This window comes from Stenella coeruleoalba (assembly GCF_951394435.1).
Source record: "Stenella coeruleoalba genome assembly, chromosome: 9".
NCBI classification, from domain to species: Eukaryota; Metazoa; Chordata; class Mammalia; order Artiodactyla; family Delphinidae; genus Stenella; species Stenella coeruleoalba.
Window position 1 is genome coordinate 72,749,451 of NC_137155.1, and position 504,269 is coordinate 73,253,719.

At 39.0% G+C, this 504,269-nt stretch overlaps 3 protein-coding genes and 1 pseudogene across 12 annotated transcripts; 1 reads left to right on the forward strand and 3 right to left on the reverse strand.

Moving 5' to 3' along the window:
* The first annotated feature begins 15,184 nt into the window (after window positions 1-15,184).
* ST7 (suppression of tumorigenicity 7) lies at window positions 15,185-274,878 on the forward strand. Of its 8 annotated transcripts, none has more exons than XM_079931456.1 (17): window positions 15,185-16,369; window positions 150,299-150,381; window positions 160,843-161,002; window positions 175,767-175,821; window positions 176,445-176,560; window positions 177,884-177,959; window positions 180,079-180,147; window positions 182,049-182,203; window positions 184,412-184,509; window positions 215,454-215,568; window positions 232,594-232,666; window positions 234,134-234,236; window positions 250,275-250,425; window positions 259,910-260,002; window positions 262,554-262,693; window positions 273,963-274,090; window positions 274,510-274,878. In XM_079931456.1, exons 1-17 carry the CDS (start codon window positions 16,219-16,221, stop codon window positions 274,571-274,573), a joined length of 1,830 nt encoding a protein of 609 aa, XP_079787582.1. In that variant the 5' UTR covers window positions 15,185-16,218; the 3' UTR covers window positions 274,574-274,878. The 8 variants fall into 8 exon arrangements, with proteins under 8 accessions (XP_079787582.1, XP_079787583.1, XP_079787585.1 ...); XM_079931461.1 differs by lacking the exon at window positions 15,185-16,369 and adding an exon at window positions 62,022-62,116; XM_079931460.1 differs by lacking the exon at window positions 15,185-16,369 and adding an exon at window positions 68,392-68,838.
* Window positions 274,879-319,069: 44,191 nt separating this feature from the next.
* On the reverse strand, window positions 319,070-363,477 carry WNT2 (Wnt family member 2; the record flags this gene model as incomplete). The annotated part of the gene is made up of 5 exons (XM_079931464.1): window positions 363,166-363,477; window positions 360,833-361,059; window positions 355,263-355,540; window positions 337,329-337,593; window positions 319,070-319,299 (listed from the first exon to the last, which is right to left on the reverse strand). The coding sequence occupies exons 1-5, from the start codon at window positions 363,246-363,248 to the stop codon at window positions 319,070-319,072; spliced, it is 1,083 nt and encodes a 360-aa protein (XP_079787590.1). The 5' UTR covers window positions 363,249-363,477.
* Window positions 363,478-377,390: 13,913 nt separating this feature from the next.
* Window positions 377,391-379,305, reverse strand: LOC307191186 (asparagine synthetase domain-containing protein 1-like; annotated as a pseudogene). Its single transcript has one exon. The product of its transcript is annotated as an asparagine synthetase domain-containing protein 1-like (transcript).
* Window positions 379,306-395,726: 16,421 nt separating this feature from the next.
* Window positions 395,727-475,770, reverse strand: ASZ1 (ankyrin repeat, SAM and basic leucine zipper domain containing 1). 2 transcript variants are annotated; one of them, XM_079931110.1, is made up of 13 exons: window positions 475,501-475,770; window positions 475,016-475,115; window positions 470,995-471,117; window positions 468,865-468,976; window positions 414,160-414,271; window positions 413,479-413,613; window positions 411,621-411,739; window positions 410,122-410,197; window positions 409,103-409,159; window positions 406,861-406,970; window positions 400,732-400,837; window positions 399,795-399,908; window positions 395,727-396,135 (listed from the first exon to the last, which is right to left on the reverse strand). In XM_079931110.1, the coding sequence occupies exons 1-13, from the start codon at window positions 475,603-475,605 to the stop codon at window positions 395,983-395,985; spliced, it is 1,422 nt and encodes a 473-aa protein (XP_079787236.1). In that variant the 5' UTR covers window positions 475,606-475,770; the 3' UTR covers window positions 395,727-395,982. The 2 variants fall into 2 exon arrangements, with proteins under 2 accessions (XP_079787236.1, XP_079787235.1); XM_079931109.1 differs by having other exon boundaries at window positions 399,795-399,904; window positions 400,674-400,837.
* Between the last annotated feature and the right edge of the window lie 28,499 nt (window positions 475,771-504,269).

Here is a 504,269-nt window from a genome sequence, read left to right on the forward strand (position 1 = left end):
ATAAAAGGCTGCAAGTATGTTAAACAATATTTGACAGGCTGGGACTTGAAGATTTTCCTCCAATGCGTCACCAAATATTGATTTTCACATCATTTCATTTAGCAACATAAAGAGAACAAGGCATGTCTTCTAATTATCTCCACACATTCTGGTCCTAAAACCATGCATCCCATTCTTCTATTCAAGACATCTTGGGATAACACATAATTTCTTTCCAACAGAAATAGCTATTCAAATAAATGTGTTTAAACTGATGTGTTCACTTAAATTAAAAAATGGTTTCCAGCTGATAAAGGTGATTGTTCTAGCTGATTTGAGTGATTGTTCTCATGTAGGCAATTACAAGACCACAAAGAGAAGCCCATGAAGTCTGACTTCTAATCACAACCTGACTGAGGGCGTGCTCAAATGTGACAGTCGTTGCTGGAGGCAACCTAGAGAGAGAGCCTGCAAAAATAAACCTCAAAAGAAAATAACAATAGTGGTATTTAGAAATTCTGTCTCTCTCCCTCTCCCTCTCTCTCTCTCTCTCTCTCTCTCACACACACACACACACAAAGGAAAGGAGCAAGGGACACTGACTAGAACACGGAACATGGAATAGATTTTGCACAGACCCCTAGCCTCTTAGTCTTATTTCTACATGTAGAGTTCCACGTTCTCTCTCTTTTTTTTTAAACATCTTTATTGGAGTATAACTGCTTTACAATGGTGTGTTAGTTTCTTCTTTATAACAAAGTCAATCAGCTATACATATATCCTTACATATATCCCGATATCCTCTTGCATCTCTCTCCCACCCTCCCTATCCCACCCCTCTAGGTGGTCACACCAAGCTGATCTCCCTGTGCTATGTGGCTGCTTCCCACTAGCTATCTATTTTACATTTGCTGGTGTGTATATATGTCCATGCCACTCTCTCACTTCGTCCCAGCTTACCCTTCCCACTCCCTGTGTCCTCAAGTCCATTCTATACATCTGCGTCTTTATTCCTGTCCTGCCCCTAGGTTCTTCAGAACCATTTTTTTTTAGATTCCATATATATGTGTTAGCATACAGTATTTGTTTTTCTCTTTCTGACTTACTTCACTCTGTATGACAGACTCTATGTCCATCCACCTCACCAGAAATAAGTCAGTTTCATTTCTTTTTATGGCTGAGTAATATTCCATTGTATATATGTGCCACATCTTTATCCATTTATCTCTTCATGGACGCTTAGGTTGCTTCCATGTCATCTGTCAATGGACATTTAGGTTGCTTCCATGTCCTGGCTATTGTAAATAGAGCTGCAATGAACATTGGGGTACATGACTTTTTGTGTGTGTGTGTGGTGCGCGGGCCTCTCACTGTTGTGGCCTCTCCCATTGCAGAGCACAGGCTCCGGATGCGCAGGTTCAGCGGCCGTGGCTCACGGGCCTAGCCGCTCTGTGGCATGTGGGATCTTCGTGGACTGGGGCACGAACCCGTGTCCCCTGCATTGGCAGGCAGACTCTCAACCTCTGCGCCACCAAGGAAGCCCTACATGACTTGATTTGAATTATGGCTTTCTCAGGGTATATGCCCAGTAGTGGGATTGCTGGGTCATATGGTAGTTCTATATTTAGATTTTTAAGGAACCTCCATACTGTTCTCCATAGTGGCTGTATCAATTTACATTCCCACCAACAGTGCAAGAGGGTTCCCTTTTCTCCACACCCTCTCCAGCATTTATTGTTTGTAGATTTTTTGATGATGGCATTCTGACTGGTGTGAGGTGATACCTCATTGTAGTTTTGATTTGCATTTCTCTAATGATTAGTGATGTTGAGCATCCTTTCATGTGTTTGTTGGCAATCTGTATATCGTCTCTGGAGAAATGTCTATTTAGGTCTTCTGCCCATTTTTGGATTGGATTGTTTGTTTTTTTGGTATTGAGCTGCATGAGCTGCTTGTAAATTTTGGAGATTAATCCTTTGTCCGTTGGTTCATTTGCAAATATTTTCTCCCATTCTGAGGGATGGCTTTTCGTCTCGTTTATGTTTTCCTCTACCAGCACAGTTTAGTGTACAGGATGGAATTACACTCTTCTTTCAGTCATAGCTACCTGCCAATTAGCACAGCCTATTTATTCACTCATAAAGCCCTATTCATCTGCAGTAAGACATAAAGCTATTTTTGAGTTCTAAATATAAACCTATGAGTATACAGTTTATTTTTATTAGGTACTCTTTAAAAGCAATTCTTTCCACCCCCTCAGGACACCTATGAATATTTGTAAGAAACAGGCTGGTACCAAAGTCACTCAGCAAGTTAAATCATTTACCTCGTGGAGTTAAGTGAAAGAAAGTGATTAAGGTGTGTGGAAAGAGTCTATAATCAGATTATTGTTTATTGTCTCTCTTTCCTCCCACTCTCCTGCCCTAGGATGTAAGCTCCACGAGGGCAGAGATCTTTGTTTTGTTCACTAGTGTAGCCCATGCACCTAGAACACTGACTGACCAGCACTCAATGAATCCTTCATGATGAATGAACGAACAACCCGAACAAAAGGCAGCGTAATTTCATAGTGCTGGGACAGCAGTCTGTAAAGGATTGTTGTTTGAAATGTAAGAATAGAGTGTTTCATCCATAGAACTGAATACTTCCTATGATAAGTTATGAAATATATAGAATTATTCCTGGAAACATTTTCACAAAACTGTCCATTCTGTAGGGCTCTCTTTCACCCATACTTATCCCTTTACTGAATTGCATATATGTTTCTACCTGTATGCCCTTTCTACAAGTCCACATTCCACCCACACCTTAAGGCCTGATCCAAGGGCTATTCCCTCCAAAAAAGCCTGCAAACTCATCTCTCTCTTGTTTTTGAATCCTTATAATATTTGATTTGTACTTCTCTTAAAAAAGTCATCCTATTATAAATCCTATTATAGTTATTTTGGGACCATGTTAATGGACCGTGAGTCTATTTACCATCACACCTGAAACAACAACAACAAAAGGGACAAAACATATGAAACAACAGTTTTCAAGATATAAGAACACAAGGCAGTAAAGAACAATGATACTCAAGGGTTGAAAAACAAGTGAAATGAACCCTACAATGATCCCAGTCTACTTTAGAGAGTTTCCAGGCCGCAGCACATGGAGGGGAGACTGATGCAGAGCCTGACAGATACCCTGAACTGAGGTGACATTGCTGAGAGTCTGGGGAGACCGGGACAGCTAGAGCTCACAGGAAATAGGGCTCGAGTGGAGAGAGCTACACAAAAAGAAAATTCTGGAGATCTGCAGAGGGGCCTCTGCAAATATTCAACAGAGTACTGATCAGTGCATGTGTGAGGAAACTACCCTGTGCTGGGGAGAGGGGCATCCTAAACTAAGCATTAGAGAAGCTAGTACCCAGTGCTGACATGGGGTTAGGATACTGCCTGTTCCCCTCAGCCAAACTGGAAGACCTCATGATTCACGGAGCATTGGCTAGACTACTCACCAGAGTCTTTCCTCAGTACTGGGATACAATTAGCCCTCAGTTAAGCACAGCTCTGGTTGCATTTAATGAATCTTAAAAGCAAGACCCAAAAGGATAAGTTGTTTTCCAGTAGCTTAACTGTATCCCAAAACAAACATTAAGAACACAGTAAAAGTAAATTCACAATGTCTGGCATCGAATTTGAAAACTTACGAGGCATGCAAAGAAGCAGGAAAATGTGACCCATAATGAGGATTAAAATCAATCAGTAAAACAGACCTGAAACTGACTCATATGTTAGAAGAGCAGATAAGGACTTTAAAACGATTGTTTTAACTGTACTCCATATGCTGAAAAGGTTAATTAAAGACATGGAAGATTTGATAAGGAGCCAGATCAAATTTCTAGAGATGAAAACAATATTGTCTAGAATGAAAAATACACTGGAATATGGGCTCAGTGGACTTGAAGGCATAGCAAAAGAAAATATACAAAATGGGACTCAAGTGAAAAAAAAGTAACAGAGCCTCAGTGAGCTAAGGGATAACTTCAAGTGACCAAAGGAGAGAAAAGAGAGAGGACAATAGAAATAATATTTGAGGAAACAATGGCCAAACACATTCCAAATTTGATGAAAACTATAAACCTACAGATACAAAAATCTCAATGAACTGCAAACCCAAGAAACATGAAGAAAATGACACCAAAGCACATCATAACCAAATTACTTAAAACCAGTGATAAACAGAATATTTTAAAAGCAGCCAAAGACAACGTTAAGTATGGTAAAACAAAGATAAGGATGACGTTGGATTTCTCATTAAAAACAATGCGGTGAGAAGTCAGTGGAGAAACATCTTTAAAATACAGAAATAAAAATCTATCAACCTATAATTCTATATCCAGTACACACGTCTTTCGAAAATGAAGGTGAAATAACAATTTTTTCAGATATAAAAGTCAAAGGAATTCATCACAATTCAGCCTGCATTACAAGAAATGTTAAAGGACTTCCGGCAGAAAGAAAATGATAGCAGTTGAAAGTATAGATCTTTACAAAGCAATGAAGAGCCCTGCAAGTGGAGGCTACATGGATCAATACACAAGAGTTTTGGGGTTTTGTGTTATTATTTAAATCTCTTCAAAAGATAACTGACTAAACAAAAATAATAGCAATGTAGTGCGGGAGGTTTATAACAGATTTATAACATATATAAAGTAAAATATATGATGTCAGTAGCATGAATACAATGAATACTGAGAGAAGAAAAATATAAATATACTATTTTAAGATTCCTATATTTTATAGCTATCTCTGTACCTGTAGTATCTTTCCTGTTAGACTTAGAGTATGATCCCTTTATGTTAGGATCCTAGTTATTTGTCTTTTAAGATTATGTGGTATAAAATAACCTAACATACAATGAATTGGCCTTTGCAGACAAGATTCCTTAATTCCTATTTGTCTTCTAAGAGAGTGATTGGTGGGGAGAAGAGCTGACTACATGAAAGATGGTGGCTTTTCATGTCTGAGGAGAATTGCTGGGAAAGCTGTTTTCAACAAGCATCTGCTCTGAGCCAGTGAACACACCTATTTGCTTGTCTGGGTCTGCTACTTACTCTTAGCCTAAACTGCATTACCAATGGTCCTGGCCAACACAAAATCTAAAACTGTGGAAATAGGAAAAACAGCAAAAAGAAGCCATTAAAGAAAAGAATTATTGGGGACTTACCTGGTGGTACAGTGGTTAAGAATCTGCCTGCTAATGCAGGGGACTTGGGTTCGAGCCCTGGTCCGGGAAGATCCCACATGCTGCGGAGCAACTAAGCCCGTGTGCCACAACTACTGAGGCTGTGCTCTAGAGCCCGGGAGCCACAACTACTGAGCCCATGTGCCACAACTACTGAAGCCTGCGCGCTTAGAGCCCGTGCTCCACAACAAGAGAAGCCACCGCAATGAGAAGCCCGCACACTGCAACGAAGAGGAGCGCCCGCTCGCCACAACTAGAGAAAGCCCGTGCGCAGCAACAGACCCAACGCAGCCAAAAATATACATAAATTAATTAATTTTTAAAGAAAAAGAAAAAAAAAGAAAAGAATTATCTAGCTCATAAGGACCCATATAACCAGCTCCTCAGGAAGGAAAACGAAACTAACACTTATCCACATCGAGAAGCTTCACATAGAGGAACTCACTTCATCCTGTGAGTGATGCATTGTTCCAACTTGACAGATGAAATAGTGGAGATTCAGAAAAGTAAAGTACCTTGTCCAAGATTACATAGAGGATAACCTTAGAGTTCTACCCCCTTAAAACAATCCTTACACTTTTAAGATAAGATAAAAACCAAAGGCAATATTTTAAAGTGGGGTTTTCTAGGGACTTCCCTGGTGGTCCAGTGGCTAAGACTCCATGCTCCCAATGCAGGAGCCCTGGTTCGATCCCTGGTCAAGGAACTAGATCCCACATGCCACAACTAAGAGTTCACATGCTGCAACTAAAAGGTCATGTGTGCCAAAACTAAGAGCCGGTGCAGCCAAATAAATAAATAAACAAATATTTTTTTTAAATAAAATAAAGTGGGGTTTTCTAAATTTTATTTAAAAGTCTATCATGCATAATACTTCAAATGGTTTATTTTTTCATTTATAAAGTAAAAATGAAAATAATTATAAGATGTTGAGAAATTCTCAAATTTTATACACACACACTCATTTTTTAAGCAACTTAAGTAAATAATATCACAAGGAGAGTTATCATATTCAAGAAAACAAAACTTAATTATTTATTTTTTGTGGGAGGAGGGTGGCTGAGCCAGATAGAAGCCACTCTCCAGGTTCATTTTTTTCTTTTTCCACACACACACACTGTATTTTATTTTTACAAGAGATAAATAAACTGACACCAAGCATTGTAAATGGATGACCACAACAAAAGCAACAATGATTGCAATTATCAAACATGAAGCACACTCTTACTATGTCATAATATAGTAATATTATTCAGTCCAATAATCCTCCACTGTAACAGCAACTTTACTTTGCAGTGAAAATTGATTTGTATATTTTTTGCCTCTGAGTCCTTGTGGGATTTCTTTTTTTTTTTATTCAAACAGAAAGTCACAAAAATTATAATCATCCTCATCAGCTCACTCAGTCCCATGTAATTAATTTATTTTTTCATCTTGATCTTTTGTTAGCACTTTTATGAATTCATCAGTTTTCCATTAGAGTTCTGAAAATGCTTATTCATTCAGTTCAGCAGTACATCAGTTACCAGAAACCTGTACTTGTCAGAGTCTTTTCCATGAATTCCTTGAAGATGAAACCCTTTTATAGGAACATATTTGCAAAAGCATCAGAGTACACCCAGAACTGTCTGTAAATGACAAAAGACTTAAAAATGACCACGGTTAAAGATTTGATAAAAGTTCATAATAATGCAATTGACAAGGAAATTTAGTTATTTCTGAGATATACATTTTAAAGTAATAACTAGAATTATAACTTATAACATTATACCAGAACATATAAGATTTTTAGAAATTTCATGTAATGTCTGAAATATTTATATTAACATATTTCCATACAAATAACCCAAAGAAAGTTTAGTATTAGTTGTTTTTGTTTGTTTGTTTATACTGCAGGTTCTTATTAGTCATCAATTTTATACACATCACTGTATACATGTCAATCCCAATCACCCAATTCAGCACACGACCATCCTCACCCCACTGCGGTTTCCCCCACTTGGTGTCCATACGTTTGTTCTCTACATCTGTGTCTCAACTTCTGCTCTGCAAACTGGTTCATCTGTACCATTTTTCTAGGTTCCACATACATGCGTTAATATACGATATTTGGCAAAACATTTTTTGAAGTCACAAGTTCTCTTAAAAGGAAAACTCAAAGGAAATATCAGGATTAATGAAATGAAAATAATTAAACAGTAAATAGCATTGTATCATATTTCTCTGTTAATTTGACATGCTCTATCTATGATTGCTAAATATTTGAAGAGCTTTTTAAAGGACCAAAGTGAAAAAATCTAAATTGGCTTTTGGTTAGAATAACCTAATTTCTTTAGTAGCCATAAGGTTAAACCAAGGATAATAGCTCTTTTTTTTCTTTTTTTTTCCATATATTTTTTATTGAAGTATAGTTGTTTTACAGTGTTGTGTTAATTTCTGCTGTACAGCGAAGTGATTCAGTTATACATATATATATATTCTTTTTTAATATTCTTTTCCATTATGGCGTATCATAGGATATTGAATATAGTTCTCTGTGCTATACAGTAGGACCTTGCTGTTTAAATAACTCTTTATTATAAACAGATTCCACATCTTCAGACTGTTGTTCACCATTCAAAAGGAGAGAACAGAAGTCTGCAGGGTGAATGTGATTTCTTTCATTAAATGGAGGTTGGATGGTATAGTGGGTTGAATGGTAGCTGCCCCCCACAAAAAGATACATAAACACTAAATCCTCAGAACATGTGGGTATTAATTTATTTGGAAAAATAGTCTTTGCAGATGTAATTAAGGGAAGGATCTTGAAATGGGGAGATCATCGTGGATTAACTGAGTATGTCCTAAATCCAATGACACACATCCTTATAAGACAAAGGCAAAGGGGGATCTAACACAGATAAAAGAGGAGAAGACCATGTGAAAATGGTGACAGAGATGGAGTTATGCTGACACAAACCAAGGAGAGACACCAGAAGCCAGCAGAGGCAAGAAAGGATTCTCCCCTAGAGCCTTTGGAAGGAGCACAGCGCTACTGACGTCTTGATTTCAGGCTTCTGGTCACTAGAACTGTGAGAGGATAAATCTGTGTTGTTTTAACCCACAAAGTTTGTGGTCATTTGTTACAGCAGCCTTAGAAAATTAATGCAGATAGGGTGGAGTTTAACCAGTAAAAGCTTGTTTCTGTGGAGGGTTGCTCCTCAGAGGGAATTTTTATTGACTCTTTCCTAGCCAATGAATAGATGAAAACTCTTGAGAGTCAATGTGATTTCTAAGGGATGATGTGTCATTTTGATGATGCAGAGTTAAGTATTGCCTGCAGTGTACAGTGACTTAAGTTTGCAAATTTTGTAATTTTTCTAATCGACTGATAGAAAGTGACTCTTGTTCCCTGAGCATTAAATTATTTTCTATTACAGTTTATGAGAAATTTAGAATGGAAACTTGTTTCTCTTATCAAGTCCACAGTCAGATTTCCCCAGTTTTTCCCCACAATGTCTATTACATAACTTTGAGTAAATAAATGGAAAAGAAAATTTAGTTATGACAAAATTTAGGCAACTATCTATCTGACCAGTAGGACTCTTTCTGCCACAGATATGATTTACCTGAATGACAAGGCAAAGCTCATTATGTGTGTTGCACAATCATTTTAAACCATGCTATAACTTAAAGTTATGGTTATTTAGGATTTTATGCAGTCAGGTTGAATGGAGTTTTTAAGAATTGCTTTTGAAGAGCAATGGGGTAGCATGTGTCAAGGAACTTTAAAGTTTTCTTAACTTTGACCACTGAATTCACCTCTGCATATCTATCCCAATACAATAACCCTAAATTTAAAAATGGAAAGTTATAAATGCAGTGATATTCATTATGGAATGACTTAAAATAGCAAATATTAGTAAGTTTCATCATGGAATGGTTTAAAAATTCTATGTTGTATGGAATATCATGCAATCATTAAATAAAATATGATGCTTTTGAAGACTATATAATAATGTGGAGAAATCTTTTAATAATAATATGTAAGAGTAGTCTGCAACAATAAACTTAGGGGATGATTAGAACAATGTAAAAAGTATGCATGGAAAAACTGATTGAGGGAAATATACTAAAATGTTAACTAACAGAAGGTGTATAGTAGGGTCATGGGTCTTCATTATTTTTGTCTAATTTTCTTTATTTTCTAAATGTTATTGTGATTGTTTTGGCTCAAGTTGTGAACTGACCATAGCCAATTTGGGCATGTGCACTGGGTTTTTTTTTTTTTTTTGGTTGATATCAATTGCTATGAATAGTCATATGTAGCTATAGGTCTTCCCCTCTCCTTTCCTTATAGCCTCAACATCATAGTTACCAGGTAGTATCTTAGGATAAAAGCTAGTCTCAGACCAAATTCTGACATACGCCCAAGCATTTATTAGAAACAAATATTACAGGAATTTATATAACTTGTTCTGTAAGCTGGATAAAGTCCCCACTTTCTGAAATTTTAGGTGCTCTGCCACCCTTCCATGAAAAAACTGCATGAAAGAAACAGGATTCAGTTAACCATATAGTTGGCATGAGGTAACCAGAAACCTTCCAGTTATCAACTAGTCCCAGAAGTGTTTAGGAATCATGCTCTTTGCACCACCCTCCCCCTATTGTTTCATTTTGGAACCCTGGACAGTGTATCTTTAAAATATTTTAACCAGTTTCATATCTTGACTGCCACTAATTTCATAAATAAAAACTCACTTTTAACACCCCTGCTCTGCAGAGGAAAAGGTAAACCCTCTCTGGTAGAAGATAACATCATCTGGAACATCCTCTATAATTATTTTTATACACAGTGTTAAGCATCATTAAAAAATTCTTAGACATATCAAAATAAAGCCAAGAGAGGAAGAAAAAAAATAACCCAAATACACAATAACAATAGAGCCACAGGTGGTGTAGATACTGAAGTTAATAGATGTGGACTTTAGAATAACTATGATTAATATATTCAAGAGAATAGAGAAAAAGATATGGATAAAGAATTTCTTACTCATTTAAAGAATTGGAATCTAAACAAAGAATAAAATAAAAATTCTAAAATCAAAGTAGATCGCCATTATCTAACAGCATTACATTAAAAAAAGAAAAACTCCCTGCTGGATGTGCACTCAGAGAGAAAAGATAAAACTTTGTGAAGTTAGGTAACAATCTCCCCCACTCCTGGTCTATATTTGCATCCAATGATTTATACATAAACTAAGGAGACTTCTAGAAACATATAGCCCCCATAGAGGTTCAGAAATAAGCAGTATATACTGATGAACTGAAGCAATTGCAGTGGGCGATAGGATGAGGCTTCAACAAGAGTGGAACTGCTGAGGGTGCTCAGACGAGGTAGCAGAATGAGATCTCTGTCCCAAATTATTTTAGTATTATCCGCAATAGGCAGCAATGTTGTTATGTGATTTAAGGCAAATTGGCAATAATGAAATAACAGTCAATATATAAGTTCTCTAAACCACTGATCCTTAGTGGGGTGTAGGCAGTCCAGGAGTACATATATAGTCTGTTGAGTTTTAGGGAGGGAATGCTAAAACATATTTATATTCAACTCATCTTTGAAAAGGTTATATATTTATTTTCATTGTGTATGTACATAGTATATTGATATGTGGAGCATACTAACTTGTAAATAGATACACATAGTTTGAGAGTGAGTTAAATATATTATTTTTTTACTGTTGGCCAAAGTTTGGCCATTCCTCTAAACCTACATATCCATTTACTAAATTTCATGTTGCTTCTACTATATCATGATTCAAATCCCACTATAGCTGGTTAATATCTGAATTTGGAGTTTCATTGGCTAACCTCAGTTTTCTCCATCTATAATTTCTTGGAATTCAGGTGTTTTGTGAACTAGACTAAAAATGACAACCTTATTTTGTAAAAAAGAGAATAGACAGTTTTCTCAAATTTAAATGGCTTTCCAGTACATTTTTACATTTTTATTAAATCTCTGCCTATTGCTCTTATTTGTTTTCCAGTCCTAGTAAACAATAAAACAGATGAATAAAAAATTAGCAAAAAGAAACAGTAAGGTATAGATTTTTTTTTTCAGCTTGTCTGCTAATTTTGTTTAATGGATACATGCTCTTAGCTATGACTTTTTTTTATTGCAGATGTATAATATAGTCATATATTTATTTATTCTTACCTTGTATGCTGGAATTAAGCTTATCAGCATATTATAAGGTTCCTTAAGGGCTCTAGACTCCCAACATATGCTGATGCCTGAAAACATTGAGAAGCATCATTTTATTTTATGGCTTTGATATCTGGTATTTTTTAATAGCACTTGGAAGAGTAACTTTTTCAGTTGACATAAATTTTGTTTACATGTAAATAACTCGATAGGAGAGCATATTTTGAGAGTAGACAAGGGAAGGAAATAAAGGAGCTAGGCAGCTAAGGAAGAAAGAAGGCCTGCTAGGTGGTGTGGAAAATAAATGTCCTTCTACCTCTCAGTTTGCCTGGGGTAGGCCCTGCATCTTAGAATCTTATGACTTCAAAGAAAACTCAGAGGTCATTTAGCCCAGCTGTGACTGAGGGGGTTCCCAGGACACAGGACTTTCAGTTTTAAAACTAGGAAAGTCCCAGCAAACCTCATGCAACCTCCCACATTCTGCAAGGATCCCTTCTTACATGACAAACAAAGCTGTTATTGTTCCCATTTTACAGATGAGGTTGGTGTCAGCCAAACATCTTTTAGAATACTCTCAGTGATCTCAGTGATGGGAAGCCAGCTAGTGGGTCTGTTAGAGGCTTCCTCCTCAAACAGAAGTATTTCCCCATCATTTATATTCATTGGTTCTTTCTTACATGAAAATCACAAAGCGCTTACATTTTTTAAGTCTAGAAAACCAACTTGTCTGAGAGGTCAAAATTCAAATAACCCTAGCCCCTCACTCTTCAGCTCAATATACATAATCATTTCAAATCAATTCAGCATTCAAGGCCTGTGTAAGGCTCTGGAGGGTATCTGATAAAAGAAGAAGGGTCAATGAACAAATCTATAAAGAATACTTGATAAATGTGTCTAAACATGGTAGCCCAAGATAAGAGCCCCTGTTGGAATAAAATTATAATATGAGATGCATATGAGAAATAGAAGTGCAGATAATTAAATCTAGGCTGTAGCAAGTTATTTCCTACAGTGTGTCCAATCAGTCAAACTTGACAAGTTAATTCAAATTGGTTTGATTATATGGACATCTTCAGCTCAAAGGCTGAATGACAAACTCTGATCAAAGAGAAAAAATTATACTGTAAAAATAGTATTATAAAGATAATTTTGAGGGGGAGGAAAAACTCAAGGGAAGCCACAGTTTCAATTATAAACCATATTCACTGACTGTCATTATTAACAAGGAGATAAATCCCATTACAGTTAAATGTGCATAAGGTGCTAAATTTAGCAGCCATGCAATAGCATTGCAACTCAGAATAAAAGGAAAACTTCGAATAATTTTTGCAAGACAAAGTAAAGAAGAGAGGTTAGAAGATGGAGCAGGCAAGTGCATTACTTCAGACTAGCCTGAAATGTGTTTTAAGATAAAAAAAATCTGATTTTTCTTTTTTCCTCTTTTTTAGATTAGGTTTCCACACAGGCCAAATACACCAGATGATTGTGAAATTTTCACTTTAATTTGCATGCCTAAGTATAGTTCCACATTAGAAATGAGAACAAGATGAAATGTAACTGATAAAAGTGTAAGGGAATACCTCTTGGTTAAAGAATGGAATTAATTATCAGAAATTAAAGAATAAATGGTCTGTGTCAATAAAAACAAATTTAAGCTTATATCATGACTATCAGATTTTTCTTAATTCTACCAATAATTCTATAACATCAGTTTAACCCAATTTCTGGATTTTTTTCAATGCAACAGATTGTTTAACTGAGGAGTCTAAATTTGTCAGGTGCTTTGGAGGTAGGTCTGTGTGCATGAACTTGCAATTTGAAGCCAAAACCACAAAATAACATGACATGACATAGCCAGTAAATAGCATATTATTTTTGTATTTCTCCTGGAATTATTTTATATGATGGTTATTACTGGTTCTGGGTATTTTTGAAATCCTGTAATTTTTAGCAAAGAAATGTCTAGATGTGACTCTGGTTCCTGAAACTCTAGCCAGTCATGGACCAAAAACATGCAGTTTTAAAACAAAATAATAAAGTTGGGATAGCTGATGCTGTTTTACATATACAGAAAATTTCAGACAATGAATTTTTATTTTGATTAGAAGTGCTGTATTAAAAAAAACCCTCTTGGGTTTGAGTATCAAGAATAAAAAGAAAAGTATACTATTATCATTTCTACACTATTTAAAGTGCACCTGAAAAACCAGCCCATCTTACAGTATCTTTCCAAGAGTAAAGATATTGAGTAGCTTAGTCAAGAATAGAGTAATAAGTTTTTTTTAATTGATTTATTTTATTTTTATTTAGTTTTGGCTGCGTTGGGTCTTTGTTGCTGTGCAGGCTTTTTCTAGTTGCGGTGAGCAGGGGCTACTCTTCGTTGCAGTACACGGACTTCTCATTGAGGTGGCTTCTCTTGTTGCAGAGCACAGGCTCTAGGCACGCGGGCTCAGTAGTTGTGGCTCGTGGGCTCTAGAGCGCAGGCTCAGTAGTTGTGGCGCATGCGCTTAGTTGCTCTGCGGCATGTGGGATCTTCGACCAGGACCAGGGCTCGAACTGTGTCCCCTGCATTGGCAGGTGGATTGTTAACCACTGCACCACCAGGGAAGTCCCACCTTGAAGTATTGATGCCTAATTGAATGTGAGGAGGAAAGGAGGTGAGGGAGTGGGAGGAATCCGGGTGGCATGATCCTCAGATTCCTGAATTAGGGAGCCGGAAGGGTGATGCCCATTCCCTGATGGAACTCTAGAAGGAAGAGCAGATGGGGGTGAGGAAGTAATGAGTTCACTTTTGGATACGATGACCTTGGGGTGACTGTGCACCAGCCCACTGAGAGATGGTCAGGTGGTGGTGGGACATATCTGGGATGTCACTATTTCATGAATGGTCCCACTCAACAGCCACCCTTCACTCTTTATCTTTACCCTGCCTATACTATCAGTCACGAAGGCCTGTCAGTTCTACTTCCTTAATATGTAATTTCCACTTACATAAGTCTTGGTCATTTGGATTAGTGTGTGCAATGCCAAATAACTGTGAACACCTTAGCATTTCTACAAGGCCCTTCAAGATCAGACACTCTTCAGCTTTATCCCTCTCAACACTACTCCATGTGGAGCCTGCACTCCAGCCATACTGAAGCAGCTGAGGCTCTCACGAGATCTTGTTCTCACTCAATTCTGCATCCGAGCACAAAGACATGTCTCCAACCCCAACCCCCCCCTCTGGCAGCACATCAGGCAGAGGCAATGATGAGTAAGATAGGGCTGACCCTACAGGATCTCCTAGTAGATAATCAAAAAACTGTAGCTCAGCTGAGTCAGATTTATGTCCCTTCTTTGAGGTTCACCGACAGCAAAAAGTCAGGCCCCAGTCTATTCATTTAAATTAAGTAGGCAAACCTATTGCAGAGAATCTGGTGGGTTACTTAATCATCACATAAAATAGACGTTTCATGTACTCATGTTGTTTTATTCTACTGAGAATCCAGGCATCATTGTTAGATAAAAAATTGTTTGGTAGTATGCTGCAATAAATATCTATAAAAAAGTATGTGTGTGTCAATTTCTCTTATCCTTGTCTGTATCACCGCTCTAGTAGATAAAATATATGGAGAAACCAGTAGCTGACAGTGAGATTGGAATTAGTGAAAATGTAACAGTAGTTCTATTATGTATGCCATAATACATAAAATACATGTAAAAAGTTAAAGGAGCTTGTTTTATTATGCAGGAAATGACAAGTAAGCAAAACAATATTTATAATAAAATATTCTCTTGAATGCTCAGAATTCTAACAATGTCTTGGCTGTAGATTGGGTTACCTGCCATTGCTTTATTACTATCCAATACATAGAAAGTGAAATTATTTATGGACAGAAACAGACTTTAAATTTTCATTTGGTAAAGGCAACGTTTCATTCAGTACAGACAAAAAACGTTTATAATTTACTTCTTGTTTAAAGTAGCCAGTTTAGAGTAAGCCAAAATTATCCCGGAGAATTGTTTATATTAAAAACAGGCTGAGAGTTGTTTGATCTGTCATCACCCCCCAGATTGGATGATAAACATTCTTCTTGTCAAGTTGTCTTTGGAAACCCCCTGTGCGGCTTCAAGGAAGACAAAACAAAGGTAAAAATAGTGTGCAACCCAAATCTTGCTTAACAGAATGATTTATCTTCAGGCCTACTAACCAGTGACAGGAGCACATCTAATTTTTTTCTAGTTGCTCCGCGTTTATTCATCCCTCTGAACCTAAATTCTGAGAGAAAGGAGTAGAGCGTTGGGTTTAAGACCTCGTACGCTGGCATCCATCATACTGCAAATGAATTTTGGCTCGAGCTGAAGGTAAAGTGCTCAGTCACTTTGTGCCTCAGTTTCCCTTATCTATATAATGGAGATTGTTGAAGGAATTAGGTGAGATTATACAGACCTTGGAACAGTGCCTGACATACAGGAAACCTCAACATATGTCAAGAGTTTCCCTCAGCGCGCCACTTGGCTTGTCTTTCTAAGTATTAGCATAATATAAATGGCATCAGAACGTGAGGGGCAAGGGCCACGTGATCCTTCCACGAAGGCCACTTGTAGGGGCCTTCAGAGAGTTAGCATTAAGGCTGGGAAAAAAAGGCAAGCGCGCCCGCGACTCGCGCGCGATTTCCCGCCGCGCCCGCGTCCCGGGCGGCGGGCGAGCTCCGGGGGCGCCGGGGCCGCGGCGGCGGCGACGGCGGCGGCGGCGGCGGCGGCGCGAGCGGCGCCTCCGGGCCGGTGAATCATCCCTGCAGACACCGAGAGCCGCGGCAGCAGAGAGCAGCGCCGGAAAAATGGCTGAAGCGGGCACGGGCTTTCTGGAGCAGCTCAAGTCCTGCATAGTTTGGTCTTGGACTTATCTCTGGACCGTATGGTTCTTCATCGTCCTCTTCCTGGTCTACGTCCTGCGGGTGCCCTTGAAAATCAACGACAATTTGAGCACAGGTAAGGCCCGGGCAGCCGGGCCCGCTGCGCTCGCCCCTCCCCCGCCCCGCAAAGTTAGTGCAACTCGCCCGGGGCCGCGGCCAGCGGGGGCGGCCGGGCGCGCGCTCGAGGACGCGCCGGGTCCCGCGCACCGGATGCCCGCGGCCACCCGCCAAGGACGCGGCGCCTCGGCTGGCGGGGTAGACGGGGTTGTGCGAAGGCGACTGGCGGCCTTCGCGGCTCCGCGGCCCGGCGACCCCGCGGAGGAGGAGCCGCGCCGGCAGGCGGGCCTGACCGGCGGCTGCCGCTCCTGCGCCCGACGTGCTCGTCGGGCGGCGACAGAGGAGACGGAGGTCGGGAGGGAGGGAGTCCTCGCGTAAGCCCACTTGGCTGTCTGCGCGTGAACCCCGAGGGCTCCTCAGATTTGTACCGTGTCCTTCCTCACACGCTGTCGGCTGCGGGTGCAGAGCGTCCGAAGTGTAGTCGGACGAGGCGTGCCTCCAGATCCCGGCGCGACTCGGCCGGTCGCGGGCGCCCCCGTGAGGGTACTGCTCAGGGGTGCCCAGCGGCGAAGCCCCCAGAAGGAGTCGACCCCGCACCTGGGGCCGGGACTGCCCGCCTGTGAGCCCCCTGAGTTGCGGGCGAAGAGGCGTCTCTTTTAGATGGGGAGAGGGTTTCTCGAAAGTACTATCAGGGCTATGGATGACGTGTCAGGTTACCAGACGGAATGTCAAAGGGACAAAAGGAGAGATAGGAAATCTGGAATTTATGATGGTTTTAAATGGTCTTAGCCCTTCTCTCTCCCTTCTCCCCGTCCGCATAAGGCGTTGATAACTAGTCATGTTCAGAATCATAGAAAAAGCTCCACATGCTAAGAAGTGAGCCCCGCCGTGTGTCCTCTCCACGGTCGTAAGTGCAGAAGGTAATTAAACAGGATCTTAAACTTGCAGTCAGACAACTGAATCATTAGAAAGCAACCACAGAGAAAACTCACACCAACAGTGACACTCCGGAGACAAATCAAAAACGCAAAGTATATTTTGCAGGAAGGGTTACAGTTCTTGAAGTCTGGAAATAGTTGTGCGACTCGTTAGAAAGGTCTTTTCTTTTTTAAAATTTCACAGTAATTTGGGAAATCCTTACATTCTTGAATGAATGCGTATGTATTCTACCTAATGTGTGATTTACATAGTCCGGGAGTCAGGGGTCTGGAAATGCATTTTCCTCTGTGTTGTTAACTGCACTAAAACAATTTTTAGAATGTTTGAGATAATGTAGTCATTTTGTTAGGTACTTGTGCTTTTATTTATTTTTTTAATTTATTTATTTTTGGCTGCATTGGGTCTTTGTTGCTGCGCGTGGGCTTTCTCTAGTTGCGGTGAGCGGGGGCAACTCTTTGTGGTGTGCGGGCTTCTCATTGCGGTGGCTTCTCTTGTTGCAGAGCACGGGCTCTAGGTGTGCGGGCATCAGTAGTTGTGGCACGCGGGTTCAGTAGTTGTGGTGCGCGGGCTCTAGATCGTAGGCTCAGTAGTTGTGGCGCACAGGGTTAGTTGCTCTGCGGCATGTGGGATCTTCCTGGAGCAGGGCTTGAACCCATGTACCCTGCATTGGCAGGCGGATTCTTAACCACTACGCCACCAGGGGAGCCCCTACTTGTGCTCTTAAATACTAAGCCTCATATACCTTGATTTCTTTAACTTGAACTCATGTTCATATTCACATTTGTTTCATAGTATCCCTTGGGAAGGTACTCCTGGGGTGCAGATAGGACTCTGCACCCGAGAATCATCTTGCCATTTTTATAGGAGCTGCTCAGCCCTTGGATGCAGTCATCCTAGTGATGATGGCTTTCTGGCTTTTCCATCTGTTAGAGTGGTTGCTTATCAGAGTATTCTTCCTTGCTTTTGGTTTCCTTGCCTTTGGCAAATATATCTCTAAGATACCTTCACCTCACGACATGTGGGGTCTTAGTTCCATGTGGGATCTTAGTTCCCCAATCAGGGATGGAAACCGGGTGCCCTGCATTGGAAGGCAGGGTCTTAACCACTGGACCACTGGGAAAGTCCCCAAAGTTTTGTTATCTTTAGAAGTTGCTTGAATATATGAGGCCATGGAGTCTTATATTTATTGGTAAGTGGGTTTAATTTTTTTCTCCCAAAAAATTCATTGTAAGGTTTAAAAATTGTGAACGTTTCTCATTTAATACACATTTAAAATTTTTATTTCAGAACACACATTTGTAATACCACATTTTCTTAAAGTAGGTTAAATAATCATCTACGTGTGTATATGTGTGCATGTGCCCATACGTGCCACATACCAATGCTTCATACAGAACAGGCAAGAAGCAAAATACCTACTGGTAATATGTGTAATTTTAAAAAATATATATTTATTTATTTGGCCTCCCCGGGTCTTAGTTGCGGGTCTTGGGATCTTCTTTGCCACATGCGGGATCTTTAGTTGTGGCATGCGGAATCTTTAGTTGGGGCATGAGGGAATCTTTTAGTTGCAGCCTTCGGGATCTAGTCCCTGACCAGGGATCGAACCCGGGCCCCCTGCATTGGGAGTGCGAAGTCTTGACCACTGCACCACCAGGGAAGTCCCAATATGTGTAATTTTTAAGGAAGAAAATTGTTAGGTCCTCTCCCAGCAACTTTAAATCTAGTATTTCTCACAAACACCTTTGTTAATTTGCATTAGGGTCATTTCTCATTTGGGCTTCTAAGAGATAGAGGAAATATGAAGACGAGGTATGAGATTCAGGCCGTCTGGGCTGAATCTCATCTGACACACGATAGAGGGAACCTGAGACTATTTATCCCAGTGATGCTGGACTTCTGTTTTCAGTGTGGTTTTACCTATATTTTAGTCATAAAAGAAGGTAAAGGAGAAGCACACAGAGAGTACATCTCTCTCTGCCACTTCTGTGAGAAGGTAAGGGGAGAAGGGGACATTGGACCCTCCTATGGTGGAACTTGTCCTTTCAGGGAGATCTAAATGGGTTCTAATGGAACTAATTTTGCTGTTCCTAAGTGCTATGGTGCTTGCCTCTTCCTGTGATGATGAAAGCACATGTCCCTGGAGAGGCTGTTGAATCTAGAGCTGCTTTTAGGAAGCTGTGGGTGGCCCAGGCCTCCTTCCTTAGGGAAGCTGACACTATTGACTGATTTGCAGATATTGAAAAATTCTTGCATTCCTGGGATAAATTCTACCTGATCATGGTGTATAATCCTTTTAATGTATTGTTGGATTTGGTTTGCTAGTATTTTGTTGAGGATTTTTTGCGTCTATGTTCATCAGTGATATTGGCCTGTAATTTCCTTTTTTTGTGTTATCTTTGTATGGTTTTCTTATTTTTTTTTTAATTTTTGAACTTAATTCTATTTATTTTTTTATACAGCAGGTTCTTATTAGTCATCAATTTTATACACATCAGTGTATACATGTCAATCCCAATCTCCCAATTCATCACACCACCACCACCACCACCCCCTGCTGCTTTCCCCCCTTGGTGTCCATACGTTTGTCCTCTACATCTGTGTCTCAATTTCTGCCCTGCAAAACGGTTCATCTGTACCATTTTTCTAGGTTCCACATATATGCGTTAATATACGGTATTTGTTTTTCTCTTTCTGACTTACTTCACTCTGTATGACAGTCTCTAGATGCATCCACGTCTCTACAAATGACCCAGTTTTGTTCCTTTTTATGGCTGAGTAATATTCCATTGTATATATGTACCACATCTTCTTTATCCATTTGTCTGTTGATGGGCATTTAGGTTGCTTCCATGTCCTGGCTATTGTAAATAGTGCTGCAATGAACATTGGGGTGCATGTGTCTTTTTGAATTATGCTTTTCTTTGGGTATATGCCCAGTAGTGGGATTGCTGAGTCATGTGGTAGTTCTATTTTTCGTTTTTTTAAGGAACCTCCATACTGTTCTCCATAGTGGTTGTATCAATTTACATTCCCACCAACAGTGCAAGAGGGTTCCCTTTTCTCCACTCCCTCTCCAGCATTTGTTGTTTGCAGATTTTCTGATGATGGCCATTCTGACAGGTGTGAGGTGATACCTCATTGTAGTTTTTTTTTTTTTTTTTTTTTTTTTTTTTTCCTCATTGTAGTTTTGATTTGCTTTTCTCTAATAATTAGTGATGTTGAGCAGCTTTTCATGTGCTTCTTGGCCATCTGTATGTCTTCTTTGGAGAAATGTCTATTTAGGTCTTCTGCCCATTTTTGGATTGGGTTGTTTGTTTTTTTTTAATATTGAGCTGCATTTCTTTTTAGTATTGAGCTGCAAATTTATATATTTTGGAGGTTACTCCTTTGTCCATTGATTCGTTTGCAACTATTTTCTCCCATTGTGAGGGCTGTCTTTTTGTCTTCTTTATGGTTTCCTTTGCTGTGCAAAAGCTTTGAAGTTTCATTAGGTTCCATTTGTTTATTTTTGTTTTTATTTCCATTACTCTAGGAGGTGGATCAAAAAAGATCTTGCTGTGATTTATGTCAAATGTGTTCTTCCTATGTGTTCCTCTAAGAGTTTTATAGAGCCCAGTCTTACATTTAGGTCTGTAATCCATTTTGAGTTTATTTTTGTGTATGGTGTTGGGGAGTGTTCTAATTTCATTCTTTTACATGTAGCTGTCCAGTTTTCCCAGCACCACTTATTGAAGAGACTGTCTTTTCTCCATTATATATCCTTGCCTCCTTTGTCATAGATTAGTTGACCATAGGTGCGTGGGTTTATCTCTGGGCTTTCTATCTTGTTCCATTGATCTATATTTCTGTTTTTGTGCCAGTACCATATTATCTTGATTACTGTAGCTTTGTAGTATAGTCTGAAGTGAGGGAGTCTGATTCCTCCAGCTCTGTTTTTTTCCCTCAAGACTGCTTTGGCTATTTGGGGTCTTTTGTGTCTCCATACAAATTTTAAGATTTTTTTGTTCTAGTTCTGTAAAAAATGCCATTGGTAATTTGATAGGGATTGCATTGAATATGTAGATTGCTTTGGGTAGTATAATCATTTTCACAATATTGATTCTTCCAATCGAAGAATATGGTATATCTCTTCATCTGTTCATATCATCTTTAATTTCCTTCATCAGTGTCTTATAGTTTTCTGCATACAAGTCTTTTGTCTCCCTAGATAGGTTTATTCCTAGGTATTTTATCCTTTTTGTTGCAATGGTAAATGGGAGTGTTTCCTTAATTTCTCTTTCAGATTTTTCATCATTAGTGTATAGGAATGCAAGAGATTTCTGTGCATTAATTTTGTATCCTGCTGCTTTATGAAATTCATTGATTAGCTCTAGCAGTTTTCTTGTGGCATCTTTAGGATTCTCTATGTATAGTATCATGTCATCTGCAAACAGTGACAGTTTTACTTCATATTTTCCAATTTGGATTCCTTTTATTTCTTTTTCTTCTCTGTTTGCCATGGCTAGGACGTCCAAAACTATGTTGAATAATAGTGGTGAGAGTGGACATCCTTGTCTTATTCCTGATCTTAGAAGATATGCTTTTAGTTTTTTACCATTGAGAATGATGTTTGCTGTGGGTTTGTCATATATGGCCTTTATTATGTTGAAGTATGTTCCCTCTTTGCCCACTTTCTGGAGAGATTTATCATAAATGAATGTCGAATTTTGTCAAAACCTTTTTCTGCATCTATTAAGATGATCATATGGTTTTATTCTTCAATTTGTTAATATGGTTTATCACATTGATTGATTTGCATATATTGAAGAATCCTTGCATCCCTGGGATAAATCCCACTTGATCATGGTGTATGATCCTTTTAATGTGTTGGTGGATTCAGTTTTCTAGTATTTTGTTGAGGATTTTTGCATCTATATTCATCAGTGATATTGGTCTGTAATTTTCTTTTTTTGTAGTGTCCTTGTCTGGTTTTGGTATCAGGGTGATACCTCATAGAATGAGTTTGGGAGTGTTCCTTCCTCTGCAATTTTTTGGAAGAGTTTGAGAAGGATGGGTGTTAGCTCTTCTCTAAATGTTTGATAGAATTCACCTGTGAAGCCAGGTGGTCCTGGACTTTTCTTTGTTGGAAGATTTTTAATCACAGTTTCAATTTCATTATTTGTGATTGGTCTGTTCATATTTTCTATTTCTTCCTGGTTCAGTCTTGGAAGGTTATACCTTTCTAAGAATTTGTCCATTTCTTCCAGGTTGTCCATTTTATTGGCATAGAGTTGCTTGTAGTAGTCTCTCAGGATGCTTTGTATTTCTGTGGTGTCTGTTGTAACTTCTCCTTTTTCATTTCTAATTTTATTGATTTGAGTCCTCTCCCTCTTTTCCTTGATGAGTCTGGCTAATGGTTTATCAATTTTGTTTATCTTCTCAAAGAACCAGCTTTTAGTTTTATTGATCTTTGCTATTGTTTTCTTTGTTTCTATTTCATTTATTTCTGCTCTGATCTTTATGATTTCTTTCCTTCTGCTAACTTTGGGTTTTGTTTGTTCTTCTTTCTCTAGTTCCTTTAGGTGTAAGGTTAGATTGTTTATTTGAGATTTTTCTTGTTTCTTGAGGTAGGCTTGTATAGCTATAAACTTCCCTCTTAGAACTGCTTTTGCCGCATCTCATAGCTTTTGGACCATCATGTTTTCATTGTCATTTGTCAGTAGGTATTTTTTGATTTCCTCTTTGATTTCTTCAGTGATCTCTTGGTTATTTAGTAAAGTGTTGTTTAGCCTCCCTGTGTTTGTGTTTTTTACATTTTTTTCCCTGTAGTTGATTTCTAATCTCCTAGCTTTGTGGTCAGAAAAGATGCTTGATATGATTTCAATTTTCTTAAATTTACTGAGGCTTGATTTGTGACCCAAGATGTGATCTATCCTGGAGAATGTTCCATGTGCACTTGAGAAGAAAGTGTGTTCTGTTGTTTTTGGATGGAATGTCCTATAAATATCAATTAAATCTATCTGGTCTATTGTGTCATTTAACGCTTGTGTTTCCTGATTAATTTTCTGTTTGGATGATCTGTCCATTGGTGTAAGTGAGTTGTTAAAGTCCCGCACTATTATTGTGTTACTGTTGATTTCCACTTTTATAGCTGTTAGCAGTTGCCTTATGTATTGAGGTGCTCCTATTTTGGGTGCATATATATTTATAATTGTTATATCTTCTACTTGGATTGATCCCTTGATCATTATGTAGTGTCCTTCCTTGTCTTTTGTAAAGTTCTTTATTTTAATGTCTATTTTATCTGATATGAGTATTGCTACTCCAGCTTTCTTTTGATTTCCATTTGCATGGAATATCTTTTTCCATCCCCTCACTTTCAGTCTGTCTGTGTCCCTAGGTCTGAAGTGGGTCTCTTGTAGGCAGCGTATATATGGATCTTGTTTTTGTTTCCATTCAGCATGCCTGTGTCTTTTGCTTGGAGCATTTAATCCATTCACGTTTAATTATCGATATGTATGTTCCTATGACCATTTTCTTAATTGTTTTGGGTTTGTTTTTGTAGGTCCTCTTCTTCTCTTGTGTTTCCCACTTAGAGAAGTTCCTTTAGCATTTGTTGTAGAGCTGGTTTGGTAGTGCTGATTTCTCTTAGCTTTTGCTTGTCTGTAAAGCTTTTGATTTCTCCATCGAATCTGAATGAGATCCTTGCTGGGTAGAGTAATCTTGGTTGTAGGTTGTAGGTTCTTCCCTTTCATCACTTTAGTATATCATGCAACTCCCTTCTGGCTTGTAAAGGTTCTGCTGAGAAATCAGCTGTTAACCTTATGGGGGTTCCCCTGTATATTATTTGTCACTCTTCCCTTGCTGCTTTCAATAATTTTTCTTTGTCTTTAATTTTTGCCAGTTTGATTACTATGTGTCTCGGCATGTTTCTCCTTAGGTTTATCCTGTATGGGACTCTCTGCACTTCCTGGACGTGTGTGGCTATTTCCTTTCCCATTTTTGGGAAGTTTTTGACTATAATCTCTTCAAATATTTTCTCTGGTCATTTCTCTCTCTCTTCTCCTTCTGGGACCCTTATAATGCGAATATTGTTGCATTTACTGTTTTCCCAGAGGTCTCTTAGGCTGTCTTCATTTATTTTCATTCTTTTTTCTTTATTCTGTTCTGGCAGCAGTGAATTCCACCATTCTGTCTTCCGGTCACTTATCCGTTCTTCTGCCTCATTTATTTTGCTATTGATTCCTTCTAGTGTATTTTTCATTTCAGTTATTGTATTGTCCATCTCTGTTTGTTTGTTCTTTAATTCTTCTAGATCTTTGTTAAACATTTCTTGCATCTTCTTGATCTTTGTCTCCATTCTTTTTCTGAGGTCTTGGATCATCTTCACTATCATTCTGAATTCTTTTTCTGGAAGGTTGCCTATCTCTACTTCATTTAGTTGTTTTTCTGGAGTGTTATCTTGTTCCTTCATCTGGTACATAGCCCTCTGCCTTTTCATCTTGTTTGTCTTTCTGTGAATGTGGTTTTTTTCCCACAGGCTGCAGGATTGTAATTCTTGCTTCTGTTGTCTGTCCTCTAGTGGATGAGGCTATCTAAGAGGCTTGTGTAAGTTTCATGATGGGAGGGACTGGTGGTGGGTAGAGCTGGCTGTTGCTCTGGTGAGCAGAGCTCAGTAAAACTTTAATCCGCTTGTCTGCTAATGGGTGGGGCTGGGTCCCCTCCCTACTGGTTGTTTGGCCTGAGACGACCCAACACTGGAGCCTACCCAGGCTCTTTTGTGGGGCTAGTGACCGGCTTTGGGAGGGCTCACACCAAGGAGTACTTCCCAGAACTTCTGCTACCAGTGTCCTTGTCCTCACGGTGAGACCGAGCCACCCTCCGCCTCTGCAGGAGACCCTCCGACACTGGTAGGTAGGTCTGGTTCAGTCTCTGTGGGGTCACTGCTCCTTCCCCTGGGTCCTGATGTGCACACTACTTTGTGTGTGCCCTCCGAGAGTGGAGTCTCTTTTTCCCCCAGTCCTGTCTAAGTCCTGCAATCAAATCCCGCTAGCCTTCAAAGTCTGATTCTCTAGGAATTCCTCCTCCTGTTGCCAGACCCCAAGATTCATAAGCCTGACATGGGGCTCAGAACCTTCACTCCAGTGTGTGGACTTCTGTGGTATAAGTGTTCTCCAGTTTGTGAGTCACCCACCCAGCAGTTATGGGATTTGATTTTACTGTGATTGCGCCCCTCCTACCATCTCATTGTGGCTTCTCCTTTACTTTGGATGTGGGGTATCTTTTTTGGTGAGTTCCAGTGTCTTCCTGTCAATGATTGTTCAGCAGTTAGTTGTGATTCCGGTGTTCTCGCAAGAGGGAGTGAGAGCATGTCCTTCTACTCCGCCATCTTGAACCAATCTCCTTTGTATGGTTTTGGTGTCAGGGTGATGTTGGCCTCAAAGAATGAGTTTGGAAGTGTTCCTTGCTCTGCAGGTTTTTGGAATAGTTTGAGGAGGATAGGTGTTAACTCTTCTCTAAATGTTTGGTAGAATTCACCTGTGAAACCATCTTCTGTTTTTTTGGGAGTTTTTAAATTTAAATCTTATAATGAAAAATGAATTTAGGAGAGACAAAGGAGGAAGCAAACATATTAGGAATAGCACACAGTGGTTAGTTTGATAATTGATTTTTGATGTTCTGCCCTTGAGTTGGATAGAAGAATGTTAAAATAGTTCTATGATTTACTGAAAATATAATGAACTTTTAACAAGATTTTTAAAAACCCCAAATTATATTGTTACTTGTCAGTTTTCAAGTGAATTAATTATCCTAAGACAGTGCTTTTCCGAAAGGGCAGAAAATTAATTGTAGACAGGAGCAGTCATGTGGGATATAATTCAAGAAAAACAGTAGCATAGATTAATCTTGTTTTTTTTTTTTTTTTTTTCATTTTTGTGGTACACAGGCCTCTCACTGTTGTAGCCTCTCCCATTGCGGAGCACAGGCTCTGGACGCGCAGGCTCAGCGGCCATGGCTAACGGGCCCAGCCGCTCCGCGGCATGTGGGATATTCTCGGACCGAGGCACGAACCCGCGTCCCCTACATTGGCAGGTGGACTCTCAACCACTGCGCCACCAGGGAAGCCCTATTTCTCTATTTTTAACATAAATATACAAACTATATTTTGTAGAATCCTTTTAGATTTACAGAAGATTACTAAAATACTACAGAGCGTTCCCATATACCTAACATCCAGTTTCCCCTATTACTAATATCTTACATTATTATGGTACATTTGTTTCAATTAAGGAACCAATATTGACACATCATTTTTAAAAAATTATTTTATTGAAGTATAGTTGATTTACAATGTTGTGTTAGTTTCTGGTTTACAGCAAATGATTCAGATATATATATATGAATATATATATGTAATAGTTAGCATTTGCTAATCCCAAACTCCCAGTCCATCCCTCCTGCACCTCCCCTTCCCCATGGCAATCACAAGTCTGTTCTCTATGGCTGTGAGTCTGTTTCTGTTTCATAGATAAATTCATTTGTGACACATCATTTTTAATTGAAGTCTATACATCATTCAGATTTCCTTAGTTTTTACCAAATGTCCTTTTACTATGTTCCAGGATTCCATCCAGTATACCACACTACATTGTTGTCATGTCTCCTTAGACTTCTTTTGGCTGTGACAGGGTTTCATATTTTTCTGGTTTTTGATGACCTTGATAGTTTTGAGGAGTATTGGTTAGGTGTTTTGTAGACTCTTCCTGAACTGGGATATGTCAGGAGTTTTTCTCATGATTTTTCTGGGATTATGGATTTGGGGAGGGAGGACCACAGAGGTAAAACGCCATTTTCATTACATATCATGGGTGCATACCATCAATTTGATTTGTCACTGTTGATGTTGACCTTGATCACCTGACTGAGGTGGTTTAGTGTTTGTCAAGTTCTACACTGTAAAGCTACTCCCTCTCCCCTTCAAATACTGTACTATTAAAATGGAAGTCACTTTGCACAGCCCATGCTTCTGGAGTAAAGTTTTGCTTCCCTTTGTAAAAATAAACAGAGACCACCCAAAAGGAATAAGTAAAGGCTGTTTATTCAGAGCTTGCTATAGCAAGGAAGAACTTCACCAAGAGAATTGTTCACCATTTTGGAAACTCAGGACTCCAATAGCAATACCATTTGTAGTATCTGAGTCGCTAATATGACATACTTGTATCGGCCTGCATTGGTAGTTGTTGCATTCATGGTGATGCTATGTAAGGGTACAAGTGTCTGTCTACTTCATTAAATGTTTTACCAAAGTCATGAAAACATTTGCATTCTGAATACAATTGTATTATTTTAAACAGGGCCAGAGTGAGGCATGTGAGGTGCCTGGGTGCAGAATTTAAGGAGCTACTCTCTCTCAGTCCTGCAGGTGCAGCTTCAGCATTTGCATGACTTTGCCTTAAATTTTATACCCTAGGTGCCTTGCTCGCCTTATCCCTTATCCTGCCCTTGATTACAAATTGTGTTCTGTTTACTTCTTCTTTATATTAGAGTTAGGATATTATATTGATTATTTTTGAAATTTATGTGTGAGAGTAGGTAGATTATTAAGTTTGTTATAGGATAGAAAGAGGGTGTTTAAAATTAGTTTTTATAAAAGGTGTTAGATCTGATTGGACTGAGAACCACTGCTGTAGGGCATATATTTGGAAGTGTCCCTTCCTTAGCCATATCAGCATCTTCAGTTTTATTGGATATTTCCAGATTAATTTGTATATGATTGTATTAGTCAGAGATTGCTGCAGTAATGCTACATAAAACAAAACAAAACAAAACAAAAAAACACTTTAAAACTTAGTGGCTTAAAACAACAAGTGTTCGGGGCTTCCCTGGTGGCGCAGTGGTTGAGAATCCGCCTGCCGATGCAGGGGACGGGGGTTCGTGCCCCGGTCCGGGAAGATCCCACGTGCCGCGGAGCGGCTGGGCCCGTGAGCCATGGCCGCTGAGCCTGCACGTCCGGAGCCTGTGCTCAGCAATGGGAGAGGTCACAACAGTGAGAGGCCTGCGTACAGCAAAGAAAAAAACAAAACCAAAAACAAACCAAAAAAACAATAAGTGTTTATTTTTCCCTGGTGTAACTCAAATGTGCTTGGCTGGATTCCTGACTCCAGACATCGGGCTCCAGGCTCCAGGCTACAGATTAGGTTAAGGTCGGATTCAGGTCTGCTCCGTGTCTCTCATTCTGTTGAACAAATAGCTACCCAATCTTCTCATGCAACATGGCAAGAGCAAAAAGAAGGCAAGTGGAAATATGTAAAACCTCATGTGGGTCATATCTAGAACTGGCCTACTGTCTCCTTCTCTGTCACTTCTGCCTACTTTCCATTGGTGAGAGCAAGTCATAAGCCCAACATCTGTGGGGTAGGGAAGTATACTCTGCTTATTCTGCAGAGCCATCTGGAAAAGTTGTGGATCATAATTCCAATACAAGGAGGGTATGAAGAATTATGACCCATGATTCAGTTTAATACAATGGTTGTACCATTATATACTCTACCAGTCATGTATGCAAGCTTCTATTTCTCAGCATCTTCAAGATCTTGATGTTACCAGACTTCAACATTTTTGCTAGTTTGATGCGTGCCAAATGACATATTGTTATTTTAATTTGCATTTCCAATTGTATATGTCTATTCAAAATATTTACTACATACTTGTTTTTAAAGATTAGTTTTTCTTCCACTATAAAGTCAGTTAATAAGAATAATAAAATCTTTTTGTGATGAAAACAAAAATTTGGAATATGAGATTATGATGGTTGTAATTAGTTACAAACTCTGGCAACCAATTTCTATTCTTTTGCTTACATGATGTCAGATATTCTGAAGAATATTAAAAATGTCTATACTCTTTTTTTAATAAATTTATTTATTTTTAAAATTTATTTTTGGCTGTGTTGGGTCTTTGTTGCTGCATGCGGGCTTTCTCTAGTTGCGGTGAGCGGAGGCTACTCTTCATTGCCATGCGTGGGCTTCTCATTGCAGTGGCTTCTCTTGTTTTGGAGCATGGGCTCTAGGCGTACAGGCTTCAATAGTTGTGGCTCGCAGGTTCTAGAGTGCAGGCTCCGTAGTTGTGGCGCACGGGCTTAGTTGTCCCGCGGCACATGTGATCTTCCCGGACCAGGGCTTGAACCCGTGTCCCCTGCACTGGCAGGCGGATTCTTAACCACTGCACCACCAGGGAAGCCCTATACTCTGTTTCTGAAAGACCCTTTTAGTTCTGACATTATGATTCTGTGGACATGGTGCATTTACAGTTTTCTTTCTACTTAGTAATCTAATTCTGTTGAATCCATTTAGTAAGTCAGGTATACGCTATGTATTCCAAACTACTCTTTTGAAAATGTGACTGGTTATTACAGAATATGCTGCTGTTGTGAGTTTCAGTAAACGGATTTCTGGGGTGTTTCTCTGGGAAGAGTGCTTCCTCTTTACTGGCACTGCTCCATCTGGAGGCAGCGCTTACCGGTGGACTCCATCCAGGTGAGAGAGGCGTGGGGAGGAAGAAAGGCACCCACAGAGTTTCTGCCTTGTATTGAGTGGGCCAAAAAGTGCCTTTGACTTTTCAGTAAAAAAAAAAAGACACATTTTTCAGTTTCACCAGGAAGTTTATTGGACAATGTATTCACCGTTTTGTTCCACTACCTTCTGCCATTTTTCAGGCAACTTCGTAATTCCATCTTCCCAAAACTATTTATCTTTTTGAGCAAAGAACTGGTCCAGGTGCCTTTTACAGTCTTTCAGGGAATTGAAATTTTCTCCATTAAGAGAATATTGTAAAGACCGAAATAAATGGATATCTGAAGGTGCAATGTCTGGTGAATATAGTGGATGAATCAGAAATTCCCAGCCAAGCTGTAACAGTTTTTGCCTGGTCAGCAAAGAAACAGGCAGCCTTGTGTTATCCTGATGGAAGAGTATACGTTTTCTGTTGACTAATTCTGGATGCTTTTCGTCAAGTGCTGCTTTCAGTTGGTCTAATTGAGAGCAGTATTTGTTGGAATTAATCATTTGGTTTTCCGGAAGGAGCTCTGTATAATAGAGGACTCCTTTCCAATCCCACCATATACACAACATCACCTTCTTTGGATGAAGACTGGCCTTTGGTGTGGTTGATGGTGGTTCATTTCGCTTGCCCCACGGTCTCTTCCATTCCACATTATTGTACAGTATCCACTTTTTATCGCCTGTCACAATTTGTTTTAAAAACAGAACATTTTCATTATGTTTCAGTAGAGAATTGCATGTGGAAATACGGTCAAGGAGGTTTTTTTCACTTAACTTATGTGGAACCCGAGCATCAAAGCAATTAACATAACCAAGCTGGTGCAAATGATTTTCAGCACTTGATCTGGATATTTTGAGTATCTCCCGCATGGTATAATGTTGATTGTTCTCAATTAATGTCTCGATTTGATCGCTGTCAACTTCAACTGGTCTACCCGTCTGTGGAGCATTGTCCAGTGGTAATCTCCAACATGAAACTTCACAAACCACTTTTGACATGTTTGATCAGTCACAGCACCTTCTCCAAACACTGCACAAAACTATTTATGTGTTTCAGTTGAGTTTTTACCTTTCTTGAAATAATAAAGCATACTATGCTGAAAATGTTGCTTTTTTTCTTCCATCTTCAATATTAAAATGGCTACACAAAAATTCACCAATTTTGATGTCTTTTTTTAAAATGCACACTGATATGACAGCTGTCACTTACAATGTAACAAAATTGTTTCGAATGAAGTTAAAGACAACTAAGCGCTTCTAGAGCCATCTTACGGAAAAAAACAAACGAAACTTTTGGCCAACACAATACATATAATCCCATTTATGCTGGATCAGACAGGTTAGTCCTAGAATGGTGGTGTTTTTAGAGAAGCACAGGCCATTACTGACAACAATAACAAAAATGAGTGGAAAGAAATTTCATTCTGTACTGTTATTTCTTAATGGAGATACAATTCATAACCCCAGTGCATTTCTAGTGTCTGCTTTGTCTGCTGTTCCTCATATATCACCCTGCCCTTTGTTCTTTCTCCTGTTCCCAGTCAGCCAGGACTTTTACTCTCCTTACTCTCTTCAGCCTCAGTGTTTTATTGCAGAGAGTGACTCTTCTATAGCCCTTTTCTCTCTTTCTACTGTCTCAGGTCCTCTCTTGTCTCTTAGGTCTAGTGCTTCTCTGCCCATTTTTTTATTCTGCATCACAGAAAGCCTGGGGACGGTGGACTAGGAGAGTCTCTTGGATTTTGAGGCTGGTGGAGTGAAGGTCTGGGTAGAGTATTGATTTGGATTTTCTTTGGCAGGCTGTGGACAGAGTGAGGACGTCTATGCATAGGCCACCATTAATGCCTTTTGTGCTGTCACACAAGGAAGGGAAGGCTGGTTTGGGGCTCTAGGGGTGTGCCCAGTTCTTCCTTTTGCCCCAGCAGCCCCATGGCCAGGAGCCATCCTTTAGAAAAAATATGGAAAGGAGGCAGGGCCTTCAAAGAGACAGCCATTGAGGCACTCCTGGTTTCTGTGGGACTGCTAAGGCTTGGTATTGCCAAGGCAGGTCTGTTCTACAATAGTATGTGGAATATGTTTCTTTTACAGGTGGGAGAAAAGCTGCCTCTTCATCAGGGATTGGTATATCCTTTCCTGCTGGAATAGCACTTTTTCTTTTTTGCTGCACTGCACAGCACGTGGGCTCTTGGTTCCCCGACCAGGAACTGAACCTGCGCCCCCTGCAGTGGAAGCACGGAGTCCTAACCACTGGACCGCCAGGGAGGTCCCCAGAATAGCACATTCTTACGTGACTTGATACTCAGATGTTCAGGTCTTTTCTGTGTGATTCTTTCACTTTTAAGTGTGATTTTTAGAACTCCCACGGCTTAGTTTTGGTGAATCCCTCCCCCGCATCCCCCACCCCTTAAATACCTTTGCACAGTTGTCCTCACTGCAGCTACATCAGGGCCATCGTGCCTGCTTGGCTTGGTCCTAGAGCGGTGATTTTAATCTGGAGTGTAGCTGACTGGGGCACCAAATCCTGAATGGTAATGAGGTTTTAATCTTGAGGCTGCGGTTTCAGTAGATGGGCTGGCGATGTCAGGATTCTCTTTGACAGGCTAGTGGTCGGTGACTTGCTATATTCTTCAGCATCCACACATTTTATTCTGTTAGGTAAGCAGGGAAAGGTTAGTTTTTGGTGCCAAGAGCTTAGTTGAGTCATTCCTTCGCCCCTTCTGGCCATCCTCACATCTTTTGGTAAGACAGGTACACTTACTGGCTGTTGGCAGTCTTCAAGGAGAGAAACAGTAGGTCGGGGAGGCTGGGTCAGTATACATGGAACAGCATGTCTCTTGCCAGGGAAGGGAAAGGCTGCTTCCTGATCTGTAGGTGTGAGGTCTTCTGATGCCTTCAGACCTGCTTTTCCTTGGAGGCCCAGCTATCACAGGGGTTAGTGAGGATGAATCCCAGTTCCTATGTCTTAGAATCCAGCATCTTGGAAGGCAACAGAGGAGACCAAAAATAGAATGGACCAATTACCTCTCAGAAAAGGCTAGACTAGATCCTAGACTAGAACATTGTGTAAGGATTTTGAGTGGGGGAAATTAAATGCTTTGATGTATATTATGAATATAACTATTGCTGGCAGAGATAAGGGCACTATGTTAATGAAGGTCCCAGCAGGAAACATATCATACACTCAGATTGTTAACTGAGAAGAATTTAATAAACAAAGATGTGGGCAGGAAAATAAAAAAGGATATTTTATTGATAATAAAGGGTAGTGTACTACTTTGGAGCTAGCAGCAGCAGGGAGCCATTACCATCTGCAGGCGTGAAGGGACAAGGGGAAGCAGCAGTTACTGGAACCTGGAGAGATAGCCCTGCAGAAGGCTGTGGCCTTCTGAAGAGAGCCAGGGCCAACTTGTGACTCTGAGGTGAAGCTGTACGTTGGGAGCCGGGGAAGAATGTCCTTCCCCCATTCCCCGCCCACACTCTGAATCCCTTGTTGGGGTCTCCCATTGGATGAACCAACCAGAGCCAGAGGGTAGAGTGAGGAAGGTGGGAAGTAAGCTGGAGGGGCAAATGGGAAATGCCTAGCCTAGCATAAGGCACTTTTCTCTGCCTCCTTGAACCATTTTTTTAAAGGAGTTTCTTTTTCCTAACGAGGCATTTCTCAAGGTTCTGTTTTTCAATAATCTTCTTTTCTCATGCTGTACCCTTCAGTAATCTCATGTAGATGAAACTCAAGTCTATTTCTTTTCTGCCCCCATCTCAGCTTCCAGGTTTGCATTTTCAGTGGCCTATTGGATATTTTCTTTGAGATACAGATCACTAGCTCTTTTCTTTCTCTTCCTCCCAGCAGAGCTCAGTTTCTCTGAAGGATCGCACCACTTGCAAGGCTCGTAATAATCTTCATCTATTATTTCCTTTACATGTATTTAGTTGACAGATCCTGTCAAATTTTAGTGCTTCATGAGTCACCCTTCAATTCCTACTTCTATCTTTATTTCAGCCTTTATAATCTTATTACAGTAATCTCCCAAATGATCTTCCTGCCTCTGATCTCTCCTAATCTATCCTCCATACTGGGATTTTGCTTTCAGATCCTTTAATGTCTTCCTGTTGCCTAGTAAATAAAATGGAGACATCTAAATCGAATATTCTAGGCCTTCTTCCATTAGCCCCGGTGAACCTTTCTAGCTTGATACTCAGAACTAACCTTCATATTTTGCGCTCCACTCAAAATATACTTTACTTCATGTATTGTCATCATTTCCATTATGCTCATTTCTTAATCACTTTAAAAATTACTCACTTTTTTTTTTATCATGGAGACCGGATGACACCTATAGTTTACTGATTCCAAATGGTTCCTCAAACCCCCAATTCTAAGTGCCCCACATAACCTATATATCCCATTGGCTCCCTGACCTCCTTGTCCTGTGTTTCCTGAGGACCTTGACCTTTCCTTCCAGAGTCTTACTCCTACTTATGGTACATCCAGGCCTGTCAGCCCCTGAACTCTGGGGGCCCTCAGTCTTCTCCCCAACAGTGTATGTTCCTCTGAAAGTCGAGCCCTTTTATTTGATGCTGGTCACAAGGAACAACTGACAGTCAATGTGGAGGCCCCTCTAGCACTTTTTTTTTTTTTTTTCATTTTAACATCTTTATTGGAGTATAATTGCTTTACAATGGTATGTTAGTTTCAGCTTCACAACAAAATGAATCAGTTATATATATACATATGTTCCCATATCTCTTCCTGCTTGTGTCTCCCTCCCTCCCACCCTCCCTATCCCACCCCTCCAGGCGGTCACAAAGCACCGAGCTGATCTCCCTGTGCTATGCGGCTGCTTCCCACTAGCTATCTACCTTATGTTTGGTAGTGTATATATGTCCATGCCTCTCTCTCGCTTTGTCACAGTTTACCCTTCCCCCTCCCCATAGCCTCAAGTCCATTCTCTAGTAAGTCTGTGTCTTTATTCCTGTTTCACCCCTAGGTTTTTCATGACATTTTTTTTTCTTAAATTCCATATATATGTGTTAGCATACGGTATTTGTCTCTCTCTTTCTGACTTACTTCACTCTGTATGACAGACTCTAGGTCTATCCACCTCATTACAAATAGCTCAGTTTCGTTTCTTTTTATGGCTGAGTAATATTCCATTGTATATATGTGCCACATCTTCTTTATCCATTCATCCGATGATGGACACTTAGGTTGTTTCCACCTCTGGGCTATTGTAAATAGAGCTGCAATGAACATTTTGGTAGATGACTCTTTTTGAATTATGGTTTTCTCAGGGTATATGCCCAGTAGTGGGATTGCTGGATCATATGGTAGTTCTATTTGTAGTTTTTTAAGGAACCTCCATACTGTTCTCCACAGTGGTTGTATCAATTTACATTCCCACCAACAGTGCAAGAGGGTTCCCTTTTCTCCACACCCTCTCCAGCATTTATTGTTTCTAGATTTTTTGATGATGGCCATTCTGACTGGTGTGAGATGATATCTCATTGTAGTTTTGATTTGCATTTCTCTAATGATTAGTGATGTTGAGCATTCTTTCATGTGTTTGTTGGCAATCTGTATATCTTCTCTGGAGAAACGTCTATTTAGGTCTTCTGCCCATTTTTGGATTGGGTTGTTTGTTTTTTTGTTATTGAGCTGCATGAGCTGCTTGTAAATTTTGGAGATTAATCCTTTGTCAGTTGCTTCATTTGCAAAATTTTCTCCCATTCTGAGGGTTGTCTTTTGGTCTTCTTTATGGTTTCCTTTGCTGCGCAAAAGCTTTTAAGTTTCATTAGGTCCCATTTGTTTACTTTTGTTTTTATTTCCATTACTCTAGGAGGTGGGTCAAAAAGGACCTTCCCTCTAGCACTTCTGATTCACTTTTTGTTGACTAAAATTTTTATTTTAAAATAATCTTAAATTTACAGAGAAGTCGAAAGTCAGTACAGGTTTTTTTTTCTTCCAGAACCACTAGAGAGGACGTTGCTGATGTGATTTCCTACACTTTCCTTAGTATTTCCTACAAACAAGGGTGTTCTCCTACATAACCACAGTAAACTCATCAAAATAAATTGATTCTACTAATTAATCAGTTTAATTCATCAGAAATTCGTACAGTACTACCATCTAGTTCTCAGGCACTACTCAAGTCTCACCAGTGGTTCCAATAATGTGCTTCATAGCAAAAGGATCATTTGCAATCATGCATTAGATTTGGTTGCTGTGTCTCTTTAGACCTCTTTAATCTGGAACAGTTCCTCAGTTTTTCCTTGACTTTCGTGACCTGGATATTTTTGATGAATACATGCCCGTTATTTGGTAGAACACCCTTCAATTTGGGTTTGCCCCATGGTTCTTCATGATTAAGTGCAGTTTATGTATGTACCTTGGCCAGAATATCACAGTAGCAATGCTGTGTTTTTCTCATTGCATCCTATCAGGTAGCTCATGATTTTTATTTGTCCCATTAGTGACGATGCTCATTTTGATCCTTTGAATCCTTGCGTCTGCAAGGATTTGCTGCTGTAAAGTTATTTTTACTCCTTTTGTAGTTAGTATGTATTTTGTGGAGAAGAGCTTTGGAATTACATAAATTCTTCATCAGACTTTCAGTGTATTCATTTATTTCTTTGTATCAGTGTGGACTCCTGGTTTCCTGTTTCATTCAGTGAGCTATAATTTGTTACTATCACTATTATTATTTTGATACTCAAACTGTCCCAGATTTGGCCCTTCAAGCGGGCTTCTGTATCCTTTTGACATGTCCCTGTCATTCTTTGAGAACTTGATTACTTTCTAAGATGTTCCAGTCTCAGCTTGTGCTTTACCTGCTCCAGCCTTAGAATCAGCAGTTTCTCTAAGACTCCCTTTTTCCTTTTAGTGGAGACAAATATTTAGAAGTCAAGATCTGGGCACAAGGTGTGCTTATTGCTTGTTGGCGTTTTGCTTCTCCCAGCCCTCTCAGACGACAGAGCAAGGGAATATATGTATAGATAGATAGATAGATAGATAGATGGATACAGATAGAGATAGGCACATTTAAATGTATATTTCTTTATATCTATTTATTCCCTATCTAGCTCTCTTGAAATCATGAATTCACATTGATACCTCAGATTCCATTCTAATCCCTCCAGAGTTCATTCCAGTTTTCTTTCCATATCTGTTTCTTCACTGACGGTGAGAAACCTGGGTCCCACTATCCTTAATATACTTTCTGTTTGCTCAATATATCTGTATGTACCAGTATCTCTTAACATTCCTTCTCACCTTACTCTGACTCTGACATACTTGGGTTATGAAACCACATGCTGAGCAGACCTCAAAGGCCCTGCTCATCCTGTTTGGATTCTAACACCCAATACCTCTACGTTCCTCCCCACTCCCCCCAGGGGGATGGCTTCCTCTCACCATTCAGCTCTGACATCACATTTGGGGCCACTCCCTTTTCTTATGCCCTCCTGACTCTGCTTGGGCTCTGACACCCCAAGCAGAGGTGTTCCCATGCGTGGATGAGCTCCTCACCCTGCTCTGGGCCTCTGTGCCGCTGCCACTCCTCCACCCCCACCCCCGACACACACTGTGTTTGCCACCCCAGCACAGAGGCCCACTTTGCTTGGCCCTCCCTGTGAGTTTAGCATGGAATTATTTAGGAGGAGAAAGAGAAGAGGTGGGCCAAACTCTATGATTGTTTACCCCCCTTCTTCTTACCTTTTAAGAAGAAAGATCCAAATAATCTGTTAATCAGTTACGACAGACCTAGAATTTCAATAGACCTGGCTTGTCCTCTTCCATTAAGCTATGCCATCATCTGTTTGTTATATCCTTCAGTTCTTAAAATGGAATTTATCTAAATCTGCAAAGATGTAAGGCCCTGAAGAATTGAACCTTGTTCCAAAGGGAATGTCTCCTGAAAAGAAGTTTGAATTCAAGCCCCAATTTGCACATATTCATGTATGTGAGAGAGAAAGAGAAGAGGAGAGGAGAAGGGAGGAAAGAGAGAGAGAGAGAAGAAAAAATTGAAAGTTGTGATCCATCATGTATAAAGGCCTCTCTTGTGAAGGGGCCAATCTTTGTGCAATTAAAAAAAAAAAAATTCTAAGAAGCTCCTCCTTTTTCTTCCAAACCAGGTTATGGATTAAGTAGCCTCTCCCAGTGTGCGAGAAGGACCCGCTTAGACTCTGTCATCTTCTCTTCTAGGCTAGAAGTTTTTCAAGGGCAGGACTGTAGGCTCAGTGAGAGCAGGTCATGTCTGCTAGGACACATTTGTGTCTCCAGCGCCAGCTCTGGGCTCTACTGCATGGGAGACCCTCCATTAATATTAGTTTGTAACACTGGTTTGTACTTAGGCCTGACGCCAAAGCCCATGAACTTTCTACTACACTTCACTGTGTTCAGGACTAAGATGGGCTTTGTCCCTTTGCCGTCTGATTAGTCTCAAAGTCTGAGGGATTATCTGTCATCCAACAGCACATCTCTCTTTTCTATGTTGGAGTCAGTTTTATGTGGCCTAAACTAAGTGCTGAGTGGGTTTGTATACACTTCATCTGTTGTATTACTTTTTTTTTTTCCCCAAGGACCCAGTTATAGTTAGACGAGCAGTGGATGGGGAGGTGACTTCATCACTTCTGTTTGTATGACTTAAGTTCCTTAATATCTGAGATTCGGCTTCCTCATTTGCACAGGGGAGACTTTAATAACTTCCTTACTGGGCTGCTGTGGGGATTAAATGAGATGTAGCATATGTAAATGTGCCCAACACATTGCAGTGTGGGTGCCCGATGCAGCCGTTAGTTAACTACCTTCCACTTCACGTTTGAGTGTTACAACAGCTGAACCTGGACTGTCCTAATGACCATTTGGGTTTTTTTTTAAAAAATTAATTAATTAATTAATTTTTGGCTGCGTTGCTGCGTGCGGGCTTTCTCTAGTTGCAGTGAGCGGGGGCTACTCTTCGTTGTGGTGTGCGGGCTTCTCACTGCAGTGGCTTCTCTTGTTGTGGAGCACAGGCTCTAGGCGTGCAAGCTTCAGTAGTTGTGGTGCACGGGCTTAGTGGCTCCACGGCATGTGGGATCTTTCCTGGACCAAGCATCGAACTCGTGTCCCCTGCGTTGGCAGGTGTATTCTTAACCACTGCGCCACCAGGGAAGCCCTGACCATTTAGTCTTACCTTAAAACTGGTATTACCCTTAATTTATTAGCCACATGGTTATTAAACATTTTAACAGAATTGGGTCCTGAACAACAAATGTCCATGATTTAGATTTTGGTAGTAATTTCATTTAGCTCTGCTGTCCATGATCTCTTTATCTGGAGTAATTCTTTTTGCCACTAGATGGTGCTTGTTCATGCATTTGTGAGACTTTCCTATATAAAGTTATATTATTCGGGGGAAAACACATCTCGATACCTTGGAGGGTTGTATATGTGGTATTGATACTCATGTTCATCCTGTTGACTAGATATTTTTTAGATTAAACTAAAGGTTAGGGGCAGAAATTTTTGGGACTTAAAAGTTCTTTTAGATCATTCTGTTTATCCATATAATACCCAAATTTAAACATAAGACATTTATTAAAAAAATAATGAGATGGGAGAAATTAGGTGAGTAAATATGGTATTCTTATTTTTGAGATGTACATAAAATTTTACCTAGGCTAATTCATGAATTAGTTAGAAATATCAAAATAATAAGCACTTGGTAAGCCCGTGTATAAGTCTGTCTTGATTTTTCAATATGATCAGAAAGACTTAGCAGACAGTTCATCCTCAGATATGTTAGTAGCAGATAATTTAACATCATATTCAGCTCAGAGTGAATATCATTTGAAGTACGGTGATTGCTTTAAAACTCTGAAGCATTTTCTATATTGCTTTCTGATAAAATTCAACCAATACTTATCAAGCCTGCCTTACACGGGAATACAGAAATGAGGAGACCCATGGTCCTTTCCTTTCATGAAGTCATGAATAATTAATTGTGTTTGGCTGAGGTTAGCTGCTATAATAGAGATTGTGTGGGATCAGAGGAAGGGATTATCAGAATTTGTGGTACAGGACTTCTTTAGATGAGCTGTAGGGGGAATCCTGTTAGAGATTTCCTACTCATTGTGTTTTCCATGAATAGCTGGACATAACCAGTTTGGGAACAAATACTTTGGTGAAAGATAATTTTAATTTTTAGAATTTCTCAGATAACATAGAGAACGGTTCTGGACATGTGTGATTAGAGTCTGTTATAATTGAAAGTGGGATAACTTTGCTTTTTCATCTTCACTATAAGTAGAAAGGAGTAGTGAGGACAGGGTTTGGTGGCAAATGGGGAGTTGTCGGTAGTAAAGCAGAGTCGGTGAGCTGAGAGCTGGTGGTTATACCCAGTATGGGGTTTTAGTTGCAGCTGAAACTGAGCCTGACCAATTTAAGGGAAAGTGAAAATGTTCAGAATCTAATGAAAAGCTGAAGAACTAGATTTCAGAAAGGACAAAATATAGTACGTCTCCAGGGATCTAGGTAGCAGGAACCAATGGATCGTTATCTCATAGTCACTGTCAGAATGAATGAATGTCAACTACTTCAGTTTTTTAAAAAAACACTGCTAAATATCAGATTTCTTGGAGAGAGCCTCCATATACCCATCCCAGTAGGCATCAAATGAAATGGGGAAGGCTAGTTTGAGGGGAAGGAGCAGGTTTTGGGGAAAGACTAGTTTTGGATGTGTTAAGTTGGAGATATTCAGACATTCAAATGGAGACGTCAGGTAGGTAGTTGGATATTTGAGTCTGGAGATGGGGAGAGAGAGATTTCGGACATAGTTTATAGGTAGTATTTAAAGCCATGAGATTAGATAAAATTACTGAGAGAGTGCGTATAGAGAAGAGAAAAAGTTCTAGACTGAGTTCCGAAGCTTTCCCATTTCAAGAGGTTGGGAAAAAGAGGAGGAATCAGCAAAGGTGATGGAGAAGGATGTTTAAGATCTTCCCTTGCAGATGGGCCCTTTACTGAGAATTCGTGTGCGAATCTTCATCCTTCGAGCCCTTTCAAATAGTCCACACTCCCTAAGCTCCAACCTCCTAGCCCCCAATCCTTTAGTATTACTCCTTTCAAGTCCTTGCTTATTCAGCAGGACATTAGCCACTGTCCAGAAATTTATATAGATTCTGAGCCTCGGCCTTCTCTTCTTACAGAGTGAATAGATGTATTATTTGACATTCTGCCCACCTAAAGAATCTCTCTTCTTCCTTATCCTCAGAGGCACTCCAAAGAAGGGTTAGAGGGCTTCCCTGGTGGCACAGTGGTTGGCAGTCCGCCTGCCAATGCAGGGGACACGGGATTGTGCCCCGGTCCGGGAGGATCCCACATGCCGCGGAGCGGCTGGGCCCGTGAGCCATGGGTGCTGAGCCTGCGCGTCCGGAGCCTGTGCTCCGCAACGGGAGAGGCCACAACAGTGAGAGGCCCGCGTACCGCAAAAAAAAAAAAAAAAAAAAAAAAAAAAAGAAGGGTTAGAAACTGTGACCGAGTGTGAGTGTGTTATATAGAGCCATCTAAACGGGCTTGGTATTTTTCATCCGTAGGCCTCTTACTGGGTTCTGAGGAAGTCCCCATGAAGCCAGGATGTGGCTGAGGGATAGGAGACCATGGGCAGGAGTGCCTCTCTGGGAATGTGCATCCTCCCCAAGCCTTTGGGCTTGCTGTAGTGCCACTGGCCTGGCTGCTCGAGTCTGCAGCAAGAAAACTGCTCCGACTTGGATTTTCTATGCCTAGTCCCATAGTCTTGTTACTGAAAACTGGCCCTTGCTTTGGTTCTTCACTCTGTACCACCTCTTGAACTTCATACTTATTTTTCCTATGAGATTGCTCTTGGAACTCAGTTCTGCACATTCATTACTGACCTTACTACTTGCTCAGACCTCACAGGAAGCCTGTCACCTAGGAGCTGCTCTTGTTCCCACATCTGGAGTCGGTTTCTGTCTGGTACTGGGAATCACCCACCATGACCACACTCCTCTTTTCTTATTTTACAAAAATTCCATAGCTAGTCCTGATACCAAACATTTTTTTCCTCCTTTGCTGGTTTAGAGGTACTGGCTATTTAGCCCCTGTTCTGACCTTAAAAGTTCAAAGTGCTTGAGACATTTTTATAGTTCTGTAGAAGGACTCATAAGTATTTTCCTGCATCAGTTCATATCCCAACTTGATTAGTTTCTTTTGATAGATCTATTAGAGTGTTTATTTGGGTATATTTGGGGTGACATTGGTGGGAGATTAGGTTGCAAGTTCACCCACTTTAATAAAATTGAATATTTATTGATATTTTAAAAAATGATACTGAAGGATATTTTTGTCTTCAACTTTCTTTCACTAAACTGGTTCATTTGAGGCCAATATTTTAGCTATTCACAACAATTAATTTTTTCCTATGTTTTTCTCAGTCTTTTAACATATTTCTATGTACAGATTTCATGGTTAAATTTTTTAAAATTTTATTGTAAAGCAAGTTGATCCTTCTGGATAAATGTATTTATTCTAATAATGTTATGAGTGCTAGAGGGCAGGCTTTAAAAGATGCGAATTGTCTATTCTTGTCTTTTGTTGATTATTTTAAAGTATTTTTAGTATACTTTATAGATTACGATTTATTCCTCCCATACACTATTAGAATCCAACTATCATTTTAATTTTTTTTTTTTTTTTGGTAATATGTGGGCCTCTCACTATTGTGGCCTCTCCCGTTGCGGAGCACAGGCTCCGGACGCGCAGGCTCAGCGGCCATGGCTCACGGGACCAGCCGCTCCGCGGCATGTGGGATCTTCCCGGACTGGGGCACGAGCCCGTGTCCCCTGCATCGGCAGGCGGACTCTCAACCACTGTGCCACCAGGGAAGCCCCATTTTAATTATTAGTCTCAATTATTTCAATAGCTGTCATCACAGAGATTTCCAAAACCAAGAAATGAAGAAATCTATTTTTATTGTCTCTGTTTCTTCCATATGCCTTTTTAAAAGAAGTGTTTTTGTTTTTGTCCCTGTCCATTCTGTTAGAAATTTTCTTCGTGTATCTGGTGATCCTTGACTGGTAGAAAACTCTGTGTGTGCGTGTGTGTGTGTGGTGTGTGTGTGTGTGTGTGTGTGTGTGTGTGTGTGTGGTGTTTTCAGGGGTGGGGAGATTGGTGATTGTTTAACCTTTGACTTCACTGTAGAGTGAGTAAGTGAAAAAGAGTAATTTCTCCTACTTTCTTTTTTGTCCAGTTTGGACAAGTTTCTTTCTAGTCTGGGTGAAGCCATCCCTTTGACTTTTGTTCAGCATGCTAGCTGTGTTTGTGCTTAAGAATCCCATTTTTCTAAGGATTTAGTCTTGTTTTGTTTTGTTCTGTTGTGTGCACACATTGGGAAACAACTTTTTAAAAAATTATTTTACAGTGATCTAGGTTGTTATAATTGCACTAAAATAAGAAAGGAAGGTAGAAAATAAGTGGACAGTTTTCTCTATGTTATATAAATTGCAGTTTATAAGCATAGGTTGAACTGTCTGTTCTATGCACTGTCCCCTAGAAAGCTGCATGGCTCACGCCCTCACTTTTTGAGGTTCCTAGTCAAATATCACCTTCTCAGTTCAGCCTTCCTTGACCCTTGAAAATAGTAAATCTCTTAACTTACCTGTCTCCATACCCATTCTACTTTTTGCCTCTATGAATTTGACTACTTGAGGAAACTAATATAAAAGGAATCATTCAATATTTGTCCCTTTGTGACTGGTTTATTTCACTTAGCATAATGTCTTCAAGGTTCCAAATTTTCTTTTGAAGCAAATAGATATGAGGATGTTCAGCAGTCCCACTCCTGGGCATATATATCCAGAAAAGATGAAAACTCTAACTTGAAAAGATACATGCACCCCAATTTCATAGCGGCACTATTTACAATAGCCAAGACATGGAAGCAACTCAAGTGTCTATCAACAGATGAGTAGATAAAGAAAATGTGGTATATACATACAATGGACTGTTACTCAGCCATAAAAAAGAATGAAATATTGCCATTTGCAGCAACATGGATGGACCTAGAGAACATCATACTAAGTGAAGTTAGTCACACAGAGAAAGACAAATATTATATGATATCACTTATATATGTAATCTAAAAAAAAATACAAATGAACTTATTTACAAAACAGAAACAGACTCACAGACATAGAAAACAAACTTATGGTTACCAAAGGGGAAGAGGGGGAGGGATAAATTAGGAGTATGGGATTAACAGATATACACTACTATATATAAAATAGATAAACAATAAGGATTTACTGTAAAGCACAGGGAACTGTATTCAATCTTATAATAAACTATAATGGAAAAGAATGTGAAAAATAATATATATATATAGCTGAATCATTTTGCTGTACATCTGAAACTAACACAGTATTGTAAATCAACTGTACTTCAATTAAAAAAAAGGAGAATGTTTTGGACTTGATTAGTAAATATACTTAACATTCTGGGATTTAAAAACATCTTTCCTAAAGTATCAAAGAAACTTAAAGACATAATTATTTGCCAAAAAATATGTCTAATTGACCAGTGATTTTTGTACATAATAAATAATAGAATCATTGACTAAAGGAAGCAACTATAAGTCTTTGGGGAAAGATAGCCTGATTTTTATAGTAGAATTTCCTAAATGAGAAGGTATATTTACCTCCAAACAAGGAGAAACCAATGGACACAATGATTTTAGATTAAGAGAAAACCTTTGGTGATATTTTTATACCAAAGACTATTAAAGAGGAATTCATTAAGGCACTAGAAGAAGTACTTTGACATGAAGGAGATCTGTCTTAGAGACCACAATAAAGAACAGAAGTAGGGCTTCCCTGGTGGCGCAGTGGTTGAGGGTCCGCCTGCTGATGCAGGAGACACAGGTTCGTGCCCTGGTCTGGGAAGATCCCACATGCCGCGGAGCGGCTGGGCCCGTGAGCCATGGCCGCTGAGCCTGCGCGTCCGGAGCCTGTGCTCCGCAACGGGAGAGGCCACAACAGTGAGAGGCCCGAGTACCGAAAAAAAAAAAAAAAAAGAACAGAAATAAATATATAGTTCTTGAACATGAAGTGCTAATAGTGGTTCTTCTGTAGAGAAATTGATGCTCTGAATATATGTGATATCTTCTTTTCTCCTTTTAGATAAATGATTGCAGTGCCAGTCATCTTCTGTTTTCTCCTTCCAATTCACTTTTAGCCTTTTATACCCTTACATTCTACCCTGGGAGATGATTACTATAGACTTTTCCAGTCAGTTGTCTTGTCTTCTGTTTTCTGGTTGGGTTTAGCCAGTGGGAAGAAGCCTGGTAGAGGATTGTAGGACCTAGGGAGAGTGAGTTACCTGGCTGTACCCCTCCGTGAAAGCCACAGTATATCTATATGAATTTCACTCTCTCTATGGTTTTCACTTTCCTGGTTCTGGTAATTCCTTCTTGGCTCTTTCCATCTTGTGGATGGTAATGGTCCTAGGGAGCTGCACTATTCGTTATAATTACTCTATGCCCTTCCCACACTATTGTAAATAGTTCTTTTATTAAACTCTACTCAAAGTATTCTGATTTGGGTGTGGTATCTGCTTCCTGCTAGGACCCTGACTAGTATACATAACAGAATCCAGTGGGTAGTTGGAAGGGAGGAAAGAACCACCAGCCCAGGAGATCTGGACAGTAGCCCTGGCTCTGCCCTTACTTGTGAGAGACTGTAATCTCTTTACCTTTTGACAAATGAGGAATAGTAATATTAACCCTCGCCACTCTGAGGTGGTTTTGCGGTTATGTACATATATACATATTTAAGTTTCCCTGAGTGCTTTTTGAAAAACAAGTTACCACAAACAAAAGGCGTTATTATCATTGTGCTCATGACCAGTTTGGAATGCCAAGTGAGGGGAGTAAAACCTTCTCGGTTGAGGTGATATGAATGGAAGGAAGTGACTGACCTTTAAGCCTTAAATGACAAGGGCTGCCACTTGATTGGGAGCCCATGGAAAGCAGCCCCAAGTAAGAAGGAACCTATTTTACAAATTGAGATGGACCGCACTGCAGACTGTAATCTAGTCTTCCTTAGTTTGACTGTGCTTTGCTTCTTTCTCATTCTTGGTATTCAGCCCCTGATATGGATCATAACTTTGCGTACATCCAAGGGTTGCAAGTCAAATGCCTTATGATCCATTTTACAAGATAAGAACCTTGGTTTACCAAGCAATCTGTCGCCTAAAGTCTTAGAGCCTGTCAGTTTGTGGTGGAACAGGGATGGAAATCAGGCATGCCTGTGCCGTACTGCTTTCCAAATTACTTGAGATTGAAATGTCCCCCCTTCTGCCTTTTAATAGTAGACCTATTAATAAAACTTCAGCACACCAGAAGTTTTGGAAAACTCTGGTTTAAAAGGAATTACAACAGAATTACTGTACAGTCTTATCACATGCTTTTTCAGGAATTTACATACTAAACATTTTAGATAGTTGGAGTGTAGCCTTCCAGGCCCCTCCTTGGGCACAATTCCAAGTGTAGTAAGTATGTGAACTACAAACCCTGTGAGGAAGAGAACCCAGTGACAGATAAAAGAGAAGATGGACCAGCTCTGAATTTGGGAGGGGCAAATAGGAGCAAATCTATACCTCTGTGGTTCCAAAGGGCTACATAGAGCCTTGTGAAGGGCATACTAGCCACCAGATAGTTGTTTTGTTAATAAAACAGAGTTTGGCCCTTAGTAGATGATAATCTGGAAAAGAAAGAAAGGTTAGGTGCCTTCTTCGTGTTATTTCACTTATCAATGTTATCTCTAGAACAATTTGTTTATGGATATTATAAGAGAGCTGAAACATTCTGTAGCTACTAATCAAACTTGGTCTAATATTGAAGTTTCTGTTTTTAATGTTGCTCATGTCTAGAATTTTGTTCCAAAGCCAAATGTTAAAAAGAGTTTGGAGTTGAACTGTGATTGTGTAAGTGCTTTTTGTTACTACCACTGAAGAATTCTATGTCTTTGCTGTAAACATCCCTCAGAATGGCAGTGAGGTGCCTTGTCGTATTCTTAGGAAGCCTTAGAGTAGTGCTGTCCAATAGAACTTTCTGTGATAATGGAGATGTTCTATAATAAAGCGTCTGTTGAGCGTATGTACTGGTGCTACCGAGGAACTGAATTTTTAATTTAAATTTAAATAGCCATACTTAGCTAGTGGCTACCATGTTGGGCAGCAAGGCTTAGAGGTAACTTTAATATTTTTACAAGTGACCAAAAAAGCAAAGTGACCTTTGGGACTTCTTCAAGCTGCATGTTAAACACTGCTTGAGGGCTTAGTCCTATATCCTATATCATCTCCATTTGTATCTCCAGTTACTTTTGTAGTCTATCAAAATAGTAAAGTTATTAAGAAAAGCTTATTCTGAGCTTTGTGTGACTTAAAATTTAAGATGGCAGGGAAATACAGTATTAAGGTGGGGAAGGCAGTGCTATCCTACTAGGGGCCATGTGGAAATGTGTATGTAGGCTTTGTATTGTCACGGTGACTGGTCAGTGCCACTGGCCTTTAATACCTGGGGGCCAGGGATGTTAACTGTAGTGTTATCCTGCTTAAAATACCCATAGCACCCTCATTGAGAAGTACTGTTGGATCTTTTTGATGGTAAGCGTTGTATCACAATTGAGAAATCCTAGTATCCAAAGGGTTATCTCTTCTCTGAAAAACTCAGATATTTTAAAGACATTCTCTAAAGCTTCTGGCTATGAGGTTTTGTTCTATTCTGCAGCCTATGGTGTTGTGAATCTAGAGCCCTTTTCAGCAGCAACCAATTAATAGAACATTTAAATGTTGATGTTGGAAAACACTGAAGAGGCTATTTGTCATTTGCTTAGTGCAGAAGCAGTGAAACTGGAACCTTATCTAGTGTGCATAAAAATCCACAGGGATGATTGAAAAACTGCTGCAAATGAGTGGAAGCAACAGGAGGTCTAATCATTGTCAGCTGAGTCCTCACCCAAACAATATGCGCCTCACTCTGCTTTAAAAGACAAATCAGTCAAACTATTTGTAGTTTTATGTGGGAAAATGCATGTGTTTATAGAATGTATTTCCAAATTTAAAGGCCACCTTCTTCCTGAAAGAACAAAGTAGAAAAGAAAACTACAAATGCTGTCATCTGAATGGTTTTACTGCTGTTTTCTGTTATGGTCCCTGGATATCAGGTGTCTGTTTTCCTGGAAAGGAACCTTTCGCTTGATAAATGAGCTGGAAAGAGAGGCTTTTATATCTATGTGAGTTACAGAAAGGACTAGTGGTTAGTAAAGGTGATAAAATTGCAGGGATCAGGTAATGATGCTTTCAGAAGCCATCCATGTAGGCAGTTAACAGAGCCTACATGGCTCTGTTAACAGCCTACATGTTTCTGGGCCAAGCTTGGGAAAAGGTATGTCTTATGTAACTGTCATAGTAACCAGAGACCGTTTCTGATACAGTCTAGTGTTACAGTGTTTCTTTTTTTGTAACTGTGGGTGATAGACTGATAATTGCGTTAATGTCAATATAGGGGGTATATTGACCACTTTTCCTTTTTTTCCCCCCTCAATGCCATAGTAATGGCAGGACATTTATCTTGTTCTAGCAAAATATAATCTGATGTCTCTATTTTGCTTAAAGGCAAAACATAATAAAAACATATGGAAACCTGAAAAGACATCATGTTTTATAAATATACTTTCTTACACATTGAAGTTTTCCTAAGTAATTTTTGCTGGAGATCAAGCAAGAAAGAATATCTGTTTTGGGGAGGAGATTTCAAGTGTCTAACGCAATATTGCTGTTTTTATGCAGTATTTGGTTATGCTTACAAGCTTGTTAATTACCTTGGTTTGATAGCATAATTTATTTTTAATGCAGCCTATTTCAAATTGATTAGGTACATAGAATTTCTGCTACTTCCCTAAGGACTACAGTGTGTGTGTGTGTGTGTGTGTGTTAAAGGTAGAATCCCTTCAATGAAAAAATTGTGCAAATCAATAATAACAAAATCTTATTTTTCTACAGTGCCAGATGAATTTACTGAATTAGTTTTTTAGAATGTGCTTTGTTTTTTTAATGTTTCTTAGGAAGGGGTTCTCAATGGGTTGTCTGCAGGTCATTAATTGCTGCTGTCTTGATTCATGTCACATGGAGGGTGTCTTTGCAGGGTGACTACAATCTTTAGAGACCTCACTTCCATTTTCAGTGGTTTCTACAAATTTAAGGTGGGGACCTCTCAAAATGATACCACCATTACCTATTGTCTACTTTTTAAATTGAGAAAACTGCCTTTTATGGTATCCTATTTTAAATTCTGTTTAGGTTCCTTGTTTGTTTCTTTTTTTCAAAGTTTCTTTATATTCATGTGGATGAATGTTGAATAGTATGGATAATATGTTTTCGACAGAATAACTTGATCCAGATGGAAAATGATTGCCTTTTGGATATATAGCAATAAAATTGTTAAATTAAGGAGGAAAAAAGCCCAGTGTTCTGAAAATAATTTCTTGGACAGCGATAATCAGAGGTCTAGGGAGATAGCTAAAGGGTTCTTTGACCTTGTTTTTGTATATCCATTTGGCTCAGAATTTTACCATTTTGTCATGTTGCCCATGGTCTCTGGAGAGAAAGGATGAAATATTCAGCTTGTTGAATCTCTTAATTCAGAAATGTGTTGTGTATGTTGAAAAGAAATGAACAGTCTATAGAAATTTTTTAAAACTCTGGTAAGATAGGCATTTTAATAATTTAGAGTCTTGATGGACTCTTTTTTATGCCTTTTATCGTAGAGTCCATTATGATTTTATAGCAAAGATGGAGAAAATGATTGTGATAATGTAATATATGACAGTTTCTATCATAGTGTTTCAGTTTCTCTAACACATACTAAAGAATTCAATAAATGTTAGTTCTTGTCTCTTTTTTCTTTGAAAACCTTTTCTTTTGTTGAAAATGTAAAGCAAGCATTCCTAGGATAATATTACATAATTTCTACAGTTATATTTTTTGTCACAATTCATACAAATACATTTGCATTTTACCAAAAAAGGAAAAAAGCCTCACTCCTCAGGCATTAACTCCGAATTCAAAAGCTTCATGCCTCCCACATACTTTTCCCCTAATTCTTTGCGTGCATCTAGAGGACTTATGTAACCAAGTTCTTGTTCTCAGGGAGAAAAATGTAGACGTTGTCATTGCACTATCCCCCAAATGACCTAAATAATCTATCACCTTTAAGAAATCTGTCTTTGAATAGGCATTGATTGTAGTTGATGAGTATCTGAAAATAGACTTTTGATTATAGAAATAAAACATTTTTTCTTTTTTATACTTGTATTTTACATTTAGTGTACTTACGTTTTATGTCTGGTGTTAAGAACTCTCTATGAGCCTTTATTTTTATCTTGTAATGCTTTAGAATAGCTTAAAGAGAGTACTTAATTTTAAAAAATGTGTAAGTTATAGTAAACATTTAAAAAGATGACATTTTTCATGGGCTATTTTGGATAGAAGAAAACATTTATAATACATTTCTATGAAGACTTGATTCAAGTATAATTAGGAGTATTTTAGGTAAATAGTATGTGGGAACCTAATATATTTTTAATTTCTTTAGATATTTTTAAAACATGGCTATGTTTAAGTGTTTTGCTACTGTATAATGTCTGGAGTTCACTGGCCTCTGTATTTTGTTCATTGTTACATCGTCTATCCTCAGTGTATACATATTTTTTAAAGAAACATACACACATTCCTAGAATGTGCATTCTCAATGAAATGCCCAGACATAGGTCTGTTGAATCTAATTTTACTGAAGCAGAAGGTATTTGTTAATGCACTATAATATTGACAAAATAACTTTAAAAAATGTCTCCCATTTTATTTGATCATTATTTACTTATGATTCGTTATGGGGGCAGATTTTTGATGTTAGTAATTCATATTATATAAATATAAAATGTAATATTATTTTAACATTTTACAGAGTGGAAAATCTAAAAGCTGTTGATCCTGAGTCTAGCCTCAGTTTCAATCTATTTCACCCTCAATTATCTCCTGTGGTAATGAGTCATTAATTGTCCCTGTTTTTCCTCTTTGTCTTTTTTTTTTTTTTTTTTTTTGGCGGTACGCGGGCCTCTCACTGTTGTGGCCTCTCTCGTTGCGGAGCACAGGCTCCGGACGCGAAGGCTCAGCGGCCATGGCTCACGGGCCCAGCCGCTCCGCGGCATGTGGGATCTTCCCGGACCGGGGCACGAACCCGTGTCCCCTAGCATCGGCAGGCGAACTCTCAACCACTGCGCCACCAGGGAAGCCCTCTTCTTTGTCTTTCCATTGGTTGTTACCATTAACATAAAAACATTTCCAGTTTTCACGATATATGTATCAGATTTTTTTTTTTTTTTTTTTTATGTATCAGATTTTTATGAAACGCCAAGGGACATTTCTGATAGACTCCATGAGATTCAGTTCCTTCTCTGCATATTACACTTCCTGCCTAAGTGCTGATGGGCTGTGGAAATAATGACTAACGTGAAGCACTGTTTTAAGATACAGTGCTGAATTCCCAGACATAAATTTAAAAATAAATTATGCTCATGAAAAGTATGTAGGGCATGTTTCTGCTAAAAAAAAGTCCTGGGAAAAAAATCTGAATTGAATCGAGAAGATGGAGTACCATATAAAGAATGATTCAGTCAAAGGAAAGATATTTGGTTTTTTTTTTTCTTTAGGCATTTAACATATTAGAAAGCTGATGTATGAACAAATACATGGATCATAAATAGAAATGTTTCAGAGATGTTTTATTATTTAAGAAAAAGTCACCAATAATAATTTAATTAATAATAATAAATAATATTAACTCCTGACATTTTGCCATTTAGATGCTCTCACACATGAAATATGGGTAATAGGTTTCTGAGAGGTTCACATATTTCATGTCTGAGAAAACCTGAGGTACATTGTTGCCTAAAGTAGAATCCAAAATTCGATTTTGCTCTAATTCCAAGTAATTTTTCCACCGCATATCTTTTTCATAGTTGATTGATAGCAGAGTCGATGCTATTTATGCTGTTTATAGCAGAGTCCAATAAAATAAGGACCCTGCCTTTTTAAAGGACAGTGTCCATATTTTATTGGAAATAGTGAAGTTTTCAAAGGAGAAAAGTTGTTACAAGTCTGTCACCCTCTTATATCTTTTAAAGTTTCAGAATGAACTCGTCCTTTCCTAGTTATTGTCCTTGTGTTTTAGGGATGCTGCCACCAGTTGGTAGCAGTGTAATATAATTATCTATTCTGAATGGTTTGTATATTTACTGAGATTCAAGGAGTTGGTTTCTATTCAAGTGTGTCCACTTATTCATTCAACAAGCATTGCTAGGCATTAGAGTTAATGAAATTTTTATTCTTTATACGCTGTTTTATCAAATTAAAAATTTAAATAAACTTGCATAAATGCCATTTAAAGTTAGTATTTCCCTACAAATTTAAGAACAGAAATATACTTCCTTTTTATCAATCCTTTATCATTCTTCTAGCCATTCTGACCCTAATTGTATGTATAGTTCCTGGTGACAGTATGCAATTTTAATGTATTTCAGGACTAATTGAATATAGTCCCCTGTGCCATATAGTAGGTCCTTGTTGTTTATCTATTTTATGTATAGTCATGTGTATCTGTTAATCCTAAACTCCTAATTTATCCCTCCCCCCCTTTCCCCTTTGGTAACCATAAGTTTGTTTTCTGTGTCTGTGAGTCTTTTTCTGTTTTGTAAATAAGTTCATTTGTATCATTTTTTTAGATTCCACATATAAGTGATATCATATAATATTTGTCTTTCTCTGACTTACTTCACTTGCCTGATAAACCATAGGTCCACCCATGTTGCTGTAAATGGCATTATTTCATCCTTTTTATGGCTGAGTAATATTCCATTATATCTATATATCTATATATATCTATAGATCTAGGTATATCTATATATATCTATCTAGATCTAGATATCTCTATGTTATCTATATTTATATCTCTCTATCACATCTTCTTTATCCATTCATCTGTTGATGGACATTTAGGTCTTTTGCCTCCTTAGGTAGATTTATTGCTAGGTATTTTATTCTTTTTGTTGCAATGGTAAATGGAATTGTTTCCTTAATTTCTCTTTCTGAGCTTTTGTTGTTTGTGTATAGGAATGCAAGACATTTCTGTGTAGTAATTTTGTATCCTGCAACTTTGCCAAATTCATTGATGAGCTCTAGTAGTTTTCTGATGGCATCTTTAGGGTTTTCTATGTATAGTATCATGTCAGCTGCAAACACTGACAGTTTTACTTCTTCCTTTTCCAATTTGGATTCCGTTCATTTCTTTTTCTGATTGTGGTAGTTAGGACTTCCAATAGTATGTTGAATGAAAGTGGCGAGAATGGTCATCCTTGTCTTGTTCCTGATCTTAGAGGAAATGCTTTCAGCTTTTCACCATTGAGTGTGTTAGCTGTGGGTTTGTCATATATGGCCTTTATTATGTTGAGGTATGTTCCCTCTGTGCTTACTTTCTGGAGAGTTTTTTTTTTTCATCATAAATAGATGTTGAATTTTATCAAAAGTTTTTCTGCATCTATTGAAATGATCATATGGTTTTTATTCTTCAGTTTGTTAATGTGGTGTATCATACTGATTGATTAGTGGATATTGAAAAATCCTTGCATCCCTTGGATAAATCCCACTTCATCATGGTGTATGATCCTTTTAATGTGTTGTTGGATTCGGCTTGGTAGTATTTTGTTGAGGATTTTTGCATCTCTTTTCATCAGTGATATTGGCCTGTAATTTTCTTTTATCTTGTAATAACTATAATGGAAAAGAATCTGAAAAAGAATATATATATAAAACTGAATCACTTTGCTGTACATCTGAAACTAACACGACATTGTAAATCAACTATACTTCATTTTTTAAAAAAGTCTAACTGGACCCTTAGCGGGTAGATTTTTATGGTTTTCAGGCTTTTAGGCTTATTTACATATATAATGAAAATACCTTTATTCTTATTTTTCTGGGTTGAATGTTTTCCACAGTAAACTCATTCTACTTTTGCGACAGTGACAAATCACATAAAATAGAAAGTGAAAATCATCAGTAGTTTTACTGCCAAAGTATCCACTGTATGTTTTTTAAAGTGTCTTAAATTTTATTTTATTTAAAAATTTATTGAAAATTTTAAATTGTGGTAAAATGTACATAATGTAAAATTTACCATCATAACTAGTTTCTAAGTGTACAGTTCCGTACTGTTAAGTACGTTCAGATTGTTGTGCAACCATTCTTCAGAACATTTTTCATCTTGCTGAAATGCTGTGCCCATTATAATTCCCCTTTCCCTTCCTCCCAGCCTCAGGCAACCACCCTTCTACTTTCTTCCTCTATGACTTACCGTAAATACTGCATATAAGTGGAATGATACAGTATTTGTCTTTCCATGACTGGCTTATTTCACTTAGATAATGTCCTCAAGATTCATCCATATTGTATCATGTGTCAGAATTTCCTTCCTTTTTCCCACTGTATGCTTTTCAAAAAAAAAAAAACCCTCTAAAGTGTTATCATATTATTCCTATTGCTTTGCAATTTATTTTTGAAACCTAACAGTATATTGCAGATGTCTTCCAGAAGACATCAATATTTATACACAATTATGAATATATCATTTACATTGCTACCAAGAACGGCATTCCTATTCCACAGATGGGGAAAATGAGAATTGGAGGTGAGTACCTTTCAGTTTACAAGTAGCAATGGCAGGGACAAAATGCAGGTCTGCTTGTTTCTAGAGGCAGACTGCAGTGTGGTTTGTATAGAGTGGGGATGTGATTACTGTAGAAAAATGAAGCAATTTTAAAGACACATTTCTGTGGTAGCTAAAGGATGATTGTGTGCCTTTGTTATGAGGAGGCTCCACAATTTGTATTTTATAGTTGCAGCAGACACAAATATCTGTCTCTAGAAGCATCTTCCAAGTATCATACTACATTAAATTTTCTCTTGAATCACTTGCATCTGTGTTAAGACTGGATATTTCTAAGGAGGCAGCAATTGTCCTAATCAGAAATACATTTTCATTGGCCTTTCAAAAAGCCAGAGATAAAAGAGCAGAGAAGAAATTATCTGCTTCTTATCTGAAGGATAATGAAGAGTGAAAATTGCTGAAACTCTCAGTGAGCTACATCAGATATAATTAGTGTAGCTCGTTACAAGCATTTTAGAGCTAGAAAAGACCACAGAAATAATCTAAACCTACGTCTTAATTTCATGAAAATGAGGTACTGTTGTGAAATGGCTACCTGAAGTAGTTGACTATGCATTTAGGCTTGAAATCTAAGTTTCTTGTTTCTCAAGAGTTCTCTTTCAGCTACTGTTGGTGAATGGGGTTAGATTTTCTCATACTAAACTAGCTGTTACTTGTGTTTTATACTATGAGTGTACTTTGTGTAAAGTTTCCTGGCTTATAGTATAATTGAGGAGATTTGGAGGTCTTAATGATTTCCATTTTTATAGAATTTTTGAGGGCTATAGATGTATGTGGGTTGGAAACGTTTTTGTTACACTGTTAAAGTAGTTGATTTCTCACAAGTTGATTCAGCATTTACTACTAACTCTAACATGATAGGGAGTGAACAGGTAGTGTGGGCTATCAAGACTAGGTGTTGCTCATAATATCATTAAAAAAGAAGGGAATTGGGGTACAAGTTTTCTTAAATTTCCAGCCCTGATCCGTCAAGCAGTTGTTGATGGAATCCATTACCTTTGCGAGCTTTGTTAATGGCAGAGACCTAATTGAAAATCAGAGTTCTTTCAGAGAAAGGTCAAATCAGCTAAAGATGATAGAACAGGCCTGGCAGGCTGTAGTCTGAGGGCCACCTGTTTCTGCAAGCTAACAGTGTTTTTTTTAAAAAAATATTTTAAGTAGTTTAAAAAAATCAAAAGAAGAAAAATATTTCATGATACATGAAAATGATGAGAAATCCAGTTTCACAGTCTAAAAATAAAGTTTTATTGGAATATAGCTACATATACTCATTTGTTTATGTGTTGTTTATGGTTACTTTTGCACTATAATGGCAGAATTGAGTAGTTGTGAGAGAGACTGGATGGTCCCACAGAATCTAAAATATTTACTGTTTAGTCCTTTGTAGAAAGAGTGCCGGCCCCTGTACACATCAGTATTATTTTATGTTTTGGAGTACCATGGAAATTTGTGGCTTTCTTTGCTTACCAAAAACTCTAGCTGAGTGCTACTACATTTCTTGAAGGATTCTCCACTGTTTTTTTGCCTCAGGGACAACCCACAGTAGTCCATTCATGACTGTTTTTCATGACTTCCTTTGCTTATTTTCCCGTGGTTCCTTTTGCCAGCCAGGTGAACAGACCAAAACCACACAGGAAGGTCTGTGGTTTTTCTAAAGAAGCTTTCTACAGAAGGATATGTTTGGCTTGGGTACCTCTCTGTTGTAGAAACCTGGATTTTGCTTGTGATCTTTCCACTAGAACTTTGATTCAAATATATATAAAATAACCCTCACTTTCAAAGTGTAAAATTAACAAACATTTATTGTTAGATTCATATTTGTGGGCAGAAAATCTTAATCTTTCATGTTTTTACCAGACATTTTAATAATGTTAGTTATGTTTTTCATGACTCTTAATTTTACATCAAGGTTAGTTGATGGTTATTCTTTTTCATTGGTTAGCCTTAAACATTTAAGCCAATGTCTCATTTTACAGTAATCTTTTTTAAAAAAATTTATTTATTTTATTTATTTATTTTTGGCTGTGTTGGGTCTTCATTGCTGTCCGCAGGCTTTCTCTAGTTGCAGCGAGCGGAGGCTACTCTTTGTTGCAGTGCCCGGGCTTCTCATTGCGGTGGCTTCTCTCGTTGTGGAGCGTGGGCTCTAGGCGTGCGGGCTTCAGTAGTTGCAGCACGCAGGCTCAGTAGTTGTGGCTCCCGGGCTCTAGAGCACAGGCTCAGTAGTTGTGGTGCACGGGCTTAGTTGCTTCGCAGTATGTGGGATCTTCCTGGACCAGGGATCGAACACGTGTCCCCTGCAATGGCAGGCAGATTTTTAACCACTGTGCCACCAGGGAAGCCCTACAGTAATCTTTTGATAGAATAAAAACATCAGTGGTATTCCACCTCTTATAAAAGTTATTTCCCCCCTCTCTCCATCTGTGTTTACTTGATGTCAGTTCTCTTGGGGCTCGTGTAAGAAACGAGTGGCCCTGCTACTTTATAAGAGGTCTGCGTTTTACAACTACTGAGAGCTTTGGATTCTGCCACCGTTCTTTTCCAGCATAGCAAACAGGTGTTGTCTATCTAGAAATAACCTGAAGGTTTGGAGTTGGGTAAAGCAGATCTTCTCTCAGGTTTCAGCTTGCCTTTGGTCATAATTGTGCTTTTGTGCTTGGTGAGGATGGTTCTTAATTTTGTCTTGGAGAATGTATAGCACTGGTCTGGGCCATGGTATTGAGTTGAACAGTCCCCGTCTTACTGCATAGGGCTGTTTTGTTATCTGGTTGGTGCTTGATGCTTCTCTGTCTTAGCTTACTTAAACGTTTCGAGGTATGGAGAGCTCACTCATGGGAGGAGATGGGCCCATGCTGTTAGAATCTTCTTCAGTCAGAGAACTCATTTTGCAGTGGAGTCTTCTCACATTATGGAATAGGCCATGTGGTAATCGTGCAGCTCAGTAAGCAAAACCAGTGAAGGATGACAGAACATGAAAAGGAAATACTGAGGTGGATGCAGGCTGGAGTGGGTGGTGAGAAGCATGGGTGAGCATCAACTTGTTAGGTAACCTTTGTTCTGACTTAGAGTAAAAGGAAGTTTGGATGAAGCATACCGTTAAGGCATTTTGACATAACTTGACTTGTTGGTGAGGAGGGTGAGAATAGAGACTGGAGGGAAAACCCCATATTATCATTTCTGGAGTAACAGGGTAAGCATTTTTAATCTAGTCCTGAGCTTGGGGTTTTAAAATGTGCAATAAAGTGAGTTATTGTATGGGTTGGAAATACAATGTAAGATACTATGGTAAAATTATGGTAGGGCTTCCCTGGTGGCGCAGTGGTTGAGGGTCCGCCTGCCGATGCAGGGGACACGGGTTCGCGCCCTGGTCCGGGAAGATCCCACATGCCGTGGAGCGGCTGGGCCCGTGAGCCATGGCCGCTGAGCCTGCGCGTCCGGAGCCTGTGCTCCGCAACGGCAGAGGCCACAACAGTGAGAGGCCCGCGTACCGCGAAAAACACACAAAACAACAACAGCAACAACAAAAATTATGGTAAATGGTTTTATGGTACATTCTCCTTTTCTGAGGGGGGTAAAGGGCTATGGACTCCCACACCAAGAACTACTCCAGATAGGAAAGCCATGGCGGACAAAGAGAGGAGATGTGTGTCTCAGTCTGAGCTGTCATCTCCAGAAAACTTGGCGCTCCCTGTCCAGGCTGTCTCAGTCATGTTTTGGAAGGAGGGGTCACCTTCAGAAGCTTTATTGCTGGCGCCCAGGCCTTGTTGTCCTAAGAGGTATGACCCACCAGGGCATGAACTCTCCAGTAGGCTTGGCCTCCAACAGTTATTTCTGTTGTGTTTCATGAATGTTTGTATTTGTCTGTTCACCCCTAGGCTGAGTTACTGGGGCCTGTTTAGGGAGGAACAGTGCCTGAACAGTTGGAAGAGTCAGCCATTCAGCGTGAATGCACTGGATTTGGACAATACCTGCTGGCTCCCTGGCTTCCCACCCTTGAGGTGGAGCTGTTCCCAAAGCCCTGTCAGCATGGAGGAGGGGATGCTGTGGGCTGGAGTAGGAGGAAGAGCTCCCTGGCGGGAGTTACTTGAGTTTTCTCATCCAGCTGTAATTGGTTTAAAGTAGAATCCTGTATCATTGGATTTGAACTGGATTTTAGGGGTCATCCAGTTCAACCTCCTCATTTTGCCCATTGGGAATAGACACCTGTGAGGGTTCCAGGACTTATCCCAGACCAGAGAGGTAATGAGTAGCAGTGTAGAGGCTAGACCCCAGGCCTGCTGATTCAGTAACTATGCTTCTTCCGGCTTGGACTGTGAAGGGGTAAATTGTAGCATGAATCTGGGATACGATTTGGGGGTACAGCATGGGCTGCTCCTGAGTCAGTAAGTTACACTTAGGACAGTGGTCCCTGGGCTGTAGGCTGGAACAGGTGACCTGCAAAGGACCTCTGACTCCCATGACTTGTAAGTACATTTTGGAGAGTGCTGTGATGTGATTGTTTCCATGTCCGAGGAGTGCGTCTAGGCATACTAGCGAGTCTCCTTTGCCAGGGGTGAGATGAGGCAAGAGAAGATTCCTGGGGAGGAAGGCAGGGGCGTCTAGTCGAAGGTGCTGTCCTCCTGAGTGAGCTTTGAAGGTGCAGTCAGAGGAACCTGCTCAGACTCTTTAGAGGCCAGACAAGTAGTATCTACTGTGACATTTGGAAACTGAAAAGTAGAGAGGGAGGGACATAGTGGTTGCTAGGAGTGTGCAGGTAGTACATAGTACAGGTCCTTTTATGGTTATAGCTTTCTGCACTTGAGTACTTATTTCTGCCTAACTGGCTAATGCAGCTCTCATTTTAAGCTATCACAATGACTGTACGCCTTATCCCTTTCATTCTGGTTGTCTGTTTAATTTTTCTGCATGTTGGAATTGAAGATGGACTATAAAAAGTTAATTTTTATAAATTCTGAATTTTTATTAATACATGGTTTATTAGAATATCTGGCAAACTGCAGGGTTGGAAAGGATGAACCTAGTTTTTGGAAACAGTTTTTCTTGTTCTGCTTCCATTTATTGATCACCTACTCTATGGAGGTAGTGTGTGTAGTCGTTAAGCACAAGGACTCTGAACGACGCTACTTGGGTTAAAACCTGGCTCTGTTATGTATAGTGTGTGACCTCAGTTAAGTTACATACCCTCCATGCCTCAGTTTCCTCACTTATAAAATGAAGATAATACCTCACAGGGTTGTTGTGAGGGTTAAGTACGTTATTAATATATGAGTTAGAACAGTGCCTGGTCCACATTAAGTGCTGTTTACATATTAGCTGTTATCACATCCCAGGCATTGGTCTAGGCCCTTTGTCACTTAACTTATGAGGCAATTGAAGTCAAGAGAGATTTAAAAACTTGCTTAAGATCATCCAGCTAAGCAGTGGCTAAGCTGTGGCTTAAACCTTCTCTGTCTGACACAGGGCCTGGCTCTCAACCACTCTGCTGGCTTTCTGAGGTGTGGCAAATCACTTAACTGTATTGTAGGTTTTATAGCTGTCTATCCATCTATCCATCTATCTTCTACTTTCTAATTTGGATTTTTCATTATGTTCTCATTTTGTTAATAAAATGCATTTCCTTAAAATATCTGTGACTTAAGAGTTATAAATAAAATATAAAAGATAAAAATAAAACAGTTGCTCTTACAATAATGCTGCTCAAATAATTAAAGAACTTTAAAAATCCATGCTAACAGTACTAAATTGTGAAAGGCTTAAAACGTCATTTCATGTGACATCTGATGATGGCTCAGTGTTGTCACACACATTTAAGTTGCGTGGAAATTAAGACTGTTATTATTAGGCATTTTAAACATACCATTTTAAAACAATCATGGCATTAATGTTTTAACCATTTGCACATTTTAATTACCAGGTAGAAAGTATATCAAATTTTTATAGCCCATGGAAGGCTCCCCAGCCAGTACCCTAGATTGAGACAAAGAGAATTAAAGCTCGAGAAGTGAGACAAGGCTGCTTAGCAACAATGACAGGTGAGGTTGATGGGAATTAACAGCTTTTGACTGTTAGCAGAATGGCAGTGTAATGGGATCTGCTTATGGTAATGAAGCCTTGACTAGATGGCTGAATGTAATGATGCTTCCTCATTTATTCCATAAAATTATCGATGATATTGAGCCCAGAATGTTTAGATTTCTGTACTATTTATACTTTTGATATTATATTGAAAATTAGAATCATATTGTATAGTATTGTCAACTTTGTAAATTATCTCATGGAGAAATGTATTCAATGGAAAGGAAAGTAGCAAAGTAAAAGCAAAACAAAACATCCTGCTACTCCAGTAAAACCACTCAAAACACCAATGCCTTATCTTTCTCAAAGTAGCTGCAGTTTAAGGGAGCATTAATATGTCTCTAAATTGGAAATTGTCCAACTGTTCAGGTTGCTGGAAAAAAAGCCGATAAAAAATTAAAAAATTTATTTATATCTTGTCTTTGGGCAAGGTCTAAAGAATTGTTGTATCAAGATGGAGTAACCATTCTTAAGGTTTCTTTAGCCAGGACACACTCAAGATCAAAACAATTGACAATGAAGGAAAAGATGGCTCAATGCATGTGACAATGTGACATTAAAGATTACATCAGATGCAGTCTGTCTCAGGAATGACCATATGTCCTTTCCATCTGATGTCTGTTTCAGGACTCAGACAAATGAGTTAAAGGTTTTAGATATGCTTTAAAGGATAGTTCTTTCATCACCTGTATTAGGTTTATTTACAAATCAAATGTTTCAAATTGATCACATGTGCATACTATCAAAGGAATGAACATAATGACGATATTTTTCCTAAAAATTTGGATGCTGATTCATTTCAGGTTATGTGGGTTTGTAACCCTGAGTACTAGGATGAAGTATAGATATCTTGTTTTTTTTTTTTTTTTTTTTTTGTGGTACGCGGGCCTCTCACTGTTGTGGCCTCTCCCGGCTCCGGACGCGCAGCCTCAGCGGCCATGGCTCACGGGCCCAGCCGCTCCGTGGCATGTGGGATCTTCCTGGACTGGGGCATGAACCCGTGTCCCCTGCATCGGCAGGCAGACTCTCAACCACTGCGCCACCAGGGAAGCCGTCTTGTGTTCTTTTCACCTTAAGAAAGAAGAGAATTTATTTTTTCCCTAGTTTTAAACTAATACTACAGGAATGAAATGGGAAGAAATAATAGTTCTTTTCTAAGAAAGACTTTTCTAAGGATGGCTTTAAAAGAACAGGCAAAGGAGAGCAGAGCCATGACCGTTGCAGCTTGAATCGAGATAAGCAGAAGTGTGTGTGCTCAATGTCACATGGCAGGAGGCTTTCCCCAGAGTGGTTTGCCTGTCCAGGGAGCTGTTTCATTTTGTGTCTGATAGGGTTTTACTTTGGAAAATACCCGGTTCCCTGCCTGTTGCTTCATTATGGATTATACAGGTAAAATTAAATTTAAAATGTTTTCCAGCCATGTAGAATTACTTAAAATATACTGTTTTGAATTAGTATTTTAAAAAGTACATTGGTTATGTTTGTAAATAGTGTGTTTTAAAAATTATTATGCATGAATTTATTCCTGAGTATGTATGAATTTGTTGTATACAAATTGTGATTAATTTAGGATAAATACTTAAGGGAATTTCTCAGACATACCCTTGTTGTTTCTTCTATTTCAGTTTGGGTCCTACTCAAACAGACTTAAAATAAACTGCAACCCATATTTAATCCACATTTCTACCCTCTGGGCCAGAATGTTTAGAATACAAATATCTGAGTTCAGATTATGCCACAGAGAGAATAAAACGTATATACAGTCTACAGAGATTGTAAAACGTTTTTGCCATTGTGTTGATTTTCTTGTGCATGTGTGTGGCCTGATCTTTTAGATGCGGTTGACGTAGTGAAGTGAATTGGAGAATTTCAGTTTTTATCCTAAATTTTCTGAGTGTAACTGACCTCTTCCTTTTTTAAACTGCTTAGTCTTGTTCTCAGTTTCTAGTTTCACTGAGTGGTAAGTTGGTACAAGAATAAAGTTAAGGTGAAGTTAACAAAGGGCAGTGTTTCTTGATGATTAAGTGGGGGCTTTCTTTAGATTGGACGGGGTGAAGGTGGGGTTGGGAGGTAAGGTGGTGGTAAGGAGATATGGACGTGGATCTTTGCCCAAAACTTGTGCAGGTAATTCAAAATTATACTACCGTACATTCGAACTTTTGGGTAACAGTGACACTGTTTTCTGACAGATTCATCTTAAACTAAACAACAAAGAAGATTTTTCCACCAGGGCAGGGACCTACTTTCCATACCCCGAATAATGACAAAATCCCAGTGTGTGTTTAAATTAGGCATTATTTACATGTTCTTTGTAAATGATCCCTTTTGATCTATGGATGGATCTTTGGCAAGATAGCTAATTATGGTGAGAAAATTAATTTTTTTGTGAAGTTGTTAATAAAATGCCATTTTTAGGCACTAGCTATGTAAAGGACTTTTGTGGTAAATGTGTTTTGAAGCTAAAACATTTAAAAGTAATTAATTATCCCAAATACCCAAATATGTTTTTTCTGTAAATCCTTATTTCCTATTTTAGAGTTCCTTTAAATCAAATAGCATAGTAGTATCTCTTTCTCTCCTTCTCTCTCGCTCTCTCTGGATTTTGAATTTCTTTTCCTTATAACATTAGTGTACCAGAATTTCATTCCAGGGCTCTGAAATAGAATATAATTACCTGTTAGAAGGCTTACTGTATGTGTGATACTATGTTGAAGCAGAAAGGGCTACATTTTATAGACATATACAAAGAAATCAAATTTCTATAATCCTACCAGGGAGCTTTACTATGAGTTTGTTTTTAATTATATATTTGTACCTTTTTTCCAAAGAACAGAATCATTGATTTTTTTTTCATTTTTCTATAGTTTATGTATTGCCATTAAAACACTTCTTTGTTGTTTTTAAAGTAATACTTTATAAATGCATAGGTGGTATTTTAAAATACACACAACTTTAACATGCTAAATACACATCAAGAGGAATAGTAAGAAAATAAAGCTTTAATGTGAACAAAGGATACAGCTCCAGAGAAATTCCAGATATGACACTTTTAAAATTAGGTCTTGTATGTACTCTGAAGAGAATATGTGGTTTAAGTTCTTACCAAACTAATAGAGATAACATTTATTAAGCTAGTTGTCTGATGTGGTAGGAAGCTATTTTGGGTATTGTCTTCTGTGGTGATTTTTATAAACATTTACATATTTGCAAGTATAGGTATATTTAGTCTATTAAACTTTGAAGAAAAGAACACACATATTTTCAGTTCACGGAAGAGTGAATTCTTTTGCATTAGAAAAGAGAATTTATTTCAGTTCAGCACAACCACTTTTGTACTAATGACAGCATCATAGCACTAAAGGGGATATCTTCCAGTGGAAAACTGAGTCTTGAATATTCAAGAATAGATGTATTTTATTTTGTTTTTCTGGAAAGCTTTCCCCCATGTGGTTTCCATGTTACCCATGTAGTTTCCTCTCAGTTTTTTCAGGTCTTTGTTGAAATGTCATCCTTTTAGGGTGACATTATCTGACAGTTTTACCTAAAATAACCCTCCCATTCAATCACTCCTCGTTAATTCCTCTTATTTTTCTTTATAACACGTACAACCACTTGATATATTACGTATTTATTTGTCCATCTCACCCTCTAGAACATAAGCTCCAAAGAGGAGAGAGTTTGTTCATGGCTGTATCCCTAGAGTGCAGAACAGTAGGCTTTCAGGAAATAGTTGTTGAGTCAATTTATGAATGGGGTTTCTTCTAAAAATTACTATTGACTTACTTTAAGATTGTCACTATTATCTTTCTTTATCAGCAACATTCTAATTTAACAATAATTATTTTGACCGCTAAATTATTTTGAATATTGATCTCTTCTTTCTTCGCTAATTTTATCCTGAAATTCACAGTACTCGCTTTACTAATGGAAGGGCAGGGTCACAGGCAGGCAGGGCCGCAGGCATGCGTAATTAGACATAATTGATAACCCAGAGATCACTTTGGTTTTGGAATGTATTATGTGATTTTTTTTGAAGGGGTGTGGAGGACATCAGTCAGTTTTATCTTCCTTCATTTTCTTTCATTATGTTTTCCTTAGGCAGGCCATTAATATTTGTCTTCATTTTCTCAGCTCATGCCAGCTGCCCAGAGGAAAGAATGGGAGCAAACTAAAATTTTGGCATCTGTTTTGTCAAAGATGGGTCTTTAGCCATATGGATCCCAACCTTCTGAAGTGTTTAGAAATACCTCAGGCATCCAGAGGGTATAGAAACCTTAATAGGAGTCAGAGGTTGTCATATGTGTCCAGATTGCTGGCAAGTGAGACCTAATGTGTTTTTATATATATATAAATTTATTTATTTAATTAATTTAATTTTTGGCTGCATCGGGTCTTCGTTGCTGGGCGCGGGCTTTCTCTAGTGCGGCGAGCAGCAGCTGCTCTTCGTTGTGGTGCGCGGGCCTCTCATTGCGGTGGCTTCTCTTGTTGCGGAGCATGGGTTCTAGGCATGCAGGCTTCAGTAGTTGTGGCATGTAGGCTCAGTAGTTGTGGCGCACGGGCTTAGTTGCTCCGTGGCATGTGAGATCTTCCTGGACCAGGGCTCGAACCCATGTCCCCTGCATTGGCAGGGGGATTCTTAACCACTGCGCTACCAGGGAAGCCCAGAGACCTAACGTTTTTAACATACTGATCCTGCTATAGTTATCTAAAAAGTAGACGTCTTGAAAAATATTGCAGCCTTTAACTTACTCTTAGAAATCTGTGCCAAGAAATAAGTACAGGCACTCAGAAAAATGTATTTATGTATGCATATATACACCCTCACATATAAGCTGAAGAAAGAGCTACATCAGTGAGTCAGCAAGAAGTTGTCGCATATAGACTATGGCCTCTGGTGGGAAGTACCAGTTGTCACTCGGTATCTGTGGCGGATTGGTTTCAGGACTGCCCTCACCCCCAAATCCACGGATGCTCAAATCCCTTATATAAAATCGTGTAGTATTTACATATAACCTACATGCATATTTTAAATCATCTCGAGATTACTTATAATACCTAATATGATATAAGTGCTATGTAAGTTGTTGTCAATACAGTGTAAATGCTATGTCAATAGTGTGCATCAAATTCAAGTTTTGCTTCTGGAACTTTCTGGAATTTTTTTTACCAACTATTTTGATCCACAGTTGGTTGAATCCATAGATGTGGAACCAGTGGATATGGAGGACTAACTATATCTCTACCCAGGAATCATTTTCTCATCCTACTTTTCCTTTTGCCTTTCTGATGGCCACATCCACCCCCATTTGTGTGACTATTCATGTGCAACATCTGGGATGCAATTTGAAATAGATCTTATGTTAAGATACTATTCTGGTTTCAACCCTTTTGAAGTGTATTGCCCTTGCCCATTTCCTGCAGTTGTGTCTCAACACTGTTATTGATACAGGCATACCTCATTTTATTGAGCTTTCTTTTATTGCTCTTTGCAGAAATTGCATCTTTTTACAAATTGAAAGTTTGTGGCAACCCTGCTTCAAGCAGGTCTATCAGCACCATTTTTCCAACAGATTTGCTCACTCTGTGTCTCTGTCTCACATTTTGGTAATTCTCAACATATTTCAAACTTTTTCATTATTGTTACATTTGTTTTGATGGTGACCTGCGATCAGTGATCTTTGGTGTTACTACTACAACTCGCTGAAGGCTCAGATGATGGTTAGCAATAAAGTATTTTAAAATTAACTTTTTTTTTTTTAGGCATAGTGCTGTGGCACTTAATAGACTACGGTACAGTGTAAACATAACTTGTGTATGCACTGGGAAACCAAAAAAGTTGTGTGACTTGCTTTATTGTGATGGTGTGGATCCGAACCCACAGTATCTCTGAGGTATGCCTGTGCTCTCCCCTGGTTGTTGACCTGGACCACTTATTTTTGCGAGGGATGCATTTTTCTTAAGTTTTGCAATTTTCAGTTTAGTCCTTTCTGTCATTTTTAGTTTTTTTGGTGACCCTTCTCTTTTAAGAATTTTCTTCTCCATATTTTCAGTTGATTTCTATTTTCCTTTCATTTTAGTTGAATTCTTAAAATATAATTTTGGTAATTATTTTTTTATTTTTCAAGAGGCATTATAGAAGAGTAGTTAAGAGTCTATGTGTTGGAACCAGACTGCCTGGGCTTGAATCCCAGCTCATCATTTAGTAAGCAGTGTGACCACTGTCTATCAAATGTGGATAACCCTACCTTGTAGGGTTTTTATGAAGATTACATAAGCTGATACACGTGAAGTTCCCAAAATAATACCTGACACATAGTAAACATTTAGTAAATATTAGTTATTATTATCTTAGCTACAACAAAGTATTTATTCTTATGTATAATCTTTGCAATTTCTTCATAATGGTTCAGCATTTTCAGTAAGATAAAGGTCCAATTACCTTGAATAAATTATGCACATCCATACAATGGAATATTGTGTAACCATTTAAAGATGAGATAGATCTACATATACTGACCAGAGAGTTATTAATGATATTTTTTAGATGGTAATTTGCAGTTCCACAATCATATAAGAATTTAATGTTTAAAAACTGTGTTATATAAAGACATGTCTTTGTAAACTTTAGAAAATATTGGAAAAAGTATATACCTTAGATGAATGGATGGAAAAGAAACTTGAGCTTTTGAACTTCCTATTTTATATGATTTTAAAAGTGGGATTATTGAAAAAACATACTTTTTATGCATTTCAATATTTAAAAAATATTAGAACAAAGCTTTCTTTGCTTGTGTTGGATAGACATTCTAATTAAAGTCTATGCACTTATAGCTTTTAGAAAAAACAGATTTCTAAGAGTAAAGGTAATGCAGGTAATGAGTCAAGAGACAAAATAATAATATCTTCTTTGTGTTGATGGATGAAGAATAATTATGCCCACTTGCACACAGGTGTACACTGGTGTGTGCACACAGCGTTAACATGACTGCGTTACTTGGGAGAAATGACAGGAATTCTCCCGAGGTAAAATGAAGAAAAATAAGGTAAAAGAGACGGGATAGGAGAAATATGTGTACATACATATATTCCTAGAGTATAGAGTGGTGGTTTTCACATTTGAATAATAGTTGCAAAATAAATAATAATGTATTCACTAACATTTGAGTGCTCACTGGGTGTTAAGCAGTGTTCTAAGTGCTTATAGTATTATTTTACTGTTACATTTGCTTGTGAATTTATATGCCCAGAAAGTGTGTGGAATAGTTTACATATTTTCACATATTTGTGGTTGAGTGTACAACCCCTGATCTGTTAGTCTACCACAAGCCTACTGAAAAAACAGTGAGCTCTGAAGTTATTTTAAAAGGTAGGTTATTTTTCTCATTTCTGATATTCTTAATTCCCTTGAAAAGTTCTACTTGCTGCCTAAAACCAAGAACTCTGATTTGCATATCTTTGTGGTTGGTTGCTATAAAGCCAATATTTAAATTTCTTTGAGGTCTCTTTTAGTGCCTGGTATCACAGGATGAAGATCTTGTCAGGAGGGTGAATATATATGTGGCTCTTGGTCTTGTGCATTTTGGGACGAAGGAATTCCCCTTTGAATTGCCTGCTCCCCTGAAGCCCCTGGAGCCTCTGGCTCAAGCAGCGCAGTCGGTCTGTGCAGTGTCTCTGACGTCACCAGTGTATGCATAAGCCCTGCTATTGTCTTACTGCTATAACAGGGCTGGGGATTGCAGTATCCGCTGTTGCTGCTGATCCCAGTCTTGCCCCTGCTGCTACCTAGTCCTGCCTCCCTGCATCCCAGAAGAGCCACGTCGGCCTGCCTTTCCGTGTTGGATTTTCCAAAACAGCTCTTCGGTTTTTGGTGCTGTAGGAGACCTTGCTTTTCAATCACACGGGAGAACACTGAAGCTTGTAAGAGGAGAATCTGGCAGCTGGACACAGCTTGGACTGCATTGTCTGTCTTCATGACCTCTGCTGTGTAGCAGCTCATCTCTCCACTCTCACACGTACACTCTCCTCGATTTTTCTTCCTTCCTTTTTTTCCTTTCTTCTAATCTTTTAAAAGCAGCCTCTGGAGCCAGCCATGTTTGGCACTGAATCTTCATGTAAGTAAATGGATCTCACTTTGCTGTTTAGAAATCTGTTTGCTGTCATGGTTTCATTGGCTTGGAGTTCATATCACTTTGCCTTAGGTCATTAACAGCTTTTGTATTTTGGCTCTAATTACAAAGAAATTGGTCTCAGGGAAGGGACTCCCCCTTATCTGGGTTATTCATCCTTAAGGCCAGGGATGTCAGTGTGGTCAAAACCAGGCCTCCAAGAGGGAGGGGAGGAAGACAGGAATCCGGGCAGCCTCCCCAGAACGTGTTAATTGATGGGATCAAGTCTGTCACTGATCTATTGTTGTGGGTTCTATAATGGTCCTTAAACCCTAAAATAGATACTGGAGGATCTGAGATGATAATGTTTATTAAAAAGGAAAAAAGGGCTTACATTTTTTATCTAAAAGGAGAATGGGGGTATCATTATATCCTCTTCTTCCATATTTTTACAGAAACATAGGAGTAGATATTATATGTAGATTTAAAGAATGAGAAATAAGCTTTATTTTTAAAGATGGATTTTTTTTTTAATCCTCAATGGCTTCAATTTTGATATGCTGGCTAGTGCCACAGTCCAGCAGCATTGTATCTGTCTTAAAACTTATACAATGAAATTGCTTTGGTGCAGAGCAGGCCCTGCACAAGGGGCTGGGCTGGATGGCACTTGTAGACAGCTAAAACGGGTATTTGAAAAATGATGACCAGCCTAAGTAATGAGGATTATTTAATGCTGGATGTAGAATAGTATAACTTGTCGATGCAGTTATACAGGCTCTGCAGACTATTTTGTCATTATCCATAAGCAAAGGTGACAGTTAAGAATTTCTAAAGAGACTCAACCTGCTGACCTAGAACATTAAACATTGGCAAGACACTGTCTTTGTGGGGAGAGGGGGTTAGGGTAGGAATTTAGGAAACACATTTCTTATGAATATGTAATCCAACCTTTTCTTTCTGATCTCAGGTGATCAGTGTGACTGTTTGTGCATAGCTGATGATTATTCCAGAATAGTAGTATTTCAAGAGAGCTAATAATCTTCAGTTCTTTTGTTCTTGATTGGCTTTTTTAAAGGGTGGATTATTTTTGTTGGTTTACCTAGAGGCTTCCCATTTCTGAAATTATCAACGTCAAGATAGAATAACAATGAGATGTAATGTCCCATTCAGCATGTGACAATTTTATTTTCTAATAATTTAAAAATGTTTTTTGAATTCACTTAATGATACATTTGGAATTATTGTCACCCAAGAAATAGAAACAGATTATTTAGTGGCAAAGACCTTCCAGTTTCATTTCAGTCATGGAATTTTGTTTATGTAGGAACCTAGGTATAGATAGAAATATTTATCTACTAAAGGAAAATTAGTCTTATTACTTTGTTTAGCTGAAAATGCAAGTTGAAACTCAGTGTGGGACTCTTTGGGTTCTTGGCATAGGGACTCTAACATTGTGTGGCCAGGTTTACCAAGCAGACATGTTGACTTTCTTGATCATTAAACCTGATCTTTTGATAATATCACACGTGTGCTATGTGCTATGTTTGAAAACTGCTGGTTGCTTTTGGTCTCCATAGCTACCAAATTACTGCACAGGTAGAATACCATTCAGAAGACAGAACATCATCATGTAGGTTTTGGGCATTTTTTGACTTTACTGAGTATTAAATTTTGTTTCCTGCTTGTCCCTAGAAGACCATAGATAGATTTGTACTGTCAGTGATTGTAAAGTGTTGAGAATGGACTGCTTTCTTTAGATAAGGAGATTCCTTAAATCTGTACTCAGAGTTAAGACAATTGTATTTTCTTTGTGTTTTGAGGCATAGCTTTTCTAGACCTATAATGTCCATCTTTTGGAGGCTATTTTATAGGCTGAGCCTATCTATATTTGGAATATTCTGAAAAATAGTCACATTAAAAGTTCTAATTAGTTCAGAAGGGATCTTCCGAACCACCTAGGATATTCTTACTAAACTTTTACAATAAATACTTGTTTAGCCATCTACTCGATGTACAGTGCTGTGCTAGATGCTGGAAAGGTCTGTTTTTTTTTTCTAACATGTTCTGATTTCATGATTCTTATCCTTGATTTCTGGTTACAGTACCTTACTTGTATTGGATGCTTTTACTTTTTAAATTGAGGTATGGTTTACATACGATAAAATGCGTAAGTCAAGGTGTGTAGCTCATTGAATTTTTGCCTATGTTTACACTTATGGAACCACTACCCAGTTTGAGATACAGAACATTTCTGTTACTCCAGAAAGTTTCCTTGTGATGACCCTTCCCAGTCAATTTTACTTCTCCTCCTCACCAAAAGGTAATCACTATTCTGAATTCTTTTGACATAGTCACTTGTACATGGCTCTTTAAAATTTTCTTTCTCTCCTCCTTGCTCTTTGCTCATAAGAGAAGGAAATGTCGGGCTTCCCTGGTGGCGCAGTGGTTGAGAGTCCGCCTGCCGATGCAGGGGACACGGGTTCGTGCCCTGGTCCGGGAAGATCCTGCATGCCGCGGAGCGGCTGGGCCCGTGAGCCATGGCCGCTGAGCCTGCGCGTCCAGAGCCTGTGCTCCGCAACGGGAGAGGCTACAACAGTGAGAGGCCTGCGTACCGCAAAAAAAATAAAAAATAAAAAAAGAGAAGGAAATGTCAATAGAAATGTCCATGTCTTCACTTTCAAGTACTGGATTGATTAAGTTGACTTTTTGTTTCAGACCTTTGAAGTCAGGAATTTGAGGTAACCTGGGTATCACATTATAACATGTTTTGTCTCACTGAAAATAGTATTGCTTAATTTAAATGCCAAAAAAGCACCCACCTCTTCCATACACACACACACACACATACATACACAAAAGAGCCTTAAAAGTGACAAAAAATTTACCTGGAAGAGTAGACCCTTGTTTAACAAAGTTAAAACTTACATAGTTATGGCAACAAAATTAATAAATGCTTTGTCTGACCTCATTTCAGTGAATACCTTCTTTTCTTAAAAATTTTATTTATTTATTTATTTAGGCTGTGTTGGGTATTTGTTGTTGCATGCGGGCTTTCTTTAGTTGCGGCGAGCGGGGGCTACTCTTCATTGCAGTGTGTGGGTTTCTCACTGTGGTGGCTTCTCTTGTTGCAGAGCATGGGCTCTAGGTGTGCAGGCTGCAGTAGTTGTGGCACTTGGGCTCAGTAGTTGTGGCTCGTGGGCTCTACAGTGCAGGCTCAGTAGTTGTGGCACACGGTCTTAGTTGCTCCACAGCATGTGGGATCTTCCTGGACCAGGGCTTGAACCCATGTCCCCTACATTGGCAGGCGGATTCTTAACCACTGTGCCACCAGGGAAGGCCCAGTGAATATCTGCTTAATTCACTTTAGTGAATAACTCCAACCGTGCCAGTCACATTTTTTCTCACTTAGTGTATCTGAATCTCCCATAGTTGTGTAAATTGGGCACAATCTGTTTTCAGCCCACTTTTAAATGGAAGTGTTTTATGTTATGTGTAGATTAATCATTAGTACAAAGCAGGAAGTATAGCTTCTGTAACTCTGTTACCATCTTGATATATTTCACCGAGCTTTTCCTTTACTGAAATTTCCCATGTCTAAAAATGGGAGTAGTAAGTCTGCTGTTAATCTGCTTTGAGGAAATGCAATTTTAGTCTGTGATCAAAATAATTTAGGTTTAAGAAGAAAGTACTAAAATTAAGTTTTGGGAGGGGAGTGGTCCTTAAAATGCATATTTTAGGTACTTGACTTAATGATAGTTCATATTTTAAAATTGATAAATTGAATTCTATAAAACTTAAAAATTTTTCATTTCCTCTTAAAATTTTATAAATGGAGAAAAAGTTCATCTTTTCTTTTTGTAGAGTAAGGAACACTGGTTTTGTACTGCATCCTTCCTCATAAAGCCAGTTATTCTCCAAAGAGTAAATACTTCAAGTACATGGGCATTTATTCAATTAGCGTTTATCTAGCTTGGTCCTCCTCCTGTTTCCCCTCCTATGTTTAACTTTTTCAGGCCTCAAGGGTACCATTTAACATGTGCTGTGGTGGGAATTGTGCCCTGGTCTAACAAATTAATGTGTCTTCCAAAGCACCTACCTTATTAGTCCAGTGAAGAGAGCAACATCTTACCTTTTCAGAAAGTGTGCCCTTGGGGCAAATAGTGTCATTCAATCCCTCCTCTCAACATTTTGTTATAGTTGTGATATATTAGAAAGAACATCTAGTGTTATCTCGAAAGGGAGAAAGAAATCACCAAAGTCCGAACAGAGCAGTAGTATTTTGTGAGCTTAGTGGTGATGGGGAAATGGTGGACCTGTGTGTCAGAGTGTCAGTTCTCTTTAGCTCTGGTGTGGCTGGCCCACAAGTCTTCCCTGCCATTCTCTGCATGCCCACATCACCTTCAGTAGGCAGCTAGATGCTGGAAAGCATTTGGGGTGTGGGTGATGCCCCATGCAGTTTTCTTTGATGGGCACCAAAAGTGCAGCTTTTTTTTTTTTTAAATAAATTTATTTATTTGTCCGTGTTGGGTCTTTGTTGCTGCACGCAAACTTTCTCTAGTTGCAGTGAGCAGGGGCTACTCTTCGTTGTGGTGCGCGGACCTCTTCCTGCAGTGGCTCCTCTTGTTGCGGAGCATGGGCTCTAGGCACGTGGGCTTCGCAGTTGTGGCACGCGGGCTCAGGCTCAGTAGTTGTGGCTCATGGGCTCTAGAGCACAGGCTCAGTAGTTGTGGTGCACGGGCTTAGTTGCTCTGCGGCATGTGGGATCTTCCCAGACTAGGGCTGGAACCTGTGTCCCTTGCTTTGGCAGGCAGATTCTTTTTTTTTATTTTAAAGAGTGTGCTTTTTTTTGTTTGTTTGTTTGCTGCGTTGGGTCTTCGTTGCTGTGTGCGGGCTTTCTCTAGCTGAGGGCAAGCGGGGGCTACTCTTCGTTGCGGTGCGCGGGCTTCTCATCGCAGTGGCTTCTCTTGTTGCAGAGCATGGGCTCTAGGTGCATGGGCTTCATTAGTTGCGGCACGCGGGCTCAGTAGTTGTGGCTCATAGGCTCTAGAGCACAGGGTCAGTAGTTGTAGCTCACGGGCTTAGTTGCTCCGTGGCATGTGGGATCTTCCTAGACCAGGGCTCGAACCCTTGTCCTCTGCGTTGGCAGGCGGATTTTTACTGCGCCACCAGGGAAGCTCTGGCAGGCGATTCTTAACCACTGTGCCACCAGGGACGTCCCAACAGCTGTTGCTTTTTATTTTCATTACTGATGAATGCATTAATTTGGAACTGACAGCTTCTCAGTTTTAATAGTGAGTATGGTACCATGTTTCTAAGAACAATGTAATTATCTCAAATTTTGAGCCATTATGTGGGAGATAGTAAAATGAATATACCCTAGCAATATTAGGTCACCAAGAAACTGTATAATTAAATGGGCATCTCTTTGATAGAGAAATAAATGAGTCCCACTCCGTTTTCATGTGCATTTCAGGGCCATTCTTGACAACCAATCATACGTGAGATTAAACTTAGGTCTATTGTTTTGGTGTAATTTTTGTGAGTTGGTTGAGATGTTAACAGCAACTGTGGTCATTCAAAAAATGGCTATTCACACCTGGACTATTTTGCAATATAAGCCCTAGTTCTTGTTAAATAATTGTATGAGACTGCTGTTTTTGCTGTCATATGTATGTTTGACATTTTAGTACTATATCTCCCCTTCTTTATTAGTTTTTGTCATATGAAACTAGGTAATTTAGAAAGAGCCATTTTCCTTTCCTACGTTTTTAATCTGGCTGTTAGTATTTAGCTATATTGAATTTTAGATGCTTTCATCTTACTTAAAATACAAATACTTAAATATACACCCAAAAACTTACCTCTAATTCTGCACTCAGAACATTGAATAAAAGAAAAAATATTATTACATGACTTTAGATAAATAGAAACCACAGACTGCTAAAGTCACAAATAAGGAAAAATAATTATAGATCACTGGGATTTACACTGGGACATGGTCATACAGGAGGCTGGGAAGTTAAAGCTCATATAACACTTTTGACTTATCTTACTATATTATTGTCTTTTCTTTCCTTTTGACAATGTGAGTTCTGATGTGAAATTTCCTCTTGGGTTTCTTACCTGTTAACAGTTGACATCATAATTTTTAGTATCAAGGGAATATTTTAAACTAAATAAAGATAGGAATTTTTTTTACTTCTGGGTATTTATATACTAATTCTACTAGTACAGAAATGGAATAAAAATGCCCAGTGGTTATTTTAAAATTCTCAGATTATTTATTTTCACTTGAGTATTAGTTTCCCTAATTGTTAGTTTGGTTTGTTCAGCAGAAATTACACATGAGTTTTCAGTGATCTGTTGTTTTCATTGTCACAATGGACCAGATTTATATCCTGTATAAACCGTGGGGAGTCTATGGGGAAAAATTACCATATATGGAAACTTTCCTTATAGAATCCCCATGGAGTTACACAGGATGTGAATAGAATTGTTATGGATTCTAAGTTGCAAAAGTCACTGACAATGTGTATTTTGAACATTAATAGTAGTTATCACATTAAATTATGTTCAAATACTATTACATTTTCAATACAAAACCATATGGAACACAAGAATATGAATTGTATGGTCATTTTAAAATTGTTTTACAAAGCGTATTTATATCCCACCATTTTTTTCCTAATAAGTGTAAAACATTCATTAACACACTTATTAGTGTGTCTTTAATTAGAAAATGCCAGTTTTGAATTATTTAAAAGTCCTGTAATGTAGTCACATTTGCTGTGCTGGAGTAGTAAATTGTAATATTTTCTCTATAGAGATTTTGCTTTTATTAATAATGGATTCAGATAATTGTGAACTGAAGGACCAAGATATAGTTTAATACATGTTGTAGAAATGGCAGCAACCACGTGCCAGATACAGTGGCTAAGTGCAGAGACTCTGGTGCTTGATCGCCTGGATGCAAATAACGGCTTTACCACATTCTGTCAGGGTTTGGCCATCTACCATCTAAGCTCTTGGGGCCCAAAATGTGGCTGATCCAATGACCTCTTGATGTTAGGGGAATCTGCCTTTTTGGGCCAGGACATCTGCATCAGGGTAACGATTATCAAGGGTCACTGTGGAGATTAGACTCTGGCAGTGCGAAAGACTGGCTGAGGAAAGGGAAATCTCACTTCCTAAGACTGGGTGGAAGTTCCATCACGGGGATCTTTGAAGGGACCCCGTAGGAGATTTGAAGGGAGGAGACAGCATGAAACTGATGAAATAGGTCAGGGTTGGCAAATGCCCAGCATATTTCTCACTACTGGTCATCCCTGTGGCAGACATCACTAACTGGTCACAGCACTTTTGTAGAATTGCCTTAAGTCATAAAGGGTTGAAATGTTTTCCTCTTAAAACACTTATCTGTGCAAGTGTTTTCCACATTAGTGTGAACAATAGTCACATGAATAAATATTTAAATAAACTTGAAAACAATTATTGAACTAAGAAAAAAAATTAGGAATCTTAAGTGTTCCAGTAATATCCCTTTTTATATAAAATAAACATACCATTCTGTGTTACATTGTGATTCTCAGTAATATCAAAATAATTCAGAGCTGCTTCTCGTTTTTTTTTTTTTTTTTAATTTTTTTTTTTCTTTATTTTTTTGGCCGCGTTGGGTCTTAGTTGTGGCATGTGGGATCTTTTGTTGCATCGTGCAGGCTTCTCTCTAGTTGTGGTGCTCGGGCTTCTCTCTCTAGTTGTGGCGTGCGGGTTTTCTCTCTCTAGTTGTGTCACACGGTTAGTTGCCCCATGGCATGTGGGATCTTAGTTCCCCGACCAGGGATCGAACCGGCGTCCCCTGCATTGAAAGATGGATTCTTTACCACTGGACCACCAGGGAAGTCCCCGCTACTCTCTTTTGAATGAACTTTACACCAATTGAAGACATATCCCCAGAGTGTAGCAGCATACCTAACATATACACTAAGCACTCATTCTTTGAAATTTGAATCTGCTGTGGCTTAATGTAATATTGAAAATATGATGTGTGGGCTTTATAGGGGATTGATACTCAGTTTAATTAAATTTTCCAGGCTAAGGAGTTTATCACACATAACTGGCACATATCAGAAATATGTCAGTGGACAACTCTTACCTGTCACCCTTCAGGCAGGAGTAGGTGACAATATGGACTTTTATTATTAAGCCCAAATTTGTTAGAGGTAAACTGCCATTTACTGATACTTTGCTATGTACTGTTAACTTGACTACATCTCATCTAAGTTCACTTATCATTTTTTTAAGATATTTAAATAAAAATAACGAGGAATTGTAATCATCAGTTCATTTACAGCATGAAAACTGAGAATTGTTTCTTTGCCCATCCTGATGTAATTTTAGGAATGAGAAAAATTATGCTCCATTTCTTTGTGAGAATTTCAGACTAAGACTCAGGCTTATTGGCATGCTTTGGGGAACAGTGAGTCTGCTTGGGATGCGTACCGATTAGGAAACTGCAGTGACTCCATTAGAGTATTGTTTACTACTTCCTTTATCCACGGCTACTTCTAGAACACCTGGGCTTAGCGGGAGGCTTTGGTAGGGTTTGGCCTGGTGATAGTCCACGCATGGGCTTGACTCAAGTCTGGAATTTCTTACCTGAAACTTTCCTAGATTTGTTTTAGTATAACGGTGTTTCAGTTGTCTATTGCTATATAACAAACTACCCCAAAATATAGTAACTTAAAATAAGCATTTATTATTATATTTCACAGTTCTGCAGATTGACTGATTGACTGGAACCACTGGTGGTTCTTATGTAGGGTCTCTAATGTGGTTGCAGTCAGATATCTCCTGGGCTGCAGTCATCTAAAGGCTCATCTGAGCTGGAGGGCCAGGATAGCTCTCCCACATGGATATCAGTTGAGGCTGGCTGTTGACTTGAGGCTCAGCTGAGGTTGTAGGCAGCAATGCCTATTCTTGGTTTCTCTATGAGGTTCAAGCTTCTCAAATCATGGTGCTGGGTTCTCAGAGGAAGCATCCTGTGCCATAGCATCCAAGAGACCCAGGAGGAAGCAGCAAGGTTCCTTATGACCTGGTCTTGGAAGTCTTAGAAGTCACTTCCACCATATTATATTGGCCAAGCAAGTCACTAAGATGAGCCTAGATTCAAAGGGCAGGGAATTGGATTCCTCTTGGTGAGGCAGTGGCAAGAGTGCATTGTAGAAGAGCAAGTAGAATGGAAAATATCTTAGTGGTCATCTTTGGAAAATACACTTTGTCACAAGTTGTTTCCAAGCTCTACTCCGTGAAGTTGGCGCTTCAGGGTTTTGTAAATCAGGGGTCTGCAAACTTTTTCTGTAAAGAGCCAGATAGTGAATATTTTAAACTTGTGGCCCATTCAGTCTCTTTTGCAGCTACTCAACTCTGCCATTGTAGCACAAAAGCAGCCAGAGACAAATGAGTGTGGCTGTGTTCCAAGAAACCTTTATTTATGGATGTGGAAATTCGAATTTTATATAATTTTCACATGTCAAAAAATATTCTTCTTCTTTTGTTGTTTTTTTTCAACTCTTTTAAAATGTAAAAAAAATTCTTAGATCAAGGGCCATACAAAACCAGATGGTAGGCAGACTTTAGCCCATGCGCCTTAGTTTGCTGACCCCTGCTCTTAATATTTGATTTGAATTTCATTTTTAATTGCTAAAAAACCTAAAAGAACAACAGATACATTCATATATTAAAAATAACTAATTTTGATATGTGGGGAACTACTGATAGATGAACTTAGGTTCTCATTGGTTGATGTTATTATTAAATATTATAAATTTGAACTTATAAATGTATGTCAGTTTTACATATTGGGCTCTGGCATAATATTCTGTTTGAGAAAAGGTTGTGTTAAAAATGACTGAAAAAAATAGAACAAAGAAACAAAATCACAGGACATTTGAAGGCTTAATTTCTAGTCTGTTCTCACAATAACACTAGGTAAGACAGACTATGGAGAACTTCTGTTTGATTCAATTTCACAGATATTTATGGAATGGAGAGGAATAGCATGTGATAAGAGTTAAGAGGGCAAAAAGCTTTCAAAAAGTTTAAAGTTCAACTGGATATGGGGGGTGAGGCAGTGAGAGGAGAACAGAGAGGGTTATGATATTAAAACGATATGTTTCTCTTTCAGTTAAAGCAGTGTAAATGAGATTATTTTTGACACAGGTACCCATAAATCAAAGAAAAAATTGGATGTCATTGGAATTGGCATTATATAATAGGCAGAATATGACAAGGGAAGCCAACTTTTTCTTTAAATAATTTTATTGGAGAGCAATATACATATGATAAAATTATCCATTTTTAAAAGTATATCCATTTAAATGTACAGTTTGATGAATTTTGGCAAATGTGTACCTATGTGTAACCATCATTATCAGCACAATCAAAATATAGAACATATCCGTCACCCCACAAAATTACCTTGTGCCAGTTTGCAGTGAATCTCCATGTTTCTAGAATTTCATATAAATGGGATCATACAATGTATACTTGTTTCATTCAGCATAATGTTTTCAGTCATGTTGTTGTGGCTAGTCGTAGTTCATTTCTTTTTTATTACTGAGTAGTAGAAAAAATACATAGTTGGCTCAGCCATTTGCCTGTTGATACTGAGTTGTTTCCTGTTTTTGGTTCTTATGAACAAAGCTGATGTAATTACTCATGTTTAATTCTCTGTGTGGACATATGTTTTCATTTTTCTTGGGTAAGACCTCAATTGTTGAGAAATTGCCAAGCTGTTTTCCGAAATGGTTATATTTTTTTGCATTCCCATCAGCAATGTGTGGGAGTTCAGTTGCTTTATATCTTGTCAGCACTTGATGTTGTCAGTCTCTTTAATTTTAGCTAATCTAATGAGTGTGTAGTGGTATATTGTGATTTTAACTTACACTTCCCTCATCAGCAAATATGTTGAACATCTTTTCACATGCTTATTGACCATTGGTATATCTTCACTGGTGAAGTGTCTGTTCAAATACTTTGACTTATAATTGAATTTTAAGAGTTCTTCATATATTTTGATACGATCTTTTTAAAGACATATGTCTTGATAATATTTTCTTATAGTCTGTAGCTTTTTGTTTTCTTAATGATGTTACATTTTTAATTTTCATAAAATACAGTTTTTCAGTGTCTTGTGTCCTATATAAATTTTTTTCCTAACCTAAGGTCGTAAAGGTTTTTCTCCCAAACGTTTTATATGTTTTGCTTCTATGTGTACTATGATCCATTTTCAGTAAATTTTTGTGTATAGTGTGGGGTAATGATGGACATTTATTTTTTTTCCGCCAAAATTCAGTTGTTCCAGCACCATTTCTTGAAAAGACAATCCTTTCCCCATTGAATTGGCAACTTTATCAAAAATCAGTTGTCTCTCTATTTTATTCCAGAGATCTCTATGTTTATCCTTAGGCCATGGTATTATAGTCTTGATTGCTACAGATTTATGATTCCTTTTGAAATCAAGTAGTGTAAGCACTCCAGTTCTGTTCTTTTTCAAAATTGTTTTGGCTATACTTGATTCTTTCATACCCATAGAAATTTTAAAATTTGCTTGTCAATTTCTACAAAAAGTCCTACTGGTATTTTGATTGAGAGTGTTTAATCTATAAAGCAGTTTGGGGGGAGTTGATGGTTTAACAATTTTGAGTCTTCCAATTCATGAACATGGTATATCCATCCTTTCATTTAAGTCTTCTTTAGTTTCTCTCAGCAATGGTAAAATGAGTTATGAAATTAAAAGAATAGTTGGGGTTTCTTTTTTTCACTGGTAAAAGAATACTTATCTGGAGTAGAGTAACTTACCTCACCCACTGAATATTTGTTTCTAGGGAAAGTATAGTAAAATGTAAAAGTTGGTGGTATTAGTAAAATCTCATTAATTCAAATTTGGAAGACTTGCTTGAACTTGTGAAAAGTCTTAAATAGCCTGAAAAAATGAGACTTTACTAAACACATGTTGTCATGTAGAAGTCTTTGGGGAGATATATTTTAACAAATAGATAAGCAGAGTTTGTATATTTATGTAAAATGCTGTTTTTACAGCACTTAAAACATTTGCTCTCTCAACATGATAAACTACTTCTTTCTTCCTCTTGTTTGTTATCTTAGGAAATCACTTTCTTATATTTTAGAAGTAAATTTACTACAGTTTTTACCTAAATATTCACATTTCTTTAATTAGAAGGATCTGAACTTACAAATTTTTATATTTAGAAACAGGATCCCTCTTCCTATGAAACTGGTCCTATAGTCCTACTGGGTTACCAGCCTTTTTAAGAGTCTATTAAATCTATTGATCCTTATGATTTCAAGAGATTTTAAGACAACCTCTCTCTAAAATTACATTCAGGATGGCATTTGTCACCTTTAAAAGTTAAATTGAATTTGAATTGACTTTATTTTTTTAAGAATGTTTTCTAATTATTTGACACTAGTTGTGATAATTTCCAAAGTTTTCAAACTTTGTGAAGCCAGATTTGATAGAGATTGAATTGACCTGACATAGCATATTATGTATATGCATTATAAATATGAATCAGTAAACATTTATCTAATGCCTAAAGCAACTAACATCAAATCCCCCCACCCTTGTTTTAAGAAGCTTATAAAACAGCAGTCCTGTAATAACCCCCAGTTAACTAACGTAGTCTTTTGAAAACTATGGGGATGAATATACTTAATGGATTATGAGTTCATCTGTACTGACTTTCTCACCCTTTTTCTGAGTTGGTTCCAGGTAGCCCTACTATATTAGTTATTTTTGGTGTAAGTATATAGCACAATGCTTCAGAACCTGGGAGTTGAGACAGACAGACAAGGGGGCCTAGTTTTACTCAGTAGCTGTGAGCATCTTATCTCAGCCTTAGTTTGTTCATCTGTAAAATGGATATAATAGGTAACCTCATGAGATTCTTATAATTCTTAAGTGAAATAGGTAGGTAGGGGGACAAGCCCTTAATGGCACATAAGCAATCAATAGTTTAATTATTTTTAAAGTTTTCCATACCAGAAATACTACATAGTATATGTATATTGGTTATGAGATGGAGTATAATTGAGGGTAGAAATGGCAGCATCAGATGTATACAAATTGAAAAGAATGAGAAAAAATAATTTTAAATGAAAAAGTTATTATTTGGTCCCTGCCATCTGGCAGCCTATATTCTCAGGGGACAGGATGAATGAAATATATATAAAATTCATGCATATATACTTTATTTTAATATTGATTTGTAGAAACGTTTTCATACATATACAGTTACCTAAGATAAGTTACCTAAGATAAGTGTTCTTGCTTCTCTTTATATCCACAGTCTCCTCGCTTCTGGTATTATTCTCGTGGGTTTCTGTAATAGTCACCTTAACTTGTCTTCTTAGCTCCCCTTCCACCATGCCTAGGTGATTTTTTTGCCTCTTTAAAAAAATTGAGATATAATTAACATACTATAAAATGCACAGCTATTGTCTTCTATTAGTTTTGACAATTTCACATGCACCTATAAGCACCACCCAAGTAAGATATAGAGCATTTCTCATCACTTCAGAAAGTTCTCTTGTGCCTTTTCCAAATGGTTTCCCTCATCACTAGGCAGTCATTTTCTGATTTTTATGATTTAAGATTAGTTTTGCCTTGGAGTTAATGTATGTGGAATTACACAATTTGTATTCTTTTATGTCAGCTAGCTTGCTGATCATGTTTTCCAATGGCCAACAGCTGTTCAAAAACTCGATGACTCTGCTTTTTGAACTAAATATAAACTTTTTGCCCAGGTGTTTAAAGCTAGCCACCATACGGTTGCCACTTTCCTCTCCTGGCTTAACTCCCACTACTACTCTGTATTTATTATTTGCTTTTTCCTGAGTGCCTTTTCTCATGCAAGAGCCTCTATTTGGATCTTACCTCTATTTCCAGCTATTCAAATCTTAACCATTCTCTAACTCTTTGAAGTTCATCTCAGGTACCAGTTACTCTATGAATTTTCCTGGTTCTCCTAATGTGATGGTTCTCAAGCACTTTTTTTTTTTTAATCATCATCCCATGGTCATCATCATAGAAACTTCTTTTGCACACAGAACAATTATTCTCAACTTTTCCAACATCATCCTTCTCCTGTCCCCTACCCCTCTAATCACTGCTCCCTACCAAAACGCATCCCACATTTTTGAATACCCTGTTGCACTTTTTAATGAAGGGTGCATGGTTCCTGGTTTACATGCTCTGGAATCTGACTTTTGAGGCTGAAATTCTCATTCTGCCCACTGTATGACCTTGGGTAGATTAACTAATTTCTCTGCACCTCAGTTTCTTCCTCTGTAAAATGGACATATGTATCGCATACTATATCATGGGCTGTTGTGAGTTTTTAAATGCAATTAAATGCTTATTACTTAGTAAAGACTCAATAAATGTTACCTATTATTATTAGGTATTATCATATTGGAGTTTTTATGTTATTGCTTTATACTTCCAATTGCATTGCATTTTCCCTGTGACTTGGGTGTATTCATCTTAGTGGCTGTCAAACTAAACAATAATAGTAATTTGTCCATTTAATAGTTTTCTGTATGAAAGTCTATGATGTGTTGGGAGATTTATTTAAAGACAGAATATTAGTGGTTCTGGGTTTTGTGCTTAATTCACCTAACACCTGTATTTATTTAATCTCATGTTTCAGGGCCTCTTTCTTATTAAACACAATAATGTCAGGAGAATGTGAATGGAATTCATACCTTTGTAGTGGTACCATATTTTATCTTATCTCAAGCTGATATTTAAGGAGAATCTTTTAAATACAAATAATCATTCCCTAATTTTTCTGATTTATATGTTTGTAGTTTTGTTTGTTAGATTTTCTTAAAGTCATGCATATCTGTAGTTCTTTTTTTTTTTTAAGCTTCATGATACTTTGATATAGATGCTGCAGCATGCTTTGCATTGCTTAACCTCCATTTAAATGGATTAGTGGCATTTGATAAACTTTTTTCTTTTCTTTTTTTTTTTCGTCTGCATTGGGTCTTCTTTGCTGCGTGCAGGCTTCCTCTAGTTGCAGCGAGTGGGGACTACTCTTTGTTGCGGTGTGTGGGCTTCTCATTGCGGTGGCTTCTCTTGTTGCAGAACATGGGCTATAGGCGCATGGACTTCAGTAGCTGTGGCATGTGGGCTCAGTAGTTGTGGCTCGCAGGCTCTAGAGTGAAGGCTCAGTAGTTGTGGTGCACGGGCTTAGTTCCTCCACGGCATGTAGGATCTTCCTGGACCAGGGCTCGAACCCGTGTCCCCTACATTGGCAGGTGGATTCTTAACCACTGCACCACCAAGGAAGTCCCTTGATAAACTTCTTGATGCTTAATTGGAATGCACAGAATTATCACTATTTAAGGAAAATAGTAGGGAAATAAAAGACCTATGAGTTTACTTTGGGGTTTATTTCTTTTAGGTTTTATACTAGCATGTATCAGAGATGTTTTTGTTTGTGTAAGGGGGAACAGACAGCAGCATTACTACTCTTTGCAGTATTTGTGTGTATCATGAAAGACTTTTACTGTGGTGTTGCAACATGCCTTGCTTCCCTTCAGGCTTTCACTAAGCAAATACAATCTGTGCTTACATTTGATTTCATGCAGAGGATTGGAGAGTTGGGTTTTTTAGATATAAAATACCCAGGTCCCTGAGTCTTTGGGTCTTCATCGGCTGGTTATTCATCAGCTGCACACCTGACTATCATCCATTTGTTTTTAGTATTAAATTGACCTTTTCCAGGCTCTCTTGTTGAGGAAGTTGGAGTCTGCATAACACCAGCTGTGTGTGGTGTCAGAATGGAACAATAATTCAGGGATACAGAGTATGCCTCGCCTTTGTTTCCTGAAATTGTGCATTGATTCCTTTTGTCAGTAGAATATTTCAAATGAATGAAAGCAACATTTTCTATTTTTAGTTATTGGGGGAGGGGTATTTGCTTTAAAAAGCAAATAACCTGTCTGAAATTTCAAATTTTATTCAGTACATCTAATTTGCTTAAAGTAAAACACACATATGTAGGAGAAATTTTAACTGTCTTCAATGTCATGGTTGTCAGACCCTTTCTCTTCACAGCAACTTGATTATTTAAAGTTATTTTTTAGGCTTTTTCATTTTTAATAAAGGAAATATATCCATTCTAACTACTTCTGCCAGCACGAGAACAGTTTTTTTTCACGAATATTTTCAGGAATTTTTCTGTCTGACATTTTAAAGTAGATAAAAATGGATTATGTTTATAGAGTTAATATTTCCTTTCCTTTGGCGTTGAATGTACTATAATTTGTAGCTTCCGAAAATTAGGGTTAGTCTAGTTTTTTTTTCTTCCCCTGGGTACGTTCTTTGTAGAATAGGTAACCCTCAAAGAATTTGTTAGTTCAGGATCTAATATGAATCAATAAATATTTTCTGCTAACTATTATGGATAACCAGATGATTGGGAGTTCTTGAGACACATACAGAGAAATATATAGCTTTATGTGTACTTTATAAATCATTCTGGAGATTTCTTAGGATATTGGCATTAAAAGCCTGAGGTACTGATTTTTCTTTTTCTGACCTGGACTGCATTTGTGGAGGACCCAGGCTGACAAGTAAAATAGTTCCTTGCTGTTTAATAAATCTTGCTGGGAGTTGTTTATTATGGTTTGGGAAGCTCATTCCATGCATTAAGACTTGACTTTCCTGTGTTTTCTTAGAACTCCTCGCTCCTGAAATACTAAAAATTCTGCTTTGCCTTCCGTGTGGCTGGGCCACCTCCCTATTAGTGACCCATCCTCTTTGGCAGTCAGCTCACGTTATCAGTGATTGGATGTCAGGCCAAATGATGCAGCATATTTTATTTTATCATTTCTGTTGTGTAGGACCCCCCAAAACATCATGTCTGGAATAAGGGACATTATGACATGTATAGTGAATCAGTAGAACTAGATAGGAAATTCCTCAGTATTTTACTCATTGAGCTGACTGGACTTCTATTTAATTTTTTGCTTTTGAAAATTAGTAGTAGAAATAAGGCTAAGTAACAGCTGTGCTAGGCTTTATACTCTTAGTTTCCTTCCCAGTCACTATGAAAATGAGGCATGATCGTTTAAGCTGCCTTTTCAGAGAACCCATTTTGTATTTTGAAAAAGTAGTTGCGTAATAATAAAATGCCCCACATGTGGTGGAAAAACCACAACTGCTCGAATCTCCCAATCCAATCTTCAGTTTAAAATCCTGTCCTAGGGGTGGAAGTAGATGTGGTAACAATGTCAGACTTTTTTTTTTTCCGTGCCATTTTTCAGCAGTTCAGCCTAAAGGTCCATTGTACTCTTACAAAATCCAGGAGGTCACTTCATAATAACCAAATTTAAAAGCTGATGGTTGGAGCCAGCATTCTGTCTCTAGGATCGCTGGCAATATAAGTAGAGAGAGCAGCTCTGCCCTGAACAGTTGCCATGGAAGCCACACGGACAGCCAGAGCAATTGCCTGTGCCATGTTTTGTGAGGCAGCCTTTCCCTTAAACATTGGTATTTTATGCTGGTGATTAGAAGAATTTGGCATTTGGGAGCAAGGCCCTGTGACCTTGTATTTTTTATGAAAATGCACAGCATTGAAGTTTTATGTTATGCCCTTAATACACAGTCCTACCACAAAAGCTTCCTGAGGAGAGCCAATTTCAGGCTGAAGAGGAAAAGATTTTATGATGCTATTCAAACTGACCAAGGCTCTCAAATGTAATGGATTAGAATGAGGTGGAAAACAGACAAGCCTATGGTAAGATGGATCCAAAAAGGTTGATCCTAGCCTCTGACCATCACCTCTTGCATTGACTGGACCCAAGTTATCAATAGAGAGTTTCTTTTGGTCAGGATAATTGAAGTGCTTTGATCTTTTCAAATTCTCCTGTTGGAGATGGAGGGAATATTTTATTCAGTTTTCATGAAACTATTAAAATTATCTGTTACATGTTCAGCACACTGTGCCTCACTTAAAGTTTTAAAAAAAAATTTTTTTAATTGTTCTTATGTTCCCTAAGGGCTTTTACTACTAGCCTGCTTCTGAAATGTGTAAGGGAGGGATCAAATGAGACTTCTTTTAATTAATTATATAGCAAATAGCATAATTGTGAATTTCATGAAATTGTTTCTAGATGGAGTTGAATCTAATATCTGACATTATAGTTTAGCTAATTACTTCCCAACATTTAAACTGTCTAGCCAGTGGTAAATGGATGCTTTGAGAAATAATTTTCTGTAGTAGGCTTCTGGGGAATGTTAGTGTTAGTCTGTATAGGAACAAGAGTGACCCCAGACTGCATTGAAATAGTTGTTTCAGATACTTGTGCTCAGCATGTGGAGATGTTGAGGGTAGTTTTTAAAGTAAAAACTCTTAGTGCCTTTTGTTCTTTAAGGGGGATGATGGAGGAAGGAGGAAGCTAGACTTTTTATCACTACCGCCTTAAGTGAAAAATACCTTATGGATATTGGATGCTAACAAGGTAGTCTAATGTGACAGCTTTTCAAAGGGATAGTTGTAGGCAGATATAATGTGATAACTGTTCTGTAATTTGCCTGGAGTCCTCTTCATTGCTAATGGTCATTCCTAAGCCAATTGGAAAGGAGTCCCAGTTTACTAAGGAGACCACAGTGAATGGCCAGAATTGAGCAGTTCCTACTGCTAAGAAGCTTTTGTTCACTTCGGTTCCTGCAGTAACCAGTGCTGGTCAGTTTTAGTCCTCCTTATAATTAAGAGTTTCCTCCAGTGAGTATTGATTGATACCTAATGACATTTTTATTCCTCACGGCTAGGGTGAGAGCTACTTTTAAAACATGAAACCACTTTAATCCTTTTAGTGTACATCTAAAATAACATATTGTTTCTTTAGCACACCAAAGTTCATTTTCATTGTAGACATCTTGAATAATACAAATAATGAGAAAAGGGAGAGAGAAGAAAAAGAAGGCCCTGAGCTTTGGAGCCAGATGGACTTGGGATTGAATCCTGGTTCTGCCCCTTACTGGGCAAGTGATCTTTGGTCATCTTATAATCTTTCAACAGAGAACAACACCCAGCCCATGCTGAAAGGGTTAATGAGATAGTATATATAAATATCTTAAAACAATGCTCCACATACAGTAAGTGTTGAATATGTACTTATACAAGTATAAATACGAATAAACATGTATTGAATACTTGTAGGTTGATGTACTGAGGGATTTACAATATAGATAGATCTATATATAAAGGTGTATATGTGTGTAAATTCTAGTGAACGTCTTCAGCTGTGTCTTTAAAGCAGAGTGCCCTGCTCAATAAGTGGGAGGCTTTATGATTATTCATAACATCCCAAATCCTCTCCCTTGGTGATAACTTCTCTATTTGTTTTAACATAAAATAGTCTTTGAGTGATATATGTATAAAAGGATATCGCTTTCTATATACTACTTTGCAATCTACTTTTTTCATTTAGCACTATTTTATAAATATTTTACACAATGCCAAATTTAACAGCCATAGATTTTTTTTTACATTTATTTATTTATTTAAAAAATTTTTATTGGAGTATGTAATGTTGTGTTAGTTTCAGGTGTATAGCAAAGTGAATGTTATACATATACATATATCTACTCTTTTTTAGATTCTAGCCATAGATTATTTTGCTGTAGGTTGAAACCTTTTTAAACTAATCCTTTACTAATGTTAAGTTTTTTGTTTGTTTTTGTTTTCATTTTATCTCCTATAAACATGTGTAGTAAACATTCTTGTGGTTAGATCTTTGCACATAATGATGCTTTTTTCCTTAGGATAAATTCCTAGAAGGTAGTATTAAAGGACAAAAGGCATGCAAGAATTTAAAATACTTGGTTCCTATTACTAGATTACTCCGGGAATTTGTACTCCTTTGGTATATATTTTACAAATGTATTTGTGTAAACTCAGAACTTATAAGGTTATGAAAGAATGCAGTAATATCATTTACTTTCTCTCTTTTGTATAAGAAAAAGCTTTTAATTTTATTTTTTTTAATTTATAATTTTTGTGTAAAAGAAAGGTGGCTGCAGTGAATCCCTTCTCCCTATTCTGCACCTGTGCAGGTCCCAGCAGGGTGGCTGGGGCCCTCCGTTAGGCTGTGATCTTGGTGTGTCTGGTTTGAGCTCAGTTTGCTACAGTTGGCCCACCTCTTTATAGTCATAGACCATACTGTCTATCCTAGCCAGTCATCCTGCAAAACTTGGACAGCAGTCCCAAGGGAAAGAATCTGCTGTGGGAGCTACAAGAGCCCAAGAAGCTTCATTAGTAACATGCTTGCTCATGAAAAGAGTTCTTTTTAAGAAATTCAGACACTATCAATTGGTAAGAATGTATTTATGCTATGAACAATAAATGACACACTTAAATTGAGCAAGTTGCATCATAATAAGTCTCTAGGGAGTGGTCACTGGTAAACTTTATTTTAAAGATTGGAGTCTTAATCTGCTGATCCAGTTCATTTCTTTGCCAATGGATCCAGATGTATCTGTTTGTCACTATGGAGTATTGACAGGTGCCAGGTTTTTTTTTTTGGAAACCATCACTGGTAGGGAGAGTTCCTGATATATTTAGACTTCCATATTTGCATTTAATATAGCCTATGCAATAATATCATTGCCAAAACGTCTATAATTAACTCTGAATTAATCTAGTGTCTTGAACAATATTTTTCTTGTTTTATTCTATAAAACCAGTTCATGGAATTACACACACACACACACACACACACACACACACACACACACACACACACACACACACACACACCATCAAACCTTACTATTCACTGGTTTGGGTTTTATTTTTTTCCTTTTCTTCTTCCCTCCTCTCTCCACTGTGTATTCCACCCCTTTTCTTTGGATTGAGTTAGACTTACCTTCAGTAGAAGATACTTCCTGAAAATTCAAGGATTTCTCTAGGGAAGGCTTTAAGGACTGTATCTGCTTTGTGGTGTGAAGCCTCTGAACATGAGCAAGAAAACCTGGGTGATGTGTGTGCAAATGTATTAGCTACTTTCTATTTAAAGGGCTTAGAAATGTGTCATTCTGAAATACAGGATTGGATTTTTACTGCGTATTCATTTTTTCTTCACTGAGGATAAATGTAATTTTGGTAGGTAAGCAAGCAGATTGGTTATTCGTTGCAAATCCTGCTGTTGCTGGAGTGTTCTGCGTTTCTCCTCAGGTGAAGCCTAGAGACGTTTATGTGCCAAGGAATCATGTTACAGTAACTAAATTAGCAAGAGCTATGAGACAGTGGTATGGATACTTTTAGAGAATTGATGTTAGCAAGGAATGAAGGTCTGAAAAGCAGTTGCTACTTTAATTGCAACTTTAATTCATTAATCAATAATTAATGCTTGATTAATGCTTGGTGCTAACTGGAATGTGTCCCTCTTTTCCATACATTTTCTCCTATGTTATTTCTCTTGCATTATTACTGTGTATCCATATATATTGTCTTTTAATAAGATCAGTTTTCTCACATATAAATTCCCCTTCTGTCTGCATACCTATGTTCCTCTTTTCCTAAAATAGCTGTACAGGTTATTTCAGCACAGCATATTTTGCTTTAAAGAAAAATAAGAAAGTCCTTTTCCCGGGCTTCCCTGGTGGCGTAGTGGTTGAGGGTCCGCCTGCCAATGCAGGGGACACGGGTTCGTGCCCTGGTCCGGGAAGATTCCACATGCCGCGGAGCGGCTGGGCCCGTGAGCCATGGCCGCTGAGCCTGCGCGTCCGGAGCCTGTGCTACGCAAAGGGAGAGGCCGCAGCAGTGAGAGGCCCGCGTATCGCAAAAAAAAAAAAGAAAGTCTTTTCCCTAAACTGCATGCCCATACTTGTGGTAAGCAGAATAATGACCTCCAAAGATGTCCATGTCCTCATCCCTGGAACCTGCATATATATAATATTAAATGGCAATGGAAAATTAAGGTATCAGTTGGAACTAAGGTTTTTAATGAGCTGACTATAAAATACAGAGATTATCCTGAATTATCTAGGTGGTCCCAGTGTACTCACAAAAGGTCCTTTAATGTGGAAGGGGGAGGTAGAAGAAGAGGCCAGAGTAATGCGATGTGAGAAGAGCTCAACCTGCTGTTGCTGGCTTCGAAGTTGGAGGAAGAGGGCCTCGAGCCAAGGAATGTGGGTGGCCATGTGTAACCTTCCAGAAATGTTTTTGTGTAGTAAATTCACGCATATATTTCTCATCCTTTTATTTCATACAAATGGGAGCTTTTTAATCTATACTTTTATATTCCTTGAGTTATTGCTTTTTAGATCAGGTGTTGAAAAGATATTGTAGAGACTATCATTTAGATCGATTATATATTTTTAGAAAAACAGCTTCCTAGTATTCCTTTATATGGTTGTACAACAGTTTAAATAGTCCTCTATTGATAACTATTAGGTTGTTTTCAGTTTTGGCTGTTACACGTTGTCTTAAACCTTTGAGGCTGCTATAACAAAATATCATAGTGTGGGTGGCTTATGGACAGCAGAAATGTATTTCTCACAGTTCTGAAGGCTGAGAAGTCCAAGATCAAGGCACTAGCATGGTTGGATTCCAGTCAGGGCCTGCTTCCTGGTTCTTGCTGTGTCCTCACATGGCAGAAGGACAGGGGAGCTCTTTGGGGTGTCCTTAGGGTTAGGATTTAACATGTGAATTTTGGGGGTACATAAACATTCAGCTACAGCACAAGTCTTTGTGAACATGCATAAGTATATTTTCAACATAAATCCCTAAAAATGGAGTATATGGAGAAGTTTATGATTTTAAAATTTTGATGGTTATTGCCAATTTACTTTCCAAAGAGGCTATCCAAGGTATACTCTGTTTTATAGCCTCTGTCTGGGCTAGAGTGTACTTTGATTTTTAGTCACAGTGAAATGGAAAGAGCAAAACACTAAAAGACAGAGATCAGACAGACTGTCACTCTCTTTATTCCCAATTAAACACAATGTCAAACACTGTTTCCTGATTTCCAGGCTTCAGTTATGCAGATGATCTGGGTCTTAGAGCCAGTGTGGTTCCTTTGGCAGTGATGAGAATGGGACAGCAGTTGGGGTGCCCATGTCCTGCAGCCTAGTTCCTGTGGGATGACTGTGTAACCCTAGCAGGGGAAGGAAGGTGGTCTGATGTCCAACCTTGTCTTTTCCCTTACTTGGGATACTGATGCACTCAGAAACACAATATTTAGCTAGTGTGCATGATTCCTGAGTATAGTTCTGTTTTGGAAATACGCAGCCTGTTTCTAGAAGGGGCACAAGACTTTGACATATTAATTTTTCAATGACAGGTAAGATGTTTGCCTCATGAGCTGGAAAAATCATGTAGCATTTGAAGGGGCCCTGGACGTGGGGTACAGGACATTGTCTTCCAAGAGTCTTCCATAAGACATCATCAGCAATAATGTATGAAAATACCTGCTCACTTCACTTTCATCAAGTTAGTCTGAACAAACTTAAAAAAATGACAATTCTACCACTTCCTAGCTCTGTGATGTTGGGATAATTACATAGTTTTCTCACCTATAAAATGAGGATAATAGTACATAGGAAGCATGATCATTTTTCACAGTTACTATTACTCTTTGTCAACCTGATGAGTTTAACTGTTTCTTTAATTTTTAATGAGGTTGAACATTGTTAAATATGTTTAAAAATTTTTATTGATGTATAATTGCTTATTTTATATTAAGAAGGTTAATTGTTTTTCTGCCATCTACTTTTCAAATAAACTTTTCCAGTTTGTCATTTATCTTTTGTCTTTATTTGTGGAATTCTTCCCTCATGCAGATATTTCAAATATTTATGTAGTCAGATGTTTTTGTGTTGTTTTGTTTATAGCTTTTTCTTTGTGTCTTGCCTACAAAGGCCTTCCTTCTACAAGATTTAAAAAAAATTATTAGGACTTCCCTGGTGGCACAGTGGTTGAGAGTCCGCCTGCCGATGCAGGGGACACGGGTTCGTGCCCCGGTCCGGGAGGATCCCACATGCCGCGAAGCGGCTGGGCGTGTGAGCCATGGCCGCTGGGCCTGCGCATCCGGAGCCTGTGCTCCGCAACGGGAGAGGCCACAACAGTGAAAGGCCCATGTACTGCAAAAAAAAAAAAAAAAAAAAAATTATTAAAACCTCCCATATTTCCTTCTAGAACTTTTACACTTTTTTTTTTTTTTTTACTTTTCAATCTTTGATCCACCAATAGATTTTTTTCTCTTTTCAAGGAAAAATTTATGCAATTAAATAGTAGAATGAGATTTGGCATAATCTTTAGGGTCTTTATGTTAAATATAATGTTTTAACAGAGTGGTACTGCTCAGTATATATTCTTTCATTAACGATGATAATAAATAATTGTTTTTTACTTTTGAAGTTTTCAGTATAACTATTTAGGGGTGGGATACGTAGTGTTTTGGACCATAATTGCAATGCAAAACAAATCACCTTTCTGTTTTTAAATTATCATAGTAATCGATAAAGCATTAGGCATTCAGGAATGAGTTATCGTTGAAGCATCACAAAACATGCTGCTAATAATCGATCTTTGGAATACCTTGCTATTATCTAAGTCCACTCTCTGATGTCTGATACATAGCAGTTTGGAGGAAGAAAATGTGTTCAGTCTTAGTAATTTTTTGTTTTGACTTAAGCTTCTCAGTGGGGGAATAAAGATTAATTACTTATGCCTTATAGTCTTAGAGTTTTTATTTGAAATTGATTTTGATAAACACAGGGACTAAGAAGCAAGCATTGGTACGCATTGCTGGGGTGTTTGAGACTATTCTTTTTCAGTTTTTCCATTGTGGCCTTACAAAATTCTGTTCTCCTTAAAGAAGTCATGAGTTTGAGACAAATTAACTTTTTAGGTCCAGAAATATTGTCTTGATTAAATATGTATTACTTCTGTGAATAACTGCCTCCTATTCCCAGGTCAACAGGACTCAGAGGAGGCCAGAGAGTTTCCTGTGTTTAATTGCCTTTAGCCAAGGAAGGCTTGTCATGAGTGGGGTCTAAAGGGAACCTGACCTCACCTCCCAAGATGAGGAAGTGATTGTCTACACCATCATAATACGTAAACATTGTTATTTATTGAAGTCCCTCAGAATATAGCATAAATGTTATTTCAGTTTTCAGGTTTTAATATCAGTGCTATTAAGTCCAAACTTGTAAAACAACGCCAACACATCCCTGTGAGACAGCGTATATTATTCCCGTTCACAGCTGTAGAGATTCCAGTTGAGTATTAGCGCTTGCTGTGCCTGAGCATGAAGATGCCAGTCTCTGTTTCTTAACTTTCTAGCCAGTTTTCCTTAATTTCATTTACATTTCTCATGGTCTGCATTTCTCAGGGTCAAAGAAATTTTGAGAGAATAATAGAAAACTGCATTCTTAGCAACTCTGAGGAAAGCACTTTATAATACTCTGCCTTGTCATTATTTATTCTTTCTTAGTGCATTGTTCTTTCATAGTGCACAACCCTCGCATGGGTGCTTAAATGCCACCCTTTTCCCTTTCCTTCTCTCTCCAACGTCTTTTCACCTTGGCTTCATAAAGAAACAAAAGGGGGGGGGGATTGTTACAGTTTTGATTTACCTATCTGATAGAATGTTTCATTTTAGGGGAAAGGATAAGGCATGAGGGAGGTGGAAGAAGGAGAAAGAGGGAAAGAAGAATCTTATCTTTCTAACAAAACAAATTGGATAACACCACTCTGGTTAAAAATCTGATAACCCAGTACCATTTGAGGGCTTGATATATACCAGGCACCATTCAGGAACTTTGTGGTCTTAATTCATTTAATCCCTAGGGTAGGTTTTATCATACCATTTCACACAAGATGAAGTGAATTCAGAGAAGTTTTAAAGAAACTTGTCTATGGTCACACAGTATGAGAGCCAAGAATCAAATCTAGAAGTCTGTGACTCTAAAGTTAGTATTTTTTTATTCATCTATTTCTTACATCTCTAAATACCATTCATATTCAGACATCTCTCAAATTTTTATCTCTAGACCTCTAGACCTAGTCTGGACTGCTCTAGTCTAGACCTTTAGCCTCAACCTCTCCTCTGAACTCCAGACCTATTCATCCAGTGGCCTACTCAGCATCTCCACTTGAGTGGCCCATAAATTCATCAAACTCATCCTGATTTCAAGCGCCTCTTCTACCTACTACTCGTGCATTTATTTCCTTCTCAGATCTTGACTGCTCCATCCTTTTAGTTGCTCAGGGCAAAACTTCCTGGAAGTCATCCATGACCCCTTTATTTCTTATGCTCCACATGTACTCTGTCAGGAAGTCTGGTTGACTTTATCTTCAAAATTTCAGACACCGTTTCTGCCTGGATTACTGCAGAGCTCTCCTGACTGGTGACCATTCTTTCACCCTTGATTCCCAAGTCTATTCTAAACACAGAGAGTAGAGAGAGCCTTTCCAATCAGACTTCTCTTCTGCTCAAACCCTCCAGAAGCTTTCCTTCACCCTCAGAGTTAAAGCCCTACACAGGGGTCCCCAACCCCCGAGCCGGGGACCACTACTGGTCCAGGGCCTGTTAGGAGCCTGGCCGCACAGCAGGAGGTGAGCAGCGGCGGGCGAGTGAAGCTTCATCTGCCGCTCCCCATGGCTCCCCATCCCTCGCATTACTGCCTGAACCATCCCCTCTCCCCAACCCCATCCGTGGAAAAATTGTCTTCCACGAAACCGGTCCCTGGTGCCAAAAAGGGGAGGACTGCTGCCCTACAGGATCTGGCCCCGTTAACTCCCTGGTCTTATCTCCTCTTACGTTCCCTCCTGACCTGCTCTAGCCATGCAGGCCTTTTCGCTATCCCTTGAACCACCAGGCACACAGCTGCCTTACGGTTTCTGCACTTCACATTCCTTTTTCCTATAATGACCTCCCCCCAGACATCTGCAGGGCTCAGTCGCTCATTTCATCCAGTCTTTGAGCAGATGGTTCCTTCTCAATGTGGCTGATGAAATAAAATTTATATTGGGGCTTCCCTGGTGGCGCAGTGGTTGAGAATCTGCCTGCCAACGCAGGGGACATGGGTTCGAGCCCTGGTCCGGTAAGATCCCACATCCCGCGGAGCAACTAGGCCCGTGAGCCACAACTACTGAGCCTGTGTGTCTGGAGCCTGTGCTCCGCAACAAGAGAGGCCGCGACAGTGAGAGGCTCGTGCACCGCGATGAAGAGAGGCCCCCGCTCGCCGCAACTAGAGAAAGCCCTCGCACAGAAACGAAGACCCAACACAGCCAAAAATAAATAAATGAATAAAATAAATTAAAAAAAAATTTATATTGTAAGGCAGGACAAGAAAAACTGAACATAAAATTCTCTCTCTGTGTTTGGGCCTCCTTAGGTGCGGTGTGCATCTGTATTACACATTAACCAGACCTCTTTAAAGATGGGAGTGCCTACTTAACTGTAAACATCTCTGAGAGTTCTGAGAATTGTTCTGCCTGTTAGAAGTCAAAGGCACACTCATATACATGTTCAAGACAAAAGACTGTATATCAAAATGACACACGATGTTTTACATAAAGTTCACCAAGGATACATAGTACAGGTAAACACGTACAAAGCAAGCAGCAAGTCACCATGACCCCCTACAGAGTTGGGAAAGAAAGCTATTCTTTTTTTTTTTTTTTTTTTTGCGGTACGCGGGCCTCTCACTGTTGTGGCCTCTCCCGTTGCGGAGCACAGGCTCCGGATGCGCAGGCTCAGCGGCCATGGCTCATGGGCCCAGCCGCTCCGCGGCATGTGGTATCTTCCCGGACTGGGGCACGAACCCGCGTCCTCTGCATCGGCAGGGGGACTCTCAACCACTGTGCCACCAGGGAAGCCCCAGAAAGCTATTCTTTAAAGAAGTTACACTGTAGCATCAGAAGAAAGGGAAAAACAGTGAAGTATGCACTTATCACCTTCTAATAGATTATATAATTTGTTTATTAATGTGTATTGTCTATCTCCCCTGGCCTCTGCTCTCCCAGCCCTAACTGAAAGTTCCATAAACAACAAGGATTTTTTTTTTTTTTTTTTTTTGGTCTGCTTGGTTCATTTTGTATGCCTAGCAATTATCTCAAGGCCTGACACGTTGTTGGTGATCAATAAAATGTGTGGAGCGAATAAATTTATTCACAAATGTGTCCAGCTCAGTGCTAAGAGTGAGAAATACAGAGGCCTTCCCTGGCTCTCAAACTTTTAATGATTCCATTCTTTTAGGATTTCTACCTTTCGGTTAAAGGGAAATCAATTTCTAGAGAGGTTATAACTCCCAGTGGTGAAAGGAGCCAGCATGCGTTCAGCAGTTGCTTTGCAGGAGATGCTTCATATGGATAGACAGAATGCATTCTTTTATACCTTACAACAACCCACGAGGAATATGTTGTGTGTGTTTTGCAGGAAACTGTGTTTCAGGGATATTATGTACTCTGCAAAATCCAGCTATGCCATAAGTATCACAAGGAAGAGTCAAACCCATGTCTGTCTGTCTCTGCTTTTCCTACTTTGCCCAGTGCCTCTCAGACAGCTTCCCATCACCTCTGGGGTAAGCCCCATTTCCCAAGCATGGCATATAAGACCCTTTCAGTCTGCATTCAGCCTGTGTGGTGAGCCTTAGTTTTTCTTTCTCTTCTGGGGCACTGTCAACTCCAGCTTCTGTTTAAAATCTTGCTCTTTACCTAATAGGCCATATGCTTGTAGTTTCACACCTCTGCAAAGTGTTTTTCACTAATTCAAATGCTTTTTCTTCCCTTTTCTGCCTGGAGAACCTCTGCTTGTTTGGAATCCCAGCTCATGTGTTACCTCTGTGAAGCCTTTTTTAGCTTCACTTGGGGAGGTAGTTGGTCACTGCCCATTGCTTCTCAGAATGCCACCTATCACGTGGTAATGACTTATACTTTCCACTATATTAGTCCCCCAGGAATGGGGCTTTCTTCTGTTCTTCTTTGCTTTACCGATACATAGTACAGGGCCTAGAATATACGGTATACTAAGAAAATGTTTCTTTACTCACTTGATGATATGAGCCATAATGGGTAATGGAAGCATCTAGGGATTTTGAATTTAAAAACAGAAGAATGGCAGTTGTAATCTAAGAAAAGTCTAGAAGACACCTCATAAATGCTCTGTGGATGAAGCATTCGTTCGTATATTCATTGCCATAGAATAGTTATTAAGTGCATGGATTTAATGGGTTCAATACCAGCCCTGCCACTTAACGTCAGGCTTAACCTCACCAAATTACTTATCCCTAAACCTCCACCTGATCTATGAAATGGGGAGTAATATTGGTGCCTACCTAATAGTGTTGCTGGGAGGATTTAATGGCAATGCATGTAAAGGGACTGCCATATATTAAGCACTAAACACATAAATACATAAAATTGCAACAAAGCTTTCTGGAGGAGTTAACGTTTGTATGGCATTATCTTAAATTGCATTGACTAGATTGAGCAAAATGCTAAATTAAGGACATCGGTCATTAAAAAAAGCCACTTTTTTGTCACCTTGTGTGTTCATCCTTCAGAATTATTTCTGACATTCATCTTTTTTTCTATATAGAGCCCTCATTTGAAGTGATAAATTGAATATTTTAAACATTTAAATGAAGAGGGTTTAGAAATGGTTATTGTTGCAGGGGAAACATTGTAATCTGAGAGTTGTATGTTTCATCAGAAGGGTTTAATTACAGGCATGTAACAGTGTTAGTGTTGTTTATGAGATGGGATAGGGAGGGGTTTTAGGAAGTGGAGCATTTGATTGCAAGAACTGAAGCTCACCCAGAATCTGTGTGGTAGGCCCTGTGATATGGTGTCCATATGATAGAATTTTGTTTAGAGAGTCTTCTATTAAAAATTTAAAACCATGCAAATGTGCACGTCCAGCTGCAGTATGATTTTACCCTGACTTAGTGTCTGGGACTTTATACTCTGTGTGCATTGTCAGAAAACTTCCTAGCCTGGCAGCAATTAAAGGATTTGGATTAAATAGATGTAATGTGAAGTCTGTGACATCTGAGGGTAGGTTAGCCAGCTTAATACCAGGTGTTTGGAGGCTGGGGATGTTTTTCATGGTTATAAGTCTCCATGCCAAATTTTTATTCCAGAAATTGGTGTGAGAGGATGTGCTGAGAAAATAAATGAAGACATAAACAATGATTTAAGACATCAGCTTGGAAGTCAGGGATTTATTTTCTTGTCCCACTCTAATATACTTGTAGAAATACTACCAATTACAGATGAAACAAAGTATTCTTCAGTTCATTAAACCATATTGTGTTTAGCTGCTAGAGATACAACTGTGAACAAGATGGAAATAGTCCTTCCCTCCTGAAGCTTATAGTTTGATGAGTAAAGCAGACATCAAATAAATACATAGCACATCCATATTTACCAAAGAGAGTGCAGAGATAGTCGGGCTCTTGCTATAGATAAGGTGGTCAGAGAAAGCTTTTCTGTGGACTTGACAGTTAAGGTGCAGGATTCCAGGAAGTCAGCCTTGTGAAGAATTGCCTTTCAGGCAGAGGGGCTCTCAGCACGTACAAAGGTTCTGACAGGGGAAAGAGCTCGAGTCTTGTTGGTGCAGGAAAGAGGCCAGGGGAGCAGGAGTGGAACTGGAAGACCAATTAGGAGGCTGTTGTGTAAGATGAGAAGTGATGGTGTCCTGGATCAGGGTGGTCATGGTGGGGAGAGAGAAGATGGTGTGTTCAGAATGTATCTGAAGGGTAGAACTAGTGGGGCTTGTTGGATTGGGTGTGGGGAGTGAGATTAGATGGAGAAATCAAGGATGACTCTCAAGTTCCTGGTTGGAGGAATTGAATGGATGGGAGTGTCATTAACTGACATAGGAAATTATCTGAAGGAAATAGAGAAGGACACACAACAAAGGCCAAAAGAAATATGAAGGTTGGCAGCCCTTAGTAGAGTCTAGCCACCCACATGTTTTTATTCCCATTCTCTTGCTCTTTACCAAAATAAAAGCTTTTCATCTGCTGCAGACTCTTTGAACACAGTGCAGCCTCTGTGTCATCAATAATTTATGCAGTGTTCTCAAGTAAAAGTGCTAGTGTCCAAGGCCTTGTCATTCAGATCTGGTTTCCCAGAATATCTCACAGGGCAGATATGAAAGGGAAGATTTAAAAACAAAACATGCCATCATTGATTAGTGTGGCACGATTTAAAGGGCCATAATTAAATTTTACCTAGGCTCACTCTCCTTTTTGTAGGTGTATATAAAATTTATTGTTCTTCCAGGACCTGTTGTACTAACACCTATACCCTACTTACAGGAAACTGAACAGTTTGATTGGTATGTTTGGCTTTCAGTTGATTTTTTTCCCCATGTCAACCACCAGAGAGACTTCTGGAGGTATAACTTTGTAACCTTCCATCTGACATCGTAGTTACTTTTCCAGGAAAGTAATTCTTCATATCCGTTCTTATTCTTTTAATAATAAATAACTTTTCTTGTTATAAATAAAATATTTTCAGTGAAGATAATTTGGAAAGTACAGAAAGTTGTACAATCATTTGTAGTTTCAATACCAAGAGGTAATATTTTTTCCAGTCTTTAAAAAAAGTCTAATCAGTGTGGTGCTGCATACTCTGTGCGGTTTTGTGTCATCCACTTTTTCTCTTCACCTAACGTTCTGTTATGACTCTTTTCAGTATCTTATAAACTATTATTGAAAGACAACATTTTAAATGGCTATGGGCCATTCCACGGCATGCAGCATTTAATCATTTACCTGTTGTTGAGCATTTAGGTTATTTGCTGTTTTTTGTAGAGAACTTTTAAATGAAGGGAAGAAGTCAGAAAGTTTTTACAGAACACAGAGTTTTAATGAAAGAAACAATCTTCTACTCAAATCAAAATAATTTGTAAAAACCACTGTCTTCTCCAGGCAGTTTTAGAAGAGTGATTGGAGCATCTGAACAATAGCAGTAAAAGCCCTAGTCTCCTGGGCTCTCTGCTGTGTCCTGCTCTTTCTGTGTCCTGGAGGTACCAAAGATTAACGTGGACTCCCTTTGCCAAGCCCCTCAGCATCACTGCTCACCGGGATCTTCTCCCTGGTCCTTTGGAGTCTCTCTGTATTTCCATTTGTAGCTGGCATCTCTGAATCTTGCCTTGCAGCACCGGCTGGAACTAGGGAGATAGAAGCACGGCCCTCTTACCACAGTTTTGGGCTGCCAGATTTGCCTGGCTTCACCCCATCCTCAGCCCAGTCCTTCTCTGTGGCAATCCCTCAAGTCTTTGCTGGGTGGGAAACAACCACACTGAGGGAGGATAGATTGTTATGTACGGCTTGGGAGAGTGATGTACTAAACAGTGTTCTAGTTCATAGTTCTGACCTTAGCTAGTACAGCTAGTAAAGATTACTATAGCTAGTATAGATTACTATATAGTACATTTTAAAACCTGTGCACATACCCATTTAGGTATGAGCGACATCTGTTAAAACTATAAAATGAGACAGAAGAACACAGTCAGTGAAACAGAGGCATTGCTTGGTAATGCTGTGTCTCTCTGCTGGCCTTTTCCATTATTGGAGTTGTCAGGCTAGATCCTCAGGTGCCATAGTGCAAGTCTGTCAGTCCTTCAGGGATCAAAAACTACTCTTCCCCACTGTGCCTGTGACACGTGTCACATGTAACATGTGCACATGCCCCATGTTAAAGGTGGTCGTGGGTAGAGCTGGACTTGAAGTCTGCCTAGAAGGTGACAATTATTATTTTTGCATTTCCCTCCTCTTCTTCTTAAAAGGACACCATGAACTAGAATATAAGTGAGTTTTGCCTTTGTTGGTCATTTCCTTTATCACACTTGGTCTGTACTATAAATATGCTGTGCTTGAGGGCAGGGTAACGTGTTGTGCTTTCTTTTTGTTTGGTTTATTTGGTAATTTGGCAAATAAAGCTTCATGGGTGAAGAGCAAGACAGTTTCATTTGCTAAGCTCTGTGTGAGCATTTTCCCAGCATTGATTATTTTTTAAAAACAACTAGTATTCCTGATGGGTACAATTGCTATGGGATTCTCTGCTGGACATATCAGGGAAGGGCAGCAGAGAAATAAATTTGGATTTTAGCAGTACATCCAATTCATATTCCTTTTCAGAGTTGAAGAAATATGGGCTAGTTAAAAGGAAAAGTAGATGAATTAGGAAAGTCTTATATTTAGTGATGATGTGGTATAAGGAACCCTAGACACGCATTCATTGGTCCTGAGTTAACACCTCTTATTAGTTGTGTGGATCTGATATTTGCAATCAGATCATTATGACATGCACCAACCACTACACTGTACCTAATCTACCTAACTCCAAGTTTGCTCAGTGGGGTAGTGGGGATTTATTTATTTGATAAAATATTTATGTATCTGATATATTATGTATCTGATAATTGATGATCATATTGTAGTAAATTTCAGGTACCTTCCTGGTACTCTTCCTTCTTTCTGTTCAAATTGTCAGTAGGACTTTTTGTTCCAGCTTAATGATCCAGGTGATGGGAATATTGATTTATGCCAGGTGAAAAAAGAATTTCAGTGCATTACTGAAGAGTGTATTTCTTGCTCAGAGTTGTGAGAGTTACATGAGATTAAATGAGATAAAATAGAAGAAAGTGTAAGTTGGAAATAGCTTTGCACGTATAAGGGAGTCTTCTACATCAGAGTCACTCTGGGGGAGGATTCTGGTGGTATACTGCAGGGTTCTAACTTGGAACCTGCCCATTTCAACTCTGTATCAGTATATGGGATGAAGAGAATAGAGAGATGCTGCTTATCATCAACTTGTGGATGATCTACAGCTGTAGGTTTAGTTTTCATTGATTCCTTATGTTTTATTTTTTCTAATGATTTGAAAGGTAAACCTTTTAAAATGTAGTGATTTTATTTATTTATTTTTTAAAATATAGGTGTAGGAGTAGTTTTTTTTTTTTGCTTTTTTAAAAAAAATTTTTATTTTATTTATTAATTTTTGGCTGCCTGTGTCTTCGTTGCTGCGCATGGGCTTTCTCTAGTTGCACTGAACGGGGGCTACTCTTTGTTGCAATGCATGGCTTCTCATTGCGGTGGCTTCTCTTGTTGCGGAGCATGGGCTCTAGGCATGTGGGCTTCAGTAGTTGTGGCACGTGGGCTCAGTAGTTGTGGCTCGCGGGCTCTAGAGCACAGGCTCAGTAGTTGTGGCTCACGGATTTAGCTGCTCCGTGACATGTGAGATCTTTCCCGGACCAGGCTCAAACCCGCGTCCCCTGCATTGGCAGGCGGATTCTTAACCACTGCGCCACCAGGGAAGCCCAAAATGTAGTGATTTTAAATCGTGGCCAATTTAAAGCTTTTATGCTTAGAGCTGTATTTCACTATTTAATTTATCTTGTTATACTTATTATTTTTCTAATTGAGGTATAATTGACATATAACACTGTATATTTGTTTTAGATGTACAGCATAATTATTTGGTATGTGTCCAAATTCATTCATTCTTAGTATGTCTGAAAGTGCCTTTCTTTTGCCATATGTGTGAATGAAAACTGGCCCAGGACAAAACTAGAACTAGAGTTTTAAATTCATTAGGTCAGGGACTGTTTCTTCTACTTCTTTGCTTTTCATACAGTTTTCGACATTATATTTTGGATATAATTGATATGCTTTCTATAGTGTTGATTTGATGTGAATTTTTAAAAAGGAGCTAAGCCTTAGGGAGTTGTAAGGTATTGTTTACATGCTTTGAATTAGGGCTCCTCCTAATAGGAGATTGTTTGAGTTCTGTACTAATATGTCTGTGCTTGATTACTTGACATCAAATGCTTAAACATAGCAAATAATAGCCCAGTTGAAGACCTCTGACATCAACTAATTATTATGTTATTTCAGACCCATACGAAATCATCAATTTGAATATAGTATAAGGTACTCCTTTATTGGGACTTATTTTCCTTTTAACAGAATGCCTTTGAAAAAAAGTGGGGAAGTAGAGTCAAGAGACCTGAACTTTGTCACTATGTAATATGTGAACGTGGCCTGTCACTTGTTGGGATCAAGTTATTTGTGCTGTAAAGTAAGAGGGTTAAAAATCAAGATCCCTTCCGATTTTTTTCAAGTCCTGTTACCATCTGTGGCGTCTGGCAGCTACAGTAATCCTATCAAAGTGGGATGTTTTGCAGAACCCCAGTCGGTTTGAGGCAGTGCCTCTGACTCCTCTGACTTAGGATAACAGCTGTTTCTTGTGTGTGGGCCACAGATTCCAGGATTTATGTGAGCTGTCATTGTAAAGCATGCTCATTTTTCATGAGTTTTTATTTTTAAATTATTTATAAATCGTATTTGTGAGTGTCAAGAGTATCAGGAATATTGCCTAACTGGCATGAGTGAGTGACTGGAAACACATCTGCTTTTGCTTTTTGAGAATAGATTATTCTTTAACTAGTCAGGTTATCTATTTAAATAAGACAGGGAAATCAATAACACATTTTCTTTTTGCAGAAGAGCAGTTTTTTCCCATACAGTTTGCATGGTGGAATTTTTTTGTTTTTATTTCCCAGTAAAACATGAACTTCCTTTAGCTTTATCTGTTCAGAAGTTAATGATCAATTTGCATAAAAATGTTAATGTGGAAAACTTAAAATGTGTTCTATTTAATACCCTTTGTTATCTTTTCTTTTGGTTGTTAATGCAGACCTCTTTTCCATGAAGGAACATTGTGCTTCTTTACTTGAAGGCTAAATTTGCTTTGATTTTTGGGTTCAATGTGGTGAAATTGAGTATCATAATTCTGAGGAGGAAACCAAGTATCAAAAAAGAGAAATGCTGTAGAATTATAAATCCTATTTTCATAGCTATCCTGTGTCTTATGAGAAATTACAATCCAGAAAAATTTTACCTCAGCATTTACAGTTGTTGGCTATATTTATACAAATGCTATATGATGGTATCAAAGAAATAGCAAATACGATTTTTGTTCTTGAATAGAAATTATTATTTAAAGGGAAAAGAGAAGGAATGTTTCAAGTTAAGAATTGTTTCTTTACCTGTCTAACACATGCTAGAATGAACACAAATCATGGCAAATGTGTGTGTGTGTGTGTGTGTGTGTGTGTGTGTGTGTGTGTGTGTGGTATTTCTGGCACATACATGCATATATATGAAATTCTTGCTAATTTGAGACATATAGATCTATATTTATTCTGATATTGAGAATAATGTCATCTCTCAGCTACTTCATTTCATGAAAGTAGTGCCTCTGGTTAAAAGACCTGTGAAGTACAGAAGAACTCTTGATATCAGATCAAATTCTTATATACCAAATAGTTATTATTTATATTTTAATTTATTTCTGACCTTGGGCCTTAGGCTTCCACCAGTTTACAGATTTGTTACTTAAATATTAACATTTAGCTTTGAAATTTCACATCCATTTGATGAGTATAACGAGTTGAGGCTTATGTGGTGGCATCCTTTGGTGTGAAGGTCTGGGGGTAGCCAAGCAGCCTGCATAGGAGAGGAAGGGTCCACTAGAGACAGACTGTGGGTGGGGCTAGACACTGGCTGCTCAAGGAAGAAGAGCCTGTGCATAACAGAGGTCAAAACGGGTCTGAAAGCTATGGAATCATTTGAAGCAGGAAATGCAGACAAGGCAAGCAGAATATTGGGTAATTCATGACTGCAACACCATGTATAAGGGAAAGGTTTCTAACTGAAGTGGTGAACTAATTTTCCTCTGCCTCTTTCACAATTCCAGCTGAGTGGAAAACCTTGTCTCTTTCCAGGTGTTTTGTAGCTAGAACAGGTGGTGGACCTTCAAGTATGTTTTGAACTAAGTAAAGGCTGAGACATAGAAATAGAATCCCAGAGATCTTGTTATATACAACAGTCTCAAGAAATAGGCATGAAGCTTCTTCAGTCTGAGAGAAACAGAAAACAAGTGTTAGAAAGCCAAAGCATTCCTTCTACGTGTATGCAGTATTTTAATTTATAAATCCAGTCCCTGACCTTTCAAAGTTAATTTATGCATATACTACAATTTCAGTCAAAATCATTCTGGGATTTTGGGGAGAACTGGAAAGAATGATCTAATGGAAAAATAAACAAGGGAGCTTTCCAAGGAACTTTCCAAATAGAAGAGCAGTGAGTAATAATGATGAAAAATTATAAACACAGGTCTATGGAACAATACTTAAGTCTAGAAATAGATTCAGCAATATGTAAACAATATAATAAGTTTTCTCCAAAAAAAGGATTACAGTGTTTTTGGGGAGCTGAGTAGCAGTTTTTAAACAAGTATTTGCAGGGCGTCCCTGGTGGTGCAGTGGTTAAGAATCCGCTTGCCAATGCAGGGGACACAGGTTCGATCCCTTGTCTGGGAAGATCCCACATGCCGCGGAGCGACTAAGCGCATGTGCCACAACTACTGAAGCCCGTGCGCCTGGACCCCAAGCTCCGCAACAAGAGAAGCCACCGCAATGAGAAGCCCGCGTACGGCAACGAAGAGTAGCCCCCGCTCGCCGCAGCTAGAGAAAGCCCACGTGCAGAAACGAAGATCCAGTGCAGCCAAAAAAAAGTATTTACATCAACATCTTTTATTATATACTAATATAAAATTGAAAGAAATTAGTGAACTTAATGAATTAATGAAATTAATGAAAAAATCATGTTCTAGAAAGACTAAAAAAATAGAATATATAATAGAAATGTGAAAGGATATTTTTGGGGGTTTAAAGAAATAGAAAAATGAAGAAAAAGATAGATTTGAAAAATATTTAAGATGTATGTTCAGTAACAGTTTTTAGAACAGTAGCAGAATGGGAAAATAGATCTGTACCAATATGACTGCTAACGAATACAAAGTACAGTCATCCCTTGGTATCTATAGGGCATTGGTTCTCGGACCCCTGCAGATACCTAAATCTGCAGATGCTCAAGTGCCATATATAAGATGGCATAGTATTTGCATGTAACCTGCGCAATCTTCCCATACGCTTGAAATAATCTGTAGATTACTTATAATACCTAATACAATGTTACAAATACAACGTAAATACTATGTAAATAGTTGCCAGCACTCAGCAAATTCAAGTTTTGCTTTTTGGAACTTTCTGGAGTCTTTCTATTAAATATGTTTAATTGTGGCAGGTTGAATCCACAGATGGGGAACCCGAGATATGGAGGGCTGTTTGTATAAAGTGCTTGTTTGTTTTTATCCCTCAAACATTGAGACTTTAACAGATGAATGGACAAAACAGATAATTCACACAAAGAGAAATACAGTTAGTAAAGTGAACATGAAAAAATGTTTATCATAATTCACTCTCAAAGGTCTTGTTCAAATTTATAGCACATAGGTATCATTTTATAATTATATTGAGGTAATCCCCCCCTGCCATCACAAAAGTGAACGTCTCATATGGGCAAATTTGCAGCAAAATTTGTACATTTTTATTTTAAAAAGAAACCAGGAACTTATTCATTGCTGGCGAAGACATTGGCACAGTTCCTCTTGGGGGGGAAAGAAAAGGTAAACCACAGGAAAAGTAGAAAAGTTGCTAAAACCCTTTGGGCTAGTAATCCTGTCCCTAGGAATCCATTCCAAGGTAATATGTGTTCACACCATGATCAAACCCTATTGTTTCCCACAGTAGCAAATGATTGGAAGTAACCTCAATGTTCATCAAAAGGGAATTGGTATATTAGTGATGCTATATCATCATGACATTATCTCATCAAGTCATTACAATGAAAAGTATGAAGACTAAAAACTTGGGAAAAACATTTAAGGTGTAGTGTTGTGGAAAAGAACCTATAATATGATTTCAACAATAATAAGTGTGTGTGAAAGCTAATAGGCAATAGTGAAAGTAATTCTAATAAAATGATAGCTTATAGAATATTTTAAAATAATTAAGGTAATGTTGAATGTAATATTGCCTTTCCTATAAATAAATAGGAAAAGAAATCTAATTCTTCTCTTGTGAAGCCAGTTATAAGCATCATGGAATTGAAACTCCCGGAGATGGAGTTTCAGGTCTCTGAGGTGAGTGGGTGGTAGAAAATGAGACAGATCAAACATTTGACTTTTTTCTTACAGTCCCAGTGATGCCATTCAGCTCTAAAGACTTCTTTACTAACAGGAGAAGCATGGAGGGCAGGTTTCACAAGATTCAAGGCCAATTAGGCCAGCCTTTTCACTGGCCAGCTTGCTGAAATTTATTTGAACTTTACTTTCTACAACTTTTATGTGTATGTGGTGGTTGTGGTGGGGGGAGAGTAGTAGAAATAACTTATGATGCTTTTTACAAGTAATTTGGTGCAAATAATTTATGATGTAAAATAATTAGATATCCAAAGAACAACCTACTGTAAATGATCTGAATCCCAGATTTAGTGTTAAGAAAAAATTAGATGTAAATGCTCTACTTCCCAGAAAACATTAGTCAGAGAGTCTGAATTTTACTTCTATACATCAGAGAGGAAGAATATAAGTTGAAGTAGTACTGTAAATGGCAGGTCTGGATCCATAGGTGTAGCAAAGATGGAGGATTACATATGAGTGGGTACTGGAGAGTGACACTGACATTAAAAGGAAATGTGTAGGGCTTCCCTGGTGGTGCAGTGGTTGAGAGTCCGCCTGCCAATGCAGGGGACACGGGTTCGTGCCCCGGTCTGGGAAGATCCCACATGCTGTGGAGCGGCTGGGCCCGTGAGCCATGGCCGCTGAGCCTGCGCGTCCGGAGCCTGTGCTCCGCAACGGGAGAGGCCACAACAGTGAGAGGCCTGCGTACCGCAAAAAAAAAAAAAAAAAAAGGAAATGTGTAGCCATTGCTGTGACCCAAAAAGAAAATAAGCAATAGTTACACTAGTTGTCACTTGGAAAATTAACATGTAGGACAAAGCTTAAGAATCCAAGCCCATTTTCAGATTATATTTGTAGTTTGATTTGATGGAGTACTAGTCATCTTGGGCTGCCATAATAAAATACCATAGACTTGAGTGGCTTAAATAACAGAAATTTATTTCTCAGAGTCTGGAGGCTGAGAATTCCAAGATCAGAGTGCTAATCACTCACATCTCTGGTGAGAGCACTCTCTTCCTGTCTTGCAGACAACCACTTTCTTGCTGCACCCTTGCATGGTGCGTGCACGTGTGCACGCACACACAGAGAGAAAGCTGTCTGATGTCTCTTCTTTTTAGGACACTGATCTCATCATTAACGCTCCACTCTCATGACTTCATCTAAACCTAATTACCTCCCTAAGGCCCCACCTCCAAATACTATCACATTGAGGGTTAGGGCTTCAACGTATAAATTTTAGGGGGACACAGTTGAGTCTATAGCAAATGGTAAGTAATCTTTCCAACAGGGACCCCATTTTATACTTTTTTAACCTCTAAGCAGAGAGCTCATTGCACATGTGCTGCCTTAGAGATCAGAATCAGTACTGATTAAGGAAAGTTGATAGCTTGTTAATCTTTTGCTGATTGTGATATGAAATTCAATCACACTTTCATAGTAATCTATGGAATTTATTTCAAAGAGTTAGCCTCCTGTTAGAATGCTAAGCAACAATAGCAGTTCAGTTCACGTGTTTATTTTCTTTTCCTTTTGTAGCATGTTTTAAATATGCTAAATTTTCTAGGATACAATAAATCTGTGAGAGGTCCTCAAAAGATGTAATTCCACTAGTTTATCATAGGTAAATGAAATCAAATTTACATACTTTGTAGGAAAAAAGTGAGTGCTTATGTACTCTATACATCAAACATTGGATAGACTTCAGGACGAGAGATGAAGGGAGAGATGGTACATCCTGAGCTTGGCCAGCACACCTTGTGACCAACCTAGTGTACCTATTCTGTGCCAAAATAATGGGTTAGTTCTGTCACTTCAGTTAGAATTAATGGTGCCTTAATCCACCACTTAAATGATCAGATAGAGTGGAGCAAAAATGCTGAATTTTTAGTTTTTTCATCTTTCAAGAGGAAGAAAGTTAAGAAATCTCTTGTTTTTGACTTTTGCTGAGACTCTCTCATTAATCTATATCTAATGATATTTTAAAACACTGACTTTTTTAGCATACTGTGATAGAGACATTGTCCTATTGTCCTGTACATGGAAAAATATCTCAATCAGGATTAAAAATAACTGGAAATAGAATCTTAAGTGTTTGCTTTTTTTGTTTGTTTGCTTTTGTTTTTGTTTTTTATTTCACTCAGTTCTCTTTTGAGGCTCTAGGCAGAATTAAATTAGAAAGAAAATCTGAGTGGTAAGGTTCTTTTTATAATATGACTGTTGATTTTATGTAAATGATAAAATACAGTTCTAGTTCTTTTTTATTTTTTGCCTTAAGCCAGGAGAAAGGTGAAAGGTTTTCAAAATGATAAAGCTTTTGTTTCCATTCATTGTGTTTCCTTCAGTTGAGAGGTAGTAGAGAAAGATTTTTGTTTCCATTCCATCTACTGCTTTCTTGGTTTCTTCTCTTTTTCTATAGAAGCATAGTTTTTTGCTTCTTGGAAGGAAGCTGGATTTTAAAAAACAAACACACACAAACTCAGAAAATACCTGTGGTACTGTTATCCTCCAGGGTCCCCTTTACCCAGCGGACATAACTTTATACCAACATGTGCCATTTATAGCAATTTCCACAGGCATTATTTGTATTAATCTGTATCAGTGTCTGTGTAGAGGATTTGAAGTACAATAATTTTCAGAACATTAAATCTCTGTTTAGAGAAATCATTAGATTTCCTCCTATTTATCAATAATTAATATTGAATAAATTAGCTATGACAACATAATATGGCATTTATTTAAAGGTGCTTTTTGTTTTGCTACCTTTGGCTTTTTTTTTTTTTTTTTTTTTTTTAACCTTTGGCTTTTTAATATGGTATTTTATTAAATCATAAAACAAAAATCTGTTTTTTTCTTTTTAAGATAAAAATTTATGGGACAATATACATGAGAAAGGTTTTTCTTGTTTGTTTGTTTCTCTTTTTCATTATCTGATTCAACATACTGATAAACACATAACCCTTTGCTTTTCCTTTAGTTAATGCTTTCTTGGAAGAATTGTAGGAAGAAATGTGATATAATTATAAGTCAGCAAAAACATTAATGAACTATCAAGGTAATTAAAAAACTACTTCCCTTATTTGCTTCTATCAGGGGCTTCCAGAAAAGTCTCAGAAGAATTTGCCTTTTTTATAACCGTTTAATTAACTTCAGATAAATCCCTTACTACAAATATACTTCAGAAAAAGTGGGGACTCTAATGTGTACAGGGGTGTCTTCACCAGCAGCAAGACCAAAGTGCTGTGTTTTTCGGGTAGAATTTGGGTATAATTTATTAATTTCAGCAGAAGTTTAAACATGTAAACAGGATAATTTTGTCATGAACTTTGCTACATTTCTCTTAAAATCAATCCTTATATTGGTTACTTCAAAAACCAGTTTTATAGCAGAATGTTGACTGCTTTGCTCTAGGTTCACACATTCCCTGGCCTGAGCTTCTTTAGGGAAAAGTTTTCTTTACATAATATTTGCTCCCCAGAGATGTGTCTTTGGGAAAAGACTTTTATCTGCAACAACTGTATGGGTTTCCCAGCAAGTAAACGCTATGGAACAAGTAGATGGATTCCTGCTGTTTTCTCTACAGGCCCAAGTATATTGGAGAAGCTTAGCACATACTCACTGAAACAAAACAAAACAAAACCCAAACCAAACCAAACAAAAAACAACTTTACCTTAAAGAGAAACAAACAACTAATCACAATCTGTACTTTGTTTTTGTTTTGGGTGTATCTCTTAAGTTAACTACCACTTAGAGGGCATATTGCCTGATACTCTGCAGGCACTTTCACATATAAAGTCAGTTAAGTCTTAGAGTAACCCGGTGAGGTAGAGCTGTTATTCTAATTATACTGATAAGGAACTGAGGCTCAAGGAGGAAGTCTTTGCCAAGATTGCATAGCTGGTTGGCAGTAGAGCTAGGAATTTGAGGGCTTCTGGGTTCAGGTCTGGTATGGTACACTTTCTTCTACATCATGTTCACTCTTCCTTTGGTGTTCTATCCAGTGCAAGCTGCATATGTAGAACACAGTGGAAGGGATTCTGCTGCAAATCCTTGTTTTCATTTCTATATGTCTCAGCCTGGACAAGGTCATTAAGATCTCTACAACAGTCACTGTTATCTCTCCCCTGGAGCACAGCAGTAGCCTTCTGATTGCATGCTCTTCCCCTCATAGCAGCCAGGGATCTTTTGGAAATGTAATTTGGATCATGTCATACTTCTCCCTTAAAAGCCTTCAGTGATTTTTTCCATTGTACTTAGAATAAAAAACAAAATACTTATTTTGGTCTACAAGACCCAGCACAGTCTGGCCCCTGCTTATCTCTCCCTCACTTAGTGTCTGCTGAGCACATATAGCTCCTGGAATGCCTCAAGCTCTGCCTTGCCTCAAGACCTTTGTACTTGTATTTTCCTTTGTCTGTAGTTCTTTAAGTCTTTCTACCTTTAGCTGATCCTTCAAGTTTTAGCCCAAATGTCATTTCCTGAAGAGATACCTTCTCCAACTTCCCAACCTCAGCCCTCTTGTTTTATTTGTATTCCTTCTCTCTCTGGTGTTTATAATTTGCTTTCATAGTCACTTAATAATAACTGACATTTAGGGAGCCCTCCCAATATGCCAGCCACTGAGTACTGCCTTTCATCCTGTTTATAGATGAGGACGTAAGGTGCTTTCCCAGATTACAGCAAATTGTGAGCCAGGGTTTAAACCCAGCCTTCCTCCACAAGACTATAAGCTCTGGGAGGGCAGGAACCATGTCTGTGTATTATTATTTTCCCAGTGCCTGGAATATAGTAGGCCCTTAACAAATACCTATTGAACAAATAAGGCTGTGAAAATGACTTGTTTTTTATAATGCTTTATTGAAGTATAATTCATATACAGTAAAATCTACCCTTTTAAAGTATGCAATTCAGTGGTTTTTAGTATATCTAGAGTTGTGTAACCATCATCACTATCTGATTTTAGAATGTTTGCATCACCCCAGAAAAATACTGTGTATCCATTAGCTGTCACTTCTCATTTCCCTCTCCTCTCATCCCCTGGAAACCACTAATCTACTTTATGTCTCTATGGATTTTCTTCTTCTGGAAATTTCATATAAATGGAATCATACAACATATGGTCTTTTGTGACTGGCTTCTTTCATAGTGTGCAATGTTTTCAAGGTCCCTCCACGTGGTGGCATGTTTCAGTGCTCCATTCCTTTCTATTGCTGAATGTTATTCTTTTGTATGGATATACCACATTTTATTGATATTTATCCATTCATCATTTGATGGGGATTTGGGTTGTTTCTAGCTTCTGGCTGTATGAATAATACTGCTATGGACATTTACATACAAGTTTTTGCAGGGACATATCTTTTCAGTTCTCATGGGTATATGCCTAGGAGTAGAACTGCTGAGTTTTGTGGTAACTCTATGTTTAACATTTTGAAGAATTGCCAAACTGTTTTCCAGAGAGGCACAATGACTAAGACCTCTCAAAGAAAATCAGAGCTGGACAATGTTAAAGCAGTAAAAACAGGGACTATTGCAGCAGGGAGAAAGAGACCTCCGTATAGAACTGGGCTCAATTCTGATCACAACGGGGAAGATTGGGGGTTTATAGTCAAGGAACAGGCTGGGGGTAGGGGGAGGAGGTGGCTAGAAAATTACTAAGAGGGTAGGACAATTCTTTGCTGAACTGATCTAAAGAGATTCTTGCTGAAGACTGGCCAGAGTGATCAGCTATCATTTGGGGGATGGGGGAGGATGAGGAATTTAGTTAGATATTTAGGGTGGTCAGATATCAAGGGTGGAGATTCTGGCTAAACCTACTTAATAGGATCCTTGCTAATGCTGGTGATGCAAAGGCAGACATACCAGTCCAAAAGTCGAGGCCTAGTTGGGAGGAAGATTCAGACGAGCCTGATTAAAAGTTGGTCAAAGGGAGACTCTTTGTCAGACCCGTAACAGATGATTCAGGTTTTACCCTTCCAGTTGCTTTTCTTCAACTGTATTAGCAAGGAGGCTTCTAATAAATTCTCTTAAATTCCCTTAAATTCTACACGGTGCCATTTCATTTAGCATCCAACAGATATTTATTGACATGGAGTTAGCTGAGCTGGGATTCAGTGTAGTATTTTCTTAAAGCTGGTAAAGCTGCTTTATTTTCTATTTTGTTCTTACAAGTTAGTATTTTTGTTTTGTTTTTAGAAACATTTAGCGGGTCTGATAGCTTAGGCCTCTTTGGAAATCTCATTTATGCTGTAAAGAGGAAAGGCAACATCATATATTATGGTGGGTTTCACAGTTTATAAGACGTCGGCCCCATTTAAGTAAATTACTACTCCTACCATAAATACACATCTTAAGTGTGAATATCTTTTTTTCTTCTTTCTCCTTTTTATTAACTCTTTCCTTTTATAAATAGCATTTTCTTTCTCTGCCTCAGGGTGGGTGGTGGCTCCAATCTAGTACTAAATTGTTTTTATTAGCACTATTATTTTATCCCACTTACTGAAACGTTGTTAGAGTAGGTTGTTTATAAATTAACCAGTCACTGCCAAGAATGATTTTACTTTCTCACAAACTGTTTCATCCTGTGTTTTTTCTACTTTACCACCACCCATCTGTAGTATGTCATGTAGCTTCAATTAATGCAAATTCAAATTTATTTTGAGAATTTAACAATGCTCCTGAAAATAACTGGCTGTCTTGGGGAGCTGAGAATCCAGAATTGTTACTCAGTTGGAAAAATGAAGACTTCCTCTGCGTGACTAAAGCAGAGCTTCCTAACCTTCACCAAGGTTAACTGCAGCCTCTTCTGTGCAGTTAGTAACTAACGTGTGCCAGCTCCCATTGTAATGATTACAATTGCTTGGGTTACATTAATATTCATGGCACATGCCTCTCACCTTACTTGGCGCTCATTCTCTGTGTCTTTGACTAATGTACCAGTTTGCATTTCATTTTGGCGTGGGGAACCATGATTTTAGAGGATGTGAAGCAGAGAGCAGCTGGGGGAAGCATGAATACCCAGCACCCAGTGCCAGGATTAACATACTGATGCAGATATTCTGAGAAGGGATCTTTTGAGACAGGTTAAAAGGAAACGCCAAGTGGAACTGAAGCCGACCTTGCCCTGGCACGTGATGCTAGTCAAGGAGGCGCTTGGCTTCGTTCTGTTTTATTTCCCTCTTGGGTTGCCAGCTGCTTCAAGCCAGCTGCTTAGGCACAGCTAAAATAAAGGCAAGAAAATTATCACTATGTATTTTATATTTGAAAACCTGCCAGTAATTTCTAAAGCTTAGAAAGTTCGCAGTAGCATATGGATGAAAGCTAAAAACTTAGAAATCTAAAAGGAAAATAGCTTATCCTTCCCGTCTCTGCAGAATTATTTTTAAAAGGTTGTACCTTCTCTCTTTGGATAATTTTCAGAAGAAAGGCAAAAAACATTTTTCGTTTTCACTCCTATAGCATGATTTGATATAATTGAATTTTAATAAGTACGTTGTGAAAATGAATGGGCATACAGTATAACTATTTTAAGTTTTATGGATTTAGAATCTGCAGAGAGAGGGAGTAGCTGCTGGAATTTAAATGCCATCCCACAATAGACCTTCTGACTAAGAGCTTGATATGTAATTCAACCCTTCTCTTCTGCTACCAGCTCCCCCATTTCATCCTAAACTTGATGTCTAGCAACAGACAATATCACTCCTTTTTGTGCTCTTTTGATTATTATTATTGGAAGACCCTCCTAACCTGTCCCTTCTCTGGAGCCTTAGGATGCTTGTTGAGAGACACAGGTACTAAAGAGCATCAGAATTGGGATGAACTGTCCAGGTGCCTGTGGAAGTACAGTTTGGTTCATGGGTTACCAGGGTGTTCCTCCTGAGCTGTATCCCAGGCCTTGCTATAGGTTTTAGGCTTTTCGCCTCCACACTAGATTCAAATGGGAAAGGATAGGCAGCTGGGGCCACAGGCCAATGAGTAGCTCACTGCTGAAACAGGATTCCCTTGAAGTCCTTTTAAAATAGGTCAGTTTTATATCCTGCCTTGCAATAGATCCATGATGATTTTAATATCAAAATATTTATTTATCATTTAATCATCAAGTACAATCGATGCTCCAGGAAGATATGGCATGTTTAAATTGGGACTTCCTGATGTCATGTGTACCCCAGTTTGGAATACTGTGGATTTAGTGTGACTTTTGAGAGAATTCTTTTACCTAATAGTCCTTTATTTGGAATGGATCTGGTGGATACTAGGTATTTTCAGAGCAGACGTTGGTAGAATTTGGATAATCATTAGCTTATTTCAGCAGTCTACTCTTTCTGTGGTGATAAGAGGTCAGACTGAAAGTCCAGCAGCCTACGTTCTAGGCCTGGCTCACTATTAACTTGTGATGTTGTATAAATTCCTTAACATCTTCAGGCCCATTTTCTCATCTATAAAAAGAGGGGGTGAGCGAAAAGAGATAAAGTAGCATTTTCCAAAGTATGTTTTGTGAATTATTACTTGCTAAAAATATTCTAAGAGTGGTTGCCAGGGACTGGGAGGAGAGGGAAATGGGGAGCTGTGGTTTAATGGGTGTAGAGTTTCAGTTTTGCAAGATGACAAATTCTGGAGATTGGTTGCACAACAACGTGTATATACTTAACACTGTTGAACGTACACTTAAAAACAATTAAGACGATAAATTTTTGTTACGTGTATTTTACCACAATTGAAAAAAAGAGATATTCTTAGGGCTCCACTCTTAAGTAAACATAAATTGTGTGTTACACTCCCCTTCTGGAGAGTCACAGTGTATTCAGCATATGGTAGCTTCTGAGACATCCTGCACTAAACAAAATCTACTTAACTTTAACCCAATGTTTCTCAGATTGCCCCTCCCCCGATTAAACTAACATCTCTTAATATCCTATGGAACTTACATTTGGAGAATCCCCATGTGGGAAAAGGTAATTTGAGGTCTTTTCCAGCTCTAACATGTTACCATTCTTCAAAGACACCGTATGATAATATGGGCTATGCCAAAATAAACCCTAGACGACAAAGATTAATTCAGGGCTTCCCAACCTTTTCCATATCATGGCAGGCATAGAAAGTAATAATGTTTGAATGGTACATGTGGGTAAACAGACAAGGTGGCTCTGGGCTAGGAGCTCAGTAATCCAATTAGCACACCAGTTGAGTACAGATCTGGTAGTAAGGTCTTTAAAAAGCTATCACTGAGAAAGCTGCATGAAATGTCATGCTCTTCAGATGTCACGTTCAGCCTGCGAAAGAGGCATTAGAGGCAGAACATACTATACTATGTGTTCCATTTTCTTTTTGTTGGCAACAGTTTTCCACTTTAGGTAAATCAGAAACTCTCCTGACCGTCTGTATGGCTGTGGTTATCACTGGTCATTAGACCTCACTGGAAATCTCCAGTGGTTGTGTGAGTGAGGAGTGGAGTTTCCAGCAGGATAATACTCTTCCACAGTTTGTTCAATATACTTAAGTGATTAATTCAACAGCCTCTTATTTTTTAAGTGAGAGCATATGTACTAATGTCATTAACAGAGTAGTTCTCATTTAATGGGAGACATTTTTTTTCAACCTCACACTTCCTAGAGGAATAATTGTTTGGGGCAGTGATATGGATTGGATGTGGGGGAGAAAAGCATATTCATATTAATGCATTCTTAAAAGAAATATGGTATAGATCAGTGAGTGAAAGCAGCACTTTTCCCACTTAAGGCCACTGAAGTTGTCCTTGGCCCTTACGCTTCACCCTATTCCCCTCAGTTGGTGTCATCCTGTAATATTATATCTTCTAAATGGCTTGCTTAAAGATTCTAGACTGAAGGAAAAAAGAGAATAGATTATATTTGAAGGTGACCTACATCACTTTTCAGTTAGTGTTTCTATTCAGCTTACCTAGAAACGAAGATTAGTCATGATCTACTTAGCAATAGGCATTTTGATTTTGGAAATGCCAAGTCCTCCCTTATTGCCCTTTTCCCCATAAAACAACTCTTACTATTGCCTTTATTCACTCTTTATTGTTTTCTCTAAGAATCCTGTTGGAGAAAGTTCAAGTTTTAAAACTAAATATAAAATTGCATCCTTGCTTAGCAGCAGGGATCCACTGAGAAATCCCATTGACAACCTCTGCTGGGCTTCTGAGGCGGAAATTTAATGACCACCTATTGACTGAGCTTGATTTGTCACTTCTTGGCATCTGGCCAGGCAGAGCTAATTCCTTCTAGCTGAGCAAGGTAGGTGGGCAGGAGCCAGAACTGGGGAAAAGATGCAGCCACTGCAGCTGGTCCAGCTTCAGGTGTGGACGAAGGAAGTGAAGTGTGTCAGATCAAGACCAGAGACCAAAGAGGTGCTCAGGCAGTAAGGGCACATGGTAGGCCATTGCGAAAGGGAATCTGAGACGAAGCAAAGGGGAGCATGGTGACTCAAAATTTCAAGTTTACAGTTCTCAGAAGTCCAAGCAGACTATGCTGGAACCCACTAGGGAGCATTGAGGCTGAGCTTCAGTCTTTGAAGAACAGGACTGAAATGGGGTGGGATTTTAAGCAGGTTACTGGAATGAGACCCAGAAAAAAAAGCAAAAGAAACTCAGGAAAAAAAACTCAGAGAAATCAGCAGGCTATTTAACCACATCCCTGGGCCTCCACACAATCTAGTGCTGTTGCAGCATTTAATTTAATTTTACTTATTTATTTTTAATTGAAGTATAGTTGATTAACTATATTGTGTTAATTTCAGGTGTACAACAAAGTGATTCAGTTATACATATATATGTATATAGATTCTTTTCCATTATAGGTTATTGCAAGATATTGAATATAGTTCCCTGTGCTATACACTAACCCTTGTGGCTTATCCATTTTCTATATAGTAGTGTGTATCTCCTAATTTATCCTTCCCCCCACTTCCCCTTTGGTAACCATAAGTTTGTTTTCTATGCCTCTATGTCTGTGAGTCTGTTTCTGTTTTGCAAATAAATTCATTTGTATTATTTTTTAGATGCCACATGTAAGTGATATGATGTAATATTTGTGTTTCTCTGACTTCACTTAGTATGATATTCTCTAGGTCCATCCATGTTGCTGCAAATGGCAATATTTCTTTTTTATGGCTGAGTAATGTTCCATTGTGTGTGTGTGTGTGTGTGTGTGTGTGTGTGTGTGTGTGTGTGTGTGTATCTCACATTTCCTTTATCCATTCATCTGTCGATGGACACTTAGGTTACTTCCATGTCTTGCGTATTGTAAATAGTGCTGCTATGAACATTGGGGTGCATGTGTCTTTTCAAGTTAGAGTTTTCATCTTTTCTGGATCTATGCCCAGGAGTGTGATTACTGGGTCATATGGTAGTTCTATTTTTAGTTTTTTGGAGGACCCTCCATACTGTTCTCCACAGTGGCTGCACCAATTTACATTCCCACCAACAGTGTAAGAGGGTTCCCTTTTCTCCACACCATCTCCAGCATTTATTGTTTGTAGATTTTTTGACGATGGCCATTCTGACTGGTATGAGGTGATATCTCATTGTGGTTTTAATTTGCATTTCCCTGATGATTAACGATGTTGAGCATCTTGTGTCTACTGGCCATCTGCGTTTTCTCTTTGGAAAAATGTCTATTCAGTTCTTCTGCCCATTTTTCCCAATTAGATGTATTAATTAGTCCAGCCATCTTGGGACACAAATTAATAGTACTTATTGGGTTATAATATAAGCATTGTGAATCCAAGTTCTCTTGCTGCTTTCATTCTTTCTAATGGAGTTATTATGCAATCACCAGCTTATTATCATGCAGTAACTTAACATTATTTAAACAACACTGCTTAAAGCCTAGGGTGAAGCATAGAAATTCATACCCAGCTGGAGAAAGCTGAATGCCCGCTACATGGTAGCAAGATAGATGCTCTGCATCAGGGACTTTCCTACTATTATAAAGGCTGAAAAAGAATAGAACAAAAAAAAGTCGTGGTTGTATGGATGCCTTTATGGGTGATAAAGTTTAAATTAGCATATGCAGGACATTCTAAGACAATTAATGTCTACTCTTTTAGTTAATTGGTTGGGGTGAATTCTCTCTTATTGTTTCATTTGCCTTATAATTAGCTTTAGTTCAGCAATTAAGTCATGTCACCAGCCCACTGTGACACTGAAGGATGGCGACAAGCGCTTGGGTGGGTGGCACTGCTTGGTGCAGACTGTGCATGTTAAATGAGTTGCTGGCTTCCTAAATGGCTCTCCTTCTCTGGCTTAGGAATAGTCTTTCATGTTCTTGAATAAATCTGTGTGCTATCCATATGCAATTATAAATGTACTGAAATAAATAATTTCATACAAGATTTTGTGACTGTAGCATTGTAATCATTAAAAATTGCTCAGTGTTCATCTTTATAAAACTGGAATTCAGATACATGTAAACATATATAACTTTTCCTATGTAGTTCTCCTTGAAAACTTCTTAATAAAAGTAGGAGCGTTTTGTTGTTGTTGCTATTAATCTGTCGACTTATCCTTAAATATCTTATTTTAAACTAAAATAGATATGTTCTTTAAAAAATTCCCTTGAATAAGAAAATATCTTATTTGTTGAAATTAAAGAATAGCATATATTGGTTGTGTTAAAAACTATATATACTTTTATTGATTACCAGAATAATACATGCATATGTAAAAAATTTAAGACTATAGATAGTGTAAAAAGTATAAAATGAAGGTTTCACATAATCTCACCCTCCAAAGATAACTTTTGCACTGTATAGTTTTTAGTTTTATGTCATGCTTTGAAAATCTCTTTTTCCCCTGATTAAAAGAAACAACACATATAGTAGAAAATTTCAAGTCTATAGTGAAGGAAAAAAACTTCACACATAATTCTACCACTCACAGTTGAGCAGTACTGGAAAACTGCTTTGTATCCTTCAACTTTTCTTTTCTTTTTTTTTTTAATACATCTTTATTGGAGTATAATTGCTTTACAATGGTGTGTTAGTTTCTGCTGTATAACAAAGTGAATCAGCTATACATATACATATATCCCCATATCTCTTCCCTCTTGAGCCTCCCTTCCACCCTCCCTATCCCATCCCTCTAGGTCATCGCAAAGCACTGAGCTGATCTCCCCGTGCTATGCGGCTGCTTCCCACTAGCTATCTGTTTTACATTTGGTAGTGTATATATGTCGATGCTACTCTCACTTCACCCCAGCTTCCCCCTCCGCGGCCCCCCCCTCACCCCCATGTCCTCAAGTCCATTCTCTACATCTACGTTTTTATTCCTGCCCTGCCACTAGGTTCATCAGTACCATTTTTTTCTTTTTAGATTCCATATACAGGCATTAGCATACGGTATTTGTTTTTCTCTTTCAACTTTTCTTTGTGTGCCCAGAAACTATACTTACGCCTATGTACCTACACAGATAGTAAATGTATAATCTATGAACTTTTTACAAAAGGCGTCAAATTATAAAAAGTTATATAATATGCTTTTTAAACTAAAATGTGGTGATCATTTTTTCCTAAGTAACTTTATAGCATGATTTTTAATGGCTGCATACTATTCTATCATAATGATATATAATATTTAACCATTTCTTTTGTTGGATATTTAATGGTTTTTTATTTTGCTTTTATAAATAATACATTTATAAATATATTTTCCTGAATATCCTTGAAGATAAATATATGAAGAAATCCATGATTATTTCCTTAGGGTAAATTCCTAGGTGTATAATGATTTAAAAGACAATAAAAATGTGCTCAATTCACATGTATGAACTTCAGGATTGACAAGTGGATGAGCAAGATCTCTTCATATTTTTAGAATGATTTTAGCAAGTAAATCTGCAAATTCCAAATTTTAGGCTTTTAATTTATATAGATAATCTTCTAGGTTCAAACATCCTGGGTTTAGGTATTCAAATGCTGTGTTTGAATGTATAACCACCCCATTTGCTCAAGGGAAGCCTATTGTATGTGTTTTAGTATTTATACTCTTGTTTTTGTCACTGAGTTTCACATTTATTCAATGTTTGGAATTGTGCATATCACATCAAATCCAAATCCAAAGTGAAAAACAAACACATGTTTTATGGCTCAGTAACAAGTATAACAAGATTTCCTGGAGAGAAAGGATATGTGATTTTCCAGGGTGCTCTAAACTTCTTTTCTTGTATTAGCAGCTTTTACTCTAGGAGCAGAAAATAAATTATGTATGTTAGTTGTTTTGTTTGTTTCTTTGTTTCAAAATAAAAAATATTTATCATAACTTGAAAAATGTAAAAGGGTACTTCCTCAAGTGTTGACTAAATCAATAACTATATGATTAGAATAAAACTACAATTTTGTGCATGTAGTGACTGTAATAGCTACTGTGTAGAGAGCTCACATTAGGCGCCCAACTCAGCCGTAGGAGCTTCTTGCCACTCTTATTAATCTTCACTAAGGCCAGGATAATAATGTGTGCATGGCAGGCTTGAGTGCTTTGGTTTAAAATGCTCCTCAAATTATTCATCTTTTTGATGTTTTGGATCCAGGAAATGTTTGGGCATCTCTCCACAGTTTGTTAGACTTTTTCAGTGAATTAAAATTTCTTTTAGATCATGGCATTTTCATAGAAACTGTTTCAAGTGTGATTGGGTGTAACCTGTAGCAGAAGTTTTAATCATTTTATCCATCTTCTTACTTCTTACTGCCATAGTTTATTGATAAAGACTTTTACACTTTACATGAAAATTCAGTACTTTATGCTCTCAAGTAGTTTTTGTTTAGCTTAATTTTACTCTTTTAGAATTTGTGGTTTGCCAGAGGGATGTGAGGAATTTAGATGTAATAGGAGTGATGATACAATAATGTGACTATAAAGTAATGAGTTGCATTTCTAGGTGGCTATATTTGTCCAAGGGATTGGTGTTGTCTAAAATGGTAACTATAAAGAGATAATTTAAATTATTTTTGAAATATTTTCAGACTTGATATATCAGGGTTCTACTAGTAAAACAGAACCAGTGGGAGTTTTTATGTATATATACATATCCATGCAGGGGTCAGGGTGGAGAGAGAGAGAGAGAAGGGGAGAAGTAAGGAGTTGGCTTACAGGATTGCAGCCTGGCTAGGCAAGTCTGAAATCCCTAGGGCAGGCTGGAACTCTTAGGCACAAGGTGAAGCTGCTATCCACAGGCAGAATTTCTTCTCTGTCAGGGAGACCTCAGTTCTGTCAACTGATTGAATCAAGCCCATCTAGATTATCTAGGATAATCTTCTTAAAGTTAACTGTGTACTTTAATCACATCTACAAAATACCTTTATAGCAATACTTAGGTTGGTGTTTGATTAAATAACTGGAGACTGTAGCCTAGACAAGTTGACACACACAAAATGATATTTGGTATCTGAATCAGTGCATAGGTTATATAAAAGAACCAGCTTCATTAATATATAATCATAGTTTATCTGTGATAAAAAGCAGAAATACCTGATTTGACTACCTAATTCAGGTACTAGTTTGAGTCATACAAAATTTTGTATGTTACCAAAGATAAAATCTACCTTCAAAGTACTAATATTTACCAGAGTTGAGATTGTTGAAAAGAAAGTACATCAGGTTACAATTACAATTTAAAAAAATGTTTTTGAGGAATGGCAACATCATTGGAACACTGATGGCTCCCCAACAGGATTTGAAGGGGCAAATGATCATTTAGATCTATGCTTCTCAAGCTGGGTTCGTGACTCCACTTAATTTTCTTCTGCCATTAAGGGATACGTCAGTAGAAAATACCAGAGAAACACTTTTTATTTAATGTAGGCCAGGGGTCAGCAAACCGTTCTGCACAGGGACAAATAGTGCGTATTTTCAGCTTTGCAGGTCATAGAGTCTCTGTCACAACTGTTCAACTCCGCTGTTGTAGCATGAAAGCAGCCAGAGGCCATAAGTAAACTAATGAGCACAGATGGAAAGAAATGATCTGACCAGAGACTTTGGATGAGAGCTGCAGTGGGGTCCCTCCAGTGGAAGATGCCCTTAGAACAGTGGTTAGGAACTCAGCCTTCAGAGCCAGTTGCGCCTGAATTTATGTCTTGGGTATGTCACCTTCTAGCTGTGTGACTTTGGATAAGCGACTTGAGTAATTTAATCTTCACGATTCTTATCTGTAAAAATGGACAGAATAATAACACCCCATAAAGTTGTGAAAATCAACAAAGAAGGAATGTAAAGCATTTAACCCATTGCTGGGAGTCTTATGAAGATCTCATAACTATTTTCTGCTATTATTATTATTAGTCAGATGTCAAGTTTCAGCGCCAAAGCAAAATTTCAGCCATTTAAAAATTATTATTATAAAAGTCTTTATAATTTTCCAGAACTAGGACATGCTCTATTTTTTTTTAATTTGGTGGGAATAAAGATAAATTTTATGTTTTTACTTTGATCAAAAGTATTAGGAGTAAATTAATTTTAGATTGTCATTTTTTTCTGTTTCCTGGTTTTAGAACATAAATACCTGTTCTCCATCATTTGGATGTGTCCATTTTTATAATGTTTAAGTCGGTAATGGTGGTTATTCCTAAGAAAGAGGAAATAAGAGACAAGTACATAGCAATTCTGTACAAGAAAAAGAAGAAAAGGGGAAAAACGGCAAAAGGAAAAACAAAGGTGTCCATCAAGTCACTAGTGCTCCATGGCAAGAAGAGAAAGAGCTTCTGTTTTATACTAAACTGAGTTAGACAGTTTAGAGTATTTTCAACCCAGTACTCTGCAAGTGGGATTTTTTCCCCCTGAGTATTTCCTTTCAGCAGCTAGATCCCTTGCCTCCCTGTTTTGAGAAATTATTTGATTTTCTCTGCAGCTGTTTGTCTCATGTTATCCTCCCATCATTTCTAAATCTGGTTTTGTCTGTGATGAAGTCTGAGAAGTAGTTCATTTTAATGGTTTCTATGTTTTTTGTATATTTGTTTTTCATTCTTCAGCAGTCAGTTAAGACAATAGTCATGCCTTCTCATGTGATTACATGCCTCTCCTCAAGCCTCCCTTCTGTTAGTGAGCAGTATTTATGGTTTGTGTATGTGAAAGTCTGCTATATCTGTTTGCTATGCACTTGCCTAGAGCACTGAGAAGTTCAGTGTAGTCACTGGAGTGGTTTCTTTTTGTTTTGTTTTTCCACATGTCATCAAATACTGCAGGAGTGCCCTTTCTACATTCTGCATCAAAGACAACTGGAAGATAGAAAGGAGCACTCCAGTCAGTTTTACTTTCTAATAAGCTGTATGTAGTTGTTTTTCCCCCAGTAATGTTTTTATCCCAAGTCCTCAAATTTTTTAAAAGAAATGTTCTGTTAAAATTCTGGAAATAAAATACAACTCATAAACAATATTAAAAAAAAACCTAGGGAAAAATTTTATCAACTATCACAATAAAAGTTTAACATACTCAACTAAAGAAGGAGCTCCTGTAATTCTGTGACCTTCCAATAGAAAAATAAGCAAACAACATGAATCAATAGTTCCCCAAAGAATAAAAACTAGAGAAAATAAACATGAAAAAAATTTAGCTTAGCTAGTAATCAAAAAAATAACTCCCTCCCTTCCTTCCTTCCTTCCTTCCTTCCTCTCTTTCTCTCTCCCTTTCTTTCGCTCTTTATCTTTTTTCTTCCTCTCTGTCTCCCCTCCCTCGATTCCTCCCTCTTTCTTACCTCCCTACTAATTTGGGAACACATAATACTTAATTTGTTGAGGTGGGTACTCTCAAACACTGCTGGAGTGGAAAGTGGCACAACCATTTTGGAAAGTAATTTGACAGTATGAACCGAGACTTTAAAATGCCTGTCACCTTTAGGTCATTAATATTACTTCTAGGAATCCATTCTAAGGAAGTCATTAGAGATGCCTCTCAGAGCACTGTACACAAGGATAGTCGCTTTAATTTGTAATAGCATTGGAAACATCAAAAACTTTAGAAACAACCTAAATTTACAATGACAAAAGTGGTTACATAAATTATGAAAAAAAACTTCAGGAAGAAATATTATTATACAGCCATTAAAATCATGTTTTCAAAGAATGTTTAATGAGATTGGAAAATATTCACACTGTATATTTATTTAATAAATTTTTATTAGAGTATGGTTGCTTTACAATGTTGTGTTAGCCTCCACTGCGCAACAAAATGAATCAGCCAGATCAAAAAAGATCTTGCTGTGATTTATGTCAAAGAGTGTTCTTCATTCATTTTCCTCTAAGAGTTTCACAGTGTCCAGTCTTACATTTAGGTCTTTAATCCATTTTGAGTTTTTTTTTTTTTTTTTTTGCGGTACGCGGGCCTCTCACTGTTGTGGCCTCTCCTGTTGCGGAGCACATGGCTCACGGGCCCAGTCGCTCTGCGGCATGTGGGATCTTCCCGGACTGGGGCACGAACCCGTGTCCCCTGCATCAGCAGGCGGACTCTCAACCACTGCGCCACAAGGGAAGCCCCATTTTGAGTTTATTTTTGTGTATGGTGTTACAGAGTGTTCTAATTTCAATCTATTCCATGTAGCTGTCCAGTTTTCCCAGCACCACTTATTGAAGAGACTGTCTTTTCTCCATTGTATATGCTTGCCTCCTTTGTCATAGATTAGTTGACCGTAGGTGCATGGGTTTATCTCTGGGCTTTCTATCCTGTTCCATTGATAAATATTTCTATTTTTGGGCCAGTACCATATTGTCTTGATTACTGTAGCTTTGTAGTATAGTCTGAAGTGAGGGAGTCTGATTCCTCCAGCTCTGTTTTTTTCCCTCAAGACTACTTTGGCTATTCGGGGTCTTTTGTGTCTCCATACAAAGTGTGCAATTTTTTGTTTTAGTTCTGTAAAAAATGCAATTCGTAATTTGATAGGGATTGCATTGAATATGTAGATTGCTTTGGGTAGTATAGTCATTCTCACAATATTGATTCTTCCAATCCAAGAACATGGTATATCTCTCCATGGGTTTGTATCATCTTTAATTTCTTTCATCATCTTATAGTTTTCTGCATACAAGTCTTTTGTCTCCCTAGGTAGGTTTATTCCTAGGTATTTTTTTCTTTTTGTTGCAATGGTAAATGGGAGTGTTTCCTTAATTTCTCTTTCAGATTTTTCTTCATTAGTGTATAGGGATGCAAGAGATTTCTGTGCATTAATTTTGTATCCTGCAACTTTACCAAATGCATTCTTTAGCTCCAGTAGTTTTCTGGTGGCATCTTTAGGATTCTCCATATATAGTATCATGTCATCTGCAAACAGTGACAGTTTTACTTCTTATTTTCCAATTTGGATTCCTTTTATTTCTTTTTCTTCTCTGTTTGCCATGGCTAGGACTTCCAAAGCTATGTTGAATAATAGTGGTGAGAGTGGACATCCTTGTCTCGTTCCTGATCTTAGAGGAAATGCTTTCAGTTTTTTACCATTGAGAATGATGTTTGCTGTGGGTTTGTCATATATGGCCTTTAATATGTTGAGGTAGGTTCCCTCTGTGCCCACTTTCTGGAGAGTTTTTATCATAAATAGGTGTTGAATTTTGTCAAAAGCTTTTTCTGCATCTACTGAGATGATCGTATGGTTTTTATTTTTCAATTTGTTAATATGGTGTATCACATTGGTTGATTTGCGTATATTGAAGAATGCTTGCATCCCTGGGATAAATCCCACTTGATCATGGTGTATGATCCTTTTAATGTGTTGTTGGATCCTGTTTGCTAGTATTTTGTTGAGGATTTCTGCATCTATATTCATCAGTGATATTGGTCTGTAATTTCCTTTTATGTAGTATCTTTGTCTGGTTTTGGTATCAGGGTGATGGTGGCCTTATAGAATGAGTTTGGGAGTGTTCCTTCCTCTGCAATTTTTTGGAAGAGTTTGAGAAGGATGGGTGGTAGCTCTTCTCTAAAGGTCTGGTAGGATTCACCTGTGGAGCCATGTGGTTCTGGACTTTTCTTTCTTGGAAGATTTTGTTTTTGTTTTGGGTTTTTTTTTTTTGCGGTACGTGGGCCTCTCACTGTTGTGGCCTCTCCCATTGTGGAGCACAGGCTCTGGATACGCAGGCTCAGCGGCCATGGCTCACGGGCCCAGCCGCTCCGCGGCATGTGGGATCTTCCCAGACCGGGGCACGAACCGTGTCCCCTGCATCGGCAGGCGGACTCTCAACCACTGCGCCACCAGGGAAGCCCTGTTGGAAGATTTTTAATCACAGTTTCAATTTCATTATTTGTGATTGGTCTGTTCATATTTTCTATTTCTTCCTGATTCAGTCTTGGAGGTTATACCTTTCGAAGAATTTGTCCATTTCTTCCAGGTTGTCCATTTTATTGGCATAGAATTGCTTGTAGTAGTCTCTTAGGATGCTTTGTATTTCTGCAGTGTCTGTTGTAACTTCTCCTTTTTCATTTCTAATTTTATTGATTTGAATCCTCTCCCTCTTTTTCTTGATGAGTCTGGTTTATCAGTTTTGTTTATCTTCTCAAAGAACCAGCTTTTAGTTTTATTGATCTTTGCTATTGTTTTCTTTGTTTCTATTTCATTTATTTCTGCTCTGATCTTTATGATTTCTTTCCTTCTGCTAACTTTGGGTTTTGTTTGTTCTTCTTTCTCTAGTTCCTTTAGGTGTAAGGTTAGATTGTTTATTTGAGATTTTTCTTGTTTCTTTAGGTAGGTTTGTATTGCTGCAAACTTTCCTCTTAGAACTGCTTTTGCTGCATCCAATAGGTTTTGGATCATTGTGTTTTAATTGTCATTTATCAGTAGGTATTTTTTGATTTCCTCTTTGATTTCTTCAGTGATCTCTTGGTTATTTAGTAACGTATTGTTTAGCCTCCATGTGTTTTTGTTTTTTACGTTTTATTCCCTGTAATCGACTTCTAATCTCATAGCATTGTGGTCAGAAAAGATGCTTGATATGATTTCAATTTTCTTAAATTTACTGAGGCTTGATTTGTGACCCAAAATGTGGTCTATCCTGGAGAATGTTCCATGTGCACTTGAGAAGAAAGTGTAATCTGCTCTTTTTGGATGGAATGTCTGTAAATATCAATTAAATCTGTCTGGTCTATTGTGTCATTTAAAGCTTGTGTTTCCTTCTTAATTTTCTGTTTGGATGATCTGTCCATTGGTGTCAGTGAGGTGTTAAAATCCCCCACTATTATTGTGTTACTGTCAATTTCCTCTTTTATAGCTGTTAGCAGTTGCCTTATGTATTGAGCTGCTCCTATGTTGGGTGCATATATGTTTATAATTGCTGTAACTTCTTCTTGGATTGATCCCTTGATCATCATGTAGTGTCCTTCCTTGTCTTTTGTAATATTCTTTCTTTTAAAGTCTATTTTATCTGATATGAGTATTGCTACTCCTGCTTTCTTTTGAGTTCCATTTGCATGAACATCTTTTTCTATCCCCTCACTTTCAGTCTGTCTGTGTCCCTAGGTCTGAAGTGGGTCTCTTGTAGACAGCATATATATGCTTCTTGTTTTTGTATTCATTCAGTGAGCCTGTGTCTTTTGGGCGGAGCATTTAATCCATTCACGTTTAAGGTAACTATCGATATATACGTTCCTATTACCATTTTCTTAATTTTTCTGGGTTTGTTTTTGTAGGTCCTTTTTTTCTCTTGTGTTTCCCACTTAGAGAAGTTCCTTTAGCATTTGTTGTAAAGCTGGTTTGGTGGTGCTGAATTCTCTTAGCTTTTGCTTGTCTGTAAAGCTTTTGATTTCTCCGCCAAATCTGAATGAGATCCTTGCTGGGTAGAGTAATCTTGATTGTAGGTTCTTCCCTTTCATCACTTTAAATATATTATGCCACTCCCTTCTGGCTCGTAGAGTTTCTGCTGAGAAGTCAGCTATTAAGCTTAACGGAGTTCCCTTGTATGTTTTTTGTCATTTTTCCCTTGTTGCTTTCAGTAATTTTTCTTTGTCTTTAATTTTTGCCAATTTGATTACCATGTGTATTGGCATGTTTCTCCTTGGGTTTATCCTGCCTGGGACTCTCTGTGCTTCCTGGACTTCGATGGCTATTTCCTTTCCCATGTTAGGGAAGTTTTCGACTATAATCTCTTCAAATATTTTCTCGGGTCCTTTCTCTCTCTCTTCTCCTTCTGGGACCCCCATAATGTGAATATTGTTGCATTTAATGTTGTCCCAGAGGTCGCTTAGGCTGTCTTCATTTCTTTTCATCTTTTTTTCTTTATTCTGTTCTGTGGCAGTGAATTCCACCACTCTATCTTCCAGGTCACTTATCCGTTCTTCTGCCTCAGTTATTCTGTTATTGATTCCTTCTAGTGAATTTTTCATTTCAGTTATTGTATTGTTCACCTCTGATAGTTTGTTCTTTAACTCTACTAGTTCTTTGTTAAACATTTCTTGCATCTTCTTGATCTTTGCCTTCATTCTTTTTCTGAGGTCCTGTATCATCTTCACTGTCATTATTCTGAATTCTTTTTCTGGAAGGTTGCCTATCTCCACTTCATTTAGTTGTTTTTCTGGGGTTTTATCTCGTTCCTTCATCTGGTATATAGCCCTCTGCCTTTTCATCTTGTTTGTCTTTCTGTGAATGTGGTTTTTGTTCCACAGGCTGCAGGATTGTAGTTCTTCTTGCTTCTGCTGTCTGCCCTCTGGTGCATGTGTTTTTTTGAATTACGGTTTTCTCAGGGTATTTGCCCAGTAGTGGGATTGCTGCTTCATATGGTAGTTCTATTTTCAGTTTTTTAAGGAACCTCCATACTGTTTTCCATAGTGACTGTATCAATTTACATTCCCACCAACAGTGTATGAGGGTTCCCTTTTCTCTTCGCCCTCTCCAGCATTTACTGTTTGTAGATTTTTTGATGATGGCCATTCTGACTGGTGTGAGGTGATACCTCATTGCAGTTTTTTATTTTCTTTTTTGTCTGTGTTCAGTCTTCGTTGCTGCATGTGGACTTTCTCTAGTTGTGGCGAGCGGGGGCTACTGTTTGTGCAGTACATGGGCTTCTCAGTGCAGTGGCTTCTCTTGTTGTGGAGCAGGGACTCTAGGCGTGCAGGCTCAGTAGTTGTGGCGCACGGGCTTAGTTGCTCCGCGGCATGTGGGATCTTCCCAGATCAGCACTCAAACCCCTGTTCCCTGCGTTGGCAGGCAGATTCTTAACCACTGCGCCACCAGGGAAGCCCCGCACGGTAGTTTTGATTTTTCTAGTAATTAGTGATGTTGAGCACCTTTTCATGTGTTTGTTGGCCATCTGTATGTCTTCTTTGGAGAAATGTCTATTTAGGTCTTCTACCCATTTTTTGATTGGGTTGTTTGTTTTTTTGATGTTGAGCTATATGAGCTGCTTGTATATTTTGGAGATTAATCCTTTGTCCATTGCTTCATTTACAAATATTTTCTCTCATCCTTAGGGTTGTCTTTTCTTCTTGTTTATGGTTTCTTTTGCTGTGCAAAAGCTTTTAAGTTTCATTGGGTCCCATTTGTTTATTTTTGTTTTAACTTTCATTACTCTAGGAGGTGTGTCAAAAAAGATGTTGCTGTGATTTATGTAAAAGAGTTTTCTGCCTATGTTTTAGTCTAAGAGTTTATAATGTCTGGCCTTATATTTAGGTCTTTAATTCATTTTGAGTTTATTTTTGTGTATGGTATTAGGGAGTGTTCTAATTTCATTCTTTTACATGTAGCTGTCCAGTTTTCCCAGCACCACTTATTGAAGAGGCTGCCTTTTCTCTATTGTGTATTTTTGACACCTTTGTCATAGACTGGTGACCATAGGTGTGTGGGTTTATCTCTGGGCTTTCTATCCTGTTCCATTGATCTATATTTCTAATTTTGTGCCAGTACCATACTATCTTGATTACTGTAGCTTTGTAGTATAGTCTGAAGTCAGGAAGCCTGATTCCTGCAGCTCTATTTTTCTTTCTGAAGATTGCTTTGGCTTTTTGGAGTCTTTTGTGTTTCCATACAAATTGTAAAATTTTTTGTTCTAGTTCTGTAAAAAATGCCATTGGTAATTTGATAAGGATTGCATTGAATCTTTAGATTGCTTTGGGTAGTGTAGTCATTTTTACAATATTGATTCTTCCAATCCAAGAACATGGTATATCTCTCCATCTGTTTGTGTCATTTTTGATTTCTTTCACTAGTGTTATAGTTTTCTGTGTACATGTCTTTTGCCTCCTTAGGTTTATTCCTAGGTATTTTATTCTTTTTGCTGCAATGGTGAATGGGATTGTTTCCTTGATTTCTCTTTCTGCCCTTTCATTGTTAGTGTATAGGAATGCAAGAGATTTCTGTGCATTAATTTTGTATTCTGCAGCTTTACCAAATTCATTGATTAGCTCTAATAGTTTTCTGGTGCCATCTTTAGGATTTCCTATGTATAGTATCGTGTCATCTGCAAACAGTGACAGCACACTGCAATTTTAAATGAAGAAGAATGAATGGTGCCTAACAAAGAATCAGAGAAAGGAGCCAGATCTACTAATGTCCATGTTTATGCCCTGAGCATTAGATGGTGCTGCCTCTTTGTGAAAAATCTGGTTCTGGATTTTTATCTTGACCCATAGTAATTTAAATGGACAAGATACGTAATAAAATAGAATATAGAATAGAATGCATCAGAATGTGCAGACATCATTCTTCATTGCTAATGATAGTCTTGAGAAAGGGTCAGGGTCATTTAACATGAGGTTTGTGTGGTAATGAATGGCTCAGTAATCAGCCACCTTCCCTCTCACCCTCAACTCAGGAGGAAGTCATCTCACGGCCTACGTGCCCCTGCCTGAGGCTGTGGTTTAGGGCAGTCCTTTGCTCTCAGGTCCCAGAGGGCTCCCTGAGCCAGCCACAGGGTCTGGAGCAAGTGCCACATTGTCATTTCAAAAGAGGCAGTAACATTGGAAACCTCAAACAGCAGATTTTAAACTTGGGCATTTCTGTTTTATCTCCCCAAATATGGTATCATTTACCCCAAAGAAAGGTATGCCCCCAAGGGGAAAGAGCACAGGCTTTGGGGTCTGGTAGAGTCATGTTCAAATCAACCTTCAGCTCATAGCTGCATGTCCTTGGGTGAGAATGGGGGTAATAATGTACTTTGCAGGGCTGTGGGGAGGGGGGATCAAATGATTAAAGATATATGTTAAACACCTAAAACAGTGCCTGACACATAATAGCTTTCAGTACATCTTCTGAGTAAATATTAGTCAGCCCTTCTCCCTATACTTTGTTTAACTGAAATAAGCATTTAAAATAAAAGTATGGCATGGTACGGCACTTTTTTTGTCCCCATAATGATGATGTTAGATATCTTGCTGATAATGATCTGATTTATACTGAAAATGGCACTTTTGCAAATCACTTACGTACTTGCTTACTGAGTAGTTATATTAAATATTTCTTTGTGCATGTCAGTTTGCATGATTTTATCTTAGCAATTATTCCTAAGAAAAACTTAGCCTGTGCAGGTTATCATTAGCAATGCTGTGAGTGCTGATTTTTCTTTTCTTTTCTTTCTTTGGCAGGGTATGGAGGGAGATTTTTTTTTTAAATTTTGTTTTTAAAAATGTTTTAGAAAAATAACCTTGAAAATTAATCCATTTTTTTCCTTTTAAAATGTGGCTATTTTATAGTAATGTGATGGTTGTTTTTAAAATTTTGTTTTTAAAAATGTTTTAGAAAAATAACCTTGAAAATTAATCCATTTTTTTCCTTTTAAAATGTGGCTATTTTATAGTAATGTGATGGTTGGCCTCCAACTGGTAGTACCCATTTATAATACAGCTGGCCGAGGTGCCCTCTGAGTTTGTGGCACAGTATTTCTTGGTATGAGGTTCACAGACTCATTCAGACCCAGGACTGTGGCCTCATTAACCCCGGGTTTTAACGACTACCGATCCACCTGTAGGTAGACTACTGGGTCCTAAGGAACTAGGCATTAAATAATTGCTAATTAAAACATGCAGATTTCTTTCTTTCTGCCTTTTTACATTATAGATGAATGGGTCATACACAGTGAGGGCTGACAATGTCTGAAAACTATTTGAGACAGTAAGAATAGATTTGGAAGGGAATAAAAGGCCATCCACAGGCATTGGGAGCATTTGTGTTAGGGACAAAATAGGGCATCTGGAATTTAGATGCCTCTTTTAATAGATTTGTTTTTAAAAAACTGGCTTAACAGTATTTGGAAATACCAGTGTTCCAGTTTCCATTGACTGCCACCTGTAGACATGACTTAAAGCTGGGTTCATTTGTGATTTACTACTTATAATTTGCTGCCAGCCTTGAACCTGGGGAGATAATTTTAAGTGCCCTCTGGAATAATAACCGGTCATTTGATGCAAATGCAAAGCCAAATCTAGTTACTGGAATTGAAAATAATGAACCCAAGGGCTTATTTTGGATTAGGCAGTTGGAGCAGCTGAATACTAAACATTGGTCTGTCTAGTGGTTTCCCCTGTGGCTTTTTAACTCTGTGGTTATGCATCCTCACCCAAAAGGAAATAGCCTAACATAGGTTCCAGCAGACCTTCTGTTGTGGGGCAGCTTTTCACTCAAAAGAGAAGTAGATTAATCATTGAACTAATATAATGGAATATAATAGAAAGAAACACGTAACTTAAAAGTCAGATTTGAATTTTACTACCCTGTGGCCTATAGTTGCTTCTCTGGCCCAAACTATGGTCTTCGTTTGAGCAAACTCTTCAGCTATAAGTTAGCAGAGGGTTTCAAAACAGAGCAAGGAAATTATTAGAAAGTGCAAAAATCAGAATAAATAGAAGATAATTTATTTTTGTTTTGTTGTTTAATCCCAAGTGATAAAACAGGAATGTACATAAGTGTAATTGTTAGGTTCAGAATCATTTCAATTAAAGTGCTTCACTCTGTTTTAATTATTCTTTAAGAGATATAAAAAGAAAAATCTGAGAAAAAGTAGACACATTTCTAACGATTAACCATATATCTTTAAAAGTTTTGGTATAAGAATGAACCAGTATTGGATTTCTTGGGCGAGCTAATCTTATTGCAGTAGAATAAAGGTTTGAGTTTTATTCCTAGTTCACTTACTAACTCATAAGGTGCTATTTATATTTTCTTTTAACTTACATCACTTAATGATAAACTCTCTTCTTTTTTTTCCTGCCAGGCTTCCTGTAGAGGTAGCCCATGCTTGCTGCTATCATTCCCTTACCACTCACTAACTGTCTTTAATCACTTGCCATTTGACGTTGGCCCCACTTTGCCAACATTCTCTAAAATCTTACTCTGTATGTCACATTGTTGAGAGCCAAATCACGTTGAATTTGTGTCTGCAGCATCTGATACGCACAACTGCCCACCCTAGTGGTATTACAGGAGCTCCCCTCTAGAGTAACTCCTAAAGCTATACATTTTACCTACTGTTAAATTACTCCCAGAAACATCTGTCTTGCTCACATCTCTGTTCATGAATGGTGAGTATGTTCTCACTGTCTGTGATGTAAAGTCTGATTTTCTCGGCGTGGCATTTGAGCCAACATTCTCTCCCACTGCTTCTCATCTGCCTTGTACTGCAACCCAGTTCCTTTTTGTGTGTTGTAATATCTGTCTGGAGTCCATACACTCTCTTTTCTCCTTTCAAACCTCATGCTCAAACCTTATCCTTCTTTCAAAGCCCAGAAGGAAGGACATCTCATTCATTAAGCTTCTCTGATCCTTATACCTGGAAGCAATATTTTATTCCTTTAGATTTTATCTGTACCTCTCTTCTGATATGTTTCATATTGTGTCCTGTGTTATTTGTGTGGGCATCCTATTTTCCTGTCTCAAGGTCAGTCTCCTTATTTTTGTTTTTAATTTTCAAATTTTATTTAATTAATTTTTTATACAGCAGGTTCTTATTAGTTATCCATTTTATACATATTAGTATATATATGTCAATCCCAATCTCCCAATTCATCCCACCACCACCATCCAGCCCCCCCCACCACTTGCCCCCCTTGATGTCCATATGTTTGTTCTCTACATCTGTGTCTCAATTTCTGCCCTGCAGACAAGTTTATTTGTACCATTTTTCTATGTTCCACATATATGCGTTAATATACGATATTTGTTTTTCTCTGACTTACTTCACTCTGTATGACAGTCTCTAGATTCATCCACATCTCTACAAATGTCCCAGTTTCATTCCTTTTTTATGGCTGAGTAATATTCCATTGCATATATGTACCACACCTTCTTTATCCATTCGTCTGTCGGGCATTTAGGTGGCTTCCATGACCTGGCTATTGTAAATAGTGCTGCAATGAACATTGGGTTGCATGTGTCTTTTGGAATTATGCTTTTCTCTGGGTATATGCCCAGTAGTGGGATTGCTGGGTCATATGGTAGTTCTATTTTTAGTTTTTTAAGGAACCTCCATACTGTTCTCCATAGTGGCTGTATCAATTTACATTCCCACACACAGTGCAAGAGGGTTCCCTTTTCTCCACACCCTCTCCAGAATTGGTTGTTTGTAGATTTTCTGATGATGCCCATTCTAACTGGTGTGAAATGATACCTCATTGTAGTTTAATTTGCATTTCTCTAATAATTAGTGATGTTGAGCAGCTTTTCATGTTCTTCTTGGCCATCTGTATGTCTTCTTTGGAGAAATGTCTATTTACGTCTTCTGCCCATTTTTACATTGGGTTGTTTGCTTTTTTAATATTGAGCGCATGAGCTGTTTATATATTTTGGAGATTAATCCTTTGTCCGTTGATTCATTTGCAAATATTTTCTCCCATTCTGAGGATTGTCTTTTCGTCTTGTTTGTAGTTTCCTCTGCTTTGCAAAAGCTTTTAACTTTCATTAGGTGCCATTTGTTTATTTTTGCTTTTATTTCCATTACTCTAGGAGATGGATCAAAAAAGATCTTGCTGTGATTTATGTCAAAGAGTGTTTTTCCTATGCTTTCCTCTAAGAGTTTTATAGTGTCTGGTCTTACATTGAGGTCTTGAATCCATTTTGAGTTTATTTCTGTGGATGGTGTTGGGGAGTGTTCTAATTTCATTCTTTTACATGTAGCTGTCCAGTTTTCCCAGCACCACTTATTGAAGAGACTGTCTTTTCTCCATTGTATATCCCTGCACTCTTTGTCATAGATTAGTTGACCATAGGTGCATGGGTTTATCTCTGGGCTTTCTATCCTGTTCCATTCATCTATATTTCTGTTTTTGGGCCAGTACCATATTGCCTTGATTACTGTAGCTTTGTAGTATAGTCTGAAGTCCGGGAGCCTGATTCTGCCAGCTCCGTTTTTTCCCTCAAGACTGCTTTGGCTTTTTGGGGATTTTGTGCCTCCATACAAATTGTAAAATTTTTTGTTCTAGTTCTGTAAAAAATGCCATTGATAATTTGATAGGGATTGCATTGAAACTGTAGATTGCTTTGGGTAGTGTAGTCATTTTCACAATATTGATTCTTACAATCCAAGAACATGGTATACCTCTCCATGGATTTGTATCATCTTGAATTTCTTTCATCAGTGTCTTACAGTTTTCTACATACAGGCCTTTTGTCTCCCTAGGTAGATTTATTCCTAGGTATTTTATTCTTTTTGTTGCAATGGTAAATGGGAGTGTTTCCTTAATTTCTCTTTCAGATTTTTCATCATTAGTGTATAGGAATGCAAGAGATTTCTGTGCATTAATTTTGTATCCTGCTACTTTACCAAATTCATTGATTAGCTCTAGCAGTTTTCTTGTGGCATCTTTAGGATTCTCTATGTATAGTATCATGTCATCTACAAACAGTGACAGTTTTACTTCTTATTTTCCAATTTGGATTCCTTTTATTTCTTTTTCTTCTCTGTTTGCCATGGCTAGGACTTCCAAAGCTATGTTGAATAATAGTGGTGAGAGTGGACATCCTTGTCTCGTTCCTGATCTTAGAGGAAATGCTTTCAGTTTTTCACCATTGAGAATGATGTTTGCTGTGGGTTTGTCATATATGGCCTTTAATATGTTGAGGTAGGTTCCCTCTGTGCCCACTTTCTGGAGAGTTTTTATCATAAATAGGTGTTGAATTTTGTCAAAAGCTTTTTCTGCATCTACTGAGATGATCGTATGGTTTTTATTCTTCAATTTGTTAATATGGTGTATCACATTGATTGATTTGCGTATATTGAAGAATGCTTGCATCCCTGGGATAAATCCCACTTGATCATGGTGTATGATCATTTTAATGTGTTTTTGGATCCTGTTTGCTAGTATTTTGCTGAAGATTTTTGCATCTATGTTCATCAGTGATATTGATCTCTAATTTTCTTTTTTTGTAATATCTTTGTCTGGTTTTGGTATCAGGGTGATGGTGACCTCATAGAATGCATTTGGGAGTGTTCCTTCCTCTGCAATTTTTTGGAAGAGTTTGAGAAGGATGTATGTTAGCTCTTCTCTAAATGTTTGATCGAATTCGCCTGTGAAGGCATGCGGTCCTAGACTTTTTTTTGTTGGAAGATTTTTAATCACAGTTTCAGTTTCACTGCTTGTGATTGGTCTGTTCATATTTTCTGTTTCTTCCTGGTTCAGTCTTGGAAGGTTATACCTTTCTAAGAATTTGTCCATTTCTTCCAGGTTGTCCATTTTATTGGCATAGTGTTGCTTGTAGTAGTCTCTTAGGATGCTTTGTATTTCTGCGGTGTCTGCGGTGTCTTCTCCTTTTTCATTTCTAATTTTATTGATTTGAGTCCTCTCCCTCTTTTTCTTGATGAGTTTGGCTAATGGTTTACCAGTTTTGTTTATCTTCTCAAAGAACCAGCTTTTAGTTTTATTGATCTTTGCTATTGTTTTCTTTGTTTCTATTTCATTTATTTCTGCTCTGATCTTTATGATTTCTTCCCTTCTGCTAACATTGGGTTTTGTTTGTTCTTCTTTCTCTAGTTCCTTTAGGTGTAAGGTTAGATTGTTTATTTGAGATTTTTTCTTGTTTCTTGAGGTAGGCTTGTATTGCTAGAAATTTCCCTCTTAGAACTGCTTTTGCTGCATCCAGCAGGTTTTCGATCGTCGTGTTTTCGTTGTCATTTGTCTCTAGGTATTTTTTGATTTCCTCTTTGATTTCTTCAGTGATCTGTTGGTTATTTAGTAATGTATTGTTTAGATTCCATTTTTTTTTTAAGTTTTTCCCTGTAATGGATTACTAATCTCATAGCGTTGTGGTCAGAAAAGATGCTTGATATGATTTTAATTTTCTTAAATTTACTGAGACTGGATTTGTGACCCAAGATGTGATCTATCCTGGGGAATGTTCCGTGTGCACTTGAGAAGAAAGTGTGTTCTGTTGTTTTTGGATGGAATTTTCTTTAAATATCAATTAAATCTGTCTGGTCTATTGTGTCTTTTAAGGCTTGTGTTTCCATATTAATTTTGTTTGGACGATCTGTCCTTTGGTGTAAGAGAGGTGTTAAAGTCACCCACTATTATTGTGTTACTGTCAATTTCCTCTTTTATAGCTGTTAGCAGTTGCCTTATGTATTGAGCTGCTCCTATGTTGGGTGCATATATATTTATAATTGTTATATCTTCTTCTTGGCTTGACCCCTTGATCATTATGTAGTGTCCTTCCTTGTCTCTTGTAGCATTCTTTCTTTTAAAGTCTATATTTTCTGATATGAGTATTGCTACTTCAGCTTTCTTTTGATTACCATTTGCATGGAATATCTTTTTCTATCCCCTCACTTTCAGTCTGTATGTGTCCCTAGGTCTGAAGTGGGTCTCTTGTAGACAGCATATATATGCTTCTTGTTTTTGTATTCATTCAGTGAGCCTGTGTCTTTTGGGCGGAGCATTTAATCCATTCACGTTTAAGGTAACTATCGATATATACGTTCCTATTACCATTTTCTTAATTTTTCTGGGTTTGTTTTTGTAGGTCCTTTTTTTCTCTTGTGTTTCCCACTTAGAGAAGTTCCTTTAGCATTTGTTGTAAAGCTGGTTTGGTGGTGCTGAATTCGCTTAGCTTTTGCTTGTCTGTAAAGCTTTTGATTTCTCCGCCAAATCTGAATGAGATCCTTGCTGGGTAGAGTAATCTTGATTGTAGGTTCTTCCCTTTCATCACTTTAAATATATCATGACACTCCCTTCTGGCTCGTAGAGTTTCTGCTGAGAAATCAGCTGTTAACCTTATGGGAGTTCCCTTGTATGTTATTTGTCGTTTTTCCCTTGGGGCTTTCAATAATTTTTCTTTGTCTTTAATATGTGCCAATTTGATTACTATGTGTCTTGGCATGTTTCTCCTTGGGTTTATCCTGCCTGGGACTCTCTGCACTTCCTGGACTTCGGTAGCTATTTCCCTTCCCTTGTTAGGGAAGTTTTTGACTATAATCTCTTCAAATATTTTCTTGGGTCCTTTCTCTCTCTCTTCTCCTTCTGAGACCCTTATAATGCAAATGTTGTTGTGTTTAATGTTGTCCCAGAGGTCTCTTAGGCTGTCTTCATTTCTTTTCATTCTTTATTCTGTTCCACAGCAGTGAATTCCAGCGTTCTGTCTTCCAGTTCACTTATCCGTTCTTCTGCCTTAGTTTTTCTGCTATTGATTCCTTCTAGTGTATTTTTCATTTCAGTTATTGTTTTGTTCATGTTTGTTTGTTTGTTATTTAATTCTCATAGGTGTTTGTTAAACATTTCTTGCTTCTTCTCGATCTTTGCCTCCATTCTTTTTCCGAGGTCCTGGATCATCTTCACTATCATTACTCTGAATTCTTTTCTGGAAGGTTGTCTATCTCCACTTCACTTAGTTGTTTTTCTGAGGTTTTATCATTTTCCTTCATTTGGTACATAGCCCTCTGCATTTTCATCTTGTCTGTCTTTCTGTGAATGTGTTGTTTGTTCCACAGGCTGCAGGAGTGTAGTTCTTCTTGCTTCTGCTGTCTGCCCTCTGGTGGATTAGGCTATATAAGAGCCTTGTACAAGTTTCTTGATGGGAGGGACTGGTGATAGGTGGAGCTGGGTGTTGCTATGGTGTGCAGAGCTCAGTAAAACTTTAATCTGCTTGTCTGCTGATGGGTGGGGCTGGGTTGCCTCCCTGTTGGTTGTTTGGCCTGAGGCAACCCAACAGTGGAGCCTACCCAGGCTCTTTGGTGGGGCTCATGTTGGACTCTGGTAAGGCTCATGCCAAGGAGTGCTTCCCAGAACTTCTGCCAGTGTCCTTGTCCCCACAGTGAGCCACAGCCCACCCCCCGCCTCTGCAGGAGACCCTCCAACATAGCAAGTAGGTCTGGTTCAGTCTCCCCTGGGGTCACTGCTCCTTCCCCTGGGTCCTGATGCGCACACTACTTTGTGTGTGCCTTCCAAGTGTGGAGTCTCTGTTTCCCCCAGTCCTGTCGAAGTCCTGCAATCAAATGTCACTAGGCTTCAAAGTGTAATTCTCTAGGAATCCTTCCTCCCGTTGTTGGACCCTCAGGTTCAAAAGCCTGATGTGGGGCTTAGAACCTTCACTCCAGTGCATGGACATCTGTGGTATAAGTGTTCTCCAGTTTGTTAGTCACCCACCCAGCAATTATGGGATTTGATTTTATTGTGATTGCGCCCCTCCTACCATCTCATTGTGTCTTCTCCTTTGTCTTTGGATGTGAGGTATCTTTTCTGATGAGTTCCAGTGTCTTCCTGTCAGTGATTGTTCAGCAGTTAGTCGTGATTCCGATGTCCTCGCAAGAGGGAGTGAGAGCATGTCCTTCTACTCCACCACCTTGAACCAATCTCAATGTCCCATTTGTTAAAATCAGGCCTCACTGCACACCTTAGCCTTCAGTAGGACCACAGAATGGCTACACCTTGGAAAACCCCACTCCCTAAAGAAGAAGAGTGATGCCCTAGCACTAAGAACAGAACCTAAAATACAGCAATCCTAACAGAATAAAACCAAGTCTCAGTCTTGTCCTTTTTTAATTTCACAATCCCAGTGTGTAGTTCAGTGTCTTGTACCTTTAAAAGCCACGTACATTTTGGATAAATGAATGAACTAGCTAATGTTAATAACTGTAGGACATTTCCAGAAAGGTGTTTTAGACTATAGATTCATTACTCTTGTTTATATTCGTCTTACCTTTCTTAGTTACTTCCATGCATCTTAGATTTAACAATGATCTGTTCAGACACCTGATTGCCACAAGTATTTTGAACGCTTGTAGGTAGTTACATCTATTCTGACCCTTTAAGTAATGAACTTTGCCACATGTAATTTTCCTAAATCAAACCATTAAGGCTTCTTTTTAAAAAAATAACTTACAGTAAAGGAGGGGTAAATGAGAAGCTGATGACCATATTCTTTTCAAGATGATAGAAAAGTCCAAGCACATTTTGCATGGCAGATTCTGTCAGGAGCCTTTTGGAGCCCTCCAGTGTGAACACAGGAACCACCGAGAGTGTTCTTATACAACACTGGTTACAGCCACCCTACCGAAGTGTGTATTATAGCTCACTACAGTGTTACTGGACCTTTCTGGAACTCAGCCATCCAGTCATCTTAACTCCTCAAACCACTGAGCTCTAAGAATAAAAGGCCAGTTTATATAACACATACAGATGAGCATCAAAGCGTTACCAATGTGAGATCACAGGTCTTATTTTACAAAGATCCAATGAACATCCTTTGGCTCTGCTTAGCAGTCTTCTCAAAGGAACATTCCTTGATGAACTTTCTGTCCCCCACCCTAGCCCAAGGCTGAGTTAGAAGTACCAACTTTCTATTTCCAGAGTAACGCTCAGAATAATTGCCTGTTAGTTCGGTTCCACGTCTGCGTCTTCCACAAAGTCCAGAGCTCTTTGAGGACAAGAACTATGTATTACATATCTTTGTATCCCCAGCATTTTACAGTGCTTGACATACGTTAAACATCAATATTTATTGAATGACCAAAGTTGTTTTTTGCCTTTGAAGGAACAGTAGATTTTTTAAGTAGCATATTAAAAAGGAGAGAAAGTGGTTTGAAACAGGCACACAACAACAACAAATAATAGTATGCCAGGTGACAACAATGGTATGAGAAAGACTGAAAACAGTCCAGGATAACTTCATTTTGGAGGGAAAAAACATAGAGTACTTGAACGGTTTCTAAAAACATTGCTGAATGCTAGCACAGTACTGTAGTTTATGTTAATTTTGTTGACTTAGGGCCATCAAATAAAGATTGAAATATTTTCTGAATATTTTGTTTAAAGATGCAGTCAAGTATGTAATGCATTTTGTAAAGATTTCCTTGTTAAATTGTTTTAGAAAGAAAACGTCTGGTTTTTAATAGAATAGGTCCTTAGCTATCTCAAATAATTCAGTTCTGAGGGTTCTACATAGCCTAGGTCTTGCTGTGTGAGGGTAGTATAAGTATGTCTGGACCTTCTTGATTTATTGGTGAGTAGTGGTCATTCAATCTACCTAATAAGCATCTCACACTGTGTAGGTACTCTGGGGATAGAAACACACACACACACACACACACGCGCGCGATCAGAAGACAAGGTTAGAGCCATCAAAGACTCAATGTTTCCAGATACAGGAAGTTTTTTTTGTTTTTTTAATCAGAAGTCCTGGGATAATGTTATTACAACTTCATCACCTAGTCCTCTACCCTTATGCAGGCATGCAGTGTTCATCAAACATTGAGTACCCCTGTGGACCAGGCTCTATGCTGGGTGCTGGATGCTGGATGCTGGATGATGGAGGTACAGTGAATGCTTGTAGGCTAGAGGAGGCCAGACTCTGGAGGACCATGTCTCCACAAGGCTTCTGTCTCTTTGCAAAATAAGTATAGGGAAGATTTTCTCCCATTAGAGGCAAATATGTCTTTTTTCTTCCTAATGTTAAACAGTTGATGAGAAACAAAAAGATTCATAACTTCAACCCTAAATTAAAGCATGTTTTAAATAGCTAAAAATGTAAGACTTACACAAGCCTCTCTCCTGTTCTTGACGAGAGTTCCCCAACATCAGCTTGCTTGTAAATAAAAGGGAACAGGTAATCTGAGATCTTGCTTTACTTGTCCTTTTGGGTTACCGAGGTTTGTATGTGACTGGGCTTTGGACAGTCCTTAATGGCTTGACAGATGGCCTCCCTCCAGCAAAGGACAGGGAACCATGAAGATTGAATACTGCTTCGTTATAGTTTCCCAGATCACAGCTGAGAAAAGAAAGAATGTGCTCAGCACCACTCCTCAGTAGAGCCAGATGCCCAGTAAAGCAGAAACAGTATACCTGTAAAGTTGCCAAGGCAACATCAAGGGTAGAGGGAAGAGTAGACAGAATGATTTATGAAGGTTTCTTGCCATAAGAACCGGTCTAAAAATATACTTCCATGTCTTTTTCCTCTCAAGGATAAATGCCACAGGATTTATCCAGGGAATTGTGATGCATAAAGCTTGAGACCTTATCAGAGCTCAAGGAGACCAGGGGTAAAGGGCAAGGAGAAGGGAAACAGGAGCAACAAATGAGAAAATGTGCTCCTGGTGTGCTTTTAATCTTCTGTTGAACTGATGCAGTTTTGCAGATGTAAAACTGACTTTTTTTGGAAACGTGCAAATGTTGTATATTTAAAATGTGCCTATTTTTTTTAAAAAGACCATTTACTGGGGTGAAATGAAGATACTTAGTTTCCGTATTTAAAAAAAGTTTCCTCTGAGCTTCTACTTTAATATTAGTGGATTTGCAAAGGCAATCACAGATCAGCATGTGGAATAACATGCTATCATGGCAGCAGAGTTTGAAGTTGCATTTTATTTATGAACGGTTTAGAAAGACGCTCTTGGAGCAGATAGAGTTGGCTTATCTTAACACCCTTTCTGGGCTCACTGCAGTTAGCTGGAGTTATTGGATGTCCACATGGATTTTCACTTTCATGAATTATACATGACTCTATCAGTTTCATTTGGTGCGTAACAAATGATCATGGATATAGCAGCTTAAAACAGCACACATTTATTATCTCACAGCTTCTGTGGGTCAGGAGTACAGGCACAGTTTAGCTGGGTCTCACTAGGTTGTAATCAAGGTGTCTGTCAGGCTGTGATCTTATCTTCAGGCTCAACTGAGGGAGAGTCTACTTCCAAGTTCACTTAGGCTGGAGACTCAGGTTGGGACAATTGACCTAAACGCTCATCAGCTAAATGAAATGAAGAAAAAGTAAAATTAAACAAGATAAACATTTCCTTTCCCTGGGATGCTTATTATCTACTTCTCTGGTAGAAGTTGTCAACTCCTTGGGAAAATAAATTGCATCTCACTGTGAGGGTTGAGGGAATTCCTGTTTCATGTGAGCCTCAGAACCACTCTGGGAAGGTGTGGGACTTTCCCAGGGCCTCGATGCTGCAGTTGGTTTCACATTTAGAGACGAAGTCTCCTAACCCTGCTCTCTTTCCCAGGCATAATGCTTTTACACAAAATCTCTTTATTATTATTATTTTTTTTCATCCAGCTTAAATAGACGTAGTTTCTTTAACCTTTCTTCCTAGGGACTTTATTCCTAATCTTTTCAGTGATTGCTAATTGTTGTAACTTTCTAATTTTTTCTACTTCACATGCCCTGTTTTAGCAAGGTGTTAAATGGAATACAGGACAAAGCAGACCCATGTTTTTGGGTGCTGTAGACTTTATCACACTTCATATTCAGTTCTATCTAGTCAGTACCTCCAAGTCTTTGATGCTGCCTTAACCTCTTTCTTTTTTTTAAAAAAATTTCTTTTTCTATTTTTTCTTTTATTTATTTATTTATATTTGGCTGTGTTGGGTCTTTGTGGCTGCGTGCGGGCTTTTTCTAGTTGCAGCGAGTGGGGGTTACTCTTTGTTGTGGTGCGCGGGCTTCTCATTGTGGTGGCTTCACCTGTTGCAGAGCACCAGATCTAGGTGCATGGGTTTCAGTAGTTGTGGTGCATGGGCTCAGTAGTTGTGACTCATGGGCTCTAGAGCACAGGCTCAGTAGTTGTGGCACACAGGCTTAGTTGTTCCGTGGCATGTGGGATCTTCCCGGACCAGGGCTCAAACCCGTGTCTCCTGCACTGGCAGGTGGATTCTTAACCACTGTGCCACCGGGGAAGCCCAACCTCTTCTTTCAAGGGCTTGAATAAGGCGGAATATATCTTAAGGAGTCAAACACTTCTTAAGCGTTATGTGCTCACTCTGTTTTACAGAACATCTTTTCCAGGAGTCTAATTTGGGAATTGTTTGTGCTCTGAAGGATACGGGAGGAGGCTCTTACTGTCACGAGGGCCAGAAACAGGGCTGGCTCCTCACAGACAGGGCCTCACAGGGCCATTCCGAGTGCCTCCTCATTAAGCCCTCCGGTATTCTAGTTCCCTGCTCACAGGAGTGATTCTTCACTTTCCACAGTTGACCTGTTGTACTATATTCTTCCGTCCTCTCTTCTGTGATCCAGAGGGGTCACTGAGTTTTCAATCCATTAACCCACCCCTCATACCTAGTTTCTTCTCAGACCTGTACTTAATTTCTTCCTGTTTACTCATTAATTAAATGCGAAGACTGTACCAAGTTAAAGTTCAGCATCTTCAGAACGCCTGATGACACAGTCCCTGAGGCTGCCCTTGAATAACTGATGCAGTATTCTTTAAGCAGTGACCTGTTAGAGTGCCCATCTGGATCGGACGAAAAGCCTTCTGACTTATTAATTTTTGTTTCCAGGTTGATATAGGACATTGTATAATTTATTTTTACCAAAGCTAGATTAGTCTTTACTGTTTGTTTTTGAATTTGTTTTTCCTTAGCCCCAGCACCTGTGGAGATAGTATCGATATGTCTATGGATGTCAGGAATATCCACTTTATGTTTCAAACCACACACCCCACAGTTTTCTGATCTAATTTTTAGGTACTTCATAAGGCCCTCATATATTTTCAAAAATAATTGCTAGTGACCCTGATGAAACTAGGCCAGGCAGTCCAGTTTGCAATGTGCAGCCCTCCTAATTTAATGGGGGAATCTTTAACTAGATGCTCCCCTTCGGGGTGGCTTCTTGCCCTTCCACCCTGGGGCTACACACACTGATGATAAGATCCCAGTGGACTTATCTTTTTTGCCCCTCCTGCTGCGGAGCACAGGCTCTGGACGCGCAGGCCCAGCGGCCATGGCTCACGGGTCCAGCCGCTCCGTGGCACGTGGGATCCTCCCGGACCGGGGCACGAACCCGTGTCCCCTGCATCGGCAGGCGGACTCTCAACCACTGCGCCACCAGGGAAGCCCCAGTGGACTTGTCTTTAACAGTCAGTGATAAAAATAAGTACAGTGTTAAAAACATCCATCTTTCAGTATCACTTATTTAGAGCTTCCTCTCCTTTTCTAATGAAAGACTACTGTTTTCCTTTTGCTATTTTGTTCCTTAATGCTTTTCAGCAGCGTTCTCATGTTGCACCCTTGATGCCATGAGCCTGAGCTCTGGAGGCTGGATGACCGGTGTTCAGCTCTTTGCCCAGCCTCCACCTGTGAAATAAGATGAATAATAATATTGACCTCACAGAGCTGAGGTGAGCATTAAGTTCTCTAATTTGTAAAATTGCTTTATTATAAACTTTAAACACAGATAGATGGATTCAAGTGGCAAGTACTGATTGTTGATTTTTGTGCTCAGAATTGCTAAATGCCATGTCTTAATGATGTTAGCCAGAATGCCCAGTAGGACTGTAAAATTAATAGGTTATTAAATGAACACCTCCCACTCTCTAAATGTTTTCTATTTCTACTTTTCTCATTCTCTATTTGTGTCTCTATTTCTTTTAATGCCCACCATTTTCTTTCCCAACTTTGGTAGCTTTCTATAACTGGATATAGTAGAGAAGCATGTTTTAATTTTTTTTTTTTTTTTTAAAGTATAATTTCCACTTTATTGTCTTTCCAGGGAACAGTATTTCTTTAGTCTTTAAGAACTTAGCTCCTTACATGGGCTTTGGTGGAGGTCGTGGGGCAGCACCAGCAGGTCTAAATCGGGGTCATGTTTTAATTTTTGTATTACCTATGGTAGCTATATAATCTTAAGTAAAACTAAAGGTATAGAATGTTTATTTTTATCTCTTTAAAAAACTCACATAGTTTCTTTTTTTTCACTTGTCGATTCATTCTATAATCTTTTGTCCCCAGTCGATCAGCAATTTTCAGTAGAAAATCTTTTTTCCTCTATTGCTTTATGCCTTTGTTGCTGGGGAGTTAGCAGGGCTACCAAAGCACTTCAAATTCAGGCAAGTCTTTTCCTCTTTCTTTTAGAAATGGATTTTGTTGAATTCTATGTTCAGTTTGTCCCCAGAAACTTACTGAAAAGTATATGGTACAGATATGAATGTTCATAAATACAGAATAACAAAGTGAATACTTTGTTTTGGTGACTTTTTAAAAATAATGGAAAATGTGGGATCATTCATAGCATGAGGAGGGGAATTTTGAGAATTTTAGGCACCTCAGAATCAGACTGTCAATTACAAGCTTTGTTTTTTTAATGGCCAAGCATAACCACCTCAGCTCAACTGTACCTCCTCTTGCCTCACAGCCCTAGGCTGACTGCTTCTTCTGTGCTTTTCACTACCTCCCTGAAAGAGTCCACTTAGTCAAGTTGTGACCATTGACTGAGCACTTTGTGTTAGTCCAGATTCGTGATTGCAAATGACAGACCATGAGCCACGGCAAACCAGTCCATTTAAAGTGGGTGTTGGGGAGGAGAAGGTTTACTGAGAGCATGCCCAGTAACCAGGAAGGATGGAGTGAGTGCATCCTTCCACGTTTGTGCCACAGCCCAAGCTCCTTCCCTCTTCAACCCGTGCAACCAGCTGGAAAGGCTGTGTGCTGTTTCCTCAGGGCCTCAAAGCAGGCCCCGTCCTTCACTCACATTGCTCTCCTTTCCTCCTCCTGCCCACTTTGGTCTGGTTAACTCCTGCTCAGTCTCCCAGACATCTTCCTGACTCCCAGCCTGAGATGCATACCTTTTATGTGTTTTCATAAAATTCTGTGCACAGGACCCTTCTATGCACTTATCAAAACTGTCTGGTGATTGCTTGTTTACTTGTCTGTTTCCCAGCTAGACTTTGACCTTCTAGAGGGTGGGAGCTGTGTCTGAATCATGCGTCCATTCTTTGTCCACAGTCTCATTCATAAACAGAGAGAAGCATTTGTTGAATGAGTGAGCATAGGATCTTTGTTCATGTTGGTGACTTTGCTTTCTGGGCTGATCTCTGTTCATGCTGGTGACTTTGCTTTGACAAATACAAAAGCCTTTTCCCTTAATGACATAAAAGTCCTACTTCTTTTTTTTTTTTTTTTTTTTTTGCGCTACGCGGGCCTCTCACTGTTGTGGCGTCTCCCGTTGCGGAGCACAGGCTCCGGACGCGCAGGCTCAGCGGCCATGGCTCACGGGCCCAGCCACTCCGCGGCATGTGGGATCTTCCCGGACCGGGGCACGAACCCGTGTCCCCTGCATCGGCAGGCGGACTCTCAACCACTGCGCCACCAGGGAAGCCCAAAAGTCCTACTTCTAATGTTCTTCATTTTAAAACAGGACTGGATATGATCCCCTTCCACAAACATATTCAGTAAAGAAATGTGAATACGCATGCAAAAAACCCTTTAGGTCAGTTGTTGTTTTGGTAGTAGTCAAAGTTTTGTGCAATTTCTAGATATAAATAATGACTTAAAATATACTTATAAAATGTATAAGTGACCTTACTTAATGGGCAACCAGATCAACTGTGTAGTTGATATGCACAGTGTCAGGAGCAGGTCAGGAAGGTGTCTGACAATACACATTCATTTTTAGTGGCTTATTTTTCATCTTTTCTGCATTGAATATGATTACTTTGATGAGCAGTCTGACAACCTTGTAAGTTAGCTGAACAAATTTTACTGATATATGCTAACTTACATGCTAACTCGTCCTTTCTTTTCCAGGGGTAAACATAGTGTTAGAATCTTTAATAACTGTTTAATATAGTTATTTTTCATTTGTTCTAAGGTTGAAATATGCTTGTTGGCTCATCAAAGACTGGTGTGAGGGTCCCATAAAACATATTAGGGTACCTTCCGTTCCTCTCTAACAGTTTAATAACCAGCTTTGGTTTGACTCCTCAGTGGCTGTAAATCCATGAAAACCATTCACAACAATAGCTTTGGGAGGCAGAAACAAAAAGCTGCTCTTTCTTCTTGTATGTAGTTGTTTTCTTTTAGGATATATAACTTGAATCTAGTATTCCGAGCCTGTGTACTGCTGAACCATTTTAGCGGCCCTTGGCTATGATTCTAGTAATTCTTGTCATCAGAAACAAATGATTTCACCAGAAAGGAAAATGAGAGCTGGTTTTACTGATGACATACTCATGCATTCTCTGTTCTTCTCCCTCTCTCTTGTTTTTTCAGTGAGCATGTTTTTGAACACATTAACACCGAAGTTCTACGTGGCCCTGACAGGCACTTCGTCACTAATATCAGGGCTTATTTTGGTAAGTGGTGGAATCCCTGCTATTTAAAAACATGCTGATTACTAATATATACGTTATATATGTACAGGAAAAACTTCTGGAGGAGTATACACCAGCACCTTACAGTGACTGCGTGTGTGTATATGTTGGATAGGGGACTGATAGAGGCCTTTCACTATCCAGGTTATATGTTTTTAAAATATTGGAAAAAAGATTTTTTTTTTAACAATTATATACTGCTTTTGTTGAAGGAAAAAACAAAATGGAAAATAAAGGAAGACATAATTCTGTGTCAAATTCTAATGTCTAAGATACTATAAAGTAAGTGTGACTCAGTTAAACTAAAATGTTTTTCATTACCCTTTTCAAAATGGATTATTGGACATAATCAAGATCAGTAGAAATATAGCTCAGTTTCTTTAAATATATTGACATGGATGTGGCAATTCTAAGCTTTTTCCCCCTTCATCTCCTTTTCTTTTAAAATTTACATATATTTCCCTATTGCTTCCTTGAAAAAAAATCCCCAGTAGTCAAAAAGCAATATGATAATCACCCCTAAGGCTCCATTGCCTTATGTGCTAAAATAGTTATAGGTGTAATAAGTTATAACACCTGCAGTAGTTTTCTTTAATTTAAGTGACCTTAAAGGGGGGCATCTAAACTAGTGGAATCACTCTAATATAATTAAATTTATATTAAGGAGCTTTAAGGAGAAAGAGGTTTTAGAAAGCTTGTTTTCCCTCTATACATAATGCTGTGATTACTAATTATTATAGAGACATGGACAAGAAACAGTACAATGAGGTAACCGCTAGTGCTGTTTCCATTTTACTAATACATAAGCTGGATAGGAAGTAACCTATCTTAGGTCACATAGATGGCAAGTGGCAGAGCAGGATTTCAACCCAGACTGGCTTGCACCAGAGCCTGTGCTTTTATCACTCACTTCACTGCCTCTCTGGTTAAGTTCTCAGCTGTTTTCCCAGCTTGCTTGCTGAACAAATGGCAAGTCTGGATTTTATTCTAGTAGTATCTTGGTGTGGGTTCACTAGGCTATAAATGAATTACCAGAATGCAGGGTGAGCTAAGCCTAACAGTCATTTTCCCTTCTCACTTAGAGATGGTGATGTCCCATGTCCTTGCTTCTCTTCTCCTCCAAATAAAGGGGTTTCCTTAGACCATGACCAACTTTGCAGATCCAGGCTTGTGAGGCTTTCTCCCTGTGTGTGGAGTGCAGCTGCTGAAGCCTGATGGTCACTGCCGTGTTGTTTTATGATATATTTGCCTTGCTGCATTCCTAGGAAGCAGAGGATACTCCTGACTAATGTAAAACTTTGAGCAAAGGAAAACCTCTGATGTGTGAAGATTTTGAAAGCCCTTCTCAAAAATGCTTGGTCTGTCATATATACACTACCAAATATAAAATGGATGGCTAGTGGGAAGCTGCTGCATAGTACAGGGAGATAAGCTCTATGCTTTGTGACGCCCTAGGGGGGTGGGAGGGAGGCTCAAGAGGGAGGGAATATGGGGCTATACGTATACATATACCTGATTCACTTTGTTGTACAGCAGAAACTAACACAACATTGTAAAGCAGTTATACTCCCATAAAGATGTAAAAAGAGAGGCATGGACATACATACACTACCAAATGTAAGGTAGATAGCTAGTGGGAAGCAGCCGCATAGCACCGGGAGATCAGCTCGGTGCTTTGTGACTGCCTGGAGGGGTGGGATAGGGAGGGTGGAAGGGAGGGAGACACAAGAGGGAAGAGATATGGGGACATATGTATATGTATAACTGATTCACTTTGTTATAAAGCAGAAACTAATATACCATTGTAAAGCAATTATACTCTAATAAAGATGTAAAAAAAAAAAAGATGTAAAAAAATATAGTGTAAAGAACACTAAATCACCTCTAAAAAATTAAAAAATAAAAAAGTGGATATATATATATGTATAACTGATTCACTTTGCTGTACAGCAGAAACTAACACACTTCATTTTTTAAAAAATTTTTATTTATTATTTTTTTTAACATCTTTATTGGAGTATAATTGCTTTGCAATGGTGTGTTAGTTTCTGCTTTATAACAAAGTGAATCAGTTATACATACACATATGTTCCCATATTTTTTCCCTCTTGCATCTCCCTCACTCCCACCCTCCCTATCCCACCCCTCTAGGTGGTCACAAAGCACCAAGCTGATCTCCCTGTGCTATGCGGCTGCTTCCCACTAGCTATCTATTTTACGTTTGGTAGTTTATATATGTCCATGTCACTCTCTCACTTAAACACAACACTTTAAATCAACTATACTCCAATAAAAATTAAAAAAATAATAATATATTAAAAAAAATTCTTGGTCTGTACTGAAGACAAAGTCACTACCATGTGGGAATAGCTCTTGATAGCTTTAGGCTCCTGCTTTAGAGATTGTTGACACTGGTGGTATCCAGCCCTTGGGGACTCAGCTTTGCTAGCCCTTGAAATGCACCCAGGGCTGAGCTTTCTCTTCAGCCACTGTTTTTTTCTGCCAAGTGCATTTCATGGAGAGACAGCATTGAGGTCAAGAGTCAGGTGCTTTGCAGAATAGCTGTGTGCATAGAACTGCTTAGTGGTTTGTTTCCTGGCATCAGAGAGATAATTACCTAACTACTCTCCCCTAAGCAATGTCAAGGGAGCCAGGCGGTGAATACTGAAAGTGCAGGGCTGGCCCTGAGGAATTTGTTTGGGGACCTCAGTATTTCTATGCTGGAGACTGAAATGATCATGCAATGTAATGTCTTAGGCGAAGAGAGGTAAACACAAACAAGCAACCCCCCTCCCCCCGCTATTTCCCCTATGAAGGAAACATCAGTTAACTGAACAAACGTACATAGAAATAAAATGTGTTTGGCAAATGCTGCTTTTATACTAACATGTTTAAAAATAAGTGAGGACTCAGAAGTGTGTATTTTACTAGATATCACTGCTAGTTCTTAATTTCACAAGTTGAAAGCCAGCAATGAGTTTGTTATGCCACCTACTTGTCATTCTTCCCTTACGGTTCCTGGGCCCATATCCCCTCCAGGCACCTCCTTCCCTTGCTTAACTTCCAGCTGCCCCGTCTGGCCACTTGGCACAAGCTTTCTCATCTCAGCCCAGTTCCAGCCACAGGAACTGCACCTGTTGTCACAGTCCAAACCCACCAATTTAGTCTTTTATCTGCTGTGGGAAGGACATGCCCAGTCTGCTTGATATAGCCTCTGTGGGCAATGTTTATTTCTGTGGAAAAAATTTCTGAGTTTTGTTTTTGCTCTTGAGAATGGTAAGGTGGATATGTGGAGAAAATGCTCCCCTTAATTTTCTCAAAATGTTGGTAGAATGGAGAAAATGCTGCTGTATTGACATTTATACTTAGATCCCTGTGTCCCCATTAACATGTGTATAGACATGCTCCTACACCTACGTGTTACACATTCATGTTAAATACAGAGATATGGGAAAAGGCAGCCAAAGCAATATTTTTAAAAATGAGAATCAAGAATAAAAATAGAATATTAGGGCTTCCCTGGTGGCACAGTGGTTAAGAATCCGCCTGCCAATGCAGGGAACACGGGTTCAAGCCCTGGTCCAGGAAGATCCCACATGCCGCAGAGCAACTAAGCCCATACACCACAACTACTGAGCCTGCGCTCTAGAAGCTGCGAGCTACAACTACTGAAGCCCGCGCGCCTAGAGCCCGTGCTCCACAACAAGAGGAGCCACCACAATGAGAAGCCTGCGCACCACAAGGAAGAGTAGCCCCCGCTCGCCGCAACTAGAGGAAGCCCGAACGCAGCAACAAAGACCCAATGCAGCCAAAAATAAAATAAATAAATTTAAAAAAAAAAAGAAAAAAGAAAATTAAAATAGTAAATAAAAGAATTAATTCAGGGATTAGGCGTAAAACAATTGTTTTCAGAAAAGCAGTAGAAGAGATGACAATTAGATAGGAATCAGTTGTAATGAAAGGTCCTTTTATTGTGTTTCCACTCTATGCCAGGTACTGTTCTGAGCACTTTGAATGTATTATTTCATTTAATTCTAAGTGAATTCTAATTCTGATTTCATTGAAATTCTAAGTGGTTGATATAACCAATGCCTCTATGCTCTGAGTATAAACAGACACAAAATTTAAATAAATTGCCCAAGGATATATAGCAGACAGATGGTGAGATTTGCATTTGGGTCTGTCTGACCATGCCCTCTATCCCCTCCTGTTCAAAAGTAAGGGAGTGGGACTAGAAGATTGTTGTGGCTCCTTTCAACTCCTTTTCATTCATCTAAAGAACTTGACCTCCACTTGACCCGAAAATCATGCAGTTGCAGGGCTGGAGGAAGGAACCCTCAGAAGCCATCCAGTTTAAGCCAGCAAAGACCTAAGGAACAGGCACCCAGAAAGCTTCTGACTTGCCTAGGTCACCTTGCTAGGCAAGGTATAGGGAAGGCTCGAATTTAAATTTCCACTGCTTTGTCCCAGCATCATTCTGCCTCTCATAAACATGTTGACTAGGAAGATGGGTAGCAGCATTGTCTAGTGGTTGATGTATTCCTTTGAACAGACCCGTAGAAATGGGTCAGGTAGATAAAGAGAGAAGGAAAAGAAAAAGAAAGAAAGAGAAAGGAAAGGGGGAGGGAGGGAGACTACAAATGTCTCTGGAGGGAACATTTTTTCTTTTTCCAATCAGCCATGGATTAGGTCAGATTTGGTCAGTCTAGAACATGGACCATCACTTAACACAATTTATAATTTCATTTGTGACATTTATGGTCTTATCCTCTCTGTGATGGAAGCTTCACAAAGGCTGGGAACATATCTGTGTTTTTGTGTTCAACTGTATAATGTTTGGGTAGACTCTTAAGAAATATTTGTTGAATGCACACAGATCCAGTGAGTGAATGAATTAACTGACTGTATCAGAATTATCTGGGGAGCTTGTTTAAAGTGATGGATTCTGAGTACCACCCCAGACCAACTGAATCAGAATCTCTAGGGCAAGGGCCTAGAGGAAAGCTGCCACCCAAGAGGAGCTGACAGAGCTTGGGGCGCCATGGCACAGGCTGGCATTTCCCACTTGTCAGTGGTCCCCATGACTTCACCCCAGGAGAGCGGCCCTCCCGTCCAGGCCATAGTCATTAATGCTACAGTGGAAAATCTCATCCTGTGAACACGCAGACACTGAGGTGGGCATGGATCACTGGCTGTTGACCTTGAAGAGAATCTCACTTCTCTGTCTCCTCTCTTTTCTTAAAGCCTTGGCAATAGGTGGCCAGGAAAGGGGGTGGAAGGACATGAAGAGCAGTTCTTTACACAGCCCCCCTGAACTACTTAGGGGAACAGATGACTGAGGGGTGATTGGCTGGGCCCAAGGCGGCAGGAGGCCAAGACCCACTCTATAGCTCTTCGGTATTCCTAAACAAAACAGGCAGGAGCCAGGAGGAAAGAAAGGGGTGGGAGGGGCAGAGAGAGAGGGGTGGGGGAGAGAAAGAAAGAAAGAAAGAAAAGAAAGGAAAGAAGGAAGGAAGGAAAGAAAAAAAGAAAGAAAGGAAGGAAGGAAGGAAGAAAAGGAAAGAAAGAAAGAGAAAGAAAGGAAAGAAAGAAAGAAAAAAGGAAGAAAGAAGGAGAGAGAAAAAAAGGGAAGGAAGGAAGGGGGAGGGAGGGAGGGAGGAAGTTCTGTCATGCGGAATTGCAAGGGACTTTGAAAGGGTCAGTGGTATGGAGGAAAGGGTATACTTGCAAATTCTAACAGGAAACTAAAAATGTTATGGATATTACTATAACCCATGCCATTTGCCTTGGTTTATCTTCAAGCCTAGAAGATCCCCTCTTGTCAAAAAACTGTTTACCACTAGATAATATTTCAAGACTTAGAGCAGGTGTCAATTTGGCAGTCTATTTGGGAGTAGACTGCCAGAGTTTCGTATTTCCTCTTCAGTCTCCACCATTGCTGTATCTATCCTGTGATATCATCATCTACTTTAATCCTTGGGAAACACATAGCCAGTTTCAGGCTGTGACACCTTTGTGTTTCCCATGGGTTTAATGGAATTACATTGTGGAATTACAATGGTGCTGCTATGTGGAAATCTTGAAGCAGTTTTGAGTATGTTATAGGATACAGGAGAGAGAAGTGTTTTATATATAGAACATGCAATTCAAGAAGGGGAGGTCTTGTTGGATAGGAAGAATCTAGGCATCTTTATGAAAGGTTCAGCTTTTAGGTCTGTTAGACAGATGGAAGCGCCTTGTTTGTTAACCCTTTGCCAGATTTTTGTTCCTTCCCTGCAGGTGAAGATGAGATAAATTTACACCCTTAGGCCAGCTGCAAACCTGGATCTCCACTCCCAGCCCACAGCCCCATTGCTCCTTGATCATCCCCTCTGCTTCTGTCATATAGTAATGGAGAGGGTTACGAGGCTAGGTAACTGCGTTCTTGACAAATGAATCTTTGTTTTAAATATGATCTGGGTCCTGAGTATAGCGTATGGCCCTTCTGTCCTGCAAGATATAGATCCAAACCATTTCTTTGACCCTCACATTCCCAATTCCATCCCTGCTTCCTTTATTCTCAGATAATAACCCTTACCTGCATCTCCACTGAGATCAGTGTCATCTACATTTTATTCATTTGTTGCCTTCTTACCTGTAAAACAGCTCATCTCACACCCTACTTTCCAAAATAGAATGTATTCTTCTGTTCATTCCTGCTTCCCTTTCGTCTTTAGAGCAAGAAATGGTAAGGTACCTTTTTAAGGCAGGGTAAATGTTCTTCCTGGGCTCCTGGTGTCATGTCTCTTGGTCATTTGTACGCTTTTGCACTTCGGTTTCTCTCTTTCTACTAGATTCTTTCCTCTTCCACAAATAGGTATAGGTCTCTCTTTTTTTTATAACAAACAAAATGTACACAAAACCTTTCATTGGTTTTAAACAATATCCCATTAAATCACCAGGCCAGCCCTTATCATCCATCCGTTCGACCTTTTAGCCATCTATCCATTCAGTCTTTAAACCATCCATCCTTCCATCCATCCATCCATCCATCCATCCACCCATCCAACATTAACTGAGTGACCTTATTTTACACATTATGCAACTGAGCCCCAGAGAATCAAGAGTACCAACCAAGACGTACAACTCAGCTATTATGAAATATTTTAGGGCCTTTACCTTTCAGCTAGATGGTAGGGTCATTGTTGACTTCCTGAATGACAAACCTACTTGATGCTTTTTAGTTCTCATCTTACTTGATCTGTATGATTCTTAGGGTAGAGAGATTACACTTTTAAAAACTGTGAAATGTGTAAATTTATGTTTTAATTTTATGGTTATTTGTCAGATTAAAAACTGTTTTGTTCCACTGTGGCAACTCCATTAAGCTACTAGCATGTCTAAGGGCTAGTTTTAAAATCTAAATTTGTTTATGAGAGCTTTGCTATTTACACTGTAGGTTATGCACCAGGGAGAATAATTCAAAGTGACACCAAATATGTGCGTGTTAAATAACACCATCTGCCCATTTGGATCTGTGCAGCTCTTTAAAAATAACTGTGAGGTTCTGGCCCAAATCCTGTCATGTTTCAGGATATGGGACAGATTATTATGCTAAGACCCCAGATTAGAAGATTTGGTTTGAAGTTTAAGAAGGCTTCAAGTCCTTTCCTACTTCGTTTTAGTAGTTGTTCATTTAATTCATATTAGAGTGTCAGCCCCAGGGCATTGTGGACACTAGTATAAAGGACTGTGTTAGGAAAGAAGCCATCTACTGCTCTGATAGGTCAGGCTTGAGAAGACCCTCCTTTGCCTCCCAAGCAGCTGCATGAATAACCCAGTCTTCACTGAGGTCTGTTATTTTTGCATTAGAAATACTGGGTGGAAGGTCTGTCTCCTGTTATAATGCAAATACCCCATTAATATGAATCATTTATACCTTAGGATGTATTATCCAGTCCCATTTGATAGACTACTTCTGGATTAGTTTTGATAGCTAAGAAAGCAAAAAGAGACAGTGGAGTTGGAGGGCATTTGAAAGTGAAGATTTTAAAAGGGAAGCGATAGGCTACATCTGTCTGTTTAAATGAGCAAGAGAGTTATAAAAAGATGTCTTGTTTTAGGGCCCTAGTAAGATTAGTGGCTCAAGAGCTGGGGCTTCAGGCTGAATAGCTACTTCATTAGCTATGTGACTCTGGTCAGGTCACCACACCTTGACATGTAGCCCTCATTCCTCATCTCTAAATGAAACTGTTCAGGGTCCTTTAGGGTCTCTTTTAGTGCTGACGTTCTCCGATTCTGCTGGAGAAACTGAGAAATCTGAAAGAGTCCCAAAGTGGTTTCTTTTGGGGGGGGCGGTGAATGGGAGCAACTTGTGAGAGGCATTGTGGGTCTGTGGCATGCACTGGTAGTAGCAGGGGCTACATCTGTGTTCTGTGGCCCTGGAGCACAGCCCATGCCTGGATTGGAGCATTTAGTGCTGTGTAAATGAATGAATGAAGGACTGGCAGATGCCTTAACAGCATAAAATAGAAAGCAGAGTAAAGACTTGGGGCAAAGAAAACTCTACCCCACAAGTGTTTGAGAGCCATTGCCAGTTCTGTGACCATTGTTCTGGGTCCTTTGGAGCCTTCCATCTCTTCTAATAAAGGCAAAGCCATGAATCTTTTTTGGGTGGTCAGGACCAAATGGTGAGCTGTCTCCTTTTTCACAATGATTACCACGGCTCTCAGCCAACCATTTAGTAGCAAGATGCTGTACTATCCTGAATTGTAGACCAGCAAGAAGAGGGATGCACCACAGCAGTATGTGAGGTGTGCTGACTATGTACAGCATCGATGTAATAAATGATAGCTTTGCTATTGCTTTTGGGAACCAACTATGCAGAAGGCACTGAACTAGGTCTTTTACGTGGGGTTTGAATCTAGATGTTTTACATGAGTGTGAAATTGAGGACCCTCAAGGGTAAATAACAAATATGATTTCCACTTTACAGTTGAAAAAACTGATGTTAAAATAGATTAAATAACTCACTTGAGGTTACAAATTCCCTTCTAGATCCATGGTCAGTAAATTTGCCATTCTTGAACTTTCTGCTTTCTTCAAGCAAGATCTTTTATTCCTAGCATTCCAGATGTTACAGACTGGTCCTATCCGTTCTTAGCTTTCATATTGTATTCTCCCTGTCTTCTCAGTCAAATTACTTAAATGTTTTAACATGTGAAAATTCATATAGTCAAAAGGAATAACCCCTTGGAGTTAAATCGAGTTTTCCTGTTATAGGATTGCAAACATTTGGTTTGATTAACAGTTCCTTCTGGTCATTTGTAGATGTTCTTTCTGTCCTTTTAAAGAAATTTTTGGTAGAGCAAAATATCAATTTTTAAATGATAGCCCGAAGTCCATTCCACAGAAGATAACAAAATCTTGTTTTTATGAAATAAGTAAGGATAAAGGTAATTAAGTCTATGTTATTTCCATATTCTATTACAAAAATATAGTATAGTTATCCTAGGAGACTCTGGGATATAGTTGATTCTTAAATTTCTTCTGTGTAGTGATTTGTGACTGCTTAAGGAACAAATCTCAAATCAGGGAAGCCAAGGAAAGGATGTGGGGAGAGCAGCTTCAAACAGTGGTGGGAAAGTGCTCAGAGGGGCTTTGGGGGTAGGGGCAGGTAAAAAGATTGGGGGAGGTGGCTGGCTTTCCCCATGCTCAGGAGCCCTGATTTCAGTCTAGTCATGTGAGCTTCGGTGCTTCTTTCCTTCTATTAATGAAAGTTATTTCTTTTCTTCCTTGCAAACAGCACATAACAACTGGTAAGCTTGTGAGCTAGGAAACATTAATGGTGTACAACAGATGCTAGCATTTACAAAGCACACTCAGCAGGTGGGATGCTACTGAATCTCTCAGCAGTTGGGTGCCCTCGATACATGAAATAGGATGGCTTTTATTCTTTCTGTAAAGCCGGATTTCTCTAGGGAGATGCTTTTTTTAAAACAGAATTTTACTATCTTAAAAATGTATACAGTTATGACTTTATCAGAATATAAGATGCCAAGAATTGGAATATTTCATAAGCCATACTTCTAAAACTGGCTTGTTGGTATTCATTTCTGGAATTGTTTTTTAGCTATGGTGATTTTATTATCAGATTATTATGTAAATTTGGAGGAAAATAATGAGCAGCTCTTAACAATGTTCTTTCACCAGGATTGTAGCTATAAATTTTCCTTAAAAACCAGTATTAAGTGGAAAAAACATCATTGAGAAGTTAAAATGTAATTGGTATTTACTTTTATCAAACTTCTTAATTTTTAGAAATAAACCATTTTTTTGGAATAAAAATGTTTAAACCAGTGTTTAAGGTGGGTATAATTAGTAAGTGCAACACAGTTATGGGCATGTACAAAATCATAGCTGGTAACAAGGACCCTAATCACGCTTACTATCTTTCTGTTCTAGATATTTGAATGGTGGTATTTTCGCAAATATGGAACATCATTCATTGAACAAGTCTCAGTAAGCCACTTGCGCCCCCTTCTGGGAGGGGTTGACAACAACTCCTCCAACAATTCTAACTCCAGTAATGGGGACTCAGATTCCAACAGGCAAAGCGTCTCAGGTATGGAAAGTCCTTCAGTCTGCAACATTATTTACTTACTCTTACTAAATTATTATGACTATAAGACAATAAGAATGTTGTTATTTAAAGATTAGACTTCAAAGAAAAGTACGATTTATTTTCCCAAGAATTTGACAACTTCTACAAGAGAAGTAGAGTATAAGCATCCCAGGGAAAGGAAATGTTCATCTTGTTTAATTTTACTTTCTCTTCCATTTGATTTAGCTAATGATCATTTAGGTCAGTGGTTCCCACCTGAGTCTCCACCTCCTTGTCCTTAGTCCCTCAAACTTCATTAAATGTATCCATTCTCTTCCATGCTAATTGTAGAACCTTATGTCTAACTAGATCTGATAACATCACTCCTCTGCTTAAAAGTCTTGGTTGGTTCCCATTCCACTAAAGATAAAGCCCAGATTCCAGATTACTTAGCACAGCATAAGCTGCTTCTATCTTGCCAACCTTGGTTTCTGTCATTTCTTGAACGGGCCATGTTTTCTCATGACCCTCTGCCCAGAAGTCTGTCTTCCCTCCTCCGTGCTTGCTCATCTTTCACAACCCAACTCAAATGTGACCTCCTGGGAAGCCCTCTCTGATAAGCTGTACAATATTTCTCCACCTTTGTTGACTCATATATTTTTACCTTTAGCAACATTTATTAAATTGTACTGAAATTTTTAAGCTTACTGCTTTACTGTAATATCTCTAGCATTTTGCATAGTGTCTACTATATCACTGAAACTCAGTGAATGAATGAATGAGGGCATACATGGCCTGTAATTTCTCTACTCATGAAAGAAGAGGGACGAATATAATTTCCTAGCTTGGTCTCTTCATCACCTCAGTAAACATTTCCTAACTCTCTAACATGGACTTGGCCTTATACAGGTTCTTATGAATATTATGATTTTAAAAAATGTCGAAGTCCTTGTCCCCATTGAACTCTTGTGTCTACTGAAGGGAGACAGAGTGTTAAGTGCTCTGATTATATGAGGGAAACATGCAATACTTTGGAGTACAAGGGAGGGCTTCCCGATCCAAACTGGGGGAAGAAGTTTGCTTCTTCAAGGAGAGAGTACCACTTCTGAGACTTGAAGGATGAAGAGGGAGAGATTAAAGAACTAAGTTAGATCTTTTTTCTTTCCTCCCTAGAATAACTCAGTTCAGATTTCGTAACTGTCTAGCCAGGTGATAGGCATCAAGGAGCATTGTATATATATTTTATTCCTGATGTTGATTCAATGCTCTTTTAATATAATAGAACCTTTGCCAGCCGGCCATGAGTGGTAGTGGGTACCTCTGAGTACACATTTATTTCATTCTAAAGGGTACACATGTGAGAGATGGTGCCACTCAGGTGACAAAATTGTCTGGGACTTTATAAACTCATCTGCTTTGTGGAAGAAACAGAGATCTGAGCAAAGTGAAATATTACTTCAACCAGGTACTCTAACACACGTGGCATATTATTCTAATGAGGAGTCTTGATCATTCAGTCATTGTCACTATGGATAATTGCCTCACTTTGCATATGTTGGAAGACCCTACAGATTAAATGTGCTCTTGTCTGATCTGATTTACTACAGTCTTTGTATGTCACAGAACATTGTAGAAAATTAACAGATTGAAAACAGAAAGCAACCTCATTTAAGGACATTTTTTATTGTGAGTACATTTTTATTTTCATTAAAATTCTCGCTCTGCCCAATTTAACATCATTCCTTAATGCGACGAAGAGTTCATACTCTCCTTATTGTTGCTGTTACTTTGCTGACTCTCTGTGGATGCCTTGAATAAGCCTTATGCATTATATAAATCTTGATGCTATTCTTAGTGCCGGTACAGCAGTTTTTAAAGGGAGAATCTCAGTCCTTTATAAAAATACATTCGACAATGATGATCATGGAACTTCCCAATTTTATTTGTACTGAGTTTTTACCCTGCTAAGACTAAGCTTTTGAATATTATTATTAATTCAATTTCACTAGTATTTGCTGACTGTCTACTACTATGCATGCAGTATTTCCATTCATTTCCTGTAACAGATACAGCGTTTATGATCTGATCTCATAACAGTGTTCAAGTAATTAGATTTAGGAAAATGGAAATTATCTTGTCCAAGTATATTTAGGGCTCAATCTGCCTACTTCTCCTTGACATCTGGGTTTCTAATATTTGGCTAACTCAGCTCAACAAACATGTGTGTTGGTATGGAAGTGCCAGGTACCATGGGATTAATACCATTTCCCACTTCTCTTTTCTTGTGGTGATTTTTACTTTTGAATAAGAAAAATGCTATAAAAGTACACTGTCTCTGTTTATCTCTACCCTTAATCACTTTCTATTTCATAGTCTAGTTTCAGCTAAGTATAAAGGAAAAAGAAGGTCCAAAGCTGAGGGTAATCAATACATTTTCTTAAAATAGAGGAATTTGTTTTAAAATTTATATTGCCTTAATAATGATAAAATGACTATTGCCTTAATAAAAGAAGCATCATAAGACAGCTCTTTGCTGAATCTTACGTGAAATAAAACGTGGCTAACCAAGTCCCATGGACATTTGCAAAGGCAGTTAAATGGCATTTCTCATTTGAAAAAAATCATTGAAAAATTTAAAAACAGACAGAAAGTACTAGTTATAAACATTGGACTATATGAAAACTCATAGTGTAGCTCTTTCTTTAAAGAATCATTTGTTTTGATTAAAAGCGGAAAGACCTGGCCTACCTAAGAATAATTTGGGGTGGAGAAATGGGAAGGGAGAAAGTTGTAATTGTTACAGGAGACTATTCATATATTGTTTAACATTTGGATTTGTGCAAATTGGCCTGAGTGCAGACCCTCTCAAAACTTGCATTGATCTTTATCTGTGGGCCAGAGAGAAATGTAGTTAATTATACAGCTTCTTTTTAAAAAAAATATTTATTTATTTACTTGCTGTGTCAGGTCTTATTGGCGGCATGTGGGATTTTTTGTTGCGGTGCACGGGCTCCTCTCTAGTTGTGTCGCGCGGGCTCCAGAGCTCTTGGCCTCTGTAGCTGTGGCACGCGGGCTCTGTAGTTGTGGTTCACGGGCTCTCTAGTTGTGGTGCGCAGGCTTAGTTGTCCCGCAGCATGTGGGAATCTTAGTTCCCCGACCAGGGATGGAACCAGCATCCCCTGCATTGCAAGACGGATTCTCAGCCACTGGAACACCACGGAAGTCCCACAGCTTCTTAATCTAGCCAAATTTCAGATTGTCTGGTTTAGGTTAACATTTATGAACATTTCACTTATCTCGATTTATTTGGGAGCTAAACTGCTATTTTTCTCACAAATATATAGTTTCTGATAAACGCTGCTGATATATTTTCCATGTCATCATATTTCCTGCTGCCATTTCTTAATTCAGCTTAACTTATGAACTGATGATGCACAAGGATTTAAAATGTGTCCAACTTCTCCCTGTCTTAAGGGAAGGGATTCTCAGGGTCCAGTAACATTCTGAATTTGGGTTCATGGGAAAATCTGTTTGATAATTTGCCCTGTTCTCAAATAAGATGTCATAAACACAAAGGTTTGCAGTGTTCACCTTCTTCAAGATATTTACAAAAGTGCAGAGTGTTCCATCACATTAGAAGTATGCTTGTCAAAATCAAGGTTAAATTCCCTGAGACACTTTAATAGCATCTTGCATAGAACTGGATCTTTAGACAAACTCTGGTTATAGTCACTTGGTTTCCTGTTGCAAATCATGTCATTTTAATCTCTATATAAGATAAATATATATCATATACATTTTTAACATCTTTATAGGAATATAATTACTTTACAATGTTGTGTTAGTTGCTGCTGTATAACAAAGTGAATCAGCTATATGTATACATATATCCCCATATCTCCTCCGTCTTGCGTCTCCCTCCCACCCTCCCTATCCCACCCCTCTAGGTGGTTACAGAGCACCGAGCTGATATCCCTGTGCTATGTGGCTACTTCCCACTAGCTATCTATTTTACATTTTGTAGTGTATATATGTCCATGCTACTCTCTCACTTTGTCCCAGCTTACCCTTCCCGCTCCCCGTGTCCTCAAGTCCATTCTCTACGTTTGCGTCTTTATTCCTGTCCTGCCACTAGGTTCCTCAGAACCTTTTTTTTTTTTTTTTTAGATTCCATGTATATGTGTTAGCATACGGTATTTGTTTTTCTCTTTCTGACTTACTTCACTCTCTATGACAGACTCTACGTCCATCCACCTCACTACAAATAACTCTATTTCGTTTCTCTTTATGGCTGAGTAATATTCCATTGTATATGTGTGCCACATCTTCTTTATCCATTCATCTGCCGATGCACACCTAGGTTGCTCCCATGTCCTGGCTATTGTAAATAGAGCTGCAATGAACATTGTGGTACATGACTCTTTGAATTATGGTTTTTTCAGGGTACATGCCCAGTAGTGGGATTGCTGGGTCATATGGTAGTTCTATTTTTAGTATTTTAAGGAACCTCCATACTGTTCTCCATAGTGACTGTATCAATTTACATTCCCACCAACAGTGCAAGAGGGTTCCCTTTTCTCCACACCCTCTCCAGCACTTATTGTTTGTAGGTTTTTTGATGATGGGCATTCTGAGTGGTGTGAGCTGATACCGCAGTGTAATTTTGATTTGCATTTCTCTAATGATTAGTGATGTTGAGCATCCTTTCATGTGTTTGTTGGCACTTTGTGTATCTTCTTTGGAGAAATGTCTATTTAGGTTTTCTACCCATTGTTGGATTGAGTAGTTTGTTTTTTTGATATTGAGCTGCTTGAGCTGCTTATATATTTTAGAGATTAAACCTTTGTCAGTTGCTTCATTTGCAAATATTTTCTCCCATTATGAGGGTTGTCTTTTTGTCTTATTTATGGCTTCCTTTACTGTGCAAAAGCTTTGAAGTTTCATTAGGTCCCATTTGTTTATTTTTATTTCCATTTCTCTAGGAGGTGGGTCAAAAAGGATCTTGCTATGATTTACATGATAGAATGTTCTGCCTATGTTTTCCTCTAAGAGTTTTATAGTGTCTGGCCTTACATTTAGGTCTTTAATCTATTTTGAGTTTATTTTTGTGTATGGTGTTAGGGAGTGTTCTAATTTCATTCTCTCACATGTAGCTGTCCAGTTTTCCTAGAACCACTTAATTGAAGGGCCATCTTTTCTCCATTGTATATTCTTGCCTCCTTTATCAAAAATAAGGTGACCATATGTCCGTGGGTTTATCTCTGGGCTTTCCATCCTATTCCATTGATCTATATTTCTGTTTCTGTGGCAGTACCATACTGTCTTGATTAAGGTAGCTTTGTAGTATAGTCTGAAGTCAGAGAGCCTGATTCCTCCAGCTCTGTTTTTCTTTCTCAAGATTGCTTTGGCTTATTCGGGGTCTTTTGTGTTTCCATACAAATTGTGAAATTCTTTGTTCTAATTCTGTGAAAAATGCCATTGGTAGTTTGATAGGGGTTGCGCTGAATCTGTAGATTGCTTTGGGTAGTAGAGTCATATTCACAATGTTGATTCTTCCAATCCAAGAACATGGTATATCTCTCCATCTTTTTGTATCATCTTTAATTTTTTCCATCAGGGTCTCATAGTTTTCTGCATACAGGTCTTTTGTCTCCTTTAGTAGGTTTATTCCTAGGTATTTTACTCTTTTTGTTGCAATGGTAAATGGGAGTGTTTCCTTAATTTCTCTTTCATATTTTTCATCATTAGTGTATAGGAATGCAAGAGTTTTCAGAAGTGCATTAATTTTGTATCCTGCAACCTTACCAGATTTAATGATTAGCTCTAGTAGTTTTCTGGTGGCATCTCTAGGATTCTCTATGTATAGTGTCATGTCATCTGCAAACAGTGACAGTTTTGATTCTTCTTTTCTGAGTTGGATTCCTTTTATTTCTTTTTCTTTTCTGATTACTGTGGCTAAAACTTCCAAAACTATGTTGAATAAGAGTGGTGAGAGTGGGCAACCTTGTCTTATTCCTGATCTTAGTGGAAATCGTTTCAATTTTTCAACATTGAGAACGATATTGTCTGTGTGTTTGTTATATATGGCCTTTATTGTGTTTAGGTATGTTCCCTCTATGCCCACTTTCTGTAGAGTTTTTATCATAAATGGGTGTTGAATTTTGTCAAAAGCTTTTTCTGCATCTATTGAGACGATCATATGGTTTTTCTCCTTCAATTTGTTAATATGGTGTATTACATTAATTGATTTGCATATATTGAAGAATCCCTGCATTCCTGACATAAATCCCACTTGATCGTGGTGTGTGATCCTTTTAATGTGCTGTTGGATTCTGTTTCCTAGTATTTTATTGAGGATATTTGCATCTATGTTCATCAGTGATATTGGCCTGTAGTTTTCTTTTTTTGTGATATCTTTGTCTGGTTTTGGTATCGGGGTGATGGTGGCCTCGTAGAATGAGTTTGGGAGTGCTCCTCCCTCTACTGTATTTTGGAAGAGTTTCAGAAGGATAGTCGTTAGCTCTTCTCTAAATGTTTGACAGAATTTCCTGTGAAGCCATCTGGTCCTGGGCTTTTGTTTGTTAGAAGATTTTTAATCACAGTTTCAATATCAGTGCCTGTGATTGGTCTGTTTATATTTTCTATTTCTTCCTGGTTCAGTCTTGGAAGGTTGTGCTTTTCTAAGAATTTGTCCATTTCTTCCAGGTTGTCCATTTTATTGGCATACAGTTACTTGTAGTAATCTCTCGTGATCCTTTGTATTTCTGCAGTGTCAGTTGTTACTTCTCCTTTTTCATTTCTAATTCTATTGATTTGTGTCTTCTCCCTTTTTTTTTTGATGAGTCTGGCTAATGGTTTATCAGTTTTGCTTATCTTCTCAAAGAACCAGCTTTTAGTTTTATTGATCTTTGGTATTGTTTCCTTCATTTTTTTTCATTTACTTCTGATCTGATCTTTATGATTTCTCTCCTTCTGCTAACTTTGGGGTTTTTTTGTTCTTCTTTCTCTAATTGCTTTAAGTGTAAGGTTAGGTTGTTTATGAGATGTTTCTTGTTTCTTGAGGTAGGATTGTATTGATATAAACTTCCCTCTTAGAACTGCTTTTGCTGTATCCCATAAGTTTTGGGTTGTCTTGTTTTCATTGTCATTTGTCTCTAGGTGTTTTTTGATTCCCTCTTTGATTTCTTCACTGATCTCTTGGTTATTTAGTAGTGTATTGTTTAGCCTCTATGTGTTTGGATTTTTTACAGATTGTTTTCCTTTAATTGATATCTAGTCTCATAGCGTTGTGGTCAGAAAAGATACTTGATACGATTTTAATTTTCTTAAATTTACCAAGGCTTGATTTGTGACCCAAGATATGGTCTATCCTGGAGAATGTTCCATGAGCACTTGAGAAGGAAGTGTATTCTGTTGTTTTTGGATGGAATGTCCTATAAATATCAATTAAGTCTATCTTTTTTAATGTATCATTTAAAGCTTGTGTTTCCTTATTTGTTTTCATTTTGGGTGATCTGTTCATTGGTGAAAGTGGGGGGTTAAAGTCTCCTACTATGATTGTGTTACTGTTGATTTCCCCTTTTATGGCTATTAGCATTTGCCTTATGTATTGAGGTGCTTTTATGTTGGCTGCGTAAATATTTACAATTGTTATATCTTCTTCTTGGATTGATCCCTTAATCATCATGTACTGTTTTAATTTTTCTGTCGAATCTGAATGAGATCCTCGCTGGGTAGAGTAATCTTGGTTGTAGGTTTTTCCCTTTCATCACTTTAAATATGTCCTGCCACTCCCTTCTGGCTTGCAGAGTTTCTGCTGAAAGATCAGCCGTCTACCTTATGGCGATTCCCTTGTACGTTATTTGTTCCTTTTCCCTTGCTGCTTTTAATATTTTTTTCTTTGTATTTAATTTTTGATAGTTTGATTAATATGTGTCTTGGCATGTTTCTCCTTGGATTTATCCTGTATGGGACTCTGCACTTCCTGGACTTGATTAACTGTTTCCTTTCCCATGTTAGGGAAGTTTTCAACTATAATCTCTTCAAATATTTCCTCATTCCCTTTCTTTTTCTCTTCTTCTTCTGGGACCCCTGTAATTCAAATGTTGGTGCATTTATTGTTGTCCAAGAGGTCTCTGAGACTCTTCTCAATTCTTTTCATTCTTTTTTCTTTATTTTTGTCTGTGGTAGTTATTTCCACTATTTTATCCTCCAGGTCATGTATCCGTTCTTTTGCCTCAATTATTCTGCTATTGATTCCTTCTAGAGAATTTTTAATTTCATTTATTTTGTTGTTCATCATTGTTTGTTTGCTCTTTAGTTCTTCTAGGTCCTTATTAAACATTTCTTATATTTTCTCAATTCTATTTCCAAGATTTTGGATCATCTTTATTATCATTACTCTGAATTCTTTTTCAGGTACACTGCCTATTTCCTCTTCATTTGTTAGGTCTGGTGGGTTTTTATCTTGCTCCTTCATCTGCTGTGTATTTCTCTGTCTTCTCATTTTGCTTAACTTACTGTGTTTGGGGTCTCCTTTTCGCAGGCTGCAGGTTTGTAGTTCCTGTTGTTTTTGGTGTCTGTCCCCAGTGGCTAAAGTTGGTTCAGTGGGTTGTGTAGGCTTCCTGGTGGAGGGGACTGGTGCCTGTGTTCTGGTGGATGAGGCTGGATCTTGTCTTTCTGGTGGGCAGGACCACGTCTGGTGGTGTGTTTTGGGGTGTCTGTGTACTTATGATTTTAGGCAGCTCTCAGCTAATGGGCCGGGTTGTGTTCCTGTCTTGCTCGTTGTTTGGCATAGCATGTCCAGCACTATAGCTTGCTGGTCGTTGAGTGGAGCTGGGTGTTGGTGTTGAGATGGAGATCCCTGGGAGAGCTTTCGCCATTTGATATTATGTGGGGCTGGGAGGCCTCTGGTAGACCAATATCCTGAACTCGGCTCTCCCACCTCAGAGGCTCAGGCCTGACACTGGCCAGAGTGCCAAGACCCTGTCAGCCACACGGCAGCTGTGTGACTGCAGGTGAAAGATTCCACCTCTGTGCCTCAGTCTTCTCCTCTCAGCACTCTTTACTGGCTTTTCTTGAAGTCCTCTTCTTCCTTTGATCGTCTTTCTTATCTTCAGTTCCACCGTAGATGGCAAACGTCTCTCTATCTTTGATGTCGATCGATGGATGTGGTGATGTCTGACTCGCCGGGGCCAGGCCCAAGCTGTGTCAGACAACGGATGGACATTCATGGTGAACTGGGCCGCCCTTCTTGTTCTGCCCGGGGCCCCTCGCCTCTCCTCCCCGCCTGTCGGTGGTGTTGGAAGGCAGGGTGCTGCGTCCAGTCTGAACCCCAGTCTCCCAACCCCAGTATCAGGGCCTCGGTGGGCTGGCGTCCTCTGACACTCTTACTTCGCCTCCTCAGCATATTTCGTGAGCTCATATACATTTTTATGTAAAACTTTTAATAAGAATTTCTCCTGGGATTCTAAGTTAAGGTTCATTACATTACTAGAGGCAGTTCAAGCACTAATTAAATACAGGTAATAATTTAAAGAAAAGCAGTGGAGATTGAAGAAACTCAGGTAGCTTGTAAAGATATATCCTAAGACCAGGCCTTTCAGAGCTTGCATTTCAAATATATCTGTCAGCAAATTTCATTGCTGCATGTCCAGGACCTTTAGAGTTGCTCTCTAATAGTCTCAATCAGGGGAAACTCAGTTTATACTTGCCAAAATCTATTTATGAGTTGAAAATGATTCTCTTAGCCAGTGCTTATTACGTCTTTTAAAATTTTTTGCCACTAAAATTTGTGTTCTAGCATAGATTAGCTCTCCAGATGAATGGTGAAAATGCCTCAAAAACACTTTTGTCCCCTGGTGAACATTTATTTAATAAACTTATTTCACAGTTTTCACGTTATTTGGTAGAGTTGATTGACTTAGGTCAGAAATGACCAATGAGAAATGTATGAGAGACAGAGATTTAGCCATTTAGCAATATTCTTGAAGAAATTTGTACACTATCTTGAATAAAGTAGATCAATAAAAATGGTCTTAAAACTCATAATTATTTACACCTTTTCTCATTCCAGAAGGGAATTTGAGAGAGTAATATATTTGTTGAATTGAAAGCTACCTACATATTACTTTGTGCCTTTACTTCTAGTAATCTTTTCAAACTAATTATTTCAAAAGGTTATGAAAACAGTTAAAGCTTAGTTATTTAAGAAAATGGGGGACTTCCCTGGCTGTCCAGCAGTTAAGACTTAGCCTTCTAATACAGTGGGTGCAGGTTCAATCCCTGGTCGGGGAGCTGAGAACCCACATGCCTCAAGGCCAAAAAACCAAAACATAAAACAGAAGTAATACTGTAACAAATTCAATAAAGACTTAAAAAAAGAAAATGGATATTTTGTTACTCTTAATGATTGCTTAAGATCAACCTGTATGACGTAGAGAATTGGGTAGTCATTTCTGAGATAGCAAAGCTAATATATGCAGAATCACATGTCAGAAATTGACTGGCTTGGGGTTAATCTTGATTGTCATAATATATCGGAGAAAACATTAGTTAGGGCCCTTCTCTGTTGTACTTTGGAACTAAAATGTTTAAAAGTATTGTTTCAAAGTGCCTAACATTTCCCCAGAGGAGTTTTCAAAACTGTTCCTCTAGTAGAAGATTTAATTGATGAAGTCACATGATTTTTAAAATATCATGTTGCAGGTAACAGGGCTGTTGTATATTGTGGATACTTGTTAGGCAGTCTGGATACCAGACTTTAATTTCATTTACTTTTACCGTGGGGAAATTATGTAGCTTTTCTATGCTTTACTCTTTACTTCTATAAAAAGGGCCTACTCTGTGACCCTCACTAACTTATGTTAGGAATTTAGATGACTAGAGCTTTAAGCCTTTTTATAGAAAGGCTCAATGAAAGTCAAGCTCAAGCTATGACACAAGTTGCTGTTGCTGCTATTCGTAATAGTATTACCGTCATTATTACGTTTCAGATCCTGGGAAGAGGTGGTAACTTTTTGGTATAATACATCTTCCTAGGCTATAAATTAGTTACTTATATATTTGAAAGTCCTAGGAGTGAGGATTCTCTCTATGTATATATTTTTAATTTTAGGGAAAAAAGGTTTTCAGAGTTAAATAGGTTGGATGTAGAAAAATATTTTCTTCCATGGGATTAAAAGCCCTGGGACTTTAGAGCCTTTTGGTTTTTCTGAGAAGTAAGTTCTCTTTTTCCTTGAGGACTGTGCCAAAGGGAGAGTCTTTGGTTCTCTCAGTACATTTATTCCTTCTAAGGAGCTTCTCCATCTGGATGCCATACAGCGGTTCAGTGGCCTTTTCCTTTTTCTACCAATGTGTTGGGTTGGCCAAAAAGTTCGTTCGGGTTTTTCGTAAGATGTTATGGGAAAACCTGAATGAACTTTTTGGCCAACCCAGTATAAGCTCCTCTAGGTCATAAACTGTATCTTTTTTTTGTAACCCAGGACCTCGTGCAAGGACTAATGCATAATAGCCATTCTATACATGTTTAAACCACTCAGTCCTATGAGGTGGGCATTCTGGAGGAATAACTGAGTATGAAAAGGCAAGAAATAAGTATCACTGAGATGGAAAGTTTTGGTAGGGAATGGTGAGAGGGAAGACTGAAAAAAAGATTGGAGCATGATTTTATAAGTCCTTGACGGTGGTAAGTATTATTTTTTATGTTATCTCCCACACAGAAATTTATTGTCATCCTACGGGTGAATGGAATCTGTTCTCCATTTAGTTCCTTTGGGAACTAAACAAGCGCTATTCCAATGTTTACTGCTTCTCTTTCTCTTGAATTGCATTCTTATGTGCATGGTGAGGTCTGAACATTCCTATCAGCAGTTATGGGTAGAGACTCCTCTGTGGGCTACTACAGATGGAATCAGAGAGAACATGTTAATTGTATCAAGGGCATATTTTTAACTGAACTATTAATGATGTTAGCAAGCCCTTGATGAGTCCCAGTCAACCTTTAGTGCTCCTAAAGAGTACTAAAATTGTTGATATTGATGGATAATGGAAAATACCTTTTGGAGGTAAAATTTTAATTCAGACTTAAATAAGAAATTTACTTCTCAAAGATACAAGTAAGATAAGAAACTGGACCTCATGTAGAAAAACTTTTACCCTCTGGAGACCTGAGTTTAATTTATTGACTTAAATCTTCATATTATGATACTTCTGGCATTTACAACCTTTGTCCATATCATGAAACCATCAGGTAGTCTGGTATTTATGGGGTATGTTCCCTAGAGTGATTCCAGACCAAGAGAGTTTTCGTAGTAAAGATAAAATTATGAAACAAAGCAGCAAAGAGGAAATTAATGTAGCTATGACCTAATTTGAAGTGAAATTTTTTACATGTGTTCTTATTCGACCTCTAGATTGCTTATTTCTTAAAAGAAAATTGTACCTGCTCTGCACCCTCAACTTGAAGGATATAGCTCAAGAAGACATTTCTTATATATTTCTTCATCACATGTTTTTTCTCATTCAGAACATTTTACATCTGTTACTTTTACTTAGGTACTCATTTCTAAGTTTCAGGAATAGCTGAAGAAACTGAATACAGACCAGATGTATGACACTGATATTAACAATGTTTTTTTTTAAAGTTCAGTTCTCTAGTAGAAGTCATAAAAACAATATTTCAAAATGTTTGCAGCACCCCCTGCTGGCTATATCATGGCAGTTCCTAAGTAAAGATGGCATTTTTAGATACTGCTCAGTAATACTTTAGGTATACACACCATTTCTATTTGGAGTTATTTTTATTTAGAAATAATTTCATTTGTATCTAATGTATAATAGAGTTAAAATTTTAATTGAAGACAATTTTCTTTATAATGTGTCAATTGATATTTGAATGGCACTTATCCTTCCAGGCAATATATTTGTTGGAGACAAAGTATTTGCCGTAACCTTTTTACTGATATTTCGATGAAATTTGGTGGGGGAGAGGCTTCTCCCCAAATATCCTATTTTATTGTAAATAATGCTGAAATGACCATGATTGCACACAAATTTGTGTGCACGTTTATTACGTGTTAAATAGAAACCTAGCAATATTCATGAAGCTTTAAGAAGAGCACTTGGAATCTTGAAAGACATCCTCTTAGGAGGGGTTGGGAGTGGTGAGGACCTAAGAGCTAAGTGCTGTGAAAGCCATGAGGGCTGAGATCATGGTTGTTTGGCTCACCAGTTGTTTCAAGCCATGATCTGGAGTACTTTAGTGACCCCACCAAGGAGCTTTATGTCTGGAAAAAAAGTATTTACTTAAGGGAAGCATAATTTTCTAATTAGTGTCATATGAAATGACAGCCATCGAATCTCAGTTTCTCAAGAGCAAAATTCAAAACTGCTGAACTGAGCAAACATCATTTCCTAAGTGGCATGTTAAGCTAAGTGACAAAAAATTTAGGACCATTGCTTCCAAACATTAAGTAAATTTCAGGTGGGATCCTGCCCTAACTTAAAGATAAATTTATTTTCTTTAAATAAAAACATGATTTCCTGTTATGTGTACACCTTTCATTCACTATTTTAACAAAAATTTATTGAGATTACACAGTGTTCCCCTAGTGCTTTATGTTTTCCTCCATTTTCACCCTGTATTGTAATTGATGGTTTTACTTGTTTGTTTCACCCACTGGGTGCTCAGTTAATGCATACTGGATGGATGGATGGATGGATGGGTGGGTGGGTGGGTGGGTGGACAGATGGATGTTGAATGTAACAGGATTGAGGGTAGGATCTTAATGAATCATCCATGGCCTTTAATGTTCTTTCAGTTTCTGTAATAATTGCTCACTTTTGTGTATCTATGTCTCTGGGTGTGTTTTTTGGCTGACAGCACACATAGATTCTTAAATACTGTTAACTGATTTTATTTTCTAATAAAGAATTATTCATTCAAAGAAATGTAGCATTCTGAATCATTAGAAACTCTTAATCATAGACTGTTTTAAAAGAACTGTAGCTTATTAGTCACACATTTACTATAACACAGTCTTAAAAGCTAATGGTTGACTTTTCTAAATTAAAGTCCTGTGGTTCTGTCTGTGGTCCTTGTATAACAAGATGTATAATCTATTATTACATGCTAACATTATGATATTAGTATGATGATTAATTACCTGTGTCTGCATAAGTAAACAATGTTAAAGTACTTGAAAACCATTTATTTTCATAGCATTTCTCTCTACCATAATGGTAACTTTAGTATTAATTTTCTTACCACTCCTTTACAGCAATGTGAATTGCTGGTGAATTATCACAAAATCAATATTAGCATAGGCCCTAATTACGAGTCTAAGGTTCTTTACATATTGTGCTCTGGAGGTTAAATTTAGCTTGTTATATAGGTAGTCATTGTAAGATATATTTTAGAGTGACAGAAAGTAGTTTTACCTCTACTGATACCTTCTACCTATAATTTAGAAATAAATTTATACAATCTATTTGGACCTCTTGAAGTGACTATAGAGGTTATGAACTAGCTGCTCTTGGCATGTGCCTTGATTTAACAAATGAGGAAACTTGGGCCTGGAGAGATTAGACGAAACTTTCCAAAGTCCTGGTGCCTGAGCTACATTTCCTGATTAACTACCCAGAGTTTTTCCACATTGCTTACCATGTAGAGGATAGAGAATAAAATTATCTTATCAAATGGCCAGGAAGGGTGTTTTGCTGAATTAATTAGCTTGTAGTGTCTGTGAACTTGTGTGTAATATTTTCACATTTCTTTTTGTTGCAGAATGCAAAGTATGGCGAAATCCACTAAATTTATTTAGGGGTGCTGAATATAATCGGTAAGCATTTTGACAGCTTGGGAAACAAATGGGTCTAGTTCAGAGAGCAAAGACAGCAGTAAATGTTTTTGCAGGTTCATTTAGGGGTCATTTAACAGTCTGTATAGCGCTTCCATTTTTTGATGCTCTCCTGAAATGTTTTGATTTTTCTGTTTTATAAATATTTTAGCATTGGAATAAGGATAACATACAAAAATGTGTGGTTTTTAGAGATTTTCTGTTACGTTATTCTTTTCACTATATACTATGTAGTCAAAAATATTTTGAAGCTTACCTGGAACATGGTTATAAAGATGCCACAGAAGTAATGTTAGAATTTTATTTTGCAGAGTAATTAGGCAGATAAGAATTTTCATAGCTTTGGGGAAATCTCTATTCATAATACTAATTAGGAAAGGTTTTCATTAGCTAGTGCTACTAAAATTTTAAGACAAAAATATAGCAGAATTGTTTTTACTTTTTTTCTGCTGATATACTTCCTAAAGGGAGACTAGGATGATTATTATTTTATTATTGGTAATAGTACTCAGTGTGTTATGGTTCAACACCTATGCAGCTTAATATTTTGTAGGTCTTGCTTTCCTCCCTCAAAAGTGCCTGACCATCTTACTTCTCCTTTACAGGTACACTTGGGTGACTGGACGAGAGCCTCTGACTTACTATGACATGAACCTCTCTGCCCAGGACCACCAGACATTTTTTACTTGTGACTCGGACCATCTGCGTCCTGCAGATGCAAGTATGGAAAATACTTTAGATAGTTACTGAGTGGGAGGGCTTTTTGGTTTGTTTTAAAGATCAAGGTTACTACTTGTAGAATATCTGCTCTACAAAAACCCTGATGAATAAAATATTAAATTGGAGATTGACCAGTAAAACCCAGATTGTTGATACTTAAATAAAGGCTTTATCGCAATGAAGTATTAATATAGAAATGGGTCCCCTCTTTATAATTTAAAATGTTATTTTTAAAAAATATACCATGAAGCTAACTAAATCCTTGGTTGAGATAGAGTGAAAGGTCATGTCTCCTTGATGATATTCTAGTTAGAAATTCAGTGAACCCAAATAAATAATGAATATATTGTAGTGATTCATATGCCTATTTGTAGGTTCACTAGCATTGAATGGGGGCATGGACTTGGTTATTGGCATCCAGATTTGTTTTCCACCCTAGAAGAGACTTTGTTTAGCATGCATTTCATACTGCTTGAGTTCCATATAATCCTACTGATATTTTTTATATTATCAAGCTTAAAGTAAATAGGTGAAAAAAAAAAACCTTAAAAAAAAAGAATATGTACATGCTCCTAAGAAACTAACTTAGAAGATACAAATTTATAAAACAAATTAGATAAGGAGATTGTTACCCTTTTTAAAAAGGTACCCTTGCCATGGTGGATACATAATACAATGAAAATTCCAAGCATTAAGCTTCCCACAATATATTCACAAACTGCTCTGCTATATAAAAACTGGGTTTGCAGCAAACTTTGGGAACAGGTACGCATGTTAAGCAAAAGTCTAAAGCACTTTTTTCTGATCCAACTCATAATTCTTCCAGTGGTTTTAGAATGTTCTAATATCCAGATCCTGTAGCAAGTGTTTGGGAAAATGACCGATAAAAATTGTGCTGTGTCTAAACAGAAGTAAGAGATTAGTAGCAATCTCATCCCAAAATGTGCAAAATAATGTATGTTCTCTAACAACAAATGATATTAATGAGCAAAAGAAATATTAAATCTCTGTTAGAATGCCTTTTCTTTTCTTGATTAAGAAATCTTAATCAAGATTAAGTCTCTATGATTATAGACTATGGGTTAGTCTATAAGATGTTAGACCTCTAGTTTTATGAGCATAAGAAAGATTTGATATCAGCAATTGAAGGACAATGGAATAGCAAATTAGAGTGTATTTGTGTGACTTTGGAGTTTTGGGCTAACCCACTTGGTAAGTGAACTGTTCTCTTGTAATTCAAGCTGAAAGCTATTAATTTAGCTGTACCTGTACTGAGTCTTTTTAAGTATTTATTGACGTGCTTTTCTGTCTTTTTCTAAAATAGTAATGCAGAAAGCCTGGAGAGAGAGAAACCCCCAAGCTAGGATTTCTGCAGCCCATGAAGCCTTAGAGATAAATGAGTAAGTGGGGGGAAATCTTGCTTGCTGAATGTATTCAGTTGCCATTCATGGGCTACTTAAACTATGAATTTGAACTTGAGGATTATTCTGGGGGGGTATTAATTTATTAAAAAAATTTTTTTTATAAAGGACATCCATGTGAAGATAGTTTTAGTCATTTTAGACAACAATTTAGTGGCTTTGCTATGACCCTAAATTAAATCCTTCAAGGGCTAGCCATGGAATAATGTGTGGACATAAAATAAATACAGTGCTTTACATATCTAAAACATTGTGACAGGGACATTTTTCCAGATATAGAATGCTTATCTCTGCCATCACATTTTCTAGGTAGAACTTCTGCTAGTAGGGAAAACATAGTAAAAACATAAAGTGAAGAAATTATACTTTAAAAATATTTCAAGATCAAGACAAAGATAAGAGGAAATGCTGTCCTTAGTGCTGTTAAACATTCTGTGGGTCACCAAGGAAGGCTGGGAAGTTTCGTCTGGAGATGTCAGGAAATGAGAAAGATTCTTAAAGTTGGAGTCATAAAAGCTCAGGGTTGGCAGAGACCTTGAAGGTCTTGTAGTTCAAACACCCATCTGGTGCTTGACTCACCTCGACATTCTCCCTGCCAAGTGGTCATTGTTAAACTATTTTATGATTTTTCTGAAGAGGGTTACAGAATCTTCAGAGGTCTTAGTGAAAAGATTCACTTGAGAGTTGGAAATCCTGCCAGTGTAACCTGTTGATCTATTTGGTTTCTGATTCTGTCATGCAACATATTTATTTTCCAGTTTCTTGTCATCTATAAATTTGATATGCCTGCCTTCTATGTGTCATCCGTGTTTCTAATAAAAGTATCAGGACCAGGGATAGAACCCTGTGACATGACATATAGAAACCACCCTCCAGGTTCATGTCTTCCTGGATCATCACCCTTTGGTATTTATTGTACAACCAATTACTAAGCCACCCAGTTACACTGTGATTCAGCCCATATTTCTGCATTTTGATCTTAAAAAGGCCAGTTGTAGCTGTGGATCTTTAATGTATAGTAAATCCATTAGAGTACATTAAGCTAGCACAAACTGATTTATTTATTCTTAGTGAATTTAAGCTAGCTTCCAGCATTCACTACTTTCTTTTAAAAATGCTTAGAAACGATCCCTTTAATAACCCATTAGAATATCTTTCCAAATAGCTGTTCTGTAGTTTGGGAAGTCTGCCTTCTTCCCCTTTTTGAACATTTTTACTGCATTAGGCATCTCATCTTCTAGAACCTCTCCATTCTTTGTGATTCCTTAACAATACACAGAGAGCAATTCCGAGGGCTGCCTACAGGATCTGTTGGCTTCCTGGGCTTTGCCTATCCCAGTCCAATAATTCATTTACAATAGATCAGTTACTTGCTATCTTACATCTTTTTATTCATTTTAGGGTTTCTTCTCCCTTTGTCAGTCTGACAATCATTCTCCCTGATGGAGAAACCAGGAACAAAATAGGAGTTAGAGAGTTTTGTTTTCTCTTTATTATCTGCTGCTACTAACTATAAACTTTCCTTGTTTTGATGTTGTTGTTGTTGTGTTGTTTGTCTTTTTTGCTTATTTATATTTGTCATGGTTTTGGAGAAGTGGGGGTGGTGATAGGGCCTTAAACATAATTTAAAAACAGGGAATAGATGGTTGTCTTTAACATTTTTTGTTTTGCCTTTATTTTGTTTTGCAAGCTTCAGCTAATGTGGAGTTGTAGCTCTCCTGACATTATTCTGAAAAGCTCATTTCTCTTGTAGCGCTTCATTACATGCCCTCTTTCCATCTTTTTTTACATGTCCTTTAGAAATATGACCTTGTGAGAGATCTCTGTGCAGCCATAGTGGTTACTTGTCACCCCTCTTTTCTTCCTGAGAGGGTCATTTGTGATTGCAGTTTTGATTAGACATTTGGAAGCTGCTTAATCCTCTTAAACCATTTTTCCTTCTGCGTCTCATGCCATTGAATCACGCCTCTTTTCTTTGAATTTTTTGAAATCCACCTTACCTTCTCTGATTATCCTAAAGTCCGAAATGACATAGTAACTCTCTCTGAATGTTCCTATCAATTTTCATTTCACCAACTATTTTTTTCTTCTTGGTCAGAATTAGGTCCAGAGTTGAAGTTCCCCTAATTGCTTCCTCTACCATCTGGGAGATAAAATTATTACCAAAGTAAGTCAAGAACCTGTTGAGTGCCCTACTTCTAACCAAATGAGACTTCTTCTAGCAGATATCTGGATGGTTGACACCCCCATCACCATACTTTCTTGCTTCTGTATGTGTATTGTGTTGTGACAGGATGCATCATCTCTATCTTCCATTGAGCTGAGCAGTCTGTTCTGTACTCCCCAACCATTAGCACTTCTATTGCTCTTTCCTTTCTCCTTCACTCATAAGCTCTTAGCATGTTTCTACCCCAGACTCATGAGTTTCTACATAGATGTATGTTTTCTTGGCCAGTAGTGCTACTCTGCCTCTCCTCCTAAGAGTGCTATTTGCAATATAAATAAACAAAGCAAGCAAGCTAGCCCCAACCTGTCTTGAGTTCCCAGCCCACCAACTATAATCTTGTAGCTAATTCCTCTGATACTGTGTCCACCACTCAGTATTATAATCTCCATTTTCACTTCATTACCCTGGACCTTATATTTATGTGTCGGCATCTGAAGCCTGAAGTGTTGCTTCCCAATGCCCAACCCATTTATTTCTCCAATGAATCACTGGGCAGTTTTAGCATCATAATTGTTCTCTCCAAGTCATATCTGCTGCCCTCCACAGTAATTGGTTTTACAGCTTTTTTTCTGGGCGTTTTTTTCTCCCTACCTCACCACATTCAGTTTAAAGCCCTATTGATCAGTCCTGCCTGAAATTAGAGGGACTGGCTAAAGAACTTACAAGACCCCTTCTCAAGGCTAAGATTAACTAGTAACCCCAAATCTCACATAAGCCATAAATTCAGCCTCCTTTTCCTACCTGGCTGTTGTAGTTTATGAATAGTAGAAGTAACATTTGGTTTCACTTTCTGTTTATTTTCTCTCTTGTGGTCTGATGGAGGTTGTGATAAGTAGGGAAATGACCACAAGAGAGGCAGTGGAGAAAGCCAAGGGATATGCACAGATCAGGACCTGTGTGGTCTGCTCTGGCCTCACCATTTCCTTATTACATTCCCTTTCTTTGGCATTTGGGTTGTTGTTCTATGATTTGGAAGGTTTAAATTTTCAAGAGTTCCCCTTGTTCGTTGGTTGAGTGTTTATCCTTTCTGACTTCCTATGTTAGAGGTTGTTGAAAGGATTAAATGAGACGATATATGTTAAGTGCCTGGTACAGTGCTTAATATAAACTAAGCAACAGGTGGTAGCTATTTTTGTTAAAGGTGTGAGATTTAACCCTTGTTTGCTACTGAGGCTGAATCTAATTTTGAGCTCTTCTGAAATAACCCTACCTGTAGGTTCTTCCAGTATTCTTCTCTGACATAGAAAACCAGTGCTAACTGTAATGGGATGTTGAAGCACTGCTTGTTAAATGAATAACTTCCTTGATTTAATGAATTTCTCATTCTGAATAAACCCTTAGACTAAAGAGAATCTGTGTTTAGTAAATAAAAGTAAACTTTATGGTATCTCTAACTTTGAGTGTCAGAAGGAGATGTTTAATAACAGCTATTATCATTGCCATCGTTAGTTGACGTTGTTGAGCATGTACCACATGCTGGCTACTACTGTACTGAGCACTTTTCATGCATCACCTTACTTAACCTTCACAACAACGCTGTGAACAAGTGGATTCCATGTTGTTCTCCATCAGGGAGGCAGAGTAATAACTTGCCCAAAGTGACACACTAATAAGGGGCAGAGTCCATATGCTCCTAACACTACTCATCCTACCTCTCAAGCTAAAACACAGACATTTCTTTTGTACCATTATCTTGTGTCAACAACTACAAACAGGGGTGCATGAACCAGTTGGCCACTCTGCATGTTTTGGCATAACTCCTGCCCTTCTGCATGCACTCCTACAGCTATTACAATGTCCTTGGATTTGTAATTGATGGCGGCTGTTATCTGAATGGACAGGTGTGCAACTGCTTATATTCTCTTGGCTGAAGAAGAAGCAACAACCATTGCTGAAGCAGAAAAGCTGTTTAAGCAGGCCCTGAAAGCTGGAGACGGCTGTTACCGGCGTTCTCAGCAGCTACAGCATCATGGATCCCAGTATGAAGCCCAACATAGTAAGGTTTCCTCCAGGTTGACGTGTTGGGGGATCAGAATTGTAACATGATTGATCAGAGCAGATTTTCAGTCCAGTTCAAAAGACATTTCTCCTAGATTAGAATAAATATTGTTTTTTGCCTTTCTTTGTTTTTATTAATTTTTCTTCCCCACAAGAGCACAGCACATAATTAACTTATAGCTTCATCACTGTTCATGTTTTCATGCCTGCCCCTAGCTTTTTAACTCTAGAAATAAAAGTAATAACCTTTAATGGTGACCCTTTTGCTCCTCAGAATTCTTACGTATTTCTGTTTATCAGTTGCTTCTCTGCCCCATAGTTTTAAATCCTAATTGGGAAACAGGACTTAAATTAGCGTTAATGCTCTCAGAGGTTTTGTCTTATGGGTCTTCTACAGCATGGGTTGCAATAGGACAGCTAAGAATATAACAGCTGTTGGTGATTGTCTCAGTATTTAGCTCTTATTTAGGAAGCACTGCTGTTGGCTCCTAGGGAGAAAGAGCCATGAATTCCTAATTATCTATCTATTTTATATTTAAATTATTTAAAATAATGGTTTCTTTTATTTAACATAACTTCAAAATGAGACCTTTCACTTTAGTACACTAAACTGAGAGTCAGTGTTATTTTAGGGGAATGGTATAAAAAAAAGACAACAAAATCATTTCTGGAATTTCTTGAGCTCCTCGACTTGTCAATTTGTTGGTTGTTTAAGCAGAAATTTAGTGATCCTTGTGAGAGGGAGTGTTTTCATTGTCTAACCAAACTTTGGGTTGTTTCTTTAAAATGGAATTTCTCTCATTTCTCTCTCCTGCGTCTTGGAGAGTAGGAGTGTATCTCCTTCATATTTGAGATTATAAAATTAAGTTTTAGTGTTAAGCCTGGATTTGGTGCAGAAACTGAATGCATTAGTCCCTGTGACTAAGGTATAGTGAGATCTTTGCATTGTGGCCTGTGTGTATAAGTCTGTCCACATAACCCCTCAATACACAGGTTTTAATTTTTATTCTTAGTAGTATATATGTTAGTCAAGTCTCTAATCACCATCTATATCTTGCTTTTTTTAAAAAAAATATGTATAGCACAGTGAATTTTGAAGACATATATAGTAAATGTCTGTTTTGTGAATTAAATGAGGATTAATACATAAAATTACATAATCTGTAATATAACTTGAGAAATTTTCTTTATTTCTTTTCTTCTGTAAATTAATCCCTTCAACCTGTTGCCTAAATCTATCCAAAAACATATAATCACATCTTTAAAGTAATTTGTAGGTACTTGGCGGATATTCAGCACACATCTTGTTCTCATTGTTTGAAACTTGAAATGTTAGTACTTTGGTCTTAACATCTTTTAATAGCTGCATATTATACATATACTTAATCTATAACAGGTGTGTCATATTTTTCTAAAACATGGTAATTTTATTGAGGATTAAGTACATACATGTTCTCACTGGTCTGGAAACATATCCAGAAATACACATAATTAAAGAAGAGATTAAGATGAGAAGTTGTTAATGTACTTTTTAAGAGCCATTTTAGTGACTGTTATTACAAGTATTTAGCTTGTCAATACTTTCTCTAACACTAGGGTAGTTTTTCATTTTGTTGCATGGTCTATTGTCATATCTGGAATGTGTTATGTTGCCATTTAAAATTGACTGCTTTGGGGACCTGGAGATGATTATGATGTCACTAGTGTTAGGGAAAGAATAATGTAAAACAGAAGTTCAAGATGAGGCTTCTCCAGACTTAATGTCAAGAAGGAAAAAAAAATAGATCATCAGGATGCAACCTGAGATTCACCTCTTTGCATCTTCACCAAAAGCATGCACGCTAGAAGAATGTGGAATTCTTGCTTGTAAACCTCATGCAATGTGGGTATGTTCATTTTCCCAGCACTTTGTAGCAGATGATTTTATTTATCGAATATTCAACATCCTAACTCAAAAGCATGACTTAATAGTCACATGATTTGACCTTTGGAAGTCTAAGTACTTTGACTTTACTCTGTTTGCATTCTGCTATTAGAAAAGTTGTCAGTGCTCCTGGCAGTAAGGAAAAGTCAAAGGAGCAGACTCTTCTCTCTGAGGTTTTCCTTTAAGGGCATGAAAAATACGCCTCTGTATTTTTTCTTACTGCTGAGCTGAAAGCTCTTGTTTTTTTTTTTAAGTTTTGGTGCTTTATGTCTCCCTCTTCAGGACGAGACACCAATGTCTTGGTCTACATCAAAAGAAGGCTAGCAATGTGTGCCAGAAGACTCGGGAGGACCAGAGAAGCAGTGAAAATGATGAGAGATGTGAGTTTGAATTCATGTTTGGGAACAGTGACAATGCACCTGACTTACAGAAGGAGGAACCCACTGAATGGGGCCATGGCAGATAGTACCACTGATGGTGTGGTGGTCCCATAAGGGCTGGGGTTCTGTTCTAGCTCCAAACTTAGTAGATGAGTAATCTTGGACAAGTTACTCAGCTTGTTTGTGCCCTGTTTCCTCATCTGTAAAGTGGGGATAACAGTAACTTTAGCAATAACAATACACTAATAATAATGATTACTACTTAGGAGTGTTGTGAAGATTAAATGAGATAATACATGCAAAGCTTTTAATAGAGTGACTGGCCTATTTAAGAAATCTCAGTAGATATCCTTATTATTAGACCTTTGGGATTGTAGCCAGAAGCCAAGAATGAGATCAGCCATTTTAGCTAACTGACTTTTTTTGTGTTTAGTTGTTAGGAAGATTTGAATAAACTATGGCTCAAATTGCTACTCTCAAATTTAATAACATTATGATCTAATCTTATTATAGTCACTTCAAGCATTTTCCTACGTTCTTGAATCAGGATATTTTATTAGTGGTAGTCAACATAATAAGAGAAAATAGGTGAGAGTTTTAAAACAGAAGAGAACCAAAGGAGGTTATTATTATGTAACTTTAAATAAAAGCAGTGGTTTTAAGGGAAACCAGTTGAGGAACTTTTACTTCCACATTTTTTTTTTCACATTTTTTTTTTTATAGTAAGAAATACTTTTCATAAAGAAACGGACACCAGTGGGAATTGTATTTATAAACCATTTCTTTTTAAAAACAATCTCAGAAAGCCTTTGTCAACGTTTTATTCTTCTACTGTCTTCCTGAATTAGGAGACAGGTAACTGCCCATTATAAAAATAAAAGAAATGAGGGGTAAGATAAAAGTGGCATCCTGCCCAATTCTCAGCTTTTGGGTTTGAGAACAGGACTGTGTAAACCCAGTGAGCCTTTCCTCAGTTTGTCTCTGGAAGGGTAGTAATTCATGTAAATTCCCAGTTACTCTTTGGTGGTGGGGACCTGCACTCCAGGCTCAGCCCTGGTTATTTCTGCAAGTTACAGTCTAATGTGAAGGCCCAAGTGAGGCCCATACTTCTGGCTCGGGTTCTGGCTACTCCATTAAACAGCAGTTTAGCCACCAGACGTGAGGAGAGGAACAGAGGAGGGAGATTCCAAGATAATTCTAACTTGACTGAAGGTGATAGATGTTTCTTAGGCAAAGCCACTGCAAGGGGGATCTCCCAGGATTAAATTCTTTTGGTCGAAGGAAGAATTTAAAGAATGCTATATAGTGCTAAATTTTAGAAAAGGAGATTTCTGTAGAAACATGACTTGCCTGCAAAGCTTTTTAACTTGCAGAAATTCCAGGTTTTGATATAGTGCAGAAACTCTACCAGTCCCTGAAAGAGCTGAGAATTTTATGAAGGATGGGGTATTTCTGTATCTTAAAGTGGCCCAGCCACATTCAGCCTTTAACAGGGTATTTTATATTTATTGCCTTTTCTTAACCTTAATTAGCCTGGGACAGGCGTGCATGGAGGAACAGATTTTGGTGATTTTCTTTATTATATGCTTAAGCAATTTCATAGGAAAAACAAACTCAGATGATTTTAATTCCAGTTTTTTAAATCAGTCTCATGCTGATTGTCATCATTTTTAGTATATACATATAAAATTTCACATGATTAAAAGCAATATGTCTATACTATGGTTTGATTTTTGTTTAACCTTATTTTATATTTACAATCCCATTTGTTGACTTAGTCTACAAATAGATCTTGGGGGAAAATTTGGAATCCAGTGTAATAAATGCTGGGCAGGGAGTAGGAAAACCTGCAGGTAACTCTCAGCTTTGCTCTTCACTAGCTTTGTGACTCGAGGCAACTTCCTTCCCTTTCATGGGCTCTTCATTTGTCTTCTATAAATTGGGGATAATGATTCTTACCTAAAAGAGTAACTGAGGGAGTCATGGGGACAATGAAATGAGATAATGTGAAAACACCTGGCATATAGTAGACGTGCTTACCTTTCTTCCCTATTTTTTCTCCATTACATAATTATGTCTTAATTTTCTGAGCTATACCCCTGATGGGCATTTTGGGATATTTATGATTTCTTTTTCTTGAATGAATCAATTAGTCTCTCTCCTTCTCTTTTCATATCTGTATACACACACATCCATATACATGTATATATCTATAATCCTATGTATATATTTCTTGGGTTACTTTTCTAAAAAAAAAATCTGTCATATTATTAGACGACCAATACATGTTGTCTTTCGACTGGGTCTATGGAGCATCCAGTAGATATGGGCCCTAGTGCTGTAAACAGTCCAGTGAAGGACACCGTCAGACATGGTGGAGATTTGTTTTGAAGAGAAATATCCAAAGTGCTCTTTCCTTCAGAAACTGCTGGAACCCTAAACGGAGGAGGGGAGGTTGAGGCCCCTCTTTCTGTTAAAGCCGAAGCTGGTCCCCGCCCTGCAGCAGACAGTTGGGCCAGCCTGGCTCCTCTCAGGTCACGGGTCATGCGTAGACGGGGACTTCCCTGAGGGGCCACTCCTTCAACAGCGTGCTCACGAACCATCTTGCTGGGAAGCTTCCTCTGATAAAACAGCACGCTGGCTTCCAGGCAGCCTGCTGATAAAGCATTAGGGCAGGAGGATCTAAGTTTTCATTAAGACACAGCCATCCTCCCCCGTGTGCGTTAGTCGAAACTTTCCTAGAGCAGATTTTAAAGTGGACATAGAAATGGCAGAGTCAGAATGCCTTCCCTGTAGAAAGTAGACTCTTTAAAACATTTCTCTGGCAATCCCTTAAGAAAGGGAAAACTGTTAAAAACTGTTCATTGGTGATTTATCCTGAAAGAGAATGAATGGGAATTCTGGGAAGGCCAGCTGTCGATGGTTATGGATCAAAATATTGATCCTGTAAGTGAAATATTGATGAGGTAAGAAAACATAGGCTTCTTAATGTCAAGATTCATGGTTTCAAAAAAAAAAAAAAGATTCATGGTTTCTCGTTTTGAAAGCACCACATTAATTATTTTGAATTCCCAGGATGTTTTCTCAAAAACTCACTTTAATTAGCTTCCTTTTGCAGTCAAGAATACAAAAGCACCTTCCTTACTGAAGGAGTGTTTGGCAGTGAATAGAGCTAATAAGAGAGCATGGTGGCTTTTGAACTTCACTATGAGGTGTTACTTATTATTCAAAATGAAAAGAATTACATTTAAAGAAAGTCTTTCTTTTTCAAATTTAAAGAAAGTCTATTTGCTTATTCTCATTTGGGGGAATTTTGCCTCTTTTATTTTTTTAATTTAAAAAATTTTTATTTTATTTTATTTTTGTTTTTGTTCTTCCCCGCCTCTTTTATTAACATTTGATATATGACACAATTTTTCTCTTTTTAACTTATACCATTTAGCTAACCTCACATTTTTCCTCTGTCTTTCCCTGGCCCTATTTGAGTAGATTGGAAATAGAATTCATAAGGCTGACTGGTCTGGCCCCTTAGCCATACTCAGTCAGAATTGGTGTAAACTGGTATGGGTGGGATTGTGTGCTCAGATAAGAGGACCCTCTTAAAGCTCCTCTTGCCCCAGGTCATTTGGTCCAGGGTATGATTTCCCAGTCTTGGCACTATTGACATTTTGTGCCACATGGCTTTGTCGTGGGTGTCCTGTATTGTAGGCTGTTCAGCGGTATTGCTGGCCTCTACCCACTAGATGCAGTAGCAGCCCACCCCCTTGTTGCTCCCCAGTGTGACAACCAAAAATGTCTCTAGACACTGCTAGTCTTTAGACATTTGTCCCCTAGGGGAGGGGGTGTGCAAAATCATTACCCATTAAGAACCACTGATCTGGAGAATCCTACAGTGAGTAGATATGTTTTAGGGCAGACGTCAGATTTTTATTCACTCTGCTTGTTGGTAGTCTGAGTTTCCCCTATGGTGGGTACAAACCTCTAAAGCATCCCTAAAATTGATTAGCTCCTACTAGAACCCTTGACCTGGGACCAGGCTGGTTTGAGGAGCTATTTTGTCTCATATGGGATTCCCTGAACAGGTATCTGGGGTATGAAGAGTAAATGAACTTAAAGATTCTGGCGGTGTCCTAGTTGGAGGGATAAGAAAGAAACAGAGGCAAATTATGGGGTGGAGGTCTTCCTTGGTCCTTGTCCATGCTTCTAGATCATCGTCTGCCTCTCTTCCCTAACATCTAAAGCTCCTTTGAAAGTTGACCGTAAGCTCTCAGACTTTACCACCTGTTTTGCCTCCTTTTGGTAGTTTTCTGCAGACCTCTGAGTCATTCTCCCTGATTCCTGTTTCACCCTCTCTCTCTGCAACACTACCTCTTTCACTATCCTGGCCTCTCATTTGACACAGGTCATCACAACCTTCTTAAAACATTTTATTTATTTTAGGAAACCATGCTCTCTAAGTTCTCCTGAAATTGCAGTCTTCCTGGCTAGATTGTCCTCATCTTCCTAACTTCCCAAATTTGAAGTGTCCCCTGGCCTGTCCTAAGCCTTCCTTTCTATTTCCATCTACAACTCTGGATGATGACATTTAGACTCAGAGTTTTAAATACCATCTAAATGCTGATGAACATTTCTGTAGTGTTTATTATGTTCTAGGCGTTATTTTAAGTGCTTTACAAATATAAATTACTTAATTCTCATAACAGCCCTTGACGTAGGTGCTTGTTCAAGGTTACATAGCTAATGAGTATTTCTGAGAATGTGATCTTCCAATCCAATCACCTGCACCAGAAATATCCAGGGTGCTAGTTGAGCACCTGCTTCACAGGATTAGTGTAGGAATTAAATGGAATAGTCCGTACAAGGCACTCGGCACAGGACTTCACGAATAAGTACTCAGTGTGCTATTCTTACCATTACTGTCTAAGATATATTGTTAAGTGATAAGGAAAGGTGTAAATATTAGGTATCGTTTGATTCCATTTTTTTCAATTAAAAATAGATGCTAATATCAACCAGTGGTTCTCAAACTTTTTGGTCTCAGAACCCCTTTAAAACTACTAAGGACCCCAAAACGTTTGTTTGTGTGGGTTTATCTGTTGATATTTACCATTTTTGAAACTAAAACTAAAACTAAGTTACATCCACAAAGACCCTGTCTCCAAATAAGGTCACTTTCGTAGGTACCAAGGGTTAGGATTTCAATATATTTTTTGGAGGACACAATTCAACCCACACCACCAGGTTATATATAAAAGCAAAATATAGACTCTTTGTCAATACTTTTATTCTTTCTAAATTTCACTGCCTATATCAGATTAGCTGAAGGCATGTTTTATATTCTTTAGACCATGTTAAACCCTTTCTCAGTCTAGCCGGTAAAGGTTATAACTGCTAAACACCCTTCTTTTGTTCTTAGTCGGGGCTCTTTATAAAAAATAGTGAGAGGAAACTGCAGTTACCTCAGTCCTGGGCTTGTATCCTTCCTGCATTTTCGGCATCATTTCCATGATTCCCAGTTGAGAACTGGAGTGTTTTCAGTTTTTTGTCATATAAGTTACATATTGAGTATTACTATGTACCAGACATTTTGCTAAGAAGTTTACGTATACCATCTCATTTAACTCACACACCATAGGTGTCCTATTAAGTTGGAAGAATAATTTGTACTCACTGTAACAAGTCAAAGAATAAGGCAGTTATGATCTCTCCTCCACTCCTGCAGTGCCATCTCACTGAGGTAACCAACACTCGTGATTCAGTTTACATCTTTCCACCCCCTTTTCTTTGCTCCTATAAATACGTATCTGATCATGTAAGGATTTTGAGCAGAGTTGATTTGTATCTTAACCAAGTTTCCATATGAGAATTAAGCCTTCATGGGGATGCTCACTTTCTGAGCTTCTTCCTCTTAAAGAAGACATACAGATTTTGAGATAATATAGTGCCATTTCTCCTGATCTCTTTTTTCACAATTATTTTATCCCCGTTTTTCACTGTTCTCAATTTTTATGTCAAATCACTTATTCAGGTGATCCCTTCATTAAGGAGAGATTAGGGCCAATGAACAGAGAGAGACAGGGTTTTTGATCCAAATTTTAAAAGCATACAAAAGGATAAGTGAAGCTCATTAGATTTTGAGCGTCTTGAGTGCTGCTATGGTATTTAGTTTTCTTGTGTGTCCCTCTCAGCACACTGCACAGTATCTTGTAGATAGACAGTCAAGAAAATATTTGAGTTGGTGAATCAGAGCTGTGGCATACAAATTCCCAGTTAGCACTTTGCACCTGTGACTTCTGTTTCCCAGCCTTTGTTAAGACACTTCTTTGTTACTGGTTTAATTCTACTGATTTTCTACCTTCCTTAGAAGTGGTAACATTTATTTTTAAACTAAAGTAAATTAAAGCAAGTTCACTTTAGAATATTATTGTAGATGTTCATTATATATCATCCCTTTTAGGTCATTAGAAGTATCCTAGGGTGTAAGCAATTGACCTTTGGGAATTAATTTAACAGTATTGGTATTAATAGCAAGAGGATGCGCTTTAAATGATTTGCAAAGTGGAGCACTTCTGATGAAAGCACACGTTAGAAAATATAAACCTCTGGGACTAATCAAACTCTTTGGAACATTAAGGACTATTAATTTGCGTTTTTGTCTGCTTATGTTCATGAAGAAAAATCTTCATGAAATTAATGATTTATAAAAAGAATTGGTATGCCCTTCCCAAATTGTTAAAAAAATTTTAGAGAATATTCTGTAACGAAAATTCTGTTTTTATTGCATAGGTAGGAAGATCTTTTTAGGAGGAAAATTCTAGCTGGATATATTGGAGGTTAATTTCTATTCCCTTTTATCTCTTTTTCCTTATTCTTAAATCCTCTAGTTTCATTCCTTTCTTCCCTCCACCTTTCCATCCCACAGGTCACATTTCCCTTTTATCAATACTTCCTTAAAATTGTCTTGGATTGGGCTTCCCTGGTGGCGCAGTGGTTGAGAGTCCGCCTGCCGATGCAGGGGACATGGGTTCGTGCCCCGGTCCGGGAAGATCCCACATGCCGCAGAGCGGCTGGGCCCGTGAGCCATGGCCGCTGAGCCTGCGCGTCCGGAGCCTGTGCTCCGCAACAGGAGAGGCCACAACAGTGAGAGGCCCGAGTACCGGAAAAAAAAAAAAAAATTGTCTTGGATTATTATGAATAACTTGGTTGATGGATTGTTTTAGAAGATGTTGAGTAGATTGTTGAAAGAAGTCAAGTACCATTATGTAGGCGTGAGGCACGGGAAGAGTAGCATTTGAATATGTTCAGGCAACCGAGTATCACTTGAACATAGTTACTTTCAAGCTTTTAAGACAACCAGATATATCATTAAACTAAAGATAAAGTGTGCAGCGAAATATGTTAATTCCTAGTAAGTGTTCCTGAAGTGTTTGTTGGCATGTTTTCTAGATTCTATCTTTGCTATACTCACAAATAAAGAAAAAGTGAATCTTGAAAGCAAATGCTATCAATAGTAACTCACTGATCTTCAAAGGCTATGACTTTGAAAACTTAATAGACCTTTGCTTTTTTTAAATCATGATTTGCTTTTCTGGATTTGCCTGATATATTAAGTTTACTTATTCAATAAATTATTGGCAATTAGTACTTTATATAGAAAGGAAAATTATTTCACCAATAAGAGCAAATAATAGATTTATTGATTATTGACTTACCTTGTTGCATCAGCAATGATGAAGCAGTTTCATCAGCACTGTATTCTGTATTCACTATTCAGAGTGAAGGGCTGGTGGCAAATAATCCCTGAGGCAGATGAGAGTGTTATTTACCTTAGGTGTTGTCATTTACATAAAAGTCTTATTTGTGGCATAATAAATTCATGGCTGATAAGCTAGCTGTCACTATCAGGGTTTTTCATATGCTGGGCCCACATTTTTCCATGTGGTGAGTAGTATCCACTACTGAGTAGAGCTTTCAATGTATACGGCTGGCCTATGAGCAGTTCTAGATAGATGCCTGTCATCTGGGAGTTTGATTTGGCTTCCCTCCTCCAGTCAACTGTTCTTGACCTCCCTTTCCACGTATTCATCTTTGGCTTCTGCTTCTCCACTATGTCTACAACCAGTTCTTCTCTTGGATTCCGGCTGTTCTGCATTTCACCTTCACAGGACTCAATCCTGGCTTCATTCAGTGGCTCCAGTCATGCCCACTGTTTATCTAGTTCCACGTCATCTCTCTCCCTTTCTACACTGCAGCCCCGATTTTGGTCTTCCACTACCCACGTTGCACTAAACCATCCAGTTATTCATCTATTCGTTTATTCAGCGAAAAAGGATTGAACCTCCATTTCATGACAGTCCCTGTTCTGGGTGATAGGTGTAATCAATAAACAAAACAAAGACCACTGACCTTACATGCTTTACATTCTAGCAGAGAAAAGAGACAAAACTAAACATAATAAGCATGTATTTTCATAGCATATTAGAAATTGATAAATGCTGTGGAAAAACAATGAAATAGAGCAGGATAAGGAAAATAAGGAAAGGCAGTGGGCAGAGAGTGGAGGCCATGGAAATCACAGTTTTAATAAAATGATCAGGTATGTGTGATGTAGAAGGTGACATTTCATCAAAGGCCCTGAAGCAGGAGTATACTGGTGCACTCAAGTAATAGCAAAAGAGTTCTGGGCGGAACAGAGTAATCCCAGGGGAGGGGTGGAGATTACAGATGATGTAGGGTTTTTGGACCATAGTAAGGGCTTCACCTTTTGCTCTGGGTGAAATGGGGGCCATGAAAGGTTTTGAGCCGAGGAGTGACATGACCACACTTAATTTTTACAGCCTGCTGTGTGGCAAGAGGGAAGCAAAGAGGTCAATCGGAAGGCTCTTATATTAATCTTGGCGAAAGACAGTGGTGGCTCAGGCCTGAGTAGTAGCAGAGGAGGTGGTGAGAAGTGATCAGATTCTACATATATTTCAAAACTAGGACCAGCAAGATTTGCTAATCTATCAATATGCTGTGTGAAAAAAAGAGAAGTCAAGGATATTTCCAAGGACTTTGCCATGGAAGGAGAGGAGTTCCTATCAGCTAAGATGTGGAAATCTGCAGGTTTTTTGGGAAAAGTTGAGTTCAGTTTTGAACATGCTATATTTGAGAGAGCACATTACTCATTTTTATCATAAATAATGGCTTCTTAATCTTTTTGTGGATCAAAACAAATTTTCGCTTTGTTGAGGTGAGGAAACCATTAAATAGAGGAAAAATAATGGGACCTCTGTGTTTGATGGAATCTCTTCTAAAATATAGATGATGAGGAACTCCCATTATAGTACCATTCATTTAAGAAATCCCAGGAAGGCAAAACCTAATTGATTTTAGAGAGACAGGACCATCACAATCTTGCAAAATATGTAATGCAGTATGTGTTTAACTTACATATCTATAGATTTTCTTTTTCTTACCGTTTTCACTCAACACTTATTTTTCAGGTCTGTCCATGTTTACTTCTCGTACCTCTGGTATATGTTTGCAATTTCTAACTTCTGTGTCCTATTCCCTATTATGCTCTTACTCTGTTTTACTTAACCTTTCCCCTAGTGAGGGCCCCCATATTGCCTCCAGCTTCCCATTATCAACACCCTGATAGACATGCGAGAAGCCTTCCCTGGGGTGTATGCCCAGGAGTGGATTGCTGGGTATTAGGCATATGAATGGGGATTTCAGCATGTCCTGCCAGTACACTTCCCAGAATGGCTGCCTGTGATTGTTTAAATTCTCATCAGCAGTACATGACTACGCCCATTTATCTCAGTACTAGGCCTGTTTTAAACACTATATATATGTTAAATATATTTCAAATTCATTGCATATTGCTTTTTATCATGTTATTTCATAATTTAAAAAATATTATGTCTGTAGTTTTTCCCCCCTTTTCATTTTGTATTCTCTTTATTTGCCTCTTTTTACTTTTATTTTTGCTGATTAGTCTTGACAGGGGTGTGTCTTTTTTTTTTTAACATCTTTATTGAACTATATAATTGCTTTACATTGTTGTGTTAGTTTCTGCTGTATAACAAAGTGAATCAGCTATATGTATACATATATCCTCATATCCCCTCCCTCTTGCGTCTCCCTCCCACCCTCCCTATCCCACCCCTCTAGGGGGACACAAAGCACTGAGCTGATCTCTCTTTGCTATGCAGCTGCTTCCCACTAGCTATCTGTTTTACATTTGGTAGTGTATATATGTCCATGCCACTCTCTCACTTCGTCCCAGCTTACCCTTCCCCCTCCCTGTGTCCTCCAGTCCATTCTCTACTTCTGCGTCTTTATTCCTGTCCTGCCCCTAGTTTCATCAGAACCATTTTTTTTTTTGGATTCCATACATATGTGTTAGCATACAGTATTTGTTTTTCTCTTTCTGACTTACTTCACTCTGTATGACAGACTCTAGGTCCATCCACCTCACTACAAATAACTCAGTTTCATTTCTTTTTATGGCTGAGCAATACTCCATTGTATATGTGTGCCGCATCTTCTTTATCCATTCATCTGTCGATGGGCACTTAGGTTGCTTCCATATCCTGGCTATTGTAAATAGTGCTGCAATGAACATTGTGGTACATGTCTCTATTTGAATTATGGTTTTCTTAGGGTATATGCCCAGTAGTTGGATTGCTGGGTCATATGGTAGTTCTATTTTTAGTTTTTTAAGGAACCTCCATACTGTTCTCCATAGTGGCTGTATCAATTTACATTCCCACCAATAGTGCAAGAGGGTTCCCTTTTCTCCACACCCTTTCCAGCATTTACTGTTTCTAGATTTTTTGATGGTGATCATTCTGACCGGTGTGAGGTGATACCTCATTGTGGCTGTGATTTACATTTCTCTAATGATTAGTGATGTTGAGCATCCTTTCATGTGTTTGTTGGCCATCTGTATGTCTTCTTTGGAGAAGTGTCTGTTTAGGTCTTCTGCCCATTTTTGGATTGGGTTCTATGTTTTTTTGATATTGAGCTGCATGAGCTGCTTGTATTATTTTGGAGATTAATCCTTTGTCAGTTGCTTCATGTCTTTTTTATTAAACTTTTCGAAAGAACTAGGATTTGGTTCTATTTATTTACTCAACTTTTTTGTCTTTATTCCAGTTTTACTGTCCATATTTGTACTATTCCTTTCTCCTCCTTCTCTTCTTTCTCCCCTCCCCCATTCTCTGTGTTTATTGCCTTTTTATCAGTTTCTTAAGTTAAACACGTAGCTCCATTTGATTCTAAGTATCTCTTTATTTCCTTATAATTTCATCTTGTTCCACATAGTGTGTTTTTAGCCCCTTATCATTGATTTATAATTTTTATATTATATTTATTGAACATAGATCATATGATATTGATTTGGGGAAAATTTAATGGAGGCCTCCTCTGAGGCCTAGTTACATGGTCAGTTTTCATAAATTTTATATCTGTTTGAAAGGAGTATGCTTCTGCTGGTTACAAAAGTCTATATGTGGGGTGGGATAGGGAGGGTGGGAGGGAGGGAGACGCAAGAGGGAAGACATATGGGAACATATGTTTATGTATGACTGATTCACTTTGTTATAAAGCAGAAACTAACACACCATTGTAAAGCAATTATACCCCAATAAAGATGTTAAAAAAAAAAGTCTATATGTATTTACTAGTTTGAGCTTACTAATAACCACGTTATTCAAATCTTCTGTCTTAGCAAAAACGTCTGTTTGCTCTATCAGTTTCTGAGAAGGATATGATAAGAGTATTCATTTCTAATTGTTTACTTACCTGCTGTTTTCCATGTCCAGTTAATTGTTGCTTTATATATATTGAGGCTATATTGTTAAATGCATTTAAGTTGATAATTATTTTGTCTTACTGATTATTGAGTATATAATGCCCCTCCTTTGTCCCTTAGTCTTTTCTGCCTTGATTTTCTTTTTAACTTGTGTTACGATGGGCTGCTCTAGCTTATTTGGATTTGCATTTGCCTGGTATATTTATTTCCATATTTTATAATCGAGTTTTCTGTAACTTTTTGATGGACCATTTGTATCTGTAAAATTTTTGCTGAATATTATCTTCAAAATCTGACAGTTTTGTATTTTGGTTGGTATGTTTTCCCATTTGTGTTTATCGTGATTATTATTCTGTTTAGGGTCACTTTTTCTTTCATATTTTGTATCCGTCATACTTTCCCTCTTCCTTTCTTCTCTTCCATTGAATAGATCTGCCAGTTCAATATTTAAAAATTCTGTTTTATTATTCTTGTGGTCCCTACTAACTAGGATCCATACTTATATTTATGGTTTTTTTTAACATCTTTATTGGAATATAATTGCTTTACAATAGTGTGTTAGTTTCTGCTTCATAACAAAGTGAATCAGCTATACATATACATATATCCCCATATCTCCTCCCTCTTGCATCTCCCTCCCAGACTGCCTATCCCACCCCTCTAGGTGTTCACAAAGCACCGAGCGGATCTCCCTGTGCTATGTGGCTGGTTCCCACTAGCTATCTATTTTACATTTGGTAGTGTATATATGTCCATTATGTTTCTTGATCAGCTATTAAGCTTATCAATGTCTATATCTTTTTCCCAAATGGTACAGTTAACTTAACCTGTGCCTGTACCCTCTCTAGCTCGTGCAGCAACCAGGGAAATTTGTAAGCAGCTTTTCCTTCTGTGAGTTGTGCAGGGAGCACTGATGTCTGAGTCTCTACTGGTTGGCTGGGCTGCTTCTGTGACCAGGAGCCAGTGAAGCTGTTGACTTCTAGGGTGAACAGAGATGTGATTATTGAAAAGAGACGTTTTGGCTGACCTGGGCCAGAAGGAACAGAAACTATAAAGCAGGCAAAGCCAGCAGTGCATGTGATAACCAGGGAGGCCAATGAGTTGGGTCTCTTGGGTTTCTTTTTTAAATAATCAGTACGAAAGCATTGGATATATTTACTTCCTAGATAGTTGTCTGTCCTGCTTGTTAAGAGCAGATACCCCCATTGCCTTCTCCTTCTCCCCGGGCTTAGAGATATTGCCTTTGTGGCTCAAGAGTCCACTGGTGCACAAAGCTACTTCCTGAGACCTGAGTCTCATTGAGCCCTGTGAATGCAAGCATAGTCTCTAGTAGAGCACCTTGCTATACTCTCCCATTAGGAAAATTTTTACTGCTTGGGTAGAGTAAAGGTAGTTACCACCTCTTTCTCTACTCCCAAACACCTTGGACTCCTCTCTTTGCTTCACCTTCCACTTTCAGTTAATGTGCATAAGTCCTGTTAGCTCTACTGCCATATTCACCTCTTTTCAACTGCACTGCTGTGATCCTCATTCAGGTCACCATTATCTTTCATCCGTACTATGCAGGTGTTCTCCAGGCTAATGCTGCTCTCCTTCTAGAGTCCCTTCCACAGAACGTAATCAAGTAACTTTTATTTTTATTTATTTATTTTATTTATTTTGGGGGGCTGCGTTGGGTCTTTGTTGCTGCGTGTGCACTTCTCTAGTTGCGGCGAGTGGGGGCTACTCTTTGTTGAGGTATGTGGGCTTCTCATTGCATTGGCTTCTCTTGTTGCGGAGCACGGATTCTAGGCATGCAGGCTTCCGTAGTTGTGGCACACAGGCTCAGTAGTTGTGGCTTGTGGGCTCTAGAGCACAGGCTCAGTAGTGTGGTGCACAGACTTTGTTGCTCTGAGGCATGTGAGATCTTTCCGGACCAGGGCTCAAACCCGTGTCCCCTGCATTGGCAGGTGCATTCTTAACCACTGAGCCACCAGGGAAGTCCCCCAAGTAACTTTTAAAAACTCAGATCAGAACTTGTTACTTTCCTGCTTAACAGCCTTCAATGATTTACCATTACATTTAGAATAAAATACAAATGTTTTCCATGGCCTGCAAGGCCCTACATGATCTGCTTCCTGCTTACTCTTCCAAACTCAGCTTATGCTACTGTTTTCCTCACTTGCTAGGCTAAAGCCACATTGGGCTTCCTTTTGAGTATGCTAAGCTTGCCTGTTACTTCCTTAGGGGCTTTGTGCACATATTTCTTTTTGCATGGAATACTCTGTTCCAGATCCTCACTTGGCTGGTCATTTAAGCCCGACTGAAACGTTACATTTAAAAGGCTTTCCATGATACCCAGCTGAAGGAGCACTATACACGTGTACTCACAAACACACAATACACACTCATACACCCTATCATTCTGTCATATTACTGTCTTATTTTTTATTGCCCTTTCACGTTTGAAATTATCTCACTTATTTATTTATTTATATATTTATTTATTTACCTACTTACTTACTTATTTGTTGTCTGTGTCCCGCATCTCCACTAGAAAGTCACTCCACAAGGGCAGGAACTTCATCTTGTTCCCTGGTACATGATAGCTACTCAGTTAATTTTTGTTGAATGGATGGATAGGTGAATGGATGCCTGGGTGGGGAGTAGACAGTATCACTTCCTAACCACATCCCGCCAAATGCACAAACAAGGGGACTGGACTGAGATCTTATGACCACATTGCAAGCTCTTTTCCACCCTGAACAGATCCTCAGTTTCTTTAGTGAGCACTCATCTGATGAGAGATTAGGCAGTCATTTCATTTCCATTAAACTCAGGGGGATGAGAAGGGTTGTTTAGCCCAGCAGTTCTGTGGTCAGGTGTTTAGTCATGTATGGTTACTGCTCTGCAGCCCACTCCTGCTCTCTGTTCCTGCCAGCTCCAAAATTTGGAACTTCTCTGGGTCTTTTCTCAGAAGAACAGCTGAGGCTTCCTCTGCTTCCTCTGCTGTAGTTTAATCAATACCCATTTGTAATTTGTCTTGGAGAAGTTTGTTAAAGTCTCTTGTTCAATGACTGCCAGCCATTCCTCCCACCCTCTTCCCTGTTTTCATCACAGGTATTGGTTTGTCTCCTTTTGTACCACTCTCCCATCATTTCAGTAGGTTTGTGGGAGAGAGAGTAGGTAGACATGCTTGTTCAGTCTTCTGTCTCAGTTTGTAAGTCCTTTGCCTGGGTTTTTTTACTGTAGTGATATGAGATACATAACGGTTTCTGGAGTAGACTTGGAGTTTATTTATTAATAAATAAGTCTGCTTAGTGCTCTCATACATCCCTGATTTCAGACAGGGAAATTTATTTAGACCTTTCTCTAAAAAGTAAGAGTTCATTTTACACTGCTGCATCTGAGCATATGTTCCTTTCAGAAAGAGAGAAATGTCACTCCTGTCTTATATAGTTTCTTTTTTAAACTTTGCCTTCTATCCTACAGGGATGGGGAGACACATCTGAATGCTCTGGCTTTCATTTAACAGGTCCTGGTAGAACACCCCCAACTCCTTGGCCCAGTTTGAGAGATTTCAGAGGTAGAGTTGAGAGAAGTTGAAGACTGCTTAGATAAGGGTATTTTTGGTCTTCTTTTTTTTACCTTTCAGGACATTGAGTGGTGTATGAGGGAGAGAACAAGAAGAGGTCATGGATGATTTCTTGATTTCTTTTTTGAGAAGCTGGGGAGACAACAGTGCCATCATGGAGATTGAGATTGTAGTATTAGTGGCTGGTTTTGGGAGCGGGTGGGGGAGGATAGATGGAATTATTTCAATTATAGATATGCTGTTTTGCAGTACCTGTGGGTCATCCAAATGGAAATGTCTAGTAGGCTTTGGGACATACAGACCTTGAACTCAGGAGAGAGACCCGGGCTGGAGGAAGTTCTGGCAGTGATCAGCATGGAAGATGATTAAAACCATGAGCAATGATGGGATCATATATGGAAGAGTGAATATTTAAAAAGAGGTTTGGAGGAGAGTGCAGAATAGTTTGATCAAAGGAGACTTGAGAAGAAGTGACTAGTGAAATAGGAAGAAAATCTAGGAGCATGTTGTGCTGTGAAAACCATAGCAAGAAAGGAACATGAATATGAGATCTGGGCAGTTCTTAGTGCAGTACTTGTCACACATTAAGTATCTGGTAAATATTTATTATGGGGACAATATTTATCACATTTTACTCCAAAGAGGTGGTTGGTAATTTGGCAAAAGCAAGATCAGTGGGATGTAGAGGGTATAAAATAGATTGCATTGCGTTGTCTGCTGAATGTGAGGTAATGTGTCTTCTGGCGACAACACTTTCAATAAGCTTGTATATAAAAGGGAAAGAGAGGTGATGATACCTAGAACGGAACACATAAGCAGTAGAAGACTTGAGCATGTTCAAATGATGGTGGAAGAAGACTGAGAAGAAAGGCAAAAGTTGAACATACATTTGAAAGAGAGGGGATCGTTGCTAGAATGAGGTCCTGAGGAGTGCATAGTGATGAATTCCAGAGCGCAGGAGAGAAGGATTGACTAAAGGAGGGACCCCCAGTGTGGCTGATAGAAATATGCAGGTGTATCTGGATGCAGATGGGAATTGTAGTGGAGGGGTAGGGCTGAAGAATTGAAGGGGATCCTGCCTGTTGACTTGTTTTCTTCACTAATAGTTGACAAGATCTTCTGCTAAGAGTTCACTGGGAGGAGCTGGGTTACAAGTATGAAGAAATGGTGGAGTGGGGGAGAGAAGTCACCAGGGAAATACTGAGGGTTACTGGGCAGCATCGGCCCAGCAGAGGTTGGAGATCATTATATTTTAGTTGTTCCTCCAAACCTTACACTTGTGGCCTTTAGCCTGAATGTTGGGGCAGAATTGATAGACATCTGGGTTGATCAGAGGTCAGGTGTTGTAGGGTGAGTGCAATAGAAAGACAAGTCAGGAACTTGAGGGATTGTCAAGGAAGTGGTAAGGAGATGAACTGTGGGCTCTAGGTCAGGGAAGGGAGGGAGGGAGGGAAGGAAGAAGTGATGATGGACTCGGTCTTTTCTAGAGACAGGTGTCTTTTGAGTGCCTACAAGGTGCCAGCACGAAGTACAGAGTGGACAACAAGACAGACAACAGTTACAGCTCTAATGGAGCAGTTATGAGGAGGAGAGGAGACATGATGGTAAAGGCAGTTACAGATTGTGGTGAATGCTATGAAGGAACTAAAAAGGCTGCTGTGATAAAGGGTACCTGGAGAGGGGCTAATTCAGATAATTGCTCAAGGAAGGTGTCCACAGGAGGTAACTTTATTTCTGAGGCCTGAAAGCTGAGAGAGAGAGCCAGCCACGTAAAGATCTGGGGAAAGACGTTACAGAGGAAGAGCTAAAGCAGAGACCTTGAGGCTGGAAAGAGTTTGGCAAATGAACAGGAGGCCAGGTGAGTGAAAGAAAGGTTGGAACCAGGTGAATGTGAAAAGGCAGGCAGGAGCTGTGTCGTCCAGGGCTGTGCAGGAAATAGTAAGGTCTTTAGTTTTTACTGTAAATATACAGTATGTAAAACTTAAACATGTGTAAAACAAAGGAGGGATGTGATCTTACTGATGATTTTATAAGATTGCTGGGTACCTTGTTGAGAATGGAGGGCAAGAATGGAGGCAGGGAGTCCAGGTGAGCAGGTACAGTAGTAGTCCAGACGAGAGCTGATGAAGGTTTGGAGTTGGGGGTGGCAATGGAGGAGTGGATGGGTGTGAGATATATTTGGACATAGAATCAGTATGATTTGACTATTGGCAAATCCTATTGCCTCTACCTTTAAAATAGATTTAGAACCCGACACCTTACTATATCTACAGCCACCCCCTTGATCTCAACCATCATTACCCTACATTGGATTATAAGAGCCTTCCAACTGGTCTTTCTGCCTGCACTCTTGTACCCTTGCATCTACTCTCCACACAGCAGCTAGGATGAACCATTTGAAACATGTTAGACCATGTCATTCTTTGGCTTAAAACCTTCATTCTGAATTTAAACCCTACAAGTGGCCTAGAAGACTCTACACAGTCCAACCCTCATTTCTGCTCTGTGTTCACTGTGGTCTAGCCACACTGGCCTTCTTCCTGTTTGTTGAACACGCCAGATTCACTGCCACCTCAGGATCTTTACTTGTGGAACCCTTCCCAGGAATTCTCCTCTTCCAGTCTCATGACTAGCTCCTGCACCCGCTTTAGTTTCTGCTTAAATGCTACCTTCGCAATCCCACCTTCCCACCTTCGCAATCCCATCTTCCCTGTGCTGCCTTCACTGACTGCTCTATTTAAAACGTCATCTGCCTGCCATGCCAGCATTCCCTAACTTTATTCATTCCCGGCTTTATTCATTCTCTTTAGAATGTGTCACCACTTGAGAGTCTCTCTTTATATTTACCTGCCTATTTTCTATCTCCCTTCACCAAAATGTCACTTTCGGGAAGGCAGGGATTCATAAAAAGATGGATGTCTTGGGCTTCCCTGGTGGCACAGTGGTTGAGAGTACGCCTGCTGATGCAGGGGACACGGGTTCGTGCCCCGGTCCGGGAAGATCCCACATGCCGCGGAGCGGCTGGGCCCGTGAGCCATGGCCGCTGGGCCTGCACGTCCGGAGCCTGTGCTCCGCAACGGGAGAGGGCCACAGCAGTGAGAGGCCCGCGTATCGCAAAAAAAAAAAAGAAGTGAGCCCTGTGTTCTCCAACATTGACAGGCTGGGTAGGGGAGGAGCATCCAGTGGCTTCTGAGAAGGAGGACCTGGAAATCTAGGAGGAAAACCAGGAAAGTGTTATACCATGGAAGCTAGGAGAAGAAAAAAACTAAGAGTAATGGGAATGGCCTGAGAGAGATAAGGACCAAACAAAGTGGACAGGATAAGGCACCGGTGGTCTTAGTGAAGTTAGAGAAGTTGTTTAGTGTGAGTATTTGTGTAAGATAGCTAGAGATTGGTACATTCTGGTCAGAGAGTTGCATAGATGGGACACATCTAGATGTCAAAGTCTGCAGTTTGACTATGACCTTGGGTTACTTAATTGCAGTAGAGGGACAGTCTTTTCCTTAGAGACAGTAAAACAGTTGAGAATCTCGGATACTAGGTGGAATGTTTACATGGACTGTAATCATCTACACTGAGGATAGGACTTGAGGTTCAGAGTGAGAATATGGAGACAGGTGCCAAAATCTTTAGTGTATGAGGATCTGTTACCTGGTAGAAAACACGATCAAAGGATGGTGGCCGGTACTGGAGCATTATGGCGTGAGCTTCAGAGGACCAGAAACTGCTACCCCAGGGCTGAGCAGTAATGGTCTGGATGTGCTTTGGGGAACTAGGAGAAGCCAGCCCTACATCCTGCTGGTACACATAAGTTTTGTGGGGGGAATTTACAGAAGCAGTGAACTCAGGCTCATGTTCTGTAAATAGCTTATGGATGTGTTGGGGAATTTGTGTATCCTGGACTCAGGTTTCAGGAGGATAGAGTGGAAAGACTTGGGGAGGAAAGAGAACACTGGAAGGCAGAGTGATTACAGAGCAGTGTGGGGATGAATGTCAGAGGTTGAAGTACTGACCTTCTGCCTGTTGCTATAAAAGAATCTTTCATAATTGTAAACTTTCAGCATGACCCTGTTGTGAGATGCCTGCCAGGGCGAGTATTTGTTAATAACTGTGCCCTAGATAACCAAATGAGTTAATCTTCTGAGTTGAGTTATTTACCATTACCCATGTGAATGTGGAAGGGTGTCTGCCAAACACAGTTATTGTGGTTTTGGCATAAAAAGTCCTTTCTGACAGTAATTGTTGGCCAGTATGTTTAGCTGCTCCTTGAGGCCACTCCTGGAACAGGAGAGCAATGCCATGTCATCACAGAGGGAAGGATGCTTATCGTCCTGTTTTCCGTTACCAGGCCTTCTTCCAAGCCATTTCAAATATGCATCAAATTGTGCAGATTTGTTCATGAACTCAGGGCTAGGGCGCAGCCCTGTTTGAAGCAGTTTAAGATGATAAGGAAAATGTTTGACTCAACGTGTTACCTGTCAGTTTTGAGGACCGTTATAAATCATTCTTTTCCCCAAGAAAGGATGAGGCTGACTGCTTCCCTGCCCTCTTCTCCAGCTTCACCCTCAGAGTTCTTGAAACTGCAGTTTACCATAGAGTTTAGAGTAAGGAAATTTTACAAATATACAATAACATAGATGAGACAGGGGTGCTATCCGATCCTTGCTTTTGGAAAGAAATGTTCTTAGATGTCTTAAAGCGAGGTAAAAAAAAAATTGTCACTGAGAAAGGTAGAGGTTGAAGGAGAGAATCTTTGAAGATTCCTAAGGTATGATCAGGGCTGTCCTTGTTTTATCTTTAACGGATTGAGTAACAAATGGAGGAGGAAGTTTTATACTGAAAATATTTTTGTTAGGATCTGTATAGATGCAAAGCTCATCTCATTCACTAGAAATTTTTAAGGAAAATTTCCTTCTCTGTAATGAACTGAGCATAATTTTGACAAGAAAAGAAGATAATTATTTAGGTAACCTTCCAGCCCTTTGAGTTTTGGGGTCGTACCAAGCTGTCATTGGATGACTCACTGTCATGCCGACAACTGTTACTTTCCTCTCCAGTTCTCAGTGATGAATGTATTTACATCATGTGCTCAGTTCAGTGAAGAACTAGTTAACTGGTGATTTAACTAACTGTCCATGCATATCATGTATTGGTCATGTTACTTTGCAATAGATGCAGCTTAATATTTTCCTTTAGATTAGATCTGAAAATGATGTTTTCTTATTAATGTATGTTTAAGCCTCTCAGGACTGCATTTTAGAGTGGTCTGTGTAACTGGAACTCTCACAGCCCTCTGAGGACACTGGTAAACAATTCATTTTTTCCTTTCATGGCCCTTAGTGTCAGTAAAAATCAATGACAAAATAATAAGCATGCAATACAGAGTGTCTTTTCTATTTTCTGTTTATGCCTTTATTTGAAACTGTAATGAAATAATGTCAAACTTGCAACTATAAGAAAATAGTATCTGCTGTTTGAATATAATACAGGCCAAATTCTATAAACTTTAATTAGGCCAAGCTTGCATTGAGCTCAGTAGGAATCTGGCTGAGGATCTCTTTTAATTACCTCTGCCTTAAAATATGTAAGAATTTTCACATTGCTTTTCTCACTCAAAGAACAATGCATGGATAGCTAAACTAATAAAATGTTTAAATAGATACAAATCAAACTTGAAAAGTTTAAACTGTTGTTTTCATCCTGTAAGTCAGCTGAGAAAAAGCATACAGATTGTAGTTCTAAATTATGTCCATAGAGTATTTCAAATCCAGTAAATTAACTCTCCTTTTTTTTCCTATTTGAGCTCATAAATGTTAACCTCAGAAGTGCCTCAAATTCTTCCATTGAAATAAAGTTGAACTGACAATAGCCAGATGATGTAAAATTGAAACTGAAATTCTATCCTTGGCCCATCCCATGTTCTTCCCCCTAGGTATTAGAGGAATCATAGGAGAGTTAGTGTTTTCATTGTATGTGAACTGTAATATTTGGGCAAAACAGGGCATATAAATTTCTTACTGCCAGGAGAAAGCAATTACCAGTGCAGAGAAGATAGCTGGCAATAAATAAACAGAACTATGCTAGATAGGACTTTAAAGATTTATTTAGAATGACTTCGCTTATAGAAAACAGGCCTTTATGTTTATCATATGCCTTCATTCGAGTTTCTTAGTAGAAAGGCTAATTATGTCACCACGCTATTTTTTGTACATTATTTCAAAATAAATAAATGAATTGGGATATGTTATACTGCGCAGTTAAACCCCTGAAGGAAACTTAGTCGCACACAGCGAAACAAATAGCACCTTGAAAATGCAGTGTATCTGGTGTTAACATGCAAGGATAATGACTGACATTTACCAAGCCCTGGATTGTGTCTGGGTGCACTGTGAGCTAGGTATTATCCTTATCTTGCAGATGAGAAAAATCAGCTCACCTGGTGCCAAGAAACTCCACCGTCCCTGAATGGGAACCCGATCTGTCTGATTCCAAAGGCAGTGGTGCTCTTGACTTTTGTATACCACCTCCCCCATGTTGAACCCTTTCCAGCAGCCCCACTGATATGTGCGGTGCCTTCTCTTTTATTTTGAAAACAGTATGTCATGGGAATCTTTGTGGTTCTGGAGAGGAAGCAAGAAGGAATTTTATGACAGAAGAGTTTTCCTGTTAGGTGGTCTCAGCTAAGCCTAACCCTTAACCCTATCTCCAGCCTCAACCCCAATCCCAGCTATAAGGGTTAGAGAGAGAGGGACTTAGAGGAAATTTAACGCTGAAGCATCCTTCAAGGTAAGATAATAATTCTTACAGCTCTTCACACCACGTCTGTCAGCGGCCCTACTCTCTGGAACTCAAATGGAGGAAAATTGGGACTCTAAGATGGGACTCTAAGACGTGGTTCATCTGAGATTAGCTATTATTATCTTGTCATCATTATCAAATTCAAGTGCAGTATATTAAAATCTATTAACTCACATTAATTTTGGAGGAAATTCTCTAATCTTGTCTAATCAGACATTGCTAGAAATATTTTAAGGAGCTACAGAGTCAAACCCCCAACAGGAAGAAGTAATTTTGCTTCAAAGGGCAATTAGAAAATAGGAAAACAAATTAAAGTCTAAACGATAAAAATCAAAGTCTTCATGACTTGAGGAATTACAAATGAGAAGTACATCTAATGAGCTTCCTATGTTTGAGGAAGCAACTTTAAAAATGTGTAAAAATTTAATATATGAAAAAACAGCCTCACTACCCATAATTAATTATAAAACTAAATAGTAGTAAATTAATAATTAACGGTTTTTATCATAAAACAATATAAAGCTATAGACCCCATGTGACTACCACTCACACCATTCACCTCCCCTTAGGTACCAGCAACTTTGTTTTTTCAGTTTGCTTTCATATATTTCCATAAAATATACCCATAAACAATATGTAGGATTGTTTTGTGTGCATTAAAAAATTTAATTAAATGTTATATTCTCCAGCCTGTTTCTCTAGAATATTTCTAGAGAACTCAAAACTGCTTGATGTTTGTCTACATTAAGACATATTAAGCTTAACTCCTTCCTTTTGCCTGCTGAATAGCATTTTGTCATGAGTAAACCTCATTTGATCTATCCATTCTGCTATTTATGGCGGTGTTCCTCATCCTGTGTGAATATCCCAGTATGCGAATCCTCAGAAATATGTATGAACGGGCTCTAGGAAACAGAGCTGGAAGAGGAAGTATTGGATTGTAGAGTAGGCCTTTTTCCATTTTACTACAGTCTGCTGAACCAGCTGTGTGTGTGAGAGATGCTATGTTTTTCAAATGTAATATCACTATAAAACTCATTTTATGAAGACCTTTTGTTTTTTGAAACTTATTCCAGTTAGCCAGGGATTGGCAGTTTAAGGCCTGCAGCCGAATCTGGTCTCCTGCCTGTTTTTATAAGTTAAGTTTTGTTGGAACCTAGCCTCACTCATTCATTTATGTACTGTCCATGGCCGCTTTCATGCTGTAATGTCAAAATTGAGTAGTCACAACAGAGACCATATGGCTCACAAAGCCCAAAGCATTTGCTCTCTGGCTCTATACAGAAAAAATTTGCTGACCTGTGAAATTACAGTATTACCTACTGTCACTCTGTTTACTGTTTTGCTTTTTAAATTATCTAATATTCAGCTACATAAGTAAATAAATAAGACGATTTCAGAATGTGATAGAAGCAATGGAAAATGGTGATGTGAGTGCAGTGATGACATCAGATAGGTGGTAGAGAGAGTCTGGGAAAATGCCGTATGGGCTGAGACCCAGGAGATACGAAAACCAAGGCTCAGAGAGGTTATGTAACGTGTACAAAGTCACACAGGTAGTAAGTGGTAGAAGTGAGATTTAAACTCATGAATAACTCCAAATGTAGAGGGCCCTTTCCTCTGTAATATAGCTGTCTGCATATATTCATGCAAACACAATACCAAGCAGATAGGTAAGTGTTATAGCAGAGAAGCATAAGCAAAATGGTTTAGTTCTCCTAGACTTGGCAGGCCAGAGACAGTGTTCTGATGTGTTGAAATTTGGAATCAGTACTGATTTGAATCATAGTCCTGGCACTAACTTGGCTGAATGACTTAAATCTGCAGCCTTCATTGTTGTTTGGTGGGGCGGGGGTGGGAGGGAGCTGTCTGTAAACTGAGGAGGGTGTTTGGATGATCTCCACAAGTTCTTCTGGCTCTCACTTTCTATGATGCTGTGACTTTAGGAGGTGGCATTTGATCTGGGCTTTGGAGGGTGGGGTGATTTTGACAGGCTGCCTTGTAAATGAAGCGAAAAGGTATTCCAGGTGGTAAGAACAGTTTGAGCAAAAACACAGTGTCTAGGAACTGTAGAAAGAATTTCAGGGATGGTGTATAATAGTCTGATCCGACTAGGCTAGAGTTTAATCTGTAGAAGACGGCGGCGGGGGGCGGGGCAGGCAAGAGGCATCTGGCACTGAGCTGAGGGAGGGCCTGAAAGTTATGCTTAGGAGCTGGGATGCTTTTCCTTGGAATTAGAGGATTTAAAAGGTCCTCTGTCTTTTCTTGAGCGTCCCTGTCCAGTGACCGTCCTCTCTCTCTATGAAGTTCCATTGATGGAGACTTTGTACACCATCTGTTCATTTTCAGACAGCTCTAAGTATAAGAAAATTCTTCCTTACATTGAGTCAAAGCTTATGGGTTCTAGCTATACCTGTTCTAAGGTGCAGATACTGAAAGTCATTGGAAGATTTTAAATGGTAGAGGAACATGTTGAGGGATATGTGACCCCAGGGCCTGAAGCAGGCCTGTGGCAGCACCCATATGACTGTACCCCAAAGGAAGAGTACTGTTAAAAGCCTTTAAAAAGCCTTCCATTCATCAAATATGTGTTGAGCACCTACGATGGGTCAGTCAGTGACCAAGAACCTAGTGATAAGACAGAGTTCCTGCTCTCACACTCTTCCCAGGCTCGTGGGGAAGATGGACCAGCAGACCATTGTGACAAGGACTCTGGGAGTTTGGGGCAGGAGTCCCTAACCTGGCAGATGGAGGATAAGAGGTCAGCAGTCAGGGGTGGGCAGGTAAGTGTTCCTGGAAGTTGAGGACCTGGCCAGATTGACCCAGGAGGCCGAAGGGAGAGCACCCAGGGAGAGGGAGCACACAGGTAGAAATATGAGTGAATGTGGCTTGTTTAAAGAACTGAAAGCCATTCTATGGTGAGATGTAGTGTGTGTCTAGTAAATGGCTAGAAGTGAGGCTGGCCAGTAGACAGGGACTGGTCACGAGGGGCTGTGTTTGCCATGCTAAGGACTTTATATCCTAAATTTGATGAGAAGTCAATATTCTTTTTTGTTCTTTTTTCTCCCTTTTTATTGAAGTATAGTTGATTTATAATATTGTGTTAGTTTCAGGTGTACAGCAAAGTGATTTTAGTTAATACAGATACATACATATATATGTATATATATTATACATATACATATATATATATTCTTTTTCAGATTCTTTTCCATTATAGGTTATTACAAGATATTGAATATAGTACCCTGTGCTATACAGTAGGTCCTTGTTGTTTATCGTTTTCATATATAGTAGTGTGTATCTGTTAGTCCCAAACTCCTAATTTATCCCTACTCCCCCTTTTCCCCTTTGGTAACCATGAGTTTGTTTACTATGAGTCTGTTTTGTAAATAAGTTCATTTCTATCATTTTTTTTAGGTTCCACATGTAAGTGATATCATGTGACATTTGTCTTTCTCTGTTTGACTTACTTCACTTAGTATAACCTCTAGGTCTGTCCATGTTGCTGCAAATGATATTATTTCATTCTTTTTTTATGGCTGAGTAATATTCCATTACCTATATACCACATCTTCTTTATTCACTCATTTGCCAATGGACACTTAAGTTGCTTGCGTGTCTTGGCCATTGTAAATAGTGCTGCTGTGAACATTGGGGTGCATGTATTTTTTTGAATTCGAGTTTTCATCTTTTCCAGATATATGCCCAGGAGTGGGATTGCTGGATCATATCAGTAACCCTATTTTTAGTTTTTGAAGGAACCTCCATACTGTTCTCCATAGTGGCTGCACCAATTTATGTTCTCACCAACAGTGTAGGAGGGTTCCCTTTTCTCCACACCCTCTCCAGCATTTATTATTTGTAGACTTTTTGATGATGGCCATTCTGAGTGGTGTGAGGTGATACCTTACTGTAGTTTTGATTTGCATTTCTCTCATAATTAGCAGTGTTGAGCATTTTTTCATGTGCCTGTTGGCCATCTGTATGTCTTCTTTGGAGAAATGTCTGTTTAGGTCTTTGGCCCGTTTTTTTAATTGGGTTGTTTGGGTTTTTGTGATATTGAGCTATATGAGCTGTTTGTATATTTTGGAAATTAAGCCCTTGTCAGTTGCACCATTTGCAAATATTTTCTCCCATTCCATAGGTTGTCTTTTTGTTTTCTTGATGGTTTCCTTTGCTGTGCAAAAGCTTTTAAGTTTAATTAGGTCCCGTTTTTAAATTTTTGCTTTTATTTCTATTCCCTTGGGAGACTGACCTAAGAAAATATTACTACAATTTATGTCAGAGGTTTTGCCTATGTTCTCTTTTAGGAGTTTTATGGTATCATGTCTTATATTCAAGTCTTTAAGCCATTTTGAGTTCATTTTTGTACATGGTGTGAGCGTGTGTTCTAACTTCATTGATTTACAGGTGGCTGTCCAGCTTTCCCAGCACCACTTGCTGAAGAGACTCTCTTTTCCCCATTGTATATTCTTGCCTCCTTTGTCAAAGATTAATTGATCATAGGTGTGTGGGTTTATTTCTGGGCTCTCTGTTCTGTTGCATTGATCAATATGTCTGTTTTTGTGCCAGTACCATGGTATTTTGATTACTGTAGCTTTGTAGTATTGTCTGAAGTCTGGGAGGGTTATGACTCCAGCTTTGTTCTTTTTCCTTAGGATTGCTTTGGCAATTCCGGGTCTTTTGTGATTCCATATAAATTTTAGGATTATTTGTTCTAGTTCTGTGAAGAATGTCATGGGTACTTTGATATGGATCACATTAAAACTGTAGATTGCTTTGGGTAGTATGCCCATTTTAACAGTATGAATTCTTTCAATCCAAGAGCATGGGATAGCTTTCCATTTCTTTAAATCATATTCAATTTCCTTTATCAATGTTTCATAGTTCTCAGAGAAGTCAATATTCTCAAAAACAGTTTTTCCTCCCCCGTTTATAGAATGTACACATACTCCTTTTAAAAGTATTACAACCTATGGTAAATATGAAGGAAGAAATAAAAATCACCTTTAATCTCACTAACCAGAAATAACTACTAGTAAACATTTTGGTATGTTTCTAACCAAGTATGTTTCTATGCATAGATACAGAAGAAAAGCTTGATCTTATTGTGTTATTTGGTTTGTATCTTACTTTTTCTAATGTAATGTCATGTGTCTGCATTTCCAAGGCCATGCCATTAATAATTATTTGAGAATTTAGCTACTAATGACTGTATATCGTAGCCCAATAGATGACTTTATCTTATTTTACATAAATGCCTCATAATAGATAAAGTTTTAAGTTGCTTGCATTTTTCACTACTATAAATAATGTCGTGAAAGACAATCTTGTTTGTAAATTTATATTCACATCTGCATTTTTCCTTAGGATAAGTCCAGCCACGTCAGTGGTTGCCTTTCAAGCAGGCTTGAGATGGACTCAAGTGTGTTTATTTGAAAAGTCGTTATGACAGTAATGTGAAGGGTGGGCTGGAAAAAGATGATCTAGAAGTAAGCAGAGGAAGATGCTATTTGAGCAATTTAGGCCAAGTGTAAGGGCATAAACTAAGTTATTGGCAGCAAGGTCAGAGAAAAGAGGAAATGATAACGATTCTTAAAGTGTTTGCTTGTTTTATGTTTATGTATTTGTTTGCATGACAGAGCTTTCTTCGAACCTGATGAAAACTACAAGCATTTTTTACATATGAATTCAGGGGTTTAGGGACCTCTAAGGTGGCTATTGTGGGTAGGGCGAAGAGGTTAGTGGGGCTTAATGGTTCTTTTCCGAAATAGGAAGTACTACGGGGAGTGTGGGGGGGGAAACAGGTTTGAAGGGTTGGCGTGGGGAGGAGAAATTTATGAGCCCAGTATTAGATGGATCAGGTAAAACTGTCAGGGAGATAGTTTGTAAATTGATGTAATGGCTTAGGAGAGAGGTCAGAGCAGGATGTGAGGATGTGAGGATGTGGGAGCTATCCCCGCAAAGGTGGTGGTATTGAGGCCCTGGACACAGAAGTACCCTAGAGATGAGGGTGTTTATGTGAAGGGCACTTGGGGCATAACCAGGGAGACAACCTTCTCCTAAGTAGCAGACAAGGGGGAAACTAGAGAAGGAGCTAGTAGATAAGTATGAAGAAAACCAGAAGGGAATGGTGTTGAGGAAGCCAAGAGACACAAGAGTTTCAAGGAAAAAGTCATCAAACTGTCCAATGTTGCAGAGGTCAAGCACAAAAAGGACTGGAGGGCGTCCACAGGAGCAATTTAAGTCACCTGGAAATGTGGAATGAACAGATTCAGAGGAATTGTGGGGCTGGAAGCCAGATTGTAGCTTGCAGTGAGGATTGAAGGGAGCTGCGGGAGTAGAACATTCATGGCTTTTTTCTAAGAGAGTTTGTTGTGAAGGGCTGGAGAGGGCCAGGTGTGAGCTAGAGTGAGATGGGGCAGCAGAAGGTTCCCTTTTTCTTCTTGTTTATATTCAAGAAGCAAAGCTAGATTTCCAAATTGTCATATGATTTCGATTACCTCTCCAACATTTGCTATTTGCCATGTTTAAAATCCTTTTATTGGTGATTATTTTTTTGGACATGGTATACTCTGTCCAAGCTTCCAGCAAAAGCATTGCTGCCCAGACTCCTAGCATCTTACTTCAAGTTCTGTTTAAACAAGCCAAGACCTCCATGTTTGCTCTTAGTCTCATTGGATTTTAATTAGACCCCCCTCTCAGTTTTTAAGCTTCAGCATACTAATATTTGGAGTTGCACTTTTTAAATTATAGAATATGATTTGTGTCCTTGAAGTTTGACCTTTACCTGAAGAATTGGTTGAAAATGGTAAATGTTTAAATGTTGCAGGTTAGAGAATGTCTTGATTGTGTTGCCAAATGCTGAATGACAGAGAGATTTAATTCTAACAAGCACTAATTATAAAGGGAAAAAAAATCAAAAGGTGATGTCAGCCAGAATCAAAGTGAACCAGAACAAGAAATACTTTTATTGGTTACAGAACATCAACAATGTGTGATACAGCCTTATTCACTTACTTTACTAGCAATGAAAATACTGCAGGCTGTCTCTAGGGGGTTCAGACAGGCTTATTGAAGACATAATCATTTTGATAGGTGTTATTCGTTGGTAATATGATGCTTTGGAGCGGCAGAAAATTACTTATTTTTAGAGATATGCTAAATGTTCTTGGCTTTAAAAAAACAAAACAATATGGCAAAGATTTTATAACTTGGAAGAAGTGGATAGTCAATGCAATGTATCCACTGGTTTCTTGCTTAACAGTAAATTAGCCTATTTTTGAGTATTATTTCTCTCAGCACAATTGCGTTAAATATTTTGACATCAAAAAAAGAGGTATCGGGGCTTCCCTGGTGGCGCAGTGGTTGAGAGTCCGCCTGCCGATGCAGGGGACACGGGTTCGTGCCCCGGTCTGGGAAGATCCCACATGCTGCGGAGCGGCTGGGCCCGTGAGCCATGGCCGCTGAGCCTGCGCGTCCGGAGCCTGTGCTCCACAATGGGAGAGGCCACAACAGTGAGAGGCCTGCATACTGCAAAAAAAAAAAAAAAAAAAGGTATCACTTTTTTAGAGGTCATTGTGTTATAATAGAAAACAGTTATCCATTTAGGAGATTAAATAGAGGTTATATACGTATACATCAATACATACATACACACACACATATATATAAATAGGCATGTGTGTGCGTGTGTGTGTGTGTCTTTGCTTTATAAAGACCCTGGTTATCTTTTTCTTAAGGTGAGATTTATTTTTCTTGAGGATAAGATTTTACTCTGAAATTCTTGGTCCTGTCTTCTTTCTCTTTGTTTTCCAGTGAAATTCATTATCATACCTTTTAACTCTCTTTGGACCTCTCTTCCTCCCCATGCTGTTGAGAACCTGAGGCCGTTCCTTTAATCATTCTTTCACCATTCTAGCCAGTTCTCTTCTTGACTTCTCATTGAATCTAATTCAGTCTTCCCAGGCTCAGCCTCATCATTTGACATCTTTGCCACTGTACCTGGGCTGCTGAGCACTGTTAGCTGAAACTTGACAACAGTGCCAATTATAACCTCTGCAAATTCATGGTCTGTTAGGGCCCCAAGATGGCCTCTGCAATCCTTGATTGTTCTACACTTCGACTGCTGTCTTCCTATTTCCTCCCTGCCACCTGTTCCCTCAGTCTCAGAAAATAATCTTGACTTCTGTTTTGTTGAGACCACCAGGCAGGAACTCCTGAACATCCTCCTCTTTTACCAACATTCCCTGTCTCACTACCTACAAATTTTCTCAACACTTATCACCTTCTAGTTATTTTCCTACTTTTTCTCCTTAACTTGGTCACCAGGCTGCTCAGAAGAGTAGTGCCTTTTGTTTCTCCTTCTACCCTCTGGCTTCCATCCAAAACTGCTAACCGTTAACACCTATGAGATAGTTTTCAACCTTCACTTGATTTGACCTTTAAGGCATTTTAACATTATTCAGTACTACCTCTAAGCATGTTCCTCAGTGTTCATAAAAACTCCTCACTTTTGGAATTTCTCCCACCTTACTTTCTCACAAATTCAAAGTTGCCATTTTTCCAAGATAGCAGGAAAAAATTTAAGCATTTATTGCTTTACAACATAATAATTGATATGAATGTTTATCGTTCAGTATTAAGTATACTTCTAAAAATTACATTATATTTTTATATATAGTGTATAAATATAACTCAGTATTAGTTATACTTAAAAAAGATAAGAAACATATATTAATTATTCCTTGGTTTCTTCTTTCCTAGTTAATGAAGGAGTTCCCTCTCCTGAGCATGTTCAACATCCATGAAAACCTTTTAGAAGCCCTTCTGGAACTACAAGCATATGCTGATGTTCAGGCGGTCTTAGCAAAGTATGATGGTAAGTCCTTGGGTACTTTCATCTACTTGAGTATTCCTCTCTTCTTGATGTATTTCAATGATTAGATCAGAAGGATCATTTTTATAGCACAGCACTTTGATGACTATCCTCTTAGAGAATTTCCACCTGACTTCCGTGGTCAGGAATCACTCAGAACCTCTGCAGGTAGCATGTACCTTTTTGGAACAGCACTGACTGTTTGAGCTCCTGCTGTGACCCCTCATCGGCTGACTGTGACCACTACCTGTTGGTTATGTTGATCCTTCAAAGCAATAGAACAGCTGGTAGCTCTTGCTACAAACCTTGTGACAGTTCAGTAATATTTGAAGATAAGATCATGGCCCTTTCATCCCAGGTCTTCTCCTCATTAGCAGAATAAGCCCCATTTCTTCATATGAGAGGCTTTGCGGTCACCCATGAGCACAGAATAACATTTTGCCTCTTCTTAATAAACCAGAAAAATAAGCTGACATCTCCTAGATATTTGAAAACTCTTCTGCTCATATTGCCATTGTCTGTGAATTTACTATTTGATCAATTGTACAAAAATTTTCTACATAATTACCTGCCATGACTTAGCTTCTGGAATCTCTGCAAAATTTCATACTATTCTGCCGTATTTCATTAACTGTCTCCCGAAAATAAATATATTTACTTATAAAAATGGGTATTAGGGAGTGATCACTTATGATCATTGTTTACTTTATAAAATATTTTTTCTTAAGTAAGCATCTTTAGTGCATTTAAAGAATTATTCAGGGGGACTTCCCTGGTGGCGCAGTGGTTAAGAATCCACCTGCCAATGCAGGGGACACAGGTTTGAGCCCTGGTCCGGGAAGATCCCACATGCCGCGGAGTCACTAAGCCCGTGCGCCACAACTACTGAGCCTGTGCTCTAAAGACTGCGAGCCACAACTACTGAAGCCCACGCGCCTAGAGCCCGTGCTCCGCAACAAGAGAAGCCACGGCAACGAGAAGTCCGCACACCGCAACAAAGAGTAGCCCCTGCTCGCCTCAACTAGAGAAAGTACGCGCACAGCAGCGAAGACCCAACACAGCCAAAAATAATAAATAAATAAAATTAATTTATAAAAATAAAAAAATAATTATTCAGGTCAATATAGTCATCAAACATATAGGGCAAACTATACTATTTGAGTCTTATTTTTGACCTACAGTTCTTCATAAGGAATCTCTGAAATAGGTTAGAGTTGTTACCCCCCGCAGTTGGAGGAACTGAGGCATCATGAGACTGGTTTTGTTTTATTTTATTGTTAATTCTTGCTCAAACTGATGGAAACTAAAACCCGTCAGCCAGCGATGGCATCACTTGGCCTGTGCAAACATGAGCACCCTGTGTAACAAGATATACGCTACCTAATGTGGAACTGATTTTAGAAAGAGACAAAAGTATTTGTGGCACACTTTATAGTAAACAAAATAAAGACTGTTTGGCCTTCATGTCAGCTCACTTTTGTTCTCTGTTTATATGTGGAATCTCTGTTGGGATGACCTTGGGAGTCTAAGCCAGAGGCTTAGACTTTACCTTAGAGGCAAAATGCTCATACATTACAGGCCTTTTAGTACCAGCAGAACCCAGCACATGGGTTCAAGTGGCCATGCACTTTTCCACATGCCGCCCCGTAGCCATCAGTGTCATGGCAAGGTTCCAGTGTTCTCATCCCCAGCGCCGACCTGCCCTCAGCCTGATACATCAAGGCTTAAGAAAAGATTTAACCAACAGAGCCTTTGGGATCTCAGATCTCCTGAGGCTCCTTTCATGAAGATTTTGGCTCATTACAGAAATCATCAGCTTTGTGTTACGAGACTGAGTGTAAAATAAAGAAATGAACTCATTTGGAGCTTTCTGTTGTCTCTCTCTATCCCTTTGCACAGCCTCTGTTCCACAACAACCAAAAGCTGATTTATTAGATTCTGATAACATATGTCCACATTATTCGTTACAAGAGCTTGTCCCACCCTCCACTAAAACTTGGCTCTCACTTTGCAAAATTCCTTTGTTGCAAATGGACAAACTCACCATACCAAGGCCCTTGTGTTGAGCTTTGTTTATGTTTGTACCTGGCAACAGAGATGATGTTCTTACTCATTATTCATGGAAAAAGAGCCTCATTAGTGGCAGGACACATACTGTTGCTGAGATGCCTCGTTAGGGGTTTTAAGTTCAGCAGTTGTCAGTAGACTGCAGATGACCTAACCCCAGCTGAATTCTGGAGGGTGTTTTGGTACAGACTTGGCTCGGGCCAGTGTCATTTACAGTAGAACTATGATGAGGTGGCTGCTGAAGTTACTGTTGCTTGAGGAGTGAGCTGCAACCACACAAGACTATTAAACACATGCCTCTTCTTTCTCACCCCGTACCGTAAAATGGGCTCTTTCAAGTTCGTCCCTGCTGCTTTTTCTGGAGACCCAAAGGACCTTGACCCAGTTCTTGTCCCATTTTCTGCCCCTGTGTTAGAAAGTGGGTGCTTCAGAGGGCTTGGAGTACAGACAGCAATGGGGGTGCCCTGTTCTTCACCCTGGTTCAGATGTCATCATCCTAATCCATGAGATGCTGGAGACAGCACTTTGAATCCCAGCCTCACCATCCCTCGCCATCGAGCCACACCCAAAGCAGCAGGATTATATGTTATCTTTGCAAATTGGAATGCTCTGGTTTGGTAGCTGTTTCTTGGATGTTTTATGGGTACAGCCATCCTTCTTTATTACATTTGCTAGGTAGCTGAATGTTTTTAAGTAGTATGTTGGGAAGTGACACAATGGGATTAGTGCTGCTTTTCTGACCTTTGCAAAAAGGATTTAGAAATACGGTAAAGCATGGGGGAAAAAAACACAACATGTTCGGAGGAAAGGAGGAAGGCAACCTGTATTCCCTTTGCCTCATTCTTATTCTTCTCCACTTTTTTATTTGCTTTGACTTTTAAAAGTGACATTTACAAAGTCCTTTTACAGTGAAGCCCTTTGGCAACCCTGGAGTCTTAGTAGGATTACCAGTTAACTGATCACACCTCCTTGTAAACTGCAGTCTCGTTTTGATTTTTTCCCTTGAGATAACTTCTGATCTTATATTATTCTAGCCATTAGTCTGAAATGCTGTCTTGCCAGCCTCAGGAGTTTTCATGCTCTTCTAGTTTCAATTTGTTAAACAACATTATGGGTGGGCAGTTTTTATCCAGGTGGTTGGTGTTGGTTTTGGAGTGTCCTTCACACAATAACTAAAAAAACAGCTAGCATTGAGTTCTTATAATGTGTCAGGGTCAGACGTGGTTCTAAGCTCTATGTGGATGGACTCATTTATTCTCACCACAAACATATGAGGCAGATACTATTATTAGCCCCATTTTACAACTGTGGTTACTGGTACAGAGAAGAGTTAAGTAATTTGCTGAAGTGAAGAGCCTAAGATGTCAAGTAAAGCCCTGGAGATGTTATGTTATGAGAGCAGAGATAAACTGAGAACAGTCTTTTTTCAATAAGATGTGAATTCTACGAGGAAAGGAAAGCCAGGATAAAAGCTGAGGTGGTCTGACCCCTGGCCCGTGCTCTTAACCACCATCATACTTCCACTGGTCTCTGCTGTTGGCAGAATTTTTTATTGTTTTTATTAACACTGTTCTTGTTGTTATTATCAGCTACAGTTTGTTGAGGACCTACCACGTGCCAAGCACATTGCGCACATTACCCATAACCCTTACAGTGTCTTTGCAAGGAGGTAGTTATTCCATTTTAGCAGATGCAGAAACTGAGGCTTGTGAATTTAAGTAACTTTCAAGACCACATTCCTTGAAAACTGTAGAACTGAGATGCAAATTCAGGTTTCGCTGGCTTTAAAAGCCCATGTGTTTTTCATAAACGTAAGCCTTGCTGAAGTGACTTTCACTCCCTCTCTCACTCCTCTTACAAAGGCATGAATTAGGCGGGCTGGAGCCGTGGTGCAGAATTTAGTAATGCCACATTGTCTTTTAAGATTCTTTTAAAATCGTTCCTTAAGAACTGGGCATATCTATATTTGCTTATCTTTCTGAAACCATCTTCAAAATATGTCTTTCCATCTTCAACGTGTACCTGATTTCTTTAGTCACAAAGGGGATTTGATGTATGGTGTCCATTTAATTGGAGATTTATCTCTTTTTTTCAGTCATACATTAGCTATAAAGACAGAAATGTTTTTTAAGATCATTAAGTCATCAGAGCCTTCATTTCAAAGCCATTGAGAAAGTTGTTGCAAGCTTTGGATCGCCTTTCAAAGAAGTTTATAGGCCACCTAGGTTGAAAGCTTAAGTCTCAAAGATTAGGGTGGGAATGGGGAAAAGAATTCATGCGTTTCTTATTCATTATCATTTGCCCATTTCAATCTCACAGAGCAAGTGAAGAGGAATGTGAGTGCTAATTTTGTGAGCATTTCCTTTGGGAGTGTCTAGTTCTGTCTCTAGTTAGTGATCCCTGAGGATGCCAAAGGCAGTCCTGTTGGTGGGGAAGACCTGCTGAGATCAAGTCCCAGCTCTGCCTTTCACTGGCTGAGTGAACTTCAGCAAATCACTTAACCTTCTAAGCTTCCATTTCTTTCTCTGGAAATGGAATCGAGGCTTAGAAAGCCTAAGTAACTTGCCCAGGATCAGGCAGCCGGGAATTTGTTGTGAGGATTAAAGCGGTTAATCCATGGTAAATGTTTAGAACAGTGTGGGCCATACAGTAAGAATTCAGTAACTATTAACCATTCTAAAGCGCTAAGGTGACCACTCCTGAACTTCACCTCTGTTCTCAATCCATTTTGTTCAAATGGAAAACCATACCTAAAATGTCAGTTAAAATGAGAGCATAAAAGCCCAGTCTTTTGCCCCCCCCAAAAGTGTTATGGCCTGTTATTAAAATTAATTTTAGATCTCATAGGACATATGTGTAGATGTTTGGTAAGAATGGAAATGCTTAGTTTTATCTATAAACAACTCTAACATTTGGAAAGCTGAAAAATGAAAAATGCCCAACATTTTCACTCCTGATCAAAAGACAAATTGTTTCAGCCTTGGGGCAATTTGTACCAGTAGAAATACAAATCCAAGCTCTTTTCGATATTTACTCCATTAGGTCATTTAGTGATTGCCCTAAATTTGGGGGCAGGAACTTCCCTGTGAGGGACAGCTGGTCTTTTTTATAGTCACGAATGCTATATAAATGCAACAACTGTGTCAAGACCATTTTTACTGGTGGCGTCAAGCCCATCCTAAATTAGCATTATTATCTACCATCTGGCAATGTGCAAAGGGTATACTTTCAAGAACAAGACATGTTTGTAACATTGGGGGAAATACTTTCATCTCAGTAGATTGAAAACAGAAATTCTAAAGAAAGCATGAGGGAATCACTCTATGTTGAGACTATTCAGAGAATAAGCTTTTTGCTACTCATTGGTTTGCAGAGTCAGCATGTAGTTATAAGTAAAAATTTTGTACACTTTGTTCATTGCCCAGGGCCTTATAACTAGTACAAGTTACTCAACTATCATCTCCATTCCTCTGAAATGGTCACTGGATACCCTGTCTTTTCGTTAGGCTGTTTTCCATTTATGTTTGTGGAATAAGAGGGATTTGAGATGCCAGAAGGACCGGTGAATAAAATCTCTATTGACGGGACTTCCCTGGTGGCGCAATGGTTAAGACTCCACGCTCCCAGTGCAGGGGGCCCGGGTTCGATCCCTGGTCAGGGAACTAGATCCTGCATGCATGCCACAACTAAGCGTTCACATTGCCACAACTAAGGAGCCCTCGAGCCACAACTAAGACCTGGCACAACCAAATTAAATAAATAAATATTTAAAAAAAATCTGTATTGAAGCAGTCAGCGTCAGGCTGTCCAGACCTCCAAAATGGTGCTTTTCGGTCAAGTGTATGTATAGATGTGAGTTCTGATGCCATAGGCACAGGCAGCTTCTGAGACATATCCACTACAAAAGGAGGCTGCATTCAAGAAAGAGGGTTTGAAGTGCTATCAGTCCCTAGTGACAGACTCGAAGCCTAGTCCAGCTCCCTTCCCTGGCCTGGCTCTTACGGAAAAGATCAAGGATACCCGGCAAATGCTGAAGAGAATCCTTGTGTAAAAGATAGGCAGATAATCCCGTTGCTGCTTCAAAGAAGAAAATAATTATCAGCACTGACACCATGGGCTATGGCTTCAGGCTGGTAAGCATGAGCGACTGAGAAGTGATGGCCCTGTATAGCTTTGCAGTGGGTGCCCTGCCGACTTGGAAACTAAGAGATCTGTCAAGAGGACTAGACCTTTGAGGTTACAAAGTGTATGTATATACTATACATGCAATGAGCGAGAGTTCTGATAACAGATGCTATTTCAGTGAAGACTGTGTGCGTGAAAAACTTCTACAATCTCTGATGTTGGAAGACATTTTATGAATGCATACATCTGTAATTCGCAGAGTTGGCACATGAACAAACCCTCTAAATTTATGCTGGCTTTAGTAATCCTTACTGCCCAGTTATCATAATTTACCAAGGTAACATCCCTCCTTAGCTGGCCATCACCATCCCATAAGCTGCCGTATTTGGCTCCAGGGCACCAGCCACAGAAGGGCCTCCTGACACAGACCTTTTGGGGTAATCCAATTCGAAAGTTGCAGATAAGATCTGTTGTTTGGCTTTGTAGCATGATAGTTGAATCCGTGTTGCCTGCCTCTCCCCCTCCTCCAGGTTACCAAGATCATGTAGTATTTCCCCATCCCAGGTGGCGCATCATTTTGAGGTTCTAGTATATCAGTCCTTTTTATTTCTTCAGTGAAGTTTTCACCTTTGGTTGAAAGGGGACCTTAGATTGGCTTTTTGAAGGTGGGACAAAAAGACTTCATACTGTCTGGAACCCCCCCCCCCAAAAAAAATCTAAGGACAGAATTTTACATTCCTGTTGTTTTCATTGCATCATATCATGAACAGGAGTAAACTGAGAAATTTTATTGAAGACAGTCACATGGAGGACAGCATCACATAATGGTACAGTAATAAGACATTACAGTCCACAGACAGGAAGGAGAAGTGGGCTGCATTTTCATTCGTTTGTTTTTCAATTTTGTTTGTTTGGTTAGTCAGTTCGTGGCTCTAAAAGCGTCTGTCAAGGCTACACAAACTTCAAGTATATCAGTTTGCTGGGCAACCAAGAAAAGTGATGCTTGATACTATGTAATCTTAAATGGTTGTAAGAGTAATTAGGTTAATTTTTTCAAATTAATTCAGCAAGGATCTATCAAACCTTTATTGTTGAAAATACTAACTTTTAGGTGCTTCCACATTCAGAGATGAATATGATTTACTCTGTGTCGCCAAGAAGCTTTCAGTCTATTGAAGAAAGATGTTAAAAACAAAAAACAACCCCTGGTGAGTCGAGGTGGGATGAATCCGTGCTCAGTGAATCAGTTTGAAACATGCTGTGGGAAGTACAGAGAAAGAAACTCTTTGAGAGCAAGCCCTGTGTCCTCTTCTTCTTGGACACTTATGTACTACAGTAGGTGTTCAGAGCATCTATGGTGAACGAACAACTTGTTAGATGGAGATGCACTATGACATAGTGTCCTTACTTGTGAGGTGCTTTGGGACTTATCTGCTGGTTGCCACCCTTGAAAACATTCTTTTAGAAGTAGAGATGTAAAATTGACCCTCAGTTGACTAATCTCATGCACCGGGAAAGTAATGGTCCTTTTAAAATTACATCTTGATTGTTATTATTATTGCAGATGAACAAAAGGAAATAAGGCGAAAAGATTATCACTGGAAAAATTCTGTCCTATCTAAAGTTTTGCCCCATGGGTTTTCTGAGACACATCAAATTGACAGTTTTACTCATAATTACATAAATTTGTCCTAAGATTATTTCATTGAATTGCAGGTTTGATCTTATGAGCCATTTATGACTTTTGAAAACTTAACAGTCATCCTCCCTGAGATGACTTTTTTTTTTTTTCAGCAGCGTCATTCTCGTAAAGGGTCCTTGGGAGCCAGAAGATGTGTGGTTTGCCTGCCTTGTTTCTGGATAAAAACTCTACTTTTCTTCAACCTTGTTTCAGCTTTTACTCTTGCGTTCTTCCTGTCCCACTTTTTCATTCCACTGCCTTTTCAAATAGACATCTAGATTTAGAGCACAGTCCAATGTCATGCCTTCTGCCGGAATGCTGTAAGCAAAGATAAAGGAAGTATACGTGTTGAGAAATAACAAGTTTATGACTCCCTCTTAAAGCACCCACTTTTGGCTCCCAGAAGCTAAATTAGAAGTAAATGTTCGCATGTTGAAGGAAGGTAATATCAAGTGATTTGATGTTAGTACATTAACTTAGGATTTTATTCAGCAAACACTGACCACCAACTATGTTTCAAACATTGCTTTGTGTTGTGGGTACAAAGTGATGAAGAAACACAGCTTTTACCCCTAAAGCACACCACGTGAGTAGGAGAGGGAAATAAGAGAATGGACAATTGCTGTAAAGTGTAAAGACTGATAGAGTTTAACCCAAGATTGGAAGGGACACCTCATCCAGGGTAATGAGGGAAGCCACTCCAGTGGAGGTGGGATCTGTGCTGAGCCAGACAGCGCAGGTGCTGGAGGCAAAGAGAATATGTCCAGAGGTTCAGGGCAGTTTTGACACAGCTTGTGAGGAGAACTCTGTTTCCCACAGAGCAGAGGGAAGACAGAGGCTGTAGCAAAGGGCTGAACTTGCACTGGGTGAGTTAAGCAGGGGCCAGGCCTCAAAGAGCTTTGGGTCTAGTTTGGATTTTGTTCTGGAGACCATGGAGAGACTTGGAAGCAATGTCAGCAGAGGAGGGGCTTCAGCCTGCCCCCAGAGTGAAGGGAGTGGCACAGTGGATTCACACTCTGCCCTTTTTTGACTTGAGGTGGTTGAGAGATGAACGCTGGGAAAGCCCTAAGATGTGAAGGAGTAGAATGCCGCTGGAGAGGACTGGGGAGGTGATTTCAGACTCTGCGAAGAAACAGAATTCTATCCTTCAGGGAAACGTATGCAGGGTTTTCCAACCAACAAGTATAAAAGAGTTTTTAGAGTTTGGCTTTTCTTCTTTATACAACAAATGGGAATCCCAGGCAGAAACTTTTTTTTATTTCCTGGGTGATCAAAACTTTCTATTTTAAACTATAACTACTTCATTTCATTTGCTCTCTGGGGATCTCTTTCTTAACTATGTAGACCCAGTATAAGCCTTAGATAATCTGTCTTTCGGGGGCATGTAACTAAGACGTTATCAAGAGCCTGCCAGGATTCATGTAACCCACCAACACCTGCCTACTTCTGCTGAGTCATAACAACGACATGAGGAGGGAAAAAAAGTGGAATGTGGGGAACAGGTGGAAGGTCCACCTAGTCTTCATAGGTTGTGAGTTTGGAGCAGGCGATGTGAAGGCCTGCACCTGTCAATCTACGAGTCTCATTTGCTAAAAGCAAAGCTTCTGACAAGGTCTTGTCTTACACTTTAATTACAACCAAAGTCGACAAAGCCTGAGAGTAGTTAATACCTTGGATTTAATTCTTGCCAAAAAGGAAGCACCTTAAAGGAGAGCATGTTATCGTATAGCTTATAATAACAACAACGAGAAGTCACACCCTTTTTTTAATTCAAACGAAAGATAAATATAAACCCATAAATGGAGATTCAATAAATACTTTGTGCGGACACTATGTGGCATAGGAGATACAGAGATTGTTAAAGTGGAAATTGGTTCAAGAAGGATGAGAGATTCTAAAAGATGAGATTATAGTTATTCCCACTGGGAAAAAAAAATGTAAAATTAAACACAGATGATTAAAGTTTATGAAAATATCAGAATGACAAATAGCTAAATAAGTATATACAAGTGAGGTAGAAACCTGTCAGCAGGTGTTCTGGGCGGCTAAAGTTCAGAGGAGGCAAAAGTCTCAAGACTTTAATTGTGAAGCCATTTTCCAAGGAAAATGATAAAGTATAAGAGAATGATGATAAGGAAAATAAAAGCAAGTACCACATTGGCAGTATGGGATGGTGACACGCTATTGCAAGACCATCTCTGTCACTAATTAGTTAGGCAGCTCTTAAGTATATCATTCAGCTTCCCTGGGCCTGTATTTTTTATCTGTAAAATGAAAGATTTTTGAGGGCTGACCTACACAGTCATGTGCTGTTGTCCAATTCTTTGATTTACCTTGTAGTACTACTATCTGGATAAGAAAGTAATGTGTTAATAAGTTAATAAAAATATACAACTATTCACTCCTATTTTCTATTTCCCCTCAATACTTTTGATTCTTTTTTTTTTAAGAATTTCAACAAATAAATCAATCCCAGCAAAATTCTAGAGGAGAGAAATATGTGGTTTATGAACACTTAGGAAAGAGGTGATTGAAGATCCAGCATGGATTTACTGAGGAAGTTGTGTGACATAAAAACAGATGAGATAGTACATGTGAAAATATTTGTAGTCTATACAATAATATTTAAATGTTTCTTATTAAGGCCATTTTTCTTTATATTTCTGAATTAGAGAAATGCCATGGAAGTATTTGTATCTTTATTTAAATAAAACATTTGATAATTTTTTTAACATCTTTATTGGAGTATAATTGCTTTACAATGGTGTGTTAGTTTCTGCCTTATAACAAAGTGAATTTTGATAATGTTTTTAATGCTGTCTTTTTAGGTAACGTGGAGCAATGTGGTCATGATACCTATTACACCATTAATAAATGGTATAATTTAATGGTATAATACCTATCATAACTATTAATAAATGGTTGCACATAGATCATTGCAGACCGTTGCAAATTTAGGGTGATCTCTAGAATACCATTTTTGGATTCTCTCCTTGGTATTGCTATGGTCAGTATGTTTTTAAATCAGACCTTGTCAACAGCATAGCACAGTTAAAAAGCGTGTGTTCTGGGGGAAGCTCATTATTTGTTCTAAGTGTGTGATGTTGGCATATTTCTTAACTGTTCTATGCCTCACTTTCCCCATCTATAAAACAGGGCTAGCAGTAGGTCCTATCTCATAGGGTTGCTCTGAGGATTAATGTGTGTAAGTGATTAACAACAGTGCCTGGCACTGAATAAGCCCTTGATAAATGTCAGCAGTAATTTTGATGATGATAATAATCATATGGGGAGGAAGGTGTACTTACGAGGTATATGGAGCAAAGCTGTGAGTGGTAGGTTGAGTTACAACAATGACTAATAGCCTGGACTAATATGCTGAAACCATTAATATTTAATGGTTTAGATTTTATTTTTTTATAAATTTATTTATTTTATTTTTGGCTGCATTGGGTCTTTGTTGCTGCACGTGGCGCGGGCTTTCTGTAGTTGCAGCATGCGGTGGCTTCTGTTGTTGCGGAGCATGGGCTCTAGGCGCACGGGCTTCAGTAGTTGTGGCACGTGGGCTCCGTAGTTGTGGCTTGCAGGCTCTAGAGCGCAGGCTCAGTAGCTGTGGCTTGCAGGCTCTAGAGCGCAGGCTCAGTAGTTGTGGTGCACAGGCTTAGTTGCTCCGCGGCACGTGGGCTCTTCCCGGACCAGGGGTCGTGTCCCCTGCATTGGCAGGTGGATTCTTAACCACTGTGCCACCAGAGAAGTCCTAGATTTTTTTTTAAGATTTAAAATTTAATGGAGTCAAATGTGAAATCCTGCTCATAGGTTCAAAAATTCTCATGGCTGAAGTAAAAGAGAAAAGACCTGGCTTTGGCTGAAATTGGTTTGAATAGAATCAGAGGGGTTTGTTGACCACACGACCATAGGAACAAACCGCTCCAGGTGCTCAGCTTCAGGGCCAGCCCAACTAGTACTCAGAGAATGCTCGTGGCCAGGGCTGCTCAGACTGCACGTTTCCCCTGAGCTCTGTACTGTCGGGTTTCAGGGATTCAGATGATTATTTCCACTTCTAATTCTCATATTTTGAAATCACCCATGGCTCCGTAACAAAAATAAGTGAGAAGCTCTGAAGACTGTGTCAGTTGAGGGGCTAGAAGTATTTATTCTGGAAAAGATTAGGTTTAGAGGATAATTTAACCATCTTAGTATTTGAAAGACCAACCTGAAACATAATCAGATTCTGTTTATTAAACTAGGAAGTAATTTTTAGATAAGGATGCATAGAGAGAATGGAGGGTCCAGAATGATGAAAGGCAAGTAAGAGAAGGCAGCTTCAGGTGACACAGGATTGTAGGTTTGGCTTTTTTTTTTCATCTTTTTTGTTGTGGTATAAATTACATATTGTAACATGCACAAATCTTAAATGTAGACTGGGATGACTTTTCACCTATGTATATACCTCTGTGATCACTGCCCAGAATCATAGAACTTTCCATCATCTCAGAAAATTGCCCCTCTAACCCAGAAGTCACCCTTTTTCTGACCTCTCTCGCCATATATTAGCTTTGCAAACTTCATACAACCACTATGGAGGACTGTCTACCAGTTTAAACATTCATCTACCTTCTGACTCAATTCCATTTCCAGTTACATATCCAAGAAAAAATGAGGGTTTTTTTTTAAACCAAAAAGTACACAAGAATAGTCACAACAGCTTTCTTCATAGTAGTCCCAAACTGGAGAACAAGCCAAATAGCCATTAGCAAGAGAATAAACATATTGTATATCCACACAATGAAATACGACTCAGCAATAAAAAGGAAGGAAGTACTGATACATGCTACAACATGGATGAACCTCAGAAACATCATTTGGAGAGAGAGAACCCAGACACAAAAGTACACATGCTATGATTCCAGTTGTATGAAATTCAAGATTGTAGATTTTAAGGAAAGACTTTCACAACAATTTGATTTTGTACACCTAAGATGCTTGGAGAAAGTTCTTCTTTCATAAAAGGATCTGTATGAAACACAAGGTGGAAAGAAATGGAAGGAAAATTAAACTAACGCCAACAGTTCAGCTTTGCCAAAGTGAGAAACATTTATTCGGCATTCCTTGTTTCTACAATGAGTGTGTGATGTCTCATTTACTTTCATTTCCTCCTTGGATTCTAATTCTTAAGGGGACTTTCTGGCAATAATGGTAGCTACACACCACTTTCAAAAGACAGAAAAGCACTGCACAGTTAGAGTCTGCTCATACAAAATTGGACTTAGAACGATTTTGAGTTTCTTCCTCAAAATAAAATTTCTGAATAAATTACAAGCAATATTGGAAAGCAGCTTATTTGTTGTTATTTCCTGCTTAAAACTTCTGATACTACCATTTCCATCAGTATGGTTAGTCACCCTGTTCCCCTTACCATTTTATCCATTTCCCTGGTGGCAAAAGCATAAAATCATAGTAGGCAAACAAGTCTATGGAGATAGAGAACAGATTAGTGGTCACTGGGAACAGGTATGGGTGGGGAGGGTACAAATAAAGGGGTAGCGTGAGAAAGTTCCTTTGGAAAAGTTGCGTACTTTGATGGTAGTGGTGGTTACATGAATCTAGCCTTGGGATAAAATTTCATAGAACCACATACACAGGAATGCATGTAAAAAATGGTGAAAACTGAATAAGGTCTGTAATTGACTTAATAGTACTGTACCAACGTCAATTTCTTGGTTTTTTTATGTTATAATGCAGTTATGTGAGTTGTCACCATTTGAGGGACGCTGAAGGAAGCTTCCCAGAACTCTGTGTGCTGTATTCACAACTTCCTATGTCCCCATAATTATTTCAAAATAATAAGTTTCATAATTATAATAGGCAACAACAACCAAGTCTCAGCCTTTTTTTTTTTTCCCCTAAAGAAATGAAAAAAGGCTCATGGGGCAAGCAGCCCATAATAATTAGCTTTCTCCTAAAGGTAATGTATATGGTTTTTTCTTAAAAGTGAACCAAAACATGCAGGTCCTGCCTCTGATTTAGATATTAGGCATTTATTAGATTAAAATACGGTTAACAACTGCACACCACAAAAGGAATACGCTAACTTTCATGAAGGTATATAAATAATTTTCTACATCTGCGGGCTAACAGCACTTCGTGTAAGTTCTGCCTTTGTCTGTTTATGCTGTCTGTGTCTCGCTCCACCAGTGTATCATATTTGCCCATGAACTTGCTGCAGACAATTTGTAGAAAGAATTCTTCCCCTTAGCATCATTGTTATCTTTTAAAAATTCACTTATTACGTGTACGTCGCAGGAAGCTTCGGAAATGCAGGTAAACATAGAAAAAAATTGTCTATAATCCCAGCACCCAGAAATAAAAACTGTTCATATTTGGTATATATAGTTCCAGCCTTTTTATCTCTGTGCATAAAAATGCTTTTTTAAAAATATGTGAAATCATAATTTTTGTAAACTTGTTTTACAAAACTTGTTTTACAACAATGCAACATTTCCCCAGGTCATAAAATACTTTCCACCACATGATTTAACGACTGCATCGAATTGCACCCTGTGGATGTGCAGCACCTTAGCCATTCTCCTATGATTGACATTTGGGCCGTTTCCAGTTTTCTACCATTAGAAACAATGTCGTGATCAACATCCTTAAAGCTAAATCTTCATGCACAGTTGTGATGATTTCCCTTAGGATAAAGTCTCAGAAGTAGAATTGCTGGGTAGGCAAAATGTTAAAGCATTTGATTTATATTGCCACATTAAAAAAGAAAGTGTTGTACACAAAAACCTTATTTGAACAAGATGCTTTACCTGAAGGGTAATTTAGGATCAGTTTCTTTATAATGATTCATCCCTCCTTAGAGACAAATTGCCATTACCAAATAGATGTATTGCTTTGAAAGAATTGAAAGAAAAATATTGAAAATATATAAATAAGTTATGCAAGAATTGTTTGCTGTTTTTAAATTTTGTTTAATAGTGAGAGCAAAATAATATACTAAAGAGATAACAAGTGGAATGAACTTGCCACTGGTGGGGAATGGGGTATTTATATTTCTTCCTTTTCCCATTTGATATTGATTAAAATATTTTTTTCTTTATTTTTTTAAGCATTATGACTGTGCACATATACCAGTATCTTTACATACAATGAGGGAGTAAGGGTAAAATTTTTTTAAATGGGGAAATTGTACCATAGTAGTTGTAACGTTGCAGAGTTGTGAATGTCCTGTCTATGGGTGTGAGGGGATTAAAGATCACCTTTGATTAGGCATCTCTAAGATTCTGCTGGAACACATCAATCGTATCTCTTTCTGCATTTCCAACTGGGTGAATGTGTTCATTTGCTTGATTAGGTAACCTTCTAAACAACATGATCGTTCTCATTGAGAAGCTAAATCCTTAACAACAGGTTTTCTTTAGTTTATCATGTGAGGTTCCATCTGTGCTGCCACCTTCGAATAATTTTGACCATTATTTTCAGTTTCAACTCCTTTCTAGGACTAATCCTTTGTTTCCACTTCATAGAAAGGTGCTAGATTGTCGCAGAAGGAACACAGATCACACCAGGAAGGGTGGAAGCAGGGCTTAGATAATTTTTAAATGAAAGGTCTGAAGTTTAAAAAAAAAAAAAGGTCTGAACTTTTAAGTAGAATGTGTATTATCTGCAATTTTTTTTATTATCTTCCAGTAACAATCAATAAATGGACCCTGGCAAACAAGATAATTGATTCCTGAATTGATTTCACATACTGGGAAGTGGTTAAATGTTTAGATGTTGGAGAAGCAACAAGACAAATCCATGAGTGTCTGACATTTTTTTTCCTTCTTAGTCATAAGCACACCATTTTACAGTATGCATATGGTGTTGAAATTTTGTTTGGATATAATTTATGAGATCAGGGTTACAAAGACCTCTCTCCCTTTCAATTCTGTGTTGGTATTTTCTCTGATTATTTGTATTTTATCAGTGTCATTGAAATTTCCCTCAAAGAGAAATTCCTCATGCTGGAATTGATGGTAAATACTCATTATTGAATGAAAGGTTGTTTTTCTTTTATGAAATTATTTTCTTCTGCTGTTGACTTTTGTCTAGTTATGGACTTTCCTTTTCATCCCTACCGTAATGTAATTCTTCTAAAGTTGAAAACAGCCCGAAAGAAACTTGGAGGGCGTTCCAGGTGTTAAGAGTTCTTCTAACCTCGGGTGAATTTTGTAGCACCTGGGAATGGCATATTTTTACCTAGTCTGAGTGTTAAAGAAAGACAGTTCTGGTGCGAAATAGGATCATAATTTAAAAACAAGTCCTACCCCCTGCCCCCAGAGGGACTACCCTCTTTGCACTTATCTCCTCTTAGTTGTACTCTGTGCTTTTATTTGCCTGTAAACTCTATCTGAATCTGGTACCCGTTCCCACCCCTCCATCTGAAATTTTCTGTACAAACTGAAAGGAACTGTTTTTGTGGGCAACAAATTAGGCTTCATATGAAAGGAGCTTTATCATGGGTTTGAATGAACAAAAATTGTGTAGTTTTATAAAGATTTCATAATATATCCTCATAAAGATTTCTCTTTCCAATTTTAACAAAAAAACTAAATATAAATTTCATGAAATCTGGTTTAAATCTGAAGAATAGCTAAAGAATACTAAAAGAATAACTAAAGAATACTAACTAAAGAAAAACTAAAGAATAATTTTTAAATAAATTTATTTATCACTAAAAAACCTCATATTTAAAAAAGAATCCAGGTAATATTTTTTTCACTTTAATATTTCATATGCCTCTTGAGAAATTTTATAAGTTAACAAAGAAGTCCTGTTTGCCTTTCTTGATATCAAGACTATTCATGTCATATTTAAATTTATGTATTTATAGCTATTCTCTGCTTACATAAACTCAACATATGAAAAATCCATATTTTAAATAAAAGGTGATTGCTGAACAGTGTGGTGGATTTGAAATTTGAATTATTCACTAAAGTATGAATTACCCTTAGTTTCACCTACCATTTGGCTACATAAGGAACAGTTAAAATAGTCTTAATTTATGCTCTTTAGGCTTACATGATTAAAATGCTAGTGTATTAAAAAATCATTGCTCTTTGTTTGTACAGATTTATAACAGTTCCTCCTTTTTTTCTCTCTAACAGATATAAGCTTACCAAAGTCGGCAACGATATGCTACACAGCAGCCTTGCTCAAAGCGAGAGCTGTCTCTGACAAGTAAGTGGATAGTAGCCTGTGCAGTACAGATGCTGGTCTGGACGGAAGGAGATGTGTTGTCTCTGAGGGCTTTCTCTGCAAGTTTTTCTTAGTCTATGAGACCCCTGCTTATGAGCATGCATTTTCCAAAACCTGCATTTTCTTTTCTTTCACTACTAGAAGGAGGGAATGTATATCGCCAGGTATTGTAATGGTGTGTGGGTTCCTAAAGAGGGATTTATATGAAACTCCATGCCTCTGAGGTGACTTTTATTTTTATTTTTTTTTTTGCCAGACAGTAGATACCAAAAGGCCTGCTTGGGACTTATACAAAATGCCTTCTTTGATTCATTTTTTTGCATATTCCTCTTCCTCCAGCAGTCCAGGGCGGGGTAGTAGTCATAACAAACATATTAATATGGCAAAAGGGGATGGTCATCTCCCTTTCCTTACCTCATCAATTCCAAACTAACTCCCCACCCAGGATCCGTTTACCTTGAGTCACCATCACAGTGGGACATTTGCCCGTTTTGTTCAGGCAGGTGACTGTGGTATAGAGAATTTCCATAAACCCCCAAGATGACTGGCAGGTGAAAGAAATAGATGGCTTAACTGGTTTTGAGTTCATAAACGCTTACACTTCCCGATACACTCCCTCGGTAGCACTGAAAAGCAGATAACAGGAAAAGAAAACAGCCTCTGCTGTGTCAGACAGGTTTGCTGTTAAGTGTGTGTGCACTTCAAGACCGAAGTAATTTTCTTTCATTCTTTTTTATCCTGTAGATCGCCAGTACCTACTGCAACATCTTTTCTCCCTACACAGCGACTCCAGCTTGGGAGGGCAGGGCCAGGGTTGTCACAGCTTCCCCTGTGGTGTCTGCCTGCCAAGCACAGCTCTGGAGTTAGCCCTGGGTGTGAGGTGAGAAAGAGATTGCATGGTCTGGTTTTTTTCATTCACTTGGGCAGGTGTCTCGCCCGCAGTTTGGGCATGCACACTCCCCCTGCCGGAACAGCCCCAAGCAGGCTCGCCTGCTGCTGAAGCTGCAAGACTTAACCCTCCATCGCAGCACTGACATTGGGTTGGGAGCCTCCTTTAAAATTCTCCCCAGTTCTGTTTTTAACCAAGTGCGCTCTTCTGTAACCTAGTTTTCTCTTTTTCCTACACTGTCTGCCCTTGTCAGTCCTACCCCCTCCCCTGACCTAAGCAGGTACCTTCTAGAAAACTTAGATTAGCTCTTTAGACAGAGAGACTTCACAGCTGAATTTCATTCCTGCCGCGATTAGATGCAAGCACGCTTTCTGCTTCTGCTGGGGTTTTTGTTGGCCTCTGTCTGAGGGGTCACTCAGAGGTTCTGTGTAGTGGAGGTTTGGAGAGCTCATGCCTTTGGCTCGCTGTGGTTTTCTGGGCCCTTGATGTGTAGATGCCTTTCCAGGTTAATGCCCAAGCAGTGGTCCCAACTGGATGGTGTTTGTCTTTCTGCTTTTCAGATTCTCTCCCGAGGCTGCATCTCGGCGGGGGCTGAGCACAGCAGAGATGAATGCAGTAGAGGCCATTCATAGAGCTGTGGAATTCAATCCTCATGTGCCAAAAGTGAGTCTGTGGAATCCCCATAGGAACTCTTTATGATAGCAGAGAGTGTTCAGTGACCACAATGTCATGTCTCCAATGCACCAGTTATAAAAAAATGAATTGCAACCAATGAATGTTGAGGCCCTGTAGAGCCTATGCTTATTAGCCTTGTTTTTAAGTAAAAAAACAAGAGGCTTTGGGGCCCATTTTCGGGCTTCATACAGTAAGGGTAAATTGATAGACCTAGCTTAGGCAGGCCAGGTCAGGAAGCCTGAAAGTGGCAAAATATGGAGATCCCAAGGGTGTTGATGCATTTGATAGGAATTGCACGCCAGTGATAGTCTTACTTAGAACCAACTCGAGACATGAACCTTGTTGTGAATAAAAGTGGTAAAAAATACTCATGACATTCTGTATCTCCATAAGTAAATGATAGGTAATCAGTATTGGCCAGCAAATAATGAGGAAAACCTCAAAGTATGAAGAAGTAGTTTTCTTTTGACTTGTGAGTGCCATTTTAATAGGTATATATATAGTAGGAAATATTTGTCTTGTTAACCACATGACTGACCTATTTATAAATATGCAGTATTTCCCATATATTTTTTTAAGAATTTGATTTTAAGGGAGTCAAATCATGGCAGAGGATACTTCTGTAATCTTTTATTCAGAAGAGGAGTGTGTGTTCATGACTTACCCGTATTTGAGTACCTACTACGTGATAGGCACGTGGCTGAGGGCCATTTTCAGTTTCTTGATATTATAAAACACATTTTGACCTCTAGGAAACCTCCTGCAGTTCACATCAGGTACTACAAGACAGTTTTCTTGGCAAAATGTCTGATGAAGACTTTCACTGGTGAAAAATGACAAAGGAAGGCTGTTTTCTTGTTTTGTTGCAGTACTGTAGCAAAGGGTGGGGTTGGATGTGTGTATGTGTGCCTGTGTGATGATTTATGGACTTGCCTACTTTAATTTGTTGATATCCAGAGTGACAAAGATAAGTGATCTAATATCATTCCTGAGGTTTTACTCAGGTCACGGTCATCTTCTCACAAAACAGGAAATTGAAGAGTGGTGCACAGTGCCATATTTGCAGAAGGATGTATTTATCCACTCTAGTTTCAGTGGATAATGACCAACATAGTATTTGTAGACTTAGGTACTGTATATAGGGTGGTATAAAATATATCTATTTAATATTTTCTCAGCTAAGTTAAAAAATGTTTATTCAAATTTGATTAAAATGTAAAACTAATCATGAAAATATTGTCCTGAATTACAGTAAACTTAGGTCATCAATTAATATTTATTGAGTACCATTCTGTAACTACAGAGCTATTTTATGAGCTCTGTAGCTCATAAAATAGCCTTAAAATAAATAAGCCTCTTTTAAAAGTAGTATTGGGCAATAGAGTCCTAGATTCTGAGACAAACACTTGGGTTCCAAATCTGGCTCTGTCATTTATTAGCCATGGGATCTTGGGTTTAGCATCTCTGAACTCAAAGTTTTCCCTCATCTTCCAAATGAAGATAAAAATATAAGACTCACCTATCTTCTGTGATAAAGATCAAGTGAGATAATATGTTCGAAGTTGTTTAAAAATCCTTGAGTGCTATGTGTTTGTAAATTATTAAAATTATTAATATTTAACTTGTTGGCAGCTCCTCAAGTATGGGACCTGAATCTTAATTTTTCCAGTTATACCACCCTGAGCCTTGTAATCCTGGGACACAAGATAGAAAACTGGAACAATACTTGTTGGTTAGATATTTTAATTGAAGCTGTCGTTTAATTCTAGATAATGGTCTTAAATGGTTGAGCCTCCAGAAGAGTAGTAAAAACCCTAAGAAATAGTTTAAAGCTGCCATGGAAGAATTTAACCTCAGTCAACTGCATTCTACTTGCAAAATAGAAGTCTTCTAAAAGTGGAAATAATTTGAAAAAGTTGAAATAATTTGATTTCACTTTACCTTCTAATCATTAAACTGAGAGAAGATAGGGCATGTAAGTAAACTGATTCTCCATCCCTTTGCTTTGTTGGTGATTGTGCTGAGGGGGAAACTTGTTTCCAGATCGTCCTCATTATTGGCATTTCTGTGGGGAAAAAGGCCTGTGAGCTACTGACCTCATATGTTCAGAATTAATCACAAACCTCTGGTACTCGTGTACCGTATGCAGGCTGCTATAAACATCTTTTATACGTGTTCTGTTTGTTGGACTGCTTGCTAATGCTTTAGCAGACATGCACATACACGTGCATACGTGCACACATCTGCGTGACCACGAATGTACATACACGTGCACGCGCATGTATGTGTGTGTGTATATATATGTATATGACTTTTCAGGCAGAGAATAGCCTTAATTCTAATGAAACATCAGTGGAGGATATAAACACGTAGATTCTTGTTGTAAGAAGGGATCTTAAATGTCATGTAGGACACCTTCCCATTTTAAGCTTAAATCTCTCCTCATAATGATACTATGATAATTATGTTTCTTTTTGGTTTCTATTAATGTTTACTATGTGGCAAGCACAGTGCTAACTGAACTACATATGCCATCTCATTTATTTTTCATAACAACATTGTGAAGTGTATCACATTATTATCCCTGCTACATAGATGAGGGCACTGCAGGTTTGGAGAGGTTAAGTAATCTGCTCTTGGTCACACAGTAATTAAATGACAGAGCCTGAACTGATTCTGGGTTATCCGGCTCTTAAACATCTCCCTCCACTGACCCCCAGATCCCACCAGGTGGCAGACCAGCCTAGGCTTGAACCTTCAAATGATGGCGGCCACATCCCTTCCCAAGGCACTCAATTCCCTGTAGACAATTCAGATTTCTTCAGGATATTATCATGTCTTAAACACTGCCATAGCCTTCTTTTTCTCTTTCACAGGAAGTTGTCAGTGGCCCACCACAGGAATTTTCAGTATATACACGCTGTTTTACCCAATTATAGTCTGCTTGGCAGGAGAAAAAAAATACCAAATATGATAACTGTGAACTGCCTTCCATAAATTTCCATCTTAGTTCCAACTGGTATCCCAGTAAGCATAGTTAATATTTCAACATCCAATGATAAATATTAGTTATTTACCCCAGGAGGGTTATTCTTAGGAACTCTCTTTACCTGCAAACATGAGGAGTAGGGAGTATAGCTCCTAACCACATCTCAGGACTGGGAAATAAATAACAATAGTAGGGCTTCCCTGGTGGTGCAGTGGTTGAGAGTCCGCCTGCCGATGCAGAGGACATGGGTTCGTGCCCCGGTCCGGGAGGATCCCACATGCCGCGGAGCGGCTGGGCCCGTGAGCCATGGCCACTGAGCCTGCGCGTCCGGAGGCTGTGCTCAGCGACGGGAGAGGCCACAACAGTGAGAGGCCCACGTACTGAAAAATAAATAAATAAATAACAATAGTAAAAAGCCATGGATTTCTGTTCTGAAGGAGAGCCTCTGAAGCCGTTAGATTCTAAACATGAGGATTTCTGAAGCTTTAGATTGCAGCAGATTATAAGGAGGAAGCAGCCCATAGGCTCATACTACGAATCGAATTGTGTTACTCCCCTCCCAAGGAAGTGCAGCAGTGTCTCCAACCCTATGGAAGGTACCAACTCCTTGGATAGTTCTTCAGGACCCCTCATGATCTAACCCAACTTGTTTTTCATTTTTTTCTAGATCCTTCCAACAGTCCACTTACTGTTCCAGAAACATTCTTCTCCTCTTCCCTCTTTGCTGCTTCTGAGGCAGTCCTCCTCATCCTTCACCCCCACCATTACAAGTCACCACCAGGAAGCCTGTGCTCTCCTTGTCCCAGAATCAGTCTTCCCCCTCTGGTCTCTCACTACAGTGCATTGATTATGTGCTTACTGTTCACCTCTTTTTAAGAATGACTAGGGGTATTAGGATCTTAATCATGCTGGTGATTTCCAAGAACTGGGTACACAGTTGAAGAAGACAAATCTTTAAACCATTAGAGGACTTTCCCATTTAATGTCATTAAAATAGCAGTTTTGAGTTTAAAGAGAGTTTCTCCATTTTTTTCAAGAAAATTTCACTCATGTAATGCTGGACAAATGAAGGGTAAGTTCAGCTCTGTTCTGTATTATCTGTGTATTGTTATGTTGTATTGCTATATACTGTTTAATGGATTTTGGGCTTCAGTTTTTTTCTTCCACTTTCCCGGAAAATGTGCTTCCTCACCTGCCCTGCTCTTGCCCAGCTGGACAAGGTTGACATGGGAGGGACGCATTTCTATCAGTGATCCGTTACTTTACACAGACCTAAGTTAATTAGTGCTATGTGCTCTTAGTATGCTACACCTCCATCGTAAGGCTCTCCCTGTGAAGAGACACATTTTTGGTTTGCAGGATGTTACATTCACTCCTTCAGGGTGCTAAAGATAAATTTCATTTTGACAAATTTCCAAAATAGACTAAATTATTGGTTTGTTACAAGCAGTATTAGATATGGTTTTTCCCTCTGTAGTGGTATTATAATAATAATTTTTATATTTGAGAAAAGAATAAAGTCATTCATAATCCCATCGTATCTAGTCATATTTAAGACCATTTTTTTAGCCTTTTTCCTATGCATTTTTCATACTTAGGAATCATAATCACATAGCATATTCATATTTTTAAAAATTAACATGGGACGCTTCAGTTGGACTTTATGGTTGGGAATTGGGGGTAAATTTATTCCTCCTGGGGGAGGATCATCAGATTTTCAGAGTTCTCTGACCTTAAAATGGTTATCCTCTAACTTAACAGTAAAGTGCACGTCTTTTAGCCATGTGCCTTCAAACGTTTTAAAATATTCTCTGGATGATTTACTTCCTTTTTTTTTGTTATAAAAAGCACATAACATAAAATCTACCCTCTTAACAAATTTTTAAGTATACAGCACGGCGTTGTTAACTATAAGCCTGTCGTCGTACAGCAGATCTCTAGAACCTTTTCATCTTCGTGACGGACACTTTATACCAGTCGAACAGCAACTCTGCATTTCTCCCTCCTCCCAGGCCCTGGTAGCCACCATTCTACTTTCTGCTTCTATGCATTTTACTCCTTTCGCTACCTCATATAGGTGGAATCATGCAGTATTTGTCCTTCTGTTACTTATTTCACTTAGCATGATGTCCTCCAAGTTCATCCATATTGTAGCATAAGGCAGGGTTTCTTTCTTTTTTAAGACTAAATAATATTCCATTGTGTGTGTGTGTGTGTGTGTGTGTGTGTGTGTATCACATTTTCTTTATTCATGCTTTCGTTGATGGAAATTTAGGTTGTTTCCACTTCTCAGCTATTGTGAACATGGGAGTGTAAATATCTCTTCAGGATTCTGTTTTCAGTTCTTTTAGATGAATCCCCAGAAGTGTGATTGCTGGATCATGTTTTTAATTTTTTGAGGGGTCTTCATATCGGCTGCACCATTTTACATTCCCCCAACAGTGCACAGGAGTTCTAGTTTCTCCACTTCCTTGCTAACACTTGTCATATTTTATTTTTTTGATAGTGGCCATCCTAACATGTGTGAGGTGATATCTTAATGTGGTTTTGATTTACTTTTCCCTGATGATCTGTGATGTTACCTTTTCATGTACCTGTTGATCATTGTATGTCTTCTTTCGAAAAATGGCATTTCAAGTCCTTTGCTCACTCTTAAATCAGGTTATTTTTAAACATTGAGTTGGAAGAGTTCCTTATTTATTTGGATATTAACTCCTTTTCAGCTACGGTTTACAGATATTTTCTCCCATTTCATAGGTTTCCTTTTCACTCTGTTGATTGTTTCCTTCACTGTGCAGAAGCTTTTTATTTCGATGTAGTCCCACTTGTCTACTTTTGCTTTTGTTGCCAGTGCTTTTGGTATCATATCCAAGCAATCATTGCCAAGACCAGTGTTAGGAATTTTTTTCACCTATGTTTAACTCTTAATGCATTTGGAGTTGATTTTTGCCTGTGGGGTAAGATATGGGTCCAGTTTGATTCTTCTGCGTGTGGATACCCAGTTTTTCCAGCAACATTTGTTGAAGAGAATGATTTGGTTCTTGCATCCTCTAATTGTAGACATCAGGTTGTGGTCAACTCCAGTAGTGAACCTCTTTGGGCATAAAGATTTTTTGGTCTTTAAGATTATTTTCTTAGGATAAATTTACAGAATGAGAATGACTGAGTAACATGTAGAAGCACTTCAGGGTTCTTGATATTTACTGCCAAGTTGCTTACCAAAAAAATTGTAGCAGTTTACACTCCCATCAGCTGGTGACTCCTACTTTTCCATTTCCTCACACCTTCGCCAGCATTTAGCAGTTTGTCTAAAAACAAAAACGAAACAGAGAGAGTGAGAGAAGGAGAAAAAAATTATGATTTTATTAAGTACAGCTGGAATTCTGTTCTTTTAGTTTGCATTCCTTTGCCACTACTAGTAACGTGGAACATTTTCAGCCATGTGCGTGTCTGAATTGTCAGGCCAAGTATGTAGAGTTCCTATTATTACTGAGAAAGCATTAATTACAATGATGGTGCAAAGGGTACCAACATAAAGGTAGGCAGACCTATCAAGTATTATTGAAAGAGTTCAAAAGTGTTCAAAACAAGGACACCCACTTCCTGTCCATGGGACCAGAGGGAAGTATGGGAAGGAGGAGTTAATTAGCTCCCTGCCTGTTTCTATTTTGCTAAAATGGGGATAAGAGTTAAGTCTTCATAAGGTTGTTGAAAAGTAAGTGGAATTACACTGTGTAACTCGTTCAGTGCGTAGTAGGTGCGCGATACGTGCTGGCCCTTTCATCGCCGCTTTGCTTGTACCTTCAGCTCTATTTCTGCACTTGCATGCTGGGTGGAAGTAGGGGCTGCCTAGAAACATGCATTAATGGTACTTCTTGGACCACCCTAGTCTGAAGAAGGATAACCAGAGAGTGTAACAGTGGCGCTACAGGGCCCTGACCTGGAGTACCCACAGGTTCTCCTCAGGCCTCCAGATTTGAGAGGAGTCTCTAGCACGTTCTGGCTGCAGCTGTTGTCTTCAGGGATTTCCAGTTTGTAACTGCTGGCTAGGTCCTTTGCTGATTAAGAGGTGCCCGTTTCTGACCTCTGCCTTGTATTCTTGTTCTAGCATAGCCACTCCTGCTTCCGCCGCCAAAAAAAAAAAAAAAAAACCCAAACAAAACAGGAACGACAAACTAATTAATAACGATTTATTATTTTTAAAGCAATAAACAGTTTTTCCCTCCTAACGCAATCTTATGTGAAACCCCAATGAACAAAGTAATTAAAAGTAGAACCACTGTGATGAAACTGGAATGAGAAGGCTGGTAGCCCTGCAACCCCAATGCACCTCTGCATACAGAGAGAAGCCTGTGAGCCCTGACCACCACCACAGGAAAACCCCCAGCTTGCGAGGTCCCACGCATAGAACAGGAGGCCCTACACCCATGCTGAGCCCCAGCTACTTGGGATGCTTGGGTGTTGTGGGTGGAGCTATCAAGGGAGAAAAATCAAGAAAGATCACCAGCACCGATGGGGAAAAGCTTTCTTCTTCATCTTGCCTAAAATCCCGGCACTATTAAACCTCACGCTCATCTTACTGGGCCCACCCAGGGACCTGCAGGGGGTGCAGTTGGCACCCTGAGGGTGCTGGCGGAAGGGGGCTCACCATGCTCCTAAAGCTTATTTACCAACAGAGCAGCCTGAGCTTGACAGAATATTGGGGTGAAGATCTGGTTTTTAAATTATATCAGAGTATGGAGAGAAAGTCGTGAGAAAAATGGAGAGCAAAGAATGAAGAATGTTATGACAGAAATGCATTCCCATTAAAAATTTGCATTTTTTTTAAAAAGCTCATATCATGTTAATCTAAAATTTCACGGGAATTTTGAAAGGCTCGTGGGGGAAAACATCCTGGTAAATGTATCTGCCAATGGAGTGTCCACAGGACCTTGTTATAATGATGGAAATTCTATTTCTTGCAAACACTAATGCAGGCCTCCCTTTATATCTTGGTAAAGCTGATTGACAGAGTATAAAATTGCTTTTTAATCCAATTTAGGAAACAAAATGTGTAGTGGGTTTTAACATTTAAAAATGCTTGAAGCGTGGAAGCAGAAACTCAGAATACCCTGGCAGATTGTCTGTGATATTGTATATCAATGGTATATTTCAGAAATATTATTTCAATATAAGTTGTTTTTGAATTGAGTCATGTTTTGTTCCAAAGCTTTTTTGCATTAGAGTAAGGAGAATGTATTGTGGAAATATGACCCGGAGAAAAATGAGCAGAAACCAGTTTTTAGCAATGTATCTCAGGAATAGAACGTTTCTAAGAGGTCTCTTTCTTTAACAAAAACCACTGTAGCTGCTCCCACCAAGGTCACTCCCGCCACGGCCTCCCCACCTCATCCTATCTCATGTCTCCTGGGCATTTGGTCCCACTGACCACTTTTTCTATCTGAGGTCATCTTGGCTCCTTGCCACCTTCTCCTGGGCCACTGCTGCCTCTCTGAGCACTCGTTGCCTGCAGCGCTTCCTCCCTGCTCACCCTCAGGTTGGTTCTCCTTTCCTGCTTGCAGCCCTCCCGGGAGACCTCATGCGCGGCCCCTGCCTCAGCCTCTCCCCGCACACCCAGACCCCTGTCTCCAGCTGCTCTCCCAGGCTCCAGACCTGCACACCTTCACTCCTCACTGCAGGCAGAGAAGTCTGGCAGGCACGACAGCTGCTAAGCCTTTTCCTCCTCTGGTGTCTTCATCTTAGCTAATGATCTCACATTATTCTAGTTTCCTAAACTAGAAATGTCACAGTGACCTTTGATTCCTTCTCTTGCCCTCAGATTCAGCCAGGCACCACGTCCAGGGGAAGTCCCCGTCCTCGGTTTCATCACCCCTCACTCGGACCGTGACAGGAACTTTCTGACTTTGCTAACTTGAATCTCTTCCCTGTCGGGTGCTCCTACATGTGACTTGCCCATTTCTTTCAAAACCACAAACTGTACCAACTCACTTCCCGATTGCCTACTGCAGAGGTTTTCAAACTGTCTCCCTAGGAGCCATAAGGGTCTTCAGTCTTCTTGTGGGTCCCTCCCCCGAGATCCCCAGAGTTTTGTTTTACGTCACTTGCACATTCTGTTTGATATTTCCTTTTTTTCCTTTGAACAAATTTGTTGGTGTCTCAAAGTTTGAAAACCACGGAATAACTCCGGGTGAAGGTCACACTCTGGAGCATAGCATGCAAGGCCTTCTACAACCACTTTTCCTGCTTCACTCCCTCGGAGAGTAGCATAACACCTGAGTTCCGGCGCAGGTTCCATCACATACAACTTGTGCAACCCAGGATGAGCTCTTTAACTTCCCAAAGCGTCCATTTTTCCATCTGTAAACTAGGGATAATACTATCAGCTCCCTCACAGAGCTGTAAGGGGTTCCTGAGATAAGAAGCTTGACGCACGTTAGTGCTTCAGCAGTGTTGGCAATTCCTGTCATGTTAGTACTCAAGCATCTCAAGATTGCAAGCCCAGTGTGTCCTCTGATGCTTTGGTGCCCAGCCTTGCAGTGGCTTCTGCCTCCCCTCATCTTTACAGGTAAACCTTTGTTTATTTAGTGAGACTGACTCATTTTTTCTGTGAAGCTGTCCCAGAGATAATGCTTCCCGTTTGCTTCCTGAGTACTAAGTATAGACCTCTTACTAAGGCAGTCACCATGTTGAATTTTATCGTTTCTTTGTACACGTATGCATGCGCACACACACGCTCCTACAAAGATTAGGGATTAGCAAGGTAGTCACCTGACTGATCATGTCCGTGCCCTTCAGGTGAATTGTGGGTGCGCCATATCTGTGCCCTTGGGGTAGACTGTGGGTGCTCCCACAGAAGATCGTTAGAGAGCACTGTGGCCACTGCTGTATCTGTGCCCTTGGGGGACACTACAGCACTCCCATATCTTTCTTTGGGATATACTGTGAACACACCCATATTTTTTGAATGAAGCAAAGTAACTGATGAATAGGTAAGTGAACCAGCAAGAAACAGTTACCTTGAGAAGAGGACCCCTGAGTGGTACTACAGATCACCAGGCTGAACTTGGCATTTCAGCTTTGCTTTGTGTTTGTCTCCATATTGGTCAGTTGGTGACTCTGCTTGCAGCCCGTTCTCTTCAGCTGAACTGCTACTACTATAAAATTGCTGAAGTATTTTACCTAGAAACAGACTCAATCATCTGTGGGACACACATACACAAGAAGTATAACTTACCTCCACGGTAATTTAAATACTTCATTTTTTTGTTTGTTTGTTAACAAAAATAGCTACTATTTGGTGAATACTTATGTGCCAGGAGCCGTGTGAATGCTTTACTAATATTATCCTGTGTAATATTCAAAAGTTAAACAGCAAGATGGGTATTTTTATTTTTCTGTTTTAACAGATGAGCAACCTGAGGTTGAAAGAAATTAAATAACTTGTCCAAGGTCTCTTAGCGGAATAGTAGAGACAGGATTCAAACAGTGATGCAAAGGGGCAGAGGGCAGATGAGGGGAGGGGGCCAGGGCCGGGGGACAGTGCATCTCAGGCTTCATCGCAGTGTGGCCTGAGCGAGCCGAGGTTCCTGCGTCATTTTTGTCCTATTCCAGCGTGCGTCTTACTGAGTCCAGGGTGTGGACAGCATTGAAACTCAGAATATGTAGCATGTCTTCCAAGTAGCACTAGCTGTATTCTCTGAACCCTTTACTGATGTTTTAAAAACATCTTTTCTGGGCTCACAGCCTCTTTCAGAGCCAGTTGCACCAAAGCACTGTACACATATGAAAAATTGCTCTCTCTGGTTATCTTGTTTGTTTGCATGGTTTGCTGTTTATGTTCTTGATGCAAGTCTAGAAAATAGTTTTGTATTATATATATATATATACACACACACACACGCACATATATATATAGACAGAAAAAATATTAAAATGCTTATTATAGAAAACTTGGAAAGCATAGAAAAAGCACAAAAGAAATTAATCTTCCATAAAATCAAATATTTTGCCACCATTCACATTCAATCTGTGACCTTCCAATGCTTTTAATGCCTACATGTACATTTGTATTACCCAAATCATTATCTGTACGATACACTTGGTCTTTTCCTTCATGATATGTCAGGAACATTTCCTCATGCTAGTAAATATTCTTCTACTACCTGATTTTGGGGAGCAGTTTGATAGCTATCATCTAAATGTACTGTTGTTTAATTAATCTGTTCTTTCTCGTTTTGTTTATTCCTGTATTTTTGCCAGTGATTTTCATATGACATCTGCTGTTGTCGGTATTGAAATCCTAAAAGGGGGTATGGATTTTTTGGCATTAATGTCTGTGTGAAGGATAACTTTGGGATCATGTTCACTCTAATTGTTATAGAATTTTAAGATCTTAACAGAAGAGACTGGAGCAGTCACGTGTGGTAGCCTGTGACAGGGCTCATCTCTCCTGACAGGTGAGCCGGCCTCTGCTCACAGACCTCCATAAGTAGGCAGTACTCAGCTCCTCTTTGCCTGTTCTAACGTTATATGTTCCCATCTTGGGCATAGGAACTAGATTCTGACACAAATAGATTTTGAAAAGTTCCTTCCGAAACCTTTAGAAGCCTTGCTTCAAGATCAATGTGATTTGAGAATCTGGGAAGGAAGTTAGAGGCAGGATGGCAAGCAAGATAGCACAGGATGCTGGCTTAGCGAATAGAAGCCAAGTAACTATTGCAGACAGGCAGGGAGTGTTCTCTGATTTGCAAGCTACAGTTATTCTAATTGATTTCTGCATACTTGTGGATAGGGATCTGCCCTCTTCCATTTATTTTTCTCTCAACAAGTAAGATGTGAAATGTTGCTCCATGCCTTTCTAATTTAAATGTTGCACATGTTGAGAACCGATCTTGCCAGCCATTTTAAGCCTGGCCAGGAACCTAACACATTGTTGTTATTAGCCTTCATTATTTGGTTAGAGCCAACATTTTGTTTGGAACTATGCTGCAGTATAAATCTCCTTTATAGACATAACCTATTTCTGCCATAAAGTAGATGCGATGAGAAGGCCGCTGAGTTTCCTTGGTGAGTTGCTCTAGTTAGTCTCACGAGGCCGCTGAGGCCAGGGGACGCTCATTGTGAGAGAGTTCTTGGGAAATGAGATTCATGTTCTTGAGGACTTATAATTGAGCTGAGGAGAAGGACACATGGATAGCTAATCTAAGGTGGTTTGTGAAAAGTACACATGTACAAAGATCAGAGGGAGCTTAGGGGAGAAACAGAGCATTACCTCACGGCTCACATTGGGTGGCTGTGGACGACGTCCTTGAAGCCATGTGCACCACGTTCAGTCTGAGTAAACCATCTGTCTCACACACATGTGCACTATTGCTTTCCAAATATGTAGATGCCCTGGTGGCCTACAATACTTTTGAACGAATTCTTGTATCATTACTATTTATTGTATAACTATTTGCCATGCTGTGTATTTTTGATCAGTAGATTCTACACTTACAGTTTCTATCATGGGCATCTGTGAAACTTTTTCATGTTAAAAATTGTTTCCGTTACTTCAGGGTTAGAAACTTCCATTGTCTGAAGCAGTGCTGTCCACTAGGACCTTCTGTGATCATAGAAATGTCTCTGCATTGTCCAGTAGGGTAGTCATTAACTCCATATAGCACTCGAGGACTTGAAATACGACTAGTGGGACTGAGGAACTGAATTTTTAATTTTATTTGATTTTAATTGATTTAAACTTAAATAGACACACATTAAATAGAGGCTACCGTATTGGACAACACAGATCTAACATATCCCTTTGTAGATAATTTTCTAAAAATCCTCCCTCTTTCCCCAAGTTTCCTCTGCCACACCCCTTCCTAGTTTGTTTAGACTTCTTCCCACATGCGGGTGGCTGCCGGGCCCACTTCTTCTCAGGTGCTCCTATTCCTGAATGTTCCTTAGCCCAAGAGAAGAGTTCTCTCACAAATGTGACTTTGAAAGCCTTTCCTAAATCATAGAAATGAAAAGGAACAGTGTGCTCGCCTTGGCAGCACATATACTAAAATTGGAATGATACAGAGAAGATTAGCATGGCCCCTGCACAAGGATGACATGCAAATTCGTGGACCATTCCATATTTTTGAGGGCGTGAAGAAAAGGGAACCCTCTTGCACTGTTGGTGGGAATGTAAATTGATACAGCCACTATGGAGAACAGTATGGAGGTTCCCTAAAAAACTAAAAATACAGCTACCATACAACCCAGCAATCTCACTACTGGCCATATACCCTGAGAAAACCATAATTCAAAAAGAGTCATGTACCACAATGTTCATTGCAGCTCTATTTACAATAGCCAGGACATGGAAGCAACCTATGTGTCCATCGGCAGATGAATGGATAAAGAAGATGTGGCACACGTATACAACGGAATAGTACTTAGCCATAAAAAGGGACGAAATTGAGTTATTTGTAATGAGGTGGATGGACCTAGAGTCTGTCATACAGAGTGAAGTAAGTCAGAAAGAGAAAAACAAATACTGTATGCTAACACACATATATGGAATCTAAAAAAAACGGTACTGATGAACCTACTGGCAGGGCAGGAATAAAGACACAGGTGAAGAGAACGGGCTTGAGGACACAGCGGGGGAAGGGGAAGCTAGGACAAAGTGAGAGAGTGGCATGGACTTATATACACTACCAAATGTAAAATAGATAGCTAGTGGGAAGCAGCCGCATAGCACAGGGAGATCAGCTCGGTGCGTTGTGACCACCTAGAGGGGTGGGATGGGGAGGGTGGGAGGGAGACGCAAGAGGGCGGGAATATGGGGATATATGTATACGTATAGCTGATTCACTTTGTTGTATAGCAGAAACTAACACAACATTGTAAAGCAATTATACTCCAATAAAGATACATTAAAAAAGTTGACTATTTGGTAGGCTATAAATAATTATTAGAAACTCAGAAGTCAAAATCTTATTCTAGGGCACTCATTAAGCAAGAAATTTTCCCTTTCCTTTGTTCTCCTGATGATTATTTAAAAAAATTAATAGAGTTCATAGCATTTTACAAGTTATGACCCTTGGGGCCTTCTAAAATCATCATGGGCAGTAGCAGAAGCCATGACATAATGGCTTCTATTAAGGTAAAATTACGAGACGATATATTTCTGAACATAAAATTCTACCTTATATTTATATATTTATTATATCAATAGATACAGTGCTAGTTGGATTACTAGGTAATTCAAAATCATTATTTTTCCTAAAAGATTTTTGTCATTCACTGTTTCAAAACAAGATGAAGGAAGAAGGCAGTAACATGTAGAATTCAAAAAAGCACATGAACTCGTGCTTGAGGACCTCCCATCAAAATAATGAACACCAGGGCTTCCCTGATGGCGCAGTGGTTGAGAGTCCGCCTGCCGATGCAGGGACATGGGTTCGTGCCTCGGTCCGGGGGGATCCCACATGCCGCCCAGCGGCTGGGCCCGTGAGCCGTGGCCGCTGAGCCTGCACGTCCGGAGCCTGTGCTCCGCAACGGGAGAGGCCATGGCAGTGAGAGGCCCGCGTACTGCAAAAAAATAATAATAATGATGAACACCTTTCATGGACCAGCCTGGGAAGAGGTCTTACTATCGAGGAGGGCCTTCAAGCCCACCGGCTCCGCAAGTGTGAGGGCTGCACGGCTGCTCTCCGCTGCTCTCCGCTGCTCTCGGGGTGGGCTCTCATTTCCTGCTCTTCCTGCTTTGAGGCCTAAGGCTTGGAGCTTTCTTCAGATAACCAGACCCAGAGCAAGGAAAGTTTCATTTGCTGAACCAAGAGACCGGAATGTGTCCACCCGGCTCTTGCTGGGCGGTGCGCCCCGATGCCAAGCATGCCAACAGGAGAGGAAGCTTAAAGGCCACTGCACCCCACGTGCCCAGTGTATGAACCCACAGCAAGATGAGAGCGAAACATTGATGGGTGTCTTGTGACCTCCATTCTGTGGATCTGGATTCTTCCACTCTTCCCCCTCTTTCATAAATTTAAAATTGTTGGACAGCTCTTCTCATAGCACCTCCTTTCGCTGTATTTGTGCTGTTTTCATGAAACACGTACCTCTGTGGTCTGCTATTCTCCATTTTACAGGAGATGACTGGGTTGTTGTGACAGTGGTTGGTGGTGGTGGGGGCGTGTGTGTGTGTGTGTGTGTGTGTGTGTGTGTGTGTGTGTGTGTGTGTTGGGAACGAATCCGGAGGGGAGGTGGTGAAGAGTGGAGCTCGGGGAACGCCAGCTGGCAAAGACAAGTGAGCATCTGCAAATATAAAATACCGGCCTGAATTTGCTTCCCTTTCTATTCTATAGTAAACACGAAAGAGTACAAAGGGAAACTTAGTCTGCTGTGAGCCCCCAGGAAGAATATCCATTCTTACCCTGCGCTCCTGAGACCCCTGCAGTGTTTCGGAAAGGAGCCGAAAGAACAGTGTGGTTTGGGGTCTGTACTGCTCCCCTCCCTTGGGTCTTCCTGTGCCCAGGCTGCCACCCCTCTTCCTCCAGCACCTGAGCAGCTACGGGTGACCCTTTCTGCAGGACTAGGGCCTTCTCCTTGATAGATCTGTGAGGAAAACCTAACGGGCAGTGCTAATCATCCCCAGGTCTCTCCAGTGTGGTTGGTTTAGTCATATGAAACTTCTTAACCTTCATGTGTTTGTTTCATGTATTTTCATTCTGGTTACAAGATTATACCAACTTACTGTGTCTCCTAAATTTTCCTTTTTGCTGTTTGAGTCTGTATATGTATATATATATTTCTTTGATTAGAATATCTTAGCCTGAAAGCCTCTGATGTTCACTGTAGGAAACTAGTACAAGGCTAATTACCTGCCAGCAAACTTTGCATTGCTGGATGTTTCAGTAATTGCCTTCAAATGTAGTGATGAGGTTGCAGGTTTGATGAAATGCTTAAGAGCGGCGGCTTTAGGGAAATCAACCTCTCCATTTTCCATTCTGAATTCCAAATTACTGTGTATTAACACATCTGTCTCCTGCCTTTTTTTATTTCAGTACCTACTAGAAATGAAAAGCTTAATCCTGCCCCCAGAACATATCCTGAAGAGAGGGGACAGTGAAGCAATAGCATATGCGTTCTTTCATCTGGCACACTGGAAGAGGGTAGAAGGGGCTTTGAATCTTCTGCATTGTACGTGGGAAGGCAGTAAGTAATTTTCTTTCTTTGAAATGTTTTTAAAGCATGAAAAGATGCTAAAACTGTTTTTACCCTGAGTGTTCACGGTGAGTGATGGAGATTTGCATATCTGTAGCTCTCCTTCTCTGTGATATTCCATCACCAAGAGATGGTTAATTACTCAGGCTCTCTAGTTTCCCAGTGGTGGCGGGTGTTACTGTGGTGATCCCATCTCTGCAGCTCAAAAAGGCAAGTTTATACAGTGGATGGGGTGAGTCTGGGCTATCCTGGCAGAGGAGCATTTTACAGCTGGAAAACCCTCTTTGGAGACCTGGACAGCCCCTCGGCACCATGGGAACCTTTGGCGTGGGGTCAGGCCTCGTGCTGGGCTCTGATGACCACTTCTGGATGGCCTTTCTGGGAGGGTTGGCTGAAGAGCCACAGTTATCCTCCAGGAGAGCTGGGTTAGCCAAACACAAACGAGCAGCGGTTACGCTTGCTTCAGAACAAGAGCAGTGGCCGCTGGACTCCAGTATGGTGGCAGGTGTAGCATTGTGCGTTAAGGGATAAATGCCTAGATGGATTTGGGGATAAACTGATCTGAGCACGAGCTGGGCACCGTCATTCCGTGTAAGGAGAAGCGGCTCCAACGGTGGGTGAGACGTGCTCCCTGCCCTGGAGAAGCATTTCATGCAGTTGGGAGGAGTCATCAGCAGCATGTAACAGCTGCCCAGTGATTCTTCAGACAGGAGAGGCCTATGGGGTGGAGCAGTCATGGTTAACCTTATGGGTCATATGAGATTTGAACCAAGCCTTGAAGAACTGGGACGGTATTATAAGCAAGGACACTGTGAACAAATGCTGAGCGGTGGGGCTGTTGGGGAGAATGAAAATTAAGGAAAAAGGCTCAAGATTGTGGATTATTGGACCCCATATATATTGACACTCGGTTATCATTAATTTAAGCAAAACAAACACAACATGTAGCATGGGGGTTTTTTTTCCCCCTCTCATGGGGAAAAGAAATATTAGAGTCTTCAGATAATTTTTCCTGAGTTCACTCCTACTCTGATCAGCCTCACAAATGAATGTCTTTTTAATCCCTTTCACTGTTTATCTTTGCTCCTTCCATTTTCATTTTGCTAATCTTCTGCTCTTCCCTTTTCCTGCCCTTCCCTAACCCAGCAGGAATCTAAACTGGTGCAGGAAGGGAGGGGGGGCAGCCGAATGAGATGGAGTAAAAGTAACTTGACAGGGGACTCAGGTTGATTGAAAGTTTTTTGTTTAGTTGTTTTGAAAACATTTCTTTAGAGAATTGATAGCGGGTCAAGTTAAATCATTTACTATTTATAACTTGAGGGATATCGACTTGATCGATGTTTCTACCCCTACTCTGTAAGTGTGGTAACATATTCCAGGTGTCCTGGTCCCGCTATTTGGATATGTTAAGACAGCACACTCTGCTCAGGGTGTGTGTGGACATGTATGCAGTCCCCTCTGGCTTGGGCTTCTTGTTGCATTTAAAGTGTTCTATCCAGATGAGACAAAAGGAATTTTTATTTAAACATGAGAAAGAGACAGAAAAAGCCCAGCAAGAATAAACATGAGAGGCCTCACCTAGTGTTAGTCGTGGTAAAATTAAATGGACAAACTGACTTAACCAAATAAGAACGTATTTATAGATCGGTACCTTGGAAACATAGTAATAGAAGCTTATTGATTGGATCTAATTGATAAGAAAGTTACCAGTCCTATAGAAAAGGTCAAAAGCGGGTGGGCAGAAGTGATGAAGACACAGTGTCAGGAATGGCATAACTATTAAAAAAAAACCATGAGGAAATTCTGTTTGGAAATTAGTTACCCATATAATCATGTAACAATAGGGAGATGCTCTGGAACAACTGGGAAGGACAGTGAGATTGTGAGAAATGTGAAGTGACATAGTGAACCCCACATCAAGCAGTGTAGTACCTCTGAGGGGATGTAATTACCTCTTTATTAGAATAAAAAGAAGGGGTGAGTTTTTTGTTTTGTTTTTGTTTGTTTATTTGGTTTGGTTTTTTTAAACATCTTTATTAGAGTATAATTGCTTTACAATGGTGTGTCAGTTTCTGCTTTATAACAAAGTGAATCAGTTATACATATACATATATCCCCATATCTCTTCCCTCTTGCATCTCCCTCCTCCCACTCTCCCTATCCCACCCCTCTAGGTGGTCACAATGCACCGAGCTGATCTCCCTGTGCTATGTGGCTGCTTCCCACTAGCTATCTATTTTACGTTTGGTAGTGTATGTATGTCCATGCCACTCTCTCACTTTGTCCCAGCTTACCCTTCCCCCTCCCCGTATCCTCAAGTCCGTTCTCTAGTAGGTAGGGGTGAGTTTTTAGACATAAAACAGTGTGGCAAGGTAGTCAGGGGCCTATAGGAAAGATAAATTCAGCATCTGATCCTTACAGATAATTAAGAACCAGGAAGTTACGCTGCTGTTCAGTTTTCAAAAAGAGAGCCATACCATTCAGTTTTAGAAAGAAAAGAGAACCATGAGAGTGCTTACCAGGTGCTAACTACCTTGGAGGATCCCAAGAACCTTGAAGAGTGTTTGTGTAACAGTGTAATTCACAGAGGGTTTATATTGCCATCATTTCATGGACTCCTGATAAATTTCTGAGTTAGGCAGGACAGAGGTGGCCATCTTAGTTGATCAAGAGAGGAACAGGTTCATTGAGGTGAGTACCTTGTTGAACGTCCTGCCAGCACTGTTGGCAGAGCAGGTTCACTTTTTCTTCACTGCTCTTTCCTATAATACCAGCTATTTAGGCCTTTCCTGAATTGATTAAGGATAAGAGGATCAGCCATCTCTGAAACATTTGTTTAGAAGCCATCAATTTACACCACTGCTTACAGTCTGGGGTATACCTATGCCCTTTCTAGTGTTTTGAAAGTTAATCATTCTATATAAAATTATATTTTTGTTGTTAAATATTGACGTAAACATTTTAACTATAGAATGAGCCCAATTCTATAAAAAAAATACATTCTATATATAAACAAAGGTAAGAGACTGGAAATAAATACATCTTTAAGTAGATGTTAAGTGATTTGGTTTTTTCTTCCTATTTGTATTTTTCAAACTTTCTACAACAAGCATATATGTTTTCTACAGGCATAAATATGCATGTGTATATATGTGTATGTGTACATATATGTATATGCATGTACTTAGAAAAATAATCTTTCATTACAAACAGTTTTGGTCTTTTTTCAAAAACAGAGCTATAAATCTGTCTTGCAATTCAGAAGAAAGAATTACCACTCCAACTTTAGACAATTGTGTGTAATTGGGTGACAAAACTTCTAGATTTGTGTCCATTCTAAGTTAAATGGAGGCATCAGGGCTCTGGATTTTAAATCAAAAGGGCTTGGATTAGAATTCTGACTTAGCTACCTATTAACTGGTATTAACTTACCCATTTTTTGAAAACTGTGAAGCGCTGAAGATACTGAATGCCATCACCCCATCCCAGATTGGTGGGCTTCAGGGCAGTTGCCCTCAGGGCGGCTACAGTACCAGAACCTCTCCCTCTCCCTCTGAGGTCAGTGGGGCTCCCGTAGACGGCCTGTGCCTGAGCGCAGGAGGCTGCACTTCCTCCAGTTCACCACTGGGTGCCGCATTTTGACATCTCCAGCCTCAGGGTCTAGGTTTTTGCCTTTAAATCATTTCTTTCTTCATTCTGAAATTTAAGGCCATTCCCCAACTCCCTTCCAGTTTCCCCTTTTCATTAGAAAGATAATTCAGGGAGGAAGGTAACAGTGCCTCATTTCACCATGTTCCATGTTAAAAGTGAGTATTCTTTTAAAAAGTCAGTTTATCTTTTAGAAAAAATTTTAAAAGCCTGACTTATGTCAAAAGTGTTAGTTAGGGGTAGGGATGAGGTATATTTTTCTTTGATTTTTAATGAGTTTATTATGTTGGAGCATTAGTCATCTTGTGGAATTAAGTGAGTTTCCCACCAATCAGGCTGAAATAACTCACATTTTTGTTAAAACCCCAAAGTCCAGCTGATGCATGGCAGAGATTGTTTGGGTTTGAAACATATGGTGGTTTAAAAAAAAAACAGAGTCCTCAACCACAAATACATCAGCATTTCAAAGGTTTGTAAAATATTTGATTCATCACTGTCCCAGCCCCTGAAATTACACAATATGTTCCTCAAAATCAAGATAATGAAGAAATGGGGAAAGTTTTAATTTATAAGGTTTAAAAACATGTTTCTTAATTCATTACACAGCTGTCACATTATCTTAATTATATTTATTTTAAACACTGTAGGTTCTGGTTACGCTCACACACGTGCACACACACGACTGCAAGTGTGTGTTGAATGTAAAAGCCATATATGAATGAGGGATCTCGTTGGAATTGTGTATTATTTACAATGGTATCGCGCCTTATGGGGCCCTATTTTAAATGGCACATCTTCTATTTTACCTGTATTAAATACTGATGTGGCCTTATCTCCCTTCTACCTTGATCTTTTCAGGGCTCTGTTTTGGCTGTATTTATTTGTAAAGCAGAATAGTCTGCTGACCACAGCTGTGAACTTTAAGGTTTAATTTTCAGGTTCTATATATCAGAAGGCTAGAGTGCCATGGGGTAAATCGCTTAGCTTTTCTTTGTTTCCATTTTTTCCACTTGATCAAGTAAGACTCTTTATTTTCTTTTTGGAGATTTTTTTTCCAAAGAATTCACTAAATAATGTATAAGATTTGAAGGTGGTGTTTTTTAGGGGGACTAGGCAAAGTATTTCCTTTGAGAGGAGAAAATGGTCCATTGTTGAAGCAAAGGATGAGATTCTGATTCTAATTTATTCTCTTTGAACCTGATGGTAAATGCTACTTGCTGTAAGATGTGGTCCTTAGGGCATTTCCTCTAACCAAACCTTTCCTCCAAAAGCCTGGCACCTTCGGGACTGCTAAAGAGAAATTCTTCCACCCCTCACCCCATAGATCTAAGGCTAAATTTTATAATTTAGGAGAAAACAATGGCCAGCTGAAGTCCCTGGCCGTAGCCAACTTAACACTAGTAGCCGGACTCCAAATATTATTCAGCGCTTCCCCACCTACTGCCCAGTAGGACCAAGCTTGCTCCTTTCAGTTATTCAGTTTTGAGCCGCTGACCGTACTTTGGATCCACTGGGGTTTTTAAAGGGAAAAATTCTGTCTCTGCCCTATTGTGCATTAACTTATTCATTCCTTTATTCAATTAACATTTATTGAGTCACTCCTTTGTGCCAGGCATTCTTTTGGGGATACCAAGATGAGTCAGACTCTGAAACGCTTTGAGAGAAACATTAGTGTGTGTGTGTGTGTGTGTGTGTGTGTGTGTGTGTGTGTGTGTATACACATATTCTCACAGATACATACACACACATGTATAATATATAGTGTGGATACAAGCAGTGGAAGCAGGAACAGAGTGTTATAGAGTGTTGCAGGTCACTAACAAATTAGTGAATCTGCTATAAAACTCTAGAAGTTTTCTTCAGAATTGGAATGGAGCATCATGTAATCTAACCAAAGGAAAGTGGTTTTCCCAAGGCCATATGAGTAGATAGTGAAAAAACGTGGATCAGAACCCAAGCTTTTGACTTCTGAATTTTCCTTATTGTGCCCAAAGTCTCACAAAAGACAAAGAGCCTTTATGGCCAGTTGCCCACATTACAGTCAAAAGTGAGAACGTAAAACGTGTATTTTGATGAAAGTTTTCTGTTCTATCGTTTGCACTTCTAATTGTTCACAAACAAGCAGCATTTTCACTTATAAGCTAGAGTATGACCTGTTAGAGAAAGGAGGAACTTGGGGTTAGTGGAAAGGCACGGTAAAGAGAAAACTAACTTTCATTGAGCAGTCAGGCACTATGTGTGGACACGTTGACCTCCGCTGTCACACTTAGTCCCTTTAACAGCCTCTCGAGGTCCTTGGTGTTCTCATTTTTACGGCCGAAGAGACTGGACACAGATTAATGACCCACCCAAAGTCATACAGTTGTCAGCCTGGTCAAGTTTGACTCATCCTGAGCTGTCACCTCCACCACTCCCCCATTAGGTATGGGCTATCACAGGGGGACTTTCACTCTTGTTTTCCTGATTATTGGCTCATCTGTTTCCCACCCTGGGTGGTCAGCTCCGTCAGTGCAGGGGCAGTGCATACTTGGCTCACCTTTCTATCGCTGCTGCATGAGGAAGGCACTCAACATTTTGACCATGTAGAGCTGGGATTCAAACTCAGTTCTTGCTATTGCAAGGGGTCTGTATAAAGTTCTCTGAGATCCTCTTTGAAAGGCAACATAGACAAACAAAGTATCAAACATTACCTTCTATCCTTGTCTACATTGTGGACAGGATGAGAGCACATTAGAAGTCACTGGGGAAATCAGGAATTAATTTGTTCATGTAACCATCCTTCTGTTCATTCTTTGGTTCTGTTGATTCTTTCTCCAGTATTGGTCGAGTCTCTGATTGGCACAGCACTGCTAGGCTTGGTGCCTAGAAAACGTGTCTGGGCAGGGGTGGAAAGCAGCTGTGTAACGCATCACATGTCATTGTGGAGAGCCTGCTGTGTTCATTAAGTAGTTCCCAGTTTCATTTTGCCTCTCCCACAAAGGCACAATAGAAACCAAGGTAGGGGAGGGGATGGCACAAAAGGAAAATGCAACAATGCCACTTGTGTCCCGTGTATTAACTCTGAGTGGTCCAGGTTTTTGGTTTCGTTTTTAACCAAATACATGTACATTTTTAATTCCTCTGAAGTGTATGTTTTTTCGGACGGAGATTTTTTAGGAGGTTTTTAGTCAGTCATGAAGTAGATCAAATTCATAAAAATAGTTCAAATGACCTTTTTTCCATTCTTCCTTGCCCTGCGAAATCAGCGTGTTACTGTTTGCACTTGCAAAAGTTCTGGACATTCGGCTCAAGCCACGAGGTTCTTGTGGAGCAGTGTCGTGTCTTTGCAGTGAAAGGGACCAGGCGGTGGGAGGTGAAGCTGGCCCGGCTCGTGCAGTGCCTCCTCCACTCTTTGCAGACCCCCACTGCTTATCGCACACTTTGCTGGGCCCCGCACAGCAGGGTGGACCAAGGATAGAATTGCAAACAGAAATTGTGCTTGCTTTTGTTTAGTGAAGCCAAAAGTCTTAATATTATTTTATGAACTTGATGTAAATGACAACTGACATGAGAATGAGAAATTTTAAGAGCACATAAGCGTCTTTACAATCCCAGGGGTTGGGGGCAGAGGACAGTACAGAAAGTGTGTGTTTGTGTGTGTATTCTTTCTTGAGTCGTATATAATCAGTGCCTTCACCCTCTCCAAAAAGACCAGAACTGATTAGAAGAAGGAAAAGACTAACTTGATGCACAAAATTTGTATGCATGCCAAGTCCTGGAGTAAAAACTATTTGGCGTCTGACTGAAAAGACACCAAGCAACCATTTGATGTCTATGGGTGAACACTCTCAAGATCTTGCACTCCTATATTTCAGTTAAAAAATTGCTCCCTGAAGTGCAAACTGACTTCAATTTTGAACAAAATTTAGCATTCAAATTTATAGCCACTTTGAAAACTCAGGGTTTATTTATATCATATGAACCTGAACAGATTCTTAATTACAGCAGCCCTAGTGCACATGGAGAATCTTGATTTCAAAAAAAAAAAAAAACTTCCACATAGGTTTTTCTACATTTTTGAGATGCTTTCATAGCAGCCATCATTCATGGGAAATAGTATTAAAATCCTGCCATATTACAGTTTAAATTTAAACGCACTGCTTCCCAGTAGAGAGTTTAGTGTATCCTATAAAGGCACTAAATGGATTTTTTCGGTTTTGTAATTTTTTCCCTTCTCTTGCAAGCCTAATTCTACCGAGAGAGATGCTGGTCCCTTTGAGTAATCTTTGTGTGTTAACAACCTGTACAGGGAACTCCTCTCTTGCTTGTTGTAATGGGCAAAAGTCATCTTGGTTTGCATGAAAGAGAAGGTCTGATTGAACTAGGGTGAGCCTTTCATTTTAAGAAGAGTTAAAGTCTGGGGTGTTTTTAATGTTTTAATCTCTGTTTAAGAGGTTTCTGTTATGAGAGGAAAATTGATAACATTTTTACCTCAGCCAACTGGCTCTGCTCTAATCCCACGTTTATAGTGATTTATATTCTCCGTGGCAATGTGCTGTAACCTCAGAGTGATACCACTGTGGTGTAGATTGACTGCATTCCAAATGCTGGAATCACATACATAATGTTTTTACTTTTAAATAATATTCAGACACCAGAATAAATACCATATGTGCACTGATGCTGGTTACAATGGAACTTTGTCATTTCTTGTGAGGGAGAACATTCTTTGTTTCTGATTTCTGTTTGAAATAAGTATGCAAAAGATAAATATGTACATTGACAGCATTTTGAGAAGGCTCAGGTAATTGCACAGCTGAGGATGTAGCTAGGAGTCCTTGAATTGTAGCATTTAAGACTGAAAAGGCTGCTGTGTTGCCACCATCCCTTTTTGACACACATGAAGGCAAGGACTGTAATCTGACATTCCCAGTGTAGGGTTTAGTTTTTATATTTTATAGCTACAGCATGCTGTAGTTACCGGACATCTGTTGAAGAAAAATTACCTCGAGTACTGTTCACAGAAACAGTGAGACTAACATGCTGATGACCTCGTAACAGGGAGAGTAACACACGTGATAACGGGAAGGGATGGATTGATTGGAAAGTCATAATTCAGTGTGAGACCTAATGTTATCTGATGCCACGAAACCAGAACTTACGTGGCCTGATATCATCAAAATACAGATAATCAATCTCTCCAGATCCATTTTTTCCCCACATGATGTTGAAGATTTAAAAGTTTCATAAAGTTTAGAAATACCTCCCGAGTCATGCATTTTTAGGTTCTTGTTTTCATCCATCTTGGTTGGAATTCTAATCCACCTAGACATATTTTTTAAATAGACATGCTAGAATGCCTTTCATATTTGTGCATCTGTGACACGATCCAACAAGTCAGTCCACGTTTGCTTCTCGGGGAAGCATTTCAATCCAGGTTTGCGTTATTACCATCAGGTGAGCTATATTGAATGAGTGCTTACGACGTTTTCGTAATATTTTGTAGATGAGGAAACCCTGGGCATTGGAATTGCTGGCTTTCCCTACTCCTCTGCACCCCCATCCCCACTCAGTTTTGTGAGGTTCTCCCAGAATATATAGTGTGAGGTTAATGTGTGAGGCATACCTCATAATGCATTTCTGACAGCTTATCTAGCACATGACTCAGAGTTTGGGTACGTCTTGCCTCCTTTATGGGAGCTATTTGTAGAAGTGTTCAGTGTGAGACCTAATGTTTTTTATAATTTTATAATGTGAGCCATTATAAAAATGCTCAAAAGTCTCTTTGTGGACTTGAGAAGTTATGAGACAAATATTGTACCTCTAACGTATTGTCTCTCCTTTGCAGCTTTTCGGATGATCCCTTATCCCTTGGAAAAGGGGCATCTATTTTATCCTTACCCCATCTGTACAGAAACAGCAGATCGTGAGCTGCTTCCATGTGAGTCTCCCCTCCATAATCCTCCCTTTGGCTGGTGAGGGTGGTGTGCCAAAGACTGGGATGGGAAGAGGTGGAAATGATAAATGTTTATGATGTTCCTTGTCTTTTATTACTCTTCTCCCAAACCCTGTCCTCATTTGATAGCATAAGCATTAAAGTGAGTTATGTGTGTAGGTTTGGCTTCCTGCTTCTCCACGTCTCTCCAGATTCATCAAAGGGAAAGACCCGCCCAGGTCTGAAATGTAGATGAAGAGCCATCATGTACTGGTTGGTCAGAGCGCAGAGACCCCTAGTTTGGGGCAGAGACCCCTAGTTTGGGGCAGATGCCCCTTGCTGGGCTGATCCACTGTGCGGGGCTCAGCCTGGGCTCTCCCTCTGGTCAGAGGCAGTCTGCACAGACCGGAGTCTGGAGGGGAGGCACTGGCTTCAGAGGGAGCTGCAGATGAGCCATGGGTGGGAGGGTGGCACGGGGACGCTGGCATTGTGGCCAGAGGCGGAGTCGTGGGCAGGGTGGGGCTGCCCTCTGCGGTGATGCGGTGCTCTTCGCCGGCGGGATTTCCCGTGGGCATCTCACGGATGGCGCACAGTGAGCTGGTGTAACGTGTGCAGGGCACACGTGCAGCCTCAACACTGTATATAGCAGGCGGCAGGCAAACCCGGCCCTCGAGGGCCTTACAAGCTAGCAGTCGGGGGGCCCATACCACACGTGGAAAGTATGATTTGGTTTACTGTAATGCAACATTGTTTTGACAATTCCGGCTAAATAGTTATTATCAAATTATACTGTGTATGAAGAGCATGTCCAGGCTGTTCATGTGGCCCTGACTTAGGACATACTTTCCTCCCTCAGATAATACGCTCCAAATCTTGGTTGCTCTCTCTTCCCCGTCCTCTCTTCTGCCACAACCACCCTGCACCAGCTCCAGCTACGTCACATCTCATAGCTGTAACATATTTAAATGCTTTGCCAGGAGGGCCAGTATAACTGTGGAGCCCTGAGTGTTGGCAGATTGTTTAATGCCCACGTTTTTGAGCTGGTCGTAAATCTCCAATGTAGTGGGTGCAAAACAAGGCTGCCGTCTCAGGCTGAAAGAGCAGGAGGCAGCTCTCTCATTTCTTTGCAGGACAGACCCACTGGGAGACATGTTACCTTGGGAGCTGGGAGACCTCAGAGGGGTGTGGTTCCTCACCATCTGAGTTTATTGTGCAAAAGCATCGGGTGCCTCGCTCTGCATTAGATTTGATTTCAGAAATCCCTGTGATGGGCCCATGCTTTACCTTTTGACTCCCCCTTCAGGGAGATCCTTGTTAACATTTACGGTTTCTGGTAAGAAAGGCAGTTTTCTGAAAAGTACACTTTTAAAATGTTTTAATTGAGTCCAATCATGTTTCCATGGGGATAGATTCACTATTAGAACAAGATTACAGTTCTTAAAAGAAACTGTCTAGGAATAATCTTTACAGTCCTGGAAGAGAAAACTATTTTTCTATCTATAAATAAACTATCACGTTTATTTATTTGAATGCAGTGGTTCAAGTCTGATCTCCCCTCAAAATCATTGGGTGCTGAGGGTGAGGATGGGATGGGGGTAGGTGGCTTTACATGTTACCTGCGTGCTGCACGTGAGTGGTGTAGCGTCCACGGTGGTCCCGAGCACACGTCCACCCATGAAGAATCCTAGCAGGTTGACATCCCTGGATTCAGGTGCATGTGCTCGTTTGTGCTTTGTCCCTCCTTGGCCCTCTACACCCTCAGTTTCAGCAGAGTGGACTACTGCTTAGAGCTGAAAGGTCGAGGAAAGGCTTGAGACCTTGGATTTCCTGAGGAAGATGGAGACCCTCGAATCTTTTGGTTTGAGTGGCAGTGTAGTTCACACACAGCCTCACGGCTCCCCTCCACTGGGCCAGCCTCAGTTGCTTTTCTGTCTGTGCGGACCACTCGAAATTTAAAAGTTATGAAAGGCTCTAAAATCTCCCATTTTTGATGGATGGATGGTCCTCGCTGGATGTCTCTCTATCAGGGTGGCACCCTCCACTGACATAGTTAGACATAGTTAGATTGTACCAGGAAATACAAGATACCCTAATATCACCCTATCACAATGATTTAAAAATTACAGGAAAAGTGAAAACCTAGAGAGAGGATTTTTTTTTCAGTATACTTGACTTTGGATTTTCCAGGTTTTGTTCAATGAACATGTGTTTTATAATTTGAATAAAGTTTTGTTTTATTTGTGTTTGCTTTTGCAAAAGAAATACTGTATATTAGGCATAGATTGTGTTACTGTCCCTGCCCATGAGTGTGTGACATCCCCAAATTAGCCCTATCATGCCCTAGATAGAGTTCTGAAGGTTGAACGTGGACTTGGGAGAAGCAGATAGGCCACCAAAGGCTGGCTGAAATGTGGGCTCTTCTTCGTTCCAGGGCCCTACCTTTTTCATTTCCAGCAGACTTGAGCCAAAGCTCTGCAGAGTCAGTCCCACCTACAGAAATTCCCTGAGAATGCATTTTACTGCAGCCCTAACACTTCCCTTTTGATCTTCTCCACAGCTTTCCATGAAGTCTCAGTTTACCCAAAAAAGGAGCTTCCCTTCTTTATCCTCTTCACTGCTGGATTGTGTTCCTTCACAGCCATGCTGGCCCTCCTGACACATCAGTTCCCGGAACTCATGGGGGTCTTTGCGAAAGCTGTGAGTATTTGCCAAGGGGGAGGCCGCAGGCAAGGGGCAGGGCAAGTCAAGAGAAGCAGCATAAGAGAAAGAGGGGAGCGTTGTGTAGAAGTGGACATGCTTGTATTGATCCTTTGCATACTGTTCAATTTTCATTATCATCAGTGAGATCAAGGATTGAGGGTCAGAATGAGAAAGTGTAGCTTGTTTGTTACTGCATGCCTTGCCTATTTCACAGACACAAAAATTCTCAGCAGTTCCCCTAAAATAATGCATGAGGTCTAAAAGAATTAAAGAATTAAGGGAATCCTAGCAAATGAAAAATACTTGGGAGATTTTTCAGTTTTGTATAAATTGAATGACATCATTTCTAATCTTTAGATATTGTAGGTCTTTCCTTCAAGAAAGATAGAATTTACATTTTCAAAGATGATTTAAATTTAAAACGTTTTAATGTCTACAAATTAAATGGCTTGTTTGGGGAATGAACTGAGAGGGTGTGAAGGGTGGGTAGTATTAAGAAATATACAAATATGATATTTAGAAGTATGGAAATCCATTAAGGGTCTTTAAAGAGGGTTATGGAGAAGAGCTTTAATAAGAAAAGCCATCTGCATTGACAACCAAGAACCATTGTTTCCTTGATGAAAAGTGACCATTTCAGCTTGCACATGCAGTGAGGATAAGTTTACTGATTTTGCCACAAAGGAGTTTCAAACAGAAGGAATCAGGAAAAGAATATCGATTGTTTCCCTGGAACTCCATTCTGATTTCAAGGCGAGTGGAGTCAGCAAGGATGATTTCTAACTTGGCTGGGTTGATTTAATCCCTTTCCAGATGATTGACATTTTCTGCTCGGCAGAGTTCAGGGACTGGAATTGCAAGAGTATTTTCATGCGTGTTGAAGATGAACTGGAAATCCCACCGGCACCTCAATCTCATCATTTTCAAAACTGAACTCATCACCCTTCTTCCCCCACCACCACAACTGCTCCTTCTCCTGTATTCCTGATCTCCGCCAGTGGCACTGATATCCACCCAGTTACTCAAGCCAGAAACTCAGCAGCCCTCCCAAACTCTTCCCTCTCTCACTCCTTATATCCTGTCTGTCTTGGCTTTCACAGTCTGTCGGCTCTAACCTCCTGAGCCACTAGGCATTCGGTAAATGTAATTCACCTCTTCTTCCCTTCCTTCTTCTCCCATGGCTGTCTCTTAGTTTGGATCTTTGTGATTTCTTGCCTGGACACCTGCAAGAGTCTTAACTGGTCTCCTTGCTTCCAGTCTTATCCTCTGCCAGTATTTCTTTCATACTGACAAAAGAATGATCTTTCTAAATTGCAAGTCTGAGCATGTCACTTCCCTGCTTGAATTTCTTCAGTAGTTTCCCACCAGCATCAGGATAAAGTCCCAGATCTTTAGCATGGCATACAGGGTCCTTTATGATCTGGCCCTTGCTTTCCTCTTCAGCCTCATCTCTCTCCCAACTCTTGCACAGACACTGGTCTTGGGCCACAGTGAATTGCTCACCATTCCCAGGTGCTTTTGTGAGCCTCGGTGCCTTTGCACGTACTGTTTGCTCTGCATGGAATGCCCTTCCCCATTATCATCAGCACTTGTACAGTCTACTAACGCCTCTTCATTCTTTTATACTCAGCTTCCTTTCTAAGTTTCTCCCAAGCTGAGTTAGATGTTTCTCCTCTCAGCTCCCACAGTATTCCATGAATACCTATATTACGTTTATTGTACTGTATTATAATTGTTAAAAACTTGTCTGACCCCCTTGTAGAATGTGAGCTCTTTGCGAGCAGGACTGTGTCTTCCTCATCTCTGTATCCCCAAAGCTTTGCACAGTGCCTTGCACATAGTAGGTTTTCAATAAATGATTATTAAATAAATAAATGGTAGTGGTTTCTGCAGAAAGAATCAGTGTAAAAAATTAGATACAGCTTAGCATTTCTTCTCTTCTTTTATAATTATGATCACAGACAGAGTTGAAAGGGACCTTAAACTGCCTTCAACAGTAACTTGATGAAGGTCATTTAGACTCATCTGGAATACTTTTAGCGCTGGAGTGTTCACCTGTTCAACATGGAAGCCCATTTCCGTACTGGATCACTCAGAACTCTTCTTGATACTGATAAAATCTGCCTTCCTTTAATTTCCACTTATTTCCTATTCTACTCTCCAAAACTATAATGAACAACTCTACTTCCTCTTGCAATTTCTTGAGGCAACTAATATATTCATGGCCACCTCTCACCTCTAACTTACTACCTTCTCTTTTCTTCAGGCAGAATGTCTCCAATTTCCTTAAGTCTTCTGTACATGATATGATTCCTGAACCCAGTATCACCCAAGCTGCCTCCTTAGATGCTCCCTAGTTTATGGGCCTATGCTATTCATTATTTGCTTCTATTCCCAAGCCAACCTTTGAGTTAAAGCAGTTACCAAAAGTCTGAATAGATTAGAGTGTCATGTAGTAAAATTTAAAATAAGAATACATTTACAACATTAGTCAATGTCATTCTTCATTGAACTAACAAGCAGCTCTTGGTGGGAATTCAGGATCAGGACAGTGATTCTCAGCCCCTAGTGTGCACAACATTCACCTGGCCCTACCACCGGAAGTTCAGAGCCTTGAGTGTTAGCACCCGGGAATCTGCGTTTTTAAACAAGCCCCGCCCCCCCACCGATTCTAAGGATGGGGGTTGAGGACCATTTCCTTCAAAGAACACTGGTCTCAAAAAAGCCAGCCTTTGAGCAGCCGTTTGCAGGTGCATGGTGCGACGTCAGAGCTGTTGAGGTGACAGGTTTCTAGGAACCAGCAGTTTCACCCCGGCTGCTCCTTGAAATCATCTAGGGAGCTTAAAAATTACAGGTGCCTGATCTCCCAATCCTGGGGACTCTGACTTAGTTGGTCTGGGATGCAGCCCGGGCATCTGAGTTTTCAGATGCCCCCCTAGTGATTTGGGTGTGCAGCCAGGGCTGAGAGCCCCTGTACTGAATAAAGTAACTGCCTGAAACTGCGTCGCCCAGGGAGAGGGCTGGGAGGAATGGAGGGTAGTACATAGAATACGGCTGGGTGTCCTCTAGGTAAGGCTGTGTAGCCTCCAGAATATCACAGAGATGTGTTCGTTATGGATATTAGACCAAGGGCCACTCTCCTCATTTAATGTTCCCAAAGCTTTGTTTTTGAGTCAAGGACCAGATGATTAAATAATATATAAATTTACCTTTATGGTCCTCGTATTTTATACTCTACCAAGGTGTGGTAGTTTGGTCAGCTACTCGTAGTTTTCAAAAGTAGTTTAGATAAATTTGCTTTTAAACCTCTGTCTGGAGGATCACATTCATCTTGCCCTTCATTAAGGTTTAGCAGTACTAAAACGTCTGGAGAGATTTCATGGGGAAGGAAGATGGATGGCCTGAAGGAGACAAGCCCCATCTCCCTCCTCCTTCCCCCCACTGCTCCGGAGTCTTCTCCACATTTTCACTCTTGTCACTTCATCAGGCCCCTCGTGAAGCCCCCCACAGGTTATCACAGCTGCCCTATAGGCTGCCTGCAACCATTTGCAGCTTGTGAAAATGATTTTCTCAGACCTCGCCTGAGATAATGTCCCTGGGATAATGACTCAGTAGATGGAGAGAGATTGCACTGCCACCCGCCAGGCTGCGTGCAGCTTGGGAACTCTCCAGTGTGTTTACATGTTGATATGCAGCCAGTAAGGAAGCCCGCAGCCAAGTGTGAGCCACTGGAAAATAGTAAAATGAGAGGCTTCAACTCTCTCCGCCTAATCTAATCTACCTCAATGACTTAGGACTAACTCTTCCTAGAATGTTTGGTTACCAAGATAAGGTTGCTCATATAAATAAGTGATCATTCCAAACCCAGCCCCTCACAGAATGTGGGAAGGTCAGCCTGCTGACCTCTTCTGTTTGAAGGGCCCTGTCTTTCCTCCTCTGGTCTCTCTCCTTCCCTGAGATCCAGCCCCCTGACTTCTGACTCTTGTCTTCAACTTATGCGCCCTGACCTCTTTGAAGTCTGATATTGATTACAGTGAAATGTCAATTGTCTGATTGCAGTAGGGCACCTGGAACTTATTCAGATAAGCAGAGGCGTTTCAAGCGTTAACGAAGCACGTTGCGAGCCATGACCTTCTTCTAAATAACGGTGTTTCGGGGAAAAGGAGGATCAGGCGACTGAAGTGTTGCTCTCTCTTTTTTATTAGTTCAGTTGCTTTTTCTCACCACAAGACACTGATTGAATTATGGTGCATTTTGGACCGTGTGTGTCTGCCCCCAGGACAGAAGTTTTGGACATTGAGACAGATGAGCTGTTCCAGGGTTGCCTGGTGTTGCTCATTCAGACTTCACTTTTCAGGCAATAAAATTTCCCAAGTCCCTAAGTGAAACTGTTGTTTCTCTGTGTGCATTGGTTGAGTCTTCGCCCAAAAAGTGTTGACTGATATTCAAACGTGCGAAGAAGCATCCTAAGTAAACAAAGGATGTTCCACCTAACTTTTTTTGTTTAATACCTCCTGATGAAAGCCGCTGACCTTTGGTTACTAAATGAAAAGGGCTTAACGGTTCCAGGCACCCCGTTACATTTTGCTGCTTCTTCTTTGTGGGCGAGGGTTGGGGAGGAGGTCTCGGAGAGCGCTGCTAAGGAGGAAGGTAACCTAGCAACAAAGGGTGCTCATCGCAACTGGGGTGCTGCGAGAGAATTAGGATCTCTAGGAAAGCGTTCAAGGCATTCTCTTCTCGATTGTCCCAAGGATAGAACATTCTAGATATGAGGGAGAGCAGTAAATGATCACATACATGGGAGGTATTAGGAGTTAATTCTCTTGTGGAACCTGGTCGAGAAGTACAGGTGTGTCCGGGGGGCCAGGGCTCACTGCATCTTGCTGCGCAGGGTGGAAAGAGGGGCATTTACAGACCACAAACTGGGCGAGGCCTGCCACTTAATTTCCAGAGGCCTCCCTTTTACGCTTTTTATCCAAGTCAGGTCAGTGACCAAAACTAAGCAAACAGACGGGCCTTTATTTTGAACCAGCTTTGTAACATCTCCATTCATTCTGCTACCCAAGCTGAGGCTCCCTGGTGTCCCCCCGTTTAGTGTATGAAGTCGCCCAGGGTGTAGACTTTGAGCGATTCCTGTCATCTGACCACACTGGCTCACGCTAATGCATCACTTGTTCCCACCTCAGTCACAACTTCAGGGGTTATAAATCTGTTTGGGATTAGGTTTGCAGGATATGATAACCTCACCAGCAAAATCACCTTGTTCAGTGGGCCTCATCTTCCTGCCCATCAGCATCCTCGGTTCATCCAGACTGCTTTGGCACCTAGCTCCTCTTAATGGAGCTGAGCATTACAGGCAAATGCCGTGTGCTATGGAGCCTTGACAATCTCTGATTACAAACAAATGGATAAATGTTATGTGTAAATAGTTTTAATTCTACAGTGTTACCATGTCGGTCTGATACAATCAGTAGACTTGTTCCATGTCATCCTCTCAGAACTAGGATTTTACAAACTCTTTCGGGGCAGCTCGGGCAGTAATTACTCATTCCTGGACCTAGTATCTCCCACAATGCCTTCCAACCGCATCCAGCTCTAAACTGAAAAGGACAGGCAGTCCATTAAGTAGGGTGAGCATCCCATGTGGTACTGTGCACCCAACCAAGGATAATCTCAGAAGGTTGCCAGGCATTGTCCTGTATCTAACACCCACTTGAGGAAAGAGCCATCCTACCTTCACTCAAGTACTAACGTGGCTGCCTTTTTCTTAACTGCAAGTTCCTTAACAGCCTGGCACTCAAGGCCCTCCCCAGAGTTATGCTAGTTGCTTTTGAACTCTACCTCCATCTCTTCTAGTCATACCAGCTGCTTTCCCCTCTCTGTTCCAGCTGTTTATTGAGCCTGGAAGGCCCACCTGCTCACATGTCTTTCCTTACCATTCTTACCCCATCTCTGTCTTTTCATACCCCAGCCATCCACTGGGGACTATTTCAGTCACCTCATTTTCAGTTTTTCCTGTTCCTTTTGACAAAATGGATTCTCTCCCTTTCCCGAACCTTCCTGGTGCTTTGTTTGTGCGTCTATCTTCTACTCTGTCGTGGTCTACCCGGTATTGTTACTTTGCTGGGTACAGGTCTTAGTGGCTCCCTTCCCCAACCCCTAGGCTTTGAGCTTCCTGACAGTGGGACTTTTGTCCTAGACGCTTTTATATCTCACCCAGTACCTAAGTGCCTTACTGAGTAAATATATTCAATTGATGTAAAAGATGCAGTACAGAGAAGGGTTCCGAACTTTATACTCTCTCGAGTTTTCGTTACACAAATCTCGCACTTGATGGTCCTGCCATAATGTGGTACAGGCCTTCCCAGTTTGCATTCTACTGGTTCTTTAAAAAAAAAAGAAGAAGAAGAAGAAGAAGGACAGATTCTGAGGTCATGTAAATTTGGGAAACTTGCCTACCATACCCCTTCTTGAGGACCCGCAATCCATAGAACATGTGACCAGTAGAGGAGACTGTTTCTTCACTACATTCAGGTCTACTAATTTGTCTGGCCTCAGACCATGTTCCCCCTCTGCGTATGTACTCACGTCCTACAGCAGACTCCTGTGGGAAATTCTTGGTGGTGTAGACTGTGCTGTGCTATGGGCAAGGGATTGGGACAAAGGACTCCACAGTACAAGAACCAGACATTGAACCCTAGCGAGACGATACCTTGGTTCTGAACAGAGAGCAAGGAAACCCATCCAAACACCCGTCTTGTGCCTGATTGGGTTAGGGCACCTCTTCTGCCAGATGCTGATGGCTTGTGGAGGGAGGCTGAGTCTTCACGAGAACATAATCAGAACAGACTTGAGATTATGTTAAATGAGTCTCAGGCAAGGCGCCTGACTTTCCTAAAAGGCACAGATAATAAGCATTATTCTCTACATGAAAAACAGAAAGGAATTCAGTAACCAAACGAAAGAGATCCCAAAGCTCTCCTCAGAGCAGCACCTTTTCCACAAGGACGTGTCGTCCATGGACTGGCCAGCTTGCTGCCCTCCCCAAGGCTCCCATGATGCTCATCACTAAGCAGGTAGTTCAGAAAAGAACATGGGCTGCAGGTGTTTGGGAGACAATAGGATCCCAAAGCAATTCACAACCATACGACAAACTGGACTTTTTTTTTTCTGTTGTTGCCTTTTCCACTTAAAGTTCTATAACTAGGCAAGCAGGTGGAGAAGTTGTCACCATTTTTTTAACTCTTCTGCTCACTTGCCACCCATCTGTCAGTCCCTTTTGACGGCACTGGTCATCTCCATGGGCAGCCCTCAGATCCTGAAGGCTGGTTGGAAGGCCTCAGAACTGTGGGCAGCTGTCAGAGGAGTGAAGGGCCTGTCAGCCAACACTTCTCCCCCTCATCCATCAGAGCCAGGGGGGCGGGTGCAGAAGCTGGAATGTAGGTTTGTTCATCAACCAATGTTTCCTACAAACATAAATATGAAATCTTAGCCTTTGGAAGCTTTTTATAATGCAGAGACATAAGATGAAAGCATGAGTTGGAGAGGTTCGTTTTGATGTCTTGAACAAGATTTCTCCTGACTTCTGCGCTTTTCTCGTTTGTTCGCAGTTCCTCAGCACTTTGTTTGCCCCCTTAAACTTTGTCATGGAGAAAGTGGAAAGCATCCTCCCATCCAGTCTTTGGCACCAGCTGACTAGGATCTAGGGAAGCCCACCCGTCCTTCCACTCACCTCACCCAGTGGGCTGCCACCATCTCTTCGTGCCAACTCCTCGTGGACTGCAAGAAAGCATGACTTTGAAAAAGGGAAGCCATTCCGAGATTTTAAAACCTTCATGGACTCTCTGTTCCATATTAAAAGCTGTTTTTGTTGTACAAAATTCATTGATGTTCAGTTCTATTATATTTTGCTTTCAGAAAAGAAAAAATAAACTTTTGTGTATTGCAGCAACCAGTTGTGTCTTCCAGCCCTAAAACTGTTGGTGTCCAAATAAACCTACAGGTTACATTTAATTAACTAAGGCCCCAGATCTGCTCAGTGCAACACAATGGTTTTCTATGCTAATGGAACTCCTTTCACCAGGCCCTCGGCACCCCTACGGTTGGTGGCTTAGAAAACAGACTCTCTTTGGCTAAAAAGTACCATCTTTTTCAGCCCCAAACTGTATGTCCTCATAGGCTAAATGCACAAAAGAAATTTCCAGCATGAATGACAGGAAGCATGAATGAAACGAAATGTATGTGCCATCCCAGGTTGTTCCAATTCAGAGACTCTGCTCACGGAATAGAACTCAGCACTGTGGTTCTAGGAATCATTTTACTTCTGCTTTCTGAAAACTTGCCGTGAGAAAAAAAGTTCTGATGAGAGCTACAGAGCCAATAGTCTATCGTAGGACCTGACCACTTTCAACATTGCCATTTTTTAAATGTTTTCTCATAAGGGTCATTTTTTTTTATCATGTTTTCATTCTTGATGCTTGCGTGTGAGCGTTCTCTGAGTGTTTCCATGATCTGAACCATAGTGGTCGTTTGTCTTCACCATCTTTGAAAGCCTTCTACATGAGTCACACCTGCCAAGCATCTCTTTTTTTTTTCTTTCTTTAACATCTTTATTGGATTATAATTGCTTTACAATGGTGTGTTAGTTTCTGCTTTATAACAAAGTGAATCAGCTATACATATACATATATCCCTATATCTCCTCCCTCCTGCGTCTCCCTCCCACCCTCCCTATCCCACCCCTCTAGGTGGTCACAAAGCACGGAGCTGATCTCCCTGTGCTATGCGGCTGCTTCCCACTAGCTATCTAATTTACATTTGGTAGTATATATTAGTCCATGCCACTCTCTCTCTTTGTCCCAACTTACCCTTCCCCCCACCCCATGTCCTCAAGTCCATTCTCTACATCTGTGTCTTTATTCCTGTCCTGTCCCTAGGTTCTTTCATAACCATTTTTTTTGTTTTTTTTTTTAGATTCCATATATTATGTGTTAGCATACGGTATTTGTTTTTCTCTTTCTGACGTACTTCACTCTGTATGACAGACTCTAGGTCCATCCATCTCACTACAAATAACTCAATTTCATTTCTTTTTATGGTTGAGTAATATTCCACTGTGTATATGTGCCACGTCTTCTTTATCCATCCATCTGTCAGTGGACACTTAGGTTGCTTCCATGTCCTGGCTATTGTAAATAGAGTTGCAATGAACATTGTTGTACCTGACTCTTTGAATTATGGTTTTCTCAGGGTCTATGCCCAGTAGTGGGATTGCTGGGTCGTATGGTAGTTCTATTTTTAGTTTTTAAGGAACCTCCATACGGTTCTCCATAGTGGCTGTATCAACTTACATTCCCACCAACCATGCAAGAGGGTTCCCTTTTCTCCACACCCTCTCCAGCATTTATTGTGTGTAGATTTTTTGATGATGGCCATTCTGACTGGTGTGAGCTGATACCTCATTGTAGTTCTGATTTGCATTTCTCTAATGATTAGTGATGTTGAGCATTTTTTAATGTGTTTGTTGGCAATCTGTATATCTTCTTTGGAGAAATGTCTATTTAGGTCTTCTGCCCATTTTTGGATTGGGTTGTTTGTTTTTTTTGATATTGCGCTGCATGAGCTGCTTGTAAATTTTGGAGATTAATTCTTTGTCAGTTGCTTCATTTGCAAATATTTTCTCCCATTCTGAGGGTTGTCTTTTTGTCTAGTTATGGTTTCCTTTACTGTGCAAAAGCTTTTAAGTTTCATTAGGTCCCATTTGTTTAGTTTTGTTTTCATTTCCATTTCTCTAGGAGGTGGGTCAAAAGAATCTTGCTGTGATGTATATCATAGAGTGTTCTGCCTATGTTTTCCTCTAAGAGTTTGATAGTGTCTGGCCTTACATTTAGTTCTTTAGTCCATTTTGAGTTTATTTTTGTGTATGGCATTAGGGAGTGTTCTAATTTCCTTCTTTTACATGTAGCTGTACAGTTTTCCCAGCACCACTTATTGAAGAGGCTGTCTTTTCTCCATTGTATAATCTTGCCTCCTTTATCAAAAATAAGGTGACCATATGTGCGTGGGTTTATCTCTGGGCTTTCTGTCCTGTTCCATTGATCTATATTTCTGTTTTTGTGCCAGTACCATACTGTCTTGATGACTGTAGCTTTGTAGTATAGTCTGAAGTCTGGGAGCCTGATTCCTCCAGCTCTGTTTTTCTTTCTCAAGATTGCTTTGGCTATTTGGGGTCTTTTGTGTTTCCATACAAATTGTGAATTTTTTATTCTAATTCTGTGAAAAATGCCATTGATAGTTTGATAAGGATTGCATTGAACCTGTAGATTGCTTTGGGTAGTAGAGTCATTTTCACAATGTTGATTCTTCCAATCCAAGAATATGGTATATCTCTCCATCTGTTTGTATCATCTTTAATTTCTTTCATCAGTGATTTATAGTTTTCTGCATACAGGTCTTTTGTCTCCTTAGGTAGGTTTATTCCTAAGTATTTCATTCTTTTTGTTGCAGTGGTAAATGGGAGTGTTTCCTTAATTGCTCTTTCAGATTTTTCATCATTAGTGTATAGGAATGCAAGAGATTTCTGTGCATTAATTTTTTATCCTGATCCTTTACCAAATTAATTGATTAGCTCTAGTAGTTTTCTGATAGCATCTTTAGGATTCTCTATCTATAGTATCATGTCATCTGCAAACAGTGACAGCTTTACTTCTTCTTTTCCAATTTGGATTCCTTTTATTTCTTTTTCTTCTCTGATTGCTGTGGCTAAAACTTCTAAAACTATGTTGAATAATAGTGGTAAGAGTGGGCAACCTTGTGTTGTACCTGATCTTAATGGAAATGGTTTCAGGTTTTCACCATTGAGAACCACGTTGGCTGTGGGTTTGTCATATATGGCCTTTATTATGTTGAGGTAAGTTCCGTCTGTGCCTACTTTCTGGAGGGTTTTTATCATAAATGTGTGTTGAATTTTGTTGAAAGCTTTTTCTGCATCTGTTGAGATGATCATATGGTTTTTATCCTTCAGTTTGTTAATATGGTGTATCACATTGATTGATTTGCGTATATTGAAGAATCCTTGCATACCTGGGATAAACCCCACTTGATCATGGTGCATGATCAAGCATCTCTTTTTACTTAAGCAAAAGAGAAAAATAAATAACCTTGACTCCTCTATCTGAAGTGAAAACTACCTCTATTCAAAATCTCAATGTGGTGCTGTAAAAAGAAAGGACTGTCCTTTACATGGCTTATTTTCCCTTTTGTTTAGAATCCTGAATCTTTCCCCATGAGCATTGCAATAGGCAGCGTTCGGGAAAGCACCACACCACGTCCCCTTCGCAGCTGGACTTCCTGCCACCTCCTGGTCTTCATCCAAGAGCAGAGTCAAGCAGGCAGGTAAGGTTTAGGTGCACAAGGGCTTTTCGTGTGCTTTGGGCAAACTTTTCTCTCTACCTCCTTTGTGCAAAGCCATGGGGGACATGTGCAGTTGGCTGCTGCTCTCAGTAAACTATCTCAGAAGAGATTGAACCCCTATATCCACATCTAGTGGTACTGCTCTTGGGAGCAGGGGCTGTGTCTGCTTTGCTTGCCTCTTTACCTCTTCGTCCCCCAGCACAACTCTTGACCTGGAGTAGGTGCTCAAATGATCTGTTAAGCAAATTGATGCAGTATGTGATAGGTACAAATAAACTTTTATTCATGTTCAGAGTAGAGAGATTGGTTCCAGCAGAAAAGGACCAGGGAAGCCTGAGAATTGGAAATTGGAGCTGGAAGAAAATGTAGTAATTATTTAATACAATTATTTGATTTAACAGATGGGGAAACCAAAGTCAAAAAAGATTTCGACCTGAGTTTGGACTAGATTGCGATAAGTCTTAAATGAAAGGTTCGAGAGCCCATAGGCAATGGTAAGTGGAAATGGCCCATCATGAGTTGTTGTTGGAAACCCCAGTTGCAGGAAATGCAGCAAAGAAATGTAACACAAGGATTTAAAAGCACCTTGTGAATTTAGCAATGAGGACTAGAGCATTTCCACGGAGAGAGGAGGCAGAAGTTAGGCTTTGACGGGTACAGGGAGTGAATGGGAGCCGCGAAGGTGGAGAAAAGATGGTGACAGAATGAAGACACAAGGGGGGATAAGGGGCTATTGGAGGGAATGAGTCCACGGTCCAGGAGAGGAGCTAATCACGTGAGCTAATTCCTTTCTTCCACCTCTCCCTTCAGCTGCTGTGCTCAACTCTGAGAGCAACCATGACTCACTCTTGCCATTCTGACCTCCCTGGGCCAGGATGCCAGGGAGGGTGCTGTCTTCCCAGCACTGCCTTGCTTTGCTGCCCCTGAGCACAAGCATTCAGGTCTTTTTAAGGTTTTTTTGCAAACCTATGGAGAGGCAGAATGAGAGCAACCAGTACATCAGAGCAGTTTTTAAGGTGATCGATTTTACACAGTTCTTACATTTCTTGCCTAAGGTCCAGAGTTCCTGACTTAATAAGATGGCAACTGGAATCCAAGTTGCATTTCTGCCTTCTGCTTTTATTTCTATATAAGGGGACATCGAAAGCCATTCTGATGGGCTTTCCTCTATAAAGACACTTCCTCCCAGCTGGACCATAAGTGTCGCATAGCCTCACCTTACGTGTGTTTGTTGGAATACAAATGTAAACATTGTAAATTAAATACTAGCAGATTGGATCTAGCAGTGTATACAAGAAGACACAATGTGACCAAATGGGAAGGTTGATTTTTTTTTTAAACTTCTTTTGTCAGTACTTCAGTATAAAAGTCAGTCTGTCTTTATACAAGAATTGGGGAGCTTTCGATATTTTTATATGGCCCAGAATAATTAAACACTGACATTACCTGCTCTTCAAGGATTAGATAAAACTCAGACATGAAACATCTGATTTTAGTGTTTTGTTAATGGTAGGTCTTTGATCACCTTTTTACTATCTGCAATGGTGACTGGTCTGTGCAGATACTCTACTTCTTATGTTTAGCTGATTGCATGTTTTCTAGGAAATTACTGCTTTCTCTAGGCATCAAATGTGTTACCACAAAGTTACATGTGTATATCATTTATATTATATATTCAATCTCTCCTGTATTTGTGGTAATTTCTTTTCTCATTCCTAATTTTGTATATTTTTGCTATTTTTCTCTGTTTTTTCCCTCTTTAATCAGCTTCACAAAGTTTACCTTAAAGTTTTGGATTTACTGATGCATTCTTTTCGTTTTGTATTTTATTATTTCTTCCTGGTTTCTCTTGTTTATAAGAACTATAATTTTCCTAATTCCCTTAGGTGAGTACTTGGTACATTTTTACATTCTTTTAAGAAGGAGGTATTTAAGGCTATGAATTTTCCTCTACAAGTAGCTTTCTTGTTCCATAGATTTTGCTATTAAGCGTTCTCCACTCTTTTCTAGAAATTTATGTTTTAGTTTCTTTTTATCCAGGAGGGATCACTTTGGGGACATTTTCTAATAATTGATTCTCCATTGCTGCCTTCAAGGGATTTATTTTTAATGTTACTCTGCAATATCTAATGAAAACATCAAAGATGTTCAACCACCTACCCCCAAATACAGTAAACCCTGACACCTCACACCCATGTACTAGTTCCAAGTAAACTTTTGATTCCTGTTTCCAACATTTTTTTTTAAATTACATCTTTCTTCAGTGTGAACCTTCAGGGTGATGTTAAAATGTCTAAACCATGTTTATGTCACTTCCACTGTTCTGTTGTTCTTATTCTCCCCTCCCCATGGCCATGCTCTTCACCAAGCAAAGACGAGTTCACCTCACATATTTGGCTTCTACTCTGCTATGTGACAGCTCGGGCTGTATCAGGAATTGAAATGTAAAAGGAGGTGGCAGGGGCTAGACAGGGGCTTGAAGGAGCTGGTCTTGAAGTTCTGGCTTTGAGGGTCAAGAATGGCTGAGGCCAAACAGGCATTGACTGAAATGGGAATGTCCAAGCAGAGGTGGACTGGGCCTCTATCAGGAATGCTCTGGAGAGCACAGGGGACGGAAGACCTGCAGTTGATAAATGTGTCTCCTTCAGAATAATAGCTATGATTCTCCAGCAGGAGCAAAGAGCAGAAGGGAAGCAGGTTCTCTTCCCCTCTTTCTCCAGCTTGTCTCCTATTACATCCAGCTCCAGTCCATTTCATAGTCCCTTGGATCCTCAGCCTTGAAGCTGAGGAAGAATAACTTGGAAGAAAAACTTAGGAAGAAAAACTCTGGAGTCGAACACCTCAATTGACCGTCACCAAAAGGCAAGCAAACTTCAAAGTGGGTCTGTGTTTGTCCAGGGAGGGGGCAGTAGGTTACAATTTTAGAGGGAATCTAAGTATGTCCATGAAGTCTGGTGGCTCTCGGCTTCCGTGCACACGGGCTGTAGGACCTGACACCCCTCCCCGCTTCAGGCTCCCCACATGAGCCTCACTGCCCCCTTTCTGAGGTCTGGGTGCTGCGTGCAGGCCCACAGGCCACCCCTTGGTGCCTCTCAGCTTCTCCACTGTCCCTCAGGTCACCCAGAACAGTCTCTGCAGTGGCAGCACGTCCTGCCAAACACAGGGCAGTTTCAGCTGATTTCCTGATAGTTTTCTGGGGCAAAGAACTACAAAATCTGGACTGCTGCTTGAAATGACAGAAGGGAGAATGCAGGGAGAAAATATGAATTAACATCCGAAAGATAGTCTGCCCCTCAAATCAAAGACAACCTTCACATCCAGTATAAATTAGACTCATTTGTTGTCTCAGTCCTTTAAGTAGTTAAAATGCATTGAGGACCTACTGTTGCTGGGGACAGAATCATGCTCTCCCCACTGCACCTTGAACTGCAGCATTTATCACACGGCATTATTTGTACGTTTACTTGCCTGTCTCACCCACTGGACCACAGGGAACTCAAGTTCTATATTATGGCGTTTGTCTTCACACCCTCAGGATCTGGAACTGGCTATTCTATACTCTAGAATATAAAAGCTCAATAAATGTTGGCAGGAAGGTAGAACAGACAGGGTAGAGGAGAGAGTGATGCTAAATGAGAAGTGAGCCTCCTTTTATAGAACTCCAGGAAAAAATAAAATGAAACAAAATGTATTTATTCCATTCTTAGAAGAGCAGCTTAATGAGGAGCTTTTGCAAAAACTTTGCCCGCTTATCATGTTCTTTGGGATGTGTTCTCTCTTCTTACCCCGTGTTCCCTGAATGATCATTGTTCGTGTTTGTGGTATGTCAGATACCATGCCGGGTCCTTGGTGTGCAGGGCCTCTTTGGGTTCTCCAAACCACTGTGTGAGGTGGGTGCTAGTGTCCTCCCACTGAGCAGCTGCTGAATCAAGGAGCTGGGTTTGGGCCTGAGCACTGGGCCACTGGCCTTGGTGCTGTGTGGCCACAGGTGCTTGCTCACCTGCCTCTGACTGCCTGCTACCTGGTCTCCCCAGCTCGAGGTAGAGTACTCATCAGCTGACCTTTAGGCCCAGGGAAAAGTGCACCGGGGAACACTGCCTCTCAAACACGCCAGAAAGAAGCAGATGCTGAGCAGATCTCCAAAGACAAGGTGGGCTTCATGTTTTTCTTCACATTCCAGCCATGTGTGGTGTGATGGGAGTCAGGGAACAAGTGTTCCCAGAGTGGATGATATGAGCCTGAAAACAAGCAGAATACTGTGTGTGGACTTGAAACAGGAAGAGGAGCCCTGTAGCGAGCACAGACCACTGTTTCCCACAGTGGATTTTGAGAAGCCTTAAGTCTGGTGAAATGCTTTTTTGGAACACATCACGACAGTTACCGTTCTCCTGGAAACTCACAATGTCATAAGCCCTGAGAAGTCCCATGAAAAACAAATCTGTTTAACCCAGCCCTTCTCCTCATGAGATCATAGGTCACCATCTCCTTTCACAAAGAATACTCTACACATCTCGCCATATTCATTTTGGAAAACACTGGACAAGATCAGTCCTGAATCAGAAGGAGGATCCCACAAACAAGGCATGTGGTCCTCTGGGCATTCCATCCATACTGACCAGGTGGGGACCCACTAGACAGAATTCGGGGGGAATGCAGGCTGGTGCAGCTGTGAATCCCTGCCATGCTCCCTAACTGGCATCAGGTGCTCTGTGTCTCCTCCTGAGTCCCCTTGGTGCTGGCCATGGACCCCCAGGAGGGTCCTGGGGCCTTTTAACTGTCTATCGATATCGACACAGCTAAACAGAGGGGAGAGATTACGGATTGGGGCAGCTGTCGTAATTCATGTGCTCTGTTTTCTCTCCAGTTATCCAAGAAAACCCCTGAGAGAGCCTGTTAAGAACTTGTTTTTTGGCCGTGGTGGCCAGTCAGTAACTGTCACTCTCCTGGGGTTCCCACCAAGTGGGGTGTTCACCAACCCCAAGGCCTATAGGTCTTATATCTAACAAATTATATTTTACGTTATTTGTTTCAAAAGTTGGTTAGTGACAACTAAGATCGTCCCTCCGCAATTAGAATCCGAGGTCAGAGCGAGAAAACCTCCCATTCACTGGGAACTCCCAGGTCATTCATTCTGAATTAATGGTATTTATTCTCCCTCGTTTTATTCCTAAAAAATGGCTCCCCTGGTTGCAGTGTTATGTTAAGCATATTACATGTGACTCCAAAATCAGTTCATATATTACAGCTCGTTACACTCGTGGGTATACATTTCTGAGTAGCTCTCACTCCGCAGTTACGGGTCTACACTAAATATGGGCTGTCCTGAGTGGAGCCTGAGGGCGTTGTCTGTTTATTCCTGGCTCCTTGATTTTCCTGGAAGTTTTCTTCTCCACTTTTATACTTCTCAGGGAAGATGTGCCTTCCAGTAAGAAAAGTCTACCTGGGGAAGGTGGAAAGTATTTTTCTCTAGAGCTTTCTGGAGAGGAGGTTAGACAGTGGCAGCTGTTTGGGAGCTCGTGGCCTTCTGTGGATGGTTTGCTGCACTGATCAGGGACGCAGGAGGTGGTTGTACCAGAATCCATCAAGACCACTGGCAAAAAGCCACAGTATCTTTCCTTCAGCAGCATTAACGTCAATGAGTTTTCGTTCTCTACAGCCACCAAGGTTTTGTCTCCTGTGGCTAGCACGCTCTTAAGCATTGTGTTGTAGCATCGTTAATAGACAGTGTTTTTGGGATTTCACAGCATGTAATCTTTAATCAGTTCAATAAATCCACAATGACAGCATATTTTTATCCAAGCACGAAGTTCTTATGAGCTGCCGGCTTCTTTGCTCCATTCATCCATTTCCTCAACATATATTATGCCTTGAGTTCCATCGATGAACAAGAAAAAATCCATTGTGCTCGTGCTTGTGACTGTGGTAAGGGCCACAGTCCTCTGGGGAAAAAGTCCCCACGTGCAGTCTCTGGGTTGGGGTTCTCACGTGGTACCTGACGCCAGGCAACATCAGTAACCCTCCTCTTCGGTGTGGCTCTTCTGAGGAGTGGACAAACACAATTGGACAGCTAGCATGTTGTACCCAAGGGGGCTTATGAGACTATTCTCAGTGGGCCCCAAAGGCTCTCAAAAGGTGAGCAAGTCAAGAGCCACTTTTCTCCTGTGAAACTTTGCCAGTTCTGATTTCCCCACATGCCTTCTTTCAAACTATCTTAGCCGCTGCCCAACACAGTGTGATGAGCGCCAGGCAGCTCTCTTCTTCAAGATAAGGGGAACCTTCAGAGGAAAAGTGACTGCCACGGGGCCAAGGCACGAGAGCCTCTGGAGGCCACTGCCGTCTCCCTCAGCTGCAAAGGCGAAGGCCTGAGACCCTTGAGAAATGAGAATCCAATTGTGTCTAAAATACATCTCAACCTCTTGGGGCTGTCTGTAGCCATATAAGGAGCTGGTCAAGAGCTATTTATCAGAAAGGTTCTTGAGGGCAAAGAGAACCTACAGGGCACTTCAATTAGCTGAGCAGTCCCTGGCTCGGCTCTGATGTGCCTGCAGCTGTCACCAGGAGGGGGATCAGTGGCATTGCTCCTAAAGTTTCATACCTAAGGGCTATGAGGGCCCCTCTCTTTCTCCTCACCTCCCTTGAGCATCTTTGCCCATATTTGCACAGGACCTTGGACTCCAGAAAATGTTAGAGTCTAAAAATAGCCAGGCTGTAGGTAAGTAGGTGCTTTAATCGCCTGCTTTAATCAAAATATCAAACGAAATTGGCCAACGATCACTGGCCACCACAGCCACAGACATGCCTTAAAGGGTCATTCAGTTAATCCACCTGCTTTTCCAACATGATCCAAATAAAAACAGAGAGTATGAGTCATGACAGCTGCTCCAGGCCCTCATTTCTCTGTCTTGCTCCACTGCGATTATATCCATGGGCGCGGCCTCACACCCGAGGGGCCCCACGGCATCCACGGCAGCACAAACAAGCTCCTTTTGGGACTCAGTAAGAAACGTTTTCATACGTGTGAATTTTCAAGACTTGTATATATTTGCCTTCAAAAATATCTCTAGATGTGTTTTAGTTCAGAAAGGCCTCACCGGTTACTTGAAAAGCACATTTGGATTTTCAAAAATTAGGAGCGCTCACATCCCACAGCCAGTTTTCTGCCACAGAAAGGCCTGAACCAAGCTTTGAGATATTAGTTTCAATTTTGTCTCTCCAGAATGCTTTCTTCATCTCTCCTGTGAAATACCTGAATCCTGATTTGATTTGCCTGTCATGTATAGGAAGCTTTTTCAAAAAATTTCCTTCTATTGACACCATTATGACTACACTCAGAACTTCATATTTTAATGTCTCTCTCTATCCTCCTGTCAGATTATTAACTTATTCATCTTTGTATTCCCAGTGTTTATCAGAATGTTTGCATTGGTACTGGTCAATAAATGCTGAGCAGAAGGAAGGAGGCAGGAAAGGGGGTGGTGGTTAGAATCCTAGAAGTGTTTTCTTCCCAAGCTGTACCATGTAAGAACTTAAGATCCCAGGGTTCATGGCTTGGGCACTGACATCTATTGTACAATGGTAGTTGGAATAGAGACATTTTGTCATGTGTGTTCAGAACCAATTTACAGTAGTCACCTGTAGAGTAGTCACTCTCTTCATGTGTGAGTAGTAAAATACAAGACCAGCCTAAAGAAGGGTGTGAGGTTGGGACTCCTGAGAAATCCCAGATCTTCTGCTTGCTCCCCACATCTCACCCATAGTGCATATCCTACTATAAACCACAGACTTCTGGAACTGGAAGACATATAAGGAGTCTGGAAGGCTAAACTGAACTATCCAAAAAAGAAATTAAGAAAGCAATCCCATTTACCATAATAAAAAATTTAGGAATAAACTTAACCAGGGAGATTAAAGACATGACTGAAAACTACAAAAAAATTTAAAGGAGACACAAATAAATAGAAAGACATCCCATATTTATGAATTGGAATATTTAATATTGTTAAAGTGTGCATACTACCCAAAGTGATCTGCAGATTCAGTGCATCCCTATCAAAATCCCAATGGCATTTTTACAGAAAGAGAAAAAACAATCCTAAAATTCATATGTAACTATGAAGGACCCCAAATAGCCAAAACATTCTTGAGGAAGAAGAACAAAGCTGGAGGCATCACACATCCTGTTATCAAAATATACCACAAAGCTATAGTAATTAGAATAGTATCATACTGGCATAAAGAAAGACATACAGACCAAATGAACTGAATAAAAAGCCCAGAAATCAACCCATGCATATACAGTCCACTGATTATCTACAAGTTTGCCAAGAATACACAATGGGGAAAAGATAGTCTCTTCAACAAATGTTGTTGAGAAAACTGGCTATCCAATGCAAAAGAATTAAATTGGACACTTATCTCACACCATACACAATAATCAACTCAAGATGGATTAAAGACTTAAAAGTAAAACTTCAAACAGCAAAACTCCTAGCAGAAAACACAGGGTAAAACTTCATGATGTTGGTCTTGGCAATGATTTCTTGGATATGACACCAAAACCATAAGCAACAAAAGCAAAAATAGACAAGTACAACTATACAAACTGAAAAGTTTCTGCTCTGCAAAGGAACAATCAACAAAGTGAAAAGGCAACCCTATGAAATGGGAGAAAATATTTGCAAACTATATAACCAATAATGGGGTTAATATCCAAAATTATAAGGAACTCATACAACTTAATAGCAAAAAAATTAATAACTTGACTTAAAAATAGGCAAAAGACTTGAATAGACATTTCTTTAAAGAAGACATACAAATGGCCAACAAGTGTATGGAAAGATGTTCAGCATCAGGTAAATGCAATTCAAAACCAATGGAATAGAAAACAAAATAAAAACCCCACAACAAGATATCATCTCATACCTGTTAGGAAGGCCATTATCAAAAACAAACAAACAAAAGAAAACAATTGTAGGAGAAGATACAGAGAAATTGAAACCCTTGTACACTCTCGGTGGAAATGTAAAATGGTACAGCTGCTATAGAAAACAGTACAGAAGTTCCTCAAAAAGTCAAAAATATATAGTACTACCATATGATCCAGCAATCCCACCTCTGAATATTTATCCCAAAGAATTGAAAGCAGGATTATGAAGAGATATCTGCACTCTCATGTTCATTGTAGCATTATAACCAAGAGGTAGAAATAACCTAAATTGTCCATCAGTGAATAAATGGGTAAAGAAAATGTGGTATAGGTATACAATGGCATAATATTCAGCCATAAACAAGAAAGAAATCCTGTCCGGAAATCCTGTTCATTCACATGTGACAATGTGAATGAACCTTGGGTATAGAGTTTAGTCATGCAAGATAGGTGTAATCTAGAGAGCTGCTGTACGACGTTGTGCTTGCAGTTAACCATACTGTACTGTACGCCAAAAACTTTGTCAAGAGGGGAGATTTCATGTTATCTGTTCTTACCACAATGAAAAAATCAGTCCAGAAGTATGTGTAGAATGCCTCCTCCTTCCTTCTCCTGTTCCTACCCTGACCGACAAGTGTGGGTATTGCTTGTAGAACAAAAAAGGAAGGGCTTCTCAACCTCATTGCTACCGAAATTTTAGGCCGGGTAATTCTTTGTGGTGAGGGATTGTCCTGTACATTATAAAACATTTAGCAGCATCCCCAGCCTCTACCCACTAGACGCCAGTAGCGACCTTCATCTCACAGTTATGATGACCAAAAATGTGTCCAGAAATTGTTAAATGTCCCCTGGGGGCCAAAGTCACTCCTGGATGAGAACCACCGCCTTAGGAAGAATCCCAGCAAGCCTAGAGCTTTGCACCCAAGGTGCCAATGGTGAAGGTCGGATGCAGTATTTGGTGGGGTCGTGTCCTAGAAAAGTCGTTTTTCTCAGGACTGCAGTGTGCCCCACTGAGAGGGTGAGTGTCCCCCTACTGGCTTATACAGCCTAAATTGGTGAAGACATCCAAAGCACATCTTGCTTTCAGTCTTTATCTAGTTTTCTGTCTCCAACAAAATGAAAGAAGAAAAGTACTCTGTATTAGTTTCCTAGGGCTGCCGTAACAAATGACCACAAACTGGGTGGCTTAAAACAACAAAAATTTATTCTCTCTCAATTCTGTAGGCCAGAAGTTCTAAATCAAGGTGTTGGCAGGGCCATGCTCTCTCCAGAGGTTCCAGGGGAGAATCCTTTCTTGTGTTTTCCTGTTTCTGGTGGCTCCTGGTATTCCTTGGCGTGTAGCTGCATCACTCCAACCTGTGCCTCTGTGTGTCTCCCCTGTGTGTCTCCCCTGTGTGTCTCTTGTAAGGACACTTGTCGTTGGATTTAGGGCCCACCAGGATAATTCAGGACACTCCCATCTCAAGACCGTTAGCTAAATCCATCTGCAAAGACCCTTTTTCTAAATAAGGTCACATGGACAGGTTCTGGGATGTGGGTATCCTTTGTTGGGAGCACCCTATCAGCCCATTACATACTCTAAAACAAAACTAAATTTTTTTCAACACAGAGACTGACTTTTTTGTACTTTATTTTTTTAGACATTTGAAACAAACAAAAAGTTACAGAGAAGTTGGAAGTGTAGCACATAAACCTCCTTTTGAGATTTAGTTGCTGACATGATGCCCCATCACCCCCAAATACTTCAGTGTGCATTTCCTATAAACAAGGACGTTCCTCTGTGTAACCACAGTGTGACTGTCAAAACCAGGAAACTGACGCTGACACAGAACAACTTCACTCCTCCCCGTCAACGATCCCATCCAAGTTCCTCCAATTGTCCTAATAGTGATTTTGTAGCCAAAGGATCTGCTTCAGAATCACACATAGCATTTAGTTATCCTGTCCCTTCAGTTTTCTTCACTCTGAAACAGATCCTTAGTCTTTTTTTTTGAGTTTCAAATCCTTAACACTTTTGAAGATTGAAGGTCAGTTATTTTGTAAAATGTCCTTCAGTTTGGGCTGATACGTCCTCATGATTCGATTCAGGATACACGTCTTTCTCAGGACTACTCCAAAATTAATGCTGTGTTCTCACTGCATCCTACTGAATAACATATGTTTTCAATTCGTATGATTAGTGGCAATGAAGATTTTGATCATTTGATTCAGGTGTATCTGCCTGGCAACTCTTCCCATCTCCCCTTATAATTAATAAGTATTTTGTGGGGAAGACTTTGGCACTAAGTAAATATCCTATTCCCAACTTTCAATTTACTAGTGTATTAATTTGTATCTGAAAGGACTTGTAATTCCTATTTTATTCAACAGGTTTTAATCTGTTATGATTATTGTTTATTTTGATGCTCAGATTGTGTCACGTTTGGCTAGAAGGAGCCACTTAGTCTGGCTCTGTGTATTTTTGACATGTCCCCATCATTCTGTGATCACTTCCTTGCTTTCTGGCACAAGATAAGATATTCTAAGCTTATTTTGTCATTTCTTTGCCCCTAAAAGGAGCTCTGGTTCCTTTCAGTGGAAAATGAACAGTGTTTCGAGAAACATGTTTGCTCTTGTGCGTTTTCCAGACTGTTGTTGTGACAGTTTCTCTCTGCTGCTTCTCTCTTCATTCCTTCCACATGCCGTGTTTTTACCACCAGCATGCCGTCCCCTCCCTTCCTCCCCAGCTCTGCCCCCACATAGGCCATTCTGTCTCTATGTTGATACTTGGAAGCCCTAACTCTGTGAAACCAGCAGCCGTGCGATAGCAACCCCGTGCCTGGGAAAGGCTGGCCTATTGCCGGCAGGCGTGCTGGGCAGCTGACTGGCCCTGCTTAGAGAAACTTGGCTCGAGGACGTCTAGGCAGGTAGCTCAACGAGCTTCAACATCTGAATATGTGTGAGGCGTTCCCAAGCACAAGCGAGGATCGGACCAGTGGCTGATATGCCATTTCATGCTGTGAGAACAACTGATTTCGTATCTTAGTTCAGCTTTTCCTGGGATTGATTCTCCAGACTCTTTGAATTTTGAGTGTTGTTGCCTGGTCTTCCCTACCTGGCATCCTTTCCCCTTTAAGAAGGCAAAATTGAAATGTCTAACTAACCCAGCCATCCTTGCTTCTGCTCAGCTCGAGAACTTTCACCCAGACTGTGCCATGCGGTACGGCCAGCTGGTTTCCTCAAGACTGTGAATGGAGCCCGGGACTCCCATGGGCTAGCAGCCCACACGGTGCTCACGCACGGTTTGCCTAGTCCTTCCAGCCTATATCCCAACTCCCACCTCCTGGCTCAGCCACAACAACCCAAGATGTAGCCCCCAACATCCGGATACTTTTATTCTCCTCCTTGGCCTCTCTGTCCTCTGCCAACCTTCCCTTAGGTCTTCTGCACTGACGCCCTCTCCAGCATGTCTTCTCCTACCCGCTCCATCCCTGGAGTTAATGAAGGCTTGACTTCCCCCTGTAGCTGCACATGCCCAACATTTCCATCCTCCACTCCAGTGTCTCCTGAGTGGATTTGAACCCTGTGAAGCTGCCCAGGTGGGGAGACACTGACCTCTGGGCAACCAGTCCAAGGCTAGCAAGAGGCCCTTGACATGCCTGCTAAGAGGGCTTAGTTTCTTTCTTTCACTGAACTGGGGAAGAGAGAAGGAGAGACGGGGTGTGGGAAGCATGAGGTGGAACGAAGAGCTGGAACCAGCTGTCATGCTGGATGGTGTGAAGTTTAAACAAGTGAAGGAAGAGACTAAGAAAGAGGAAGAGGAAGCTGAGCCACAGAGAGAAGCAGAGGGGCCGTTAGCTTGAATGAAAAGCGCAGAGTAGTTACCTTGGTCGCCAACATCTCTCTAGAAACAAATGTCGGTTCATTCAAAGCCCAACTGCACTTTGCTTCCCATTCAGGGATTCTGTCAGATCTTTATAATCTTACAATAAGCTGCCCCTTTTTGTGTGTGCTATTTTGAGTGGATTTTTGTTTCTTGCCACCAAAAGAGCCTTTCTTGAACATTCTTGGTGACGGCATTGCCTTCAAGGTCTATCCAGTGGAGCTAGATCTATCAAGTCAAGATCTGTTAATATCTGTAATATCAACCCTGTGAGAAGGGTCCTATTCCTCTTACCCCACAGTGCCATTTCCCAGATGTTTCTGCAACACCTTGTTAAACAAACCATCCTTCCTTTTAGGTCCATGTCCAGACAAGGATGTACCATCCTCTTTCCTATCATTCATTGATATCTGGACACTTTTACATGTTCCCTAATAAATATAGATAGGAAGTTCCCCTCTCCTTCCTTTTCCTTGACATCAGCCTGGGCAACCTGAGTATTCACACGGACAATTCATGTACCAGGTCAGCTCTGCAGTTCCTTGCCCTATCCACTCCAGATATAATGAAAACAATATATAAAAAGTGATTCGTATTTCATAGGTTAGGAAATATCTTCCCAGTCATAATCTCATTTTGTTTTGATTTTTGAACTCCACTCGCAAAGCCAAATCATAAACTCATCCTCTTATAACTGGCTCATTTCCAGAACCTGGATGTCTTAATTTTCCTTCCGTGAAGAAAATTTCTTCGGCTCTTATTTTTTTTCCCCTTAGTTTCTCCCAGTAAGCCTGCCCTTAGGATTCATCAAGACCCTTTGTCTTTACCCTTACTAATCTCATAGGCTCCCAGCACCCTTCAGGTTTCCTCCCCAATTCAGCCGGCATCCCACCCCATGCTTGGCCACGGAAACCTGCATGGGCAGCACCACAGCTTCCCTCATCCCTCCATCTCCACTGCACTCACCTTGTCCATCCTGCTTATCACACCACCCGCTCTTGTGTCTCAAGCTCTCATCATGCAGGCGTATCATTCACTCTCTCTCTCTCTCTCTGTCTCTGTCTCTCCCTCTGTCTCTTTCATTTTCTCTCTCATCCCAGGTGGGCCCTCAATACCATTTAATAATATTTTATTAATTCCTCATTAACTCCTGACCTCTGTTTTCTTCTCCCCAGTCTAAGTTCTCCTCACCTGACCTCTGACTCTCCCCCGGAATATTACCACATCAATTTTCCTCTCTTTCTCTACTGTCTCTGGTTCAGGTCTCCTTTTCATTGACCTAAATGAATGGTCAAATATTTTTATAGAAACCAATCCCTCTTCAATCTTGCTTCTCCCTGAAGCTGCCATTCAGTATCTTCCCATCCCTTCTTTAGAGTTTGTACTCAGCACTCTGTCCCTGGTTTCCCTTCATACATTTCTTCTTCAACCCTCCAAACCCTGTTCTAACAGAATCTGCTCTTTCAAAGGGGAACAATGACGGCTCAACTCCTAATTCCGATGTGACCACAGAGCCCTGGGAACTCTCCTCCTCGGGCCTTCAAGACGCTCTTTTCTCCAGATTCTTCTTGAAGCTCTCTGATCTGTTTTCCCTTTCCACTATGTAAATGCGGGCCTCTCCCAAAGTTCTCATCTTGTCCTGGAGGGCCTTTTTGCTTTGCTTCTCTCCCAGGGCCATCTCATTCTCTCGCACAGTTTCACCCATGTGCTGGCCACTCTCCCCACCCACCATGACTCCACCCCATCTCTTCTGAGCTCCTGACCTACATTTCTAACTGCCAGTGGGACATCTCACATCCAACTTGGCATATCTCAAACTGAACTCAGTGTCTTTCCCCTTAAAATCCCCCATCTCGTATAAATGACACCACCAATGAGCCACGCACATGGAAACCCTGGTGGATGAATTCCCACAGTTAATCAGTAGCTCATACTGCCAGGTGGCCGTACGGTTTTGTGTCCGTTCTGCAATTCCAGGCCTAAGCCTCCCCCCTCAATCAATCGCAATTACCTTCTGCCTTGTTTGTTTGCCTCCGAAGTCCTCTCTTCTCAACACAGGTTTAATCAGACCATTTTCACCTCAGAGAGAGCACTGATTCCTCCTTGTGTGCAGAGAAAGGCTCCGACTCCCCGGCAGGGTATCCCTGGCATGCTTCCTACCATACTCCCTGTGCCCCTCGCTCCTGCCGTGTGTCTCCTTGATGCTACCTGAACCTGCTGCTCTTTATCTCATGCCTCCACTTGCTATTCCTTTGTTTAAGAAGGTATTTACCTTCATTCTGCCAACCCGAATGGTCCCATAAGTCAAAACTCAGATCAATGGCCATCTTTTCTGTGAAGCCTCTGGACAGACTGGCGGTTGCTCCTCTTGTCTCCCTTCGTGCATTACTTTTAGCACTTAGTTGACTCTGTCTTGAATTATGACTGGTTATTTTTATTTCTGCTACAAGTACCTTCCTAACAATCCTTTACTGAGTAACATGTGCTCTTTGTTCTTATCACCTCATTTGATATTTACCACAGCTCATCAAAGTGGTGTGGGAATCTCCCTTTGCCAAGGAGGAAAACTGAGGCTCAAAGAGGTTACATTTCTTCTTAAGGTCACACAGCTGGCGAGGGGAAGAACCAGAACATGAATGTGGGTCTGGTTTATTCCAAAGTTCAGTCTCTTTCCCTTAGACCGGTTGTTCCCAATCTTCACTGCACATGGAAATCACCTTGGGGAATCTTTAAAAGTTACTGATGTCCACCCAGACATTCTGATTGAGCTGATGTGGTGTGTAACCCAGGCCTTGGGATGTGTTGATTTATTTGTTAAGTTGCTCAGGTGATTCTTTTTTTTTTTTTTTTACTATTTATTTATTTATTTGGCTGTGTTGGGTCTTAGTTGCGGCTTGTGGGATCTTTGTTGTGGCATGCAAGATCTTTAGTTGAGGCATGTGGGATCTAGTTCCCTGACCAGGGATCGAACTCGGGCCCCCTGCATTGGGGGCCTGGAGTCTTAGCCACTGGACCACCAGGGAATTCCCTGCCCAGGTGATTCTAATGTACAGCATCGTTTGGGAACGACTGCTGTAGGCTATTCGGTGCTCCCCCCAGCATCCAGCACATAGTGTGTTTAATACATGTTTGCACTGAATCTTGTCTCCAAATGCTTTTCTGGTCCACTGGACATTTTATCTCTAAATTCTAAGGTTGGCAAATATTCAAAAGCAAAAACAAGCAGAGAAAGAAATTTATTATCTGGTCAATATGAGCCCCAAATTCATTTCCAATGAAATTTCCTAAATCAATATAAATAGGTTAGGAAGCACAGGCCAAAGTTAAGTTTTCACAAATTGATCCTCAGTTACCTTTTTTGACGAGAGATGCCTGCCTCCTTGCCATCCTTCAGCCCCTCCTCTTTTTCATCACTCCAACATGTTGACATGACTGGTTTCTACAGACTGATCCCAAGGCAGAGCCTACCTTTGTGGGAAGAGCAGTTGAGGCTCTGCAGGGGAAGCATGCGTGGTAGGTGTGGACCATGGCAACAATCAGGTCACACTCCCTGAGTCCTTGACAGTGTCCCCATGGCAGGCTGTCATGGCCACGCACTGTACCAGAAATTGCCAGAAAAAAATCTCACTGGGTCACTCACTCCTCATGCTACATTTACTTTCCCCTTTTGATAATTTGAGGTTATTTTATTACAGCCAAATTTATGGAAGGAAATTTGAAAACTAGACTACCTCTTTAAAATATTTGTCCCATTTAAGACTTTATTTATAACTTTTAGTATTTAATTCCATCAGTGAGGAAACATCACTTGATAAAACTGTGCTGTGAATTTACATGAACTTTCTAATGAGTAGGATATGCATTCTTATAAAATTCTATTAAAGCTTCTGTTTTGCCACATCTAAGGAGCAGACAAATCAGAAGACCTTTCAGCATCTGTGAAGGCCATAAAACTATGCTTCTCAGATGTTATTGGGTTCAGATGTTGGTCATTGCTAGCTATAATCTAGAACATATGAGAGATATGGACATCCTTTCTATATGCTCAAAGTTCTGGATTAATTACATGATTCATTCACCAGACTTTATTTGGAGTTCTCCCTAGGTGTCCACACATACACGGTGTCTGTAATACAGAGCCAAGTACTATTTGGTGCCCAGTGACTCACACAGGAGGGTTCTTTTATAAGGACGCCTAAAGCTAAGTTAAACAGTCTCAGTTAAATGACGTACTAAGGCGGTAATGAAGGAGATGCTGCAGGGCCTCCTGTGACTGAGTGCGAAGTGAACGGTCCAGGGGGCGGCTTGTTGTGGAAGGCACACGAGAGAGCCAGGTAGAGGTCCTGCCTCTAACTTTTGAACCTGAGCTTCTTCGACTGCAAGACAAGAAAGTCATATCAGAAATTTATCTCCAGGGTCATCCCAGCTCTTCATCTATGGTGAGTCTCAGGATCTGTAAGAGTTCATAGGATGGGCTGGCCATGGAGGCTTCTGGAAGTGAGGTGTATATTCAACTTGGAAGAGGGGTAATGGGAAGGATATCAGCCACACCAGTCAGGAAACACACACCACACCAGCTGTATTAACAGGCAATTTAATATAGAGAGTTCCTAAGTGGGTTCTGGAGAACATAAGGGAAATTCTGAGGTATTACAGAGACAGGAAGTGCAGGAAGCAGCTACCACCCATAGGGGTAGAGGAACGAAGGGAAAAGGTGGGATTATTAGAAACTTGGAGAAAATGTCCTGGAGCTGAAGCAGGGGTCCTGCCCAGATGGGGCTGGTGTCTCTTAGAGTCACAACAAGGCTGGTTCCAGAGTGTGGGAAAACCTGCAAACTGGAAATAGCTGCTGCTACAGGAAGAACTTTGGCTGGAATAACACCCACAGGGACCATGCAACAGACAGGAGCAGTCTCCCTCTAGCTCCTCCTTCTGAAAGAGCTTACCAAGGAGCAGCTGGCAAAGCAGAAATGTACTTTGCAGCCTCAGCCATGCACCCCAGCCAGAAGGGTGGGTTTGGAGCTGAGAAATAACAGTCTAATAACCAGCCCTGAAGGGACAGCTCAAGTAAGGGATATATAGTTGACGCAAAATAGTAATAATATCTACCACGTCCAAGCATCCACTCTGTATCATTTTACCCAATCAGTAATTAATCCTCTCAGCAACCTTATGACGTCAGTATTGTTATTCATCTATGGCAAAGGAAGAGCTGCAGTCAGGTTAAATAACCTCCCCACGCTTACCCTGTGCCTGAGGGGCAGAACGGGGATCTGGACGCAGGACTGTCTGATTGCAAGGCTCTTCCCTTCACAGGATGCAAAGTTTGCTGAAAAAGTGCACGGTGGATACATTTGGAAAGGTGAGTTTTACCTCATTTGTGGAGGGGTAAGGGATTTGGGCCTTTTAGGTAATGGAACCAATGAAAATTTTGGAAAATGTCAGTGAAATGGTGGAAACATGATTTGGAGATATTTCTTTGGAAAGAGTGAGTAAGATTGGTGGAAGAGAGAAGAGTCTGGTGCCAGTGAGCCTCATTATGAATTAATTACGATAATTTCGGTTTGGATGGCAGCAGCGAGAAAGAAAAGGGAGAGGAGAGATTTTTGGAAGAATGAACAGGAATGGCTGTACATAGATATTGTTTGAAAAGTAGGACTCAAAATCCTTAAGTTTTGGGGTCTAGAAAACTAGCAGAAGAGTAACACTGCTTTCAGAAATAGAAATTCTGTGAATTCTGGAATGTTTTTCTTTCTAGAATATGGCCTCTGCCCCCCTGCACTCTTCCCATTCCTCCAACACGCCATGATAGGATGGAGAGCAGAGGATTCCCAGCGCTCTGCTGTCTCACCCTGGTTATCATCAGTGAAGTTGATCATTGAGATTAGAGGTAACTACTCACTGTGTAGTCAGGGAACAGACTAGAGGTGAGGAACTGGATTAACTCTCAGTCTGCCGCTATTTGCTATGCATTTTACTTTAGCAGAGTGATTTCACTGTGGCTGGGAGGATTTATTGGGATAATGGATAGCAGTGGTTCTCTGACTTCAGTATTCACATCATAATCACTTGGGGGAGCTTTTAAAAATAGGAGCACCTGGACCCATTTTAAACTGTCTGATTTAATTAAGCTGAGAAAGGACCTGATATTATTTGTTTTTTGCCAAGGATGGGACTTGTATGGGGTGGGGCCTGTAAGAGGTGGAGGTCCGGGAGATAAGGTGGGGTGAGGTGGACGGTGTGGCCAGGACCTGGTACTTTTTTTAAAGTCAGCATCTGTGGTTATCTCCTATTTGAATGCTCCCTCACGTGCATTCTCTATTGACCCCAGAGTGTTTCACTAATTCAAACCTCAGGCTCAAGTGTTGTCAGCACAAGAAAACTCACCTGGAACTGGTTTGCCCCATTAAGGAAGGTGGTGTGTACCTTGCAAGATAAAGAGTCAGAAAGGAAAAGATCTCTGCTTGCCAGTAGAGACACAGCTCAGTAGGCATTTTGGATTTTCATAGCCTCAACCAATGAAAACATATTTAAAATTTCCATTGGACTTAGATTAGAAGAGCAAGAACCCGCCACTCCATCTTGCTAGTTTTATGTGGGTACCATGGGGCTCTCTGAGAGGGATAGGTTCTATGTATGACTGCTGTTCTTAGAAGGGCAGCATATTCCATTTAAGTGGTCCAAGCCCAGTAGAGCCCCAATTCACCCAGAGGGTAGGTACTGCAGTATAGTCAAAACTACCCTTGAAATACCCTTATAAACGTATGAAGATGGTGGAGCTCTGCTCACACGGTTCGACACAGCTTCTCCTCTAGTGTTGAAACAGATTGCTGCCTCTTCCCTGAGCCCTTGAGGGATGGTTGGTGTGTGTTTAAAAAGGGCCATTTGAACCTAAAAACTATAACTTTAATAAAAAATTCCTACCTAGAGGGCTGAGGAGTTCAAGTTGAGAGAGGCTGTGGCCTGGAGGCAAGGAAGCTACGTGAAGGAAGTTTTCAGAGTTGTCACAGTAGGAGGTGTGGCTTGCTCCAACCCTCTGTACCTTACCTGAAAGCTGAGGGCACAGATTAACTTTTTGTTGTTGTTGTTTCATTGTGTATGTTTTTTTTTTATCTTATATTGAAGTATAGTGGATTTACAACGTTGTGTTTCAGGCGTACAGCAAAGTGATTTAGTTATACACATACATATATCTATTCTTTTTCAGGTTTTTTTCCCAGATAGGTTATTACAGAGTATTAAGTAGAGTTCCCTGTGCTATACAGTAGGCCCTGTTGATTCTCTCTTTTATATATAGTAGTTTGGGATTACCAGATTAGCTTTTTAAGCTCATGTATCTGGGTACTGTAACTACTAGGTATAGAAATGAAGACACAAATCAGTTTGGAGAAGAATTTCATTATGGGAAGAATCATTTGTGTACCCAGTCTTAGTTAAGCTAACGTGAAGGCACAAGACTCCTCTCGCCGTAGAGGGAGGATGTAACAATCTTTTAAAAATTCCTGTGGCTTATCAGTTTGCAAAAAGAGCCCTAGAGGCTTGTGGTAAGGAAGGAATGCCAGACCCCATGCTCTTCGTTCTGAGAGTTGAAATTAGAGAAATCTGTTTTTAAGAGCGTGGCATCTGCTGGCATGAGAAGACTCCAAGGGGGAATTCCTTATGAGGTGATGCAGGCTCAAAGCAGGGTTCCAGCAAAACATGTAGGTAAGGCTGAAGAACCTCTGGACCTAGACACCAAGATGTGTTGTCACTCTTTGAGGACAGTGGCTGAATATGTGAGTGAAAATGAAAAGAGCTATACCCTTGAAAGCCAAGTGTGAGCTTTCGGTTGTATAGGGATCTGGCCCAGCAAGGGTATCTCCTGATCCTTGAGCTAGAGTCCTTGCCGCTCCCCAGGATTAGTGTTCAGTGATAGCACCTTACCTAAAAAGGTCACAGAAACAATGATGCCTAGACTGAAGAGACTTCCAGTTATGCCGTTTTAGAAGTACTGACCAATATGGGCTTAGTGAGTCCCTGGGATTCTTGGACAATTTGAAGTTGGAACCCCGAGAGAGATCTTGAATTTCTGCTAGTTAGGATACATAGATGAATAAGCAGTAAATTGGGGAACAGTGTGTAAAGCTGGTAAAGATATGAGTAATACTAGCTTTCAAGCTCCAGTTATTCATTCGTAATGAGAGTAGGGATAAAGAGTATAGGGGAATGCAATTCTTAGTAATATGTTAATATTTTTGTGTTTCAAGACAACCAGCTCTCAGGGACTATTATGCATTTGGGATCTTTTTGATCATCTTCAGGAAATTAGTGTGAATTTCTGATCCTTTCATGAGTAGTTCACTATATTTATACACCTAAAGATTTACTTGAAGACACCTCCTGAGCTACACAATAAATTAGGAAGCTATAGAGATTACTGTATGAAACCAGAGCTTTGTTGACTTTAAGAAGCATTTAGGGGCTTCCCTGGTGGCGCGGTGGTTGAGAGTCTGCCTGCCGATGCAGAGGACATGGGTTCATGCCCCGGTCCGGGAAGATCCCACATGCCGCGGAGCGGCTAGGCCCGTGAGCCATGGCCGCTGAGCCTGCGCGTCCGGAGCCTGTACTCCGCAACGAGAGAGGCTACAACAGTGAGAGGCCCACATATCGCAAAAAAAAAAAAAAAAGAAGCATTTAGAAAGTATTTAATGATTTTCTGTTCTTATAATTAGTGTGGGTTATTTTTCGTCAGATTAATACTAAGAAGTCAATACTGTCATCTATCTGAGTCTCTCAGGAAGACGTCTTGAGTAATTTTCCAATTGTAATCAACCCACAAAATGTCCTGCTCAAGAGGTTGCTGTGCATACTTATGCAGAGATTCAAAGTTGGGTATTATCTTTTTTTTTTAAATAAATTTATTTATTTATTTATTTATTTATGGCTGCGTTGGGTCTTTGTTGCTGTGCGCGGGCTTTCTCTAGTTGCGGGGGGTGGGGGCTACTCTTCCTTGTGGTGTGCGGGCTTCTCGTTGCGGTGGCTTATCTTGTTGCGGAGCACGGGCTCTAGGGCACGCGGGCTTCAGTAGTTGTGGCACGTGGGCTCTAGAGTGCAGGCTCAGTAGCTGTGGTGCATGGGCTTAGTTGCTCCAAGGCCATGTGGGATCTTCCCAGACTAGGGCTCGAACCTGTGTCCCCTGCATTGACAGGCAGGATCTTAACCACTGCGCCACCAGGGAAGCCTGGGTATTATCTTGATATGTACTGTGTACCATGATTGATGGAAATTTTTTGAGACTATGAATCAGCAATTGCTTGTAGAACAGTTAAATCATTCATTTCTTCATTCCATTATTTTAAAAGAATACTTATTTGTTGCATACCTGCTGAATGCCTGCTGTTCTATGGTGGAATCATGAGTGAGAAGTGAGAAGGGAAACTGGTACAAGGAAAGGAAAGGAGGGAGAAAGCCTGCCTAAGGGAAACAATCATAATCATCCTTGGCTGGCCTTGTATTAGAGTTGTACCTTTGTAGATGAATTTTAGTAAACAGTTGACATTTTACAATATTACGTTTTTCTATGGTAATCTCTCCATGCATTCGAAGTGTCTCTTATTTCCATTACTAAAGATTTGTAGATTTTTTCCTTATAGTTCTGTACAGTCATTATTTTTATACCTAGGTATTTTTATTGCTTATTTTGAGCAATAGAATCCCAGCCAGTTTCCCTGCTTTCAGTCTAAGTCCTCTCCACATCAACACCTACAAATTTATTCTCGTTTTAGATTGACTAAACATTTTTAAAAATTATTTTTATCTCTTTACTAAATAGGAAATTATTCACTTTTTGTTTTAATGGTTATCTTTAAAATTTTAACATGCTTACTTAACAGTGTCTAAAGTTTATTAATATTTCTAACTTCTCAATATTAAAAAAACTTAAAATGCGTATATTTAATCACTCTCCTTCCATCTTAATATTGTTACCAATATTTTATTTCACCTTGTTTTGTTACCAGAAATTAGTAATTATATATCCAAAAAAGAAACGAAATTGAGTTATTTGTAGTGAAGTGGGTAGACCTAGAGACTGTCATACAGAGTGAAGTAAGTCAGAAAGAGAAAAACAAATACCATATGCTAACACATATATATATGGAATCTAAAAAAAAAAAAGGTTCTGAAGAACCTAGGGGCAGGACAGGAATAAAGATGCAGATGTAGAGAATGGACTTGAGGACATGGGGAGGGGGAAGGATAAGCAGGGATGAAGTGAGAGAGTGACATGGACATATATACACTACCGAATGTAAAATAGATAGCTAGTGGGAAGCAGCCACACAGCACAGGGAGATCAGCTTGGTGCTTTTTTACCACCTGGAGGGGTGGGATAGGGAAGGTGGGAGGGAGATGCAAGAGGGAGGAGATATGGGGATATATGTATATGTATAGCTGATTCACTTTGTTGTACAGCAGAAACTAACACTACATTGTAAAGCAATTATACTCCAAAAAAGATGTTAAAATATATATATATATATCCATCATTGTCAATTTGATTGCATATATACAAATTTCTTTGCTCAACATTTCCTCTTGCATTCCTTTTGGAATATATTTCCTTTTACCTGAAGTTCCTGTAGATGGGATTTGTTCTTGATAGATTTTGTTTGTCTGAAAATGCCATTATTTTATTCTTGTTCTTTAATGATAGTTCAGCTGGATATAAAGTTATAGATTAATATTTATTTTCTTTCAGGACTTTGAAAGTAATCCATTGCCTTCTTGCTTCCATCATTTCTTTGGAAAAGTCTGCTTTTGATCTGATTTTCTTTTGTAGGTAGCTTGTCTTTTCTGTCTCGTAGTTTTTTTTAAAAAAAATATTTATTTAGGCTGTGCTGGGTCTTAGTTGTGGCAGGCGGGATCTTTGTAGTTGCAGCATCATAGTTGCAGCATGTGGGCTTCTTAGTTGCAGCATGTGGACTTCTTAGTTGTGACATGCAGACTCCTTAGCTGCGGCATGTGGACTCGTAGTTCCGGATTGCGAACTCTTGGTTGCAGCATGCATTCGGGATCTAGTTCCCCGACCAGGGATCAAACCCAGGACCCCTGCATTGGGGGCATGAAGTCCTACCACTGGACCACCAGGGACGAACCCTCTCTGGTAGCTTTTAATATCTTCTCTCTTCTACTCTCTGCACTTTCTCTACAATAGGTTTTAATGTGTGTTTATTTATTTATTTATTTATTTTTGTGGTACACGGGCCTCTCACTATTGTGGCCTCTCCTGCTGTGGAGCACAGGCTCCGGACACGCAGGCTCAGCGGCCATGGCTCACAGGCCTAGCTGCTCCGTGGCATGTGGGATCTTCCCGGACCGGGACACGAACCCATGTCCCCTACATCAGCAGGCGGACTCTCAACCACTGCGCCACCAGGGAAGCCCTTTACTTTGTTTTTACTACTTGGAATTTGTGCTTCTTAAAACTGAAGGTTCATATTGATCATCCATTCTGGAAAATGCACATCTTTCTCTCTAGAATTTCTATTACAAGATATATAATGGACCTTTTCATTCTACATTCCATGTCTCTTAACTTCTTTCATATTTTCCATTTCTTTATATCTTGGACAACATTTTGAGTAATTTCCTTAGGTTTATCTTCTGCTTTACTAGTTCTCTCTTTAGCTATATCTATTTTTCTATTCACCACATTCACTGAATATTTTTTAAAAGATGCAGTATATCATCATCATGATCAGACTATTATATTTAGCAATCAAAACATGTGAACATCAACAACAAAACCCTACATTAAAGCCGTTTGTTGGAATGCTTTGTACTTTCCACAGAACAAAACTAAAATACTTAAACTCAAAATGGATTAAAGATCTAAAGGTAAGGCCAGACACTATCAAACTCTTAGAGGAAAACATAGGCAGAACACTCTATGACATACATCACAGCAAGATCCTTTTGGACCCACCTCCTAGAGAAATGGAAATAAAAACAAAAGTAAACAAATGGGACCTAATGAAACTTAAAAGCTTTTGCACAGCAAAGGAAGCCATAAATAAGACAAAAAGACAACCCTCAGAATGGGAGAAAATATTTGCAAATGAAGCAACTGACAAAAGATTAATCTCCAAAATAATAAAAGCAGCTCATGCAGCTCAATATCAAAAAAACAAACAAACCAATCCAAAAATGGGCAGAAGACCTAAATAGACATTTCTCCAAAGAAGATATACAGATTGCCAACAAACACATGAGAGAATGCTCAACATCACTAATCATTAGAGAAATACAAATCAAAACTACAGTTGGTATCACCTCACACTGGTCAAAATGGCCATCATTAAAAAATCTACAAACAGTAAATGCTGGAGAGGGTGTGGAGAAAAGGGAACCCTCTTGCACTGCTGGTGGGAATGAAAATTGATACAGCCACTATGGAGAACAGTATGGAGGTTCCTTAAAAAACTAAAAATAGAACTACCATACGACCCAGCAATCCCACCTCTGGGCATATACCCTAAGAAAACTATAATTCAAAAAGAGACATGTACCACAATGTTCATTGTAGCTCTATTTACAATAGCCAGCACATGGAAGCAACCTAAGTGTCCATCATCGGATGAATGGATAAAGAAGATGTGGCACATATATACAATGGAGTATTACTCAGCCATAAAAAGAAACGAAATTGAGTTATTTGTAGTGAGGTGGATGGACCTAGAGTGTGTCATACAGAGTGAAGTAAGTCAGAAAGAGAAAAACAAATACCGTATGGTAACACATATATATGGAATCTAAGGAAAAAAAAAAAAGGTCATGAAGCACCTAGGGATAAGATGGGTATAAAGACACAGACCTACTAGAGAATGGACTTGAGGATTTGGGGAGGGGGAAGAGTAAGCTGTGACAAAGTGAGAGAGTGGCATGGATATATATACACTACCAAATGTAAAATAGATAGCTAGTGGGAAGCAGCTGCATGGCACAGGGAGATCAGCTCAGTGTTTTGTGACCACCTAGAGGGGTGGGATAGGGAGGGTGGGAGGGAGGCGCAAGAGGGAGGGGATATGGGGCTATTTGTATACATATAACTGATTCACTTTGTTATACAGCAGAAACTAACACAACATTGGAAAGCAATTATACTCCAATAAAGATGTTTTAAAAAAACAACTAAAATACTTGTTATACAGTTAGTCACAAATACGGACCCTCTTTTTTTTCTTTTTTTCCTTGTAGCAGTTAGGGTCTGCCACTATGATTGGCTGAGTTTACACACCTGTTGTAACCTATAGCTTTTTTGTCCCTTCTCTGGCTTTCCTTTGCTGCTAAGGTTTTTTTTTTTTTTTTTTTCTTAACTGTAATTAAAATCTTCTACACTTCCATAACTACCTGTGTTGCTGGAAGACCCATAACCATATTAGTTTTGTGGTTTGGCAAAGTATTGGCCTTCACCACCATAAGGACCAGAACTTCTGCCTCCAAAGTTTCCTTCCTTTATGGGTCCAGAATTTGAAGATTGATTGTTGTAACTGTCAAAGTCATTGTAGCTTCCATCATTTCCAAAACTACTTGCATTCTTACCAAATCCACTATTGCCGTCAAATTCATCACCAACATGGCTGCCAGCAAAGCTATCACAACACTGAAGTTTCCTCCATGACCAAAGTTGCCATTCCCTCTAAAACAACCTCCTGCCAAAATTTTTAGAACATTTTGAATTGAATGAGGCACTATCCGTCTCTTGCTTATCCAGGACTCTCCTTACTTCACAGTTATGGTTATTCACAAGATGGCATTTCTGAATGACAGTCTTATCCATGGAGTTATGGTCATCTAAAGTTATAAAAGCAAAGGCTCTCTTCTTGTCACTTCCCTAGACTGTAATGATTTCAGTCATTTCATTCTTCCTATACTGCTCAGATTAATCTCCTACACGATATTCTTCAATGTTGTTTTCATTGCTACTGACAAAGGTCTTTTTCATAGGTAAGTGGGCACCTAGTCTTTGAAAACCTTCTCTGGAGACAGCCTTCTTTGGTTCACAGCTCTTCCATCCACCTGTGTGGCCTTGCATTCATGATGCATCTGCTTGCACCACAGTGGCACATGTCAAAACCCAAAGCTTATGAAGTGCTTGGTGTTTGAATCTTCCATTACCACACAGTCTGTGGGTGTTCCCCATGGCTCCTCAGTCTCTCACAGTTGTTTTTTTTTTTAAGTTCAAACCTTTAACAAAGGGCTTACGTGGCTCTTTGGGAGACTGAATTAGACATGATGGCAGTAGAAGGAAGGCTTTAACAATACTCCCTCAGCTGTGGCCACAGGTAGAAAATCACTTAGTTTGTAATATCAGTGATTATATTTTTAATTTCTAGATGTTCTTTTTAATTCTTTTCAATTATCTTTTAACTAAATCTTTTTCCTTTAAGTATTATTATTTTATTATTATTCATTTTGTATTTTCTTTTATCATCCTTAAACAGATTTGTTTTGTAGTCTGTGTATAATAATTTTATTATCTAATATTCTTGAGTATCTAAGTCTGTGGTTTGTTTTTTCTGTTACTCTCAATCTTGTAGTCTTATTCTGTGGCATGTTTTGTAGTTTTAGATTATAAACTCAGGTTTGGTGAAGTTTTACCTAGGAGAATCCTCTACAAGCCTGGTTGAAAGTGTGACCCGCTGAAAGGTTTTGTTCTTGCATCTGCTGGGCACCTCAATCTAGAATTTTTTTTAGGTTAATTTCTTGGGTAGGCAATTCCTGGAACAAGTTATGTAAATTCTAACTTCAAACTAAGATGAGGAGAGACTGGTAGTTGTAAATGGTCAGAGCTATAAATTTAATTAATTCATTAACTAATTTATATTTCCCTACCCTAATCTCATTTCATAGCAAACAGAGTTCGCAGTTGACTCCTTGTGCCTAGTGGTCAGGTTTTTCCTTTACTGATTGTATAGCCCTTTTTGAAGGTTCTGACTTTACATGGGAAAGGATTGGATGTTGTGTCCTAATTCCAATTCCTCACTTCAAGAAGACTCCAAACCTTGTTTCCTGCACTGACATGGCCAATCTTCTAGAGGCAGAGATTAGTAGACTTCCACTCGGGCACCAGAACTTGAGTTTTCAGTTTGCTCTTTATTTTTGGGCTTTGGAGCTTTCCTGTATTTGAGTGTCGGGGTGGGAAAATTCACTTACACATTTCGAAGGATGCTTACTTTACCTTCTGTTGAATTTCTAGACATTTTGCAGCAAAAGGCTTCTTTGGGGGATATTTTGTCTGCTATATTACCAGAAAGAGAATTCTGATTTATATCATCTGCCTTTTCAATGCTGTTTCCCCAACACTGGGGAAAATACCATTTGATAGATGGTAAATTGTGCCAGATTTTGTTGAATAATAATTGTTGACTTAAGGAATAAAGCTCAATAATATTCATTTGTTATTTACTTATTTTTTAACATCTTTGTTGGACTATAATTGCTTTACAATGTTGTATTAGTTTCTGCTGTATAACAAAGTGAATCAGTTATATGTATACATATGTCCCCATATCCCCTCCCTCTTGTGCCTCCCTCCCACCCTCCCTATCCCACCCTTCTAGGTGGTCACAAAGCACTGAGCTGATCTCCCTGTGCCATGCAGCTGCTTCCCACTAGCTATCTATTTTACATTTGGTAGTGTATATATGTCAGTGCTACGCTTTCACTTCATCCGAGCTTACACTTCCCCTGCCCTGTGTCCTCAAGTCCATTCTCTACCTCTGCGTCTTTATTTCTGTCCTGCTTCTAGGTTCATCAGAACCTTTTTTTTTTCTTTTTTTAGATTCCATATATATGTTACCATATGGTATTTGTTTTTCTCTTTCTGACTGACTTCACTCTGTATGACAGACTCTAGGTTCATCCACCTCACTACAAATTACTCAATTTCATTTCTTTTTATGGCTGAGTAATATTCCTTGTATATATGTGCCACATCTTCTTTATCCATTCATCTGTCGATGAACACTTAGGTTGCTTCCATGTCCTGGCTGTTGTAAATAGAGCTACAATGAACATTGTGGTAAATGTCTCTTTTTGAATTATGGTTTTCTCAGGGTATATGCCCAGTAGTGGGATTGCTGGGTCGTATGGTAGTTCTATTTTTAGTTTTTTAAGGAACTTCCATACTGTTCTCCATAGTGGCTGTATCAATTTTCATTCCCACCAGCACTGCAAGAGGGTTCCCTTTTCTCCACACCCTCTCTAGCATTTACTGTTTGCAGGTTTTTTGATGATGGCCATTCTGAACAGTGTGAAGTGATACCTCATGGTGGTGTTGATTTGCATTTCTCTAATGATTAGTGATGTTGAGTGCTCTTTCATATGTTTGCTGGCCATCTGTATACCTTCTTTGGAGAAATGTCTATTTAGCTCTTCTGCCCATTTTTGGATTGGGTTTTTTTTTGATATTGAGCTGCATGAGCTGCTTGTAAATTTTGGAGATTAATCCTTTGTCAGTTGCTTCATTTGCAAATATTTTCTCCCGTTCTGAGTGTTGTCTTTTCATCTTGTTAAGGTTTCCTTTGCTGTGCAAAAGCTTTTAAGTTTCATTAGGTCCCATTTGTTTAGTTTTTTTTTTTAAATTTCCATTTCTCTAGGAGATGGGTCCAAAAGGATCTTGCTGTGACGTATGTCATAGAGTGTTCTGCCTCTGTTTTCCTCTAAGAGTTTTATAGTGTCTGGCCTTACATTTAGGTCTTTAATCCATTTTGAGTTTATTTTTGTGTATGGTGTTAGAGAGTATTCTAATTGCATTCTTTTCCATGTAGCGGTCCAGTTGTCCCAGCACCATTTATTGAAGAGGCTGTCTCTTCTCCATTGTATATTCTTGCCACCTTTAGCACAGATATGTTGACCATATATGCATGGGTTTATCTCTGGGCTTTCTGTCCTGTTCCATTGATCTATATTTCAGGGTTTTTTTTTTTTGCCAGTACCATACTATCTTGATTACTGTAGCTTTGTAATATAGTCTGAGTCAGGGAGCCTGATTCCTCCAGCTCCGTTTTTCATTCTCAAGATTGCATTGACTATTCGGGGTCTTTTTTGTTTCCATACAAACTGTGAAATTTTTTGTTCTAGTTCTCTGAAAAATGCCATTAGTAGTTTGATAGGGCTTGCATTGAATCTGTAAATTGCTTTGGGTAGTAGAGTCATTTTCACAATGTTGATTCTTCCAGTCCAAGAACATGGTATATCTCTCCATCTGTTTTTATCGTCTTTAATTGCACTCATCAGTGTCTTATAGTTTACTGCATACAGTACTTTTATCTCCTTAGGTAGGTTTATTCCTAGGAATTTTATTCTTTTTGCTGCAGTGGTTAATGGGAGTGTTTCCTTAATTTGTCTTTCAGACTTTTCATCATTAGTGTATAGGAATGCAAGAGATTTCTATGCATTAATTTTGTATCCTGCAACTTTAACAGATTCATTGATTAGTAGTTTTCTGGTAACATTTTTAGGATTCTCTATGTATAGTTTCATGTCATCTGCAAACAGTGACAGCTTTACTTCCTCTTTTCTGATTTAGATTCCTTTTATTTCTTTTTCTTCTCTGATTGCTGTGGCTAAAACTTCCAAAACTATGTTGAATAATAGCTGTGAGAGTGGGCAACCTTGTCTTGTTCCTGATCTTAGAGGAAATGGTTTCAGTTTTTCACCATTGAGAACGATGTTGGCTGTGGGTTTGTCATATATGGCCTTTATTATGTTGAGGTAGGTTCCTTCTCTGCCTACTTTCTGGAGATTTTTTTATCATAAATGGGTGTTGAATTTTGTTGAGAGCTTTTTCTGCATCTATTGAGATTATCATATGGTTTTTATCCTTCAATTTTTTAATATGGTGTATCACATTGATTGATTTGCATATATTGAAGAATCCTCGCATTCCTGCGATAAACCCCACTTGATCATGGTGTATGATCTTTTTATTGTGCTGTTGGATTCTGTTTGCTAGTATTTTGTTGAGGATTTTTACGTCTATGTTCCTCAGTGATATTGGCCTGTAGCTTTCTTTTTTGTGACATCTTTGTCTGGTTTTGGTGATTGTGGCCTCATAGAATGAGATTAGGAGTGTTCCTCCCTCTGCTATATTTTGGAAGAGTTTGAGAAGGGTAGGTGTTAGCTCTTCTCTAAATGTTTGATAGAACTCACCTCTGAAGTCATCTGCTCCTGGGCTTTTGTTTGTTGGAAGATTTTTAATCACAGTTTCAATTTCAGTGCTTGTGATTCATCTATTCATATTTTCTATTTCTTCCTGGTTCAGCACTGGAAGATTATGCTTTTCTGAGAATTTGTCCATTTCTTCCAGGTTGTTCATTTTATTGGCTAGTAGTTTATTGCTAGTAGTAACCTCTCATGATCCTGTTTATTTCTGCAGTGGCAGTTGTTACTTCTCCTTTTTCATTTCTAAACCTGTTGATTTGAGTCTTCTCCCTTTTTTTCTTGGTGAGTCTGGCCAATGGTTTATCAACTCTGTTTACCTTCTCAAAGGACCAGCTTTTAGTTTTATGGATCTTTGCTATTGTTTACTTCATTTCTTTTTCATTTATTTCTGATCTGATCTTTATGATTTCTTTCCTTCTGCTGACTTTGCATGTGTTTTTGTTCCTTCTCTAATTGCTTTAGGTGTAAGGTTCAGTTGTTTATTTGAGATTTTTCTTGTTTCTTGAGGTAGGATTGTCTTGCTGTAAACTTTCCTCTTAGAACTGCTTTTGATAGGTTTTGGGCCATTGTCATTTGTTTATAGGTGTTTTTGATTTCCTCTTTGATTTCTTCAGTGATCTCTTGGTTATTTTGTAGCGTATTGTTTAGCCCTCATGTGTTTGTATTTTTTACAGAGTTTTTTCCTGTAGTTCATACCTAGTCTCATAGTGTTGTGGTTGTAAAAGATACTTGATACAATTTCAATTTTCTTAAATTTACTGAGGCTTGATTTGTGACCCAAGATATGATCTATCTTGGAGAATGCTCCATGAGCACTTGAGAAGAAAATGTATTCTGTTGTTTTTGGATGGAATGTCCTATAAATATCAGTTAAGTCCATCTTGTCTAATGTGTCATTTTAAACTTCTGTTTTCTTATTTATTTTCATTCTGGGTGATCTGTCCATTGATGTAAGTGGGGTGTTAAAGCCCCCTACTATGATTGTGTGTTACTGTTGATTTCCCCTTTTATGGCTGTTAGCATTTGCCTTATGTATTGTGTTGCTCCTATGTTGGGTGCATAAATATTTACAATTGTTATGTCTTCTTGGATTGATCCCTTGATCATTATGTAGTGTGCTTCTTTGTCTCTTATAATATTCTTTAAAGTCTATTTTGTCTGATATGAGAATTGCTACTCCAGCTTTCTTTTGATTTCCATTTGCATGGGATATCTTTTTCCATCCCCTCACTTTCAGTCTGTATGTGTCCCTAGGTCTGAAGTCAGTCTCTTGTAGACAGCATATATATGGGTCTTGTTTTTGTATCCATTCAGCCAGTCTATATCTTTTGGTTGGAGCATTTAATCCATTTACATTTAAGGTAATTATTGATATGTATGTTACTATTACCATTTTCTTAATTCTTTTGTGTTTGTTATTGTAGGTCTTTTCCTTCTCTTGTGTTTCCTGCCTAGAGAAGTTCCTTTAGCATTTGTTGTAAGGCTGGTTTGGTGGTGCTGAATTCTCTTAGCTTTTGCTTGTCTGTAGAGGTTTTAGTTTCTCTGTTGATGAGTGAGATCCTTGCTAGGTAGAGTAACATTGGTTGTACATCTTTCCCTTTCATCACTTTAAATATGTCCTGCCACTCCTTTCTGGCTTGCGGAGTTTCTGCTGAAAGATCTGCTGTTAACCTTATGGGGATTCCCTTGTATGTTATTTGTTCCTTTTCCCTTGCTGCTTTTAATATTTTTTCTTCGTATTTAATTTTTGATAGTTTGATTAATATGTGTCTTGGCATGTTTCTCCCTGGATTTATCCTGTATGGGACTCTCTGCGCTTCCTGGACTTGATTGACTATTTCCTTTCCCATGTTAGGGAAGTTTTCAACTATAATCTCTTCAAATATTTTCTCAGACCCTTTCTTTTTCTCTTCTTCTTCTGGGACCCCCTCTTATTCGAATGTTGATGTGTTTAATGTTGTCCCAGAGGTCTCTGAGACTGTCCTCAATTCTTTCCATTCTTTTTTCTTTATTCTGCTCTGTGGTAGTTACTTCCACTATTTTATCTTCCAGGTCACTTATCCATTCTTCTGCCTCAGTTATTCTGCTATTGATTCCTTCTAGAGAATTTTTAATTTCATTTATGGTGTTGTTCATTTATTGCATTTGTTTGCTCTTTAGTTCTTCTAGGTCCTTGTTAAATGTTTCTTGCATTCTCTGTATTCAATTTCCAAGATTTTGGATCATCTTTACTATCATTATTCTGAATTCCTTTTCAGGTAGACTGCCTATTTCCTCTTCATTTGTTTGGTCTGGTGGGGTTTTACCTTGCTTCTTCATCTGCTGCATACTTCTCTGTCTTCTCATTTTGTTTAACTTACTGTGTTTGGGCTCTCCTTTTCACGGGCTGCTTGTTTGTAGTTCCTGTTGTTTTTGATGTCTGCCCCCAGTGGGTGAGGTTGGTTCAGTGGCTTGTGTAGGCTTCCTGGTGGAAGGGACTGGTGCCTGTGTTCTGGTGCGCAGGCCCGTGTCCGGTGCTGTGTTTTGGGGTGTCTTTGTCTTAGTATGATTTCAGGCAGCCTCTCTGCTAATGGGCGGAGTTGTGTTCCTGTCTTGCTAGTTGTTTGGCATGGGGCATCCAGCATTGGAGCTTGCTGGCCATTTGGTGGAGCTGCATCTCAGTGTTGAGATGGAAATCTCTGGGAGAGCTCTCACTGATTGATATTACGAAGGGCCAGGAAGTCTCTGGTGGTCCAATGTCCTGGACACGGCTCTCCCACCTTGGAGGCTCAGGCCTGACACCCAGCCAGAGCACCAATACCCTGTCAGCCACATGGCTCAGAAGAAAAGGAAGAGAAAAAAAGAAAAGAAAGAATGAAATAAAATAATAATAAAACATAATAAAATTAAAAATAATAAAATTAAAATAATAGAATTTAAAAATTAAAAAAAAGGAAAAGAGCAACCAAACCAATAAACAAATCCACCAATGATAACAAGCACTAAAAACTAAACTAAGATAAACATAAAAATCAGAAACCAATCAGTTGCAGACAGCAAAGCCCAAGTCTGTAGTTGCTCCCAAAGTCCACCGCCTCAATTTTGGGAACATTTGTTGTCTCTTCAGGTATTCCACAGATGCAGGGTACCTCAGGTTGTTTGTGGGGATTTAATCCGCTGCTCCTGAGCTTGCTAGGAGAGATTTCCCTTTCTTTTCTTTGTTTGCACAGCTCCTGGGGCTCTCTTGGCCCCACCTCTGCATGTAGGTTGCCCTCAGGCATCTTTTCCGTGCCCAGACAGGAGGGTGTTAAAGCAGAGGTTGATTAGGGCTATTTTGCTCTCTCAGGCCAGGAAGAGGGAGGGGTACAGTAGTCATAACTGGAATGCAGGGCGAGCCTGTGGTGGCAGAAGCCAGCATGACATTGCAACAGCCTGAGTAGCGCTGTGTATTCTCCCAGGGAAGTTGTCCCTGGATCTCGTGACCCTGGCAGTGACATGCTGCACAAGCTCCCAGGAAGGGGGGTGTGGGTAGTGACCTGTGCTTGCACACAGGCTTCTTGGTGGCAGCGGCAGCAGTGTTAGCATTTCATGCTCGTCTCTGGGGTCCAAGCTGATAGCCATGGCTTGCGCCTCTCTCTGGAGCTTGCTTAGGTGGTGCTCTGCCTTCTGTGGGCACATGGGGGAAGGAATCCCCTCTCCTCACACACCCCGAAACAATGGTCTCTTGCCTCTTAGGCAGCTCCAGAATTTTTCCCGGACTCCCTCCCAGCTAGGTGTGGCACACTTGCCCCCTTCAGGCTGTGTTCACACAGCCAACCCCAGTCCTCCCCCTGGGATCTGACCTCCAAGGCCTGAGCCTCAGCTCCCAGTCCCCACCTGCCCCGGTGGGTGAGCAGACAAGCCTCCCAGGCTGTTGAGTGCTGGTCGGCACCGATGCTCTGTGCGGGAATCTCTCCGCTTTGCCCTTTGCACCCCTGTTGCTGTGCTCTCCTCCTTGGCTCTGAAGCTTTCCCCCCTGGCTCACCCCCCCCACCCCGTCTCCACCAGTGCAGGGGCTTCCTGGTGTGTGGAAACTTTTCCTCCTTCACAGCTCCTCCCACAGATGCAGGTCCCATCCCTGTTCTTTTGTCTCTGTTTATTCTTTTTTCTTTTGCCCTACCCTGGTATGTGGGGATTTTCTTGCCTTTTGGGAAGTCTGAGGTCTTCTGGCAGCATTCAGTAGGTGTTCTGTAGGAGTTGTTCCACATGTAGATGTATTTTTGATGTATTTGTGGGGTGGAAGGTGATCTCCATGTCTTATTCCTCCACCATCTTGAAGGTCCCCCCAGTTCATGCATTTTAAAAGAAAAGTTCCTAACGTAGTTTCTTCATCCCCAGGCAGCATTGGTAAGGGTGAGAATTTTAAGCCCCATTCTGGAACAATGAAAGAAAAATGACATTTCGGGGTGAGTTGTTCCCCTCATGGTTGTCTATATAATCTACCTAGGGATCTGATTCTGCTATAGTTGTACAAGGAAAAATGCTTACATGTCCAAGAAATATGAAAATTGCTTTTGGACATCATTTCACTTATTGCTCCAAAAGAATGAATCACATTCTAGGCAGGATTACATTCCCTAGATTTTATTTACTTATTTATTTTAAGGACCGCCTTCTCCATGATCTCACATTGCTTAGCAGTTTTCTCACAAATTAAAATGCATATCTGGGGGCAGGTTTTTTTTTTTCATCATGAATAAACATGAGTGTAAATCTATTCCATACGCTTTTAGAATAATTGTAATAAAAATTCTCCACCCTCTCCCCTAGCCCATTGCTTAACATTCTATCTAGACAAAGATTCTCACTTGCTCTCCTACACTCCTCATATATTCATGTAAGGACTTATCCTTGGTTCCTTTACATTCTAAAGAGAATTTCCTTTTGCTGATTTGGCCACCATCAGAAGCAATCCCAACCACAAGGCTCGACTAAATGAGTTGTAGATTAGAAATCAATTGGAGGTCAGTGCCAACAATATGTACTGCTCCAGCCCTGCTGGACTGTTTCTAGACCGGAAGGTACAGCAGAGATCACCTGTTGCTCCTAGAAACATTATCTAATAATCTAGGATTATACAAATCTTCCCAGTTTGCTTTATGGAGAGAAAGACCATCCATACTTCATGTTAAACAAGGTAAAATATTATTATTGCTAATAGATGCTAATATCATATTTATAAGCATTTTGTGCCTTCAAAATATTTTGAAATACATTCTTACATTTGAATACAATTCTGAATTTTTTTTTCTTGGGCAATGTTGTTAAGAAAATTTTAACTGTCTCCCTTCTTTAGGGTAAAAGGGCAAGACTATTATGAAAAATATTTTTAAAAACTATTGACATGTTACTCAACTTGAGTAATCACGTATTAGATAGGAATTTGGCAAATACTCTTTTTTTTAATATAAATTTATTTATTTATGTATTTTTGGCTGCATTGGGTCTTTGTTGCTGCGTGCGGACTTTCTCTAGTTGTGGAGAGTGGAGGCTACTCTTCATTGCGGTGCATGGCTTCTTATGGTGGTGGCTTCTCTTGTTGCAGAGTGCAGGCTCAGGTACGCAGGCTTCAGTAGTTGTGGCACGCAAGCTCAGTAGTTGTGACTCGTGAGCTCTAGAATGCAGGCTCAGTAGCTGTGGCGCACAGGCTTAGTTGCTCCGTGGCATGTGGGATCTTCCTGGACCAGGGCTTGAACCCATGTCCCCTGCATTGGCAGGCAGATTCTTAACCACTGCGCCACCAGGGAAGCCCGGAAAATACTCTTGAATAAATCATAATTCATACAATGTTGGAATTGATACATAATATTTCTGAACCCTCTTCAGTTGTGGAGTCAATCTCCATATGACAGAGTAAATAGACTTCTTATGACCAGAAATCTTAGATTTTCTAGAAGAATCTCAAAACCACTTTATTTTAAATATAAGTGCCCTGTTAAATGTACAAGTACAAGTCACTTTCTGGCAGAGCTCTTTTACATGTGACTGTACATATGATTTGCTGTCTGGATTGCACATAAATGAAGTCAGAAGTCCTTTGGCAGTCCACACGTCTGCTGGAAAATATGGTCATGGAACCAACTAAGCAGTTTTCACTAGCCCATTGGACAGAATACTTCTCCTTGAGTTTTTTTTTTTTTTTTTTTTTTGCTGTACGCGGGTCTCTCACTGTTGTGGCGTCTCCCATTGCGGAGCACAGGCTCCGGACGTGCAGGCTCAGCGACCATGGCTCACGGGCCCAGCCGCTCCGCGGCATGTGGGATCTTCCCGGACCAGGGCACGAACCCATGTCCCCTGCATCGGCAGGCGGACTCTCAACCACTGTGCCACCAGGGAAGCCCTTCTCCTTGAGTTTTAATCAGAGAGAGCTCTGGTGTACTGGAGAGATCACTGGAGTGAGACTTAGAAAACAAATATTTGAGTCCAGGCTCTCCCTCCTATAAGCCCTTTTATGATCTTGGGCAAATTACTAAATTTCTCTGAAACTTACCTCATCTAAAAAAAGAGGATAATCATATCTATATCTAAGGGTGGTCCTAAGGACTAGATCTAACCCTGCATGTGAAAGTGCTTGTAAAGTAAAAAGTAAACTACACACATCCCGTGTAGCCTCCCAGAAGGGTCTGGGAAAGGGCATGTCTGTCTTAGTTACTGCTGCATTTCCAGCATGGAGCACAGCAGTTGACTCACAGGAGATGCTCAGTACACACTGATGGAATGAAAAATAACTGTTCTTGCCTGAAGATGATTCAGAGTGTCTTGCTTACATCACAGTCCAAGCCATGCAATTTCTTTTGTTTTCCCATGAATAAAATGCAGAGGTGGGAATAAATTATGTGCGTCGTTCCTTCCAAATGTGACATTCTGTGATTCCATGAATCCTGGAGGGATTCTCACTGCTCTCTTGAAGTCCCATCTCCATATGACAGAACAACATAATTTTCAGAAACTGTTTAATTATATGTCTATAATATCCAAACCAGAGGGATCCTCTTGAGCCAATCAGTCAGTTCAGAAAAAATAAAGGAAAATCACCAGTGAATAGCCAGAGACATACAGTGTTACTAAACACTGTAGAGGAGGACAGTTTCTGATCTGTGAATCATGATTCTAATAAAATCTCCAAGGACTGGTGTAGATACTTTAAAAAACACAAGTGCTTATTATTTCACGAGAGTTGTTGAGAAGATAAGGCATTGTTTATAGTTATAAAAATATATAAGAAAATTAAACCCCTACTCCTTTCTTCTTCTAGTCATACTCTTAGGCTGGGAATATTTGTCTTGATTAAGCACAGCTCCACAGTGACAACTCAGAGTTCAAGGCCTTTCATGAAGTCTTCATTACTATTGGAGAATAATGATCAAGGGGCAGATACCAAGTTATGTGGGCGGGTAGGCATTTGGAGACTCCAGTTCAGATTTCATTTTCTGTATTTCCTGCTATTTGTTCGGCTGGTGTGCAACCGCCACCTGCAACATGAAGCCCCTGAACATCTACAGATGGGTTTGCCAAACTCCCTAGCCTCTGCCCAAGTAAGCAGTGTGAGCAAGCCGGCTGAGTGGATGCTGGATGCATCTTCATCATTGAAGTATTTGAATTGGGTTTACAGGCAGTAATGTGATTCCTCTCATGTGTGGAACTTAGGAAAGCCGGCAATGCTATTAAGATAGGATTGCGTGCACTACCTGGGGAAATCCAGAGCCTGTGATTCAGTTACAGGGGCTTTCACAGGGTTAGTCAGTACTCGGAAATGACAAAATCAAGTTGAGTCCAAAAACAGTCTAAATGGTAAATTGGTCTGGTTGATCAGATTTTACTCATGCTGTATTATCTAGAACTGGATCATAGGATGAAGGAACAGATGAAGAGTTCTTTTGTTCATCCAAGTGGTTCTCATCTGCTCTTTATACTTCTTTGGGTAGCCTAAACAGAAATCCAGTTTGGCCCATGAAAAATTGTCAAGTGAAAGAAGACAGGCTTTCTGTTTCCTTCCTTTAGCCAGTTGTCATCTGCCCCAAGTTCTCCAGCCCACTGAGGTGACCCTTCATTTTGTCTATCACCCAGCATCTTTCTTCCTCCACTCTACCCCACCTTGCATCCAGCACACGCTGGCCCTTTCCCATCTTCGTTGGCACATGTTGGACAACTCTCTGAATTCCTTCACTCCACTAAAATACCACCCACATGAGTCTAGGCAGTGTGTGTGTGTGTGTGTGTGTGTGTGTGTGTGTGTGTGCGCGCGTGCAGTGAACAACCTGTAGCTGGTAACCCACCCAGGCTCTCCACTGGAAAGTCTCGCCATATCTGCTTGAAACTCAGACTTTCTCCATTTTGCAGCGACCCCTCTTGACTATTACCCCTCTTCTGTCCTGAAAAACTCAAAATCACTCAACTATTTTAGGCAGAGCTAGAACGTTCTCACTCCTCCAGCTCCAGGCCATATCTTGGGCTTTTTGTCCCTGAGGGTTGTGAAACTGAGGAGTTCCTAAGAAGAATTCAGCCTCCAACTTCTGAAAACACACTGCCATTTTACTAAGAGGACTTGAAGTGTTAGATCTTTGGTTCTCACCCGGGAGCGGTTTCACTATCACCCGTCGCTCCCACCACCCCACCTGGGACATCTGGCAATGTCTGGAGACACTTCTGGTTGTCACACTAGGGAGCACGGTCCTGGCATCCAGTGATTAGAGACGAGGGTTGCTTCTAAAGGTCCTACCATGTGCAGGACAGCCCTGTCACACAAAAGCTTAGATAAAAAGGGAATTGCATTGACAGTGTCTGGGCAAAGAATATTTCGGGGAAATGCCCTTTGAAAAACACACACAGACACATGTGTTGTGTCACCACCTCTTCTTCAAATCGTGCAAGTGTGGGAGTTTCTAGGAATGAATCCTAGAGGGGCCAGGAGCAGCCTGACTAGGGGGCTGGTCACCTTGGGGTGCTGGACGTACAGTCAGCACCTTGTTTAGTCAGGTCACTCCAAAATATAGCTCATCAAGGAAGAGAAAATGGGGGGAGGAGTGGATTTCCCTTGCTGTGGGAGAGTTTATTTCCATTTTCTGAGCTTTTGCTGCTTGTATGTAAGTGGCATATACCATCAGGATGCACAGATCTCAATAAAGGGGTGAGGGATCTTGTATGTTTTTAATCAAGCTGAGAAAAGAAACATTTAGCTGAGAGCAAGCACTTATTTGGAAAATAATATGGAGAAGTTGATGGGGATGCGTCTAGCTGCTGTGGAGAGACACTGAACTTATAAACGCTGCCAAAGCATGCTGGTGCCAAGAGGGGGCAAGCACTTAGGAGGCAACCACAGGAGAACACAGGCGAAAACCTGGGGTAATTTTTCAATCTAGAATATGTCTTACCTGTGAATTGTAGTTATCAGTGAGGTAAGTCAATTGCCTTCCCTGAAAATCTTTACATACTTGAAAGACGCCTCTTAATCAAGTCGTGTTAAGGGTGGTCCTGAGAAAAGACGGTTTCCGTAACCTGAAGGGATTTCTTTTCACCAGAGGGTTTGACAAGACTATCGCGAGTTTAGAATAACAAAGTCAACACCGGAAAATTCGCTTTATTATATTTTGATTTCACAGAAGATGTAGACTTGTAAATAACAATAGTTCTTTGTAACAATCTGCGTGACACTTTTATTAGCTTGTGGAAGTGGGAGGTTTGGTTAAACAAGAAATCCATGTGAACCTCAGGAAAAAAAAAACTAGAGCTGGAACAACTACAATTTAGAAAAATAACGATCATGTTGGGCTTTGCAAACCACCTGTCACCTTGCTGATCCCCAGAAAAATGTAAAGAACATTCTCATGGATGAGTGAAAATTTTCTCTGCCTAGGTAAGGATAAGGTCAAAATCAGCACACCTTAGCTGTCAGCTTACACCCACAGACCGCTTTGCAGGTCAGCACAGACCTGACAAAAGCAACTTACCAGCTTTGGAACTGGGAGGTCTATTTGTTGAGAGTACAACTCTTGCTCTTAAGATAAGGAACTCAGGTTGAAGTACAGTAAATAGACAAAAGAATGGTTCTGGTCCATTGGACACCTCTCTGAGCCTTTATTTTGAGAGTGGGCAAGAGGGGAGATGAATGTTCTTTAACTGAGCGAGACAACACCAGCCCCAGGCCAGCCTTTAATAAGTGAGAAGTAATAACAATATCCTGGCCTGAAAATACTGTCAAGCCCAAGCGCATGCACGGTCATGTTGGCTGCCTCTGAGAGAGAGGCCCGCTGTAGGTCTCAGAGAGTCAATGTAAGATTCTTTAATAAGTTAATAAGGCCGAGAAGTGCCAATGTGAAGTTGGATTTTCTGACTTTAAAGCTGCCTTTCTTTGAAAAAGAAACGTGATACCTGATGTTTTCAAGCATCATGATAACTCCTATAAAAAGGCAAATCGTGTGACAATTGAAAACATCTCTTGAAATTAACCTTGGCAGCCTGGAGCAGAGCTAGACAACAGGTATGGACAGCCGAGCAACGGCCCGAGGCCCTAAGGCTCAGGGGCCTCCAGATGCCTTGGAAGTAGGTGCTGGGAGGGGACAGGGAAGCAACAGAGAAGGAAGGGTGGAGGTTACCCACAAGAGCTGAAAAAGCCACTCTCCACCATCACCAAACTCAGCTGGTCTCTTGGCAACAGCTACCTGGCTCTTTCCCTCTCACTCCCCCTCCCATGATCAGGCCACGTGCAGATTAACTTGCCATTTGGTGGATCCTTCTGGGATGCCCATTTCAATCTAGTGACACCCATAAAAGGCAGAGCAGATAAGCAGTGTTCTACGCCTGGGGTTGCCCTATGCGTCTCCCACTCCCATCCTGAAGTAACTGTGGTCCAATAACAGGCCAGGGCCCCCATCCTTGAGGGGCACAGAGCCAGAGCCCAGTGTGGTCATGGCACTGGGGGTGTTTGTGCTTGAGTTTAAGCCATTTGAGGGGATAAACTGGTCTCTTTAAGGCAGGGTGTTAATGCTTTCAGAGCATGAGGCACTGTCCAGGACGCTGTAACTAGAACGCACATTGAAAAGGGTGTTCAGTCGGCACCACAGACCAATTGACAGAGGCAAATCTATTGAAGAAAAAAACCCATTTGCTAAGTCTGAGAATCATGTGCAATTATATCTTTATTTAAGAAAACTACAGTGAACTAGTGAAGATCTCCTGCTGTGTGGAACGTCTTCAGAAATGGCAGAAAAATCAATAGGCATCATCTTGAGCTTAGAAAACTTCCACTTATAATAAGATATTTACCGGGAGGGAATTTGTAAGGGGATTTGACCTGAATGGATTCCCTCATTATTTTATTTTGGGTAATTCATGCCATACATTCCCTTAAAAGCCTGGAAAATCAAGAGTTTAGTATCTTTTAGAGTCATGAAATATTGATCCTGTACCAAACCCTAAAGAAAATAAGTTTGAAATTATCTTCACCTTTTTAAAAATTTGGAGATTTTCTCTTTCAGAAGTAAAAGCAGATAAAAATATTTCACTCTCTTATTTTACTCTCCACAGTGGCTTCATCTACTGCCACTGAAGATGGCTGCCATAGTCTCTCTTACAAAATAGGACAATTTATGCAGCAAGAGGCAGTGTATGAGCAAGGGGACATGGACATGCCTTGTCCCCTTGCTCCTTATCAGGAAGGATGCATTTCAGCATAAGAAGAGAGTCAGATCTAAGCATGCCAGGGATAAACAAACAAACAAACAATGAACATCCCCTCAAGACACTAAAATTGCTTAGAATCCACCAAGTTAATTCTGAGACAAACTAGTTTCATTTAATAGATAAAGTGCTTAACTTTCTTGAAGACTCTTAGAGTGTGGTCCTGTTTTGGGGAGTATCGGGGTAACGGCTGGTATTTGTACAGATTCCTTCACTTCTCTTGGTCTCAGTTTCCCCAGATACAGGCTGAGGGGAGCTAAGATGTCCTCTAAGATCCTTTCCATGTCTAAATATATCCATGGATTTATGACTTCACAGTTCATCCAGCAGGAAGGGGGGCTGATGGCTTTGGGACCCCCAAGGAAGTCCCTCCATCCTCCCACAGCAAGCTTTAGTGGAACTAAGACTGAGCTCCCCTGTTCGGCCTCCCACTCACCCCCCCTCCCCGCTCCCAGACCCACACTGGGCTCAGAGCAGCCACCGCCACGCTCCATCCTCCCACCCTCTGAATCCTTAGAATAAAAAGAAGGAAGAGCCACTTTGGAAAAATTAGACAATTAATTTTAGGGTTTGGGAGTGAGTGAAAAGAGATGAATTCTGTCATTTTTAAGAAAGCTAGGAGGCAAATATCATTATGACAAAACCCTCCAGAGGGTTGATTTCCAAGAGGCTTGGTGTCAATGTCCTGCTCTAAATCAAGGGTAGAGAACCTGAAGGCCAAAGTATCAAAGGGTAAGCAAGCAGCAGTAATGTGACACCAGATGCCCGTAACGAATCATCCTGTTAGATAATGTAGCTCTGAGAAGAGATCACATTTAGAACTAGAACCTAACTGGAGGGGCGGAATGAGGAGTACCTTCGGGTATTTCACCTTTCTTTCATCTGATACATCTTTCACCTGATAAAACGGGGCAGGCAGCCTCTCCATTTTCCTTGGATGTCATCTTTCGGTTTAGGGCAGAAGCCAGCCACAATTTGCATATCGATGTTCCCATAATTACAGCTGGGTCCCTTAAATATAGTCTCCAAGTTACAATTTGTTTGCAATATAATACACTAGGGTTACCAACTTTATAAGCAAGGCTATGTGTTATTTGCTTTAGGCTATGGTATCTTGTCATCTTGTAAGCGTCAAATGAACACAATTAAATATGACAGGTCTTTACAATGTGCTTGAAGGGCGACAGGAACTAGTTGATGCCCCTTTGCGCACACGGCCGACTTCTTTTAGTTGTCCACTTATGGTTGGAGCTGTCCAGGCGTGACCTCGCTCTGGAAACCTCTCTGTCAGCATTTTGGTTCCCTGGTCTTGTCATCCCCAAAGTTTTCATTCTTAAAGCCATTTCAGTTACAGAATTCCATGGGCCACAAGCATCACACCAGGTAGGAATTTCATTCCCCCCCTTCCCCCTTATCTGTACAGATGTGTTTTCTGACATTCCACTCACTAGGTTACTTTCCTCCATCTTCACCCAACAGTTACAGAATACTGCCGGATCATCAGTTTTCTTTTAAATTCCCTTCAGATTCTAAGTGATCTCATTCCCTAAAAAGTTCTTTATATTGAGTGGACAGTAATGCAAAGCAATCACTTTCTGAGGCTTTTGCTATTGCACAGACTCCAAACTGTACCAAAGGACAACAGACCCACCTTGTCGCATCAGATTTTAATATGGCAACAAATGCCTTGAAATGCGTGCATTTGAAACCTAAAGTTTATTGAAAGCCATTTTTCTCCAGCCAATTACCAATCACCCCAGAGGTGGTGGCTGCGAAAATCACTTGATCAGGCAAAAGCCTTGCTTGGTCTTTTCAAGAATTAAAGTTAATTCAGTAGGGGTTTATCCTGCTTTCTATATTTCACCCTCCGGACAGAAGTATGGAATTTCTTAACTGTGAACATTTGTTGGAAAACACAGAGGAAGTTCCTTTGAGACACTCTTTTTCCCTCTGGCCAACTGTTCTAGAAGAGGAAATGTCTAGGTGGGTAGAGACAGTGGTCTGGGCCCACCACCCCTCCCCCCTCTAACAGCCCGTCGCGACCAGGAAGAGACGTGCCTCAGGATGCCGGCAGTCGGAGAAAATAGGGCATGCTTAATGTGCAGCGTGTGGGCCCCGTCCTGGGCCCCCAGGGAGCGGGAAGGGGCTTCCGTAGAGACAAAGGCCACGTGCCTAAGGAAACATCTCCCAGAGGGAACCCAAGAGCCCAGCATCCTTGCAGATCCAATGGAGTCCTTGTGGGAGGGAAGGTGGATGGTGACCTCCGCTGGGGTCATGTGGGAGCCGCCCAGTCGGGGCTCTTCGGGGCCTTGCACGTGTGCACATCCAGGGCCTCCAGGCAGTCCTGGCAGCGCACAGCACAGCACCAGTGGAACTTACACTCGCACTTGGTCATCCGGGTGACGCGGGAGGTGTCATAGCCTCTCCCACAGCACATGACTTCGCAGCTGTCCATGCCTCGGGAAGTCAGGTTGCACACACGGCCTGCTGTACCCGGGGAGCCTGGAAGACAAGCCAGGGGGTGTCACTGAAATGGTGTGGGTGGAACACAGTATGCTTCGAGAGGAAGAGTTACATTGTCATCCTCCAGGACGGGGCCCGGATGCCACCTCACCACATCCCGGGGCTGTGCCACCAATTCTGTGGGCCCAGGAGCACGTGTCAACCCTGGGGGCAACAGCAGTGAGCACCCTGTCCAGGAAGAATGGACGTGAAGCTTTGGAGCTGCCTTGGACATCCTGACTCCAGCATTCCCGCTTCTAAGTTGGATAAGCTTTTCAGATTATCCTTACCCAGCCTCAGATTGATGGGTCACTGAATGGGCAAGGCCAGGTCAGGATGAAAGAAGGAGCCACACTAGTCCTCTCTCTCCCAGCCTTAAATCACATTAAGGAAGCAGTGGTCAGAGTTAGCTCTGTTGGAATTTGTTGGGGCATGGAACCCTCCAACGGTGGGGATTTTGTCTCCCCGGACTTGATTACACTGGCTTATTAGAAAGACAAGAGAACTCTGGTTGCCGAAGGGCAGGTGTGGGCATCATTTGTGTAAGGCCTTGAGGAGGGAGCAATGCCCAGCCTGGTTTATCTTCCATGCTTTGGTCTAGTGGGTCATCTAGATGTGTGTGAGACACCTGGTTGAAGCCAGGATTCTAGGTCTTTGATAAACAAAACTGGTGTTAAAAGCCTTTTAGAAATGACTAGTGGACATTGTCTTAGTTAATTAGGATGATGCTTGCTGTTTGGCAATTCATATTTATGTATTTGTTTCTCAAAGAATCTCAAAGCTAGGAAGCCTCCTTTTATTTATTTATTTATTTTTGCAGTACGCGGGCCTCTCACTGTTGTGGCCTCTCCCGTTGCGGAGCACAGGCTCCAGACGCGCAGGCTCAGCGGCCATGGCTCACGGGCCCAGCCGCTCCGTGGCACGTGGGATCTTCCCGGACAGGGGCACGAACCCGTGACCCCTGCATCGGCAGGCAGACTCTCAACCACTGCGCCACCAGGGAAGCCCTAGGAAGCCTCTTAATTGTTCTTTTCTTGGGGAGGCACCCAGAGTTCTTTTACAAGAGCCTTATCTGGTAACAGAACCAATTGTAATGGACATTTTTAGAGAGTCTGCTCAGCTTACAATGATCCTTTCTGCACAGAGCAGGGCGCCTGGCAGCCATGGTGAACAACGTGACCCTGCTCTCTTGGCAGCAGGTGACTGGGCCAGGGGTGAGCACCGGACTCGAGCCGGGCCAATGAGGTAGATTTCCCTGAGGATTTGTGGTTCTGATGGGGACAGTTAGTACAAATTCCAAGTATAAACACAGCAGCCATTGGCAGCCATGTACCATGATGAGGTCTGTGGACGAGAAGACACCACAGAGAGACGAGAACGAGGCAGATGTACAGAGACAGTGAGGATAAGACATGGAAAGAGAATGCTGCCCAGACCCTGGACTATTTTCTGGACATTTCTCTCTGAGGTCTGGCTGCATTCCAACCTTTGGATACCTCGAGAGACTGTATCCTTATAATAAATTTCACCTTTCAGCTTAAAGCACCCAAGTTTCTATTACTTGCAATTGACAATCCTAAATAACCAACAAACCTAAACTCTTTATTAAAAACAAAACAAAACAAAAACACCTTTTATCGGGATGAAAAAGACAGTGGCTTCATTTTCCATTCCTCCATCATCTAACTAGGAATTTTTCCCTCTTCATAGCTCCTCCAGTGCCTCGTGACTCTGTGCTTATCACATTCCACCCTGTGTTCCAATTATCTATATAAATGTCATGTTGCGCTGCCTGTCAAGAATGACCAAGGAAGCAGCCAGGTTCAAGCAGGGCATGGGGTCAAGAAGAGGGGTAGGGGGGGCAGGACTTGCTCTGCGTGATCAGACCACTGACAGCAGGAAGACAGGCAGGGCAATTTCATAAGGACAGGAAGGACGGCAAAGGGCCGGAGTCAGGGTGGCGGGTGGGTTAGCCAGGGATGGCCCTGAGCCTACATCGTGTGCTGAAGAAGCAAAGCGTTGGAAGAGACAGCAGCTGGGCCTGGATTCGGGGCAACCATCAGGACAGTAGTCAGAATCCCTGACTGTGCAAAAAGGACTGGCTGCCACATGCTGCCTCTCTTAACAGCAGACTCCTTTACTTAATTCAGTAAACATTGAGCGAACGCAAACATGTGTGAGACACTGTGCGGCTACCTGGGGTTTCTGGCGGTGGCCATGAGGAAATAAAATAATTAGGATTCACCTCCTATTCTCAGGGAACTCATGATATAATAAAGAGATAAATATGTAAAGAGTTATTTCCACTACTTCAAGATAACTGCTCCATTTGCTGAAGCCCTACTGTAGCCAACTGTAGAGTTTTGTGAAAAACACCACTGCAAAGCTCAAGACAGTAGAGAGAGGTTATTTAGGGCTTGGACAAATCAGGGTTCAAATCCTAGCTTTACCATGTATCGACTGTGTGACCTTGGGCACGTTACTTAATCTCATTAAGCTTCAGTTTCTTCCTATGCAAAACTGGGATAAAAACAGCTCCTTCCTCATAGGGCTGTGGTGGGGACTGAATGAGATTCTGCCTGGAAGCTCCTGGCATAATAAGTGCTCAATAAATGTTAACCATTCATTCACTTAACAAGTATTTAACAAGAGTGCGTGCTATGTGCTAGGCACAGTTCTGGGAGCTTGGGCTGCTGTATCAGTGAACAAAGCAAAGATCCTGCCTGCCTCGAGGAGTTTATGTTCTAGGGGGGTAAGCCAAGCATATTATAATAATGATATTTATTAGTAATAATAGTTGAAAACAGGATCAGAAAAGGAGCTGTTAATGGTTTTGTAGAGGAGGTGGCATTACAGATATGATGTGAAGGATAGATAGAAGATTTGAAGGGGAGAATGGGGTGACAGGCATTTCTGGCGAGAGAGAACCTCCCAGCAGAAATTCAGAGGTCAAATACACAAGAGACTGCAGATTCAACGTGGCCGAGGCAGAGGGTGTGTGTTAGGCAAAAAGCACGGAAAGAGAGGTTGGAGCAACAGGTCAAAGAGTCTTCCTGCCTTGCTGCAGTTTGGATTTTATTCCATGGTGGGTGGTGAGCCAGTCCAGATTTCTATTCAGGGAAAAATATGTTGCAATGATAAATCTGGAAGAGTGGCTTGGGGCAGGGAGGTATCTTGAGGCTGTTGGATTAGTCCAGGCAAGAGATAATGAGTGGAGACAGAAGTAGGACAAATACAGGATGGGTTGAAGAGGAAGAATCCCTAGGACTTGGTGACCCACTGAATTAAAGGGTGAGTTGGATGGTGGGGCGTGTCAAGTAGGTAAAGACTGAAAACTGTTCATCTGGTTCAACAATAAGGAGGTAACTCGTGCCTTTTGATGACAGCAGCTTCAGTGGAACAATACGGATGGGTGCAGTGGATTGAAGAGTGAACAGGAGGAGAGGCCAGGTGATGACAGAGTGTGGGCAGTTTGCAAGAAGCTTGGTGATGAAGTGGACAAAAGAGCAGAACTGCAAGGACTGATGAAGGTGAAGGTGGAACTTTAAGGTGATTTCAGGACATTCCGTTGATTGGTGGTTTGCTATGCAGCAGGAGTTACCTGATGACGTTGTGTAAGTTTTCATTTATATAAAGTGCAAAAGTGGGGAAAACTAGTCTGTGCCATTAGAAGTCAGGGTAGTGATGTCTCTTGGGGAGGTAGTGAAAAGGGGCCTGAAGGAGGCTTCTGGAGTACTGTTCTCTTCAGGGTCCTGATCTGGGCACGTGTTACCTGGGGGTGCTCATTTGAGACAGTTCGCTTAGCCGTACACATGTGGTACATGCCCTTTGCTGGATGCATTTTATATTTCAATAACAAGAAGAGAAGGGGGAAGGGAATGAGGAAGAGGAACAGGAGGCAGCAGCTAAGGCCACAGACGCGAAGACTTAGCGGAAAAGTGTTCACCGCAGCTGGAGGGTGGTGCTCAAAGCGGGCAGTGGCAGGAGATGAGCTAGTGAGGTGGGCAGAAGCTGCCTGTGAAAGGCCTTGTGTCACAGGCCAAGGGGTTTACGTTTTAACCAAGGGCAGAGGAATGCTATTGAGAGTTATTACACAAAAGGGAGACATGATTTGACTTGTATTTCAGCAGAATCACTATGGGTGACTGGATTGAAGGGGGCCAGGGTGAAGGCCAGGAGACCAGTTAGAAACCAATAAAGGACCCTGGGCAGGAGACGATGTGGCCTGGATGGAGACAGTGGTAGTGGCAATGGGAGAGGTTAACGGACTCGAGGGAAGCTGAGAAGGCTGCACCTCAGGACGTGGTGACTGACTGGACAAGCGGCTGAGAGGTTGAGGAGAGTGGAGAGGTGCTCCCAGGCTTCCGGCGGGAGTGCCGGGGTTTACGGCGGGTGACATTCCCTGAGGTGGGGGACGCCTGGGAGAGGCAGGCTTTGGGGGAAGATAACGAGCTTAGTTTTTAGCATGTTGAGTTGGCTGTGACTGTGTGCCACACAGGTAGGAATGGTCACTGAAAATCCTCTCTGGGACTCAGGGGAGAGGTCAGGATGGAGATGCCGATTAGGGAATCTTTGGCAGAGGTGGCAACTGAAGCCTTGGGTGTGAATGAGACCCCTGGGGTTGTGTGAAAAGTGCTCTCACCTGCCATCTCAGAGGCAACTGAGTTTTTACCTTTTATGTGTTTTGTTCATAAGCCCTGCACATCAGTAAGCATTCCTCACTTCCACTGACATGCATTTATCAGAATATGAATACATTACCGTGCAATTAGAATTCTTTATCCCCTTTGGGGCTATGGGGCACAGGGGCCGGGACAGGGAGGCCAAATGTCCCATTCCTGAATCAGGCTGTGGGCCTTTTACTGACATCGAACTCCGTGGTCTTTCTCTGGCGGCTTGCAAGCCTAAGGAGGTCGAATCGTGTGGTCTAACTCAGCCTGGACTAATGGTCCTGGTGGGTTTGGTCCCCCAAATGCAGCAAACTGAACTAGACTCCAACTGAACAGAAGGTTGTTCAGTGAAGTGGCCTCAACATCGTCCAAACTCTGAGAGGAGCAAAGTGATGGCCGCTGGCAAGAGCTTAACTAGGAAGTGGTTTCAGAAAAGGAGACAAAGACTCTGGCACTGAGCCTTCTCAGCAGTTCAGTGTTCAGCTACACAATGCTGGAATTCACGATGAATCTGAGCCTACCACTCTCCACTGGCTGCCCAAACAGGGCATAATGAAGGCCCAGAAGAAAATGTGAGATGGGTTTTTGAAGGTTGAGAGCCACTGATGTGAGAACGCTGTGGGGTCGCAGCCTGGAGCAGCAACGGCCCCTCTGAGGAATCAGCGGCGCCAGGATGGGCCAGCCGAGGGGAGGACGAGGCTGCTTAGTGAAGGACTACAAACTGGCCCTGCTTTGGGGTTTGGATCTCATTAGATCTGATGACAGACTGCAGGGAGGAAGGGCAGTTCTGACACTTGCTGCCGTTTGAGGAGAATATAGAGCCATTTCATCAAAACCCTGAAAAGAGAGTTTGCCAGAGTACAGAAGCTACACAAAACTTGTTGGTATTGCTTCCTGTATTGAAATTATAATAAGGACTTCCCATTAGCCTTTGCAAGACAGAAAACATCACCATCACCACTATTCTTGAAATAAAAAGAATCAAGACTATACGTATATATATATATATATATATATATATATATATATATACACATATATATATATATATATATACAAGATTATACGCATATATGTGTGTGTGAGAGACAGAAAGAGAGAGCGCTCACATGTGCTTTATGAAAAGGAGCCACTGAGTTTTATGACCTGGCTGCTTGTTTAGTTCTGAATATTTGCGACATATACTTTCAGATCTCTTTTTCTAAATAATATACCAACTTATTAAGTAATGAGTCACTCATTAGATGATCTGATGACCCCACCTAGGCCATAACAAGAGCCCTGGGGAAATAAAGCCAGCTACACCTACCAGAAGAGCCAGTTTTCACATTTTCAAAGCCAGAGAGAGCTGAAGTTCTTCCATCCTTTCTTTTCTTCTCTTTTTCCCCTCTTCTTTCTTTCTTTCCCCTATACCTTCTTTTTTATCCTCTTTCTCTCCTTTTTGTTCATAACTGGGGCCAATATTTGTGGAGCACTTACACAGGCCGGGCCCTGGGATAAGCCTTTGCCTGTATTATCTCATTTAATTCTCATAAGTGCTTATAAAGTAGGTACTATTATCATCACTGTTTTGGAAATGAGGAAACAGAAGGTCAGAGGGGTTAAGTGACTTGCCCGAGATCACACAGCAAGCAGGTGGCAGGGTCAGGATTTGGAGATGGAGCTCTTGACCTTGTGATTTGGTCTCGTGTCCCGCCAGGCCCCAGAAAGCAGGCTCATGTGTAACAGTATGTGATCAGTGCTTTAGCAGATTTCCTGTTCTCTCCCTTCATTATTTTATTAACTGAAGAACTTGCAAAGGTCCTGACATATAACTCTTTTGGAGGGGACCTTTTCCTCCAATGCATGACATGCCGTAGAAAATTAGGACACCGAAGTCTTGTGAGAAAGTGAACAAGGCTTGTTAACGTGGTATTTGTAGCTTACCCTGCATTTTTCCTGTACTGATATTCCTGTTGAATTCCTGGCACCTTTTTGAGGAATGAGACAGACCAAATACTTTGCAATACTAGAACGCACATCTCCAAAACACGCGTGCTCCCAAGTTGGTTCTAATATATGTTGCTGATGTGGCTACGACTGAAGACTCTGGGAGGAGCCGTCCCTAAGCAGAGCTCTCTGTTCAGGAAAGCCTATAGCACCAATCTGCATCTCACCAAAAATGAAATGGCATAGCTTGATCACTTACCTAGCTCTTCTCAGACTTCATTCTAAGATTCTCTGCGCCATTTCCAAATGCCAAATTGATCTTTATGGGTCAAATATTTGCATCATACAATATCTACAAAGCCTGTGTGGCTGGCTCTAAAAATACTTCAAAGGAGAAAGTTAAAAAATATTTTTGAGTAATGGCCCTAATATTAGTCTCCCAAATTGATATGTTAAATGGATAAACACATATTTAGATGCTTCAGATTTAACATGTTTATTTAAAAGATCATTTATATTGCTTTATAATGTTATTTCTTACTACACTTTGATTTACTCAGTTCACTTAAGAGAAGTGACAAGTTGGAAGCTCTTCTCCCTGACTTCCCTTTGCCTTAGGTTTGTGAAGTGTGCCCAGATGTGTGACCTGCCTGGGTACAGATCCCAACCCCCAGACAGTGTGGTACAGACTCAGGTTCAGCGGACCCAAACCTTCATCTATCGTCTTCATACTGCACTGTCATTAGATCATGTGCCTAGAGTCAGTGCCCGTAAAATCCGGGCGGTCTATAACCATGGGAAGGTGTGGGTTCCAGCCAGATGGACCTCTCTCCTCCCACAGGTGTTTTCCTCACCCTGATTCACACAAGAGCTCACATATGCATGGGAAAAAAATGAAGAATCAGAGTTTCTAAATCACGTAAGTTTGGGACCACATAATGCACCTTTGGTGAAGCAATGCTGAGGGAACTTTACAGGATCAAGCATCCCATCCCCAGAGCTATAAAATTAATGATGGAGTCAGGGTTCCCAGTGCAAAAACACTTCTGTCTCCCCTGACATGCATCTTCCTGACAGCAGAGGAGGATGAAGGGCTTTTCCTAATAGTTCCCAGACCCACACCTCAGGGACCTGGAGAAAGGGCACTCGCTCTCTCGCTCTCTCTCACTCTCTCTCTCTGGATGGGCCTGTATCTTTGGAAATTCCTACCACTCCAGGCTGACAGAAGCCCATATGTTGACCGTTAGGGCATAAGGCAAGATTCACTTAAGCCCGTCATCCAATAGGCTGTTTCTCCTCTGGCTGACTTACACGTTGTCATTCACAACACAGATTTATTGAGGGAAGAAAAGAATGTTAAAGAGCAAATGTTAGAGACCGCACATTCATCTACTTGGAAGGCTTCCCCCTTCCTCACATCAGTGATTGCAAAGCTAAAAAGCAGGGAAGGACAATGTCTCTCCACTTATCTCAGAGGGTTTTCCTCAACATTTTCATAATAACTAGGACAGGTTTGACTGGCACAGGAAAGCATGTCCCATTAAATTAGCAAATCCTATCGTGGAATTAAAGTTGTTGAGGTTAGACTGGTCAAGGTTTTCCATATCTGGCACTAGCTAGCCTACCCAAGTTCATTTCCCACTGCCCTCCACCCGTATCCTCTAATCAGGCCGTCTCCTGAAGAGACTTTCTGATGTCACAGCCGTGTAGACTGTTTGCTCATAAGAGTTACTCTCATCTGCTGCACTGGACTTTCCTCGAACTCATTTCGATTGAAAGTCTTCCCATCCTTCAAGATTCAGGCCTACTTCAGCACCTGTCATAGAGCGCTCCCTGGCTGCTCCAAGCCCACCTGGACCACCTTCCTAAGTCCTATAACATTAGCACGTCAGCCAGTAGAGCTCATACACTGTTTTGAAATGTTTGACGATTTCTCATGCATCTTGCTTCCCAAGGACAGCATTAGGTCTTATATTTCTTCTATATACTGCATAGTTCTCAGGTGGTCAAATATTAAAATCAATTCCTTAAAAATTAAGATCAGCCTCCCCTCCAGGGAGGGTTCACCCAGTCCCCAGGCACTATGGGAGAATAGACTAGCTAAAAGCCAGGTTTTAATTCAAATTATCTCACTTGATACACAGAGAACATATACAAGAAGTGTGGCACATTTTTAAATGACAGAAATTCAAAATGACAACTTAAGAGAGTCTGCGGCATGAAGTTCAGGTTGTGTTATTGCAAACTTAGAGTAAGATTAAGGAACAATTCATTCATTCATAATTGAATCATGGGAACCTTAGGAATTTCTAGGTGACACACATATCTTAAGAAACCCAAAGAAGTTAATTTGCCCAAGACTACCCAATTAGTAATCAGTAGAAATAATAATAGGTAGCACCAAAGTCTCCTAATCTATAATACAGGGCTCTTTCCCTAGGAATATGAAATTTGCATATTTTAAAAAGGAGATTTACCGCACTAGCACAAAATAGGTTTCAGGGTGAAAGCTTAAAGGAAGTAAGCAAATACATTATTTTAAAGTACTTAAACATTCTTTTGCTTGCAACACATTAATATGGTAATTAGAGATAATTTTTTTCTATTTCCCGAAAAAGTAAAGGATGTCTATTTGGTAAATCCTTTGTTGTTAGTAGTTAAATTATGTCAAAGATTTCAAAATAAGAAAATAAAATCTTTTTTTCCTGCAATTTTCTTTCTTTTGAAAGAAAAAAATTCCCTTTTTAAAAAATTTTTCACAAATTCAATCTGATTGTTACTTTCAACTAATTCAAATTAGGGTACTTTTTAGTGTATCCTAAAAGTATAGTAATTCTAGCAAATCTATATTCCAAAAGGTAATGCAGATTTATAGATCATGCCTATAACATAAAATAGCACTGGAGGTAAAAAGTATTTTGCTATGTTAACAATGAAATCAGATGAACTACCCAGTAATCCCACTGATAACAATAAATGAAAAAGGCCCCCCCAAAGAGTAAAAGAACTGAGTATGTGGTGGCAGCTAAAAGCAACAGATAGAGTCTGCTGCTGCATTTATTTGAGACCTTTGATCTCATCCAAGGAAATGGGCAGCCAGCAGCATCTTAAGCTCTGTAAATGCCCCACTAATGCACTTGAATATGAGGAAAAATTCCATTTAACACTTAAGCTTAAATGGGAATTTTCACAGGCTGTGTATTATAAAGTAATCAGTGATGAGTGAAGACGTGCTTAGTAATTACCTGTCAAAGGAAGATAAAGTTATCTTTAAGCTATGACACTGCACCAATATAAGAATCCAGCTAATATGATGAACATATTTTATGTTGTTTATAGCTTGCCATTTAATTCAATCCAACACATGTTTATGTACTAGATGCCAGGGATTCAGTGGTGAACAGACATATAGTTCCTGCCATCATGGAATCAGAATCCAGTGGGACAGACAGGAAAAATGGTGACTTAGAAGCCTCACCAATGCATTTTTCATATCATTCTCTCCTGTTCTAGCACTTTTGAGGTATCAGCTCATGAAATTTCTACAATAAAGCTCAACACAGAAAGGAATGAATAACTGATTCTTTACTTTTCAAAGTGACAAATGTAAGGTAAGACCTTGTAACAGTGCAATGGAGTGAGGACTGAAACCTAAGAAAATCACATTCCTGTCCAGGTAGGGTTCCCCAGCACCTAGCCTGAGTCTCCTTGCCTGTCACCCACCTGGCTCCTCCACAAGGACGAGGAGGCCTATGAAACCACGAGGGCAAGGACTGAGTCTGTCTACCTCATTTTTGTATTCCCGGAGCTTATCGTAGTTTCTGGCATATAGAAGAGGCTTAATAAATATTTGCTCCATGACGAGATGAGGGAGTTCAGGTGTCCTGGTGGGAATTGTACATTTAGTATCAAAACAAGGTCCATTGCAACAAAAAGAATAAAATATCTAGGAATAAACCTACCTAAGGAGACAAAAGACCTGTATGCAGAAAATTATAAGACACTGATAAAAGAAATTAAAGATGATACAAATAGATGGAGAGATATACCATGTTCTTGGATTGGAAGAATCAACATTGTGAAAATGACTCTACTACCCAAAGCAATCTACAGATTCAATGCAATCCCTATCAAACTACCACTGGCATTTTTCACAGAACTAGAACAAAAAATTTCACAATTTGTATGGAAACACAAAAGACCCCGAATAGCGAAAGCAATCTTGAGAACGAAAAATGGAGCTGGAGGAATCAGGCTCCCTGACTTCAGACTATACTACAAAGCTACAGTAATCAAGACAGTATGGTACTGGCACAAAAACAGAAATATAGCTCAATGGAACAGGATAGAAAGCCCAGAGATAAACCCACGCACATATGGTCACCTTATCTTTGATAAAGGAGGCAAGAATATACAGTGGAGAAAAGACAGCCTCTTCAGTAAGTGGTGCTGGGAAAACTGGACAGGTACATCTAAAAGTATGAGATCAGAACACTCCCTAACACCATACACAAAAATAAGCTCAAAATGGATTAAAGATCTAAATGTAAGGCCAGAAACTATCAAACTCTTAGAGGAAAACATAGGCAGAACAGTCTATGACATAAATCACTGCAAGATCCTTTTTGACCCACCTCCTAGAGAAATGGAAATAAAAACAAACAAATGGGACCTAATGAAACTTCAGAGCTTTTGCACAGCAAAGGAAACCATAAACAAGACCAAAAGACAACCCTCAGAATGGGAGAAAATATTTGCAAATGAAGCAACTGACAAAGGATTAATCTCCAAAATTTACAAGCAGCTCATGCAGCTCAATAACAAAAAAACAAACAACCCAATCCAAAAATGGCCAGAAGACCTAAATAGATATTTCTCCAAAGAACATATACAGATTGTCAACAGAACTACCATACGACCCAGCAATCCCACTACTGGGCATATACCCTGAGAAAATCATAATTCAAAAATAGTCATGTACCAAAATGTTCACTGCAGCTCTATTTACAATAGCCAGGAGATGGAAGCAACCTAAGTGTCCATCATCGGATGAATGGATAAAGAAGATGTGGCACATATATACAATGGAATATTACTCAGCCATAAAAAGAAACGGAATTGAGTTATTTGTAGTGAGGTGGATGGACCTAGAGTGTGTCATACAGAGTGAAGTAAGTCAGAAAGAGAAAAACAAATACCGTATGCTAACACATATATATGGAATCTAAGGGAAAAAAAAAAGGTCATGAAGCACCTAGGGGTAAGATGGGAATAAAGACACAGACCTACTAGAGAATGGACTTGAGGATATGGGGAGGGGAAAGGGTAAGCTGTGACAAAGTGAGAGAGTGGCATGGACATATATACACTACCAAACGTAAAATAGATAGCTAATGGGAAGCAGCTGCATGGCACAGGGAGATCAGCTCCGTGCTTTGTTACCACCTAGAGGGGTGGGATAGGGAGGGTGGGAGGGAGGGAGACGCAAGAGGGAAGAGATATGGGAACATATGTATATGTATAACTGATTCACTTTGTTATAAAGCAGAAACTAACACACCATTGTAAAGCAATTATACTCCAATAAAGATGTTAAAAAAAAAAACAAGGTCCACCCACTGCTATTGGCTGACATGGTGTTCCCTTGTTTTTCATCAGGTCAGAAGCACAGCATTCAGAGGTTCTGCAAACCAGACCACACCACAGGGCAGGTCTAGAACACCAAACTCTGTAAGCCGTGGTTGGAGTTGTGTGTTCCTTTGGTACTGAGCTGTTTGCTAAAGACGATTAATGTGGAAAAAACCGTGATACCCGAGGGAGGTCTTACGTCGTTCACAGCCTGCAGCTCTCAGCCAGGTACAGGTAACCCCCGATGGTGAGAAAGTTCACTTCGAGCATTTCACTTTTACGAAAGACCTACATTGGTACGTGGTTTTTTTTTTGGCTAACTGGAAGAAATCCCAAGAGAATTTTCGCTTTTACAAAAAAGGCGAAAAGTGAACAAAGCGCTCAGCGTTTGTTTTTGCAGCAAGCTGTTAGAGAGGCAGCGCAAACCTGAGCAGCAGGGGTGACCCCCCATCAAGCTCCTCAGGACCCACACAGCATCTCAGCATCAGGGCGCCATCACTTTGAAAGGAGTCTGTGAGGTATTGTGCTTTATCTCAATTTATCTTGTGCATCTATTAGCAAGATGTATCCTAAGGTAATTGCTTATTCGCTTTATACCATTTTGGCCTACGAAAGGTTCCATGGGAAGGCTCTACTTCCAGACAGTGAGGGAAACCTGTATCAGGTTTTCAGCAACAAGTTAAACAACCGTTGAACTCCATTTGCTTTTTGTACTTGACTGGACAAGAGGCGGAGGGTTGCTTGTTTTCTACAGTGGGAGAAGAGACCTCAGGGTGACCTCTGGCCCAGGTCAGGGTTTTTACAAAATAACCAGTGAAAGTGGCCTGTGATTAGGTGCAGACGCTTCCCTGGAGAGGACAGCAGCATTCCTTAGTTAGCGATGCACCTATCTCTAACTTAAGGGTTTCTTTGATTTACAGATGCCTGGGGAAATAACCAGAGAAGATAACCACAGAACCACCCTTCCCAGAAAGCCCAGTTCCTAGGTCTGCCCTCTAGTTTGGCCTGCAAAATGTCACATGCACAGCATCACATGGCTGTACCTACTCTCCGAATCTCTGGGGAGTATTTATAGTTGAACATCAGAGCACTCACCTTCTTCAACTGAAGACTGGGAGAAAATGTCTTTTGTTATTATTGTTGCCATAAGAAAATCTTCCTTAATCAGATTTTTAGCTTATCATTTCTTAGGAGCAACTGAAGACATTAACACTCTGGAAGGGCTTGTCATTGAAAGGGGCTCCTAGGCAACCTGAGCTAGACGTGGGTGAAGTCTCTCCACCTCCCACCTCCCTGCTTTGTGGGCACCTCATCCCATTATGTTCTGTGTCCTCGTGCTGACTCTTTATTACACAGCCCCCCAGTCACTACCATCACATTTCAGGAAGTAAAGTGAGAAAAGTATAGATTTGGGGTTTGACTTTATTTATTTTGTTTTGTTTATCACTTACAGGCCATGAACTCTTGGGCAAGTTAACTTTTCAGAGGCTCAGTTTCCTTCTCTGTAAATGGAGGTAACAGCTGTGAACATTCAGAGAAAATACACATAAAGCTTGTAGCCCACGGACTGATTCTCAGTAGGAATTCACCCAAAGTTCCCATCACCTTTCCTCACCTGAGGTCTGGGTCTGTCCTCACCCAGGAATACCCTAGGGTCTTGACTCACCCTTCTGTAATTCTCACCAAAATTCACTAGTCCTGGTATCACCATTTCAGGACTTCACTAAAGGGCTGACTTGCTGATCTCTGTCAAGCTAATTCCAATGGAAGCTTTGATGGCCGAGATCATTTCAGTGTGCTCTTCCCAGTAAAAGAGGGTTCCAGAAAACGCAGGGCCTTAATGTGAAAGGACACCCTCTTACACTGGGTAAGTCAGGGCAGAGATATTTTTGAATGACATTTATTTAGAGCTCCTCAAATAAAAAAGCTTTCTTTCCTTTGTAAGAGATCAGGTATTTAAAAAAGAAAAATCTCTCTGGATTTCTTCTTACCTAATACTTATGGGAAAATCAGGAACCATGGACTACCTAAATCATGGATTTTACAAATTTTGATGTGCTTGAGTTTGAAAAGCATACAGAATCTCAGGGGTTTTCCTGAGATTCTGATTCAATAGGTCTCTGAAGAGGCCCTCACACTGGAAAATAGTGGACTATACCTGCAGAGTTTATCCACTCCACAAACCGAAATGACAGACAAGCCGGCTTACTTCAGTCAGGTTACGAGCGAATCTGAACAGGCAGCAGGTGCTGACTAGCAAGACTAAAGTCTGCCAATTCCAAATATCTATTACTTGACAATATTCAACCTGCTCACCATCATTGCTTTTCCAAGTGCTGACAAGGAGAAGGTGCCCATCAGTTGAATATTAAATGTGCATGATATATTTTTATTTAAAAAGCAAGATAAAACAAAATAACCACAACACAGCAGAGTGGGTAGTTTGAGGTATAATCTAGGGACAAGTTAATATCGATTTTAATAGAGCAAGTGAATATATATATATATATATATGTTATTTGATTTAAATTTTACTACAAACTTCTGACTTATCTTAGAGCCTGGATACCTCTGATGGTAACCCATCTTGAACATGTTCCATTTACCAGAAAACAGGCCCTTCCTGATGTCGTGTGATCCTAGTGAGGGGAGAGACTCCCTCAGTGATGTCCTGACTCGTTTACTGTGAGTGCTTCTTTAACATACACCAGAGGATGTTAGCACTGACCCAAACAAGGGCACAGAGCCCGGAGAAGGAAGGCCACTGAATTGGGCTCAATTCAGTGGCTCCCCTTCTCACAGGTCTCAGACTCTGTCACATCTCCCTGCCTCTAAAGTCAGAAGTTATGAGCTACTCCAGGAAGATTCCGAACCACGCACTCTGACTGACTTGCTAGACTGCATACTACAGAAGTTTCCAGTAGAAAGTGGCCGGGAGAAAGCCTCATCCTTACACAGACCAGCACAGGGCCCTTGGCAGCCATGCGGGTTGAAGGAGGCTGTCTCAGGGAAAATCTGCATCTCATACGTGTGCTATTTGTTTGTGTTATTTGTCCAAATATGAACAATGAAAAAAATACTGTCAGCAATCCAAACTTTTCTCTCCATGATATCAAACGCCCTGAATCATATTTTCGCTAAAAGAATCATCTCATGGTCAACAGAATTCAAAAGAAATATTGCGAGTTTTCACGGATGACTCTGGCATTTTTCTAGGCAGAAAAATAAAGGCATCAAGTGTAGTTCAGACAAGTTATGACTAACCTAGGAATCTTAGTGGAAATCTGATCTAAAACAATGGAACTGGCTACTTAAAAAATAGTAAGGTGGCTCCTGGTTAGTCAACACCAACCCAGAACCCAATTCACATCCTTTTAAATCAGAGAAGCTAAAATAAGCCTAAAATAGAGCAGAAATAAATTAGGAGAGGGGGTAAATTATATAGCCTCCCTCAGAAAGCCCGCACCTGCAGCAGTGTGCCCAGTGGCTGGTGCATCGGGAGGCAGAGTAAAATGGTTACAAGCGTGTGGACACTCGGGCTCAAGTCCCTCCTCTGCCTCATGCCCGTCAAGAGTCTTTGGGCAAAATCCGTAGCCTGCCTGTCAGAGCCTCCGTTGCCCCTCCCATGAAGTGGGATAATAACATACCCACCTTACTCAGTGAGAGAATGTAGCTCAAGCCCTAACACATGGCAGGTGTTGCAGATGTGGCTGCTATTTTAGGATCGAGAAAGAGAACTGTGTTCTAATACAGGCAGTAGAAAAAGCAAAGTGTGCAGGAATAACTTAGTATCCTGAAGATGCAGCAGGGGTTTGATTCCAAATCTCCTTTGTGGGGAAGAGAAAGTAAGGTCTTTATTTCAATGACTATCTATGAAGCAGTTAAATGTTCATCAAGCATAACCATTTGCTTCACTGTGCAAACTGCTTCAATCCAAAAAGCCAGAAAAGATGTCCCGAGGAAGCAGGTCCTCTTATGTTTAAAGTGAGGTTTCTGCGTTACCAGGCCTTTCACGTAATACATGCCCTGGGAGAAAGGTAAGGACAAGTTGCAGTGTTAGGGTTAGGAGCACAGGCTGTGGGGTCAGACAGCTGGACATCCGTACCCTCCAAGACCAATGAGATCTTGAGCTGGTCATTCACTTTTCTCATCTGTACAATAGGGAGGATGATATCCACGGTGCTTATCTGATCTCAAAAAATAAGATGTGAATTTGGTTCTTTGGTGTTGATCAACCAGGAGCCACCCTCTTCTTACTCGTTTTTTTTTTTTCAGTAATCAGTTCCAATGCACTGATGTCATAGGGAGGCTCTAAGGATTAAATAAGACCATGTGTGCAATGGTCTTAGCCCAGTACCTGGCACACAGGAGTCAGTACATAGTTCCTAAAATGATCCTGATGTCATCAGCCCCCTGCCCGTCTGAGGAGCCTGAGGTTAAGCAGCTAGTTAATGGCAGAGAGGGACCCAGACCTCTGGGACCCTCCTGTACCAACGTACAGGTTTCTTGGAGATTCGGCGAAACTTTGGCCTGACAGGTAGGATGACTTGTTAGAGGTCGCAAAGCATGTGAGGAATGCAGCAGGGCACAGTATCTGGCCCTTTCGCTCAGCAGTTATTAATCCAGAGGCTGCATGTACAAACTTGCTCCAGTGCTGCAAAGAACCAGCTCATCAAACCATGAAGGAAATCCAACCACTCGGGGACAAAGAAGAGGCTTTGGACTTCTTGTGACATTCCCCGGTAATCATGCCTCTTGGTCAGACCTGTGATAGGAGCTGCTGACGTCTGCACTGTTTTACTGTTTCCTTTGCAATTACTTTGGAATGAAAAACAAACTCAGAATTTGAATTCTAGGATGTTTTTCCTGGTAATGAATTCCCTTGCTTTCTACTAAGTCTGAAAAGTTGGCTTCAGCCAAGTTGGCTGTGGGCTCTCCATCACCTCCTCTCCACTGAGACTTGTACTCAGTGGAGAGTACAAGTACTTGTATTTTGTACCAGAGTCTTTGCATGGACTGTGCTAAGCAAGGAGTTCAGTGCTGACCGGGAGGGGCAAGAGGTGGAGGAAAGCACGCATATAAAACCCACAGGTGGCAACAGCTGTGCTAAGGCTGACGGAGCTGCTCTTTGAGTGAGTTCAGGACAGAGAAGGTGCCGTCGTCAAGGGAAGGGTGTGGCTTTAATAAACGAACTGCCTCTTATGCAGCCCTCTTCCACTGCTCACCGACAGCTGAGCCAGTGGGGATGAATTCTTGCTTTCAAGTATTTGGCAACTTTCTGAGCATTGTGGAAAGAGCAAGGGAGTGTGAAGTATGGAGGATTTCAGAACAGGCTAACCGTAAATCCCCGGGACCCTCTCCACAGTGACAGAGGTGGGATTTAAAGCGGCAGCAGATACACCGCAAAGCTGTCCTCCTCTCAGCCTCAGGATCACAGGAAAGATGCTGTGTTTCTATACATATGGACATTAACCCACTAATTAGAGTCCTATCCAGGCTGAAGAATTTTGCTAATCTGCATACTTTGACTTTTTGCCATGTGCATTCTTGTTGGGTTCCCATTTCTCCAGAATCTGCACATTATCAACCGGTTTCTCCAGGTACTTAGGAGAGCTCTCTGTGCACTTTAAATATGAATTATAAAGAACCTGAGCTTTGAACCTGCAGGCAGCAGACTGCGCTTATAGGATTGGCAGGCAGAAAATACAGAACTTTGCACTTAAATTTTAACTCTGCATTTAAATTGCAGAGTGCTGATTGTTGGAATAATTAGGTGCTGTGAATAAAGTGTTTTGAACTTACCTGCATCCCGGTCCCGGATACAGTAGTCTGGAGAATTCTCAAAATACACAAGGTCATTTTTCGTCGGCTTTTTAAACCTCTTGTTAGCCACAGTGAAACCAGTGCCATCCTGGTTCATGACAACTTGGATGGCTCCGTTATACTTCCTCCAGAGATAATCGCCCGTTTTTCTGAAGTCGGCCATGGCCAGCCAGCAGGTCCTCAAGGTACATGAGCCGCTCACGCCGTGACACTTGCACTCCTGTTTCAAGAACCGCTTTACAGCCTGTGGGAGAAGGCGGGCAAGTTCAGTGGAGGCGGACTCCAGCACGTACATGTGAAGGATATGAAAAAGAATGTATATATATATAACTGAATCACTTTGCTGCACAGTAGAAATTAACACAACATTGCAAATCAACTATACTTCAATCAAATAAATTTTTTTAAAAAGGGAAAAAAAAGAAGTGACCAAAGACCCAGGATCCTGGGGCTCAGGACTGGGAGATGTTGGGGTCATTTGCTGGTCTCTTCAGCCATACCACACTGCAGCAGGTGGCGGGGGACAGCGCCTGACTGCGAATGAGCTTCCCTTGGGGGATAACAAAAGCCCCACTAATTTGAATTTACTGGGGTATGGGGCCGGCTTGAAGAATGAGGGAATGAATTAGAGTATTTTCTAAAAAATATATAGCTTTACTATCAATATATTGGAAATGTATACTATTACTCAAATTAACAAAGTAATCGCTAAGCCCGTTTTCTTTCAACAAAACAATAATAGTGATTGTTCCTATTTCTGAGGTGCTTTCCATGTTCTGGGCATTGTAATAATGCTTTCTGAACTCTATCCTGATGACCCTGTTCTCAACAATCCTGTGCTACAGTATTTATTTTGCAGTGATTGAGGAGCAAGACTTACAGAGGTTAAACACTTGTCCAAGGTGACACAGCTGGTACAGGACAGAGTCAGGGTACACTGGAAAGGCAGTTGGTGACCCTCAGGGTGACATTAAATTTGGGAGATTGTCACTCAACTTCGCCCAAGTTATTCAGCTTAGCAGGCAGGGCTGGGCGCGCTCTGTTGTTTCGTAGAGAGGAAGCAGAGGCAAGTGGGATGATGAGGGGCTCCCTCATCAGATACCAAAAGCACAGTGACACTCAGAAAGGCAGTGGGAGAGACGGGCCTTGGAGAGCTCAAGTCTGCGCCTTTGATTCTCAGCTCAGTCATGGAGCAGAGGAGGAGAAACCTGCCTTTTGAGGGTCCCCATCCTCTCCATTTGCATGTCCAAGACAGAGGGTATCTAGGGTGGGGGGGCATAGGCAGAAGGGGAATGAAACCCCTTGATGACATTATTCAAGGTGGCACTGGGAGCCAAATTCTTAGGGTAACGCATTGAGAGACCTGTTTCTAAGAACTTGGAGGTGACAGTTGGAACCTTGCTCAGCCCCACTCCCTGAGGTTCTGGTATAATTGGTCTAGGGATGGGGTACGGGCGGGTTGGCTCCAGAATGCAGCCCGGGTGGAGCTCCCTGCAGCACCCTAGCTCAGCCTCCACCCCACTCCACAGAAACCAATGTTCCAGGCTGCCTCTCCCTCCCCGGAGTCTCGCCCCAGGTAACTCTGCCCTGGTGTTTCCTCTTCCACAGACTCAGTTTCTGAACAAGGCTATAGTATCAATGGGACTACGTGTGCAGAAATGTTCATCACTCCAGAAGCTCAGGCCCACAGAAGCATTCTAGAAGGAGCCAAGACAGCATGGTGTCTCCACAGTTGAGCATTCACTCATCCCCTTCCCAGCTCGGGCCTTGGCACCACAGGTTTCCCGCTTTGCCCCCCACGGAGGACTGTGCCCTGTTACATTTGAAATCTGTCCTCTTCAGGATGAGCCAGCTTTGGAGTGAAGGACAGAGAAGGAAGCAGGAGAAACGGCATTAGTTTGGGCTCCCAGGTCCCAGGGATCTGGGCATCTTTAAAGGATTTCTTAGAATGAACTCCTTTTCTGGAACTACACTCCCCGTATGGCCCCCACCCTGCCCCCCTATCTTTATATTCCAGGTGTTTGGTATGAGGCTCACCGGGTGACTTGGACAGCAGGCCTCTGCCAGAGAAAAACCCCTAGGAGGGCCGTCTTGGCTCCCCCAGTCTGCCCCATTTGGGTCACCTGTCCGGGAGCCCTCTATCCTAAGATCTCAATGGAGCCACGCAGAACTCACTCCATGCCAAGTGCTTGGGAATTGACTATGAATGCTCATTCTTCAAAGCTTATTCCTTTAAAAGCTGGGTTATTTACTCATAAGTAATACTCCTAGATTTAAAAATAACAGGAAATATTACTTCCCTTTCTTTGTAATACTAGATTTCCAGGTTGCAAAGTTCGAACTTGGTAACTGAAGGGTTTGCATATTAATTTAAAATATGCAAATGGAAGGGCTTGCATATTAATTATTTGATTAACTGAAGGGTTTGCATATTAATTTAAAATACACCTTGTGAGCCCTTATAAATACGCACAGCTGTGGCAGTCGTACACCCTGTTGATCATCACCATCATTCACTGTTGAGTGGCAGCAGCCACTTCCCTCTTCCTTGCTAACTTCTGTTCAGGTGTTGGGCAGCCACGTGCTTCAGAAGTGGCCCGGCTTCTCTCTGACCCGGAGCAGCCCAAATCAATAATACTAATTGCCACTGATTTTTTTCGGCAGAGGGCACGTGATGATTCAATTTGGGCCAATATGTTGTTAGGAATAGTCTGTTGGGGGGCTTGTAAGAAAGGTCTCTTCGCTCTTTAGAAGGGGAGAAAGTCCTCTTCTCTGTCTCTGGACGCCGCTTTCTGCAGCAGCCTCCTTGGGACATGAGGCAGCCAGTGCAGGACGAGCAACAAGCTGCAGATGGCAGTCTGGAAGGATAGGAAGAACTGGGTTCTGGAGGGTGTTGCTGAACTGCCTGAATGAACCCGCTGTGGCCCTGCCCTGCCTCCAGACTTCTCGGTATTCCAAGATATTAAGTTTTCCTCATTATTTAGTGTCCCCGGGGTCTGTTACTTATAAGCGAAAGTATTTCCACTGGAACCATGGTCAGTTCTTTTTTTGTTTTTTTATAACATCTTTATTGGAGTATAATTGCTTTACAATGGTGTGTTAGTTTCTGCTTTATAACAAAGTGAATCAGCTATATGTATACATATATCCCCATATCCCCTCCCTCTTGCGTCTCCCTCCCACCCTCCCTCTCCCACCCCTCTAGGTGGTCACAAAACACTGAACTGATCTCCCTGTGCCAAACAGCTACTTCCCACTAGCTATCTATTTTACATCTGGCAGTGTATATATGTCCCTGCCACTCTCTCACGTCGTCCCAGCTTACCCTTCCCCCTTCCCGTGTCCTCAAGTCCATTCTCTACGTCTGCGTCTTTATTCCTGTCCTGCCCCTAGGTTCTTCAGAACCATTTTGTTTGTTTGTTTTAGATTCCCTATATATGTGTTAGCATACGGTATTTGTTTTTCTCTTTCCGACTTACTTCACTCTGTACGACAGACTCTAGGTCAGTTCTTGATTGTGGATTAATCACGGGCTTGACAATTAACCAAGGGGGAAAGTGAGACACCTTCTCTGGTACTGGGTTTGCTTGCATCTCCAGGCCCCATTCCTAACACACAGTCCAAGAAGTGCTCAATCACAGCTGGGTGCTACCTCCACCTCTTCTATGTCCCAGGTTTGCAGACTTGAAATTCAAACCCTTAACCTTGAAGAGGGCAATACCCCACTCCATCAGCGAGGCAGAGGGAAGGGACCTAAGGCTAGGCGGCCTGACTTAGACAGTAGTTGAGGTAAGAGTAAGAAATGGGATGGAGAAGCTCACGATAAGTTTGCCTAGTCTGGAAGATTTCCAATATTCAAATGTTGTAAGAACATTATAATAATACGCACCACACAGTGAGTACTGCACTGTGTGCCAGGCTCCGCCCATTATCTTACTTAATTACCATGATTAGGCAAAGCGGATTAGTTTTCCCACGAAACCCGGGATCAGTGAGGAAAGTAAAATTCCCCAGAGTCACCCAGCTAGACAGAGGCAGACTAGGATGTGAATCAGATATGTCTCACTCCCAGATCCATGCTCTTTCTAAAAACACATTTAAAATCTTCATATAAATTGCACTGTGTTTTTCTCAACTTTTGAATTGTGTATACTCTGCTTCCCTCTATCCTTTTGAATAAATCAAGAATTAAATGAATAATATTAGAGACCTATTATGGGGCAGAAAAGAAGTAGAGAGAGATATGGGGAGGAATTACATTGCATCTTCCAAACTAATTGTCATCGAAAATCTATGAAACAGGCCATTCACAGGAGAAATACAAAGTACCAACAAAGAGACAAAAAGATGTTCAACTTCACTAGTAATCAGAGAAATGCAAACTGAAGCAATGTAACACCTTTTTTTTCTTTGCCTAGCAGGTTAGCAAATAGTAAAAAGATTGATAATTTGATAATATTTGGTGTTGGTAAGAGTATGGAAAGGAGATGCTGTAACAAACTGTTGGTGAGAATGTACGGTATCCTCTGACCTTGCAATTACACTCTGGAAATATCTGCACAAGTTTTGAAGGATGCATACCCACATGGATATTCACGGCAGCATAATTAGCAAGAGCAAAATATTAGGAAAAAACCAAATGACATCAACAGGACAAGGGTTAAGCAAATTATGGTATGTGCTTAATAAAGGAATACGATGTGGTCTTTGATTAATGATGTAGATCATTCTTACAATATAAAAGGGTGTCAGATGAAAAGCAAAATGCAGAACAGTATACGTGGTATGATCCACTTTTTTGGGGTTTTTTTTTGCGGTACGCGGGCCTCTCCCGTTGCGGAGCACAGGCTCTGGACGCGCAGGCTCAGCGGCCATGGCTCACGGGCCCAGCCGCTCCGCGGCATGTGGGATCTTCCCGGACTGGGGCACGAACCCGCGTCCCCTGCATCGGCAGGCGGACTCTCAACCACTGCGCCACCAGGGAAGCCCTGATCCACTTTTTAAAGGCCTGCGTATGTGTGCATACACAGAGAAGAAGGAAGGGAAAGAATGTTCATTTATAATCTGGCTGCCGTTTGAGAGGCTGCTTGATCTGGAAAGAGTTAAAAAAACAAACAAACAAAACCCCCAGGAATTTGGGGATTGTTCTCTGGCACCTAGAGAGAGCAGAGCAGTGGTTCTCCTCTTGGATACACATTAAAATCACCTGGGGACCCTTTCGGTCACAGAGACCCTGGCCTCTCCCGGAGCCGAATATACCAGAACCTGCCCTGGGGGTGGGGCCCAGCCTTGATGGTACTTCCGGTCTCAGGTGCTTCTAATACGCAGCCAGGCTGAGAATCAAGTCCACACCTGGGAAAGCAGCGGAGGAGGAAAGGAGCCCGCGCACCACGGCCAGAGTCCGGGGCCCACGGAGGGCCGGAGCAGGTGAGAAATTCTCGTGGAGGGGTCGGTCTTAGGACTTAGGTCCTAGGAACTGGGATATCTCATGACTGAATTAGAAGTTGTGTCCTACCCTGTATCTTCAAAATGTTCTGACCTCTAGGGAAAATTTCCCACAAGCAGCAGTTTGCGCTAGTGCTGCTTTGGAGGGTACGAAAGATGGCGACCAGTGGAGTAAAAGCCAAGCGCTCTCAGAGAGACAGGTTGCAGTGGAGGGTCCTGCCCGGAGGGACGCTCCCCCGGGGTCTCGGGAGGCGCTGGCTGAGGGAATGGTGGGCTTCTCCCGCAGGCCGCTGAAGGAGCGGCTGCAGACCTTTTATTTGCACCTTAAAGGAAGTGAGCGAACGAAGGGGTCGGGGCGGAGGGGGTGGGGACGCTGGTACCTGGAGACATACATCCCAGGCGCTGCCAGTCTGGGGCTTTTTTGTGTTTGTTTTTAATTATTACTTTCAAATTTTAAAATTAAAGAACTGTTGCGCATGATTTGAAAAAATCAAATAGTCCAGAAAAGACAGTGAAAAGCAATAGCCCTGTGCTGTACCCTCTCCTCTTATCTCTCCTCCCGGTCTGCACGGCACAACCCCAGAGCGGTCACTTTTAATGCATTCTGCCCTTATGGTGGCTCCCCAAATGTCTATACGACCAGTTCTGTGCTAGCTGACCGCCAGCTTTGTGAGAAATAGAAAGACATCCCATCCTCCAGATACTATACGGACATCCACCAGAAAATTCTCTTCATAACTAAACAAATCTACAGTGACAGTGCAGTGAATGGAGCCCTCTGGAGAGGGGCGCCACGCACGGTTGGCGCAGCTGAGTCCGGCAGCTCTGCCAGTCACTCTGTTTACGTATGGGTCAACATTAGATAGTTCCTGATAGACTTCTTCTTGTGGGGGGTGAGAACTTAATTCACACCTAATTTCCCTCACCCAGCTCCCAACATGGTTCTGTAACGGTTGGTTCTGATGAGCTCTCCGACTTCAAGGAGCACCCTTACCCCTCTTCTAGTTCCAAAAGTTACTGGTGCTTTTTCTTAGGAGATGAGGATATTTGTAGCCCTTCCTTCCTCCTCCCCTTCTTCCCAGTCTCTGTCATCAGGGCCTGTCCTTTTCTTTCTTTTTTTTAGGATTACTAATAGACTTTGCTGTTTTTACTTTTGTTTTGAAATGATTTCAAACTTACAGAAATGTTGCAAGAATAGTACAATGAACTCTTCACTCAGATTTGCCAATTACTAAATATTTTGTCCTATTTGGTTTGTCATTTTCCACACACACACACACACACACACATACACACACATACACATGCACAGAGAGAAAATAGTCTAGATACATAAATTTCTTATGTTTGAGAGTAAATTGTAGACATGGCATCTCTTAACCCTGAAATACCACAATACTATTATCAAAATCAGGAAATTTAACATCTTTGGTACAATACTATAATCTACATACCTTCTTCAAATTTTGCCAGTTGTCCCAATAATGTCTGCTCCCTCCACCCCCTCCGCAGCACGCTTCTCCCTCCCCCCCCCCCCCCCCCCCCCCCGCAGCTCGCTCCTCCTCATTCTCATCCTTCCTCTCCTCCTCCTTCTTCTAAGAGCTATGTTGCATTTAGTTATCATATCTCTTATAGTCTGGAACAGCTCCTCAGCCTTTCTTTGTCTTTCATGACATTGATTTTATTCATTCATTCATTCATTTATTAAGTACGAGGCTTGTCCTTTTGTGGTGACAAAGACGAGAGCATTAAAGTTCTGTAACAACAGTTAAGGCTCTCATGGTATGTCTAGATGTTGAATCTAAAAACTCAGAACAGTAAAGATGGATGTCAAACAGTTAACTGCATAACCAAGGACTGCATTTTATAATCTCTGATCCAATAGCATTGCCTCTGTGCTGAAGAAGAATGTTGCTGGAGTGAAGTTTGGCTTTTTCTCACTTTACTTGCTACCAAGTGTGTTTACTGTAACCTAATGTCTTCCACTCTCAGGCTCATTCCACCTGTTCCATTACTTCCCCTCGTTTCCTGCGGGTTCCATGGTCCTGCATCTTCTTAAGTCCCATCTGGACACAGCTGGGATCATGCCCTCCTAGGTGGACACTCTGCTCTGCCAGATGCCATGTTTTCTCTTTTTTTGGTTCATTCCTTCTCTTTGCTGCAGCCCCTTCTTGAGTAACTCCTTCAAGGCACATGGGCGATGCATTTTCTGAATGTTGTGTGTTAAGATGTCTTTATTCAGCCTTCACACTTGGCTAATAGTTTGGCTGGTTATAAAATTCTGGGTTGAAAATAATTTTCCCTCAAAACTGAAGTTATTGCTCCACAGGCTTTGGCCTCTAGTGTTACAGATGGGAAGTCTGATGTCTGGCTGATTCTCTGGCAACTGATTATTGTTTTCATTTCACTTTCCCACCCCCACCCCCCACATGGAAGGTTCTAGAAACCTTCCCTTATCCTTGGTGTTCTGAAATATCACAATGATATATTTAGGATTTTTAAAAAATGAGTCCTGCTCAGCCCTCAGTGGGCCCTTTCGATCTAGAAACTTCAGCACTGAGAATATTCTCTTAATATTCCACCCCCCCCCACACACTTTTAGTCTCTTTACAACATTCTAATTAGTCAAGTTGCTGAACCTTCTGACTCAATCCTCCATGTCTCATATTTTCTCTTTTATAGTTTTAATACTTTCTTCCTGGCTTCTTGAGGAATAAATTCCATTAGACTAACACTCTTGGCTCTCTCCATCCCCTTACTCATTTCTCCCAGGGTAGGACAACTGACTTATCCAACTGGTGAGTTTAGAAGAAGGAGCAGGGCTTGTGCGCCTGGGTTCCTTCTCTTTGGGCATCTGCCAGCCTGTGGAGCAGATAAGTTATGATCAGCTCCTGCCCTTCAGCAAGGGGCTCCCTGCAGGGCCCCGGTGTGCAGCCTGGGATGGGGTAAGTCTGCCCAGCTCCCGGTGGAGTTGAAGCTTCAAAACTGCACCCTCCAGTGCAGCCTTCTTTTCAGTCCTGCAACAGATGCTGTTACTCCTTCTGTCTACCTCCCTTGTTCATTTTTTAGTTGGTTTCAAACTCAAGTGGGAAAGAGAGGTGATGTTTATGGTTCTCCATGTGTCCTTTGGGCTTTTTGTTTTACTTTCTGGGAGATTTCTTTGGCTTTCTCTTCCAAGTTCTCTCTTGTTCTCTAATTGTCACTTTTTCAAAGCATCCATTCTTGTTGTTCATGGATGTTAATATCTGCTTGGATCTTCTTGGCTTTTAAAAATTTTCTTCTCACCCCTGCCTGACTTACTGCTTTTTTGTTTGTTTGCTTTCTTTTATGCTTCTGAATTTAATCGAATATATGGTAATTCTTGGACAGTCTCTTCATATTTAAGAGTGAAGTCATAACAAAGTATTTAGGTGCTCTGGTTGTATGGTGGGGCTTGTGGACCAGAGGTTTGCTTTCTAGTGAGTAGGTAGGACACTGGCTGTTCTGGAGGCTCTAACTGCAGAAAGCCTAGAAGGTTCGACACTAGACTTCCAGGAGTTCTGCTTGGGGGTGAAGGGGAGGGGATGGGGTTCTTTATGCCACCAATGGGTTTTTCAGTTAATCCCAATTTTCAGCCCTGTGCTTCTCTCCAGTGCTCATTTGTATCTGAAATTTTCTCCGGGTATCTTAGTTTCCACATTCCTCATCTGCTTTTGTTTTCCCCCGCGCCTCATCTGCTTTTATTCTTCTAGGCTGAGGCTTCTCCATCCTGCTTTATGTTACGATTTCTTCATTCCCTTTCCACTTTCCAGAAATTTGTTGAGTTCTCTCATTTCTTTGACTATTCTCTTTATTGTTGATTTAAGCCACTTTTATTCCATTACTATAATTTTAATGAGGTCTGAGGGAGGAAGGAAGAGGTGAAATTGTATATGTTCTGTCCAAGCCTTGAGTCCGATTGCACTTTGAAATGTTCTGGAAGGAGACAAGGATTGTGAGGGGAGGAAATGTTCTTATTTTATGAGACACACTTCTGCACTGCTCAGTTTGTTACTTTTGTTTGTGTGAGTATTGTTTTTATAACAGAAAGAACTCGAAGAAGAATCGATTACAGTGACTTGCTGTCTGTCTCCAGTGTGTGATGCTGAAAGCTTCTTCCAGAAACAGGCCTCAGCCCATGACACATTTAGGTCCTGTTTCCCACTTTGTCTCGAATCTTTTCTAAAGGGTCTCTGGTACCACTTCCTTCTTTGATTCTTGATGCAGACTGCTGTCAAGTTTTCATTTTCAACCTACTTCTTAGGCCCCTCTTTGTAAATTCTCACAGCCCTCCTGGCTTTTTATATCCCCCAGGCGCCCAGCGCAATTCCTCATCAACCACTTCCCCTCACTATTTGCTTAATCCCACCACTGTGTACTCTGTGGCATCTCATCACTAAACCTTTGCTCATTTGACATGACTACTTTTATTTTTTTATTTTTTAAATTATTTATTTTTGGCGGTGTTGGGTCTTTGTTGCTGCGCACAGGCTTTCTCTAGTTGTGGCAAGAGAGAGCTACTCTTCCTTGCAGTGTATGTGGGCTTCTCATTGCAGTGGCTTCTCTTGCGGAGCACGGGCTCTAGAGTGTAGGCTCAGTAGTTGTGGCGCACGGGCTTAGTTGCTCCGTGGCATGTTGGATCTTCCCAGACCAGGGGTTGAACCCGGGTTCCCTGCGTTGGCAGACGGATTCTTAACCACTGTGCCACCAGGGAAGTCCACTACTTTTAAAAAGATGAATAAATGTGACTGCTAAGGACAGGAGTACTCTTTTGGCATTTAGCCTCATAGAAACCATTTTTAGTTTAATATATAACTTTTCTCAATAAAAAATCTTCAGTAAGCTCATCGTTCTGTCAGTGCTAAAATCTTAGTAGATTTTTGATGGCCCTTAAATCTTTGATTTTGAGCACTTTAAGCCTTCAGTTCTGCAGAGGCTATTTTCTACTCTTAGAATTTAAGAAACTTATAAATATTAATATTCTATACCACAGAAACAAAAGTCTGACTGTTTTTAAAAAAGGGGGGGCATGGAATAAGGAAATACATGCATTGTGCAAGCTAGAACAATTCTATTTTATATTTATCCCAACTAAAGCTCAGAGCATAATAACAGGGCATAGCATTCATTAGGATCTTACCATATGTTAAGCCATGCTGAGCACTTGATTTAAGCACTTTTATTTAATCCACACAAGCATATAAGGCATGTACTATTTTCATCCCCGTTTTACAGATGAGGATATTGAGATACCTAGACCCTGAGGACGTTGCCCTAAGTCTCACAGGCAATGTAGCTGAGGCAGGATGTACCCCAAGCCTGTCTGACACCAGGTTGACACCTTAAATCACTCTGCCAGCCTTTCTCATGAACTCCTGGGGGGTTCATGGTCTCTGGTTTCAGTGGATGGGTCCTACAAAAGTTTTTATATTTAGTGTTTGCACATCAAATTAGTCCACAAAGAATTATTTTGACAGTTTTAATAAGACAAACTTCTCCCAAGGAGAGTGAAATTTTAGTCTCTTAACTCAGGCTTTTTGGAGACGGAGCCCAAGCAATGCCAGGGTGTCTTTATAAGACTTCTTTGCAGATCATGAGAATTTTTTTGGTAGGTACCTGCATTTTGCTAAGTTTATGACCCCTGTGTCCTGCTATACTGATTCTCTCCCTATCAGAAAAAGGGCAATCCACCTTATACCATGTGAAATCTATGCAAACTTAACTACTGACCTTGCTTTAGAAATCCTGCTTAGAATTTATTTTTGGTCTTTATATGCTATGTTTCAACTAAAGTATTTAGTTTAACTTGAGCATTTGAAGAAGTGTTAGTACTTCACTTTTTAGTTGGGTGTATGCTGCAAAGCAACTACCATATTTCTGGTCCTATATCCGTTTTCCTGAGGGAAACACACATTAAAAACATATTATTTAATTTTCAGATGCTGGCTTAAAGCCAAGTACATTTATTAACAATTAAATCCCTTGGACAGGTCCACATCTCTAATAAGAGTTACTGAAAACCAGACCAACATATCTTTCAAACATACATGCTCTGGAACTAGGAAAATAAGGAATATTGATTAGCAAACTGTGCAGTTGATTTGCTTATGCAATCATTTATTAACTTAAATAAGACATTGTGATTTCTTGAGCACTGTTATTGTTTAAAAACAGTGACTGTGGGTGGGCTTAGCTAGGAAATATAAGGTGTGGAACTTACTTGTGGAATTCAAGAACATTACTGTTGACTAACCATATATATAATAATTTTTATTGACTAATGAGGCCAGTCTAAAAAAACATTTTCTATGAATAATAGAACTTTACCTGGAACTGTAACAATTTTGTTAACAGTTTTCTCTGCTTTGGGACTTTAATTCTGGTTAGTTTTTGATTCATACATGGTAAAAGATTGACAGTATCAGAAACATTCTATCTTTGGGTCCAACAAGAGAGAGGTGAGGCTGGCAGAACTGATCTAATTTTTCAGAATGCGTTTAATTTTATGAACAGAGAAGGCCAGTCAGAACATAAATCTGTACTAAGTGAAAGTTGTGCTTCGAAAAGATGCTCAACATTATTGAAAGGAAGATGAGGATATACAGGAGGTTAAAGCAGTCTGGCTCTGTAATTCAGTTCAGTTTTATCACTTTCTTTTCTGTTGATATTCCTTACTTTTCGAGAGTGATTTCTTTTTCATCACACCCAGTTCTCTTGGTTCAGACCCATTATGTATTATTTATCTTAAGTGGCATCATAGGATCTATTCTTGGAAGTCTTTATTAGGCCCAAGATTTACTTGCCTGTAAGGCTATGCTTACATCTTGTACAATATCCATTTGTGTTGACTTCGGAGGTATTTCCTGTAGTCAGAACTTGGAAGTATCTGCTTTGTGCTGGCGCCTCAGTGGGCCGAGCTCAGGGGCAGGCCCGGCGCTCCACAGCACTGACCTTGAGGGGTGCTGGATTGGGCAGAGCACAGAACTAGAAACTCTGGATCCTTTGCCCTCCTAACTTCTCACATATAAAATACAGGATGGGCTTCCCTGGTGGCGCAGTGGTTGAGAGTCCACCTGCCGATGCAGGGGACACGGGTTCGTGCCCCGGTCTGGGAAGATCCCACATGCCATGGAGCGGCTGGGCCCGTGAGCCGTGGCCGCTGAGCCTGCGCGTCCGGAGCCTGTGCTCCGCAGCGGGAGAGGCCACAACAGTGAGAGGCCCGCGTACCGCGCAAAAAAAAAAAAAAAAAAAAAAAAAAAATACAGGATATCTAAATATATATAAATGTAAAATACAGGAGGCTAAGTTAAGTTTGAATTTCAGCTAGGAAATAAATTCAACTTGTTTCCTGATTCCGGCCACCCTATTATATAGACTTTAGTCTCTTCATATGGAAAATATGGGTAGTAATGATACCTACCTCCTAGGCTTGCTTAAAACCTGGTGCTTATGTGTATATATTTTATTTTCTGTAGCAATCCTTGTTAGGTAACTTGTCCAAGGTCATGCTCAAGTATTAGAACCAGTGTCCAGAGCCCGAGCCTCCATGTTGCCTCAGTCAACATGATGTCAATAGCTAAGAACCCCTAATGAGCCAATAACAATGTAAACACTATGTTAAAAATATAAATAGCAACACAGTTGCCATATGCTAATTTTTTATTACTATCCATCAGGAAGCTTACTGTCTGTATCAGTCCTTATATGTATAGGTAAGGCTGAAAATAAAATTCAGGGAGGTAGAAATTTCTCATAAGTTTCCTAGTGAGTCTATTTTTTAAAGTCATTCATTCAAACCTATTACAGAAGATTTGAACTTTGAAATCTGTCATTCTTTTAAAGTGGACTCTAGAGAAATTAACAGTACATAAAACTGGAACTTAAGTATTTAACATCTCCTGCATTGTTCAATACCTTCCCATTGCTTCACAGCAGCACCCAAATATCTCAGCATGGCATTTGAGGCTCTCCAGATCTGGCCAAGACTCAAATTTGCAGCCTCAGCTCCTATTAATTCTCAGTCATGAGCTCTACCCTAGTACCCTTGTCATTCTTCAACTTTGATGTTCTTTCTACTCTCATATCTTTCTTTGTCTGGAGTCCCTTCATCCTGGAAAGCATTTTCCCTATCTCAGCCATAGGAAACCTTTATCTCCAGCTTCAACACCCAGCTCTTTTATGACACAACCTTTCTCTCCTCAACTAACTGGCCCTTTGGGTGATTTTTCTATTATACCATCTAGCATAGAGCTTGCCTTGCAATTGTATTTCACTTGTCTCCCTGATTAAAATTTAGTTTCTTGGGCTTCCCTGGGGGCGCAGTGGTTGAGAGTCCGCCTGCCGATGCAGGGGACACGGGTTCGTGCCCCGGTCCCGGAAGATCCCACGTGCCGTGGAGCGGCTAGGCCCGTGAGCCATGGCCGCTGAGCCTGCGCATCCGGAGCCTGTGCTCCGCAGCGGGAGAGGCCACAACAGTGAGAGACCCGCGTACCGCAAAAAAAAACAAAACAAAACAAAAAAAACAAAAAGTTTCTTGTGGTCAGGATTTTGTCTTATTCTTTTCTACATATGACAGTACCAGAAACAGTGCTTTTCCCAAATTTAGTCCAGTAGCACATAGGAACAGTGCTCTAGAACTTGCAGTGCCTTGAGTTGAAATTTTGGAAATCCACCACATAAGCTTTGGGCATGTTCATGGTGACTAGAAGTTATGTTTTTGGTATTTAAACAAGGTTTTCCCTTTTATTAAGAAATAATACATATTCAGTTTAGGAAACTTGTAAAATTAAAGACACACACAAAGAGGAAAAAAGTGTCCCCAGTAAGCTACCTTCCAAGGACTGCTTGCTGCTGCTGCTGTTTTTGTTTGTTTTTTTCAGTACAGAAATGCTGTGTGTTTATCTTTCTCAGAAATTCTCAACAGAGACAACATGTAAAGGTAGATAAGGACAAAAAGATGAAAGCAATGAGTTTGAGCCCCCAAGCCCAGCACTTCACGACTGTATGACCCTATGCGTTAGTCACTTGATCCCTCTGAGGCCCAGTTTCGTCATCTGAAAAATAGAAATACTAATACTGTTTTTTATTCCAATAGGGGTTTTTTAGAAGATCAAATTACAAAGGATTTTGATGGTCTTTTGTACATTAGCTAATGCCGTATGCCTATTTTTTCTTAGTATGTTAGACTGTACCGAAGATGAGTCTGTGGGTATGTGGAGAGATCAGATTGAATCCTAAGTACTGGTTCAAACTGGATTTGTGCCTGATTCTGTACCTGAGTTACAGATAACCTTCACGTCACTAAAGGGGGAAGGGGGGACTAGCTTTTACTGGGCACCTACTACTTGCCAGGTTCTGTGCTATTCACTTTACCCTTGTCTTTCCATAGCACTACGTAACCCCCTTTACATCTGAAAGAGCCTGAATTCAGCGATCTAAGCCACTGGTATTGCAGGGTTAAAACGAAGGTAGGTCTCGCTTCACATCCCTTGTTCCATCTTCACTATGGTAAGAAATACTTTTGGGAAAAGTATTTTTATGGAATTCCTCTTATTCTTATTATGGAAATGTCTTGATTGAAGGGCAGTATTTGATTGGGTACATGGAATATTTTGAGATAGATTCTCTTAGGAAAGGTAAAAGAAGTTGTGATCATTTCATGTAGAAAGAGTGGACTAATTTAAAGCTGTTTTCAAGATCCTGAAAGGAAGCAAATGGTGACTATCAACCAAGTAACTTTCACCTGAAATTTACCTTAACCTATCTTAAAATATAATTTAGAAGTTTTCATAACATGGCTTCTTTAGATCTAAAAAGAACTGCTAAGAGAAGCTATGGGCTGTCTTTTTCGATAAAATGTTTGTTTTGAACAAGGTAGATTTATCTTTTCAAGGCTTATTAATAGTCCTATTTGGAGGCAGAAAACTAGACTTAAGATGAGTTCCAAGAAAACATGAAGGAAAGAAGCGTCATTACCAATTCTGTTGAAGCTGTGATTAAAATAAAGTGATATAACAGCATAGAAGATCTAAAATGATATTACAGTACAGAGACACATGAGGGTGCTCTAACCAGCTGCTATAATAAAAGAATTAAACTGCTCAAATATTAGGGGAAAGTTAAGGCCTGTTGTGAATGGCAGTGTTGAATTCTGATTTGTAGTGTTGGCTAAGCAGAACAATCCTGGAATAGATGGCTTTTCTTTTCAAATGTATTGGTCCTGCCCCTTGCTCCCCACCCCACCCCATCCCCCCATTTTAAAAAGTAGAAGATGTTCGTAGTGGACAATTTGGGAAATACTGAAAAACACAAAGAAGAAAAAAAAATGAACTGATGTGGCTCTCGGCCTTGGAGGCTGGGGTTTTGTAGAGCTAGGCCAGTCGGAGGCGTAGCTCGGGAGGGCTGCCTTCAGACTCGAGCCCAGCCTGTTCTCATTTTGATTCCACAGACCTTCTGCTGGTACGAAGGGGGAGTAGAGACTGGGGGTCTAATGACCGCAAGAAGAGAATTAGAGACGCATGTTTATCTCAATACATTTACTCTCATTAAAGTTCATATTCACTGACATCATGCATCTCCTTGAAAAAGTCTGCCCACCCACCATTAATTAAAGCCACATTTTAAAAAGTCAGTGTGTGCACTTTTATTCCAATCAAAAGTAGCCTCCTAAGTTTTGCAGAGTAGGCAGGAGAATATCTGAGGCCTGACAGCTGTTCACCTCTACACAGTGAGGAATCATGTAATTTACGTTAAAAATCATGTTTATTGAGAGCCTACAATATAATGGCTAAGATCTATTGTCTTGAAGAGTAGAAACATTCAATATCTAATGATCTATTAAGCAAAATTAACATTTATTGTGATGAGTCAACGTTATTTTGGATGCGGTGTATGACCATATGCTCTTATCCGTACAAAGAGTCTGGGAGATCCAACTATATACTGTGCTTGAATAATTAAGCAGCATTCTCCTATCAAAGACACCACACTTTATAACCTATACATATGGTATCAATGTCAAAACAAAGGTCAATGTAAATTTTTCCTTATCTAAACCATTGCACAAACAGTAATTACCACAGTTGTAGGATTGCACAACCGTGGTCTATATTCTTGGCAGTAGTCACTATAAGTTCATAAATTTGTGAAAATTAGGAATGTTGATTTTCCAAGTTCAAGAAAGGTACTATTTGTAAACTGCTCAGGTCACACTCATCTTATTCCATGTGCTAAGCAAGACTTCTTTCCTTCCAAATTCCTTTAAATGAGATCTGTTCCCTCTGTGAGCCTAGTAAAAGGGTTTTCATCCAAACAGATCTGCATTCTTTTCTATTCTTTTTTCCTGTTAAAGCCCCCCTGGGGACTTTTCAATTTTATGCTGATCTTTCTTTATATATTAATGTCAAGCACATATTTATTTTGTGTTGATAAAAGACAAATTATAGTTATCTCTTCTCATTGGCAGTTAGATTATTTTAGAATGGTTCTGACTGAATGTTTGATTAGCCAACCAGTTTATGCTTCTTACACAAAGGCCTAATGTGCAGCAGATTCTCTAGTTATTCTGGTTCAAGATTCTCTATTCTCTATTCTCTCTCTATTGAGATTCTCTAGTTATTCTGGTCAAGCCACCATGCCCAAAGACATGGCTCATCAGTGGATCTGAACACTGGCATTGAAATGGTTTAATCCTAGGCCAAACCACCCCGGGGCTAGGAGTTGAAACCTGAATTCTAGTCCTGGCTTTTCTTCTGATTCTCCATGTGACCTCGAGCACAGGAGGGTCTATTTTCCTCATCTAACAAATGGGAGTTAGGGAATGAATATTGACTAGGTACCCACAGCCCAAGAGCTCAGTCAGGACTAGAGGTTAAGGGGCCAGTGTGCCTCTTTGGGGCACGTCTTCCCCTAGTCCACTTACTCATCCAGTACCAGAAACCCCTTAAAAGCCCAAGGTGGGGCTTTTAAGAGTGAAAGCAGCTTCTGGTTCTGAAAAGAGCTTCCCTGAATCTAGAAGAAGCGAACAAGCCATGCCTGGTGAGCTGCTTTCATGATAAGTTTGAGAGAAGATGTTCTGGGACTTGATACCCCTTAGATACAAGCATTCAGTGTCCTACTGGTATGTGGGATGCAGCCCTATCCTCAACCACAGATGCTATCTTCTGACTAGATGATACAGTATCCAGAGAGACCATAGGCACCTGACTGTACCCAATGCCAAAAGCAGTGGGTGGACTCCTTGAGCTTAGCTGTGGGAGGGAAGGTAGAGTGCAGGTGGGGGTATTTCAGCCCAGCTGGTGGTATTCTTTAGAACAAACAGCTCTGGGCTGGGGGACAGTGGGAAGTTGTGATGATAGCATTTTAGCACTCTAGGAAGGCTTAAGATAAGCTTGCCTTAAGTGATTTATAAGGCCATGCAGTCTACAAAACGAGCACTGTTGCAGTCCATACCTTCCTGCCGGCTCTGTTGTTGTGAAGATTCATCAGGGCTCTGGCATCCTTTCCTTTCCTTTCCTTGGCGTCCACAAAGGCTCGGGCAAACTTGATCCCATAGTCAATGTTATCACTGCAGCCACCCCAGTCGAAAGTGCCCTTGCTGTCCTTGGCGGTTCCCTTCTTCTTTGGGTCACAGGAACAGGATTTTAATTCTCCTTGGCTACAGGCCCTGGTGATGGCAAATACAACTCCAGCTGAGGAGATGGCGTAAACAAAGGCAGATTCCCGGCTACCTGTAACAAAAATGCTTTTCTTAAAAGTAGTCTGGCATTGCTCGTTCTGAATAACTTTTACACGATGGCTGTTTAATACTTGTTCTGCCTCTGACATACTTTGCCACTAGACAAAGTATCCTCGGAGAATTCTTTCCCAGAGCCAAGGCTGGCTCTTGAATATGAATTGTCGCGCTTAATACAAGCTTTTATCAATTTGGATAACTGTAGGACAACTATCCTTAAAGTAAATAGAGTATAAAAGAAAATACAGCAAAAGCCTGCCCTGCCCAGTTCCTGGCTTCATATTAGTCTCATACACGTTCTTGCTTTAACCTAGAATCCCACATGTCCCAGAAGAGAGGAGCAGGACATCTCTAGACCTTGGTTTCCTCCTCTGCAGCATACAGTCTGAATTCTACAATTCTATCATTCCATAACATTTCTGGGTATTCGTGCTACTACAGCTCTCACTGGAAAAACCTTCCAGACCTCCAGGCATTATTGAGGACACTTGTATGTGTGTAAATGATTGCTACTGAGATCCTGAATTCGAAGTAATCTAGGGGTTGAGGTGGGAAGACAGTTCACAGCAGTAACCAGCACCTCTGGTTAACCCTGGAGAGCTTCGGCTTGGCATCAGCTTTCACAAGTAACGGCGGGATTATTGAAGGCACTATGCAATATCCTTGAGTTACATACGACGTCTAACTATTAAGGTGAATTTACTTTCTTCTGGAACACCTGCACTAATCACTGGTATTGGGTAAAAGACAGCGAAAAGCTTTTCTTTGGTTTTTTTCTGGAAGGAAACAAATTTACCGCCTATAATTAGACCTGGGCAAGAACCCTTTGGGGTGCTTTCTTAGAATTGTTCTTTATTAGAGCACAGGCTACGTTCACTTCCAGGCTGAAGGGTACATATTTCAGTGCGATAACGACATTAAATTATTTTAATAATCTGTAGTAACTCATAACACGGTGTTGTGGTATAGTGACAGATATAAGGCTCTTAAGGGTCTGTGTGCACCTCATTTTTCAAGTGGAGCTGTATTTCACTGTTATTAGCATGGCTCTTTACTAATGGTTGTTGCAGCAAATATATTCACCATCAAAATAGAAGCCGAACAAGCTAATGCCAGTGCAAGGCAGCAAATGGAGAGCCATTTGGTGATTCACTATGTCAAGACGAGTGTGACTTTTTGAACCACACAGCTGGGAGAACAAACCACCTTTTCGCGTCAAAGCCCTGCTTGTTTCCGTTTGTCATTCAGTGCTAAAATTTATTATACGTCCCTTGCAATATCTGCTCTGCTAGTCTCATTATTAAAAATCAGGAACATGTATCTATACCATATTAAATGGCACTTGCCTCAGCCTTCAAAAAATATCTTCCCCGAAACCTCTAACCATCCAAAAAAAAATCAATCATGCCTTGAAGTTAGGTAAAATCAGTTATATGAATATTTGCCATAGGTAGCAGGTAGTGCTCTCCAGAGAGAGATGTGACGGTTGTGGGAGCTGTTTTAGAATTCCAGATTATGTTATAAGGATCACAGATGATTTTCTAAGAGGAATTGCTATGTTTTGTAAAAGATGGTGACTAATAGATGCAAATGTGGCTTAATCTCTGCTAGTGGCTTTCAGATAAATAAAATTTTTATTTTACCCATTTTACCATGTAGGAAAATACCTTGTCCACAGTCATCCCATTGATCTGCTAAAGCCTGGTTTTGGATTTGGAGTTCAGTCCCCACATTTAGAGATATCATATGGGGGAAAATTCCTGAATGCGTAATAGATTTTGCACTAGTCTTATTTCTTAAGGAGAAAGAAGAGAAACTTTATGAGGTGATCTTTTAGGGGAAAGCTATGGAAGATGCAGATGATAGAATGTCAGTGACCAGACAGTATTTTGAAGGTTAGTAGAGGAATAAATTGTCTAGGCACAGAATGCATCCCGGCCTAACTTGCAAACAACTACATTGACTTGTTGGCTGAAAGAAAAAAAAAAAAAAATCACTTAAAAATCTGCTACATTTCAGAAATAATTTCCAAAGCAAAGCCATCGCCTTTCTAAATATTTGTCATTTATTATTCAAACGCATTACTAAATAGCTAGATATTTATTTATTTATTTAAATAAAAAATTAGCACATGGAATATCTTTTCATTTTACCTCCAGATGTTTTGGTATATCATGTAGATACGGCCTTAAGATGTTTTCAGTTAAGTGTCTTAGATGAATCACTAAAATGCTATGTGCAAAATAGTAGCACATTTCAAGAGTTGGCTTTGGAACAAAGCAAATTTTGATCTCGGGCCTCTTCTTAGAAAAACTGATTCTTTTTAAAGCCATTGCAATATGAAACAAAATCCAAATCTAAATGGTGATATTTAGACTTCCTGATGTGTTACTATTGAAGTTTCTCTAATTTTTGGTTTGAGATAAGTCAAGCAATGTTTACTAAGTGTATAGGGTGGGACAGGCAGCTGGGAAGGCAGAACACTAGAAGCTAGGCTTTCTGGAAGGTTACGGGTTGTTCAACTCTTTTTTTTTTAAATGCTTGCCTTTTTTTTTAACAAGGATGAAATCTAATCACCTTTTTGTTTAGGCTTATTCTAGAATTCTGAAAGTATATGCAAATTCTTGCAGGATTATTTTTGAGTTTACTAGTTTTGTCTTTACATTTCTCTGCCCGTGTCTGGTGATAGTCGTTTGAATGAGCAAATTACGAAAGTTCCTAAAAATCGGTCTGCCTTACTCTTGGTCTCTGAAGCAAAAGAGGCAGATGTTCTCCATTTCTCTATGACCACAGGATATGTTAGTAACTTTTATGTTCTTCTTATATGTGGTACTGCCCTTTGGCTTTCCTATTTATCTATGAGGACATTTAGGTTTCCGAAGGAGGAGTTCTTTACAACTCTAAGATGTGAATTTCCCTCCAAGCAATTAATTGTAAAACTCTTTGGATAGCTTCATTGGAATTTCGTGATTATTTCCAGGATAAGCTACCTTAGGCCAAATTCAGCCTTCCCATAACCAACACAAAATCATCACTGACAGTCACAGGAGTTTACGTAAATGTCCAGGAAGAAATCTGGCCTTCTGTGAAGATTGGAAAGAAACTGTGTAGCATGAGTGTTTTAAGTTTTGAGTACTTTGGCAAAGCGTTCAGCTTCATCTGAAAGAAATCTGAAGGGAGTACAGTTATAATCTCTAATTTACCTGAAGGCTTAGCCTAAGTCAAACTTGTTCTGCTTTCTCTATTTATAACCTTTTCCCTCTCAGCCATTCTACAGCTCTGAAGAAACAAACATTGCCAAGATTAAGTTGAATGAACCTCCAGCTTTGGCATATACACTCTCTAGAATCAGTGTCAAACTTGCTTCCTTTGACTTGTTATGGAAAGGTTTTTTTTTTTTTTCAATATGGAGACATCTTAATGGATTTTCATAGACAGACTCTATAGGTGATCATTTTATAAATGAGAAGTACACTTAATTTGTAATCATTGGAAAATGGTTGAGACCTTTGTAAAGGAAAAATCCTGATACATCTTTAACACCAAGAGCCTGTACCTAATATATGCAAAGATTTATTGTGCCAGATATTTGCAAACTCTCTTTGATAAGGTCCAGCACTTTAATTGATTCACTGGTGAGTTGATCTAGGTGAAGTCTTAAAATTCCATGTAGTTGAAATTTATTATTATCCTTTCAAAAATGTTGTGATGTCATATCAAAACTCCAAAAGGAATGCGGAAGAATATTCTTAAACCAGAGAATAAAATTGCAGAATATCACAGTAAATTAACTTTAGGGGTACACTAAGAGTGAGAGTACTACGCCCTTGGGGGATTTTAGAGACATTCAGTTATGCATTTGGCCTCATAAAACCCTAGGGCTGTGATGATTACCTGATAGAAACACGCTCCGTTAAGCATTACCAAGTGCACAGCCCGAATGATTTTCTTAGGATTGGGAGGGGGAGGTGGGCAAAAACAAGTGGAAAGTTTCCTGTTTCTGGGGTTCGCACATAAACTGTTGTGTTTTCAGTAAGATTTCCCAGTAGCAAATGGGATGTGCTACTTCTTGGAGAATGCTGCTAAGACCAGGTTAAGGGATGGGGATGTTTTGAAAATAAGATCTGATTTTCAGTTAATTTTCTCTGATTGTGTACAAGTTAGTAAGCTACTTTCCACATTCAGAACTTTTAAGAAGTTTATTATGTAGTTAGATAATGTTCAATGTGCTTTCTAAAAAAGAGAAAGGAAGAAACCACAGGCGTACCCCATTTTATTGCACTTTATTGCGCTTCACAGATATTGTTTTTTACAAACTGAAGCTTTGTGGCAACCTGCATTGTCAAATGCTGGTTACCATTTTTTAGCAATAAAGTATTTTAAAATTAAGGTATGTACATTGTTTTTTCAACAGTTAATAGACTACAGCGTAGTATAAACATAACTTTTATATGCATTGGGAAACGCAAAAAATTCGTGTGACTTGCTTTATTGTGGTGATCTGGAACCAAACCTGCAATATATCCAAGGTCTACCTCTGTGTATTCATGGTTCCCACCCCTACCCTCCATAAATATCCTTCTGCTTAAAATGTACCTGGAGAATAGGCACTCACTACAAGTTCATCCATCCATTCATTCAACCATTCAATGAATGAGTGATGCCTACAACACACAAGGTACCAAGTAAGGTGCAGGGAAAGCAGATGAGTTCCTGCCTTACAGAATTTACAGTTTACCGAAAAAAATGCTTAATTTAGAAACAGAGTGACCCGAAGCCGAGTAGCCGAATGGGAGGTCAGAGATGTTGAGCAGAGATTTGTCTCTGCTTCTTAATAACACTGACTTGTTATTGTAATAATGACCATCTATGGCCAATAAAAGATTTGGGCATTCTATCCCAATCTTCTGCCCATTTCCTTCTGGAAGTTTCAAGTCCCAGAAAGAAGAGTTAAAAAGTCAAAAGCGCTCTGTGGCTGCTGCGTCCTTTCTTCTAGAGACAAAATCTGAACCTGGAGGGACAGGCAGGGTTGTGACTTGACGTGGATGGACAGAGCCAAGAATAAAAAAGACACCAGCCTGGGGCACTACATCCTCCTCCCAAACTTGAGACAGACAAGTTTCTTGATTTCTCGAGTCCTTGTCTCGACGGGACAAATGGCACCCAACAGAACAAGCTTCTGACTGCATAGCATGCAAGACAAGATGAGCAGGGACTTTGAAGACCAAATAAGGGTGTGTGTATATGAGGGTAGAGCCCATGAGCTGCGTGAAGGCGGGAGACTTACTTCGAAGCAGGACCCTGCCGAAGAGGCTGTGATCCCTGTCCAGGGTGTTGCAGTTCCAGCGGTGCTGGCGGAACTGGTGCTGGCACTCTGCCGTCCACTCGGCCACGCCCAGGCCGATGGCACGCATCACGTCCGGGTGTCGGTGGCACAGCTGCCGCTGGCGGCTCACCAGGCCTGGCACATTGTCACACATCACCCTGGAGGAGCCACCTGTAGCTCTCATGTACCTGGGAAGGACCAACACGGGGGAGAGCACAGAACAGCGAGGCCTCACGTGGTGTTTCCCGGGAGAGGGAAGAGTTCAAAGCAGCATTTCAAATATGAATTCCTATCTTTTGGGGGATATTAGAAGGCAAAGGTTATTTAACTTTAGTTCACTGGAGAAGCGGCACAGCAGGCATGGTGAGTGGTCTGGTAGAAGCCACCCCAAAACGGAGTGCTGACTGTTTCTTGGATGTGAAGCCGAGGCCACCAGATGATGCTCTGGGCAGGGTGGGAGAGGCAAGGTCTGCAGTTGGGGAATGGGTTGAGGCGGGAAGGGGCAACATGTTTTTGGAAGACTTCTTCCAAGAAGACTCTGATCTCAGTACACAATGTGTCTGGACTTGGCTTTGGAGGAAGCCGACCTTTAGAAGCTCCTCACTGCCATTTATTTGATCTAATGTTTAAGTGTCTTAAACTGTCTGTATCTGTCTAATCAACACCTGCCGGTATCTGATGTTATCCTCTCTGCACAGGCATGCCTTTCTTTTCCTACTAAAGAATCTGTTAAATATTTCCATTTTCCAGCTCTTTTTGGCTTTTATAGAGAACCTTTGGGAAAAAATCTTTCTATTGTTATTAAGGACACTAAATGTTTGGAAGAATCAAACAGTGTTATAGCTCCATAAAGTACTTTTGAGAAGAAACTTTAACAAAAAATTACATCATCATCTCTACCCAGATGTTCTCTATTAGTTGTGAAATGTTTAGAAAGGTACCTTTTATATAACCCAAGCTGCCATAGGTGTCTTTTGAAGCGATCAAACAAGGAGAATGTCTTTTTCTTGTATTTTCATTATTTTATATGATCATAAAATCATTACAGCTGTGACTCCCCAAAAATATATTTAAGTGACAGCTGAGAGACAATGTGACAAAAAGCCTGGGCAATAAATAATGTTTATACACCCATGGAGACAGAAATAGTCATTTTATTGAAAAACGGTCACTCTGATAAATCAATCTTTGATCCTATGTCAGTAATGTCAAGGCTAAACGCCTTTCTGTTCAAAGTGGCTTAGGAAGGAATTGAACCCCTCTTCCCATCCATGCTTTCTTTGCTTTGCTCCTTTGAAGAGCTCGTGTCTTCCTAAAGTTCCCTGCTCCAGTCTCTCATTTGGCTGCGACGCCTTACTTTTGCCAGATTCTTTTAAAAAACAGCACATCATAACAGATAACAGGTCTTTCTGAATCAGTGTTTTAAGTATCAGTTCGGAAGTTTTTAGGTGCAAGAACGCTAAAGAGCTCTCAACTCTCTCTCTTCTCAAGATGAAGGAGATGGAGATGAGTTTCTGGGTGGGGAGAGCCTCTCCCTTTGGAACTTTTAAGGATGCTAAGACCTGTTACGTTTCAACGTTCCTTCACTATGCAGAATAAATCGAAGATCCACGTATAAAGGACAGCAGCAAATTTACTCTTTGGGGTGACTGTGGTTTCGAACTGACATCTTAGAGCTCCCGGCCCCTGGAGCTTCGCATTAAGGCGGTAGTCTCTACCTGGAGGCAGCAAAATGTTCTTCCGCCCCACTGGGGTGAAGCACTAGGAATGTGGAAGGACGGGAAAGAAGGCAAAATCACACGCTTCGGGTTCTACCGCTCTTGCCCGCCTGAATTGCCCCGTCGGTTTTTATCTTGAGGGTTTTTTGGGGGGAGGGGAGCATGGGGGGATGATAGTAGTTTTGGAGCTAAGTTCACCCACCCACCCACACACACACACACACGCGCGCGCGCGCGCGCACACCCGTCTGTGCTAGTAGAGCTAGAGACCCGGCTAGCGCTTGTCTCAAAGATCCCGATTTTGCTGTCGCTCAGCTGGATCCAAATACACCGAACATCCGAGCTCTCAGTTGAGGGGGAATGGGGGGGGCGCGGGGGGGTGTTGAAGTTGTCGAAGCTGGAATGGGCTTCCGAGGAGAATCCAAGGGGCAATAGGAGAGGGCAGCAGCTTGGGTTCGGGTCGGAAGCCGTGACTGCCGCGGCCGCGGGGAAGCGCCGCCGGGAAGCGTCTATGTGGCCCCTGCGGGCTCCACTCCCATCCCCAAAATACCCCGGCGCCCGTGCGCGTGCACTTACCACCATGAAGAGCTGACCTCAGGGCTGAGCCAGGTCAAGAGCAGAGGGAGCCAGAGCCAGATTCCACCGAGACAGGCGTTCATATTAACCCCCTTGCGTCCGCATCAGGTCAGACTCCGTGTGCGGGCGCCATGCGTGCCCGGAGCAGAAGCGCTCAGCGCCGGGAGCGCCTCGTCACGGCCGCCGGCGCCTTGCCGCGCCCCCGCCCCCCGCTCGCGTCTGCGGCGAGTGGCGAGACTCGCTGATAAAGTTTCAAGCGACCAGCGGGGCGAGCGATAAAGGCCAGCCGGGGCCGCCTCGCCCACAGCCAATTCCCCAGGCGCGGCGAGCGCGGGCTGCCGGAGAGCTCTGCGCGCCTCCCGCGCGCCCCGGTCCCTTCAGCTCCCCGCCCGCCCGCCCAGGCGCAGCCAAGGGAGGGGGCGCTGCGCCGGGTAGGATGGCGGGGGGGTGGGTCGCGCGGTTTTATATAAGGGTGGGTGAAATGATGGCAAGAGAGGTCTGTGGGTGAGGTGATGCGGGGAGGGAGAAGCACCTCTGCGTGGCCTCGAGCACCCGCGGAGGCAGGCACCTTTCGGGAAGCTCCGGGCCAAAGAGCATCAGTGGGTGCCCCGCCACAGGACCGAGCGCTCCGGATAGGCGAGGCTACCCTCCGGCAAACATAAGTCACCGAGCGGGCAATGTGGGGAAAGGAGGGAGAGGATAGGGATACAGCTGTGTACAGGAGGCAAGAATCCAGAGATGATTTTCAACTCATCCCTCCGCTTCTCTTCCTAATACCGAAAGGAGGAGCAAGCCCTCGTAAATCTGGAGCTAAGCAGGGCAAGGTTGGAGAGGGAGGGTTCAGGCCTCAGGGAAGTGAAGACCTGTGGCCTTGATTCCACGGTGCTGGGCTTATATATAGAGCTCCAAGGGAGGGGAAACGGGAAGGTCCCTGACCCTCCGGACCTCACCCAGGCGTCCTCGGCCAAAACGTCTGGGGAAGATGCGGTGTTTACGCACACCCAGCTCCTCCACGGCGCTGTAGAGCGCAAAAGATCATGCAGCGAGGAACTGAGGCAGCAGGAGCCCGCCGAGGGTCTGCGCCCCAGCACCGGTCGCGCCTCTTGCCGCCCTGGCGCTCAGCTTTTGCTCCTTGCGGAGGTCAAGGGACTATCGGTCCTGATCTGGGCCCCCGCAGGGCCAAGAGAGACAGGCTTGAGCCCGCGGGTGGAGCATCTTGAGCAGCAACTGGCTTGTAGCCCCGCCGTTTATCACCGGAAAGGAAGGAAGACCAGGAACTCGCGGCGGCCGTGAACTGTTCCATTGCTCTTTTCCTGGGGCGGAGGAACCCGCCGCCCGCCCGCGGAGCGTGCCTTGGGGAATGGGGAATGTGTGTGCGTGTTGGGGGTGGGGTGGGCGCTGCATTGTTCGCAGGGCGTGAAGGGGTGGCCGTCCAGATAGGAAAGACCGGCTCTCCCCCCACCCCCTGCTAGAGCCGAGACTGGCCGGAGCATCAGCCCTCGCTAGGCGCGAGCGCGGTGAGAAGCTGGACGGGGCGAATCTCAGAAATGCCAAAAACCTGAAAAATGCTGTCATCGCCACCCCCTTCCGCCCCTTCCCCCGCTGGTCCCTGGCAGGTCCGGCCCCTCCCAGGCTGACCCAGATACATCCCCGTTTGGGTCCGGAAAGGGAGGGGAGGGAAACAAGTACCGCGCCACCCACGACTCGGGAAGAGCAGGGCTCCGCGCCAGGGCCGCTCCATATCGCTGGGCCGCGACCCAGGGGAAGTTCTGATCGGTCTGTGCCGGGAGGGAGGGAGGGGCAGGGGAGGTGGGGGTTGTATTTCTGCTCACAGTGCGTGCACAAGCTCGTGTGTGTGTGTGTGTGTGTGTGTGTGTGAATAGGAGGTTGGGGGAGACGGGGCGAGTGATGTGATGGGCATCAAAGAGCAAGAAATATCTCATTAACCTCTGTGCTTATGCTCATAAACCTCTTCCCTGGGTGAAGCAGAAGAATAAGTTAAAATTCACTTCCATCCTCCTTCGTCCACAGTCTCTCCACTTCTACCAGTGAATAATGTAGGGATGTGGATGTGTATGTTGGGAAAGGTAGGCAGCTGTATGCTTCTCTCATGGACAGTGAGACCTGAAACTACCTAAAAAGCTCAACTCAAAGCTCCACCCACCTCAGCACATCATGTTCTTCCAGCTGAGGGGAGTTAGAAATACATGGAGTATGACTATCAGCTTAGAGGCCTTTCCTCTCCGCCCAGGGAATTATTGAGTGGCCAGGAGATCTGCCCTTCAGTTGTTGATGAGGCCAATGGAATGACCTAAACCTGAAACAGACCTCCTGGAATAAGAACAGGACCATCCCCAAAACTAATTAAATCCACTCCAAAGGGCTTTATCCTGGGGCAGGAGAAGTACCTCATGACTTGCAGAGAAGAAATCAGCCTTGGTGAATGGCAACTGCTGAAAAAGTTCAAGAGAAACTAAATCCAGATGTGAAAAAGGTCCACCCAAACACTCCTTCCCGACCTGTCTAGAGGCAGTCTGGACCACGTGACTTGTCCCTTCCAGATCTGTGATTCCATTTCTCTCACATTCTCCACCCCTATTCACTTATGACCTACTATTAGACCTGTACAACTTCGCTTCCTGCCCAACAAGTCTGACTTTTCTTCCTCCTCATCTGTACCTGTGCACTTTGCAGATAGAGTGTTCACTACTAGAAGAAGTTGGGAAATGCTCAAGAAAATTAAGAGGAAAGAAAGTTATTACAAACCTTGCTTCTCCAATAAAAACTACCATCCTAAGGAAGAGTTGATAAATATTTAAGTAAATTGCACATGACTATAGCCTTGCTATAGCAGATGATGAATTAGGAAAGACAGGGTTCAGAGTGCCTTTAGATCTATGAATTCAATATCTGATTTTTGGTTTCTTCAGTGAGAATTCTCATTGAATTGACTGTAAAATTCATTTACAGTATACAGAACCCAATTCTCTTTCTGGATATTAATGTTAGTTTGCTTGTAACTTTAGTATAGCATTGTAGCCAAATGAGTCAGTCTATTTTCTTAGTTAGATCCATTGTTTGTCTAATCTCCCAGGGCAGAGAGAGAACTAATTTACTACCAAACCATCTCCACCCTTTAAAAATGGACAGTTACTTCTTCAACCAAATAGTCGTATGTGTTTCAGTCTGAACTGGTTTCTTCCTAACGCAGTGACTCTTAATTTAGCTACTCACTAACCAGTGATTCAAAGGTCTAGTATTTCCAACTTAGAATCAATGACCTTAAGAAAGAACATTGTGTATTAACAAAAGGTCAACAATGGGAAAGAAAAAAAAATATATATATATAACTTTCTAAATCTAGTAGTATCATATATATAACAACAGAGGTAATATATCAAATAAAAACAATATATATCATTAAAACTTTTTTACTTGCTAAGTCTATCCAACTAAGAGCATCATATACATAATAATATAGATTAAGTTTGAAATTTGAAGTGTGTTTTCAATGCCCTTAAAGGCATTAACCGCTTTCCCCTTTAGTCACTCCTAAAATTTTTATTAAGCACACTCTTAGCTAATCTTTGTCAAAAATTGATTTTATGAGGGCTTCCCTGGTGGCACAGTGGTTGAGAGTCTGCCTGCCGATGCAGGGGACACGGGTTTGTGCCCCGGTCCGGAAAGATCCCACATGCCGCGGAGCGGCTAGGCCTGTGAGCCATGGCCGCTGAGCCTGCGCGTCCGGAGCCTGTGCTCTGCAACAGGAGAGGCCACAACAATGACAGGTCCGCATACCGCAAAAAAAAAAAAAAAAATTGATTTTATAAAAAGTTCTAATATCAATGATTTAAATCTCAGTGTGCATTTAAATTAATGTGCACCAAAGACTTGCTTCCAGCCATGAGAAAGTAATAGGTACATGACTTGTTCTCCTACTGAAAAAAAATATAAGACTGGACAAAATGATAAGGCAAATCTTTTCAGGCATTGGGTAATAGACAGCACACAGCTATGATCTTTGACAGAAGGAAAACACCTGAGGTGTGCTCCACAACTATCCCATAACTGTCCTGAGTTTTCTGCTGAAGGACACTTTTTTGGGGGTTCAAGAAAGTGGAAACAGAGCAGTAGTCTTAGTTAAGGATAGAGGGAGTAGAGGTCTGGGCTGCTGAAGCAGCTGAAATTGGCAGGGTAGAATATCTGAAACTAGGTAGCTGTGAAAGAGAGGGTCCCAAAAGTCTACATGGTGATTCACCATGTGTCCTTGGTCAAGAGCTGGGCTGAATATAGCCATGAGAAGACTCTAATGCCTAGCAGAAATTGCTTTCTGCATGTCATGCAGCGTTGAGAGACATTGGAGTTCCAGCTCAGTGGGGTAGAGAGACCTTATTAAGCACTTCAGGCATTCATCTGAGATGCCAGAAAGGCATCCTTTAAGGGTCATACCTTAGTATAAAAAGCATGTCTTAGAACAAAATTCAAAATTTTGTTTCCTCATATCACATGCAGTAACAAAGAATAAAAACAAATCAGACAGGCCAAGGGGAATTTACAAGGATAAAACCAACACCCATTGAAGGAAGATAACATTGTATCATTTACAATGTCAAGCATACAATAAAAAATTAATAGGCAAGTGAAAAACCAGAAAAAATGTGATCCATACTTAAGAGAAAGCAGTCGAAAGAAAATGACTTTGAGAAGGCTCAGTTGGAGGAACTAGCAGGAAATAAATTTTAGCATAACTCTTATAACTATGTTCAAGTATTTAAAGGTCACAATGAACAACTAATGGAGAATCTCAGTGGAGAAATGAAAGCCATTAGAAACAAATGAAAATCTAGAACCAAAAGTACAATATCTGAAATGAAAAATTCACTGAATGGGCATAACAATGGAACGGAATTGGCAGGAGAAAGGGACAATAAACTTAAAGATAGAAGTTATATAATCTGAAAAACAGAAAGAAAAGATATTGACAATTAAAGAAATGTAACATCAGATATCTGCAGGTCAAGACCAAGCAGTTTAAATACATGTGCAAGTGAAGTTCCAGAAAGAAAGGAGAGAAAAATGTGACAAAAATATTTGAAGATATACTGCACCAAATTTGTCCAATATGATAGAACACATCAATTTACAGACCCAAGATGGTCAGAAAACGCCAAGCAAAATAAATACAAAGCAAGGGCTTCCCTGGTGGCACAGTGGTTGAGAGTCCGCCTGCCGATGCAGGGGACATGGGTTCGTGCCCCGGTCCGGGAAGATCCCACATGCCGCGGAGCAGCTGGGCCCGTGAGCCATGGCTGTTGAGCCTGCGCGTCCGGAGCCTGTGCTCTGCAACAGGAGAGGCCACAACAGTGAGAGGCCCATGTACCTCAAAAAAAAAAAAAAAAAAAAAAAAAAAAAGCATATCACACGTATATACATCTTGATCAAACAGTTTAAAATCAAAAAGGGGGAGAAACATCTCTAAAGCAGCCAGAGGGAAAAGATACATTAAATATAGAGGAGCAAGAATATGCATTACAATTGACTTTTCACTAGCAATAATGGAAGCCAGAAGACAGTGGAGCAGCATCTTTAAAATGCTGAAAAGAAAAAATGGTTCACACTGAATTCTACAATCAGTGAAAATATCCTTCACAATTGAAAGAGGAGCTCTTCTTTTGTTCTTCCCCTTACCTTGGGAATAAGGACTACACTCCACAAGCAAGGGCAGAACTGAAACAGAGCACCCCAGTAGTCTAAAACCAACTCTTGACAGGATCAAAGTGAGTCATAGGTACTCTATTTGCAAGCCAAAAGAAAACTCAACCCTCCTTGGAGGAACATAATTTCATTCAGGGTCTCTACAAATTTTCATCTATTATATGTAGCATCAAGTCTAAAAGTTACAAAACAAACAAAAACCCAGTAAGCAAATCAACAGAAATAGAAATAGACCCACAAGTAATTTAGAGTTTTGATTTATCTGAGGACTGCAAAATAACTGAAATTTAAAAGTTCAGGGCTTCCCTGGCGGCACAGTGGTTAAGAATCCGCCTGCCAATGCAGGGGACATGGGTTCGAGCCCTGGTCCGGGAAGATCCCACTTGTCGCAGAGCAACTAAGCCCGTGTGCCACAACTACTGAGCCTGCGTTCTACAGCCCGTGAGCCACAACCACTGAGCCTGTGTGCCACAACTACTGAAGCCCGCACGCCTAGAGCCCATGCTCCACAACAAGAGAAGCCACCACAGTGAGAAGCCCACGCACTGCAACGAAGAGTAGACCCTGCTCACCACAACCAGAGAAAAGCCCCCATGCAGGGGGCTTAAAAAACAATTAATTAAATAAAATAAATTAATTTAAAAAATAAAATAAAAGTTCAAACAATAACAAGTAATTTTAACAGAGAGCTGGAACCCATACAGAAGACTTCAATAAAACTCCTAGAACTGAGGGGAGGAGGGAAGTTAAGACTGAAATTGAGAATTAGATAGATGGATTGAGGAACTATCTAGAATCAGCAAAACAGTGGACTAGTAAACCAGAAGAGGTGAATAAAAAGTATCCAGATTAATTCACAGAGAGAATTAAAAGGGTATAAAATACAGAACATAAAATAAGATACAGCATAAGAATGTCTAACAGACCATTAGACATTAGACACAGAAAGGTGGTCAGAATTTTTGGCCTGAACCCAACTGGGTTGATTGTGTGCTAAAACAAGAATATCAACATTTTTCATAGGATTTAAACAAGACCTAGATTCTCTTAACATTCTATTCAAAATGTCCAGGATGCAATCAAAATTACTTGGCATACAAAAACCTGTAACGTTCCAATTCAAATAGAAAAGACAATCTACAGACACTAATTCTGAGATGACGGAGATGTTGAAATTATCAGACAAAGACTTCTAAAGCAGCTATGATGAAAATGCTCCAAGAAGTAATGATGAATACTTTGGAAACAAATGGACAATAGAAAATATCAGCAAAGAAACAAAATGGAAAAAGTAACCACACAGAAGTTTTAGAACGGAAAAATATATGTACTATCTTCCACAGTGAGAGGGTGAAATATTTCACTGAATAAGGGCAGTAGCAATATTGAGATGGTAGAAAAATGTGTGAGTGAACTTGAAGATATATTATCTTCAAGGATGAACAATAGAAATTATCTAGTCCTAACAAAAGAAGGAAAAAACAAAAAAGAGTGAAAAGAAATGAACAAAGCTTCAGGAATCTCTGAAACAATTCCAAAAGGTGTAATGTGTCATGACTCCTGGAAGGAGATGATAAACAGTCTATTGCAACAAAAAATATTTGCAGAACTAATGGCTAAAAATTTCCTAAATTTTGTCAAAGGCATATACCTAGAGATTTGAAAAGTTCAGAGATTTGAAAACTCCAAACAGGATAAACCCAAAGAAATCCATGCCAGATGCTGGGAAAACTGGACAGCTACCTATATGTAAAAAAAAATGAAATTAGAACATTCTTTAATACCATACACAAAAATAAGCTCAAAATAGTTTAAAGACCTAAATGTGAGACCTGACACTATGAAACTCTTAGAGGAAAACAGGCAGAACACTCTCTGACATAAATTGCAGCAATATCTTTTTCAATCTGTCTCCCAGGGTAATGGAAATTTAAAAAAAAATAAAAATAAACAAATGGGACCTAACTCAACTCAAAAGCTTTTGCACAGCAAAGGAAACCATAAACAAAATGGAAAGACAACCCACAGAATGGGAGAAACTATTTGCAAATGATGTGACTGACAAGGGATTAGTCTCCAAAATTTACAAACAGCTCATGCAGCTTAATATCATCAAAACAAAGAACCCAATCAAAAAATGGTCAGAAGACCTAAATAGACATTTCTCCAAAGAAGTCATACAGATGGCCAAGAGGCACATGAAAAGATGTTCAACACTGCTAATTATTAGAGAAATGCAAATCAAAATTACATTGAGATATCACCTTACACCAGTCAGAATAGCTATCATCAAAAAATCCACAAACAATAAATGTTGGAGTGGGTGTGGAGAGAAGGGAACTCTCCTACACTGTTGATGAGAATGTAAATTGGTACAGCCACTATGGAGAACAGTATGGAGGTTCCTTAAAAACCTAAAAATAGGACTTCCCTGGTGACGCAGTGGTTGAGGGTCTGCCTGCCGATGCAGGGGACACGGGTTCGTGCCCCGGTCCGGGAGGATCCCACATGCCGCGGAGCAGCTGCGCCCATGGGCCGTGGCCGCTGAGCCTGCGCGTCCGGAGCCTGTTGCTCCGTTGCACCGCAAAAAAAAAAAAAACAAAACCTAAAAATAGAGCTACCATATGATACAGCAACCCCACTCCTGGGCATATATCCAGGGAAAAACATGGTCTGAAAGGATACATACACCCTAATGTTCATTGCAGCACTGTTTACAGTAGTCAAGACATAGACGCAACCTAAATATCCATCAACAGAGGAATGGATAAAGAAGTTGTGGTACATATATACAATGGAATATTACTCAGCCATTAAAAAGAATGAAATAATGACATTTGCAGCAACATGGACGGACCTAGAGATTATCATACTGAGTGAAGTAAGTCAGACAGAGAAAGTGAAATATCGTATAATATCACTTATATGCAGAATCTAAAAAAAATTTATACTAATGAACTTATTTACAAAACAGACTCACAGGCTTAGAGAACAAACTTATGGTTACCGGGGGGAAGGGTGGGGGAAAGGGATAGTTAGGGAGTTTGGGATTGACATGTACACACTGCTATTTTTAAAATGGATAACCAACAAGGGCCTACTTATAGCACAGGGAACTCTGTTCAGTATTATGTAAGAACCTCGATGGGAAAAGAATTTGAAAAAGAATAGATACATGTATATATATAACTGAATCACTTTGCTGTACATGTGAAACTAACACATTGTTAATCAACTATATAAAATTAAAAGTTAAAAAGAAAAGAAATCCATGCCAAGACACTTAATAATAAAACTACTGAAACCTAAAGGCAAAGACAAAATCTTATATGATGACAAAGACAGATGATGCATTACTTATGGGGAACAAAGGAAAATGATTATTTGAATGACTGTAGATTTCTCATGAGGAATTGTGAAAGCAGAAGGGAATGAAACAGTATTTTTTAAAGCTCTGAGGGAAAAGAACCCTCAGCCCAGAATTCTATATCCAGTGACAATACCTTCATGAATGAAAGTGAAATAAAGACACTCTCAGATGAAATCAAAGAGAATTTATTGTCAGCAGACCTGTTTTAAAAGAAATGCTAAAGGAAGTTTTTAAGACAAAAGGGAAATGATTCAAGAAGGAAACTTGGAAAATCTGGAATGAAAAGAATTCAAGAGACATGGTAGATAGCTGGGTATATATTATAAACTTCTACTTCTCTCCAGTTCTTTAAAATATGTTTGATGGTTGAAGGCAAAAATAGCAACAGTGTGTGATAGTGGTTTCACTGTATGTAGAGGTAATACCTTATATTTAAAAACTACCATATCAACTAGGGAGGGTAAATTGACTCTATGGTGCTAACTTTGAAAGTTGTAAAATTTGATTCTATGTACTGCAAAAAGTGATGTATAACTAACATTATCTTGATAGCAACCACTAAAAAACCTATACAAAGAGATGTAGAAAAAAACATAATAAATTAAAAGTTTAAATAATTCAAACGAAGGCAAGAAAGGGTAACCAGAGGAATGAAAAATAGAATAAACAGGAAACAAATAGTAGACATAAATTTTAAAAAATCAACTATTATATAAGATATATGTGTTCCCAAAACAAAAATTTAAAAACAAAGATTGTCTGAATGAATAAAAACACAAGTATCTCATTTCTTTTTTTTCTTTTTTTTTTTTTTACATCTTTATTGGAGTATAATTGCTTTACAATGGTGTGTTAGTTTCTGCTTTATAACAAAGTGAATCAGTTATACATATACATATGTTCCCATATCTCTTCCCTCTTGCGTCTCCCTCACTCCCACCCTCCCTATCCCACCCCTCTAGGTTGTCACAAAGCACGGAGCTGGTCTCCCTGTGCTATGCGGCTGCTTCCCACTAGCTATCAGTTTTACGTTTGGTAGTGTATATATGTCTATGCCACTCTCTCACTTCGTCACAGCCTACGCCTACCCCTACCCGTATCCTCAAGTCCATGCTCTAGTAGGTCTGTGTTTTTATTCCTGTTTTACCCCTAGGTTCTTCATAACATTATTTTCCCTTAAATTCCATATATATGTGTTAGCATACAGTATTTGTCTTTCTCTTTCTGACTTACTTCACTCTGTATGACAGACTCTAGGTCCATCCACCTCATTACAAATATCTCAATTTCATTTCTTTTTATGGCTGAGTAATATTCCATTGTATATATGTGCCACATCTTCTCATTTCAAATATAATACAGGTAGGTTCAAAAGGAGAAGGATAGAAAAAGATAAATTATGCAAACACTAATTAAAATAAAACTAGAGTAGATATATCAATATCAAAGTAGATATCTGAGCAAAAACATTTACCTGGGATGAGGGATATAACATAATGACAAAAGGGTCAATTGACCAAGAGGAAATATGGTCCTAAATGTGTATGCACCAAACAATAGATTTTTAAAATATATAAAGCAAAAATTGACAGAACTGAAGAAAAAACCAGACAAATATACAATTAGAGATGTCAGCACTCCACTCTCAGTAGTTCATAGAACAAATAGAAAATCAGCAAGACCTAAAAAAAGAAAAAGAAAAAGAAAACCAGCAAGATATAGAACTCAACAATACCATCAACTGACTGGATATAGTCCACATTTATAGAATGTCACTCTACAACAGCAGAATATACATTCTTTTCAAATGAACATGAAACATTTGCTAAGACAGACCACATTCTGGGTAATAAAACAAACTTTAAATTTTTTTAAAAATTGAAATCATGCAAAATGTTTTCCCTGATCATAATGGAATTAAGTGGAAAATCAGTAATAGAAAGAAATCAAGAAAATCTCCAAACTCTTGGAAGTTAAACAGCATGCCTCTAAATAATCTCTGGGTCAAGTAAAAAGTTTCAAGGAAAATACAGTTGACCCTTGAACAACATGGGAGTTAGGGATGCCAATCCCTGCACAGTCAAAAAATCCATGTATAGCTTTATGTTGACCCTCTGGATCCAGGAATCCATGGATTCAACCAACCATGGATTGTGTAGTATTGCAGTATATATTTATTGGAAAAAATTTGCACATAACTTGACCCATGCAGTTCAACTCCAAGTTGTTCAAGGCTCAGCTGTATTTTGAACTAAATAAAAATGCATTATTATGAAACCATATTTAATATGTACTCTAAGTCAAGAATAAATATTGTGATCTCTCTGTTAACCACTAAAGAAATAATACAATAAATAATTTTCCAGTTATCTATTGCTGCATAAAAAACTACCCTCAAATTACTGCTTTTTAAAAATTGAGATATAATTGACATACAAATAGTTCTAGGTGTATAATATAATGATTAGATATGTGTATGTACTGTGATTACCACAACAAGTTTAGTTTACCACAGTAAGTTTAGTTAACATTCATCACCACATATAGTTACAATTTTTTTCTTTCTTGTGATGAGGACTTTTAAGATTTACTGTAGTAGCAACTTTCAAATATATAATACAGTATGGTTAGCTAAAGTCACTATGCTGTATATTACATCCCTAGGACTTATTTATAAGTGAAAGTTTGTACCTTTTAAAACACCTTTACCCATTTCAGCCACTCCCCACTCCTGGCAACCACCAATCTGTTCTCTGCATCTATGAGTTTGGTGTTTTTAGTTTTTTGTTTTTAAGATTCTAAATAGAAGTGATCATACAGTAATTGTCTTTCTCTGTCTGGCTTATTTCACTTAGCATGATGCCCTCAAGGTCCATACATGTTGTTACAAAAAATATAATTTCCTTTTTTATGGCTGAATAGTATTTCATTGTGTGTGTGTATGTGTGTATATATATATATATATATATATATATATATATATATATATATATATATACACACACACACACACACACCACATTTTTTTTAACCCGTTCATGTGTTAATAGGGTGTCTCCATGTCTTGGCTATTGTGAATAATGCTTTAATAAACACAGGGGTACAGATATCTTTTTGAGTTAGTGATTTCATTTCCTTCAGTTAAATGTCCAGAAGTGGAATTGCTGGATCATATGGTAGTTCTATTTTTAATTTTTGAGGAACCTCCATATTGTTTTCCATAGTGGCTGTACCAGTTAACATTCCCACCAACAGTACACAAGGGTTCCCTTTTCTCCACATCCTCACCAATACTTGTTATTTCTTGTCTTTTTGATAATAGCTATTCTAACAGGTGTGAGGGGACATCTTATTGTGGTTTTGATTTGCATTTCACTGATTAGTGATGTTGAACACCTTTCCCTGTACCTGTTGGCCCTTTGTATGTCTTCTTTGTGAGGATGTCTATTCAGATGCTTTTCCCATTTATTAATTAATTTGTTTTTTCTATTAAGTTGTAGTAGTTCTTTATGTATTATGGATATTAACCCTTTATCAGATAAATGACTTGCAAATATTTTCTCGTATTCCATAAGTTGTCTTTTCACTTTGTTAATTGTTTCTTTTGATATAAAGAATCTTTTTAGTTTGATGTAGTCCCACTTTTTAATTTTTGCTTTTGTTGCTTTTCCTTTTAGTGTCATATCCAAAAAATCATTGCCATGACTGATGTCCAGGAGCTCACCATCTATGTTTTCTTCTAGGAGTTTTATGGTTTCAGGTCATAAATTCATGTCTTTAATCCATTTTGAATTGCTTTTGTGAGTGGAGTAAGATACTCGTTCAGTTTCATTCTTTTGCATGTGGCTGTTTAGTTTTCCCAACACCATTATTGAAGAGACTATCCTTTCCCTATTTTATATTCTTGGCTCCTTTGTGGTAAAGTAATTGACCATATGTGCATGGGCTTATTTCTGGGCTCTCTATTCTGTTCCATTGGTCTATGTGTGTTTTTATGACAGTACTATACTGTTTTGATTACTATAGCTTTGTAGTATAGTTTGAAATCAGGAAGTGCGATGCCTCCAGCTTTTTCTTTCTTTCTCAAGATTGCCTTGGCTATTCAGTGCCTTTGTGGTTCCATAAAAATTTTAGGATTGTGTATTCTATTTTTGTGAAAAATGCCATTGAAATTATGATAGGGATTACATTGAATCTATCCATTGCTTTGGGTAGTAGAGACATTTTAACAATGTTAATTCTTCCAATTAATGAGCATGGAATATCTTTCCATTTATTTGTGTCTTCTTCAAATTCTTTCATCAATGTCTTACAGTTTTCAGTGTGTATGTATTTCACCTCCTTGGTTAAATTTATTTCTAGGTATTTTATTCTTTTGCAATTGTAAATGTGACTGTTTTCTTAATTTCTCTTTCTGATAGTTCATTATTAGTGTATAGAAATGCAACTAACTTTTGTATATTGATTTTATATCCTTCAAGTTTACTGAATTCATTTATTCTAACAGGTTTTTTTTTTTTGGTGGAGTTTTTAGGGTTTTCTATATATAATATCATGTCACCTGCAAATAGATGCAAATGTCATGTTCCTTTTCAATTTGGATGGCTTTTTTTTTTCTTGACTATTACTCTGGCTAGCACTTCCACTGTTGTATAAAAGTGGCAAGAGTTGGCATCTTTGTCTTGTTTCTGATCTTAGAAGCAAAGCTTTCTTTCTTTCTTTCTTTCTTTTTTTAAACCATTGAGTACAGTGTTTGCTCTGGGCTTGTAATATATGGCCTTTATTGTGTTGAGGTACATTCCCTTCATACTCAGTTTATTGAGCATTTTTATCAGGGATGGATGTTAAATTTTGTCAAGTGCTTTTTCTGCATCTATTGAGATGATCATATGATTTTATCCTTCATTTTGTTAATGTGGTGTACCACACATTGATTGATTTGCAGGCATTGAACCATCATTACATGCCTGGAATAAATCATACTTGATCATGGTATAAATTTATGATAACAGTATACTTAATCATGTATTGTTGAATTTGGTTAGCTAATATTTGTTGAGGTGTTTTTGTTTGTTTTCAAAGAAGCAGAGTATTTTATTTTTTTAAAATCATCATTCAGTAAATGTTACACTATGAAATATTACATTTTAATCTCTTTTTCAACAGAAAGGTTTTCTAAAGAAATGACTTGGAGCTTTCCACGTTTATCAGATGTCTTTTCATTATTCTTTTCCATTTTTGCAATTCTGGATCCAAATTGCATGACCCATTTTGGCAGAAGAGCAGAGGTTGTAAGACCAAGTTCCACTTCTGCAAGATGCAAAATCAGTTTTTCACCAATTCTATGGGGTAAAGTCAAATTTGCCCTTTCCCAAACTGGTAGGGAATTTAGAAAGGAGACAGTTTCATGCGGGAAAGGAAATCTTCCTTCTTTTCCATGATCACCAATAACTGTCATCACGACCAAGATTTCTAGAAGAAATTCAACCCAGTTCCATCGCAATTTCCTTATTCATTCCTCTGGCCCGTGTGTGTTGAAGCAGGCACGATGACGAGAATAACCTGCAAGCTGCTCATCTGCACCGATTCCAGTAAGAACTACCTCTGCACTGCTCTAATATGGTTTTGCTTCATCCTGGGTCACTAACCAACTAACTCCTCCAGAAGCAAACCATACTGCACAGCCAATGCTATCATCCAACACTATATCCAAAGGCTGAATGAAGTGGGATATTCGAGTTCTTCTTAATCTTTGCAGTTCTTCTAGGGAAACATTAATTTCAACAAAATTCCACATCCGAAAAGGGTTGGCAGCTTGTAATTCCTTTAGTCCTGTTCTTCCTGTGATTCGATCTGGTATGTTGAATTGTTCACCAGGACTAGCAGCAGCAACGACATTTTTAGGGGATTCTTCAGAGGGCATTTCACAATGATTTTCTGTTTTCTCCCTTTTTTGTTAAAACTAGCTGGTATGGTCTTTTCTTTAGTCATGAAAGCCACATTAAGAAGATTAATTGGTTCACCTAAGGGAATATGATGGTCAGCAAGGGCTGCAATAACCATGGACTCAATCCCCCCAGAAAATAGGATTGCAACATTTGCTTTTCTATTACTAGTTTTCAAAACTTTGTTTGGTGTCAGGTTTTCATTCCTAGGTAAACACAAGACATGTCTCTTGACTGCAATACTCAGGACATCAATGAACTGCTGAACTCCTTCCTTCATGTGTCCATCAATAAGAAAGACCTGAAGGGTCTCTCGTCGGTGGGACGCTGGAAATGCTACTGCAGTGGATCTCAAATGCAGCTTGTGGCAACGTCATATTTAAAGGGACAACAGGTTCTTTAAGATACAGTTTGGCTTCATTTGCTACCACTGATATAAATGTTGACAAGTCTGCTGAAATTTGAGTCAGGCTATTAACACATTCTTTGATAGCATCCTCCCTAGAGTTATTTCCAAGGATACAAATTTAAAACAACTGATTTGGAAATGGAAGTATTCTTGAGATCAATTCTGAAAATTCCAGATACTGGAACTTCTTGCCACTGATTGGCCACTCCAGATGTTTGGGTGCCAACTGAAGAGAGACAGGAACTCTTGCCCAAATTACTAAAATGCCAAAGCAAGCTAAGATGACCAAAAAAATCCCTACCAAACCATAAAGAATGACTAGATGCTTGATAATATATAAAAGACCAAAGACGTTGGACTTTTGAGAAGAGTGACAAAATATCAGATTCATTCTTACAAGAGGAAAGATAATTAAACATTATTTGAGTATCATTCTCTTCAGCTTCAACCTTTATTCCACTAAAGACTTCTCCATTCCACAGGAATACATTTCCTCTTTCATCTTCCACAGGCTGGGCGGTCAACACCCCTCTTAAGTGAAGGACATGACCAGAAAATAAACACTGGTAATTAACATTAGACTTTAACAACTGTTTACTACTATTGGATCCCCACCATTTAAGATTACACAGTAAATCCTCTTTCAAATCTTTGCTGAAATGCTCAACAGAAAAGCTTACTGCACAACAAATGCCACCCATTTCTATGCAAATTTAAGTTTACTATTTCTTGATTTGGTCTTCTCTGAGTTTACTATTTCTTGGTATTCTTTCCTCAGCTCATCCAATATATTTTTGCTTTCAGAAAGCATTTCTGTTCAATCTGCAAGAAAATATGTTGCTGTTCTGTTGCTGCCTTTTTTGTTCTGTAATCTTGCTGCTGAGGTCTTCCTTGTGCAGAGCCAAGTTGTTGGTAGGGACCAGCCCCGCACTGTCCTTGGGTTGTACACCCTGGCTGGGCATCTCCACAGAGCATTAAATATGCAGTGTTGAGGATTTTTGCCTCCCTGTTCATCAAGAATATTGGCCTGTAATTTCTTTTCTTGTTGTGTTCTTGTCTAGTTTTGATATCAGAGTAATGCTGGCCTTGTAAAATGAGTTTGGAAGTGTTCCCTCCTCTTCTATATTTTTTGGAAGAGTTTGAGATGGATTGTTATTAATTCTTCTTTAAATGTTTGGTAGAATTCACCAGTGAAGCCATCTGTTCCTGACTTTTGTTTGTTGGGAGATTTTTTTATTACTAATTCCACCTCCTTCCTAGTAACAGATCTACTCAGATTTTCTGTTTCTTCATGATTCAGTTTGGTAGGTTGTATGTTTCTAGAAATTTATACATTTCTTCTAAGTTGTCCAATTTTTTGGTGTATAATTGTTCATAGTAGTCTCTTATGATCCTTTGTATTTCTTTTTTTCTTTTTTTTTTTTTTTTTTTGCGTTATGTGGGCCTCTCACTGTCGTGGCCTCTCTCGTTGCAGAGCACAGGCTCCGGACGTGCTGGCTCAGCGGCCATGGCTTATGGGCCTAGCCGCTCTGCGGCATGTGGGATCTTCCCGGACCGGGGCACGAACCCGTGTCCCCTGCATCGGCAGGCGGACTCTCAACCACTGCGCCACCAGGGAAGCCCTTTTTTTCTTTTTTTAAAGATTTACTTATTAATTTATTTTTGGCTGTGTCAGGTCTTAGTTGCGGCACACGGGATCTTTCTTGTGGCATGCGGGATCTTTCGTTGTGGCATGCGGGCTCTTTGTTGTGGTGCGCAGTCTTTTCTCTAGTTGTGGCATGCAGGTTTTCTCTTCTCTAGTTGTGGTGTGCAGGCTCCAGGGCACATAGGCTCTGTAGTTGTGGTGCGTGAGTTCCAGAGCACGTGGGCTCTGTAGTTTGCAGCATGTGGGCTCTAGTGGAGGCATGCAAGCTCGGTAGTTGTGGCATGCGGGCTTAATTGCCCCGCAGCATCTCAGTTCCCTGACCAGGGATGGAACCCATGTCCCCTGCATTGTAAGGTGGATTCTTTACCACTGGACCACAAGGGAAGCCCAGATCCTTTGTATTTCTGCGGTATAAGTTACCATGTCTCCTCTTTCATTTCTGATTTTGTTTGAGTCCTCTCTCTTTTATTCTTAGTGAGTCCAGCTAAAGGTTTGTCAATTTTGTTTATCTTTTCAAAGAACCAACTCTTAGTTTCATTGATATTTTCTATTGTCTTTTTAGTCTCCAATCATTTATTTCCATTGTGATCTTTGTTATTTCCTTCTTTCTACTAACTTTGGATTTTATTTGTTCTTTTTCTGATTTCTTGAGGTATAAAGTTATGTTGTTTATTTGAGGTTTTTCTTGTTTCTTAATGTAGGCATTTATCACCATGAACTTCTGTCTCAGAAATGTTTTTGCTGCATCCATAAGTTTTGATATATTTTATTTCCATTTTCATTTATCTCAAGATATTTACTTTGCTTTTAATTTCTTCTTTGACCCATCAGTTTTTCAGTAGGATGATGTTTAATATCCATATATTTGTGTATTTTCAAGTTTTCTTATTGTAATTAATCTCTACTTTTATACCATTGTGGCTGGAAAAGATGCTTGATATGATTTCATATTTTCAAACTTCTTATATTTATTAAGACTTGTTTTGTGGCTAACATATGATCTATCCTGGAGAATGTTCCATGTGTGTTGAAGAAGAATGTGTATTATGCTGCTTTTGGATGGAATGTTCTGGAAATGTCTATTAAGTCCATCTGGTCTAACATGTTATTTAAATCCAGTGTTTTCTCATCAACTTTCTGTCTGAATGCTCTCTCTACTGATGAAAGTGTGGTATTGAAATCTCCTACTATTATTGTTTTGCTGTCTGTTTCTCCCTTTAAGTTTGTTAATATTTACTTTATATATTTAAGTGCTTATATTGGGGGTGAATAAATATTTACAGATGTTATACCCTGTTGGATTGACCCTTTTATCATTATACAGTGGCCTTCTTTGTCTCTTATTACAGTCTTGTCTTAAAGTCTATTTTGTCTGATGTAACTATAGGTACCCCAGCATTTTTTTTTTGGTTTGCATTGCATCCATTCCTTCATTTGCAGTCTTTGTGTGTCCTTAAGCATGAAGTGAATTTTTCCTAAGCAGCATATAGTTGGGTCTTTTTCTTTTTCTTTTCTTTTTTAAATTAACTTTTATTGGCATATAGTTGCTTTACAATGTTGTGTTAGTTTCTGCTGTACAGCAGGGTGAATCAGCTATACATATACATCTATCCCCTCTTTTGGGGATTTCCTTCCCAATTAGGTCACCACAGAGCACTGAGTAGAGTTCCCTGTGCTATACAGTATGTTTTCATTAGGTATCTATTTTATACATAGCATCAGTAGTGTATATATGTCAATCCCAATCTCCCAATTCATCCCACTCCCCCTTTCCCCCTGGGTATCCATACTTTTGTTCTCTATGTCTGTGTCTCTATTTCTGCTTTGCAAGTAAGATCATCTATACCATTTCTAGGTTCCACATATATGTGTTAATATACAATATTTGTTTTTATCTTTCTGACTTACTTCACTCTGTATGACAGACTCTAGGTCCATCCACCTCACTACAAATAACTCAATTATGTTTCTTTTTAATGCTGAGTAATATTCCATTGTATATATGTGCCACATCTTCTTTATTCATTCATCTGTCGATGAGCACTTAGGTTGCTTCTATGTCTGGGCTATGGTAAATAGTGCTGCAATGTACATTGTGGTACATGTCTCTATTTGAATTGTAGTTTTCTCAGGGTATAAGCCCAGTAGTGGGATTGCTGGTTGTATGGTAGTTCTATTTTTCATTTTTTAAGGAAACTTCATACTGTCTCCATAGTGGCTATATCAATTTACATTCCCACCAACAGTGCAAAAGGGTTCCCTTTTCTCCACACCCTCTCCAGCATTTATTGTGTGTAGATTTTTTGATGATGGCCATTCTGACTGGTGTGAGCTGATGCCTCATTGTAGTTTTGATTTGCATTTCTCTGATAATTAGTGATGTTGAGCATCTTTTCATGTATTTGTTGGCCATCTGTATGTCTTCTTTGGAGAAATGTCTATTTAGGTCTTCTGCCCATTTTTGGATTGGGTTGTTTGGGTTTTTTTTTTATATATTGAGCTGCATGAGCTGTTTGTATATTTTGGAGATTAATCCTTTGTCAGTTGCTTCGTTTGCAAATATTTTCTCCCACTTTGGAGGTTGTCTTTTTGTCTTGTTTATGGTTTCCTTTTCTGTGCAAAAGCTTTTAAGTTTAATTAGGTCCCATTTGTTTATTTTGTTTTAATTTTCATTACTCTAGGAGGTGGTTCAAAAAAGATGTTGCTGTGTTTATGTCATAGATTGTTCTGCCTGTGTTTTCCTCTAAGAGTTTTATAGAGTCTGACCTTACATTTAGGTCTTTAATCCATTTTGAGTTTATTTTTGTGTATGGTGTTAGAGAGTGTTCTAATTTCATTCTTTTACATGTAGCTGTCCAGTTTTCCCAGCACCACTTATTGAAGACACTGTCTTTTCTCCATTGTATATTCTTGCCTCCTTTGTCATAGATTAATTGACCATAAATTTGTGGGTTTATTTCTGGGCTCTCTATTCTGTTCCATTAATATATGTTTCTGTTTTTGTGCCAGTATGATACTATTTTGATAACTGTAGCTTTGTAGTATCATCTGAAGTTGGGGAGCATGATACCTCCAGCTATGTTTTTCATTCTCAAGATTATTTTTGCTTTTCAGGGTCTTTTATGTTTCCATACACATTTTAAAATTATTTGTTCTAGTTCTGTGAAAAATGCCATTGGTCATTTTAACAATATGAATTCCTCTAATTCATGAACACAATGTATCCTTCCATCTGTTGATGTCATCTTTAGTTTCTTTCATCAGCGTCCTATAGTTGTCCTGGTACAGGTCTTTTACCTCCTTAGGCAGGTTAATTTTTAGGTATTTTATTCTTTTTGATGCAACTGTGAATGGAATTGTTTCCTTAATTTCTCTTTCTGAGAGTTCTTCCTTAGAATATAGAAATGCAACAAACTGTTTATTAATTTTGTATCCTGCAACTTTACTAAATTCATTGATGAACTCTAGTATATTTTTATTGGAATCATTAGGATTTTCTATGTATAGTAATCATGTCATCTGCAAATAGTAAGTTTTACTTTTTCCTTTCCAATTTGAATTACTTTTAATTCTTTTCTTGTCTGATTGCTATGGATAGGACTTCTAATACTATGTTTAATAAAAGTGGTGAGAGTAGGCATCCTTGTCTTGTTCCTGGTCTTAGAGGAAATGCTTTCAGCTTTTCACCATTGAGTATGATGTTAGCTCTGGACTTAACCTGTATGGCCTTTATTGTGTTGAGGTATATTCCCTCTATACCCACTTTCTGGAGAGTTTTTATCATAAATGGTTGTTAAATTTTGTCTGAAGCTTTTTTTTTTTTTTCTTCAGTTTGGTGTATGACATTGATTGATTTGTGGATATTGAACATCCTTGCATCCCTGGGATAAATCCCACTTGATTACAGTGTATGATCCTTTTAATGTATGGTTGGATTTGGTTTGCTAATATTTTGTTGAGGATTTTTGCATCTTTGTTCATTAGTGATATTGTGATATTGGCCTGTAATTTTCTTCTTCTGTGATATCTTTGTCTGGTTTTGGTAGAAGGGTGATGCTGGCCTCATAGAATCAGTTTGGAAGTATTCCTTCTGCAATTTTTTGGAATAGTTTGAGAAGGATAGGTATTAACTCTTCTCTAAATGCTTCATAGAATTCACCTGTGAAGCCATCTGGTCCTGAACTTTTGTTTGTTGGAATCAAAACTTTTGTTTGATTCAATTTCATCACTGGTACTTGGTCTGTTCATATTTTTTATTTCTTCCTGCTTCATTCTTGAGAAATTGTACCTTTCTAAGAATTTGTCCGTTTCGTCTAGGTTGTCCATTTTATTGGTGTATAATTATTCATAGTAATCATTGTGTTTCTGTGGTGCTGGTTGTAACTCTCCTTTTTCACTTCTGTTTTTATCATGCTGTCAATTTCTTTCTTTATGCATGTTAATATTTGCTTTATGTATTTAGGTAGTACTACATTGGGTGCATATATATTTATAATTGTTATATCTTTTTCTTGGATTTATCCCTTGATCCTTATGTAATATTCTTCTTTGTTTCTTGTAACAGTCTTTGTTTTAAATTCTATTTTGTCTGATGTAAGTATTGCTACCCCAGCTTTCTTTTGATTTCTGTTTGCATGGAATACCTTTTTCTATCCTCTCATTTTTATTCTGTGTGTCTTTAGATCTTAAATGAGTCTCTTGCATATAGCATATATATGGTTATTTTTCCTTTTTTTATTCATTTATCCACTCTCTGTCTTTTGATTGGAACATTTAGTTCATTTACATTTAGGGTATTTATTGATATGTATTTTGTTAATTGCTTGTTGGGTTGTTTTTATAGTTCTGTTTTGTTCATTTCTTCTTTTGTTCTCTTCCCTGGTGACTTGATTGGTATCTTTAGTGGTACGTTTGGATTCTTTTTTCTTTTTCGTATGTGTATCTATTAGAGACTTTTAGTTTGTGGTTACCATGAGGTGTGTGTGTGTGTGTGACCAGAGTTATATGCTCTAGCGGTGCCCCCTATGTGGGCTTTGTGGGTTCTTCTGTTGTGGTGAGCTGAGTACTGTGGGCAGTGTGGTAGGCATGGCTGGCCCCCAGTCTGGTTGTTGTCAGGCCATGCCTTGTGTAGAGGCTACTGGCCACCGGTGGCAGGGCCAGGTCACGAGGTGGCCGGCTACAGAACCATTGGTACCTGGTTCACTGGGGGGTGGAGTCGGGGTACAGGATATCATGGGGCTGGTGCCCACCTACCAGTAGGTAAAGCTAGGTCCTGGGGCTAGTGCCACCTCACTGGCAGGCAGAGCTGGGTCCTGGGGTCTGGCTGCATGGTCCTGGGGGTCTTGGGTCTAGTGCCTGTGCATTGGTGAGTGGGGCCAGGGCCATGTCCAGGGGCAGCTGTGGGCTCAGGTGGTCTTAAGGCCGCCTATCTGCTGATGGATGGGGCTGTGTCCCCCCTAGTTAATTGTGCGGCCTGAGGTATCCCAGCACTGGTGCCTACAGGCTGGTGGTCTGTGGCAGGACTTGGTCCTGAGGCTAATAAACTAGAGGAAGGATTCAAAAATGGTGCGTGCCAGCACCACTGTCCACGTAGTAGAATGAGCTCCACAAAATGGCTGCTGCAAGTGTCTATGTCCCCAGCAGGAGCTGCAGTTTCCTCCTGCCTCTTTGGAAGACTCTCTAAGATCAGCAGGTAGGTCTCACCTAGGCTCCTTTCAAATTAGTGCTTCTGCCTTGGGTCCCAGAGCATGTGAAATTTTGTGTGCACTGTTTTAAGAGTGGAGTCTCTATTTCCCACAGCCCTCTGGGTCTCCTAGAAGTAAACCCCACTGGCCCTCAGAGCCAAACATTCTGGGGGCTTGTCTTCCTGGCATGGGACTTCCAAGCTGAGGATCCCAATGTGGGGCTCAGACCCCTCACTCCTTGGGGAGAACCTCTGCAATTGTAATTAATCTCTCAATTGTGTGTCACCCACCTGGGGTGTATAGGTCTTAACTATACTGTGATTCTGAGCCTCCAACCCATCTCTTTTTGTAGTTCCTTCTTTATATCTTTAGTTGTACAAAGTCTTTTCTGGAAGCTCTAGTCTTTTTCATTGATAGCAGTTCTGTAAATACTTGTAATTTTGGTGTACCCATGAGAGGAGGTGAGCTCAGGGTCTTTCTACTCTGTTGTATTGGCAGTGTCCCTCTCTTGCTGCATTTTAGAATCTCTCCTTGTCTTTAACTTTTGACAATTTAGTTATAATATGTCTTGGTGTGGGTCTTTTGGGATTCCTCTTATTTGAAACATTCTAGTCTTCCTCAATCTGGATGTCTGTTTCCTTCCCCAGGTTAGGCAAGTTTTCAGTAAATATTTCTTCAAAAATTGTTCTGCCCATTTCTCTCTCATTTCTCCTTCTCAGATTCCTATAATGTGAACATTGGTCCTCTTGATGTTGTCCCACAAGTCCTTTGAGCTATCTCCACTTTTTGTTTTTTTCTTTATGTTCCTCTAACTGGATGAATTAGAAGCCTATCCCTCAGGCTGAAGGTTTTAAAATAAGCAAATAAGCCTCTTTTAGTGAAAGAATGGGTGTTTCAGTCTACTGCCTCTGCTCTGTGCTCTGAGGGGTAGCCACAGTGAGTCTGAGTGAGCCCTTTAAGAACTGTCTCTTCATTCACTATAGTCTTGTAGATCTCATGGATGCAAGCCCTGTTGGCTTTCAAAGCTAGATGTTTTGGGGGCTCATCTTGAGAGTAACAAGGTAATGCAGAAAAACATGTAACATAGGAGATATTGTTGTGGCCGTCTCTGGAAAATATAATCTTCCACAGTCTTCCCTCTGGACACAACAACTCACATTCCTTCTGCATGCACAAAACCTTCACTCTCTCCCACTCTTGTCTTATTCCAATATGGTATTGGCTTGAAGTCTAGGACCTTGTTATCTAAATTAGTTCTAGTATAGATAAGTCTCCTCAGGTAATGATTCTAAAATGTATATGAAAATGCAGCAGGCTTAGAACAGTCATGATTATTTTGAAGAAGAGCCAAGTTGAAAGATTTACACTATGGGCTATCAAGCTTACTTAATATAAAGCTATAATAATTAGGGCAAGGTGATATAGTGCAAGAATAGTCAAGTAGACAAATTAAGAGAGTCCCAAAATAGGGCCCTACATATAGAACCAACTTGTTTTTCAGCAAAGGTGCAAAGCAATTTAATGCGGAAGAAAGCTTCTTTAAATTTTTGGTAATAGAGCAGATGGATTGCTGAATGAACAGAATTAATCTTTAGCCCTACCTCCTATAATACAAAAAATATTGATATGGATCATAAATCTCGATCTCAAAGCTAAAAACAATCAAGCTTCAAGAATAAAACACAGGACACCTTAATGACTTTTGTATAAGCAAAGATTTCTTAAACAGAACATAAAAAGCAGTGTGAGGGAAAAGAGAAAGATGTTGAACTTAATTAAAATTAAGAACTTCTGTTCATCAAAATATGCCATTAAGAAAGTTTGAAAAGCAAACCCCAGCTGAGAGCAGATATTTGCAATACATATATCTAATAAAGGACTTTTCTTCTGAATATTAAAAGAATTCCTAACAGTCAAAAAGAAAAAGGTAGACAATTCAATTATAAAATGGGGTAAAAACTTGAATAGTCATTTCACAAAGAAGATATCCAAATGTCTAACAAGTATATGAACAAGGCCAAGTAAAACAAAAGGAGAATGATCAGAGTTAAAGTTTTCTGGTTTATAATTTTAAGGGGAAGGGAGAGTTGCTGGTTCTCCTTAGACTTTCCATCTGTTGTTAAGTTAAAAATTTAAGGATAATTGCTAAAAGAAATAAAAAAGAATATATAATTTACAATATGGTTGGAAAAAGAGGGGGGTTAAAAAAAACTTCATAAATCAGTGTGAAGTAGGAAGGAGAAAAGCTTAATAAAAGCCGAAGGGACAGTGGAAATAAATACAAATACAAGTACACAAATAATCACAATAGATGTAAATTAGCTAAACTTTCCATCTCTTTCTAAGGACAGGACTGGCAGATTTATTTCCTTTTAGGACACAGAAAGAATGAAAGCATAAGAATGGTAAAGGGCATACCAGGAAAATAATCTTTTTTTAAAAAGTATACCTCTATTAATATCAGACAAATTATATTTTAAGGCAGAAACATTAGTTAGGGATAAAAAATGTTGATCACATAACGATAAAAGATACCATCCACCTGTAAAACAATAATTTTAAGGTTAAATTCATGTAACATTACAGTCTCAAATCTTCATAGCAAAAATTAACAGAAATACTAGGTTAAACTGAAAATCTTAGCGAGAGATTTTAACCCATCTCTCTCATTAATTGACTGTATCAATTTGCTTTTGCCATGTAATACATAGCTTAAAACAACCACCAAAATTTCGACACTTAAAATAACAGCCATGTATTAGCTATTTTGTAGATCAGAAATTTAAACAGGGTTCAGCTGGGCAGTTTTTCTGCTGGTCTCCACTGGGGTCACACATGTTTGATGGCCTCACTCACATGTCTATGAGTTTGCTAGAGTGAAGGATAACTGGGCCATGATTATCTCATTATATTAAGTTATCCTGAACTTGTTAATGTAATGGAAGATCAGAAAAGCAGTGAGAGTGAAAACCCTAATGCACAAGCACCATTCAAGCCTTTGCTTCTATCCCTTTTGCTAATGTCCCATTGGCCGAAAAAAGTCAAATGGCCAATATGGATACTGGGGGTTAGGAAGGAGACTCCACATATTGTAAGGGCATGGATGCAAGGAATAAATATTAGAAATAGTCCCCAAAGTAACAAGAACATCCATTATCACCACCATTATTAACTATGAGACTGAGGTCCTAAAATGTTCTGGTAAGATAAAGAAATAAGAAGTACAAGAAATAGAAAGAAAGAGGTCAAACTTTCATTATTTGCAGCTCTACATAGAAAACCTAAAACAATCAGTGGACAAAACTATTAGGACGAATAAGACAGTTCAGATTCTTGATCTGGATTCAAGGTCAAATACAGAAGTAATTTACATTTCTCAGCTAGCAATAAACAAATTAAAATGTAGTAGTAAATTACTGTTGTGCTACTAGATGCTAAGACATATTATAAAGCCTTAATATCAATTCTTAAAACAGTGTGGTATTGGCAGCAAATAAGATGAATGGAATAAAACATAAAATTCAGATCCGTAAGTCATTAAAAATTAGGCATGGAAATAGGCACCATTTCAAATCAAGGAGGAAAAGATAGATTATTTAATAATGGTGGTGTGGAAACTGGCTCACTATGAGGAAAGAAATGTTATTAGATTTCTGTTTTACACTGTGCACAAAAATAATTTTCAGTTATGTTAAAGTCCAAAACATGAAAAGTAAAACTTTAAAACAGAAGAAAATACAGGTAGATTTTTAAAATGTTTGGGCAACAAAGAACATCATAAGCAAGAGATAAACAGCAGATAGAAGAAAGTCCAGCACATGTTACAGAGAAAGGATTAATATTTCAAATATTTAAAGGATTAAAAGCCAACAAAAAACAGTCCAGTAGAAAGATAGGCAAATCATAGTAGAAAGTAATTTATAGGGAGAAAAATGGCCTATAAACCTAAAGAGATGCTCAATTTCACTAGTAATCAGAGAAGCACAAAATAAAACAAAAACAATCAACTTTATTGAATCCATAAGATAGGAGAAAACGTTAAGTCAGTTAATGTTAAGTGTCGGTATGGCTGTGGGGTCACAAACACTCTCATGCACTGCTGGTAGGTCTGTAAATTAATACGGGCTCCTTGAAGAGCAGTACAGAAGTGATGCAGTCATGTTTTCACCTGAGAACAGATAGCAGAATGATTTGAGGAGATTTGCTTTACAAAGAGACTATTTTTGAAGGTGTGGGCAGAGGAGCTGTTACCACCCCTCAGACCAGAAGGGATATGGGAGGGAGTAAAGGTTCCAGGAACCCAGAAGGAGTGAATCTTGTAGAGGTTGTCTTGAGAGGAAGCCTTCAGTTGAGGGGCAAAGGTAGCAATCTCACAGGGAGTACAGCCAGGTGAATAAATATCTAGATTTACCCTCCCTCAGATATTCTGCCATTGGATAAGCCCCATCAGTAGTTGAAAGGTCCTTTGATGTATTTTGTATTGATAGACTCAGCTTCCCAGGGTAGGGTGGGGTAGAGGGAGGCTCGTGAGGGGCAAACAGAAATACCTGGCAACATCAATTTAATGAAGTAGAAATTGAAAATCTTTGTGCCCTACAACTAGCTATTCCACTGCTAAATGTAGTTAAAGAAACTTTGTCATATTTACACAGGGACACATGTACAAGTATGTACAGTACAGTACTGTTGAGAAGAATAAGTTAGATATAACTCAAAATTTTATCAGTAGGGGAACAAGTAGAAAATGTGGGATGGACATATGATGGAATACTATAGAGCAGTTTAAAGGAATTAATTACATCTTTACTTTTTAACGTGGATGCATCTGAAATGCTGATGGAAAAAGCAAATTGCAGAATGAGGCAACACAGGCATGACTCTGTATTATTTGGGAATACCTTTGGCACCTTTAACAGAAAATCCACACAGTGGTTTAATAAAAGATGGGTTTCTTTTTCTCACATCCAGAGCTGGTGCACCTGCTCCAGGATCTATACAAGGAGGGTTCTTGCACCGTTCTTAGTGTGGGGCTCCATCTTATGGCTTTCAGGTGTTTGGTAGTAGCCCCATATCTGTGCTTAAAATGGAATCATTTAATGTTACTTATCAATTCAGTTAGCCCAGATTTTACCACGTCTTTATTATTCGTTTTCAAGTAGACATAAAGGGTAAATATTTTAAAAATCAAGCGAAGTTAATAAATAAAAAGCTGAGAAAATGTGTACCTCTCAGGTGGATAGACTGGAGCCCTCATGGTGTATAAAACATTTCAGGGAGAAGAGGTCCTCTCTGTGGCTTGAGGAGTGAAAGTGTATTAGGGTGTCATTATCAAGCTGACAGTCTGACCGGGATTGAATTACACACTCCTCACACCACCACCAGTCCTCACCTATGGAACAATAAGGATGCAGACTCTAGCTCTCACCATCATCACAAGAGGGTTCAATAAACTTGGTTTTATAGACAAATGGTTTCTGCTTTTGAGTATAGTACCACCTGTTAAAAAGGCAGAGGGGAAATAGAGGGAGTCTTCTCAGATAATTTATTATCTGCTTGGCCTATTAACTGTTGTCTTGTGGATTGTGAATATATCTGTGGTAGCTTAGATGATTTAAGTATTTTTAATTCTATGTCACTAAATGATAGAAAATATTTCTCTCGAACAAAAATATGGTCCTGGCAATTATAAAAATCTGATTTTTGGTACAAGTCAGTGTAATAAATGCTTTATGATCAATTATAACAGTAGAAATTATACTGGCTACCGTTTATTAATGTATGCTATAAACACACACATTGGAGAAAACTATATTGCCTTAGTTCACTTAATCTTTACAACAACCTTATAGGTTTAATTAAATATATTTATTAAAATATAGGTTTTTAAAAATTATCTGAATGACTGGCACAGTAAATGCCAAATTAAAGCAATGATTTTAAGTCTGATTATTACTGTTATTCTTGTTATAGATGAGAATAAATGCTGAATTAATGCAGTATTTTTAGTCTGATTATTACTGTTACATGCATGTTATAGCCAGAGACTTGGAGACCTTTGGTAGTGTTCTAAAAGTTGCATGGCTAGTAAGAGGCAGAATTGAAACTGGAACTCATGTCTGTTTGGCCACAAGTCTGCATTAGTTATAAAACTCTACAACCACTTGTATGTTACTCCATTTAACACTCCAACAACAACCCTAGTTCAGGATGATCTTTATTTTTCAGATTAGGAAACTTAAGTTCTGGAGAAGATAATTATTAATAATGATCATATATTTCATGACTTATGCAAGGCTCTGCTGGTCAGTGACAAAATTGGGTTCCCTGGAAAGTGAATGCTGAGGTGAAGATTAGCATACAGGACATTCATTAGGAAGGGCTCTGGAGAGCAACACCTGTGCAAGGGAAGGGACAGCAGCAGCACTGGACAGAGGGAGAAGATGGGCTGTGATACACTCTTAATGAAAGCCTTGGCCAGCCTCACCGGGAGCTCTGAAAGGGGGACGGTCCTTCAGAGTTATCTTGGTTTGGGATGAGGGCCTTTGAAATTGGGGCCTTTAAACCCCTATGTTGATTAGTCATTCCTGGGAGTAGGACATACTTTTGGGAATACATCTTTCTTTAGCAGAGAAAACTCCTGAAGAGGACTTTCTGCTAGCTACATTCCCAGCAGCTGTGGGAATAAGTTCTTTACTCCTAAAGGGAGATCTGGGAGCCACATAACAGCATATACTTCAGGAAACAAAATCCACAATTTTTCTTTCATTCTATGATGCTATTCCTATTTTATCTAGAAACTGAAGAAATTTGCGTAATAACTCTAATCTTTCGTTTCTACATTTTAAGTCCAATTTTCATTCGCCACAGGGTTAATGTAATATTGCCACTATTTTAGTTCTACCACTAACTACAGTTAATTGTTGTATTACCACTAACTGGATAGTTAATAGTATTACTATTGAAGATTCTAGGTGTCTTATTTTAATACCTTACACTGAGGGCAGGGGAAATTGTACATATGCAACTCCAAAAATTGGTTTAGCACTAATGTACCTTGAATCCACAATGAATAGAAACTTACTTTAAATCTAGTCTAAATCTCTTCTAAAAGATTTCACACGCTGGGACTTCACCGATTTTCCCTCTGTAGCTGTTTTTTGCAGGAAGGCATTGATTGAGGTTGAGCCCTTCTCCCATAAGGAAAGATAAGTCTATCACACCACATTCTCAACTGTGGAAATTCAAAACAAAACAAAACGCTCAACCACACCCTTTCCTATGAAACAGTTTTACAAAGTGGGTTTGTAAAACATCCATAAAACAACAGTAACCTCAATGTCTCTCTTAATAATAGCAAACATATTTAGGTTTTCTGATCTCATATAAAATATGTAATGTATGGGTGTATTGTTTTACACATACTAAGCAGTCAGTAATTATTTAATGAATTGAAATGTAATTACTAGTAATTTTCCCCAAAATATTATAAAATATTGGCAACAACCAAATGTTAAGATCAATTCTCATATCAGATCTCTGGATGTGAGCTCAAAAAGCAAAACCACTTATGAGGGGTTCACTTTGTCTAGGAAGCATTGATTCTCTTACATAAAGCCCCTAAGATTTAGTTCTAATTTCAGAACTCCAAATTGGACCTATTAACAAGGAGGCATTGTTCTGATTCATTTAGTCTTTAGAATCTATTATACAGATGAGGAAACCAAGACTCGGACAAGGTACAAGATAATGTGACAGGGCTAGGAACCTGGGCTACCTTCTGCTTTATCTGTCAACAGAAAAGTGAAGGTTAGGGGTTGAGAGGGAAGAGGGAGCACGTCACAGCAGACATGGCCTTCAAAAGGAAAGAAAATACAGAAGATTAAAGTGTTAGAACGATTCCAGGAAGGAAGAAAATTCATGGAAACAATTATGAAAGATCAGTTGGGAAGAGAAACGTGAATAATACTGCCTTACAGAGATAAGTCCAGAGATGGTGACACTTCTGAAAATGTCATTTTATTTACTCTCTCTCCAAGTTATGCAATATAAAAATTTGTTCATTTTGTGTAGAATATTGATAAGATAATCTGAATTTACAGGTAGAGGAATATAACAGAACGTTGCTCAAATAGTTTTGAATTAGTTCCTCTAATAACGAACAAATGTGTCACGTACGTCCAGTGTAACGTTTTTATTGGCACTTTAAAGTCTTTGCAGAGTCCTAAGGGCTCAGAACAAATGAAAAAACATTTATTCAAGAAAACCTACTAAAACTCAGAACACTGAGCCACTGATCCAGTCTCTCCCTTACCACCTGCCTCCCGGCAACCCCAAGTCATCTCAGTTTAGCAAAAGCTCCAAAAGCTCTGGGTGGATGTGGCCAAGAAGATGGGGCTCCCTCTCCCCTCAGCTCCCAAATAAGAGTTACCATATCTCATCTGAAGGGCAATCCTCCAGCTTTTCTAATGCTCTCCAACTCCAAGCTTGAGCAGCTAAATTCTGATGAGTGTGGCTGAGAGGTTGAGGGCTCTCTCCTTCCGTTGAGCCTCACAGGATGAGAACTCTACCCCAGGAATGGCAGGCCAGAACACTAAGGCCGCGATCTTCCTTTCGCCAGCTCACTTATAGGGCAGAACTGTAAGAAGCAAACGCAGAAGACCAAAGGCTACTTACTGCCCCACCCAGCACTCAGAGGAGTGGCTCAGAGATTTTGTCCAGGGGGGAGAAGCAGTCCATAAGAAAGAGAGTTTCAGAGTTCTCCGCAAAGGAACTGACTTCATTTGAAAGAGAATGTGGAGAAAATCAAACCTAAGGGCACTCCTGAAGACAACAGCTCCTCTAAGGTGAACTAGGCCAGCCAGTTCACCAGAGAGAACCAGGGCAAGAGACAGCTGAGCAGGACCCTTCCCTGATCAGAATAAGCCTCAAAAGCTGGCCTCAAAAATTACCCCTGTCCAAATTTAATTCTATGAGACTGCTGAGCAATTCATGCCCCAGGGCATGTCAAAACAGTAGAGCAATCAACCAGTAATTAGTGGAGCCTAAGGGTTGGGTATAATACCAAATGAGGCAGACAGCCTATCGGAGAGATTAAAAACAGACAGTCAAAAAGAGCACTGCTAAAAGCACTGTTATCCCAGTTGTAGATCAACTGCATCTGTTCTAAGTACGGTACTAAGTCAAGCAAGATTTAACTACTATATTGCCTGCTAAATTAGGCCTGCCTTTTTATTAACCTCACTTTTAAAATCTGAATATTATTATTTTGATTTTGAAAAAAAAAGCCCCACAAAGAAATCGTGCATTACTTCTTTAGATTGGTATGAGAAATTATACGCCAAATGCCATTCACTTTCATACCATCCTCAAGAATGTTACACATAGTACATGTCATATGTTCCCAAAAGTACATTACATAAAAAATTGTAATGTGCTTTAGGCTTTCCACACTACTCTCTGAATTTTCTGCTTTTTAAAATCTACATTTAAAATATTTTCTCTAGGTTTTAATCCATAATTCAAATATTTTACATTTTATCTTTATACTTTGCATTCTCTAAACTACTCTCAAGTTAATAATTTCCTTATAATGATATATAACTAAAAAAACTAAATAAGAAATTCCTTATTACATAATAATGGAAGGGAAAAATAAGAACTAAAAGAAAGCTCCTAATTTATGAACACTTTACAAATAGTGTAAGATTCACTGTGACAAATGAACACACTTTTATAAATGTCAAAGAATATTAGATAAAACTTTTATTTATTTTAAATGTTATTTATTAGAGTCATAGGATAGGATCAAACTTAAGAATCACTTATAATTTACTGCTTGATCAAAGTTAACATAAAAATATAACAAATTATATTGTCAACTCAAACTGACAAACCACTTTCTAAAGAAAAACATTCTGCAGTAAGCTATCATAATTTTTCCTATGGAGTGTTGGCTAAGAATGTAGTTATACTGTGCCACAAACAGTTAAAGCAACATTTTTAGGTAATGTGAATAAGATATACATAATTACTCAAAACAAATATTAGGGTTATTTTCTCTGAAAAGTTAGCTTGCAAATGAAAAGAAGAAACCCAAATCCGCATACGGTGATAGCCGTCCTCTTCAAAAGTCTACTATTCCATGTAGATACTTCTTCCGTTAACGGTATACGAGTTGGATCATCTTCTCGTTCATTTTGCAACTAATGTTTAGTATGGGAAAAATGAAAAAGTTAATGTGCAGTACAGTGAAAATAAAAATATCTTTGATTTTAAAAAATATCAAAATATCCATGTTAATCACTTGATTTAGATGTAGCCTAAATGCAAGATTCCCGTGGAAGATTTAAAGTAAAGATTCAAAATCTTAAAAGACAGTCTTTCTTTCAACCAGGATCCCACTGTAGTAGACTATTAGTTTTACATTAAAAATAAATGCTTCTATAGATTATTACATTTTAAAAACATGTTTTTATGTCAGGAGATAAAGTTCCTTTAATGTTAAAGTTTCTATTTCTACCTATAAGGAACGACAGTCGTTTTTCTCTTTGTATTAAATATCAACTGATTTCTTACAAAAAAAGTGAACCTTATTTAAAAAGGTATTGTTATGGCATACCTACAGTACATGAAATTCAACAGAAACTAGAAGATTCGATGCTAACACTAGAAGTATAATCCTTTATTTAAATATATTCGCAGGAACAAATGTTAACAAAAATTTCAGTGGTTCTTTTTGCACGTCTCAACAATGAAAGTACATGACCCAGTCAGTTTCTAAATTCCTATACATAGAACTTTCTTGCTAAAGAAGGCCTCTCAACTCGTGTGTGTGTGTGTGTGTGTGTGTGTGTGTGTGTGTGTGTGTGTGTGAGTGTGTGTGAGAGAGAGAGGAGGGAGGGGGGAGGGAGAGGGAGGAGATAGTTGCTGGGGAGAGGCAGAAGAGGGAGAATGAGCAGAAACCAAAAGATCCTTGAAAGATAAAAAGAATCAGGCACATTTACAGAGTGATATTTACTAGAAACATCCTGTGCTGGAGTGGTGACATACGTTCAACATTAGCAAAAATAACTACTTCTCAAATCTACAGTGTAAATATTTAATTAAAAAACCCTGCAAAATTAATTTCAAATTTATAGTAGAAGATGGACTTCAATGCCAATCTCATTAATACTGTATTCTTGGTCTAACTTCCAAATGGCTTCATTCAGCAACAGATTCCTTTTTGACACTGATGCTCCATTTACTGGATCCTGAGACAGTCATTCCTTTTATTAACCAATTACTTAGAATGACCCTTTCTGACAGGAGCCTGTCAGTGTGTTGGTTTGAAAGAGAATGATGTGGTGTTAGAGTCTGGCCTTGACCTCTCCCACCCTCTCTCTTTGTTACCTCCATATACTTATCTATGATAGCTCATATGTTTCTTTTAAAAAATCCCTTCTGTTATTATTGGTAAACTCTAAAATATCATAAGCTTAACAGGCATGATAGCATACTCCCAAATCTGGAAGCCTCATAGTTCTCTAAATAAAATCTTACTTGGTGATTATTACTTGTTTAAGCCTAATCCAAAGAAAACCCAATGCACAGGCTTGCTGCAAAATTAAGACGTTCCTGCCCAAAGAACTATATCTGCTGTTATTATGAACCAATGAATATGTTTTCAAGGCCAGTCCTTACACAGAAATGTATAGATTCAAGGTAGAAAAGACCAAAGAAAAACAACCTTCCATTTAGCTAAAGAAAGCTGAAAATTTTCTCTATAGGTACTCTTTATTAAAATAAATATTATGGTACCTGATTGAATTGTTCATGTTTTCAAGTCAAAGTTACACTCCGAAAGCAGTGTTTCTTAATTTCATCCCTTTAAGAAAAATCTGGGTGCTCTCTCTAATTTCATCTTAATCCTCCACCCCACCTCCCCAGATGTTTTTAGTTCATCTTGGAGAAAACAAATAATTACCAATCCTGAGACAAAGATGTCTTAGGGAATTTCTTACACTAAACATTAAAGGTTGATGCTTTGCAGGAAGTATCTTTACACAAATCCTTACAAATTTCTCTTGCATCCCCATGAAAAACACCATGCTAATGAGTAAAATCAATACCATTTCCCTTCAATTCTTCTAGATGATAGATATAGTGAAGATGAATGGTGCTATAATTTTCGTGTTGTCAGCAAGTTCAGAAAGTATAAAATCATAGTTTTGCATGAGAAAGTTCATTTGGGGAGTGCTGTGTATTAAAGGAACACAAAGTGGAAGTAGAGAGAATAATTAGGAAACTAATGTGTAGCACAGTTGCCTGACACACAGGAGGCACCCTTAGGTTTGTTGAATGAATAAATGTCAGAGATAATACAACTTCTAAGATGCCTTTCTCTGGAAAGGAGTTATCATCTACAAAAAATGTGAAATATATTGCTCATTTGTCCTATTTTAAATGTCTTTATCCCCCTATAATTTTGTAGAATTTGCTTCACAATTTTCTGCTCATTTTTAAAAAAGACTCCTTTTGACTGAACATGTTAATAGCTAGAATGACAAATTGCCTGGAACATGTATAAAGTTTATTTTGAGGAAAATAACTTGTTTGATAAAATACTAATGAAAATATTAAATGACATGGGTTGATGCTATAAAAATTTAATGCATAATCTAATGTTCACATCAGATATTTCACAAAAACTTTATCGATATCAAATATATTTATTAGATGTGGAGACTCAGAAATGAGTTCTTTAGTCAAGTGAAAGTGTTGCCCTTTATTATCTACCTTCAACAGAGTTCTCTATTTTAGCAGCTTAGGTTTTGTTATAGCCAGTTTTCTTAAAGGGGGAAAAAAATCACCTGTCCTTAAACCAAAATACATACTTCTATATGAGTATAGGAACAAGAACCAAAAACCCATACTCTTTTAAAAAGTTAAATTATAAAAGATACCATAGAAAGTCTAGAAGGGGCTTCCCTGGTGGCGCAGTGGTTAAGAATCCACCTGCCAATGCAGGGGACACAGGTTCGAGCCCTGGTCTGGGGAAGATCCCACATGACGCAGAGCAACTAAATCCATGTGCCACAACTATTGAAGCCCGCGCACCTAGAGCCCGGGCTCCGCAACAAGAGAAGCCACCACAATGAGACGCCCGTGCACCAGAACGAAGAGGAGCCCCCGCTTGTCGCAACTAAAGAAAGCCCGTGTGCCCCAACGAAGACCCAATGCAGCCAAAAAAAAAGTCTAGAAAATAGAAGGAATATTTTATCCACAACCCTACCTCATTAACAGAGCTAATAACATTTCATCTTTGGTAGTTTTTTTATATTCACATTTATATATGTAAATAAAAATTAGAAATAGAACTTCTTTAACAAGTTGATATATTCTTTTCATTATATTTTCAACTGGCTGCATATCATTATAAGAAACGGTTATACCATAATTTATTAAATCATTCTCGTATAGGACATTTACGTACATATAATTTTGGAATCATTAAACTAGTACTATTAAAGATACAAATATTTTTATGGTCCTTGCCACATCTTGCCAAACTGTTTTTGAAAGTGGTTTAGACATCAGTCTCACATGAAAATACTATGTTTGATGAACTATAACCAGTAATGGGTAGGGTAATACATTCCCTGCTAATTTATAGGATGAAAATGATATATCACTGTTCTTTCAGTATGCATTTCATTAATGACCAACAAAGTTTGTTTCCTATGTATATTTCTTCCTTTGAAAACTGTCCTTTCTCCAACTGTCTAGTGGGAGCTTAAGTTGCTCGTCAGAACTGCTTCATTGTCTAACATATTATGCTGTAAATAATCTTCCCCCTTTTTAATTTTAAATATTTAAATACCTTCTGAATTAAGTCTTTTAGTTTGCAGACCTCTTCACTCAAGTCTTCAACATTACTAACCAGTTCTTCACAAACTGAAGTAAAATTCCGGGGAGAAGCCCATTCTAGTACTATCTGTTAATATTTTCAAAAGTTACATTTTAAAGAATGGAAAGCAACTTTTCACAACTTTATATCCACAAAAAGTATACAACATTATCAAATATTAAATTAAATTACATAACTGAAAAGCATTTTTTTATTCAGGATAAATCCTGACACCAAAAGAACTCAGTATTTTTATATAAATAGTCAAATCAGTTTCCTGAATGCATTTATTAAATATATATATCACCATGGAGACTAATATTAGTAATAAAAATACTTATGGTGAATAAAGTCATGAAGGTTTGAAGAATGACATGATTCCCATATTAGTGTTATATAAAAATCATAGGAAAACAAGTGCATTAAATATTTTTCACTATATGCAAATAGCTAAAGCCAAATCACATGAAAAACTTTACAAAACAAGTTTGCTTTTACAGGTCACTTACACTTTCTCTATTTAAAATTTCCTTCATTAAAAAATCCTTATATTGAAATGGTTTTTAATAACACTCAACACACTGTTTTGTTTCAACTTTCACTTGGGTCTCCTGTCACTTTATATTTTAAACAATTAAATTCCCTTTAAGAACAAATGGTAAGTTCAATACACAGATCAGTTTAACTTTTGGTCTGACTCATTTTCCTTTTCTTGGGGGCTAGAACACAAAGTTTTTCAATTAATTAGTATAAAAAAGTAATATTAAATAAATTGACTTATTTAGATCTTAGGTGATTTTACAGAGGACACAGTTTTACCAGATCATTACAGTTTATTGAGTTATCATTGACTTATCTGGAATGTTCTCCAGCATTCATACTTTTCTTCATTTAATAACTTGTAGAATACCTTCTGAGAATTTACAGGCAACTCAGTAATAATGTTCTGTACAGCTGTTATTAAATGGCCACACTGTTTGTTTAATTTCAGAAGAAAGTTGAGGAACTCATCACCACTAAAGAGAGGAAATAAAAAGGAATCACTAATATGAACAATTTACTCCATTTTACTTGGCTAGTTATTCAATGTCTAGTCATAACATTTATTAGATTCTTTAAAAAAATATTTGTAGAATAGTTACTTTGTATTAGCAACTGAAACAGACTTTGAGCATACAAAGAAAACCAAGCATCCAATCTTGAGGATCTCAAAGTTCAGGATGAGAAGCAGACATAGAATTATAACATTGTTATTCACAGGGACATATGAAGAAGGAACATAAAAGTGCCAATATTTGAATGTCTATTATGTGAAGGCACTGCACTAGTTATTTTACATTTATTATTTTTTAAATTCTTCCCAACATCTCCTGTAAGGTAGATGTTATTAACAGTAGTTTATAGTTGAGACATCTAAAACTCAGACATAATGAATCTAGTATAATGGGAATAGGGATTTAGTTATGCTTCATAGAGTTCATACTTGAACTGAGTCTGGAGCTTAAAAATAAGTTTGTCAGGTAGGTAAGGAAGAAAAGAGATTCTGGACGGAGAGAATAGCAGGTGCGAAAGAACAGGGGTAGTAGGTCTCCAAGGTATAACTAAAAAGCACAATTATGGGAAAGTCGTAAGAAAGGAGGCTGTACAGGATCACTTGTTTAAGGAACTTTCGTGACATGCTAAGGAATGGAATATTATCGTTTGGATAATGTACAGTTACTAAAGAATTTTAAACAGGAAAGTAGAAAATCAGATTTTCGTACGAGAAAGTTTATTTGGGGAGTGGTGTGGATTAAAGGAAAACAAAAAGTGGAAATAGAATAATTAGGAGACTAGTTTAAGAAATGTTTAGGAGAATAAACTGAAGAAGTTGGTGATGGATTGCACGTAAAAGAAAAGGAAAGGTCTAGGCTTATTCTAAGTTCTTTGGTTGCAGTGGAAGATGGCACTACCAAGCAGGGAAGTGAATTTGGGGGCGGGTGGTGGAGAAAGAAGTGGGGTGAAGAGAAAGCAATATAGCATAATAATTAAGAACACAGTCTCTAGTGTCAGGAAGACCTGAGTTTGAATTCAGCTTCCACAGCTTTATGATCTTGGGCAAACCTAATCTTCAGCCAAATATTTCCGTATCTGTAGAACTGAGGTAAAAGGAGTGTCAGGAGGACTGAAGGAGGTAACATGTGAAAAGCACCTAGCATTCTGTCTAGTATATATATAGCATTTAAACAAACTTAATAATGATGATGATGGCAATGATATGAGACATGTAGGTGGCAAGTAGAAATGTCAGTCTTGTAGGTACTTATCCTGGGGTCCACAGCCTCATGAGGCTACACAGAATTCGGGGAGTTGATGAACTTACATGGGGAAAAACTACATGTTTATTTTCACTAACCTCTAACAGAATTTCAGTCTTTCCTGCAATTATGAATATAGGCACAAACCACAGAAGTATCAGAAATGTCTATAATTTTGGTCACCAGTAGAAATCAAAACAATGGTCATGGAGGGACCACAAAGAAAAAAGATACATATTGTGAAGAGGGGAGAGTTGATAGGGGTAGAAGAAGAAAGCTATCAAAGGAAAAGTAGCCTGAGAAAAAGAAAATCAGGAGTTAAGGTCTGTTATGAAAGGTATTGAAGGGAATAGATTCAAGATGGAGGAAAAAAGTCAAGCATGTTAAATAATTAGGATTAGTCCAATGATTCAGACAATGAAGAGATACTGATGACTAGATTAGTTTCAAAGACAGAAGCCAATTTATTGTGAAAGCTACAAAGAAACTAACACAGCCAAATAGAAAAGGGGACCAAGGATAAGAATAGGTAACTCAGAGGAAAAGAAAAAAGAAAATTTTAAATGGATAATAAACATGGGATTAAAATAAGATGTTATATTCTAGTGGAATGACAAAAATTAGGTAGATCATTAGTATCAAGAGTTGACAAATCTGTGAGATGACCTTTCTGGAGAGTTATTTAGCAGTATCTATTATAATAAAAATTCACACAAAAACTAATACAATGGGACTAAAAGCTACTTCTGAGTCAAAATGAAATTCTTATAGGTAGAAGTTTTGACTGTACACTGTACAAAGTTTCTTTCATGCTGTTTCTAGGAGGAAAGGTTATAAAAAGCAAGCAAGGACAACCTCTAATGAAACTTAATAGCAAACTTTTCTCTAAGACACGACTTCTATATAGTATTTTAATTTAAAAGAAATCTTTTCTCTTAGCTATTAGATTGAAAAATAAACAGTTTATACAAAATAAAGACTTTAAACTTTACAAATATAATATATATATAATCAAGTCACCAACTATGAAAAGTATCTGATGACTGCTTTATAAAAGCAAATTGAAATAAAAAAATTTAGATAAGCTCTTGTTCTATCTAGCAAAAGTGGTATTTATAAAAACATTTCCAAATAAATATAATTCTTCTTTATTAATTTTCTTTCTGCTTTTTGCTCAAGAAAGAACAGAACTTGAACATATTTTTCTGTCGAAACAACAGCAGTCATTACTTGTATTAATTTTTCTGTTTCCATGTAGTGTTTATATAAGGTATACTTAAAACTTATATTTTAGTGCTCTTTACTCAAATTTTATTTATTATCAATGAAAAAATAAGTACTTGAATAAGTAATTCATTAATGCCCTATATATTTTTTATGTAATGATTCTTAAGGAAATTAAGATCCATTGAGAACTGTCATTCAAAATGATAGCAGGTATATTATTCTAGATAGTCAAAGCACACATATATATGTGGAATATAAACTTATAAGCTCTTATTCTCAAGGAAGACTAAGTTAACAACTCAGTTCAAATAAGCAAATACTATTATTAACAAAATTACATAATCTTAATGGATGAAAGCAAAATATATACCTTTCTTGTGATGTATAATTTTCAGGGCCACTGAATATGGATAGGCAAATTATAAAAAACACAACTCAAAAATGTGCCTTTCATCATACACTGTGTGACTGGCTGCCCAGCCCCCACCCCACAGCTGTACAACCTACATACCTTTACATGGCAGCCCTGATAATTTTGTACTTATTTAAGGATTTCAAAATAAGCAGATATGGCATACGTATGGTAGACTATATTATTTGATCAAATTGTCATGTCTTCTACTGAGCCAAATACTACCAGGCCTCTCTCTGCCAGAGGATTACAAGAGGCTTGGCCATATGACTTGCTTTGGCAAATAAAATATGACTGGAAGTGACTATGTAACTTTTGAACAGTTCGAGGTGGGGCTATTTCTCCAGCCTGTTTTCAGAATAATAAGGAGGAGATTCACTGCAGCTGATCCATGATATAGGCGATCAAGAAATAAACTTTGTTTCTGTAAGTTATTTAGATTCAGAAGTTATTTGTTACTGCAGCACAACAAAGTGTAAGTTGACTGAAACAACAGGCCATATTTTAAAAATGTGAAGTTAAGTATTAGGATAAAATTTATACTTTAAATAAAGGTACTCCAAACAGAAGTACTATGTGCTCACTGTAGACTATCTGGAAAAATCTAAAATTACCAATACTTTTATCACCCAAAGATAATGACTGGTAATATTTTCTTACAGAATATTTTCTTATAGTACACATTTTCTTCTAGTATTTTTCATATGAATATATACAACTGGCATTATACCTCACACTCTGTTTTATATTGCCTTTTATATTATTATGAGTATTTTTCCATGACATTAAATCTCAAAATAATTTAAACAACAGAATAAAATAATTATACTGATGTAATATAATCCAACCATTCACCTTAAATATTTAGAGTTTCCAAGTTTATATTGGATGAATATTTATAATAGATGTGAACAATGTATTTTTTGTGTGAAAATTTGCATCTATACAAATTTTTTTTGGAGGAGAAATCATTTCCTAAGTAGACATAATTTTGAGATGCTTTTGATACATTTAAGTAAGTATCAAAAAGCCTCAGAAAAAAGGTCTGGGCAGAAACTGCTGAAAATGTCAAGACATGGGTGAAAATATTTGTGTTCAAAATATCTCAAAGTAGTAATGAAATGGTTATTAGTATTTTTAGATTGCATTCTCTAATTCTGAAAACATACTAAGGCCAACTGTAGAGAAAAGTAAATGTACTGTGCATGTGTGTTCCTGTAACAGACTATTTTATAAAACTGAACACATAGAAGAAAAGTATCTTAAAATAAATCAGTAGCTAAATTGTTGAAGTCACATTACCAGAAGATTATAATCAATCAGTTCAACTTTTCCTGCTGTTAGTTTTCTTATGACTTAATGACTAATTTCTTCCTTAAAGAATGACTTTGAACAAATGGGAAGTAAAACCTTTTCCATAACAGCATGTAAACAAAGTCTGTGATTTAATAACAAGGTCAAATTCCTGAAATATATGTCCGCCAGTTTTATTTTTTAAAAAATTCAGCAGTTTTAATAAGTGAACCATTCAGGATTCTGTACATTCTTTAAGTCTATTAAATCTCAACAATGAAAATTCATAGAGGTAACTCTGACATCATACAAATAAGTTATATTAAAAAATTTAATTTGCAATTCAGTCATGTAGAACTCAGAATATTCCTTCATAGAAGCAATAAATTAGAAAGTAAAGAAAATGAACAAAGAGATTCAAAGTTTGCTGATTTAAGTCCTCACAACTGAAATCCTTTACAATGTACTTAGATATTTAAGAGATGCAATGTTATTTTGAAACAATGATGAGGCATTATTTTGAATATAGATCATCTTGTTAAAAGGAGATACAGTTAGAGAAAGGGAAATAATTTTGCAATAACATTTTTAAAGAAATCTGGATCATCTAAATTATCCCCTAGAAGACTTATCTAAATTTTAAAATGGTGTGGAAACTTATTATTCCTATGTTTAATTAATGTTTCTCATAGTTGCAATGTTAGTGTTAGGCAGGCTACACTATACTACTGCACTTGTAAGTATTATATTTTATAGACTTGGATGAACTTCAAGGAAATTGGGCTGACTGAATAAAGCCAATCAAAAATGGATACATACTGTATGATTGCATTTATGTAACATTCATGAAATAACATCATTTTAAAGATGGATAACAAATTATCGATTGCTAGTTTTAGGGATAGGGGAGGGGTGGTGGGAGCTATGAAGGGGTAGTATGTGGTAGCATTGTGGTGATGGTATGTTAAGTATATTGATTGTGGCAGTGGTTATGAGAAGCTACACACATGACAAAATTGCATAGAGCTATACACACACGCACACACACACACACACAAATGAGCACGTGTATAACTAATGAAATACAAATACAAACCAGAAAAATGTCAGTTTCTGGTTTTGATATTGTACTATAGTTATGCAAGATAACTGGGTATACTGGGTGACACTGGGTGAAGGGTACATAGAACCTTTCTGTACGTCTCTGCAATTTCTTGTGAATCTAAAATTATTTCAAATAAAAAGTTAAAAAAATCATTTACTGTTCCACAATATGTTTAAAAAATCAAATACCATTATTTTCAAAATAAATTTTAGATTACTAATATTGCTACTAATCAGTGTTTGACAAGTTTATAATATTGAAATGAACTTTATATATTGATAACATAATTTCATAAAGAATAAGGCTGAAAATAGAGCTGAGTACATGAGAAATGCTTTCTTATTGCCCTAAGCAAAAATATTACCCTCTGAATCTTCAATCTGACATTTATATGATTTAAAGAGAGTAAGAGCTACACTATGAAAAGCATGGGATCTTTTAATTAACTCATTTAACAAAATGCAATGGAAAAATACAACAAAAATATTTCTATGTAAGTTAAGAAGATGCATTAGTTTTGCTTCTTGGTAAAAACTGACTTTATAAAGTAATTTCTACTTCAGAACACAATATATCGCAAAATGAACTATCCATATCCCTGCCAAAATGATGGTATTAAGTAAAATAACTTGGACATTATCAAAATTCAATTAAAAAAAAGTTGGTTCTAAACAGTATTAATGTAAACCAGTAGGTTAATTTTACCTGATTTCCAACTTTGCCACTTCAGGTAATTCTCCAAATTTTATCTCTTCTACCTCTAGTTCTTTAAGAGCAGCCATAATTTTCTGCTGATCTCTACTGGTAATTCCATTCTAAGTAGAAATGATTTTAAAGTACAATAAGGTAGTCATACTTGAACAATATACAAAATTACTGAAGAAGTTTTCTACTTGATTAATTAACATCTTGAAAAAAATAGATACATATTGGAATAAAACCATACTGAAAAATATACAAGTTTGCTTGTAACTGGACTGACTAGGTTACGTCACTAAAATATTTAGATATATAGTGACTATAGTCAATTTTTTGCATTATATAACAATTGTGATGGATTCTAAAAACAAATTACTAGATTTTAATATATAATGTTTCCAGAAAACCAGAGTAAAACAATTTTTCCTTCAAAATGTTATCACTGATTAACTGAGAATTAAGTCTTCTTTTTGTCTATGTTCTACCTTTAGAATTAACTAAATTTTCTATCCTGGATTTAGCTAAGTAGTAGTATGGTTTGATTTTCAGTGATGGTAAAGATTTCAAGTTTCCAATGTGCTCATTCAGGAAGATCATTCCTTTTTATGTATCCTACCTATTAAAGTATCTCTGATATTTCCCACAGCTATTTTCAAATTGTTACTTAATACTACTCATTAGCAAAATAATAAGTCTTGGTCATTTTGAGAAACTAGCAAAAGGCAGTATTTGAAGAACACGTTTATACCCACATGTACAAAAAACCACATCTTATTTCTAAGTAACCTGTTTTATACTGTTTTACAGATCTATTTCATGTTTAGAAATAAACCACCAGTTTTAGTTGAGATGTCATAACTAATCTGAATGAAAAAAAACAACTCTAAGTCTTTATTCTTTTTTTTAACATCTTTATTGGAGTATAATTGCTTTACAATGGTGTGTTAGTTTCTGCTTTATAACAAAGTGAATCAGTTGTACATATACATATGTCCCCATATCTCTTCCCTCTTGGGTCTCCCTCCCTCCCACCCTCCCTATCCCAACCCTCTAGGTGGTCACAAAGCACTGAGCTGATCTCCTTGTGCTATGTGGCTGCTTCCCACTAGCTATCTATTTTACATCTGGTAGTGTATGTATGTCCATGCCACTCTCTCACTTTGTCCCAGCTTACCCTTCCCCCTCCCCATGTCCTCAAGTCCATTCTCTAGTAGGTCTGTGTCTTTATTCCCATCCTGCCCCTAGGTTCTTCATAACCATTTTTCTTTTTAGATTCCATATATATGTGTTAGCATATGGTATTTGTTTTTCTCTTTCTGACTTACTTCACTCTGTATGACAGACTCTAGGTCCATCCACCTCACCACAAATAACTCAATTTCATTTCTTTTTATGGCTGAGTAATATTCCATTGTATATATGTGCCACATCTTCTTTATCCATTCATCTGTTGATGGACACTTAGGTTGCTTCCATCTCCTGGCTATTGTAGATAGAGCTGCAATGAACATTTTGGTACATGACTCTTTTTGAATTATGGTTTTCTCAGGGTATATGCCCAGTAGTGGGATTGTTGGGTCGTATGGTAGTTCTATTTGTAGTTTTTTAAGGAACCTCCATACTGTTCTCCATAGTGGCTGTATCAATTTACATTCCCACCAACAGTGCAAGAGGGTTCCCTTTTCTCCACACCCTCTCCAGCATTTATTGTTTATAGATTTTTTGATGATGGCCACTCTGACTGGTGTGAGCTGATATGTCATTGTAGTTTTGATTTGCATTTCTCTAATGATTAGTGATGCTGAGCATTCTTTCATGTGTTTGTTGCCACTCTGTATATCTTCTTTGGAGAAATGTCTATTTAGGTCTTCTGCCCATTTTTGGATTGGTTTGTTTGTTTTTTTCATATTGAGCTGCATGAGCTGCTTGTAAATTTTGGAGATTAATCCTTGGTCAGCTGCTTCATTTGCAAATATTTTCTCCCATTCTGAGGGTTGTCTTTTCATCTTGTTTACGGTTTCCTTTGCTGTGCAAAAGCTTTTAAGTAAGTCTTTAAATATTCCTAAGGCAACTTAATATTGGAATGGAAGATTTTAGATATGGTTATCCATAATCATATCTAATGAGGAACCTAGCAAAAGATCACTCACAGTCTATAGCTGTAGGATTTTTTAAATAGAAAATAAAAGGATTCAAACTATTAAAAATATGAAAGATAATGTCTGGAGTTTTTGAAATTGATACTAACCTTTGTAAACTCATCTTTCGTCATGGTCAAAAGATGTCTTAAAGTTATATCCCTTTCCTGTAGAAAAGAAAAAAATGCCACCTTTCTATATAAATGAAAAAGTAGAAGGGGAAGTAGGCAACTGTACATATAAGTTAGTCAGTTATATGCTACCCGCCTAAAAACTTTCAACTACTGGGTAGATAGTAATGAGTATAATAATATGTATAATTACTAAAAAAAATATAAACATAACTAGTTTCCCAGATTCAGAAAAAAGTATTACAACTTATATTTGCTTACATAAAAAGAAAACAGCTCTATAAAATTTGACAAATTGTTTTATGAATTTTTAAAATTTATAATTGTATAATATTAATAAAATTTGGTTTTACTGAATATTTCTCAATTAGGAAGTTTCACGATTGTATAATGAAACCCAATTCTAAACTGCCTAAATGAATGTGCATATTCTTAAGGAGAGCCTGTCTTAAATAGTGCTTTACTGCTGCAGTATCAGCTAAATGGCTGATAACTGTCATCTGCTCAAATCCCATAATGCATGCCTAAAATACCTACAACAGTGCTTCACATACGATCTAATTTAATATTTATGACAATCCTACACTAGGTATTACCATCCTTATGAAAAAAAAGGAGATTTAAGTAACATATTTCAGTTAATAATCATTAGAGCAAGAATCTGATACCTGGTTTGTTTGGTTTAAAATCATGCTTCTAATATTCTATACACAAAGATCAGCAACTGCAAAAACAGACTAAGGGCTTAGATGTACAAGGAGTTCTGTGATGCTTTGGGCAGTGGGTAAAAGCCAGATTCTAATTTATGTAAATTTCTATAATAATAAATTTTCACAATGCTTGTAATTTTAAAATGGGATGTATCAACAGTACAAGTTATGGAGAAAAGTACATCTGTCACCCCTTCATAAGCATGCTTATGAATTAATATTTAATGTTATGTTAACCAACAAATAAACATGCATACATAACTCACCATAGCTTAAACAAAATCTTACCTTCAGTAAATCTGTCATATGTTCAAGTCCAAGACCATGTAAAAATATTTCCAGATCTCCAAATGCTGTATATGAACTATACATATTTATAGCAATGTCAATTTCAGAACAGACTATCAGTGCACAAATAATAAATATATATTTATGATGCAGAGAGAGAATAAGAATGAGTAAGCATGAGTCTATGTAGAATATACAGGCATATGTCGTTTTACTGTGCTTTGCTTTATTGCTTTATCTGCAGACATTGTTTTTTACAAATTGAAGGTTTGTGACAACCCTATGTCAACTAAGTCTACTGGTGTCATTTCTCCAACGGTATCTGCTCACTTTGTGTATCTGTGTCACACTTCGGTAATTCTTGAAATATTTCAAACTTTTTCATTATTATATTTGTTATGGTGATTCTTGATGTTGCTATTATAACTTGCTGAAGGCTCAGATGATGGTTACCATTTTTTAGCAATAAAGTATTTTTTAATTAATATATGTACATTGTTTTTGTAGACAGAATGCTATCGCACACTTAATAGACTACAGTATGGTGTAAACATAACTTTTAAATTTGCGTAACTCACTTTATTGTGATATTTGCTTTATTGTGGTGGTCTGGAACTGAACCCCAATATCTCTGAGGTATGCCTATATTTGCAAATTTACCCACTAGACCTATGTTATACAAAGGAATAAGAAAGGTTTCCTGAGTGAAGATTTAAGTAAACAGAGAAAATGGTGATAGTAAAATGAAGCTCATTTTTCCTAAGAAGGAAAATATTTGCCAATATTTATACAATTGACCCCTGAACAACACAGTTTGAACTGTGCAGACCCACTTACACATGGAGTTTTTTCAATAGTAAATACTATAGTACTACACAATCGTGGTTAGTTGAATCCACAGATGTGGAACTGCAGAGATGGAGGAACCTTGGATACAGATTTTCCAAGGGCAGGGTCAGCGCCCCTAACCCCCGGAATTGTTCAAGGGTCAGCTGTATTCCTTGTGAGCGGTCTGTACATGAAAATCTCTTTAATTGTAGGAAGTAAAAATTTACTAACTATTTTAAATGTAGGTAAGTAGAGGATAATGCTGTGGCCATGTACTGAACAACTGTGTTCAGGGGAAAAAACGTATTTTTATTTTTAGCTTATAAAATCAGAAATCTGCTATAAAGAATTAGAGAGCAAGATGCAATCTAGTTTGAACACTAACAAAAATATAATCTTAGAACCTTTTAGAAAAAAACTGTATTGTTGATATTTTATTTAAAGTAAAAAATTATTCTCATTACTGTTAGTACATGTATATCAAATTTTTCTAAAATTCTGGAGAACAAAGCACTTAAATTCAGACATTTCTAAGTAATATTTTTAAATGCTTGTAAAAGTTTAAAATATATATTTTAAATAAGTCATCACATTTACTATAAGTAATAAAAAACATGCACAATTTTTACTCATTTATAGGTATTGTGTTGAACAGAAACATGCTATGTTACCTAAATATGTGATCTTTATCAGAATCTGTTCTCAATAGTTTACAAATAGTCTCTTCTTTAGTTAGCTGTTGAAGCTTTCCTCCCCAAGGATTTAAAGTCAAGGAAAGAAAGTTGAAGATCTGAAAAAAGTTACAGTAAAAATTAAAGCAAGATAGTAATTAATATAATATTTTCAACAAGATATAAAACAAAAGTAAAACTTCCATTTTGGTAAGTGAATCAGAAAGACTAAATATTTTAAATACATTTTTTTTTTTCTTTTGCGGTATGCAGGCCTCTCACTGTTGTGGCCTCTCCCGTTGCGGAGCACAGGCTCAGCGGCCATGGCTCACGGGCCCAGCCGCTCCGCGGTATTTGGGATCTTCCCAGACCGGGGCACGAACCTGTGTCCCCTGCATCGGCAGGCGGACTCTCAACCACTGCGGCACCAGGGAAGCCCTAAATACATTTTTAAATAGAGAGAGAGTAAGAAGCATGACTAAGGTAAACAAATCTCAACTGTACACCTTAAAGAGATGTGAAATTTCTTAGTTTTCAAACTTCTTAGTTCTAACTTTTTAGCAAGCCAAGTTTAAGTCATATAATCAGCCAAGATACAAAACCAAATCTCACTTCAAGAAACACTTTATGACTCAAAATAATCTTTGATGTTCATAAATTTCTTAGTATGTCAAATTCACTGTCATCTACCCTAAATTTAATGATGCAGTATATTAATTAAAAGTTTTCAAATTTCCAAAGCTTAGTAGAAAAACTGTTAATTTCTTTTTAAAGTTTCACAGGGCTTCAGTGATTAGCATTTACACTAGAATAATTTTGGAAATGTAGATCTGAGTTATAAAATGATAGGCATGTTTATAGGCTGCTTAAAAATAGAGGAAGTGGGGCTTCCCTGGTGGCGCAGTGGTTGAGAGTCCGCCTGCCGATGCAGGGGACACGGGTTTGTGCCCCGGTCCGGGAGGATCCCACATGCCGCGGAGCGGCTGGGCCCATGAGCCATGGCCGCTGAGCCTGCGTGTCCGGAGCCTGTGCTCTGCAACGGGAGAGGCTACACAGTGAGAGGCCCGTGTACCGCAAAAAAAAATAATAATAAAAAAATAGAGGAAGTTATTTTACATGCAACAAAACTGGCATGGTCTGAGTATTATATGATGGAAACTTTGGAATGTTACAAGTTTTCAAATTCAGAAACTCAGTTTTAGAAGATCTTGAACTATATAACTTAGATTTACAGTTGTACTATATTTGATCCTTGCTTAGAAATTACACACCTTTGGCTGAAGGCTTTAATATTCAGACCAAAAGTTTACATCAATAATTTAATGTATGGCAAATATTTATTACTGACTTTAAGATCTGAATGATTGTAAATCATATACCCAAGCATATCAATTTATTACATACCTTGTCAAATGTACAGAGGTAAATGTAGCTTAAAGGATTTAATTTTTAAATTGTTTAATATGTATTAATTAAAATTTTAAAACAATAGTTTAATTACATGTGCAAATTTTGAAATTTTACTAACTGTCAATACACTAATTTTTGAAAATCTGAACCAGTTGGAAATGTTTAAATAAACATTTAAAGTCTATTACAATTTTATTTCTAGGGCTAGATAAGACTTTATTATCCCTTTATATAGTTTTTAAATTACCACATTATAAATTCCTCTTATTTAGTGAAAGATAAATACTCTAGTAATATAAAGTTTTCATTACCTGGCTGGAAGAAAATTACACATTGAAACATTTAATAATAGCCAGATATACTATTATTTTAGTAGTAAGTTCTAACAAAACAAAAGTTTTACAAACAATAATATAGGCTAAGAAAAATTAGTTTAATAACAGGATACCTCTAGATGTTTATTTCTTTTTGCAATCTCACTTGGTGTCTTTCCATCTTTGGTTTGTATCATTTTATTAGCTCCAAGTTCAAGCAACTTCAAAACTACATTTTTATGACCCTGATGTGCTGCCCATGTTAAAGCCTGTAAGTAGGGGGAAAAAAAGAAGACTGTTTAAAGAGAGGGAGTGTATATGACACAGAGGGGGAAACTTTTCAACAGTATTTATGGCACAATAAAAAAGTGAACATGGTTAATTAATGGAATGATGCAATCTCATCATTTCACAATAAAATGTAAACCTATTTCCAAAGTTGTAATTGCAAAGCAGACTGCCAGTGTTCACTGATTTTGTAAGACCAAATAATGTTTTACACAGACAAGTGATGTTATAGAATAAAACGATTTATCTGCCAATCACAGAACTGTTTTCTATAAAAAAGAATTCCATTTGTATTCCAGAATCCAGGCATTGTAGTGTGTTACAGTTTCTTGTGTCAAGGGTGAGGACCAAGAGAAACAGATAATTTCTTTTTTCCCATTTAAGCTGTTGCTTTTCTTCACTGCACAGCAATTACATCCCAGCCCTTCTATAATTTTTACTTCTTAAAAAACCTCCCTTGTGGTCTACTGATAATAAGATATTAACATCCTAGAGATAAAAAGGAACACTGTACAATCGGTTCTCACAGTATAGCCATTCTCATCCCGGGTATTAACTTCTGCTCCATGAGCAACAAGGAGAGCAACAACCTGAGGGTGACCATTCCGTGCAGCATACATGATGGGAGTCATAAGTCTCCTACAGAGGAGGAAAAAAAGAAACTGTGTCAATGCTGCCCTTAACAGTTCTTCAAAGCCATGAAATTTACCATACATAATACCATCAGTGTTGTTTTGAAAGTAAAGAAACATGAAAGCTTTTCAGAAATCAGGGGATCCGAAAATCCAATTTTCCAGCAAATAAATAAATATAAGGGAGATTACACTCTTAAAAGTATTGAATGCTTACACAGCACCCTCTAGTGAAGAAATGTGGTTTTTTTTTAAATTCTTGAATTTTATTTTATTTTTTTATACAGCAGATTCTTCTTATTAGTCATCTATTTTATACACATCAGTGTATACATGTCAATCCCAATCGCCCAATTCATTCCACCACCACCACCAACCCCCCCCGCCTCTTTCCCCCCTTAGTGTCCATACGTTTGTTCTCTACATCTGTGTCTCAATTTCTGCTCTGCAAACTGGTTCATCTGTACCATTTTTCTAGGTTCCACATATATGCGTTAATATATGATATTTGTTTTTCTCTTTCTGACTTACTTCACTCTGTATGACAGTCACTAGATCCATCTGCGTCTCAACAAATGACCCAATTTCATTCCTTTTTATGGCTCAGTAATATTCCATTGTATATATGTACCACTTCTTCTTTATCCATTCGTCTGTTGATGGGCATTTAGGCTGCTTCCATGACCTGGCTATTGTAAACAGTGCTGCAATGAACATTGGGGTGCATGTGTCTTTTGAAATTATGTTTTTTTCTCTGGGTATATGCCCAGTAGTGGGATTGCTGGATCATATGGTAGTTCAATTTTTAGTTTTTTAAGGAACCTCCATACTGTTCTCCATAGTGGCTGAATCAATTTACATTCCCACCAACAGTGCAAGAGGGTTCCCTTTTCTCTACACCCTCTCCAGCGTTTGCTGTTTGTAGATTTTCTGATGATGCCCATTCTTACTGGTGGGAGGTGATACCTCATTGTAGTTTTCATTTGCATTTCTCTAATAATTAGTGATGTTGAGCAGCTTTTCATGTGCTTCTTGGCCATCTGTATGTCTTCTTTGGAGAAATGTCTATTTAGGTCTTCTGCCCATTTTTGGATTGGGTGGTTTGTTTTTTTAATATTGAGCTGCATGAGCTGTTTATATATTTTGGAGCTTAATCCTTTGTCCGTTGATACGTTTGCAAATATTTTCTCCCATTCTGAGGGTTGTCTTTTCATCTTGTTTATGGTTTCCTTTGCTGTGAAAAAGCTTTGAAGTTTCATTAGATCCCACTTGTTTATTTTTGTTTTTATTTCCATTACTCTAGGAGGTGGATCAAAAAAGATCTTGCTGTGATTTATGTCAAGGAGTGTTGTTCCTATGTTTTCCTCTAAGAGTTTAATAGTGTGCGGTCTTACATTTAGGTCTCTAATCCATTTTGAGTTTATTTTTGTGTATGGTGTTAGGGAAAGTTCTAATTTCATTCATTTACATGTAGCTGTCCAGTTTTCCCAGCACCACTTATTGAAGAGCTGTCTTTTCTCTATTGTATATCCTTGCCTCCTTTGTCATAGATTAGTTGACTATAGGTGCATGGGTTTATCTCTGGGCTTTCTATCTTGTTCCATTGATCTATGTTTTGGTTTTGTGCCAGTACCATACTGTCTTGATTACTGTAGCTTTGTAGTATATTCTGAGGTTAGGGAGTCTGATTCCTCCAGCTCCGTTCTTTACACTCAAGACTGCTTTGGCTATTTGGGGTCTTTTGTGTCTCCATAAAAAATTTAAGATTTTTTCTTCTAGTTCCGTAAAAAACAACATTGGTAATTTGATAGGGATTGCATTGAATCTGTAGATTGCTTTGGGTAGTATAGTCATTTTCACAATATTGGTTCTTCCAATCCAAGAACATGGTATATGTCTCCATCTGTTGGTATCATATTTAATTTATTTCATCAGTGTCTTATAGTTTTCTGCATACAGGTCTTTTGTCTCCATAGACAGGTTTATTCCTAGGTATTTTATTCTTTTTGTTGCAATGGTAAATGGGAGTGTTTCCTTAATTTCTCTTTCAGGTTTTTCATCATTAGTGTATAGGAATGCAAGAGATTTCTGTGCATTAATTTTGTATCCTGCAACTTTACCAAATGCATTCTTTAGCTCCAGTAGTTTTCTAGTGGCATCTTTAGGATTCTCTATGTATAGTATCATGTTATCTGCAAACAATGACAGTTTTACTTCTTCTTTTCCAATTTGGATTCCTTTTATTTCTTTTTCTTCTCTGACTGCCGTGGCTAGGACTTCCAAAACTATGTTGAATAATAGTGTTGAGAGTGGCCATCCTTGTCTCGTTCCTGATTTTAGAGGAAATGCTTTCAGTTATTCACCATTGAGAATGATGTTTGCTGTGGGTTTGTCATATATGGCCTTTATTATGTTGAGGTAGGTTCCCTCTATGCCCACTTTCTGGCGAGTTTTTATCATAAATGGGTGTTGAATTTTGTCAGAAGCTTTTTCTGCATCTATTGAGATGATCACATAGTTTTTATTCTTCAGTTTGTTAACATGGTGTTTCACATTGATTGGTTTGCTATACTGAAGAATCCTTGCATCCCTGGGAAAAATCCCACTTGATCATGGTGTATGATCCTTTTGATGTGTAGTTGGATTCTGTTTGCTAGTATTTTGTTGAGGATTTTTGTCTATATTCATCAGTGATATTGGTCTGTAATTTCCTTTTTTTGTAGTATCTTTGTCTGGTTTTGGTATCGGGGTGATGGTGGCCTCATAGAATGAGTTTGGGAGTTTTCCTTCCTCCACAGTTTTTTGTAAGAGTTTGAGAAGCATGGGTGTTAGCTCTTCTCTAAAGGTCTGGTAGAATTCACCTGTGAAGGCTTCTGGTCCTGTACTTTTGTTTGTTGGAAGATTTTTAATCACAGTTTCAGTTTCATTACTTGTGATTGGTCTGTTCATATTTTCTGTTTCTTCCTGGTTCAGTCTTGGAAGGCTAAACATTTCTAAGAATTTGTCCATTTCTTCCAGGTTGTCCATTTTATTGGCATAGAGTTGCTTGTAGTAGTCTCTTAGGATGCTTTGTATTTCTGCAGTGTCTGTTGTAACTTCTCCTTTTTCATTTCTAATTTTATTGATTTGAGTCCTCTCCCTCTTTTTCTTGATGATTCTGGCTAATGGTTGATCAATTTTGTTTATCTTCTCCAAGAACCAGCTTTTAGTTTTACTGATCTTTGCTATTGTTTTCTTTGTTTCTATTTCATTTATTTCTGCTCTGATTTTTATGATTTCCTTCCTTCTGCTAATCTTGGGTTTTGTTTGTTCTTCTTTCTCTAGTTCCTTTAGGTGTAAGGTTAGATTGTTTATTTGAGATTTTTCTTGTTTCTTGAGGTAGGCTTGTATAGCTATAAACTTCCCTCTTAGAACTGCTTTTGCTGCATCCCATAGGTTTTGGATCATCGTGTTTTCATTGTCATTTGTCTCTATGTATTTTTTGATTTCCTCAGTGATTTCTGGTTATTTGGTAATGTACTGTTTAGCCTCCATCTGTTTTTGTGTTGTACGTTTTTCTCCCTGTAATTCATTTCTAATCTCATAGCGTTGTGGTCGGAAAAGATGCTTGATACGATTTCAATTTTCTTAAATTTACTGAGGATTGATTTGTGACCCAAGATGTTATCTATCCTGGAGAATGTTCCATGTGCACTTGAGAAGAAAGTGTAATCTGCTGTTTTTGGATGGAATGTCCTATAAATATCAATTACATCTATCTGGTCTATTGTGTCATTTAAAGTTTCTGTTTCCTTATTTATTTTCATTTTGGATGATCTGTCCATTGGTGTAAGTAAGGGGTTAAAGTGCCCCAGTATTACTGTGTTACTGTTGATTTCCTCTTTTATAGCTGTTAGCAGTTGCCTTATGTATTGAAGTGCTACTATGTTGGGTTCATATATATTTATAATTATTATATCTTCTTCTTGGATTGACCCCTTGATCATTATGTAGTGTCCTTCCTTGTCTCTTGTAACATTCTTTATTTTAAAGTCTATTTTATCTGATATGAGTATTTCTACTCCATCTTTATTTTGATTCCATTTGCATGGAATATCTTTTTCCATCCCCTCACTTTAAGTCTGTATGTGTCCCTAGGTCTGAAGTGGGTCTCTTGTAGACAGCATATATATGGGTCTTGTTTTTGTATCCATTCAGCAAGCCTGTGTCTTTCAGTTGGAGCATTTAATCCATTCACTTTTAAGGCAATTATCGATATGTATGTTCCTATGACCATTTTCTTAATTGTTTTGGGTTTGTTTTTGTAGGTCCTTTTCTTCTCTTGTGTTTCCCACTTAGAGAAGTTCCTTTAGCATTTCTTGTAGAGCTGGTTTGGTGGTGGTGAATTTTCTTAGCTTTTGCTTGTCTGTAAAGCTTTTGATTTCTCCATCGAATCTGAATTAGATCCTTGCTGGGTAGAGTAATCTTGGTTGTAGGTTCTTCCGTTTCATCACTTTAAGTATATCATGCCTCCCCCTTCTAGCTTGTAGAATTTCTGCTGAGAAATCAGCTGTTAACCTTATGGGAGTTCCCTTCTATGTTATTTGTCATTTTTCCCTTGCTGCTTTCAATATTTTTGTTTGTCTTTAATTTTTGCCAATTTGATTACTATGTGTCTCGGCGTGTTCCTCCTTGGGTTTATCCTGTATGGGACTCTCTGCATTTCCTGGACTTGGGTGGCTATTTCCTTTCCCATGTTAGGGAATTTTTCGACTATTATCTCTTCAAATATTTTCTCTGGTCCCTTCTCTCTCTGTTCTTCCTCTGGGACCCCTATAATGCGAATGTTGTTGTGTTTAATGTTGTCCCAGAGGTCTCTTAGGCTGTCTTCATTTCTTTTCATTCTTTTTTCTTTATTCTGTTCCGCAGCAGTGAATTCCACCATTCTGTCTTCCAGGTCACTTATCCGTTCTTCTGCCTCAGTATTCTGCTATTGATTCCTTCTAGTGTAGTTTTCATTTCAGTTATTTTATTGTTCATCTCTGTTTGTTTGTTCTTTAATTCTTCTAGGTGTTTGTTAAACATTTCTTGCATCTTCTCCATCTTTGCCTCCATTCTTTTTCCGAGGTCCTGGATCATCTTCACTATCATTATTCTGAATTCTTTTTCTGGAAGGTTGCCTATCTCCACTTTATTTGTTTTTTTTTCCTGGGGTTTTATCTTGTTCCTTCATCTGGTACACAGCCCTCTGCCTTTTCATCTTGTCTATCTTTCTGTGAATGTGGTTTTTGTTCCACAGGCTGCAGGACTGTAGTTCTTCTTGCTTCTGCTGTCTGCCCTCTGTTGGATGAGGCTATGTAAGAGGCTTGTGCAAGTTTTCTGATGGGAGGGACTGGTGGTGGGTATAGTGGACTGTAGAAATGTGTTTTTGAAAAATCATGAAAGAAGTTATGCTTTCTAATATGAGGTTTCATTAATTTACCTATCTACATAGAAAAACATCAGAGTACCTCACTGTGCTTGTGCTGGGAAAATAGTGATGAATGACACAAACAAGCCCCCTACCTCTCAAAATTGCTCATACTAAATAATTGTTACATTTTTAAAATTTACCCTTTATTTAGTAAAAATATAAGTTTAAAACTCTTATTTCTTAATGTGTTCTACTATGATTCTACTTTAGGACTGAAAGAATTTTACCCTGACTTGGAGGCTTACTGTAATCAAGAAAGACATCCAGTCCAATAGTTTAGCCAGAGACTATGTTCTGAGAGACCACAGTAGTTTCCTCTAGGGTATCATTTCCCAAAATTAGAGATTCAACCCCTCTACTCCTAGAAGTCTGCTTCTGGACCTAATTACAAAGGACACCAGAAAGATTCTATTAGTTCCACTTGGGCTGAACTTAGTATCATGGTCTGTTTTAAAGGAGATCTGGGATTCTGGGCTCAATCTTCCTGAGTCACCTCAAATATCTGATTTATATACAAAGACCTTTGAAAAATAACAAATTAAATAATTTCAGAATTCTCTGTTTTGACCTCATTAAGGTAGCTTGTCTTGGCTACTCACATTACATACACAACACAGAAACAGAATACTTCTCTGTAAGGTTTGTTAACATGAGGTATATCATCTGGTCACTTCACACCAATGTCTTTAGCACAAAAAGCTTTACACATTTATCTGTTCCTTCTATTTCAATCTTTTATTAGAAATTACAATTTCAATCTTTTATTAGAATTTCAATCTTTTATTAGAAATTATATGTTAAGGTAGTTGTCAAGTGCTGCCTCTTCTACCTTGAATACCTCCTACACAGTTGCTTCATTAGACAATCTTTATGAAGTGAAGAGTGAAGTTCTGGATAGCTTAAGCAAATAGGGAAAATACATACAATAGGACAAAGCTGTCTGAGTCAACTGATCATGCAAATTCTTCCCTAAGTCTAAATCAGACGTCTTGATGCTTCTCCTCCACCCCACCTCCCCCACAACAGCTCAAATCTGCTCCTTCCAAGCTTCCCTATTTCAAAAAGCTTCCATTAACCAAATAACTCAGGCCTAAGACTAAGCACCATTCATGACTTTTCTCCACCTCTCCATATAGAAGTCATCAGAAGGCCCTATTGGCTCTATTTTCATCATATTTAAAAAAAAATTTTTTTTTGATCTGGACCATTTTTAAAGTCTTTATTGAATTTTTTATAATATTGCTTCTGTTTCATGCCTTGGATTTTTGGCCACGAGCATGTGGGATCCTAGCTCTCTGAGCAGGGATCGAACCCACACCCCCTGCATTAGAAGGTGAGGTCCCAACTGCTGGACCTCCAGGGAAGTCCGTCATATTTTGAATCTAACCACTTCTCACAACTTTGTTAGCCACAGTAAGCAGTTCAAACCATCATTATATTTCTCTGATTTATAGTTTTGTAACAGCCTCATAACTGCTCTCCATGCTTCTACTCTGGCCACTTACAGTTTATTCTTTTTGGAAATGCCAAGTTCTTCCCCTTGCCGAGACTGTGCAAGTGCTATTCCCTCCACCTTTCCCTAGACCTTCATATTGTGCACTCCTTCATCTTAATCAGAAAAGGTAACATGAAAGTGTGAGTGTCCCATTTGCTGGAAACTTATTACTGATAATCGTAAGTGAAATTTCCTAAATCTGTACTGAAATCTGTTTTGAAATTGTACTGAAAATTGAGGTTCTTCTAAGTATCGATTTCTCTTAGAATCTCAGAAACCAGCAGGGATATAATTTTCAGTCTGTAAATTCACATGGACATAAAATGGCTTCTTAGAGATGCTTATTTCATCCTAGATAATAAAACTACTAGACTAGTATAGTTTGCTGACTAAGAAGCTTCAGATCACTACTGGAAAATGTGTTATAAAAAACACTGCATTGGTTTCTAACTTCTAAGAAAAGTTGAATTTACTGAATGCAACAGCAAACTCCTATAAAAGTGTCTAGATTACCTAGACGGTGTATTACTCATCATCTTATAAACTCATAAGGCAACTGCTAACAGCTATAAAAGAGGAAATCAACAGTAACACAATAATACTGGGGCACTTTAACCCCTTACTTACACCAATGGACAATCTTATAGACTCTTATAAACAAGTTTATAAACTTTTCAGGGAAGTTATGAAACTTTAAAATAACTGGTTTACTCAGGTGATGTGGTAACTCTGTGCTACTGATAACTTTACTTTCAATATTAATTTCCATCTTATTTATTTCCTGAGATTTAATATAAAGAATTATTTACTTCCCATTCTCTCTTTAAATCACTGCAATTTTGTTCTGCCTGCTCCTTCTAACACACAACTGCTTTGGCAAAGGTCAGGAGTTACTTGGACTCCTTTTATTTTTCTAGCACTTAAAGGTATGTATTTCAGAGGCTTCTGTCCTCAATACTCTTCCCTTTTCACTACATAAACACCATAACTGTATGATCTCACCCACTCTCATGACTATTGTTAAAACACTGATGGCTGCTGAGTCTCTATCTCTAGCCCAGGCCTTGCTCCTGAGCTCTGGATCATAACTGTCACTTCTACCTGGGTACCCCAACAAAACTCAAGATCAACACATACCCAAATCTTAAGTCACCATCTTCCCGCTAACACACAATACTCTCTGTTATTACCTATCTCTGTGAACAGCATCAGAGTCCAAGCATGGCCCAACCCAGAAACCTGGAATTTATCCATGACTCCTTGTGCCTTCATGTCTAAGCCAGCACTCCTGCCAGTGTTACCTCCTTCCTATCATTTGCATCTGTACTTTACACTCTCCTCCTTCTTCCTTGTGTTCAAGCCCTCATCATTTCTTACATGGATCACTGCATGCAACAGCATAACTAGCCTCCTTGTCTCCAGTCTTTCCTCCACCTCTGTAAATCTCATCGAATCAATTCACTGTTTAAAGTTTTCAAGGTTACACCTATGAGAATCTTCATGATAAGTCCTCTGTCTACCTCTCTACCATTTTAGCACCTGCAATCCTACTCCATCCTATTAAGAGATTTCAGTCATATCTGCAGGTATGAATTTGCCTCTCTCCTCTGAATGTCCTATTTTCAGAGTACTTTCTGGTTGAAATGTCTTTTCACTTTTCTCTTCAACACATGTATTCATAATCTACCTCTGGGGTTTTATCTTAGAAGCCAACATGTCCCCCAATTTTTTGATGCCCCATCTCATCTTAGATAGCAATTCCCCTCTTCTCTATGTTCTCATAGCACTCTGTACTTATTTTTGTCAGTTCACCTTTCAGGCCAAAATGTATTTGTTCAATTCATCTAGTTTCTCAACCAGATTATCAGTTCTTTGAGGATAATGATCCTGACCTGCCTCTATATCCACCCCCCACAACCCATGCGGTGACTAGTATAATGCTCTACTTCTGTGTTTTGTGTCATGCGTATATTTAACACAGGCAGGGTTTTCTCCTTATCTATTACATCATCACATGTCTACTGATTGTGTTAGTCAATGCATCTATATCCTTACTCTATATCCTTAGATTTGCCTAATGAGGGATACATGTTGAAATTTCCTGCTATAATTGTATTTTGATCTACTTCTCCCAGAATTTTAATGGGTTTCGATTTATGGATTTAGTAGCCATGTAGTTTAGAGTGTACAGGTTTGTGCTTGTTATATTTTCATTGATTTTGCCTTTTTTCATAGTATAAAGTTCTTTATTCTGTGTATTGCATTTAATAGTAGTAATATCTGATATTGATAATCCTAATTTCTATGGGTTTACCTTTACCTGTAAAGGGATTTTTAAAAAAATTTTTATTTATTTTTGGCTGCATTGGGTCTTCGTTGCTATGTGCAGGCTTTCTCTAGTTGCGGCGAGCGGGGGCTACTCTTCCTTTCAGTGCGCAGGCTTCTCATTGTGGTGGCCTCTCTTGTTGCGGAGCACGGGCTCTAGGGCGCACGGGCTTCAGCAGTTGTGGCTCATGGGCTCTAGAGTGCAGGCTCAGTAGTTGTGGTGCACAGGCTTAGCTGTTCCGCGGCATGTGGGATCTTCCCGGACCAGGGCTCAAACCTGTGTTCCCTGCATTGGCAGGCGGATTCTTAACCACTGTGCCACCAGGGAAGTCCCTGTAAAGGGATTTTTCATACCTCTTTTTCTTCAAATTTTCTTGTAATAGCGTTTAGCTGTCTTTTGTTTTTTAAGTCAGTATCTCAGTTGAAAAATTCAGTCCATTCTCATTTAGCATAATGACTGATATAATTGACAGTATTTCTTCTCTTTTGTTTTTGTTGGTCCAACAAAACTGCCATTCACTACATTTTTCCCCTTGAAAATCTGATGATTCTGATTTGCCTTTTTTTTAAAAAAAGATGCCATTAAACATTACCCTGTTTCTCTGCTCTTAGCAAAACACATATGACTCTCCTATAGGTAAGCAAGGTAAGACCTATTTCTCCTAATGAGACTTACGGTTTCTGCCTCCACCATGCCACATTCTCCCTGTTTACACTCAAATAGGATAAGACCTTTTGAATACTCTTAGCTCCCTTTCTTCTCTTAGGTGTCCCCCAACTCTCTGCAAACTATAGCTCTTAGATTTTGTTGGCATAATTTAATATTTATTAGAATTTTACTTGCATTTTGTCTTGTCTGTTTCCAGAATCCTTATTTAGCATTCATATTTCACATTCCCAGTCTAATATAATCCATTAAATACACGTTTATCTAAGTTCATCCCTCTTCACTGCTTTCTCTTCACCCTCCTCCTTCATGAGGTCTCTGGTTCTTTTTGGTTTGGTTAGTCTTTCCTCAGCTGGGGTGCTTGGGTAATGTATTTTCTGAGTTCCTGCATATCCTTGACCATCTTTCTTTTACCCTGACAGGCTTAGCTTGGTTGAGAATAAGATCTTTAGGTTGCAGGCCTTTGTCTAAATGAAAATATAATTTCATTTTTTTTCTAGTTTCAGCTGTGCACATGGGAAATCTGATGTCACTCTAATCTTTTTACTTTCCTTTGTTAAACACTTAATTCTTTCTGCCTGGAAACTTGTAAAAATTTCCTCTTTGTTTTTAGAGTTTACACATTTTAACCAGAATTTACGCCTAGGAGTGTCTTTCCCCGCCCCCACCACCCCCCATCAGTCCAAACTAAAGTTCAGGAACTTTTCCAAAATGCAGTCTTTTTTTTTTTTTTTGAATTCAGTCTTGATAGTTTTTTTCAGCTTAGGAACCATTTCTTTTTTCTAGAATGTGTTTATTATTACGAATCTTCCATGTTCCTTTTTCTTCCCAGAATTTTGGATTCAAACACCACATTTTTTTAAGTTCCAAGAGATCTTTCTTCATGCTGCATTTAGATCTCATGTGCTCTTAATTTTTAATTCAGGTTTTTGCCTTTCTCTGTCAGCAATTTTATTGTACTAGGCAAATATTTTAGTTGTCAGTCTTTTCCCTACCTGCTGGGAAGTTTTTTATTTCCTATTGCCTCTTTAGGGCTCAGGTCCCGTACCTGTAATATTCTTAATGGCAGAAATCCTTACAGATTTTGAAAATCAAAGAAGTTGCTTATGCAATGGGTCTATAGTTTAAGGGCAGGCTGTTAGCTCCCTCCAGCAGTACCTTGAGAATTCTCTCAGCTTTCCTATCTTCCTGAACTTGCCCCACCTCATGAACAGAGACAACTCAGCCCATTTGTTTAGCTCCAAGTCTTTAAGAGTCTGGAAACCTACGGCATTCATGCCGGATCAGCTTTACCTCAGGTCCACAGATCTCCTAATGTCAAACTTCTGCGGGATCAGCTGCTCTCCACCTAGGCTTATGCCTGATAATTTCCTACCCTTGGGGAAAAGAGTTTGTCTGTTTTGCAGGCATAGGAACAAAAGCCTGAATCCTTATCAACACCCAGCTCCCTTAAGGTCTCAGCAGCCCAAGGTCTGGGAAAGGCATAGCTTGGAGTTGAGAACACAGAGGATGAGAATGATGTTCTGGTAGCCAAGTTCCCAGATATGCTGTGTCATGTTTATAAGGGCCATTGACAATCCAACATATATTCATCCATATTTTCATCTAGTAATTTTTTATTAAGCATCTGTGTGACTTTTTTTTAATATTTAAATATTTTGAGGCATATGAAGTAACTTTTGTGTGAGGTTGGAACTCAGCATTTTTTTTATCCCTCTCCCACCCCCTCCCCCTTGGCAACCACCAATCCATTCTCTCTGTTCATGATTCTGTTTCTGTTTCACAGATAGGTTCATGTGTGTCATATTTTAGATTCCACATATAAGTGATATCATACGGTATTTGTCTTTCTCTTTCTGACTTACTTCACTTAGTATGATAATCTCTAGGACCGCCCATGTTGCTGCAAATGGCATTATTTCATTCTTTTTTTATGGCTGAGTGGTATTCCATTGTATATATGTTCCACATCTTCTTTATCCATTCATCTGTTGATAGACATTTAGGTTGTTTCCATGTCTTGGCTGTTATGAATAGTGCTGCTATGAACATAGGGGTACATGTATATTTTTGGATTAGAGTTTTGTCTGGATATATGCCCAGGAGTGGGATTGCTGGATTTTATGGTAATTGTATTTTCAGTTTTCTGAGGAACCTCCTTTCTGATTTTCCACAGTGGCTGCACCAACTTACATTCCCACCAACAGTGTAGGAGGGTTCCCTTTTCTCCACATCCTCTACAGCATTTGTTATTTGTAGACTTTTTAATGATCACCATTCTGACCAGAGTGAGGTGGTACCTCATTGTAGTTTTGACAAATTTCTCTAATAATTAGCAATGTCGAGCATTTTTTCATGTGCCACTTGGAGAAATGTCTCTTTAAGTCTCCTGCCCATTTTTCAATTGGGTTGTTTGTTTTTTGTTGTTGTTGAGTTGTATGAGCTGTTTGTATTATTTTGGAAATTAAGCCCTTGTCAGTTGCATTATTTGCAAATATTTTCTCCCATTCTGTATGTTGTCCTTTCGTTTTATGGTTTCCTTTGCTGTGCAAAAGCTTGTAAATTTGATTAGGTCCCATTTGTTTATTTTTGTTTTTATTTCTCTTGCCTTGGGAAACTGACCTAAGAAAACATTGGTACAAGTTATGTCAGAGAATGTTATGCCTGTGATCTCTTCTGGGAGTTTTATGGTGTTATGCCGTATGTTTAAATCTTTAAGCCATTTTGAGTTTATTTTTGTGTATGGTGTGAGGGTGTGTCCTAACTTCGTTGATTTACATGCAGGTGTCCAACTTTCCCAACACAACTTGCAGAAGAGACTGTCTTTTTCCCATTGTGTATTCTTGCCTTCTTTGTCGGAGATTAATTGACCATAGGTGTATGGGTTTATTTCTGGGCTCTCTATTCTGTTCTACTGATCCATATGTCTGTTTTTGTGCCAATACCACGCTGTTTTGATTACTGTAGCTTTGTAGTACTGTCTGAAGTCTGGGATCGTTATGCCTCCTGCTTTCTTCTTTTTCCTCAGGATTGCTTTGGCAATTCTGGATCTTTTATGGTTCCATATGAATTTTAGGATTATTTGTTCTAGTTCTGTGAAAAATGTCATAGGTAATTTGATAGAGATCACATTAAATCTGCAGATTGCTTTGGGTAGTATGGCCATTTTAACAGTATTAAGTCTTCCAATCCAAGAGTATGGGCTATTTTTCCATTTCTTTGAATCATCTTCAATTTCCTTTACTGTTTTATAGTTCTCAGCATATAAGTCTTTCACCTTCTTGATCAGGTTTATTCCTAAGTGTTTTATTCTGGGGGTACAATTTTAAAAGGTATTTTTTTTTTTTACATTCCCTTTCTGATATTTCATTGTTGGTATAAAGAAATGCAAGCGATTTCTGTATGTTAATCTTGCATCCTGCTACCTTGCTGAATATGTTTATCAGTTCTAGTAGTTTCTGTGTGGTCTTTAGGGTTTTCTATATAGAGTATCATATCATCTGCATATAATGACAATTTTACCTCTTCCCTTCCAATGTGGATATCTTTTATTTCTTTTTCTTGTCTGACTGTTGTGACTAGGACTTCCAATACTATGTTGAATAGAAGAGGTGAGAGTGGGCATCCTTATCTTTTTCCAGATTTTAGTGGGAAGGCTTTCAGCTTTTCACCATTGAGTGTTATATTGGCTGTGGGGAACTCAGCATTTTTTACTCCTTCAAATAGCAATCCAAATCCCCAGCACTAAAATGATGATCCATTTTCCCCTGCTAGTTTGAAATGCCACATTAATCATATATAATAATTTCATGTATTCTTGGATTTCATCCTAGATTTTCTTTTCTGTTTTACTTTTAGCAATCAGCAATTGAGAGCTTTCCACCAATACCACACAGTTTAATTATTGTGATTTATTTATTTTTTAACATCTTTATTGAAGTATAATTGCTTTACAATGTTGTGTTAGTTTCTGCTGTAAAACAAAGTGAATCAGCTATATGTATACATATATCCCCATATCCCCTCCCTCTTGTGTCTCCCTCCCACCCTCCCTATCCCACTCCTCTAGGTGGTCACAAAGCAATGAGCTGATTTCCCTGTGCTATGCGGCTGCTTCCCACTAGCTATCTATTTTACATTTGGTAGTGTATATATGTCCATGCCACTCCCTCATTTTGTCCCAGCTTACCCTTCCCCCTCCCCCTCCCCGTGTCCTCAAGTCCATTCTCTAGTAGGTCTGCATCTTTATTCCTGTCTTGCACCTAGGTTCTTCATAACTTTTTTTATTTTTAGATTCCATATATATGTGTTAGCATACGGTATTTGTTTTCCTCTCTCTGACTTACTTCACTCTGTATGACAGACTCTAGGTCACTCCACCTCACTACAAATAAATCAATTTTGTTTCTTTTTATGGCTGAGTAATATTCCATTGTATATATGTGCCACATCTTCTTTATCCATTCATCTGCTGATGGACACTTAGGGTGATTTACTTTTGACATAAGGCAAATTATATATCATAACTCTTCTTTTTAAAAAGATGTATTGATTTTTTAAAATTACTTAATTCACACATATGTAGTAATACTTCTCCCTTAGAATACTACTGATAATCACTGATAAGAGTTGGGTATTGTTCCAGATCTTAGCAAACAAAAAGAACAAATTTTATGTATATAAACATATGTGTGCAGAAAAAGAAGACATTTTAAAATATAAATAATATCATGCTATTTATGCAATGTCTTGCCAATAAATGAATTGAAAACCCTTTAAGTTCCCTTTGAATATTACTTTGTCTGAATCACACAGGTTTTGATACCAAGGCTTTAATTGTTGTTCAATTCTAAGTTTTACCACTTTTCTTTTCAGTTCCTCTTTAATCCAGAAGTTACTAAAATGTATAATTTAAATACCCAGTTTTATGCATTGAGGAGGCTTTTGGTTGTTAAATTCTAAATTCATTACATTGTAGTTAGTGAAAGTGTTCTATAAGACATCACTTTTTAAAAAGGAATTTATTAAAGCTTCCTTTATGGCCTAGAACATAACCGTATTTTAAAAACAATCCATGTATAGTTGAAAAGAATTTATATATATAAATTATGTTAGCATCAGAATTCTAAATAAATATCAGTTAGATACACTTTTTAAGTGTTATTTGAACCTCCTATACCTTTAATTTTTGTCTAATACATTTATACTAAAGTCTTCAAATATAATTATAGATTTTCCATTTCTTTTTCAGTTCTATAATTTTCATTTTATATATTTTAAAGCCATTTATATTAAAACTATCTTGTTAAATTTTTGCTTTTATCAAAATGAACACTTCCTCTTTGTTCCCTTAAATAATTTATTACCCCAGAGGGTTTTTTGTTTTGTTTTGTTTTGTCTTGGTATCTACCAGGTATAACTACTTTCTAAATGAACAACATTTTCTTATCATTTTATTTTCAACCATTATTATTGTATTTTAGTTGTGATTTTATTGGATTTTGGTTTTAGCCATATGTGAGTTACTATATTTTAATCAGTGAGCTTTACCAATGTTTTCTTTTTTATTAATATGGTTAGACTTATTTCTGACATTATATTTTTGCAGTTTTTATTTATCATGCTTCCATGGTAAATATATGCCTTTATGTCTCCTTTTTAGTCTTGTTAGACTGATCAAATTCTATTTGTTCTATCCACCCTCTACCTCCCCCCACCCCGCCCCTTTATCTAAAAGCTTGTAACGTCCTTCTTTTCTTCTAGGACAACAGTCCCTCCTTATCCACAGGGGATATGTTCTAAAACCCCCAGTGGGTGCCTGAACCACAGACAGTACCAAACCCTATATATACTATGTTTTTTTCCTATACTAACAGAAAAAACGGGTAGCATAAACAGTGTGGATACGCAGGACAAAGGGATGATTCATGTCCTGGGTGAGACAGCAAGGGATTTAATAACATTACACAGAATGGCATGCAATTTAAAACTTATGAATTGTTTACTTCTGAAATTTTCCATTTAATATTTTCAGACTGCAGTTGACTGTGGGTAAGTGAAACCACAGAAAGCAAAACAGCAGATAAGGAGGGGGGAACTACTCTGCTTACTTTTAAATCCTTTTCACCACCTTCCTAACACCCTTCACCTTACCATTCAACAAAAACTAAAGTTAATCAATAACTTTGGTCTCATCTGAAGAGAGAAGTTTACTTTTATTTTGCTTCATTCTCTCCTCAGCCACCCAAATTCCAAACTTGATATCATGGAAATTTAGTATAACATTGTCTTATAATCACATACTCTCTCTCTCTCTCTCTTTTTTTTTTTTTTTACAGCCAGTAGTTATTTAGATTTACCAATATGCTTACTAATTTCTTTGTTCAACACTATACCTTGCATCCCATTGCCTCTGGGTTTGTTTTTCTTTTTGTAGCAAACTTTTTAGATGTTATTTTTAAGTCAGTTGAATAGCAGTTCTTGACTGGGAACACTTTTCTATCAAATATGTGGGAGGTATTTTAGTTTATCAAAACGACTGCACAGAGCTTTTGGCATTTAATGGGTGAGGGCGAGGGTTGCTAAATATCTTGCAATACACAGTACAGTCTCATTCAAAATGTCAGTTGTACCTATGCTGAAGATGATAACTTTAAGTTCTTGTACATATGAAGATGTCTTTATTTTGCCTTCACTCTTGAATGACAGAATGGCTAAACACAGAAGTACAGTTCAAAGTTTATTCCTCAGACCATTTGTCTTCTTCCATATATAGTTGTTATTAAGAAGTCTAATGTCAGATGATCATTTCTTGATAGGAATTGTCTTGATAAATTGTCTTTTCTATAGGTAACTTTTAGGAATTTTGCCTTTATTCTTGATATTTGGAAGGTTATTGTGATGTGTCTTTATATTTTAATTTTAAAGTAAAATATATGTTATATATCTTTATCACTTTGTATGTATAAATTTTATTTTGCACTTGGTAGATCTTTCAATCCTAAGGACTTGTGTGTTCAGTTTAGGAACATTCTTGGACATTATTGCTTCAAATACAGTCTATCTTCCGTTTTCTCCTTCTGGAACTCTTATTAGACAAATGTTATAACTTCTGGCGAGGTTCTCCATGTCTCTTACCTTTTCCTTTGTAACTCTTTGTGTTGTATATTCCAGGAGATTTCCTCACATCTATCTTCCAGTCCACTCACTAGCTCTTCAATTGAGTCCCATCTGCTATTCTTTACACGTACTTAGGTTTAATATTCAATAATAGTTTCTTTTTTCATAATGCACTCTACTTGTTTCATAATTCCTGTTTGTTATGTTGTGGAAGCAAATCCTTCTTTTATTGCTTAGAGGAATACAGTCCTTTTTAGATTCTTCTGTTTTTTCTACTTTATCTAGTCTAAGACACCTTTTGTTGGATTTGTTGCCCTTGTTTTGTGATGCTTACATTCTCTAGGTTTTGGTGATCTGTGGTTATGCACCCATCTTCTGGCCTGTAAATACCCCTCAAGCGTGGAAAACTCAAGCCAGCAACCCTGGCCTGGACTATCAGTAATGCAGTTCTTAGGCATTGCCAGAGAGGGTTCCCATTTGTTTCTTTCTTTACTCTTTTTCCATCCCAGAAATAACTCCCTTTCTTGTTTCTTGTTTCTTTTTCCATCCCAGAAATAACTCCCTTTCTTGTTTCAAATAGAAGTTTATTAAAACTTTAAGGATGTCTAAAGTTTGCTGCGGAAGGGCAAAACTTTAGCATATGTTCAGTTTAACATCTTGAAGTCATAAACCTATTTTTCAGAAAATTCCTGGTCTTTTCTGGGTCATGTTTTTCTTTCAGAATTTTTAGAACCATCTCATCAAATTAAAACAATTCCCTTGGCACTCTAAATAAGATGTTTAATTTTACAAACTAATTTAGATAAAAAACAAATGTCTTTTTTTAATGCTGAGTCATCCCAGCCAAGAACATGACATGTCTATTTATTCAATCTCCTTTTGTTTTAGTCAGTATAGTTTTAAACTTCTCTTCATTTGTATCCTTCACATTTCTTTTACATTTACCTTTGGAAATTTATGGGGTTTTGCTCTTGAAACTGGGATATATTACCTAAATGTACTCAAGCTGGCTATTATTTGTAAATTGGAAACCAACTTAATTTTGCATATTAGTTAAAAGAAAGCTATCTCACTTTATGATTACTATTTCTAACAGTTTCTGAGTTCATACTTGGGTTTATCAAGCATATATTCATATAATCTAAAATATAAATGTGTCCCCTCTTTCCTAATAAAAAAGGCCTAATAGTTTGATCCAAGGTAACATAATACAGTGGTTTAGAACAGTGATTGGCTGGTTTTTTCCTGTAAAGGACAAGAAAATAAATATTTTAGGCTTAATGGGGCATACACAGCTGTGTCATAACCACTCAACTCTGCTACGGTAGCATACAGTAGCCGTAGACAATACATAAAGGAATGAGCATGGCTCTGTTCCAATCACACTTTAAAGGTTTGCAAAAATCCTAGCTTAGAGTATAAGAAGTATACTTATAAGTGTAAGTCAGTCAGTCTGCCTAAGTTAAAATCTAGTCCTCAGTATTTATTGGCCATGTAACCTTAGGCAAGTTTAACTCTCATTGCCTCAGTTTCCACAACTTTATATGGGCATAATAATAATTTCTGCATTTGTGGTACCTATTTGTGATATTATCATAATATGTGGTAAAGAAATAATAATGTTCAATAATTAGAATAATACTAGGCATAAAATAAATGCTCTGTCATTATTAGCTATTTTTATTATTATTTGTGTCTCTTGTTTTTTTCTCTTACATAACTAAATTGCCTTATAGTTCCCAAAACAATGTAAGACAAAAAGAGCTTATAGTAAGCATCCTTATTTTGTTCTTGACATTAATGCAAATGCTGTTAGTGTTTCTCTGATAAGGATATGACTTGTTTGGGGTTCAGATATATGTGTATGAAATTAAGAACTATTCACCTAATCAAATTTTACTAAGGTTACAAAAATCAGAATAAGAGTTTAACTTCTATAAAAACACCTTTCTGGCATCTATTATAATGATAACCTCCTTTTAAAAAAGCTCTTGACATATTTATAAAATTTATTTCCCTAATATTGAACTATTTTCCTTTGAAATAGAAATTCTAGCATGAATCCCATTTGATTATTGTATATTACTCATTTATTTTGCAGATAACATTCACCCCGCTGATACTTCATTAAGGGATTTTTGTATTTATAATCATAACTGAGATTGATTTGTAAAGTTTGTTGGACTGGATAACTTTTTTTTTTACTCAATTTCACAATTAGAATTACGTTTGCTTTATAAAAAAGAACTGAAAGGCTTCTCTCTCTCCCTTCTTTTATACTCTGGAACTCCTCAAATTGTACTAGTGTAATCTATTCCTTGGAAGTTTAAAAGAAATGACCTTTAAACTCTCTGAGTCCAGGACTTTTTTTGGAAGTTGGTTTTATGACAATTTTTCTCAAAAGACAGATAAAAATCACAACATAAAAATTAAGAAAAACAACAACCAAAAACAGCATAAATTAAAAAAAACAAACTAGAAATAGCATCTTCAACACATGTAACAATAAAAATCTAAGAGATCCAATATACAAAAAGGTCTTATAAATCAGTAAGACGCACGTAGACCACCAACTAGAAAACTGGTCAAAAAAGGTCAAACGCAATTAATAGAAATACATATAAGCCACTAACAAAAATGTGGAAGACTAATCAATTATTATTGAAGAGCATGCAAACTAAAATGAAGTATTATTTACAAATCAGATTAGAAATTCAGAATACCAAATACCTGGTGATATCACTGTGTGGGTTCTTTCAAATACTGTGGGAGGTAATCTAAAGTGATTCCACTTTTTCAGAAAACAATTTGGCAGCATCTATCACAATTCTAAATATACATATATGAGTCAGAAACTCCACTTTACTAATGTATTCTATAGAAAACCTACCCAAGTTGCCAGAGATGTTCACTGTAGCATTTTTTGTAATATTAAAAAATTGAAAACAATCCAAACATTCTTCAATAAAATATTAGGTTAATTAATGATACCATATCCATAGAGTGGAATATTATGCAGCCATTATAAACAGAGAACTAGATCTATACATACTGGCAGATATACTGTCCATGAAACACTGTCCAGTTAAATAAGCCAATTGCAATACAGCATATAGCACAAAATCCCATTTAAAAATAAAGGGGGGAGGGGACCTTCAAGATGGCGGAGGAGTAAGACGTGGAGATCACCTTCCTCCCCACAAATACATCAAAAATACATCTACATGTGGAACAAGTCCTACAGAACACCTACTGAATGCTGGCAAAAGACCTCAGACTTCCCAAAAGGCAAGAAACTCCCCACGTACCTGGGTAGGACAAAAGAAAAAAGAGAGACAAAAGAATAGGGATGGGACCTGAACCTCTGGAAAGGAACTGTGAAGGAGGAAAAGTTTCCACACACTAGGAAGTCCCTTCACTGGCGGAGACGGGGGGAGGCAGGGGGGAAACTTCGGAGCCATGGAGGAGAGTGCAGCAACAGGGGTGCAGAGGGCAAAGCAGAGTGATTCCCGCACAGAGGATCGGTGCTGACCAGCACTCACCAGCCTGAGAGGCTTATGTGCTCACCCACCGGGGCAGGTGGGGGTTCAGAGCTGAGGCTCGGGCTTCGGAGGTCAGATCCCAGGGAGAGGACTGGGGTTGGCTGCGTGAACACAGCCTGAAGGGGGCTAGTGCACACAGCTAGCTGGGATGGAGTCCGGGAAAAGGTCTGCAGCTGCCCAAGAGGCAAGAGACTTTTTCTTGTCTCTCTGTTTCCTGGTGCACGAGGAGGGGGGATTAAGAGCACTGCTTAAAGGAGCTCCAGAGACAGTCATGAGCTGCAGTGATCAGCGCGGACCCCAGAGGCGGGCATGAGATGCTAAGGCTGCTGCTGCAGCCACCAAGAGCCTGTGTGCAAGCACAGGTCTCTATCCACACCTCCCCTCCCGGGAGCCTGTACAGCCGCCACTGCCAGGGTCCAGTGATCCAGGGACAACTTCCCTGGGAGAACACACAGCGCACCTCAAGCCAGTGCAACGTCACACCGGCCTCTGCCGCCACAGGCTCGCCCCGCATTCTGTATCCCTACCTCCCCCCAGCCTGAGTGAGCCAGAGCTCCCTAATCAGCTGCTACTTTAACCCCATCCTGTCTGGGCAAAGAACAGATGCCAGAGGGTGACATACATGCAGAGGCAGGGCCAAATCCAAAGCTGAAACCTGGGAGCTGTTCAAACAAAGAGGAGAAAGGGAAATTTCTCCTGGCAGCCCCAGGAGCAGCGGATTAAATCCCCACAATCAACTTGATGTACCCTGCATCTGTGGAATACCTGAATACACAACTAATCATCCCAAAATTGAGGTGGTGGACTTTGGGAGCAACTGTAGGCTTGGGGTTTCCTTTCTGATCTAATTTGTTTCTGGTTTTATGTTTATCTCAGTTTAGTATTTAGAGCTTATTACCACTGGTAGATTTGTTTATTGATTTGGTTGCTCTCTTCCATTATTTTTTTATATATATATATAATTTTTTTTTCTCTTTTCTCTTTTGGTGAATGTGTATATGTGTGCTTCTTTGCGTAACTTTTGTCTCTATAGGTTTGCTTTTACCATTTGTCCTAGGGTTCTGTCAGTTTTTTGTTTGTTTGTTTCTTTGTTTTTGAAGTATAGTTTTTAGCGCTTGCTATCATTGGTGGATTTGTTTATTGGTTTGGTTGCTCTCTTCTTTTCTTTTTATTATTACTTTATTATTTATTTAATTTTAATAACTTTATTTTTTTTCTTTTTCTTCTTTTTTCTCCCTTTTCTTCTGAACTGTGTGGCTGAGGGGATCATGGTGCTCTAGTGGGTGTCAGGCCTGAGCCTCTGAGGTGAGAGAGATGAGTTCAGGATATTGGACCACCAAAGACCTCCTGGCCCAATGTAATATCAATCGGCTAGAGCTTTCCCAGAGATCTCCATCTCAATGCTAAGACCCAGCTCTACTCAACGACCAGCAAGCTCCACTGCTGAACACCCCACGACAAACAACTAGCAAGATAGGAACAAAACCCCACCCATTAGCAGAGAGGTTGCCTAAAATCCTAATAAGGTCACAGACACCCCAAAACACACCACTGGACGTGGCCCTGCCCAACAGAAAGACAAGATTCAGCCTCATCCACCAGAACACAGGCACCAGTCCCCATCCACGAGGAAGCCTACACAACCCACTGAACCAAACTACCCACTGGGGGCAGACACCAAAAACAATGGGAACTATGAACCTGCAGCCTGCGAAAAGGAGACCCCAAACACAGTAAGTTAAGCAAAATGAGAAGACAGAGAAATACACAGCAGATGAAGGAGCAAGGTAAAAACCCACCAGATAAAACAAATGAAGAGGAAATAGGCAGTCTATCTGAAAAAGAATTCAGAGTAATGACAGTAAAGATGATCCAAAATCTTGGAAATAGAATGGAGAAAATACAAGAAACAAGCATTTACCCAGGACCTAGAAGAACTAAAGAGCAAACAATGATAAACAACACAATAAATGAAATTAAAAATTCCCTAGAAGGAATCAATAGCAGAATAACAGGCAGAAGAATGGATAAGTGACCTGGAAGATAAAATAGTGGAAATAACTACCACAGAGCAGAATAAAGAAAAAAGAAAAAGAACTGAGGAGTCTCAGAGACCTCTGGGACAACATTAAATGCACCAACATTCAAATTATAAGGTTCACAGAAGAAGAAGAGGAAAAGAAACGGACTGAGAAAATATTTGAAGAGATTACAGATGAAAACTTCCCTAATATGGGAAAGGAAATAGTCAATCAAGTCCAGTAATCGCAGAGAGTCCCATACAGGATAAATCCAAGGAGAAACACGACAAGACACATATTAATCAAACTATCAAAAAGTAAATACAAAGAAAAAATATTAAAACCAGCAAAGGAAAAACAACAAATAACATACAAGGGTTCCCCATAAGGTTAACAGCAGATCTTTCAGCAGAAACTCTGCAAGCCAGAAGGGAATGTTAGGACATATTTAAAGTGCTCAAAGTGAAAAACCTACAACCAAGATTACTCTAACTAGCAAGGATGTCATTCAGATTTGATAGAGAAATTAAATGCTTACAGACAAGCAAAAGCTAAGAGAATTCAGCACCACCTAACCAGCTTTACAACAAATGCTAAAGGAACTTCTCTAGGCAGGAAACACAAGAGAAGGAAAAGACCTACAATAACAAACCCAAAACAATTAAGAAAATGGTAATAGGAACATACATATCAATAATTACCTTAAATGTAAATGGATTAAATGCTCCCACCAAAAGACAGACTGGCTGAATGGATACAAAAACAAGACCCATATATATGCTGTGTACGAGAGACCCACTTCAGACCTAGGGACACATACAGACTGAAAGTGAGGGGATGGAAAAAGATATTCCATGTAAATGGAAATCAAGAGAAAGCTGGAGTAGCAATTCTCATATCAGACAAAACAGACTTGAAAATAAGACACAAAAAAGGACATTACATAATGATCAATGGATCATTCCAAGAAGATATAACAATTGTAAGTATTTATGCAGCCAACATAGGAGCCCCTCAATACATAAGGCAAATGCTAACAGCCATAAAAGGGGAAATCAACAGTAACAAAATCATAGTAGGGGACTTAACACCCCACTTTCACCAATGGACAGATCATATAAAATGAAAATAAATAAGGAAACAGAAGCTTTAAATGATACATTAAACAAGCTGGACTTAATTGATATTTATAGGACATTGCAACCCAAAACAACAGAGTACACATTCTTCTCAAGTGCTCACGGAACATTCTCCAGGATCGATCATATCTTGGGTCACAAATCAAGCCTTGGTAAATTTAAGAAACTTGAAATCATATCCAGTATCTTTTCCAACCACAACCCTACGAGACTAGATTATCCATTACAGGAAAAACTCTGTAAAAAATACAAACACATGGAGGCTAAATAATACATTACTAAGTAACCAAGAAATCACTGAAGAAATCAAAGAGGAAATCAAAAATACCTAGAAACAAATGACAATGAAAACACAATGACCCAAAACCTTTGGGATGCAGCAAAAGCAGTTCTAAGAGTGAAGTTTATAGCAATACCATCCTACCTCAAGAAAAAAGAAACAACTAAAAAACAACCTAATCTTACACCTAAAGCAATCAAGAGAAAGAAGAACAAAAAACCCCCCAAAGTCAGCAGAAGGAAAGAAATCATAAAGATCAGATCAGAAATAAAGGAAAAAGAAATGAAGGAAACAATACTAAATATCAATAAAACTAAAAGATGGTTCTTTGAGAAGATAAACAAAATTGATAAACCTTTAGTCACGACTCATCAAGAAAAAAAGGGAGAAGAATAAAATCAATAGAATTAGAAATGAAAAAGGAGAAGTAACAACTGACACTGCAGAAATACAAAGGACCATGAGAGATTACTACAAGTAACTTTATGCCAATAAAATGGACAACCTGGAAGAAATGGACAAACTCGTAGAGAAGCACAACCTTCTGAGACTGAACCAGGAAGACATAGAAAATATAAACAGACCAATCACAAGCACTGAAATTGAAACTGTGATTAAAAATCTTCCAACAAACAAAATCTCAGGACCAGAAGGCTTCACAGGCAAATTCTATCAAAGATTTAGAGAAGAGCTAACACCTATCCTTCTCAAATTCTTCCAAAATATAGCAGAGGGAAGAACACTCCCAAACTCATTCTATGAGGCCACCATCACCCTATACCAAAACCAGACAAAGATGTCACAGAAATGAAAACTACAGGCAAATATCACTGATGAACATAGATGCAAAAACCCTCAACAAAATACTAGCAAACAGAATCCAACAGCACATTAAAAGGATCATACACCATGATGAAGTGGGGTTTATCCCAGGAATGCAAGGATTCTTCAATACACACAAATTAATCAATGTGATACACCATATTAACAAATTGAAGGATAAAAACCATATGATGATCTCAATAGATGCAGAAAAAGCCTTCGACTAAAACACCCATTTATGATAAAAACCCTCCAGAAAGTAGGCACAGAGGGAACTTACCTCAACATAATAAAGGCCATATATGACAAACAGTCAACATCGTTCTCAATGGTGAAAAACTGAAACCATTTCCACTAAGATCAGCAACAAGACAACATTGGCCCTCTCACCACTAATATTCAACATAGTTTTGGAAGTTTTAGCCACAGCAATCAGAGAAGAAAAAGAAAGAAAAGGGATCCAAATCGGAAAAGAAGTAAAGCTGTCACTGTTTGCAGATGACATGATCCTATACACAGAGAATCCTAAAGATGCTACCAGAAAACTACTAGAGCTAATCAATGAATTTGGTAAAGTAGCAGGATACAGAATTAATGCACAGAAATCTCTTGCATTCCTATACACTAAAATGAAAAATCTGAAAGAAAAACTAAGGAAACACTCCCATTTACCATTGCAACAAAAAGAATAAAATACCTAGGAATAAACCTACCTAAGGAGACAAAAGACCTGTATGCAGAAAACTATAAGACACTGATGAAAGAATTAAAGATGATACAAACAGATGGAGAGATATACCATGTTCTTGGATTGGAAGAATCAACACTGTTAAAATGCCTGTACTACCCAAAGCAATCTACAGATTCAGTGCAATCCCTATCAAACTACCAATGGCATTTTTCACAGAAGTAGAACAAAAAATTTCGCAATTTGTATGGAAACACAAAAGACCCCGAATAGTGAAAGCAATCTTGAGAAAGAAAAATGGAGCTGGAGGAATCAGGCGCCCTGACTTCAGGCTGTACTACAAAGCTACAGTAGTCAAGACAATATGGTACTGGCACAAAAACAGAAATATAGATCAATGGAACAGGATAGAAAGCCCAGAGATAAACCCACACACATATGGTCACCTTATTTTTGATAAAGGAGGCAAGAATATACAATGGAGAAAAGACAGCCTCTTCAATAAGTTGGGAAAACTAGACAGCTACATGTAAAAGGATGAAATTAGAACACTCCCTAACACCATACCCCAAAATAAACACGAAATGGATTAAAGATCTCAATGTAAGGCCAGACGCTATCAAACTCTTAGAGGAAAACATAGGCAGAACACTCTATGAAATAATCCTTTTTGATTCACCTCCTAAATAAATGGAAATAAAAACAAAAAGAAACAAATGGGACCTAATGAAACTTAAAAGCTTTTGCACAGAAAAGGAAACAATAAAAAAGACAAAAAGACAACCCTCAGAATGGGAGAAAATATTTGCAAACAGAGCAACTGACAAAGGATTAATATCCAAAATATACAAGCAGCGCATGCAACTCAATATCGAAAAAACAAACAACCCATTCCAAAAATGGGCAGAAGGGGCTTCCCTGGTGATGCAGTGGTTAAGAATCCGCCTGCCAATACAGGGGACATGGGATCGAGCCCTGGACCAGGAAGATCCCACATGCCGCGGAGCAACTAAACCCATGCGCCACAACTACTGAGCCTGCACTCTAGAGCTCGCGTGCCACAACTTCTGAGCCCACGTGCCACAAATACTGAAGCCCATGTGCCTAGGGCCCTTGCTTTGCAACAAGAGAAGCCACTGCAATGAGAAGCCTGTGCACTGCAACAAAGAGTAGCCCCCACTCGCAGCAACTAGAGAAAAGCCCGCGCGCAGCAACGGAGACACAATGCAGTCAAAAATGAAATAAAAAAGTATGTTAATTAGTTTTAAAAAAACGGGCAGAAGACCTAAATAGACATTTGTCCAAAGAAGATATACAGATTGCCAACAAACACATGAAAGGATGCTCAACATCACTAATCATTAGAGAAATGAAAATCAAAACTACAATGAGGTATCACCTCACACCGTTCAGAATGGCCATCATCAAAAAATGTACAAACAATAAATGCTGGAGAGGGTGTGGAGAAAAGGGAACCCTCCTGCAGTCTTGTTGGGAATATAAATTGATACAGCCACTATGGAGAACAGTATGGAGGTTCCTTAAAAAACTAAAAATAGAACTACCATATGACCCAGCAATCCCACTACTGGGCATATACCCTGAGGAAACTATAATTCAAAAATTGTCATGTACCACCACAATGTTCATTGCAGCTCTATTTAGAACAGCCAGGACATGGAAGCAACCTAAATGTCCATCAACAGATGCATGGATAAAGAAGATGTGGTACGTAAATACAATGGAATATTACTCAGCCATAAGAGAAACGAAATTGAGTTATTTGTAATGAGGTGGATGGACCTAGAGACCGTCATACAAAGTGAAGTAAGTCAGAAAGAAAAACAAATACCGTACGCTAACGCATATACATGGAATCTTAAAAAAAAAAAAAAAAAGGTTCTGAACAACCTAGGGGTAGGACAGGGATAAAGACGCAGACGTAGAGAATGGATTTGAGGGCATGGGGAGGGGGAAGGGTAAACTGGGACAAAGTGAGAGAGTGGCATGGACATATATACACTACCAAATGTAAAATAGATAGCTAGTGGGAAGCAGCCACATAGCACAGGGAGATCAGCTCAGTGCTTTGTGACCACCTAGAGGGGTGGGATAGGGAGGGTGGGAGGGAGACGCAAGAGGGAGGGGATATGGGGATATATGTATACATATAGATGATTCACTTTATTGTATAGAAGAAACTAACAAAATATTGTAAAGCAATTATCTTCCAATAAAGATGTTAAAAAACAGAAAACAAAGGAAAACAAAAGAAAAATGCTAACACATGGAAGAAGTTCTGCAAGAATACATAATAACCAACCATATTATAGGGAAAACAGAAGACTTCCCACTTCCTAAGTTAGATATTATTTTAAAAATTTAATAGGAACCTTTTATGACCCAAATTTTAAATAAAAATAAAATTTGAAATCTATCTTTAGGTATACTGGAACTAATGTTCTTCAAATTCAGGCAAAATTACTTGCTAATGTTAATTCTGAATACATAGTCCCTGGCTTTGGCAAGAGCAAGCCTTTTAGCTGGACATCTTGCCTCCAATTCATCCTCAACTGCTGACAAAATAACCTTTATAAAATACTAATATGTTCAGTCTTAAAGTTGTTCAATAGCTTTCAGGATGAAATTCATATATTTTAGCGTGGATTACATAGGTTATTATCTAGCCACTGCTGAATTCTGATTCATTTTCTACCCTAATATCATATGATCTTCTTACATAACTTATAACTGGCTGAATGAAATGTGCTTTCTCATCCTTCTCGGCCTACACATGCACCATCCTCTACACTGAATATTCTTTACTGCCATCTTCAGTTGGCTAAATCCGATTCATTCTTCAAACCTCAGTTCAAAAGATAAACCTCGGGGAAGCTTTCACTTGTCATCTTCATCTCAGTTAAATTCTAATTTATATTCCTAGCGACACTCTCTACTATCTATAATCTTACAATTCTGTAAAATGCCTATAGTATTATAATCTCTTCTACCATACTATCAAATATAATAGAGGCAGGGACTGGGTCTTTTATCTTGTGTCTCCTAGTACTTAGCATATATTGTTAACAACACCCAGCTGAATTTACTAATGATATTAAGTCGGCTTTTTAATTCATCTACCAAACCTTCTCAAAATTGTTAACCATCAAGAGTTGGTTAACAAGAATAAAGTTTATGTACAAGTTTTTTTCTCTGGATGATACAGAGCCTTTTATTCATCTCACTTTCTAGTTATTTCATTTCAATAAAACCTCCACTAGAGGGCATACAAGGAAAAGTATTGATAGAACCAAAACAGTCTGACAGAGAAAAAATAAATGTACCTTCTTGGTGATATACTTATTACTTCTCTGTACCAAGGTGAAGATGGCTAGTTTGCCTTCTTGTCACATTTTTACTGTACAGGTCAGTATTATCTACTGTTTTTAGTGTGCTTTAAACAATTAGCTTTTAGCTAGGAGATTAATGAAGTAAGTATGATAAAGGAGATTTTGAAAATGATAAAAGGCTGTGAATTGAACATCCATTTCTACTTATCACAGTAGTTTTATTAGATCAACCCTTCCACTAACAAAGGCTATAACACCTGATAAAATGCAAAATATGTTTGAAAGCATTGTAGTAGACCAAGGCAGCTAAACATGAGAAGTCAAGATCCTGGGGACAAAAGAAGCATCTGTTGAATTGAGTCCTACATTCTCTGACACGTTTTCCCTTGAGACGTTTGCCAATTCCTGAGTGGCATAAGTAGAAAGCAGTACCTCTAGGCCTTTTTTTTTTTTTTTTTTTTTTTTTTGCTAGAGACACAAAAATTGAAGTTAAGAGCTACCAACCAAGAACTTCAAGGACTAATAGTCTGGAAAAAAAGGAATAGCAGAAAAGCAGCCCTGCAGAGAAGGGATCTTCTACTGGGCTTTTCCCTTCAAGGCATTTGCATATTCCTAAAATACACAAAATATGCATGGGGAGGCAGTGAGGAAGACTACAAATTAGCTGCTAAAAGGCTGAAAAGCTAAGAGGGGCTTTTAGCATTCCTATAAAACTGAGGAGACAAAATTTGGCATTCATGACCCTCAAAGGGAGAGTGGCTCAAGTAAACACCCAAATTTCAGTTGCGACCACTGAAGGGCTATAAGGGAAATAGACTAAACCCAACACCCAGACTTGAACCACTGTAATCCCTGATTAGATCAAGGTTCTAACTGCCAGTCAGAAGAAAATTAAATATTTCTGGAAGCAAACAGACCTATACAAATGTTCATACATAATATCTATTATTCAATCAAAAATTACTAGGCATTTTAGGAGACAGAACCAAATGACCAAAAGAGAAAGAAATAATAAAAACAGACCTATAGATGTTATCAGAAACACACTTTAAAAATAAGTGTGATTAATATGCTCCAGAAAATAGAAAGCAAGTGAAAATTTAATTAGAGACCTGAATTATAAGGAAAAAACAGAGGCAAGCAGAAATTCTGGACTGAAAATTAGGATTACTGAAATTAAGAAGGTAATAGATGGGTTTAGTAGCAGATTAGCTATAGCAGAAGAGGATTAGTCACCTGGAAGTTAGGCCAGGAGAAAATACTAAGGAACTACTGTAATAAATGGAGAGAAAAAAGGATGGAAAATAAAAGAATGTTGACAAATGTGATATGGGTGTAATGGCCTAAATCCCAGCAAAAGAGAAGATGGAGGATGAGGCAAAAGCAGTATCTGAAGAAATACTAGAAATATGATGAAATATATCAAAGAAGAGATTCAAGTTCTATGACCCTCAAGCTGAACATACTTAAAGAAAACCAAGCCTAGGGTTATCATAGCAAAGTTGCCCAAAACAAGAGACAAATAGAAAATCTCAAAAAACTGTCACCGGATAAAATCAACACCTTCAAAAGATCAATAAGACTAACAGCTGGCTTTTCAATAGAAACAATGGAGGCCAGGAGATAACCAAAATAGATTTAACATACCAAAAGGAAGTTAACTCCTAACCTAGAAATCTATGCTCAATGAAAATAACTTTCAAAATTAAAGTGAAATAAAAAGGTTTCAAACAAGAAGACTTGGTCACCAGAAAATACACTAAAGAAAGATTTTCAGAAGAAAAATGACTCCTGATTGAAACATGAAAATATAGGATGAAATTAAGAACACCTGAAAAGATGAATATGGGAGTAAAACTAAATAAAAGTAGATAATAATAACAACATAATTGCTGACAATAAAATGATGATAATAATGTATTGTCAGGTTTAAGATACATATAGGTTAGGAATATATGACAACAATAGCACAAAGGCAGGGGTGGCATGGGCAAATGGAGTTAAAATATTCTAAGATTCTTGCCACTGTCCAGGAAATGGAAAAAGTACTAATTTATAATAGACTCTAGGAAGCAGACAATACATGTTATAATCTCTAGAGTAGCCATTCAAATAATAGAAAAATGATAGCAAGATAGGAAACTGAATAATAAAAAGATTAATCTAAAAACAATATTGGAAAAGAGCACTAATTAAATGGAACAGATATATCAGTATGTACCCTAAATACAAATGGACTAAATATTCCAGTTAAAAGGAAACTATTATTAATCAATCTGGATCAAAAAAGAACTATATTTGTTGCTTACTTTACATCAAAATACACAGAAAGGTTGAAAGCAAAAGGATAGAAAAAGATATATAAACACTAACTAAAAGAAAGCTGATATAACCATACTAATATTAGACAGAGTATATTATAATAAAGAAGAATTACTAGACATACAGAGGAGCATATGTGTATGGTGTTAGGGAGTGTTCTAATTTCATTTTTCTACATGTAGCTGTCCAGGTTTCCCAGCACCACTTATTGAAGAGACTGTCTTTTCTCCATTGTATGTCTTGGCCTCCTTTGTCATAGATGAGTTGACCATAGGTGTGTGGGTTTATCTCTGGGCTTTCTATCCTGTTCCATTGATCTATATTTCTGTTTTTGTGCCAATACCATATTGTCTTGACTACTGTAGCTTTGTAGTACAGCCTGAAGTCAGGGCGCCTGATTCCTCCAGCTCCAATTTTCTTTCTCAAGATTGCTTTCGCTATTCGGGGTCTTTTGTGTTTCCATACAGATTGTGAAATTTTTTGTTCTACTTCTGTGAAAAATGCCATTGGTAGTTTGATAGGGATTGCACTGAATCTGTAGATTGCTTTGGGTAGTACAGGCATTTTAACAGTGTTGATTCTTCCAATCCAAGAACATGGTATATCTCTCCATCTGTTGGTATCATCTTTAATTTTGTTCATCAGTGTCTTATGGTTTTCTGCATACAGGTCTTTTGTCTCCTTAGGTAGGTTTATTCCTAGGTATTTTATTCTTTTTGTTGCAATGGTAAATGGGAGTGTTTCCTTAGTTTTTCTTTCAGATTTTTCATTTTAGTGTATAGGAATGCAAGAGATTTCTGTGCATTAATTCTGTATCCTGCTACTTTACCAAATTCATTGATTAGCTCTAGTAGTTTTCTGGTAGCATCTTTAGGATTCTCTATGTATAGTATCATGTCATCTGCAAACAGTGACAGCTTTACTTCTTTTCCGATTTGGATTCCTTTTCTTTCTTTTTCTTCTCTGATTGCTGTGGCTAAAACTTCCAAAACTATGTTGAATATTAGTGGTGAGAGGGCCAATGTTGTCTTGTTGCTGATCTTAGTGGAAATGGTTTCAGTTTTTCACCATTGAGAACGATGTTGACTGTTTGTCATATATGGCCTTTATTATGTTGAGGTAAGTTCCCTCTGTGCCTACTTTCTGGAGGGTTTTTATCATAAATGGGTGTTTTAGTCGAAGGCTTTTTCTGCATCTATTGAGATCATCATATGGTTTTTATCCTTCAATTTGTTAATATGGTGTATCACATTGATTAATTTGCGTGTATTGAAGAATCCTTGCATTCCTGGGATAAACCCACTTCATCATGGTGTATGATCCTTTTAATGTGCTGTTGGATTCTGTTTGCTAGTATTTTGTTGAGGGTTTTTGCATCTATGTTCATCAGTGATATTGGCCTGTAGTTTTCATTTCTGTGACATCTTTGTCTGGTTTTGATATAGGGTGATGGTGGCCTCATAGAAAGAGTTTGGGAGTGTTCTTCCCTCTGCTATATTTTGGAAGAGTTTGAGAAGGATAGGTGTTAGCTCTTCTCTAAATCTTTGATAGAATTTGCCTGTGAAGCCATCTGGTCCTGGGCCTTTGTTCGTTGGAAGACTTTTAATCCCAGTTTCAATTTCATTACTTGTGATAGGTCTGTTCATATTTTCTCTCTCTTCCTGGTTCAGTCTCAGAAGTTTGTGCTTTTCTAAGAATTTGTCCATTTCTTCCAGGTTGTCCATTTTATTGGCATAGAGTTGCTTATAGTAATCTCTCATGATCTTTGTATTTCTGCAGTGTCAGTTTTTCATTTTTAATTATATTGATTTGAATATTCTCCCTTTTTCTCTTGGTGAGTCTGGTTAAAGGTTTATCAATTTTGTTTATCTTCTCAAAGAACCAGCTTTTAGTTTTATTGATATTTAGTATTGTTTCCTTCATTTCTTTTTCCTTTATTTCTGATCTGATCTTTATGATTTCTTTCCTTCTGCTAACTTTGGGGTTTTCTTTGTTCTTCTTTCTCTGATTGCTTTAGGTGTAAGGTTACGCTGTTTATTTGAGATGTTTCTTGTTTCTTGAGGTAGGATTGTATTGCTATAAACTTCCCTCTTAGAACTGCTTTTGCTGTATCCCATTGGTTTGGGGTCATCGTCATTTGTTTCTAAGTATTTTTGATTTCCTGTTTGATTTCTTCAGTGATCTCTTCATTATTAAGTAGTGTATTGTTTAGCCTCCATGTGTTTGTATTTTTTACAGAATTTTTCCTGTAATTAATATCTAGTCTCATATGGTTGTGGTCGGAAAAAATACTTGATACGATTTTAGTTTTCTTAAAATTACCAAGGCTTGATTTGTGATGTAGGTATGATCTATCTTGGAGAATGTTCCATGAGCACTTGAGAAGAAAGTGTATTCTGTTGTTTTCGGATGGAATGTCCTATAAATATCAATTAAGTCCATCTTGTTTAATGTATCATTTAAAGCTTATGTTTCCTTATTTTCATTTTGGCTGATCTGTCCACTGGTAAAAGTTGGGTGTTAAAGTCCCCTACTATGATTTGTTACTGTTGATTTCCCCTTTTATGGCTGTTAGCATTTGCCTTATGTATTGAGGTGCTCCTATGTTGGGTGCATAAATATTTACAATTGTTATATCTTCTTTTTGGATTGATCCCTTGATCATTATGTAGTGTCCTTTTCTGTCTCTTGTAATAGTCTTTATTTTAAAGTCTATTTTTTCTGATATCAGAATTGCTTCTCCAGCTTTCTTTTGATTTCCATTTGCATAGAATATCTTTTTTCATCCCCTCACTTTCAGTCTGTATGTGTCCCTAGGTCTGAAGTGGGTCTCTTGTAGACAGCATATATACGGCTCATGTTTTTATGTCCATTCAGCCAGTCCGTGTCTTTTGGTGGGAGCATTTAATCCATTTACATTTAAGGTAATTATTGATATATATGTTCCTATTACCATTTTCTTAATTGTTTTGGGTTTGTTATTGTAGGTCTTTTCCTTCTCTTGTGTTTCCTGCCTAGAGAAGTTCCTTTAGCATTTGTTGTAAAGCTGGCTTGGTGGTGCTGAATTCTCTTAGCTTTTGCTTGTCTGTAAAGGTTTTAATTTTTCCGTCGAAAATGAATGAGATCCTTGCTGGGTAGGATAATCTTGGTTGTAGGTTTTTCCCTTTCATCACTTTAAATGTGTGCTGCCACTCCCTTCTGGCCTGCAGAGTTTCTGCTGAAAGATCAGCTGTTAACCTTCTGGGGATTCCCTTGTATGTTATTTGTTGTTTTTCCCTTGTTGCTTTTAATATTTTTTCTTTGTATTTAAATTTTGATAGTTTGATTAATATGTGTCCTAAAAATAGCAGTACCACACGACCCAGCAGTCCCACTACTGGGCATATAACCTGAGGAAACCATAATTCAAAAAGAGTCATGCACCACAATGTTCATTGAAGCTCTATTTAAAATAGCCAGGATTGGAAACAACCTTAGTGTCTATCAAGAGATGAATGGATAAATGTAATGCATATATATGGAATCAAGAAAAGAAAAAAAAATGTGCTTCCCTGGTGGCGCAGTGGTTGAGAGTCCACCTGCCGATGCAGGGGACACGGGTTCGTGCCCCGGTCCGGGAAGATCCCACATGCCACGGAGCCGCTGGGCCCGTGAGCCATGGCCGCTGAGCCTGTGCATCCGGAGCCTGTGCTCCGCAACGGGATAGGCCACAACAGTGAGAGGCTCGTGTACCGCAAAAAAAAAAAAAAAGAAAGAAAGAAAGAAAAAAGAAAAAGGTTTGGAAGAACCTGGGGCAGGACAGGAATAAAGACGCAGACATAGAAAATGTACTTGAGGACATGGGGAGGGGGATGGGTAAGCTGGGACGAAGTGAGAGAGTGGCATGGACTTATATATCCTACCAAATGTAAAACAGATAGCACAGGGAGATCAGCTCAGTGCTTTGTGACCACCTAGAGGGTGTGATAGGGAGGGTGGGATGGAGACGCAAGAGGGAGGAGATATGGGGATATATGTGTATGTATAGCTGATTCACTTTGTTATAAAGCAGAAACTAACACATTATTGTAAAGCAATTATAGTCCAATAAAGATGTTAAAAAAAGAGAAAGAAACTGCAATAAATTAGATTGGTTGGAGCTAATGTCTGGGTGTGAGGGAGCAGTGAGAGATAAGGTGTGTACCTCATGTTAAAAAATTTAAACTTACTCTGGAGATGATGGTAAGGTATTTAAGGATGTTTAAGGATTTTTTTGAGCAGGGGAATAACATGATTGGGCTGCATTTTGGATAGATCATTCTATAGCAATATGGAAGCAAGAATTCTCTTGCTTTATGATAGGCAAAACTGGAAGCCAGGAGTATAATGAGGAGCTCAGTGCAATGATCCTGACAAGAAATAATAAGGATCTGAATCAAGACAAGAGCACTAAGAATAAAAATATGATATAGAGTGAACTTGAGAAATGTTTAGTAAGAATAGACAGGATTTGGGTGGGTGGTTAAAGGAGAAAGTAGAGGATTAGAGGCGCTCAGGTGTCTGTTTTGTGCTAGACTGTGGCATCATTAGCTGATATAACAAGAGGAAAAGAAACATGCTTCAAGGTAGATGTAGTTCTAGAGTTCGATGCACTGTGATACAGTTTTTGCACCAAGGGAAAAAGTGCGATAGAGCAGGCCAGGTTAAACATATAAGTTAAATACAGAGGAGAGAGACCTTAGCAAAATTAAAAACTTCTCCTCCAAAGACTGTGTGAAGAGTATGAAAAGACAGGCCTTGTATCTAGAATATACAAAGAACTCTCATAATTTATTAGTCAACAAACAAACAATCCAAACAGAGACTGGGCAAGATACTTCACCAAAGACAGGAAAAGATACTTCACCAAAGAGGATATATGGCAAATAAGCACATGAAAAGTTGTTCAACATCATTAACCATGTTAACAAAAATTAAAGAGAAATGAAAATTAACACCACAGTAAGATATCACCACACACCTAATAAAATGGCTAAAATTAAAAATAGTAGTGGGACTTGCCTGGTGGCGCAGTGGATAAGAATCTGCCTGCCAATGCAGAGGACATGAGTTCCATCCCTGGTCCAGGAAGATCCCATATGCCACGGAGCAACTAAGCCCATGTGCCACAACTACTGAGCCTGTGCTCTAGCGACCACAAGCCACAACTACTCAGCCTGCCTGCCACAACTACTGAAGCCCGCACACCTAGAGCCTGTGCTCTGGAACAAGAGAAACCACCGCAGTGAGAAACCCACGCACTGCAACGAGGAGTAGCCCCCACTCACCACAACTAGGGAAAGCCCGCGAGCATCAATGAAGACTGAATGCAGCCAAAAATACATAAAATTTTTTTAAAAATAAAAATGTGTCTTGGTGTGTTTCTCCTTGGATTTATCCTGTATGGGACTCTCTGCACTTCCTGGACCTGAATGACTATTTCCTTTCCCATATTAGGGAAGTTTTCAACTATAATCCCTTCAAATATTTTCTCAGTCCCTTTCTTTTTCTCTTCTGCTTCTGGGACCCCTATAATTCGAATGTTGGTGCATTTAATGTTGTCCCAGAGGTCTCTGAGATTGTCCTTAATTCCTTTCATTCTTTTTCCTTTATTTTGGTCTGTGGTAGTTATTTCTACTATTTTATCTTCCAGGTCACTTATCTGTTCTTTTGCCTCAGTTATTCTGCTATTGATTCTTTCTAGAGAATTTTTAATTTCATTTATTGTGTTGTTCATCATTGTTTGTTTGCTCTTTAGTTCTTCTAGGTCCTTGTTAAATGTTTCTTGTATTTTCTCCATTCTATTTCCAAGATTTTGGATCATGTTTACTATCATTACTCTGAATTCTTTTTCAGGTAGACTTGCTATTTCCTAGATTTGTTTGGTCTGGTGGGTTTTTACCTTGCTCCTTCATCTGATGTGTGTTCCTCTGTCTTCTCATTTTGCTTAACTTACTGTGTTTGGGGTCTCCTGTTCGCAGGCTGCAGGTTCTTAGTTCCCATTGTTTTTGGTGTCTGCCCCCAGTGGCTAAGGTTGGTTCAGTGGGTTGTGTAGGCTTCCTGGTGGAGGGGACTAGTGCCTGTGTTCTGGTGGATGAGGCTGGATCTTGTCTTTGTGGTGGGCAGGACCATGTCCAGTGGTGTGTTTTGGGGTGTCTGTGACCTTATTATGATTTTAGGCAGCCTCTCTGCTAATGGGTGGGGTTGTGTTCCTGTCTTGCTAGTTGTTTCGCACAGGGTTTCCAGCACTGTAGCTTGCTGGTCATTGAGTGGAGCTGGGTCTTAGCTTTGAGATGGAGATCTCTGGGAGAGCTTTCGCCATTTGATATTACGTGGAGCCAGGAGGTCTCTGGTGGACCAATCTCCTGAACTCAACTCTCCCACCTCAGAGGCACAGGCCTGACACCCGGCCAGGGCACCGAGACCCTGTCAGCCACACTTTTGGGAATTCTGAGGTCTTCTGCCAGCATTCAGCAGGTGTTCTGTAGGAGTTGTTCCACATGTAGATGTATTTCTGATGTATCTGTGGGAAGCAAGGTGATCCCCACATCTTACTCCTCTGCCATCTTAAAGATCTCTGGAGGCGGCCTGGGGCAGGTTTTCCCAGAGGGGTTGGACTCCTAAGAGGCAACAACACAGGAGCTAATTGCTTCCCTCTAACATCGCACTTGATCCACCTCAAGCTCTCCCTCTCCAAGTCTTCAGCCCGCTGGGATCTTGAGGAAAAGGGTTCCAAGATCCAGTAAATTTTTGACTAAATAAAGGTCCTTATAATTGCACAATTCCACAGAGACATATTAAGAGGAGATATTAAGCTTTCCCAGCAAGAATGGATTCACTTCTATATATTCATGAAGTTATTGCTATAACACTGGAATGTGGGAAAATTGTCCAAAAGGAAATATAATTGTAGCACTATGCTTCCTATTAATGAAAACATCATCTATATTTGTATACAAGGTAGTATAATGAAAAAATATATTAATTCTTTATATCTGATGCTTCACTTGCATCAGGAATCATCCTTCTCCTAAAATTCTTTAGCACAGACCATTAATATATAGAAAGTAACTTATTCTGGTGGGAAAATGCTGAAATAGTGTATATTTAAGAAAGAAAAAAATTTTAATTTTTGAAAGCTATGAAATCATGAGAGAAAATTTTTAATGTTATTTTTACACTATTCACTTTTCCCAGGACCTCTAATATCACTGGACATTCCTGGATACAGAAAGTACAAACTAAGATAAAACTACTAAAATACGTAAGTAACAAATTACTATATTTCATTGGATCTAAGATATCATCAATTTTAGGAAGCATACTAATTTCAGAGATGCTAATATGTGAAAAAAATATGTATCATAAAACATGAAATATGGTTGGGTTTTATTTCAAATTAATTTTTTTGTGAAAATGTTTCTGGTGATCTAAACATAATCAATTCCAAAGTTCAAAGAGAGACTTCTGAAGAGGATGGATTATAATTCCTAATCACAAAGCAATTGAAATAATTATATTCACTACCTGGGTAATCTTTTTGAGAAGTGTTAGGCAAACTCCAGATTAACTTTAAAAAATTCATTCTTTTAACAGAACAGAGTTAAAAGACTAACTGTTAAAGTCAGTAATGTACTTGACATTCCCATTTAGACAGCATCCTATATCTCTTCTCTCTTTCTTGCTAAGCTACAAGAAAGGTAGTTTATATCCATCCTTTCCACATCCCCAACTCTCATTTATTCCTGACCCACCACAATAATAATCCAGATTTTTTTCCTATTGAAATACATAATCAGTTTAATGTTCAGTCATAACAGATAAGAATATACTCATGCATTTATGTGTGTTTTATGAAAATGATAATAAATGTTTAAAGAAAAATAGTACCTATACTTATTTAGTTTATAAAGCGATCAGAAACACTTTAGAATTTATGGCGCTCATAACACAGCACAGGAAACATTCCCAATTTAAGTAAATGTAACATTTGGTAAGCACCAGAACTATCAAATGGCAGCATGTTAAGTACTTTCATGTTCATTATCTTGTTTTAATTCTCATAGTCATCCTGCTAGTTAGCCAGATATCATATCTCTCAATGAGAGAAGAAACTGAGCCTCAAAGATTTTAAAAAGACTTAATAGTCATATTAGCTTTGATAAGTCATCGAGATAGTATTTGGACCCAGATTTTCAGGCTCTAAGTCATGCTTCATACTTTCTGTGGTATAAGTGGATTAATATATTAATTACTTCACAAATGATATGTTTCAGTTAAGTTTTATAAACAGATAAATGATCATTCTATATCAAATGTATTAAATTCAATAAAAAACTTGACATGATGAATTGGGTGATTGGGATTGACATGTATACACTGGTGTGTATAAAATTGATGACTAATAAGAACCTGCTGTATAAAAAAATAAAATAAAATTCAAAAAAAAACTAATACTAACAAAAACAAACAAAAAAACTTGACAAATACCACATGAAAGAATTGTGAAGGAGCCGAAAAATACATATGGTGCCATGGTAATCAAGTGGCTTACAGTAAAATCAAGACTTTCATACATTAAACAATGAGAGAACAAAGAGAACAACACACGACATGTATAAAAATGTGCTAAACAAGATAATCACCCACCCAAAGTCATAGCTTATGAACAAAAAGCACTCTTGTGGGTTGTAATAACATAGGGAAGCTTAACAGACTATTAATCTGGCCCTCGAAGGCATAATGTGAATGCACAATAAGGGGAGGAGAGGACATTCCAAATTGAAGAATAACAAAAGCTAAAACATAGAGGCAGGAATGATTATGTACCTGAGGAACATCGCTGAAATTGTATAAATAAAATAAAAGTTAGATATAAGGGAGTAGCAGAAATAGGTGGGATCAAACTATGGAGAGTTTTGGATTTCACCTAATAGACAAAAGGAAGTGTGTTCTACAGGTAACAGCATATAGGACTGACTAAAGTACAGAAATAGTGCAGTTAGAAATATCAGTTAGGAGGCTATTAAAGTTGCCCCTAAGGTGGGATGATAAATATCAAAACTGCAATAACTCTAAGAGATATTACAAAGTAAGAACAAATTATACATAAAAGTGAATGGCAAAAAAAAAAAAAAAAAGTGAATGGCAAAGTCTGAGATAAGTATCAGTTTTTCTCAGTATAAATTTATGTCCAAAATTCAAAATTAACTATTGCTTTAAGCATACAGTAAAAACAAAATACAATTATTATGGCCATGAAGAAAATACATTTAGGGTGACGTGGTAAATCATGAGGGCTGTCCACCCAATATTGCTGATTCTCCTTCTGTGAACACTTCCTTACTCCCTTGAAGTTAGATATGACCATGTGACCATACTTAAATAGAAGAAATGGCATGGGTCTCTTCCAGGTGGAAGCTTTAGTAGCCAGCATACAATATACCATTGGTGCCAGACACAAGTAAGACAAAGTCAAGTCAGAATTTGAAAGGGTTTTGTTCTTGTTTTTTTTCAGTCTTGGCTTCTGTGTATGTGTTTTGAGAGATGAGCGTCAAGTGCTTTCATTAGCTAGCTTTTCTCACCTCTATCCTCTCCATTTTGTGCTTTCAAAAGGACCAAGCAGATTTCCATGTATATGAATAGCAATATTAATCCTATGCCCTGTATATGCAAGGTAACACTAAGATATTTGTCACCTTTTGCATACATGGGAAACTGATGACAAAGGTAAGATCAGCTCCTATATGCAGATAAAGAAAAGACAGGTAAATGAAAAGATGAGTATAGGATATGGACAGGCAATTTATAAAAAAAAAAAGAAAATCACAAAATAACAATTTCTAGTAATATTTTCTAAATAAGTTATTTAAAAATTTTTTTTCTGAAAATAATCTTGTGACTTCAGCCTATGTTTTCAGAGCAAAGATATGTCATATCATTACTTACAACTAGAACACAAGTTAATATTTTAATTGAAAATTACACCTCAATCTACCAAACTGTTCCAGTGACATTTACAACTAAATTTATATTGTGATAAAGAAAGCAACATTTTTCCCAGAGTATTTTCTGTATAGGCAATAACACTGAACAAGTTAACAATCACACAATGATTACGTCAAAACCTTGGACATTAGTTAATGTGTGCTGTCTTATCAATGGTAATAAAACATCTATTGAAAATAAAATGCCACATCATTTTACAAAACCCTTATCTCATGACTAAGTGATGTGAATATAACAAACTCCCCTGCCAGAAAAATTACCTACTAAATGTAAAGAAAATATGTATTTTTTAATATAAGAAAATGTTTTAGCAAACTGGGGGAAAACACACAAGTCCTAAAAACAGAACTGTTAATTATATATATATTTTAAAGGCTTATTATTACTCAAACAATAAAAATATCAACTGCAAATTTAAGGCTAGATTGAAGAGGGTTTCAAATTTTATCATGTATCCAATAGCCTAATATAGACCTTTTAGACTTTAATAATTTACAATATCATCTGTTACTGCACTATCAATATAAAAAAATAAAGAATGATAAAATCCATACTATGGCACAGCTGCCAAGTTCCAATCAGTTTAGTCACAGGCCACCTTGTTTTCAGAGCTAAATACAATTATGCTGAATTAAGGTGATAATATTTTTCTATTCACCTACTTCCCTTTGCAATCTGTGGACTTTTCAAGTAAGAACGTTCAAGTACCAACAATAATTTAGGGAAAGAGAGGAAAAAACCCAAAGATACAAGGCAAATTTAAGATGTGTTTTGCAACAATTAGAAAAGACATGCTGTTTAAACTGGTTGTCTTGAAAAATCCTCAACCTAGACAAGACAGGGAATATAAATACATTCCCAATGGTGGATCCTATTCACATCAAACTTGTAAATTCCCTTACCAAACCTTTGCTACATTTAAAGGCTTAAACACTTGATTGCCAACTTTCTCTTCTGTAAAAATAACATACCATCTACCACTGAGCAGTAAGGATTATACTAGACAACATATTTAAGAGCAATTAACACAGTGCCTGGTACACAGGAAACATTGAATAAGTGTTTCATTAAAAAACAAAATTAAAAACCTAACCCCAGAAACAAATTCTAAAGCTAAAATAAATAAATCAGCATTAAATTGTTGTATTTGCTAGACACAGTACACTAGGTATTGTCAGTGGTAAGATCCAAGAGAAACATAAAACGTGATTTGCGTTCATTTAAAAATGGTTTTTAAGTTGTCAGGTTTTTTTCCATTAGTCCTACAGGAAGGAAATTAAAAGAATTTTTAAAATTAAGAAAAACTAATAAAATAACAAGGTAGATCTATATGTACTCACACTTAACTGATCATTAAATAATAAATCAACGCTGTTTTCAACAAGATTTTTAAAAGTCTGCAAGGAATACAAAGAGTTAAAAGAAGACATATAAATAAAACAATTAAAAAATTTAGAAGATGCTGATTTCTACTTCCAGTAATGGCAAGCTAAATTTGGATCAAAATTGTGAAGGCTTTTAAAATAGCTAGATAAAATTTTTTTTTAATTTCTTACAGACTGAATAAGATATCAAAGAACTACTAACTGAAGTGGCAAAAGAGGTAAATAAACAGTTGCTTTTGCCTTGAGGACATCTGGCAGTGCATAAGAACCCAGTGAGAAATTGAGCTGTGGCTTTGGTGGCTTCAAACTTCAAGATGAACAAAATTCAAAGCACTGGGCCTATACAAAGTAGAGAGTTTACTAAACCATACTCAAGACACATTAATCTGGGACTCTAAGTACCTTTAGGGTAAGGATGAAACAAATAAACCAGCTGTTTAGGTTTAATTTACATCACCAAAATGGTCCAGGGAACTTCAACCGCTGAACTTAGATTACATGAGTCCTGGACTGATAGTGCCCTAGGCACCTTTAAGAAATATACAAAATCCTCTCTGATGGATCATCCGAGGCCTCATATTATTCCAACAAGTAAGTTTTAAAATCTAATGACTAGCACCTAGTCATGAGTGAGAAGCATAAGAAACTACTGCTAACAGAGACAAACCCACAAAGATCCCAAATACTATAACTGTTACATCTAGACTATATGTTTACCATATTAAAGAAGTTTTATTTAGAGCCTGAAAATATTTTCAGGGAACAAGCAGCTATAAACTTCTTTATAACAATAATAGTTTATAACTTCTTTATAACACTGCCAGTTTTAAAAAGAATCAAACAATTTCTAGAAATAAAAAAATAACTGAAATTATGAACTCAATTGATGAGTTTAACAATAAATTAGAAGCACGTGAAATGAGATTCAATGACCTACAAGGCAGATTAGAAGCTATTACCCAGAATGTGGCACAGTGAAACAAAAAGATGGAGAATAAAGAAGACAGACACTGAGGATACAGTGAGGTCTAACAGATATGCAATCAGAGACCCAGAAACAGAGAAAAGAACAGGGCAGAGGTAATATTTAAAGAGATAATGGATGAGACTTCTCCAGAACTGAGGCACCAACCCCACATTTAGAAGCTTGTCATAATAATGCTTGAAGTGGCAGATGGAGATACCTTAATAATACCTACCACATTAAATTGGTGTTTTGTTCATTAGCCATTTTCAAGATGAAACAGAGAAATGTTGGAAGAAACTAAGAAAAATTTGCCAAAATACATGGACACCTAGGAATCAAATGTACTAGCAGATTTGAAAGTCTACTTTGCATACAAAATTTGGGAACAACATAAAACTTCAAAGCAGACGAGAGTTGCTCTTTTAAATAACCTTTATCTAATAAATATGAATATTATTAAACGTTCACCATAACAATGAACTAGAATGGCTAAGAAAGTAAAAGAAACCCTGAAAATGATATAAGAGCAATTAGTGACGTTCAGCAAATATTGATGGCAAATATTGACGTTCAGCACACATACACAAATGGCTTGCTGAACCAAATCAAACAACAAACACCAATAAGCATTCAGCAGGTAAAACAAAGAAGCAGACAGTCACAGCTACCTGAAGAACTGACAAGATGCTCGTCTATTTAGTTTAACTCACAACTCAATCTAGAAAAGCGGGCATCGCTCAAAAAGACTGCAAAGCTTCAAATACCTGGGGCAAACGTTTAGTCAAAAAATACACTAAACTGTACACTTAAAAATGGTTAAAATGGCAACTTTCATGTTATAAATATTTTACCACAATTTTAAAAATTAAAAAAAAAAGGGGGCGATAGGTAGGACTTAATAGTTTAAACGTTAGAGGAAAAGACACAGGAATCTGGGGAGAATTGAAGAAAGGAGTGAGATCAAAAAACACTGTGGAAAGACAAGCTAAGGGCTGGCTACAGGTGCTTGGACCTAATACCAGGAGCTGCTAGGGATACAGAATCATGCACTATGTTGTCTGCACTCATGCTGCCTTAGCACAGAGCAAGCCATAGTATGCTTTCAATTCTGCCTACTGAAGTATTTTAATAATTTCACAGTCTTTTAAATATACTATTCTGTCTTTTCTTTCAATTTCCAAGCCAATCAATTTTCTGCCTGATTGAGTCAGCTATTTTTGTCAGGCCATAAAGACTTCATCACATCTCTTTAAATTAGTACAGAATTTCCATACAATGGAAGCTCAGCAATAAAAAGGAAAGTTACAATGTTACAATAACAAAGTGAATCAGCTATATGTATACACATATCCCCATATCCCCTCCCTCTTACATCTCCCTCCCACCCTCCTTATTCCACCCCTCTAGGTGGTCACAAAGCACCCAGCTGATCTCCCTGATCTCCCAGCTGCTTCCCACTAGCTATCGATTTTACATTTGGTAGTGTATATATGTTAATGCTACTCTCTCACTTCATCCTAGCTTACCCTTCCCCCTCCCAGTGTCCTCAAGTCCATTCTCGACATCTGTGTCTTTATTCCTGTCCTACCCCTAGGTTCATCAGAAGCTTTTTATTTTTTAGATTCCATATATATGTGTTAGCATACGGTATTTGTTTTTCTCTTCCTGACTTACTTCATTCTGTATGACAGACTCTAGGTCCATCCACCTCACTACAAATAACTCAATTTCGTTTCTTTTTATGGCTAATATTCCATTGTATATATGTGCCACATCTTCTTTATCCATTCATCTGTCAATGGACACTTAGGTTGCTTCCATGTCCTGGCTATTGTAAATAGTGCTGCAATGAACATTGTGGTACATGTTTCTTTTTGAATTATGGTTTTCGCATGGTATATGCCCAGTAGTGGGATTGCTGGGTCATATGGTAGTTCTATTTTTAGTTTTTTAAGGAACCTCCATACTGTTCTCCATAGTGGCTGTATCAATTTACATTCCCACCAACAGTGCAAGAGGGTTCAAAAAGGAACAATTTTTTTTTTTTTTTTCTGTGGTATGCGGGTCTCTCACTGCTGTGGCCCTTCCTGTTGCGGAGCACAGGCTCCGATGCACAGGCTCAGCAGGCCCAGCCGCTCTGCGGCATGTGGGATCTTCCTGGACTGGGGCACAAACCCGTCTCCCCTGCATCGGCAGGCGGACTCTCAACCACTGCACCACAGGGGAAGCCCAGGAACAAATTTTTGATACACACAACATGGATAAATCTTTGAAACGTTATCCTGAGTGAAAATATTCTGTATAATTATATTTATGTAACATTTTAGAATAGCAAAAAATAATTTATAGTGATAGATGTAAGTTCCAGGGACTTCGCTGGTGGTCCAGTGGTAAAGAAACCACCTTCCAATGCAGGGGACACGGGTTTAATCACTGGTCGGGCAACTAAGCCCGCATGCCACAACTGCTGAGCTCAGGCACCTCAGCAAGAGAGCCCACATGCAGCAAACTACAGAGCCCATGCACCCTGGAGCCTGAGCGCCACAAGTAGAGAGAGAAAACCCACACGCCACAAGTAGAGAGAAGCTCGCTCTGCAACAAAGAGCCTGCATGCCTCAACGAAGAGCCCACCTGCCGCAACTAAGACCCAACACAGCAAAAAAATAAAAAAGAAGTAAGTTCCAGAGCACTGGGGAGGGGCATGAAGGAACTTTCTGGGATGACAGAAATTTTCCATGTTGGGGTGTGAGTTACACAAATGTGTGTTTGTCAAAACTGATCCAACTGTATACTGAAAATCTGAATATTTCACTGTATGTAAATTACATACAATAAAAATCTTTACTATGCAATTTCCTCAGTACCATTCAGCAAGACCTCTAATTAATTAAGTATAGGGAGTTCAACAGTTTCTTCTTAATTTTTATTCTTCTATTCAATTTTAGTGGAAACAGAACCAAGTGGTACATTTAAGTGATTCACTTCCATTATAAGATCTAGAATTATTTTCCTGCTTCTAATACTGGTAAAAACCCTCTTTTTCTTTTTTCCATATTCTATGCAAACTAAGCCTGTCTTTTATGTTATATCCATAGAATACAGAAGGGCTTCCATGCTACTTTATATATCGAAAATGAGACTTCTGTGTTCTAGATTAGAGGCTGATCTCTAAAGACTTTTCTATTACTTTAACTTCATGGAACAAGACTACTGATCTCATTTTAGTTAAAAAAAAAAAGTAGTTACAGGTCAACTTCCTTTGCAGCTGGCAAGTATATGACCATCAAGCTTTCACAAAAACTATGCATTTATGTTTTATGGCTGACTCTTCCCCCTCTTTTTCTTGAGAGGTAATTTCTGTTAGCAGAAGAACTGTTCAACAAAACAGGCTATGTCAACAGCTTGAAAGTAAATTCATCTAAACATGTTTTAACTGAACAGGAGTTCCCTCACATAACCCTTATATTTTCTGGCATTTTGTACATGAGACTAAAACTCCCAACCTTCTAATAGGTTTCAATTTTTGCCACTGCTAATGAATTACCTCTAAAATTCCCCCAAATCTCACTGTACTCTCCTGTGTCCTGAGATTTTTTTCTTTACACTGCCAGCATGCTATCCCCGTAGGTCCACTAATGCTATCCGTATAAAATCTGCAGCCTAACAGCACTATTTGCCATGACTTATTCTCTTTTTAGCTCTATCAAGATCCTTTTTCTGCAAGAAAACACAATTTAATCATTTTATTGCTTTATTTGAGCATTAAAATAAAAGCAGTTGAATAGTTTGTTTTTTCAGGTATTTTTCACATTTGTTAATTAGATGCAGATTACTCTTTTCTTCAGCCATGCTGTAGAATTCTCTATTTATTTTAGTTGACCACATACAAATCTATATCTTATACTCTTTCAAATTCAGCAAATTCTCTAGAGTTTGAGTTTTGAAATTGTGTGGTTGCCTTATACTTTTAGCTTGAGATTCTAACCTTGTGTTATTTTAATTCAAATGAAATATGTTTTTTCCAAATATTCCCTATGTATCTAGAAGACACCTTCTAGTTCTTAAGGAAATAGAATAGTCTGACAGTGATTTGCTTGGCTTCTCCTTTAATGTGTTTACAAGATAGTAAGTGACTGGGAGGGTTAAAGACTTCAATATCTATAGTATCTTGTAGAAGTAGGAACAAAAATTGAACAGCACCAACAAAAAACAATTTTCCAAGAATCCAGAGAGGCAAGTCTTATCATAAGCCATTGCTAAAAGTACAAATCAAAATTACAGCACCTCAGAGGGCAGACAGTAGAAGGAAGAACTACAATCCTGCAGCCTGTGGAACAAAAACCACATTCACAGAAAGACAGACAAGATGAAAAGGCAGAGGGCTATGTACCAGATGAAGGAACAAGATAAAACCCCAGAAAAACAACTAAATGAAGTGGAGATAGGCAACCTTCCAGAAAAAGAATTCAGAATAATGATAGTGAAGATGATCCAGGACTTCGGAGAAAGAATGGAGGCAAAGATCGAGAAGATGCAAGAAATGTTTAACGAAGACCTAGAAGAATTAAAGAACAAACAGAGATGAACAATACAATAACTGAAATGAAAACTACACTAGAAGAAATCAATAGCAGAATAACTGAGGCAGAAGAACGGATAAGTTACCTGGAAGACAGAATGGTGAAATTCACTGCTGCGGAACAGAATAAAGAATGAAAAGAAATGAAGACAGCCTAAGAGACCTCTGGGACAACATTAAACACAACAATATTCGCATTATAGGGGTCCCAGAAGGAGAAGAGAGAGAGAGAAAGAACCAGAGAAAATATCTGAAGAGATTATAGTCAAAAAAATTCCCTAACATGGGAAAGGAAATAGCCACCCAAGTCCAGGAAATGCAGAGAGTCCCATACAGGATAAACCCAAGGAGGAACACGCTGAGACACATAGTAATCAAATTGGCAAAAATTAAAGACAAAGAAAAATTATTGAAAGCAGCAAGGGAAAAATGACAAATAACATAGAAGGGAACTCCCATAAGGTTAACAGCTGACTTCTCAGCAGAAACTCTACAAGCCAGAAGGGAGACGCATGATATACTTAAAGTGATGAAAGGGAAGAACCTACAACCAAGATTACTCTACCCAGCAAGGATCTAATTCATTTTCAATGGAGAAATCAAAAGCTTTACAGACAAGCAAAAGCTAAGAGAATTCAGCACCACCAAACCAGCTCTACAACAAAGGCTAAAGGAACTTCTCTAAGTGGAAAACACAATAGAAGAAAAGGACCTACAAAAACAAACCCAAAACAATTAAGAAAATGGTCATAGGAACATACATATTGATAATTACCTGAAACATGAATGGATTAAATGCTCCAACCAAAGGACACAGGCTGGCTGAATGGATACAAAAACAAGACCCATATATATGCTGTCTACAAGAGACCCACTTCAGACCTAGGGACACATACAGACTGAAAGTGAGGGGATGGAAAATGATATTCCACACAAATGGAAATCAAAAGAAAGCTGGAGTAGCAATACTCATATCAGATAAAATAGACTTTAAAATAAAGAATGTTACAAGAGACAAGGAAGGACACCACATAATGATCAAGGGATCACGCCAAGAAGAAGATATAAGAATTGTAAATATTTATGCACCCAACATAGGAGCACCTCAATACATAACGCAACTACTAACAGCTATAAAAGAGGAAGTCAACAATAACACAATAATAATAGGGGACTTTAATACCTCACTTACACCAATGGACAGATCATCCAAAATGAAAATAAATAAGGAAACAGAAGCTTTAAATGACACAATAGACCAGATAGATGTAATTGATATTTATAGGACATTCCATCCAAAAACAGCAGATTACACTTTCTTCTCAAGTGCACATGGAACATTCTCCAGGATAGATCACATCTTGGGTCACAAATCAAGCCTCAGTAAATTTAAGAAAATTGAAATCATATCAAGCATCGTTTCTGACCACAACGCTATGAGATCAGAAATGAATTACAGGGAAAAAAACGTAAAAAACACAAACACATGGAGGCTAAACAATACGTTACTAAATAACCAAGAGATGACTAAAGAAATCAAAGAGGAAATTAAAAAATAGCTAGAGACAAATGACAATGAAAACACAATCTTCCAAAACCTATGGGATGCAGCAAAAGCAGTTCTAAGAGGGAAGTTTATAGCTATACAAGCCTACCTCAAGAAACAAGAAAAATCTCAAATAAACTATCTAAACTTACACCTAAAGGAACTAGAAAAAGAACAACAAACAAAACCCAAAGTTAGCAGAAGGAAAGAAATCATAAAGATCAGAGCAGAAATAAATGAAATAGAACCAAAGAAAACAACAGCAAAGATCAATAAAACTAAACGCTGGTTCTTTGAGAAGATAAACAAAATTGGCAAACAATTACCAAGAATCATCAAGAAAAAGAGGGAGAGGACTCAAATCAATAAAATTAGAAATGAAAAAGGAGAAGTTACAACAGACACCGCAGAAATACAAAGCATCCTAAGAGACTACTACAAGCAACTCTACGCCAATAAAATGAACAAGCTGGAAGAAATGGACAAATTCTTAGAAAGGTATAACCTTCCAAGACTGAACCAGGGAGATATAGAAAATACGAACAGACCATTCACAAGTAATTAAATTGAAACTGTGATTAAAAATCTTCCAACAAACAAAAGTCCAGGACCAGACGGCTTCACAGGTGAATTCTATCAAACATTTAGAGAAGAGCTAACACCCATCCTTCTCAGACTCTTTCAAAAAATTGCAGAGGAACACTCCCAAACTCATTCTATGAGGCCACCATCACCCTGACACCAAAAGCAGACAAAGATACTACAAAAAAAGGAAATTACAGATCAATGTCACTGATGAATATAGACGCAAAAATCCTCAACAAAATACTAGCAAACAGAATCCAACAGTACATTAAAAGGATCATACACCATGATCCAGTGGGTTTTATCCCAGGGATGCAAGGATTCTTCAATATACGCAAATTAATCAATGTGATGCACCATATTAACAAACTGAAGAATAAAAACCATATGATCATCTCAGTAGATGCAGAAAAAGCTTTTGACAAAATTCAACACCCACTTATGATAAAAACTCTCCAGAAAGTGGGCATAGAGGGAACCTACCTCAAAATAATAAAGGCCATATATATGACAAACCCACAGCAAACATCATTCTCAATGGTGAAAAACTGAAAGCATTTCCTCTAAGATCAGGAACAAGATAAGGATATCCACTCTCACCACTATTATTCAACATAGTTTTGGAAGTCCTAGCCACGGCAATCAGAGAAGAAAAGAAATAAAAGGAATACAAATAGGAAAAGAAGAGGTAAAACTGTCACTGTTTGCAGATGACATGATACTATACATAGAGAATCCTAACGATGCCATCAGAAAAGTACTAGAGCTAATCAATCAATTTGGAAATGTTGCAGGATACAAAATTAATGCACAGAAATCTCTTGCATTCCTATACACTAATGATGAAAAACCTGAAAGAGAAATTAAGGAAACACTCTCATTTACCACTGCAACAAAAAGAATAAAATACCTAGGAATAAACCTACCTAGGGAGACAAAAAGCCTGTATGCAGAAAACTATAAGACACTGATGAAAGAAATTAAAGATGATACAAACAGACGGAGAGATATACCATGTTCTTGGATTGGAAGAAACAATATTGTGAAAATGACTCTACTACCCAAAGCAATCTACAGATTCAATGCAATCCCTATCAAAAATCAAATGGCATTTTTTATGGAACTAGAACAAAAAATCTTAAAATTTTTATGGAGACACAAAAGACCCCAAATAGCCAAAGCAGTCTTGAGGGAAAAAAACGGAGCTGGAGGAATCAGACTCCCTCACTTCAGACTATACTACAAAGCTACAGTAATCAAGACAATATGGTACTGGCACAAAAACAGAAGCATAGATCAATGGAACAAGATAGAAAGCCCAGAGATAAACACACGCACCTATGGTCAACTAATCTATGACAAAGGAAGCTAGGATATACAATGGAGAAAATAGAGTCTCTTCAATAAATGGTGCTGGGAAAACTAGACAGCTACATGTAAAAGAATGAATTTAGAACACTCTCTAACACCATAAACAAAAATAAACTCAAAATGGAATCGAGACCTAAATGTAAGACGGAACACTATAAAACTCTTAGAGGAAAACATAGGAAGAACACTCTTTGGCATAAATCACAGCAAGATCTTTTTTGATCCACCTCCTAGAGTAATGGAAATAAAAACAAAAATAAACAAATGGGACCTAATGAAACTTCAAAGCTTTTGCAAAGCAAAGCAAACCATAAACAAGATGAAAAGACAACCCTCAGAATGGGAGAAAACAGTTGCAAATGAATCAACGGACAAAGGATTAATCTCCAAAATATATAAACAGCTCATGCAACTCAACATTAAAGAAACAAACAACCCAATCCAAAAATGGTCAGAAGACCTAGATAGACATTTCTCCAAAGAAGACATACAGATGGCCAAGAAGCACATGAAAAGCTGCTCACCATCACTAATTATTAAAGAAATGCAAATCAAAACTACAATGGGGTATCACCTTGCACCAGTTAGAATGGGCATCATCAGAAAATCTGCAAACAACAAATGCTGGAGAGGGTGTGGAGAAAAGGGAACCCTCTTGCAGCACTGCTGGGAATGTAAATTGATACAGCCACTATGGAGAACAGTATGGAGGTTCCTTAAAAATCTAAAATTAGAATTACCATATGACCCAGCAATCCCACTCTGGGGCATATACCCAGAGAAAACCATAATTCAAAAAGATACATGCACCCCAATGTTCATTGCAGCACTATTTACAATAGCCAGGTCATGGAAGCAACCTAAATGCCCATCGACACACGAATGGATAAAGAAGATGTGGTATATATATACAATGGAATATTACTCAGCCATAAAAAGGAACGAAATTGAGTCATTTGTTGAGACGTGGATGGATCTAGAGACTGTCATACAGAGTGAAGTAAGTAAGAAAGAGAAAGACAAATATCGTACATTAATGCATGTATGTGGAACCTAGAAAAATGGTACAGATGAACCGGTTTGCAGGGCAGAAGTTGAGACACAGACATACAGAACAAACGTATGGACACGAAGCGGGGAAAGCCGCGGTGGGGTGGGCATGGTGGTGTGCTGAATTGGGCCATTGGGATTGACATGTATACACTGATGTGTATAAAATTGATGACTAATAAGAACCTGCAGTATGAAAAAATAAATAAATAAAATTCAACAATAAAAAAAAATTACAGCACCTGTTGAAGTTTACTTCAGTAAGGTATCCTGGAGTTCCTAATTTCAAGGTATAATCAGATTCAAAAGGTATACCTAACTAGGGATTATATTGTAAATGAGAGAATAAAAGTTCCTGTGAATTGATTTGCTAAGAATTCGCAGGTAGTTTCTTTCCCGGTTCCTTTTAAATCTTAATTTGTTAAATACTGATTATCCACTCCATAAGCTTTGACTTTTCTCACACTGGATTTTTCAAGCTTGGCACTTTTGACATTTTGGGATGGGCAATTCTTTGTTTTGAGGGGCTGTCCTACACATTGTAGGATGTTTAGTAGCATCCCTGGCCTCTATCCATAAGATGCCAGCAGTGTCTCCCAGATGTGACAATCAAAAATGTCTCCAGGGACTTCCCTGGTGGAACCATGGTTAAGAATCCACCTGCCAATGCAGGGGTCACGGTTCGAGCCCTGGGCTGGGAAGATGCCACGGAGCAGCTAAGCCCCCGTGCCACAGCTACTGAGCCTGCGCTCTAGAGCCCGCGTGCTGGAACTGCTGAGCCTGAGTGCTGCAACTACTGAAGCCCGTGTGTGTAGAGCCCATGCTCTGCAACAAGAGAAGCCACCACAATGAGAAGCCTGTGCCCCCCCACGAAGAGTAGCCCCAATTTGCCACAACTACAGAAAGCCTGCGTGCAGCAACGAAGACCCAATGCAGCCAAAAAAAAAAAAAAAGTCTCCAGGCTTTGCCACAAATCCACTGGAGGACCAAATAGACCTTGCTTGAACCACTCTACTAAATCAAAATCTCTGCCTCAGAAAAGATCTGGGAATTATCTACAGCTGTACAGTACCTTCCAGAGCTGCTATACAGGTCACAGAAACTAAGCTAAATTAGAAAATAACTTCCAGAGTAAAGCGTAGTTACTTCTATATATCAGGCATTATAATTCTATTCACACTAGACATTTTCTATTGGATGGGCTACTTCCCTCTTGCTTCATTTTGAAGATTAAATAAAACAGAAAGAGCTTTAATAGGAAGTTGGAGCCAGACAAGAAGGAAGTCAGTGATAGAAATTTGAAATAATATGATTCATTTTTTTTTTATTATTGACATTTTAACAGATGCAAGATATGTTCACTGCTTATCTTCTATGCATCTAGGCACTATTACATATATAATATAGTTAACTGGAAAAGTCTTGGGAAAATGGAAACATTTTGATATATTATTTTGGAATTCATAGTATCTGTGTAAATTGTTTAGTGGGTCTGTGCTTTATAGAGAGAATACTAAGAGGCTTTACTATTATAGCTCAATTATCATATTCTTTTGAGTGTGTAATTCAAAGGAAAATGATACAGTTTATTGTCGTACTTTCCCTCTCATTCAACTTCTTAGGACATTCCTCTAAATATTAAAAATTGAAAGACTACTTTAATGACATGCCCTTCCTTTGATATTCTTGTACAATTGGAACCATGACCTTATGACTTATTTTCATTCATCAGCTATGTGGCCAAGTAAACACACACTGCTCATGATGTTTAAAAAATCATGCTGTCAAGTGTTTAACATAATCAAACAAAAGGCTGATAATCAAAGAAAAGTATCTTCATCATTTTTGAACAAATGGTAAGGTTCTTACCTACAAGCAACATTTGGATCAGCATTTCTTGAAAGTAGTAGCTCTACACACTTCAAGATCTGTTCCTCTGAGCCATGAGCAGAACATGCAGTTATCAAAATAGTTTGCTTATCTATAGTGAAAGGAAAGGTGAGGAAAACCCCACACACATCAGAAAGTGTATCTAATTAACTTCTTTTATCATTCAAAAGATTCTAAATATTTACTGCATTCTTAAAATTCTATAACCTATTTCCAAATCTCTTGTTCTTAGCGGATAACTTTGTATTCCTTCACCAAAAAATGAGCTCAGGGATGAACTATCAATTTCCAAAGTATATCTACAATTCATTTACTAATTTCCTTTCCCTATTCTCATTTCTTCAAGAGAATAGGAAAGTGGTTCAGAGCATGAGCTCTGTGCAGATTTACTGCCTGGAGTTGAATAGTTTTTGGTTGATTAAAGTATGCCTTGAACACATGGTTAAAAAACAATGATTGATATTCTCTGATTTCACTTCTTTAGTTCTCACTCATTTGACCACTCACTGAAATCTGGCTTACGCCCAAACCATCCTACTGAAGATGTCCTAACTGCTACATGTATTGGTTTCTTTTTAGTCCTTTTCTACTTGATCTCTCTTAGCCCATCCCATTTCCTAAAACTCTTCTTCCCTTGGCTTCTATGGCATCAGTGGAGATCAGGGTAAATTAAAAACCCAAACAAAACAAAAAACAATTCTCAAGTAAGAATTGGGGAATTAAAAATAGGTCATGCCAGCCATGGTTTACATTTGTGGTTCAATATTGACCAAATATAGAAATATAGATTCTGGTCCCAGTTCTGTCACTGATAAACTGTGATTCCAGTGATATCTTAGTAGACCTAACTTACATATAAGAAGCTAAAGCCTGCCCTCCACCTGAGGGGGTCTGTGGGATACATAAAATAATTTATGTGAACATGCTGGGCAAAATATAAAGTGTTTTATAACTGAAAGGTATTCCTCTTATTACAAGAAGCAGAAAAAGAAAACTATTAATCAGTTTTTTGAGCACAACATTTTATACACTTTCAAAAATCTCATTTCTAAGTATAGCTTTCATTGGGAGATTGTTTTTTTTTTCTTTTTAGGCCACGCCATGTGGCATGTGGGATCTTAGTTCCCCAACCAGGGATCGAACCTGTGCCCCCTGCATTGGGAGAGCAGTCTTAACCACTGGACCACCAGGGAAGTCCCTGGGTGATATTTTTCTTTTTTTCCGCTGGGTGATATTTTTAAATGACATAATAAGAAAAACCTACCACAGCAGCAGATTAAACATAAAATTGTCAATAAGACAAGAATTTATATAAAATATATAAATGAGAAAAAAACAGAAATGATTTTACAAATATCTAATGTAGTACAAAATTAATTCTAAAATGAAACCTATACCTGAATTACGAAATGAATTGTCTATTGGGAACCTGTAGAAAATAATCAGTAATTCAATATAATAATTAAATAGCATTTGCACATATACTCTTATTCTTCAAAAGCAATCAAAGCACTACTGACAAAGACAGAAACAAATGGATTTAATAAATTATCTTTGAAACAACTTTACGTGATATAATTCAGAGTTGAGCTGTAAATTCCAAAGACTGATTTTCAAGCAATTTTCCACTAAATTATCAGCTTTTCAGTGTTTTCTTTCAATGCATTTTACCTTAAAAATAACCAAAACTCTCTAGCATAGAAGTTAAAGGTATATAGTAAGAACACAACCATTTATAACGATAATATAAATGGAATCTACCTCTTTGGATAGAAGGTTTTTCAAAATATCTATGGTTTCTAATTTGTTTTTTATGTTGTTTATATAATATAACTAATAGGAAGATTTTTTAAAAAAAACTAATGTTTTTCACTTTGCTTATTAGCTGCTTGGGAATCAAGAAAATCACAGTAAAAATAATCAGTTAAGTTACGTCAAATATCTTAACCTTATTACAATTGTTTTCAAGAGCAAAGGTTTAAAGTGAATATATGAAAACAGAGCATGGAAAGTATATATCACCACCCCCAAACAGAATATAATTAGGCTTCTAAACAGAGAAATATACAAAGTACATTTTCACATATTTAAATATTTAAAACATCTTACCCTTATCAAAGCTTGCATTAGCACCTCTGTCCAACAGAACCTGAAGCAGCGCTACATTGGAAACACTGGCAGCATACATAAGGGGAGTCCACCCATAGCGAAAGCTGAACTCTACACTGAGGCCTGTCAATATAAAGACAAGGTTTTAAAACCTCCCCCACCAAAAAAAAAAATCACTGTCACCTTAATATGTTTAAAGTACTTCACATAGTGACATACACTGTGTACTTTATAATGGAAGGGAATTTCTTGGTAATAATGGCTTCAGAAAAATAGAAAATTATATATGAACTTTGATAAAAAAGCTAACTTCAGTTTCACTATAGTTCACTTCAGTTTCACTATTTTCCAAGAGACTGAATCTGTCAAATGTTTTTTCATATAATATATATTTATATTAGAACAGGTTTTTACATGCTTCCTTTTTCTCTCTAGGGCAGTTGGGAAAAGTTTCACAGATAAAAAATGTCTTTTTAGTTAGAATATTATCATACATCTCTATGGTGGCAAACATATTAACAAATATTGTGTAAACAATATTGTGTAAACAAATATATTCCTTATTAAAACTCCTTTACCCTCCTTCCCAACGCAAAATTTAACCATGGGTTACTGGCCAAACATAAGGTTAAAAAGGTAGGTTAGGGTTAAGAAATGTAGACTATACTTTGTGATCCAGGGATTTACACCATTATACTCGTATTATAAAGAAAATGTAGGTACCACTGCTGAGAGTGGGATAGGAGGCAGGGAGAACTGGTTATGAGGCTGGAAGTCCATGCAAAAGTCAGAGCAAGGGCAGCAGAGAAAAAGAAGAAGAAATACAAAAGGACATTTCAAAGGCAGGGTTATTGGAATTTAAAATTACTTTGAGGAAGAGGAGTGTTGGAAAAGAACAAATAGAAAATAACTATCAAGTTCTGCTTTGGACAAATGAACGAAACAGTGAGCTAGAATAAGGAGAGGCACAGAAGAGATATCAGGCCTGAGGAGCAGGATAAAGTTTTAAATAGCCACCATCCAGAATGAGACAGGAAGGGATGGATAGTAACTGTTAAGAAATGATGAGAGCCAGCTGACCTTAAAATCCTCAAACAAATCATTAATGGTACAAATCCCCGAAGTCATCTGATTTTCCCCGATAGCACTGATTAGTTTAGTCACATAAAAAAGAAAAAAAAATGGTTGAACTAATCTAGATTTGGATCTAAGACTGGGGAGGAGCATAGAAGATACGATACAAGGACAAGATTATAAAAAGGCAGTGAACATAACCCATTACATTTATGTAAAGCCTTTGCTATAAAGAGATCAAGATGTATGCGGCAAACTCTCTCTTCAACCTAAGAAATATCTGCTAATCTTAAGAAAAGAAAAAAAAAAAAGAACGTTTTTCTGTTTCAAAGAAGGAAAACTTCTATGTCAAAACCACTGAATATAGGCTTCCTTATATATACCTTACAATTTACAGGTTGTAGTCTCTGGCTCTAAAGTGTTCCATCTGCAAAGATGAAGGTCATATCACTGAAGGAATGGAAACTTGTTAGGGAGAACTCACTTTTTTTTCTGTAGGAACACTAAGTTACTGAAAGACTATATTTGTCAAATTCCCAATTGTCTAACTTTAATTGATATAAGGTGCATGATAATTCCTAGGAGAAAACAACAGAAAACTGTCTTAGTGTATATATATATATATATATATATATATATATATATATATATATATATACTGCTGACCCAACTTGTCTTCTCTAACAAATTTTCCTCTTTAAATTGCTGCAACTGAAAGCATATGAATGAGATCAGAGAAAAGATCATTTTGTTTTCTCATTATTCTTTCCTTATTGACCTTACTGCTCAAAACTGTGACAGCAAAAGTAAAAAGGAAAAGATGTGAAGATAAGGCTAAGCAAATGTGGCATTTTAGTATAAAAATTCTTAATAATCATCACCTCTAAGCTCAAAAAAGTAAATTATTAAGCACATATTATGTTCTAAGCATACTGCAAAAAAGATAAGTTTAAAAGGATTGACACAATATATTTTTATAGCTCAACGACATTCAAAATAACACTAAATTGTTTGGGGGTATATACATATAGTAAAAGTATAAAGACGTACATAGGAATAATAAATACCAACTATAGGAGAGTGGTAATCTCCAGGGGGAAAAAGATAAGTCGCCATACATTTTTGAATGTCTAAAATATTTAATAATTTAAAGAGAACTGAAAATGTTAGTGCATAGCAGAAGAACAAAAACCAAAGACTGCTAAAAATGGCTGACTCAAAAGGAGGTTTCATATTTTTATTAAACTTCCAACTGGTGCAGGAATACGTATGGCTTTGAAAGGCAAAAAAGTAAAAATATTTTTTAAAGTGTTAAATAATGACATCTGGAAGGAAATCAGGAAATACTAAAACAAGAGTTACGTGTGAAAATGAGACTTCAGAGGTAATACGGGTGAAAGTGGGGACAAAGGTGTTTCTCTACTTATACCTATTTGTTATTGTTTTTTTAAAAGGAAGTTAAAATTTTTTTGTAATTAAAGACAAATTTTAAAAGGCTGATGAAACACTTTACCAGTAGGCTCTTTTCAGTCCTTTCAAGAGCCTCCAACACTTCAGTGCACCTAGTCCCACTACTCCCAAGGCAAACTCACTTTTCTAAAACAAATTTCTGCCTATTCCATCCCATCCAACACTATGCACACTCCTGCACGTGTTCATATCCTAGTATTCGGCCTCTTTCAATTATTCCAATTTTATTCAATTTAATTTTTTAATTACAAATTCAAGTTCCATTGTCCACAAAGCCACACGATCCTTCTTACTTGTTACAACGGCTAATATTTATATAATGCCTATATGTTCTAAGACCCGTATATAGTCTCTCATTTTAATCCCCCCCCCAAAAAAAACCCTTTGATACAATGCATCCCGGTTTTTAAAAGGGGGTAATTGAAGTTTAGGAAGTTTCCTAAATTGGTCAAGATTACAGAGCCATCAAGTGGCAGGGCTAATAATCAAACCCAGAACTGTACTGTTTCCAAAATGATTTACTTTCCACTAAACCATGCATCTCTAGCATAGAAGAAAAACATTTTGCTATATACAATTTTGTATGTGAATGTTTTGTATTTACAGGTAGACAGTAGATGCTTGTTACTCCTTTGATAATTTCAGTCATTATCAACAACTCACACTTCCATGTCAAGGTAATTTTAAAAAATAATATTTAATTTAATACACAGAAAAATGTCATGGGACCCAAGACAGAATTATAATGTTTTTATAAAGAAATAGATGCTCTGGGAGTTCAAATGACTTTCCCAAGGAAGCACACTGAGTAGGTGATAGGCTGGAAGAGGTATCCAGATAGATTCCTACTTCATTCTCATTCACACGCTGACACAACCAACACAGGCAAAGAACATAACTAAAATGTACATAACTAGAAACAATTCTTGAGAAACACATAATAATAATTATAGACAAGTAAATGCTGAGCAAAGTAAGTAAGGATTATCAAAGTGGGGTAGGATTAGTCAGACTAGACCTTTTGAAGGAGGTGGAAGAACTGATGGACGGTGTCAGTGTGGCATTCCAAATTTGTGTTAGAGGAAGAAAATAAGGCAGAGAGAACTGAGTCCAGTAAGACATGTAGGACACTTGAGATACTAACATTCACTGTGCTTCCATTAGAAAAACAACTCAAACCTTTTAAAATAAGGAACCCTGGGGCTTCCCTGGTGGCGCAGTGGTTGAGAGTCCGCCTGCCAACGCAGGGTACACGGGTTCCTGCCCCGGTCCGGGAAGATCCCACATGCCGCGGAGCGGCTGGTCCCGTGAGCCGTGGCCGCTGAGCCTGCGCGTCCGGAGCCTATGCTCCGCAACGGGAGAGGCCACAACAGTGAGAGGCCCGCGTACCGCAAAACAAATAAATAAATAAATAAAATAAGGAACCCTTGTGAACTGAGACAACTGTGTTAGGTTGAAACTGTCCCTTAATTCTCACCAGAATCCAGGAGCTCCTCGACCAATGAAACATCTCCTGTAGTCAAAGCTTTCTTAAATGTTTCATGCTTTTCTTCAATGGCTAACGGTCCTTTTAATTTCTAAAAAAGCAGAAAGTTAAAAAATTTTCCTGTTACACATACTTTCATTTCCACTGCATCGGGAAACAATAATGATCGAGTTTTGGTACATCTTTTTTTGGGGGGTGGGGGTGGGGGGAGGCAACATCCAAAGTTTGTGACTAACTCATAACTAAAATTATCTTTGGGTTATGATGGGTCCAAACCTAAGCAAAGAGCTACATCGACAACCTAAAGAAGCGCATTTGATGGAAAGCACAGTAGGGAAACTGCGAATTGGTTTGGAGTCCGAAAGCCTGTATTTACACTGGAAAAAAAATTAGGGAAACACAGGCGAGGAAGTAAGAGGTTTCATGGCCAGGGAAGACCGATCCAGGTGCGGCCAAGACAAGTCCTCTTTCGCTACCTGAGCTGCCCGGTCGAGATACCCAATCTCCCAGCCGTCATCCTCGCTCTCGCTACTCTCGCCTCCACCGGCCACTGCCAGACCGCGCAAGGGACCTGCAGCCATGGCCGCCGCCCAGGTCCCTACAAAATCGGCCGCTCGCACGCACGCACGCACGCCCGCCTGCTCCCTCTGCGCCTGCGCACCGGAGCGCGTAAGGCTGCGCGGGAAGGCTGTGCGGGCAAGCGCGACGCGCTAGCGTTGGGGCCTTGGGCCCTCAGGCGCAGGCGCGTGAGCGCGCGCAGCGAACCGGGTTCCTTCCCGCCAGTCGTTAAGCCCTTGGGAGAGGAAAAGTGGTCAGTGTGGCGGGGCGAGCGGAGCTGATCTCCTGGCCAGTGCTTCCAATTCCTTTCAGGGGTCTTACCGTACATTCTTTTTAGGGTATTTGCTTAATGAAATTCTTGCTCTTTAAGGAATGCCCCACTTGTGGCAGGAGCAGAATGGGGATTTAAATGACGCGTAAGACTAGGCTTTCGCTTCCATTCCCTTTACCTGTCCCCCTGCCAAATCCACTATCAAACATGCGTCCCCTGGCCAATGCTGTTGGCCAGAATACCTCCCTGAGGAACATCACCCATACGTTCAAGGAGCCAGCAGATAAATGGGAGCTGACAAAGGAACCAGGAGAATTCGTCCTTTAAATTTCATGGGATCTCGGATCTCATCGTAGATTTAGAAATTTCGGAACATCAAACACTCCCCAGATGGGTAGTGTAGATGCCTTAAAGGAAATAATCAAGAAAAGGGAGGAGTGGGGAAGAGAATGCATCAAAACAGTTGGGAAGGGCTTCCCTGGTGGCGCAGTGGATGAGAGTCCGCCTGCCGATGCAGGGGACACGGGTTCTAGCCCTGGACCAGGAAGATCCCACATGCCGCGGAGCGGCTGGGCCCGTGAGCCATGGCCGCTGAGCCTACACTCCGCAACGGGAGAGGCCACAGCAGTGAGAGGCCCGCGTACCGCAAAAAAAAAAAAAAAAACAGCTGGGAAGAAGAAATGATTTAAACTTTCAGAAAGTAAACAATACAAACAACTCCAGGTGAAAGCGGTCCAAACTGACTTTTCTGCATCTATTCCAGCTTCTAGATGAAATATTGGTAACACAATGATTATCTTTGCCGCCAGAGGAAAGTAGACCTATCAACGAGTAGGGCACATGTATATACCTAAAGATAATTTTAAAAGAATGTAGCCATGCACCATTCTTAGAAAGTTTTACAATATTTTTTTTCCCTTAAGGGGTCTTTGGTGTAAGATTTTGAAATTATCTGCTTCAGAGATTTTCACAGATAACTATTTTTAAGTAGTGTGGTTATTTGAGGGCAAGGTCTGTCTTTCTAAATGCATTCATTCCATAAATGTCATGGATCACTGAGCACAGCCAGGCATAACTAAGTTAGGGGAGACAACATCAAAGACAAACCAAGCTGCCTCATGGAACTAACATTTTAACGAATAAAGACAGTAAGCAAGTAAACAAACAGGATTATTGCAGATTGTAAGTGACCCAAGGAAATAAACAAGTGCTCAGTTTCTGGAATCGCATAACTTAGGTTGTTTCCCAGCCAAATCACTTACTATCAGGAGCTGTGTGCTGTCGGGCAATGTACTTAGCGTCTTTCTTCATCAGTTCCCTTATCTGTAAAATGGAGATTATGATGGTACCCATCATATAGAGTTGTTTGGAAGATTAAGTAAAGTGTGGGCTTGGAATAGAGCCAGTCTCAGTGTAAGAGGTAAATAAATCTTAGCTAGTACTATTATTATTATTATTATTATTATTATTTTAAATAGGGTAGTTGACCTGAGCAGAGCCATGAATGACAAGAAGGAGCCAGCCATAAAAAGTGAGAGACCAGAGCTTTCTTGGTGGAAGGCATGGCTAGTACCAAGGCCCTAAGGCAGGAAAAAGCTTGGACCAAGGCCTGGGACTAGGGTGGGGCAAGTGAAGACCCTAGGGAGAAAATTTTAAGAGACACTCTTAAGAGCCTGTAAGTTCTTCTATTTTGCACTCTAGGTGTCTCATTTACTTTACCTTGTCCCTGCCCTGCTTGGACCAGAAAGGCCTGAGGCTGGAGCTTCACTGAAGGAAGGGGTATGTGATGAGAAGACCTGTTGGCCTTAAGCAAGGATTTGTAGATTTTACTGTAAGAGCAATTGGACACTGAGATATTTTTAAACTGATAAAAGTCATGTTCTGGTGTGTGTGTATGTATATATATGTCTATTTAAAGATACTGAACTTCTTTTGTAGAAGAGATTTTTGGTTTGAGCATTTGGCTAAACAGTGGTGCCATTTACTAAGATGGGGGAAGATCATAGGATAAACGTGAAGATGGAATGAGCATCCCAAAATTATCATATTCAAAATCAAACACTGAAATGTAGCTGTCAGGTGGGTAGTTGGATGTTCAACTCTGGAGCTCAGGAGAAAGGCTGATCTTAGAGGTATAAATTTTGGAGTTATCTACACATAATTGATTTTTAAAACTTTGGGAATTTATCCAGCAAGATTTTTTGTAAATATAGATGCTATAGACTAAATGTTTGTGTCTCCCAGCCCCGCCTCCCCCCCCTCCGGGCCCCACAAAATTCATATGTTGAAACCTGATCCCCAAAATGATAGTATTTGGAGGTGGGGTCTTTGGAAGGTGATAAGGTCATGAGGGTGGAGCCCTCACGAATGGGATTAGTGCCATGAAAGAGACCCCAGAGAACTCTCTTGTCCTACCATGTGAGGACACAAGAAGAAGGTACCCTATGAATGAGGTAATAAGCTCTCACCAGACACTGAATCTGCCAGTGCCTTGGTCTTGGACTTCCAAGCCTCCAGAACTGTGAGAAATAAATTTCTGTTATTTTAAACGATCCAGTCTATGGTATTCTGTTATAGCAGCCTGAACAGACTATAACAATAGATAAGATTAATCTAAAACTTACGTGTAATGGCAAAGGAACTAGATAGCTTAAACATTCTGAGAAAGATGAATAAAGTAGGAGGAATTATTCTACTTGATTTTAAGACTTATCATGTAGCTAGCTACAGTAATCAGGACTATGTTCTATTGGAGAAGGAATAGAATGGAACAGAGAACCTGGAAATAGACCCATGTAAGTAAGACCAAATGGTTTTTGACAAAGGTGAAAGAGCAGTTCAATGGAGGAAGGATGGTCTTCAACAGATGATGCTGGATCAACTGAATATCCATAGGTAAAAAAAGTGGACTTAATTTTGAAAACCTCACTTCTTTTCAAAAATTAACTCAAAATGGATCACAAATGTACACAAATGTTCATAGCAGCATTATTCCTATTAGCCAAAAATTGGAAACAACCCAAATGTCCTTCAACTGATGAATGGATTAAAAAAATGTGGTATATCCATACTATATATATTATTTTCCTAGGACTACCATAACAAATTACTACAAATTGAGTGGCTTATAACAACAGAAATTTATTCTCTGACCTGGAGGTTAGTCTGAAATCAAAGTGTCAGCAGCACCATGTTCCCTCAGAAAGCTCTAGAGGGGGCTCCTTCCTTGCCTTCTCATAGCTTCTGGTGGTTGCTAGCAATCCTTGACATTCCTTGGCTTGTAGAGATACATCACTTTAATCTCTGCTTCTTTATTTACAAGGTTTTCTTTTCTGTGTGTCTGTGTCTCTGAGGGCCTGTGTATCTAAATTCCCCTCTCCTTGTAAGGATATCAGTCATATTGGATTTAGGACTCACCCTAATTCACTGTGACTTCATCTTAACTTGATTATATCTGAAAAGACCTTATTTCTAAACATGGTCACATTCATAGCTTTTGGGTGGACATGAATTTTAGGGGGTCACGGTTCAACCCAATATACCACGTATATCACTTAGCATAATGTTTTCAAGATCCACATTGTAACATATATCTGCACTTCATTCCCTTTTATGCTGAATAAGGTGTGGTACTGATTTCAAAAGGTGATTTCAGGAGGTGGCAGGACCCATTAAAAGACTGCTATAATTGTGAGCTGGAGAAGTGGCAGCAAACATGGAGAGAAGAGGATGCATTCAAAATTTATTGTGAATAAGAATCACAATGGTGATTATATGAAGGACATGGGGACAGAGAAGTCAAAGCTAATGTGACAAGGACATTAGAAGAGGAAAATGGAAATGGAGATAAGTTTTGTTTTGCACAGAGACAGTCTGAAATGTCTGAGGAACATCCATGTTCAGATAAGGTGTAGAGCTCCCAGAGAGGGCTGGGCTATCAATTCAGCTTTAGAAACCATCTTCCTAAGAGGTGATAATGAATATATTAAAGCAATGATATTGCTGAGGGAGAATGGATAGGATGAAGAGATCAGTGGGCCAGAAATACATCCTTGTGGAATGACTGTTCTTTTAGAAATAATGATCAAAGAAGCAGAAGACTTGGAAGAGATCAATGTCTCAAAACTCTGGCACTGAATTATAACCTCAGATAATTACAACAGCAATAATAATGATACTAAATTCATTTTATAATACTTCCTATATTCCAGTCACAGTTCTCAGGACTTTACTTATATTAAGTCAATACTTACACAACCCTGTTGAGGTAAATATGATCTCAGTTTTACAAAAGGGGAAATGGAGACACAGAAAGGTAAAGTCACCTGCCTAAGGTCATCTACCTTGGCAGGGATGGAATTCAAATACAGAAAACAGTCGGCTCTGAAATCCATGCTTTTAGTCATCACTTTTTAACACTTACGTAGAACTTTCCTGTGCCCTGACACTTTTCTAAGCACTTTACATCCATTAATCCATGTAATCCTCACTATAACTTTTTGAGGTAAGTGCTATTATTATCTCCATTTTACAGATGAGGAAACTGAAATACAGAAAGGTTAGGTAAATAGCCCAAGATTATACAGCTGCTAGGTAGGATGGTCAGAATTCACAGCAGACTCTCTGGTTCCAGAATGGGGCTCAGGTTTAACTCAGGGAAGTGTGATGCCCACAAAAGCACTCAAAGCACACAAAAGCACAAGAGGGATCCTTGTTTCTAACAAGTGTTTCACCGTCACACTGTAGCCCTGTCTCTAAAGCACTCTTTTCCAAAGCAGATTTCATCTTCTGACCAGTAAACCAGACTCAGAATAAACCTTGATTCATTTACAGGTTAATCACAAGCTTCATTCCTGGACAGATAAGAAATGGGTAATTTGGTTTTTTCTGAAAAGATCTGGGAATTCCCCCAGGGTGACTTCCTGGAGTGGGTCAGAAAGCCACCTACCCTCTGTTAATGACCACAGTGTTCTGCTTAGTTCACTGATGATAGGAGACTGGTAAAACAAAGAGGGCAAGAAAACAGCAGTATCTGGGAAATAAATATTACTCAAATTTAGACTTTCCTTAGTTCCTGGGTGTTTTTTTTGTTTTGCTTTGTTTTAACTTTTAAGCTTTGACTCAGACATTAGTAATGATTAGCTAATACAGTTTAGTTTACCAGTACCTCTGATAATGCTGTATTTGTGGGGAACTAGTTTTAAATTTAATGTTATCATGAAGTTATAATTCTTGCTTATTTTCTATAGTAATATATGTGGTCTCATTTTCATTCATTTAAAAAAATTCCATTGGGATCCTTAATACTTAATCCTGTCTGGGATCCAGTTGGGGTAACTGCTTCTTTTAGACATAATTTTGGAAGCATAAAAATGGTAATTGAAAAATTTTTTTTCAATTATTAAAATTTATATGCTCAAGACAGTCAAGGGAAGAGATAAGCATTAAAAAAAATAACATTAATTGATTCCACAATATTTTCTGTGCTCCTACTATACATAGGCATGGAGGATGGAGTTGTAAGAAAGGCAAGATTCTTAACCTCAGAGTGTTTATAGTCTAGTAAGAAAAAGAAACAAATATATAATCAAATATCAGGTAATAATAAGTTCTATAAAGAAAAATTAACTAGGTAAAGGGAATAGAGATTAGTGGAGGCAAATGGGAATTTGAAATAGGGATTTCAGAGAAGGCCTCTCTGAAGTGTTCTTCTTAGTGTTATAGGGAGTTCCTAGGGTTTGATTTCCCATTTTAGAAGGTCATTCTGGCTAAAGGGGAAAACACTGTATGCAAGGGGAGCAAGAGTAGAAGCAGTAATACCAATTAAGAATCTACTACAATAGTCTAGTTTCTCAACCCCACCTGCATATTAGTATCCTCTGGAGTTGATTCTAGCCAGCCCCAGTCTAAAGCAATTATATCAAAATCTCTGGAAGTAGGGTCCTGGAGTTGATATTTCTCAAGGCTCCTATGGTGATTTTAATGTGTAGCCAGGGTTGGATAAGGTTGTAGAAGAAAGATGTGGGGCTGGATCTAGGGCAGTTATCTACATCCAGTGGGAAAATGTAAAAATCCAAAATGATGAGGTTAAACTACTAAAACAGGAGTGGATTCTTATTTGGATTTGTTTTCTTCCTTAAGGAGCATGGTTAGATCAGAGAACTAAACCAATCCAACCAATTAAACAAAGAGGAAAAAAGTCATCAGGAAATGATGAAAATGGGTGTTGAAAGAAGCATTAACCAATATAATACAAGGAAGTAATGGTTAATGAAAATGTTTGTTTGTGTCATGTTTATTTCTTCAAATATGCTAACATGTAGCCCAGGTTTGAAAATGATCATAGAAGGGTAGGTCAAGAGCAATTATCTTTGGAGGTGGCTAGATGCCAGAGTCAGGGTATATATGTTTTTTAGAGTTAGCAGATAAAAACTGCTAATAGATGGGAAGTGAGATGAGAAGGAAAGAGGGGGTCAGGGATGACATCCAAGTTTTAAGCCTGAAAAATTGGGTAAATGGTGGCTGAATTTACTCCAGTGAAAGAAAATGTGTGGAAAAGCAGGGATGTGTGTGTGTATGTGGATGTGTGTTTGGCGGGGGCGGGGGGTAATTGAAATCAAGAGTGTTGGTTTATTCTTCATAATATAGGGAGTGCTAATAAACTCTAAAATCAGCTGTTACATAGAGTTGGATACAGGTTCACAATTGAATGATTCGTTTCCTGGAAATGATTAGTTTCTTTGACTTGATATCTGTTTTTTCTTGCATTAACTAGGAAATTTACTCATTTACTTAACTTGTAAAGTAAATTTTAGAACTTGTAGTTTTTTTTATTGTCCTCTTAATTTTATTTTTTCTTTCTAGATTTTTAATGTATATCCATAAATCTACTGCATTTCAGATAGGCATGGTGGAAGAAAGTGCCTTAAGAGTAGTTAGCCCTTATTTCCAACAGAACATTATAGTTGTATACTGCTAGGAAATAGTAGAAGCTCATAAGTGCCTCAACATTTTTATTCTGAAAATGTTGCAAAAAAACAGAACTTCTAAAACAATGGATAAAAGGGAGCAAATGATGAAATTCCAGAGCATCTTTTCCAAAACTTTTAAGTTAGTAACATATTAATGAATAACAAGAAAAGCTCAACAGATAACAAGAGCTCAACAGGCTCTTGAATTAAAGAAGACAGCAAAAAAAATGGGCATTTAGACAGATTAATTGCTCCAAGAAATGACCATGTATTTATGGTACCATGTACCATTATCATGTATTTAAACTACAGTGAATTTTAAATAATATTTAAATAATATTACAACTCTATGTTGAAACTATAAGACAAGATACATAAACCACACAAATACATATCACACATTAATGAATATAAAATTGATGACATACAACACATGATCAACTAGAAAATAATACTTATAGCTAAAATTTATTAAGCATTAATCATGGCTAAGAACTATTCCAAGCATTCCACATGTATTAACTCTGAATCAGTTAGGAATAGTTATAGCTGCAAGTAACAATATTCAGTATCAGTCAGCTAAAAACTTACAGTTCACTTTTTCATATTAAAAGGCTTCTGGCAACTGGCATTTGTTCGGTGACATAGTGGTTTCTGACAGCATCCCATTCCCTTGACCTTGTTCTCCTCTTTGTAAGATGTCTCTCCCAACACCAAGCAGCATGTTTGTGTTGAAGGAAAAAAGAAGGAAGGAAAGGATGGTCTCAGCTACATCTCTCCCCTTTTATCCCAGCTAAATCTGTCTCCTTTTATCAGGGAAGACAAAGCTTTCCTAGAAGCTCCAACAGTATTCTGCTTTTGTCTCCTTTGCTTGCACTGTCACCTAGCACCCCAATTTGAAAGGGAGATTGAGAAATCAAGTTTTACACTTTTTCAGACTTTATAGTGGAGCAGGAGAAGAGAAAAGAAGGTTGAGAATGGGTGTTGAGTTAGACAGTCAAGAATGACTGCCGCAAATCCATGTCATCCTTATGAAAACCCTACCAAATTGGTACTGTGCTTTATCTGCATTTTACAAATAAGGAACTCAGACAGAGAAGTTACAAAACTTGACCAAGGTCAAACAACTAAAAGGTAACAGAATCAGGAGTCAACTCAGGTGGTCAGTCCTCAGAGTTCACCCTCTTCTCAGCCATTCCACTACAATATGGAAACTAAGCCTTAGACAGGTTTCACATTCTGTCTTCTTGTAAGAGTGATCTTTCATATAACTTCCTAACATTCTCATCATGACACATTGTTTTTCATAATAGGCAAAGTATTACCTAAAAATCAAATAAATGTTTGCTATTGATATTATATTTTCTTATTTAACTACTACTAATAAATAGGTAATTTGAATTTGTCAAGTCATTTCAAAGAATTCTAAGTGTTTTCGTACCTGTGATTTATTCATAAATCCTGTGCTAAATAGGCAAAGGTAAATGTGATCATTTGCGTGACAGTTGGGAGTACTAGATCCAGGTTGTGTCAAAGAGATCTGAGACCTAAACTCAGATTTACATGGTCTGTCCATTCTTACTACTTTTTTTTTTTAAATTTTTATTAGAGTATAGTTGATGTATAATGTTGTGTTAGTTTCAGGTATACAGCAAAGTCATTCTTACTTCTTTAGACACCAGCAAGTATAGATGTTTTTACTTAAGGATAAATTTTAATTAAATTTACAGAAGAATCAAAACCAGTATTACATTACAAATTTTCCCTCCTAGGCAAAGGTTTAAAACTTTAAAACCGAGCATTTTAATGTATCTTAATTTATTTTCTTAACAATGGACTTGGAGGTACCATATTTTATGAAAGTTATTTCCATTGGTTACTTGAAATTTTGACACATTTTTTGGCTCTATTTTATAAACTGTATTACCCTGAGTAATTGTATACTCTATGCAGGAAATAAATTGTACACTTTGTTATTATTTGAAAGAAACTAAAATCTCACTGTCATTTATATCAAGTATTTTTTCTATTGGAACTAATCTTTAATTTGTTTCTTTTAATCAAATTAAATCGTTTTCTTCCTTATTAATTTTTTTCATGTTCTAATAGGCAACATGGATTTTTAAATTTCCACAATTTTTTTATTGAAGTATGGTTGATTTACAATACTTTATATGTTTCAGGTGTATAACAGTGATTCAATATTTTAATAGATTATATTCTATTTAAAGTTATTACAAAATGTTGGCTCTATTTCCCTGTGCTGTGCAATATATCCTTGTTGCTTATTTATTTTATACGTAGTAGTTTGTACCTCTTAATCCCATACTCCAATCTCTCCCTTCCCGCCTCCCCTCTCCCCATTGGTAACCACTAGTTTACTCTCTATATCTGTGAGTCTGTTTCTATTTTGTTATATACATTCATTTGTTTTTTTTTTAAATTTAAATTTCACACATAAGTGATAATGTAGAGCAGATAGTATTTGTCTTTCTCTGTCTGACTTATTTCACTAAGTATAATATTCTCTAGGTCCCTCCATAATGTTGCAAATAGCAGAATTTCATTCTTTTTATGTCTCAGTACTCCATTATATATATAATATACATATATCATATTATATATGTATGTGTGTGTATATATATATCACTAATTCTTTATCCATTCATCTGTTAATGGGCATTTAGTTTGCTTCCTTATCTTGGCTATTATAAATAAAGCTGCTATTAACATTGGGGTGCATGTATATTTTTGAATTCTTTTTGAATTTGGTTTTTATTTTCTTCAGCTATATACCTAGAAGTGGAATTGCTGGATCATGTGGTAGTTCTGTGTTCAGTGTTTTGAGGCCCTTCCCTACTGTTTTCCATAGTGGCAACAACAATTTACATTCCCACCAGCAGTGTAGTAGGGTTCCCTTTTTCCCACATCCTGTCCACCATTTGTTATTTGTAGACTTTCTTTTTTTTTTGACTTAAAAGTTTCTTTCTGGTCCTTGTTTCTTCCTCTCTGAGTAGGATACAGTGACATTTTATGTTTACAAGGAAAACTTTATACAACTACAAAATGTTAGCTGCTTTATTCTTTTTCAAATTTGATAATCCATAGACTACTAAGTAGGAAAGGTGGATTACATGCATAATTTTTTTTGAATTTTATTTTATTTATTTTTTTATACAGCACGTTCTTATTAGCTATCCATTTTATACATATTAGTGTTTACATGTCAATACCAATCTTCCAATTCATCACACCACCTGCCCCCGCCACCACTTTCCCCCCTTGGTGTCCATACGTTTGTTCTCTAAATCTGTGTCTCAATTTCTGCTCTGAAAATGTGTTCATCTGTACCATTTTTCTAGGTTCCACATATATGCACTAATATACGATATTTGTTTTTCTCTTTCTGACTTACTTCACCCTGTATGACAGTCTCTAGATTCATCCATGTCTCTACAAATGACCCAAATTCATTCCTTTTTATGGCTGAGTAATATTGCATCGTATATATGTACCACATCTTCTTTATCCATTTGTGTATTAATGGGCATTTAGGTTGCTTCCATGACCTAGCTATTGTAAATAGTGCTGCAATGAACATTGGGGTGCATGTGTCTTTTTGAATTATGGCTTTCTCTGGGCATATGCCTAGTAGTGGGAATGCTGGGTCATGTGGTAATTCTATATTTTGTTTTTTAAGGAACCTCCATACTGTTCTCCATAGTGGCTGAATCAATTTACATTCCCACCAAAAGTGCACGAGGGTTCCCTTTTCTCCACACCCTCTCCAGCATCTGTTGTTTGTAGATTTTCTGATGATGCCCATTCTAACCGGTGCGAGGTGATACCTCATTGTAGTTTTGATTTGCATTTCTCTAATAATTAGTGATGTTGAGCAGCTTTTCATGTGCTTCTTGGCCATCTGTATGTCTTCTTTGGAGAAAGGTCCATTTAGGTCTTCTGCCCATTTTTGGATTGGGTTGTTTGTTTTTTTAATATTGAGCTGCATGAGCTGTTTATATATTTTGGAGATTAATCCTTTGTCCGTTGATTCGTTTGCAAATAATTTCTCCCTTTCTGAGGGTTGTCTTTTCATTTTGTTTGTCATTTGCTTTGCTTTGCAAAAGCTTTTAAGTTTCATTAGGTCCCATTTGTTTATTTTTGTTTTTATTTCCATTACTCTAGGAGGTAGATCAAAAAAGATCTTGATGTGATTTATGTCAAAGAGTGTTCTCCCTGTTGTTCCTCTAGAGTTTTATAGTGTCTCGTCTTACATTTAGGTCTCTATTCCATTTTGAGTTTATTTTTGTGTGTGGTGTTAGGGAGTGTTTTAATTTCATTCTTTTACACATAGGTGTCCAATTTTCCCAGCACCAATTATTGAAGAGACTGTCTTTTCTCCATTCTATATCCTTGCCTCCTTTGTCATAAATTAGTTGACCATAGGTGTGTGGGTTTATCTCTGGGCTTTCTATCCTGTTCCATTGATCTATGCTTCTGTTTTTGTGCCAGTACCATATTGTCTTGATTACTGTAGCTTTGTAGTATAGTCTGAAGTAAAGGAGTCTGATTCCTCCAGCTCCATTTTCTTCCCTCAAGACTGCTTTGGCTATTTGGGGTCTTTTGTGTCTCCATACAAATTTTAAGATTTTTTTGTTCTAGTTCTGTAAAAAATGCCATTGGTAATTTGATAGGGATTGCACTGAAACTGTAGATTGCTTTGGGTAGTATAGTCATTTTCACAATATTGATTCTTCCAATCCAAGAACATGGTATATCTCTCTATCTGTTGGTATCATCTTTAATTTCTTTCATCAGTGTCTTACAGTTTTCTGCATACAGGTGTTTTGTCTCCCTAGGTAGGTTTATTCCTAGGTATTTCATTCTTTTTGTTGCAATGGTGATGGATGTGTTTCCTTAATTTCTCTTTCACATTTTTCATCATTAGTGTATAGAAATGCAAGAGATTTCTGTGCATTAATTTTGTATCCTGCTATTTTACCAAATTCGTTGATTAGCTCTAGTAGTTTTCTGATAGCGTCTTTAGGATTCTCTATGTATAGTCTCATATCATCTGCAAACAGTTACAGCTTTACTTTTTCTTTTTTGGATTCCTTTTATTTCTTCTTCTTCTATGATTGCTGTGGCTAAAACTTCCAAAACTATGGTGAATAATAGTTGTGAGACTGGGCAACCTTGTCTTGTTCCTGATCTTAGTGGAAATGGTTTCGGTTTTTCACCATTGAGAATGATGTTGGCTGTCGGTTTGTCATATATGGCCTTTATTATGTTGAGGTAAGTTCCCTCTATGCCTAGTTTCTGGAGGGTTTTTATCATAAATCGTTGCTGAATTTTGTTGAAAGCTTTTTCTTCATCTATTGAGGTGATCATATGGTTTTTATCCTTCAGTTTGTTAATATGGTGTATCACATTGATTGATTTGCATATATTGAAGAATCCTTGAATTCCTGGGATAAACCCCACTTGACCATGGTGTATGATCCATTTAATGTGCTTTTGGATTCTGTTTGCTAGTATTTTGTTGAGGATTTTTGCATCTATGATCATCCGTGATATTGGCCTGTAGTTTTCTTTCTTTGTGACATCTTTGTCTGGTTTTGATATCAGGGTGATGGTGGCCTCATAGAATGATTTTGGGAGTGTTCCTCCCTCTGCTATATTTTGGAACAGTTTGAAACGGATAGGTGTTAGCTCTTCTCTAAATGTTTGATAAAATTCTCCTGTGAAGCCATCTGGTTCTAGGCTTTTGTTCATTGGAAGATTTTTAATCACAGTCTCAATTTCAGTGCTTGTGATTGGTCTGTTTATATTTTCTGTTTCTTCCTGGTTCAGTCTCTGAAGGTTGTGCATTTCTAAGAATTTGTCCATTTCTTCCAGGTTGTCCATTTTTTTGGCATACAGTTGCTTGTAGTAATCTCTCATGATCCTTTGGATTTCTGCAGTGTCAGTTGTTACTTCTCATTTTTCATTTCTAATTCCATTGATTTGAGTCTTCTCCCTTTTTTTCTTGATGAGTCTGGCTAATGGTTTATCAATTTTGTTTATCTTCTCAAAGAACCAGCTTTTAGTTTTATTGACCTTTCCTACTGTTTCCTTCATTTCTTTTTCATTTATTTCTGATCTGATCATTATGATTTCTTTCGTTCTGCTAACTTTGGGTATTTTTTGTTCTTCTTTCTCTGATTGCTTTAGGTGTAAGGTTAGGTTGTTTATCTGAGATGTTTCTTGTTTCTTGAGGTAGGATTGTATTGCTGTAAACTTCCCCTTAAACTGCTTTTGTTTCATCCCATAGGTTTTGGGTCGTCGTGGTTTTTTTTGTTTGTTTGTTAGTTTGTTTTTTGCGGTACACGGGCCTCTCACTGTTGTGGCCTCTCCCGTTGTGGAGCACAGGCTCCAGATGCGCAGGCTCAGCGGCCGTGGCTCACGGACCCAGCCACTCCGCGGCATGTGGGATCTTCCCGGACTGGGGCACGAAGCCGCGTCCCCTGCATCGGCAGGCAGACTCTCAACCACTGCGCCACCAGGGAAGCCCTGGGTCGTCATGTTTTCATTGTCATTTGTTTCTAGGTACTTTTTGATTTCCTCTTTGATTTCTTCAGTGATCTCTTCGTTATTAAGTAGTGTATTGTTTAGCCTCCATGTGTTTGTATTTTTTACAGATTTTTTCCTGTAATTGATATCTAGTCTCACAGGGTTGTGGTTGGAAAATATACCTGATATGATTTCTATTTTCTTAAAATTACCAAGACTTGATTTGTGACCCAAGATATGATCTATCCTGGAGAATGTTCCATTAGCACTTGAGAAGAAAGTATATTCTGTTGTTTTTGGATGGAATGTCCTATAAATATCAATTAAGTCCATCTTGTCTAATGTGTCATTTAAAACTTGTGTTTCCTTATTTATTTTCATTTCGGATGATCTGTGCATTGGTGAAAGTGGGCTAATAAAGTCCCCTACTATGGTTGTGCTACTGTCGATTTCCGCTTTTATGGCTGTTAGCATTTGCCCTTTGTATTGAGTTGCTCCTACGTTGGGTGCATAAATATTTATAATTGTTGTATCTTCTTCTTGGATTGATCCCTTGATCATTATGTAGTGTCCTTCCTTGTCTCTTGTAATAGTCTTTATTTTAAAATCTATTTTGTCTGATATGTGAATTGCTACTCCAGCTTTCTTCTGATGTCCATTTGCGTGGAATATCTTTTTCCATCCCCTCACTTTCAGTCTGTATGTGTCCCTAGGTCTGAAGTGGGTCTCTTGTAGACAGGATATATATATATTTTATATATATATAAAAATATATATATTTTTATATGCATTCAGCCAGTCTATGTCTTTTGATTGGAGCATTTAATCCATTTACATTTAAGGTAATTATTGATATTATGTTCCTATTACCATTTTCTTAATTGTTTTGGGTTTGTTATTGTAGGTCTTTTCCTTCTCTTGTGTTTTCTGCCTAGAGAAGTTCCTTTAGCATTTGTTGTAAAGCTGGTTTGGTGGTGCTGAATTCTCTTTTTTTGCTTGTCTGTAAAGGATTTAATTTCTCCGTCGAATCTGAATGAGATCCTTGCTGGGTAGAGTAATCTTCGTTGTAGGTTTTTTCCTTTCATCACTTTAAACATGTCTTGCCATTCCCTTCTGGCTTGCAGAGTTTCTGCTGAAAGATCAGCTGTTAACCTTATGGGGATTCCCTTGTATGTTATTTGTTGTTTTTCCCTTGCTGCTTTTAGTATATTTTTTTTGTATTTTAGTTTTGATAGTTTGATTAATATGTGTCTCAGTGTGTTTCTCCTTGATTTTATCCTGTATGGGACTCTGCACTTCCTGGACTTGATTAACTATTTCCTTTCCTATATTAGGGATGTTTTCAACTATAATCTCTTCAAATATTTTCTTAGTCCCTTTCTTTTTCTCTTCTCCTGGGAGCCCTGTAATTCAAATGTTGGTGCATTTAATGTTGTCCCAGAGGTCTCTGAGACTGTTCTCAATTATTTTCATTCTTTTTTCTTTATTCTCCTCTGTAATAGTTATTTCCACTATTTTACCTTCCAGGTCACTTATCCATTCTTCTGCCTCAGTTATTCTGCTATTGATTCCTTCTAGAGAATTTTTAATTTCATTTATTGTGTTGTTCATCATTGTTTGTTTGCTCTTTAGTTCTCCTAGGTCCTTGTTAAACGTTTCTTGTATTTTCTCCATTCTATTTCCAAGATTTTGGATCTTCTTTACTATTATTACTCTGAATTCTTTTTCAGGTAGACTTGCTATTTCCTAGATTTGTTTGGTCTGGTGGGTTTTTACCTTGCTCCTTCATCTGCTGTGTGTTTCTGTGTCTTCTCATTTTGCTTAACTTACTGTGTTTGGGGTCTCCTTTTCACAGGCTGTCTGTTCTTAGTTCCCATTGTTTCTGGTGTCTGCCCCCAGTGGCTAAGGTTGGTTCAGTGGGTTGTGTAGGCTTCCTGGTAGAGGGGACTAGTGCCTGTGTTCTGGTGGAGGAGGCTGGATCTTGTCTTTATGGTGGGCAGGACCACATCCGGTGGTGTGTTTTGGGGTGTCTGTGACCTTATTATGATTTTAGGCAGCCTGTCTGCTAATGGGTGGGGTTGTGTTCCTGTCTTGCTAGTTGTTTGGCATAGGGTGTCCAGCACTGTAGCTTGCTGGTCATTGAGTGGAGCTGGGTGTTAGCATTCGATGGAGATCTCTGGTTAGCTTTTACCATTTGGTATTACATGGAGCCAGTAGGTCTCTTGTGGACCAATATCCTGAACTTGGCTCTTCCACCTTAGAGGAACAGGCCTGACACCCAGCCACAGTACCAAGACCATGTCAGCCACATGGCTCAGAAGAAAAGGAGAAAAAAAGGAAAGAAAAAAAGAAAAGAAAGTTATTAAAATAAATAAAATTAGTTAATAAATTAAAAAATTTATTTAAAAATAAATTTTTTAAATTAAACATTTATTTAATAAATAAAATATAATTATTAAAAATTTAAAAATTAAAAAGTAATTTAAAAACAGGAAGCAAAATAGCAAGCAAGAAAGAAGCGAGCAAGAAAACCAAAAAACAAATCCACCAATTATAACAAGCACTAAAAACTATACTAAAAAACAAAACAGACAAAAAAAAAAAAAAACAAAAACGGACAGACAGAACCCTAGGACAAATGGTAAAAGCAAAGCTATACGGAAAAAAATCACACAAGAAAGCATACACATACACGCTCACAAAGAGAAAAAGGGAAAAAAAATATATATCATTGTTCCCAAAGTCCACTGACTCAATTTTGGGATGACCCGTTGTCTATTCAGGTATTCCACAGATGCAGCGTACATCAACTTGATTGTGGAGATTTAATCCACTGCTCCTGAGGCTGCTGGGAGAGATTTCCCTTTCTCTTCTTTGTTCACATAGCTCCTGGGGTTCAGCTTTGGATTTGGCCCCACCTCTGTGTGCAGGCTGCCTGAGGGTGTCTGTTCTTTGCTCAGAACGGGGTTATAGGAGCAGCTGATTAGGGGGCTCTGGCTCACTCAGGCCCATGGGAGGGAGGGGTACGGAATGCAGGGTAAGCCTGCAGTGGCAGAGGCTGGCATGACATTGCACCAGCCTGAGGTGAGCCGTGTGTTCTCCCAGGGAAGTTGTCCCTGGATCACGAGACCCTGGCAGTGGCGGGCTGCACAGGCTCCTGGAAGGGGAGGTGTAGATAGTGACAGGCTTCTTGGTGGCTGCAGCAGCAGCCTTAACATCTCATGCCCGCCTCTGGTGTCCGCGCTGGTAGCCGTGGCTCGTGCATGTCTCTGGAGCTCATTAAGGCTGTGCTCTGAATCCCCTCTCCTCACGCACCCCAAAGCAATGGTCTTTTGCCTCTTAGCCAACTCCAGATTTTTCCCCAGACCTCCTCCCAGCTAGCTGTGACGCACTAGCCCGCTTCAGGCTGTGTTCACGCAGCCAACCCCAGTCCTCTCCCTGCGCTCGGACCTCCAAAGCCCGAGCCTCAGCTCCCAGCCCCCGCCTGTCCCAGTGGGTGAACAAAGCCTCTTGGGCTGGTGAGTGTTGGTCGGCACCGATCCTCTGTGCGGGAATCTCTCTGCTTTGCCCTGCACACCCCTGTTGCCATGGCTCTGAAGCTTTCCCCCTCCGCCGCCCACAGTCTCCACCCACGAAGGGGCTTCCTAGTGTGTGGAAACCTTTCCCTATTCTTTGTCTCTGTTTTTCCTTTTTTCTTTTGCCCTACCCAGGTACGTGGGGGATTTCTTGCCTTTTGGAAAGTCTGAGGTCTTCTGCCAGCATTCAGTAGGTGTCCTGTAGGAGCTATTCCACATGTAGATGTATTTCTGGTGTATTTGTGGGGAGGAAGGTGATCTCCACGTCTTACTCTTCCGCCATCTTGAAGGTATCCCCTGATCTGTCCCTCCACTTTGAATCCCCTGCTGCACACATTGCTTCTTTCTCTTACCCTTGTGACCTCATTTCATATCACTCTCCTCCTTGATTATTCCTCTCGTGTTTTTTCTTAAACACACTAGTCTCTTCTGACTTAAATTTCTTTGCTGTGGCTGTTTCTTCTGTCTGAAATGCTCTCCCACGATATCTACTAAGCTAATATTTTCACTTCCTTTATGTCTTTGCTCAAGTTTTACCCTCTCCCTAAGGCCTATTATGACTGCCCTATATTTTTTAAATTGAGGTATAATTGACATATAACATTGAATAAGTTTTAGTTGTATAACATATGACATATATATATTAAGAAATGATTACTGCAATAAGTTTAGTTCACATCCCTCACCACACATATGTAGTTACAATTTTTTTTCTTGTGATGGGAAATTTTGATCTACTCTCTTAGCAACTTTCAAATATACAATACAGTATTGTTAACTGTATTCCATGCTGTACATTACATGATCACTCTGTTTAATACTCCAACCTGCTCCTTCACCCTCTGACATGCCTTACCTTACTCCATGTTTTTTTTTATTCCATAGCAGTTACCACCTTCTAACATACTACAGTATATATTATTTGCTTATTTATTATGTTTATTCCCTGCTAGAGTATAAGCTCCTATAGCAGGCATCTGTGTTTTATTCCCTGTTGTATCTTAAGACCGAATAGTGCTGAAGGCAAGTCTACTGAAGTTGTTGCCAGTCACAAATGTTTTCGCTGACCCAGTAGCTGTAAGCTAGTCAACCATGTCCTACATCAATAAATATGACAGAGCAGTGCCCCCTAGCGATCTAGTGCTGTTCTTCTTTGGTTAACTCTTACCATCACCACCCTTGCTACTGAGCCTTGTGCTAGGCATCCGCCTCCACCCTGTGTCTCTTATGTCCTGAATAACAAGTTTGTCAGCTATGGCATAGGCTCAACCATTTTTTCTTCCTATTCTATTTCCTTTCTGCTGGATGCTGCAACTTCTGCCAACTATTCTGTGCCTTTTGGGCAAGGCTGTTGCTCTCATGAGAATCACACCATTCACCGCACCACTTTGTCTCTTTCACTGAGTGCTACCGCTGAGTCACTGGAGACTTGGTGATTACACAGAAATTTGTAAAAACAGGTAAGAATACCTTTATTGTGCAATACTCTGTTGGAAGGGCACCCCAAAATATTTTCTTACTTGTAGAGCTTTGCCAAGTACCATATTCATTTGAAATAAACCATGCTATTCTTTCAATCATTCTTGCCTTCTAGCTACTTAGCATTTTTAAAAGCATTTATTTGTTGAGCACTTTGATCAGTACCAGCCCAAGTACTATATATACATTTTTTAAGTTTTCAAAACAACCTTGAGAGGTAAGTGTTATTCTCCCCAGTTTTATAGGTAAAGAACCCAAGTTCAGAAAGCCTAAATAATTTCCAAGTGTTGTATAGCTAGTAGCTACATGTGAGACTAAAAGCCTGGTCATTTGGACCCTGCAGTAGATGTTGATGCTGCAACTGGATCCACTTTACCCTGCTGGCCATCCCATCCTCAGCTGATATGACTGTGGGCTGCTAACTCAGCAAGTTACTCTCCTGGAAGACTGATTCCTCCTGTCCCTACTAGTAGCTCTTGACCAATGACTAGATTATAAGGGTTACAAAGGTCTGACCACTTGCCTCAAGGTAAGGATAATTCTGTGGTACAGTTTGTGCTCTGGAGCTTTCCTGTTGGGTCAAACTGAAACTAGTCTCTATCTGGGCCCCTCTCTTGCTTCTTCTGACCTATCCTATCCTTCACTTTTGAGAGTACACCCTAATAAAGCTCTCCTCAGGCCCTTCTAGGGAACCTGACCTAAGACTCCTAATCCCATTTTCTAACCACCACAATACACTGCCTTTTTCTTTTTTTGTACCAAGAGAGTTTACTCAGTTCTCTCTTTCCTTAGTAGAAATTCTCTCCCAGAAGGTTCCTTGACTGCTCATGTAAATGGATAGGACAATAGATTGAATCCCTGTGATGAACACATCTTGTGATCAGACTCAGTAGCTCTTATACTGTGTTCTTTTTACTGAGAGTATTTTAAAGCTGAACATAGATAAATTTTTGTAATCACTGCTTGGGCTGCTGCTAGCCCAAGGATGTCCAGTAGAAATTTGAGAATGTAATCCTCTGGCTAAAATTAGATTTACTATTTTGCATTTTTTCTGTTAATGAAAGTTACATCAGTAAAAGCAATTGGAAAAGTAAAAGCAAAATTGGAATACTTTCTGGTAACAGAAAACTAGGATTAGTGGAAGAGCATATATATTTTTTTCTATTCCAGAGTATTACAAGTTTTTGCCTCTAGTTTTCAGGTACCTATTAAGTACCAGTAGTAATATATAGTTTTTGTGGAGTAAATTCCATGTCCATCCAGGATTTTTAAATGTATATATAATAATAAGGATATATTATAAAATATCTGACTAGGAATAGGAAATAATACAAAGATTAAGAAATGAAATAATTTGGCTAGGTGGTGCTCATGAAGGACTTCATTTTTCCAAGCACGTATTAATCTACTACTATTAGCTGACTAAGTGTAAATCTTATCATTACAAATAACTTCTGTGCAATCGATCTACACAAAGCATTCCAGTGGAGGTCCTTTTTGATTACAGATTGCTTACTTTTACTTCAAGGGCAGGGAAGCTGGTAGAATTTGTAATGAATGGTATAATTGTTGAACATTTAAGCAAACACAGTCTATTTGCAGATGAACTGTATGATTTACGTAATGGGAAATCATGCCACCCAATCAAGTTGAGTTGAGTGGAATGATTAAATAACTATCTGAAATAAGAGGAACAAATAGATATAACTTATTAACATTAGAAAAAATACCTTTGATAAAGTCTTCCTTCTCCTTGCTGTGCTCCCCCCATTCCCCACACACATCCCAACACACACACACACACACACACACACACACACACACACACATACACAAACACCCCAGAAACTATTTCTTAAGACACACACTATAGGGTTGGTATAGGGTTGGAGGGAAAGATTTGCTTTGTTTAGGAACTGATTTAGAGACCAGTAACAAAGAGTCAGGGCAGTTACTTATTTAAAAAGTAAAGTTTCGTAGTTGGCTCTCCCCGTAAGAAGTGCTGATGTTAGTTCAAAAATTTTATAGATGAGGCACTTATATTAAATGTCTAAGTTCACAATCATATAATAAATGCTTTATAGATGTGGAAAAGCTTAAGAAAGAGATTTTTAAAGTCTGGAATTATGGGAGGGAGGACAGAAAGAAGAGAGTTAAACTTTGGTATGGCTAAGTATAAGATATAATCTAAGCCTAGAAAGAATCCAAATTATCATTGTAGGGACATGATCTTATAAGAGTCACTGTAGACCTTCCTTAGAGATTTTGGGAAGTTAAAAATGGTGTCTCATTAAAAAATTTTAAATTAATTAATTTGTTTTATTCTGGTAAAATATAAATACCATAAAATGTACCATTTAAACCATTTTTAATGGTATAATTCAGTGGCACTAAGTACATTCACAATGTGCAACCATCCCCATCATCCGGTTCCATAAATTTTTTATCATCCCAAATAGAAGCACTGTATCCATTAAACAGTAACTCCCTGTTTCCTTCTCCCTCCAGCCCCTGGTAACCTGTATTCTACTTTCTGTTTCTATGAATTTCCCTAGTCCAGATATCTTCTATAAGTGGAATCATACAATATCTATCATTTTGTGTCTGACTTATTTCACTTAGCATAATGTTTTCAAGGTTCATCCAAGTTGTAGCAGAATGTCATTCTTTTTACAGCTGAATAATATTCCACCACATATACTTTTTTTAAAGGAAAGAGTATGCTGCCAGTCACGCACTATGTTAAATTTTATGGGCAATATCTCATTTAAACCTCACAACAACCAATGGGGTAGGTAATATTATTATCTCCAGTTTATGGATGAGAACACTGGGGCCTAGAAAGTTTAAGTAACATGGTTTAGAATATGGTAGGGATAGAATCTGAACTAGGTCTGTCTATCTCTAGGGTTAAGCAAGACAGTACAGTGCTATCTTAGTAGGATGTTCTCTCTCGTAATATTTATATATTTTTGATACTGAACTTCAAGGAATACATAGAGCTATAGGAGAATGTATGGAGAATATGCTGGAGAATGCATTTTAGAATAAACAAAGAATTGAAGGACATTTACTGCCATGTTATCAGTTAACAGAAATTTTTTTTCTTCTGTATAGATGAAGGTAGAATGGGAAAAGGACTGGAGTTAAATTCTGAAGCCTATGCTTAGGATAAATAGAATCTTATTTGACAAATCCTGGAATATTAGAGGTAGAGATTTTCCCTTAAAAACTTTCAAAATGAAAATTTAAGGTGAAGGGAATTACTATACTATTTTAAAAAGTGGAGGTCATAGAGACTGAAAATATAAATAGTTGCAAGTAAGAATTTATAAAGATTTGTGAATTCTATTAGGAGTTAAATAAGGATATTGTGGAAGTTCAACCCTAATTTCTTTAAGCTGGTGGCATATAGGGCAACTATTCTGTTCTACATCACATGCTATAGCCACACTCTTAAAGTCACATGGATTGGCTTAAAGGTTATCTTTTAGAATGTATGTTTCCAGAAAACTATGCATCAGCTGGTACTTCAACACGTCCAGTGACAGGGAGAAAGTACAATATCTCTTTTCATTATTGGGCTAGTCAGATATACAATTTTATGTTGTTACTTTCCAACCTAAGCTCTTATTTCTTTCAGGGCACTATGCAGGGCCAACCTAATGTTTTCATCCCTATGATAGCCTTTCAAATATTTGAAGACAGCATTATGTATTTCCTACCCCTTCCCTTCCCTGCTTAGCATGATTAGCAGCCAGGACTTGAGAGGCCAAAATGCTTGGAGAAGTAAACCTGGATTTTGCCCAAAAGACACTTGTATATTTCTAGCAGAATACAAAAGTACTCAACTATAAAGGAAAAGATTAATGAAGGACTTCATTAAAATTAGGTACTTCTTGGGACTTCCCTGGTGGCGCAATGGTTAAGAATCTGCCTGCCAATGCAGGGGACACAGGTTCGATCCCTGGCCCGGGAAGATCCCACATGCCGCAGAGTAATTAAGCCCATGCGTCACAACTACTGAGCCTGCGCTCTAGAGCCCACGGGCCACAACTACTCAGCCTGCCTGCCACAATTACTGAAGCCCGTGCGCCTAGAGCCCCTGCTCTGTAACAAGAGAAGTCACCCTAATGAGAAGCCTGCACACTGCAACGAAGTGTAGCCCCTGCTCGCTGCAACTAGAGAAAGCCCACACTCAGCAATGAAGACTCAATGTAGCCATAAATAAGTAAATAAAATAAAGAAATTTATTTAAAAAAAATTAGGTACTTCTTTCATCAGATGATATCATTAAAAGAGTGAAAGTAAACCCACCAAAGGGAAGAGGATATTTGCAATATGTTATATCAGATGAAGAACTTATATCCAGATATATGAAGAACTTCCAACAATCAATAAGAGAGAGGGAGAGAGAACACATAATCTAGTGGAAAAATGAGCAGATGTGTTGAACAAGTGTTTCACAAGTGAACACATTCAGTTGGTCAATAAACATATAAAAATGGACTCAAAATTATTAATAATCAAACCCCACAATGAGATACCACTACTCACTGAAATGACTAAAATTAAAAAAGGAAAAAAAACATGGTTATGCCAAGTGTTATCTTAGATGTAGAACAACTAGAACTCCCAACAACTAGAACTGCTGTTGTTAGAGCATAAATTATGAAATGATATAACACTTGGAAAACTATGGAGATTTCTACTAAAATTGAGCATATGTGAAACTCATGACCCAGATTTTCTACTCCTAGATATCCTAAAAAAAGTGCAAAAACTGTAAAATCCAAACATTCATTAAGAATAGAATGGATAAGCATATCAAGTATATACATATGATGGGATACTATATAGCAATGATAATGAGTGCACTACTTTTACATACAACAGTATGGATGAATCCCGCAAACATAATTTGAGAGAAAGAAGCCAGACTCTAAAGAGAACAGACTGTAGAGTTCCACTTATGTGAAAACTTGGGGGAAAACTTGTATCACACTGTAGACTTACTTTAACTTTGCTAATATCCAAAATGTGCAAGTCTCTTTCACAAATAGTACCACTATGAACCTCATGCTTGTGCAACTTGTGGACCAATGTAGTAATTCCTGTTTTATTTTACTGTGGTAGAATTGGTTCAATGTCCAGTTAGTTGAGATCTTTATAGATTGGGATTCACTATTATTCATTCTCAGCATTAATGGGAATGCTATTTAGGGAGGACCAGAGAAAAAGCCCTGCAGACCACCCTCTGTCCTGGCTCACAGTGATCCAGTAATCAGACCCTTTTGGTTACAGTCATTCAAACAGTTATGAGTGCTGCTAATGAAACTCACCTAGTCCATGTTTTACTTGTCAGTAAGGATGTAAATGACATAAAGTATCTCTCACTCTGACATGTTTTTATGTTTATATTCTTATTTTAACATGGTCATTTATCTGAACTATTTTAAATACTGAAATATTTCCAAGTTCTAAACATTATTTTTTTATTCCAATATTAACTCACATATGAGTGGTGAGATAATATGATGGCAAATTAATCTTATGGAAAATTATATATATAACTCTATAGTACATTTCTTGTTTAAAAATAATACTTTTTCAGTATGTCGTGTGAGGCTTCTTTACTCTTCACTTTTCTCTATTTTGCCAGCAGAGGGCAGGCGAGGAAGAGAGAAGAAAATATAGGTATCTCTTCCTGGTCTTGATTCAAACTATTTAAACACTTTTCCGAAATGTTTACAAAGCAGGTTATTTTGCTTTCTCTTTGGCTATTCTATTTTGAAAGATATTTAGGTATAAATTTCACTCTTTATAGGTATATTTGGCTTAATTAATGAATTTCAAATGAAATTATTTGAATTTTTAAGTTTATAAATCAGTGATTGTATTGAAAAATAGGAATTAATTTACATTTTGAGGTTATATGTCTACCATGCTCCTTATTTTGGATAATGCTGATTAAACCTCTTTTATTTTGATTTTCTAATTCAATTATGGATATGTTTATTGTATATTTTACATATGTATCTTAATACAGTTATTTGGTCATTACTTCAATATGCAGGGTTGTTAAGCATAGTTTGCAGCTTTTCAATCAACTAATGTGTCTTTTAAAACAAAATTGAAGAAAAAAATTGTTCTGAAGAACCTAGGAGCAGGACAGGAATAAAGACGCAGATGTAGAGAATGGACTTGAGGACAAGGGGAGGGGGAAGGGTAAGCTAGGATGAAGTGAGAGAGTGGCGTGGACATATATACACTACCAAATGTAAAATACATAGCTAGTGGGAAGCAGTCACATAGCACAGGGAGATCAGCTCGGTGCTTTGTGACCACCTAGAGGGGTGGGATAGGGAGAGTGTGAGGGAGACGCAAGAGGGAGGGGATATGGGGATATATGTATACATATAGCTGGTTCACTTTGTTATACAGCAGAAACTAACACACCATTGTAAAGCAATTATACTCCAACAAAGATGTTTAACAAATAAAATAAAATAAAATAAAACTAAAGGAAACTCAAGCTCAATGCAGTAGAGGTTTTTTTTTTCTCTTTCTTGTAGTAGTGTACCTCATGGGAATGTTTAAATATAGTTTTTGTAGGTATATTAAGATGTTTTCTCTTGCAACTTTAAATTTGTTTAATCAATAATAAAACATCCTTTTCAAAACATTAGATGGTATGATAAACTATGTAATGCAACAGCTCAGGACAGCTTCCACGTAACCTTTGTTAAATCAGAAGTCAAGTGGCAGCTTGGATTTTTGCCTTCTCTGTTTGAATTATACCATTGTTCTGGAAGTACAGGAGCAGGAAGAAACTGAATAAGTTCTACCATTGGGAAGAGAAATAGCCATGCTACTTATTCCAAGTGCTAGGAATTCTTTCTTTCCTCCTCTATGAACCTCATCTGTAAGAATCTTTTTCTTTTTTTTTTTTTAAACTGCCAAGCGAAGTTATATATAGTGCTTAGAACACTACCGGCACATAGTGAGTGCTTTGTAAGTGTTAGTGATAATTACAAAGTCATAGACTATTCCTAAATTTAATCCATTTATTGAACTAGGCTAGGGGATCATGTACAGTTGAAAAAAATGGAGTCTTCAGTAAAAGGAAAAACTAGAAAAATAATCTCATTCTTGGAAAGGCCAGTTCTATTCTTCATTTATTCAATGGAAAAGAAAAAAACAACTTTGACTTGAGTGACTCTTAATACTAACTTTATTGAGCAAATGGAAGCAGTGATGTATGTCACTTAGTTTTCTTGGACTAAATGCTTCCTGGTATTGTGAATTGGTATTGAATTTCCTGACTATGCACAATAAATATATAATAGGATAAGATCTGCTTCTTTTAAAGGAACCAAGCTGGGTGCGGAAGAAAATCGTACCTTTGATGAGAAATCCCCCTGGTCTTAATAAGGAGTGTCTCAAAACCCTGAACAAAAGAGAACTTCTTCTGATCACCCCCTGTACGTAAGCTTATAGCTTAGGTGGAGGGAGAATATAAGAAAGGGTCTTCAAGACTGAGGAAAAAGGAAGTTCTTCGGGTTAGGCAAAGAGTGATGAATCTTCAGGCTGAGGGCTGCAAGCCAGCCTCCACACTGATTTCCCATACCATCTTTTCCTGATTCACTAGGCCACCGTGTGTATTTATTCCAGTTTTATCTTCCTAAAAGGCAGCATGATGATGTTACTTCCTTGTTGAAAACCCCATACTCACTTTCTTTTGCCAATGAGAGTAGGAGTGGGACTCCTTACCCTGCCATTTGTGACTCTTAACTACCTGGTCCCAATCTGATTTTCCATGTTCACTTCCTCCTCTACTTTTTACACACCAACCAAACAGTGCTGTTCTAAAGATGTCCCTCTCCATTCATGTCTTTCTCACTCATCTCTGACTGTCAGTAGTGCCTTGTTTTTCAAGATCCATCTTCAATGACACCTCCTCTTAAAGATATTTTAATTCTTAACTGGAAATAGATTTTGGTGCCATTGAATCTCACGGCTATTTGCATCTCTAGAGTGGCCCTTATCTTATTCTATTATCTATAATAGGTATTTTTGTATTTGATTTGTTTTTTCTGCTGACAGTAAGCTTGTTGAGAGCAGGGACTATGTCTTCTTGTCCCCAGAGAACAGCATGGTGCCTTGCAGCTGGCAGAACCTGTCAGATATTCAGAGAGGCTAGGGCCATTTGCATTTTTGAGGCCCTCAGTATATTAAAAATGCCAGGGTTACAAAATTGTGGTGTATTTAAAATGTTATGTTGATAAATGGATGCAATTAAAACATATGAATGCCCACAATAATCCCCAAAGTAATTGTGATGTTCATGAGATAATCATAGGATTTTTAAAACATTTAACTCATAGTACACTTCAGCTGATGTGGTCTAGTAACTGGACTCAAGTTTAACCTTGTATAGCAACTATCTTCTTTCAGTCTTGCCAGGGTATCCCTGGGACTGTGCATCACCTGAGGCCTGGGCTAAAGGACCCTCCAGCTTCCTGTGTGAGGGGCCCTGACAGAGATTCACTGAAATGAGTTAAATTTAATTATATGCCAAAAAGGTGCTGTATATAAATATACTGCATTAATTCCTATTTTTAATTTGATCAGAATATTATTCAGAAATAGAATTGAAAGTTAATATTAACTTCAAATTTAATGCCTATAATTTAACTTTTACTTGTTTTACACTTGTCAGATCAAAGAACTAGACACTGGGAAACTTAAAAATTACTCATTCTTACTGATTGAGTGACTAAGTGCATATTTCCCTGTAGTATGAGGCACACAAAGAGAACTGTGTTCTCTGTGACTCTCCTGACTTAGTATCAAAAATGAACACCTGATGAGAATTAGCATAATTTTTTTCTCGAAACTAGGCTAGGGATGAAAAATGATGAGAATCTCTGATTCTTCTTCTAATACAGTGCATAGAAATCAGGCACAATTGGAAGCATGGACTCATTATTAGAATTACCATTGTTTATTTTTTGAAATGTATGCATTTAGGTATTCTTTTCTGATGTAATCTCTCTCTCTTAGACTAATTAGTAGAATGATGTGTTTCAAGCCCTACTTTGCTAAATTAATATGAACCCAACCTTTTCTAGAAAATTATTTTATAATGAAGAGGAAAAGAAGAAATGAAGAGGACCCAGTTGCTTGTGATAATTCAGTAGCAAGAAATAAAATTTGGTTATTTAAGCATTAGGTATAAACCTTTTATCCTACTCCTGTATACCTGAGGGATTTGACATATGCCCATAAATATCAGGGGTTCAAGAAGTAGGAGTGGAGAAGGATTGGGAACCAAGGAGTGGTGAAGTTAGAATTAATTAAGTTTTATTAAATGCAAGTGATTCTGATATGTCCACCACAAGAATCATTCCTGAGAGATAGCTAATTAATTATATGAAAACTTGAAAGTTAAACTTATTTGTCAAGTTTATTGATAAATGTATTTTAAATACATTAACTTACACTTATTTAAACTTTATTATGCATTAAAAACATTTAAAAATCTATAAGAACACTAAAGGTTTTTTAATGACTTGAAGTAAATTGCAATATGAATAACCCATATATGTCTCATATTCTCATTTTTTTACCTATAAATTTTTTAATTTACCAAAAGTTAAAAGCATTTTGCTAACCTACAATTTGTTTTTAAGTATAGCACATGAAGGCATTTAAGATAATTCCCAATATAACTTAAACTTAGGAAAACTATTAGTATGCAAATGCTATCAATGTAGAATTTTATGGAAAAAAATGAAGGTAGTTTTTTAACGACTAAGGAAAAATATCAAGAGGAC

What these genes read in the sequence shown, in the direction of transcription:
- ST7 (XM_079931456.1), top strand. Translation starts at nt 16,219, where the DNA reads ATGGCTGAAGCGGGCACGGGCTTTCTGGAGCAGCTCAAGTCCTGCATA. An exon ending in GAAGCCTTAGAGATAAATGA is followed by an intron (nt 177,960 to 180,078) that starts GTAAGTGGGGGG and finishes CTTCTTGGTCAG; the next exon opens with AATTAGGTCCAGAGTTGAAG. An exon ending in TCAATCCTCATGTGCCAAAA is followed by an intron (nt 234,237 to 250,274) that starts GTGAGTCTGTGG and finishes TTTTTATTTCAG; the next exon opens with TACCTACTAGAAATGAAAAG.
- ASZ1 (XM_079931109.1), bottom strand. Translation starts at nt 475,605, where the DNA reads ATGGCTGCAGGTCCCTTGCGCGGTCTGGCAGTGGCCGGTGGAGGCGAG. An exon ending in ATATGACAGATTTACTGAAG is followed by an intron (nt 409,160 to 410,121) that starts GTAAGATTTTGT and finishes TCTTTTCTACAG; the next exon opens with GAAAGGGATATAACTTTAAG. An exon ending in CGAAAGATGAGTTTACAAAG is followed by an intron (nt 406,971 to 409,102) that starts GTTAGTATCAAT and finishes ATTTCTACTTAG; the next exon opens with AATGGAATTACCAGTAGAGA.